Source organism: Pan troglodytes, chromosome 2 (assembly GCF_028858775.2).
Source record: "Pan troglodytes isolate AG18354 chromosome 2, NHGRI_mPanTro3-v2.0_pri, whole genome shotgun sequence".
In the NCBI taxonomy this organism is placed as follows: Eukaryota; Metazoa; Chordata; class Mammalia; order Primates; family Hominidae; genus Pan; species Pan troglodytes.
Genome location: NC_086015.1, coordinates 62,123,049 through 62,697,970, shown reverse-complemented (window position 1 = coordinate 62,697,970; position 574,922 = coordinate 62,123,049). Strand labels below are relative to the sequence as shown.

Sequence of the window (574,922 nt, the reverse complement as noted above, 5' to 3'; positions counted from 1 at the left end):
CAGTCACACCACAACACAAATAAACTTGAAAGTGAATTATTCCCCAGTCAAGTTTCCAGATGAGAATGCTACCAAATGAATGCCTTGATCACAGCCTTGTGAGGGACCAAGCAGAAGGCCTGTTTAAGATGCACCTGGACTCCTGGCCCACAGAAGCTGTGAGAGAATAAGTATGTGTTGTTTTAAACCATTAAGAGTGTGGTGATTTGTTAGGCAGCAATAGATAACTAATGCAGGCAGTGACGTGAGCTGATCCCAGGGAAGAGTGGGACAGAAATAGCAACCAGAGATGCATTACTTGCCCACTCTTTGATTCATCATGTCCCACCCTTTGTAACATCCTTCTTGTGGCACTTGTGGTTCATTTCTGCTCCCAGACAAAGCATTTCAGATACTCCCTAGGGTGTAAACTCGGTCATTCATCAATTTATTGAATACCTACTATGTGCCAAGCCCTGGGTGTCCTGAGAATTCAAAGATGACTGTAACCTGGTCCTTCTTTCAAGGAGCTTACAGACAAGGACAGATGGCACACAGATAATGCAAGTCATTCCTTCGTTAGCACATATTTATGGAAGGCTGCCAGAGTGGCAGACACTGTGCTAAGCACGTGACCAGAGAAGGATAAAGACCTGCCCAGCTGAAGGAATCAGTCAGATTGGGGAGAGCCTCGGTGGTATGCTGGAGCCAGTTCATACCAGCTTGCCAGAGCCAATTGTTAAATTTTTGGGAATCTTGTGATCCAGTAGCTAAACAGTCATTATTAAAAGTTAAATTATTTTAACTTACAAGTAAACACATTATATTAAAAACAAAGGTTGGCCAGGTACAGTGGCTCATACTTGTAATCCCGGCACTTTGGGAGGCCAAGGTGGGAGGATCACTTGAGCTCAGGAGTTCGAGACCAGCCTGAGCAACATATGGAGAGCCCACCTCTAAAAAAAATTTAAAATTTTTTTCTGGGTGTGGTGGTGCATGCCTGTGGTTCCAGCTACTCAGGGAGCTGAGGTGGGAGGATCACTTGAGCCTGAGAAGTCAAGCTGTGAATGTACCACTGCACTCCAGCCTGGGTGAAAGAATGAGACCTGGTCTCAAAAAAAAAAACCAAACACTCAAAACCCATCAGTTCCCAATTATTTTTCTACCTCTTACTATTATCTATGCTCTTGAAGTTATTTACATATAGTGTATCTGTATGGTAGAAATATCACATAGTGGTGTGCTACTGTGCATGTCTTTCCAGCTACACATTAGTGATTTCACAGTGGTAGCTTGAAATTAGTCATAGCGTGTGCATTTACATCATGGAAATTGACAAACACTATAAATTGGAGCTTGATTTTTTGTTTTGTTGATTGTCTAAACCCTAGGCTTAAGAAAGGGATGGAGAAAACATTAATAATGCAGATTAAACATTAAGGTATGTCCTGTCTGTGGCCATTACATTGTGAATGGAAAAAAAAGGAAATGTTCTTCCAGTATTCAAAAACTGTTATCTGATTCAGCAAAGCAGTCATTCATGTCACTGTGATTGAGTGGAGTTTTGACTGTGTCTTCATTGTTTCACTTTCATCTTATTCATTAATATAAATGAAAACATCAACCAATGTTCATGACAAAACTACACTCATTCATTTGATGACCTGAGAGACCTCTTCGCTAAATGGGAAACTAAGCAACCATATATTCACAGTCTACTTTTGTCAAATCATGGTTAAATTGCAACTACAGGTTGGCTAATTCAAGAAGCTGGCAAAAATGAGTGAAAGTATGCTGTAGGCCAATTGGCTGTGTGGAATTTACAGTGGGTATTACATATCTTATTATTATTTAAATTTTAAGATATGTGTTTGCTACACAACCTCAATACCAGTAAAACATAACCCATTTATGTATGTACAGACAAGTATACATTTTTTTTTCTGGAGAGTTAATTGACAAACATTTATCAGCCCAGCACTGGTGGAGACAGGTAGAGGACAATCAGTGAGTCAAGAGCAAGCCTCAGGGTACCCACAAAGTCCTGCAGGAGTGGAGGGGCATGGTTTCTCGCTCACACTGAAAGGGTCTGAATGGGGTGATTTCTGACCTGGGTTTTGCTCTCAATGATGTTAGGAGGATGTGGTAAGACACTGGTCCTCGACATCACCCTGTCCCTGGTCTGGTCACCAGCCAGCCCCACGCTGGGCCTCCTTGGATTTGAATGAGGAAGGAGGCATTTGGAGAACAGTATCAGTCACAGTGTTCCCTTTGCTGCTCCATGTCTGAGTCCTGGTTCCAGCACCCTCCACAGCCCTAGAGATGTGGGCCCCACCCCTGAGGCAGCAAGCCCTCCCGCAGTGTCAGGACCTCTTGCAAAGGAGGAGGGCAGTGAAGTCAAGGAGAGCACAGGGAAAGACAGCGGCTAAAAGGGCGGAAGCAGTCCCTGCTGAGCCAGGCTTCCTGCTGCACACTGGATCTGCATCTTCTCATTTCATCCTCACAACAACCCGACGGGGCATCTCTCTTAACAGCCTCATTTTACAGAGGACATCGGGGCTCAGAAAAACAAAATGACTTGCCCAAGCAAGCTCACACTGCTGCTCAGTGTAGGAGCCGGGATTTGAACACAGGCAACCAGACCACATGCATGCTAAAGTGGTGGGTGAGGCTGGCTTCCTCCCAGGCATCTTAGTGATGATGAAATGTGAGCATGACAGGGAAGCATGAAGAAAAAAAGAGCCTCACCCATAGCTATGATCATGATGGAGATGACAATGAAGATGAGATGATAATGATGACGATGATCTATGAGAATCAGAAATAAAATCCTTTCATTTCATTTGATTTTCAGATTTCTTTAGGGATGGACTGATTACTCCAACTAGCAGGAAACACATTTTTCATTCTTTTCACACATTTTTATTGAGCTCCTACTATATTTTAGGCATGGGAGACACAGCCAAAAAAAAAAGCAAGACAGGCAAAAGGAAACAAATGGCAGCATCCCTCTGATGGTGTCCACCCCAGATTGTACCAGGAAGTGGGTCTACTCTTGCTTTTCCTCATATCCACAGACCCCAGCCTGCCCAGAGAAGGTATTCATTAAGCATTTGTTGATGAACAGCTGGACCGAGGAATGCCATAAGGCTTGGTTATACCAGAGCAGTGGCCTTCCCTGCCCCACTCCAAAGCTGCCTGTGCACAACCTGCAAAAGGAAATTCCCAGGGGTCCTTTTGGTCCCCAGATGTGCTCAATGTCTGCGTTCTCTCAGCTGCTCCCACCCTCAGGCTGCCCCTGGGAGAAGACCCACCAGCCCACATGCCTGGCTGGCCCACCCACTCAGAGCCTGGCTCCTAGGAGGGAAATTCCAGGTCACCTACCTCGGTTGGGCCTCTGCCTCCCCTAAGTCACTGGAGAAGCCAGGACAAGAGGGCAAATTCCAGCCAGCCCAGCTGCCTGGAAGCCAGGGAGGGTGAGTACTCCCTCTTTGAATAAAAGGACAACAGCTGTGAACCCCAATAAAAAAAGCTATGAGGTGTCCATAAAGGCTTCCTTCCAGGATATCTAAATCCCTGCCCCACCCAGACACTTTCTTAAACCTAGGAAGGCAGTGATGACACAGTAGGAGCTGCCTCTGGTTCACATCCTGAGGATTTCCCAGCGTTGTTAAACCTGTGCCCATGCCCGAGGAGGGTTTGCCCCTGGGAAGGTGGGCAAACACTCAGCTGAAAGGAAAGGCAGGTGGAGAAGCCACATAGAGTACTTATCCTGAACTTTATTATGATGATTCCAAAGTTACAGCTGTTACCTGTAGAACAGAGAGAGTAGTATCAAGGAGAAAGTTAAAATCGCCAAAACACCTCCTCCAGGAAACAGCCATTTGGCAGTTTGCTGCATCTCTTGCAGTCTTTCATCTCTATGTGGGTTTGTTTATTTACATTGTTTTAATCAGAACCATTCCCAGGATACTATTTTAAAATGCATGACTATGTGGAAAGAAAAGGAGACGTCCAATCCTATTTCCACAACATCACTAAGCCCCCACACCCCCATTTTTTGGCAGCCTTAAGAAGGATGAGAGAAACTCCAGGATTTATGGTTGGCACTGAAGTTAAATTATGGTAGATACTGAAGTTCTCACCACGCTGACAAGTGGAGGGTTGGAGTGAAATTTAAATTGATTTAGAAATATAAAGAAATATGATATTTCTTATGCCCATGGCAGAGAGTAAAATTCATGCCAGCTGATGGATGGCTGCTTGACTAGCAAGGAAAAAGGGAGAGAGAAACAGAGAAAAACAGAAAGGGAAAGACAAAGAACCAGAGAGAAGGACATATATAGAAGTCCTTCTCTATATATTCTAGAAAATTCTAGAAAAATACTTAGAAATTATGAATAGTGGTTCATTTTCAAGAGTGAGTAAAGATGAGCATTTAAATAGATATTTCATATAGCTCTGCACTGTTCTGAATATTTTGCCATAAACAACTATTATTTTCATAATTCTTAAAACATTTGAAGTGATTTTCCCACTTCAAATATTATGAATAGGTTACATGGCAAAGGAGAATTAAGATTGCAGGTAAAATTAAGGTTGCTGATCAGCTCACCTTAAAATTGGGAGAATAGGGGGAACCTGGGCAAGACGGCTGAGTAGGAACAGCTCCAGTCTGCAGCTCCCAGCAAGATCAACACAGAAGGCGGGTGATTTCTGCATTTCCAACTGAGGTACCCGGCTTATCTCATTAGGACTGGTTACACAGTAGGTGCAGCCCATAGAGGGTGAGCTGAAGCAGGGTAGGGTGTCACCTCACCCGGGAAGCACAGGGGATCAGGGAACTCCCTCCCCTAGCCAAGGGGAAGCCGTGAGGGACCGTGCCGTGAGGAACAGTGCATTCCGGCCCAGATACTATGTTTTTCCCATGGTCTTCAAAACCTGCAAACCAGGAGATTCCCTTGGATGCCTACGCCACCAGGGCCCTGGGTTTCAAGCAAAAAACTGGGTGGCCATTTGGGCAGACACTGAGCTAGATGCAGTTTTTTTAATCCATACCCCAGTGGTGCCCAGAATGCCAGTGAGACATAACCATTCACTCCCCTGGAAAGGGGGATGAAGCCAGGGAGCCAAGTGGTCTAGCTCAGTGGATCCTACCCCCATGGAGGCCAGCAAGCTAAGATCCACTGGTTTGAAATTCTCGCTGCCAGCACAGCAGTCTGAAGTCGACCTGGGATGCTCGAGCTTGGTGGGGGGAAGGGCATCTGCCATTATTGAGACTTGAGTAGGCAGTTTTCCCCTCACAGTGTAAACAAAAGGGAAGTTCAAACTGGACGGAGCCCACCGCAGCTCAGCAAAGCTGCTGTAGCCAGACTTCCTGTCTAGATTCCTCCTCTCCAGACATGGCATCTCTGAAAGAAAGGCAGCAGCCTCAGTCAGGGGCTTATAGATAAAACTCCCATCTCCCTGGGACAGAGCACCTGGGGGAAGGGGTGGCTGTGGGCACAGCTTCAGCAGACTTAAACGTTCCTGCCTGCCAGCTCTGAAGAGAGCAGCGGATCTCCCAGCACAGTGCTCGAGCTCCACTAAGGGACAGACTGCCTCCTCAAGTGGGTCCCTGACCCCTGTGCCTCCTGACTGGGAGAAACCTCCCAGGAGGAGTCAACAGACACCTCATACAGGAGGGCTCCAGCTGGCATTTGGCAGGTGCCCCTCTGAGACTCAGCTTCCAGAGGAAGGAACAGGCAGCAATCTTTGCTGTTCTGCAGCCTCCACTGGTGATACCCAGGCAAACAGGGTCTGGAGTGGACCTCCAGCAAACTTCTGCAGACATGTAGCAGAAGGGCCGGACTGTTAAAAGGAAAACTAACAAACAGAAAGGAATAGCATCAACATCAACAAAAAGGACGTCCACACAAAAACCCCATCCAAAGGTCACGAACACTGAAGACCAAAGGTAGATAAATCCATGAAGATGAAGAAAAACCAGTGCAAAAGGCTGAAAATTCCAAAAACCAGAATGCCTCTTCTCCTCCAAAGGATCACAACTCCTCTCCAGCAAGGAAACAAAACTGGAGGGAGAAGGGGTTTGACAAATTGACAGAAGTAGGCTTGAGAAGGTGGGTAATAACAAACTACTCCGAGCTAAAGGAGCATGTTCTAACCCAATGCAAGGAAGCTAAGAACTTTGAAAAAAGGTTAGAGGAATGGCTAACTAGAATAACCAGTTTAGAGAAGAACATAATGACCTGATGGGGCTGAAAAACACAGCATGAGAACTTCGTGAGCATATGCGAGTATCAATAGCTGAATCGATCAAGCAGAAGAAAGGTATCAGAGATTGAAAATCATCTTAATGAAATAAAACGTGAAGACAAGATTAAAGAAAAAAGAATGAAAATGAACGAATAAAGCCTTCAAAAAACATGGGACTATGTGAAAAGAACAAACCTGATTGATTGGTGTACCTGAAAGTGACAGGGAGAATGGAACCAAGTTGGAAAACACTCTTCAGGATATTATCCAGGAGAACTTCCCCAACCTAGCAAGACAGGTCAACATTCAAATTCAGGAAATACAGAGAACCTCACAAAGATACTCCTCGAGAAGAGCAACCCCAAGACACATATTCATCAGATTCACCAAGGTTGAAATGAAAGAAAAAATTATAAGGGCAGTCAGAGATAAAGGTCGGGTTACCCACAAAGGGAAGCCCATCAGACTAACAGTGGATCTCTCGGCAGAAACCCTAAAAGCCAGAAGAGAGTGGGGGCCAATATTCAACATTTTTAAAGAAAAGAATTTTCAACCCAGAATTTCATATCCAGCCAAACTAAGCTTCATAAGCAAAGGAGAAATAAAATCCTTTACAGACAAGCAACTGCTGAGAGATTTTGTCACCACCAGGCCTGTCTTACAAGAGCTCCTGAAAGAAGCACTAAATATGGAAAAAAACAAAACAAAACTGGTACCAGCCACTGCAAAAACATACCAAATTGTAAAGACCATCGACACTATGAAGGAGCTGCATAAACCAACAGGCAAAATAACCAGCTAGCATCATAATGACAGGATCAAATTCACACATAACAATATTAACCTTAAATAATAAGGGCTAAATGCCCCAATTAAAAGACACAGACTGGCAAATTGGATAAAGAGTCAAGACCCATCAGTGTGCTGTATTCAGGAGACCCATCTCACATGCAAAGACACACAGGCTCAAAATTAAAGGGTGGAGGAAGATTTACCAAGCAAATGGAAAGAAAAAAAAAGTAGGCGTTGCAATCTTAGTCTCTGATAAAACAGACTTTAAACCACAAAGATCAAAAAAGACAAAGAAGGGCATTACATAATGGTAAAGGGATCAACGCAATAAGAAGAGCTAACTATCCCAAATATATATACACCCAATACAGGAGCACCCAGATTCATAAAGCAGGTTCTTAGAGACCTACAAAGAGACTTAGACTCCCACACAATAATAGTGGGAGACTTTAACACCCCACTGTCAATATTAGACAGATCAATAACACAGAAAATTAAAAAGGATATTCAGGACTTGAACTCAGCTTTGGACCAAGCAGACCTAATAGACATCTACAGAACTTTCCATCCGAAATCAACAGAATATACATTCTTCTCGGCACCGCATTGCACTTATTCTAAAATTGACCACATAATTGGAAGTAAACACTCCTCAGCAAATGCAAAAGAAGAGAAATCATAACAAACAGTCTCTCAGACCACAGTGCAATCAAATTAGAACTCAGGATTAAGAAACTCACTAAAAACCCCACAACTACATGGAAACTGAACTACCTGCTCCTGAATGACTACTGGGTAAATAACGAAATTAAGGCAGAAATGAGTAAGTTATTTGAAACCAATGAGAACAAAGACAGAATATACCAGAATCTCTGGGACACAGCTAAAGCAGTGTTTAGAGGGAAATTCATAGCCTAAATGCCCAAAGGAGAAAGTTAGAAAGATCTAAAATTGACACCCTAACATCACAATTAAAAGAACTAGAGAAGCAAGAGCAAACAAATTCAAAAGCTAGCAGAAGATAAGAAATAACTAAGATCAGAGCAGAACTGAAGGGGATAGAGACAAAAAAAAACCTTCAAAAAATCAATGAATCCTGGAGCTGGTTTTTTTTTTTTAAGATTAACAAAATAGATAGACTGCTAGCCAGACTAATAAAGAAGAAAAGAGAGAAGGATCAGATATACACAATAAAAAATGATAAAGGGGGTATCACCACTGATCCCACAAAAATACAAACTACCATCAGAGAATACTATAAAAACCTCTATGCAAATAAACTAGAAAATCTAGACGAAATGAATAAATTCCTGGACACATACACCCTCCCAACACTAAACCAGGAAGAAGTCAAATCCCTGAATAGAGCAATAGCAAGTTCTGAAATTGAGGAGGTGAAGGACCTCTTCAAGGAGAACTACAAACCACTACTCAAGAAAATAATAGAGGACACAAGCAAATGGAAAAACATTCCATGCTCATGAATAGAAAGAATCAATATCATGCAAATGGCCATACTGTCCAAAGTAATTTATGGATTCAATACTATCCCCATCAAGCTACCATTGACTTTCTTCACAGAATTAGAAAAAACTACTTTAAATTTCATATGGAACCAAAAAAGAGCCTATATAGCCAAGACAATCCTAAGCAAAAAGAACAAAGGCTAGAGGCATCACGCTACCTGACTTCAAACTATGCTACAAGGGTACAGTAACCAAAACAGCATGGTACTGGTACCAAAACAGATGTATAGACCAATGGAACAGAACAGAAGCCTCAGAAATAATGCCACACATCTACAACCATCTGACCTTTGACAAACCTTACAAAAACAAGCAATGGGGAAAGGATTCCCTATTTAATAAATGGTGTTGGGAAAACTGGATAGCCATATGCAGAAAACTGAAACTGGACCCCTTCCTTACATCTTATACAAAAATTAACTCAAGATGGATTAAAGACTTAAACATAAGACCTAAAACCATAAAAACCCTAGATGATACCATTCAGGACATAGGCATAGGTAAAGACTTCATGACTAAAACACCAAAAGCAATTGCAACAAAAGCAAAATTGACAAATGGGATCTAATTAAACTAAAGAGCTTCTGCACAGCAAAAGAAACTATCATCAGAGTGAACAGGCAACCTACAGAATGGGAGAAAATTTTTACAATCTATCCATCTGACAAAGGGCTAATATCCAGAATCTACAAGGAACTTAAACAAATTTACAAGAAAAAAATAACCCCATCAAAAAGTGGGCAAAGGATATAAACAGACACTTCTCAAAAGAAGACATTTATGTGTCCAACAGACAGAATACAAAGCTCATCATCACTGGTCATTAGAGAAATGCAAATCAAAACCACAATGAGATACCATCTCATGCCAGTTAGAATGGCGATCACTAAAAAGTCAGGCAACAATAGATGCTGGAGAGGATGTGGAGAAATAGGAACACTTTTACACTGTTGGTGGGAGTGTAAATTAGTTCAACTATTGTGGAGGACAGTGTGGCGATTCCTCAAGGATCTAGAACCAGAAATACCATTTGATCCAGCAATCCCATTATTGGGTATATACCCAAAGGATTACAAATTATTCTACTATAAAGACACATGCACACGTATGTTTATTGCAGCACTATTCACAATAGCAAAGACTTGGAACCAACCCAAATGCCCATCAATGATAGACTGGATAAAGAAAATGTGGCACATATACTACACAGCCATAAAAAGAGATGAGTTCATGTCCTTTACAGGGACATGGATGAAGCTGGAAACGATCATTCTCAGCAAACTAACACAGGAACAGAAAACCAAACACCGCATGTTCTCATTCATAAGTGGGAGTTGAACAATGAGAACACACAGACACAGGGAGGGAAACAACACACACCGGGCCCTGTCGGGGGATGAGGGGCTAGGGGAGGGATAGCATTAGGACAAATACCTAATGTAGATGATGGGTTGATGAGTGCAGCAAACCACCATGGCACATGTATACCTATGTAACAAATCTGCACATTCTGCACATGTATCCCAGAACTTAAAGTATGATTTTAAAAAATTGGGAGAAGGTCCTGGATTAGTGGGGGCCCCAATGTAGTCACAAAGCTCCTTTAAAGTGAAAGAAGAGCCAGGCATGAGGTTCACACCAGTAGTCCTAGGTACTCAGGAGGCTGAGGCAGGAGGATGGCTTGAGTTCAAGAGTTCAAGACCAACCTGGGCAACATAGCAAGACCCCATCTCTAAAAATAAAAATAAGGTGAAGAGGGAGGGAGGCAAAAGAATGAGCATCAGGGAGATGGTACAATGGAAGAAGGGCCATAAAGATGCCACCTCACTGGCTTCGAAGATGGGGAAGGAGCCATGAGCCAAGGAGAGTGGGTGGCCTCTAGATACTAGAAAAAGCAAGGAAATGAGCTTTCCCAGGAGCCCCCAGAAAGGAATGTAGCCCTGTGACACGTTGGTTTTAGCTCAGTGAGACCCATCAGACTGGGACCTGACTCAGCCACCCTACACCTCTGCCCACCCACAGTTGGAGACAGACTGTGGACAGAGTGGCTGGTGACCAGTGAGCAAGGCCTCTGAGTGCAGGAGCTCCTGTGCCCACCGCCCACTCCAGTCCTCAGCACCGATGGAAAGGCTTCTATTTCATGGCTTGTTATTGCTGTTGTTCAAAGGAACGGCAGTAGCATTAAAGAAATGAATGGAAGAATGAATTATTAATGGTTGCAAGAGAAATTTGTAACTCAGTATGCTATCCTCAACTTCGTCTCTTACACCAAGGCACTGACTTTATTACAAAGCCAATCAGGCCATGAGGCACACGTGGCCGCATTGGATGTGGTCAATTACCGAGGTGAGGGAAACTAAATTGTTGGTAGTTTCTTGCTGAAGCACTTGGCATAGTCATGCTCTGTGACTTTCTCCCTTGGCTTCAGAGCGCACCTGGCTTCCTTTTGTTATCAAGGCTTGTGGCTGCTGTGAAAAACGCTGAAGGGAATGTAAATAAATTACTGCCTGGGCTAGTTTCTTCTCAAAGATTAGAACTAGAAAAATCGATGCAACGGTCATTTATCCCATCGGTGAGCCAACTCTTCTGTCTTTGGGCACCCAGAAGGTCAAATACAGCCTATACGGCCACTCACATCTGTGTACTCCTGTGCATTCACACGCATACACACGCACACACACCTGTCTTGGGGCACACACACTTGGTACACACCCTCAGGCACACACACTCACATACACATACAGTGAGTCCGCTCTGCCATTTTGTCTCAGACGTGCCGGGGGTGGGTTTTTCTCCTCTGGGCTTTTCCCTTTGAATGAAGCATTCTCATACCCCAGCTCTGGGGAAATAATCTTCAGATTAGTTTGTCTGCCTGCCAGGAACACCGGACTGTGCTCAGTAAAGAACAGTACATCATTTCAGGAAATGCTGGGGGTCTCGGGTGCTCTGAAGCCCCAGGGAATCCACTATTGCAGTGCTCTGGGGCCCTCATCGCTGATGCCTGCAGCTGTCAGGGAAAGGGTGTGTGTGTGTCCCTCCTCAACTTCCCACTTGAAAGCTGGGTCTCCATGAGCAAATTGCTTAACTGCTCTGGGCCTCAGTTTCCCCATTTGTAGGTTCTAGGTAATAATAGTAGTCCCCCTCGATGTGGTGGTTAGAACGAATTCAGATCATGAATGTGTCTTGTTTAATAGAGTGCCCAGCAGGTGCTCTATAAATGTTGAATGCTGTGGTGGCTGTTATTCCTAGTTCCACCCTCATCTATCTCCCAACTGTTGAGGAACACACACACACACACACACACACACACACATACACACACACACACACACACACACACTCCTATCTTAAACAGGCAGTGCTCAAAATCTGGCCTTGCATTTGGGTGGCTCTTTTCTCCATGGTTTTCAAAGCACCTTGATATCTGTTTCCTCCTTTAAGCCTCATAAAACCTTGTGGAGTGGGAAGACTGGAATTATTGGTCCCATTTTAAAATTTTTATAGATTTAGGGGCCATTTTTAGAAAGAAGGAAACAGAGGTGCACAAAGGTCCCAAGATATGCCTGTAAAGATTCATTGTGGTGTATTTTTAATACACACACACCCAGAAACTAAGCGCCCAGGAGTTGAGGAGGGGAGGTGAAGACGGTGCTTTGTGACATGTGATCATCTGCAGTCATTAAAAAATCACATTTACAAGTTTTTAACGACCCAGGGAGATGCCCCAGCTGTAACAACAAGTGAAGAGAGCAGGATACCGAGCTGGATGCTTGGGAAGAGCCACACAACACAACCGGGGAAAGGAAATAGCCCAAGGCACTAACAGCCAGCCCCAAGGGAGACTGTACTTGCCTGATTTGTTTCCTTTACACTTTTGTTTTCTTCCAAAGTTTTCATGATGGGACTGTATTATTTTTATAACTAAATAAGAGAAATAAGCTTTCTGTGGAGTCCTAATTAGGGAAAGGGAGTCAGGCTGTTGGGACCAGGGGAAAGCAAAAGGAGAAAGCAGATGAGCTACAAGTCTGCCTTTCTTCATGGTCCAGGACACAGCCCTCCTGCACAAATAAGTCACCATCTTCCTGCGCCCAGCTGTCACTAGACATCTGCAGGTGAGCTCACTGCAAGCTTGGCATCGTGGTGCTGCACACAGCCCTCTTCAGCACACAGCGTCTGCACCATCCTATAAAATCTCCAGCCGGCCTTTGTTTCTTTGCAGTCGGCTTCTCTCATGCAGGCTGCCCTCCTTGCAATGTATTTTTCTACTTTCTCCAATAAACCTGCCTTTCTTTACCTACAACTGTCTTGGTAAATTATTTTACCCCTGCACCACTGGGCCAGAGAGTTGTCAGTTCCCTGCAACACTTTTGTGTTACAATAACTTCCCTAAGTATATATACAGCTTGGCTGGCAGCAGAGGCAGAGTCCAAGTTCATTGGCAATGAAAGGGCTGTTGGCGCTTCCCACCTCCTCCCTGCCACCACGGCTGCCTTTGGCACCAACACCCCAGGGAAAGGATGAATTACCAATTATTGTACTTTCAAGACCTCATGCCAAGCCGTGTATCTAGACTTGACACTGATACCCACTCTGTCAGTGTTGCCCTCTGAGACAGAAGAGAAGGCATTCTGGTCTCTTTCACCAGGAAATTCTGATTCACAGGTGATATTACACCAGTAAGAAGTAATAATGATCACAGGCAGCATTTACTGAGCATCTACTATGGGCCAGGCCCTTCCAATGTACTCTCTTACTTTATTCTCTTGACCACCCTGTAATAGAGGGATTATCCTACTTAATAGAAGAGAAAATGAAGGCTTGGGAAGGGGAAATTACTCATCAAGGTGACCCCACTGGTCGCAAACAGAGTTAGGACATACAAGCAGGCCTGTCTCACCCAGGGCCCATGTTCTCCACCTGCCATGGGCTGGTGAGTAGAGCAGGGGGTGGTGGGGCAGGGGGTGGCATGCCCAGGAACCAGCACCAATGCCAGACCCCACTGATTGCTCCCTGAGTGTATGCTGGGGAGAGTGTTCCTCGGATACCTGCTCAGGCTACTGCTGCCTCAGCAGGGCTTTTGCTATTGGGAGGAAATAAGCGATGACTTCATGACAGCAATTAACTCCTTCAAGATCTGAAGACATCAGGGTGGCTGCCCTGTGCCTTCCCTTCCTCCTAGGGCTGGGGTGAGAATGCCTGAGACTCAGAGAGGGGAAAGGAAGGCTCCAGGTCACACAACTTCACAGGGTGCGGTGGGGGTCACAGCTCCTGGCACTCAGACCAGTGCTGTCTGTGTTGACTCTGATGCAGAAATGAGCTCAAGCTCAATCACCTGTCCATTGATTCAGTAAGTCTTTGCTGAGCACCTGCTGAGTTCCAGGCACTGTTTTTGTTGTTGTTGTTGTTTTTTGAGACGGAGTCTCGCTCTGTCACCCAGGCTGGAGTGCAGTGGCGCGATCTCAGCTCACTGCAAGCTCCACCTGCAGGGTTCATGCCATTCTCCTGCCTCAGCCTCCCGAGTAGCTGGGACTACAGGTGCCCACCACCATGCCCGGCTAATTTTTTGTATTTTTAGTAGAGATGGGGTTTCACTATATTAGCCAGGATGGTCTCAATCTCCTGACCTCGTGATCCGCCCGCCTCAGCCTCCCAAAGTGCTGGGATTACAGGCGTGAATGAGCAGCACCTGCAAGATCCCTGCCTTCTTGGGATTCGCTTTCCAGAAGAGTGAGACAGGTGACAAGTAAACAATAGTCAGGAAATATCATTTCAGGCTGTTAAGTTTGATAACGAAAAGGAAACAAAATTGCACCTGTGATTAGCAGACTCTTGGCCCCCTAATGGGATTAGGTCTGCATCCTGATCCCCGGAGCATGCGAATATATAACATAACTGAGCAAAGGGGAATTAAGGTCTCAAATGGAATTAGAGTTGCCGATCAGCTGACCTTAGGATAGGGAGAGTAACCTGGATTATCCAAGTGGACCCAGTGTTGTCACCGGGTCCTTAAAAGTGGAAGATGAAAGCATAGAAGAGTTAGAGGGAGATGTAAGGAAGGAAGAATTGTCATGGAGACCCAACATTGCTGGCTTTGAAGATGGAGGAAGGGGCCATGAGCCAAGGAATGCAGGTGGCTTCTAGGCACTAGAAAAAGACAAAAAATGTTTCTTCTGGAGTCTCCAGAAAGGAATGCAAGCCTGCCAGCACCCTGATTCCAACCCAGTGATACCCATATCAAGCTCCTGCCCTCCAGAGCTGTTAGCTTCACAGCTGTGTTGTGAAGCTGCTGGTCTGTGTTTGTTTGTTACTGCAGCTCCTCAAAGCACCCCTCCTCAGAGAGGCCTTCCCTGACCACCTGCTGAGGAAAGTTCTCCTGGAATCACTTTCATGGGTTCTTTCACAGAATGTCTCAATTTTAAATGATTCTCTTGTGAAGGAGTTCCGAAGTAACATTCCAAAATATGCCACTTTGAGACTTTGAACTGAGGTCACTTGGGGAACAGCAACTGCAGGGAGGGGCTTTCCGAGTTTTCCTTTTCTGTCTAAAGACAGATTCTCCAGAGCGAACGCAGTGGCCATGAATCTCCGCCCAGGGAATCTCATCAGCCGGAAGGACTGGCTCGTTTCACAGGAGTCTAAAGGTCCACACTACGTCCAGATAGCCTTTGTCACAGGCTGTCGTCACCTGTCCTGCTGAGGGCCCACTCCTCTTCCCCAGAAATCATTTACTCTCCGCTACGGTGCTGACACCCCACCCCTCTCTCCCTTGTGAAGAGGGTATACAAGCTTCTAAATCTCACTGGGTGTGGGGAATTCCTTTTCTTTCCTGGGATGCCCCCATGCATGTGATAAATGTCTGTACCTTTTCTCCTGTTATTCTCCCTGCTGTCAGTTTAATTCCTGACCAGCCAAGGCAGCTAGAAGGGTAGAGAAAGCCATTTTTACTCCCCTACACTTGTGTGCTTATTTATATTGGAAGTGAGGGTCAGGAGGGCCCCCCTGAGGAAGTGACACTGCAGGTCAGGTCTGAACAAGACCCAGGCACCAGTCATGGGCAGAACCGTCCTAGCAGAATAAGGGAAAGCAAGAGGCAAGGAGATGGGACAGAGGACAGGACCAGTCCTAAAGCCAGTCAGAGTGAAGGAAAGCACTGCCTCACTCTGGGATACATCCTGAGGGGGCCCACATGCCTACCTGGGGATGGGCAGCTGGAAGAGCAGAACTGGGGCCACTCCAGGCACTTCATCACACAGGGTCCACTCCCTGCTCTTCCCTTGCACCAGCTCCCTGGGCATGCATCTTTATTTCCTGACCAGCTGCTGGACCTCATGCCCCTGAATATTCCTTCCAAGTGGGCCACACAGCCTACAGAAGCATTCAGAGTCAGCAAACAAGGGAGGAAGTTGCCAGGAGCCTGTGTGCCAAGGACCGAGGCAAGAACTCCTCCTAAGAGGAAAGCGCTTGGGAAAGAGACCATGATTTGTGACAAAGACTGGGGGTGCTGGATCAGGGGAGGGGGAAGCTGAGCCCCTCTCAGTGCACCTTGGGTCCTAAGGAGAGAGAAGGGAGACAAAGGCTGCATTCACCATTTCACTAAAAGTCTGCCACTGAACAGCCCTTCTTTTCTTTCTCCGTCTTTCCCTTTCTCCACACCCCACCCCCTCCACCTTTAACCTCTAATTCAATATGCCCCACCCAAATCCAGAATCTTTTCCCAAACCACTTCCTCTCCCCCGTCTTCCTCACTCTTGACCAAGAAGCCTCCCTTTTCCATCATCCAAGCTCAATATCTTGCAGTCGCCTTTGACCTCCTCCATCTTTCCTGTCCTGAGGTTCTTGCCTGGGTTCCCCTCTTTCCAGTCAGCCCCTCCAGCACCCCCACCACACTCTAGTCCAGAACCTCAAAGCAGGTGATCATCAGCTGTAGTTCCTCGCTCTACCAGCCCCACATCTCCCAGCGCCTGGGGAGGTTGTCAGCACAGGGTCGGGTTTTTTGTAAGGTTTTTTGGCTGTTTTCGAAGGCAGATTGTGGTATCTCATTCCTGATTAAGTTGCTTGAATTCCCACCCAAACCTCCCTTGCCAAGGCCAGGATAGCTCTACAGGAAGGGAACAGGCATGGCCCTTCTCCCCAGGCCCCAGCCAGGCCCTAAGCCACTCCTCAGCCAGGCAAGACTTTAGACTCATTTCCTGCCCCGTGAGCACTTAGAATAAACTTCCTCCTTCCTTGTGAGATTGTTTAACAGGGCAGGGAGAGTTGATGGCAAACTTCCTCAAAGGAGGGGCAGAGCCTGCGCAGGGCAGGAGCAGCTGGCCCACTGGCGGCCCACAACACTCCGTCTCACCCTCTGGGCCCACTGCATCTAGAGGAGGGCCGCCTGTGAGGCCACTACCCCTCCAGCAACTGGGAGGTGGGACTGTCAGAAGCTGGCCCAGGGTGGCGGTCAGCTGGGTAAGGGACCCACGGCACCTGCTGGACCACCTCGCCTTCTCCATCGAAGCAGGGAAGTGGGAGCCTCAAGCCCTCGGGTACGTCCCCCCAAGAATGGAAAGGGCTATGGTTCCAGGTACACATGATTGACAGAGGGGAAAATGGAGGTGGGGAGGGTGGGAAATAGGAGTGAAAGAGCCTGAGACAGAGTGATGAAAGGAAAGAAAGAAGGAAACCACATAATCGAAGAGATTCCTGAGATCAGACTCAGGAAGGCAAATAGATTTCATCTGAGGCACCAGGCCTGATCAATGAAATTAGACTGTGATAAAAAGGATTCTGGGGCTGGGTTCGGGCTCAGGCAAAAGCATGCTATGATTGATTAGCTATGTCTGCCATGGGCACAAGAAGGAGCTGTAGGGCATGCCAGCTAGGGATTTGATAACCCACACTGCAGGGTTTTTTCCTTAACCGCAGGGGCCCCTCAACATTTATTCTTTCATTCACTCATCTATTGATTCAAAAAAACACATTCCGATAATCAACAATGAGCCACACAAATATTTGAAAAATGAATAAAAAAGAAAGGAATGTTGTTCTTTGGCCCCAAATCTCATTTTTCTCATAAGGTAATGATCTGAAAAGTTATGACAAAGGTGCATGGACTTGAGAGGTTTTCTAGCTATGTAATACTGAGCTAGTCCCTTTCACTAAGACTCAGTTTCCTCATCTGTAAAATGGGAGAGAGAGTCTGAATATCCCCCATCAATCGCTGAAGTTCTCATTGTCTACGCAACTATGATAATCATCACTGAAGTACATAAAATAACATGTATGATGTGCTAAGTGCTCTCCATATAATAACACATTTAATCTTCCTATCACCTCTACAAGGAAAGCACCATGATTATTCCCACTCTGCAGATGGAGAGCCAAGGCACTGAGACATTTAATAACTTCCCCAGACAATCTGGCTGCAAAGCTTTTGCTCCTGCCCACTATGCCACACTGACTCTACGCTGCAGTGGATTCTAAGTCCATGGCTGGAAGTGGGCTGCCTGGGTACAAGAGTGTCCTCCTAGATGATTCATCCAGTGAGCATTAATTGGGTCAGGTAAACAAGACACAATGATTAATAAGATGAGGTATCATACATGGTTCTAACCAGAAAGGGAAAACTTGCACAGATAGTCATTTTCAAAACAGTTTGACATACACCATGGAGATAGCCTGGGAGTCAGGGCAGACTTCTCCCAAGAGAATGCCGGGTCCTTCAGGAGTGAAGGGCAGGGGAGGAAAAGATTGGGTCAGTGGAGAATCTCTGAGAAGGGGGAACAGGAGGAAAGAAAGAGGAGGGCAAAGCAGCTCAGGCAGGAGAGCGGTAGTAGCTGGTGGTGGAAGGTGAAGTCAGTGAGGTTGTCGCGCCCAGGTCTGCACAGGCTAGGGAGGAGTTTGCCATTGCTCAGCATCTGCCCAAATCTGTGCATCTGCCTGTCTGCCCTTGGGCACCTGGAGGTTTAGGGGCTTCTGTCTTATGGCCATGGTGTGCACACCTCTTCCTGAGCTCAACTCCATCTTTACACACAGACCCTGCTGCTTCCCATAGGAATGTTGAAGCCTCCAGGACCCAGGGGCCTAACTTCCTCATTGGCACTTCCCTGGGGTGGGGGATGCTCCAAGTCATCATTTGCCAACATTTCCTGGTGCTGGGGCAGCTGCTCCCCCTTGGAGGAGACCTACCTGTCTACTACTGGCAGTCCTGGTGAGACTTCAAGTGGGCAGCCGACAAGCCTGCCTGGGAGACTGGCAGCCCCCACCCAGCCTGCAGTCCCAGAGGGCAGGTGCCCTGGAGCAGGGCAGACATTTCCTACAGTTGGTGCCAATCCCTTGCTTCTGGAGGCTCAGAGGTTTGCTCCCCCAAGGGTGTGGCCTGGGGAGACAAAGACATAGAGGTTGTGGGGAGAGCAACCCTGCCTTTGGCATTTGAATCCCAGTTCTGCCCTTTTTCCAACCATGTGACCTTAGGCAAGTTGCCTATCTTATTGGCTTGTCTGACCCTCTCTTATCTCAAAAGAATGAGGACGGTAATAAGTTCTTTGGGATTTGACAGTGTGCATTTTGAAAAAGACAATGTGTGCAAAGCATCTACCATGATGCTTGCCACGTAGTAGGTGCACAATATAGGACAGTGCTGTTGTCCAAGCTGTGCACCTTCTATGCACCAGGCAGTCTGCATGGAACTGGGCATTCAGGAATGATTAGACACTGTCTCAGGAAGTTCACAGCCTATCAGATAAATTAGTCACATCAATGATTGAGAGTAAAAGGAGTCAGGGACTGCACTGTACAAGACATGTGAACAAGTTCTACGTAATCAGTACAAACAGCAGTCCCAAAATTGGGCAACGCATATGGAGGGTTGACTGTGTCTATAGAATGGTGCCGAGTACTGTACATGGATTAGCTGGTTTAAATACAATAACTTTGCATGGGAGGTCTTATCATCCCCATTTTGCAGTGAACTACTGAGGCCTAAGCAGGTGAGGTAACCTGCCCAAGGTGGCAAGGCTATGAACGGTAGAGAGAAGCTTTATGGCCAGGCAGTCCAGCTCCAGGATCCATGCTGTTGGCCACCACACTCCTCTCCCTCCGACATGCACACACATGGCAGAGGGAATGATCTAGGCCTGCACAGGCTGCAGAAGGGGGACCTCACAAAGGAGGCCACATTCCACAAAGTATGGAATTCCTCTGGCGAGGACAGGTGAGGGCAGCCCTGGTGGAGAAATCCCCGTGAGCAGAGGCATGGAGCTGGGAGCTGGGAGTCACCCAGCAGGGCCAGGGAGAGGCTGGGAGCCAGGCACAAAACCAAGGCCTTGGACCTTTCTGCAGGTACAACTGGTTCTGTATTGGAGGAATGTTCTGGTGAAAATGACAGGAGCAGTGTGGCTTCTGGTATGGAAGCCATCAGGAAGGAGGCTGTTGCTGAAGACACAGAGAAAAAGCCAAGAGTTGGCCTGATTCTTTAGGTCCCGTGAGGACTGAAGTGTTCAGACCTCAGGAGGGAAGGGGTAGGGTGGGAGTGTAATCCGAGTCTTTCTTGCAGATGTAACTGTAGTTTGAAATGTGAAAATCATGTATCAGGTAGGACTTTTCTGGGTGCAAGTGACAGAAACCAACTCAAACCAGCCCAACAAGTAAAGGACGGGTATTGACATACACAACAGAAAAGTCCAGAGATAATTCTGACTTCAAGAAGGCAGATCTGGGGGCTCAAATGACACCCCCAGCACTCTGTGTCCATCTCTGGGAGCCTTTTCTCCATGTTGTTCTATGCTCAGACAGCCTGTGTTCATGTGGTGGCAAAGATATACATAATATCTCCAGTTCAGAGTCATCTCAACTTAGCCACTCCAGCAGAAAGGCAGCTCCTCTCTCCTGGAAAGTCCTTCAAAAGTGGTAGGAGGAGACCAGGCATGGTGGCCCAGGCCTGTAATCCCAGCACTTCAGGAGGCCGAGGCAGGTGGATCACTTGAGGTCAGGAGTTTGAGACCAGCCTGGCCAACATGGTGAAACCTTGTCTCTACTAAAAATACAATAATTAGCTGGGCATGGGGGTGGATGCCTGTAGTCCCAGCTACTGGGGAGGCTGAGGCAGGAGAATCGCTTGAACTCGGGAGGCGGAGGTTGCAGTGAGCTGAGATCGCCACTGCACTCCAGCCTGGGCAACAGAGCAAGATTCCATTTCAAAAACAAAAAGTGCTAGGAAGGCTCTGGTCTTCTTGGCTTGGGCCACCAGCCCGTGTCTGACCCCATCTCTGCAACCCAGAGATAGATCATACTCATCTGCTAAGCCAGGACCACAGAGTCACCCCTGGAGCCAGAGAAGGGAGTAACCCCCACCAACTGCCTCGGAGGGAGGGGTTGATTCCCAAAGGAAAATTAGGGTGGTCAGCAGAAGAAGGGGGAACAGATGTCCACCACCCCAATTCCAACTGCCCCTACCTTATTGCACTACTGTTAGCAAAGTCACAGAGGGCAGTACCACATAAGTCATTCTACTTATGTGACTCTGGACCAGCCACTTACTCTCTCTAAAGCTCTTTCCTCACTGGTAAATGCAGTTAAAAGAAAAAGAATCTGCCAATAAGATTGTTGGGAAAATTAAATGAAAAGACACAGGGCTTAATATTGGTAGAATACTAATAATACCTATTAGAATTATTATTGTGATTGTTATTAAGATTATTACTCTTCAGTGAGATCTCCTGATCCCGTGCCTTCCTAGGCAAGACTTATCTCCTAATGGCTTCCCAAGCCACCGTCGACTTTGTTGTGGAGGCCACCATGTTGGTTAATTAAAGAGGTCAAGACCCAGCTGTCTCAGACGGAAATGAATAAATTACCCACTGGGCGGGAGGTGAATCTCTTCATGCTTCATGCTTGGCCTGCTGAAGTGATTCCAATATGCCAGCAGCAGGCCTGCAGGGGCCAGGGGGTGAATCCAGATACTCCACGCAGCCCCACCCTGATCCAGTTAGTCCTCTCTGGGGACACACGCCCAGCTCTCAGCAAAGAGAAATTCTGGGGCACAAACTGGCCTCTGGGGCTAATGGACCTGCAGATGTCCAGTATCCTGAGATTTCCCCCATCCCCTCAGACACTGGAGGGCAGGGAAAGGGCTGTATGTCTGTCCAGATGGCTTCCTCTCTCTCCAGCTGCTCTGCTGGGACCTGGAGGAACCCATTTTCCATGTGGAGCACACCCTCTTCTTCAGCCTATTTCTGCCTCCTTGAGAAGGGGGATGGAGGGTGCGAGGAGCATCTCCAAGGGAGAGGGCAAGAAAGCCTGCTTGATTAACAACTGTTACTTGCAGAGCACTTCCTCTGTGCCAGGTGTTGGGTTTTGGGTGCATTCTTGCCTTTAATCTTCACTAAATTAGAGATTGTGATGGCCATGTGAAAGGAAGCTGAGGCCGAGAGAGGACTGTGTCCACACTCCCATGACAGGACCTAGATGGGCACCAAAGCCCCCACTCTTAGCCACCACGTTATACAGACTCCCAATTCCCAGGCCACACGAGGCCTCTGCAAAGTCGAAGGGTGCAAATATGACTGGAGCTGCCACTTACTGAGGGTGACCTGGGTGCCAGGTACTGAACGTGGCACCTTCAGAGGATGATCTGTCAGGTGAATGGGAGGAAAGTCTCCCTAAAACCTAACTGAGGAGAGGGGAGAGGTGGCTGACCCCTGCCAAGAAAGCAGAGCTCATGGAGCCACCCACCGAGGAGGGTACTGGCTGGTGAGAGACATGGGGGTGGAAGAACAGAATCTTAGAAACTCACTCTTATCCCATGGGAGCCTCCCTTCTCCCTCACCTTGGCTGAGCCAAAGACAGGCAGGCTGAAGCTCAGCAAAAGGAACACCTGAGGCTCAGGTCTACCTAGAGCTAAAAGAGGCCACACCTAGGGCAGAGGTGGGCAAACAACAGCCTGCAGGTCAAATGCAGCGGCCACATGTTTTTATAAATAAAGTTTTATTGGAACACAGTTACATGTATTCATTTATATATTGTCTGTGGCTGCTTTCCTCCTACAAAGGCAGAGTGGAGTAGTTGTAACAGAACATACGGCCCGCCAAGCCCAAAATATTTACTATGTGATCCTTTACAACTTGTGCTTGAGTTGGGCAAAGTGGTTAAGAATGTGTGGTCTCCTGACACACATCGCCTGGGTTTATTTCTGGGATCTTTTCTATCTTTGACTCTTACCAGCTATGTGACTTGACCACCGTGTCTCAGTTTCCCTTACTTCTTCATTGAGCTGTTGTAAGATTAAACTAGTTAAAATAAGTCAGAGTCTCAGGGTAGTATCTGGCATGTGGCGTTTGTTGTCTTATTCTGGGAAGCACCCTAGGAACTTGAGGAGTAAAAACCCTAAAAATCCTGCACATTTTCGTGTCTTCTTGCATTTCCCGCCACGCAGCTCTGACTGGCCCAATAATTCTACCATTGGCCAGAGCTGGAGAAAACCATTAACACCAATAAATAAAATTAAAACAGGGCATAATGGGAATAATGGGCTTCTTTCCTTCCAAAATAAATGTCACTGGAACAAATTGTTCAAACCACTGGTCTTATTGTTTATGGATTTATTCGCTGTTTATCTCCCCCTCTGTATTGGTGACATGATCAATAGTTGCCCATAAATATTGGGCGTTTATAAGAAGGACCATTTAGAGGATGAAAGGGGGCCTCTGGTTACTTTGATTCCTTCACACAGGCCTGGGTCACAATTGCGGGTGTTCAGGATGGCTTTTGGGGGTGATGGGAGACTCATAGCAAGGGGCAACTGGGTCTAGGCAGGATTGCACACCCCCTGGTTCAGGGCAGGACCCATGGCAGTGCCCTGACTCACGTGCATGCATGCCTACATGTGTGCTTGTGTGTCTGTTAATATGCCAGCCACTTCCAGTCTCTGAGTGTCTCTGTTTCTTTTTCATTCTCTCTGTCTCTCTACCTCAGTCTTGTCTCTTTCTTTTGAAGTCTGTCTCCCTCAGCCCTGTCACTATCTCTGTAGAGTTTCCATCTCCCACACTCATGCACACAGAATTCACCCCCTGCTATGAATCCTTGCCCAAGCAGCATTGCTGGTAGAGACAAGTGGAGCAGAAAGAAGCCTGAAGAAGAAGAACTGATAGAACCCCTCTGCCCCTGGTGACCACACTCTGTCTGCAGAATTTCCCGGGATAATGAGGAAAATAGCTGGACTTGGATTTCCAGAAGAGACTAGTTAGGTCCTAGAGTCTGAGCATGTCTTCTGGGCAGACTTCTACTTCGGAGAAAAATGTTAGTAATGAGGTGAAAAAAAAAGAAGTCATTTAGATGGAGGGAGCAGCTCCTAGCTTTTTACCTCCCAGTTTCCTTTCCCAAACGGAAACCCACTTCCTTCCTTTCAACAACATTTACTGCACACCTACTGTGTGCCTCGGTGCTAGCATCCGGCCGCGGATGTAGAAAGCCTTTGAGAGCTACTCCCTGGAGGGGAAGCTGGCCTGAAAATCAGGGCTGACTGTGAAGGCTGACAAGGTGCTTTCACGGAGAGATTCACAGAATGCCGGGCCAGGAGCCAGGATTTAAGCAGGGAAAATAGTCACTTATTTCTCCACCAGGGTGCACTGCTCCACCTTCTCAGCCTGGAGAGACAGCATCTCTCTGTCCATCTTGGCTCTGGGACAGGTCGCGGTTGAGATTAAAGGCCCTGTGTACAGAAGGCCGCAGGCAACAGGAAGTGCTGACATCCCGGCTCCTGTAGGGCCTTTAAGAAATGTCACAGACCGGCAGGCAGAAAGGACCTGTGATGGCATTTTGGGTCTGCAGAAAGAACAAACATCCGTATAGGAATCGTGCCCTGGAGGTGCACTAGCGAGAGGCAGCAGAGTGAAGGGGGCCTGTCAACAGGGAAGAGATGAGTGGACCTTGCCAGGACGGCGGACCCCTTCCAGACAGGTGGCCTCACTGCCCAACATCCCTTCCAGGACAGGTAGATAGTATCATCTTCTTTTCACAAAGGAAGAAATCAAAGCCTGGAGAGATGTGCGGAAAAACACACAACTAGTAAGTGGCAAACCCAGGTCTGTCTGATCCACAAATTCGTTCTCTTTTCCCAGTATCACAGGTTTTCGCTGCCTGATGCTTTTAAGACCAAGATCACATGCACTGCCCCAGCTGCTCTGCCCCTGTATTTGCATCTGCTGGCAGGACACGTCTGCCACAGGAGGGATGCACTGTAGTGGTTGAGGATGGGACCTCAGTAGACCCAGACTTATCACATCTAGCTTAGCATCTCCAGGGAGAAGAGAGCCTCTCTCTCCCCAGTTTCCCATACATCAACCGCAGGGAAAAGTCTGGTTGGCCTTGCTTGGGTCACATGCTCACTCCTGAACCAATCACAGGGAAATTGCAAAGCTCTGATTGGCCAGACCCTTATGACAGGGCGGGCTGCCATGATGGATGTGCTCCCATCCAGGACCACAGGTAGGTGTTGAACCTTGACTCAGAGAGTCAGGGAAGGCTTCCCAGAAGTGATTTCTCCAATGAGACCTGAAGGAGGAGTAGGAGGAGTATTCCAGACAAAGAAATAGGAGAACCGTATTCAGACAGAGGGACTCGCAAGTGCAAAGGCCTGGGGCTGCTCCAGAACTTGTCTTGCTCACAGCCCTATCTCCCCCAATCTTCCCAGGGATGCTCAGAGAATGCTTTGGAAATGAGCTCCACAACTGACTGTGTGGCCTTAGACAAGTGACTTGCCCTTTCTGAACTTCAACTTTCTTCTCTATCTGGTGGTTTAATCATTCTAACCTTCCAGGACGATGCAAGAATTCAATTCATTCAGTTTCCAAATATTCATCCAGCACTTTCTCAATGCCCCGCATCCTAGGCCTGCCATTGAAAAGAGAGGCTTGGGGCTTGCACACACGGCTGACCTGCAGTCAGAAATGAGAAGGGAGCTATGGGGAAGGGCAGGACAGAGGAAGAGGTCCAAGGACAGTGAGGACAGACAATGGGAGGAATGGGGTGGCTTGCAGTGATTCATGCCTTCACCAACCCCACCTTGTCCCCAGACCTGCCCCCTCCCTTTTCACTGCCACTTGCACATACACCACCCCTAAGCGGACTTAGCCATGCTAGGCTGGCTAGGTAAGCATCCAGGGCAATAGAACTTTTCTCCTCGTTCCTTTGCCGGGCAACTTTGTAACCTGAATAACAGGTTGGGACAATCTCCAACAGGAAGGAGAAAACACACTCTTTTGGGTTTGGGTGGCTACAGAGGGATTCTTGCTCCACCCTGTGTACCTGCTCTGAGTGTCTTTCCCCCTCCCCACCCCAGCAGGCCAGTCCTGGGCCCCAGCTCCAGAGCACTCACGGGCTGCCAGGGTGAGCAGGCTAGAAACTCACGACACCAGGTAGCTCTGCAGGTGCTGGGAGGGCAACTCAGCCCAGAGGAAGAGCAGGCTGGGGAGCCCTCACCCCCCAATGGGGACTGGCCCCTGGCCCCTGCCCCTCTCCACCCCACTGCCCTGAAGCCAGATTTCCTGCTCAGCATGGACAGGACAGCAAGAGGCTAACCCTCTGCCCAGATGTGTGTCCCCTACCCTCTGTCTCTGTCCCTATCTCTCGTCTGTCTCTGAGTGTTTCTCTTTGAATCTGTGTGTGCGCATATTAAAAGTACTTGTTGTGTCTCCCTCTTCTCATTCTCTCTCTCTCTCTCTCTCTTCCCCACCACCCCGCCCCTTCTCTCCGTCTCCCCCTTCAACTCTGTCCCAGACTGGAGTGTCTCTGTACACACCCTCTGTGAATATTCATGTCTGTCTGTCCATCCAACCCCATCTCTCTGACCCTGTCCCTGTCCTTCCATCCTGTCCGGCCACCGACTCTCCTGGCTCCTCTAACATGGGGCTCCTCCAAGTGTCTTTTGAGTCTCATCCAGGAACCTAGGGTCCTGGACTGTAGGTCGCATCCAAAGCGTAGTCGTGATCATAATATATTTTTTATCTGGAAAAAAAAAGCTGGTAATCTGAATTTCAGGAAGTTAAAGTTCCACAATTTTTCTGTGGGTAGAGCCAGGTGACAGCTTGGTTTTCTAACCTGGAAGGCCCTAGAGGAGTAGGATCAGGGTGGTGGGAGGACTGTTACAATTCGCAAGAGGAGGTGTGGTTTTGCAGTTGCTGTTGCTGTTGCTGTTATTGTTGCTTAAACATTAAGGACTGGTTCAGCCCGAGCACCTCTCAGTGTACATATGGAGGGCCAAGGAGGCGAATAGACTTGCTCAAGGTTGAAGAGGGTGTTGGGGGCTGTGCCAGGCATGAGCCCAGTCTCCTGTCTCAGGTCTGAGCCTTTGGCAGTTGAACTTTGGAGACCATGTCTGTTGAGATGGATTTTTAGGATAAAGACTCTGGGGTGGGGAGGGGGCAGGAAGAGTTGTGGGAGAGGTCATCACAGTCAGAGAAGGTTACCTGCTGCCTTGGAGCTGGTGTGGGAAGTCTGGGACCAAAGACCTCCTGTCCTCTAAGTCTCCACAGACCTTCTGGGGGTTTCAAAGCTGCAAATCACTGGTAACTGCCCAGCACCTGGGGGGTGACACAGGGGGAGGTGGAGAGAAAGATGACCCTGCCCTGCTCAGAACTGAATAAGGGAGAAAACTTTGGTTTCAACCCTCCTCTGAGATAAAAATTCTTGTCAGTGAGACCACAGTAGGACAGACGAAGAGAGGTGTCAGGGAGTGTTCAGCAGCCAGAAACCTGCATCCAAATTCTGGCTCTCACCCTTGCAAGCTGAATAACCCTGAACTTAGCCATGGTGGGTCTTTCTTACTCATCCCTAACATGGGGGTTGTGAGGATTAAAGAGATAATGCATAGATGGCACCTGGCACAAAGTCACCTGTAATACGTGAGTTGTGATTACTATTTATCTTGGTACAATAAACGAAGATCGATTGGGCTTCTGCTCCCTGATGGTTTCACTGCAGCTAGCTAGCTCAACCTCCCTGGCTGGCTGGTAGGAAGGAAGGAAGGGAAGGAGGGCTAAATAGACAGCTGAAAGGATGGATGGACAGGTAGATAGAGGATAGACAGATGGATGGAAAAGTGAATGGATAGAGGATGGATGGATGGATGGATGGATGAATCAACTGATGGGTTGATGGATGGATGGGTGAACAGATGGATGAACAAATGGATAGATGGAAAAGTGAATAAATCAAATCTCCCAAGACAGTGGCTTACCAGACGACACCTTCCTCTACTTTCTAATCTCTGCACTCCAAAAAAACATGGAGAATTGAATATAAAACTCCAGGGGCAAGAGTGAAGGAGACATGGAGGCAGACAGGAAAGGAGGAAAATTGCCCTCTTGTTCATATGGCAGGTGGTGAGGAACCCAACTGAAAGAATTATGATCTCCACAGTTAGAGGTCCCTGTCCCTCATCTTCAGGCTTGGTCACTTGCAGACCTGATGCCAGTTTCCAACTGGATTTTCTTCTCTCCATAGGTGGAAGCTTACCCCAAGCCACCCTTCACCTGGACAGGATGAGAGTGTCAGGTAGGCTCTGAAATTGGTTTTGGAGTCATTTTTCTGTCAGCTGTGTCCACCCATCCTGGGCTCACAGTGATTTGGCTGTATCTGTCCTCAAATGGTCAGGCCCGAATTCCAGGAGGAAAGCAATCCAGGGGAGGCTGGAAGAGTAGAAGAGGCGACTTCCTGTCTGTAGGCTGAAAGGCATGAGGAACTTTTGCACAGAGGCCCCACATGGCTGGGATCATTGAGAGTGCCCATCTTGGAAACACTTGGCCTGGTTGGAAATTAGAGACAAAAATATTTACCTCGAGGAGGGCTATTCTAGAATTTTTATACCATAAAAATTCTAGAGGGAGGCAAAGGCCTTCTAGTCCACACCCTCATACTGTACCCCCTTTGTACAGATAGGGAAATGAGGCAGCAGACAGGAAATGCACCTGCCTCATTTACATTCCAGAACAGCTGTAAGGAGTCAGGGGCACAGGGTTTTGAAGTCAGCTTACTTCTCTGGGTGTAGACCCGACTTTTGACACTTACTAGCCAAGTGACAGTGGGGAAGTGACCGCCTCTCAGTTTCCTCATATGTAAAATGGGAATAATCAATGTATCCAGCACATAGGGTTACTCAGAGAATGAACTGAGATAATGTATTCAAAAGTTGCTCACATGGTGCCTGGCACAAAATTGAGTGCTGGGTGAACATGAGCTAATATCCAAGAGGAATTCTGGGTGCCTAGATCCGTGCTGTGCCGTTGAAGACCAGGGATCCCCACAGACCTGCATCCCACCCCACAGGACCCGGCGGGCCTTCTCCCCAGCCTGAGTAGTCAGAGACTAGTTCAAGGCTCTAGAGCTGAATTCGGGGCTGGGGAGCAGGGGAGATGCCAACAGGGAGGTCAGAGGGAGGGGTGCCACAGCTGGGCCTGTGCCTCAAGAGTCAGAGCAGAATGGGTGGGTCTGATTCAGAAGGTAGCAGGGATGTGAAATGGAGCCTGCTTTCCGGTCCCTATAAAGAAAGGGAACTCCAGGTGGCTCGTCCCCATGTGTGGGGTTGTTCCCCAATCACATGGGGAATCAGAAAGCAATCTGGCCATGAGGCAGGGGCCAGGGAGCTGTGGCTTGTCTGGAAGCTGCACAGCAAGTCCAGTGTGCGGTTATTTGTGGAGGCCTTGAGGGAGAATTGATGGAAACTGTGAGGGACAGCCCCAACCCCAAGCCACCTGGAGGCTGCCTACTTTTGACATCTACAATATCCCTGCCAACAAGCTCAGGGGCAACGGTGTTACCAGGTCTGCTCTGTGCCTGAAGGACTTCAGCTCAGAGAGGCTGAGCTCCTGCTCAGAGTCACACAGCACTGCTGGCTGCCCTGAGCACTGGCCACAGCCTTCCTGACTCCTTTTCCAGGGCTCCCCTCCCAGAGTCCTGCCCTCCCACTGCAGTTCTCAGGCCTCCCCTTAAGGGGCTACAGAAAGGTCTAGAATGCTGGCCTCATTGCTAGAGATTCTCTCCCTCTGGAGGGCTAAGTGGAGCCCAGGCAGGTACATTTTTAACTTTCTCTCCCAGGGGACCCACTTGGGGGAATGTTGCCACATGACCTGGCATCACAATCTCACTAACTGGCCACTGGACAAATTCACACGTCTTACCACATGGTCCCATGGTCTGGTCCCCAGCATGGATGTGGTCTGAACCTATAGCATGGGGTCTGTGGGATTTGGGAAGAACTCACACGTGGTCTTGCGATGTGGTCTTGGCTCTGTGGTCTCCTGGCAGCATCCCCTTGTTCGGCAGGTGTGCTTCGCCTCCTGGCCCTCATCTTTGCCATAGTCACGACATGGATGTTTATTCGAAGCTACATGAGCTTCAGCATGAAAACCATCCGTCTGCCACGCTGGCTGGGTGAGTGGGGCTCACTGCTGGGGGCAGGAACTGTAGACCAGGCCTGGGGGCCGAAGACATATTCTTCCCTCCATCCCTAGGTGACCCAGGAGACATGACAAGCTGTGCTGCCTTTGGGACCCCAGCAATTGCAGGGAGAGGGGGCACCCCCAGACTACCAGGAAGGGTGGAGTCCATGGGGAACAGAGGTGCATTGCAAGGGCCTGGGCAACACATGTGCCCACATCAAGGACCACTTTGAAAAGGTGACCCGAAGAAGGAAGGAAAGAAAGGAGGAAGGACAGAGGGAGGAAGAACAGAAGGAAGGAAGGTGGGAGGAAAGGAAGAAAGAAAATCATGTATTGAGCGTCTTCACCTGCACCTGCTGCTCCCTCTTCCTGTATCTCTTCATGCAGATCCCCCCCACCTGCCCTCCCACCTGGCTCCTTCTCAGCCTTCGAGTTTCAGCTAAGGTTGCCCTGCTAAGGTTGCACCCCTTCCTCCTAGTTTAGCTTCTCTCATGTCAGGCTTTTCCCTTCAGAACACCATCATTATCTGTCATTATGGTTTTTATGTTTCATTGTTTGTTGCCTGTCTCCACACCCTAGAATGTGAGCTTCCTGAAGACAAGGATTTTATTTTGTGTGCATCCACCTCTCTAGTGCCTGGCACAGAGCAGATGCCTAGTAAACATTTGATGAGTGAAAAAAAAAAAAAAACAGATGGATGGATGGATAAATGGGTGGGTGGATGGATGGGTAGTTGGAAGGATGAGTAGATGGATGGATGGGTAGATGGAGAGATGGATGGATGGATGGATGGATGGACAGATGGATGGACAGATGGATGGATGAGTGAAGAATGGCTGAGTGGGTGGGTGGATAGATAAATGGATGGTTGGATGGGTAGATGGACGGATGAGTAGATGGACAGATGAATGGGCAAATGGAGAGATGGGTGAATGAATGAGTGGGTGGAGAATGGATGAGTGAGTGGGTGCATGTGTGAATGGCTGGATGGATAGATGGAGGGATAAGTAGATTGATGGGTCGGTGGAGAAGGGATGAGTGGGTAGATGGATGGGTGGATGGGTAGATGGGTAGATGGAGGGAAGGGTGGATGGATGGACGAGTGGGTGGAGAAGGGATGAGTGAGTAGATGGATGGGTGGATGGCTAGATGGGTAGATGGTGGGTGGGTGGATAGATGGATGAATGAATGAATGAATGGATGGACAGGTGGAAGGATGCTGGATGCTAGCTGCTTTACATGCATAGTCTCATTTAACCTGCACAAATGTCCCACAGAGTGATCTATGGTGTGGTTGTGGAATGGACTCAAGCACAATCCTTGATGTGGTTTCACATGTGTTCTGAGAAAACAGAAGCTCAAGGAGATTTAAAAACTCACCCAAGTTCCTCTTGGAGATATTAGAACAAGAACGGGAACCCAGGTCTCCCAGATTCAAATCCTTTCTGATCAAAGGAAGAAGTGAAGGGAAGGGATTTATATCTCTGGATTCATCCCGCTTGAAGACCAAGAACCATGTACATTGACATCATCACAAACATCAGTGACCCGAGCCTCTCCCAGCTTCCTAAGGCAGCAAGTAAACCAGTCACTCCTTCTTGAACATGACCCCACAGTGGAGTGTCTGCGATCCCTTACCTTGTTTGCTTCTTGTCAAGCATGTTCCACAGCCCATGCTGAGATGATTTATAAGTTTATATAGATGCTTAGTGGCCAGGTGTCCCCCCCCCGCACCCCCCCCCCCCCGCCGCCCAGGATCGCTGCTTTTACAAACTAGACAGTGATGTGGCTGCACTAATGGCCTCAAAGGTGAGGGGCCCAGGTCAGTGTAGGAGGCTCAGGGGTGTCCTCTAGAGAAGAGTGCCCCAGTCCGAGGTGGGAGAGGGGCAGTAATTGAAAAGAGACCCAGTAACTATTTCTCTCTCAGTACTCAACTACCTGGGGTTTGACAAGCCAGCATCTCCAACCAACCATCATTAAGTGACTGCTGGGTTTTGAACTCTGTGTTTGGCCCCAGGGACCCTCAATGAGGAACATGTGGCCCTGCTCATGGTCTGAGTCAGAGAAAGAAACAGACTTCATTACAGAATGTGGAAAAATGAAAGTGCATTAACATGATGCAGAGTCTCAAGAAATGTTTACAGTGGCAGGAAATGTAACCAGTGGGAAAGATGGCCAGTAAAAACCATTTGTGTTTCAGCACTGAAGGGGATAATTTTCATTTACTTCAGAGGTTCCTAACCTGAGTGCACATACCCTCATTTTATTATTTAATGCACTGATATAGAAGCACATATATTACTAAGGAACAAATTTGGTTTTTGTTTTTATTATTATATTGATATATAATTTGTTTCCAATCTATTTTACTTTATGCATTTAATAACACAGTCTGTTGGAGTATAAAGTGATAAGTGTCTCAAGGGAAGTGAGAATAATTTTATTCTGAGGGGAGTTCATGGGCTTTTCCAAACCACCAAAGGGAATCATGGCACAGAAACCAGATTAAGAACCCCTATGCCTAGAAAGTTAGGCAGAGTTCTTTCAGATAAGAGTGACCAGCCGGGCACGGTGGCTCACGCCTGTAATCCCAGCACTTTGGGAGGCCGAGGCGGGCAGATCACGAGGTCAGGAGATCGAGACCATCCTGGCTAACACGGTGAAACCCCGTCTCTACTAAAAGTACAAAAAATTAGCCAGGCGTGGTGGCGGGTGCCTGTAGTCCCAGCTACTTGGGAGGCTGAGGCAGGAGAATGGCGTGAACCCGGGAGGTGGAGCTTGCAGTGAGCCGAGATCACGCCACTGCACTCCAGCCTGGGCGACAGAGCGAGACTCCGTCTCAAAAAAATAAAAATAAAAAATAAAAAGATGAGAGTGACCAACTCAACTTTAACTGGTTTCAACAAAACATGAGGTCTTGATCGTCCACTATGGGCATCTTGTGGCTTCAGGTGTGGCTGAATCCAGGAGTCTCCTATGAAGGCCCCAGAGCTGGTCTCTCTTCTTTCTACATCCCTGGGCTCTGCTTGTTGCTACTTGACCTCAACAGATTAGGGCCTCATTCCATGGGCAGCTTTCTCTCTAAGGCAGGCACGATGGCTCCTCTCCTGATGCTTATCTTCTCACTTGGCTGAAAAAGCACTTTCTCTCTCTCTCTCTCTCTGTGTCTCCCTCTCTCTCCCTCTCCCCCTGCCCCCACCCACTATATATCAACATAGGGAAGTAGGGAAGGGCTCTGTCTCCAGAGGAATGTAATAGTATGATTGACCCAGCTTGGGTCTCATGCCACTCCTGGGGCCTTGGAGGCAAGGTGTAGGGACATTTCCAGATGGACAGCCCCTGAGACCCAAATGGAAAGCGTGTAAGTGTTGGGGGGGTTCCCCCAAAAAAGGAGAGTTTCTTCCCCTAGCATTTCTGCTTCCTCTGGAGGCCCTGTCCTCCAGGCGTCACTGCTGGCATGGTGGGAGATACGATGTAGAACCACAGAAACAACTAGGATATGGTATAAGATGTCAGGAAGTGGCCAAGGGCCCTAGAGCCAGTGCAGACAATATGCACTGTGGGCAGTCAGGAAGGAGACACCCCAATATGGGCCAAACACCCACAGCAGCACAACTCTACCCTTCACTGGGGCCCAGGGGCCAGGCACTTGGCTTGGCCCTCACACAGTGATCTCACTGGGTCCCCTCCATGGCCCTGTGAGGGTGGCTGTCATCCCATGTGCCATCTCCATGTGCTGTCAAGGAAACTGAGGCCCAGGGAGGTTAAACGTCTCATGCAGTCATATACTAGGAACTAGGGCACAAACTCCAATGGGTCTCAAACAGCCCAGCTTCTTTTGAACCAAGGGAGAGTCGTGTGTGTGTCTTGTACAAGTGTATGTGTGTATATGCACACACATGTGTATGTCTGCATGTGTGTACACATGTCTGTGTGTGCACACGTGTCTGTATATGTGACCATACCTGTGTGTCTGTATGCATACATGAGTGTCACATATATCTGCATGCGTGTATGTGTGCATGTGTGTGTGTGTACACATGTGTATCTATGTATATGTGTGCTGTGTGTGTATGTATGTGTGTGAAGGGGTGACAGTGGCAAGGGATTTTTAGTTCATTTCAATGGCGCCAATTTAAAGCCCCTTATTCCCACTCCCCAGCCCCCAGCCCCCAACCTCCATCCTGCAGGAGGGTCCGAAGTGCTTTTCCTCTAACCAGATTCTGTCTTCTCTCCAGCAGCCTCGCCCACCAAGGAGATCCGTGAGTATCTGTGCAGCTCCACACCTCCCCCCACCTCATCCACTCACCCCCTGCTCCCATTTGCCCTAGGGCAACAAGGCCCAGGACCCCTGCTCTGAGCCCTGTAGGTCCCAGAGAAACCTGGGCTTCCTGATTCTTCCCAGTCCTCTCCTCCCATGGCCCAATGGTGCCTTCTGAAGCCTCTAAGCCCTGTGGCAGGGGTGGCCCCCTCTCAGTCATTCAGACTGTAGAGACACAGTTCAACTCTGCCCCTTCTCCAGTACCCCTGCTGCAGTCTGGACCGAACCTTGCCCCTGCCCCCCATCTCTGACAACCCCACACAGCTGGGAGCCCGAGGACCAGGGCTGTGCTCCTTAACCCCATTGCAGTGACCCCAGGCTTGGCTCAGGGTTCCTGCTGCAAAGTGCCAGAGACCATGTCAGGCACTACAGGGGCCCCAGAGACAAACAGAAGTGGGTGCTGATTGTCTGTTGGGGTGGAAATGCCAGACCTGCCTAAAAGAAGTGGAGAAAGTGCTCTGGGTTCCAGGAGGGGCACCCCCTGGAAGGCCTCAGGGAGGAGGTATCCCTCTGCAAAGGCCTAAAGGCAAGAATGCTCCAGTGGAGTCCTTGGCTAGAGAGTCAGGACAAGGAAGGGGAGGGAGAGCTGTGATCATGGTACTAGTAACGATGATTGAGTGTCTATTATGTGCCAGGCACTGGATTCAGAACTTCACAGGCATCTCATGCAATCCTACATACAACCCTATGTTGGTGCTATAAGTAGCCCCTTTTATAGGTAAGGAAACTAAGGCACCGAGAAGTGAAATCTTTTGGCCAGGGTCACACAGCTGTAAGTGGTGAGGCAGATGTCAAACCCCCTCCACCATCTAGTCCAGAGCCCACCCCCTCAAACCCTCTTTGCAAAAGGCAGCACCTCCAGGCCCTCTCCATTTCCTTCTCAACATGGTGGTGACTCTGAAGAGGGCTGTGGCTCCCAAAATAGGATTTTACCTGGCTAAGAAGGACATGGGTGCCCCAGTACACTGTGAGATTACAGAAGGCAAAGACAATATGAAGCAACACAAATCATTCACCCCACACCCTTAACCCTAGCTCCCTGAAGGCTCCTCAGTCATATTCTGAAGTGGACACAGAGTGTCACAGCATCTTGTTGCTGTCAAACACTTAGACATCACCTGCTGGGGGGGATAGCAAATTCAAGCACACATGCTGCTTTCCACCCTGCCTGTTCCCATGGCAGACATCACCAATCAATCCCAGCATTCTTTCCCTCCAAGCCCATAGGCAGCCTTGAGAGATTTATCATTAAGCCTTTAACAGGAGGTCCACATTGACATTTAAGAGGAAACCTGTTTGGCAACCCTGATCTAAACCAACTCCCTGATTTCACGGTTGGCAAAGATAAAGGGAGCAATTTCTGGCAAGCCACAGAGCAGATTAATGAAAGAGCAGCCTATTTCCTGAATGAACCCCTGCCCCAGTGCTCTTGGTAGCACACCAGTTCCATGCCCTGAGCAACAGCACAAGGGTTCCCAGGGGGGTTGGGCCTCAGGGACTGAGGCAGCTGATGGGAGCAGCCTTCTATGCCAGAACCCAGAGAGCAAATCTCCTGCCTCCCAGAGGCTGAGGCCCCCTTGGCCTCATCTCCCTTCATCCAGCAGCATGACTGTGAAGGCTGGATGGTCAGAAAATCAATGGTGGAAAAGCCTGCTTAAGCCAGCCTGTTGACATCAGGTTTATCAGACTTAGCTGCAATTGATTAGGCTCTGGGCAAACTCCAGAAGTGGTCCCCAGGGCTGGGAATGATCTCCCTGCATAGGTGAGATCCCTGGGTGAGGGGTGCACGTGGCTGGAGGTGGGGCCCCAAGGCTGTAGGAGACCAGGAGCCATGCCCTGGCTTCCCTCCCCAGCATCACTCCTCAGCCAATCCCATAGGTGGGAGCTGGGCCCCTTCATAGGGATCCTGCCCAGAAGGAGGAGAAGGAGAGTTGGTCCACCCCCAGCCCGGCCCTCTCTCCCCTAAGCCACAGGCTTGGATACCCACTCTCTCCTGAACAGCCCTTCACAGATGCCTCTGCCCCCTGCCCACTCTCTGGGTGACAATGTCATGGTTTGAGTTCAGTTCCACCCATCACGTGTGTGTGCTGAAACCAGGAGAGGGGGAGCCCCAGACAGGCATTTCCTCTCAGATTCCCAGGGTTGCCTGCTCAGTGGAGGGAAACCAAGCCAGCAGGGTTCCCTGGTGTGGGCTGCATTTGCTCCTAGAAGGGGCACCTTTACCTACTCAAAGGTGCTCACCAAGCCTGGCACCAGTGGGTTGTGCCCCTCCAGAGGGGTGCACTTTCCTGATTCACCTAAAAGCTCCCTATAGACCAGGGAGGGCCCTGGAAACCTCATGGTCCCTACCAGCCTCAGGTGTAGCCTGGCCCAAATATTGTACATGTTATGCAGTGAAGACTATCCAGTGCCTACTATGTGCCAGGCACAGGAGTTTTTAGGATGAGTCAATAAGATAATAAACATAAAGTCCTGACCCCAGTGCCTTGCATGCAGCAAGGTCTTGGCATGTGCAAGCTTCCTTAAGGAGCCTGCAGCTTTGCTCCAAAGCACACACTGGCAGACCTTGGCCAGACGCCTGGCACAGGGGCTGGGGAGGGAAAGGCTGCCCAACCCCCATTTTCCCTTTGCAGATGAGCATTCTCCAAATCTATGTTTACCCAGTCCTCCTTAATGCTGCCTTCCAAACTGTCAGCGGGTGCTAAAAAGCACACATTAGGATGAATTAGAACATGCCAGGCTGCAAGGGCGGGTGTCATCCCAGAACTCAGAGAGCACGTTGAGGGCTCAGCCACATCTTTAGGTCCCACCAGCATCTCCCCCCCAGGCATGGACCTCCCCAATTTACCCTGTGAAGGCTGCATGGAGAAGATGCAGGTCTTAGGAACAGCCAGCATCACCAGAGGTGCCACTTAGTGAGTACCCAGTGGGCTCCCAACACCGTGCTGAGCTCCCAGTGGGAGAACCAGAACCATCTGCCTGTTCTCTGTTGTATTCCAGCGTCAGGCACTTAGTAGATGCTCAGTAAATGAGTGATAAATGAATGAATGATGAGAAGAATAGCCAATGTGTACTGAGCATTAAACCACACTCATGTATTCCTCACAAGAACCCCGTGGGGGAGGCACCACAGATACCCCATTTTGCAGATAAGATGAGGTGCAAGGAGGTTGAGAATTTGCCCAAGGGAACCTGGCTAGACAGAAGTGCTCCCACTCACCCCGCCAGGGTCCCTGGGAGTTCTCAACAGGGGCCTCTGGGGACTCAGAAGGCTGCCATGGCCCAAATGAGAGGTTCTCAGGAGAGTCCCTTCGTCATGGTGACTCAGGTTTACTCTGGTTACATTTACCAAGGGTGCCCTGCTGTGGCTGGAGCTGTGATGGGAAGCCCAAAAATTCATTCTGGGCTGGTCCTGTGTGCTCTGATGGGGGCTGTTGGAGGCACTGTGGAGCCCAGAAGGGCACATCTCCCAGACTTTGCGATCAGCGAAGGCTCCCCCAGAAAGAGGCTCTGAGCTTCGTCCCAAGCTGCGCCCTGGCCCTAGCCCTGGCCCTCCCCTCCTTCTCCCCCAAGTACCTCCTGAGCTTCTGCCCACCAAGGCTGGTCTCTTTCCTCCCCAGAGGTTAAAAAGTACAAGTGTGGCCTCATCAAGCCCTGCCCAGCCAACTACTTTGCGTTTAAAATCTGCAGTGGGGCCGCCAATGTCGTGGGCCCTACTATGTGCTTTGAAGACCGCATGTAAGTACCTAAGACACAACTATGTTTATTTTATTTTATTTTATTTCATTCATTCATTAAAAAACTCAGAGGCTGCAGGGGCTGGCCTGTGAGACCAGCCCACAGCTTCCCTTTCACTCTGGGTGTGTGAGGCACAAATAACAATAATTGAAACAGCTCCCACATCCACCAGCACCTTGCCTGGTGCTTCACAGCATCTCTCATTCATTCCCCCAACATCCTGGGAGGTGGGGATATTACCCCCAGGAGAATGTAAAGATGAGGATAGTGGAGTGCAGACAGGGTCACCTGCCCAGTGGCAGGGCCAGGATTTGACCTCAAGTCTAACAGCCAAGTTGCTGGGCTTCCCATGAAAGGAAATGCCTGCAGAGAAGTTTCAAGATCCTGACCCAGGCATCAAAGCCCAGATATAGCAGGCACCAGGGCTTCCACCCCAGTACAGGAGAAAGGCTGTGTACCCATCATCCAACCTAGACAGTAAAGGCCCTGGGACAGCAAGTGCAACCTGTGAAAGAACTCAGGGGCGGGTGTTTAAACCAGGATTCTGAACCTAACCACAGTTTGTTTAAGCAAAACAAGGAAGTGATGGGCTCAAATACCTAAAAGACCAGGGGTGGTAGGCAGGCTTCAGGACCACCTGGATCCAGGGATTCAAACAATGTCATCAGGGCTGTCTCTCACCCCATCTTCAGCTCTACCCTCCTCTGTCTAATAGCTTTGCTTTTTTTTTTTCTACTTGCAAGGGATTTCTCCATGTGGTTAAAGAGGGAGACCACCAGCTGGTTTGACATATTAGCCCAGCCTAGCACCCTAATGGGAAAAGAGCCTTCCGGTCTAAATTATCCCTGCAAAAGTCCCAAGCCTGTATTTCATTGACTGGCCTGGGTCACATGACCAAGCCTAGCCCAGCGTATTAGTCCGTTTTCACGCTGCTGATAAAGACATACCCGAGACTGGGTAATTTATCCAGGAAAAAGATTTTAATGGACTCAGTTCCATGTGGCAGGAGAAGCCTCATAATCATGGTGGAAGGCAAAGGAGGAGCAAGTCACATCTTACATGGATGGCAGCAGGCAGAGAAAGAGCTTGTGCAGCCTCTTTATAAAACCATCAGATCTTGTGAGATTTACTCACTATCATGAGAACAGCGCAGGAAAGACCTGCCCCCATGATTCAATTACCTCCCAATGGGTCCCTCCCACAACACGTGGGAATTCAAGATGAGATTTGGGTGGGGACACAGCCAAACCATATCAGCCAGTCGCTGTAGCTGGGGACGTAGGATGCTCTGCTTGTCCACACCTGGGAGAGAGAGGTCAATCCCAGGAACCACCTGGCCTGTTCATGGAGAAAGACAATTCTCCCACCGCACATCCAGAGACAAGGGTGTGGATGCCGGGCCAGCAGGAACACAGCTGGGCCACGTGGGGACTCAGACACCCCAGGATGGCAGCAACCTTCTGGGTCCTGCCTCCTTCCAGCAGCCAGGCCTCATGTCCTGGGGGTGGGCTGGCCCCACCTCCAACACCTCAGAGGCCCAGGCAGGGACCTTGCCTCTTCTCTGAGCAGGTTGTTCTGGTCCAAGATGCCTTGAGAAACTCTTCAGAGAATCCAGCCCACCACTAGTTTTCAGGAGAAAACAGATGGCCCCAGTTATTGCACGTGTTTCCCAATGCTTCTGCATTGCTTATGTGGGTCCTCACGGAGTTCCCCAGCTGGGAGAGCAGAGTGTTCATTCCACACTCAGGACCGACTGTCATATTTCTTCTTCATTGTCTTCAGGATCATGAGTCCTGTGAAAAACAACGTGGGCAGAGGCCTAAACATCGCCCTGGTGAATGGTGAGTTGCAGATCCATCCCCAGACAGTTCCCACCCAGAACCAGGGAGGGTAGGGGGTAGCGGCATATTCATTCAACCAACATTGGCTCAGCTCCTACCTCATGGCAGGAATGCCCGTAGAGCTCAGGAGGGGAAGCGTGGCTGGCCTGGGCGAACAGAAGGTCTCAAAGACCCGAAGAGCTGTAGAACCGCAGAGCTAGCCAGGCCCCTGCCACATGCTCCTATCTCAGGAGGACACACTTCTCCTATGGAACATGAGTGAAACATGACCCGATCCTCAAAGCTTCTCTGCTTAAACCAACACAAATGAGGATGTGGGGACAACCAATGACAGTGCAAGATCACGTGCTGAGTATACACCTTCATTCATTCATTCAACAAATACAGGCAGCAGCTACTGTGGGCCAGGCTCTGTACAGGACACTGGGGGTCAGCCAAGAACTAGAAAGGCCCTGGCTTCACAGCCTCCATAGGTATCCGTGAAGCTCACAAACAATCTCAATGTGGTGAGCCTCTCTGGAGGGGCAAGAAGCACAGCTATGGGAGCTGGGATGCGGAGCTGGGATGCAGAACAGGGGACAGACCCCGGGTGGTTCAGGGGAGGCTTCCAGCGGGAGCTGATGGCCAGCTAAGGCCTGAAGGATTGTGGGCGCTGGCCAGGAGAAAATTGGGGAAGGCTCTTTCCAGGCAGGGGCAACACAGTGCAGGAAGGAGAAGGGAAAGGGAGGGAGAGAGGTTTGCAGGGCAACATAGAGAGGCAAGGCTGGGGAGAGCAGCAAGGCCAGAGGATGAGGAGCTAGCAAGCCTGCTAAGAAGTGTGACTGGAAGCCGAGAGCAGTAGGGAGCCACGGAAAGGCTTTGAGCAGGGTGTGAGGGGCCAGGCCTGCACTCCAGAAACCTCCCTCCAGCTTGGAGTAGGGGGGCTGGAGGCAGGGAGACCACAAGGGAATCCATGGCCTTGATAACCCTGCATCTCCTGCAGGACACACACTTAAAGAGGAGGCCAGAGGGCCGCCAAGCCTGAAGTAGGGACACGTTTCAGGAGGGAGTGGACTTACAGGGTCAGGTAAGGACCAGGTGGTCTAGCCCCAGCCAGACCTCCTCTCTGCCTCTGTTCTTAAAAAACAGAGTTTTCTAAGAACTGGCTGTGAGGGCCACTTCTGGGACAAAGGTCAGGGTAAGTTGGGGAAAAGGTGTAAGGGATGCTCAGGAAGGAACTTGTCAAGCTTGTGTGTGGCAGGACCACATGAGCACACTTAGGAAGGAACAGGGTAGGATGGGAGCCCCGGCCTTGCCAGCTCCAAGCCCCTGCACTTCACTCCAGAGAAAGCCTTTTCTCGCTCTGCCAAGAAACCCTAATGGGTCAGGGGAGAATTCGAGGCCTGGAGCAGTGATGGGGCTGTTCCTGGACAGACGGGAGTCAGAGGGCAGCCCTGGCCAACTTCCTAGGAGCCCAGGAAGGGCCAGGGCAGGGAGAGGCAGGAGGCTGAGTGGAGCCGTTCCTCTGCAGGTTTGAGGAGGGCCCAGGCCTGTTCCACTCCAGCCTCAGTGAAGTGGCATCCCTCCTGCAGGGAGGGTGTGCCCAGGCTGGTCTCAGAGCGCTCTTTTGTGCATGCCAGACCCCAGAAGACTGTAGGAGCCTCAGCGTACATCAACACTCCCATCCATCTGCCCTCACCCCACAGCGAGGGCAGGCAGGAAATGGCACAGGCTGCAGCTGACCTGGCTGAAACCTGCTGACTTTCTCCCCTAAATGGGTCGCACCTGAGAAAAGCTTTTTGAATATTCTCCAATGAGATGGCCCCAGACTAGGCCTCTTTCCCTGCTTCTCACAAAGCCAAAAGGATGAAAATAACCATCAATGGCAATAAGAACTAGCATTTATTGGGCACTTACTGTGCCTTTTCATTTAACCCCATCACTGTGCTAGGATGGAGCTATGCTCAATATCCCCATTTCCCAGGTAAGAAACTAAGGCTCAAAGAGATTAAGCAGGCTGGGTGCAGTGGCTCATGCCTGTAATCCCAGCACTTTGAGAGGCTGAGGTGGGCAGATCGCTTGAGCTCAGGAGTTCAAGAACAGCCTGAGTAACAGTGAACCACCCCCCGAATCCGCCCCGTCTCTACAAAAAGTAAAAAAATTAGCTGGGTGTGGTGGCGCACACGTGTAGTCCCAGCTAAGGCTGAGGTGGGAGGATTGCTTGAGCCTGGGAGGTCGAGGTTGCAGTCAGCCAAGCTCACACCACTGCACTCCAGCCTGGGCAGCAGAGAGAGACCCTGTCCAAAAAAAAAAAAAAAAAAAAAAGAGCTTAAGCAACTTGCCCAAGGTCACACAGCCTATAAAACCACCTACATTTGAACCTGGATCGAGTCAACTGCAGGTCTTAATCATTCACCTGAACTACCTCCCTAGACTAGAAATGTCTCAACCATGTATACAGCACCTACTGTATACATGCGTGCTATGTATGCCAGATGTGGGGAAGCCCAACAAATCATGTAAGGGGCTCAGCGTCCTCATCTATATGACCAAGAACAACACAAGCATTGCTAAGGATCCAGTAGTCTTTAACCTTTAGTGGGGCAGAGAGTCCTCAGGATCTTCCAGCGATGCTGGCCGCCACCCCCACCCCCAACACTCTCCAATTGCAGAATCATTCACAAGCGCACGCGATCACAAAAGCAGCCCCATGGGTTCATAGACTCCTTCCAAGAGCCCCAGGTGAAGCATTCCGTTCACGCTACGTGGCTCCCAAGAATCCTGGAGGGGCTGCTAAGCGAGCCTGCTCGCGCCACCTGGACAGCCTAGGCCTGGTCCCCACCCTCCTCCGTAAGCCTCGGAGCTGCCATCCCCTCTGCAACACCTCCATCTAGCGGCGGAGAGCGCGAACTGTAACGTTCCTCCAGAAGACTCGGTTCCCTGGAGGGCTTGGCCTTCGGCCACCTCCTCCCACAAAACCCACAAACGCAATCCAGGTTACTGGACCCTAGGAAACTGAGTACCGCTTAGCCCAACACAAATCCCTTTGCCTTCAAGAGGTGGAGGACTCCAGTTGTAGGTTTTCTATTTAGGTGGGAATAATAATGACGACTGTCATTTTGATTTTGATTTTGCAGCTAAAATTCATCTTGTATGACTACTATTAATATTTTAAATGTATCTCCTTTAGTTCCCACAACCCATTGTACAGATGCAAAAATTGAGGTCAAAATGCTAAGTCCTGCGTTAGAAACTGGTAGGACAGAACACAGACTCAGACTGAGTAGACTCAGTTCGATTCCAGAGATGTCCTCAGCCATTACGTTCTTGAACCTCTCAGATGAGCCCAGCCATTCCTGGAAACCTACTTTAGTCCTGCGTGCTCTTTGTAGGACCTGATTTCATTAGATTCTTATTCTGTTTTTAGATCTTAGACTACAGATTAGCCATTTTCAGCAGAACGACAGGCAGAATGACACGTGTTACAGGGGATAATCGTTCTCCTCTTAACCCCTAGGAACCACGGGAGCTGTGCTGGGGCAGAAGGCATTTGACATGTACTCTGGAGGTAGGTGCCCCTGCTGACACTGAAGTCACAGTGGGGGGTGCGGTGCAGAGGGCTGAGCCTCTTCATGTGGCAAGGGACCTGGTGGCTGGAGGTACCTGGTGCTTCTTTCCACAGGAGGCACCCAGTAAGAGGTGCGGTGGGGGGTTGAGGGTGTCCTGCTGCTTTCGAAACTCCTTCTGGCCATCTCAGTTGGGATCTCCCAGACTCAGATCCTGAGACAGGGATTCAAGTGCAATGCTTTATTTAAGAAGTGAGCTCAGGAAACGTCGGATGGGCAGCTGGAACCCTGTCCTCGGCCCAGGGCTTCATAAGACCCCACCCGGCCCTCCTCCCTCTCCATCCCAACTCATGGGTGAGCAGTCCGCAGAGTTAGGAGTGTGCTGACCTGGAGTCTGCATCAGGGCCCACGCAGGTCTCTTACCAGGTGTGCCCCACCCCCAGGCTTCTGACACTCCCCCAGGATGGAGGGGTGACCAGGGGCTGGCTGTTGCTTGATGGGAGGGTGGTGTGGATGGAGCCTGGATGGGCACACTGAAGTGCCCACATGCAGTGTGCAAGGTCCCTCCTGGTACAGGATAGAGCTGAGGACAGGGGCAACAGGAGATGGGGACAGGCCAGGGGCTGAGGACCAGACATCCTGCCTGGAGTCCTACTGATGTTCAGCGTGGCCTGGGGCCAGGTTTATGGAAAAGGTCCAGTCTCCGGAGTCAGAGACTACTGGCGGCATGACCTGAAGCAAGTGATGCCTCTTGAGCCTCAGTTTCTTCATCTGTAACATAGAGGCAGCTATAGTATCCACTCCATAAAATTGATGTGAGGATTAGATGATAACCTGAAATAATTGGTGGAAGGGTATCCAGCCTGACTGTTGGAGGGGTCCAGGCAAGCTATGCTAGTCTTCTCCCTTCCCTCCTCTTCCCCTTCCCTCCCCTCTTCCCTCATTCCATCCAGATGACTCAGAAGCAAGGAAATCATCTGTCAGAATGAAAAGGAAAAAAAGGGTAAAGATGAAACTAAGCTTTAAAATGCCTTATTATAAACTTGAATGTAGCCATGGCTGTTGGGGACCCAGAAACAGAAGCACTGTGAGCAAGTAGCCCTTCCCTTCAGGAAACAAAAGGGGATGATGGCTTTTTAAAGTGAGGTGATCATTAGCAGAAGGCATGTTTTATTTTTTCAAATACCCACCGTCCATCCAGACAAGGACCAGACCATAATATCTGCTAACAACACAAATTAATGGTGCTTTAAGAGCTCCCTCCTTTTGTCATAAAAGTTCAAGGGCCATTTCTTTAGAAGAGTGACTGTGGTGGTTGACCGGAAACCTCTGTCACTGAGCTGGCTGGCAGCTGGCCTTAGTTGGGAGAATGGCTTCTTCCCCAAGGTCCTAGAGGTCCGCACTGGAATACTAATAATCAAGGCCAGCTTTGTGGGCCTATGACCTGGGGACAGGGCAGTCACACGGGGCCCATGCTTGGAAGAATCTCACACTTGGCTTCATCCTCTGCCATCGTGGTCTTGAAATACTTAATAATTTTTTATTAAAAGGCCCTGCATTTTCATTCTGCACTGGGTCCTGCAAATTATGCAGCCAATCCTGCTAATAATTTTTGGTTCCATTATAGTACGCTTACTGTATGCCCAAAGTTATTGTCACATTTGCACTTTATAGAGGTTATAAGCAGGGCTGTTACTCATCCTCATTTGACAGATATAGTCTCTGCTTTAGCCACTAGGCTGCTTGTTCCCAAACTTGAGCCCACTCGAGTTGCACCATATCTAGAATAATATCTGCATTATTAGTATTTTTCTTTAAATTGGATCACTTTTTTTCTTACCTAAGTAAATATATCTTAAAAGGAAACTATATTACTGCCTTAAATGGAAAGCTATTATCACTTGTTATGCAGGGAAGGTGACCATAAAAATAATCACAATGGAGGGCCCTGGGACAGTGGCTTATGCCTGTAATCCCAGCACTTTGGGAGGCCGAGACAGGCGGATCACCTAAGGTTGGGAGTTCGAGACCAGCCTGACCAACATGGAGAAACTCCAATTCTACTAAAAACACAAAATTAGCCAGGCATGGTGGCGCATGCCTGTAATTCCAGCTACTTGGGAGGCTGAGGCAGGAGAATCGCTTGAACCCAGGAGGTGGAGGTTGCAATGAGCGCAGATCGCGCCATTGCACTCCAGCCTGGGCAACAAGAGCGAAACTCTGTGTCAAAATAATAATAATAATAATAATAATAATAATCACAATGGAAACAAATCAGCCTTTTCACAGTGAGCTGGATGCTGATGCCTCCCCCAGGTGCTAAACCTAGAGCTGTTCTCTGTTAAATAGAGAGCTTGGCAAGTTAGGGAGGCATTAAAGACACACGCAGAGCCTTGCTCCTTGACACAGCAGGAGAGTTGTATTCATAGTCGACTCGAGTTCTCTCCCAGGGATCTCAGTTGTCTGAGGCCACGTGCTATACCACCTAAAGTCAGCACAGATAATCTGGGCATTGTCCAGTGTAGAATGGGGTCTGGGGTATGCAAAGGGCCCAGAGCACCTGAGAGATGATGGCACTTCGTCCCCAGAGGGGTAGGCACACAAGGGCCCTTCTACCAGTGGTGCTCACCCTCAGCTGCAAATCACAGTCACGAGGGGAATTTCTAAATTCCAGTGTCCAGAAGCCACCCCACATCACCTGGATGAGTTCCCCTCACTCTGCTCACTCTGCCCTCCCCTAGGACAAGGGCTACAGGGATCTCCACCTGGGATGCTCCTCCTCCAGGCTTCTGAGCTCAGCCCAGTGTCCACCAGGCCTAGCTGACTCCTGCATCATGGGGCAGTAGACAAGCATGAGAATGACCAGGGCTCATTTCCCCTAAATCACCAGCACCTTTTCCTTCCTCCCCCAGATGTTATGCACCTAGTGAAATTCCTTAAAGAAATTCCGGGGGGTGCACTGGTGCTGGTGGCCTCCTACGACGACCCAGGGACCAAGTAAGTAGAAAACTCTACCTGCCAGGCCACACAGTGATGCAAACTGAATACCTTCAAACCCTGCACACCCTTTTCTGCTCTTTTGCCAGCTCCATTTTCTGGCAACTTACCTCGAGGAAATTATCAGACAAGTATGCAAAGAAATGTTCTAGGAGGTTCATCACAGCCTTCATTACCACAGTGAAAAACTGGAAACCCTCTCCCTGTCCAATAATAACAGCTGACTGGCTACAGAAACTATGACATACGGTGACATAGGATATGATATATACACAAATGAAGATAGACTGCATCAAAAATGATGGTGCGGAAAGTATTTAAGGACGTGGAAAATCGCTCACCCTCTAGTGCTAAGTGAGGGGAAAAAAACACTGTATGGAAATACATACACTGATCACACTAAGGGGAGGAGGGGTGAGACTGTATTTCTTAGTTACTTCTTTGTGATCTTCCATATTTTCCAAATGAATGTGTATTGTATTTGTAAATAGAGCAGTACTGTTTTAACACATCTCCAGCCCCATCTGAAGCCCTTTTAGAGAGGAAGTCTTGAAGCCCTTTACCCTGTCCTTCCTGAGTGCAGCCACGTTCTCTGGACACCCCCAGGGCAGATGCTGAATGGGGAGAAGAGTGGGAACCTTGCCCCATGGGAATCCCACCACCTGATGCCCCTGCGACCCACCCCCGCATCCTGACCATCCTCTCTGGTCCTCTGCAGAATGAACGATGAAAGCAGGAAACTCTTCTCTGACTTGGGGAGTTCCTACGCAAAACAACTGGGCTTCCGGGACAGCTGGGTCTTCATAGGAGCCAAAGACCTCAGGGGTAAAAGCCCCTTTGAGCAGGTGGGTTCTGGGCCACAACCCGGCCCTATGAAGGATGGATGAGGAGCTGGGTGGTGGTAGGAAGGAGTCACCCATTCACCTCCCAAGGGCCTTAAAATTGGGAGGATTGTCTGGGGAGAGGCCCCTGGCTGTCCTTCACTCCAAAGGCCAGGGTGGTCTGACTGGCCAGGAAGCTGCCTTGGCCATTTTGCAAAAGCTGGGTCATATATAGATACGCAGGTATACAGATAATTATCAGAAAAGGAAGAGGGAAAAGGAGAAAAGAAGGATGATGGGCAAGTGAGGCATGAAGGAACGAGAAAGAAATGGAGACATGGAGCCGTGTGGCGGGGAAGGGGATCCCGGCGAAAGGAGCAGGATGCCTGTCCCCATCCCTTCAGCCTCCCTGGCGAGGCATGGAGAAAACGAGGAGGGAAGTCAGAAGGCAGGGAGGAGGCCGATGCCATCATCAGACAAGAGGTGCTGGAGGGGGCAGGTGCAGGGAACCGTGTGCTGAGCTCTAGGAAGGGCACCACGACTGGGATGGGAGGATTTTTTTCCTAAGCTAGAAAATGTGGCCTTGGTCTGTATGCGTGTGTTTCTAAGAGGATGTATTTGGGTAACTAGAAATTACTTGAACGCAGTGAAGAACGCAAGAGGCTGGTGGGCGGGGGCGGCCGGGTGTGGTTCCCGAATGTCCTGTCTGGGTGCTGCAGCAGGGCCCTAGCAAGAGGCAAGAGGCCTGAGGCTGCATGGGCAGGTGGTGCTTTCCTGCCCCAAAGCGTGGGCTCCAGACCCAGGGGAACCGGCAAGACAGAGGAGGCGTGGGAGTACAGGAAGCCCAGCATCATCTTCACCCATCCGCAACCAGCTGGCCGGGACCGACACACAAAAATGAACCAAGCACCCTGATGGGACTAAGCCGGTCTGTTCTTAGTCCCCACACTTGGGAAACTGGGTTTTAGGCAGGTAGCATCTAGAATCTCTTTTTTAATTCCTGAGAGTCAGCCACAATGATTCCAACAGCAGATTTTGCCATTTACGTTTTTTTCTTTCATAATCCAAACCTGAGCATTTTAGACACAATTCTAAGTGATTTTATTCTTCTTACATACTTATTACTAGTATATATATTTTTTTGAGATAGGGTCTCGCTCTGTCACCTAGGCTGGAGTGCAGTGGCACAATCTCGGCTCACTGCAGCCTCGACCTCCTGGGCTCAAGTGATCCTCCCACCTCTGCCTCCTGAGTAGCTGGGACCACAGGCATGTGCCACCACACCCAGCTAATTTTTTTATGTTTTCTAGAGACAGGGTCTCCCATGTTGCCCAGGCTGGTCTTGAACTGGCCTCAAGTGACCCTCCTTCCTTACCCTCCCAAAGTGCTGGGATGATAGGTGTGAGCCACTGCGCCCCACCCCTTATTATTAGTATTAATTAACATTATGTGGTGGTTCTGCCACTTACCAGCCAGTGACTACGGGCAGTGACCCTCTGTGCCTCAGCTTCCCCATCTGTAGAATGGGATGTAAACAGTGCACACTCCCTAGGGCCACTGTGCAGATTAAATACATAAGGCACTGCAGAACACCACCTGGCATACAGCAAGCGCTCAAGACATGGTCGGAGTCTTCTTTTTATTGTTGCTATCATTATTGTTATTTGAGGTATCCTAGAGGGACACAGAGAATTTGTGGGGAGGGGCCAGATCTCTCCAACAACTGGTTACCCTTCAGGGCGTGAGAGCAGTTAACTGGGCTCTGATCCCATCTCTGAGACCTTGAGCAAGTTGCATCCCCTCTCTGAGCCTCAGTTTCCCCATCTGTGAAGTGGGTTAATAACATCCCACACCCCCATTTAGGTTTAGAGCACAGTGTCCATGCGGGCGTGAGTTCTGAACAGCCTCACTCACTGCCTATATTTCTCTGTCTTTTCTCTCTCTAGTTCTTAAAGAACAGCCCAGACACAAACAAATACGAGGGATGGCCAGAGCTGCTGGAGATGGAGGGCTGCATGCCCCCGAAGCCATTTTAGGGTGGCTGTGGCTCTTCCTGAGCCAGGGGCCTGAAGAAGCTCCTGCCTGACTTAGGAGTCAGAGCCCGGCAGGGGCTGAGGAGGAGGAGCAGGGGGTGCTGCGTGGAAGGTGCTGCAGGTCCTTGCACGCTGTGTCGCGCCTCTCCTCCTCGGAAACAAAACCCTCCCACAGCACATCCTACCTGGAAGACCAGCCTCAGAGGGTCCTTCTGGAACCAGCTGTCTGTGGAGAGAACGGGGTGCTTTCATCAGGGACTGCTGACGGCTGGTCCTGAGGAAGGACAAACTGCCCAGACTTGAGCCCAATTAAATTTTATTTTTGCTGGTTTTGAATGAGCTTTCTGACCACTCCAGTGGCCACGTTTCTCCCTGGGATTGAAGTGCTCCAGACTCAGCATGGGCCATGGGTTCAGACAGCTCTGTGACAGCTTCAGGCTCCCCCTTAGGCAGCTGGGAGGGAGCTGTGTTTCTGGGATTTCCCATGGGCCTGAGAGAATCCTCAGTTCCTGCATAACATGTGGGATGGACGGGAACAGAGGGAGCTAGGGACAGGATGCAAGAAATACTGTCATCACCCTCTGTCTGAAGGAGAGCTGGAGCAAGTCCAGAGCAGGAGTGGGAGAGGAGGGGAAGATCTGAACCTGGCTGGAAGGAGCCGCCAGGCTGTGCTGCAGGCTTCAGGGAAGGCAGCCGGGCTGTCTCCGCCCCAGGAGCAGACCCTGAGACAAGGACTCAAGGGCAGCCAGTATATTTGGGAGGTGATTGTGGGAAACACCAATAGAGAAGTAGGGAAGTGAGATGGCGAAGGGAAGGAGGGGAGGGCAGCCAGTGAAGGGTATGGTTTCAACCCAGCTACCCCTGTGGGGACTGGAGCTGACTCCCACCCGAAGCTCTAGGAATCGGGGTAAGAACATGCACCTTGGAGATACTCCACCTGGGAGTGAGGGAGCTGGGGTATTTACACACCGACTCCCACTAGTGGTTTGTTGAGGGCTTCTGGTGTTGGGGATGATATGAATTCCTAGGTGCTTCTTGTCTGCCCTGCCTAGGGAAGAGTGGCCCTCTGTGGCTTCACAGCAAGCCCCCAGCCAAGAGATGGCAATGCCAGCTGCTGGCAGGCTGCAGGAGCACATTGAAATGGGAAGGCCCAAGGAATACGGTGTCAAGACCTGCCTGAGGTTTCTGAGAAGGGCCCAGTTCCCAGGCTCTAGACTAAGTCTTGAAAGGAGGTCGTGGGGGCAGAAAGCATTGCTACTCAGCTTCCTGGAGCATGTGCTGGGGACACTACACCTCATGGAGGAGAAACCCTCTGCCCAAGCACAGATTCCCACCAGTGGTCTGAGACTCACAGGTCCCAAGTCCTGGGGCCAGGGAGCACTTCAAATGTGCCAAGATAGCCTGGGGTAGAGACAATAGTGTGTGTGAACCTTCCACCAGGGGCCACGGCAGGTGGGACATGGGCTACAATTGCAGTGATATCAAAATCAAGGTCCAGGCCAGGTGCAGTGGCTCACGCCTATAACCCCAGCACTTTGGGAGGCCGAGGTGGGTGGATCACCTGAGGCCAGGAGTTTAAGACCAGCCTGGCCAACATATAAAAGTTAGCCAGGTATGGAGGCACTGACCTGTAATCCCAGCTACTTGGGAGGCTGAGGCAGGAGAATCGCTTGAACCTGGGAGGCAGGGATTGCAGTGAGCCGAGATTGCACCACTGCACTCCAGCCTGGGTGACAGAGCGAGACTCCATCTAAAAAAAAAAAAATTCAAAGAGCCGGGGGGGAGCCGTGCTCAGGGTTGGCTGAGGAAGTCAGAAGGTGCCCATCCAGACATCCTGTCAATTCTGTCACTCCCTGCCCAACCCACCCCAGCTCACCCTCACGGATGAAAGCGGGAGCATGCTGGCAGGCCTGAATAACCACTTCCAACCACATCAGTAGACTACCTGGAAAAACATCTGCCCAGAAACCTGCTCTGGGAATGAAGGTGGCAGGAAATTTTCATGATGACCATAAACACCTTTGAGAGCTCGGAAATTTCACTTTACAACAAGCAGGAGTACCTTGTAAAATTTTTAAAGAACATAAAAAGACCTCTAAAATGAGCTCATGAGCAGGGACCAGGGCTAGGCAGAGGGCTCTTGGCAGTGGCCACTATTTTAAGACATGGGGTAGCTGCCTCGTTGAAGAGAAGACACATGGACTTTTCCAGAAACTGCACTGCACAACACTTCAAAGAAGACTGAGAACATGTCAACTGGCTCAATCAGAAAATGCAGGGAAGCGTCCCAGGTGCCCTTTCCCAGATTTTGTTACTAATGGTCAGTCTGAACTCTTCTTTGGAGAATTGCCTTTGGGCTACTCATACATTCTTTGAGCACAAGTGCAAAGAAGACAGACCAGGAAGCTGGGGGTGTGTACACCACCCCAGGATGGTCCTTAGCTAATGACTGGCAGGTATGGGAACGTGAAAGGCCAGCTCTTTATTTTGGGGCATGACGACGACCACAAGGTGCAATTTACACTCCAGGATTCCCAGAGGGATCAGGCGGGAACTGGGACTTTGCCTGAAAGTGTCCCTTTGCTTACCTCTTTCCCCTTTCCCATCCTGCTCCTCCACTCCCTTACCAGTGTCCCCAGGGGCCAGTCCTTAACAAATCACCTACACGACAATCCCTATCCCAAACTGGGATCCTGGGGTACCCATCCTAAGAGAGGCAGTGGGCATGGCCAGCTGGATGGGACTGAGCCTGAGCCTGGGCTGGGAGATAAGACTTCCAGGTCTGCAGGAATTATTGTCATAAAAGGGATCAGTTCTCAAGAAGAAAGAGCTCAGAGTGGGGGAGCTGCACTTGCCACTGCCATGTGGAGCCCATGGAAGAGGCAACGTGCTGTTCCACACCAGGGAACACAAGGCAAAGATTAGGGATCATGCCCCCCTCCAGCCTCCCACTCCTTGACAAGGTGTAGGCCTCAGGGGACACATCCTCAGATGCCCAGAATAAGTCAGAAGATAAGCCCAAGTAGCCATCATTGTACACCCATAACCCATCAAGGAGACTGCTTTCTCCAGCCAGCCACACTAGGCCCCCCTTGGGTGGGTGTTACAAAAGTGGCAAACACCTGTCAGACTCTCAACGTCATTTTCAGGACATTGTGGCCACTATAGGGACCCCCAGGTCAGCTCAAGCTGTAGAGAGTTGGGTCTTTATCGCCAAGATTTTCATCACTCAGCAAACCTGATATGCATCAAGAGTCCGGCAGGCTTGGGGATGCTGCAGTGAAGAAAACCCAGCACTGTTCCCACTCAGTCTAGCAGGGGATACAAATCCAGAGGCGACATGGCTTGGCAAGGGGAAAGACTGCAGGACCCCTGCCCCAGCCTTGGGGGATCCAGGAAGGCATCCTGGAGAAAGCAGCACCCATGCTGAGCCCTCAGGAATGTGTAGGAGCTCACCAGGCAAAGAAGGGAGGGAAGAGCATGTCAGGCCAGGGAACAGCATGAACAAGGCCTGGAAGGGGCAGAGGATGGGTAACAGGGCTGAGTGGGAGGTCAGAGCCCGAGGGGCCTTGTGAGCTGGGCAGAGGGCTTGGACTTTGTCCCAGGGCAGGGGACACACTGGGAGATTTAAGCTGGGGGCAAGGTGACCAGATTTGCATGTTTTGAAAATTCCTTGCTGCTATGGGAAGGAGTGGAGGAAGGGAGGCCAGTGAGGAGGCTGCCATATCATCCAGGAATAGAGGGTGGTGGCCCGGACCAGGGGCCTGTCCCAGGGATCATCAGAAAGTGAAATGGATAAGACTTGGGACACATTTTCTCACTGGGATCGACAAGCCTTCAGGAATCTCTGCAAGCTAATCGTGGCCTCAGAGCTGGAGGCTTGGATTTGCCTCCCCACTCCCTGCCAATGTGCCTCCCACCCATCCCAGGAGTGAGGATGGGGCTGTGAGGGGTGGGGTCATGGAGAGAGCTTTCCAGAAGCTGTAATTCTGGTCCTCACCAGTAGGTGGCGGCACAAGCTAGAAAGGGAAGGGTGACAAGGTCTCCCCACACACCCAATTCGGGAAAGGCTGTTGCGCCTAATGAACTCATTATCTGGGACTTCCCAATGGGCACTGGACTTATCTTCGGCCTTGCTGATAGTGTAACAATTGCAGCACCTCACTTCTACAGAGAATTGCAGTTCTCCAGACGTTCTGCTCAGAGCTTTACATGAATTAACTCATTTCATCCTCATAGCCCCCTCGTCCACGGGGTGGGAACCATCGTTATCCTGTTTTACACAGAAGGAAGATGAGGCCCAGAGAGGTCAAGTGACTTGTCCAAAGTCACATAGATAAGGAGTCTCAGAATAAGGGCTGGAATTCCAGTCTGTCTCCAACATTACACGAAACAGATATGTTTGCCCTAAACCTACTCTCAGGTAAACAGTGTTTCTCCCATCCTCCTTCTCCTCCTCTCTTCCTCCCTTCGCCTTTTTCTCCTCCCCCTCCTGCCCTGCTCCTGAATGCCTCTGAAGACTTTTGAAGATTGCACAGAACCTCAGAGTTAGCATTCTCAACACCTGCCTTCATTGCTTTGGAAGAGATGGAGAGGAACTGGGTTCAAGGGATTTAGAACTCCTCTATTTAAAACCCAAAGCCCCCCTCATACTTTGTAAGCCTTACTTCCTTCTATAAGGTTGTGGGTCAAGAAGGAACACATGTTTACTCTCATGTTTTAGATGGAGAAAGAGAGTCTAAGGGATGTGCCCAGCCACAGAGTGAGATAGGGCAAAGATGGATCTAGAACACCTGCTCCTTGGTCCTCCACCACCAGCTGTCACCTCATAAATCATCTGTTCACGTATTCCAAGTACATCCTCTGTGCCAGGCATAGTGCTGGGCTCTGGGGCCTCCACCCCCATTCCTCCTGCCCATGCCATGTGGCCTGAATGTTGCATTTTGGGCCGTTATCCTGCCAGGGGCTGGACTTCAGAGCCCAATCACAGGCTCTGTCAACCAGGCTTTCACTGCAGCACTAAGCCACATTTCAGCAGGGCTCCAAACAGATGGAAAAAATTAATAAATGCGTAAGAATCATTTTCTTTCCTCCCATCCCACCAAGAGTCAAGCTGGTGGATAATTATGGGATGGTTGCCAAAGGAGTTTGATCTTCAGTGTTGACTTACAGCATTTTTACTGCTCCATCTGACAGCCAATTTAGTCATTTCCCTTTACAATTTTGTGGACTCTCTCCTTTCTGCAGGAAATCCGAAACTGTAATCAGGCCACGACTGGAACAGGGAGAAAAGGAGTGGGGAGCAGCCGAGGAAGGCAGAGGCTGAACCCAAGGGAAGGGGCAGAAGGAAGAAGCCACATGTTTGCTTGGCTGGAAGGGTCACAAGTATCGGAGGAAATACAGTAACAACAATAACAACAGTATTAAGCAGTGCCATGAAGCGAGCACTTTCGATGAGTCAGGACTGTGTTAAGCACTCGACCTGCTTAGACTATTTCATTTAATCCTCCATCATGGATTCTTCCACTAATATTGCTCTAGACTCGGGGTAAACTGAGGAGCAGGACAGACCAGGCCCTGGCCTTTGTGGAACTGCCATTCCAGAGGAATGGCAGAGGAGACAGACAATAAACACAGAAGTCATATCATTTCAGTTGCTGATGAGTGCTACAACAAAGTAATAAACAGAGAGCCTGGGAACTGCTTTGCACAAGGCATCGGAGAAAGCTTCTCTGAGGAGCCTGAAGGACAAAAAGGATAGAATCATGCAAAGATCAAAATATGGGGAGTAGAGGGGAAGTGGGGGAGGGAACATTCCACGCAGAGAGAATAGCAAGTGCAAAGGCCCTGAGAAGGGGGGAAAGGTGCTGTGACCTAGAAACTACCAGGGAGAGGGAGGAGAGGGAAATGAGGTCCTAGCAAGACCATCAATCAGACCTTGCAGACCATGGGGTGTTTGGTTCTGTTGGCAAGGCTGGATCTAGAATGCCTAATTCTTGACCCTCCACCAGCTGCCATTCCGTAAGTCATCTGTGTATGTGTTGCAGGCACCTACTGTGTGCCAGGCATCGTGCTAGAGGAAAGGAAAGGGTGGCAAGGTCTCCCCAACCCCCCCACCTCTTGGGAAACGGTGAACTGGTTATTCAGGACTTTCCACTGGGCAGTGGATATCATTTGTGTTATTAGCAGCATGATGGCAGTGGCACCTAACTTCTCTGAGGAATTGTTCACCAGATGCTCTGCACATTCCCACAGCCCCATGCAGTGGGGGCAACTCTTACCCCACCTTTGGTGAAGTGACAGATAAAACGGAGCAACATGCTCTGATTTATGCTTTCGCAAAACAATGGCTTCAGCTGTACACACACACCTTACCCCATTTAGCTCTGCAGTATGAGTGCTTCACAAACACACACACACACACACACACACACGACATCGTGCCCCCAAGGCCACACAACTATCAGGGACAGAGCTACAGTTCAAGCCCAAGATCTCTTTAGCCTTAACCTCTGCCACAAGCTGGCATCACGGAGAAGGACGGGGCTGGCAAATGAGGAGAGTGACTGCCGGGGGCACTTTGAGAACTTGGCCCCAGGCCTGGAATCTGGCCTTCAGATATTTTCTTGGCCTGGGCCCAGACCAGCGGCCCTCCAGCCCTCCCAGGCTGCCTGCTGCCCAGTTGAATGGAGGAGTCTGCTCTCAGAGTTTCTGCTGTGGGAGAGCCCTGGACCCCAAGCATCTTCAAAGGTCTATTATTAATGGGGCTGTCCAGCTGAAGCTGACATCCCCACGCAGCCCTCCCAGAGCTCTGCACCTCAGCCAGCCCACAGCCTCCACTGTCTGGCCCTGTCGGCTGAGCGGTGCCCAGCAAGGCGAGAAGGCCAAGTCCTGCCCGCTGGGCCAGGCAGAGGTCACCCGCCGCGCCTGAGCTACCGGTGTGTGATGAGAGGACTGCCCCACATCTTCCCTCATTTCCCAGCTGCCTCAGTTTCCCTTCCTGAGAGAGGCAGGGTTCTGGGAGGTGAGGAGCTGCAGGGACCCAAGAAGGGCATAGAAGCCGCCTGGGGACACTGGCCCCTCTGTCAGGATCAATCGCCCTAAGCCTGTCTGAGGCGCTCCGGGCTTAGGAGCAGCTGTGAAAGCCGCCTTTGTGCCTGGGAGAATGAGCCACAAGAGGACAGGGGGCCCTGGCCCCGGGAGCCCCTTGGGTCCTGGCTCCTGAGATCAACGCCAGCAGGGAGGACCCCAGCCTGGCCCCTGCAGCCCACCCAGGCCTGATGCCCACTTCGTGCCATGGGAGCAGCCCAGGGGAAGAAGGTAGGAACCCCTAAGTGTCCTGTTGGGGCCCTGGACATGGGAAGGGAGACTGGACCTAGCAAGTGGGAGCCCCGACCCACCTACCCTGCAGCTTCAGCCGGCAGTGCCCACCAGCCCTCCCCCTGGAACTCACAGCCAAGACTTGCATCTAGAAAGCAGGCAAGGGCTCAGGGAAGAACCAGTGTCCTATCTCTCCATCTCTAGGACAGACTTGGGGGCAGCCAAATCTCTCTGGCTCCCTGGTCTTAACCACACACATCTCTACTTCCCTGAGTAAAAGCTCCCTGGGTACCCCTTCCCCATACCCCAGGAGAGTGTCTGATGCAGGTGGATACAGGGGAAAGATCTTAAAATTATTATTATAAAGTTAGCTAACCAGCTGTTACCAGTTGTAGGGCAATAGGCAAGTTATTTAAGCTTTCTGTACCTTATTTCCTCACCTGTAAAATAGGGCCAATAATAATCACTACCTTGGAAAATCATTGTGAAAATTAAATGAGTGAAAGTGTTTAGAACACTGCCTGGCACTATGTAGAGGCTTTGCTCCATTATTATTAGAATTCTATTCATGTTATTATCCCTCACCTTCTAAGCCTGAGCTCTCAGCTGGGGGTTTGTAGACAGCATTGCCTGAGAAGTGTTTCTGGAAATGTGCTCTGCGGACCCCTGCGTCAGCATCCTGGGGTGGGGAGTAGGAGGGAGCTTGTGAAACAGTCACTTTCTCATGGCCCATCAGACCTCCTGGATCAGCCTCTTAGGGGCAAAGAGGGGCCTGCATTTACTCACCAGCTCTCGGGATTGTCCTACGTGCTCACTGCTCTCCACCCACAATGACCCAGTACTGCCATCCCAGTGGCATAGACAGGCTGCCGTGTCCCAGCTCCACCACCCACCTACCGTGGCGATGACCTGAACCCCTCTGGACCTCAGCTTCTTGTTTATAAAAGGGGGCTGGTACCTGCTTCGTGGGAAGTTCAACAAGATGATGCCTGTGAAGTGCTCAGTGCGCTACCCCAAGCCCAGAGGCTCCCCAATAAACAGGGGACTCTGATCCCCAGACAACCAGTGATGACCTGTTCCATCAAGGTTGAGAAACTCAAGGAAGAAGTCATGCCAGGGTCATACAGCTAGTGGGGGAAAGAGCAGGGTACTGTTATTGTTGTTAATTTGGAAAGAGGAGCTTTATTTCTCATAAAGGGTTGCAGCCTGCAGGGTGGCCATTCCGAGAGGCTGGGAAGCATGGCCTCTGGCCAGAATCCAGAAACTGACACTTTGAGGAAGAGGCAAAGGGAATAGAAATTTATGCTGAGCAGCATGGCCAAATATACATATTCAATAAGCTGTGGGAGGGGTCATGAATATTTATGAAAGGAGAAACATCTACATGCACAGTTGAGCTTCATGCCTCTTACAGGCCCCAGGTACAAAAAAATGTTGGCCTTAGTGTGATCTGAGGGTGGAGTTTTCAGCCCTCTGTTGTCAAAGGTGAAGCAGGGAGCACGAAAACCCTCACTGTGCATCCTCTGCAGACTGGCTAGAACCGCTCCATGATTGGTGGTCTCTTATCAAGAAAGAATGCTGGTTGGTTTTTGTGTTAAAACCACAAAAGGGAGGGGCAGTTGGTTGAAATCAGCATGGAGTCTTTTGAAAAGGCCTGTTTCTGTTTAGCTCTTAGGGAATTAGGATAACGGAGGTTATCAAGGGATGGCACACTACGGGGCACGTGCGACCTCCCATCCCGTCATGGCCAGAAACCCGGTTTTCAAGATTTCTCTGGGGTCTCCTTGGCCAAGAGGGGGTCCGTTCAGTCACTTGCCAGAGTGGAGGGGTGGGGTTTGTTTAAAGTTTTATTTTTATTTCTCATTTTTATTGGGTAGGATTTTGACCCTATTCTGTTTGACTCCAAACAACCCAGCCCATCCCACCCTTCCTGGTCCAAAGCTCTGTCCACAGCATCTTCCTCAGCCCCACCCCAACCTCCCACAGAAGGCTGTTGATCAGGCAGGCACCTGCTGCCCTATGCCAGGGCCTATGTGGAGCTGGAGCCAAGCGTGAGGAGACACAGCCCCTGCCCTTGAGGCCGTCCCTGTCAGTTGCAGAGACTAATAGGCAGGCAAAAAATAGTTGGTAGTGTGTGTGAAAGTTGAAGCAGAGGTGACTGGGCACATGACCCCTGGGCCAGGAGTCAAAACACAACGTTGTTGCTTCTATTCCTCTTAGGCAAGGTCTGGACTTTGCTTTTAGGTGAAGTCACCTTTGTCCCCTGGGGAATGTCAGGGGCATAGGCTTTGCCGAGAATCCTAAACCCACACTGGCAGGGGATGGAAGGGATCACATGGTTGGTTAAGGCCAACCAGAGCCCACCCTTGGAGCCACAGATCTGTCTCCCAATGGCATGGCTGTTACTCAATGGAAGGGAGAGTGCTGGACATTTCATTGTAATGGCCCCCCAGGAGGAGAGACAGCGTTCTCTCCAGCTGTGGGGTGGGCAGAGAGAATGGAAGAACACTGAAAGGGTCGAGGGTGTGACAGATAGACCACTGGGCCAGGAGTCAAAACACAGACATTGTTGTTTCTGTTCTTCTTAGGCAGGGCCTGAACTTCCCTTGGACTTGGCAATTTTTAAAATCTGCCCCTATCAAGGGCACCAAGGTGGGTACCCTGGCCTCTATCAGGGTTTTTGCAAGAAGATATTTTAACACACAGAAGCAATCCCTCTAACACTGTTTGGAACATTCCAGAAACTTCAACATTTGACCCATTGGGCATGCATTGATACCAGAGAGGTGAGTTCAACCCAGATGTCTGGATGGGAGCCACGTTTTAAGCCCTTGCATTACACAGCAAGGCCACAGGTCCTGCGGCAGCAGTGGGTTCAAGAAAAGCACCTTCCATGGGCCTCAGACACCAGCCAGTTCATAGACACCAACAGAGTGTGGGCACGCCGTCCTCCACCCCAATCGGCAGTGGCCAGTGCCCTCGCCCAGGATAGAGGACACAACCACAAGCTTCCAGAGGCTGCCCTGCACAAGTCCAGCTCCCCAGGCTGTGACCGTAATGCCACCCTTAAAGGGGCTGCTAAATGGAAAATGTTCCTGAGCACAGCTCCCATGCACTGCCGCTTCTGCACCAATTCGCTCATTTAGTCTTCAAACAGCTCTTGGACATGGAGAGTTTTATCACCCAGAAATCCAGAGACATGGAGAGGTTAAGCAAGAGGCTCAGGGTCACCCAGCTAGTAAGGGTGGAGTTAACATTTGACCCAGGCTGCCCTAAGAGCCTGGCCTCTCAAACAGCAAACCCCACTGCTGGCGCTTCTGAAGGTGGAAACACAACAGTGCTCACATCCCACCTGGAGCCCCTGTCGGGGCATCTCATTTAACCCCTCTGAGCCTCAGTTTCCTCAGCTGTCAGGCAGCATGATGATTTACCTTCCACAGCAGGCTGAGGCGAGGTGCCCGGCACTCAGTGGGTGCTCAGGGAATGGCACGTGGTCCTGTTGCTGCTGCTCTAGAGGCTGCAGGTGGAGCTTCTGCAGGGCAGGAGGCGGCAGCATAGGCCCCTGGAGGTTTGGACACTTGGCTTTCGTTCTGTAAAACATTTCTCCAAACCCAACACCACCCAGGTTTTTTGTGGCCCTGAAAGAGTCCTGTCCTCTGACCCTGTTGTTTACCAAGACACTCATCGCTTTGCATTCATCTTCATTAAGAGAAAGTTGCCTTGACTGAAACAAAAGGGGAAAAAATAGAAGCACTATGGCTAAATTTGATGAATGGCCTGAAAGGGTGTGTTCATTCTATCAGAGCCCAGAAGGTACACATCTGGCTGGGCCCTGCTGGCTCCCTGAACAATTTTCCCCGCCGATGATGGATGGGCCTGCCTGATGCTCAGGGCCGCCAAGCCCAGCAGAGGATTCCAGCTCATTGCACCCAGCTCAGTGACGTGTGAGGACCTCATCAGGAGGCGCTCACAGCATGCCATCCCATGACCCTGACTCTGCCCACCGCCTCAGACAGCTTCTCGGAGGAGAAAGGGGCCTCGCACCTCGCTCCTGGGTGCTATTGGGACTCCACAGCTGGGTTCCCAAAGGACTCCTGGGCCCAGAGTGGGAGGCTCAAGGACAAGAGGAGAAATGTGTCAGGAGCTCATGGGGGTGAGGAAAAAATATCCCCCCCAACAAAGGCAGAGCCCCCCTCCTGCCCAGCAGCCTCCCCACTGGGCCCTGGTCTCTGGGATCATTCCAGCCTCTCCACCTTTTCTCACTCCATTTGGCTGCCTGTATTGCCCTCCTGATTTCTATCCACCGCCAACACTTCTCTGCATTCCAGCCTCAGGGCTTGCCCCACCTGCTCTTGTAAGTCTCTGACAGCATGTGAATTGAATTCCAATTGCACTGACAGATATTCCATCCCAAGGTGTGAGGGAAGATGACAGGAAAGGAAGAAGAGGAATGTCAATTGTCGAGCTCCAACCCCACCAGCAGCCACTATGCTAAATGCTTTCTTTTGGGGGAGGGGGTGGGGGGAGTACAGAGTCTCACCCTGTCACCCAGGTTGGAGTGCAGTGGCACAATCTCAGCTCACAACAACCCCCACCTCCCAGATTAAAGTGATTCTCCTGCCTCAGTCTCCCGAGTAACTGAGATTACAGGTGTGCATCACCACGCCCAGCTAATTTTTTTGTATTTTTAGTAGAGATGGGGTTTTGTCATGTTGGTCAGGCTGGTCTCGAACTCCTGACCTCAAGTGATCCACCCACCTCGGCCTCCCAAAGTGCTGGGATTACAGGCGTGAGCCCAGCCCTAAATGCTTTTTCATGCTGTCCCTCCAGCACATCCACAGCCCAGCAAAGTAGAGGCTGCTGTACCCACTTCATGGGTGGGAACCACTCAAAGCTGCTCTGCCCTTCATGCCAATTGCAGTCATTACTTGCCTGGGCCTCAGTGCAATTCCCAAGACCTCTCCCCCACCTGACACCGAGCTAGGCATATCATTCTCACAAATGCCCCATGAAAGGGCTAATATTCTCATGCCCATTTCACAGGTCAAGACACTGAGGCTCAGAGGTCACCAGTAAGGAAGTGGCAGGGCTAGTGTTGCACTGAGCTATGCCTAGCCAGGCAGCACTCTCTTGGGCAGGCCAGGCACATTGCATCCTGAGCTCAAGTTCTCCCCACCACCCTGCAACCCCCGTTATGCAGATGTTTGGAAAGCATCCAGACTCAGGGAGAAGAGGCCTGGGGCCAAGTGGAGCCTCTAGCACTCACTTTCTGGGTGATGTTTAAGCTTTGCTTTCCTCATCCCTAAAATGGGGATAAAAATAGTACCCACTTTAGTATTATCAGTGTGAGAACTAAATGAGAAAGTTCTTGAAGTGCCTGGATGCATGCTTGCCCTTGGGTCTCAGTGTCCCCATCTGGGAACAGAGAGGTTTGCATTAAATGATTCCCAGTGCCCTCCCCAACCATGGTAAAAATGAGCTTGTCACTTTGTCCATAGCAAGTCTCAGTGCAAAATGAAAATGTGGGGTCCCTTGTTCAAAAATCATTAAGAATCTCAAGACAGCAACAGCAGAGCATTAAACCAAGCACAGGGCCCTTCTGAGCTCAGAGCCCTGTGCAGCTGCACAGGTCACAACCCCAGAAAGCTGGTCCCAGTCCTTAGTGCCAGCCAAGGTGACATCTGTGCGTGGAAGGCCACATTCCTGAGGGCTCTGGTCAGGTGCAAACACGTATGCTGGGGTTGTGAGCATGGTTTCCCAAGCGCTAAAATTTGTCATTTAGTTCCTGGCTCCCCTTTTACTCTATCTATTTACCCGCTAGATTTGAAAGTCCCTGAATGATTTCCTCCCCAGCCTCAGCAAACTGGTAAATATACTGTCCTCCCCTTCCCTGGGAACCATGCCGCCACCTCCTTCACTCCCACCTTCAGAATGGCCTGGGCTGAAACTCCTGAAAAAGAGTTGACATTTCTCCCCTGGGGAAGTCCAGGGGCAGAAGGTGAGTGTAGAGGAGGAGTGGGGACTGGACTGGCTGCAGCCAAAAAGGGCATTTGAAGTCAGGCAGAGTGACCTTCGGAGGCAGGAAAGGGCACAGTTTTCCTGCTCTCCAAGGCCTCCTAATGGGGCTTTTATTTCCATCTGTCCTTGGCCTTCCCCAAGCTGGGTTTAAGGTTTGAATGCCCAGGGCTGCTTCAAACAGGTGTACAGGTTGGGCACTGCACAAAGGCAACAAGAGAACGGGTTAGTGGGACATCTGGCCCACCCTCTACCAGTGGAGCCGTGTGCCCAGGTGCTGGCTGGGTCTCCCCGGGAGGAGTGCTGCTCCGTCATTCCACAGCGTCATCCCTCACAGCCCTGGAACCGCCGCTTCCAAGACTAAAACTTTCCCCATCCTGTCTTATGGCTGAAAGCCCAGCTTAGGAGGGAGAAGGAATCAAAGGAGAAAGAAAGGAAAAAAGATACCGGCTCAGCCGAGACTTCTTCCACGAAGCCTTCCCTGAGTGGATCTCAAATATCTATACGGGGTGAGGGGCTTAGATAAGTGGACAAGAACAGGGCAAGCTTGTCTCAGAACTGCATGTGCATTATTAGGCCTACAGGTTTTGCCAAGCCCGTAGGATTACCAGGGGTGGCTGGGAAGGTCAGAGAGATTAGAAGGGGGTCAAGTTCCTCAGGGACCCCATGACACCATCACTCTCCCCATTTCCCCGGACTAGGGCAAACGCCATCACACTCACAGAGCTCTCTGGTCTCTCCTCCACGCTGACCACTCTGTGATTTCATGTTTAGTTCTGTGATTTATCCATGAGGGAAGGGAGGCCGTTTGATTTTTGGTTTACCATTGTGACATAGAAGGTGCTCCATTAATTAATTAAGGAAGGGAGGGCAGGAGAGAGGGAGGCTGATTTCCCAAAAGCTTCCCTGAGTTGAAGGCCAACCTTATGGAAGGATCCATGCAGAACTTCAGGCTGGGGGGAGGGACATAGACTGAATCCCTCAGTTTCCCCCACATGTCCCTCCTTCCCCTCCAATGTCTCTAAGGCTCTGATCCAAATTCTCACATTCCCCACCCTGCCTCCACCTCCCCACCACACACACATACACACATTTACACACACTTTCCACCTGCACAACTTCCTGGCCAAATGCCAAATCCCTCATGGCTTGTTCATCATTTATTCTACAAATGTTGACTGGGCATAGGGACCCAGGCACTGGAGATAGATGAGTGAACGGGACTTAGGCTCACCCTTGGGGTGCACAGCCCCATGGGAGAGAAATAAGCCATCCCCAGTGACAGAGCAGGTGCTGGGTACTATGATGAGGGAAGCAGATAGGACCTGGGGCACTGAAGGGGGACCCACGAGGCCGAGAGGTAAAAGACGAAGAAGGGTTAATCAGGTCAGGAGGCAGGGAGAGGTTTCCAGCAGGCAACAGCATCTGCCAAGGCCTGGAGGTATGAGAGGCTGCGGCATGTCCCAGAACTGAAAGAACTTCTTGGTTTTCCAGCCCTCTTCAGCCTCGTAGGGGCCTCCAGATTCCTGGTTCTGGGTTTAGGGACTGCCACAGATTTGGTTCGGTGGCACCTTAACTTCTCCCACCTATCCTGCACTTACCCTGCCATGCCATCCTCTCCTCTCAAAAAACAGCTATGTAAAGTTCTGGTACAGTGGCTCACGGCCCGTAATCCCAACAGTTTGGGAGGCCAAGGTGGGAGGATCACTTGAGCCCAGGAATTCAGGACCAGCCTGGGCAAGATAGTGAGACCCATCACTACAAAAAAAGAAAAATTAATTAGCTGGGCATGGTGGTGCACCTGTAGTCCCAGCTACTCAGGAGGCTGAAGCAGGAGGATTCCTTGAGCCCAGGAGGTCAAGGCTGCAGTGAGCCATGGTAGCACCACTGCACTCCATCCTGGGTGACAGAATAAGATCTTGTCTCAAGGAAAAAAAAAACCACAACTATGTTTCTGCCTCAGACTCTTTGATCAAGGAGAACATTCTTTTTTTCTCTCTTCTTTCTTTTGCTCACTATTCAAAATAGAGATAAGAGAGAAAGACAGAGACACAGAGACAAAGACACAAGAGGCAAAACACAAAGAGAAAATCCCCCAGAAACAGAATTGAAGAAACCCCATACCTGTCCCCCTGACTTCACCCCCTGCCCCAACACCACCCTCCAGGTGCCCACCAGGGCCCTTCTTCACTCCCAGATGTTCTAAGACCTCAAGAGAGGAAGAGGTCACAGGGAGCCCAAGATGGCCACCTTCCCCCATCCTCAGGCCTTGGGGCCAAATCTCATTTCCAAGGCAGTAGAGAGAAGGAAATTATTTTAATTCTTTTTAAATCCACTTTAATCTTAGTCCACCTCCTCCTAATCCAATCTTCCTCGTTCACGAATAAGAATAAAATATTCGCCTCAGAGGCCCTGAATGAGGGACCCTGGGCAAGATGGCCTCCCTCTCTGGGCTCCCACTCTGGGCTCCATGTCAAAGCAGAGAAGGTAGCTGTGCTGCCCACTGGTTTAGGGTAAAGTGAGGCAGGAGAGAAAAAGAGAGGGCAGCAACAGTCATTCTTCGGAGGGCCAATTCTACCCCAGGTGCAGAGCCAGGGCCTCATGTGTGCAGCATCACTGGCTTCTCTGAGCAGCCTGGCATGGGTAGTTTTCCCCATTTCACAGCCATGAAGGGCTCAGACAAGATAACACTGTGCAAAAGCAGGCTAGTGTTCAGATTCCTCCACATGCACCAAAAGCCAAGGCCTTACAGAAACCTTGCATAACACAGCCAACCTGGGCCTACCCCCTTGAGCCTCACTCAGTCCTTCTCATCTGCAAAATGGGCACTTCCTGAAGATAAATAAGAATGCCTTCTAATAATTGAACTTCCATGGAATCCTCACCACAAACCCAGCCACAAAGGTATCGATGTCCCCATTTCACCAAAGCAGACGCTCGACTCAAAGAGGTTGAGTTCACGTCTCAAGATCACAGAGCCAACAAGTGCCAGAGCTGGGACTTGAACTTGGATACTTCTGGCTCCACAGCCCACGTTCTCATGGCCTTGTTTTTCAAGCGTCAGGATTGAAGCTGTTCATCTTGTTTTTCAAGCATCAGGACTGAAGCTGTTCATGTCAAGCCAGAATAAATCTTCACCTTGTGCAAGGCAGAGTTAATAGTAGGTAGTGGCTCCACTCCCCTGGGAGTAGCACTGAAGAGGGGCCTAAAGTTCAGGAGAATTTAATTTCTATCTTGAAAGGGTTTGGAGGTGGTGCAAGAGGGGCCAAATCAAAAGCCAGTTTTCTCGCAGGCAGAAACCCAAAAACGCAGCTCCCTCCCTGGGCCCCAGGGATCGGCTTTCAGAACACTGTGTCTCCCAAACTAACATAAACAAGGGGCTTTGTGTAAGTGAGAGATCAGATCTCAGGGCCTGGGGCGGAAAGGCGAGGAGCTGGAACTTTCTTTTTCATCTAAAATCTAAGATGACCAAGAGCCTGGCTTGGTCTAGGTGACATCCGGCTCCTCAGGAAGCTCAGGACGGGGCCTGAGGTGTCCCATAGGGATGATGTCACACCTAGAACCTGCAGGAGCTCAGCCAGAAACGGGGCAGCGTCTGTCCTTTTGAGGGACCATCCGGGGATTTTTCTCCACCCACCTGAGCTCTGGGAACAGGTAGGGGTCATTCTGAGTTGTATGATGTGGTGCATGTTCAGGAAGAGGCCTGCCATTGAGACCTGCAGGCCCTGAACCGGCCAGTGTCTGTGAAGGTCCCATGCTGACTCTGCCATCACAAGCAGGCACTGTGAAGTGACACAGGAGTTTCCTGGGGCGGCCATAACAAATGATGAGAAACTGGGTAGCCGAGGCCAGGCACGGTGGCTCACGCCTGTAATCCCAGCACTTTGGGAGGCCGAGGCAGGCGGATCACAAGGTCAAGAGATTGAGACCATCCTGGCTAACACAGTGAAACCCCGTCTCTACAAAAATACAAAAAGTTAGCTGGATGTGGTGGCGTGTGCCTGTAGTCCCAGCTATTCGGGAGGCTGAGGCAGGAGAATCACTTGAACCCGGGAGGCGGAGCTTGCAGTGAGCCGAGATCGTGCCACTGCACTCCAGCCTGGGTGACAGAGCAAGACTCTGTCTAAAAAAAAAGAAACTGGGGAGCCGAAAACAACAGTTTATTCTCGCACAGTTCTGGAGGCTAGAAGCTGAAATCAGGGTGTCGGCAGGGCGTGCTCCTCAGAAGGCTCTCAGAGGATCTGTTCCATGCCCTTCTCTTAGCTTTTGGTGTTGCCTGCAATCCGTGGTGTTCTGCCCTTGTCATCACATGGTGGTGGGGTGGGTGGGGGTGTGTGTGTGTGTGTGTGTGTGTGTGTGTGTTCTCCTCTTATAAGGACACCAGTCAGATTCGATTAGGGCCTACCCTAATGACCTCATCTTAACTTGACTACATCCGCTTTCCAAATCTACATTTGGAAATAAAGTCACATTCACAGGTAGGAGCTAGGACCTCAACATTCCTTTTGGGGGATACAATTCAACCCATAACAATAACGCCTGGCCCCCTGGACCTCTGTACTTGGTGGACATTCTTCTCGGGCACCTGAAGTTCTACATTCCTCTGGCTGAGACCCAGCCATCCTCTGCCAGCTGCTCTCCTGGGGCCTCAAGTCCAATGTAGCTCCTGTCCAGCTGCAGTGCGTTCCCATATGGCAAAGCCAGAATGAGCTACTTTAATTCTGAATCTGATCCTCTCTTCTCTCCGGTAAAACCCTTCAAGAGCTGTTACAAGGAACGCCACAGGCCCTGGCTGATCGTGCTCTGGGCTCCCTACTCCATACACACTGGGCTCCACAGGTATCTCTGACAGCCCAATCTCTTCCCCACCTCAGAGCTTTTGTCTCCACTGTTCCCTCCACCTGTGCACCTTTCCCTAGGTCTCCTCATGATTGACTCCTTCTGGTTTCAGCTCAGAGACAAGTCCTTTTTTTTTTTTTTTTTTTTTTTGAGACAGGGTCTGGCTCTGTCACCCAGGCTGGAGTGCAGTGGCAAAATCTTGGCTCATTGCAACCTCTGCCTTTAGGGCTCAAGTGATCCTCCTACCTCAGCCTCCTGAGTAGCTGGGATTATAGGCACACACTACCATGCCCAGCTAATTTTTGTAATTTTTGTAGAGACAGTGTCTCACCATGTTGCCCAGGCTGGTCTCCAACTTCTGGGCTCAAGGAATCCACACACCTCAGCCTCCCAAAGTGCTGGGATTACAGGCATAAGCCACTGCGCCTGGCCTTCTCTATCTTCCCTCCAGCTAAAATCCCCCCATCTTGGTCCCAAGTCCTGCAGTTCCTTCACAGAGCTTACCACCATCTGAAATTACCTTCTTTGGTTATTTAACTGTCTCAAATCTAGCTTTCCTCATCCGCATGTTGTCTCTGTAAGGGCACAAGAAAATCTTTAGATTCAAATGACAATGAAAATACTATATATTGAAACTTGGAGGAAGCAGCTAAAATGGTCCTTAAGAAGAAGGTTATAGTTTTAAATGCACATTGAAAAGAAGACTGAGACTTACTGAGCTAAACGTCAAAGTTATGAAGTTGGTAAAAGAACAACAGAAACAATCCAAAGAATGTAAAAGTCATGAAAAAATTAAAATAAGAACCAAAATTAAAGAATAAAAATACATGATATTGAAGATGGCCAAAAGTTGGTTCCTTTAAAAACGTAATAGAGAATGATGTAGTTGGCTTTAAGAAACATCTAGAAAATATTGTTGAACAAAAATCCTATTGGCTTGGGCCAGACGTGGTGGCTCACGCCTGTAATCTCAGCACTTTGGGAGGGCAAGGTGGGCAGATCACTTGAGGTCAGGAGCTCAAAACCAGCCTGGCCAACATAGTGAAACCCCATCTCTACTAAAAATACAAAAATCAGCCAGATGTGGTAGTGTGCACCTGTAATCCCAGCTACTCAGGAGGCTGAGGTGGTAGAATCGCTTGAACCCGGGAGGCGGAGGTTGCAGTGAGCCAAGATCGTGCCATTGCACTCCACCAGCCTGGGCAACAGAGTGAGTTAATAACAGTTAAAGAATTTGAATCGTCCCGGTGCGGTGGCTCACACCTGTAATCCCAGCACTTTGGGAGGCCAAGATGGGTGGATCAATTGACGTCAGGAGTTCAAGACCAGCCTGGCCAACATGGCAAAACCCTGTCTCTACTAAAAATACAAAAATTAGCCAGGCATGGTGGCAGGCGCCTGTAATCCCAGATACTTGGGAGGCTGAGGCAAGAGAATCGCTTGAACCCAGGAGGCGGAGTTTGCAGTGAGCCGAGATCACGCCACCACACTCTAGCCTGAGCGAGAAGAGCAAAACTGCATCTCAAAAAAAAAAAAAAAGAAAGAAAGAAAGATAAGAAATTGAATCATGAGTTACTATCAGAACAGCAGTTTTATAGGTGAGTTCTTTTAAACTTTAGAGAAATTCATCAGTTTGGGTTCAGGCAGAGTCTTCTAGACAATAGAAAATGAGGGAACACTTCCTGCTTCATTTTATAATAATAACTGCTATCAAAATTAAACAAGGACAATGAAAGAAAAGTAAATTACAGGCCAATTCACTCATGACATAGATGCAAAAAACAAAAAACAAAAAAACCCTAAGCAGGAATCCAAAATTCCACAGCCAGGACCTGGCGGCACAGAAATTCTTTTTAGCCACATCCCACTGACACCTCCTCTCTGTGAGTCTGGCCTGGGACAGCATGGCTAGTGGGCTCAACCCTGAAATGGCTACGGGCTCTCTTTCCTCTGGAGCCAGAGCCAGGCCAGAGTCAGTGGAAAGTTTCAGCGGCAGTTTTTCCAGGGATCTCCCATCCAGGCTCAGCCAGGTGAATACTAGAGAGAGACTGACTTCCCCTAGTGACTGATGCTGATCCGGTCCAGCCCACTGGCACTTCCCAGGTACAGCAGGCTGCAGGGAGTTGTGGCACCTGCAGGAGCCAAAGCCAGAAGGCTGTCTGAGGCAGATGTAACGTATAGACCTTGGACAAGCCGTAAGGGCTGGACTTCCGCCTTCTGCCTCCTGCCCAGCAGTCTCTACCATCCCAGGGCAAGGACTTGGCAGCTGTGGGAAGCTGAGCACTTAGGAGGGTTGAGCCTCCCCAAGACTCACCTCTCCCTGGGAGATATGGCCCTAGGGTACCCAATCCTAGGGAGGGGAATATCAGGGAAGGCTTCCTGGAGGAGGTGCCATCTAAGCAGAGTCCTGAAGGAAGAAGCCAGGCAAAAAGAGGGCAACAGTGTTCTAGGTAGAAAGATCTGCTTACACAAAGGCCAGAGGAGAGAGGCCTTGCTGGCACTCAGGGCACTGAGAGCAAGTTGGTCAGGCCAGAGCAGCAGGCAGGGGCTGGGCAGGGCAGGACGAGGGGTGAGTGCTGTAAGAGAGAGGACACAGGGGGCAGAGGTTGATGAAGTCAGAGGAACCAGGCCAAGGATCTTGGCACGGGAGGGCTGAGGTCAGCTCACTGGAGTCAGCTCTAGCACAGCATGAGAAGCCTGGGCAGTGAAGTCAGACAACCCACAGTTTTCCTCCTGCTCCCCATCTCACTAACTCTGTAACCTTGGCCACCTCCTTGATCTCTCAGCCTCAGTTTCCTCATCTATAAAATAGATCAGTAATAGAATCTACTGAGCACAGTCCTTGACACATAGTGTGAGCTGAACAAATGGCTGCTATTTTTGTCGGTGTTACCTGACAAAACAGGCAGTTGGCTCCCTTGGGCTAGATTTCAGGGCAGAGTCACGGCTGGCGATATGGAGCTGCCGACCATCATCACCTTCCAGAGAGGTGGTGACTGAAGCCCCATTGGAGGAGGTAACGGGAAAGACAGCAGTAGAAACTATTCCCTGTGCGCCGTCAATTCCCGCAGCGTGGGAGTGGAGAGTCAACTAGAGTTGCCTCCTAGAAAGGAAGAGACCCACATGGCTGCTGGTACAATAAAAATAAACATGACTCCAAACCGTGCATAAAGATGACTGATAACAGGCAAGGGGGGGGTGATGAGAGGTGATTTGATTTTTTCTCTTTATTTTCCAATACTTTCCACAATAACCTTATTTTTATTATTTTAAAAAGTGAACTTAGCTCTGTCATTTTTCAAACTTTTCTCATTTCTTTATTTCTCAAATAATACATTATTATTGTAGAAAAATCAGCAAGTATAACCACTGTGACACTGTGGCATGAGTCTGTGCAGATTTTCACCCTTCCATCTGGTTACCTGGGTCCTTTTTTTTTTTTTTCAGGGTCTCTCTCTCTCTGTCACCCAGGCTGGAGTGCAGTGGTGTGATCACGGCTCACTTCAGCCTCGACCTCCCTGGCTCAAGTGATCCTCCCACCTCAGCCTCCCAAGTAGCTAGTACTATAGGTATGTGCCACCAGGCCTGGCTAATTTTTCTATATTTTGTAGAGACGAGTTATCACGATGTTGCCTAGGCTCGTCTCCAACTCCTGGGCGCAAGTGATCTGCCCCCCTCAGCCTCCCAAAGTGCTGGGATTAGAAGTGTGAGCCACTGCACCCAGCCCAAGACATTTTTCATGGGTACATAGCATTCCACTGATACCAACATGCCACAGTTTTTTTGACCAATCCCTGATTTTGGGATATTTAGGTTGTTTTCATTCCTTCACATCTTAGTAGATATATTTTGGTGCGCATCCTTTATTCTTTCTTTGGGATAGATTTTACTTTTAGGATCATGGGTGGGTTTCTATGAAGTTGGATGCAAAATGCTATGTGTATGTGAGGACATGTAGACTTTCCAAAGAGAGAGAGAACATGGCCTTGTCAGATCCTTAAGGAAGCTGGTTTCCCAGAGTTAAGAACCTACTGCTATGAAAAAAAGAAGAAAAAAAAAACCCACAATCTGCAGTGTGTGACTCATCTCCTCCCTGTCTTCATTCTCACCCAGAGCAGTTTGGCAACAAACAATTTCATTTCAAAAAATAATTTACCATTTAGTTAGTAATTACTATGTGCAGAGCTCTATCCAAATACTTTACGTGCACCATCCTACAACAACCCCGTGAAGTCGGCACTACTGTTATCCCCATTTTACGGAAGAGAAACAGCTCAGAGAAGTCAGGTGCCTTGTGAAGGCCACACAGCAGGTCAATGGGGAACCCAGGAATCAGACCCAGGCAGCCGTCCCAGAACTCTTTCTCTCTCTGAGCCACCCACTTGCCCAGGTGTAACTGCCCAGTGCAGTGGGTGGGGTTCCCAGAACCCAGGAAGCAATCCCTGAAGCAGCATTTCCCCACCTGCTCTCAACCAAGTTGTCAAGGCTCCCTGGGCTGAGTTTCCATCAGGGACCTGCCCATAAACAGATGATGCGGAACATCAAGAGTATCTGCCTGATTGGAGGAGCCATCCAGGTTGGGCAAACATCACACTGGCTGGACTGATCCTGCTGAAGCCACACCAGTGACACCCCCACCTGTTCATAATGACACCCTCTCTGTGAATACAGGGCCAGTTGTCAAGATTCTGCTGATCTTAGACTGGGAGTGGGGAGTGAAGGGGATGGAGCTGGTGTTGGGGGCCCCTGGGCAGGGCCTCCTTGCACATTGGAGCTTGTATTAGTTCATTCTCATGCTGCTATGAAGAGATACCCGAGACTGGGAAATTTATAAAGAAAAGAGGTTTAATTGACTCACAGTTCCATATGGCTGGGGAGGCCTCAGGAAACTTACAGTCATGGCAGAAGGCAAAGGGAAAGAAAGGCACTTTCTTCACAAGGTGACATGGAGGAGAAGTGCCGAGCAAAGGGAGAAAAGTCCCTAATAAAACCCTCAGATCTCGTGAGAACTCACTCACTATCATGAGAACAGCATAGGGGTAACAGCCCCCATGATCCAATCAACTCCTGCCAGGTCCCTTTCCACGTGGATTATGGGAACTACAATTCAAGATGAGATTTGGGTGGGGACACAGCCAAATCACATCAGGGCTTATGTCTGCAGCAGCCCAGACAAGAGGCAGCATTATCTGGTGTGAAGCAGCCAAGTCAAATGCCAGAAGAGTGGCTAGAGTTTCCTTGAGGTTAACCAGCCACTGCTTCAACCAGCCACTGCTTCACCCATCCACTCAGGTGGAAGAGGGTGGCCCTTGGAAATTTGAGAATTCCTCTAGGAATATCAGTGATAAAGCTTTTAACAGATGGATTTATTGAGCACTTACTATACACCACCTATGCAAGCAGCTTCAGTTATCTCATTTCATCTTCTCAGCAACACTTTTGTTATCCCCATTTCTCCCATGAGAAACTTAGGCATGGAGAAGTTAAGAGGGTGACAGAGCTAGGAAGTGTCAGGGTAGAGATCTATACCAAGGCAGAGCCCACAGCCTTCTCTTTCTATCCCTCAGCAAATCCAGGATACTCAGGGTCAAGTTCCAAATTTGGACTCTACCACTGACAGCGAGCTTCTCAGGGGCAGGGCCTTCGTCATCCCTGCAGGCTCAGCCTCATGGATGGGGGTAAGGGGTCCGGCATGAGACAAACCTGGGATGCCACTTGCCAGCCGTGTGGCCTTGGGAGAGTTACTTACCATCTCTGAGCCTCAGTTTCCTCATCTATGAAAGGCAACCCCCATTTAGTAACCCCCATTTAGTCTGGTGGTTGTACGCGGGTAATGATATGACTCAGCATGGTGCCTGGCCTGTGGTGCTGTATCTGGTAGATGGAAGTGGTTGTCATTGGTGCTGTTGTCATTTCTATCCTGCACGTGATTCAGCTGCTGTCTCCTCAGGTCCATTACAAATCAGTCTCCAGAAGGGAATGGCCTCACACGGCCTATCTGCAACTAGTAATGATCATGATGTGCTGGCCATCTTGTCAGTAATGTGCACTTCCTGCACACTGTATGCCAAGTGCCATTCTAAGCACTTTACATATTAACCAGCCAAGAAATAACCCCAGAAGAGAACAGCTGCCTCCTGCCCCGACCCTCTAGGGAGGAGACAGGGGTCAAGAAGCCATGCCTAGGCCAACCCATGTGTACAAGACCTGCTGTAGGAAGAGGTCACAGATGGCCTCATGGGGGGATTCTGGGCCCCGACTTTGGTCCCATATCCATGTGAGGAACCCAAAAAATGACTTTCCCTCCTCCACGACCCCCTAGGTGGCTCTGAGGACTCAGCGAAGTCATTGCCAGAGGGCTTGAAAAACAAAAAGCGGCTGTAGGAGATGTTGGGGGAAACCTTCCTCCATGCCACCCTAGGGCCTAGGGCAGTGCTCACAGTGTTTGTTGACTGACTAATATTTGTTGACTGTAAGTGATGGTTCCATTTTTAGAGCACAGCAGCTCAGGCACTAAGCTGTACCAGCCATTTTTTCATATGTGTATAAGAAGAAGACTAGAAAAATAAATACCAACCATTAATGCTAATTATCTTAATTGAGGAAGGGGCAATGGGGTGAGGAGGGGAGATATCATGGTCACTTTTGTATTTTTTTCCACTTTCTACATTGTCTACAGTGAGCATTGCCTACATTGTCTACAATTAATTTTATGGTTGGTAGAAAACAAACGTTTCTGTAAATTTATGATTTACCTCATTTTACAGAAAAAGAAATGAAGGCCCAGACACGTTATGCCATTTGCCCAAGACCACACAGCCAGAAGAGAGTGGCTGGGATGGACCTATACCTGCCATCTCTTCACCTGCATCTGCTGGGAACCCCATCCCTCAGCACTGGGGCCATTTCCAGCTCCTGCATCATGGGGCCTCCTTGTCCCCTTTCCCATGACCAGGCCCTGAAAATGCTCCCACCCCAATCCTGCCAGCTCCCCCAACTCCTGAGAAAGTCCCCTCTGAGAGCCAAGGGTCCCTGCAGATCTCAGGAAGGTGGCCAGGGGAAAGAGATGCATGCAAAGCCCCATTCCAGCTCTGCCGACTCACTGCTTATTCATTAATAAAAGAATGCCCAGGCTATTTTGGGCACCTGTAATTTTCTACTTGAATAACCAGGAAAGTGGCTGCCTGCCCGCTCCTCTGCCCTGCTTATGGCGCCAGAACAGGGGAAACGCGATCTCGCCTGGCGTAATGGGATCTGGGCGAGGTCTCACTGCTGATTTCCTTGCCTTTGCCTCATTCCAGAAAGCCCAGGTGTCCCCCATGCCACCTCCAAGGGGGTCTGGGGAAGGAGAATCCAGGCCAAGTTTGGATGTTGTGGACTAGGTGGTTTCTTCCAGCTCCAGAAGGCAAATCCCAGCTCTGCCACTTGCCAGCTGTGGGACTTTGGCCCCAGCTTCTCCATCTGTAAAATGGAGATAACTATACCACCTTGCAGGTTTGGTCCAGGGGAGCTGCCTGGCTCTTAGGGTAATTGTTGCTGTTGCTGTTATTGTTATTCCATAGATAAGGAAGGAGTTGTTCTGGGAAAAGATCTGGCCTAGGAGGCTTAGGATCTCTCATTTGGCTCTACTGCTGACTAGCTATGTGACCTTAGACAAGTCCATTTCCTTCTTATTTTAAGCAAAATTGTTCTTTCTGTTTATCAAGGTAATTCATGATCTTATTGAAAATTTAGAAAAATGAATGACGAAAATTAAAAATCAGGATAACTCTTAACTACTATTTATTGAGCACCTACTCTGTGCCAGGCCCCATGTTAGGTGCTTTCTATTTATTATCTCTAATTCTCCCAAGTCTGCACCCATTTGTAGATGAGAAAACTGGAGCTCAGTGTGGTGACATGACTCATGCAAGGTCACACAACTGGTAAGTAGAGCAGAAATCAAACCCAAGTCTTTCATTCTTCAAAGTCTGTTGGTTTGGTTTTCTATTGCTGCATAACAAGTGACCACAAAATCAGTGGCTGAAAACCACACACATATCACAGTTTCCCTTGGCAGGAGTCTGGGCACCGCTTACCTGGTCCTCTTCTCAGACTCTCACAAGCTGCAGTCAAGGCATGAGTTGAACTGTGTTCTCATTCAGAGGCTCGATTGAGAAAGAGTTCACTTCCGTGCTCATTCAGGCTGTTGGCAGAATTTATTTCCTTGCAGTTGTAGAACAGAAGGCCCCAGAGGTTTGCTGCTTGCTTGTTGGAGGCTGCCCTCAGGTCCTAAGAGGCCACCCAGTTTCTTCAGGCTGCCCGCAGCTCCTTGCCATGGGGGCACCTTACCTAGCTGCTAACTTCATTGAGCCAGCAAGGAGAATCTCTTGTTAGTGTATGCTAGCAGGACAGAGTCACGTGTACATGCACACGTATACACACATACATGCACATATACAAATCCATCTAGCGTGATCATGGGAGTGACACACCCTCACCTTTGCCATATTCTATTGTTAAAATAGCTCCCACCCACCCTCCACTCTGGAGAGGTAGAGGACCACACCAAAGGGTCAGCACAGGGGTGAGAGTCATGGACGCCACCTAGGGGTCTGTCTCCCACACCCACACTCTTCCCACCACAGCCAGCTCCCCTTTCCTCAACAACATCCTCACCCTCACCCTCCAGGAGAAAACTCCACTCTAGGTTGGCAACTGCAAAGTTAGCTCCATGTTACAAACATCGTGGCATATCCTGGACCAAGGAAAGGGAGCCTCATGGAACACTGGCTCAAGCCATTTGACCCCCAACCCTTGGTACCATGCTGTGTAAAAACCAGAGAGGGAATAGAAATGGACAGGACATAGTGCCCAATCTCAGAAAACTTACCAGGAGGCTGGAAAGATGCCACAGTCAAGTGTTCTTTTGGTTGCAGGAGCCCTGGGTTAAGGGGGAAGAAAAGACAATTTTTTGGCTCTTGTATGTGAAAGTCTAGGAGTAATGACATCAAGCAAGGCTGGATCCTGCATCTTAAATGAAGTCTTCAGGACCTAGTCCCTCTCTCAGGGCTCTACTTTTCTCTGGTTGACCTCATTCCTGGGCCAGTCCCCCTTCATGGAAACTCCCAGCAGCTACAAGATTATCTCATTCTTAAACTAGAAGAGTGTGAAGGCTGGAGGGAGAAATAGGTATTGGGGGTGGGGGTTGGTCTGTTGACAAGAAGTCACAAGAAAGGAAATTGAGAGTAGACTGAAATGTAGAAGGGCTGGAATTCAGATAGAAACTTTAGCCTGTACTCTGTGGTCCAACATTTTCCAGTGTGTTCCACAAGACTTTAATAAGTGTTAGGTGAGCCAAGAGTTTCAGGTCCAACAGACTGGATTAAGCTCACTTAAACAGGTTTCTCTCCTGCAGGGCCCTTGTGTTCACACGTCCAGATGTGATTCTCCAAAAGGAGAGCTACAGACTATAGCATTCCCTAAGGTGCAGCTCTCAATTCTACACCTTGTGAAGTGCCACTGTGGGTCATAGGGAGCCATTGAAGGCAGCAGAGCAAGAGAGTAAGACAGCGAAAGTGTTCTAGGAAGAATACAATGGACGCTCTGTAAGAGATGTCTGCATAGGCCGGGCATGGTGGCTCACACCTGTAATCCCAGCACTTTGGAAGGCCAAGGCGGGTGGATCACTTGAGGTCAGGAGTTCAAGACCAGCCTGGCCAACATGGTGAAACCCCGCCTCTACTAAAAATACAAAAATTAGCCAGGCATGGTGGCAGGTGCTTGTAATCCCAGCTACTTGGGAGGATGAGGCAGGAGAATCACTTAAGCCTGAGAGACAGAGGTTGTAGTGAGCCGAGACTGTACCACTGCACTCTAGCCTGGGTGACAGAGTGAGACTCCGTCTCAAACAAACAAAAAAAAAGAGATAACTGCATAATCATCCATGCAAAGAGCAATGACCTCCCAGACCAGAGGGTCAGTGGCAGAAACAGGAATTAAAGTATACAGTGGAGATGGGATGTAGGAAAATACATAGATTAACTCAGAAAATGCTGCTGCCTTGGTGATAGTGACAGTGACATTTAGTTTTGATTTTAGCTTTTCTACTGAAAGCAGGGGCCACACAAAGAGAAAGCATGGACTGTGAAGTTCAGCAAACCTGATTCTTGGGTCTGCTACTGTGCCTTTTTGGCAAGTCACTGTACCCCTCTGAACCTTGGCTCAGTGAAGGCTTAAGCATTTTCTCTCAGGGTCCTGGTGAGCATTCCAAGATTATAGAGAGGGGGTAAGGATGCCTCACTACGAGTTGGACTTCCACTTCCAGCCATGATAGAGGACCTGGTGCCACACTAGCACTACCACTAAAAACAACTTGACACTTGGCAAAATAAGAGACAATGTTCTCAGGCAGTGGACAATAGGTACTGTGATCTCTGAAGGAAAGGAAACTTACAAGGTGAGCCCCTCATCACCTGGACTCTCATCCTGGGACAATTTCCCAACTATGGCACAGGATGATGGAGCCCAAACAGAACACGATAATCCCTCTGAGCTCAGGAAGCAGAGATCAGGCTTTGGAGCAACTAAAGCAAAAGGAATCTGCAAGACAGGGCACTGGAGAGGAGGGAGCTGCATAGATAGGGAGCCCCAAAATCTGTGTGGGGGTCCCCCAGGACCCACAGGTTCTTGCCCAAGGACTGGGATTTGCAGGCACAGGGTCAGACTATCTGAGACTTACCAGAGAGCAGCTGTTATAGGGTTGAGAGTGAACTGGGGCTGGGAGAGTCAGCTGGGGCTGGGAGACATTGGAGAGACCTTCATCCTAGACATCAAGCTGAGACACCAGAAAGCTGTGCCTTAGGTGTGAGGACTATACTGTGGTGTAAGGGATACTCCAGAGCTGCATAACAAAGCCTAAAACCAAATCCTTCAAGACCCTCAAGGGAGAAAGTTTGGAGGTGAGTCCTACCAAGTTAAAGGGACTTGGAAAGAGCTTGGACTTTGCAGGAGTGCAAAAACAAGCCCATGGAACTTCAAAGGGATCACCTAATAATTGTACTGCCTGCTAAAACAAAACCTAACACTCATCAGAAAAAGATAACAAAATCTAGAGTCTCCACAACACATCACACACACACAACCTCCAGTATACAATCAAAATTGTTTAGACATGCAAAGAGACAGGAAAATGTGATCCTTAGTCAAGAAAAAAGCAGCCAATAGAAACTAACTCCAAGATGGTCTGGAGGTCAGAGTTAGTAGATGAAGACCCTGAAGCACCTAGTCCAGTGTTTAGCACATAGTAGATGCCCAACAAATGCCAGCTGCTTATCTCCGTGTGAGCAAAGTAATAATTTATTCCCCAAAATCTTTGAAACACAAGGATTAATAAAGGAAAGTGCATTCAGTCCACACATCCTGAGGTCCCGCTGATTGATTTTTTGGGGCCCAGGGAGTGGGGGAGGCTGTCACGTGCAACAATGAGAGAAACAAGTTATGATCCCACCACTAACTCACTGTGCGAGTCCCTCAGTGCTCTGTGCCTCAGTTTCTCCATTTATACAATGGAGGGTGCAGGCAGATCATCTCAAAGGGCCCTTTCTCTCCAGAATTCTGAGTCTGTCTGGCACAGGAACTGTTATCAGCCCAGGACATGCTCTGAGCTGAGGCCTGGAAGAACCGGTTGGAGAAGGAATTGGATCTGCGTTTAATGCTCTGGAGGGAGCACGAGTTGGGATGTCACTCTCCCAAGTATAATAATGTTGAATTGTGGGCAGAGACTGAGCTCATTTTCCAAAGGAACCTTTCTTGAGAAATGTCTCCTAGCAACCAGCTCCACTGAGAGTACAATCTTCAGGGACCTTTACAGAAACACAAAGGCTTTTTGTGGCTCCCTCCTTCAAAAGCCCAGGTGGAAACTGCTCATCAGCCGACATGCTAGTGTGAAGCTCAGAGAGCAGGCGGAGGGGCATCTGGTGGGGCATGGGCTATTGGGAGGGCTTCCACCCACAGCCTCAACCTCTTTCCTTTTGGTGAAAATAGAAGTAGTCCAGCTTCAGGGCTCTGAGCATGGTCTTCCAACAGGAGCTCAAAACCCAGTTACTAGTTGGGGAGCCTTGAGGAAGTTACTTAACCTCTGTGAGCCCCATCTGTAAAATGCAGGAGGTTGGTGCTCCACCTAGATCCCTTTTGTTGATCCAGCACACCCACATGCCTGTTACTGTGAGTGCTGATTGCTCACAGCTGCACCTTTCTCAGACCATCACCCATGGATGCTGGGAAGTACCTCACCCAGAGATAGTTTGGGGGTTGAGCCCATCTTGCAAGTTACCCTCTTCCCATTTTCCTATAGCCAATGACCAACAGATATGGAGGTACAAAAGCCCAGCCCCCTTGTCTATGGGGGGATGATGCTGCAGTGTCATCTACTCTCCAGACTTCCCACGGCATCCCCCTGAGGCTAGGCTTCAGCTGAGCCCACATCTTGACTTAACTTCTTCTCCTGCTCCATCCTGCTTTCCTCCCTTACACTTTTAAAGGTTTCCCATGAGAGCTGTCCCTCAAGAAGTCACTTGCAGCAAGTCCCCATTTCAAGCTCTCCTTCTAGAAAATCTAAAGACATGATGGTACCTACCTCTTGGGCCACGGTGAGCATCCAATAATAGAATGCACATGAGGTACTCAGCCAATGCCTGGCACATAGTAGGTGCTCAATATACGAACATCATTGTCCTCCTCATTATTCTCATCATAACTAAAGACAGGCCTGGGATCATAGGGAGCTTCTAATGTGCACAAGCGCAGGGGACAGTCTTGGTATGGGGAAATAATTGCATTTAGACTGCTTGATACAGTTGAGGCAGAGTTATCAACTTCCTTTATTTCCTAAACCAATATAACAAAGCATTTCTCTAATTATAAAACACAGGTTCATTGAAAAAACGAAACTCAAGAAATGCAGAGAACTATGAAAATGAATGAATACATTAATTAATGAATAAAATTCCCCACCACTTGTTTATAATCACTGAGGACACTTTTGTTCATATTCTTCCAAACATTATTCACGTAAATTCACATAACATACCTATGTATGGACACACATACATATACACATATCTACACCCACAAACATGTATATACACATATCTACACCCACAAACATGTATATATTAGGTTGGTGGAAAAGTCATTGTAGTTTTGCCATTACTTTAATTGATATAAGTAATACTATATACAGATAAATATAGATATGTAAGACTCAATACATAAAGTAACACTACATGTGTAACAAAATGTATAACCAATCCTGTAACCTGTTTTTTTCACTTAATTTTTATAAATAGATAGTGGACATCTTCCATGTTAGTAAACCTAGGTCTACAACATCCTTCTTAGCCACAGATTGTTACATTGTATAGAAATAGTACAATTTAATCAATCCCCTATCGCTGGACATTTACCATATTGCCGATCTTTTTATTATCTTGAACAGTGCTTGTTCATGCACATTCTTGACCATATATCTTTGTGAAATGTGTTCAATTGTTTTCTTAAATTCTTAGAAATGGAACAGCACAGATATCTGCCTGGTTTGTAGGGCTTTCAACGCACGTTTCCCTGCAGGACATCTGTACTATCAACACTCCCTCCAGGAGCACACCAGAGTGTCTGTTTCCTCACACCCTCTCCAACACTGAGTATCGTTATATTTTCATTTTTGCCAATCTGATAGGTGAAAGATAATACCCCATTGTTGCTTGAGCGTGCATTTTCTTTGATTTCTGGGGAGGCAGAGCATCTTTCTTACGTTTGTGGACCGTTTGGATTTCACCTGCTGAGAACTGCCCTTGTCCAGTCATTGGCAAAGCCTGTTGGGTGTCTTGTCTCTTCCCTCTTCCCTGCCCTAAGCCACAGACTCAGCAGCTTCCTGGTGTGTTATTTCACAAGCTCTCAAAGCTCTGCCTCATACAGGATTGGCCTCCCAGGAAGGCAGAATTTTCTCCCTCTGCTCCAGCCTGCCTGAGTTGGGATTAGTAGGGATCCAGTTCCTTGACCTCCAGGAGCCCCCTTGCCAAGTCCCCTCTCCCGGCCCCATCCACATTTACACCACAAAGACTTTGAAAACCAGATCTGCTTAACGAAAATATCAGTTTTTGCCAAAATTCCAAACCCTCCCAGCAAATACATTCCAGGGGTGATTATTAGCATGACTTGAAGAATCTTTTCAGAAGAACTTGTCAGAATATTCCTTTAAAATCCAGTACTTTTGAGAAGTTTAACATGAGATTGTACATATACCAAGATCCAGCACACGGGAAAATATCCCAGCCATTGACCCAGAAATCCCAATGGTAAGAATTTACCCTCTGGGTGGGTGCGCTTGCCCATGTACAGAAAGATACATGTGGGATATTCATTGAAACCTTCCTCATAGCAGCAAAATATATGGCAGCCACTTACATATCCATCAGTTAGGACCCCTAAAATAAGTTACCAATGACCTCTGCTATGAAACATTGTGCCAACAGTAGATAATGTGAGTCTGAATGTGCACGTGTGTAAACATGTCCTCGATGTGCCATAGAGTGACAAAGCAAGGTGTAGCCTGGCACATTCAGTGTGAGCCCATCTGCACTTTCTAAAGGATAGATCAGAATCATTCTAGATGTTTATAGAAGCAGAGACAATTCCTGGAGAGATGCATAAGAAATTACTTATATCGGTTTTTTCTGGGAGGAGGATGTGGGGTTGAAGTATTTGGAGATTTGGGGGTTGCACTTTACACCCACCTGCATTGTTTAATAACTGTGAATAATAATTTAAATGGCTTTATCATTATATAATGAAAACGCTTATTTAAAAGTTTAAAAGTGAGCCTATGATCAATAACAGAATTGTGGTAATAATAATGTGATTATTAAATAGCCTATTGAGTACCAATTATGTGCCAGGCACTGTGTATTCTCTCATTCAATATTAAAACGAGCGCTATTTTGATACTTATTTTATACACGAGGAACCTGAGTCTTAGGTTAAGAGGCTTGGTAAGGCTGCATCTGATTACAAAACGCTGGCTCTTTCCAGAGGGCATGGCTCTGGTGCCCGAAGGGAGACCTGTGAGGGTTTTGTCAGGTCCTGTGGGGGTCCTTCAGTGAGTCCCTTGTGGTGGGCTGGAGGCTTCTCACCTGGTGGCAGCTCTGTCCTCTTTGCCTGCCCCCTGTGGCGTTTCTCCCCCTGATCTGTCTCCTTAGAGCTGCACCATCCAAAGCAGTCCACTTAATTAATTATGATTAAATAAGACTAAAATTTCAGCTCCTCAGTTGCACTAGCCACATCTCAAGTGCTAAATAGTTGCATGTGGCTAGTGGCTACCATGTTATCAGAAAGACAGTGAACATATCCATCCTCGCAGAACATTCTATCAAATTCCCTGTCCCAGCTTTGGAGCCAGGCTGACCTGGGCTCAAACCTGCTCCATCACTGAAGGAGCTGAGCAAAATTCACTCAAACTTTTTTGAGCCTCACTATTCTCATCTGTAAAATGGGATGACGATATAGCTGCCACACTGGGCTGTTGCAGGGGTTAGTTAAGATCATGCCTTCTGCATGGGTAGCCCAAAGCCTGTCGCATGAGCAGCTGTCACTTAAAAGACAGAGAGGAAGGTAGGACTCTGCAGTCAGATATTTTATGACCTCGGGCAGGTCTTCTCTGAGTCCTCACCTCCTTGTCTGTAAAATGGGGTAAACAGTACCTACCCTGAAAGGTTGCTGTGAGGATTCGAGAGCATCTATATAGTAGATGCTCAGAAAACAGTCAAGCCCCTTTTCCCCTTTCCGAAAAAGGGTTTCCCCTGTCAGGCAAAGCACTATCAAAAGACCCAGAAGAAGGAATCCAGAAGGCCAAATATCAAAAGAAGGCTCAATCTCCAAAATGAAATAATCATGGGATATTGTCCTATCACCCATTAAATTGCAGGGGTCGGGGGTAAATTGAACTTTTTACCGAAGAATAACATGCATATTTAATACTGCACCTGGGCTGGGCATGGTGGCTCATGTCTGTAATCCCAGAACTTTGGGAGGCTGAGGCGGGAGGATCACTGGAGGTCACGAGTTTGAGGCCAGCCTGACCAACATGGTGAAACCCCATTTCTACTAAAAATGCAAAAAGTTAGCTGGGTGCAGGAGAATCACTTGAATCCAGGAGGCAAATGTTGCAGTAAGCCGAGATCACACCACAGCATTCCAGCCTAGGTGACAGAGCAAGATCCCGTCTCAAAAAAAAAAAAAAAAAAAAAAAATGGTGCACTTGTTTTAAGTATACCACTTAACACATTTTTGGAAACTGAAAATACCTGTGTAACCACCACTCAGATTAAGAAACAGAACATCAACAGCACCCTGGAAGTCCCTCCTGCCCCTTCCCATCCACTATTGCCCTCCACAGGGGCAACCACTATCCCAACTTCTAACACTAGAGATTAGTTTTCAGGAGACAAACCTAGATTCATAACATAAAGCCTTGCTGAAGGTGTGGACAATCCCATAATCTCAGGCACGGATGGCAAGTATGGAAAATGCAGCCATTTTGGAAGATAATTTGGCAGCATCTACTAAAACTTAAATACGTGTACTTCCTGGTCTAGCATTTCCACTTCTCAGTGTCTGCCCTAGAGAAATATTCACCCATGTGGACAGAAAGGCAGCAAGCATAAGGGTGTTTGGAGTAGAATTATTTGTAATAGTGAAAAATTGAGGCTAGGTGTGATGGCTCATGCCTATAATCCCAGCACTTTGGGAGGCTGAGGCAGGCGGATGATTTGAGGTCAGGAGTTTGAGACCAGCCTGGCCAACATGGTGAAAACCCATCTCTACTAAAAATACAAAAATTGGCCGGGCATGGTGGTACATGCCTGTAATCCCAGCTACTCAGGAGGCTGAGGCAGGAGAATCGCTTGAACCTGGGAGGCGGAGGTCACAGTGAGCCGAGATCCCAGCATTGCACTCCAGCCTGGGCGACAAGAGCAAAACTCCATCTCAAAAAAAAGAAAAAGAAAAGAAAAATTGGAAGCAACCTAAATGTCCAACTAAAGCATAATGGTTTAAAAAAAACAACCATGGGGCATCACACTGCGGTTTACACTGTAGTAGATCAGAAGAGTGAGGTGGATCTACATATACCAACGTAGAAATATCTCCAAGACATACCACAGAGTTTAAAAAGGAAGCTGCAGAAAAACGACCAAACCCACACATGCAGCATCAAAAAGAGTGATGACTCAGGGAAAGGGGTGAGATTGGGGCATGGCTGGGACAGTAAGGAGAAATGTTACTTTTTAAAATCTGTATGCAACTGAGTTGTTCCGAATGTTTACAGTAGCAGTGGATTTATGTATTACTTGTGTGAACTATTTTGCAAGCATTTAAGGGGAATGAAACAACCCACGCACCAAGTCCAGGTATGGAAAAAAAGACTGCTACTGCTGCCTGCTGGGGGGTGGGTGGCTCCCACCCAGGGCCTCAGCTTGAGTTCCAGGAAGGCAGTTTTCTGGGTCTCTGAGACCTAAGGGGCTGAATGAATGGAGGCGTGAGAAGGCCCTGGAGACCAGAATTGTAAAGGCCTCCTTTGATAGAAAACGGTGCCCTCGTTACTGCACCTCGGCTGAGAACTCAACACCCATGTGATGTAAGTGGACCCCTGCAAAGGAACAAGTCCCAGGGCTGGGCGCCTGCTCCAAACAGAGCCCAGCACTTTAAAGGAAGGATTGCTGGGTCTTATTCTCTCCATCCCTGGGGATGGAAAAGAGAGGTGGCAGGCGTCACCTCACAACAGGGTGGCTTTGTGAGAGTGAAGCACTGAGGTGGAGGCTCGGGGTGAGCGTTGCGACATCCAGTGGCTGTGGGCTCCAGAGAGTGGAGGTTGTAGAGGAGGGCAGCAGCCAGGGCTCTGCATTACATATATTCAACCTTTAAGAATAAGCCAGGTAGGGAGGCTGGCCCAGCTGACTCCAGGGAGAAGGGTTCCTTAACCTCACTGAGCCTCAGTTTCCTCCTTTGTAAAATGGGTGCAGGCTCTTGCCATCTCACACACACACGAAAGCTGCTGAGTCAGACTGCCTCAAGTCTAATTACAAAGCTGCCACTTGCCAGCTGTGTATCTTTTTAATTTTTTTATTTCCATCCAGCTGTGTATCTTAACCTGCCGAAGGCCTCAGCTTCCTTCCTCATCTGTAAAACAAGAACTTCACTCTTCCCTAATCTCAGAGGACTTTCATGAGGTTTAAATGAGACCATATCGGTAGTCATGTCACAGTGCCTAGCACTAGAATGTGCTCGATAGCTGTTTGCTACAATTATTAAGTTAATAATTTATTAATTTTTATTTACAAAGCACCTATGTGCCAAGAACTGTGCTAGGCATTGCAGACACATCCCTGAATAAGTTACAATTCCTATTCTCATAGTGTTTACAGTCTAATGGAGGTGTAAATAAAGACGTCTAGAGACATACCTCCAACTGATTCACTCCAGATTTTAAGGACAAATACCCTGAGATCCAAATTCAGAATTCAGGCCCATCTGTGTTTATCAGCGATGCAATTTTGCTAACACCTCCCTCCTCCCTGCCAATCCAAAGCATTGTGTATGGGAGTGACCTGAATGTGTCCCCAAAAATCTATGTTGTAAAGATGTCAAAAGTACAATACAAAGTGACACAATCATTGTTGGCAGTATCCACTATAGCTAAACATTCACCTACTTATGATCCCCCAAGTCCACTGCTGGATATCTGCCCAACAGAAATGAGCACTCATTTTGACCCAAAAATTCATGGAAAGTTGTTCATAGCAGCTTTAGGAGTGATAGCCAACAACTGGAAACCATCCAAATGTTCGTTCTCAGGAGAATGTATCAGCAAACTGTGACATAGCCACCAAATGGAATACTTAAGTCAGAAATCAAGAGGAATGAACTACTGACACAGGCAGCCACACTGATGAATCTCAAACACACGGCTGAGTAAAAAAGCCAGGCCAAAATGAGCACATTTTATTATTCCATTGATGTGAAGTTCTAGAGCAAGAGAAATGAATCTGTAGTGACAGAGGCCAGAATGGCTCTTACCCTGGGAGAAAGTAGGTATTGACTGGGGTGCAGTCAGTCTTGATATATATTTTGTCATATATATCAAGATATAAAGCAAGCGAATCTTGTTTTATATCTTGATCTTGGAGGTGGTTATGTGCGTGAACACATATATAAAACCTCACTGAGCTGCACAATGGACTTTATGCTACACCTCAATTTTTTTTTTTTTTTTTTTTTGAGACGGAGTCTGGCTCTGTCACCCAGGCTGGAGTGCAGTGGCACGATCTGGGCTCACTGCAACCTCCACCTCCCAGGTTCAAGTGATTCTCCTGCCTCAGCCTCTCTAGTAGCTGGGATTACAGGCACCCACCACCAGGTCCGGCTAATTTTTTGTATTTTTAGTAGAAATGGGGTTTCTTCATGTTGACCAGGCTGGTCTCGAACTCCTGAGCTCACGCCATCTGCCCACCTCAGCCTCCCAAAGTGCTGGGATTACAGGCGTGAGCCACCGCACCCAGCCTACACCTCAATTTTTAAATGTTTAAAAACAAATAAAGCAAGGTCTCTTAAATGCCCCTCGGTGCATGGGGAAGACTATGGCAGATGTGGATTGGGCCCATGGTTGGTCTCCTTGACACTTTCACATTGAGGTCTCAGCCTCTAGGAGAAGCAATAGGACAAACTGGGGAAGAGGAGGATTTGGGGATAGGATCATTGAGGCCACCAGTGACCAATGCCAAGAGGTTTTTCTCAACAATCAGGACATGAAAAAGAGGCAGGCGGAGGCCACAGGAAGGACAGGAGGAATGCAGATGTCTTTGCCTCAAGGAAGATTGAGTTGTGCCCAGTTGTATTGGGGCATATTGTACATTACACAATAGTATTTCCTCTGGAATTTATGTCTGCTAACTTTCACTAACCAAAATTATAATTAAGCCAGCATCTCCCAATTTGGAAACGGTGAGAACAAATGACAGTTGGCCATATTTTTCAGCATCGTCCTTGGAAAAGACTATCAGTTATCAGTAATGCATCAGCAATGATCTAGGTGGAGATTCTCTCGCTCACCAAATGCCAACCATTGAAGGGAGAGAGGTCTCTGCCTTGGCCACTGAGGTTCCACTGGATACAGGTTGGCCTTATTTTCCAACAAGTCTTGCATGGAAGGGGGTTGGCAGGTGTGCAAGCGACATTTCTTGTGTGTGGGTGTGTGTGTGTGTGTGTGTGTGTGTGCACGCAACAAGGCTGTTTATTTCACTTGGGTGCAGGCGGGCTGAGTCCGAAAAGAGAGTCAGCAAAGCGTGGTGGGATTATCATTAGTTCTTATAGGTTTGGGATAGGCGGTGGAGTTAGGAGCAATTTTTTACAGGCAGGGGGTGGATCTTAAAAAGTACATTCTCAAGGGCGGGGAGACTATGACAACATACCTTCTTAAGGGCAGGGGAATATACATTATCGCAAGGGCAGGGAGGGTGTATTGTCATAAGATCAATTGATCAGTTAAGGTGGGGCAGGAACAAATCAAATGGTGGAATGTCATCAGTTAAGGCAGGACCTGGCTAATTTCACTTCTTCTGTGGATCTTCAGGTGCTTCAGGCCATCTGGATGTAAACGTGCAGGTCACAGGGGATATGATGGGTTAGCTTGGGATCAGAGGCCTGACATTCCTGTCTTCTTATATTAATAAGAAAAACAAAACAAAATGGTGGTGAAGGGTTGGGGCGGCAAAAATTTTTGGGGGTGGTATGGAGAGATAATGGGCGATGTTTCTCAGGGCTGCTTCAAGTGGAATTGGGAGGGTGTGGGAACCTAGAGTGGGAGAGATTAAACTGAAGAAAGATTTGGGGGTAAGGGGTGATATTGTGGGGTTGTTAGAAGGAGCATTTGTCATATAGAATGATTGGTGATGGCCTGGATGAGGTTTTGTATGAATTGAGAAACTAAACGGAAGACACAAGGTCCAAATAAAAGAAGGAGGAAAACAGGTATTAAAGGACTAAGAATTGGAAGGACCCAGGACATCCAATTAAAGAGTGTCCAAGGGGGTTCAGTGTAATTATCTGTTTGGTTGGCAAGTTTTGGGGCTCTATCCTTGAGTTTTTTTGTGTTGTCATATATCAAGCCAGATTGATTTAGGTAAAAACAACACTCTTCATTTGAAAATATACAGTCCTCTTTTTTCAGCAGTGAGTAAGTGGAGGCCTATTCCTGTCTTCTTATATTAATAATAAGAAAAACAAAACAACAGTGAAGTGTTGGTGTCATCAGGGGACCAGGAAGCTGTTCGGTCCTATTTGCAAATTGATTTTGGGAGGTAAGGAAAACTAGTGTACATGTGCCTGTCCAATTAACAAGGTAGACACATGTAGGTGGAGAAGCCACAGAGGAAGAAGAGACCTTGTGTAAGGCAAAACTGGAAATGTAAAGTGAAAAGATGAGAGGGAGCACCAAAAGAGATGTCTTGCACCCAGAGTCCTACGGATCCAGCGAGGGCAGCTGCCGTTAGAGGTTGTACTGGGGATTGATGGGGCAACTGGGTAGAGGGGGAGGTTCGATTTTCATGGTGTATGAGAAAGTGCCTACAAGCAATCTTTCACTGCTATTCATGAGGTTGGGTACAAGTAAACAAGAAGAGGGTCTGGGAGGAGAGTCCAAAGAACAAGGGGAAGGTAGCCAAGGATGGAGTGAAATGCAGGGCAAATGTCTTCCTAAGGAATAGTAACTGCTAATGTTTTTACATTTGTCAGTATTGACACAGGGCTTATCTGTAATGCGGAGCTGAAAAGCCCCTAATGGTTTTGGTAATGTCCATAGTTGGGCTTTGGAGATGAAGAGGGAAAGAGCATAGAGAAGGTGAAAGGTTACCTAAGGGAATTCTGGTGTGTCTTTGCCAAGAGATGCACAAAGGAGAGGAAACAGGGATAGTAGTTTGTGTTGTGAGGGGTCCAAATGTGGGGGGGAGGGGTGGAACTGACATAAGGAGAAAAGTGCCGTAAGTAGATGCGGATAAGTGTGGCAGCTTGTTGGTGCGAAATGTCTGGGCAGTTCTCAACAAATCCATCCAGAAAGTAAAGAAGTTCCTCAGGCGGGTAAAGATGAGGGCTATTAAAGGAGGTTCGGAGGTGCAGGGAGAGGGAGAGGTAGTCCAGTCAACCTGTAGGGCGCGGATGGCTGTGTAAGAGCAGGAAGAAAGGGAAATGCTAAGCCAGCAATTGTTCGCTAAGGAGGGATTAGAAATGGTGAGGAGGGAGTGAGTGAGATTGATAGTATGTTAGAGGTAATTAGGGAAGGGTAGAGAGCGACTGGAGAACAGGGGCAAGGATAAGAGTGAGTAGAAAAGTAAAAAAAAAAAAAGGACTTTGTCAGGATAGAAGAATTGGAGTGTACCTTGCCACTGAAGATCTTCTATCCACTTCAAGAGAGACTTAAGGGTGGTGGTTTGAGGTAAAACCAGGAGATATCAGTTATGATGGTTTGGAGGAAAAGTGTAAACCGGCAGTGTAAACAAGGGCAGGGCATTTACAAGTAGTTGAGAATGGTGAATAGGAGTATGACTAGACAGCAGATAGTAGGGATGACAAGTTTTTGGGGTGCAGTCCAAGTAGTGGGGGTGACTGTATAAAGCCCTGTTGCAAAAAGTAGGGTAAGGACGAATAGACCTAATAGAATGAAGGGATGTATTAGGCTCATAAGCGTTATTACTGCTCTTCAGAAATGCGAGTGAGTTTAAGGGAAGTAGGGGAGAGCACTTGCGACTTCCAGGAGGAAGAGGAGAGATCAGGCTGGCTGTCCAATGGACACAGCTTTATTCTGGAACGGTGAACCCAATGGGGAGGGTCCTGCAGGCAGAAGGCAGTTGGAGTACTATAGATGACTGAGTGGGGTCCGGTCCACCGAGGTTGTAGAGTTTGAGGGGTCAGATTCTTAAGAACTGATTGTCCAGCTAGGGTGTCTTTATATGGCTGGGAATCTGGAGTATGCAAGAGAAGATTAGCAGTCTGATGAATTTCCTGTCTAGCCTGCTGGAGGACTGGAAGATAGTTGCCTAGAAGGCTGGTGTCTGGGATGAGATTGGGGCCGAGCAAGAAAGTGCATCCATATAAAAGTTCAAATGGACTTTACCCTGTAACATCTTGAGGACAGGCTCTAATTTTGAGAAGGGCAAGAGGTAAAAGTACTGTCCAGTCCTTTTTAAGTTGGAGGCTGAGCTTGGTGAGGTGTGTCTTTAAAAGACCATTAGTCTGTTCTACCTTTCCTGAAGACTGAGGATGGTAAGGGGTATGAAGTTTCCACTGAATACCAAGAGACTAAGAAACTGCTTGGGTGATTTGACTAATAAAGGCCGGTCCATTATCGGACTGTATAGAGGTGGGAAGGCCAAACCGGGGAATTATGTCTGAGAGAAGGGAAGAAATGACCGCGGTGGCCTTCTCAGACCCTGTGGGAAAGGCCTCTACCTATCCAGTGAAAGTGCCTGTCTAGACCAAGAGGTATTTTAGTTTCCTGACTCGGGGCATGTGAGTAAAGTCAATTTGCCAGTCCTAGGCAGGGTCAAATCCCTGAGGCAAGGAACACTTCTTTGAACTCCAGGTCTGAGAGCTGCTTCTTCTGAAATTCTGGCTTTGTGATGCTAATGTTGCCCTTGGGACCCAGCCCAACTTCCCAGGTCTGTGTGAAGAGAGCTGAGCAGCAGCTTAGATCCCTTCTGGATTCTCTAGACTAGGTCCATTTTCTATGTCTTGAAATTTTCTTCCACAGATTAAGGTTACTTGTTCCCTTAAGCCTTTCATTAAAAAACACAAAAGATACTTCCAAACCACGAACACTCTCCCTCTTCTATCCCCTCCTTGGTGGTGGAGTTCAAAATTGGAACCCCCCAGGGAAAACACCAGGACCCCAGGCAATTCTGTTCACCCTGATCATCCCTGAGCAGGCCACAGCTGAGGCCTCCCCTGGTTCTGGCCCTGACTCACTCTCTGGGGAATTACCCACTTTCCCATACAGCACAGAGGCCTTTATGTGGCTGCATTCTCTCATTCACTGATTCATTCATTCCCTCAATAAGTCTTTATTGAATGTCCACTCCAAGCACAGCTCCAGGCTGGGCCCTGGGGAGACAGCTGTGAATAGAACCCAATCCCTCTTCAAGGCGAGTACAGTATGGTGAAGGAAGCAGGGCTGAAAGAGTCATAATTAGGTGGGAAGTATTAACATAGGGGAAGTCTGCATGCTACGGGAGCACGTGGTTGAGGGGCACCTCCCTGAGGAAGTAGCATTTCTGCCAAGACCTAAAGGATGAGAAGGAGTGAGCCAGGCAGAATGGGGGAGCTTCCCAGGTGAAGGGAACAGTTCCTGCAGAAGCTGGCAGCTGAGAGAAGCCATGGCTTTCAGGGAACCCAGAGAGTTCTCAGTGGTTGGAGTATGAGGCATGGAGGAAGTTGGCCCCTGTCTCCTCACTGACCTTCTCTCATGTGACTGCCCCAGTGTTCCCTCCACTTCGGCCACCCTGACCTCCTTGCTGCTCCTGAATATGCCAGGCACAGCCCAGCTCGGAACCTTTGCATTAACTGCTGACCCTGCCCCAGGACGTCTGCTTGGCTAACTCTCAGCTTCTTTCAAGTCTATGTCCATGTCTCATCTTCCCATTGAGACCAGTCTGAACTGAGCATCTATTTATGACCACAGGTGGTCCCCACTTGCCACCAGCCACCCCCTTTCCCTTCTCTACACTCCCTTTTTCCCAGCGTCTCTCTGTTCTCCTTCCACACTGTCTACCTTACTTATTCATCATGCTTATTGTCTATCTCCCACTCTAGAATGGCTGCAAGAACAGAGGCCTTTGTTGTGTTCACTGAGGTATCCAAGCCCTTGCACAGTGGAAGGAACAAACAGATGGAATTTGAGAGGCTCGCAGGGAGAAGCCAGGCTGCAGAGGCCTTGTAGGCCTGGTGAAGGCATGTGGGTTTGAGTCCCCAGTGCAAAGGGAAAACATGACACAGAAGGGTTCCAAGGAGGGCAGAATCAGGGTCTGAGTTACGCTTTAAAAGCTCAATCTGGAGTCTTTGTGGAGAACGACTTGAAGGAGAGTGATATGGTTTGGCTCTGTGTCCTCACCCAAATCTCATCTCAAATTGCAATCCCCACATGTCAAGGGAGGGACCTAGTGGGAGGTGATTAGATCATGGGGGCAGATTCCCCCATGCTGTTCTCGTGACAGTGAGTGAGTTCTCACAAGAGCTGATGGCTTTAAAGTGTGGCACTTCCTTGCGTGCACTCTCTCTCTGTCTCTCCTGCTGCCATGTAAAATATGCCTTGCTTCCCCTTCACTTTTCACCGAAATTATAAGTTCCTGGAGCCTCTCCAACCATTTGGAACTGTGAGCCAATTAAACATTTTTGTTTATAAATTACCCAGTCTCAGGTAGTATCTTTATAGCAGTGTGAAAACTGACTAATACAGAGAACAAATTACTGTTGGTATCCAGGCATTCAGTGGTATTCAGGCTAGGGTGGTGGCATGGAGGCCTGGGAGAAGTGGATGGACTCCAGAAATTCATTGGAAGGTGGACTCACCAGGCTTGGAAGATCAGACAACTGTGGGGTTGCAGGAAGACAGGGCAAGGAAGACTCCCAGCCTCCTGGTCTGAGCAACAGGGTCAGAGTAGAGCCATGTGCTGAGATCTGGGAGACAGGGGAGGCACATGTTGGAGGCTTGGGGTGTCAAGAGTTCTGTTTGGGCCATGGTGAGTTTCAGGTGCCTATTAGACTTTCAAGTGGAGATGTCAGGTAGCTGATTGGACAAGGTCAAAGCTCAGAAGCACAGTCAAGATTGAAAATATATAATGTATTAGGGGAATGTTGGCTTAGAGTTCTCTTTAAAGCTCTGAGAGTGTAAAGAGAGAAGAGAAGATGTCCAAGAACTGGCCCTAAGGACCAAGCCCTGAAGCCTTCTGACTTGGCCCTTGAAGAATGAGGACTTTGCCAGGAAGTTAAGAAGAAGGCAGTCCAGGCCAAAGGAACAGCATGGGCGTGAGCTCAACCTAAAAGAATATGGGCCTCAGGACTCTAAGAAACTGTGCAAGTCATCCAAAACAAAGAAAGTCTGAGAAACTGTCACAGCCAAGGCAGCCAGAGGGGACATGATGACTGAATGTGACGTAGTATTCTGGAGGGATCCTGGAACAGAAAAGGGACATTAGGTAAAAACTCAGGAAATCTGAATAAAGTATGCACTTTAGTTAGTAATAATGCATCAATATGGTCTATTAATTGTACCAAATGCACCATACAACTCACATGTACAGCTGCATACATGTAAGGTGTTAATAACAGGGAAATTGGGTGTGGAGTATAAGAGAACTCTCTGTACTATCTTGTTAACTTTTCCCTAAATCTAAAACAGTTTTTAAAAATAATAAAGTTTATTTTTTAAAAAAGAGCATGAGTCTCATAAATACGCATGTGGGCACACACACATACACACACACACACATCCATTCCAAAGACTATGGTAATTTCTTTCTCTGGAGAGGACTTTGACCCTGACCAGTCCCTTCAGTGGCCAAAAGACTCAGATACATTGTGAATATATCACCCCTCCCTCTGCCAAAGAACCAAGGGTCCTCACCTCCACCTACTTTCTTTCTGTTTACAGAAAACATACTCTCCTCAGGCCAGATTTCATAGTGAAAATGAGAAGCAGAGACGAAATGGCTCAGGTAAGTCAGACCCACTAGAATTCCTGGGTGCGGCCAGAGTCCATCCCTTCAGCATACTCCACAAAAGTACATCCCATGGCCACAATTTCCCTGAGTCCCACTTTGCTCCACAGCTGGTTTGCTTTCTCCCTTGCAGCATAAGTTCTGGCACCATCTGGGTTCAAATTCTGGCTCCACTACCAACTCATTATGTGATCTCGAGCAAGTCACTTGAGCCGTATTTCCTCAACTGTAAAAGGGGCATAACCATCACTTGAGGCCGGGCATGGTGACTCATGCCTGTAATCCCAGCACTTTGAGAGGCTGAGGCAGGTGGATCACTGGAAGTCAGGAGTTTGAGACCAACATGGCAAAACCCCTTCTCTACTAAAAATACAAAATTAGCCAGTTGTGGTTGCGTGCACCTGTAATCCTAGCTACTCGGGAGGCTGAGGCAGGAGAATTGCTTGAACCCAGGAGGTGGAGGTTGCAGTGAGCCATAAAAAAATAAAGAAAGAAAGAACCATAGCTTGATCAAAGAGCTATTAAGTGGATTAAATGAGGTGAACTGTAAATTGGATATAATTTCATCCTCTGAAGAAAGGATATAATACAGTGAATGCCAAATATCTGGCATCATGCCTGGCACTCCTGAAGGCTGGTTGTTGATGACAGACATGATCAGTCTGGCCAATCAATGAGGCCTCCAAAGATCAAGTGTCACCTTGGGCCCCTGATTGGCATCTGAGGTGTGGCAGATGGGCTTTCAGGACACTGGATGGTGTCTGGGGAGCAGAGAGGTACAGGACCCCTGAGTCAGAGCAGAAGCTGGATCTGGGCAGTGGCCATGGGCCAACCAAAGAGAGTTTGGCCAACAGTTGGCCTTGAAGGTACCAAGGCTGGTAACAGGCCGCAAAGGGAGGTGGTACTGTGTGGCTGAGACCACAACAGTCAGCTCAAGATTCCCTGGCTCTTTCAGACACAGCCTTGAACAGAGGCCATCCAGTACCCTGGACAGCTCCAGGAATCTCTAGATTTCAGGGGCTTAAGTTTTGTGGGCTGAGAACTGGATTGGGTCTTGGTTGTGCAAGCCACCTCACCTGCCTAAGTCTCAACAACCTCACCTGTAAACTGGAGGGAATACCCACCCTTCAGGGCTGTTGTGACGAGTGAATGAGATAGCAGACAGGCAGAAGAGCAGGTGGCCAAGGTCTGTAGTCGGACCACCTGCGTTCATGTATCCCAGCCCCACACTGTGTGACTTCAGAGAAGTTGCATCACCCCTCTGAGTCTCTGTTTTTTCTTATTTGCAATGTTAATAGACCCTGCTTCATAGGATTATGAAGATTAAATGAAACAGAACATGAAGCACACAATTAACATGAGTTTTTGTTTTAGAAGAAACTTAGCACCAGACACAGAATAGATCCTCAAAATTGCCAGCTTCTTGTATCTCCTGAAGCCCCCTGGTGAGCCTGGCACCTCCCACCTTTAGACCTGATTGGCCCACTCATCTCTGATTGTTACAGACACTCCACAAAGCCAGAGAAAGCAATCTGGTGGAGTTCCATAGGCCTCCACCCTCAACCTTCACACCCAGCAAAGACCCTGCCTCTCAGTGCCACCCACCCCACGATACTTGTGACATGTTTTAAAGTACCAGTGTATACTGTATAGTGTTTGTTCTGCACCAGCCTCTGTTCTGGGCTACACACACACACACACACACACACTCTCTCTCTCTCTAAGCTGATTAACCTCACAACCATGTGAGGAAAGTACTCTGGTTATTCCGATTTTACAGATGAGGAAACTGAGTTTCTGCGAGGTTAGGTAACTAAATCGTGGGGTCACACAGCTTTTAATGGTGGTGGTGGGACCTGATCCCAGGTATGGCGCTTCAGAACCCCATGCTGGTAGCATCAACAAGGCCAGCGGCCAAAGAAAGCAGAAGAGTAGGTGGGAGACCGAGGCTGGAAGTCAGGACACTGTGTTCTCGCCTTGGCCCTGGAACCTCGGGGCTAGGAGTCCTCACTGCAGACGTTCACCCGCGCCCTGCCTGCTACCTGGGCGCGGACACCTGTCCTGGCCCCTGCCCCCCTCCTTCCCCCGGCGGCGTCTCCTCGCCCGCCCCTCCGGCCGCCGCCGTAACCTGACCCTCAGCGGGGTTTGGGCCTTGGGGCCGCGTCACCGTCGCGGAGGCGCTTCGGCACCGGACTACGCTCCTGCTGTGCGCTCCCGGGGCCAGCAGTGCTGGCTCTGCAGTAGGAGGCGCGGGGGCATGGCGCAGAGGCTGGGCGAGTGGGCCCGGGGGCCCTCCGATGCCACCGGGCTCTACCGGGCTGTGCTACTCCGGTCGGGTAAGTGGGAGCAACGTCACCCTCGCCGCGGGAAGTGGGCGAGGAGGGCTCTGTGGTGCACGGCGCTCAGTCCCTGGCCAGTCCGCCGCTGGGCGCCTCTGCTTCGTTGCTCTGCTTCTTTCCTAACCTTCCGTCATTCTTTTTGCTTTTTTGTTTGTTTGTGACAGGGTCTCATTCTTTCTCCCCGACTGGAGTGCAGTGGCGCAATCATAGCTCACTGCAGCTTCCAACTCCTGGGCTCAAGCGATCCTCCCCATCCTCCCGCCTCAGCCTCCCGAGTAGCTGGGACCACAGGTGCGCACCACCACACCCGGCTAATTTTTTAAATTTTTTGTAGGGACGAGGTCTCCCTAGTGCTGTCCAGGCTGATCTCCAACTCCTGGGCTCAAACAATCCTCACGTCATTCTTTTTAATTACTTTTTTTTTTCTTCCTCCTTTCCGCCTTTCTTTCCTTCCTTTGTTCCTTCCCTCTTCCTGCATTCATCCTTTTGGGGATCTATGACATACATTGCTTTCTTCCTATGTGTGAGAACACGCTCACACAGTTTCTTGACCACAGAAGTCCTGTGAGGTTCCACCTCCTGGCTGATCTCTTAAACAGAGACTCATACAAGTGCCTGAAGGCGGCTGTAGGCGCAGGAAGTTTGGGCCAGGAGAGAGGAAAATGGGCACGACCCGAGTAGCAGGCAATGGGGCATAAAGAAACTGGAGCCCGGCAGCGCCGTTGAAGGAGGTCTGCTGTCCAGTGAGGCATGACACAAGGTGGGGAGGGGAAGGGAAGGCAGATCTAGGAGAGCAACCGCCTTTCTATATGTGTGCATGCAACTATTTGGAAGGAAACACTGGGTGGTTTCATTTCTTAAGGTTGGGGGTTGGATGATAGGTGCTTTTTCTCTTCCATCTTTTTGTTTGCTTGTTTGCAGTAAGCACGTGTTTCTTTTCTATTCAGGAAATAGGACTTTTTATTTGGAAAAATGAAGTTAACCTAATATATGACCAGTGTCCAAATAATTCGGAGAATACAGGAATGTAGTGGGGGGGAAAAGAGAAAGCAAAGCCCCGGTAAGCATTTGGGGTATTTTCTTCCGGACTCTCCTTGGAGAGAGACGTTTGGAGGAGGTGAAACACTATCTCGTGCTGGGGTCCTGCACTGTGGAGGTCCGTGATTACAAAGCGTCAAGGGACTTGGGCTCACGGGCCAGCTACCCTCTGCCTTGGGCAAGGAGCTCGCCCCACCCGTACGCATGCCTGCCGACCGCTGGAGCCAAAAGCGCGAGGCAAACCAGCTGCCGCGTCTGCAGCGGCGGTGCCTGTCCCCGCGCCCCGCGCGGCCCGCTCTGGAACTGCTCGCCCTTCCCGCTTAAGCCCCGCCTGGGGGAGATCCCGCCACCCAGTTACCGGAACCACAGTTCTCCAAGTCCCAAAGCAAGAACTGGCCCAAACTTCAGGACTGGCGGCGCCTTCCTAAAGGAGGGTCTGAAATCTGGCTGAGGCGGGACAGGCAGAGAAGGAGTAGCTTTATCATCAGACGAATCTGATTTCCAATCCCAGCTCCGGCGATTTCCCTACAAAGCACGCCACCCTAAGTGTCCCCACCCAGTTCTCGATCGTCTCTCAAAGCTGCGGAGGGGGTCTCCCTAATCTGAAGGCCTTGTGTTCCCCCTCACCTCTTAGCTATCAACCCACGCAGAATAGCAAACACGTAGGAGTGTTTCCAGGGGCTGCATGCCTGCGGGTAAGGAGCCAGGAAGGGAGCGGGGCCTCGGAAAAGGGACGGAGGCTGCACTTAATATCCCTGGCTCCTTCCCTGCACCACTCTACAAGTGTTACCCATTGACGGTGTCCAGGTTCTTGGCGTCTTGAACAAAGAATTGGACAAAACGCACAAACAAAGCAAGGAAAGAATGAAGTAACAAAAGCAAAGATGTATTGAAAATGAAAGTACACTCCACAGGGCGGGAGGGGGGCCGAGCATGGGGCCTCAAGAGCCCCGTTACGGAATTTTCTGGGGTTTAAATACCCTCTAGAGGTTTCCATCGGTTACTTGGTGTACGTCCTATGTAGATGAAGGGGATGGAGTGAAGTTATATAGTCATTTACTGGGTGCATGCCCTATGTAAATGGAGAGGATATTTCCTGTCATAGCCGAAGTGTCTTCATTTGATTTCGTTCTGTTCTGGGAAGTCAGCGTGAAGCGGCCATATGTTCCCTGCCTCCAGACCCTATTCTCCTGCCTCACAAGGACACTGCCAATTGTTATCTCCATTTAAGAGATAAGGAGACCGAGGTTCAGAGAGCTTAAGCACCTTGCCCATGGTCCACTAAGGAACATTTTCTACCCCACAAAGAGGTAGAAAACACATTCAAACTGCGGTCCATCCATGCCAAAGTCTGCACACCTTCTGAGGATAGTCACAATAATGGCTGATGATTGTCAGTCACTCAACGGTCACCCCATCTCTGCTGTACATCTGCCATCTCATCAACTCCCTTCATTCATTTATTCATCCAGCTAATATTTATTGGCCTCTGTTTTCCAAGGTGCAGGGATGTATTTATAAATAAAACAGATCTGCCCCTCCTCTCAGGGAGCAGAGTAATGGAAACCCCTATTGGAAACATGAGGAAACCGAGGCTCAGATGGTAACATGACTTGTCTAAGGTCATACAACTCATGGAGAGTGAAGCTGAGATTCCAACCAGGACCGTGTGCCTCTGGACCCGCTCTCTGGCTGCTCCACACAGGGAGCAGCAGGAAGTGAGAATGGGAGTAAGGAGCCAATTTGTCCATGTGGTGAAGGGGTGGGCACTCCTTTCCTTGAGAAGCCCCCAAGGAGGACATTACAGATTCAGACCCAAAATAGAGGCTCTTTTCATTAACAGTAGCCTCAAGTCATGCAGCAGATAATATAACACTGGGTGACTCATGCCTTGAGGCCGGGAGTTCAAGACCAGCCTGGGCAAAATAGTGAGATCTCGTCTCTATAAAAATGTTTAAAAATTAGCCCAGCATGGTGGTGCATGCCTGTGGTCCTAGCTACTCAGGAGGCTGAGGTGGGAGGATCACTTGAGCCCAGAGAGTTGAGGCTGCCATGAGCTGTCTTTGCTCCACTGCCCTCCAGCCTGAGCAACAGAGCAAGACCCTGTCCCAAAAAAAAAAAGAAAGAAAAAGAAAAAGAAAAACGTTTATCCCAAGGTATTTCAAAATAATTTTTTTTTTTGACAGAGTTTTGCTCTTGTTGCCCAGGGTGGAGTGCAATGGCGGGATCTCAGCTCACTGCAACCTCTGCCTCCCGAGTTCAAGCAACTCTCCTCCCTCAGCCTCCTGAGTAGCTGGAATTACAGGCTCCCGCCACCACGCCCGGCTAATTTTGTATTTTTAGTAGAGACAGGGTTTCACCATGTTGGTCAGGCTGGTCTCAAACTCCTGACCTGAGGTCATCCACCCGCCTCGGCCTCCCAAAGTTCTGGGATTACAGGCATGAGCCACCGCGCCCGGCTAAAATAATTTCTTAATATTAGAGTAAGACATGCTCACCATAGATATTTCGAGAAATTGAGACTAAAGAGGAGGCGGCCTAACACATAATCCCACTAACCACGGGCGGCCGCACATAACATTTGGAAATGCCTCCTTCCAAACCTTGCTATGCATAGTGTGTGTGTGTTTTACACTGTTGAGATTGTTCTGACTCTAGTCTTTAATCCCACTTTTTTCAGTTGGATGAAAATCTTGAATGCTCGGCCGGGCACAGTGGCTCACGCCTGTAATCCCAACGCTCTGCGAGGCCAAGGCAGGTGGATCACTTGAGGTCAGGTGTTCGAGACCAGCCTGGCCAAAATAGTGAAAGCCCGTCTCTACCAAAAATACAAAAATTAGCTAGGTGTGATGGCAGGTGCCTGTAATGCCAGCTACTCAGGAGGCTGAGGTGGGAGAATCACTTGAACCCGGGAGGCAGAGGTCGCAGTGAGCCAAAATCGTGCCACTGCCCTCCAGCCTGGCAACAGAGCAAGACTCTGTCTCAAACAAACAAACAAACAAACTTGAATGCTCTTAAGTGAGTTATCAAAATAATAGTTGCCACTTACAGAGCCCTGACTCTGTGGCAGCCACGGTGTGAAGGGCTCTCCAGAACATATCTCCTTTGTTCCTCAAAAACACGTCTGCCCCATTTTAGGGAGGAGGAAACAGAGAGTTGAAGGTCACCCAGTTGTCCAGCAATGGAGTCAGGATTGTGGTCTGGGTTGGCACCAGAGTCCATGCTCTTAATCACAGGGCTAGAAGGGTCACCTCTGTGGAATAACTCCTGTTTGGCCATGCCTGGGAGGCAATACAGTCCAGTAGTTCAAGTCCACTTGAGGGGCGTTACCTGCATCCTACCTGGAGCTCAGGTCATGTTCCTGGAAGGGAGGAAAGCATCTCTCTGCACTATGGACAAAAAGGCACCTCCCCAGGTGCCTGCGGGCATCAGCAACTATACTTCTTCTCCGCAGCCAGAGGGGCAGACGCAGCCTCCACCCCTGCCTCTGCCAGGTAGGGCTGCCAGATAAAATACAGGGCACTCAGTTCCATCTGAATTTCAGAGAAACAACAAATCATATTTTAGTGTAAGCATGTTCCAGCTATGTCATGGACTATACTAAAAAGTTATTTGGTGCTCATTAGAAATTCAAATTTAACTTCGATGTGTGGCATTTTTATTTGGTACATCTAGCAACTATGCTGCCAGGAATCATGAAGTTTGCTCAGTTTGACAGTTGTGGTCTGCCCAGGTTCTCCTGCATGCGTGCGCGCACACACACACACACAGAGAAACAGACACACACACGCACACACACACATGCTCCCTCTCACATCCTCTCACCATCCATAGATTCACTCACTGTGCTTCTTGTCTGATTACAAGGGAATTAAAATGTACTGGGGATGGGGGTACCCCAGGGTCCTTCTGCAGCTAAGAGACCAAATTAACCATGTCTAATTGCAGCTGGGTGGAGAGCCAGCTTTCAGAAACAAGACTCTAAGTTCTTCCCCACCCCCTCTCACTTTCCCATTTTCACGCTTGAAATCCCTCAACTGGGTAAATTCTTCCCGGTTCAAACTTGTTGTAAAGGCGACTCTCATTCCTTTTATAATCTCTCCACGGATCCCATGACAGGTTCTTTCTGCCAGCACAGCTTCTTCTCCCCCAACCCCCGAGTCCTTTCTGCAGAGCATGTTTGAGAGGCGGGGGCACGGTTTAATCCTAGGGCTGTTTTGTGGGTGGCTGCTCAGAAACCCCATTGAGGCCTTGAAAAGGGGCCTTGGAGATTTAGACTGAATACAGGGCTGAGGAGGAAGTTTTAAGTTGCCATGGAAACTTCTTGTTTGATGTTTGTGGGCCCAGATAAGCTGTTCTAGGCGCCCATGGGCTTGGAGAAAGGGGGCAAAAATGAAACAAAAGCTGTTTGGGGAGGTTATTTTCTGCACACTGCAGCCCAGCCCACTATAGATGCAGGAAAATTCTCCGCCTCCCTGTCAGGACTGCCTCCCCTGGTCTTCCCTGTCCCCCTTCCTTTGGGTTCCTCTGGTTCCCAAGAAATCAGAGTTAAAAGGGGACGGGAGGGAAGACAGGAGGGGTGTGCCCAGCCCCTGGGCTTCCCCCTTCGATGCCGCAGCTCACCAGGGGGCCGAGCAAGTATGCAGATCCCCAGGCCCCTGGCTTCCCAGAGTCCTTCCTTTTGGAAGAATAGGAAGACCTCCAGGGAAAGCCACACAGAAGGAGGCAGGAGACAGCGGCTGTGGCTTGAATTATGCAATTACCTGGAGTAAACGCCTCAAAGGCTTGTTTGTTCAGAGGGCCTCTGTTTTCCCATATTCTGATGACATAACTGAGCCAGATGTGATTCCTAACTAACTACAGTTGTTTGGGAAATGTTGCTCTTTCTCACATTTTTAATTCTTAGAGTCTTTTTCTGATAACAAAAGTAATATATGCTTGGGCCTTTTTTTTTCTTTTAACACCGCAAACATCACAGAAATGCAGTGACAAAGGAGAAGGGCCTGTAATTTTACACTGTAGAACAATGGTCCTCAAACTCTTTAATATAAATGAGCCCCCAGAGAGGTACGTTTAAAATCCAGATTCCATGGTGGCTTCATTCCTGTGATCCTAGCACTTTGGGAGGCTGAAGCAGGAGGAACACTTAAGGCCAAGAGTTCAAGACCAGCCTGGGCAACACAGTGAGATCTCATTTCTAAAAAAAATAAAAAATTAGCCGGGTGTGGTGGCATGTGTCTGTAGTCTCAGCTACTTGGGAGACTGAGGTGGGAGGCTCGCTTGATCCCAGGAGGTCAAGGCTGCAGTGAGCCATTATGGCACCACTGCACTCAGCCTAGGTAACAGAGTAATGCTCTGTCTCAAAAAAAAAAAAAAAAAAATCCAGATTCCTAGGTTCCTCCCTCAGAGGTTCTGAGGATCTAAGCAAGAGCATTTTTAGCACTCATTTCAAATGACATCTAGTAATAATATTTGAGATACACTGATCTAGAGTTGACCTCTGCTAACAGATTAGTGTATTTGCCTCCACACTGGTTCTTTATACATATACCAACTTTTTTATCTTGAAAAAAAAAAGAGATCCTATTACATATGATTTTTCATTGAATATGTAGAAGACATCTTTTTCAGGTCAATACATAGACATGTTTATTGGCTGCATCTCGTCTTGGGGTGTAGCATAGTCTCTTGCTGATGGAGTGTGGCCTGGGAAAGGGTGGTGGTTGGCCGCTGATCTCACGTACAGTTGCACCTGCACATGGACACACAGCAAGATGGTGCTGTAACAAGCTCAGTGCTGTCAAGGTTTTTGGTGTCTTCAGGTTAACAATAGTTATTGAGCCCCTCAGTACTGGGACAGGAAGATAGGTAGGTACCTGCCCTGGGGCTAGCAGTCTGATGGGTTTGAATACAAGTTGGACTGTGAGAAGAGTTTTTGTGGGAGAAGCACAGTGACTCCCAACTGCCCAGGGAAAATGACGCCCAACATCCGAGGACTACTGCCCAGTTCTCCTTGGCTGTCAGGTGCGTGTTCCTCTGGAGTGTACCAGGTGATGGGCTTCTGTCTTCTCCGGGGATGAGCAGGAGCTGTCAGAAGTTCCCCCGCTCCAGGATCCTTCTTACTCTCCAACTGTTAGAAGGCACTGGGATTGGTTCATCTGAGCCACCAAAGACCCTAAGAAATATTCAAAATACTTCTTTGCAGAGCAGGAGGATGTGTGCAAGGAACCAGGGTCAGCAAAGAGTGGTTTGACAAGAATCTAGCTGTCCTCTTCTACCAGGAGAGTTTGGGGAAGTTAAGGCAGAGCAGGGTGGGAGGCTGAGGGGGCTACCATTCATAGTGCCTCAAGAAATGCAGAATTGGGGAAGAAGAAAAAAAGGGACCACACGTTGTTTCCAGAAAATTGTTTTATACCCAAGAATTTAGGACCCTCTTAGTTTAAGTGGCTCGAGAATGGTCAGCGTGGCCAAGACTCCCTGGACATGCCTGCCCTGTCCCTCCCACTCCACCCCTGTCTCCCACCTCCCTCACTCCCAAGATGGCACCCAGCCTGCCTTTACATCACACCAGGATCCACCCAGTCTGGGCCTTTCCACTGGCTTCCCACCCCACGAAGACTCTCCCATGTGTACAGACTTCACACAACTGACTCCTTGTGATTCTGCTACCCTAAAACACCACCCCCTCTCACCTCACCCAGCCTTGCGTTCATCACGGCATTCCTCACTGCCTGACGTCATCCTGAATGTCCCCTTCTTTACTGTGTGTCCCCCTTGAAGGTAGGTTCCCTGATAGCAGGGATATTACCTGTGTCATTCACATGGTACCCCCAGCACTTAGAACAGTGCCAGGAACACAGTAGGAATTAAATAAATGTTTGTTAAATGAACAAATAATATAGGCCAAAGAAGACACAAGGTTGCCTTGTTAAAGCCTCCATTCACCTGTGATGCATGTCCTAGGCCTCATCACCTTCTAGCCAACCAAGACTCCATGAGAAAGTAAAGTTGGGGTGGAGGCCTGGTCTAACTGGTAGACCCCAGCTTCCTCACTGGGGAACTAGGATGACACTAAACGATAGAAAACACTTCCAGCTTTTCAAGTGAAAGCTGATTCTGAAATTAGGAGAATGCCTCCATTATCTATAAGCATCCAGGCTGGCCTTAAGGATCTACATACATTTTTTACTTTTCTTGGGTTTTTTTGTTTGTTTGTTTTTTGGGTTTTTTTGAGACAGTCTTGCTCTGTCACCCAGGCTGGAGTGCAGTGGCCCAATCTTGGCTCACTGCAAACTCTGCCTCCCAAGTTCAAGCGATTCTCCTGCCTCAGCCTCCCAGGTAGCTGGGATTACAGGTGTGTGCCACCACCCCTGGCTAATTTTTGTATTTTTAGTAGAGACAGGGTTTTACCATGTTGGCCAGGCTGGTCTCAAACTTCTGACCTCAAATGATCTGCCTACCTCGGCCTCCCAAAGTGCTGGGATTACAGGCATGAACTACCATGCCTGGCCTACTTTTATATTTTACATTCACACGTTCATTCATTGAGCCACTACTTATGGAACACATATTCTGCCAGGCAAAATGCACCATGCTGGGCTCTGGCCTCAGATCACGTAGAGTCCAGGTCTCTCTTGGAGAAAAGTCCTATATGCTGAGCTTTGACTATGTGCTTCACTAATGTCATCTCATCCATGTCATCTCCCAACCACCCTGGTATGCTCCACATTTGACAAACACAGAAACCAAGACACAGAGACACTGAGTGGCTGCTGAAGGGGCTGGTGCTGGAGCCAGGGCCAACACATGAGCCTGCTGAGACCCAGACACGGTGCATCCCCTCTCCCACGCTCTTCCGTTGGCTCCTCTGTGAAGTTCCAATGACATTCAGGGTATCAGGAAAACGCTGTGTACGGAGTTTCTGACCCATTCGTGGATAATTAAGAACTGACCCAATGCTGAGCAGTTTCCCCTCCCTTTACACCCCACCCTTTTCCCTCCAGAGCCATTTTCTCCTGAAGAATCCACACCACTGCCTCAGGAAGCTTGGCTTCCCCTCCCATGGGGAAGTGCTGGAATCCACTCTTGCCTGACCCTCCCATAAGAAACAAGGGAAATTCCTTTACGTGAGCCGCCTTGCTCAGAACAAAGCTTGGCGTGTTTCTTATTCCTCATCAATCTGACAAAATGGGTATTTATTTGTGCCTCTCAAGCGTGTGGCTTGGACATGATGTTCCGCATCGTGGAAGTGGCCGTGCACCAAGTGAAATATCTGTTACTATAGTAACAGTTCCTTTTTATTGATACCAGAATAAACAGGAATGCAAAGGCTGTCTCACTTGTTGGCACATTTCAGCAGCCTCCGTTCCCAGGGGTTTAAGAACCGCCCTCTAGAGGCAGCCCTCCTTGCTAGTCTGGGACTTCCCGGTGGAGTGAGGAACCCAGCAACACGCTCCTGACTTCCCTTCCCAAGGACTCGACCTGAGAAGTAAGACCATCTCTGTTCTGTTTCACCTGCTGTTGAGCGCGGTGCTGTTCGGGAGGAGGTGGAAGGGAAGGAGGGCAGACCCGGTACACTGAAGTGGGCTGTCAGTGGACCTGAGTGCTTTGAGTTTAGGTACCTGGGCTATGTCCCAGCATCCGTAAAATGATACGGGAGATGCCTCCAGGCACCCTGGGTTTCGGAAAAGGGTAGGAGACAAAGAAGCGAGCCCCCTGGCATAGCCCTGCATTCTTGTTGATCTTTTTCTGCTGCATCCTCAGGTGAATCTGAATTAATGCATGATATAGCCTCACCTAAGTCAATTATCACACAGTATGGGGGTTTAATTCTCAGCACAACAGACAGAACACAGATTTCAGCTTCAGAGTTTGGCTCAGATTCAAGCTCTTTCCTTCACCGGCTGTGTGATTTGGGGAAATCAGATGACTTCCATGAACTTCAGTTTCCCTGACTGTAAAAAGAGGATAATGACAGTACCCACCTCTTCAGTCTGTCGTAAGAATTTCATATTTCATGAGATATGACTGCTAGGTGCTTAGCACAGTGCATGGCACATAGTGCACGCAGGTTAACGTGTGAAGGGCCTGCCTTTCTGGTGAATTTGGCTTTAGGACTTTGCAATACAAGGCAAGTCTGAGATTGGGCCAGAAATCAAGAGCTGTAGGATTGGGTGTGTCACTTTTCGAAACTGCTACCAAACCCAAGTAGCTTTGAGCTTCAAGGCAGCCCCCACGCCTGCATCTCTGGGAGGCTTAGATCCTGAGTGGCCCTCTTAGTTCTGTTGGTGGTGAGTACCTGCTGGAATTTTCCCTGCAGAGGCATCTGCCAGGTAAAGTGGCTGACATCATGCCACTAATGAGCCAGCAGGGATTCCAGGTCTGCTGATGCTTGTTCCAGATCAACCGCACAATGCTGTCCACTAACCTTGCTAAGGACCCTCCATGTCTAGCCCTGGACTCTGCTACTTAATTGGTTCAAAATCCTAAATGTCCACCCAACATTCTCCTTCCGAGGTAGGAAGTTGCAACGGACCTGAGGCAAAATGGTCAGGAAGTCAGCCTTGAGTCATTGCATCCAAATGGACAAGCAGCTCTGCTGGGGGCTTCCGAGCATTGACCAGAGGCTGCTGGGAGATCTGGAGGTGGCTCCCAGATACACTGTTCTTTGGCTGCTGGCCAGCGAAATACAAATAGGCACTTTCCCCATGGAAAGGAAAAAAGCCAGAAGGGTCAGGAAATCCAGTGACCATGCTTGTCACTTTTACTGAATGCCTCTTTTTCCTTTGCCAGTCGTTATTTTGAAAGCCTCTCTTCTCCTCTGCCCTGCCATCCCATTAAATGCTGAACCAAGAGGGTTCTGAATGTGTTTGGAACCCAGCAGCTTGAACAGTAATGAGGAAGTGGGGGCACAGGAGGGAAGGCCACCAGCTGGTCCTCTCCTAAACAGAGACCAGCCTGAGGCCAGACAGGCCCGTGGACTCTAGCTTAAGCCCAAAGCTGCTAGGGCCAGGCTGGGGCTCCCCAGTGAGAGTTTGCATTTCACGTAGGCTAGGAGTCCTCAAGTTAGCAGGCCTCCATGTTCTTATCCATAAAATGGGCTCACACAGCCTCTTCATTGGGGTTTCTTGACTATCTAGAGAGAGAAAAGGGACATAACCCTGCTTTGTCAACTAAAAGACATTTTGCACCTTGAAGACAGTGGAGAGGTAGAAAGAGCATTGAATTTGGCGTCCAAGGTCCTGGCTTTGCTGCTTACTCTCTGTGTATCTTGAGACAAGTAGCTTGACCTCTCTGAGCCTTAGTTTTCTCATCTATAAAACAGGGTACCACTGGCTGCCTCCAAGGGTGATTTAGAGATCCAGATCAAATTCTAGTGGTGACCACAGGGTTTCTTCAGGACAGAAGTACCATAGTTTGTCTTCGGTGAGCATCACTCTGCCAGGCACTGGGCTAAGCACATCATGCCATTGTATCACTTCACCCTCCAAACTGCTCCATGAATAGGCTGTTATCCTTGCTGTATAGAGGCTCAGAGAGGTTAAGCTACTTGCCCAAGGTAACACAGCTGGGAAGGGTTGCCACCATGAATCAAACCCACTCTGTCTCCACTAAAACATCTGCTTTAACCATTGCTTTACTGGCTTATGTGTCATTTGTTACAACTGATGCCATCGAAGACAGAAACATGACTACCAGAACAGTGGAGAGGCAAGTGGAAGGGACACTGAGGCCTTAGACAGCCTGGGGTCCCATGGCTATTGTCAAGACGAACTGGGCCCCGAGACTCCATCAGTGCAGCTCTCCTTCTGTCTCTCCTTACTCTCTCCTGTGGCTGGAGGCACCAGTGTTTGGTTTCAAATCTGCCACCCTGCATTAGCCATGCATGCGCCAGTGGCCCGGTGCACTCTCCGTGGGAGCAGCAGTGATCTCTGCTGAGCCTTGCCTGGTGTGGGGCCAACGTCCTGTAGAGCCTGTGGCAAGGAGCTCTGGGACCTCTTGGGTCACCAACAGAACCAGGGAGGAACCAAGCAAGGGGTTCCAAATCTTTCCTCAGACCTCTTATTATCCCCACCCCAGGAAAAACAACATCAGTCCCATAATCTGCATATTGAGAATTATTTGCCATCCTATAGTCATGCAAGACACTCAATAGCTGTCGCCTACTGGTGGCCTCCACCCCATGCCCAGCTCTTTAGCTCATCCAATCTTCACAGCATCACAATTCTACAGAGGAGCATCCCAGAGGTTAGAGACCATCCCAAGATCACACAGCTGCTAAGAACTGTGACCTTAATCAGATTTGCTCACAATAACCAGGCCAACTACAGTCAGCTGAGATCCTTCAGGGCTGAAGCAAGTAAGTTTGTGTTTTGGGTTTTTAACTCCATGGTTTGCAAAGTTGGCTGACTCTAGGAATCACCTAGGGAGCTTTTAAAAATCCCCAAAGCCAAGCCGCCCCCCAAACCCATTAAATCAGAATCCCTGTGGTGGGACTCAGGCACTGGAATTTTTGAAACTTCCTGTGGTGATGCCGATATGCAGCCAAAGTTAAGATCCACTGATTTAACCAGTGTGGTTTCTGAGGATGAGAAGGCTCCATCTAGGACTAGGAATGGGATTTATTAATAGTGATTGTTAATAGCAGCTAACAGGGTGGTCACACTGCCATTCCAGGGGCACCATTCACAGTTTAATCTATAGGAGTTGAGGACTTGCTGTGAGGTACCCAACCAGCCTGTTGTATGTGGCAGCCCTGGTAGCCAGCCCCAAGCGCTCAACTCTGTACGAGGCATTTGCCAAGCACCTTGCAAGTATCACCTTGTTTATGATATCACAACTTCATGGAGGAGGATTCTAATGTAACGCTCATTTTGCAGAGGAGGAAACACCAGATCAAAAGCAGCTGTCCCATCTCAACTCTGCTGTTCAGTGGGAAACAGCCATAGACAATAAGTGGGCGTGTTGTGTCCCAGGGCTGTGGGATTTGGTCCAAAGGCTGTAGTGTCCAGGCTCCAGCTCCAGAGGGTAGGGAGGCATGGACAGAGCTGACATTCAAATGCAAGTCTGAATGGTTTCAGCCTCCCTATGCTACTGCTTCCTCCTGCATTTCTTTAACAGCCGGGAAGAATACAAACAAGCCACTTACCTTTCTTCTTCGTGATTGGCCCGCTCCTCCTTCTCCCTGCTAGCTCTTCTCCTGGGTGTTCAACTTTTTCTTTCCAGAGAGGACATGTCTAATGCCCACTTCCCCTCTTAGCCGCTCCACGGCCACTCCCCGGATGGACCCCAGAGTCTTGGATCTCTCGGGATGCCCAGAAGCCTTCGGAACAACCCCAGTCCTCTGCCTCAGGAGGCCCAGCTGACCGCCCAAGACAGCCTGGATTTTCTTGGCCTGGCACCTGTGCTTTGTTGAGTAGTCTCTTTTATAACAGGACCTGCACGAGGTTCTTCCGCCCAGAGACCTCGGTTAAATAAATTAAAAGGCAGAAAGGCTGGCTCAGCTTTCTAAGTCCTGGGGGTCCCCAGCAACCCTACTCACCCCACCCCTCATAGGTGTATACGTGGATCTCACAGGGGTTGTCTGCTGGGGTTCAGCACCCTGAGTGGCAAAGGCGATGGTTTTTCCCCTGCAGCTCTGAGCTAAGGCACCAGCCACATCCCTCAGGGTTCCTGCCTCACCCACCACACCAGCCTGGCCTCAGGGAAACACCATCATCCACAGCTCACTGCTAATTTAATTAATTTTTTTTTTAAGGCCTGGAGCAAATCATTGAGCCAGGGCTGACCACAGATTGGACCTGGGGTGCAGGACTGGCTTCATAATTGACAGGGCCCAGTGCAAAATAAAAAAGGAGGGCCACTTGTTCAAAATGCATTTGGAATTTCAAGACAACAACAACAGAAAGTCAAACCAAACAGGGCCCCTCTTCCAGGGGCAACCCTGTGTGACTGAGTCCAACTGTCTGGCCCTGGGGCAGCCAACCCACTGGCTGGCCGGCAACTTATGTATGGGGCGAAGGTCTCAGCCAGGTCAATCACAGATTTTTCCCCTGGAAGTTAACGGAAGAGACAGACAGAGACCACCCATTGGAAGTGAAGGAAACCAAAGTCATAAAACATCCCAAGGCCTCTGATGGTTTCCCCACACAGCAGCGAGAATGACCTTTTTATAACTGAATCAGGCGCGCCTTTCCCCGACTTGAACCCACCCGTCCACCCTCACTCCAGGCGCTCTCCCAGTCTCTCAGCTCACACCACTCCCAGCACACTATGTCTTTTTGTTCCCTGAACAGACCCAGCTTGTTCAAGGTACATGAGTCACACATGCTGTTCCCTAGGCCCCAAATGGCCTCCTTCCTCATTCTCAACTGTCAGATCTTAATGTCGCCTCCTCAGAGAGGCCCTCACCATACCTGGCTGACAGCGGGTCCCTCCTTAGTCTCTATGGGAGCCTGGAGCCTTTTGTGGTCTTTCGTTTTCATTGGCTTGTGTGTGTGCTGACTGTTGGCCTCCCTAGCAGAGTGTGGGTTCTGTGAGCGCCGGGATCTCACTTGTTTAGTTCTCCTCTGTGTGTCCAGTGTCTACCACAGTGCCAGGAAAATCACAGGAACTCGAACATGTGTGGAATGCATGACTATTTTTATTATTATGCACTTTCTCAGTGGTCATTCCCGTTACTCAGGAGCTCTTGATTTTGTGTGCTTATTTTGTATCTGGCCACATTCTTGAACTCTCTCAGTTTCAAATGCGTTTCTGTTCATCCATGTGGGAATTCTGAGTGTATGGCTTTATCTATACAAATATTAAGGCTGCCATCTCCTTTCCTAAAGTTATCCAACTTATTCTATTTCCTACCTTATCACTTTGGCAACATACAGTGGGTTCTTTTAAGGATGGTGTGGCTGATGAAAAGCAAGCAGCTCTGGAAGATTTGGGGGGCACAGAGGGACTAAGAACAGGTGAATAGCTGGGGAGCCAAAGTAGTTATTAAAGTGTGGCATGAGCTGAACAGGAAGAGAGCTGAGGTCACGGGAAGGAAAGAGCGTAGCTGAGAATTACTCAGTCAAAGGATGGGCGACACTTGACAATAGGAATAGGCAGCAAAAGAGAGAAGATCTCAAAGCTCCAATCTGAATCCAGGTGTTCTAATGCATAAGCACCCAGAGAGCTTGATCCCACAGACAAGAAAATATCCACACTAAGGAGGGGGGAGCTGATACAGCCAACTATGTATTTTGTCGAGTGCCCATTTTAAAGTAACTCTAAATACTATTATGATCACTTTTTAAGGACCAAAAAATTAGGAAGGATATAACCTGAAAGCAAACAGCCTTATGAAAAAGATGAGAAAAAAAAGGGAAGTTAATAAGAATTCTCATTATAGAAATGGTTCTGAGAATATGAATTTGAGAAAAAAATTAACATGTCTATCCTCTGACACTTCACCTGGCTACATCCAAAACACCTTATAATAATTAACACTTTTTCCAGGTTACACAGCACCTTTACGTATGTGGTCTTACTTGCTCCTCCTAACAGCAGCCTGTGATGGGTCATCATAGAAATGCCAAACACGGGTCTGGTGGCCACCGTTGCAAAGTACAGTCTCCTGTTTTATGCCTAGATTCCTGACATATCACTTTGCAACGTGCACCCCGTCAAACCCCCCTCTCTGTATTTTCTGACCCCAATAAGCTGTTTGCCACTTTCAGGTTTTCACACATCCCTGTTCATCCATGAAACTGCATTTGGGCAGAGAATGGTTCTCATCCCCTTCCCAGTGTGGGGGAGGAAATGAGAGTCTGTCCACAGGCAACATGGTGGCCCTCAAGCAGGGGCTGAAGCCTGGTGTTTGAAATGGGGACACGCTCCCTCAGTTGCCACATGAAAATCACATGCCACCGGGCACTGGTTCCCCAAGACCAAAGAAAACTTCAAAAGTTGCATTGGCAATTACCAACAAATGTGTATTGATCGCCTACTGCATACCAGACCAGACACTGCCAACTGTCAGGGCCTGGCATATAATAGGAGCTCAACCTCTGCAAAGCTAGACTCATGAAGAGAGCAGAGCTAAAGTCTAAATTTTCACTGAAATTTCTATAAGCAGCTAATGGCCAGGCAGTGTCTATACCTTTGAGGCCTTTTTTTTTTTAAGTCAGTCTCTTTCTCTCTCTCTCTCTCTCTCTCTCTCTCTCTCTCTGCTGTATTTGCTTTTGGGCATTTCAAGGATAAGGAGCCAGTTTGTAGAAGAGGGAGCCCTTGTGTCTGAATTTTAAGTAAACTGACAGATTTCAAACTGCTGTGGTAGAAGTGGGGCCATTGAGTAGCCAAACATTTGACAACTATCCCTTTGCTATTAGGGATACAGCAGTCTCTGAATTTCATACTCTCCTCTTTGATGTGAAGAAAATGAAAAGCTGAACAGTTGTGGAACTGTGGATAGAGTTAGACAATAAGTGTAATACTTTCTTTTTATCACTGCATTTATCCAAATTGTTTTTAACAAGTACATGTTACTCTTTTTAAATATATTTTCCTTTTCTGTTACAAGCTCATTGAAAAACAGAAACTCAAACATAATTCCTTTTATAGTGGGCGAAAACTGTTGCAAAGTCAGGCCAAAAATATGCATGTGTCAACCCGTATTTTGTGACCCGTTATCATTTTACTTCTATACTCCAGACACATTGCAAACATCATCTCCAATTCTGACAGCCCTGTGCATGCGTTCCGTTATGATTTCCATTTTATAAGTGAAGAAACTAAGGCTCAGAAAGTCAGATAGCTTGCCCAGGTATGCGCAGTAGCAGGTGGCCAAGGTCCATCTGACATGGAAACCTTGCCCTTCAACTGTGTCCCATGGGGCAGGGTGAGATTATAGGCTCAGCTCTGAGCTACACCTCTGCCCATCTCTACAGCCGCCATGTACTCGGAGATCCAGAGGGAGCGGGCAGACATCGGGGGCCTGATGGCCCGGCCAGAATACAGAGAGTGGAATCCGGAGCTCATCAAGCCCAAGAAGCTGTTGAACCCCGTGAAGGCCTCTCGGAGTCACCAGGAGCTCCACCGGGAGCTGCTCATGAACCACAGAAGGTAGGGATGAAGCCCTGCTGCCTGGGCCCCGCAAGCACCTGGGCCTGTGGGGGATGGGGAAGGTGACCCTGGAGGAAAGCAGAGCTGGCTTTCATCCTGGGGCTCCCAGAGGCTGAGGAAGGCTGAGGGTGCCCCACATGATCACCGGCAAAACCTGTAAAGACCCCGTCCCCAGTGGGTCCCTGGGAACCAGAGGGACCCAAAAAGCCCTGTTCTCTTGCCCAGCCACCCATTTCATGCCCACACTCCAGATACATTTACTGAGTACCTACTATGTGCTGGGCACTGAGCCCAGACCTGGGGATACAAGAATGAATGGGACCCAGTTCCTGTCCTCACAGACAGGGACGGGTGCATAGCCAGGCAGTAGGATGGGTGCATTGATGAGGGCATAAATAGGCCTGAGACCCCAGAGGAGGAACCCGAGAGGGGTCTAAAATGACTTCACAGGAGCGGTGCTGCCTCAGCTATGACCTGAAGGGGGACTGGAGTTAGCCAGGCCGGAGGTGGGTGCTGGATGGCAGAGGTAACCTCATATGTAAATGAACAGGAAACAGGAGTCACTCACTGTGCCTGGAGCATCGATTGCGTGGTGCAGGCCAGGGCAGAAGGATGGACTAAGGAAAGGTCTACAGCAGGGGCACAAGGTGTGGTGGGCCCGTCTGGTGAGGTGGGATGGGGGAGCTCACAATACCAAAGTGGGCAGGAATGTTACAGAGGCCTAGGATGCTGGCTGGCTTTTCCGTGGAAGGCCGTGGTGTGCAATGACAGAGACGAGCCAGAGGGGCATCTGGGAGGTGGCAGGGGTGGGATGGGGCAATTGACGGGATGTGAATTGGAGAAGAGGAAGGCTGAGCCTCCCCTTGGAGGACTGGGAAATACTCCTGCTAACCAGTAACAGCGTGAACGCAGCGGTGCTTTCAGAGCGCCCTCTGCTGGCCGATTCTGGTATTAGAGCCGGTTGTGATTTCTATTCTTTTCAGTTGTGTGACCAATATCCTAACAGTTATCATTTTGTTCACTGAGTCGCTTTTGTTTTTGTTTTCAATTAGTATTATAATATGAGCATTTTCTCTGAATGGTTTTTAGACTCATCCCTTTAATATCAAAAAACATCACCACAATCAAAAACAAAAGCTTAAAGACAAATCAGAGAAAGTATTTGTAATATAAATAAATTTTATTTTTAAAACTCACATATACAAAAAAAAATTCAGATCTCTTGTTTTTTTTCTTCTTTTTTTTTTTTTTTTTTTTTTTTTTGTTTGAGATGAAGTCTCACTCTGTCGCCCAGGCTGGAGTGCAGTGGCGCGACCTCAGCTCACTGCAAGCTCCACCTCCCAGGTTCATGCCATTCTCCTGCCTCAGCCTCCCAAGTAGCAGGGACTACAGGTGCCCGCCACCACACTCGGCTAATTCTTTTGTATTTTTAGTAGAGACAGGGTTTCACTGTGTTAGCCAGGATGGTCTCGGTCTCCTGACCTCGTGATCCGCCCTCCTCGGCCTCCCAAAGTGCTGGGATTACAGGCGTGAGCCACTGTGCCTGGCCCAGATCTCTTAAAATCGACAAGGAAAAAATGAATAAAAAGTAATACAGTACAGCCAGACATGGTGGCTCACACCTGTAATCCCAACACTTTGGGAGGCCGAGGCAGGAGGATCACTTGATCCCAGGAGTTCAAGGCTGCAGTGAGCTATGATTGCACCACTGCACTCCAGCCTGGGCAACAGAGCATGTCCTTGTCTGTAAAAATAATATTGATAATACAGTTAATTCACAAAAGAAGAAATGCAAATGGCTGGTAAACATATCAAATGTTGTTCCATGTGACTAATAAAGAAACAAATGAAAAGCAGATATTCTTTCTGGCCTACCAGATTCTCAAATATGAAAAGATTGGCTGGTGATGGTGGGGAGAAATAGATGCTCTTGTACACTGTTCAGAGGAGGATACACTGGATAACCTTTCTCAGACACAGATAGATATATGTACCTCAAATCTTTTTAAAGAGCCTGACCCAGCAATTCTACCTTTAGGAAAGTATCCTAAGAAAATAACCAGAAATAACATAAAACTTGGTCTCTGCAGTCAAACAGGCCTGGGTTCAAATCCTCATGTGGCCTATCTGTAGCTATGACTTGGACTGGTATCTTCAGCCCTAGGAGCCTCAGTTTCTGTCCCTGTAAAATGGGACAGTAATGGGTCCACCTCCAAGGCTACAGGGAGGATTGCACAGGATAATAATGGGGGTTGGTGTCACCGCAGGAAGCAGCCCTGAGGCTGGGGGAAGCGGGAAGGTGATGGTCTCCTGACAGCTCCCCACTTCCCACCCCAGGGGCCTTGGTGTGGACAGCAAGCCAGAGCTGCAGCGTGTCCTAGAGCACCGCCGGCGGAACCAGCTCATCAAGAAGAAGAAGGAGGAGCTGGAAGCCAAGCGGCTGCAGTGCCCCTTTGAGCAGGAGCTGCTGAGACGGCAGCAGAGGCTGAACCAGGTGGGTGATGGGCACCCAGCAGGGACCACGCATCCTCCAGGGCTGTCCTCCAGGGAGGAGCTCTGCTGTGGCCACAGCTAGTAAGAGGGAAGAGGATCAGCAGACAGAGCACTGGACTAAGAGTCCACTCCTGGCCTGAGTCCTCCCTCTGCCATTCACTTTGCTAGGTCCTTAGGGCGAGTGGCTTCCCTGAACCTCAGCTTCCTCACTGGCCCAGTGTACTGCATGCTGATTCTGATTTCATTCTTATAACTGTCTTGTGAGCCAGGTGGCATTCCCATTTTAGAGATGGGGAAGCTGAGGCCCAGAGGGGGTGAGTGATTTGAACCAGGCTGCACAAGGAGAACTCAGTCTCATGCTCTGTGCCCCAGCTACCAGGCTGATAGCAAAACTCATCCCCAGGTTGGTTCTGTTTCCCCACTGAGTGGGCCCCTTGTCCAAACTCCACAGGTTTTCAGAGTAGGAATCCCCCTAGCTCCACCCACTTCACTCTCTGCTTCTCCCTCCTTCAGCTGGAAAAACCACCAGAGAAGGAAGAGGATCACGCCCCCGAGTTTATTAAAGTCAGGGAAAACCTGCGGAGAATTGCCACACTGACCAGCGAAGAGAGAGAGCTGTAGGGCCAGCTGCCGGGCTCAGGCCACTGCCCACCCTGGCCTGGACAGCCTCCTTCAGCCCTTCTGTACCTGGCAGCCCTGGGCCCCAGGCCCTGGGACGTCTGTGATGTTCCCACCTGCTTCTGTAGAAATGTGTCACCCCAGAGGGCCTGGCTCTCCCTGGGAGGCTGGGGGCCCTAAGCTCCTAGGTTTTCCTTCCAAGCACCCAGCCCTCCTGCTCCAAGAGGGATAACCTGCACCCCTCCCTGCAGTGGGTTCAGAGCCCAGCACAGGAGCTTTCTCTGGCAGAATTGAGGAGGAAGAGGTGGCCCTCTGACTTGACAAGCCTTCTGTTCTGCCCAGGCCTTTCCACCAGGAATCTCCAAGGCTCCCCAGGGCCCCGCTTCTCTGTACACCCCAGCTCCTAGGTCTCAGAGAACTGCCCCACCTGTGGTTTTACCTGCAGCCAGCAGAGCTTAGCTTCAAGGACACCTGCCTTCAAAGCCACTGAGGGGAGGAAGGGCAGGGCAGACTGCAGGTGGCCCTGTTGCTGGCATCCCGGCCAGGTGGGCGGGGACTAACAAAGACAGCTGTTTAGGGTCTTCTCCCCTCACCCATGCTTTCATCATCCCCTCCGCACAGCCTCCCCGTCCAGGCCTTCTAACCACACCTACCCAGGGCTGCCGCATTCCTGCACTCAGAAGTCTGCAGCAGTGCCTCACAAACTTGATTGTGCATAAAAATCACTGGGGATCTTGTTAATACAGCTTCTAATTCAATAGATCTGGGAGTTCGTGCATTTCTAACAAGCTCCCAGGTAAGGCGGAGGCTGCTGGTGTGAGGACCATGCTGTGAGCAGCAGGGCGAGAGTGCCCAGGGCTGATATATATTGGAAATATCACCCCTGAAGCCATCGCTGGCCCCCACCTCCTGTGGACTGATGCCCCAGGGATTCCCACCCCACTTCTGCAACCCCAGGTATTCTTCATTATCCACCCCATCCCAGACTCCCACCCCAGGGATTGCCCGTGAAGACTTTGGCCTAGCAAATTGTGTTGGTTATGTGAGTGTTGTTTTAATCAGAGATGTACGTGATTGCCAATCTGCATTTCTTACCAGTGTGACCACACTGTTACAATGCAATTCTAGCCAAAAAAAAAAAAAAATTTTTTTTTTTTACTTTTTCCTAGTCTTATGGAAAGCAAATATACAATGATTTTCAGTAGGCTTCTGGAATAGAAACAGTGGTTTGAAGACCCCACTGCCACCTTTATGGACTGGCCCCTTTGAGTCTGAATCTCCGGCCTCTGTCACCTGAGACCCAACCCCTAGCTGGGCCAACTCCAGTGAGTTCACCCATTTTTCTTCTTCAGAAGGCCTTTCCTGTGTGAGACCCACATATTTTAACCTTTTGCTCCTATCCCATTTTTAAAGAATTAGAGAATAAACCAGGCCTGTTTCTTTTCCCCTGAAATCCCTGCCTCTGGCTTCCTAAACCCATCATCTAAGGTGACAGAGCAGTGCTGGAATAGCATCTCCTTTCACTTTCCCAAAACTGCCACAGATAGCTGCCACTGGCATGCTCTTTGATTCCTGGAAGCAAACGTGGGACTGTCGGAGGAAAGGGATTGTTCTGGTCTTACTCATAACTGGGTGGTTTGAGGGTGACTGAAGTCGTGCTTTTCCTGTGTGTGCTGCCAGCACAGGGCTGTAAATGCAGATATTCCGCCTGTGTGCGTGTGTATAAGTCAAGCTCCAAGAGGCTCCTGAATGTGACTGGCGTGCTGAGAATGTGTTTACGCTGTTTAATGTCTGCCAGGTGAGGGTTACGCTGAAGATGCACAATCCCTAAAATAAAGATCACCACTTCCCCAAAGAAGCAGCCCTCGGGTCCATGTGTTGTTCAGACATGTGAAGAGAAGCAAGACAGAGGGTCTCAGATAGACGAGGGCTCTCCAAGGGAATGCCTGGGGATTCACCCAGTGGTCCCCAGAGGTGCTCCATGGAGGCAACAAGTCATTCCATGAAGCCCCAGAAGTAGAAGGGTCCTCAAGCACCACGCCCTCCAGGGCAGCCGTGCAGACGACCTTGGTTCACTTTTCAGGGGTCGTCCCAACTCTGTATCTCCAGCCACTCCAACTGTGGAGGCTGTAAATCCAGATTTTCACTGTTCCAGTCTCCTTTGCAGCTTAGGATGGCTATGTGATCAGGTGTGGCCAATGAAATTGAAGAGGAAGTCTACCTGGGCTTCTGGGAAAGCTTTTCCAATAAAAGACACAGGCATGGCTAACACCTCCCTGGGCCTCTTCTTCCTACCTTGATTGAGGGTGTGATGCCTGGAGCCACAGCAGCCACTTTGCTACCATGACAAAAAGGCCAAGAGAATCACAGAGTCATTGACCCTATCATTATTTCACCAAGCCAATACCAGCCGCCATCCTTCTCCAGAATTCTTGTAAATAAAATAAATCCCTCTTTGTTTAAACCATTGTTGGTCAGTCTCTGTTACTTGCAACCAAAATCATCCCTAACTGACACAGAAGGCCAGTCCCTGCCTGTCCAAAATTACCTGCAGGCTGTGCTAAAAATCCAGATTCAACTTTCCCATCAGAAGCCTATTGGATCAGGATCCCCAGCTGCAATGCCTGGGATCTGTTTTTCTGCACCTTCCCCATATAGCCTACCTAGCATGAGTCTGAAAACTGGTACTTGGACATCACTAAAGCACACATCATTCAACAAATATTTATCGAGTTCCTGCTCCATGCCAGGATGCATGCCATAGGCTGGGACACAGTAGAGAACAAAGGTGCAGTGCCTCCCCCTCATCTGATGACTGCAGTGGTCTCCTCCCAACTGGTCTCCCCTACTGGCCTTGTCCCTACACCCTGTTCTCAACAGAGGAGCCAAAATGATCTTCCTCCAGTCTAAGGCAGAACTTGTGACTCTGCACAGAGCCCTCCCTGGGCTCCCAGTGGAGTCTCTCCTGCATTCCTGGTGGTCCTGCGAGTCCAGCTCCCTCTTAGCCTCCGACCTCCTTCCTGCACTCTCCCACTCGCTCACACAGCCCCAGTTGTGCTGGCCTCCTACCCTCTCCAGGCATGCCCCATCTCCATGCTTTCCACCTGCTCTTCCCCAGCCAGGAGTATCCTTCCCTCCAAGAGCCTCGCGGCCCACTCCCTTGCTTTCTTCAGGTCTTTTATCACACTTCTTCTAAATGAGGTCCCCTTTAGCCACCCCATCTAAAATCTCAACTTCTGCAGTCTTCCTCTGCCTGCCTTGCCTTCTTTTTCCCCCTTACTGTTTATCACCATTGAACATATTCTATATTTTACTGATTTGTCTCGTGTGTCCCTCCTAATGATAATGTCAGCTCCATGAGGGCAAAGATTCTTGTCTATCTTGTTTACTCTGAATCCCTAGTGCACAAGGCCTAGAGAAGATGCTCAGGAAGTGTTTGTCGAATGAAAGAATGAGAAACCCCTTCTCCCTCTGCAATACACCTAGCCTTCTCCCAGGTCCAGCCCATAGCAACCAGAGAAGGCCCTACCTGCCTCCTTCCTCCACAGTTTCCACCCTGACCCACAGATATCCATTTGCTGGGAAGCCCTCATCTGCCCACTTGGGCATTCATCAATATACCTGGGCCTCACTGGCACCATGCTGGCAGGACCCGCATCAGAGCCGCATGGCTCCTGCACACCACAGGAGTGTCTAGAGAGTCAGATCATCCCTGAAGGCTGATGATGAGGCCATCACTCAAGCCTGGAGACCATGGAGAAGCAAAAGGCTGCTGCAGCAGCTCTGACTTCAGACATCTCCCTAAACAGGGAGCCAAGACAGCAACCCCCGTTCTTGCGGGGGCCACACTCTCTCGGGTCCTGGTTTGGGTTTGCAGAACGCCCCTGTCAATGGCAAACCAGCACTAAACACAAAACCTGGGAGAGAGGGCTGACCTTAGGATGTGAAGGGACCCTCCAACCCTGGTCCTGCAGCGTGTGTGTCACAGGAGTCCTCACACCACAGGGGATTTGGCAGGGCAGCCTCACCACACTTGAGATTATACTGACTCCAAACCCTGTGAGGGTGGGACCCTGTCTGATTCTGCTCACCTTTATCCAGGGCCCTGAAAATAGTTAGGCACCCCGGAAAGTTGTGAATGGATGTCAGTAATGATCACTTTCACTCGTATCTGTGTGAAGAGACCACCAAACAGGCTTTGTGTGAGCAACAAGGCTATTTATGTCACCTGGGTGCAGGCGGGCTGAGTCCGAAAAGAGAGTCGGCGAAGGGAGATGGGGTGAGGCCATTTTATAAGATTTGGGTAGGTAAAGGAAAATTACAGTCAAAGGAGGGTTGTTCTCTGGCAGGCAGGGGTGGGGGGTCACAAGGTACTCAGCGGAGGAGCTTTTGAGCCAGGATGAGCCAGAAGGAATTTCACAAGGTAAAGTCATCAGTTAAGGGAGGAACAGGCCATTTTCACTTCTTTTGTCATTCCTTAGGGGCCATCTGGATGTATACGTGCAGGTCACAGGGGATACGATGGCTTAGCTTGGGCTCAGAGGTCTGACAGTCACTGCATTTATAGGGGGCCAGCAATGTCAGCACCCATGACAATCAGGTGTCTTCCTCCCTACTCTGCAGATGAAGACACCTGGGCTCAGGTAAGTGAAGGGCCTTGCCAGAAGACATAAGGCAATGCCCCAGGAGAGATGTGATTCTCACCCAGAGTGACCTGTCTGCAGAGTCTGCATTCTTTCCACTACAGCCAGGCCTTGCTCCTGGAAAGTGCTCCTAGGAGGCCCCTGCACCAGCCTGACCATGCTCCATGGGATTCAGGGACCTACTTTATCTGCCATTTGTCTGTCTGAACTTGAAATACTTAACCTCTGCACTATAAAAACAGACTCGGCCGAGCGCAGTGGCTCATGCCTGTAATCCCAGCACTTTGGGAGGCTGGGGCGGGTGGATCACCTGAGGTCAGGAGTTCGAGACCAGCCTGGCCAATGTGGTGAAACCTCGTCTCTACTAAAAATACAAAAATTAGCCAGGCATGTGGCACACACCTGTAATCTCAGCTACCCAGGAGGCTAAGGCAGGAGAATCTCTGGAACCCGGGAGGCAGAGGCTGCAGTGAGCCAAGATCTTGCCACTGCACTCCAGCCTGGGCAACAGAGCGAGATTCCATCTCAAAAAAAAAAAAAGGACTCAGGTCAATGCAGACCTACCTTAGTTCTGGGGTGAGGAATGTCCACTTGCTGCTAAACTCCATCCCCAGATGCCCCAGACGCCTCCACCCACAAATTCAACCAGGATCAGGATCGACTGGGCACGGTGGCTCACACCTGTAATCCCAGCACGTTGGGAGGCCGAGGTGGGCGATCACTTGAGGCCAGGAGTTCAAGACCAGCCCGACCAACATGAAAAAGCCCTGTCTTTACTAAAAATACAAAAATTAGCTGGGCGTGGTGGCACGTGCCTGTAGTCCCAGCTACTTGGTGGCTGAGGCAAGAGAATCGCTTGAGTCCGGGAGGTGGAGGTTGCAGAGATCATACCACTGCACTCCACACTGTGTGAGAGAGACTCCTTCTCCAAAAAAAAAAAAGTCAGAATCTACCATTGTGATGGGATTCCTTGCATTCTTTGCATTCCCATTGCTGAGCAGTAACGTAAACAATTTGATTTTTCAGTGCCTCCAAAGACCCACTAAACCAGTAACCACCTCACTCCTGCTAGTTTCTTGCCTTACAGTGCCCCCACCTGCCGGACTTCAGAAGAACAGAACTAATTGCCTTAATCTCCTTCTGTCTGGATGTCCTAGTCAGCTCAGGCTGCCGTAACAGAACATAGACTGGGTGGCTTAAACAACAGAAATCTATTTTCATTTTCTTTTTCTTTTTCTCTGTTTTTTTTTTTTTTTTTTTTTTTTTTTTTTTTTTTTTTTGAGACAGTCTTGCTCTGTCGCCCAGGCTGGAGTGCAGTGGCACAATCTCAGCTCATTGCAACCTCCACCTCCCAGGTTCAAGCAATTCTCCTGCCTCAGCCTCCCAAGTAGCTGGGATTACAGGTGCCTGCCACCATGCCCAGCTAATTTTTGTATTTTTAGTATAGATGGGATTTCACCATGTTGCCCAGGCTGGTGTCGAACTCCTGACTTCAGGTGATCCACCTGCTTTGGCCTCCTCAGGTGCTAGAATGACAGGCGTGAGTCACCGTGCCCAGCCAGAAATGTATTTTCTCACAGTTCTGGAGGCTTAGAAGTCTAAGATCAAGGTGCCCTCATGGTTGGTTTCTGGTGAGGGCTGTCTTTCTGGCTTGCAGATGGTCACCTTCTCACTGTGTCCTCACACTGGGCGAGAGGGAGAAGAGAAAGCAAGCTCTCTGGTGTCTTTTTTATAAGGACACTAATCTCATCATGAAGGCCCCATCCTCATGACCTCAACTAACCCTGATTACCTCCAAAGGCCCCATCTCCAAATACCATGCCACTGGGGATGAGGGTTTGACATATGAATAAGGGGGAGACAAATCTTCAGTCCACAGCAAAGAGATTTTTTGAGTTGATTTTTGGCTGACACTCATCCAGAGAGGAGGACATGGGGCTGGGCTTGTTTTCCAAAGCTAGCCCTTTCATTAAATGTACTCATCTACTTCCTAGAAAGGACCTTATAGAGAGATGAGCAGGACTGTCCAATGAGGAACACCAGTCATGTTCCCAGGTTGCCTGGCAATAGCTAAGTGAGCCAGGGCTCCCTCCTCCAAGGAAGGGTTTCCCATGGGATCAGGGCACCTAAGCTCAACCTTCCCATTGTCCAACATAAAACGCTCACTCCTCCTGCAAAGCCAACCTCAGGCATGCCCCGCAGAGGGAGAGAGCTGTGGGGGCACAGGCAGACTGGCATATCCAGGGATGCTGAAAACACTCCCCTCAACACAAACACCGGCCAGCCCTCTGCCCCCAAGTCAGTCACTTGTGTTCGTCTTAATCATTAAGCCACAGCCTGGGGCAACTGTAAATTATGAGTGTTGGTTCGGGGTTCTTGATTTTTTTTTTTTTTTTGAGACAAGTTCTCACTCTGCTGCCTAGGCTGGAGATCAGTGGAACGATCATGACTCACTGTAACCTCCAACTCCTAGGCTCAACCAATCCTCCTGCCTCAGCCTCCCAAGTAGCTGGAACTACAGGTGCACACCACCACATCCAGCTAACTTTTTTTCTTTTTTCTTTTTTTTTAGAGATAGGAGTCTTGTGATGTTGCCTAGGCTGGTCTCAAACTCCTGGGCACAAGCGATCCTCCCACCTCAGCCTCCCCAAAGTGCTGGGATTACAGGCGAGAGCCACCATGCCAGCCTGATTAAAGGGTGATCACAGAGTAAAAGAAGGGCTTTGTAATGGGAAGATGGGAAACAGAAAATTATTTCAGAATTCCAGTTTGTTTTGGTTTTTGTTTTGTTTTTTTGCGACAACGTCTCACTCTGTTGCCCAGGCTAGAATGCAGCTGCAACCTCCACCTCCCAAGTTCAAGCGATTCTCGTGCCTCAGCCTGCCGAGTAGTTGGGATTACAGGCATGTGCCACCATGCCCAGCTAATTTTTGTATTTTTAGTAGAGATGGGGTTTTGCCATGTTGGCCAGGTTGGTCTCGAACTCCTGACCTCAAGTGATCTGCCCACCTCGGCCTCCCAAAGTGCTGGGATTACAGGCGTGAGCCACTGTGCCTGGTCCAGAACCCCAATTTGAAGAGAATTAGCATGACTGAGTATAACAAAGAAGGCCTGAGCCTCCCAGAAGGCAAGGCAGAAAAGGAAATCCAATCTTTATCTATAAACATAGAAGGAGTCATAGAAAGCAGAACAATTCAGTGATTTTCAAATTTTGCTTCATGGGGGAAGTGAGGAGTGACACCAAGCCATTTATAATCTCCTTGCCCTCATCATCACTTTTCTCAACTTTAATTAGAGCAGCTCAATGTTTGTTTCCATGTATTTCCATTTAAACACAGATCCCATGGCCAAAAAAAGACAAAAACCAGGCTGGACACACTGGCTCATGCCTGTAATCCCAACACTTTGGGAGGCCGAGGCAGGCAGATCATGAGGTCAGGAGATCAAGACCATCCTGGCCAACATGGTGAAACCCCGTCTCTACTAAAATACGAAAAACTAGCTGGGCGCGGTGGCAGGCACCTGTAGTCCCAGCTACTCAGGAGGCTGAGGCAGGGGAATCGCTTGAACGCGGGAGGCAGAGCTTGCAGTGAGCCAAGATCATGCCACTACACCCCAGCCTGGCGACAGAGCGAGACTCCGTCTCAAAAAAAAAAAAAAAAAAAAAAGACAAAAACCAGAAAAATTCCAAAACCTAGCTTCAAATCCTGTGTCGACCATCCACTAGCAACAATTTTAGGAAAAACTGCGCTTCAGTTTCCTAAACTGTAAAACAGGTGTCAAAGTACTTACTCCACAGGGTTTTCCGAATTAAATGAGAGTTTGTTTGTAAAGCAATGAGGCCTAGGCCTGGAATATAGTAAGAACTCAACCTATAGTGGCTGTCAAAGGATATGTCCCCCCAAAGTATCCTCTTTGACATAAAATTATTTTTGAGTTGAAGGCAATTAAGAAGCAGCAAACACAGGAAAACTCCCTCCACCCTCCCCCTTATCTGCCTAGAGGCAGGATATAAATTCACCTTTACTGGAGACAACTCTAGACTCCTAAGAGCTCAGAGATGGCACCAGAGGAATCTGCAAGGAAACCTCACTCCAATGGTTTCCTCCCATATATTTACCTTCCTGAGCTTCCAGCTGTTGGAAGCCTAAAATTGCTTACCTTTGTCATGTCATTTCTCCACAGATTTATTGTTCTTTGTTGAAGATGTTACATAAGCCAGAGTTCTAAGCTACTGCTTTGAGTTACTTTTCACTGAAGTTGCGGCCACGTGATATGCATTGCACGCGTCACTAAACTGTTTTTCTCATCAATCTGTCTTGTTACAGGGGTCCGTCCCAACTAAGAACTCATGAGGATTGAGGAAAAATTCTTTTCCTAGCTGTAGCAAAAATTATTTTGCTCCACTGTTATTAGCAATCATGCAGGCTTGCCAGAAAAGAAAAACTTCTTTTTAACATAAAATGCCAAGAGGAATCAGAGCTCAAATCTGCCCGAGAAAGGACATTAATTACATAATGTTCTGTTTTCAAAACAGCATTTTTATGGGAAAGGCAGGAACATTCTTCCTGTGATTCTATATTGCTAAAATCCCAGGTGAACTGCTCAGCTCTGGTCCTGCTGGGGCAGTGGGGTGGGGAGACAAGAGCTAATTCTATGGCCCAGACCTGGATTCAAGCCCCAGCTCTGCCACTTATTTGTCACAAGCCTGGGCAACTTGCTGAACCTCATTTTCCATTTTAAACATCTGTGACAAGGGTAATGAGAGCTGCACTCATTGAACATCTAGTGCCTGTGCCAGGAACTGTGCTCAGCACTTTATATGAATTCTCTCATTTAATCCCCAAGACTGTCATTACCCCCATTTTATCTGAACCCACATCTGCCTGGCTTTATTATCCTGGCAGCACTCGCTGGTGGAGGCTGCAGGAGGATGTTTTGCAAAGCACCCACATTCAAGCTTTCCCATCTGTCACCAGAAATATTCTGCAAGCATGCTGAGGCCAAACAGCCTTCCCCCTTCCTCCTTCCCTGCCGGCAGGCAGCCCCGCCTTTACCAATCTGGCAGAGTAGGCCCCTGGGACAAGAATCCCAGCCCCATCTCACTCATGGCTTTTAGAAAAGACAGTGGCTGGCCAGGCGTGGTGGCTCACACCTATAATCCCAGCACTTTGGGAGGCCAAGCAGGTGGATCGCCTGAGGTCAGAAGCTCGAGACCAGCCTGTCTAACATAGTGAAACACCGTCTCTACTAAAAATACAAAAATTAGCCAGGCATGGTGATGGGTGTCTGAAATCCCAGCTACTCAGGAGGCTGAGGCAGGAGAATTGCTTGAACCCAAGAGGCGGAGGTTGCAGTGAGCTGAGATCGTGCCAGTGCACTCCAGCCTGGGTGACAGAGCGAGACTCCATCTCGAAAAAAAAAAAAAGAAGAAGAAAGAAAAAGAAAAAAAAAAAAAGACAGTGGCCAAATGGGGCACAGAAGTCCACATCTCTGCCCTTAGCTCAGGAAACTGGGGGAAGGAGAGAGATATGTGTTGAGGACGATTATGTGTCCAGCAGTTTCTGGGACATTTACACCAGTGCCTAGTGCAGGGCTGGACACATTTCAAGGATGGCACTTCCTTCTCCCTCCCTCGCTCTCTCTTTTATGGATATCTTGACAAAGTGACACAGCACGATTATTAACAGCTTAGGCTACAAATTCACGCAGACTTTAGATTCTTGGGAAAGGTAGGGGATCCAGCTCTGGCACCCCCACAGCTGGTGACCCGGGACAAGTGACTTAACATCTCTGAGTTCCTCATCTGTCAAATGGGAGTTCCAAGAGTACCAGCCTCAAAGATTGTTAGAGGACTTAGTTAACAAGCATAAAGTACTTGGCAAGCACCAAGCACAGGGCCAGCACTCAGGGAAAGTTCATTATCATCCTCTTCCTGTCCCTGGTAGCTCCATTCCCTCATGTCTCTTGCTGACCAGACCCTTCCAGGCCCTGTGTCCACTCACTTACTTTTCTCAGTCCCTAAACTTGTCTGACATCCATCCCTCCCCAATGGCTGGCCCACCTCAAGACCCCCTGCCCTTCTCCCAGCCCTTATTTTTTGGGGGGAGGTATCACCTCACACCTTCTGACACCAGCTCCGAGTGCCCCCATATTATCTAACCTTTTCACTGTTATTTTAAAACAACTCCTGGGAATTTCTCTTCTGCTTGAGTCTGCTAACCCCAAACCCCAAAAAGCCACGGGCATGGGTGTGGCATGGCTTCCCCTATCTGGTTCTCCTCTCCAGAGAAGACTCTGCCTCTAAGCCCCCTTGTCCTTAGGCAGAGTCCTGTGACTCGTTCTGGTCAATGAAATAGGAGCAGGAGTGTGATGAGGGTCACTTCTGGGCTGAGGCAGTGAGAAGACCCAGGGATCCTCAGGTCTCCCTCTTCCCCTTGGTGGCAAGTGCAGAGGCTGAGCATTAAGATGGAGAAGCATAAAGTCAAGCAGGCTGGCTCACTAACTCACCACACAGAGGACAGCTGTCCTGATGCTTATTATGCCAGCAGTGGACTTGGCATGAGGGAGGAAAAAACTTGTGTTTAGCCACTCAGATTTGGGAGTGCTGTATTACTGCAGCACAGTCTAGCTCATTCTGCCTAACGAAGTAACACAAGCTAAAGTCCCAAAAGCCTAAGGAATTTCTATATTGGAGTACATAGCTAGAAAAAAAAATGGGTAACATTGGATACGATGTTTTAAACAAGTAAATAAATGGAATAAATGCTAATTTAACTCAAAATATGTGATTTATTCCAAGAAAATTAATAAAACACGAATAGGAATAAAAGACACTACAGGGAAAGAATGAAAGACAAATGTGCTTTTCTGCATGAGGAAGATGAACCGATATTGTCAAGTCTGTCTGTTAATCTAGGGAGATTTTAATCTTTATTAGATTTTAAGGCCAGGTATGGTGGCTCATGCCTGTAATCCCAGAACTTTGGGAGGCCGAGGTGGGTGGATCACCTGAGGTCGGGAGTTAGAGACCAGCCTGGCCAACATGGTGAAATCCCATCTCTACTAAAAATACAAAAATTAGCTGGGTGTGGTGGTGAGCACCTGTAATCCCAGCTACTTGGGAGGCTGAGGCAGGAGAATTACTTTAACCCAGGAGGCGGAGGTTGCAGTGAGCCAAAATCATGCCACTGCACTCCAGCCTGGGTGACAGAGAAAGACCTCGTCTCAGAAAAAAAAAGAAAAAGAGAGAGAAGCTAAATGTTAATAGCCAAGACAATGGGGAAACTGTCTTCAGGGCATGTCCAAGACCATCACAGCAGCCCCTCCCATCACAGGCCCAGAAGCCTAGGAGGGAAAAATGGTTTCATGGATCATGCCCAGAGCCCTACTGCTCTGTGTAGGCTCAGGATATGGTGTCCCAGCTGCTCCAGCTCCAGCCACAGCTAAAAGGGGCCAAGGTACAGCTTGGGTCATCACTTCAGAGGAAGCAAGCCCCAAGCCTTGGCAACTTCCATATGGTGTTGGGCCTGTAGGTGTGCAGAAGGTGAGAATTGAGCTTTGGGAACCTCCACCTAGATTTCAGAGGATGTATGGAAACAAATGGATGTCCACGCAGAAGTCTGCTGCAGGGGCAGAGCCCTCATGGAAAACCTCTACTAGGGCAGGCAGAGAGAAAATGTGGGGTTGGAGCCCCTACACAGAGTCCCCACTGGAGCACTGCCTAGTGAAGCTATAAAAAGGGGGCCACCATACTCCAAACCCCAGAATGGTAGATCCACCAACAGCTGCACCATCCACTTGGAAAAACCACAGACACTCAATGCCAGCCCATGAAAGCACCCACAGGGGCTGTACCCTGCAGAGCCACAGGGGCGGGACTGCCCAAGGCCTTGGAAGCCCACCCTTTGTATCAGTGTGGCCTGGATGTGAGACATGGAGTCAAAGGAGATTATTTTGGAGCTTTAAGATTTGGCTGGGCACGGTGGCTCACGCCTGTAATCCCAGCACTTTGGGAGGCCGAGGCGGGGGGATCAGGAGGTCAGGAGATTGAGACCATCCTGGCTAACACAGTGAAACCCCGTCTCTACTAAAAATATAAAAAATTAGGTGGGTGTGGTGGCAGGTGCCTGTAGTCCCAGCTACATGGGAGGCTGAGGCAGGAGAATGGCATGAACCCCGGAGGCAGAGCTTGCAGTGAGCCGAGATCGCACCACTGCACTCCAGCACTCCAGCCTGGGCAACAGAGTGAGACTCCGTCTCAAAAAAATAAAATAAAATAAAAGATTTAATGACTGCCCTGCTGGGTTTTGGATTTGCATAAGGCCTGTAGCCTCTTTGTTTTAGCCAATTTCTCCCATTTGGAATGGGAGCATTTACCCAATGCCTGTACTCCCATTGTGTCTTGGAAATAACTAACTTGTTTTTGATTTTACAGTCTCATAAGTAGAAGGGACTTGCCTTATCTCAGAAGAGACTTTGGACTTGGACTTTTGAGTTAATGCTGGAATGAGTTAAGACTTTGGGGGACTGTTGGGAAGGCATGATTGGTTTTGAAATGTGAGAAGGACAAGAGATTTGGGAGGGGCCAGGGGTGGAATGATATGGTTTGACTCTGTATCCCCACCCAAATCTCATGTCAAATTGTAATCCCCATGTGTCAGGGGAGGGACCTGGTAGGAGGTGACTGGATCATGGGAGTGGATTTTCCTCATGCTGTTCTCATGATAGCGAGTGAGTTCCCACCAGATCTAATGGTTTAAAAGTATGGCACTTCCCCCTTTGCTCTCTCTGTCTCTCCTGCCACCATGTAAGATGTGACTTGCCTCCCCTTCACCTTCCACCATGATTGTAAGTTGCCTCCCCAGCCATGCAGAACTGTCAGTCAGTTAAACCTCTTTTCTTTCCATATTACCCAGTCTCAAGTAGTTCTTTATAGCAGTGTGAAAATGGACTAATACAGGGATACATAATATTAAAAGATGCAAATTATGACATCAAGAACAAATGGAGCAACTTCAACAAAATGGTAAAGTAGAAGCACTTCACTCTCCTCCACTGAAAACCAAAAAAGAAATCCAAGACAAATGTCATCAACACCATCCCAGAACTCAAATCAGAGACTAGGACAATCCCTGGGGCCACAGAAAAGTGTAAAACTCTGAGGAGAGAGTAAGAGAAACAAACTTCTTTATCCATGACACTTTCTCCCTGACTCACAGTTTCTACACTGGAAAAAGTAAGATTGAGGCAGACAGCCAGCTTCCCCACCATCTTGGGTTCCCTTGGAGAAAACCCATTCCTGCTTCAACCAGCATCCCAAGTGCCTATAAGAAGAAAAACCCCTAAGGGAAGCTAGTAACAAAAAGAGGATGTGGGACTAAAAACTCCAGTCCATGAAACTCTGCCCTTTATCTCAGCCAAAGGCTGTTCAGCAGCACCATGCTGTAGGAGGTACACACCATGGGTCTTCTGGGCATGAACCCTTAGCCAGCCTTCCCCCACAGCTGAGGTATTGCTTTTGAGAACCCCCTGTTTAGGATGGGTAGTGCTCTGACCATTTGCAAGAGTCAAGACAAACCTTAGATTCAGGCACCATCTACTGCAACAACAACAAAAAAAGGCAGTAATCTAGCATTATGGGGACTCATGGTAACTGCAAAGAACCTTTAAACAAACAAACCCTAGAAAGGCCAAAATAAGCCAGACAGAGAAGACTGGAATAAATGAGAAGACAGGAATAAATGACTACTCCTTCAATGCAAAGCCATAGATATATATCTACAAGAAACAATAGGAAAAAAGGAAATGTAACCTTCCCAAATGGACAAACTAAGAAGCCAATGACTGACCCTAACAAGACAACAATGTGTGCATTCTTAGATCAAAAATTCAAAATAACAATTCTAAGGAAACTGAACAAACTCCAAGATAACACAGAAGAGCAATTAAGAAATTTGTTAGAGAAATTTAACAAAGAGACTTATTTATTTATTTAAGAGTTAGAGTTTGTTTTATTCAGAGTCTTACTAAGGATTACAACCTGGGAGAGTCTTTCCGAGAGTTTCAGCCAAAATTTTGTAATCTGCTAAACTGAGCTTTTTAAATGAAGGAAAAATAAAATACTTTCCAGACAAGCAAACCCTAAGGAAATTCACCACCACTTGACCAGCCCTACAAGAAATGCTCAAAGGAGTTCTAAACACGGAAATGAAAAGGTAATACTCTTCATCATAAAAGCACACAAAAGTATAAAACTCACAGATCCTGTAAAACAATTACATAATTGAAAATACAAAGCAACTAGGTAACAGTTAACATTATCATAGAAACAAATCCTCACATATCAATATTAACCTTGCACATAATGATCTAAATGCTCCACTTAAAATATATAGACTGGCAGAATGTATTTTTTAAAAAAACACAAGATCTAACCATATGCTGCTTAAAAGAAGCCCACTTAACAAGTAAAGACATTTACAGACTCAAAATAAAGGGGTGGAAAGAGATACTCCACACAAATAGAAGCCAAAGGCAAGCAATGTGGCTATACTTACATCAAGTAAAACAGACTTTAGATCACCAAAAGTAAAAAAAGGTGAAGAAAGTTATTATATAATAATAAAGAAATCAATTCAACAAGAAGATGTAACAATCCTAAATATATATGCACCCAACACTGGAGTATCCAGATTCATAAAACAAATACTATGACCTAGAAAATAAGATAGGCAGCAACACAATAATAGCAGGGGACTTCACACCCCATTGATGGCACATAGACAGATCACTGAGGCAGAAAATCAATAAAGAAACTCTGCACTTAAACTAGCTCTAGACCAAATGGACCTAACAGACATTTATAGAACATTCTACCCTAAAAGTGCAGAATATACATTTTTCTCATTGGCACATGGAGGATTCTCCAAAAGAGATCATAAGCTTGGCCATAAAGCAGGTCTCAAATACAAAAAATAAAAATAAAAATCATATCAAATATCTTCTTGGACCACAATGGAATAAAACTAGAAATCAATACCAAGGAACTCTCAAAACTATACAAATACATAGAAATCAAACAGTCCACTCCTGAATGATTTTGGGGTAAATAATGAAATTAAGACAAAAATTTAAATTTTTGTTTGTTTGTTTGTTTGTTTGAGATGGATTTTTGCTCTTGTTGCCCAGGCTAGAGTGCAATGGCACAATCTTGGCTCACTGCAACCTCTGCCTCATGGGTTCAAGCGATTCTCCTGCCTCAGCCTCCCTAGTAGCTGGGATTACAGGTGCCTGCCACCACGCCCAGCTAATTTTTTGTATGTTTAGTAGAGATGGGGTTTCACCATGTTGGCCAGGCTGGTCTCTAACTCCCGACCTCAGGTGATCCACCCACCTCGGCCTCCCAAAGTTCTGGGATTACAGGCGTGAGCCAATGCACCCAGCCTAAAAATGTTTTAATGAATGAAAATAGAGGCCACGTGCAGTGGCTCACACCTCTAATCCCAGCATTCTGGAGACTGACGTGGGCAGATTTCTTGTGCCCAGGAGTAAGACCGGCCTGGGCAGCATAGCAAAACCCCATCTCTATTAAAAATACAAAAAATCAGCCGGACATGGTGGCACATGCCTGTAGTCTCGGCTACTCTGGAGGCTGAGGAGGGAGAATTACCTGAGCTCAGGAGGTTGAGGCTGCAGTGAGCCAAGATCGCACCACTAGCACTCCAGCCTGGGAAACCAGAGTGAGACCCTGTTGAGAGGGAAAGAGAGAGACAGAGAGAGAGACAGAGAGACAGAGGTAAAACAGAGATGTGGCATACCAAAGCCTCTGAGATACAACAAAAGCAGTACTAAGAGGAAAATATAAAGCATTAAATACCTGCCTCAAAAACATAGATCTCAAATTAACAACCTAACATCTCACCTCTAGCAACTAGAAAAGCAAGAACAAACCAAACCCAAAGGTAGCAGAAGAAAATAAATAAAGATTAGAGCAGAACTAAATGATATTGAGACTGAAAAACAATACAAAGGATCGATGAAACAAAAAGCTGATTCTTTGAAAAGATAAACAAAATTGATAGGCCACTAGCTAGATTAACCAAGGGGAAAAAAAGAATATTCAAATAAACACAATCCGAAATGATAAAGGTGGTGTCACAACCGATATCACAGAAATACAAAAGTTCATCAGAGACTACTGAGCATCTCTACATGCACAAACTAGAAAATCTAGAAGAAAAGGGTAAATTTCTGGAAATATGCAACTTCCTAAGACTGAACCAGGAAGAAGTAGAAATTTTGAACTGACCAATAATGAGTAGTGAAGTTAAGTCAATAATTTTAAAAATCTCCAAACAAAAACAAAAACCCAGGACTAGATGGCTTCACAGCCAAATTTTACCAATGTACAAAGAACTGCTACCAATCCTACTGAAACTATTCTAAAAAATCAAGGAGGAGGGAATCCTCCCTAACTCATTGTATGATGCTAATATTACACTGATACCAAAGCCAGGTAAGGACACAACATAAAAAGAAAACTACAGGCCAATACCCCTGATTAACATAGATGCAGAAATCCTTCCCAAAATACTAGCAAACTGAATCCAAGAGCACATCGAAAAGATAATACACCACAATCAAGTGAGTTTTATTCTAAGGATGTGAAGACCATTCAACATACACAAATACATAAATGTTATTCACCACATAAAGATAATTTAAAACTATGTGATCATCCCAGTAGATGCAGAAAAAGCATTCCATAAAAGCCAGCATCCCTTTAAGATAGGAAGAAAAAAAAACCTCAACAAACTAGGCATCAAAAGAACATACTTCAAAATAATAAAAGCCGTATACAACAAATCCATAGCCAACTTCATACTGAATGGGAAAAAGTTGAAATCATTCCCGCTAAGAACTGGAACAAGGCAAAGATGCCCACTTGCACCAATCCTATCCAACATAGTACTGGAAGTCCTAGCCAGAGCAATAAGGCAAGAGAAAGAAATAAGAGGCATCCAAACTGGAAAATAGGAAGTCAGATTATCTCTGTTTGCTGACACGATCTTATCCCTAGAAAACCCTAAAGACTCCTCCAAAAGACTCCTAGATGTCATAAAGTTTCAGGATACAAAACAATGTACAAAAATCACTAGCATTTCTAAATACATCAATAACAATCAAGCTGAGAACCAAATTAAGAATTCAATCACATTTACAATAGCTACAAAAAATATATATCGGCTGGGCATGGTGGCTCACACCTGTAACCCCAGCACTTTGGGAGGCCGAGGCAGGCGGATCACGAGGTCAGGAGATCGAGACCATCCTGGCTAACATGGTGAAAACCCATCTCTACTAAAAATACAAAAAAATTAGCCGGATGTGGTGGCGGGCACCTGTAGTCCCAGCTACTCAGGAGGCTGAAGCAGGAGAATGGCATGAACCTGGGAGGTGGAGCTTGCAGTGAGCCAAGATCATGCCATTGCTCTTCAGCCTGGGCAACACAGATGAGACTCCGTCTAAAAAAAAAAAAAAAAAAAAAAAATATATATATATATATATGTGTGTGTATATATATATGTGTGTGTATATATATATGTGTGTGTATATATGTGTATATATATGTGTGTGTATATATATATGTGTGTGTATATATATATATATGTATATATATAGCAAGGAAATAAAATCAACCAAGGAAATAAAAGATCTCTACAAAGAGAACTACAAAATATTGATAAAAGGAATTGTAGATGACACAAATGGAAAAACAGCCCATACTCACGGAATGGAAGAATCAATATCATTAAAATGACCATACTGCCCAAAGCAATCTACAGATTCACACTATTCCTATCAAGTTGCCAATGTCATTTTTCATAGAATTTTTTAAAATCTTAAAATTTATATGGAACCAAAAAAACAGCCTGATAGCTAAGGCAATCCTAAGCAAACAGACAGAGCTGGAGGCATCACCTCACCTGACTTCAAATTATACTGCAAGGCTACAGTAATCAAAACAGCATGGTATTGGTATAAAAACAGACACATGGGTCAATAAAATAGAGAAGACACGCCAGAAATAAGACCACATACCTACAAACAACTGATCTTCAGCAAAGTCAACAAAAATATACAGTAGAGAAAGAACACTCTAGTCAATAAATGGTGCTGGGAAAATTGAACAGCCATATGCAGAAGAAAGAAGCTAGGCCCATATCTCTTACCATATACAAAAATTAACATAAGATACATTAAAGATTTAAATGTAAGACCTGAAACTATAAAAATCCTGGAAGAAAATTTGAGAAAAACTCTTCTGGACATTGTCCTAGGCAAAGAATTTATGACTAAGTCCTCAAAAACAAACTCAATGAAAACAAAAATAGACAAACGGGACTTAATTAAATTAAAAGTTCTGCACAAAAAAGAAATAACAACAGACTAAACAGACAACCTACAGAATGGGAAAAAATATTTGTAAGTGATGCATCCAACAAAGGGAAAATAGCCAGAATCTACAAGGAACTCAATCAACTCAACAAGAAAAAAAACAAATAACCCCATTAAAAAGTGGGCAAAGGACACGAACAGACATTTTTCAAAAGAAGACACGTAAGCAGCCAAGAAACATGAAAAAAATGCTCAACATCACTAATCATCAGAGTAAGACAAATTAAAGCCACAATGAGACACCATCTTACACCAGTCAGAAAGGCTATTATTTAAAAGTCAAAAATCCACAGATGTTGGCAAGGATGCAGAGAAAAGGGAACACTTGCACACTATTGGTCAGACTGTAAATTAATACAAGCTCTACAGAAAACAGTACGGAGATTTCTCAAAGAACTAACAATAAAACTACCATTCAATCCAGCAATCCCACTACTAGGTATCTAACCAAAGGAAAAGAAGTCATTATACCAAAAACATACATGCACTTTTATGTTTATTGCAGCATTATTCTCAATGGCTAAGTCATAGAATCAAACTAAGCATCCATCTACAGATTATGAAATAAAGAAAATGTGATATACTTAGCACAAACAATATATATAGTTTAGTTATCACAAAAACATATATTTAAACACATATATGTTTTTGTTGAGTTTGTTTTTGAGGACTTAATCATAAATTCTTTGCATATATATTTACTATATGTATATATAAAAAACAGAATACTACTTATCCATAAAAGAGAATGAAATGTTGCTGGTGAGGTGGCTCACGCCTGTAATCCCAGCACTTTGGGAGGCCGAGGCGGGAGGATCACAAGGTCAAGAGATCAAGACCATCCTGGCCAAATGGTGAAACCCCGTCTCCACGAAAAATACAAAAATTAGCTGAGCATGGAAGCACGTGTCTGGAGTCCCAGCTACTTGGGAGGCTGAGGCAGGAGAATCGCTTGAACCTGGGAGGCGGGGGTTGCAGTGAGTCGAGATCTCACCACTGCACTCCAGCCTGGCAACAGAGTGAGACTCCATCTCAAAAAAAAAAAAAAAGAATGAAATATTTTTTACAGCAACACAGATGGAACTGGAGTCCGTTATCCTAATGAAATAACTCAGAAACAGAAAGGCAAATACTGAGTGTTCTTACTTGTAAGTGGGAGCTAAACAATGGGTACACATGGACATACACAGTGGAATAATGAACATTTGCAGCTCCAAAAGGTGGGAGGGCAGGATGGGGTGAGGGATGAAAAATTACCTATTGAGTACAATGTACACTGTTAGGGCGATGAGTACACTAAAAGCCCAGACTTTCCCACTCCATGATACATCCATGTAACTAAATTCCACTTGGACCCCTTAATCTATAAAAAGAAAAAAGTATTTCCCAGACAAACAAAAGCATCACCACTAGACCCATCTTACTAGAAATGCTAAAGGGAGTTCTTCAGTCTGAAAGAAAAGAATGCTAATGTGCAAAACATAAACATTTGAAGGTATAAAACTCACTGGCAAAAGTTAGTACACAAAGTAATTCAGAATACTCTACTATTATAAGTTTGTGGTATATAATCCACTCATATCTCTCGTGTAAATACTAAAAGAAAAATCTATCAAAAATAAAAACTACAGCAACCTGTTAAAAGGTAGGCAATACAAAAAGATGTAAATTGAGAAAACAAAAACGAAAATGTGGGAAGATGGAGTTAAAGTGTTAAAGATGGAGTGTTTTAGTTGCCCTTTGTTTCTTTTCTTTGTGATCATAGTTAGATTGTCATCTGTTTGAAATAACTTGTTATATCTACAGGATGTGTTTTGTAAGCCTCATAGTAACCACAAGCAAAAATCTATAATAGGTACACTAAAAATAAAAGGCAACAAATTAAAACATACTTCCAGAGAAAATGATTTAACCCCAAAGTACGACAGTAGGAAAGAAAGAGAGGAATCACAAAACAGAAAATAAGTAACAAAATGGCAGTATTACGTTCTTACCTATTAATAATAAAATTCAATGTAAATTAACTGAATTCTCCAATTAAAAGACATGGAAGCCAGATGCTGTGATATGTACCTGTATCCCCAGCTACTTAGAAGGCTGAGGTAGGAAGATTGCTTGAGCCCAGGAGTTCAAGACCAGCCTGGGCAACACAGTGAGACCCTGCCTCTAAAACAATTTTTTTAATTTAAATTTAAAAAGACATAGAGAGGGGCCAGGCACAGTGGCTCACACCTGTAATCCCAGCACTTTGGATGGCCGAGGCAGGTGGATCATCTGAGGTCAGGAGTTCAAGACTAACCTGGCCAACATGGTGAAACCCTGTCTCTACTAAAAATACAAAAATTAGCTGGGCATGGTGGCACATGCCTGTAATCCCAGATACTTGGGAGGCTGAGGCAGGAGAATCACTTGAACCCGGGAGGTGGAGGTTGCAGTGAGCCAAGATCGTGCCACTGCACTCCAGCCTGGGCAACAAGAATAAAACTCCATCTCAAATAAATAAATAAATATAAAAAGACATAGAGTGGCTAAATGGATTAAGAAAACAAGACCCAACTACTATATACTGCCTACAAGAAATTCACTTCACCATTAAAGACACATGTAGCCTGAAAGTGAAGGAATGGAAAAAGATATGCCACACAAAGGAAAAACAAAAAAGAGCAGGAGTCGCTATACTTACAGCAGATAAAATGGATTTCAAATCAAAGAATGTAAAAAGAGACAAGGAAGGTCACTAGAGGGCCAGGTGTAGTGGCTCACACCTCTATCCCAGCTCTTTGGGAGTCTGAGGTGGACAAATCACTTGAAGCCAGGAGTTCGAGACCAGCCTGGCCAACATATCAAAACCCCATCTTTACTAAAAATACAAAAGATAGCTGGGCATGGTGGCGGGTACCTGTAATCCCAGCTACTCAGGAGGCTGAGGCATGAAAATCACTTGAGCCTGGGAGGCAGAATTTTCAGCAAGCCGAGATCTCACCACTGCACTCCAACCTAGGCAGCAGAGTGAGACCCTGCCACACACACACGCACACATGCACACAAAGATACACACAGACTGAGAGTAAAGGGGTGGAAAAAGACATTCCATGCTAATGGCAACCAAAAGAGTGCAGGAAAAGTCATACTTGTATCAGATAAAATAGACTTTAAGTCAAAAACTGTAAAAAGAGACAAAGAAGGTCATTATAAAATGATAGAGAAGTCAATTCATCAAGAGGATATAACAATCATATATGCACCCAACATCAGAATACACACACACACACACACACACACAAACACACACACACACACACACACAGGCTTAGGAGTCCAGCTGCATGACTCCTAAACCATAATTTCTAATCTTGTAGCTAATTTGTTTGTCCTGCAAAGGCAGTCTAGTCCTCATGCAAGAAAGGAGTTTATTTTGGGAAAGGGCTGTTACTTTCTTTGTTCAAAGTTAAACTATAAATTCAGTTCCTCCCAAAATCAGTTTGGCCTATGCCCAGGAATGAACAAGGACAGTTTGGAGGTTAGAAGCAAGATGGAGTCAGTTAGGTCAGATTTCTTTGATTGTCATCATTTTCTCAGTTACAATGTTTGCAAAGGTGGTTTCAATAACATAATACAATATGTACAGCATGGTGACTGTAATTAACAGCAATGTATTATATACTTGAAAATTGCTAAGAGAGTAGATTTTAAGTGTTCTTACCACAAAAAATTAGTATGTGAGGTAATGAATGTGTAAATTAGCTTGATTTAGCAATTCCACAATGCATATACATATTTCAAAACACCTGATTGTCCATGATAAAGATATACTATCTTTATTTTTCAATGATAAATAAGTTAAATATTTTTAAAGTATAAAAATAGGAAGAATACAAAATAGCATTTTAATACTACCTATGAGGAATCAAATTTCTGATTATCAGCAAAACAATATCACTGACAAGTGGATGCATTTTAATAAACCAAAAAAACTTTATATACATAGGGTATGGTAAACTAAATATTTAAAAAAAACCAAGAACTTAATTTCAATCCAATCACAAGAAAACAGCAGACAAATTCAAATTGAAAGACATTTACAAAACACCTGACCAGTACTCTTCAAAGTATCATGGTCATAAAAGACAAAGAAAGACCGAGGAACTATACTGTTTCATGTAGACAGGACAACTAACTACATGCAACGTGAGATCCTGAATTCAATCCTAAACCAGGAAAAGAACATTAGTGGGAAAACTAGCAAAACTCAATATGCAGAAAAATGTTAACTCAGCAATATTTCAAACCCTGCATAGTCCAAAGAAAGGACTGGCACCTGACAGCTCCTGGGAGGTAACCTCTATGCCCTTGGAATATCCTGCCTGAAAACAGTATCTTTGTATACTTGGGGCCTTGGGCCATGCCAGGCAGTTTATACTAATAATGTGATTCCGAGTGGGTCCTTAGGCCACACTCTATCAGTTTCACATCTGGAGTCGATGGAGACTGAGTAGCTAAGGTCAACCACACAAGCATCCCATGGCTCTGTGATGACTGCAATAACTCTGGACACCAAGGTGTTGCCAGATGGTGCCATGCAGTTCCAGGCTCTTGGTGTCCCAAACGAAAAGCTGGACTGGGCCGGGTGCCGTGGCTCATGCCTATAATCCCAGCACTTTGGGAGGCTGAGGCAGGTGGATCATTTGAGGTCAGAAGTTCGAGACCAGCCTGACCAACATGGTGAAACCCTGTCTCTACTAAAAATACAAAAATTAGCCGGGCATGGTGGCACATGCCTGTAATCCCAGCTACTCAGGAGGCTGAGGGAAGAGAATTGCTTGAACCCAGGAGGCAGAGGTTGCAGTGAGCCACTGCATTCCAGCCTGGGCAATAGAGCAAGGCTCTGTCTCAAAAACAAAAAAACAAAAAAACCAAAAAACTGGACGTGACACACACAAGTAGCAAAGCCAGCAGCAATAGTTTATTAAGCACAGCATTATACTCTCAAAGAGGGCAGAGTGGGCTGACCTCTGCGAGATGAGATCAGCATCAGTTTCCTGGGCTTGTGGTCTTCTTATGTGTTCTTTTTTCCCTTTCTTTTCCCAAGGCTGCCGAATCTCTAGCTAGTGTCTGCCTTTTGATTGATAGGCGTGTTGCTTACTTTGTTTGGCCCTTGTGTGCTTGCACGTCGCCTCCGTTCCATAATCTCAAGTACATGCATGATATGCAGTCCATATGCATGAGCTTTAATGAGCTGATTATCATACGGGGTCATGTTAAAGATGCTTTTTCGCTCTAATGAGCATGCCTATCTCGGAGGAGCTGCCCCTTACTGGTTTGGTCAGGATCTTGCCAGCCATGGGGTCTCTTTACTCAGTTTTTTATCTTACTTTTGTTTTGGCTGCTTAACTTCTGCTTCTTCTCTTGCTTCTTGCTCACTCACCCCTTCACCTTGCTTCTGCTTTCGCTCATTCCACCCTTTATCCAACCTCCAATTCCTTCTGCTGTTCTCCTGCCTCAAAAGTGTGCTTCCCTGGTTGTCAATACTTCGTGCATATTGTAAACATCGTTGTTGGGAGAATTAAATGCTGTCCATACAACACCACTGGGAGAGGACACCTAGAAGCTCAGTCTATTCTCTCCTAGACTTCGTGCTATGTACCTTTTCCTTCTACTGATTTTAATCTGTAATCTTTTGCTGTAATAAACTGTAACCATGAGTATTACAGTTTCTTCTTGTTTGTTCTAGAGGCAAAGTCTCACTCTGTCACCCAGGCTAGAGTATAGTGGTTCCATTATAGCTCACTGCAGCTTCGAACTTCTGGGCCCAAGCAATCCTTCCACTGCATCCTCCCAAGGAGCTAGCACTACAGGCACACACCACCACACTGGGCTAATTTTTACATCTTTTTTGGTAGGGACAGGGTCTTGCTATGTTGTCCAGGCTGGTCTCAAACTCCGGGCCTCAAGTGATCCTCAAGCCTCAACCTCCCAAAGCAATGGAATTATAGGCGTGAGCCATCGCGCCTGGCTCAGTATAACAGTTTCTAAGTTCTATGAGTCTTCCTAGCAAATCACTGGACCTGAGGTTGATCTTGGAGAACCTCTGACACACTCAAATAAGTTCTGAAGATTAGCTGACAATATTGCAGCAGTGTTAATGGCTTGGTTTCATAACTGTACCTTAGAAGAAGCTGAGTGAAGGATATACAATAACTTTTTGCAGCTTTCTGAAATTCTAAAGTTATTTCAAAATAAAAAGTTAAACACAAAGAACAAGGAGACAAGTGTGATCATTGTTAGTGCTGGGTGTTAGGTACATGCAGGTTCATTATATTTTTCTCTCCACTTTTGTACGAGTTTGAAATATTTTGTAATTTAAAAAGCCTTTTTAAGCTAGAGAATTCAAGATTTCAGTGCAACAAATCAAAATGATCACATCCAAAACATACAGAACAGGGTCAGCTTCAAAGTGGATGAGAAAACAATTTAAACATGGAGAGTTTATTAAAAAGCCTTGCTCCAAGGGCCCCTGAGCAAGGCTTTCTTCACTGGGCACTTCCTGCAATCCAAGCCTTTCTCTACGGCAGAGAGGAACTAAGTCATTGCCCATGGTCAGTGATAGCATAAATCCTTGGTGGAGATGAGTCCAGGTGTAAGTAAGAACTTTCACCTCCAAACAGTGGGGCCAAGACCACCTTCCCTGAAACCACTGCCCACAGCAATGAGGACTGCCAGGAGTCTGAGCCCCACAGCTCCAGAAGGACCTACTAGGTGATAAGTTGCAAAGCTTGGGCCACAGGTCCTGCCTCTTCCTACAGACACAAGCTAGACACTACCTTAGGGATATGATGGGGTGCTGTGAGGCTCCTTACTGAGCAAATACCTTGCATTACAGGGGAGGCCAAGGCCCAGAAAGGAGTACACCTGCTCAGAGTCAACATAGCTCAGAAGTCCTGCCAGAACAGGAGCCTTGATCTCCTACTGGCCCCTTGATTTCTTTCCCAGTCTTACACAAATGTGTTATGTAATCTACTTATTGTGCAAACCCAAACAAAGTGACATCCCCTCCCTGAGCTTGTTTCCTTACCTGCAAAATGGGGAGCCGCTTCTGACTTTCCAAGGTGGTTATGCAGGGAGGGAACCTCTAAGCCTCTCATTCCTCTCACTAAGACCCAGCTCCCATCTGGATCCCACACACTACAGATGGATGCTCCACAAATATTTTTCCAGGGAATGTCAGGGGATGCTAAGCATAAGACAAGCCATATTTTAGAGCAGAAACATGGGGAGAGAGGAAAAACATACACCTTACAGAGCAATCCCTTCACATGAGGACCATCTGAGGGGAGCCTATTAAGCTCGCGTGATATTAACAGCTTGAGTGCCTGAAGGGCACACAGTGAAAGATCAGGGAAGACCAGGATATCACTTTGGAAACACTGCCGGGGTACACAGCTTTTTGGTACAAGTAGTGTCAAAGGAATCCCTGGCTTTGAGATGTAAGGGCTCCAACCTCCCAGCAGTCCTCCCAGGGCAGCCCCAGCGACAAGCACAAAGGTCACACCCATGCAGGAAGAGAGGGAGGAAGGAGAGGAGCTCCATAAGCCCAGACAAGGGCTTGAGAGCAGACAAGGGCTTGAGAGCTGGCCAAGCAGGTTCTCTCAGCTTCTGTGTTCCAGCCCCTCTGTGGGAGGAGAGAAGGGCAGGACCACAAGCCTGCCAGAGGCTGCGGCCTACAGCCGGGGAGAGGCCAGCCCGGCCTACAGTGCGGACACAGGACAGAGGGGAGCCAGGTGAGCCAGGTTTTTGGGCAGGGAGGGACTGGGAGACCCCAGAGGAGAGGGCTGCCCCCGTGATGACCCTGTCTGCAGCTCCGAGAGACCCTGAGCAAGGCTTTCTTCACTGGGCACCTCCTGCAAATCAGGCCCTGCACTAAGTGTTAGGGTCACAGCATGACAGTGACAAAGATCCTGGCCCTCTTGCAGTTTCTGTGTTAGTAGCAGGGAGATGGAAGTAAACAAAAACATACGAAATGAGTAAATGATCTCAAATGTCAGAAGGGGATAAGTGAAAAGAGAAAAAGGAGAGCAGAGTGAGGACAGGGAATGCCGGGGGAGGGGGCTTGGGGTTTTAAAGAGGGTGGCCTCTTTAAGGTTAAATGAGGTTCAATGCAAAAAGCCCTAGTGACATTTGAAGAAAGGGTGTTCTGGGCAGATGGAGATGCCCTAGCAAAAGCTGGCAGTGGCAGGGAGGCCTGGAGCATTCAGAACAGCAAGGAGGCAGTGGCAGCAGAGCAAGGAAAAGAGGTAAGGCAGGACGAGAGGAGCCGTACTAGGTGCACTTGCAGGACTCCAGGGGGCAGAGGATGGGGCCCCTTGCCAGCACCCCCACAGCCCTGCTGGGGGTATTGGTTTGAAAGCCTCATATGAATCACTTGCTACATGTGGTTGCATGACCCTTATAAAGTCTCCTCCCTTTCCAAGGCCCACATCCTCTCCATAAAATGGTAATAACAGCAGTGCATCTGTCAGGTTGAGGTCAGGAAGGAAGGGGATCAAAAGCATGGCAGCCTGCCGGAGAGATTTACAACATACCTGCTGCAAGCTAGGAAACGCAGAGCTGGCCTCCCAGGCCTTGTGGGAGGAACATGTAAGCAAATAAGAACTTGTCCCTAACCCTAGAGCACCCAGGGAATGAGGGAGCTGAACTTTGTTCAGAGAGAACAGCAGGGGCAAAGGGTAGGAAGAGAATGAGTGGAGGCCAGGGATGAAGGCAGTAAGTTGACATAGGAGAGAGGTGAGTGGAGTAGGGGTGGGTAGACACAGCAAGGACTCCATTCCACAAACAGTGGGCCCCAAGGAGCAGATTCCAAGCAGGAGAGGAAAACAATGTGATTTGCAGTTCAAGAGTTCACCTGGCAGCTGGGAGAACAAATAAGAGGAACACTGAGGCCAAGTAAGAGATAACAGTGCCCTGGATGCTAGCCAAAGAGATAGCAAGGAGCAGATGGCCTCAAGAGACTTGTGAAATAGGATGGACTGCACCTCATGGTTGCCTCACTCTGGAGGAATAGGGGCTTCTCAGAGGCCAAGCACTTGCTATGAAGGAGATAGGGTCCAACCTGGGTATGAAAGACACTCAGGGGCTCCAGGGGAACACTTCACAGGCAGGAAGAAGGCTTCCTCCCTTCAGTTCCACAATACACCTGCAGGGCTCATAGAAATGGAGCTGAGTGATCCTAGAACCTAGGAGCAGCTTAATGAGACCAAGGTGCCCCCAGCAATCCTCCACAGTGGAGCTGTAGTATGGACAAGTCATGTGCTTTGTGGTCAGACCCCATCCAACTCCTGGCCATCTCCAGCTGTGTGGCTAGGGGCCACTCAACCTCTCCAGGATTATTTTCTTCAGGTGTAAGCTTCACTGACTTTTTTGTGAAGATTTCCCTAGGCAATTCATGTAACTCAAACTGCAGTGGATAGAGCCCAGTCTTTGGGGTCAGGCCCTGTCCAATCTTGGCTAACAAGTATTGAACAAACATGTACCAAGCAATGGCTGCATACCATGCCTACCATGCACACAGTGCCTGGTCCACAGCCAGTGTCCACAGGGGGAGTGGGGAGGTGGAGTGGCATTCAGGTACTTAGGGATGTCTTTCTTCTACCAACCAGCCCTGGCTGACACCCAGCCCTAGGCAGTTCCTCTTGCACACAGGTTCTTTGCACTGACCAATGCTGAGAGCAGACCCTCGGAGCAGCCGGGTTGGAAGTGTCTCTCCACAGTCACCAGACAGATCCAGGATAGGATGGGCAGCCCAGTGCACCGAGTGTCATTGGGGGATACCTGGAGCAGGCAAATGCACCCCGACATAGAGAGCGAGAGGTATATGCAGTCCTTTGACGTGGAACGGCTCACCAACATCCTTGATGGAGGTGCCCAGAACACTGCACTCCGCAGGAAAGTTGGTAAGGGGAAGCTGGGGAATGGGACATCTGTTTTATGCCCCATGCTTCTCTTGTAAGAAGAGTCCTTCATTAGCAGTTCTGCTTCCAAATAACAAACTTTGCCCTTGAAATTCCACTGTTAGAGATTCATTCCTTCGAACTGTAAAGACAATCTTCACATGTCAATATTGCCTGAGCCCACCTAGGGGATAGAAGAGTCCTAGGCAGCAGAAGACCTGGATTCTGGTCCTAAAATTCTGCCACTGCATAGCTTTGTAACCTTGGGCAATTCACTTTCCCACCTTGGTCCTCAGTTTTGTCATCTGTAAAATAACAATAATGTCTGACTTCCTTTCCAGATCCATGAAGCAAGTGGGTGAGAAGATTTGAAGGTGCCAGAAACCTCACCCAGGTCCCTAAGCCCTCTGTTCTCTGTCCTCTGCAGAGAGCATCATCCACAGTTACCCGGAGTTTAGCTGTAAGGACAATTATTTCATGACCCAGAATGAGCGTTATAAGGCTGCCATGCAGAGGGCATTCCACATCCGGTTGATAGCTCGGCGCCTGGGTTGGTTAGAAGATGGTCGTGAATTAGGCTACGCTTACAGGTGCTCACTCCTCGAGCAGCCCCACTAGAGAGGGATCTACCTGGGATCACCTGGAAACCCCCTAGCCCCATGAGCCATTTCCCCCAACAAAGGGAAGACTTGTTGGGAAACCAGGATGCTAGGTGCCCTTTATCTCCTGTACTCTGCTCAGGCAGGGGGTACCTGGGCCCCTGTCTCCAATAAGCTACTCAACTACAGCATCTCTCCCCAACAGAGCCCTTTCTGGAGACGTGGCCTTAAATATACACAGAGTCTTCGTGAGAGCCCTCAGGAGCCTGGGCTCAGAGGAGCAGATTGCCAAATGGGACCCACTCTGCAAAAACATCCAGATCATCGCAACGTATGCACAGACAGAGTTGGGACATGGTGAGCTAGGACTGCTGCGTGTGGTGTTTAGGTTGTGCACTGCAAAACTCCAGAGGGCCCATTTACATCTAGGTAGTCATAGGTTCATATGCTCCGAGGGACATATGTTTAATAAGAAAACATTCCAGCAGCTGGCAGTCAAGGGTCTTGAGGAAGGGGTGCCGCCTTCTAATTTGCACGTATTGTATGAGCTCCCAGTGGGGCAAGTCGTTCCTTCTGGAAACATCAGCAGCCACCCCTTCTCACGGACTGGCTATAGGGGACTGTGTGTCCCACACACAGCCCACAGATGAAAGGGGAGAACTGCCTGCAAGTACAGCTGGTAGCTGGGCCCCACTCCATACTGCGCTGTTGCCTAAGAGTTCAGACCCACCTAGAAGCAGCTTCACAGGTAAGAACCCCACCTCAGGCCAATGTCTAACACCCCTCCTTGATCCTAAGGGACATATCTTCAGGGCCTGGAGACTGAAGCCACCTATGACGCAGCCACCCAGGAGTTTGTGATACACAGCCCCACGCTGACTGCCACCAAATGGTGGCCTGGAGACCGTGAGTATACATCCACCCCCCTTCCTTATCTCTCCCCAAGTAGAAGAATGTTGGAGGGCAGAGTAGCACTGGCTTTGAGGTCCAACAGACCTCAGATTGATTTTCCGTTCTAGGCTGCTGACCTTGGGCAAGTCAGTTCACCAACCTGAGCCTCAGGTTCTTACTCTGTAAAATAGGTGGGATATTAAACATTTCATTAGTGAGTGGCTGGAAAGTCCCCAAAGGAACTTTGAAGTAGAGGAGACAATCGATCCATGAGAGACAAGGCCTCACTCACACACACGCACAAACACACACACTTGGTCTAGTCCTAGGCACTCCTCACAACCCCGGTTCCTCTCATCTCCCGAGTTAGTGGCAGAGCTTGCCACCAGCCAGAGCACAGGCCCTGTGATGACACAGTGGAAAGAATACGCCTGCCTGCCCCTGCTGCAGACACCCAGGAAGGCTCACGCCCACCACCAGCCCCCATCAGGCCACCAACGCCGTACCTCCTGCTGTGGCCACCAGGTGGCGGCCACATCAAGCGTCCCTGAGGCTTGGTGATTTACCAAGCCCCAAGGAGGGATTTCCCCTTCCTCAAACTTGAGAATTTCACCTCCAAGGACACATCTGTGGCACTTGGGGACCCACACGTTGTGTGGAAAAAATTAAAACAAATATGCTGAGCCCAACTAAAGCAGGAGAGTGACAGAGATGAGAGACACATAGAGAGAGGGAGACACAGGCAGAGACCAGAGACATAAGAGAGAGACATGAGCCGGGTGCGGTGGCTCATGCCTATAATCCCAGCACTTTGGGATGCCGAGGTGAGTGGATCACCTGAGGTCAGGAGTTTGAACCAGCCTGACCAATATCATTAAACCTCATCTCTACTAAAAATACAAAAATTAGTCGTGTGTGGTGGCGGGCATCTGTGGTCCCACCTACTCGGGAGGCTGAGACAGGAGAATTGCTTGAACCTGGGAGGCAGAGGTTGCAATGAGCCGAGCTCAGGCCATTGCACTCCAGCCTGGCGAAAGAGTGAGACTCGGTCTCAAAAACAAAAGAAAGAAAGAAAGAAGAAAAAGAAAAAAAAAGAGAGAGAGAGATGAGAGAGTGATGACAGAAAGAGAGAGAGAAAATAAATGACCACCGTCAAAAATGAAGACAAAAGAAACCAGCCTTTTAGATCAGACAGACCAGGGTACAGATGAATCCTAGCTCTGCCCCTCCAGGCCAATGACCTTCAGTGTGTCACTCTACTCTCTGAGCCTGTTTCCTTAACGGGAAAATGGGACTCATGATCCTCTCTCCCCTGCAAGAACTGGAAAGCATCTATCACAGGGTCTAGCGCCACCTGGATTTTGATAAATGATAATTATCTGTATTCATTATTATAAGGTTGATGACAGAGTAATTCATTAATAGTTGGGGGGGCAAAAAAAAAGCTGGATCATTTCACAGTGCCTTTGCCAACGCCGCTAGGTTTGCTTGGTTCTTTGGGGGCAATCCCCTCTCTCTTTGATCAGTGACTTTTCAGGGCCCCAGAGGTACCCATCCAAAACCCCAGCCCCAGGAGGCTGGGTTGGTTGGGAAAAGCAATGCGCAGGTCTTCCTGTGACGGGCCGCTACTCTCTCTGCCCTCAGTGGGACGGTCAGCCACCCACGCCCTGGTCCAGGCCCAGCTGATCTGCTCAGGAGCCAGGCAGGGCATGCACGCTTTTATTGTGCCAATCCGGAGTCTTCAGGACCACACCCCACTGCCAGGTAAGCCCATAATGCTCCCTCAAGGAACCCTGCCAGGAGGAGAGCCCAAGTGGCCCCCCTGACCTGGGGCCCCAGAGGGCCACAGGAGTAGCTAAGACATGTCTCCCTTGGGCAGGGAGCGGTCCAGTTGGACAGACTTGGTGCTAACTGGCTAGGTGAACTTGAGCAAGATTTAGCATCTTTCTGACCTCAGCTTGTTCACCTGCAAAATAGGTACAATAATCCCAGTGTCACAGGCTGCTGTGACCTGGAATGTGTGTATGATACCTGCCACATAGCAAGCACTCTCTCAACTGATAGGTGTCCTCATCTCCATCTCCTTCAAGGAATCATCATTGGGGACATCGGACCCAAGATGGACTTTGATCAAACAGACAATGGCTTCCTGCAGCTGAACCATGTGCGGGTCCCCAGGGAGAACATGCTGAGTCGCTTTGCACAGGTTACAGATCTGGGGAGGCTGGGGACTTGTACTTCCTGGAGAGGGGACCTGCGCTTTGTGCAGGCTGGGCCTGGGTCCTCCATAGAGCTTAGTTTGGGCCACATAACCTCCTCCCCCAAGAGAGGCTCTGATATCCCACAGATAGGGGTGAAACCCCTGCTTAGGAGCAGTATGATCTTGGGCACAGAGCCTCAGACCTCTCATGCAGAAATGCTCGTCACATAGGCTGACAGAGCAATCGTGGGGTGGGGTGGCAGCCCCAGGAGAGGATAGGGCTGAGGTGATCTGCATAATATTTACCCACAGTGAGGCCTGACACAGCCAATCGCCCAACAGATACCAGCCAGAATGCCAGCAGGAGTTCTGAAGGTCCCAATTCTGCCAGGCATCACCCCTTTAGTTATGAGTCGTGGGGAGGTCCGGGGTGTCCCAGGAGAGGCACTGTGAAGCAGGGCACTTGGGGAAATGGCCTGGTATTTTAACACTCCAACTCCAGATGCGCCGGTTGAGGGGCGAGGTGCCCTCCATGTGTGGAGCCCCACAGCTCTGGAGAAGCGAGGGCATCCTGGGAAGCCTTGGCCCAGAACTTGTGCCCGTCCTTGTTCCACACAGGTCTTGCCAGATGGCACCTACGTCAAACTCGGTACAGCACAGAGCAACTACCTTCCCATGGTGGTGGTGCGGGTGGAGCTGCTGTCAGGGGAGATCCTCCCTATACTGCAGAAGGCCTGTGTCATCGCCATGCGCTACTCGGTCATCCGCCGCCAATCCCGGCTCCGGCCCAGGCAAGGGGTGCCCAGTGACTGACTACCGCAGATATGCTGCCTCTTGGTCCCACAGTGCCTCCCCCTGACACCACCCTTCTGCCAGAGCCAGAGTGCTGGGAGCAGGCAATGCCCCCCACCACATACACACACACAAACACAAAATCTACCCAGCCTGGCCCCATCTGGGCATGTCAGAGGGGTCTCTCTGGCTGCCTCTAACAGGGCTGACCAGCCGGCCTAACCTGCATCCTCAGTGCCTGGCCCCCATCGGGCTCTATGTGATAGTGTCTTTGGCCCTGTAGCACCAGGTCTGTCTGACTCTGTGTCTGTCCGAGTCCAGCCATGTTCTGTGCGGCTGTGACGGGTTGGACGGGTCTGGGTCAGCCAGTTGCCAGCTGCATCAGACTATGGCTGGCTGAGTTGATTCTGTCAGGCCGAGCCTAGCAAAATCCAATATCATATCGACTGTGTGTGGCTGAGCTCGTTCTGTCCAGCTGTGCTGTCAGCATCCCACTGGTATGTCTAGTCTGGATCCCTTTTGTTGTAATTGGTTGTGTTGCTACCACTCCCTCCACCCCACAGCACAGAATAGCAAGGGCTGCCTGAACCCTCTGTGAACACTCAGCTCGGCCATTTCACTTCATCCCTCAGCTTCCTCAGCTACAAAATGGGTGTGGCAGAAGCGGCCTTTCAGTGTGGTGTGGAGGGTGAAATGCAGTAAGGCACATTAAGCCCTCAGCCCAGGGTCCTTTCCTCTGGCAAGCTCACAGCGCCCTCGCCTGGCCTGGGCTTCAGAATCCGGGCTGCAAGAGTTCTCTGGAGGACAGGGCCACTGGGAAGAAGGGGCTTCTGCTGCTGTCCTGCCCGAGGCCCATTTATCTGGGCTGCAGAAGTGTCCCCAGGGTGGTTATAAGAAAGATGCGCCAGGTAAGCAGCTGCTGTCTGGAGAGGAGGCTTCTTGTAATCACATCCTCTTTCAATCCAGTTACTGCGAGCTCCTAAATGCTGGACATAGCCTTGGGCACTGAGGACATAGCAGCGGATAAGGCAGACACAGTCCCTTCCTTGGGGTTCCATCAGACCTGAGTTTACATCCTAAGAGTTATTGTTTAGGCTTGACATATTCCTCAGCACGCGGCAAGTGCACACGGGCAGTGGAAGGTCACAGGTTCAAATCATCACAGGTGCAGGGCCACAACTCTTCACCTGAAATCTTGGGACCAGATGTGTTGGAGTCTCAGAACTTTTCAGGTTTTAGGATAATACTGTGTATATGCTGGAATTCTATAAGCCTCCCTTAACAAGGGGCAGTACCCACCAACAAATGTGTCAGTATTCCTGCAGTGAAATGTGTGGATGTTCATGTTAGATGGGATTTTTAAAGGATTATCAATGGCCTCGTGTCAGTTCAAGTTTTGCAATGAGTTCTAAGGAACTGTCTGTTTTTGAGGTTTTTATAGTGTCGGGGATAGGGGAAGGTGGACACAACAGGTAGTGATCTAAATCTTCTGGTTCTTTTCCCTTCAGTGACCCAGAGGCAAAGGTCCTGGACTACCAGACACAACAGCAGAAACTCTTTCCTCAGCTGGCCATCAGTTATGCCTTCCATTTCCTGGCAGTCAGCCTCTTGGAGTTCTTCCAGCACTCCTACACTGCCATTCTGAACCAAGACTTCAGCTTCCTGCCTGAGGTACCTGCTGTCTGCGGAGGGGCAGGCGCTGGGAGCTAAGATTGTTCCACTCACTGGGGAGCAGCCACAGCCCCATCCCCATGGGCACTCCCCACCCCCACCTCTCCCAGCTTTCAGCATCCCAGGGCGTCTGGGTGAACGGCACCCTGGTATATAAATTTACCCACAACCAGCCCCCAGAGAGCTTCAAACATGCTAAGAGAAAACAATCACACCTAGCGTAGAGAACACAGGTCCACAACCCCTGATGTGTATTTGAAACATGAAAAGCTCTGAAAAACAGTTGTTTGGAACTCATTTGGTGGCATAGTTTGACCTGAACTGACCTGATTTATCCCTCTGAGTGTGAATACATTTTGCAGTAAAATTATTAATGTGTTTAATCACTAAAGCTGCCCCAAACCCCACTGGGGCTATTATATAAAATGCACTTTAAATGCCACTTGGCCTCTCTATAATCCAAAAGTTACTCTGATTCCTAAACACATCTGGCTCACAGGTCTCAGGTAAAGCATTGTGGACTTACATATATAGTAAAATTCAGTCTGTCCAGGCTACCATGCTTTATAAGCACTGCTCATTAACCCTTCCAACTGCAATGAGGCACAGAGAGATCAAGGGACATAACTTTCCTCCCAAGGACTTGAAAGCTCCAAAGATAGGCAGGGGCTTCAAGAACCAAAATCTGAAAGCAGGCCTGCTGCCCAGCAGCCTCTGTCCTGTTGGGGCCACTGTAACAAAATACCATAAAGCAGTGGTTTATAAACAACAGAAATTGGCCTGGCATGGTGACTTACACCTGTAATCTCAGCACTTTGGGAGGCCAGGGCAGGAGGACTGCTTGAGCCCAGGAGTTCAAGACCAGCCTGAGCAAGATGGTGAGACCCCCGTCTCCACAAAAAAAAAAAAAAAATGAAAAATTAGTCAGGTGTGGTAGCACACACCTGTAGTCCCAACTACTACTTTGGAGGCTGAGGTGGGAGGATTCCTTGAGCCCAGAATTCAAGGATGCAGTGAGCTGTGATTGTGCCACTGCACTCCAGTCCAGCCTGAGCAGCAGAGTGAGAACCTGTCTCAAAAAAGAAAAACAAACAGATTTATTTCTCACAATTCTGGAGGCTGGGAAGTCCAAGGTCAAGGCACTAGTGCATTTGGTGTCAGGTGAGAGCCTGCTTCCTGAACGGCCGTCTTTTTGCTGTGTCCTCATATGGTAGAAGCAGCCTCTTTCTTTTTTTTTTTTTTTTTTTTTTTTTTTTCCTGAGACAGAGTCTCACTCTGTCACCCAGGCTGGAGTGCAGTGGTACAATCTTGGCTCACTGCAACCTCCGCCTCCCAGGTTCAAGAGATTCTCCTGCCTCAGCCTCCTGTGTAGCTGGGACTACAAGTGCACGCCACCACGCCCAGCTAATTTTTGTATTTTTAGTAGAGACGGGGTTTCACTATGTTGGCCAGGATGGCCTCGATCTCCTGACCTCGTGATCCACCTGCCTTGGCCTCCCAAAGTGCTGGGATTGCAGGTGTGAGCCACCAGACCCAGCCAGAAGCAGCCTCTTTCATGAGGGCACTGATCCCATTCATGAAGCCTCCACCCTCATGACTTAATTACCTCCTGAAGGCCCCACCTCCTACTACCATCATAATACCTCCTAATCCTAGTCCTAATCATCAATACCTCCTAATCCTAGCCCTAACCCTTGAGGGTTAGGATTTCTACATAAGAATTTTAGGTGGACACATTCAGACCCTGTCACCCTCCTACAACCCAGTAAGTGGGCTTACAGTGGACACCCATCCTCATAAGCTAGCTTTCTAAAACCCATGCCAGCAAAATCCGTAACTCCTGGAGGTTTGTGGGCCCAATCCAGGCAGCACCCTCTTCCCAATCCTGGAGACACTGGCCAGGCCAGGTTTTCCTTCACTCTTATGCCCCTACAGCTACATTGCCTAATTGTGTGCCTCTGGGTGAGTCACATAAGCTGAGTACCCGCCTTCTCATTCATAAAGTTGTGAGCAGAGGAAACACTTCTTACCTCAGAGCTGAGCTGGGCATGAGTAGATGCTCAGTAAGTGGTGCACAGGGTTGGTCCCTATGGGGGAGGCCCCCTAACACCGCCCAACCCCCCTCCGTGTTCTCACAGCTCCACGCACTGAGCACGGGCATGAAGGCCATGATGTCAGAATTCTGCACCCAGGGAGCTGAGATGTGCCGCAGAGCCTGTGGCGGACATGGCTACTCAAAGCTGAGTGGCCTGCCATCACTGGTCACCAAATTGTTGGCCTCCTGCACCTACGAGGGTGAGAACACAGTGCTCTACCTGCAGGTGGCCAGGTAAGGTCCAGGCTGACCCAGGCCTTTGCCCAAGTCCTTGGGGACCCACCAAGCTTCTGTTGGGTGGAGGGTTCCGTCTGAGGCCCATAAAAAGAGCAGGCTTTGCGAAGTGCTATTTGGGAGCTGTCCAATTCCCCAGTATGACTAACCTATCCACTTCTAGGCCACCATCCTCTCTCACCTCCACCACAGCCTCAGACCCCTCCCTGGTCTCTTGCTTCTATCCTGTCCTGCTTCTCCACAGGCAGCCGGAGGGATCTTTTCAGAGCCTAGGGAGGATCACATCTTTCTCTGGTTTGAAATTCTTCAACGGCTTCCCAGTGCTCATAGGAAAATGACATATTCTATGCTGTGGCCTGCAAGGTCCATGTGACCTGACCCCTGCCTCCCCGTCCATCCTGCTCTCACCACCTCCTGCCTCTGCTCACTTCTTCTTTTTTTTTTTTTTTTTTTGAGATGGAGTCTCACTCTGTCACCTAGGCTGGAGTGCAGTGGTGCAATCTCGGCTCACTGCAACCTCTGCCCGCCGGGTTCAAGCAATTCTCCTGCCTTAGCCTCCGCAGTAGCTGGGATTACACACCACCATGCCCATCTAATTTTTGTATTTTTAGTAGAGATGGGGTTTCACCATGTTGGCCAGGCTGCTCTCCAACTCCTGACCTCAGGTGATCCACCTGCCTTAGCCTCCCAAAGTGCTGGGATTACAGGCACAAGCCACCGCACCCAGCCACCTCTGCTCACTTCTGCCGGCCACACACTTCTTTCTGTCCAGGAGGCCTTTGCATTTGATCCCCTCCCACCCAACATGGCCTTGTTTCCTTTGGAGCAGTTTCACAATCTATCATTGTCTCATTTTTTTGTTCACCTTTTTAGCTCTACTCTCCAACTAGATTAGGAGCTCCCTGAGGGCAGGGACTACCCCTACCTTGCTCGCTTTAGCATCGCCTAGGCTTGGTGCAGAGCCTGCACACAGAGGCTCCAAGCAATGGCCAAGTCAGCTTCCTCCACACAGGCGATTTCTTTTCATCCCTCTTAGGTCTGTGGGCCCTGGAGGCCGACAGAGCCTCATCCTCACCTATTCTCAGGTGACCAAACAGGGCAAATGCTTCCCTATGCAAGGAGAAAGAAGTTCACTGGCAAATATGAAAAACAACATTTATTATATTTTTAAAAATATATAACATCCCTTGGTTTTTTTCCAAATTAGAAAAGGAATACAATAGCACATATTATGTACTCTGCACTGTGCCAAGCACTCTACAAATATCATCTCATTCCATTTCACAAACCCTCAATCAGATGAGAACTGTCCTCCCCACCTAGAGCTAGAGAAACCGAGACTTGGGAGGTGAAGCTTCTTTCATCACACAGGTCTCGGCGAGGCTGTATGGGAATCCAGGGCTGTCTAAGCCCAGAACCTGTAACCACTGGATTATCCTAAAGCAGCAGTTGAGAGTCACCTATAATCCTCCTACTCCTGTTAGCATTCTTGCCTCTATCCTTCTTTTTTCAGCTAAGAAAATTTAATTTCCACCCAGTCACTGTACAAGTCATTATAAATCCCAAAATCGCAGTGTTCTGATGGAAAATTCTGTTTGCTCAGATCACAGAAGGGTTTATGTTCAGGATCAGAGAGTGTCTGGCCCAGCTCCACAGGTCCTGGGGTATGCCTGACTGAGGGCCTCGAGGCAGGATGGCCCGAGGGGGAACCCTCAGGAGGGAGGCCAGGCAGAGGCCTGGTGACCTGGCTCTCCCATGGGAAGGCTGGAACCTAGCATGAGCTTGCCTGTCTCTGGGAGTGAGGGGTGCTGGGCTGTCTCACAGAGTCTCTGCCCTCTCACCTGCCTCCTCTTCCAACCCCCAGGTTCCTGGTGAAGAGCTACCTGCAGACTCAGATGTCCCCTGGCTCCACGCCACAGAGATCTCTCCCTCCATCTGTCGCATATCTCACCGCACCTGACCTGGCCAGGTGTCCAGCCCAGAGGGCAGCCGACTTCCTCTGCCCGGAGCTCTACACCACGGCCTGGGCACATGTGGCAGTAAGGTAAGCCAGTGCTGAGAAATCAGCCATCCCACCTGGGCACAGGCTCCATGCCACACTAGGGCCTTTGGATTGGTTGGGTGGACATTCGTGGATTCAGTTCTAAAAACCACCCCATGCCTAGCCTCCCCGGTCCTCTCAGTTCCTGCCACCATGGGCAGAGAGAGGGGATGCCCCCCCCCATCAGCCATGGACCCCCGTCACTTCCCCATCCTGGTCACAGTAGTAGAAGGACATCACACCTCTGGCCAGTGAGATATTTTTAAAATCTCTAGGGTCCTATGGTGATTTGCAATACAACGACTGTACCCATATGTAAATACTACAAATGTATTGATATGCAAATACCAATAAATAAAGCAAAACTCACTCATATGTTTGAAATATCCCATAATCTAAAAATAATTTTTGAAAATATGACTACATCACGGGATAGAATTCATTTATTTCCAGGGTCTAGTAGGCTCCAGGGAACATGGACAAAACCAAGGACTCATCCATTCTGTCATTCAACAAATATTGTTCAGTACCTACTATGTGTTAGGAATGAACAAATATGCCAGGGGCTGGGAATAGAGAGGTCCTGACCAAACACACATACCACCATGGAAAAGATGGAGGTTTAACTACCTAAAAAGAAAACGTTCTGAATGCTGCCCCCAAATTAAAACACCGAAAACAGGCTGGGCATGGTGGCTGACACCAGTAATTCCAGCACTTTGGGAGGTCGAGGTGGGAGGATTGCTTGAGCTCAGGAGTTTGAGACCAGCTTCGGCAACATGGTGAAACCCCACCTCTACCAAAAATACAAAAAATTTTAATAAAAAAAAAAAGGAAACACCAAAAACAAACTGGAAAAACATATTTTCAGTATATAATAAGAGGTCTTATATCCCAACGTGTGGTCCCAGGGATGGTTAATAGTTATTTCAAGATCACAAGCAACTTGGAACATTCATTTATTTATTCCAAAAATATTTATTAACTGCCTATAATATGGCAGGCACTGTTCTAGGCATTAGGGACCTATCAGTAAATAGGCCTGATAAACACCCCAAACTCATAGAGCTAACATTTCAATTGGGAGATTTGAGGAGGGGAAAATAAGGCTGCTCGAGGTGATTAAAGTGTCATGGTATTTCTCCTTGCTTGAAACTCAATGTGACATCTGCTTATCTATTCCCTGACAAAGCAAAAAACATATTGCTTAATAAACAGTTTGCTTTACACACAAATTCTAAGGGTCATGGATGTGCAGGGAATAGAAAATAAGAGGGGATTAAAGGTTATTTAATGACTAATTTAGTGGTTTGCAGGACAAAGGTTGGTTTTCTCTTTTTGTTTTTAGGTCCCTTGGGTAGAACCTGCAGCAGGCTAGGTGACCGACGGGCCTCTCTAGCCTTTACAGAAAAACCATTCTCCTTGCTCAGGCCATAGGACGTCAGTCAACAAAAAGGCCTGAACATACTGGTGTGAGGCTGGAATCTGCATTAGAAATAGGGGACAGCTCCTGGCCTGTGGCCCTGAGGCTTTATAACATGGCGATTAACAATAAGTCAAAATCCTGGCTCCACTCCTTACTAGCTGTGTGACCCTGGACAAATTGGTTAACCTCTCTGGGACTCAGTTTTCCCCATTGCAAACTGGGGGGTGCCTGCCCTTAAAAGAGTTAAAAAGATAATAAATATCAATCATTTAGCTTTATGGCACATAAGTGGTCAATAAACAGGCATTATTTCTACTTCTGAGGGACCACAGGAAGCCCATCAGTTGTCTTTTCCACTCAGTCAGGAAGCTGAACCTTTTTTGCTTTGGCCTTCAGGCTCATAAAGGACTCAGTGCAGCATTTACAGACCCTGACGCAATCCGGAGCTGACCAGCACGAGGCTTGGAACCAGACCACTGTCATACACCTCCAGGCTGCTAAGGTGAGCGCCTGCCAGCTGAAGCTGAAAGGGATCCATTTTGCTTCCCAGGCAGGCTACCCTGCTGGGAAAATCCGGGCTCTGCCATTATTCCCCAACTCTGCTTCAGTGGCGGCTGCCCTCATTTCACTTCCAAGGCTTTAGTCCAGGGTATTTTAATTAAAGGACTTAACTCCAAAGCAATCTTGCTGGCAGCTCTTAGGGGAAAAGGTAATGAGGCAGTGTTATTGGATTTGCTTCAGGTTGTTCAAATATTTCCTCCCAGATAGAAAAGCAGGTCAAGTCTCCCCTTAGCCCCACAGGCAATCCTTGGATGTCTGATTCCATTTCCACTCGTTTTGTGTTTCTGCATAATTCACAGTCGGTCGGCAAATATTTGAGCACCCACTCTGCCCTGGGCACTGACCTGGGTGCTCAACAGTGAAGCCACTGCCCATGCACGGCTACAATCAAGGAAGCACCATGACAGGGAAATACAGGCTGCTATGGAATCCCAGAGCAGGTACACTTCTGCCCACCTGGAGGAGTCAGAAAGACTTCCCAAAAGAAGTGGCATATCGGCTAAGACTTCAAGGATAAGCTGAAATTAGCCAGCTAAAGGGTGGGGTGGCAGCTTTGGAGAGAAAAGTTTCCAGGCAAAGGGAGCTGCGCGTGCAAAAGGAGGCAGCAAGAAGGATCCTGGTGTGCTTGGGAGGAAGTGCAAATCTCCCAAGGAGGACCTAAGGAGAAGGACTGAGATAAGGGGAGAAGGAGAGACAGGCAAGGCCTCTGACCTTTTGCACCACTGTGAAAAGTTGGGGTTTTGTTTTCATTGCAATGCCTTTGCTGAGTTTGTTTGGAGGTGGGGTAAAGTGATGAGTTTCATTCTAGAAGAATCATGCAGGTTGCCCAGGATGGAATGAAAGGGAGCAAGTTAGAAAGGAGCAAGTCTGAACCGGGACTGAGGGTGGTCCTGACCATGAGCATGGCAGAAGGCCTGGAGACAAGTGGGTAGATCAGAGATGCTAAGGGGGAAGAAGGCAGGGACAGGCCTCAGAGTGCTGGGGTGGGAAAGAGGTAAGAACAACTCCTGAGTTCTAGCTGAGGCAGCTGGGACTCTGGCACTGCCAATAACTGGAAAACTAAAGTGATCACGCCAATCCTCAGGCCTCAGACCCAGAAAATGGCAGCCTTGGAACAGGAGAGCCCTGAAGGGCTGCAGAGGCCCTCGTGGGACAGGGCTGGTCAGGCAGGCTGGACGTTGAGCACCACCACGTGACCCACGACCTCCACCACACCACACGTGACGGGATTACCTCTGCAGCCCTCAGTTCTGCTCAGCCTACAGCAGGGGCACCCCCTGCTGTGCTAACTGTCCTGTCAACACAGAGGGTGAGCCAAGGCTTCCTGCTTTCACTGGATCACCAAAACAGGAACCACAACCACCCATTATCCACTCATTCATTTTCCAAACCTATGGCCTGCCTTCAAATGAACCAGATGCTGCTTGCCAGGGTTACTTCATTTAATCCACACAGCCCTGGGAGGGAGACTGACATTATTTCCACTTCAAGGGTGAGGAAAGAGAACTCAGGAGTTAGGTCCCAGAGGTAGGAAATAGCTGAGTCCAGATGCTTTCCCTTCCCACACCACTGAGGGTGTGATGAGTGACTGAGGTGAGCAACAAATTCTGGGGGGATGGAGGGTGACAGCCAGCCAGCCTGCGGGGGAAGAACACGTCCCTGACAGCTTCCTGGGGAGGTGGTGCCCCAGCTGAGTCTCCAAGGTCATAATGGATAGGGCTTTCTGTACTCTCTGTGCTTTGTGGGGTTATTTAGTCTACAGAAAGCTTCAGCACCCAACTGGGCCCCATCTAGAAACCATAAATGTGCAGGTAGAGATAACTGCAACTTGAGGGAAGAGGGGATGATACTGCCAGAAGAGTAGACAAGGGGGAGCCACGGGCTAAATTCTGGTCCCAGCTCTGTGTGACCTCAGGCAGCCCCTTCCCTCTCTGGGCTTTAACTTCCCTGTCTGTAGACAAAGGGGCATGGAAGAGCCCTTTAGGCTCTGTCAGGCTGTGGTCCTATAATTCCGACTCTGACCAGAAGAGATGTCAGTCTCCAGGACCATGGGAACAAATGCTGGCCTCATTATAATCCAGCCTCAGTCTCCTGTGGCTTTGGCCACACAGGGTTAGGAATACAGCCCTGGTGTGGATCTCACTGCTACCACTTCCTAGCCATGACCTTGGGCAAAAAACTTAATCTTTCAGAGCCTCAGTCTCTTCGTCTGCAAGATAGAGCTAATAACAGTACCTACTTTGTAGGATTCTAATAAAGATTAAATGAGTAAAACTTAGAGAGGCAGCGAGCACCCCCACCCCCAAATTAGACAGGAGGCAAGATTTAAACCAACACACACAATGTAAATAATGTTCACTGTGCTCAGAGCGTGGGGCCAAGGTTCAGCTCAGCCCTTCCCCAAAGTGTAGAGGTCACCTCTGTCTCTGATCCTCATCCTGCTTTTTAAGGCCCAGGCCCTTGGGCAGCTCTCCATCACTCCACTCCTCAACTCAGAGCCTTGAGCATTTGAGGATGTGGCTCTCAGATTAGGACAGGAAAAGGAGTGCGGGTCCGCAGTTCTGCCAAGCTGGACCCAGTCTGAGCAACAAAGGCTACTGGGGCCAGCAGAGGCAACACAGCACATCTGCTCACCTTCCACAGCCAAATGCTGCAAGCCCAGCATGGCTGTGAGCACACCATGTCTGAATGGCAAAGTGGAGTTGTCAGCACCTGTGTGAGGGCCCCCTAGGAAACACAAGTTCTTTCCAAGTGAGAAAGCGGATCGGGTCACTGCCCAGCTGAAGACTCCCAGTCCCACAGAGCAAATTCTGACCATGTTATTCACAGCCCTTCACTGACCTGGGCCCCAGGTATGAGTCCACCCTAACCTCCATGGTTCCCCATCATCACCTCATTATACCACCACACTTCAGCCTCATTAAATTGCCTGCAGCTTCCTGAAGGTACAGCCTTTTGCACATAAAGTTCCCCCTGCCTGGAATGACCTTTCCCCCAACTCATGTCCGCCTGGGTGAATTCCTTTGAACCCCCAAGGCACTCTTTTTTTTTTTTTAAGATAGAGTCTCACTCCATCACCCAGGCTGGAGTGCAGTGGCATGGTCTCAGCTCACTGCAACCTCCACCTCCCAGGTTCAAGCAATTCTTGTGCCTCAGCCTTCCGAGTAGCCAGAATTACAGGTGTGCACCACCACACCTGGCTAATTTTTGTATTTTTTGTAGAGACAGGGTTTTGCCATGTTGGCCAGGCTGGTCTCGAACTCCTGACCTCAAGTGGTCCGCCCACCTCAGCTTCCCAAAGTGCTGGGATATAGGTGTGAGCCACCGCGCCCAGCCGAACCCCCAAGACACTCTAAGTCTTGCTACTGAAAATCACTACAGCAGCATGGGCATCACAGGGGACCTTGTCAGAAATGCACAGTCTCAGGCCCTGCCCTGGAATCTGCATTTTGACAAGATCCCCAGGTGATCTATATGCACATAAAAAGCTGAGAGGCAGGGCAGGGTCCAGAGGCTCACGCCTGTAATCCCAGCACTTTGGGAAGCCAAGGAAGGAGGATCACTTGAGCTCAGGAGTTCGAGACCAGTGTAGGCAACATAGCAAGACCCTCGTCTCTACTAAAAATACAAAAAAAAAAAAAAAAAGCCGGGCATGGTGGTGTGTGCCTGTGGTCCCAACTACTCAGGAGGCTGAGGTGGGAGAATCACTTGAGCCCAGTGGGACAGAGGTTGCAGCAAGGCAAGATTGCAACATTGCTCTTCAGCCTGGGTGGACAGAGTGAGATTCTATCTCAGAAAAAACAATTAAGAAGCACTGCTTTATACTTTCTCTCTTCCTTGCTCTCCCTTATAGAACTCATATATCCTACCTGACAAAATAATTGTGTGTGCTTGTCTTGACGAGATGCAGACTGTTCAAAATATGTTACAACCAGTAGGACAAGGCACCAACCAATCAAAATGGACTTCAGCCCTAGGGGAAGCAAGGTCCTGAAGGCCTCCTGCTGGGTCAAACATTAATCCTTTAGTTGCTGGGCTGTGGAGAGAAGGAGGGGTTCTTCGGGAAGGAGTCCATCTGGCAGAAGGGGCTCTCACAGGGTTGATGGCAGTGGACAGTTGCCAGCTGGTATTAAAGTATTATTTTAACAACTGCCACAGCCAGACCATTACATATGGGCTAAATAACAGCACTGCTTACCTTAAGGAGTTTATACTCTAGCTGGAATAAATTTCATATATATCTTGAAACTTTCTCACCCCATGGCGCACACATGTGCACGCACACACACACACCACTGACTTGAACACAGCAGACAACAAATAGCTATTTTCTTTTTTTTTTTTTTTTTTTTTTTTTGAGATGGAGTTTTGCTCTTATTGCCCAGGCTGGAGTGCAATGGCATGATTTTGGTTCACTGCAACCTCCGCCTCCTGGGTTCAAATGATTCTCCTGCCTCAGCCTCCCAAGTAGCTGGGATTACAGGCATGCACCACCATGCCTGGCTAATTTTTGCATTTTTAGTAAAGACAGGGTTTCACCATGTTGGTCATACTGGTCTCAAACTCCTGACCTCAGGTGATCCACCCACCTTGGCCTCCCAAAGTGCTGGGATTACAGGCGTAAGCCACCGCGCCCAGCCTTAAAATAGCTAATTTCTTAAGAACAGTGGTGCTGTCCTCCACCTTCCCCAGGCCAGCCTCCAATATGCCTGTATTCTTTCCTTCCACTTTCCAACCTACTTGAAACCGCTCCAAGCAAAAGAAAACAAGGGCCATGTTTCAAAGCCCACCAGTCCCCCCCGTCCCCGCCCCCCGCCCCCCACACACACACATATACACAACATCAAAACGCCTTGATCAGACCCAGAGTGAGCTAGGAGAAAAGGCAGCTGCTCATCAGCCTGCTGGGAAGCACATCATGCCTCAAGTTTATTCCAGCCATCTTGCCACGCTTCCAGGGTGACTTCTGGCGTAGAAAACCAGAAATCAGGAGAACATATCTTTGTGTCTTTGTAGGTGCACTGCTACTATGTCACTGTGAAGGGTTTTACAGAAGCTCTGGAGAAACTAGAAAATGAACCAGCGATTCAGCAGGTGCTCAAGCGCCTCTGTGACCTCCATGCCATACACGGAATCTTGACTAACTCGGGTGACTTTCTCCATGACGCCTTCCTGTCTGGTGCCCAAGTGGACATGGCAAGAACAGCCTACCTGGACCTGCTCTGCCTGATCCGGTGAGTGGCAGATACTTCAAACCATGTTAGTCTTCAGAGAATAACCCTACCCCTTGTTCACAGGTCACTTCCAACTCTAAAACCTTGCTAATGGGCAGAGCAGCAACAGCCCTGGAGAGGTCTACACCCTATTATCATTACACCAGCATAAAGCATTATGAATTAATGAAAGAAAAAAATGGGAAAAATACTGAAGAATAAATGAGCTACCTCAGTTGAACTCTTTACATTGTCAAGGAAATAGGAATAGTATCTAAGGAAAATCAATAAAATGAAGCATGCTACATATGAATGATATGTGCTAATGTGCTAATAATAGTCTCAACCATAGCAACTTTTTTTTTCTTTTCTTTTTTTTTAGACAGGGACTGGCTCTGTCACCCAGGCTAAAGTGCAGTAGTACAATCTTGTCTCACTGCAACCTCTGCCTCCGGGTTCAAGTGATTCTCCTGCTTCAGCCTCCCAAGTAGCTGGGATTACAGGTGCCCACCCCCATGCCCAGCTAATTTTTGTATTTTTAGTAGAGATGGGGTTTCGCCATGTTGACCAGGCTGGTCTCCAACTCCTGACCTCAAGTGATCCACCTGCCTCGGCCTCCCAAAGTGCTGGGATTACAGGTGTGAACCAACGTGCCCAGGCATAGCCAACCTTTAAAGAGCACTTATGTGACAGGCCCTGTGCCAAAGGCTTTTACATACATCTCATTTAATCCTTACAGCCCTTTGAAATGGGTACTATTAATCTCCTCATTTTATTGGAAAGGAAATTCAGGCTGATGGGAGTTGCCCAGTATCACACAATCAGCCAGAGGAGGGGCTGGGTACAATCTCAGGTCTGGCCCCTGGGCATGAGCTCTTAACCTGTATGTCAAGGTTAAGGTTGAGGTATTATATACTTTGAACACATCCTAGTCTTTGTTGAATGTGCTTAAGCAAATTCTTACCAAGTTTAGTAAACTTACCTTAATCTTCCCTCAGCTTCAAGATGAAAATTTTTTTTTAACTCTGTAATTCATATATCGATTTATAAAATAATAACACAAAGTTTTTTAATGCAGCATTAATGCAGTGCCATGTATGGTCAATGAAATACTAATGCAGTGCTTTCACACTATTATTCTATAATCTAAACGATTGCTTTAAAAACATATCAAAACCAAAGCCCAACCTGATCAGAGTCCTAGAAAAAATAGAAATAAAAACAATAAAGAAAAAAAAAAAGCCTGGGCAACATGGCAAAACCCCACCTCTACAAGAAATGAATCAGGCACACACCTGTAGTCTCAGCTACTCGGGAGGCTGAGGTAGGAGGACTGATTGATCCCAGGAGGTTGAGGTTGCAGTAAGCTATGATCACACCACTGCACTCCAGCCTGGGCAACAAAGTGAGGAGACCTTGTCTCAAAAAAAGGAAAGAAAAGAAAACATTGCAAATTATTTACCATTGTCCATAAGATTTAAAAAAATGGACTAATTTGAGAATATAATCTTTTTGAGACCTCACTGGGCAGAAAATATGGTACCTATTGCACGGAGTTAGAGGCGACTCCTAGAATCTCCAACAATTCTCATATCAACAAGACTAATAAAAAGAAAAAAAGAGGCTGGGAGCAGTGGCTCACACCTGTAATCCCAGCACTTTGGGAGGCCAAGGTGGGAGGATCACTTGAGGCAAAGAGTTTAAGACTAACTTGGGCAACATAGTGAGACCCTGTCTCTAAAAGATTTGTAATTTTTTAAAAATAAGATTTTTAAGACAGGTTTTTAAAAAACTAGACCAAATTCCTTTTATTTCTCACAATATGCAATATGTTACATGCCCTTTATGACTACTCATAGCATGTAACAGATAGCTGGTGGTCAAAAAAATGTTTGTTCAGGCCAGGCGCGGTGGCTAATACCTGTAATCCCAGCACTTTGGGAGGCCAAGGTGGGTGGATCACCTGAGGTCAGGAGTTCGAGGCCAGCCTGGCCAACATGGTGAAACCCGGTCTCTACTAAAAATACAAAAATCAGCTGGGTGTGATGGCACATGCCTGTAATCCCAGTTACTTGGGAGGCTGAGGCAGAATCGCTTGAACCCGGGAGGCAGAGGCTGCCGTGAGCCAAGATCGTACCACTGCACTCCAGCCTTGGCGACAAGAGTGAGACTCCATCTCAAGAAAAAAAAAAAGTTTGTTCAGTTAAATCATCAAAAACTGTCAAAAATACGTTTGACACAATCATGTCCCAGGTATAAAACTTTCCCTAATACAGGGAATCCAGTGGTGAAAACTATTAAGAGCATAATTAAGTACTGCACAGTTCAAGCCCAAGGGTGTCCATCTTTTTGAAACTCTCAGAATTTAAAAGCACTTGAAAATAATGTTCTAGCCCCGGTTGTCAGTGATGATAAAATACAAAAGATTACCTTAACACCCTATAAGCATGTTTTTTAAATTTGCAAACAGCATTTCTAAGTGCTTGCCTTGGCTCCAGAAACTTACAATTCAAGACAAGACAGACAGCCCAGATGCAATCTGCCAACTTACTCATGCGTCAAACCCAGAAATTGATTTACTTCCATGATGGTTCCTAAGTAGCCTTACTACTGCAGGGTAATTAGGCACATAACAGATTCTATGCATATCACTGTTTGGTGTCACAGTTCCCTGCCTTGATTAGTCACTATCTCCCTAAGATTTCTGAGATGAAAACTGAAGGGCGGCATAGTATGCTATGGATGCCAAGAACAAGCTCTCTGCAATGTTAACTGACCCAAACAGTTTTCAGTTGTTTAAGCGGTCATAAAACCTCAGCTGGGGGGACTTCCAGGTAAAGATGACAGATTAAACTATGCATTTACTTCTGTTCTTTCCCGAAACCCTACTAAAACATCAGTGAATGGACTGAAATTTTTTAAAAGGCATAAACCCACAAAGAGAAAGAGATGTCTCTGTGTTGTCCGGGCTGCTCTTGAACTCCTGGGCTCAAGGGATCCTCCTACCTCAGCCTCCCAAAGTGCTGGGATTACATGCATGAGCTAACACACCTAGCCTCTGTGAGTAATTTTAAGACTTTCCTTGACTCTGCCCTGGCAGAAGGGTAAGTAGAGGATCTGTGGACTAGGGAGCATCAGGTATAGTTGATAATAAGGCTACCCTTCAGAAAACACAGGGTTCTTTATAGGCCAAATACTGACACCTCCCTCCCCCAGACCTTTTTTCCCACTGGTTCCTAAAAAACTGGCAGCCAGACTAGTACCCTGCAAGAAGATGGTAAGATGATCCTTCTCTGGAGAATCTGACCAGCCCAAGGAGAAGGAGCTAAAGACACTGACATCAGAGTCCCCCAATTGTCCACCCAATTCACTCCATAGTGAACCCCATACTAGCAAGCATAGCCACAAGTTTGTAATCAGCTAGTTAAGGCTTTGCTTTTAGCTATGATCAGACACTCAGGGATCACCAAACACCTGAAGAATGCCCCTAACATAAAAGATGGAGACCAAAACAAGCAAGAACAAGGCAATTCAGAGGACATAAGAGAATCCACAGGGAGAAGAAAACTTAAAAAAAAAAACAGTGATATCTCAGAGTTAAGAGACGGTATTGCAACCACAATAAAAACCTGAATGCCATTATTTAAAACTAATATTCAGAGAACCTAAAAAAAGAGCTCCTTGAAGTTAAAAAATGATAATGGAAATGAAAAACTCAATGTAAGGACTGGAAGATAAAGTTGCAGAAATCTCACAGCAAGAAAGCAAAAAGACAAAAAAAAGGAGGACTTTTAAAAAGTAAGAGGACCAATCTTAGCTGTTCATCATCTGAAGAACGGGTCTAGAAAGAAGACAGAGAAAACAGAAGGAAGCGAATCATTAATAAAATAATTCAAGAAAACATTCCTCAAATGAAGGATACCAGTTTCAGATGAAAAAGGGTCACAGATGCCTACAGACTAGAGGAGAGGAGACAGGCACACACATGCACAAAATAAGTCACACTGTATACCATGTGAAATGGTAATACCTACCATGAAAGAAAGGATAGCAGGAAGTGGAGGAAAGAATGCTGGGGGTCAGTAGGGAGGAGGGGGAGCTACAATTTTAAGTAGGCCAGAGAAGGCCTCCCTGGGAGGGTGACATTTAAGGAAAGACCTGAGGAGAAGGTAGGGAGAAGCTGTTGTGGCTGCTAGGGAAAGAGCATTACAGGCAGAACATAAGTACAGTCATGCATCACTTAATGACCGGAGGATCCGTTCTGAGAAATGTGTCTTCAGGTGAGTCTATCATCATGTGAACATCACAGAGTGTACTTATACAAGCCTAAATGGTATAGCCTTTTGCTCGTACAGTCACACCTGCAAAGCATGTTGCTGTTCTGAATTCTGCAGCCAATTCTAACATCAATCACTAAGCAATAGGAATTTTTCAGCTCTATCATAATGTCATGGGACCGCCATCATATACATGGTCCATCACTGACCAAAACATCATTATGCAGTGCATGACAGTACAAATGTTGGAGACCAGAGTGTGCTTGGCATATCCATCCAGAGAACACAGAAGAGGCCACAGGGGCAGGAATGGCATGACTGCGGTGGAAAATGATGGCAGAGGGCAGAGAGTTAAGGGAGTACAGTAGGGGGTGGGAAGAGACGGTAAGGTAGATCATTGCAAAGACTTAAGAGAATGCGAAGGTTTTGAGCATGGGATAGAATGGGAGGGTTTTGAGCATTGGATAGACACAACCTAAAAGAATCTGATGTGTATTTTTAAAGGCTCGCTCCAGCTGCCATATTAAGAACTAAGAGTGAAAAGCAGGGAGATCAGCTGGATTGCTAATGCAATCATCCAAGTGAGTGATGATAGTGGATTGGAGCAGTGACAGTGCTGGAGGTGGTGGGAATGGTTGAAGTTTGAATATATCTTGAAGGCAGAACAGGATTTGCTGAAAGATTAGATGTATGGTGAGAAAGAAGAGAAGAATCAAGGTTTTTGGTCAGAAGGACAGAGCTGCCATTTACTATAAATGCGGAAGACTACAGGAGGCCCAGGTTTGGGCAGGGTGGACAGGAAGGAGTTGGGGTTCAGATACATTACTTTTGAAGAGCCTATCAGAAATCCAAGTACAGATGTTGGTAAGCAGGGGACACTGGAGGAATAAGTTTGGAAGTCATTGGCGTATGGTTGATATTTAAAGCCTTGAGAAGAACATCACAAGGAGTGCATGAAGAGAAGAGGTCCAAGTACTCAGTCTTGAGACCCTCGAAAGATAATAAGGAAGTAACCGTGGCAAGAGCTATTTCTGTGGAGTGGTGGGAGTAAAAACATGAACAGATCCAGTTCAGGAGAGAATGTGAAAATTGGAAATCATAAGCATAAACACACATAACACTTTCAGGGAGTTTTGTACTAAACGGGAGCCAAGGTGATGGAGAAGGAAATAGAGTCAAAAGCTTGTGTTTAAGATGGGAGAAATGATTGTCTGTTTGTATACTGATGGAAATGATCCAGTAGAGAGGGGATTTTTTTTTCTTGTACCTTTCTTTGAACTTGATCTTGGCCTCCCATCACGCCTTGTGTTTAAGAGCAAGGTCTTTGAGGAGATCCTTGTTGATGACAGTTTGTCCAAGAGGATATCTACAGAGTACCTTGTGGGCATGAGGTGATTGCAGTTATAAGCTTTTGCAAAAGACTTGATCCTTGACCTCTTGGAGATCTTCTTGCCTATGGCAGCTGTCACTTTGTGAGGATAGCAGTCAATTCCAGCTACCAAAGCATGACTGTAAGAATGGACTGAGGTGCCATCATCAATGTCCTTCATGATAATGGCTTTGCGTCCAGAGTAGCATCCAGCCAGGACCAGCACCACTTTCCCACTTTTTCATGAACTTGCCCATTTTGACAGCAACCAGCCAGGCCTACAGTAAAAAGAAAGAAGGGCATTTCCACTAACTTTTTACCCCTGAGGGGAATTTTGATGTTGTTGGAGAAAGGCAGGAGAATGTTGTTCTCCAGTATGCAAGAGGAAAAGACATCTAGTAGACAAGGAGGGACTGAGGCCTGAGCTGACAGCCTGAAGAGAGAAGGCATTGTATGTATAAATGCAAGGGTGGGAACTTACACAGATTCTCTTACTGCTTCCACTTCATTAGTGAAATACGATGTAAAGCCATCCAGGCAAAAGAGATGGGAAAGGTGGATAGTGTCAATCTGAGGATCAAAGAGATGGTAAGAAATAACTACCTAAGAAAAGGAAAGAGTAAATGAACAATGAGTAAATATTGCCATGTAATACGATTGCTGAGCTGCAATCAGGGCCCACTTGAGCCCTTATTACACCAGTTATGATTGTTTTTTCCAGCCATGTATAGCTACAAAGGTGGTGGCACAAAGTGGGTGGAAAACTAAAGACAAAGAGGTATGCGTTTTGCTAAACAGGTATGACAAAGCAAGAAAAATCGTTGAGTGTGTGTGTGTGTGTGTGTGCGTGTGTGTGTGTGTGTATATATATATATATATTTTTTTTTTTTGAGCGGGAGTCTTGCTCTGTTGCCCAAGCTGGAGTGCAGCGGCACGATCTCAGCTCACTGCAACCTCTGACTCCCAGGTTCAAGCGATTCTCCCACCTCAGCCTTCCCAGTAGCTGAGACTACAGGCACACACCACCACACCTGGCTGATTTTTGCATTTTTAGTAGAGACAGGGTTCCGCCATGTTGGCCAGGCTGGTCTCGAACTCCTGACCTCAGCTGATCCATCTGCCTCGGTCTCCCAAATTGCTGGGATTACAGGCGTGAGCCATCGCGCCCAGCCTGTTGAATGTATTTTTGAGAGAGTAATAGAACATGGAATTTCAGCTGGATAAGGAATGAAGTGAGACCACAAGGGGGCAGGGGGACATTAAATTGGTGGTAGGGCTCATATGATGTTGGGGATCATCAAGAAAGGATTACATTGGATACAGTATCCCAGTTACCACCAATGCTTTAATGACACACAATCATCATAATGTCAATACTAAATATTGGTCTGGCCAAAATTATAACTATATTGGGAGGCCCGAAGGCCAGGAGGAAGAAGAATGGGAACAAGGGGAGGTAGGAGTGAAGAGAGGGGGTGATAAATATAAATCTTTACCTTTTGAATGAAGAATCAACAGATAATATCTCAAACTGAACCATCAACAAGCAGCAATATAAACAAGATATTTTGACATTCAGATAAATACTGAAATATCAATTAAAAGATTGAAATTGCCAGCCGGGCATGGTGGCTCATGCTTGTAATCTCAGCACTTTGGGAGGCCGAGGTGGGCAGATCACCTGAGGTCAGGAATTCGAGACCAACCTGGCCAACATGGTGAAACCCTATCTCTACTAAAAATACAAAAATCAGCCAGGCATGGTGGCGGGCGCCTGTAATCCTAACTACTCGGGAGGTTGAGGCAGGAGAATGGCTTGAGCCCAGGAGGTAGAGGTTGCAGTGAGCTGAGATCGTGCCACTGCACTCCAGCCTGGGCAACTGAGACTCTGTCTCAAAAAAAAAAAAAAAAAAAAAAACAGATTGAAATTGCTTCTGAGGAAAAAGAAGTGGAAATCAGACAGGTATATGCTGGTTATTTATTTATTTATTTATTTTGGGACAGGAGTCTCACTCTGTCGCCCAGGCTGGAGTGCAGTGGCATGATCTCCACTCACTGCAACCTCCGCCTCCTGGGTTCAAGTGATTCTCCTGCCTCAGCCTCCCAAGTAGTTGGGACTACAGGCATGTGCCACCATGCCTGGCTAATTTTTTGTATTTTTAGTAGAGACGGGGTTTCACCATGTTACCCAGGATGGTCTTGATCTCCTGACCTCATGATCCACCTACTTTGGCCCCCCAAAGTGCCGGGATTACAGGCGTGAGCCACCACGCATGGCCGGATATGCTGTTTTTTAAACAAGCCTTACGGAACCCTTTGACTCATTATACTATGCACATATAACTGATTAAAAAAAAAAATGCTGAATTGTTTGAAAAGCGAATAATCATGCAACCTCTAATTAGGTATTGTTATTCACCATCCAAGACTAGTTTGATTCATAAGAGCAATCTAAAATACTTACAAACTCTTGTTTCCTATCCCAGGAAGGATGCCATCCTGTTAACTGATGCTTTTGACTTCACCGATCAGTGTTTAAATTCAGCACTTGGCTGTTATGATGGAAACGTCTACGAACGCCTGTTCCAGTGGGCTCAGAAGTCACCAACCAATACTCAGGTAGTTGAGTGGAACACATTATAAATTATGTAAGAAAGCAGAGAACAGGCAGTGAATACACCTTCATGTTCTCCCATTTTAATTGATTCCCGTTAGGTTGGCAATCACTTGGCGTAGCACGTCTGTTTAAAATATTCTTAGAGAACACATAAAAGAAACAAGGAGTGGCAGTATGGCCTGGCAGGAACTCTGAGCCTGGATTGTAATCAGCAAAATGCACTGCTCGGAACTTAGTAAAGGGAATTAAGAGGAAGGCCCAAGCTCTAAATCATGGCTTGACAGACCCAAGGGCATACACACAGAGTGGTAAACTGGCTTTTAAGTAACAAAAAGAAGGAGATAAATCACTGCGGTAACTGAACCACCTTATTTTCAGCCTTTTAACTTTCAGTTTTGTGTAGATAAAAGTAGGTATTCAGAAGTGGTAGGAAGCTTGAGGGATGTCTCTCTCAGACCTGATTGCCTGCTAGAGATGATACCCTCTCCTCTTCACTCTAAGGAATACAATCCAAGGAGCAAAGAAAGCTGCTGCACTGCCATTAGTAGCCCAGGAAAGCCATATGAGTGACAATTGAAAGGGTCATGCCAAAAAAATCCCCAGCCATCCTAGGAGAGCACACCAGAACTCTACATCATTAACAGCGAGAAGACGGGGAGGACTCATAAGGTCCCAACACTCAAGGGCCAGGGTATGCTCGCAGCTCTCTGCTTATGAGCCTCTTTGGGAAAAGTTGTAAATGTCAATGAATATGTTAACAGGAGTGAGGTAATAAACCCTGTAGTTAGAATATGAGGAACCAATATTTAATAGCAGATTTTACATAGATGATCAAAACAAAAAGTCTATAGGTACAAAACAGATTATTTTAAATTTTATAGTGCAAATACATGATTCAGGTGGTGAAGCTTTCTTTTTTACCTCTTTGGTCCAATTTCAGAAAAGGTGTCTTAACACCACATCAAATTGGCAACTCTCAGGCTTTCATTCACACCCAGCATGGTGTTAGACTTGCTCTTAACAATTTGCAGCCTGTCATACCACATGGCTTAATTTAACATGATTATCTAAAGTTACAACACAACTAACCCATCTTGGTCACTCCCTGTCCCCAGAAAGACATCCTTTTAACTCAAGGAAATATAAACAATATATGTTCACTGCTTTAGTACAGTTAACCTACTTCCAGTGTGTTACTTTTTCTAATGATTAGATCTAACATTTCAATCTTGGCATAAAAATACAGCAGTCCTCCCACTCCAGACTAGCTTCCGTGGTCTAAAGATAAATGTGTGCCCTTTGGTGCTCCACAGAAAAACCCGCCCTGCTATAACACCTGTCAGAAATGCTGACATATATAGCCCAAACCTGTTATACTGGCAACACAGGAAACATTCTGGTTTCTCTAGAGAGAATGGAGGGGGCTTTCTTGTGTTTTAGTTGGTTTTAATATTTATTTTAAAAGACTTTAATCTGGATACTACATGGGAACATGTTTATCTAAACGAGAGGAATGACTGACCCAGAGGGTCAACACATTTGGGAAAACATTGATGCACTTCATCCCAGTCACTTCTATCTCCTTCCACTTGACTGTGAACAACGAAGGAGTCTTCACCTTCCCAACTCCAAGATCTATCACGGAGTAGACACTCCACGTCTATGGAATAAATGAACATGGTTTTACGACCTGCATAGTGAGACAAAGGAATCTGCTGCGTACACAGTGCCACACACTCTTGTCATCCTAGCTTATATTACCTTCCTAAAAAGGTGACAGGTATAGCACTGTGGATCTTTCACGCATGATAATTTGGGAATGTGAAGTTACAAATGACCTTAGTGAACTGTTTCCAGTCAGTTAAAATGACATGAGGCTGCCTGCTAATGTACGTGATCTTACATTTCTGGCTCCTTTTAGAGATCACCAAAATAGCACTTTTAAAGTGTATTTTTTAATGTGCTGTGGATAATTTTTTAACCCTACTCTTAAGATATGCTATAATTTTGAAGCTGCAATAAGAGACATTTTCCTCATTTGCACTAATAGAAAAAGGCACACTACAGATATTTTATGTATTTTTATTTATTATTATTTTTGAGACAGAGTCTCGCTCTGTCGCCCAGGCTGAAATGCAGTGGCACAACCGCGGCTTACTGCAACCCTCTGCCTCCCAGGTTCAAGCAATTCTCCTGCCTCCCAAGTAGCTGGGATTACAGGCACAAGCCACCAAACCCAGCTAATTTTTGTATTTTGTATTAGTAGAGATGGGGTTTCACCATGTTGGCCAGGCTGGTCTCAAACTCCTAACCTCAAATGATCTGCCTGCCTCAGCCTCCCAAAGTGCTGGGATTATAGGTGTGAGCCACCATGCCTGGCAGATATTTTAAATAAAACAGCAGCTATGTTGAAACACGCCCTGTAGACATAAAAGTACAGACAGGAATATATTTCACTGACATTTTTCTACCAAAAGAAAAGTGCTATGCTAAGCTAAACATCTTAGAATCATAGGAGAAGCTCTCTTCTGTCTGGGGCAGCGTTGAGCTTTATTCCTGGACAGGATGATGTGCTTTCTTGGTTTAACGGAAGAATCATTGGGGATAATTTCAAAACAAAAATCCTGTTTTTCCCCAATTATTCTATTGTAAAAATGTGTCCAAGTAGGAGTTAGATGCATTAAATACATCTACTGATTCATTCATTCAATAATTCAACAAATATTTACTAAGTACATGCTTTGTGCCAAAAACTATTCTAGATACTGAAGATACACTGGAGAACAAGAGTCATAAACCCAGACTGAGTGCAGTGGCTCAAGCCTGTAATCCCAGCACTTTGGGAGGCTGAGGCGGGTGGATCACTTGAGGTTAGGAGTTTGAGACCAACCTGGCCAACATGGCGAAATTCCGTCTCTATTAAAAATACAAAAATTAGCCAGGTGTGGTGGTGCACACCTGTAATCCAAGGTACTCGGGAGGCTGAGGCACAAGAATCGCTTGAACCCAGGAGGCGGAAGTTGCAGTGAGCCAAAATCGCACCACTGCACTCCAGCCTGGGCAACAGAGCAATACTGTCTCCAAAAAAAAAAACAGTCAAAAGCCCAGTGTTCGAGGAGCTTACAGTTTTAGTGTAGACAGGCACACACACACACACAAAGTAAATATTATAAAAGATGAGACTAGAACTAAGAAACAAAGAATCAAGACACTGAATTACAGCATAATGAGGAAAACCTAGTCGGACCTAGAATACTGCTTATATGATCCCTATCTGGTTCCTTGCTTTGTGATTAATGTTCAGTTTCAGAGAGCCTCAAAGAGTCAAGCCTTTTATTTGTACGAAATTCCGAAAGCAAGTGATAAGCTGTGTTTTTAATTGGCCACCTGCATCCACAATTTAAAATCTGCATGAGAAAAGGAAGGATGCCCTTTGGAAAAAATGTTTCTCCATATGTTCACACAAAATGAGTCTTAGAAATAATTTTTAAAATTAAGAATCTTACGTAATGTTACTTTTTGAAGCTAGAGACTTAATTTGAAAGTAAAAGTCATTAATCCTGGCAGAAATGTACTGTGTTAATAATGCGTTTCTTTCTACAAACAGGAGAACCCTGCCTATGAGGAATATATAAGACCACTATTACAAAGTTGGAGATCCAAGCTATGAAATAACCAACAGTATTCAAGAAGCAACCAGCACCATCATGTGATAATGGTACTATGGCATATATGCAACATTAAAATTTTAAATTAGATATTTATGTTTTAGAGTCATTATCTTTTAGATACAGTCTGAAGTGATATATGTGAAATAATACCTGTGATTTACTTCAAAATAATCCATAGGAGAAAAAAGCCAAAGTGAACAGTTGTTGAAGCTGGTCAATGGGCAGGTACATGAGTGTTCATTACACTATCCTCTCTACTTCTGAATGTGTTTGCAATTTCCAGTGGGGCGTGGTGGATCATGCCTGTAATCCCAACACATTAGGAGGTCAAGATGAGAGGATCACTTGAGCCTAGAAGTTCGAGACCAGCCTGAGCAACATAGAGAGATGCCATCTCTACAAAAATAACTATCTCACGCCTGTAATACCAGCACTTTGGGAGGCCGAGGCAGGTGGATCACGAGGTCAGGAGATCGAGACCATCCTCGCTAACACGGTGAAACCCCGTCTCTACTAAAAATACAAAAAAAGTAGCCGGGCGTGGTGGTGGGCGCCTGTAGTCACAGCTACTTGGGAGGCTGAAGAAGGAAAATGGTGTGAACCCGGGAGGCAGAGGATGCAGTGAGCCGAGATCGCGCCACTGCACTCCAACCTGGGTGACAGAGCGAGAGTCTGCCTCAAAAAAAAAAAAAAAAAAAAACTGGCCAGGCATGGGGGTACATGCCTGTGGTCCCAGCTATAGGGAGGCTGATTGCCTGAGCCCAGGAGGTTGAGGCTGCAGTGAGCCGTGATCACATCACTGCATTCCAGCCTGAGCAACAGAGTAAGAACCTATCTCGAAAAAGAAAAAGAAAGAAATTTCCCACAGTAAAAAAACTGTACCACTGTCCATTTATAGCATCTATTTGGTTAAATACAAGGATTTTGCTGTAGATCTAGCAAAAGCCAATAGGCTCATCAGTTAGTGTGTTTTTCGCACACATTTATCCTTGGGTTTAAAAGGACACACATACATGCACACACACAATCCTCCTAAGTGCGTATACTTGCTGTAATCTAAATAAAATACAGCTCTAAGAATGCAACTATCATTTTTTAAAAATCAACTCTTCCACAGTGATTATTTAAAATTTCATTAAAAGACATAACTGTCTCAAGTTACCCAACTATAATGAAGCTACATTTTTCATATCATTTTCAATTGCCCAATTAGACAAAACACTCTAAATGTCACTAGACAAGTAAAATGGCAAAAAAAAAAAAAAAAAAAAATTCAGCTGGCTACTTTTCCTAATTTACTCATATAAACAATCATTTCATTGTTAATAATCAGTAAATTTGAGAAAATTTACCAAAAGCAAACTTATCTCCAGTAAACAGGACAAGGAAGAGGCCTCATAAGTTTTTAACTTTTAAAAACTTGGGCTGGGCGCAGTGGCTCATACCTGTAAACCCAGCACTTCGGGAGGCCAGGGCAGGTGGATCACCTGAGGTCAGGAGTTCAAAACCAGCATGGTCAACATGGTGAAACCCTATCTCTACTAAAAATACAAAAATTAGCCGGGCATGATGGCACACACCTGTAATCCCAGCTACTCAGGAGGCTGAAGCAGGAGAATCACCTGAACCTGGGAGGCACGGGTTGCAGTGAGCCAAGATCACGCCACTGCACTCCAGCCTGGGTGACAAGATTGAGACTCTGTCTCAAAAATAAATAAATAAAAATCATTTAAAAATAAAATAAAAATAAAAACTGGAAACTAGTATTATTCCTATTTCCCCACCTGTTTTCAACCCAAATCATTTTATTTCATATGGACCTCAGCTAGCTCAACAACACGTAACTGGTTGGGCCTTTTTTTTTTTTTAAGGTAACTATCAAATCAATTTTAAATACAAGATAATTTTCCAAAATGATAACCTTGTACTCGTATATTGATTTACTGAAACCACAGCAACCTGTCAATAACATCAAAGGATCTTAGTTTGAAGATGGTGAAAATAGGGTAATTACAGGTTTCTGGATGTGGGTCATTTGTCACATTTTAAAATAAATTTTCAGAAACGTGGGCAAAAATAGACATAAGGAAGTGTTGTCATCTTCCTTGCAGAGAGAGAACCTCAGAACATTCTCACAGAGAGGAGAAAAGGAGTGGCCTGCTTGCCCCAGGGCACACAGCCTCAGAGCTCCACTCTTCCCTTAGAAAATAGGGAATAAATTACATGACTTCCTTTTATACTGTGGTCTAACAAAGTAGGAAGTCTCAGTACAATTAAAATAATCCTTCCTATGAGTTACTTTCAAGAAATAGAAGCACATGAACTATGCAAAAGAAGACTACAGTGAAATAAATAAAAGTACGTGTATTTCTCCAAGTACGTGCATTTCTCCAACCGTTCTAGGTCATTCATTCACTGCAGTTTGTTTCTTCTCTTCAGAAATAAACTTAACTTTGTTAACAAAATACATTTGTGGATTACCACAAAACATGAGCATAAAGGGCTAAAGTCATTTTGTTCCTGTGCTTAGCACAAAACTGAAATAATGGTCATAGAACTGTGGGCAATTAAAGTAAAATCTGTAATCTTCAACATAAATTCTTTTGAAAAAATATGAAAAACTGTATGTTCACTGTTCAAATATGCACCCTTTTAGTCAAAATTAATAATTCCATCCATCCTTGCTTCAGTGACGCAACAGTTCTTATAAACTGCAACCTAAGATCCCACTGTGTCCTCTCAAATCAAATACAAATGTGCTATGGGCAGTAAACACTGGGACATAAACAATGCATATTTTAGACAAGAAATATGATTTTCTCCCCTTAAGTAATAATAATCAATAAATACAAACTTAATTTTCATATTTCATTTTTTATTAGTTTTTTTTTTTTTTTTCTGGTAGACAGTACACTTGGGAATTATACTGCACCAGGCATAAAGAGTAAGTTTTCTACCACAGGGACATTTTGTATTCAGAATTCAATATAAATATTTCTAGTCAGACATTTCCATGGCTACAGATATTTGGTTCCTTGATTTATATGCATAGAAAGAAACAGTTGTCATAACTGTAAAAAGCAGTACTTAATAAGTACTTTTAAATGATTGGAACAGTTTTCCTTTAATATTACAATACTACTTATTTATTGGTTTGGAAACTAGGTCACCCTACATGATGTTTTGATTTTTCTCAAAGGCATCATGAGTACTCTGCTTATTCTTTCATTCTTGTATTTTTAGCCTTCTAGTTGAGTTAGGGACCATTTTATCAGAAATCATTTTAGCACTGTAATAAGAAAAGCTCTGTTAAGGGTAGATTATATACCATAATGATTTTCAGACTTCTTTTTATAAAAAAGGTATCTGGAGACTCTGAACAGGCACATGCATACTCAGGGGGAAGGGAACAAAACATGGAGGAGTCTGCCAAAGCACAAAACTTCCTTCTGGTCCTCACTGCCTTCAAATAAATACAACTATTTAAAAGAAAAAAAAATATCTCACACTGTGATTTAAAAAAAAAAATCAGTATCTTCCATTTCCTGGAGAGTCTTTCCAGGAACCTGTGGCAGGGTCGGAGATCAGTCGTCTGTCTTCCGGGCTAGCCTACAGAAAGTCCAGTTGTGCTCCACTGTGTTTTCATTGGCCCGCTCACTCATGTGATGCACCCGGGTGTTGCGGATCGTGAAACCTTGTTTTGTAATGTATTCCATCAGGTGGACCCTAAGAGAAACTTCCTGGTGATAATCACAGGGTCCAAAAGTAAAGGAAACCTGGCAGTCTCTGGTGTCCATCATGTGCTTATTCCACTTGGTAAAATAATTTGAGATGCCTTCTAGTAAGGAATGGACCTTAGTGGTGATGGTTAGTTGCGTTATGATGACAGCCACTGGGTTGGAGTACTTAGAAAGCTTCCGAGTACTAGACAGCTCCACAACTTCTTCAAAAGTATCCATGGGATACAAAGGCTTAGGATCATTGAGACACTGAATCAAGGGCTCAATCTGGTAAAAATCTGCTTCTTTCCGAAGCAGATCAAATTCCTTAAAATCCAACGGTAAGGTCAATTCTGAAGTTCTTAAGAAGTTGAGGACATATCGGAAAAGAGGTCCATCTCGATCAATAAAGTAATTGCCTTGAGGGTCTCGAGCTGTGGGGAAGTCCCCCCCAAACATAGCTCCAAGCATGGAATCCGGGTAACGCGTCAATGTGGTGAGAGACGTTGTATACAAGTGTCCACCTACATTTAATGTGACTGGGTCAGTCATCTGAAATTTGTAAAGAAATGATCAGTCATCTGAAATTTTTAAATACTAACTTTGACAAATTAAGAAAGTAAGTGATACTGAGCAAAGCCCAAGATTCTTTCAGGCTATAATGTATTTAGTAATCCTCTAATGCAAAATGACTTTACTACCAGCAATAAACCCACCCAGATGAAGTGATCTAACATTTGCTTTCAATAGAAAAAAAAAAGGAGAAATCCAATTTCTCTTTAAAAGACTTATGCTAAGAATACAGGGCATTGACTTCCAGAGCCACATCATTTCAGGCCCATTATCTATAGAGTTTTCAGGCCAGAATATATTGTGGGAAGGGAAAAGCCACGCTAAAATACACTTTTTTTTTCTGATTTTTTTTAAGGCTTGCATTTTTCTGAATTTAATTTAACATTAGATAGAATTAAAATGATCTGATAATATAGACATTTACTTTCAATATTTCTTTGGTTTCTCCCCCTCAAACAAAAGGAACAAACTATGAAATTTGTTTTTAAAATAAAAAGTTGGCCCAGATACAGTGGCTCATACCTGTAATCCTAGCACTTTGGGAGGCCGGGGCAGGCAGATTGCCTGAGCTCAGGAGTTCAAGACCAGCCTGGGCAACATGGCAAGACCCCATCTCTATTAAAAATACAAAAAAAAAAAAAAATTCACTGGGCGTGGTGGCCTGAGTAGTCCTAGCTACTTGGGAGGCTGAGGTATGAGAATCACTTGAACCCAGGAGGCGGAGGCTGCAGTGAGCCAAGATCACGCCACTTCACTTCAGCCTGGGCGACACAGAGAGATTCTGTCTCCAAAAAAAAAAAATTATTTAAATTAAATTAAAAACTGTGCAGACCTAATCTTGGTAACTTTTTCATGGAAGTGATACTTTCAAATACTAAGTTAAAATATACAGTTTAGTCAATACAACCAAGCCAGAAAAGCATCACATACCCAAAAGCTAACAGCAGCCATAAAATTTCATAATCTGATAGTATATTCACTTTTGTAACATTAATGCTGCAATCTGGCCTTTAATTTTGAGAAGCAAGCTTCTCTTAAAAAACATACCTTCAGTTTTAGAAATACTATTTACGAAAAAAATAGGCCAGGTGTGGTGGCTCACACTTGTAATCCCAGCACTTTGGGAGGCCAAGGAGGGTGGACCACTTGAGCCCAGGAGTTGCTGACCAGCCTGGGCAACATGACAAAACTCCATCTCTACAAAAAATACAAAATATTAGCCACACATGTTGGTGCCCACTATCGTCTCAGCTACTCAGGAGGCTGAGGTGGGACAATCACCTGAGCTTGGAAAGTCATGAGCTGAGATCACGCCACTGCACTCCAGCCTAGGGAAAAGAGCAAGACCCTGTCTCGAAAAAAAAAAAAAAGGAAGAAAGAAAAAAGAAAGGCAGACAGAGACTTCAGGTACTAGGCAAGTAAAATATACCTTACACCAAAGGAATAGAAAAATAGGGAGACATATGCACACACAAAAAATGCAAGCGGGGAGAAGAGGCACTTTCTCAACCATTAATCTCCCAAACCACAACAAAATATCCTCCAAACTCACTAGATCCTTTTGTAGTCACTATTCATGAAGAAAGAGCCTTCAGAGCAACACACTTGAAAAAATAAAAAATCACGTTACCTCTCCAGTGATTATAAAAAGTATTTGGAAAATCCATTTTGAGTTTGATTCCATTAAAACACCAAACAAAGGCAGAGGATCATTTGAGGTCAGGAGTTCGAGATCAGCCTGGCCAACATGGTGAAACCCTGTGTCTACTAAAAATACAAAAATTAGCCAGATGTGGTGGTGCACGCTGATAATCCCAGCTACTCAGGAGGCTGAGGCAGGAGAATCTCTTGAACCTAGGAGGTGGAGGTTGCAGTGAGCCAAGATCGCGCCACTGCACTCCAGCCTGGGCAAGAAGGCGAGACTCCACATAGAAAAAATTAAAAAATTAAATAAAAATTTAAAAAACACCACACAAGACAAAAACGCCTCCAAAATACATCTAAACTAAGTAAAAGGGGGAAGAGAGGTTACACAAATTCACAATTTTCTGTTCTTATAAGATATACCTAAAAATACATAAGGATAAAAAGACACACAAAAATAATTCCCCAGCCTTCAAAATGCATCTCCAAGAAGCACTCACCATATAGCCCCAGTCTCCATTATCCATCAGCTCCAGTGATGCGTCTTCAAGAGCCCAGGTTTCAGGGAAACTTCAAGAGGAGAAAAACAGACATATGATAGCATATATAACTATGAAAATAGAGAAGAAAGGCTTTTTCCACCCAACAGAGGAGGCCAAACACCAGAAAAACTACTCGTCCTTGCTCAGCTGAAACCTACTACAGGGCAAAGATCTGGAGAAGAAAGCATTCCCCTAGGGCCTTCTACATGTCCTGTATTCTTACCATAGAGAACCCATCTGGAACTAAGAGACTGAAGATTTTCAGAGAAAGAACTATACTGTACTTAAGAGAAGGAGGAACAGTCTAGGAAGTAACCCAGTCATTCAAATTCTACCTCTCTTCTTAGAACATCAATTTTTAGAATTTATATAAGAGAATATTATGATGAACTCTACAACCTTATCCTGGTACAAACCTATAATGGTCCTCACCAAAAAGGTCATTTAAGAAAAAGGGACAGGCTGGGCGCGGTGGCTCACGCCTATAATCCCAGCACTTTGGGAGGCTGAGGCAGGCGGATCACCAGGTCAGGAGTTCAAGACCAGCCTGCCCAACATAGTGAAACCCCATCTCTACTAAAAATACAAAAAATTAGCTGGGCGTGGTGGTGGGCACCTGTAATCCTAGCTATTCAGGAGGCTGAGGCAGGAGCATCACTTGAACCCGGGAGGCGGAGGTTGCAGTGAGCCGAGACTGTGCCACTGCACACCAGCCCCTGCAACAGTGTGAGCCTCCATCTCAAAAAAAAAAAAAAAAAAGAAAAGAAAAGAAAAAGGGAGAAGGGAAAACTCCTTTTCATCAGCATTTCAGCTATACAAGCCAATCACCTGAGTAAAAGCATCAAAAATCATAAACCTCCCAGGATACCAGCATCCCTTTCCAAGAGAAATACATCAGAATGGTATTTATCTTACAATATTAAAAAAAATGATGATGCTTTTAAATAATGATGTATTTCTCTTTGTACAATTAAAACAAATAGAAAGCGATTTAAATGCCGAAGTGTTAAAGAGCACAATTTGGGGCAAAAAGAACCTTACCGATATAGATGAGAGTCAATCAGCCAGCACTCATGGAGAGCCAGCCTTAAGACACTGAGAAATGCTCAGATACTAATGATGCCAATGTGAATTTATTTTTATCTACAATTCAAAAGCATTTAAACAAACAGTTTCCCAGCTACTGAACTGCCTTAGTCAGTTCCCTCTCACACACTTCAATCCCAAATCAACCTGTAAAGCAAACTGCAGAGCAAATTTCTAAAGCTCTGGCAAGACATGGTAAGAAACATGGACTTATTGGTATTCATCCAGGAAAAGCACTGGCTTTTTTACGTGGTCCTTTAACAGATTCACTTTTCCCACTTTTAGAGGAATCTGGCACAGAATTCCCAGAACAAGCCCTAGCTACAGAAGATCACAAAGGCTCTTTCTCAAAAGGTCACTCAGGCATGTAGAGAACATTTGCATAGCACAGCATGGGCTGAAATCAGAGCCTGAAGCATCTATTTCTCTACCTTGCAAATCCTTCAAAGCACACAAACTAAAATGTGGACCAGACTATGGGGCAGTCAGTTTTTATTCTTTACACTCAGCAGTTGGATATAGACAGGCCTCCACATGCTATGGGGTGAGAAATGGAACAAATGTCAAATTCAAGACTGTTATGACAGTCTTTCATTCCTCTGACTTGCTTCACAAATAGTATCCGAAGTAAACAGGACCAAGAAATGGGCTTTGCCAATTTGTCTTGCCAGGATCTGATTCAGTTACTGATAACAACAGATTAGTAACTGAGCAATTTAAAAGGCCACTCATCCAAAAGTTCTGGTAAGATGCTCATCTTTGGCATTTTCCCATCACGCAAAGTATTCATTCTGACAGCCTCAATAATCATTCATTCAGCCAACAATTATTGTGGGTCACCTATGGAGTGGAGGGGGTGCCTATGTGCAATGCGGACACACAGAAAGAGGAAAAGGACAATCTTTGCCCTCACGGAGCTTTCCATCTATAATGGAAGGCAACATGCAGTGACTGAAGTACAGAACAGAATTCAAAGTGCTATACAACAGATGGACCAGCAGAGGCCCGCGAGAGGGGAAAAGCAAGATTCCAAATGGGAAATAGAGGACTTCTGGGAAGAGCCCATTCAGTTGAATCCTTGAAAGAAAATTCGGACAACCTGAGAAGGGATTCTAGAAGGAAGAAACAACTTAATAGACAGGGGCATGAAAGACTTTTTTTCCCCCTACAACATTCCTGATACCAGTAGGCCGAGCAGGGATTACTATCCTCATCTTAAAGATGCAAAACAGAGAAACAAGGCAGATTAAGTGACTAGCTGAGGGCGCCACAGCTGGGAAGTAACTAGATAAGAACTTGCATGTTCTGACTCTTAGTCTAGATTTTTCCATAAATCCCCTCCTAGGGTAGAAATTGAAAGAACAGAATCCAAGAGACAAGAAATTGAAAAAGCTTAACTTTAAACTCTCTATAGCCATCTATTAACCCTATCCATCCAGTAGGGTTTTATTTACAAATTTTACAGTAACTCAGCCTAACTAAACAGTCATAATGGGTTTGTAAAAATTCTCCTGAGGGCGCCCCCCCACCAAAAAAAGGCAGGAACCCATTCAACTACTGTGAATAACGGTTGCTGTCCTGTCTGTAGTGACATAAAGAACTCCAATCCGTGAATATCCAAATGATTAAATGAGAAACAGAAGATCAAAGACAAGGAAAAAAGCAGACATCAATGTTGCAGCCGTTAACGAAAAGTCTGTCCACTATTAACCCTTTTTCTCTTTTTTACTGCTAAATCAAAACAAGGTAACTTCTTGAGCAGTTCTCTAAAAAAAAAAAAAAAAAAAATTAGATGATGTCCCTGAATCTGTTCCACAGCAAAAGCAGAAGTTCCGGTACAAAGATGTAATGAAAGCTCATGCTTAATAATTCAGGAAAGCAATTATGGGAATCTACAGCCCATGTTTCTTAAAAACCACCCAAAAGCCTTCCTATACTTGTGTATAAGATACATCAAAATAAATTGAAGCAAAGTCACTATTAGTCACTTCCAATAACAATGACTAAACTGTCTAAAGAAATCAAATTGTGCATTAAAGAGTTCAAAGGGAAAAAACAGTATTGATTAGTTTAAATTTTATCTCTACCTGCTTCTAAATATCTTCTGTGGAGATGCTTAAATACAGCAAGAAACAAACAAACAAAAAAAAAGCATGAAAAATTCCCTGTTATCCAATAGCTGGATAATGATCGGCTTCTGAATTCTGAATTGACGACCATTAGGAACATCTCTGAAACGATGCAGATGAATGAAATACAATCCCAAAGAATTTCCAGAATAGTTTCAATCTCTTCTACTGAATCATTTTCCAGAGCTACTAACAATTAGAAAATGATTCATTTGCTTTTCATCTTCTCTCCCTTCTGGCACAGTCTCCAGTGGAGGGCTTAATGAGACGTTAAATGACCACAAGACAGGCAGCAGAAGGAAGATCTTGAAATGGGTATCAAATAGGCCTATTTTACTTGATGAAAGCAAAGAAATATCTAATATTTCAGAAAATCTACCAGGAATGGTAACAATAAAAAACTTTTCCTTTATAGTGACTTTCCTTACTAAAACTAAAGATGGTTTTGAAAGACAGCAAATGCAACCGAGCACAAACAGCTATAAAATTCAAAGAAGCCTCTGACCCTGCAAAATCACCTGAAAAGATGTAACCTTTGATGCAAATAAAATTCTTGTGAAAACAACACCGCCCATTCCCCAAAGAATATAAAGCAGTGCTGAAAATTCAACCATGTTTAAGCTTCAAAGGTTATTGTGACTAATGTATAAATTCTGACAGTGTCATGTTAGCAGGTAATTAAGCTTAAGAAAACACATACTGAAGAATTTATAGAAACCTTAAAAGGAAGTATTAATTTTCTAAAGTAGCATATCTGAAGAAATGCATACATAATTCAGTAAGTTAATAACTTAAAAAAAGAACCTAAGAACCCTTAAATGCCATTCTCCCTATGACTGCAGAATTGCAATTACAGGCCTAATGGTTATGATGAACTAACTTAACAAAAATATTCTGGGTTTATCATTCCTGCTATAGATTAAGAATTCTCCGGGGCAAAAGTCCTAATCCTATATAACTACCTATATGTTGCAATAAAAACCTCCAATGAATAACAAAAAACTCCAACTACTGACTTCCCAGAGTTTCCAGGCAGCCCTTTAAAAATGCTTTTTTACTGAAACCTTCGTGTCTGGTAGTCAGAAAAGACTCAATAAACTCCCTCTTTCTATACTTACCTTCAAAATTGCCTTGTATTGAGTTGCTCTTCTTGAAATGCGGGAGTTTGAAAGTGAAATACTTTTTATATTAACTAGTTCAGCGACATCTAAAGGAGTCTTTGGGGTTAACATTCACATACAGGCCAGCACAAGTAGCCAGGCATACAAGGATAATGTGATTATGGTTAGATTATCCTTAACCATACCACTGCAGAAATGGATTTTTCTCTACAAGTAATCATTTTCTCTTTCTCCTTTCTCAACCATGTGGTCTAGAAGAGAGAAGCTATAGGTTTAAAAGTGACCTAATATTAAAAAGCTGTCACAAATAGTCACAAAATCATAACACTCCTCTTAACCCTCAGTTTCCGCAAGATAAAACGGGATAATACCACCTTCCCAAAACGGGGTAATTACACCATTTAGGCACAACACAAAGGCAAAAATTGGCCTATAAGAGTAACACATCAGGACAAGGAAAGAGAACAGGTTCCCAGGGAGGTCCTGTAGTTGAATTCTGCTCCGTTACTGATTATGAGACCCTGAGAAAATCACTCTTTATGCCCAGCTTCTTTGGGGAAATGGAGAAAATAAGGGAGATCATGAATATAAAACAATCTGTAAACTGGCAAGTATTAGACAAATGTGAAAACACTAGTGGTAGCAGCATAAACAAAATTTCTAGGTTAACATGAGAAACTTGAGTGTGAACACAAGTAATTTAGAGCATTGGCCTGGAGACGGCAAATATGGAGGAGGCAGCCTCTTAATTTGCTTCAAATCTCCCCAGGTCCTCCTTTTCCCAGAGCTCCAGAAGGGAGAACTACATACAGGTAAAGGGGAGTGTCTAGTTTTCCCAGAGATCACCAAACACCTGAGCTCCTGACCTCAGAAGGAACTTCTTTAAAGCATGACTCAGGATTATCTCCAAGGTAAAGCTGAATCCAAATACATACATGCACTCCATTTTAAATGGACCCCAAATATCAAAATCCAAGCGCACTGAAGGATTCATAGGGTTCACCCTAAGATTCCTTTAAGTAGTAATGCTTTGGTTAAAATATGATTTATGAAAATTCAAATCACAAAACTTTGGAATGGCATCCATGGCTATCCTGACCACTCCATCGTTCATATCTAAGGCATAGCACAAAACCAAGTATCAGTATGGACTGATGGTTTTCGGCCAAAGAGAAAATACTCTCAACCTACCAAGCCTGCTGACAAACACATTTTCCTTTTCCTAGCTACATATTTGTTCATTTGAAAACATCTCAATCTTGGGCTCAGGACTGTGCTACATGCTGTCCCCAAGCCTCTCTCCTATCCCAGGATGATTCAAGTAATAGGGCATTTGTGACAGCGAAAAAAAGAACACGCCAGGGGGATATGGAAGAGATACTTAGGCTACCCCAAATATTCTTAGCCGAGCCGGGTCATCCCAGGTCACTTTGCCACCCAAACCTCTTCTATCACAAAGTCCTAAAATTGGATCCAACAACTTGTTCTAGAACTGGCATACTTGAACAGAAACATGGTAACTTCGGCAGAATATCCAAACAGGATCTCTGTCACGTTTCATTTTCCCCGTCCCACCCCCAGACACAGCCTCCACCACTGTCAGCCCAGCAGGTGCTGCCAGGGCTCCCCATTACCATGGCCATTTATCACCTCTGACATCAAGCATTAAAAACGCCACCACACACACACAAATCTAGGCATAAAGAACTCAGCTGCGATCTGAGAGTCTCTTCAGGGCAAAAAATCCCAAAGGCAGGGTTTTGAGTCCTGCCTCAAGCTTTAAACTAGGGCAATTGGTGGCTAATAAGCGCCATCTCCCAAAAACAATCATTTTCGAGCACACCCCAAATATCTCCGTCCGGGCCGCCCTTCGCTGCTGCCCGGCCAGCGAAGCCCCCGCAACCCGACCCGGCCAGGGGTAGGGCGGGCGATGCTCCGGGCCCGGACGAGGGGCGCGCCGCGGGGTTCCGAACCCGGGCCCGCAGAAACCGCGCATCCCCGCCGGGCGGGCCCCGGAACCCCCGCCCAGGCCCCGCCGCGGGCACCTCCGCTGCTGGCTCGTGCCAGCCCGGGACGCGCGGTCCCCTCAACGCGGCCCCGCCGCCGCCCCGTTCCAGGAGCCCCCGCCCAGATACTCCTCAGCCCCGCTCCCCTGGCTGCTCGGCGCAGACGTCTCCTGAAACCCGGCCCTCCCAAGCCCCGGCCCCGCAAGCCCCGCGCCAGCCCCACTCACTGCGCGGCGGCGGCGGCGGCGGCTGCGGCCGGGCCGGGAGATGCCCGCGGCCGGAGAGCGCGAGCGCGGGGACAAGCGAGCCCGCGCCCGGCGACGGCGGCGGCGGCGGCGGCAGAGGGGACGACTGAGCCCGCGCCCGGAGTTGCGGCTCCAGCTGCCCGGCGCGGGCGGCGCCTTCCCAGCAGAGCCGCGGCGCCACGAGCGCGGGCGCCCCCTAACGGCAGCGCGGGCGGGAAGCCAGAGAGCCAGGCGGCCTGAAGAACTCAGCCAGCGCAGCCGGAGCCGCGCGGTCAAGACCACACGACCGCAGCCCCGAAGCCCCGCCCCGAAGCCCCAGTCCCGCCCCTTAGGCTCCGCTCCGAAGCCCCGAAACCCCGCCCCTACGTCCCGCCTCCGCCCGCAGCCGGGGGTCCGCCCAACCCCAGGCCCAGTGCGTCCTCAGGGCTGGTGCCTCCACAGCTGTTTCTCCTTAGTCATTTCACGAACTTGTATGGGCCCCCCACTATATCTCAGGCCTGGGGGTTTAGGAGATACAGCGGCCACCAAGACGGAGGCGGGTCCTAATGAAAGGAGAAGACAGACAAGACTCAAGGAAACAGCTAATAGACAAAATAATGACAAGTTATGACCGTAAGTGTTGGGAGGGACATGATTAGAGGACTTAGATGGAGAAGAAGGGAAGGGAGCCCCTGCTTCAAACGCAGTGGCCGAGGAAGACCTGGACCCCGACCTGCGGCCAGAGCTCCTCCTGCCTGTCCTGCATTGGGGAGACAACCCTGCGATGAGGCCTGTGAAGAAGCCCCCGGGGCCACCGGGGCAAGACGGTCTGGTCCGGCCTGGCGGGCAAGACAGCAAAGGGCTGCTGGGCCCAGAGGCTCAGCAACACGGGCAGCCAGGTGGAGAGAAGGGCAGAGCTACCTTCAGCAGACAAAACGACCTGTGCAAAGGCTCTGGGGCCTGGAGGAGCTCGGCCCTAGATGAGACTGGCGCTGGTATTGTCCCCACTTCACCAGGAAGGAAGCCAAGGCTGCAGAGGATGGGCAGCACCTAACGCCTCAGGGCTAATTGGTCTCCATCCGTCCACTCATTCCAAGTCCATTCACTTCCTGCTAGCCAGGCCACTGTCCCCTTCCGGTGGGACCAGTTACCTGATGCTGGGTTTAACCTTCTCCACCAGAATAACCACTGGCCTTAGAAACTCACTTGGGTTTCACGTCTGCATGTGTGTGAGCTAGCTCTGGGGTTGAAATTATATCAGCATGATCATCACAGTTATATCTGATACTTGATTTGTCTCCAAAAGCTCAGATTGATAGGTTAAATAAATGACATATGCTTCATCAACATAACTGAGTGCTACATTATCAAATTCACAAAGACTAGGTGAGAATACAGGGAAATGTGTGTGAAAATGATCAATACACAAACTAGTACACATGATATCCTGATTTCATTTTTAAAAACATAAATATATACAGACAAAAATTTTGAAGGAAATACATCAAACCATTGACCATCGTGTTCAAGATAACAGTATGGGAATGTTAATGGCATTACTTCATAACGTTCTTCTGAATTTTCATGAATATTGAATTTATAATCAGAACACATGAATACTGAATTTATAATCAGAAAAATACAATGAGTTTTGGTTTGGTTTTTCTTTTTTTGCCCCCCACTCCGCCCCACCCCACTGGGTTTTGTTGTTTTTTAATAGAAGGACAATACCAAAATTACCCAATACTCAGATCTCCAGAATTTGGTGCCATTGAAAACCCAGAATTGCCTCTGATTTACTGGGTATCCTTGAAAGAGTCATTTCCCCTCTCAGGGCTTCTATTTCCCCATATAAAAACTGATGGATTAATTTTGTTGGTGATTTTGTCAGACCTAGTCCTTCCTATCTTAAAATTTTTATAACTAGTGCTAATTGTACTTTCACTTTTGTAATTTATAATTGATAGATGGCTATTGAAATGCAGTTGGGTTTTATATAATCTTATATTCAGCAAAAGTGAACTCTTTCAGTTCTAATAAGTTTGTAGGTTCTCTTGAATTCGCTGTGCAAATAATCATAGAGTCTGCAAGTCATAGCAGTGTGGTATCTTCCTGTCCTTTTTTTCCTTTTTCTTGCTGTACTGTGCTGACTAAATTCTCTCACACAATGTTGAAGAGCAGTGATGGCAGTGATGGTAATGGGCATTTTTATCCTGTTCTTGACTGCTTGTAACATATCACCATTAACTATAGTGTTTGTTGTGGATTTTTTGATAGATTATCAGGGTAAGGAAGCACTATTCTTCTTTACTATGAATGGGTGCTGAATTTTATCAATGTGAGATTCCCCCCATTGCAATGTAATGAATTAAAACCATGGATCTTACTATATTAAACCATCCATGTATTCCCGGGATAAACTCGCCTTGATGATGTATTTTTTTAAGTCAATACATTTTTATTCAAGGAATTTCACACGTCATGATGTATTATTTTTTCAGTATACCGCTAGATTCCATTTGCTGATATTTCATTTAGGGTTCCATTTGCTAATATTTCATTTAGGGTTTTTGTATCCACGTGGATGACTGAGATATGTGACTATTTGCTTATTCTCTCCTCGTCTGGCTTTGCTATCAAAGTTACATGAGCCTCATAACATACCTTAAGGAATGAGTGTCTGTTCACTAGACTGGGATTTTCTGTAGTTTGAATGTTCTCTAGGATTCTCCCGCAAACCATCTGGATCTGTTGGTTTGGGGGGTTGGGGGGTGGAAAGGGTTTATATTGGAAGCTGTTTGCCTCCACAGAGCTCAGGGTTGCAAGCCTGCTGGGGAAGGCTGGCTTCTGGTTTACAGCTGCCCCTGACCCTCTGCACCTTTCTTTTCCAGGTGGCCACCAAGTATCCAGGCTCCTGTGGTAAAGATACTGATCCTGGTCTGCCCTGGGGCCAGGCTGACCTGGAGGGAGCTGTTTATTATTGCAGCTACACCTGTTACAGGAAGGAACCAAGCCCAGCATGGTGCTGGGAGGGCAAAGGGGGACCAGCAGTTGACAAAACAATGAAGTGTGGAGATCTGAGTCCCCTCCCTCTCTCCCTTCTCCCAACTCTCACTGCCTAGCTGACCTCACCTCCTACTTGTCAGGAAAACCTTTCCCCTTCAGTGGGAGCCCCCTAGAACCCTCCTCTGCCCTCTTTTGGAATGACCTGCATTGCACTGTCCTCCCCTCATGAGATGGCTGGGGGATTCCACCTCCTGTCCAGGTGATCCCCTCCCTGGGTTCTAGTCCATTCCTTCTCCCACCCTTTAGCCTGTCCAGGCTCAGATCTTCCATCCCTCCCTCTCTCCAGTCCCCATCTCCCACGCCCATCAGCAGATAAACAGCCTCAGGTCTCTGTCCCTGACTCAAGAATTTTCAGACTTCTCTTTCGACACAGTGTCCCCCTCCCTCTCTTCCTTTGCTGTGTCCCCCCACTTCCCCTAAGACCCCAACCCGTAACATTCAATCTGGCCTCAGGGCCCACCTCTCCATCTAAATGGGTCACCAGAATCCTCCTTGATACTAAATCTGAAAGAACCTCCTCTGACCTGCATGGCTCAGGCCTCTCCACAGCAAGGCTTCTGCAGTGACGTCTGCCAGGGGACAGCCCCTTCCCTTGGCTTCTAGGATGCGTGTTCTCCTCCTTCTTCCGTAGCTCCTCCTCTTAGACTTACAAAGATGCTCCTCTTGCTTTACCCCGACACTTAAGCTCAAGTTCCTGTTCAACACCATCCCCTCCTCTCCATGTACCCCTCTCCATGGAATGGCTCAGCCACCTCCATGGATTCCTTTACTGTGTCTGAGCCAAAGGCTTCCAAATCCCTGTCTCCGGCCCAGCCCTGTGTCCTGAATCCAGAGCTATAGATCTTGTCTGTTCTATAGCCCCAGTTCTGTACAAGGTACTGTGCTAGGTGCTTTTACCCACTGTATCAGTTACCTTTTGCCACATAACAAATAATCCCAAAAGGTAGGGACTTAAAACGGCTTCCAAGTGCTTTCCCCTCTGTTTCTGTGGGTCAGGAACTTGGAAGCAGCTCAGGGTCCCGCAGGAGCTTGCCATCTAATTGGCGGCAGGGGCTGCAGTCATCCGAAGCCTGGAGACTTCCCTTCCAAACTCACTCACGTGGCGTTCAGCACAAGGCATTCATTCCTTGTCATGAGAGTCTCTCCTGACAACATGGCAGCTGACGTCCCCCAGAGCAAGTGACCCAAGAGAGAGCAAGATAGAAGCCACAATGTCTTTTATAACCCAGCCTCAAAAGCGACACACATATGATTATGGTCCCACAGATCAACCCTACTACAGTGTGGGAGGGCACAACAAGGCATGAACCAGGAGGCTGCCACCACACCCTCACGATAGCTCTGAGGGCAGAATACCCCCACCTCCCACGGGATACGTGAGAAGGCAAAGGCACAGAGATGTGAAGTTATTGATCCAGGCCACGTGACTAAGTGTGGCAGGAGAGACTGGAACATGGTTCTGCCGGCTCCCTGCAGTTTCCTCCTCCTCACAGCCCATCGAACCAGGGTCTACCGCCAGCCTCCTCACCCTCAGCATGTGCAAACCTGAACTCTCCTCACCACCCCCAAACCTCCCAAGTCCCCAGCTCAGCTCGGCAAATGGCGCCTCCGTCCTCCCATCTGCCCAGACCAGAAGCTTTGAGTCATGCCTGCTCCTCCCTCCCCCTCACTTCCCAGTGCCAGAGAACCCAGCCCTGCCAAGTCTTCCCCCTCAGTGCAGCCTGGATCCATTTCTCCTTCTCCCTCTTCATCTCCACCACCAAGCCAGCAATGTGTCCATCTCGGACCTCTGCAGTAGCCCCCTCCTGGTGTCCCCTGTTCCCTCCGCCCTGACCCTACACTGCCCATCCGTCGTCCTCTCTCCAGCATGAGTCAGCTCTAAGAGCACGAAGCTGTGTGTCACCCTGCCTGCTTTATACTCCTTCAGTGGCACCCATTGCCTTCAGGGTCCAGTTGAAACTCCCTGCAGTGTGGTCTGGTCCCTGCCCACTGGTCCTTCCTCTTCCCCTCTCCTCTCTCTCTGGGCCCAGCCTCTCTGGCCACATTTTAGGTCCTGGGACCCACCGCTCATTTTCTCACTTCAGGCCCTTCCATTATGCGGTTCCCTTGACCTAGATCTCTCTTTCCCCACCCCTTAGCATACCTGTCTCCTCATCCTGCAGCATATTGTCACCTCCTCAGGGAGGTCTTCCCTGACCTCCCAGGGAGGCTGAGTTCCCCCAGCTATAACTTCCACAGTGCCTGTCCTTCCCTCTCTCCACCTCGCTGCTTCTCAGCTGGACTGTGAGCTTCCTGAGGGCAGAGGCTGTGTCCCATTAGCTCATAACTGCACCCTAGAACTTCACCTGGTACCCGGCACTTAGCAGGTACTCAACAGCTATGTGACGGTTTGGTGCGTACTCTGCACTGCCTCCCGCCCTCTTGCACTCCATACTCCAGCATGTGGACAATGTTCGTTTCCTTAGATGAATTACGGGATCTCTGACCTCCAGATGTTCACTCATGCTGTTCCCTCTCAGGCATGCCCTTCCCTTTCTTCCCCCAATTCACTCAGCTAACTCCAGTTTATTCATCAGCAACTTGGTTTGCCAGATTTAGCAAATGAAAATACAGGATGCTCTGTTAAATTTGAATTTCAGATAAACAGCGAATATTTTTTTTCATATAAGTATGTCCCAAATATTGCAGTAGATACAAGCATCCAGTATTTTACCTGGCCACCCTATCAGGAACCAGCACCACTCCCCTCTCCCTTGAGAGGTCTCCCTGGCCTTCACCTCTACTTTAGGTCTGCTCGCCCCCTAAGCCAGAGGTCCCAAACCAGCCCCCTGCTGGCTCCTGCTGAGCACATAAACACTCCCTCTGTTTTGAAATAGTCCGTACCAACTGGACTGTGATCTCCTGACACAGAGAACTTTGTCTCAGACTCCATTCAGAATCTCTCTTCACCTGGGACAATCTTGGCCCTCAGGAGATGGTCAGTCAGGTTTAGAGAGAAGAGAAATGAAAAAGCAATGAAGACAAAAAAGTAAACGAGAAAGGAAAAGGAACTACGAAATGTAACACAGCCCAAGGAGCAAGAGCAGGCTGAAGCTCTTGACTGATTGTGTGCAATGTGGAGTTCCCCTCCCCACCTCCTTCCATGCCTTGCCTTGCCTTTGTCAAGTAGAGCCCCTCTTCCCCCAGTTCCAGCCTCAGGGAGCTTTCAGATTATTCTGGAGCAGGAATGCACAAAGAAACCAGTCTGGGTCCCTTTAGAAGGTTTTCCAAAACAACCTCTCGAGCTTTAAAATGGGAGGCCCTAGGCAGGCGCAGTGGCTCACACCTGTAATCCCAGTACTTTGGGAGGCCAAAGCAGAAGGATGGATCACTTAAGCCCATGAGTTCGAGACCAGCCTGAGCAACATAATGAGACCCCCCCACCGCCCACCGCCATCCCTACAAAAAATACAAAAATTAGCAGGGCATGGTGATGTGCGTCTATAGTCCCAGCTACTTAGGAGGACGAGGTGGGAGAATTGCTTGAGGTGGCTGATGCTGCAGTGAGCTGCGATTGCGCCAGTGCATTCCAGCCTGGGAAACAGAGCAAGACCCCATCTCAAAAAATAAAATAACCAATTCATTAATTAAAATAAAATGGGAGGCCCTGTGAGGGAGCAAGGTGGGAGTTCATGCTTCAGCCCCAGATGGAGGAGAGCTGTGAGGGTGCACTGGGCAGGGAGGCACCCCTGAAGTGGGGGGCTGCTCAACTGCTATCAGAGTCCAAGCAGGTCACCCGAGGGCCAAACCCGCACTCAGCCCACACATGGCCATTCAAATTACCTGCCACAAGCTCTGCCATGCTGGGGGTGGTCCCTAGGGACTGCAGGAGGTGAGGAACCCTAAAGCAGTGAGTTGCATCGATTATCTGAACCCTCAGCTCTGCTGATCTCCTTCCAACTACCCGTTGTGGCATATTCTGAGCAGTCGAGGAACTGGCCAGTGGGGAAATGCACTCCACTCTGCCTCTCTTGGTGGTGGGCTCTGTCTCTTCTGTGTATGGGTGTGTGTATGGGTGTGTGTGTCCCTTTCTTTTCCTTTGGTCCTTTTGCCACCAGTTTCACCAGCTGTGGTTTTCTTAGGACTTGTAAATGGCCTTCTTTCATTTTATACTCACTGGGCGCATCAACTCGGAAATAACTTCCTAAACAGTCCCCTTGCACTCTCTGTCCCTGGGAACTGGCCCCGGTCCCTCTCCACACTTTCCTCAGCTTCCAGGCCACCCTCTGGCACAAGCGACCCTTGCAGCCAGCAGTTTCCAATGCCTCCTCCACATCCAGCCATTAAGACGCTTTGGCAAGTTTGATGAGAGTGTTTTTCCTTTTTTTAATAAGGTTTCTAATTGCCTGTTATTTCCAACCTTCTCTTTAATCAGCTTCCAAAACTCTGCTGGGAGCTACAGAACCAGGGAAAGGAATCTGGTTCTCACCAGTGTCAGGAGAGAGGCCCTGTCATTGTCCTTGGATGTCACCATCCTCTTCACCATTATGACTCTGTAATTATAGACAACGGATCTTAAATTAGCCCAGGAATCAGAAGCTCTGGCTCCTGTCTTCAGCCCCAGGAGTGTCTCAGCGTGCCACCTCTGAAAAGTTAACTGGCTTTGAGACCCCTTTTATGTCAAGTGGGAATAAAGCCGCCTAGCCATAGCATCACCGGCTGGTGTGAAAAAGGCTCGTAAAATAACTCCAGATTCTGAAGTCTCACTCTTTCAACTCCGTGCCCCCAAACACTTGTCTGTAACACATTTCAGGCCTTGGTTTGTCCTCCCCCTCTGTTCCTAGTCCAAGCCATTTCCTCTGCATGTGTTTAGTTGTTTAGCAAGAGTGTAATCACTTGCAAAGCCTTGCTTCTCCCTTTTCTGTCCAGTCCCTCCCAGGCTGGGTCTCTCTGGGTCCTAGGGCCTCTCTTTCCCCACTTTTTCCTACCTGGATGCCCACCCTCAACTTCAACCCAATGAGGGGGCACCGACCCACTGTCCCCGCCCCACCTCAAATATATTGCCTTGTCAAGGAGTTCTGCATGACTGTCTGAAATATGGTTATGACAGGGATCAGGACATGCTCCCCCAAAATATGGCAACCTGGTATACTGGATATTTTTAAGCTGAAAGAATTTGAGATGCAGGAAGGACTCTTTGACTTTCCCCTGAAACTAGTCATAAGCCCTTATTTAGTTCCTTATGAAGTCCTCCACATCACACAAAACTTATATTACATAAATGTGTAAGTTTTTCTCTTGTTAATCTGTCTTTTGCTACAGAAGGAAAAAGGTATTTTTTCCTCCATATAGTTACCTTTATAGAGCTCCTATGTTTTATACAACATGCAATAATGATATTTGTAAAGTTGCCATAATACTGGATCTGTGAATGTTATAGGAGCTTCTGAAATGTAAAGTATGATTACAAGGCAAGAACACTATTTTAACCCTAGTAAAATGTCCCTAGGGTTTTGGGGCGATACAGGGTTTGGAGGGCTCAACACCTCAATGGCTAACAGTGGATCCATTGTCATCTCAGCAAAAAAAAAAAAAAAAAAAAAAAAAGAAGAGAGATAGACAGAGCATCATGTTGAGCAGTAACTATAGCAACTGCATGAAGAGCCATGTTTTGGGATTCAGAATTGCCTTACACATGTCACTTATTTCCTGTTACTGACGTCAGGTCCCAAGATTACTGGGTGGGACCCCAGCTTGCTCTCTGGCTCTGTCACTTACCAGCAACCAGGGCTCGGACCCACTCAAAAGCCTCTCAGCCTCAGTTTCCTCAACTGTAAAATGGAATAAACAACTCCTATGCAGGGTTGTTACGACACTAAAATGAAACAATTAAAGTATGAAAAATTCTGATAATGCAGTGCCTGGCATGAAGTCGGCACACAATAAATTGGTAGCTCTTATTGTAATAACTAATTGCTGTACTGCTGATTTGAAGAGATAAATATAGAAGTGAAACCCTGGCAGGCAGCAGGAGAACTGGGCTGAGAGATAGGGGACTTTTTGAGACTGATGATTTGATTGTTCCAATAAGACCTCTTAAAACATCCATTTATTTTGGTTGCAAGTTGAGATATTGTCCACCTTGATAATTGCTATGAATAATTAAGGAACAATGACTTCCATTGACGTTCTTATAGCACTTGTGTGATTAATTAAATATGTCTTTCTATAATCCTTTCTGAATTAAGACACACAAAACCTAAACTCCTAACATTGTAAAACTAAAGTGGCAGAGTGATGTAATTATACACAGTAATAAACAGGAAAGTAATAACTTTAAATATCATTAAATACTTAAGTAATAACGAGGAAGAAACAGCATCCCCATTTTGACTGAATTTTTTTTTTCGGTATAATTTTGTTACTGGAGTATAACGTCCATATAGAAATATGCACAGAGCAAAAACAGCTCAATGAATTTTCACAAAGTAAACATACCCTTGTAACCAACATGCAGATAAAGACAAAGAACAGCACCAGTACTCCAGGAGCCCCTCATATCCTGTCTTGGCTAATCTTTCCATTACTTTCTTTATTTTGTTTTCTTTTCTCCTCTTCCTCCTTCTTCCTCTTTGAGATATAATTTGCAAGCCATACAATGTATTCATTGTAAATATAGTTTGATGATTTCTTCTAAATTTATGCAATTGTGCAAACATCACCACCATTCACTTATTCGTTTGTTTGTTTTTTGAGATGGAGTTTCGCTCTTGTTGCCCAGGCTGGAGTGCAATGTCATGTTCTCGGCTCGCTGTAACCTCTGATTCCTGGGTTCAAGGGATTCTCCTGCCTCAGCCTCCTGAGTAGCTGGAATTACAGGCACCCACAACCATGCCTTGCTAATTTTTGTATTTTTAGTAGAGACAGGGCTTCACCATGTTGGCCAGGCTGGTCTCGAACTCATGACCTCAGGTGATCCACCCGCCTCGGCCTCCTAAAGTGCTGGGATGACAGGCATGACCCAACATGACTGACCACTATCCAGTTTTAGAATTCTTCCTTTGCTCCAAAAACTTCTCTTGTTCAAAGTCAGTCCCTTTTGATGGTCAATCCTTACTCCCATCCTCAGCCCCAGACAACCATTGATCTGCTTTCTGTCCCTAGAGTTTAGAGCTTTGCCTTTACCAAAATTTTTAAATAAGTGGAAGCATACAACAGGAGACAAACAATAATAGTCTTTTGTGTTATAACTGGTTTTTGTTTTTGTTTTGAGACGGAATTTCGCTCTGTCACCCAGGCTGGAGTGCAGTGGCACAATCTCGGCTCACTGCAACTTCCACCTCGGGGGTTCAAGCGATTCTTCTGCATCAGCCTCCCGAGTAGCTGGGAGTACAGGCGCATGCCACCATGACTGGCTAATTTTTCTATTTTTAGTAGAGACGGGGTTTCACCATATTGGCCAGGCTAGTCTTGAATTCCTGACCTCGTGATCTGCCTGCCTCGGCCATAACTGGCTTTTTAACCATAAAACATATAAATATGAACATTGCCAGATTAGAGTTTTCCAAAGGTGGCACATGAAACAACTTTACTTCCTCGACAAAATACTAGCAAACAGAATTCAACAACACATTAAAAAGATTATTCACCATAATCAAAGGGGATTCACCCCAGGGATGCAAGGATGGTTCAGCATATGCAAATCAATAAACATGATACATACATCATCAGAATCAAGGACAAAAACCATATTAGCATTTCCATAGATGCTGAAAAAAAACAGACAAAAGTCAATATTCCTTCATGATAAAAACCCTCAACAAATTGGGTATAGAGGGAACATACCTTAACGCAATAAAGGGCATATATGACAAGGCTACAGCTGAACAGGGAAAAATTAAAAGCCTTTCCACTAAGATTTGGAAAAAGACAAGGATGCCCACTTTCACCACTTTTATTCAACATAGTACTAGAAGATAGAGAAATACGTCAAGGACATTCAAATTGAAAAGGAAAAAGTCAAATAATCCTTGTTTGCAAATAACATGATCTTATATTTACAAAAGCCTAAAGACTCCATGAAAAAAACCCTTAGAACTGATGGATGAATTTAGTAAAGTTGCAGAATACAAAATCAACATGCAAAAATCAGTAATGCTTCTATATGCTAACAGTGATCAATCTAAAAAGAAATCAAGAAAGCAATTTTATTTATAATAGCTACAAAAAAATAAAATACCTAGGAGTAAATTTAACCAAAGAAACAGGGCCAGGCATGGCAGCTCATGCCTATAGTCACGGCACTTTAGGAGGCCAAGGTGGGCATATTGCTTGTGTTCAGGAGTTTGAGACCAGCCTGAGCAACATGGTGAAACTCCGTCTCTACAAAAAGTACAAAAAATTAGCTAGGCATGGTGGCATGCACCTGAAGTCCCAGCTACTTGGGATGCTGAGATAGGAGGATCACCTGTGCCCAGGAGGTTGAGGTTGCAGTGAGTCATGATCACACCACTGCACTCCAGCCTGGGCGCTGGAATGAAACCCTGTCTCAAAAGAAAAAGGAAGATCTGTACAAAGAAAACTATAAAACAGTGATGAAAGAAATTTAAGAGGACAGAAACAATGGAAAGATATCCCATGTTCATGGATTGGAAAAATTAATATTATTAAAATGTTTATACTACCCAAAGTGATCTACAGATTCAATGCAATGTCTACCAAAATAACGACATTCTTCATAGAATTAGAAAAAAGAATCCTGGCTGGGCACAGTGGCTCAAGCCTATAATCCCAACACTTTGGGAGGCCGAGGTGAGAGGATCACTTGAGTTCAGGAGTTCAAGACCAGCCTGACCAACATGGAAAAACCCTGTCTCTACTAAAAATACAAAATTAGCCAGGTGTGATGGCACATGCCTGTAATCCCAGCTACTCAGGAGGCTGAGGCAGGAGAATTGCTTGAACCTGGGAGGCAGAGGTTGCGGTGAGCTGAGATCGTGCCATTGCACTTCAGCCAGGGCAACAAGAACAAAACTCCGTCTCAAAAAAAAAAAAAAAAAAAAAGAAAGAAAAAAGAATCCTAAAAGAATGTGGAACCACAAAATACCCCACATAGCTAAAGCAATCATAAGCAAAAAGAACAAAGTTGGAAGCATCACACTACTTGATTTCAAATTATACTACAAAGCTATAGTAACCAAAACAGCATTCCACTGGCATAAAAACAGACACATAGACCAATGGAACAAAATCAAGAACCCAGAAATAAATCCATGCATTTACAGCCAATTGATTTCCACAAAGGCACCAAGAACATACATTGGGGAAAGGGCTGTCTATAATAAATGGTGCTGCAAAAACTGGATATCCGTATGCAGAAAAATAAAACTAGATCCCCATCTTTCACCATACACAAAAATCAACTCAAAATGGATTAAAGACTTAAATGTAAGGCCTACAACTCTGAAACTACTAGAAGGACACATGGGGGAAACACTACAGGACAGTGGTCTGAACAAAGATTTTTTGAGTAAGACCTCAAAAGCACAGGCAACAAAAGCAAAAAATTAACAAAGTGAAGAGACAACCTTCAGAATGGGAGAAAATATTTGCAAAATATTTGGATATTTGACCCTCAAAAGCCTCATGTTGAAATTGACCCCAGTGTTGGAGGTGGAGCCTAATTGGAAGGTCCACTTCCAATGGGTTATAGCGGCAGATCCCTGATGAACGGCTTGGTGTTGACCTCACAGTAAGGAGTGTGCGCTCTGTTAGCTCCTGTGGGAGCTGATTGTTTAGAAAGAGCCTGGCACCTGCCTCCCTTCTCTCTTACTTCCTCTCTCTGGCAATGCCAGCTCCCTTTTGCCTTCTGCCATGGGTAGAAGCAGCCTGAAGACCTCACCAGAAACATGCTGGTGCCACACTTCTTGTATAGCCTGCAGAACCATGAGCCAAAGAAACCTCTTTTCTTTATAAACAACCCAGCTTCAGGTATTCCTTTATAGGAACACTACACAGACTGAGACACTGTCTGTATTAGTTCATTTTCACGCTGCTGATAAAGACATACCCGAAACTGGGAACAAAAAAGGTTTAGTTGGACTTACAGTTCCACATGGCTGGGGAGGCCTCAGAATCATGGCAGGAGGTGAAAAGTTCTTCTTATATGGCAGTGGCAAGAGAAAATGAGGAAGAAGCAAAGGCAGACACCCCTTATAAACCCATCAGATCTTGTGAGACTTATCCACAATCACAAGAATAGCACGGGACCCAGGAGGAGGTAATCATTACCTCCTGTCCCCAGGTAATGATTACCTCCTCCTGGGTCCCTCCCACAACTTGTGAGAATTCTGGAGATACAATCCAAGTTGATATTTGGGTGGGGACACAGCCAAACCATATCACCATCCAACAAGGGATTAATAACCAGAATATATAAGGAACTCAAACAACTCAATAGCAAAACAAACAAACAATCCAGTAAAAATGGGCAAAATATATGAATAGACTTTTCTCAAAAGAAGACATACAAATGGCCAATAGGCACATGAGAAAATGCTCAACATCACTAATCATCAGGGATATGCAAATTAAAATCACAATAAAATATGACCTCACCCCAATTAAAATGTCTGTTATCAAAAAAACAAAAAAATAACAAATGCTGGCAAGGATGTGGGAAAGGGGGAACAGTTGTATACTGTTGGTGGGAAAGTAAATTAGTACAGCCACTGTGGAGAACAGTATGGAAGTTCCTCAAAAAACTAAAAATAGAACTACCATATGATCTAGCAATCCCACTGCAGTGTATACCCAAAAGAAAGGAAATCAGTATGTCAGAGATATCTGCACTCCTATGTTTATTGCAGCACTATTTACAACAGCCAAGATATGGAATCAACCTGTGTGTCCATCAATGGATGAATGGATAAAGAAAATATGGTATACATACACAATGAAATATTCTTCAGCTATAAAGAAGAATGAAATCCTGTCATTTGCAGCATCATGGATGGAACTGGAGGAGGTCATTATGTTCATATAAGCCAGGCACAGAAAGACAAATACCACATATTCTTATTCATATGTGGGAGTTAAAAAGGTGGATCTCATGGAGGTGGAGAGTAGAATGGTGGTTACCAGAGGCTGGGAAGGTAGAGGGGATGAAGAGACGTTGATCAATGGTTACAAAAATACAGTTAGATGGAAGGAATACATTCTAGTATTTGATAGTGCAGTAGGGAAATTATAGTTAATAATTTATTGGCTGGGTACAGTGGCTCATGCCTGTAATCCCAGCACTTTGGGACGCCAAGGTGGGTGGATCACCTGAGGTCAGGAGTTCAAGACCAGCCTGACCAACATGGAGAAACCCCATCTCTACTAAAAATACAAAAATTAGCCACCGTTGTGGCACATGCCTGTAATTACAGCTACTCAGGAGGCTGAGGTAGGAGAATCACTTGAACCCGGGAGGCAGAGGTTGCAGTGAGCCGAGATCGTGCCATTGCACTCTAGCCTGGGCAACAAGAGCAAAAAAAAAAAAAAAAAAAAAAAACTCTGTATCAAGAAACTGTATTTACAGGCCGGCGCAGTGGCTTACGTCTGTAATCCCAGTACTTTGGGAGGCCAAGGCTGGCGGATCACCTGAGGTCGGGAGTTCAAGACCAGCCTGACCAACATTGAGAAACCCCATCTCTACTAAAAATACAAAATTAGCTGGGCATGGTGGCACATGCCTGTAATCTCAGCTACTCGGGAGGCTGAGACAGGAGAATCGCTTGAACCCAGGAGGTGGAGGTTGCAGTGAGCCGAGATGGTGCCATTGCACTCCAGCCTGGGCAACAAGAGCAAAAACTCTGTCTCAAAAAAAAAAAACACACACACACAATAATTTATTGTGTATCTCAAAATAGCTGGAAGAGAAGAATTACAATGTTTCCAACACAAGGAAAAGTTAAGTGCTTGAGGTGATGGATATCCCAATTACCCTAATTTGATCATTCCACATTGTATACATGTACCAAAATATCATATGTAGCCCCAGAATATATACAACCATTACATATCATGTTTAAGAAAGAAAGAATTGGCCAGGTGCGGTGGCTCATGCCTGTAATCCCAGCACTTTGGGAGGCCGAGACAGACAGATCACCTGAGGTCGGGAGTTTGAGACCACCCTGACCAACATGGAGAAACCCCCTCTCTACTAAAAATACAAAAAAAAATATCTGGGCATGGTGGTACATGCCTGTAATCCCAGCCACTCAGGAGTCTGAGGCAGGAGAATAGCTTGAACCAGGGAGGCGGAGGTTGCGGTGAGCCGAGATCGTGCCATTGCACTCCAGCCTGGGCAAAAAGAGCAAAAAAAAAAAAAAAAAGAAAGGAAGAATTTTGTGTGTATAGATAACCATTTGCTATCTTAATTGTGTATTTTTAATTAGATACATGAAAATAACTAGCACATCATGCCAATGATGTCACAAATACTATTGCTTAGATCTGGACTAAGTTTAAAAATTAATCAATTTAAAGAAACATTAGGCCCAGCGCGATAGCTCACGCCTGTAATCCCAGCACTTTGGGAGGCTGAGGCGGATGGATCACGAGGTCAGGAGTTCAAGACCAGCCTAGTCAAGATGGTGAAATCCTGTCACTACTAAAAGTACAAAAGTTAGCCAGGCATGGTGGCAGGCGCCTGTAATCCCAGCTGCTTGAGAGGCTGAGGCAGGAGAACCGCTTGAACCCGGGAGGTGGAGGTTGCAGTGAGCCGAGATTGCACCACTGCATTCCAGCCTGGGTGACAGAGCGAGACTCCGTCACAAAAATCAAACCAAAACAAACAAACAAAAAAGAAACATTAATAATAACACAAGATAACATAGATAACAAAAAAAATATAAAGATATGTGCAAAGGATTGAAGCCAGTAAAATAGTAGCTTAGATTAATAGAGAGAAATAGTTTCTGTGAGCCCTGAAATTCTGCATATCCATCAATATTTAGCCTTTAAAAAATAATAACAAGAGCCGGGCGCAGTGGCTCACACCTGTAATCCCAGCACTTTGGGAGGCTGAAGCGGGTGAATCACTTGAGGTCAGGAGTTCGAGATCAGCCTGGCCAACAAGGTAAAACCCCGTCTCTACTAAAAATACAAAAATTAGCTGGGTGTGGTGGCACATCCCTCTAATCCCAGCTACTTGGGAGGCTGAGGCAGGAGAATCGCTTGAACCCAGGAGGCGGAGGTTGCAGTGAGCCGAGATCGTACCACAGCACTCCAGCCTGGGTGACCCAGCGAGACTACTTCTCAAAAAAAAAGAAAAAAAATTATGTTCATGGCCATTGAGGTGTTTTATTCATCATTTCAACACTTTTTTTAATTGTGTGCCTTCTATGTGCTAGATGCTAGATAAATGTTCATTTAGAGATTCTACTCAAACTGCTTTTTGTATTTACATTTAAAATATTCTTAAAAGGAATTCGATGATTCAGATTAAGTCAGAAAATGTCTATGGAGGTTTAGGAGCATAAGAAGGTGCTGTGCTGTCCCTTCCCTACTCCCATGCAATGAAGGGGGTGCAGGGGTGTGCAGGATAGAGCCCTGACCCTCAGAGAGCTCACGATGAGGTTGGAGAGAAAACATAGCAATAAAATGAGAAATGGCAGCAAAACAGGAAAGATCAATCCCCAGGAGATGCAGTGACACACAGTAGTGCATGGTTACATGTTTGCAGACAGCAGCTGCCACAAAGGCTTTGGGCTGACAAGAAAATTCAGAATTCAGGACGGGGAGTGAAAGTGTGTATGGATGATGAGGGATTTGGCTCAAGGAAGGGTAGAATTTAGACAGGCAAAGAAGAAAGCGATGGTTCCAGCAAAATCAGAAGCAGAACAGAGAAAAGCATATGCTAGGGTCAATGAGCTGACCTATGGACTAGTGCAGAGTTGAAAAGGGTGAAGAGTTGGCCACAGGTCAGAAGGGCTGATTCCAATGTTGACTACCCACAAACAACTATGACCAGGACTCATGAAAAACAAGAGATGTAGTCAGAATGTTTAGGCTGCCTCAATCAATCATTTGTGGAATCTCTACAGAATAGATAGGTGGCTTGGTGGGTGAGTGGATGTATGGATGGATGGATAGATGGATGGTTGGATAGATGGATGGATGAATGGATGGATGAAGGAATGCAGGAAGGGAGATTGTGCATATGTAGCCCACATCCATCCCTGCCTGTGTATGTAAGACCTAAAATTAAAGTTCAATATTATGTGCTGTCTTGACATCTGGTAAAATGAAAGGGCCTCAAATGGCCTAACAAACAAGTCCTCTTCCCCACTATGTTCCTGTAGATATGGTCCCCTGGCCAAATAACCTTCCTTATTTAAGGGACAAGGCACAGTTCCTGCTTATCACTGAGTAGGAGGTTTCACTTCCTGCCAGCCCACAGAATTATTCCAAAAGCCAATCACTTCCTCCTGTAGGGACTAAAGAGCACTTCACCCTCTTAAAACTACAAAGCCTGCCTCCCAGAGCCCCTGATTGTTTACTCTGTTCCTGGGTGCAACCTCCATATGGTCCTGTGTCCCCCTCCCCTGGGCTGTGAGTATATGTGATGAGTAAGCTGTCTCAATCTCACCTGGCCAGTGTAGTGTTCGGTCACCCCCATAACCCTAGCTAGGAATCCCTCCCTCACTAATGGGATGAAGAGGAAGCAATCAAAATAATCCTCTCCATTTTTCTTTGGTGATAGAACCTGGATTTTGTTCAAGGGGCCATCCCCCACAACATGACTTAGAAAATGGTCGCTTCATCCCTAGCTCAGAGATAAATCCTAATTGGTTTTATTCCCTCTTAGTGGTACCATCAGACTCTAGCACGTGACCCAGTTCTGCCCATTAAAACCCGAGGATATATCTGATGGGAGGTTTCTGGGAAGGAATTTCTGACTCCTGAGAAGGGGACACTGAAATAAAGGCCCCTGTTCTATCTCTGTATGTTGCTATGTCTAAACACCATGTGTTCACCTGCAGCTCCAGTTACCCTGTGGCCATGAGCATATGCAGCCTACTCTAGAGGAAACTGGAAAACAGATGGAAAAACCTGGGTCAGGCTGGGAGCAGTGGCTCACACCTGTAATCCCAGCGCTTTGGGAGGGTGAGGCGGGAGGGTCTCAGGCCCAGGAGTTCAAGACTGAGTCTTAACTGCCACCATTGAGCCAGTGAATCAACCTTCACACCTTTGAATAATGTCTTTTCTTACTGTTTATGCCAGTTTGGGTCAGTATTTTCTCTTCCTTGCAACTGCAAACATCTTACTGATACATCAGCTTTTAGCTGTATTGGTAAACATGAATTCCTAAATCCATCCAAAGGGATGGCATTCTTAAAGAGTTTTCAGAAGGACCTTAAGTTTAAAGTTCAAATTGACGATGAGGTTGATTTAATTATCAGAGAAAGGAATTAGCCATTGAGTGCCTACTGCCTACATTCACAATATCCCTAAAGTTGGTTGCATTATTGCCCCTGTTTTATGGAGGAGGAAACAGAAGCTCAGGGAGGTATGTGACCAGCTCAGGTCACTTGAACAGCAAGCATCAGAGCTGGAGTTTAAAACCCAGGTCTATCTGTCTTGTCAGACCCCTGCAGGGGGTTTCACCCTGAGTGGATTAGACTGGGAACTAACTGGGAAGGCAAAATGAAGGAAGAGTTGAAGGAATATCAATAGGCAATTTTTTTTTTTAAGCAAAACTAGAAGGACTTCTTCTATTTTTTAGAGAAAACAACGCTACCAGCAACCTCTCACTTTTTCTGGCACATCTAAACCAGACACAAAAGTATGTGAAAATGCAAAATCACGTGTCAGATGTACAATCCATCAGTCACCAAGTATTTATGGAGCTCATAGCATGAGCCTGGCAGCCACGGTAGCTGCTGGGCGCTGTGTTTTCTAGTCCCACTGAGAGAGGGGCCAGACTATAGTACAAACTCCAGGACAAGATGAGAATAATCATAAAAATGTAGTTTAAAGATCCCCTCGCAGGCAAGGTGCGGTGCCTCCCGTCTGTAATCCCAGCACTTTGGGAGGTTCAGGTGGCAGATCACTTGAGGTCAGGAGTTTGAGACCAGCCTGGCCAACATGGTGAAATCCCATCTCTAGTAAAAATACAAAAACTAGCTGGGCATGGTGGCGCATGCCTGTAGACCCAGCTACTTGGGAGGCTGAGGCAGGAGAATTGCTTGAACCTGGGAGGCAGAGGTTGCAGTGAGCTGAGATCCCGCCACTGCACTCTAGCCAGCCTGGGTGACAGAGTAAGACTCTGCCTCAAAAAAAAAAAAAAAAAAAAAAAAAATCCTCTCTCAGGATTATAGGTTCAGCATTTTTTAAGTATCTAAGATACAGCTGAGCACTGATTATAAATAAGTTGTTGGACTCTAGAGTCAGGAAAACTGGTATTAAAACCTCTTCCACCACTGCAGTATGACCTTGAGCAAGCTTCTTATATCACTGAGCCTTAGTTTTCTGATCTGTGAAATGGAAATAATAATAGTACTCAGTCCAAAAGGCTACTGTGCCAGGTCCAGTTTGTATCTAACAGATGTTAGAAAATATTGCTTTTTATCCGTTTATTATTCCTTTTGAAAAAGTAGATGTCTGTAATCTCCCACCTGGAAACACAGAGCTGGCTGTGGGCCTGGATCATGCTATAGGGTGTTAATCCACATGGTTGGGTCTTCTTGTATTTTCCTTTCTCTCTTTCTCCCAATTCAGAAGGGAGCTGACTCTGGGAATACCGTCCAGAGTCTGGAAGCCTGTGGAGGGTACAACCAGCCATTACGGTAACTTCAGAAAGGGCCCCAGGATGGCAGGAAAGCAGCAGAGGACCCTGAAGCAAAAGGGGCCACTTAGCAAGACCAACAGATCCCTTGACCAACTATGTGGACCAATGACCCAGAGCCAGATTCATTTCCCTCCCTAATCATGGCCTTACTTCAGCCCCCAGGACGGTGGGCAACTCAATGAATACGTGTTGCTGGGGAAGTGGGTATGTGCCCGGCAAAGACCATGGTTAGAGGTTTTATACCAGTCTGGCACAGCAAAGACCTGAACCCAGAGTCAAGTTCTAGAAAAGAAAGCTTTATTTTTTGTCTACCTGAGTTGTGGCCCGAAATTCCTACCAGCCATAGCTGGTGTGAAGAATTTCCAGTTGCTTGTTCCAAGGAGACCACAGTGGATACAAAGGTCCGCAAATCTCAACCAAGAGCAGGAAAGAAGGTAAACCTACAGGCGAGACCACAGGCCCATCATCAGGAGGAGGGCGCGCAGACAGTGACTGGCCAGAGGACTTTGGTGTGGGCTTGGGCACCAACGAGGAAGCAAATGAGGGAATGAAGGAACAAATAAACTCACCTAGCAGAAAACTGCCACTGTTCACAGTCTTTCACACCCAATTCTTATTAAATCCAGAGATTTGGGTTTGCAGCTAGGGTTTAGCAATTAAAACTGTTATGTTGCAACACCTTTCCGGTTTGAAGTGGTAAAGGCATAAGGCCTGCGAATTTGTGGATTTGATTTGACACCACAGCCTTCTGTGCAAACATCTGACTCACTCTACACACACCCAGTGGGGAAGAAGCCAGCTCAGGTTTCATTCTTAACCCCCAAACCCTGCTGTGAATGTCAGTTCTTTCCCAGAAGCAAACTGAACAAAGCAAATCTCTTTAAATCAGTGCTGACAACCTAAACCCAAGTTTATGAAGGTTCAGGCCACAGAGGAGGCCCTGTGCTCCAGGGTTGCACTGTGAGGGGTGAGGGGCTCTGACTCAAATGAGCCGGAACCTAGGCTTCACTATTTTCATCACCTTAACATTTACATTCCGACAGCCTGGGGAAATGGATCTTTGAGATGACAGAACATTAACCTTTGCTATAGCAAAGTCTGGGCCGTCTCCAAGTGCCTAACAAAAAAATGGTACTCCTTATCTTCATTCTAGCCTCCAGTCTGTTGGAAAGGTCAAAACAGGGGAGGGGCATGGACAGCAGCGAAGTCTCAGGAAATCTTAGTGCTCACAGGGCCTGTAGCTATCCTCCAAGTCCACCCTGGCATTTTCTGCACGAGTAAACTCAGGCTTAGGAGAGGTTAGGGAACCTCTGCAATGTCCCAGCGCTGGGTGGTCCATGAGCTGCGGCTGAGATCCATGCTACCTGCTCTGGTCTTTTCATTCACTGTAATGAACACGTGCTGGTTACTACCAAGGAACTTCTGTCTGTGGTTGTATGGGTCATGGTGGACAGTGCAGGCCCAACCTCCCCTATGGAAGTCGAGGAGGCCCCAGATCTCCTCTCCTCACCTCCCGAGAGCAGAGATGTGATCCACACCCTGCCATCAGGACACTCCACCTGCAATGTCTGTGGGAGATCAGAATACAACCCCCTAAATACGCCTCTTTGTTATAAGCACTGTTGAGCTGAAGGCAATTGAGAAGATGCAGATGCAGGAAAGCTCTCTGCCCTTCCTCTACTTGCCTAAAAGCAGGACATAGATTACGAAGACAAAAGGTATCCTGTACCCCCTTCTACCAAAGAGGACAAAGCTTGGGGCTGGGCGTGGTAGCTCACGCCAGTAATCCTAGCACTTTGGGAGGCCGAGGCGGGTGGATCACCTGAGGTCAGGATTTCAAGACCAGCCTGGCCAACATGGTGAAACCCTGTCTCAACAAAAAATAAAAAAATTAGCTGGGCATGGTGGCAGACACCTGTAATCCCAGCTACTTGGGAGGCTGAGACAGGAGGATCACTTGAGGCAGAAGTCGCAGTGAGCTGAGATCGTGCCACTGCACTCCAACCTGGGCAACAGAGCGAGACTCCGTCCCAAAAAAAAAGGAGGACAAAGGTTAACCACTGAAGACAACTTGAGACCTTCATGGGCCCCTGGAGATGACGCCAGAGGAATCGACATGAACAAGCTTCACTCACTGGCCTTTATCTGCCAATTACTTGCCTTCCCACAAGTTACCGCCCCTGGAGACTCAAGTTCTTTTCCCATCTTGTCACTTCTCTAAACATTCACTGTTCTTTGTTGGAGATGCTATATAAGCTGGAATTCCTGGAGAACGACTCATTCCCTGGGTATCCCCCATGTATATATGTTGCTGGAAAAGAGGGTCCTGATCCAGACCCCAAGAACAGGTTCTTGGATCTAACGCAGAAAAGAATTCAAGGCAGGCCGGGCGTGGTGGCTCACGCCCGTAATCCCAGCACTTTGGGATGCCAAGGTGGGCGGATCACCTGAGGTCGGGAGTTCGAGACAGCCTGACCAACATGGAGAAACCCCGTCTCTACTAAAAATACAAAATTAGCCAGGCGTGGTTGCACATGCCTGTAATCCCAGCTACTCGGGAGGCTGAGGCAGGAGAATCGCTTGAACCTGGGGGGCAGAGGTTGCGGTGAGCCAAGATCGCACCATTGCACTCCAGCCTGGGCAACAAGAGCGAAACTCCATCTCAAAAAAAAAAAAAAAAAAAAAAAAATTTCAAGGAGAGCCACAGACCACAGTGAAAGAAGCAAGTTTATTGGAAACCACCCTGTTACAAAGTAAAGTAGAGCATCCTCAGAAAGCAGGAGGAGGAACATGCCATCCTTGGTTAGCATCTCTACTTATAAGAAACTATAAGGAGCTATAATTAAACTTGAAATGTGCAGATGTGCTCGCTAAAGGTAGTGGCTATTAAGTATTGTCAATGACCATTAATCCTTCAATCGAAGCCTGCTCATTATCATTATCTTTAAGTACATTCGCTCCGTGCTTAGGACATCTGGACATTCTGCAGGCTTAGTGGGAGCTGCTCTGTAGGGCCATAAATATTCTGTAATTATAATTGGTGGTCAGCTTAGAGTGTGGCTATTTTCAGGTCCTAAATATTAACCTTTTAAGTGTCTTATGAGTGCCCAGTTACTCACTTCAAGAGGGAGTCATTCTGGTCATGTGTTATTAAACCAGAGGCCTGGTAAGCAGGGGTTCCTCTAACATATATAAAATACATACATTAATAAACTCCTGTTTGCTTTGCTTTTCTCTTGTTAATCTGTCTTTTGTTACAGGGGTCTTTTCCAACTAAGAACTTAGGAAAGTTGAGGAAAAAATTTTTTTTCCCAACATGCCCAAACTGCCCATGACCGCCACGTTGGTCCTGCCCCAGGAACAGACTACTGTGACCAGAGCCACGTATTCTTTCTTTTCTTTTTTTTTTTTTTTTTTGAGATGGAGTTTGGCTCTTGTTGCCCAGGCTGGAGTGCAGTGATGCAATCTCAGCTCATTGCAACCTCTGTCTCCTGGGTTCAAGCAAGTCTCCTGTCTCAGCCTCCTGAGTAGCTGGGATTATAGGCATGCACCACCATGCCTGGCTAATTTTGTATTTTTAGTAGAGATAGGGTTTCACCATGTTTGTCAGGCTGGTCTCAAACTTCTGACCTCAGATGATCCACCTGCCTCGGCCTCCCGAAGTGCTAGGGTTACAGGGGTGAGCCACCACGCCCGGCCCCAGAGCCAGGTATTCTAATGATAAATTTGCCAGGTGACCAGTTCACCTGTTGACTAATTTGCATAATGAACAGTTTGCCTTGAATTCAGACCTCTTTTGAGAGTTTTTGCATTTATTCAGCTGCCCTATTCTTTTTTATTTTTTTTAGTCACATTTTAGGCATTTTTAACAATTTAAAAAATTAACTTCCTCTAAGGGGCTTTTCCCCTGCTAAATCTCATATTTCTGATTATTTATGAAATGTATATTCTAAGCAATGAAATTGCTATTTATTGTGTGGGAGTCTTGATAATATATCAACCTTCAAACAAACTGTAAGATACTTTTTTGTAAGTTTACATAAAGACTCTTCAAAGTTGTATGTTTACAGCAAGAGACCCTTACTGAGTCTGATGTTCAAGATATTAAATTCAGAAAATTATCCTAGATTTTAAACATTAAATGAGTGCTCTTGGTGAGCAACTGAGCTGACTTTCATGGTGGCATGAGACACCAGCACAGCTAACCATAATTAATGTCTGATAATGAATAAGAATATACTAGGCCAAGTGTGTGATACTTGGTTCATATTCTATTTCAGTCCATAAATAAGTATTGTGTGTGACTATATTTATAATAAAAGCAGGCCAGACGCAGTAGTTCACGCCTATAATCCCAGCATTTTGGGAGGACAAAGCAGGCGGATCACTTGAGGTCAGGAGTTCGAGACCAGCCTGGCCAACATGGTGAAACCCCGTCTCTACTAAAAATACAAAAATTAGCTGGTCATGGCGGCACATGCCTATAGTCCTACCTACTCAGGAGGCTGAAGCAGGATGATCACTTGAACCCAGGAGGCGGAGGTTGCAGTGAGCCGAGATCCTGCCATTGCACCCCAGCCTGGGTGACAGAGTGAGACTCAATCTCAACAAAAAATATATATATAATAAAAATTAAAACAACTAACATTTTTTAAAGGCTGGCCACGTGCTGAAGACTGGGCTGAGCTGTGTACTCCTGTTTTCTCTTTTTGTGGTGCTTCCTGAGAGCAGGGCCTTGTCTTTCCTCCCCAGCATATTCTCAGCTGGCTCATAGTAGATGCTCTATAACTATTTTCAGAATAACTGAGTGACCTTGTTGGCTGGTACTGTTGTTATCTATCACCTCAAGTGTGTAAGTGAGGAAATTCAGGTTTAGGAGTTGTTACTTGCCCAAGAACAAGAGAAAGGGCAGCATGACCCTGGAGCCTGCATTCCTAACGCAGGTGAGTGTGACCTCACCCTTGTGCTCTAACAAGTAAAGCCCTAGAGGGAGGCAGGGGAGGATGATAGATGGATTAAAACATTATTTTAATGTGAGGCTCAGAGTTGGGGGACTGAGGGTGGGTGTGTAGGTACAGCAATCCATCCGTGGGATGGTTCTGAAATGGCTCTCTATGAACCCTAAATGCCTTTATTATTGGGAATGTGGGAGTAGAACATTCCAGAATGAGCCAAGGCTTTCTAGGGAGGCTTGGGACAGAGAACAAGCTAGGGACAGAGGCCAAGAGTACAACAGGTGGCCTGTTCAACATGTTGTAGCTTTCCAACAAAAGGTTAGCCTTGACCTCTCTTTTTTGCTTCATCTGACACATACAAATTATTTTATTTTATTTTATTTTATTTTATTTATTTATTTTTGAGACAGAATCTCACTCTGTCTCCCAGGCTGGGGTGCAGTGGTGCAATCTTAATTCACTCCAACCTCTGCCTCCCAGGTTCAAGCAATTATCGTGCCTCAGCCACCCAAATAGCTGGGATTACTGGTGTGGGCCACCACACCCTGCTAATTTTCTTTTTCTCTTTTTTTTTTTTTTTTGAGACAAAATCTTGCTCTGTTGCCCAGGCTGGAGTGCAATGGCGCGATCTCTGCTCACTGCAACCTCTGCCTCCCCAGTTCAAGCGATTCTCCTGCCTCAGCCTCCCAAGTAGCTGGGATTACAGGCGCGAGCCACCATGCCCGGCTAATTTTTTGTGTTTTAGTAGAGATGGGGTTTCAGCATGTTGGCCAGGCTGGTCTTGAGTTCCGGGCCTCACATGATCCGCCCACCCCGGCCTCCCAAAGTGTGTGAGCCACTGCACCTGGCTAGTTCTGCATCTTTATTGTGGTGGTTGCCCAATTCCATACGTGCCACAAAATAGCACAGGACTATCCACACACTGTACCAATATCAATTGCCTTGTTTTGATATTGTGCTATAGTTACCTGAGCTGCAACCATTGGAGAAACTAGGTGAAGGGCACACAGGACCTCTTTGTACTCTCTTGGTAACTTCCTGTGAATCTATAATTATTTCAAAATAGAAAGGTTTTTTTAGCTGGGCTCAGTGGCTTACACCTGTAATCCCAGCACTTTGGGAGGCCAAGGCGGGTGGATCACGAGGTCAAGAGATCGAGACCATCCTGACCAACATAGTGAAACCCTGTCTCTACAAAAATACAAAAATTAGCTGGGCATGGTGGTGCGCACCTGTAATCCTAGCTACTCTGGAGGCTGACGCAAGAGAATCGCTTGAACCGGGTTGTGGAGGTTTCAGTGAGCCAAGATCACACCACTGCACTCCAGCCTGGTGACACAGCGAGACTCTGTCTCAAAAAAAAAAGAAAGTTTTTTTTAAAATTGTGGTTCAAGCATCACCTGGTTTCTCCGATTTCCCTTTATAAACATTTGCAGAGATTCTGGTGAAGTGCAAAGATGGATATGCCTTTCATATACAGAAAGTTCCCATATTCTTTTGACAGCTTTATAATATTCTATTTCATGACTGTGCCAGGTATTTTTAAATTCAGACCCTAACCCATGAACATTTAGGTTATTTCCATTTTTTGCTGTTATAAATATTATCATAAATAGTTGACATGAATCATCTTATCACTCATTGTTTTTGTGACTGTGTTTGCAGATTCCTGAAATCAAAACTGATTTTCTTAACAGCTATGCTATGTTGTCATATTTATCTGTGTTTTAAGCCAATATATACATTTTTTCAAAGAGCCTCAAAATTCCTAAAATAGATATTTATATCTACATTCTAAATGGCAAAAGAATGAGAGAAAGAAAGAAAGAGAAAGAGAGAGGGAGGGTGAGGCACGGTAGCTCATGCCTGTAATTCAAGCACTCTGGGAGGCCAAGGCAGGCATATCACTTGAACACAGGAGTTTCAGACCAGCCTGGGCAACATAGGGAGACCTCGTCTGTACAAAAAATACAAACGTTAGCCAGGCATGGTGGCATGCCCCAGTAGTCCCAGTTACTTAGGAGGCTGAGGCAGGAGGCTTGTTTGAGCCTGGGAAGTGGAGGTTGCAGTGAGCCAACATCATACCACTGCATTCCAGCCTGGGTGACAGATTGAGACCCTGTCTCAAAAAATACATATAAAACAAAAAAATTTTAAATAATTAAATGGCAAAAATAGTCTTGCTATGGTTTGGCTGTGTGCCCACACAAATCTCATTTTGAATTGCAGTTCCCATAATCCCCACATGTCATGGGAGGGACCAGGTGGAGATAATTGAATCAGAGGCAGTTACCCTCTTGCTGTTCTCATGATAGTGAGTGAGTTCTCACGAGATCTGATGGTTTTATAAGGGGCTTCCCCCTTTGCTCAGCATTCACTTCTTTCACCTGCCACCGTGATTATAAGTTTCCTGAGGCCTCTCTAACCACGTGGAATTGTGAATTACTTAAATCTCTTTTCCTTATAAATTACCCAGTCTCAGGTATGTCTTCATGGCAGCATGAAAACAGAATAATAGTCTGCTTCAAGTTACTGTACATGTTCAACATTAATAAAATAACATTTCTGCCTGGGCACAGTGGCTCACGCCTGTAATCCCAGCATTTTGGGAGGCCAAGGCAGGTGGATCGCTTGAGCCCAGGAGACCAGCCTGGGCAACATGGCAAGACCCTTGTATCTACAAAAAAAATAATAATAATAGAAAAAATTAGCCAGGAGTTGTGGCACGTGCCTGTGGTCCCAGCTACTTGGGAGGCTGAAGTGGGAGGATCACTTGAGCCCAGGAGGTGGAGGTTGCAGTGAGCCAAAATTGTGCCAATGCATTCCAGCCTGGGGGGGAGAGAGTGAGACCCTATCTTAAAATAAATTTAAAAAATCAAATAACATTTCTGTGTGGTTAATTTAAACTAGTCATTTATCTATTGGCATTGATTTAATTACTTTTAAAAAGGAATATACACACTATTATAATATAGTTCCTTTTCACACAGACCCAGAGATAATGTGGTGAAATCTTGCCTCCCTAAATATAAGAACAAAACATAAGACTGGTATAATCGTTCAGAGAGACATTAACACCAATGCTATAAGTCAGTTCTAATGTATTTAATAAAACGGCTTTCCTTTAGTCAAAAAAAATTTTTTAATCTAGTCAAGTAATCAGCATCGAAATGTTTGGGGCACTGAGAAGTGTCTCTTTTGTGCCTGGAAATAGGTGTTTTCTTCATCCTCTGGAAGTTTACAGTACAGTGTGTGGGCGAAGCTTTCTGGACAACCTGTCCCTCTGTCAGCTTTTTGCCTCTGCAAAGCCAAAATGTGGGTTCTGTGTCTGAGTATTGCAACCCACAAGAAACGTGGCTAAGGCCAGAAAACATAAGTGTGAATACATTTGGAAGGCTGCGCATCTCATGAGTCACATGGGAGCAGCCCCGACCGTGGTTTGTGCACCTTCTGCCCTAGCAGCTGCCAGTCAAGCGAAGAGGCGACCTCTAGGGGTGAGCCTGGGCAACAAAATAGTCACCTTCCCCTGGGAAAGCGAATGTGGGGATCCACCTTTAGGAATTCCCTTTTCTAAAAAGCTACGCCTCTAAAGCTTTCAAAAATGAAATTCTATCAATAAGGTACCAGAAGTAACCAAATGGACCCATGTGCATGCTTGCGTGTGTACGCATGCGTGCATGCCCATATAAACTGAGTATCAATAGGAGCAGGAAACTAGTATCCGTGCTGGCCTCCTGGGAGGGGAACCGCATAAAGGAGATGGGGACAGCGGGGAAACTCACTTTCCCCTCCCCTCAACTTTTATTATGAAAAACTTTCAAACAGAAAAGTTGAGAGAATAGTGCAATAAATTCCCGCATACTCAGCACCTAGATTTCACGTGGTTAGCATGTTTGTATTTGCTTTATCTCTATATTCGTTTGTCTGACTTCTCTTAGACTCACCTTTCACAGTAAAGTCTTTGGACCCTTTCAACTGTATACTGTGTGTATGTCATCTATCCAAATAAGTTTATTAATAATTAATAGTAACCACCTCTGAGAGGCGTTGTGAGGGAGGGTTAAATTAAATGAGGAGAAGGGCATAAAATATCTGGCGCAGCGCCAAACACATTGCTCAAGAAATGCTGTGGTCGCTCTCAGATTTCCCTTCATTCACTCTTAGGTCCCACAGTAAACTCAGCACCTTTGATTTCATCTGAGTCTTTTCCCAAGCCAGCCCTCTTTCCCCTTTTCCACCCCTCTCTCAACTTCTCTATGGCTCCTGGCAGGCACAGAGTAAAAGGGATCATCACACCCTGCAGGAAAGCGGCAGGGCCTCCAGACAACACTTACAGGCAGACCACTGGGCTGGAGGAGGCCTAGGAGGCCATGACTCTTAACCCTTCCCTGGCTGCTCCTAGAAAATGGCTTCATGCCTACAAATAGCCACCCTTTCTCATGGCCTATCTTGTAATAGGTTTGGCAATTTTCTGATGTCAGAAATACATAAGTACAAAATATTAAAATAATATAAAATAAGGCCGGGCACAGTGACTCACGCCTGTAATCCTAGAACTTTGGGAGGCCGAGGCGGGTGGATCACAAGGTCAGGAGTTCAAGACCAGCCTGGCCAAGATGGTGAAACCCCATCTCTACTAAAAATACAAAAATTAGCCGGGCACGGTGGCAGATGCCTATAACCCCAGCTACTCGGGAGGCTGAGGCAGGAGAATAACTTGAACCTGGGCGGCACGGGTTTGACAGAGTGAGACTCTGTCTCAAAATAAATAAATAAATAAATAATATATAATATATATAAAATATAAAATGTAAGTATGTGGTAAAAACCAAGAAGAGATGCTAACTGTATCTCTAAATATATCATATAATATGTATGTGCAGTATAATATACATATATTAATATACTACACTACACATAATATGTGTTAACATGTATATGTTTCATCACATAATATAACATAAATATACAATATAATTCAATATGTGGTAAAAATTAAAAAAAAAAAAAGTAGAGATTCGGCCAGACATGGTGGCTCACACCTGTAATCCCAGCCCTTTGGGAGGCTGAGACAGGTGGATCACCTGAGGTCGGGAGTTCAAGACCAGCCTGACCAACATGGTGGAACCCCATCTCTACTAAAAATACAAAATTAGCCAGGTGTGGTAGCGGATGCCTGTAATCCCAGCTACTCGGGAGGCTGAGGCAGGAGAATCGCTTGAACCCGGGAGGCAGAGGTTGCGGTGAGCCAAGGTCGCGCCATTGCACTCCAGCCTGGCCAATAAGAGTGAAATTCTGTCTCAAAAAAAAAAAAAAAGGTAGAGATTCTATGCTATGTCTCTCTTTCTTGTTCTCTATACACATGTATATTCAACATACAGAACATGTATATAACACATTACATATGTGTATATTATATTACATATGCTATCTATCACACATATGTATATGTATCATAGGAAAAAGCAACTCTTTTTACTCTATATACTCACACCCTCAGTACTTTACTTCTGACATCAGATGTGTGGGTTTTTTCCAACACATCAATTCTCTGGCAGACACCAATTGGGTGTCCTACAATTAATTCAATTTTGACACCAGTTAGAGTTAGTGCAAAGCCCACAGGTTAAGGGCTCAGTCCCATAAGGCTGCCCCCACTTCAGATGCTGGTTGCAAGTCCCAGGTTGTCACTTGTACTTCTGACCAACCAACTACAAATCGGGATTCCCTTCCTCAGGTTTGATACTTTGCTAGGGTGGCTTCTAGAACTCAGAAAACACTTATGCTTACCTGTTTATTATAAAGGATATCACAAAGGATGGAGATGAACAGCTAGATGAAGAGGTACATAGGGCAAAGTGTTGGGTGACCATGCCCCAGCACTTCCACCCATTCAGCAACCTGAAAGCTCTCCAAAGCCCACAGTTTTATAAAGGCATCATCGTATGGGCATGATCAATTATTAACTCAATCTCCAGCCCACTCACCTTCCCAGAGGATAGGGAGTGGAGCTAAAAGCTCCAAACTTCTCATCACGGCTTGGTCTTTCTGGAGACCGGCCCCCATCCAGGAACCCACCAAGAGTCACCTCATTAGGACAAAAGATGCTCCTATCACCCAGGAAATTCCAAGGGATTAGGAGCTCTGTGGAACGAACTGGGGTCAAAGAGCAAATATTAGAACAAAAGATACACCTAGCACCTCTATCGCTCAGGAAATTACAAGCAAGGGTTTTCAGAGCTCTGTGCCAGGAACTGGGTCGAAGACCAAAATATATTTCTTTTTTTTTTGAGATAGAGTCCTGCTCTGTCGCCCAGGCTGGAGTGCAGTGGCATGATCTCGGCTCACTGCAAGCTCCGCCTCCCGGGTTCACACCATTCTCCTGCCTCAGCCTCCCGAGTAGCTGGGACTACAGGCGCCCGCCACCATGCCCAGCTAATTTTTTGTGTTTTTAGTAGAGACGGGGTTTTACTGTGGTCTCAATCTCCTGACCTCGTGATCCACCCGCTTCAGCCTCCCAAAGTACTGGAATTACAGGCATGAGCCACCGCGCCCAGCCCAAAATATATTTCTTAGTATAAATAACAACATTGTAGTATGTTATATGTATATACACACACTAACATACACAATATGGTACATATGAGATATAGATATGTTTACAGATCTAGTTAACATTTCTAACGACTTGGTTTTTAACCACGTACTGAATTATGTTTGGCCAGACTCACCCTCCACCCATCCAGGGCCCTAAGTCCCATCTCTTATTTTTCAAGGTAAAACAGTTGAGTCACCACCTGCTCTGTTAGCCACATCCAATGTGACTTTGGGGTCTCAGATCTTTCTGGCAACTGCGCATAAGCCCAGACCTTACTCCAGTCCTTGGGGAGAGAAAACTAGGGAACTCCTCTGCCCCTCAAAGGCCCTGTTTTTCCATTGCCTTGGTTCTGTTGCTACCACACTGGGCACCAGGGAGAGCAAATCCCTATAAGCCATGTGTGCCTTCTCCACCACCAGAAGGCTGCTCCATGGGGCCTGACCCTGCCCACGTGTGACTGTTCCTAGAGGAGAAGAGTTCCCTCATGCAGGGTCACAGCAGCCCCAGATGCATCATCCTTGGGTAACAATTCACAGCCACTTGCTGTGGAAGGGCCCACAAAGAAAACCAAGGAAACCCTAACAAAAATAAGAGCATTTGCTGAGCATTCACTGTGTGCCAGGCACTGTGCAAAATACTTTTTTTTTTTAAGAGATGGGGTCTCACTATGTTGCCCAGGCTGGTCTCAAACTCCTGGACTCAAATAATCCTCCCACCTCTACCTCCCAAGTAGCTGGGATTACAGGAATGAGCCACTGCACCTGGCTTAAAATACTAAAAACATGTTATCGAATTTAACCTGATCACCTCAACCCCTCTACAAAGCAGGCATTTTTCCCTGACTTGAGTTCTGCTTTTTTTGGTGAGTTCTTCTTGGGAGACCTTAATTCATGTTTTAAAATTAATTAATCAATTAACATTTATACAGCACTTACTATGTGGCAGACACCGAGTGAGCAGCTTTACAAACATTAACTCACTGAGCCCTCATCACAGCCCTATGAGATGAGCACTACTATTATTCCCATAATAGTCACAAGCAATAAGCTCAAAGTCACACAGCTAATAAGTGGTAAAAGTGGGATGCCTGTTCTGCCAGTGGAAATGTAATGGAGGTGACTCAAAGTGGGAACATATGCACATGAAGTATATTGGCAAGGGCGTGGAGAAATAGGCACTTTCAGGTATTGCTTATGGGAGGGCAAATTTGCAAGGCAATGTGACAATATTGAACACAATTTAAAATGCATGGGCAGTAGTTACTTTGACCTTGATATTCTTCCTCTAGAAATTATTCACAGATATTTATATGCGTATGAAAACATATGGACAAGTCATCTTATTGCACCACGTTTGTATTAGTAAAAGCTAGAAGCAACCAGAATGATGATTAATACGACATCAGGGCAGGGCATGGTGGCTCACGCCTGTAATCTCAGCACTTTGGGAGGCTGAGGCAGGAGGATCACATGAGGTGAGGAGTTCAAGACCAGCCTGGCCAACATGGCAAAGCCCCATCTCTACTAAAAAATACAAAACTTAGGCCGGGCGTGGTAGCCCACGCCTGTAATCCCAGCACTCTGGGAGGCCGAGGAGGGTGGATCACGGGGTCAGGAGGTTGAGACCATCCTGGCTAATACGGTGAAACCCCGTCTCTACTAAAAATACAAAAACAAACAAAATTAGCTGGGTGTGGTGGTGGGTGCCTGTAATCTCAGCTTCTGGGGAGGCTGAGGCAGGGAGAATTGCTTGCACCCGGGAGGCGGAAGTTGCAGTGAGCCGAGATCACGCCACTGCACTCCAGCCAGGGGGACAGAGCGAGACTCTGTCTCGAAAAAAAAAAAATAGGACATAAGTTAAATGAGTTATAATACAGCCACACTCTGGAATACTATAAAGCTGTGAAGATGAATGAGTGAAACATACTGGTACTGAAGTAAAGTCCTCCAAGATGTATTTGTAATGAAAATACAAAGCACAGAGCATAAGTGTGTTTTCAAGGCTAATATCCAAGCCAAAGTCTAGGGTCTGACTCCAGGGAAGGTAAACACATCCTCTATCTATTACCATATGAATGTGGTGATAGCAGCCCAGTTGAATTTGTTTCCATTTAAATATATAAATTTGGCTATGTGGGGAGGGGGCAAAATTCAGGCCACAGTGGGGCTTTAGTCTCCCTGTCCTGGTGCACACTTTCCCCACGGAACTGAATCTGGAACCAATAGAGAACACAGAAAAAGGCAACGGGGATTACCCACTCCCCCGCGCACGCACTCTTGGACCACAGCTCCTCTGGTTAGTGACAAATATCCCTCCATAATGTTAAGTGCCTGCCCACTCGCTGCTGCCACCAACTCCAAGGTATTGCCTCCTGGCAGGGGCAGAGGAAAATAGAAAAAGAAAGCAAAAACCAAAATGGGATTCTCTCTGCCGCTCCCTAGCAAACGCGGGGGCGCGCGCGCGCGCGCGCGCGCACACACACACACACACACACACACACACACACACACACACTCCCCAGATGAAAAAGAGAAGGCTTCCCTTGGAAGCTTCCCGTCTGGACCTACTACAGGCTTCTGAGTTTCTGGCAGCTGTCTTTGAGTCCAGGCTGGGCAATACTTCAGGGGAAAAAAATATGTAAACTTTCCACCATTTTGATGGAACTTTTTTTTTTTTGGAGACGGAATTTCGCTATGGAGTGCAGTGACGCAGTCTCGGAGGCAGCCTCTGCCTCCTCAGTTTAAGCACTTCTCCTGGCTCAGCCTCCCGAGTAGCTGGGATTACTGTGGGTGCGCCACCACGCCCAGCTAACCCAGCTAATTTTTGTATTTTTAGTAGAGACGGGGGTTTCACCATGTTGGCCAGGCTGTTCTTGAACTCCTCACCTCAAGTGATCCACCTGCCTCAGCCTCCCAAAGTGCTGGGATTACAGGTGTGAGCCACCGTGCCCAGGCGGAGCTTTGAATTCTCATCTCTTTCCCCAATCCACTGGCTACAATTTGCTTTTCAGAGTCCTTAGCTGCTCCATGACTTCTGAAAGGATCTGTAGTTGCAGCCAATGTGATTAGAAAGTATTGGGAAGATCACAGAGTTGGGGGAGATCAAGAGAGACATCCCAAATAGGTTTGTATGAACTCATGGGGTTCACCCTGTGCTTGCAGGTATGGATCTCACCCCAAACAGAATACCACAGGCTTTGTGAACTCTGTTGCAGGCAGCTCTCCGCCCAGGTCACTGAATGATCTCAATTTAGTAGAAGCCAATTATAGTTTGGCCAGACTTGGGGGCACACAGGTGGGACTCATCTGAACAGCCCTGCAAATACTTTCAAAACTTTACTTGGAATCACAGCTCACACAAAGCCAGTTGAAATTTCTGACCTGAATTTCACCTTCTAGGTTACCTGCTAAAATAAAAAATATCGGCCAGGCACGGTGGCTCACACCTGTAATCCCAGCAGTTTTGAGAGGCCAAGGAGGGCAGATAATTAGGTCAGGAGATCAAGACCATCCTGGCTAACATGGTGAAAACCCGTCTCTACTTAAAATACAAAAAATTAGCTGGGCATGATGGCACGTGCCTGTAGTCCCAGCTACTCGGGAGGCTGGGGCAGGAGAATGGTGTGAACCCAGAAAGTGGAGCTTGCAGTGAGCCGAGATCGCGCCACTGCACTCCAGTCTGGGCGACAGAGCAAGACTCCATCTCAAAAAAAAAAAAAAAAAATCAACATTATTTAGCCAGACTGACAATGAAATAGAAAGGACAGAAACTACTAAATTCAGGAATGAAAGAAGAAATATCACTACAGATTCCTTCCTCGACACTTTAAAAGGCTCATAAGTGAATATTATGACAAACCAAGGCATAAAAACTTGGCAACTTAGAAGAAGTGGACCAATTCCTTGACAGATACAAATGATCTCAATTTTTCCAAGAACAAATAGATACCCTGAATAGTTCTCTATCTGGTAAAGAACTTGAATTTGTAGCTAAAAGCCCCTGAAAAAGACATCTCCAGGTAGTTTCACTCACAAATTCTAACAAACATTTAAAGAAGAAATAACACCAATTCTACACAATCTCATCCAGAAAACAGAAGAGGAGAGAACACTTCCCAGTCCATTTTGTGAGGCCAACATTACTTTGATATCAAAATCAGACAAGACAATAAAATTACAAACCAAAGATCTTTTGGCCAGGCGTGGTGGCTCACACCTGTAATCCCAGCACTTTGGGAGGCCGAGGCAGGCGAATCATCTAAGGTTGGGAGTTCAAGACCAACCTGACCAACATGGTGAAACCCCGTCTCTACTAAAAATATAAAAATTAGCTGGGTGTGGTGGCACATGCCTGTAATCCCAGCTACTTGGGAGGCTGAGGCAGGAGAATCGCTAGAACCCAGGAGGAGGAGGTTGTGGTGAGCCCAGATCTTGCCGTTGCACTCCAGCCTGGGCAACAAGAGCGAAACTCTATCTCAAAAAAAAAAAAACAAAAAAACAAAAAAAAAAAACCGAAGCTCTTTCATGAATATAGACATGAATCTCAACAAAATATTAGCAAATTAAATCCACCAATATACATGCATGTGTGCATATCTTACCATGAGCAAGCAAGGTTTATACCAAGAATTCAAGGATGGTTCAATATTTGAAAATCAATTAATGTAATCCACCATGTTAAAGAGGCCAGGCACGGTGGCTCATGCCTGTAATCCCAGCACTTTGGGAGGCTGAGGTGGGCGGATCACAAGGTCAGGAGTTTGAGACCAGCCTGGCCAATATGGTCAAACCCCACCTCTACTAATAATACAAAAATTAGCTGGGCATGGTGGCAGGTGCCTGTAGTCCCAGCTACTTGGGAGGCTGAGGCAGGAGAATTGCTTGAACCCAGGAGGCAGAGGTTGCAGTGAGCCGAGATTGCACCACTGCACTCCAGCCTGGGCCACAAAGCAAGACTCTGTCTCACAAAAAAAAAAAAAAAAAAAAAAAAAAAAAAACTAAAGAAGAAAAAAATCAATCAAATAAACTGATGTAGACAAAGCATCTCACAAAATTCAGTGGTCATTCTGGTAAAAGGACTCAGCAAACTAGGAACAGAAGAGAGCTTCCTTAGCCTGAATAAGGGCGTCTGCAAAAAAAACAAAAACAAGCATCATACTTAATGTTGAAAGATTGAACACTTTCCGTCTGAGATCAGGAACAAGACAAGGTTATTCATTCTCACCACTCCTATTTAATATTGTACTAGAAGACCAGCAATAAGATAAGAAAAACAAACAAAAGACATGCATTTTAGAAGGAAAGAAATTGTGTTTTTCACAGACAACTTTATCGTCTATGTTGACAATTCCACGGAATGTATAGAAAAGCTCCTAAAAATAATAAATGAGTTCAGCAAGACTGTAGGACATAATATCAACACATGAAAATCAATTGTGTTTCAAAACAGTAGCAGTAACTGACTGGATTCTGATCTGAATTCAATTGAAATTTTTTTAAAACAGCATTGACAAAACCTTAAACAAAAAAATACTTAGGCAGAAATCTAATAAAATGTGCAGAATCGAAACACTGAAAACTATAAAACACTGATGAAAGAAATCAAAGAACACCTAAGCAAATGAAGAAAAGGCTACACTTGTGAATGGTAACATTCATTCAGTATAGTTAGGATGACAATTTCCCCAAAATGTTCTACAGATTTAACATTTTTCTAATAGATATTCTATCAAGAATTTTTTTGTAGATGCAGATAAGCTGATTCTAAAACAATTTTGAAAAAGAAGAGCAGACCAGGTGTGGTGGCTGACACCTGTAATCCCCGAGGCCAAGGCAGTCAGATCACTTGAGGCCAAGAGTTCAAGACCAGCCTGGCCAACATGGTGAAACCCCATCTGTACTAAAAATATAAAAATTAGCTGGGCCTGGTGGCACACACCTGTAATCCCAGCCACTTGGGTGGCTGAGGCACTTGAACCTGGGAGGCAGAGATTGTAGTGAGCTGAGATCACGCCACTGTACTCCAGCCTGGGTGACAGAGTGAGACTCTGTCTCAAAAAAAAAAAAAAAAAAAAAAAAAAGCAAGGTTGGAAGACTCACTCTTTCTGATTATCAAAATTACTATTTAACTACAGTAATCAACACTGAATAATATTGAAGAAGGGATAAACACAAGATCAATGGATCAGAATACAGAGTCCAAAAATAGATCCACTCAAAATGGCCAATTGATTTTGACCAGGGTCCGAAGGCAATTCAATGAAGAAAAGATAGTCTTTTCACCAAATGATGTTGAAACAACTGAACAACCAGATGCCAAAAAAACTCGGATCTAAACCTCACACCTTAAACAAAAATTAACTCAAAGTGGACCATAGATCTAAATGTAAAACTATAAAACTTTAGAAAAAAAATAAAAGAAAACTTTGCAACCTGACAGTAAGCAAGGAGTTTGTAGATATGACACCAATACATGATCCATAAAAAAAAAAAAAATGATAAATTCAGTTTCATCACAATTTAAACTTTTTTCTTTGCAAAAGGCACTGTTAAGAGAATGAAAAGACATCTCACACTGGGAGAAAATATTTGCAAATCACATATTCAACATAGAGCTTGTATTCAGAATAGGTAGATAGATATCAATTGTAGGAAGCTGTAAGAAAACAAATCACTGATTTAAAAATGGGCAAAAGATTTGAACAGATATTTCTCCAAAGATGATATACAAATGGCCAATAAGCACAGTAAGAGATGCTCAATATCATTAGCCATTAGCGAAGCACAACTCAAAACTACCATGAGATATCACTACACACCTACTAGAGAGGCAAAAACCAAAAACAAACAAATGATAATACCAAATACTGATGAGAGTTCCAGTTGTGGAGCAACTGGGGAGAATACAAAATAGTGTAGCCACTCCAAAAACAGTTTGATAATTCCTTAAAAGTTAGGCTGGGTGCAGTGGCTCATGTATGTAATCTTAGCATTTTAGGAGGCTGAGGTGGGCAGATTGCTTGAGTTCAGGAGTTTGAGACCAGCCGGGGCAACATGGCAAAACCCCATCTCCACAAAATATACAAAAATTAGCCAGACATGGTGGCATGTGCCTGGTCCCAGCTACTTGGAAGGCTGAGGTAGGAGGATTGCTTAAGCCCAAAAGGCAGAGGACACAGTAAGTCAAGATAGCACCACCGCATTCCAGCCTGGCAATAGGACAAGATGGCAGCTTTTGCCACTTCTATTCAACATAGTATTGGAAGTCCTAGCCAAAGCAATTGGGCAAGAAAAAGAAATAAAAGGCATCTAAATTGGAAATGAAGGAGTAAATTGCCTTTTTCCTCACATGACAAGATCTTATATGTAGAAAACCCTAAAGATTACACACACACACACACACACACACACACACCTATTAGAACTACATTTGATCTTGGCCAAAAGGCCAAGAAGTGATTCTGTTAGAACAAATGAACAAATGTAGCAAAGTTGCAGGATATGAAATCAACACACAAAAACCAGTTGTATTTCTATACGTTGATAATAGACAATCTAAAATGAACATTAAGAAAACAATTCGATTTACAATAACATCAAAAAGGATAAGGCCAGTCATGGTAGCTCACACCTGTTATCTGAACACTTTGGGAGGCCAAGGTGGGAGGATTGTTTGAGGAGTTAAGAGCCTGCAGTGAGCTGTGATCGTACCACTGCACTCCAGCCTGGGCAACAGAGTGAGATCCTGTCTCCAAAAAAGAAAAAAAGAAAGTCAAGATAACAGGAGAAGCAGCTTCTGCTGACCAAGATGCAGCAGATAAGCTCCCAGATGCCATTAAGAAACTCACTGAGGCTGGGTGTGGTGGCTTATGCCTGTAATCCCAGCACTTTGGGAGGCAGAGGTGGACAGATAACCTGAGGTCAGGAGTTCAAGACCAGCCTGGCCAACACAGTGAAACCCTGTCTCTACTAAAAACACAAGAAATTAGCCAAACGTGGTGGCAGATGCCTGTTATCCCAGCTACTTGGGAGGCTGAGGCATGAGAATTGTTTGAACCTGGGAGGCAGAGGTTGCAGTGAGCCGACATGGCACCACTGCACTCCAGCCTCGGTAACAGCAAGACTCCATCTCAAAAAAAAAAAAAAAAAAAAAAAAAGGAACTGATGAGAAAGGATATCTGCCTGAGCAGGTTTTTATGCAGATGAAAGTGCCCTGTTCTGGAAAATAAAATGCCACAAAGAACATTTATTAGTAAGGAAGAGAAGGGAGCACCAGGAATTAAGGTAGGAAGGGATGAGCTCTACTCTACTGCTTTGTGCAAATGCAGTCAGGTTTATGATCATGACTGCCCTTATCTGTAAAGCTGCTAACCTCTGAGCCTTGCACAGAAAGGATAAACACCAGCTGCTGGTCTTTTGTTTGTACAACAATAAGGCATGGACAATGAGAACGCTTTTTCTGGACTGGTCTCATTGATGCTTTGTCCCTGAACTCAGGAAGTAACTTGATAGTAAGGAATTGCCTTTTAAAGTTCTCTTAATATTGGACAATGCCCCTGGCCACCCAGAACCCCATGAGTTCAACACTGAAGGCGTTGAAGTTGTCTACTTGTCCCCAAACATGAGGTCTCTAATATAGCCTCTAGATCAGGGGGTCATAAGGACCTGCAAGGCTCATTACACACAACAGTCTATGGAAAGGATTGTCAGTGCTATGGAAGAAAACCCAGATAGAGAGACTACCATGAAAGTCAGGAAGGATCACACCATTGAACATGCCATCATTGTTATGGAAAAGCTGTTAAAGCCTAAATAAATAAAAAATAAGTAAGTTAACTGAATAAAAATTAAAAGCTGTGAAAGCCATCAAGCCCAAAACAAAAAATGTGGGAGGGTGTGGGGTGGAGGGTTTCAAGATATGGATCTTGGGGAAATTAAAGTGCTAATAGAAGGCATACCAGAGGAATTAATCGAAGATGACTTGATGGAGATGAGTGCTTCTGAACCAGTGCCAGACCATGAGGAAGAAGACATAAAAGAATCGTTACTAGAAAAAAAATTAACATTAGACAGTCTGACAGAAGGGTTCTCATTATTCATGCCTGCTTTTTACTTCTTTTACATGGACCCTTCCATGATATGGGCACTAAAACTACAGCAAATGGTAGAAAAGGGATTGCTATCATATAGAAATATTTTTAGAGAAATGAACAAAAAAGTCAGAAATAAATTACATTGCATTTCTGTAGTTTCACTGAGTGTGCCCACTTCTCCTGCCTCCCCTTCCACCTCCTCCACCTCTTCTGCCTCTGCCACTCCTGAGACAGCAAAATCAACCCTTCCTCTTCCTCCTCCTCAGCCTACTCAACAGGAAGTGAAGAGGATGAAGACCTTTGTGATGACCCATTTCCACTTAATGAACAGTGAATGTATTTTCTCTTCCTTACAATTTTTTAAATAGCATTTTCTTTACTCTAATTTACTCTATTAAGAATATAGGGCAGGCGCAGTGACTCACACCTGTAATCCCAGCACTTTGGGAGGCCGAGGCTGGTGGCTCACCTGAGGTTGGGAGTTCAAGACCAGCCTGGCCAACATGGTGAAACACTGTCTCTACTAAAAATACAAAAATTAGCCAGGCGTGATGGCGCATGCCTGTAATCCTAGCTACTTGGAAGGCTGAGGCAGGAGAATCGCTTGAACCTGGGAGGCAGAGTTTGCAGTGAGCCCAGATTGTGCCACTGCACTCCAGCCTGAGTGACAGAGTGAGACTCCATTGCAAAAAAAAAAAAAAAAGGCAGTATATAATAGATAAACAAAATGTGTTAATTGACTGTGTTATTGTAAAATTTCTAGTCAACAGTACGCTGTTTATAGTTAAACTTTGGGGGAGTCAAAAATGACACATAGATTTTTTTTTTTTTTTTGAGACAGAGTCTCGCTCTGTCACCCAGGCTGGAGTGAGTTGGCGCAATCTCAGCTCACTGCAAGCTCCGCCTCCCAGGTTCACACCATTCTCCTGCCTCAGCCTCCCAGGTAGCTGGGGCTACAGGCACCCGCCACTGTCTCACGCATCTGTGTGAAGAGACCACCAAACAGGCGTTGTGTGAGCAACAGGGCTATTTATTTCACCTGGGTGCAGACGGGCTGAGTCTGAAAAGACAGTCAGCAAAGGGTGGTGGGATTATCATTAGTTCTAATAGGTTTTGGGATAGGCGGTGGAGTTAGGAGCAATGTTTTGTGGGCAGGGGGTGGATCTCACAAAGTACATTCTTAAGGGTAGGGGGTAGATTACAAAGAACCTTCTTAAGGGTGGGGGAGAAACAAATCACAATGGTGGAATGTCATCAGTTAAGGCTATTTTCACTTGTTTTGTGGATTTTCAGTTGCTTCAGGCCATCTGGATGTATACATGCAGGTCACAGAGGATATGATGGCTTAGCTTGGGCTCAGAGGCCTGACAGCCACCACACCTGGCTAATTTTTTGTATTTTTAGTAGAGACTGGGTTTCACTTTGTTAGCCAGGATGGTCTCGATCTCCTGACCTCATGATCCACCCTCCTCAGCCTCCCAAAGTGCTGGGATTACAGGTGGGAGCCACTGCGCCCGGCTGACACACGGATTTTTGACTGCAAGGAGGATCAATGCCCCTAATTATTCAAGTTCAAGGGCCAACTAAATACAAAAATCAACTCAAAATGTATCATAGACCTAAATATAAGAGCTAATATTGTAAAACCTTGGAAACAAAACATACAAGAGCAGCTCCATGACATCTAACTTAAAAATTTCTCACGTATGACCCCAAAAGCACAGACAATAAAACAAAAAAATAGTTAAATTGGACTTTACCAAAATTTTAAAATTTGTGCAACAAAGGACACTATCAACAGAGTAAAAATGCGACCCAAGGAATAAGAGAAAATAATTATATCTGATAAATGATTAATATCTAGAATATATAGAGAGAGAACGTCTACAATTCACAGCAGAAAAAAAAACTATTTAAAAATGGACAAAGGACTTGAATAGACATTTCTCCAAGGAAGATATGCAAATGGCCGATACGCACATGAAAAAATACTCAATATCACTAATCATTAGGGAAACTAAAATCAAAATTACAACGAGATATCACTGCAAACACACTAAGATGGCTATTATCTAAAACAAACATATACATGGCCCGGCACGGTGGCTCATGCCTGTAATCCCAGCACTTTGGGAGGTCAAGGCAGGCAGATCACATGAGACCAGGAGTTTGAGACCAACCTGGCCAACATAGCAAAACCCCATCTCTACTAAAAATACAAAAATTAGCCGGGCATGGTGGCGCATGTCTGTGGTCCCAGCTATTTGGGGGAGGGGGTGCTGAGGCATGAGAATTGCTTGAACCCGGGAGGCAGAGGCTGCAGTGAGCCAAGATCACACCGTTGCTCTCCAGCCTGGGCAACAGAGTGAGACTCCATCTCAAAAAATAAATAATTAATTTTTAAAAAATTTAAAACACACAAAGCAACAAAACAGAAAATAAGTGTTGTTGAGGATGTGGAGAAATTGAAAGCTTTTATTGTGTGTGTTCTGACTCTTCCACTGACCAGTTACCCCAACCAGTCCACCCCATCTCTCTCTCCCTTTCCTCGGGCCTTTCTATTCCTTGAGACACAACAATATTGAAATCAGGCAGGGTGCAGTGGCTCACACCTGTAATCCCAGCACTTTGGGAGGACGAGGTGGGAGGATTGTGCGAGCCCGGGAGGCCAAGGCCACAGTGAGCCATGATTGTGCTACTACACTCCAGCCTGGGCAACAAAGCAAGATCCTGTCTCCCCAAAAAAAAAAGAAAGAAAGAAAGAAAGGAAAATTAGGCCAAATAATAACCCTAAAATAGTCTCAAAAGTGTTCAAGTGAAAGGAAGACTCACACATTTCTCATTTTAAATCAAAACCTAGAAATAATTAAGTTTAGTAAGGAAAGCATGTCAAAAGCCAAGATAGGGTGAAAGATAGGTCCCTTGCATCAAACAGCCAAGTTACGAATGATAGAAAAAGCTCTTGAAGGAAATTAAAAGTGCTACTCCAGTGAACACACAAATGACAAGAAAGCAAAAACAGCCTTTTGCTAATGTGGCGAAAGTTTGCGTGGTCTGGATAGATCAAACCAGCCACAATATTCCCTTAAGCCAAAGCCTAATCCGGAGCAATTCTTAAATTCCATAAAGGTTCAGAGAGTGAGGAAGCTGCAGAAGAAAAGTTGAAAGCCAGCAGAGGTTGGTTCATGAGGTTTAAGGGAAAAAGCTGTCTTCATAACATAAAAGGGCAAGGTGAAGTAGCAAGTGCTAATACAGAAGCTGCAGCAAGTTCTCCAGAAGATCTAGCTAAGATCATTGATGAAAGTGGCTACACTAAACAACAGATTTCCCATGTAGATGAAACAGGCTTCTGCTGGGAAAAAGATGCCATCTAGGACTATCATAGCTAGAGAGGAGAAATCAATGCTTGGTTTCAAAGCTTCAAAGGACAGGCCGACTTTTTTTTGTTTTTGTTTTTGTTTTTTTGAGACAGGGTCTCACTCAGTTGCCCAGGCCGGAGTGCAGTGGCAGTCATGGCTCACTGCAGCCTTGACCTCCTGGGCTTAAGTGTGATCCTCTTGCCTCAGCTTCCCAAGTAGCTGGGACCACAGGTGCATGCCACTATGCCCAGCTAACCTTTTAAAAATTTTTTGGACTGGGCGTGATGGCTCACACCTGTAATCTCAGCACTTTGGGAGGCCAAGACGGGCAGATCACGAGGTCAGGAGATCAAAACCATCCTGGCTAACACGGTGAAACCCCGTCTCTACTAAAAATACAAAAAATTAGCCGGGCGTGATGGCGGGCGCCTGTAGTCCCAGCTACTCGGGAGGCTGAGGCACGAGAATCACTGGAACCTGGGAGGTAGAACATGCAGTAAGCCGAGATCATGCCACTGCACTCCAGCCTGGGTGACAGAGGGAGATTCCATCTCAAAAAAAAAAAAAATGTTTTTCGTAGAATCAGAGTCTCCCTACATTGCCCAGGCTGGTCTCATCTGGGCCCGAGCAATCTTCCTGCCTCAGCCTGCCAAAGTGCTGGGATTACAGGCATGAGCCACCATGTCCAGCCCAGGCTGACTCCTTTGTTAGGGGCTAATGCTGCTGGTGACTTTCAGTTGAAGCCAATGCTCATTTACCATTCCTAAAATCCTAGAACCCTTTAAAAAATTTCCACTCTGCCTGTGCTTTAATAAACGGACAAAGAAAGCCTGGATGACAGCACATCCATTTACAGCATGGTTTACTGAATATCTTAAGCCTACTGTTGAGAACTACTGCTCAGAAAAAAGATCCCTTTCAAAAGATTAGTGCTTATCGACAGTGCACATGATCACCCAAGGAGATCTGTAAGACGTACAAAAAGATTAACATGTTGTTTTCATGCCTGCTAATGCAACAGCCATTCTGCAGCCATTCAAGAAATAATTTCAACTTTCAAGTTTTGTTATTTAAGAAATACACTTCATGCCGGGTGAGGTGGCTCACGCCTATAATCCCAACACTTTGGAAGGCCGAGGCAGGAGGATGGCTTGCGCCCAGGAGTTTGAGACCAGCCTGGGCAGCATGGCGAGACCCTGTCTCTACAAAACATTTAAAAATTAGCCAGGTGTTGTGGTGCATGCCTGTGGTCCTGAGGTGGCATACACCTGAGGAAGCTCAGGCTGGAGGACTGCTTGAGCCCAGGAGGTTGAGACTGCAGTGAGCTGTGATCATGCCACTGCACTCCAGCCAGGGTGACAGAATGAGACTCAAAAAAAAAAAAAAAGAAGAAATGCACTTCATAAGGCTATAGTGATTCCTCTGATGGATCTTGTAAATTGAAAACCTTTCAGAAAGAATTCACCAGTCTAGATGCCATTCAGAACCTTTGTGATTCCTGGGAGGAGGTCAAAATATTAACATGAACAGAAGTTTGGAAGAAGTTTGGCCGGGCGTGGTGGCGGGCGCCTGTGGTCCCAGCTACTCGGGAGGCTGAGGCAGGAGAATGGCGTGAACCCAGGAGGTAGAGCTTGCAGTGAGCCGAGATCGCGCCACTGCACTCCAGCCTGGGTGAAAGTGCAAGACTCTGTCTCAAAAAAAATAAAAACAAAAATAAATAAATAAATAAAATTAAAATAATTTTAAAAATTAGAAAAAAAAAAGAAATTTGGAAGAAGTTGATTCTCACCTACACGGATGGCTTTGAGGGGTCCAAGACTTCGGTGGAGGAAGGAACTGCAGATGTGGAAATAGCAAGAGAATTAGAATTAGAAGTGGAACCTGAAGATGTGACTGAATTCCTACAATTTCATGATCAAACTTGAATTGATGAGAAGTTGCTTATTAAGAAAGTGGTTTCTTGAGATGGAATCTACTCCTGATGTAGATGATTGTGAACATTTTTGAAATGACCACAAAGGGCTGGGCACAATGGCTCATCTATAATCCCAGCACTTTGTGAGGGCAAGGCAGGTGGATCACTTGAGCCCAGGAGTTTGAGACAAGCCTGGCCAACATAGTAAGATGTCATCTCTACTAAAAACGTTTTGAAAAAATAAAATTAATTTTAAAAAAGAAACGACAACAAAGGATTTAGAATATTTCATAGTCTTAGTTGATAAAGCAGTGACAGATTGGAGGAGACTAACCAATTTTGAAAGAAGTTCTGTTGGGGGTAAAATGCTATCAAATGGCATCATGTGCTACAGAGAAACCTTTGTGAAAAGAAGAGTCAATTGACATGGCAAACTTCACTGTTGTCTTATTTTAAGAAATTGTCACAACCACTCCAACCTTCAGCAACCATCACCCTGATCTGTCAGTAGCCATCAACATCAAGGCCAGGCCCTGGGCCAGCGAAATGATTATAACTCACTGAGGCTCAGATGAGGTTAACATTTTTTAGTAATAAAGTATTTTTAAATTAAGGTATGCACATTTTTAGACATAATCCTATTGCACATTAATAGACTACAATATAGTGTAAACATAACTTTTATATGTGCTGGGAAACAAAACAATTCGTGTGACTTGCTTTATTGCAATATTTGTGTTATTGTGGTGATGTGGAACCATACCTGCAATATCTCCAAGGTATGCTTGTATACTCAAAAGAAGTAAAAGCAGGCATTCAGACAGATATTTGTACACCAATATTTATAGCAGCATTATTCACAAATCCAAAAGGTGGGGGCAACCCAAATGTCCATCAACAGGCAAATGGATCAGCAAAATGTGGTGTAGGCATACAGTGGAATACTATACAGCCTTAGAAAGAAATGAAATTATAACATGTGCTACAACATGGGTGAACCTTGACATGCCAAGTGAAATAAGCCAGACACAAAAAAGACAAATATTGGACGATGCCACTTATATGAGGTACTTAGTCAAATTCATAGAGACAGAGAGCAGAATGTCGATTGCCAAGGGGTGGAGTGTTGGGGTGATCAGACCCAACACCAGGTCGTGGGGGTGATAAAGTCCAGCAGAGTCAAAGGATTGAGAAAAAGACAGTGAGAGAAAAAGGTGGGACACCAGGGGGCCATCGCTATGTATGGAGGCCGCGAAGGCCCCAAGCTCTGAGAGCCCACGGTATTTATTGGTAATCCAACAAAGAAATAGGTGTTGAGACTGTGGAGGTCAAAAGAGCATGTTCCATTAAGCACATGATTTACAGCTGTGATGGTTTAGCATTTATATGGAACATGTCCTGCTACTTGAGATAATGGGAACAGGAGCCTAGGAGGGCTAGAAGCAAGCAGCCAGCAAGTCTAGACACATTCCAAAGGACACTATGCAAGCCCTGCCTCAGTTTCCCTCCCTACACTCAGCTTTTTCCCAACAGTGGCGGGAGGGGAGAATGAAGTTATTGTTTATTGGTAGAATTTTAGCTGGGGAAGATAAAACAGTTCTGGAGATGGATGGTGGTGTGGCTAAACAGTGTGAATGTGCTTAGTGCCACAGAACTGCACAACTAAAAACGGTAAATTTTATGTTATGCACATTTTATCACAATTTTAAAACATAATCTAATTAGAATATGGTCAAAAGATGTAAACACACATTTTCACCACAGAGGATGACCTGTCACCAAAGATGGATGGCAAGTCAGCACATGAAAAGATGATCGGGCTGGGCACAGTGGTAATGGCTCATGTCTATAATCCCAGCACTTTGGGAGGCCAAGGTGCAAGGATCATTTGAGGACAGGAGTTCGAGACCAGTCCAAGCAACATGACAAGACCCCTGTCTCTACAAAAATAAAATAAAATTCACCAGGTGTGGTGGCGCACACCTGTGGTCTCAGCTATTTGGGAAGCTGAGGTGGGAGGATCGCTTAAGCCCAGACAGCAAGGCTGCAAGGATCTGTGATTGTGCCACTGCACTCCAGCCTGGGTGACATAGTAAAACCCTCTCTCCAATAATAATACTAATAATATTACCAAGTGCTGGAAAGGATCCAGATGTCTCATGCACTGGGGACATAACATAAATGACACAGCAACTCTGGAAAAACAGTTTGGCAGATTCTGAAAATTTAAACATACACATACCATTACAATCATACAATTACCATACAATCATACAATCTACGATTTCCTGCAAAAATGAAAGCTGATGCTCACCCCTAAACCTGTAAGCCAATGTTCTGTGGTAAGCAGGTCTACGTAAACCCCCAAAGACAAAGGGAGGTGAGAGGCTGAAGACAAAGGGTGAAAAATCCAGTTTCTCAGAAGGAAACATTTAGTAGGGACTTACAAACAGAAGTGGCATCTCTGGCAGCCAAGAGATGGTGGATGCCCACACCCAACTTTCTTTCTGGAAAATATTCTTTAATTAGCAAGCTGTTTTTGGTAAAACATGTGCAGCTGGTCATGTCTCAGACCCTCTTATGAAACAACTAGGGACCACTGGGGAAGTTAGATAAGTATCTTTATGAGGGGTTATCTATGTACAGGCATTGTTCCTCTATGAGGAGTTGGATGCTACGGGCATTGTTTCTTGACCTTGTTGTGGGAATGGGAACGAGTTGGTATGCAGACATCAGTCATCACAGCAGTTTCGCTTCAAAATGGTGTAATCTTGCCATGCAGCAGGCTGTTTTCCTACAACCAATGTTGATAACAGCGTTATTGGTAATAGCTAAAACTGGATATAGCCCAAATGTCCTTCAATGGGTGAAAGGGTAAATTAATGCAGCCATACAACAATTTAGCAATAAAACAAAAACAAAAACAAAAACAAAATTTGGCCAGGCACAGTAGCTCACGCCCGTAATTCCAGCACTTTGGAAGGCTGAGGCAGGTGGATCACTTGAGGTCAGGAGTTCAAGACCAGCCTGGCCAACATGGTGAAACCCCATCTCTACTAAAAATACAGAAATTAGGTGAGCGTGGTGGCACGTGGCTATAGTCCCAGCTACTTGGGAGGCCGAGGCGGGAGAATCGCTTGAACTTGGGAGGTGGAGATTGCAGTGAGCCAAGATGGTGCCATTGCACTGAAAAGAGCCGGGCGCATTCCTCAGCCCCGGGCTCAAAACAAACAAGCCCAGTACAAACATATCCCATCCTCCCATCCCACCACATATCACCATATATCTCTTAAACTTCCCCCGGGCTCAAAACAAACAAGCCCAGTACAAACACCACCAGGAAAGTCTCCGATAAGGGGACAGATGAGGGGACAGCCGTTCAAAGTTTTACTGAAAGAGCGGGAACCAAAAGAATTCCTTTGTTCCCCTGTAACTTTCAGGCTATAAAAAGCAAACACTCGCATTGTTCAGGGCCCTCTTGTATGCTGTGGAATGGAGGGACCAGGTTCGAACTTGTAGTAAAGATCCTTGCCGCTTCGCTTTGACTCTGGACTCTGGTGGTCTTCCTTGGGGAACTAACGGTCTGGGCATAACAGCACTCCAGCCTGGGCAACAGAGCCAAACTCTGTCTCATTAAAAAAAAAAAAAGGAAAAAATTGATACATAATTTGAATGGATCTTGAGGGCATGTCAGTTGATGACAAGAACCAATCTCAAAGAGCTACGTATCGTATGATTCTTGAAATCATACATATTGAACATTCTTGAAATAACAAATTATAGTACTTGAGAATAGATCAGTGGTAGCCAGGAGTTAGGAGTTGGGGTAGATGTGACTGTGAGGTAACAAGGAAGTTTCTTTATGGCGAGGGAACAATTCTGTATTCTGATTGTGGTGGTAGCTACATGAAAATGTACATGTGATAAAACTCTACAGTACTACACACACACACACACACACACACACACACAAATACATATACAAACTGATGAAATCTGAATAAAGTCTCTCCTGGAGTTAATAGTATAGTTGTACCAAAGTCAGTTACTGGGTTTTGATAACTGTGGCTATATATTATAACTGGGAAAAGGTATACAGAAAATCTTATTATTATTTTTATTTTTAATAGAGATGAGGTCTCACTATGTTGCCCAGGCTGCTCTCAAACTCCTGGCCTCAAGCCATCCTCCTGCCTTGGCCTTCCAAAGTGCTGAGATTACAGGCGTGAGCCACTGCACCCGGCCCAAAAACCTTGAATGAAGGACTTTCTGACAACTGACAAAGAACCCAAAATGTTCTTAAGGGCAAATATTCCGTGTAACCCTGAAAAGATTTAGTTCCGAGAGAAGATTAGTTGGCCAATTTACACCTTGAAATCTCTTTTAGGAAAATCTAGTGAGCACAGAGATGCAGTCATTTTTAAAAGATTATGGATTTAAAATTCACCACTTTGACCTTTTGTGTTTTTTACTCTGTAAACTAAAAATAAAATTATAAGCCCCCCAATCAACTGAATGGACCCTCACCCCCTTGGCCAAGGGGATTCCCCAAGACAACCTGAAAAACAAGTTCAGGCCACTAGATGGGAAGGCAGGTAGGATACCCTCAGTATACTTTCCTCGCTTTGGAGTTTAGGTGCCACTGACCAGCATTAACATTAAAATACATTTCTTAAGACTGACAAAACAGACTCTTTATAGCAATAAGATACCAAATTCCAACCTGACTCTGGTATACCATCACATGACAGATAACAGGGTCTAAAGGAAATGCAAGTATTTTACTCTAAAATATGTTTATTTGGCATATTTTGGAATGGCCCTGCAAAGCCTTGCCTTGGGGAAATTTGCATTCTGTAGAGAATCCCCTTCCTTTTCCAGGTCTTTCCCTGATCCAGGAGAAATTTAACTAAGAGTCTGACACCTTTGAAGGTCTGATAAGAGACATTTACCATCTATTTACTCTGAAGCCTGCCACTCAGAGGCTTCATCTACTTAACAAAAACCTTGGCTTCCACAACCACTCTTATCTTAACTCAAGCATTTCTTTATGCTGACTTCAACTCTTCAGGCAAAGCTTAACTTTTTCAACCAACTGCCAATCAGAAAATCTTTGCATCCATGTATAACCTGGAAGCATCCCACCCCCGACTTGGAGATGCCCCACCTTTCCTGGCTCAACCAATGTATACCTTACATGTGTTGATTTATGTCTTTGCCTGTATGTCTTTGCCTGTCTCCGTAAAATGTATAAAACCAAATGGTAACCCAACTACCTTGAACCCATGTTCTCAGGACCTCCTGAGGCTGTGTCCTGGGCCAAGGTCACTAAATTATAAGGCTCAGAATAAACTTCTTTAAATATTTTACAGTTTGACTTTCTTCATTAACAGCTTTTAAACAGAAAATTCCACCCAGCCTTTCCAAACTGGCCAGTTTGAGTTTGAAAGAAAGGCACATGTACTAATGAATATACTTCTTGTCAGGCCTCTGAGCCCAAGCTAAGCCATCATATCCCCTGTGACCTGCACGTATACATCCAGATGGCCTGAAGTAACTGAAGAATCACAAAAGAAGTGATATTTAAATGGCCTGTTCCTGCCTTAACTGATGCCATTCCACCACAAAATAAGTGAAAATGGTCGGTCCTTGCCTTAAGTGATGACATTACCTTGTGAAATTCCTTCTCCTGGCTCATCCTGGCTCAAAAACCTCTCCCGCTGAGCAACTTGTGACCCCCACTCCTGCCTGCCAGAGAACAACCCCTCTTTGACTGTAACTTTCCTTTACCTACCCAAATCTTATAAAACGGCCCCACCCCATCTCCCTTCGTTGACTGTCTTTTCGGACTCAGCCCGCCTGCACCCAGGTGATTAAAAGCTTTATTGCTCACACAAAGCCTGTTTGGTGGTCTCTTCACACAGACGCGCATGAAACTTCTAATGTGTCTAAAATGTCCACAGTCATTATTTCAAAAGAACATTCTCAGCTGGGGCCTGTGACTCACATTGCCTTCCAGATTAGCTACACAGACTCAGCGTTCCTGGCTTTTCTGGATCTCTGTATTAAATATATCTCAAGAATACTGTCCTTTGTTTAGACCACGGTCCAGATCCTGGCTTCTCTTTGGGCTATCATCCTTCATCTTGATGTCTCTCTCAGAGGTATGTGAACCAGAGCAACTCCATCTTGAATAGGAGCTGGGTAAAATGAGGCTGAGCCCTACTGGTTAGAGACAAGACTAGCTGGATTTCCTAGGCTGACTAAAAAATCCCTAAGCCTAGCTGGGAAGGTGACCACATCTACTTTTAAACACGGGGCTTGCAACTTAGCTCACACCTGACAAATCAGGTAGAAAAGAAAGCTCACTAAAATGCTAATTAGGCAAAAACAGGAGGTAAAGAAATAGCCAATCATCTATCACCTGAGAGCACAGGGGGAGGGACAATAATCGGGATATAAACCCAGGTATTCAAGCTGGCAACGGCAACCCCCTTCGGGTCCCCTCCCATTTTATGGGAACTCTGTTTGCACTCTATTAAATCTTGCAACTGCACACTCTTCTGGTCCATGTTTGTTATGGCTCGAACTGAGCTTTTGCTTGCCGTCTACCACTGCTGTTTGCCACCATCGCAGACCCGCTGCTGACTTCCACCCCTCCGGATCCGGCAGGGTGTCCACTGTGCTCCTGATCCAGCGGGGCACCCATTGCCGTTCCCGATCGGGCTAAAGGCTTGCCATTGTTCCTGCACGGCTAAGTGCCCAGGTTCATCTTAATCGAGCTGAACACTAGTTGCTGGGTTCCACGGTTCTCTTCCGTGACCCACGGCTTCTAATAGAGCTATAACACTCACCACATGGTCCAAAATTCCATTCCTTGGATCCGTGAGGCCAAGAACCCCAGGTCAGAGAACAAGAGGCTTGCCGCCATCTTGGAAGCAGCCTGCCACCATCTTGGGAGCTCTAAGAACAAGCCCCCCCACCACCCCCTTAACACTGGATTCCCAGACATTTAGGGCATTCTCAGTCACAGAATGAGATAGGAGGTCAGCACAAGATACAGGTCATAAAGACCTTGCTGATAAAACAGGTTGCAGGAAAGAAGCTAGCCAAAACCCACCAAAACCAAGATGGCGATGAGAATGACCTCTGATCATCCTCACTGCTACACTCCCACCAGCGCCATGACAATTTACAAATGCCATGGCAACATCAGGAAGTTACCCTATATAGTCTAAAAAGGGGAGGCATGAATAATCCACCCCTCGTTTAGCATATAATCAAGAAATAACTGGAAAAATGAGCAACCAGTAACCCTTGAGGCTTCTCTGTCTATGGAGTAGCCATTCTTTTTTTTTTTTGAGACGGAGTCTCGCACTGTCGCCCAGGCTGGAGTGCAGTGGCACAATCTCGGCTCACTGCAAGCTCCGCCTCCCAGATTCACACCATTCTCCTGCCTCAGGCTCCCAAGTAGCTGGGACTACAGGCGCCCACCACCGTGCCTGGCTAATTTTTTTGTATTTTTACTAGAGATAGGATTTCATTGTCTTAGCCAGGATGGTCTCAATCTCCTGACCTTGTGATCCGCCCGTCTCGGCCTCCCAAAGTGCTGGGATTACAGGTGTGAGCCACCGCGCCCGGCTGCCATTCTTTTATTCTTTTACTTTCTTAGTAAACTTGCTTTTGCTTTGCACTGTGGACTCGCCCTGAATTCTTTCTGTGCGAGATCCAAGAACCCTCTCTTGGGGACTGGATCGGGACCCCTTTCCTATAACATCTTTCTGGTGACCACTGAAGGGACTACAGTGCGGAAACCCTGGACCCAAACCCCTTACTTACCAAGGTTTTCACCAAAAGTAAAAGTTGCTAAGAGTTAACATTGTAACATGTATTTGAGACTACTACAGAAACAGTTCTTCTACACGTAAGGCGTGTAGGGAAAGCGAAATGTGTTTTTAGTAAAAGATTATAAGAAGTCACGGGAATGTGGATTTTCTTGTCTAAAGGGTTAAAGGATTGTTTTAAGTTAAACAGGATAAAGCTAAAGGTTTGAGCAAGTTATGAAAAGTTTATAAAAAATGAATCTTGTAAAAAGAAATTCTTTGTGTGAACATATTGGCTAAAGTTAAAGGGGTATTATTCAGTTTTTCCATAAATTAAGCATTGGACTAAAAGTACAACAGGTTTTTCTTAGAACACTAATCTGCTCTTTCACAAAAAAAGTAAAGGGTTAATAAAAGGTTTATGAAAATCTTACCTATGGTCAAACTAATTGAGTATTCCTAATTTATGCAATATAGTTATTTGCATAAGTGCAAATAAGTATCTGTTTTCTTTTGCAACAGGACACAATTGGAGAAACTGGTTATTTTATCAAGGCTTTGACTGGAATGGCATGTTTTCTTTTAAGGAATTAAACTTAACTTATAGAGCCAATAGAAGCCCCTTGGGGAACTGGCCTCATACCTTGCCTACACAGTCCTTGTACAGGGTTTCTGACCTGTGGTAAGTAAAGAATGTCACTTTCTAACAGACCCAGGAACTCCAAGTTATCTTGGAACCTCAAGAAGAGAGGAATTTACCCAACTCATACGTATTTGAGGGTACAAACCCATGGCAAAAAGTCTTATCTAAGATTCCTTTTTTGGAACAGAGTTCCAGGAAAGCCAATTTAAAAAGAGCTTATGTGGCTGGCTGTGGTGGCTCACACCTGTAATACCAGCACTTTGGGAGGCCAAGGTGGGCAGATCACTTGAGGTCAGGAGTTCGAGACCAGCCTGGCCAACAAGGTGAAATCCTGTCTCTACTAAAAATACAAAAATATTAGCAGGGCACGGTGGTGGGCACCTGTAATCCCAGCTACTTGGGAGGCTGAGGCAGATGAATCGCTTGAGCCCAGGAGGCAGAGGTTGTAGTAAGCCAAGATCGTACCACTGCACTCCAGCCTGGGTGACAGAGTGAGACTCCATCTCAATAAATAAATAATAAAAAGAGCTTATGTGAAAAATAATTATTCTTGCTACACTTTATATAAATAATCAGGCCAAGTATAACAAAGCAAATCAGTCTTACCAAGATTTGTCTTTAGTAAAAATGGGAAACTGGAGAGAGAAATATAATGTTTCAAGAACTTATGGTATACTGGTTATTAGATTCTAGTCTCATCAGTTGTTTTTAAGTTTGTTTCTGCAATTTAGGCTAACCCAGCTTATTCCTGTGAACCAACCAGTGATCTCTGACTGCTGCTCAAAACAAACAAGAGTGATGGTGTCAGGTCTCTGAGCCCAAGCCTGCACGTATTCATTCAGATGGCCTGAAGCAAGTGAAGAATCACAAAAGAACTGAAAATGGCCGGTTCCTGCCTTAACTGGTGACATTACCTTGTGAAATTCCTTCTCCTGGCTCGTCCTGGCTCAGGAGCTCCCCCACTGAGCACCTTGTGACCCCCACTTCTGCCAGCCAGAGAACAACCCCCTTTGACTGTAATTTTCCACTACCTACCCAAATCCTATAAAACGGCCCCACCGTTATCTTCCTTCGCTGACTCTCTTTTTGGACTCAGCCCGCCTGCACCCAGGTGATTAAAAAGCTTTATTGCTCACATAAAGCCTATTTGGTGGTCTCTTCACATGGACGCGCATGGAAGATGGGTAATGTAAAAATCTGAATCGATATTCTAATTCTGAACACACTGGAATCAGCTAGCAACCCCACATCAGCTTGGTTCCAACAGTTGCCCAGTTCATGGAAAGCCTTCTAATTTAGTTTACTTGCGATAATTTTACTTATTTTGCTTTACTCTTGTGGCATATATTGCTATAGTACTCTTTGTGTAGGAGTGCAGGATAAGCTTACTGAATGTTTTCTTAAACTGAATACTTATTAATCTTCCAGATATCACCTTTTGTCAGAACTTGGAGTTATGAATGGCCCTCACTATACTGATGTTTTCTGAGCTCCTCTCTACTCTGAACATAAGGGACCCTAATAGTTAAGCAGGAATATCATCACCCCTATTCAGCCTGAAGAAGTTACAGAAGATGCATCTTCATCCCTCCGAAACTTTTAGGATTAAAGTTTCTCTCATAATAGGGAGGAGGCAAATGTCAGAGGCATGTGAACCAGAGCAACTCCATCTTGAATAGGAGCTGGGTAAAATGAGGCAGAGACCTACAGGGCTGCATTCCCAGACAGTTAGGCATTCTCAGTCACAGGATGAGATAGGAGGTCAGCACAAGATACAGGTCATAAAGACCTTGCTGATAAAACAGGTTGCAGGAAAGAAGCTAGCCAAAACCCACCAAAACCAAGACAGCGATGAGCATGACCTCTGGTCATCCTCACTGCTGCACTCCCACCAGCGCCATGACAGTTTATAAATGCCACGGCAATGTCAAGAAGTTACCCTATATGGTCTAAAAAGGGGAGGCATGAATAATCCACCCCTTATTTAGTATAAAATCAAGAAATAATCATAAAAATGGGCAATCAGCAGCCCTCAGGGCTGCTCTGTCTATAGAGTAGCCATTCTTTTATTGCTTTACTTTCTTAATAAACTTGCTTTTGCTTTGCACTGTGGACTTGCCCTGAATTCTTTCTTGTGTGAGATCCAAGAACTCTCTCTTGGGATCTCGATCGGGACTGCTTTCCTGTAACATCTCCTTTTGCTTGGCAAATCTGATCCTGAAATCTTTTGGTGCTAGGTTGTGGGAAAGGTGGGAAAGACTGATTCACTTTTTCATTCTGAGCACCACCCACAAACTTTTGGGGGCTGAAATCTCAAGTTCAGGAGTTTCTCAGGGATGCTGTGGCAGTCTAGGAAGTGCTGGCCATTCCTGAGGCTTCCTGGCAGGGACAGTTGGGACTAGACGATGGTGGCAGGTGAGGGAGACTCAGAAGGTGTTGATTCCATATTTTGAAGATCTTCTGTCCATTTTACAGATGAAACAGTCCCAGAGAGTAAATGTCATCTCTATGCAGCTGTCCCCAAATTTCTACCTTTAGCCCTGACTAGGCCCTAGGCTCCAGGCAACCTGGGTATGTCCCAGTCATCTAAAGAATAAAGGCTGGCTGCAGTGGCTCATGCCTGTAATCCCAGCACTTTGGGAGGCTGAGGCGGGTGGATCACTTGAGGTCAAGAGTTCAACACCAGCCTGGTCAACATAGTGAAAATTCATCTCTACTAAAAATAAAAAAAATTAGCCGGGCATGGTGGCAGGTGCCTGTAATCCCAGCTACTCGGGAGGCTGAAGCAGGGGAATAGCTTGAACCTGGGAGGCAGAGGTTGCAGTGAGGCCCACTGCACTTCAGCCTGGGTGACAGAGTGAAACTCCATCTCAAAAAATAAACAAAAATACACTCTTACTTCCCCAGCTCCTGGCACTTACACTGCCCCAGGCTCCTCCCTTACCCCATCTATCCATCCAGCAATGACAAAAATCCAAAATTTTCCTCTGCTCTTCCCTAGCACTTACAGCATTCCTATTGATTCTAGCCCAAATAGATCTCAAAACTGTCCCCCTCCTCTCCATCTGGAAGTTGCCTCCTAGTCTGGCTCTGTTGCTGCCACAGACTTCCCAGCATCCGCCTGTTCTGCCTTTGCCTCCACCCCCTCCCATTCCCAGTCAGCAACCTACTGGAAGTTGCAAATTCCTAATTTGGCAGCCTGCAGCTGTGATCCATAGAAGGGAATGTTTGGAATGTCTTGGGGATGGGTGGAGACTGGGTGCTCAATTGTCCCATCTGACCCCCAAGGGCCAAATTAAGACTAATGAGCTTCCAGAGGTTGTCCCTATGGCCAAGTGTTTGGCACCTCCCCATAAGGGAGGAAACCACCCCTCATATTGTCTTATGCCCAATTTCTGCCTCCAAAGAAAGAAAAAGTAAAAACTAAAAGGCAGAAATGAAATCCACAAACAGACAGCCTGGTGCCACACCCTGGGCCTGGTAAAGATCGACCCCGACCTAATCGGTTATGTTAACTATAGATTACAGACATTGTATAGAAAAGCACTGTGAAAATCCCTATCCTGTTCCGATCTAATTACCGGTGCTTGCAGCCCCCAGTCACGTACCCACTGCTTGCTCAATCAATCATGACCCTCTCACGCACACCTTAGAGCTGTGAGCCCTTAAAAGGGACAGGAATTGCTCATTCGGGGAGCTCGGCTCTTGAGACAGGAGTCTTGCCAATGCCCCTGGCCGAATAAACCCCTTCCTTCTTTAACTCGGTGTCTGAGGAGTTTCGTCTGCGGCTTGTCCTGCTACATCCATAGGGCCGCCCTTCTCTAAAGTTGTTGTAACCTTCCCCCAAGCAGGACTCCACTTCTGCTTTAGGAAGCAGTGGGAAAAAGACCATGCTTTAGAGTCAAGACAGTCCTAAATTAAAATATCGGCTCATTTAATCAATTTCTGCTTCAGTTTAACCGTCTTCAAAATGGAGATAATAATAACACTAATTACCCAAGTGGGGTACTGTGAGAATGAGCTATACAGCACATATCTCAATGCTTGGCTCACAGTAGGTGCTTAATGCAATCAATGAAAGCTATGATGTGCATTATAAGGAATCAACAGACAGCACTGTCCAGGGAAGAATAGACTCACTAATGAAGTGTTAAGTTCCCCATCACTAGAGCGTGTGCAAGCACTTCTTGGTGCCCAAAGGATTCCAGCACCCACAACAGGTTGGCCTAACTCTTAAGGTCTCTCCAGCTTCCAGAGATCATGCTCCTCAGGGTCTGACTTCTAGTCCCCACGCTTCAAGTAACACCGACCAGGCACGTGTGCCCAGCGTGCACCCCGCCTGCCGGTCACCGCCTACTGTCAATAAAGTTGATTTGAGGCGGCTCCAGGCAGAGGGGCACGGCCACCCACACGCCACCTCAGCCCGGCCCCGCGGCCCCTCACCCGGTGGGCGGGTGGGCGGGTCACGCAGGCGGCGCGCCTTGCCATTGGCCCGCGCCGGTGGAGGCGGGGCCTGCTCACGTCTGCCGGCCCCTCTGTTGTCATTTGGCAGCGGATAGAGGACACGACCAAGATGGCGGCGGTGTCTGGCTTGGTGCGGAGACCCCTTCGGGAGGTAGGCAGCAGCGCGCGGCCTGTATTCCCACGCGACCCCTGCCCACCCTGCGTCCCGCCGTCATCTTCCTCTCTCCTTGCCAGGTCTCCGGGCTGCTGAAGAGGCGCTTTCACTGGACCGCGCCGGCTGCGCTGCAGGTAACAGGCGCGGGCGCTCGTCGGACGAGGGCGGGGAGGGTCCCCCGTTCTCTCGGGAAGGAGGCCGGAGTCGCGCCTGCGCTGTGGCCTTCCGGCGCTGTGGCCTTCCGGCGCCGTGGGCCTTGGGTTTGCGGAGCCAGCATCCTTCGTGGAGCTCCTGCTGCCTCTGTCGCCGCCTGGCGCTTAGCACACCGGCGAGTCACCACCTCACAGCTGGCTGGGCAATGGGGGAAAACTAAGACTAGGCGTTTCCTCCCTCACTCCATGTTTTTTTCTTTAAATTGAAGCAAAATGGACCTAACTTAAAATGTACTTTTTAGAAGTGTATAATTCAGTGGCATTAAGTACATTCACCATGTTGTACAACCATTAACCACCATCCATTTCCAGAACTTTTTAATCATCCCAAGCAGAAACTGTCCATTACTCGGTAACTCCTCATTTCCCTTCCCCAAACCCCTGGTAACCCCTGTTGTACTTTTCTGTCTCTATGAGGTTGCCTATTCTAGAACTTCATATAAGTGGCATCATTTGTCCTTTTGTGTCTGGCTTATCTCAGCGTAATGTCCTCAAGGTTCATCCATGTTGTAGCATGCGTCAGAGTTTGATTCTTTCCTAAGGCTGAATAATATATATATGTATATTTTTTTGAGAGAGTCTCCCTCTGTCACCCAGGTTGGAGTGCAGTGGCGCGATCTCAGCTCACTGCAACCTCCACCTCCTGGGCTCAAGGGATTCTCGCGCCTCACACTCCTGAGTAGCTGTGATTACAGGCCGGTGCCACCACACCGGGCTAATTTTTGTATTTTTAGTACAGACAGCGTCTCACCATATTGCCCAGGCTGGTCTTGAACTCCTGGCCTCAAGTGATCTGCCTGCCTTGGCCTCCCAAAGTGCTAGGATTACAGGCATGAGCCACCTCGCTCAGCCCGACATTTTCTTTTTTTTTTTTTTGAGACGGAGTTTTGCTCTTGCTGCCCAGGCTAGAGTGCAATGGCACTATCTCAGCTCACTGCAACCTCTGCCTCCTGGGTTCAAGCAATTCTGCCTCAGCCTCCTGAGTAGCTGGGATTACAGGCACCCGCCACCACACCCGGCCAATTTTTGTATTTTTAGTAGAGAATGGGTTTCACCATGTTGGCCAGGGTGGTCTCGAACTCCTGACCTCAAGTGATCCACCTGCCTTGGCCTCCCAGAGTGCTGGAATTACAGGTGTGAGCCACCGTGCCTGGCCTTGTTTTGTCTATTGTGAGTAATGCTGCTGTGAACATTGATGTGCAAGTATATGCTTGAATCCCTGCTTTCAATTATTTGGGGCATATACATAGAAGTGGAATTGATGGATTGTATGTTAATTCTCCTCTCCTTCCTTTTTTTAACTAGATTTTACCATTCATTATATTAAAATAGCAACTCCTACATTCTGGATGCAAAGTATTTGGCAGTGCTTGGCACCTAGTGAGCACTCAGTACATTAACACATGCAAAGACCAACTATGTGTAATAGAAATGTTACTTTTAGAATTCTTTGAGTTTTTAGAGAGAAGCTTGTTCTAGTGTTTTTATATTGTATGCTGTGGGCAGCCTAGGTAAATATAAAGGAAGAAAATCTTAGTTGAATCCCAAACAATTCTGTATTGACTGTTTTTGCATACCTGTGACAGGTGACAGTTCGTGATGCTATAAATCAGGGTATGGATGAGGAGCTGGAAAGAGATGAGAAGGTATTTCTGCTTGGAGAAGAAGTTGCCCAGTATGATGGGGCATACAAGGTAACTAAAATATGTGAAAGTTATACAAAATTGAGGTCACTGTTACCCCCAGATACACTTAAGGGATCAACTCTTAATTGTAGGTTAGTCGAGGGCTGTGGAAGAAATATGGAGACAAGAGGATTATTGATACTCCCATATCAGAGGTAAGCCTTCCAGTGGGAAGCAGACCCTGGAGGGCATGTCTGTTAGTGTCCATTATCCTCATTTTTATGGATTTTCACTTATGTTTATATTTTACTTTATAGATGGGCTTTGCTGGAATTGCTGTAGGTGCAGCTATGGTATGTAATACTCTTTATGAAACTTATCCAAAGACATTTCTTGTTTTCTTTTTCTTTCTTTTGAGACAGAGTCTCACTCTGTTGTCCAGCCTGGAGTGCACTGGCACCATCTCAGCTTCCAGGTTCAAGCGATTCTCCTGCCTCAGCCTCCATAGTGGCTGGGATTACAGGTCGCGCCACTGTGCCTAGCCAATTTTTGTGTTTTTAGTAGAGATGGGGTTTTACCAAGTTGGCCAGGCTGGTCTTGAACTCCTGACCTCAAGTGATCCGACCGCCTTGGCCTCCCAAAGTGCTGGGATTACAGGCGTGAGCCACTGTGCCCATCCCCAAAGAGATTTAACATCACCTTTTAAAAACATCATTTGGGAAAAAAACAAAAAAATACCAAGTAGGTAGATGTGGTGGTGCTTGCCTGCAGTCCCAGCTACTCGGGATGCTGAGGAAGGATTACTTGAGCCTAGGAGTTAGAGGCTGCAGTGAGCTATGATGTGTGCCACTGCACTCCAGCATGGGTGACAGTGAGACCCTGTCCATAAAAAATAAAAATAAAAAATAAAAACATTATTTGAATGTTGGAAGACTTGGAGTGATTTGTTTGCTACTGTTTGTTGCTGTTTCTAGTCTTTTTAACATCCATGTTTTTGATTTTACAGGCTGGGTTGCGGCCCATTTGTGAATTTATGACCTTCAATTTCTCCATGCAAGCCATTGACCAGGTTATAAACTCAGCTGCCAAGACCTACTACATGTCTGGTGGCCTTCAGCCTGTGCCTATAGTCTTCAGGGGACCCAATGGTGCCTCAGCAGGTGTAGCTGCCCAGCACTCACAGTGCTTTGCTGCCTGGTATGGGCACTGCCCAGGCTTAAAGGTGGTCAGCCCCTGGAATTCAGAGGATGCTAAAGGACTTATTAAATCAGCCATTCGGGATAACAATCCAGGTCAGCACAGGGACCCTTTGGTTTTTTTTGAAGATTGAAAAACTAAAATGATATATTTGCACAGAGGAAACCATTAAAGTCTTTTAGTTAGGCTTAGATATATCATATAGAATGTTAATACTTTATATAGTAAAGACAGTAAAGAATGTGCTTGCTTTTCCTATTTCCGAAAATAAGGGGCCAGCTAGGTAAAGGGGACATTTACTGCACACCCACAATACTGGTTTGATAGATAAAATTATATTGACCAAACTACAAATTTAAGTACCTAAACTGCTCTCAAGGCTGCTGGTCATGGTAGAGATAAGGCTAATCAGCACAATGAAACTTCTCACAAGATGAATGATATTGCTTTCTATGCAGTTTTAGTCATTCTGGATGTGATTAATTACTTTTGTTTAAATATTTATGTTTTTCAGTGGTGGTGCTAGAGAATGAATTGATGTATGGGGTTCCTTTTGAATTTCCTCCGGAAGCTCAGTCAAAAGATTTTCTGATTCCTATTGGAAAAGCCAAAATAGAAAGGCAAGGTAAGAAAACTAAGATATATAAACAGTATTTTTAATCCAGCCCCTCAATTTTGGTAAAATTTAATCTAGAAGTTACTGTCATTTACTTTGACTGAAAAATTATAGGATGAGCTCAAGATGCCCCAATTTCTCATTCAGTTGTGCTTTTCTAGATCTCAGTCTGGTAGGTTTGTGTTTCATTTCTAGGAAGGCTGCCACATTCCTCAGCTCACTGGAATGAAGTTGAATTGAAGACTATGAATGAACAAGAGCCACAGCTGGCTGCACAGTGGTGTAGCATCTTCAGTTTCAACCTGATCTCTGATCTGTGACCACTCTGTTTTCAGGAACACATATAACTGTGGTTTCCCATTCAAGACCTGTGGGCCACTGCTTAGAAGCTGCAGCAGTGCTATCTAAAGAAGGAGTTGAATGTGAGGTGAGTGGACATTTACTTGTTCTTAAAGAATTAGAAGGGCTCCTTTTAGATTTAAGACCCAGAAGAGTTCTGTAACAGGTTAATTAGATGTAAAACCTTGCTTTGTCACTCATTTCTGTCTCTGCTTAAAGCTGGGAATCTGCCTGCAGTTCACATACTTAGCTTTTTACCACTCAGGTCACTTAGGTTCTGGATATTTTTTTTTTGAGAGACAGCGGGAGCTCTCTGAACCTCTTCTGGTTCTCAGTGATACCCCCTGAGAGAGAAAAATACAGGCTTTTGTTCTGTTGCCCAGGCTGAAGTGCAGTGGCTGGATCGTGGCTCACTGTAACCGTGAACTCCTGGGCCCAAGTGATGCTCCCACCTCACCCTTCTGAGGTTCTGGATCTTTTAGAAACTCACCATGTGCTAGTTATACTTGGGCAAGTTATATACTCTAAATCTGTTTCATCAGCTATAAAACGGGGATAATATAAATACTGTCCCGTCATAGGGCTGTTGTGAGAATTACACTTAGTGTAGTGCTTGGTACATGATGGGCACTCAGCTGTTAACTGTTAACTTATTTTGATGAGGGAATTTAAAGTGAAGGAGGATTGGCTGGGCGTGGTGGATCACCTGAGGTCAGGAGTTCAAGACCAGCCTGGCCAACATGTTGAAACCCCATCTCTACTAAAAATACAAAAATTAGCTAGGCGTGGTGGTCTATGCTTGTAATCCGAGCTACTCCAGAGGCTGAGGCAGGAAAATGGCTTGAACTGGGAAGGCGGGGGTGGCAGTGAGCCGAGATCACGCCACTGCACTCCAGCCTGGACAAGAGCAAAACTCCATCTCAAAAGAAATAAAAAAGTGAAGGAAGATAAATGAATCCTGTAACTGCACAGAGCTGTTTGTGGTAGACATACAGATCTTTGTTTTAATTAAAATTTTTCCTTTTACAGTTTGTACATTCATGAATAGGTATTCATAGGCAGATTAGATTTTCCTAGATACAAAGATTAACAGGAAACAAAAAAGGAAATGGTATTATGGGGATAAGGCTCTATTTGTGCTGCAATAGCTCTGTCAACTTGATTATATTACCTGTTTAGGTGATAAATATGCGTACCATTAGACCAATGGACATGGAAACCATAGAAGCCAGTGTCATGAAGACAAATCATCTCGTAACTGTGGAAGGAGGCTGGCCACAGTTTGGAGTAGGAGCTGAAATCTGTGCCAGGATCATGGAAGGTATTTCAAAGAAACTGGTTCTAGAATACAGTCAAGCTATAGTAAACATCATGTACCTGAATACGTACAGGATAAAGAGATTGAAAGCTAGGAGTGGCCAAACGACTTCAACTTTAAACTTGTAAGTTTGGCATTTCTCTTCAGGCAGATATTTTTAAAAGCAAATCCAGAAAGCGGTTCCCCATAATTAGCATTCCTTACATTTTCTCTTCCTGGTCAGCCACACCTCTGTGCCAAGGTGGTAGTGCCCAGCTGGCATTTGCACTCTCTCAGTTGAGCCTTCCTTCTCCTAGGTCCTGCGTTCAATTTCCTGGATGCTCCTGCTGTTCGTGTCACTGGTGCTGACGTCCCTATGCCTTATGCAAAGATTCTAGAGGACAACTCTATACCTCAGGTCAAAGACATCATATTTGCAATAAAGAAAACATTAAATATTTAGTTTGGACTTGAATATCAAGTCGTTGAAATTTATTTGAAATACTTGCTGGCACTGCACCTGGATTTGTACTGCAAGACCTGACTACTCATAAAGGAAAACGATTTCTAAAGCAACAGCAGGTATTTTTGTACAGGGAAGTTTAAATGTGTTTGTGTATGGAAAACTCTCCACTCTCCTGCCCTAGATGCCATGCTTCCTTTTGTCTGTTACGGTTGCCATGTTCTTTGAATAACAAATTATATAACATTTTATCCTCTCTCACCACAAGGACAAAGTATGGATGTGGCAGAGTCCTGATGAAAGATATATCCAAACAAGATAACTTATATGTATAAAATTAAAGCATATAATATACATTTACTGTTAGTTTGTTTTGATAAGGAATAAAGGAATTTCTAACATTACTAATTTTTTTTTTTTTTTTTTTGAGACAAGGTTTGGCTCTGTTCCCCAAGCTGGAGTGTGATGGCACAATCTTGGCTCACTGCAGCCTCCATCTCCCAGGTTCAGGTGATTCTCCTGCCTCAGCCTCAGGAGTAGGAAATTAGCCACCACATCCGGCTAATTTTGGTGTTTTTAGTAGAGGTGGGGTTTCACCATGTTGGCCAGGCTGGTCTTGAACTCCTGACCTCAGGTGATCCACCTGCCTTGGCCCTCCCAAACTGCTGGGATTACAGGCATGAGCCACCACACCTGGCCATGACTGTTGTATTTTTATATTGAAAGAATTGGCTGGGCTGGGCGTGGTGGCTCATGCCTGTAATCCCAGTACTTTGGGAGGCCAAGGCGGGCAGAACATGATGTCAGGAGATCAAGACCATCCTGGCTAACATGGTGAAACCCTGTCTTTACTAAAGCCGGGCATGGTGGCATGCGCCTGTAGACCCAGCTGCTCGGGAGGCTGAGGCAGGATAATTGCTTGAACCCAGGAGGCGGAGGTTGCAGTGAGCAGAGATGGCGCCACTGTACTCCAGCCTGGGCAACAGAGCAAGACTCCGTCTCAAAAAAAAAAAGAATTGGCTGGGTGTGGTGGCTCAAACGTGTAATCCTAGCACTTTGGGAGGCCGAGGTGGGTGTATCCCTTGAGTGTAGGAGTTCAGGACCAGCCTGGGGAACATGGCAAAACCCCATCTCTACAAAGAAAGAAAAGATATAGAAAAAAAAAAGTCAATGTGGGTAGAAAACTTGAAATTCTATTAAGAAATTAGTGCTGCCAGGCCACAGTAGCTCATGCCTATAATCCCAGCACTTTGGGAGGCTGAGGCAGGGATTGCTTGAGCCCAGGAGTTTGAGACCAGCCTGGGGCAACGTTGCAAAAACCCTGCCTACAAAAACAAAACAAAAAAAACAAAACAAAAAACCCAGGTATCTGGTGGTGTGCCTATAGGAGGATTGCTTGAGCCCTGGGAGGTCAAGGCTGCAGTGAGCTGTGATTGGGTCACTGCACTCCAGCCTGAGTGAAAGAGCGAAACCCTGTCTTAAAAATAACAACAAAAGAAATTAGTTCCATGTGGAAAATAAGCTGATACTGTACAAGACCATTACCTGTTTGTATTCATATATCTGAACTATCCAAAATAGTCAGCAAAACTGACTTCAGAAGGACTCAGGCCTCACAAGCCTCCATCAGGTAATCACCTAGGTTGCATCACACTTGAAACAGGAACTTCTCCACAGACTCTCCAAATGCCTAATTCTAATAGCATTCTCTTTAAAATTATGGCAAAGTTTATATCAGGTGTTTTTCCCATTTCCAAAGATCAGATATTCTGTCAAATACTGCCCTCTTCAGAAGCTGAGATGGAAAAGATGGGTTTAAATTAGTTAGAGAAGCATATAGGTGGTACCTAATTTAAGTAGCAAGACAGGATTTTTAGTTCTTAGAGGAAAAGTGAGACACAAAAGAATAAGAGACAGGATAGGTAAGAAGGAAACCTTAGACTGAATCTATTCTTTGTTAACAACAGATGCTACAAAAAGTTCTCATTTGAAATATCTTGTCAAGCTACAGACAACACGTTTTCTTGACATGATTTTAATAAAAAATACAGCTGACATCACAGATTACATGAAACTATACACAATGACATTCTCTGCATAGTAACCAACACTGATGTGTGTACTTGAATTTTTAAATGGATTATTTATAATCCTTTAAAGTGCAATTTATTGAAAGGTTTAAGCAAATCAGGATAAAGGATCTTTCTAATGACTAACATTAAAGAGATGCTATATTGATATATTTAGATAAATCTTTCAAAAATCATAATTGATTTCTATAGATGCCAAATTTACTTCTGTTGTAACAATGACCTGCCCCCCTCAAACCCCAAACTTAATTGCTGAGGATTAAGAAGATCCTCTAATTGGCAAGAGCTTTTTCTGATGTTAATATTTTTGTCTGTTTCAATACATTCTAACTAAAAAGAACTATGGGTCTAGAGTAGTTGCTTTAGCAGTCCTGAGTTCTATAACCACAATGGTATTCCTGTTAACTTAAGAGAATGTTGTGAACGTTCCCCATTCTATTTGAGAGGAAAACAAAGAACTCAGTTGCTTTCTGATTTAGCAAAGTAACTATGCTTTGGGCTATAGTGTTAATGTCTAAGATAAAGGTAGCAAAAATTGGAGTTATCTAAGAATCAGAAAATGCTTTAGAGAAATGAACTGTAAGAGGAATGTTTCTAGGAGCTGTCTAATGGGGTAGAAGGGATTGCAACACAAAGGCCATTTACTGCTGTGATTGAATATTGTCATTGTTTTTCTGTCTATTTCCTTTAGTTGGTGAAAATATTTCAATATGCTGCTGTCCCAAAAGCCTGGCCATTAGAGGATAAACAAGACTCCTTTACAGGGTTAATAAAGGAGCAAGATCTTAAGGGAGCAATGCCAGCCTAACTTTATTCTGCTTAAAGAATTATTTCTCTCTTGAAAAGCTTCTTACATGAGCATCTGCAAAATAGTACTGTTTGTGGCTGTACTGGCTCAGCAATTACTTTCCCAGGAAGAGGGTAGTTTGGGGGGTAGGGGTGAGTAGGAATAAAAAAGAACTTTTCCCTCCAAGTGTAAACAGGAAGCTTCAGCCGATCTTCGGAGCACTGTGATCACAGGTTTTGGCTTTCCTCAAAGTTCCTTTTTGGAAATTCTGGATGGAGCTGAGCAAGGCCCCTCGGCTCATGCCATTCACAGCCTGAGACGAGAGCTGCGCAGGTGCCTCGGTGCTCGCAGGAGGCAGGGGAGCTGCTGGTGGTGGTGGTGGTGGAGGTGGAGGAGGTGGAGGTAATGCAGATATCCCTGTGGAGGAAAAGGGGGACAATCAGTATTCCCCTCCACAGCTGCCCTGCACACACGCTACTGCTCAGTCCTGAGCACAACGGACTGGTGAGAGTCCACATGTTTTCCTCAGAGGGACCAACATACCTAGTACTGTATGAGTTCTTAGAATACTAAAGAAAGCTAGAAGTATCAAAGGGGAATTAAAAGTTGCCATGTTTCTCAAACAATAGTCATGTTAAAGGCTGTTGGAACAAATAATTACAGATTACATGAAACCACATATGGTGACATTCTCTGCATAGATGAGGCTCTGACTCCATTTGCAAATATTAGTAATAGTTCCCAAAGAAGAGTACCATCTATCAGTTACTTTAGCCAGGTCCCAGGAAGCTCTGTCTGCTTCTGAGCTAGCAATTAAAGATAGACATCTGCATGATGGAGTTGGGCTTCCTGAATGTCAGTTATTCATAAGGGATGAACAGTTCTTTCGCTGCTCCAACATACACAATATTTGAAGGATGTGATCTTATGTAAAATGACAGACCACTCAGGATTCTCAGCAAGGAATCAGTGCCTCCTGGGTTACGCATTTCCCAGAGGAGTCTGTCTCGAATAATAATTTCCTATTAGGTTGCATTAAAGAAATATAAAGTGCTAATAACTGTTAGCAATGCAAAGCAGGGGGCAGAGGGGTCTCTCTGCCATGGTATTCTTACAGAGAAATCCTTCTCAAGTACTATTCTCTCCATTGTGGCCCAACCAAGGAACAGGACAGAACTGCACTAAATGTCTTTGATGAAGCATCAGGAGAAACTAGAATGTCGTGCTGTACCGCAGTGGGCAAGGAGAGGGAAACTGGGCAGGTGTCTAAAACTTCCCTCAGCTTCCAGGCACATGGACATTTGCAACTCGAATTTCATATTTTGGAATCAATGAATGGTTCTCTCAGGACAGAATAAACACCGAGTTCAGAAAAAGCCTTGCCTTAAAGAATGTTCCTGTGCCACAGTTAGTTGCCTCGTCTCCTGTGACCTTGCAGCTCTGAGACTCTGCCTGTCAGATGCTGTCTCTGTCCCTCCCAGGGCTACTCCAGGGAGACATTCTGCCAGGTGGTTTCCCCTACACTGCTACTGAGTTGTGATAAGTAACAGGTAAAGCTACCCTACTTAAGTTTGTATGGACGACTGGCTCAGAATCACCAACACAATACTCAGGTAAGTACATCCTTTTCACCAAGTGTGACAGGTATCGGTTAAAGGCTTACGATAGAAAATCACTTACCTTTCTTTACATCTTTTACTCAAACCTAAGGCAGCTGAAATTAAAGAATCACACAAATACACACGCTCATGCTCTGCAATCTTGGAATGCTCAAATATAGCAATACAAAAAAGATTAAATACAGACAAATGACCAACATGTTCATTGGTTCTACACAATAACAACTGATGAATGAAATTGTTATGTTTTATGCTAAGGTGGATTGTGGGAAAATGTTCCTGGCTTTATGTCACAGGGTTACAGAGATAAAAAGGACTTTAAACCTGAAGTAACTGTTGAAGTGGGAAAACGGAGAATAAGCATGTGTGATAAGCATTCCTCTGAAGAGGACTTCTGGAGAGCAACCAGTGAAATACCAGGAGGAGGGGAGACCTCTGCTGAAGGTTTTTGGAACTGAGTCTCTTGACTGCAACACCAAGTGGGCCCGAAGGAGTGAGCTCTGCCCACTTGGGAGTGAGTAGGTGCCAGTGCCCTTCCCCAGCACCCTCCCACCCAATAGCCAGAAAAGGGCAGTGGAATCTGGACTTGATATTCAGGGCCACGTAGTGTAACAGAAGGAGCTCCAGGGTTTCTGCCTCCCAGGTTTGTGCTTTGACCCCCGGCAGAAGAATCACTGTGCAGTTAAGGACAGGCTCTCGGCTGCGGCGGTACTTGGGAGTTCTACTAAAGGCTCAGCACTGGCCATCTAGAGACTGACTAGCCCTCCAGGCAAGGATTTTGGGGGGCTGGAGACAGGCCTCAGGGCTGGGCTGAGGGGTAGGGGCTGCCATCTTGGCACAGAACAAAACTGCTTGGCCTCACAGAGAACCAACCCTTGGTTTTGGCCTCATTACCAGGCCCTCAAAATTAGAAGTGCAAACGCACCACCGCGGAGTTTGGGAGTTGAGGGTGGGGTTCAGTACATGGATTTTCCACTGTCCAAGTAAATGGACATGGATTTTCCACTGTCACTTTAAATGAGTCTCTTTGAAAATGTAGGTGGTGTCAATAAATACACTGTCCAAAGGGCTCCAGGGCTCCAGTAAAGCAGATGGAACGAAAGGACAGGCAGCAGGATCTCCCTGATGTGGCCTCAGCAGGCTGGAGCAGTCCGGTGGGGCTTGATGTCCCAGCAAGTCCACTTTTCCTCACTGGGCCTGCAACAACCATGGTGGCTCTTATGTACAACCAGGGCAAGGAAGGCCAGACCCAGCTTGCCAGTTTGGAACACTCTGGAGGGGAGAGGAGGTCTAGGGGTCAGAAGGTGGAAACTGGAGGAGGCAGGAACACAGACCTGGGACTCGGTCTCACTCAGTCTGCCCCATTGATTGTTTTTGGCTTTTCCTTTTGGCCCTTTCCATGGTCCACAAGCTTCCTGAAAGGTCCGTTGGAGCTTCAGCTACAACACATGGCTAACAATGGAGGGAAGAGGGGGCAGGGGCAACAAAGGCCAAATGAAAGTTACCATTTGGCCTGTGACAAACCTGGGAACAACTGCCTGCTGCCTGCGCTCTCTCCACCCCTAAAATGTGAATGAGTCCTTCCTGCCAAGAGACCTCCAATACCCTTATCTCCAGGCCACATATGAGAGCAGACCGATTCCATGTTAGACTTATGATACCTGAATTTGCACCCAGGAAGGGGGATGCTGCAAACAGCTTACCTTCAGTTACGACCAGGTCAGTCTCGATTTCTCCCATCTCACTTTCTCTTAGACAGAATCCCTGAGAGCCAACTACTTACTCTACCCACCCCAAAATCTTCTCCACCAAACCACACGGGAACCTGGCAGTCCAGCAGAGGCCCTGTCAGAGGGCAGAGAATGCTGCAGGGAGAGCATAGGTCAGATCTAGGGAGGAATGCCAGGCCAGAAACCCCCTCGACAGCCTTGTGGACAGGATGTCTGAGGGTCCCCCCCTCCAGTTCCTTTTTTTCTGAGATGGAGTCTCGCCCTGTTGCCCAGGCTGGAGTGCAGTGGCGCGATCTCGGCTCACTGCAAGCTCCGCCTCCCGGGTTCAAGCGATTCTCTGCCTCAGCCTCCCGAGTAGCTGGGATTACAGGCGCGTGGTACCATGCCCAGCTAATTTTTGTATTTTTAGTACAGATGGGGTTTCACCATGTTGGCCAGGTTGGTCTTGAACTCCTGATCCTTGTGATCCACCCGCCTCAGCCTCCCAAAGTGCTGAGATTATAGGTGTGAGCCACTGCGCCCGGCTCCCTTCCCCACCGACTCTTAGGCCCATGTTAGCAGCCAGCAGTGGGTAATCTACAGTCTCTCTAATTCTGAGCTCCTTTGTGGTCACATACAGGAAGGGAGGCCAAGTGGCCATGAGACCACACTAGGGTAACACCAGACTTACCAGCCACCCTTGGGAGAGAACCGAAGCAGGCAAGCCCCCAGCTCTCGGGAGAACCACCTTCTCCTTTGGCCTCAGGCAGGTGAGGAGGCTGTACTCCTGTCACAGCTCGAGAATTATAAAGGATGCTTACAAAAGAACTGTTTTTCCCTACCGTCAGTTATAAAAGCCAGTAAGTTGTCTCCCTGTAACCAAGAGCTCAAGTGCCTAACACTCTTTCCTCTTCATCAGAGTAACTAGGAATCAACATTTTTGCAGCAACGGGACTTTGAGAGTTATGGTTTCCAAAATTAAAATATACCAAAATGCCATGCAGTTGATTTGCAGGTTTTAGAGCTGTATTTTAAAACTGAAATCAGAGTGAAAATGAAGATTTTGAAGGTCATGATGAAAATGAAATGAATATAGATGAAGTCACTGGGTGCTTTTTAAAGATGCTGTATTTCATTTAAATATTCAGATAAGGAAATAGTCTCAAATCTGCTTTCCCACTTGTTCATCACTTCAGCAATCGAGACACTTTGGGTCCTATTTCACACACAGAAACAGAGCATCTTTAAAGTCTGAGAAATCAGCATAGTTTACTTTACCGAAAATTCACGTTCAAAATGGTGCATGCTCTACTGAAAACAGCAAAGAGAGAGAGAGAAAGGGGGGACACAAGTCATTATTCAGATTTTAGTGTCATTTAATCAAATAGTAACAGACAGTAAAATATTAGTCTGAATCACAAGCTGATTATTCTCACTTCGAAACTAGGATATACTCAAATTAACCACAGCACTGGTTTGTAAACACGATTGTGAGCCTTTTAAAACATGGCAAACGTATTTATAGAATAACCAATGAGTCGCTTTTTGAGCCACCTAATGAGTCACTTTCTTCATGTTCTTTGTCCTCTGAGCCAGTTAGGTACTATTTTTATTTATTTACAAGCACAACGCTCACTTCAGAAAAGCCATGAAGGTTTTACCTCTGAAGAGCAGAATGGATATGAGGAGTGTGCTTAGTTCTATTATTAAACAAGGACAGTTGATCAAGACGGGAGAAAAATGAAAACCCATAACTTTTTTCCAAGCAAGTCTTCTAGAGTCTACAATAGATTTGTCTCTTTAAAGTTGGGAGGAGTGTGAGCAGGCCTAAGGCCAGAGATCCTGGGCAAGCATCCTCAAGGCGGAAGCACTGGGCCCCTCCCTGAGGCCCTGTGAGCCCCTCCCTAGAGGCTGAATTGGGCAGTGAAACTTACTTAAGGCCATAAAGCCGTTTTAAAAAGGAAAGCAAGGCAAATGTTTTTCTTGTCTTCTTTTAAACTGACTAGATCCCCAGCTAAATGTGAAGGATCATGCTTTGGTAAATCTCAGAGTTCCTAATGAACCAACTCTGCCCCACAGCCTTCTCCTGGAAAGGGGCTGGGAAACGGAAAAGAGGCCCTCCAGCCTTCTCAGTACCATTGTCCCCCAAGGCTAGCCAGAGAAACTTGAATCCCTCCTTCTCCAAGGTGGGTCACAGAAACAGAACCCCTTTTCCCCAAAGCCAGCCATCATACCTAAAAATATTACTCTCCCTCCACCTTTCTGTGTAAAAACTGTCCATAAAGAAATCACTTGGCTGGGTGTGGTGGCTCACGCCTGTAATCCCAGCACTTTGGGAGGCCAAGGCGGGCGGATCACCTGAGGCCAGAAGTTCGAGACCAGCCTGGCCAACATGGTGAAACCCTGTGTCTACTAAAACTACAAAAAAGTAGCTGGGCGTGGTGGTGGGCGCCTGTAATCCCAGCTACCTGGGAGGCTGAGGCAGGAGAATTACTTGAACCCAGGAGGCAGAGGCTGCAGTGAGCCAAGATCGAGCCATTGCACTCCAGCCTGGGCAACAAGAGTGAAACTCCATCTCAAAAAAGAAAAGAAATCACCTGACCTACCTTGTCTGACTATAGGTTGTAAGACCCCCATTCCAGAGAGAGTCCTGCCCATACCCAGAAGGAAGGAATGCTGCTCAGAGAGGCTGAGAACAATCTAGACAGACAGACTTGCTGGGTTTCCCCACTCAGCCTATTAGCATTAGATCATAGCCTTTTCCTCCAATCATATTTCCACACAGCTGTCCATACTTTGTTGAACCTAAGCATAAAAATGGACAATTTTCCCTGTATCTTTGGGTCTTCATTCTGAAGGCTCCTGTGTATACATATTAAATAAACTTGTATGCCTTTTCTCTTATTCATCTGTTTTGCGAGTTGAATTTTAAGCAGACCTTCAGAGGGCGGGCTCCCACACCTCTTCCTCTGCAGATTTGAAACTTCCCTTTCTCTCCACTCATTCTTGCAAACTGGGTTTTCTACAAACTGCCAGCTCTCTCACCTCAAAATTATTGCTTAAAACATAAACTACAAGCAAGAACGGCTAGAATTATCTGATTGCAAGACATTCATAGTTTATACCTGATAGTGCTTTACCGCTTATAAAGCCTCGCCATGTATGCCATCTATCTAATAAAGAGCGAGACTTCTTTTAAAAGACAGCCTCAAAGAACAGAAATTATTTGTCCAAGGTCATAGCGGGAATGTGGCAGAGCTAGGACTCAAGCCCTGGTTTACTGACTCAACATTCAGGGTTCTTTTCACACCAGCCAACAACAGTATTTAAGAGCACGGGCCCTGCAGCGCACCCTGAAGAAAGCAGGCACTCAATACATCAATGGGGTAAATGAACAAATACAGAACAAGTTACACTCCTGGCTCTAGCACCGCCCTAACTTGTGTGACCTTGGTCAAAGTCTCTTAATCCTACTAGAGTGTCAGTTTCAACTGTAAAATGGACCTAAGCTGGAGTCCACTCACACTGGGTAAGAAGGTATTCACGATGATTAACTGAAACAAGTGCCCATAAAAGCAACAGTGCCTGGCACAAAATAAGTGCTTCAAATATATTACATATAATTATTTTAAATAACAATTTAGGGTCCTCTGCTTACTTAGCTTTCCCAAAATACTCTTACAAACCCATTTTTTTTTTAAAAACCCATTTTTTAAAAAAAGGGCTGGGTGTGGGTGGCTCATGCCTGTAATCCCACCATTATGGGAGGCTAAGGCGGGCAGATCACTTGAGCCCCAGAGCTCAAGACTAGCCTGGGCAACATGGCAAAACCCGTCTCTACAAAAAAATACAAAAATTAGCCAAGGGTGGTGGTGCACACCTGTAGTCCCACTCAGGAGGCTGAGGTGGGAGGTTAAGGCTGCAGTGAGCCGTGATTGCACCACTGCATTCCAGCCAAGGTGACAGAGAGAGACCCTGTCTCAAAAAAATAGATAGCAAGGCAACAGACCTGTCTAATCCCAAAGGAGGGTGGGAGGGAATATTTGTGTGTGTGTAAATTGGGACCTTTAAAACCAATCAGTTCTATGAATAGAGTATAAATACTAGTTGGTGATATTACCATGAAATAAACCAGGATAAAGAATTTTAAAGTCCTGGAAAAAGTGACCTTCCTGAGGCAGAAAACAACCTTTTGCAGAAAAGACAGTGCTAGGAATGTTCTTACTGAAAAAACAGGGGTCTAAGCAAAAGAGTATTAGAGAATCCCACCCCACCCAATGGAACTACCAGCAGACTTAAAGAAAGGATATTTCTCCCATCAGCTTGGTAAGGACCTCAAGAAGGAGCCCCCAGAGAAGAAGCTACAGTAAGAAAAGGGAGGGGCCCCAACCCTTACACAGTTGCTAGAAAGGGTTCATAAGGGTAAGACCCCTTCACTTAGAAACTGAGATTAAAACCACCTTTAGCTGCCATAAATGTGCTTACAACCGATGCTTTCGGGAAGAAAGGCACTGCTGCTGAATTCAACTTACCTAAGCTCATCTATTGCTGCTGATCTATTGCTGAGCAAACTGCCAAAGGCCAGAGTTCACAGTGGATTTAGGATTTAGAGTGTGCTTGACTAGAAAGAACTGTGAGGCCAGGTGCTGTGGCTCCCATCTATAATCCCAGCAATTTGGAGGCTGAGGTGAGAGGAGTGCTTGTGCCCAGGAGTTTGAGACCAGCCTGGGCAACATGGTGAGACCCCTGTCTCTACAAAAAATTTAAAAATTAGCTGGATGTGGTGGTGCATGCCTATAGTCCCAGCCTCTCAGAAGGCTGAGGCAGGAGGATCACTTGAGCCCAGGAGAAGACCGACCTCCAGTTCTGCAAGGAAGAACAGCATAAGCATGGGCTGGCCAGCCAAAAGTTGCAATCCTGGCTGGGCACAGTGGCTCAAGCCTGTAATCCCAGCACTTTGGGGGCCAAGGCGGGTGGATCACTTTGAGGTCAGGAGTTCAAGACCAGCCTGGCCAACGTAGTGAAACCCCATCTCTATCAAAAATACAAAAATATTAGCCAAGCGTGGTGGTGAGTGCCTATAATCCCAGCTACTCGGGAGGCTGAGGCATAAAAATCGCTTGAACCCAGGAGGCGGAAGTTGCAGTGAGCCGAGATCTCACGACTGTATTCCAGCCTGGGTGACAGACCCAGACTCTGTCTCAAAAACAAAAATGGTGTAATCCCTAGGCTCAGAGTCCTGCTCTCACTCTGCAGAGGCCTTGAAGGCAGAGCAAGCCTATGTAAATCAAAGATTTGCCAAGCATCTCCTACACACGCCCCATACCCTAGAAGAAGGAAAGCTGTACAGAGAGGCCAAGCAGAATCTGAACAAACAGGCCTTGCTGGGGTGAGATCATACCCTTTTTGTCCAATCACAATGAGATAGAAACTGGGACCGCCCCCAACTTTTAGGGACCTGTAAACCTGAAGGCATGGAAATAAGGGAAAATCCAAATGTTCCTTAAAGAAAAATTCCAGGCATCCAGCTAGCCCTAGAAGTAATTAAGTAACTTGGTAAACAAGAAGGTAATAAGTGGCTTAAGAACAATAGCCAAGGAAGTTAAAGCTCCAGAGAAGTTCCCTTGCCCTATAGAAACTAAAGATAAGATCTTAACATATGTCCCTGAGTTGTCTTTCAAAGGCTCAGGCCCCCACTGAAGACCCTCACCACAAAGATCCCAGATTAGGAGGAAAAGAAGACTAAACTTTACCTATTATCGATCCCACCATCCTTTGTTCTAAGTTTCTTCTTGAGAGGCTTGGAGAAAGTCACTCCCCCTAGCAAGTAAGCATTTTTCTACTGACCCCAAAATTCTTAGAGCCTCTGCAACTAAGATCAACTGCAAGTCAGATCTCTGAATCTACCTGTGAGCACCCCCTACCCCCAAGATGTCCCGCCCTTTTAAGCTTAAACCAATGTGCAACCTCGGTGTACTGATTTATAATTTTGCCTGTAGCTTCTGTTTTCCTGAAATTTACCCCACCGTTAAAAATCCTTGCCTGTAAGCCATCTGGAAGGTCAGATTTTTGAGCATTTTGCTGCCTGGTCCCCCTTGCACAGCACTCTGCAATAAATGCCTTCCTTTCTGTCACTGCAACAGCCTTGGTGTGGGTATCTGATTTTATTGCACTGGGTGAGCAGACCAAAATTGGGTTCTATAACAACATTTCTATATGGTTGTCAATCATGCCTATCCAACGACGTCTCCATAAAAGGCCCAAGAGGGCAGGGTTTGGAGAGCTTCCTGATAGCTGAACATGCGGAGGTTCCTGAAGGGTGATGTGCCCAGGGAAGGCATGGAAGCTCCTTCCCCCACACCTTGCCCTATGCATCTTTTCATCTGTATCCTTTGTAACATCCTTTATAATAAACCAGTAAACATGTTTCCCTGAATTCTGTGAGCTGCTCCAGCAAATTAACGGTGGGAACTCCTACTTGAAGCTGGCCGGTCAAAAGTTCTGGAGTCCCATCCTTGCAAATGGTGTCAGAAAGAGCAGGTAGTTTTGGGGACTGAGCCCCAACCTGTGGGGTCTGACGCTATCTCCAGGTAGATAGTGTCAGAATTGAATTGGAGGACACCCAGCTGGTGTCCATAGCAAAACTGATTGCTTACTTGGTGGTGGACAGAACCACTCCCCCACACCCTGACATTTGGTCACAGAAGTCTGTTTGCGTTGATTATTATTGTGTTGAGTGACAGAATAGGGAAAAATACTTTTGAGTGTGAGTTTTTCCTAAACAGTGTCTATCATTTTGGAGCTTCTGAGAGGCACTGGAAATGTGACTCCATGAGAGCTAGGGCCTTGACTAGCCATTTCTGTAACCCAGGGCCAAGCACAGTCCTTAGCAAACCATAGGTTCTCAGTAAATGCACCTTGAATGTTTATTCTTAAATGAATAAACTCCCTTGGGTTGAAATGCTTAGGGCCTGAAATGCTAGGTTGCCAGGCAAATACTAAATATTAGTTACCATTTTCATGAGATGCATTACAGGAAATGCCCAGCAGAGGTCAGATTGCAGGCTGAGTCAATTTCATCAACAAAACATTAAGGAGATAAAAGAAAGGAGGAGCCAATATTTGCTGGGAACCTCTCATCTCTGCCAGGCACTCTTACTCTGCCAGGCATTGTGCTGGGGCCTCACATGTGCTTTCCTTCTAAATCCTCAAGACTCCCCTTCAGGCTGGGTGCTATCAAATTCACAGGAATGCCCCTCCCACTCACCTCCAAGTTTTCCCAACATTGACTCTAATTACACAAGATTCCTCTTTTTTTTCTCTCATTCTAAAAGTTACCTTATCTCATGCAAACTTACTACTGTATGAGACAGCACCCATTTAAACACAGATAAATTAGAGAATTCCCCCCAAAAGTCCAAATAAATTGTAAATTCCCAAAGGCATTTAGAGATAAGAACCGGCAGTCAAGTGAGCAGGGACAGATCTAACCACACAGACAGGGGCTGTGAACCCTTAAACAGACGCCTCAAGTGCCTTGCTTGTTAAAGGAGGATTTCTGGATTCTCACTACCAATTTTCTCCAATTTTCTTAATATGCCCAAGTGGTGTTAAATTAATATCCTATCTTCTAGAAAATGGCTTAATATAGTCCGGGCAGTAGATCACCAGACATTTCTGATCAGCCTAAACAGTGTATCTCCACAAAAGACAAAAAAGGCCTATTTTCTGTCTTGATCAACATTTGGGGGCTTTCTTGGGAAATCTGCTGACAAAGTAAGATAAGGACAAGAATATCCTCCCATGGACCAGGTACTTTGCTACCCAAAACAGGCCCTAGAACATTCAGCAGTAAGGCACCAGTAACCACCCTCAGCCAGAAGTAAGTCACTCACACTAGTCCCCTTGTGTTTGCTTGCTCTCATTTTCTTAGGAGGGTCAGTTAGAAGCATTTGAGTGGAGCTGAAGAATGCTCTTGGCAGCTCCTGGGTGCTGTGTTAGTTATTAATAATGAATATGGGATCAACTCATATACCAACCCCCTGACAATGACTCCCCCTTCACACAGCTGTAGGAACCCTTCCAGGCACAGCCAGCAAGCTCTGAGTGGCAGAAGCAGCTCCTCGCACATCTGGAACAACTGGTTCATTTAAGAAGCAAAAGGAGATACTGGTGTCCCAATTGTTTTTACTGGGCTTGCAAAAGACTTTAGGAGAGACATCTTGGTTCAAAAATAAAAGAAAGATAGTATTATGGGGCTACTCAACAAAATTGGGGATTATTTTTATAAGCAGTCTCCAAGATAAATTCTTTTTACATTTTTCAATCAAAACTAGCATCTAATTTACAAAAGTGAAGCAAAGGCTAATAACAGAAAAATATTCAGATAATTAAATACATTACAGAGCAAAACAGAGTCAAATCGTTGCCAGAAAATCAGAAACGCAGTGACTCTTTCACTCCTCCACCTAGGCATCTTACCAGTTGTGCTCTGTGACAAAACTGACCCTATGGACGGGCTCCCTGAGGAGAGAGGCCTGGAAGGACGGGACCCCTGGGCCACGGCGCATTTGTGTTGTTCAGCTAAGCATGTACCAAGACAGGCTCCAATCTGAGAAGCTCTGCATGAAGCTTTTCAGCAAAGACAGCAAGCTGGAGCCCGGGGGTGGCTAGTGGCCCTGAAACCGGTCCATTCCCTGTGAAAGCCAAGCTTGGAATCTAGCCCCTCAGCTCTCCCAAATGACACTGCTAATTTGCACTCCCACTGATCTCTCTTGAGAAAGCTGCTGCTATCTAACCCCTGAAATTGTTGGGCCAAGGCAGGAAGAGGCACAGCCCGCTCCTCCTGTTGGCGGACAGGAAGGTGGCATGTCACTTTACTCCATCACTAACCTGATGTAGAGGGTGGAGTTGGCGATGACGGGGACGTGAGAGGTGAGCTGGCCCCAGATCCTGCTAAGATAAAACACAGAGAAACCCTCATGGGGACCAATGAAAGACATTTGGAATTTGGCCCAGGCTGGGACCCACTGCTGTCTGAGAATCTACATTTGGCTTAGTGTGTGAGCCTTGTGAAACAAGATGATGAGGGACAAAAAACTCAGAGACCGGACCCAATGACAGGCTTTTACTCTGGTGCAGGGTCCAACTCCTTCCCCAAGCCACTAAAAGCTCCTTGCCTCCCACTGCTCCCCATGGCCTGCCTGGTTTGAAACTTTGCACCATCAACAGCTTAGGCAATTGGCTGCAGTATCTCTTCCTGACCCAACCTCCACTCCTGGGTAATGACAAATGACAGAAGCCACAAGTGGTACAGTGGACAGAGAGGTGCAGAGCAGCCTTCTGGGGGTTTCCAAAGGAAGGGAGTGCCCCGTACAGCATCCACCCAGTAACGCATTCTGCAGAAGTTCCATTTTATCAGCAGGTAGAATCAACTAGATAGGGTCAGTCTATTCAGTTTATGGATTTCACAGCCCTTTTCTTATCTAGAATAAGTAAATGTCCTTATTCACATTAAAACAATGTGAATCCCACCTGTTGCATACTTTTTCTGGATCTAGTAACCTTATTATATTTCAAATATTCCCAAGTTCTCAGCATCTCCCCATTACTTGGCGATCCCTAGAAAATATCTTCCTGAGCTGACATGAAGTAGCCCAATGAGCAGAGGTTCCTACGTAAGCCTTTCTGTGGACACAGAAACCCCCCTCCCACACATAGAGATCCTATGGAGAGGTTAACCAAATCTCCCTAGTCAGGTGGTTTCTGGGCTGATGGGCACACACACCCAGAGGGCTGCCATCACATGCCTGAGAAGCCACCAGAGCTGGTGTGGTTAAGGCCCCAGCCATCACTTCACTCACTACCCACAGGACGTGTTGGTGTCTCATGGACACTGGCCATGATGAGAAATGTCCTGATTAAACCACACCTCCCTCCAGTTTAATGCTTTTCTACTTGCAATATTCCCTCAGTTCCCTATAAAATATGAGGGTGTTTTACTGAAAAAGGAGGTAAAACTCAATGCATGCTGTCTTTATACTGTTCGTAGTGCTAATGAACTTTAATGGGGAGAAGCTTCACTGCTTGACTCCAGTAAAGTTTGGGAATTATCTGTATATATCCATCAACTGCTACTTCATTTTCCTAAACTCCTGAGGGCACTGGGGTATCCTGAAGTCCTTGAGTCCTACCTGGCTTCATGTGACACAGCTTTGCAGGCAGGCAGGGTCTTAGAAGGTAGAGAGCACACTGTCAGGCTTTCTCTGCTCTATAAAACATTAGCTACTGGACAGAATGACTGCTGGTTGGAATCATGAGTCTCAGTATAATAATGACCATGACCGGTCCATGTCCCTCCCATCAACCATGGCGAAGATAGGCTTCCAACTGAAATTACCTGCCAGCCACAACAGCATTCACCCCCAAGGAGCCTGCGCTGGTCCTCATTGGGACCACCCCTCCTTCCTCTCCTTTGCAGCTCTTCCTGAGCCCTTCTCCAGTCTGGACTCTGCAGTGGTGTCAATGTGACTCTCACCCTCCTTCTGGAGTTCATGGGCTTTCTCTATTCAGGGCTGCCAATCTCCAGCTCTGGTCATGCCACTTGCATTCTCCAGCTGTGGCTCATGCAGCCCTCTGGGCTGCAGCCTAATCATCTTGTACACTTTTCTCCTCCCGCCCCAGGCAGACATTCTCCTCCCTGACTTCACTGAGAAGACTGAGGCATGACCTGTGAATATCCCCAGTTTCCTCCCTTCTAAACATCTCTGCCTCTTCACCTGCCCGCACCAAATCCTACCGCTAGGAAGAGATGCATGGGTTTCCTCAAAGTTGAGACTGATAGCTGGGCTTTGGATGCTAACCCCTTGGCTTTCTACCCGCCATGGTGCCCCTGCCAGTTACCGTCTCTTTTGCATCTTCAAATTCCCCCTCTCTGCTCTGTCCTTCCTCTGCCTAAAAGTATAAGCAGGTATTCCTCAACCCCAAAATCTCCCATTCCCGTGGCCCTTCAGGGCTAAGTCAAAACTGCTTGGTAACTAGGGTGAAACCTTCCCTTCTCTATGTGGGCTCTACTTCACAGATTCATAAACTAGAAAAACTGGAAGGCCCCCAGGGATCATTCAATCTGGCTCTGATTTCCAAAGATGGGACATTATGGCCCAAAGCCAGCAGAGCTGGGTGAAGGGCAGCTGGGAGTGGCAGCAAGGACTGCCAACTCGGGACAGTGCTCTTTGTACCATCTCGGTTTCTTGCCATCCCCACACACCATCGAGTCCTTTCCTTAATTCACACAGGAGAGCACATCCTCCCATCACATGGGGTCCAGAGCAGTGGGCAGGATTTAAGGTCATTTCTGTTCATGCAGGCTCTACTAAAAAACAGGAGGCCTTACATTTTAAGTCAGGTCTGTTTTCCTTCCATGACTAATGCTCCTGTGTCTTTAGATGATCAAGTGCTGCCATCAGTGAAGAAGGTGAGCTACCCAATTACCTCAGAAGTCCCTTCTAGCATTTGAATGCTGTAAGCCTACGAATACTGTTGCAATCTTTCATTAGAGACAGAGTTATTTTGTTCTCTGTAGTCATTACTACATTGCCCAGTTTCTGGCCAGCAGAACTCAAGACCTCTTGACCAACTAGAGACTCCTGATCCTGATCTCTGTGTCCTGGGCCCCACTACCATCTATAACCAGTTACCTGAATTATTGGAGTTGCTGTACTTCGCTGAATGCTCTTCACTATTTTCAAGAGCAGATCGTTTTGACTTCTTTAAGAATAAAAGGAAAGGGGGAGGGAGGGAGAGGAAAGCAAAGAATAAACACAGTGAAGCTGGGAGTTAGAATAAAAATATTTTCCAGGCATACCATTAAACTAGCTGCAGACAAGGTAATATTCAGCCCCATAACTTAACACAGTGAAGAAGTCACAGCCAAAACTAAAGGCGGAAATAAAACAAAAAATGCTGACTTTACTATCTCAGGCCAATCGTTTCCTCCAATTACATTATGCCATAATCTGCCCAGCAAGCTAGGAAACTACATGGGCTATTTCTCTGCTGATTATCATATGACTCTTTTTTTTTTTTTCCCAAAAAAAGCTGCACCCCAGTCATCTGGAAATAGTCTTAGCTTTCAAGGAGATATAGCACAGCATCTGTCATTAAATGGGCACCATTAACCTAGAACTTTCTTCACATGTACTCAAGAACTCATAGAGGGACTGCAGAGAGACACCAGGCTTACCTTTCGAGCTAAAATTTTTCTTTTTTTTCTTTCCTCCTCAGATCCATGGTGGGACTGAGCTCTTGTCAGTCTTCGATGCTGGTGAATCTTTAAAAGACCATAAGATGTAAGCATATCCCACATAAGGCAGCTTCCTAATGAAAATCTTCTCCAACATGTTTTGGCAAACCACATTTTATTGGGATAAAAGAAAATCTTTCCTTGCTCAGGCTGTCTACTTCCTGGCTCGGGTCTGGATGCCAGGTAGAGGAGTATGCCAAAGGAAGAGGTCCTTTCTCATGCCCCTAATGCCTTCCTGCCTTTCCCTCTTTTACAGAAGAAGAATGTGGTGAGACAGCATGGACCATGCATGCCCGCAACTATCACCGGCCGGCATGCTCTGATCAGAAACCCAGACTGCCCTTCCTGGAGATGTTTGTTTCCCACATAGACTAAGCAGGACTGAGGGCAGGACTGTCAAGTATTCAGCTCTGCAGGGAAGCATTTAGCCTAAAGGCTGGCTGAGAGTAAGTATGCTTAAAATATTTGCAGAGGGAACAGTCAAAGGTCAATCACTATAAAAACCACGGCAGAGGATGGGGACACTAAAAGGCAAAGAGGAACCGTTATCAATTTACCTGTTTCTGTTCCTCAATTAGTCTCTTCTCTATACATTCTTTGGCAATTCTCAATGCCTCTTTTAACTTTGTAGGGATCTGAAAGGAGAGAAAAGTACATCATCTATTGAAAAAGGTGGCTGGAGATACTTCCAAGTCCTGGAGTAAATGAAGGAGCAGGTGGTTATCAAGAGTAATTTCGGCCAGGCGCAGTAGCTCATGCCTGTAATCCCAGGACTTTGAGAGGCCAAGGCGGGCGGATCACGAGGTCAGGAGATGGAGACCATCCTGGCTAACACGGTGAAACCCCGTCTCTACTAAAAATACAAAAAATTAGCCGGGCATGGTGGCGCCTGTAGTCCCAGCTACTCAGGAGGCTGAGGCAGGAGAATGGCGTGAACCCGGGAGGCGGAGCTTGCAGAGAGCCGAGATCGCGCCACTGCACTCCAGCCTGGGTGACAGAGCAAGACTCCATCTCAAAAAAAAAAAAAGAGTCATTTGGAATAAAATCAGTTAAAGCTGTCCATTCAAATCCTACCCCAGCCACTTTTGGTATCCCTAACACACTCACTTCTCTAGCATTTTTTAGCAATGAACAATAAAACTAAAACATAAATAAACATGATATGTTTCAAGTAATGCAAGTAATTCTCAAGGGCTGTAAATTGCCAAAACAATCTGAAAAAGAAAAATAAAGTTGAAGGCCTCACATTTCCTGATTTTGAAACCTATTACATAGCTACAGTAATTAAAACAGTGTGGTACTGACATGCAGGCAGATACACAGACCAATGGAAAAGAAGGAGAGAGAGCCCAGAAATAAACGCTTGAGGATATGGTCAAATAATCTTTGACAAGGGTTCCAAGAACATACAATGGGGGAAAGGACAGTGTATTCAATAACAGTGCTGGGAAAATTGGATATCCACATACAAAAGAGTGAAGTTGGACCCTTACCTTACACCACAAACAAAAATTAACTCAAAATGGATTCAAAACCTAAACATAAGACCTAAAACTATAAAACTCCTAAAAGAAAAGACACAGGGGAAAAGCTTCTTGACACTGGATTTGGCAGTGATTTCTTGGATATGACACCAAAAGCACAGGCAATAAAAGAAAAAAAAATTAAACTTCATCAAAATTTAAAACTTTGGTGCAGCCGGGCACGGTGGCTCACGCCTGTAATCCCAATACTTTGGGAGGCTGAGGTGGGTGGATCACTTGAGGTCAGAAGTTCAAGACCAGCCTGGCCAACATGGCAAAACCCCGTCTCTACTAAAGATACAAAAATTAGCCAGGTGTGGTGGTGCACGCCTGTAATCTACTTGGGAGGCTGAGGCAGGAAGATCACTTGAACCTGGGAGGGCGGAGGTTGCAGTGAGCTGAGATTGTGCTGCTGCACTCCAGCCTAAGCAACAGAACGAGACCCTGTCTCCAAAAGAAAAAAAGAAAAATAAGTAAATAAATAAATAAAACATTGGTGCAACAAAGAAAAACGGAGTAAAAAGACAACTCAAGAAATGGGACATAATATTTGCAAATCATAGGTCTGATAAGGGGTTAATATCCAGAATATATAAAGGAACTCCAACAACTCAACAACAAAATATAAGTAACCCAATTAAAAAGAGGCAAAAGACATAGACATTTCTCTAAAGAAAATATACAAATGGCCAAAAAACATATGAAAAGACACTCAATGTCTTTAGTCATTAGAGAAATGTAAATCAAAACCACAATGAGACATCACCTCACAGCCATTAGGATAGCCACTATTAAAATAATAAAATAAATGTTGGTGAGAATGTGGAGAAACTGAAACCCTTGTACACTGCTGGTGGAAATGTAGAGTAGTACAGCTGCTATGGAAAACAGTATGGAGGTGCCTCAAAAAACTACAAAACGGAACTACCATATGAGGAATTCCACTTCTGGGTATACATCAAAAGAATCAAAAGCAGGATCTCAAAAAGATATTTGCACACCCATGTTCACTGTAGCATTATTCATGACAGACAAGAGGTAAAAGCAGCCTAAATGTTCATCAACAGATGAATGGATAAAAAAAGTGTGGCATCTACATACAATGGAATATTACTCAACCTTAAAAATAGAAGGAAATCTTGTTACATGTTACAATATAGATGAACCTTGAGGACATTATGCTAAGTGAAATAAATGATCCACAAAAGGATAAATACTTATATAAGGTTTCTAGAGTAGTCAAGATCACAGAAACAAAGTAGAATAGTGATTGCCCGGAGCTGTGGGGAGGGAGAAATGGGGAGTCATTATTCTATGGGTATAGAGTTTCAGGTTGTAAGCTCTAGAGACCTGTTATACAATAATGTGAAGATAGTTAACACCACTAAACTGTACACTTAAAAATGGTTCAGAGAGTAAATTTTATATTGTATTTTTTATCACAATTAAAAATTTAAAAATTAGGTCAGGCACAGTGGCTCACACCTGTAATCCCAGCACTTTGGGAGGCCACTTGGGGCCAAGAGTTCAAGACTAGCCTGGGCAACATAGTAAGACTCTGTCTCTACAAAAAAATTTAAAAATTAGCAGGGTGTGGTGGTACGCGCCTGTTGTCCCAGCTACTCAACAGGCTGAGGCAGGAGGATTACCTGAGCTCAGGAGTTTGAGGCTGCACTGAGCCCCGTCATTGCACCACTGCACTCCAGCCTGGCAACAAAAAATCGCCTACTTAAAAAAAAAAAAAATTAAAATTAAAAATTAAAAAAATTGGCTGGGTGCAGTGGCTCACACCTGTAATCCCAGCACTTTGGGAGGCCGAGGTGAGTGGTTCACCTGAGGTCGAGACCAGCCTGACCAACATAATGAAACCCCGTCTCTACTAAAAATACAAAAATTAGCCAGGCGTGGTGGCACATGCTTGTAATCCCAGCTGCTCAGGAGGCTGAAGCAGGAGAATTGCTTGAACTCAGGAGGCGGAGGTTGCAGTGAGCCGAGATCATGCCATTGTACTCCAGCCTGGGTGACAAGAGCGAGACTCCATCTCAAAAGAAAAAAAAAATTTAAAAAATTATATAAAGCTTATTGGAACATACATAAATTCAACCAGTTATTATAACTTCAGAGATATCTTCTTTGTGAGAGATTTATGTTCTGAATTTTGTAAGATTAAACTTTCCCAGCTTTCCCTGTTGGGAGACATTCCAAACAACAGCCCAGTTTGTTTCTGAGCCTATCATTTCTTTTTTTTTTTTGAGACAGAATCTCACTCTGTTCCCCAGGCTGGAGTGTACCGGCATGATCTCAGCTCACTGCAACCTCTGCCTCCATCATTTCTTTTTTTTTTTTTTTTGAGACAGAGTCTCACTCTGTTGCCCAGGCTGGAGTGCAGTGGTGTGCTCTCAGTTCACTGCAACCTCTGCCTCCCAGGTCTAAGCAATTCTCCTGCTTCAGCCTCCCGAGTAGCTGGGATTACAGGCACCTGCCACTAAGTCTGGCTAATTTCTGTATTTTTAGTAGAGATGGGGTTTTGCCATGTTGGCCAGGCTGGTCTGGAACTCCTGACCTCAAATGATCCACCTGCCTCAGCCTCCCAAAGTGTTGGGATTACAGGCATGAGCCACCACGCCCGGGCCATTTCTTAATTTATTAGCTTTTTAAATCATGAGGAGTCTGGTCCTGGAAGATAAGACCCCCAGATCATGTTGAACTTTTTGTCTTTATTATTCTGTAAAAATTTCAAATTAAAAAAAAAAGCTGTAAGTAGGTAATACAGTCACATGGTTTAAAATCCCAAAGGTATAAAAGGGCACATACACAGTGAAGTCTCCCACCTACTTCCATGGAGGAAACCAACATTACCAGTCTCCTGTATATCTTTCCAGAAAGTCAGTGTACATACAAGAACTAATGTTGGATTTTAAAATCATACTATCTTTGCTGCATAGGCTCTCTGGCTTAGGGGAAGAGCGAGGTCTAGTACTAACTCCTTAATCCTAAAGGCCAGACTGTCAGGGTTGGAGGAGAATATATTTATTGACAAGGCTGAAGAAATTTCCTAAGATGCTTCAGTGAAGAAGACATTAAATTTAAATGTTTTTTTCTCTCCTACTTCAGATCCAAAGAAGCTATTATTGTCAGAATTCCTCTAACTGGCAAAACAGAACAGAGGAAAGCACCTCTCTCACTGACACAGTCTTCTAAACCCTCCCTTGGTTTTCTTTCTTTTTTTTGTTTTCTAAATTTATTTTCATCCTAATAGTATTACATGTTCTTTTGGAATATAGAAAGGAGAGGGAGAATTACCTTTTATCCTCCTACCCAAATCGCACTCATAGTGAGCACTGCCAAGAGCCATGGCCTGAACAAGGAGTTTCCGTAGATGACCTCAGTTGTCTAATAACAACAGACATGCATTACTCACCAATTTTACACATGAGTACATGCAGACTCAAAGATTAAGTGCTTGCCCATAGATCAGTAGCTCTCAACTGGGAGCAATTTTGTACACCACCCCCCAGGAGACATTTAGCAATGTCTGGAGACATTTTTGGTTGTCACAGTGCAGGAGAGGGTACAAGGAGTTTCGTTGGCATCTAGTGGTGAGGTTAGGGATGCTGCTTCACATCCTACCGTGCACAGGCAGCCCTCACAACAAAGAATCATCTCACCCAAAACGTCAAATACCGTGGTTGAAACACCCTGCTGTAGATAACAGCTAATATTGTAGGAATAAAGTAAGATATCATTCTGGTTTTTTGGGTTCCGAAGCCCATTCTCTTTCCATGACACATAACACCACTGCTTCCCAGGAGAAGACCTCCTTCCAGGCTTGTTTCTAGACAGATATGTTGTTTTACACATTATCTTATTTTTTTATACCTAAGCACAAATCTAAATCATTTTCCATACTACTACAATGTCTTTATCAATTTCACTTTTAACTATATTATCAAATAGATGTACCATAAATTATTAAACTAGCCCCTAATTGTAGGACATTTAGGTTATTTCCCAATTTTCCCTATTATATATCTTTTCTTTTTTTGGCTAAAAATACAGCTAACTTTCAAAGTCAACTTAGTTATGTCACAAACCAAAAAACGATATAATTGTCTTTACCTTAAACTGTGGTTTTTCAGAAGTGGTTAGTAAAACATCGCTGAATAATCTGTAAAGAAAAGAAACAAACAAAAATCTTTCTTGAACCACGTGCACTCTCAGACTAGGATGAAAGCAGATTAAGACACCTTTAGCCCATGAGGTCTCCCTTCCCTGCACCACATCCTCCAGCCCCCGGCCTAATCCACCATTCCATGTTCATTAACAAATGCAAAGGGATTTGCAGGTGGCCCAGTGTGACCCCCTTCCCACTGTGTTACTAGGGTATCTGGGCCAGCTGTGTACTAGAGAGGGTTTCCCTGCTATGGGCAATATTGCATTTTTAAGAAATTACTTTTGCGAATGCTAATTTGCAAAAATATCGCAAATAATATATGCGGTAGATATTTCTAAATAGAATAGTTTTCTGCTATTTTTCTTGCCTCAGAAGAGGATAAAATTTATTCTAGAGTTCAGTAACATAAAAATGTTCAAGTAAGTAGAAAGGAATTGTCCTGATTGGAATCTAACAGGAAAGTAATTTTCTTCTAAGTATTTCTCATACTTCATTTTTAAAAGTAGTAGCTTTTGGAGTAAATCAATTCTCTCTTCAAAAATATGTTACTGGCTGGGTGCGGTGGCTCATGTCTTGTAATCCCAGCACTTTGTGAGGCTGAGGCAGGCGGATCACTTGAGGTCAGGGGTTCGAGACCAGAGTGGGCAGCATGGTGAAACCCCATCTCTACTAAAAATACAAAAATTAGCCGGGTTGTAGTGGTGCGTGCCTATTGTCCCAGCTACTTGGGAGGCTAAGGCAGGAGATTCCCTGGAACCCAGGAGGCAGAGGCTGCAGTGAACCGAGATTGCACCACTGCACTCCTGCCTGGGCAACAGAGCAAGACTCCATCTTAAAAAAAAAAAAAAAAGGGGTATGTTATTGCAAAAAAGTAAACAACAGACACCGGGTCTACTTAGGGGGAGAGGTGGGGAGAGCAGCAGAAATACTAAATATTGCGTACTGGGTTTAATAGCTGGGTGATGAAATATGTACAACAAACCCCCATGACATGTTTACCTATGTAGCAAACTTTCGCATCTACCCCCACACCTAAAAGTTAAAAATAAAAATAATAAAAAATGATTTTAAAATTACCTATGTGACCAAAAAAAAAAAAAAGTATATTATTAAAAACAATAGCATGGGCCGGATGCAGTGGCTCACACCTGTAATCTCAGCACTTTGGGAGGCTGAGGCAGGTGGATCACCTGAGGTCAGGAGTTCAAGACCAGCCTGGCCAACATGGTGAAAACCCTGTTTCTACTAAAAATACAAAAACTAGCCGGGCGTGGTGGCACGCACCTGTAGTTCCAGCTACTCAGGAGGCTGAGGCAAGAGGATCACTTGAACCCGGGAGGCGGAGCTTGCAGTGAGCCAAGATCACACCACTGCACTCCAGCCTGGGTGACAGAGCAAGACTCTATCTAAAAAAAAGAAAAGAAAAGAAAAGAAAAAAACAATAGCATGAACTGGGTGACCTGGGCACAGTGGCATTCACCTGCAGTCCCAGCTACTCCAGAGCTAGAGGTGGGAGGACCCTTTGAGCTCAGGAGTTTAAGACCAGCCTGCATAACACAGCAAGACTCTCAAAAAGAAGAAGGGGGGAGAGAGAGGGGGAGGGGGAGTGCGAGGGGGAGGGAAAGAAAAGAGGAGAAGAGAGGAGGAGGAGAGGGAAAGAGGGAAAGCAATAGCATGAACAACTCTGAACTGCTAGGTAAAACAGGTCAAAGAATAGAAATGGTTGCTTGGGTAGCACCCAAACAGCTATAAGTGAGTCTTTCTTTGAATATGCCTCCTGCCCCTCCCCTACTTTTTAAAGAGATGGAGTCTTGTTATGTTGTCCAGGCTGCCCTGGAAGTCCTGGGCTCAATCAATCCTCCCATCTTGGCCTCCTGAGTAGCTGGAACTACAGGCATGTGCCAGTATGCCTGGCTGAATATCCTGCGCCCCCAGTTTGTTTTATTTTTTATTTTATTTTATTTTTTTGAGATGGAGTCTCACTCTGTCGCCCAGGCTGGAGTGCAGTGGCGCGCTCCAGTGCAAACTCCGCCTCCTGGGTAGCTGGGACTACAGACGCCCGCCACCACGCTCGGCTAATTTTTTGCATTTTTAGTAGAGACGGGGTTTCACCGTGTTAGCTAGGATGGTCTGGATCTCCTGACCTTGTGATCCACCTGCCTTGGCCTCCTAAAGTGCTGGGATTACAGGCATGAGCCACCACGCCTGCCCCTCACTTTGTTTTATTTTTGAGACAGGGTCTTACTCTGTCATCTAGGCTGGAGTGCAGTGGTGAGTTCACAGCTCACTGCAACCTCAAATTCCTAGGCTCAAGCGATTCTACCACCTCAGCCTTCCAAGTAGCTGGGATTATTACTTGGTGCACACCACCACGCCTAGCTAATTTTGTTGTTGTTGTATTTTTTGTAGAGATGGGGTTTCGCCATGTTGGCCAGGCTGGTCTTGAACTCCTGAGCTCAAGTGATCCACCTGCCTCAGCCTCCCAAACTGCTGGGATTACAGGTGTGAGCCACCGCGCCCAGCTATATTACTCTTTTTTAAAGATGGGAACTTCATCACAAGTAGAAATGACAGGATTAGCTTTCCCCACAGGGCTCTTCAGGGCCCCGTCTGTCCCTCAGCCACACATCTCTTTACTTCCAGAGGACACATTTTAATTGAACATGGTTTACGCCTGTCCAGGAGCTCTTCTCATGGCTGAAGCCCACATCGTAGAAAGACTTAGGTGAAGAAAAAAATATTTGGATTCACTTAAGGACTGGAAGACTGAGAGAAAGATGTAAGAGCTTTGGAATGGGGAGTGTAAATGCAAACTCAAGTAAATCAACCTGTATATAGGCTATTTCCTAAGTACAAGTGCATTTTGCTAGAAAAGTTTGTGTGAAAGTTGTTTTCCAAACTGGGTCTGTTTTTCCATATTCACATTGTTTGTTTTGTTTTGAGACGGAGTCTTGCTCTGTCGCCCAGGCTGGAGTGCAGTGCTGAGATCTTGGCTCACTGCAACCTCTGCCTCCCCAGTTCAAGTGATTCTTCTGCCTCAGCCTCCTGAGTAGCTGGGATTATAGGAGTGTGCCACCATGCCCAGCTAATTTTTTATATTTTCTTAGTAGAGACAGGGTTTCACCACACGTTGGCCAGGATGGTCTTGAACTCCTGACCTCAAGTGATCCACCCGCCTCAGCCTCCCAAAGTGCTGGGATTATAGGCATAAGCCACTGCCCGGCCCACATTATTACATTATTATTAATGGTTGCTGGTTTGGCGACAGACGCTTCAGTGTCTGTGGAACAGTAGAATGTCACATCCACGGGGCAGGGGCTTGGTTTCCTCTTTTCATTACAGTGCCTAGGACAGCAGCTGGCCTCCAGAAGGCCCTCTCTAAACACTTGTGGAAAGAAAGAACCAGGAACCGGAAGTTATCTCTACCTTCTCTGAACTCTGGCTGCATGCCCTTCAAGCTGTCCCCTGCCTCGTTTCCCCATATTATTGTTTTCAGAGTATATCTGTTATATAATACGCTGGTGCAGACAAAGCACCAGATACACTGCATGGTGTGTGATATTCAAAAAAGATCAGCTGATTCAGTAGTAAGCATAACTAACACTTAATGAGCACATATTAAGTGCCGGGTCCCTACTAGGAATCACCTCATTAAATCCTCCCAACTACCTTCTGAGGTGGGAACTTATTATCATTCCCATTTCACAGTTCACAAAACTCTACTTCCAGAGGTTAGGAAATTTGTCTAAGGTCACCCAGGTAGAAGTGGTGAAGCTGGAATCCACCTCCAGGTCTGTCCCACCCCAGGCACACCCTTCTTAACCACTCTGCTGCCTTTCCATGAAAGAACAGAAAATGCACCTGAAGGGAAGGCCCCACAGCACTATTTCAGCTGCCCTGGTTATCTATTCATAATCCAGTTTCAGAGAAAATGTCTTCTGAGCTCCAAGACCCTAGAACAGTGCCTGGTACATGCTAGAGTTTAATAAATAGTACCCAGTGAGTAAATTCACAAGCAGAAGCATGGGTGCTCAGAAGCACGTTGCCCTCTTCCTGGAGGGCAGACCCTTCAAGGCCCTGTGACTTGTGAACTATGCACAGCTGGGGGCCAACTGGTTTGCTGATGCACGGTCAGAAAGGAGCCACTTGAGAGGGCCCTCCTTCAGTATTTCCTAAGCTGGGGGCTGCGACACATACGCACACCCAATGCTAATGTACGTACACACAATGCTAACGTTGAGTGAGGAGATACACGTGAAAATGACACAGATGTTAAAGGATAGCCATCAGACCAGGAGAGCACAGAGATCACAAACAAAGGGTGAGGACATCATGCTGCAAGTGCCCATCAGCAAGCAGGCCACGCCAACTCTGCAGGGACCGCAAGAGTCTTTACTACAGTACCAGGTGCTTGGACACAGTGGTCTGGTGTTCAACATAGTTATCAAGATTACAACCAACGCATATGATTGACTTACGGCATCTGTAAGAGCCGGGAGATGGTAGGCATGCCATTTTTACAGGCTTCACAAGACAGCGTAGACTCCAACACGGCCACTTGAAATGAACAGATACACATTTTAGTTCCACAGAACACGCTGGCAAATCCACTTGCTGATGAAAAGTTTAACACCACTTTGCAATAACTGTCTGCGGGCTGATCAGGACAGTGTCAAAAATCTTCACACACAGACAGATGGCATACGTGGGGTGGGGGAATGCTGGCAACACTGGCGTTACCGATGACTCAAAAGAAATGGTTTAGAAACTACATGCTGACAGAAAGCTAAATATATTTCAAAGATAATTGGAGGAAGGATTCAAGATATCATTCATAAAAGTGTTTGTTCTCTTGAAAGAGATGTAAACACTACACAGAAGTAAAATTCTGAACTTGAAAGACATTTTGCTGCTTGCCTGCTTCTCATCAAAACCAGCACACAAAATGCCAATTGTTGATATCTCATCATCCAACACCTTGGATGCTATTAACAGGAGCAGCCAGATTTTTCTACCCACAGGTCACTGTTCAGTTTCAGCGGTTCAAATTCAACACAATATAGTCCCAGGGCCTGTTCTCTTGAATTGCCTCTTTTGACACAATAACGCTTGGTGAAGGGTGGACTTGAGTATCTCCAAGGCACAGGGGTCCAAGAGCTACCCTGCCCTCCCCTCTCTCTGCTCCAGCTGTGGGTGCCAGCCTGGCTGTGGAGGGGATGAAAGGGTCCTGGATGAGTCTGTACCAGTTCCTGCATCCCTCCTTCCTAAAGGTGCTCTCACTTGTCCTCCAGCTCCCCTCAGCCCCCGCAGGTAATGCTGTAAGAGCTCCTGGATCCAATTTGTCTTGGTGTCTGCATTCCTGCCTGCCTGCCCTAGGTCTGGGCCTGCTAGGCTCTTATCTACTAGGCTTCTGGCCTATGGCATTCTTGTTTTGTTTTGTTTTTGTTTGAGGCAGAGTCTTGCTGTGTCGCCCAGGCTGGAGTGCAGTGGCGCAGTCTCGGCTCACTGCAACCTCCACCTCCCAAGAGGCGGGTTCAAGCAATTCTCGTGCCTCAGCCTCCCAAAAAGCTGGGATTACAGGCATGCACCTCCACGCCCAGCTAATTTTTGTATTTTTAGTACAGATGGGGTTTCATTATGTTGGCCAGGCTGGTCTCAAACTCCTGACCTCATGTGATCCACCCACCTCGGCCTTCCAAAGTGCTGGGATTACAGGTGTGAGCCACCATGCCTGGCCTCTCTTGTTTCTTACAAGTCTCACTTCAGTCTTGATCTGACGTCTGACACCTGCCTGAGTCCTCAAGACTGGCTTCAAGTTGCCTGGCTCTAGCTTCTGCATCACACTCATGCAGGCCATACTTCTCTTTACATCCTCCTGCTTCCAAAGCTCTAAAGCATTTTGCAAAAAGTTCCCAGAAATTTCAGATAGCCTGGCAAATGGACAAGCCACCTGAATTTTCACAGAAGTGTATTTAAGTAAACTACTCAAATTTGGTCTACTTTTAAATTTTGTAAGAATTTCTGGCTGTGGAGGACAGCAACTTCCTCTGGGTCTTTCCTGGACTCTGGAAAGGGGATGAGTGGCTCTGCACACTACCAGGGCCCAGAAGACCCTTCCCAACCCCATACTGACCCACAGCCATGGACGGGGCAGGAGGGAAGGAGTCCACAGGCACCGAGTCTGGCGGTCGTCCATAAGTCATTTCATACAGTAAGTGGCCAAAGCAGTGGACATCCACACTTTCCAATGTCTGTGGAAGAAAGAGTAGCAGCGTGTTCACCCTTCACTTTGGCTTTGTGGACCCCCGCGCTCCTGCCCCAAGGCTTCTCTGAGAAACAAACCCCAGGGATAGCCCCGCTCCTAATTGGTAACGTAAATGCAACTCCAAAGCCTTCTGTAAAACCTCATGAGGTATCCCAAAGGTCTTGGTCCGACCCTCCACAGTTTTCCAATCAGTGAGTCCACCTCCCTCCTTACCCCACCCGCCATTTCAACTCAGCCTCCCAGAGATACAGCAACGCTCCAAGAGCTGACCGGCAAGGCCTGTCCCAACTATACCTTTCACTACTTGGTGCATATTTCCTACATGGGCAGATCATGGGGATAATTGACACCTAAAAATGAACCTGCTATTTCATTACTTTAGCAACTTACATTGATTTTCCTGAATTGTGAAAAATAAGATCGGTAGAAGGAAGGCAGGCCCAATAAGGAATTCTCAAGGTCTAGCAGCCGGCAAGTGTCCCCATCGAGCATCACATTGGAGGCGTGAAGATGCCCATAAGGGAATCCCTTGTCGTGAAGAAACTTCAGTACCTATCAAAACATATGGGAAAGTTACATTTTCCCCAAACTCATTCAGATATAAGACAAGTTAAACTTTGTTTTTTAGTCAATATATTTTGAAACAAAACCAAACAGGTCACTGAGAAGATTCCTGAAGAAAAATGCCACCTCTACCCATTTGTTTGGAAAAGGAAGTGAAGCTGAATGCTTTCCAGTTTTGAGGCTGTGAGATGCAACATCAGTTCTTTCTTTCCTCAAAAGAATAGAGAAGCAGCCTGCATATGCTTGGAATTAATAACTCTGATGCCAAAAGGCTCTGCTTTAAGCACTTTCTGATTCCAATAGGCCAGCTCTCTTCAGGGCAAAGTCTTGATCATCCTGCATAGATGAGTGAAGCTATCTTATCAGTGCTTCTGCCAGTAATTCAGAAAAAGGGGTTGAACTAGAAAACATCTCTAGTTCAGTCTCTCCTCCAAATATATTTAGCTGTTTATTAATAGGAACACACAACAGGATCCCAGAAAAAGCAGTAAATATTTCCGCTGCCATATAAATAATCAGTGGCTTACCCAGTAAGAGAGATGCTTAGATATAGCCCTGCAATGTCCTGGTGAACTAGAGCAGTGATAGGCAAGTGGGGTGCCCAGAGCAATTCACTAAGGACTAGAAGAAAATATTACAACTTCTCTTCATAGTTGTTGTTTTTTAAAAATGTTATTTTTTTAACTTATAATATACAAAATATATTACTAGTATGCTGTCTCCATCCAAACAAATATAATATATATACACACATACACATATATGTATGTGCATAGTACACGCATATAATTTATAGTTAAATAGACATAACATTGGGATATTAAACTGGTTATTACTGATAAGGTTGCATAATCCCAGAAGCTTGGAGAATCCTGATCTAGAGGGTGATGTCGGAAAGGCTTCTCACTGTTGGTTATACTTCTGTAAGGGAGCCATATGGCTATGCATATGACATAACAAAATCAAAAACCTTGGCATGGGGATAAAGAGCAACCAAAGATAATATAAAAGTTGGTATCCACACAGTAAAGTTCTTAAAACTCAGACACTAAATTGCAATAGCTAAAGCTTTAAGAATTTTGTAGACTTAAGTGACTGTTGCCTTAGTCTCAAATATTTACTTTTTGAGGCAAAATATGACAATGCAATCAGTTTATAAGTAATCAGACAACTTAAGTAATTTTGGATATTACTTAAGAACTTTTCCAGGTGAATAATGCAATTTTGGATGAAATTTGAATGCAACTTAAACAAAAGTACCTCTTACCTCTAATATTTGCCGTCCATATGTTTTTATTTGCTGGAGTTCCAGGCCCTGAATCTTCTTAGGGTTGCAGTACTTCTTTAGAAATGGGTCTTTTGGTTTTGCCTTTGGAAAAGAACAAAGAACACGTAAGAAAGCAGCAGAGGGGCCAATATCTGCACACAGACTCCCTGACCAGGCAGGATTCTACAGAGGCTAGGGGCGCCAGAGATGGCCAGCTGCAAGATGTGAGTTTTTAAAATACAACAGTCTGCATTGTTGATAGAAAGAGGCTGACCCAGGTTCCATCCCTTCTCTAGCCCAGTGAAGATGTGCCTGGTCTTGCCCTTAGCAGACCCCAAAGTCTTGCATATTGTTCGAATTCTTCAGTACTGCTTTGTTAAGCGCAAAACACAAACTTAAAAACTGACCTAAGAGAACAGCTTGCCATGTAATGGACATAATTATTAAATGTTCAACCTTTCCTCACATGGGAAAAGGAATGCTCTTTAACCAAACTAAGTAGAGTTTTTATTGCATGAATAAAAATAAATTCCAAATAAAATCAAAACTAACATCAAATCCTCAGGGCCTAGCCTCTGGAGTCTTAGAGACTAAGTATCAATAACAGGTTCTAAAGGAACTTGAGAATTCCTTATGACCATGAACTTGCACAGGTACCTTGTAGATCAGATCCTTCAATGTTCCCTTTTCGTTAAACATCCTAATTAGCAACGCTGAGGATTCATTAGCTGTGGCAAAGGTAACCCGATAGATGTAAGGGTGCTGTCAAAACAAAAAAGAAATTCACATTGATTTGCGTCAGGATCTAGGTCCTTTTAAATACAGGATCTGGTTATGCAGAGTCAAGTAGTACTGTGGTGGTTTAATTGCATACGAATGTAGTGATATTCCCTGAACACATGGCATTTTCAAGTTATTCAGTTACCAGCTAGTTCCTCCTTCTTCAGATGGAGGAAGGGACATAAACTGTAGGAACAAAGGAAAACAGGAGACAGATAATGGATGTGGTAAACTCCACAAGTGAAGGGGTCCTCTTTGGTGTGTGCACTCTCATAGCTCAGGCAAAAGTGTGGTGGAAGAGATAAAATGTCTGAGTTTTGAGGATAATAGTGTTAATATCCTGTCTCTGTAAGTCAGTAAAGAATACAGCCAAATCTCAGAACAGCCAAATGGAGACCAGGATCAATGTGTCTTTGCTCACAGCTTTGCCTAACATTCCGCACTGCTGTTTGGGTGCCAAGCCAAGAAGCATACTAGCCAGAAAACAGGCAAAAGTAGCATCTTCTGGAATCTCAGCCCTTTCCACAGTAGCTGGCATGAATCTTCCTACCCTTCTATAGAATTCTGCAACATAAAGATTCACAGTGTCCTCCTCAGATGGAGAAACTGACATTAAGCAACTGGGGTGGAGAAAAGACAAATTATTTAATGAGTGAAAGGAAAGTGCTGTTTTTCCCTGGAATTCTGATCACGTGAAACAAACTGGGTCCAGACAGGTATTACAATGTTCACTAGCTCAAAGGAGTATCATGAAAATTTAAACCCATGGGAGCTGAGCTATGCAGGGATTTTGGAGGCTGGCATGCAGCAGGTTGGGGGGTGGAAAGGTGTACCCAGGAAAATAGAGTAATTGATCATGAAGTTCTCCTGATCATCACATCAAAATGGTTGCTGCTGACTTTTTAACAGCTTTGTTGAGATATAATTCACATGCCATTACTATTCACACATTTAAACTGTACAAGTCAATGATTTTCAGTATATTCAGTTATACAACCATCATACAATCTAATTATAGAACATTTTCAACACCCCAAAAAGAAACACAATGGGTAGAATAAAAATCCTTGAGTACATACTAATATAAATTTTTTAAAAAGGGAGAAGAGAAGCTCTTTAGAGTAGAATGCCAACTGATAAGTAAATACGGAAGGAATAATAGAGTTAGAAAATCACATTAAATGTTAAAATGCTAGTGGGCTTCAAAAAGAACAGAATATGTAGTGTCACAATATCTCCTTACACATTGGTTATTAATTATAGGTATTTACCTTAAGAAATTAAGTATGGGTATAATGTTTAGCAAAAATTGTTCACTATGGCTTTTTTCTTTTTTAAAAAATAAGAGCAAAAAGCTGGAGGTGATCTAAATGTCAATAGAAGATTGAGTAAACTAAGGTATGGCCAATGATAATTCTATACAGCCCATAATAATGATGCTATATTTACTAACAACTAAAGATGCTCATGGTACACCATTAATGAAAAAAAAATCAGGTTTTAAAGCACTACATATATAATTTACTTTTTTATCATAAAAATTCTTAAAAAGTAACAACTGAACATTTTGGTTCATACTTCTGGTTGACTGGGATTACTGGTGAGTTTTCTTTTCTTTTCTTTTCTTTCTTTTTTTTTTGAGACGGAGTCTGCTCTGTTGCCCAGGCTGGAGTACAGTGGCACGATCTCGGCTTACTGCAAGCTCCGCCTCCCGGGTTCACGCCATTCTCCTGCCTCAGCCTTCCTAGTAGCTGGGACCACAGGTGCCCACCACCACGTCCAGCTAATTTTTTCTATTTTTAGTAGAGACAGGGTTTCACCATGTTAGCCAGGATGGTTTCGATCTCCTGACCTTGTGATCCATCTGCCTCAGCCTCCCAAAGTGCTGGGATTACAGGCATGAGCCACCGCGCTCGGCTTATTTTCTTATTTTTGCTTATCTGCCTTCTGACTTTGCTACAATTAATATGCACCATTTTTATGTGCTTCTTTTTTTAAAGAAGCACTTCTATTAAAAGAAATTTAGGGCCGGGTGCGGTGGCTCACACCTGTCATCCCAGCACTTTGGGAAGTCGAGGCAGGCAGATCATGAGGTCAGGAGTTCAAGACCAGCCCGGCCAACATGGTGAAACCCCATCTCTACTAAAAATACAAAAATTAGCTGGGTGTGGTGGCATGCACCTGTAATCCCAGCTACTTGGGAGGCTGAGGCAGGAGAATCGCCTGAACCCAGGAGGTGGAGGTTGCAGTGAGCCGAGATCGCACCACTGCATTCCAGCCTGGGTGACAAAGAGAGACTCCACCTTGGAAAAAAAAAAAAAAGAAATTTAGAACTAGGTCCTGGCAGCCTATGTCACACAACCAATCAAGCTCTAAGACTAAAGCGTCTTTTTGGCCTCACATTGCACCTCATTAATAGCTTGGTTTGCTAGCTTGACAAGACACTATATGGCCAAAAACAAACTTGCCAAACCAAGTGCACAAGTCAGTGTAATTGTGTTCAGTTCACTAGTGATTCATTCCAGGGAACTACATCTTCATGCAGACAAGATAAAGAATGTCAATGTTAACTCAATTTCCTGGCCAGATTAGTCTTTGCTGAAGACATTCTGCACATATTTTGAAATATATCAATGTGGTTCTTTGCACTGAAGGCCCTGGATTAGAGCTGTGTAGTAGCGTAAATAATATCATGTATTCCTAAAGGTCATCTGGTTAGCCTGTGAAGGTAGTAACTCAGATAGAAAAATGGCTATTTTGCCTTTTCTTCACCCAGCTTATCTAAATCCTCATTAGTTCTGTTTTCTCAGGCTGGAAAGAGTATCTTTTAGTTCCACTGAGATAAATACCTTCACCAAGAACAACAGGCTGGGAGAAGTAGCTGCTTCCCTACTCTCATCTTTGTTTAAAATTCAAAGTCTGTATTTAAATTACTATGTTTCATGGGTGTGCAGATGTCATGAATGCCATTTCAAATAGCCTATGATCTAAGAGATTAGCCCTACACAATTTCAGTCTGACCTGAAATCCACTGTATCTCCCCATTCTCTTTTCCAGCTTTTCTGTCCATGTTCACCCAGAAAAAATACTGTGACTCTATCACCAGCACTGAGAATAAAAGAAAGACTTATACTCACCAAACAAGAAGGCAGAAGTTTGATTAGACACTGAAAATCTTTATCTGACAAATACTTGTCTGGGCCAAGGTCAGCCTGAAAACATGGAAGGGAATATCAGGGTACTGTTTTGGTCACCAAAAGAAAAATTCCTTGTCTTTCCCTTTAATTTTATTATCCAAAATATGACTGGAAACCAAAGACGAAAACAACACTAAGTCTGGCTGCCTCAAGACCTTTCTGGAGAAGCAGTGTGTAAAAATACCAGACTTAACTGTAATCTTATCTAATTCCACTAACCAAATCTATCACTAAAACTCTCAAAGTCAAAGAGATAAAGTAATGCCCAAGTATTTTTTTTTTTGGGAAGTAAACTCCAAAACTATAAACCCTAAAGAGATTCCAGAGAGTTATTTTAAGCTGTTCTTGATTCTTTCCAAATGTTTACTAGTTGACCAAATATAATTGCATTTATATAACCAAATGCACAGGAAAATGACTCAAAATGACTTTTCTTTGACATGGACCAAGGAAGCCTTTACATCATCACTTAAGAGCACAGTACGATTTTGTAATTCTCTTGTCAAATCTGCTTTCATTAACCCATCTAAAGTCACTGAAGGAGACCAAAGCAAAAAGCTAGCTTACCCAGCTTAACACTAGCCGTTCCTTTGGCTGATTTTTAATCTTCATCAAGAAATATTTCTTCCTTATTCTCCAACCTGCCATAAAAGCAAAAATGTGCTTAGAGCTGCACAATTTTTGCAACAACTGATATGTTTCACTGACTAGGTAATCAAGAAAAATTAAGTTTGGCAATATTATTCGCAGCTACATAGGCACGAGTAAAAGAACCATTTGATAACGTTGGCATAGTAAAGGCTATACTTAAAAAGAAACAGTAAATGAAGAAATTATTCACGGAAAAGGCAGGAAAATAGCACTTCAGTTTAGATTTAGTGAAAAAGATAGATGAAGAAGGAATGGTGTTTCTGAAAGTTATTACCATCCAAATGCTTTGATGGGGCTTTAACCAAGGTTCATTAAGTATTAAAAGTTACCAGCTGTATCCTCAAGCAGTGGATGTGCAAAAAGAAAAAGAAGTCACCTGCATTTAAGCATGTTCCTGGGGTACGTATCAGAAAGCATGACTAAGGATCCAGTTCTGTGATCTGTCTTTTTAACAGAATGAGCGTGCCAATGTCTCACCTATGTCTTTCAAAGGTTCCACCACCTCCCACTTTGGTTCTGATCGGAAGAACATGGAAACCTGTTGCAAGGCAATCTCTGCAAAGACATTTTAGAAACCCATTAGTCAGACATATCAGGAAAGGGCCATATGCTGAAGATATTATTCTTGTAAATGAAATCCTTATAGTCTATGACCTTTTTAAAAAACTTAATTACCAAAAAATAATAACAATAAGGAAAGAAAATACACACAAACTAAATGCAATGTGGGATTTTAGATTGGACCCTGGAATAGAAAAAGTACACTAGCAGAAAAACTGGTAAAATCCGAATAAAGCCCATAGTTAATAGTAACATTACTAATATTCACTTCTAGTTTTGATAAATGTGCTATGGTTATATAAAATATTAACATTAGGAGAAACTAGGTGAGAAGTATATGGCAATTTTCTGTACTATCATTGCAACTTCTTTTGTTTAGTTTTGTTTTTTGTTTTTTGAGATAGGGTCTCACTCTGTTGCCCAGGCTGGAACTCAGTGGCACAATCACGGCTCACTGCAAACTCAACCTCCTGGGCTCAAGTGATCCTCCCACCTCAGCCTCCTGAATAGCTGGGACTATAAGCATGGGCCATCATGCCTGGCTAAATTGTTTTTTTTTTTTTTTTTTTTTTTTTTGAGACGGAGTTTCACTCTTGTTACCCAGGTTGGAGTGCAATGGTGCGATCTCGGCTCACCGCAACCTCCACCTCCTGGGTTCAAGCAATTCTCCTGCCTCAGCCTCCTGAGTAGTTAGGATTACAGGCATGCGCCACCATGCCCAGCTAATTTTGTATTTTTAGTAGAAACGGGGTTTCTCCATGTTGTTCAGGCTGGTCTCGAGCTCCTGACCTCAGGTGATCCGCCCACCTCGGCCTCCCAAAGTGCTGAGACTACAGGCATGAGCCACTGCACCTGCCCAACGCCTGGCTAATTTCTGGTGTGTGTGGGTTTTTTTTTTTTTTGTTTGTTTGTTTTTTTAGTGACAAGGTATTTGCCATCTCCACCCAGGCTGGTCTCAAACTCTTGGCTCAAGAGATCCGCCCATCTCGACCTCCCAAAGTGCTGGGAATACAACCATGAACCACTGCACACAGCCCACTGCAATTTCTATGTAAATCTAAAATTATTCTAAAATGTAAAGTTTATTTTAAAAATTATTAATAATGTGAAAATGTATATTTTTCAAAACTGGAAAATCTAAAATATGTAATCTAGCTGGTCTAAGCCAAGAATTCAATATATGCACCAGACCACAACCCAAGCCCAAAACTCAAAACATGTTCTAAAGTCAGCTGGAAACAGTATTTAATGTTGCTCCAAGTACTATTTATCCCATCTGGAATTATAGCTTTCATCAACAAAAAAGTGATTAGCCTTAAATATATACTAGAAATAAAAGCCAGTGTACAGCAACAACATGGTTCTATTGTGGAAAGTCTCCGAGTGCCTGTTTACTGGGAAAAAAAAATCCATCCTCTTTTTCTGTTCATTTATCATGAAAATGTTTCCCCCTTTTAAGAAGACAATAAGAAAGGAAGTTCTTTAAAGTTCTTTGCATTAAGAAATTATGAAAATAGCTGTGCTTTTACATTTCCTGTAAAAAGCAACATCTGTAATTTGCCATTTCCCCTCATTGCAGTGAGTAAATGAAGCCATTCCAGATCCCTGAAAGCAAACAGCAATCCTCCAAATGCACTGTGGAATTTCAGTTCTGCCTAGCATTAATTACATTCCAAGCAGACTGGTGAGGCATGAGGGATTCAGTAGAAATGCTCTCCATATGTCAAAATGACCTTGTTTAGAATTCACATGTCAAGAGCTTGGCAAACAATATCATTTGGATATATTTTATAGTACATTTTGAGTTAAGAGATCAGGGAAGAAAACAATTTACTAGCTATTTGTTTACTGACTCAATATGTAAAGTGTCACTGGCATCTACTCAGAAGAAAACATGTGATGTGATGACCAAATACAAAACTGGCTCCATTCACATTTGTTCTAACTACCCCAGAGTGTGACAAACCATCTGGAAGATCTGGGTGCAGCAGAAACACACAGACTTTCATTATCAACACTGGGAACTTTGTACTTCTTCTATAATTCATGTTAATATAAAGTGTTTTTAGTATTTCCAAAGTAACTCGAACATAAAGAAACTTAAAAGGAAATTAAGTGAAAATCATTCATATCAACTTTGAGAAGGAGCATGAAAAATAATTCTCTAATGTGTACAATGTCATTCTAAAAGACCGACAGTGACACGGAATTCCCTACAAAATCATTATTCAGCAATATCTACTGTATGCTACTATGTGCCATACATTGTTTTAGGAATAGGGGAAATAGCTGTGAACAGATGGAACATACTGGATTTCTCACTGATAAACTGAGGACTGTGAAATAGCTTTTTTCACTTAGGGTCAGGGAATTGGAGAAAGGATAATTTCTTCCCACTGAACTGTGATTTACTGTCAAATAAACTGCATGACTATCATGTGCCAAATAATAACCCCCTCCTTCCCCAGACTCGGGCAACACATTTCAGTCCTAAACATCTACTCCTTTGCTTAGAAGCCTTTACTGGTTCCCCACTTCCTTGCCCAAATCAAGACCAAACATAAACCGAGTGTTCAACCAACCTCTGGCTTTAACCTACCTTTCTGGCTTTATCTCCCACAGTGTGTGGGGTCTCTCTGCACTCTGAGATTTGCCTACCATGGCCCCTAAAGACTGGCCTGCCCCCACTCCCTCAGCATTTTCCATCTGGCCCAGACTCAGCCCAGATGTTCTGCTCCATTAGCCAGGACTCTCTCCCTCTCTCCTCCTTTCTCTCCTCTGTACACTCCCAGTGCTCTGTGTGTCCCTCTCTTATGGGATTACCTGTGAATGTCCTCTATTAGGGCTACTCTCTTCCACCTAGACTGTATGCTCTGGCTGGAAGGGTAAAGCCAGGATATATCTTCTCAAGCTGCTCTGCCCAGAGCACTGGCCACTGCCTCTCGGCCTGGCTACCTTCTACTCACCCCTCAGATCTCCGTGTAGGAATGAACTCTTCTGGGAAGCCTTCCTTCAACTTTAGGTGTGGATCATCCATGCCCCCGCCCCCTTCCCCAAGGTGCTCCCTAACATTTACTCTGCCACAGCCATCACCTGTCAATCTCCCTGTGTAACTGTCATGGAGTAGGAAGTGGGGGAATTATTCTTTCCTCCTGGCTGCATACATAGCACCTGACACACAGTAGATGCTCAATAAATATCTGATGAAGCAGGAACCAAGGGTTCAATTGTGTTCAGCAGATGTGGAAACTCTCTCCCATTAGAACATGAAATCCATGAGAAGGAAGGCATCTGCCCTCTAGTTCTGACACAGGAACTGACTGACACATGTGGAAAAACTGCATGCTCAGAAAGTGCTGATAAACAAGCTGGAGACAGGAAATGGAGAGCACAGCCTTCAAGTCCATCCTGTGCTTCCCACAGAGCTCAGTTGTACCAGGCGCCCCCAGTGCGAGCAGTCATTGAATTCCTCGATCGCAGCCCCATGGAATGACTGCAGGGAACAAACACTGACTCCTCTAGGACTGGAGCTAGGGTCCAGACCCCTAGTCCACTACAGCAGATTGCACTGCAGAAAGGCCTGCAACCTCACCAAATACCCTGCTGTTGTTCTAAATATAGTCCTCTTTCTCCACTCTCTCCCTTTTTATATCCCAGAGTCCACTACTTTCCTACCTTTTCAAGGGATTCCTGGGGCTTTAGGCCTAAAAGGGCAACTTCAGCACTCCCTGCTCTATTCCCCCTCCCCAGCCTCTTGTTTTATAGGTCAGGATGTGGGCCCACTGAGAGGAAATGCTGCTAATGACAAAGCTGGGACCATGATACAGGCCTCTGATTTCCGGTTCAAATGACTTTTGCATGGACATTAAAATCCCCTTACTCCAAGAGGGTATAAGGACTGAGGCAGGAAGATGGCTACAGTGCAGTGAGGCTTTTAAATGATAGAAGTACCTTGTTAAAAAGATGAATATTGTAGGCCAGGTGCAGTGGCTCATGGCTGTAATCCCAGCGCTTTGGGAGGCCGAGGTGGGCGTATCACAAGGTCAGGAGTTCAAGACCAGCCTGGCCAACATCGTGAAACCCCATCTCTACTAAAAATACAAAAAAATTAGCTTGGCATGGTGGCAGGTGCTTGTAATCCTAGCTACTCGGGAGGCTGAGGCAGGAGAATCACTTGAACTGGGGGGCTGAGGTTGCAGTGAGCCAAGACCACGCTACAGCACTCCAGCCTGGCCAACAGAGTGAGATTCTGTCTCAAAAAAAAAAAAAAAAAAAAAAAAAGTAAGGGGGATATATGTGTGAGATAGATTCTCAACACAAACTTCTCAGGACCAGGAGATACCTGTTTTCCCTGCACAACAGCTGGCCCTCAATTAGACTTTCTAATTCAAATGAACACCTCACAACTCCCTCACAGAAGACCAAGGGTCTACATTTCCTTTCTGAGGATTGGCTCTTCTGGAGAAAAACTGGAAAAGAAACAAAGGCTCAGCAGTCCCAGGCTGGGGACCCAGGGAAGAGAGAAGGAAGCTTCCAATGTCCTGAGAGCTCCCGATTAGCCATCCCCTGGGAGCAGAATGCCATCACAGTCCCCCTCCAACAAGACACCCTCACCCTCCATCAGAGCAAGGACCAGGAAAAGTGCTCTGCTGATTCTGGCCACCACTTGAACACAGAACTCAAATCCTGCTGAAATGAAGCTGGGTGGTGACTGCAGACCATGTGGAAAATGAGAAGAGGTGGAGACATTATCCACATTAAAAGGGAAAAGTGGGCCAGGCACAGTGGCTCATGCCTGTAATCCCAGCACTTCGGGAGGCTGAGGTGGGCAGATCATTTGAGCTCAAGAGTTTGAGACCAGCCTAGTCAACATAGTGAAACCCCCTCTCTACAAACAATGAAAAAATTAGCTGGGCATGGTGGTGTGCACTTGTAATCCCAGCTACTCAGGAGGCTGGGGCGCAAGGATCACTTGAACCCAGAAGGTCACGGCTGCACAGAGCTGGGATAGTGCCACTGCGCTCCAGCCTGGGCAACAGAGTGAGACCCTTGCTCAAAAAACAAACAGGGAAAGCGGCCCTGCTTAGAGAAGTGCCACAAGGTGAGAGGCGTGCAGGGTATGTTCCGTGGGCCATGCTGTGAATCTCAGGAATGGTCCTGTCAAGCTGGCATGGAGGGGGCAGCCTATGCTTCCTTTTCCTGAGGTGGCTGGTACGTCAGCCTTGAGGCTAGACAAACTCCGAAATTTCATTCAAAGGGTGAAATAAATCAACATCTCTCTGAAAACAGCATCCATCACCTATTGTTTAATTCCGGGATTGTGCCCTCTGAATAGCAGCCAGCACAGGTTCCGGCAGGAGTTTCTGGTGGTCTTTTTATACCCCTGCCCACATCTGCTTTGGACTCCTGACTGTCTACCATGCTGGAGGCCTGGGGGTGGGGAGGGGGAGTGGAGATCAAAGACAACAACAGCATGTGGGGCAGGTACAGAAAAAAGCAGAGAACCGACAACTGTCAGAATAGACAACCTTCTAGGAGCTACAAAGCATTTTAACTTAAACACTCAGACCAGACTAAAGTCACACAAATGTGCAATCCTGGCTAGGGCCCTCCCTCTCTGGGGGCCTTAGGTGAACTCATTCATGAAAAGAGAGGGTTAGACATGATACATCTGCTCTAAGATCCCTTTTAGCTCTGACCCCATGGGACTCAATGTACTTCTGGTACCAGCTCCCTGAGAGCAAGGAACACATTTATTTGTGCCTGCATCCCAATACCCAGCACACATCACATTTGTTGAATAAATGGCATCATTACACTACACCTTGATGCTTGCCCTCAGGAGAACATTAGCAGGCACTCGCAGGGAATGAGGGAGATAAACCACCGAGTGGGCCTGGGTTAGGGCTGATTTGACAAGTCAGTCCAGATGGCCTGCTGTCTGACAATTTTGGGAACAATCAAGGTGAAACACTGAGAAATGAAAGCCACAAAAGATGCTACTTTGACAGAATTCAAGCTGTCCCTAGAGCCCCAGTCCTATCTGTGCTATCTTTTCTCTTCCGTGAACAAAAAAACAAGTGAAGGCAGGAATGGAATCCTTGTAACAACTCAATGCTCCATTTGGTAACTTACAGTAAGTGTGAGTTTGAAATAAACTTTCCTTCTCTTGGTTACACTCTAGAAAGGCATTTTCCTTAGCCCTGTAGAGCACTTCGGTTAGGAAATGGCAGGTACATCCTAGCGCGAGGCTTCTCACGCTTTAATGTGCGTGCAAATCACCTGGGGACCTTGTTAAAATCAGATCCTGATTCAGGAAGTCTGGGATGAGGACTGAATTCTGCACCTTCAACAAGCTCCCAGTGATGCCAATGCTGCTGGTCAGAGAACCACACTGTGAGTCACCAGCCTCAAGGGCTGTGGTTTTCAAACTTGGCTCCATATTGGAATCACTTGGGAAGCTTTACAGACTACAAGCTCCACCCACAAGACTCCGATTTAATCAGCATGCACGCAGCCTGGGCATGAGAAATTTTTTTAACGCTCCCCAGGTGATTCTACTGTGGAGAAAAACTTGGTGCCTGCCAAGTAGACATCTGTTTCCCCTCTCTGAAATAGGAATATTTTGGTGAATGAATGGGTAAGAATAAATAAATAAAAGGAATAAAATAGGAATAAAACTGCCTCTCTCTAATTACTTCAAAAGCAATGTTTTAAGGACTCAATTATCTGATATGGTGTATTCTCTTAGCAAGCAAAGTAACAATATCCATAGTTCCACTTAGAAAGTCTCTAAAGCATGGTTTCTCTTTAACAAATCAGGTGAAACAATGGTTTCTACTGTTCTTTTCAAAGTGACACCAGAATGTATTAAATATTTAGTTTCTCATTCTGCTGACATCAGGCTTAGGTTATTCATGCCAGCTTTGAGTGTAATCGGTACTGGAAGAGAAGCCCTTTCAACCACAGTACCTTGGCGGCTGCCCTGATCCAGGAAAGATTCGGAAAAGAATGACCTCCTATGCTTTGCACTGAGTGGGTCTCAGGGAGCAAATAGGAAGACACAGAGAGGACCCTTCTGAATCACTGCTGTGTTTAAAGTAAATTCCCAGAAAAAACAGAACACACAACATATTGTAAATACAAAAACAGAGCCAAATACAAATCAGATTAAGATTATTGTATGTATAAGGTGTTGATTAGAGGTCAAAAGTAATATAAAAATTACTGTATGCATTATTGTGGATTAATTATTATTATTATTTTTTTAAGACAGAGTCTTGCTCTGTTGCCTAGGCTAGAGTGCAGTGGCGCTATCTCAGCTCACTGCAACCTCCACCTCCCGGGTTCAAGCGATTCTTCTGCCTCAGCCTCCCGAGTAGCTAGGATTACAGGCATGTGCCATTATGCCTGGCTAATTTTTGTATTTTTAGTAGAGACAGGGTTTCACCATGTTGGCCAGGCTGGACTCAAACTCCTGACCTCAGGTGATCCACCCGCCTTGGCCTCCCAAAGTGCTGGGATTATAGGCATGAGCCACCGCGTCTGGCCTATTGTAGATTACTTACTCTCTGTTCTGTCAGGGAAGACAATAAAGGCAAGAGTATAAGTATACATACAATAATTTCTCTTCCATATTTTTCTGTGCAGACTTTACAAATATTTTGGAAGTAAATTATTTTCTTCTTATACATCTACAGTAAACTACAATCAAGAAAATCTTAGTAAATTCATAATATGCTATAACAAATGTATACACATCCCCATTTTGAGAAAACATTTCTCCCACGTACGTTATCTCCAGCAAGGGACAGTGCCTCTTTAGCCATGTGACCATAGTTCACAGATTCCTTCGCTTACCAGTATAGTTTGCGGAATAGTTGTTTGGATCTAAAAACTTCTTAACCAGCTCACAATTAGACAAGATATGATTTGTTGTGATCACGTTGAGATAGTTCTGAAGACCTTTCTGCCTTTCAGCTATGAATTCACGATCCATGTTACCAATCAATTTTTTGGGAGGAAGAGGTAGACTTAGGCCTGCAATCTTTAAAAAAAAAAAAAAAAAAAGTTACACTCATGTCATCCACAAATAAGAATCAACACAAAAATCTTGACCTATCATATTTCATTAAACCTAAGACAATGCAGATTTTAGATGCATCCTAATTTCAGTGATATAAAAATTGTGAAAAACTGCATTTAGAATTGATAAAATACTGTATTAAGCATATTTTACTTTATTTTTGAGATGGAGTTTACTATGTCACCCAGGCTAGAGTGCAGTGGTGCAATTTTGGCTCACTGAAACCTCCACCTCCTGACTTCAAGAGATTCTCCTGCCTCAGCCTCCTGAGTAGCTGGGACTACAGGCATGTGACATCACACCTAGCTAATTTTTGTATTTTTAGGAGCGACAGGGTTTTACCATGTTGGCCAGGCTGATCTCAAACTCCTGACCTCAAGTGATCCACCAGCTTCAGCCTCCCAAAGTGCTGGGATTACAGGTATGAGCCACCACATCTGGCCAGGCAGAGTAATTTTAAAACTTTATTTTTTTAATGTGCTTTTATTTTTACTAAAGTTACATAAAAACATAATTTCAAGAGTAACTCACTTTCTTAAATTATTACTGGCAGTCCCATGACACCCCTTACCCCTGCTACCAGGTGACATAACCATTCTCTGCTCCCCTAAGACAGCCACGTTCGAGTCTCAGCTGATCTTTTGACAATGGGGAATGCTCATACTGTCATGGCTTGATTTTTCATTTTTAGGCATTATCTGTAGATTTCCCATTATGGAAGATGAGGATTAAGTTCTCTTTCACAATCCTAACCTCATCTCACACACATCCTGTCCCTAATCCTCCTGACATCATTATATTATAATTTGATTTGGTACAATATTCACATTTACCTTAAGTAAATAATATTCACAACTGAGCTAGAGCCATGCTTACTTTTCCTTTACAGCAACTTGTAGTCTTTTTTTTTTTTTTTTTTTTTTTGGTTTTCTATTCAACTTGAAAGTCTCCATCCAAGCCTTCTCTCAACACATTCAGATACACAGCTGCGTCAGTTTTATCTTTTGAAGGGTACCTTCCAGAGTCCAACAACCTACTCCAAGCAGGACTGGCGGTCCCTACACTGCTGCAAAGGTGGCATCCTGGGACCTCCTTTCATCCTTATCCTAGAGATGTTTTTGCTTTTGTCATACTAAACCCCATTTTGTATCCCCTACATTCATTTTTTGTACATAATTCCCTTGTTTTTGGTAGAGTGTAACCTCTGTTGGCTTTTTTTTTTTTTTTTTTTTGAGATGGAGTCTCACACTATCGCCTAGGCTGGAGTGCAGTGGCGCGATCTCGGCTCGCTGCAAACTCTGTCTCCTGGGTTCACGCCATTCTCCTGCCTCAGCCTCCCAAGTAGCTGGGACTACAGGCGCCAGCCACAACGCCCAGCTAATTTTTTTGTATTTTTAGTAGAGACGGGATTTCACCATGTTAGCCAGGATGGTCTCGATCTCCTGACCTCGTGATCCACCCACCTCGGCCTCCCAAAGTGCTGGGATTACAGGCGTGAGCCACCGCGCCTGGCCCTCTGTTGGTGTTAAAAAGGAGAGCAAGAGATACATTTTTTTGAAACCTTGCATATATAAGGATGTCTTTATCCTCCCCTTATACTTGATTTATAGCTAGTGTTGATGTGGAATTTTAAGTTGGGGATACATTTTCTTCAGAATTTTATTTCTATTTCTTTATTTACTTACTTACTTTGAGACAGAGTCTCCCTCTGTCACCCAGGCTGGAGTGCAGCAAACTCCGCCTCCCGGGTTCAAGCAGTTCTCCTGCCTCAGCCTCCAAGCAGCTGTGCCACTGCACCTGGCTAATTTTTGTATTTTTAGTAGAGATGGGGTTTTACCCTGTTGGCCAGGCTGGTCTCGAACTCCTGACATCAAGTGATCTGCCTGCCTTGGCCTCTCAAAGTATTGGGATTACAGGCGTGAGCCACTGCACCCGGCCTTTCTTCAGAATTTTAAATAAATATTTGGTTGTCTTCTAGTTTATAGTGCTGCTGTTAAAGGTTCAAGCATATTGATGCCTTTTTTTTTTTTTTTAAGAGATAGGGTCTTGCTTTGTCACTCAGGCTGGAGTGTGGTGGCGTGATCATAGCCCACTGTCGCCTCAAATTCCTGAGCTCAAGAGATCCTGTCACCCCAGCCTCACAAGTAGCTGGGACTACAGGTGCACGCCACCACACACAGCTAATCATAATGATTCTTGATCCATTTTTTGTTGTTGTTTTCCCATAAGCTTTCAGGATCTTCTCTATGACCTCAGTTTGTGACTTTCATGTGTCTGTTTTCATCCCTCATGGTGAGCACTCAGTCCTTTCAAACTAAAAACTAATCTCCTTAAGTTCTTTGGCCTTTTATTGTATTGTTAGGTCATTATTTCTTCCCCTCCATGCCTTCTGCTTTCTTTTACTGAAACTCCTATTTTTTCAATGTTGGACTTCCTGGACTGCTCCTGTAATTTTATCTTTTTAATTTTCTGCTCTTTTTGTTTTGTTTTTGAGACAGGTTCTCACCCTGTCACCCAGGCTAGAGTGCAGTGGCATGATCACCGCTCACTGTAGCCTCGACCTCCTGAGCTCAAGCAATCCTGTCACCTCAGCCTCTACAAGTGGTACACACCTGTAGCTGGGACTACAGATGTGCACCACCATGCCTGACTAATTTTTGTATTTCGCTTTTCTTTTTTTTAAAGAGTATTTCCTTTATCTTTTAGCCCTTCTAAATAGTTGTCTACTGTTACTTTTTATTTGTAAGTACTCTTTTCTATTCTTTTTCTTCCTTAATAGCACCTTGAATGTAATACCATTTCTTATCTCTCTGAGAAGACAAAAGATAATCTTCCTCAAGAGTCTAAAGCATTCTTCTCACTGCATACCTTCTGCTTCCTGATGGTTCCTTTTTTTCCTATTTGTTTTGGTCACTTTCGAGTTAAAAGTCTTTCTTGGTGGGAGTCAGGTATGAACAGGAACTGGGATTTAAGGGCCACACTTCAGAGGTATCCCAGGTCTCCTTTTTGCCAGAATTATGGGAAGATAATGTTGTGGGATGTGAGCAGTGAAATTTAGAAAAAGCAGAGAGTCCTACAAAACATATCCACAGGAAGACAATTAAAGAGCAACTTACACCAAGTAGGTGAAACTCTAATGCTTCTGAAACAGATAAGGAAGAACACGGCAAATTTTTACCAAAGCTAAGTATTGAACATGGAGAAAAAGTAAACTAGTTCTTAGGTATAAAAATAAAGGGCTACCGCGAGCAGTGGCTCACTCCTGTAATTCCAGCACTATGGGAGGCTGAGGTGGGTGGATCACCTGAGGTCAGGAGTTCAAAACCAGCCTGGGCAACATGGTGAAACTCCGTCTCTACTAAACACACAAAAATTAGGCAGGCAAGGTGGTGGGTGCCTGTAATCCCAGCTACTCAGGAGGCTGAGGCAGGAGAATTGCTTGAACCCAGGAGGCGGAGGCCGCAGTAAGCCAAGATTGCACCACTGCCCTCCAGCCTGGGCAACAGAGCAAAACTCTGTCTCAAATACTACTACTACTACTAATAATAATAAAGGGCTACCAAAATATATACGCTAATATCTGATCAGACTAGTTATGTCTACATACTCCTTAAAAAAATGAAGTCCGGCTGGGCGCGGTGGCTCACGCCTGTAATCCCAGCACTTTGGGAGGCCGAGGCAGGCGAATCACCTGAAGTCGGGAGTTTGAGATTAGCCTGACCAACATGGAGAAACCCCATCTCTACTAAAAACACAAAAAATTAGCTGAGCATGGTGATGCATGCCTGTAATCCCAGCTACTCAGGAGGCTGAGGCAGGAGAATCGCTTGAACCTGGGAGGCAGAGGTTGCGGTGAGCCGAGATCCCACCACTGCACTCCAGCCTGGGCAACAAGAGCGAAACTTCGTCACACACACACACACACACACACACACACACACACACAAAAGAAGAAGAAGAAAAATGAAGTCCAAATCCAATGAAAACATTTAAATAAGAAACAAAAATGAGTCCTGTAGGAGTCTGGTGACCCTTTGGTTATCAGCCCATATTCAAGAGTGGGGCACCAAAAGTTGACTGGAACCTCTGGGTGAGTGCCCTGGGATTTATCTACTGTGGGCTTTATTTTACCAGATGACCCTATGCAGCTGTTTTACTGGACAAACCTTTAGCTCTTTCCTCTTAGGCAGGACAGATTCCTCTAAAACAATCTTCTAATATCCTGCCTGAAAAGTCTGAAGTCTGACTGCCAGAATTCTGGGAGTTGAGAGGAAGAAGGAAGCTAGGGAGGGAGTGGGGTCCTCACGTATAGTACGTACATGTTTTCAAATGTGCCTGCATACCCCAGCCTAAAGACTGACCCTCTCCAGAAAATAAACTTACAGTTTTTTGCTAGAGGGAGGAGGGCAGGCATAAGTTGTACGGACATGGGAGATTTGGGGATCTGACTGCTTCTTAAACAGACTTGCAACTCCTTGACCTTCACCCCACTCTGGGGGCAGCACCTGGTACTGCCAATGCTGGAACCTTCCAGGGGTTCTGTGATATAAATTGAGACCCAATGAGATTATCTGCTTCCCATCTCAGAATTCTGCCTTCTTACATTTGCTTAATCAGTTAGCTCTCACCCACTGGATTTTCAGCTTAAAGTGTTTTATTGTGGTTTTTTCTTCTCCTGTTCTGTTTGTCCTTCAGAGTGTGTTTGTGTATATAAACAATCCACTATTATTCTAGACTGATTTCGGGAGGGAGAAAAAGTAAATACAGGTACTCAATCTACTATCATTTTCCACATTATTTAAAACTTTTAGTCTTTTCTTTCTTTTCTTTTTTTTTTTTTTTTAGAAAGAGATAGGGTCTCACTACGTACTTGAACTCCTGGTTGCAAGTAATCCTCCCACCTCAGCCTGCCTCTCGAGTAGCTGGGACTGTGAGTTTATTTTTTAAACATAAAAAGCAAAGCATGAGATTGGCATTTTAATTTAATGAGCAAAGTCACTTTCAAAGAGTAGTACTATTCTAGACTTGTGCTTATATTAGAGCAGTCCAGTGGCATGTGTATTGATCGAGGGTAAGGTCTAAAGAGAAGGGCATCCTGAATTTAGAAAAGGATGTAATCTAAACCATTAAATTGGGCAAACCTAACTGTTCCATTCTGTATTTTTCAAACAACAATGATGCAGCCAAATGAAGACCTTGAACTTGATACTGGACAAGATGAAAAGGTTGGCGGATAATTCTAAATTGCCAATTTCTCAAATATAATTACGAAAATATGTCAGAGCATACACAGAGTAAATTTTCTATCACAGCATAATTCATTTCCAAATAAGAATCAAATTTCACATCATTTGCCTCATTTATACAGTTAGGCTTTATCTAATAGCAGTTTCTTTTTTAGCTGAATAAAATGCATACATATGAAGAAAGTACATCACTTAGCTATTGCACATCCAAGCCAATCACTTTATTTTTTGGTTCAAGGACATGATGAATTAAATCAAGGGTAGGCCGGGCACAGTGGCTCATGCCTGTAATCCCAGCACTTTGGGAGACCGAGGCAAGTGGATTACCTGGGGTCAGGAGTTAGATACCAGCCTAATCAACATAGCAAAACCCCATCTCTACTAAAAATACAAAAACTAGTCAGGCATGGTGGTACACGACTGTAATTTCAGCTCCTCAGGAGGCTGAGGCACAAGAATCGCTTGAACCCAGGAGGCAAAGGTTGCAGTGAGCCACGATGGCACCACTGCACTCCAGCCTGGGTAATGGAGTGAGACTCTGTCTCAAAAATAAATAAATAAATAAATATATAAATAAATAAATAATAAAGGGTAATATATTACCTAAAACACAACTGATGTATCTTCCCTGAAACTATTTTATGAAGTTGCAGAATATCATCTCATTTACGTGTGTGTATGCTAAGTTATCACTTAATGTTGTCTATAGGTTCTTACAAACTGGGACTTTAAGCAAAATGAATAACAAGACTAATTTTACCATAGGCTAATTAATTAATTTTATTTATTTATTTATTTATTTTTAGACAGAGTTTCGCTCTTGTCACCCAGGCTGGAGTGCAATGACACAATCTCGGCTCACTGCAACCTCCGCCTCCTGGGTTCAAGTAATTCTCCTGCCTCAGCCTCCCAAGTAAGTGGGATTACAGGTGCCCGCCACCACGCCTGGCTAATTTTTGTATTTTTAGTAGAGATGGGGTTTCACCATGTTGGCCAGGCTGGTCTCAAACTCTTGATCTCAAGTGATTCACCAGCCTCAGCCTCCCAAAGTGCTGGAATTACAGGCGTGAGCCACCACGCCCGGCCAGGCTAATTTATATAAACAAGAATTAACTTCCTACAGCATATTTCTGGTCACAAAAACATCAGCAAACTTCTAAAGACCTAAAACATGTCTAATAATAAACATTGAAATAAATATTACCTATATATAATTTAAGAAGGATTAATAAAAACAAGATAATTATTTTGGAGGGTAGCTGTTGTTAACTTGGTGTATTTTTGCACTTAACATTCATTACTTAAAGCAATTATATAGATATTAAAATGTAATTAAAGAATCCAGAAGAAATGGAAAATTACTTAAGCAATTATAATGCTTAGCATTGGTGAGATTTTGCCAACTTAACAAGGTAATTATTTATGCCATGTTTCCAGTTTAGGGTCTCAGGTGGCCGGAACCCATCCCATGTCAGGGTGCGCTCACACACACCCACACTCACATGGGGACTATGCAGACATGCCGGTTCACCTAACCTGTATGTCTTTGGGATGTGGGAAGAAACTGGAGTACCCAGAGAAAATCCACGTAGACATGGAGAGAAAGTGCAAACTCCATTCACACAGTGGCCTTGGTCGTGGACAGATTTATTTTTTTCTCATCAACATTACAACCAAACAATGTTGAACAAAACAGTGTTATCTGAGAACCTGCTGTCTTAGCCCGGGATATGGTTACACAGGCACAGAAAAAATGTCTGGGAGGACTCACACCAACTGCTTAACAATAACCATTTCTAGGAGTGGGTTGGTTCATTAATTTTTATTTCTCTACTGTGAAATGTTTACAGTGTTCATTTACTACTTTTTTTTCAATTAAAGAAAGAAAAGTGCTTTTGTTTATCAAACTGATTGTATATGGAGCAAGGATTTTTAAAATACCATTACCCAGTATCGACAGATTTGCCTGCACTACCGCATAGCAGCAGCCCCAGCTGAGTCCACATCACTCAGAAAGGAGTCACATCTGACATCATTGGATTCAAATCCCAATATTCTGGCTCCTTTTCTTTCATTGTGGGGATGTGAGAGTGAATTTCATAAAGTATCTGTTTTGAACTTTGTGGCTTCCAAGCTTCAACGTATCCAGTTTGTCAAGCTTCATTTCACTTTTTTAAATGTATTGCTCTGCCCAGACATCCCATCAGTTCTTTCAAACCGTCAGGTGAAACAAAGAGCTCTTTTGCCAACAGCTGCAATTATAATGTCCCTGCTATGTCAGACAGACCGGAGGTGGTTTTCCTGCCCTAAGTTTAAGATCTCACAAAAAAATTCCTAAAGGTACTCAGACTATGCAACATATGTGTTATTTTAAAACCCCGTCTCTTAAAAAAGATTATTCAAGAGACACTTACTTTCTCTTTCAGCTTTCTCCTAGAATTTCTAAACTGTTTACCAATTACAGAATAGAAAATTTAGAATTCCAATGGCTAATTAGAAGGTAGGGAAAAAAATACTACACATGGAATAATGAAGTCTCTAAGCCACTGATTTCCTAGACACCTCCACACTGATGACTTCAAGCCAGGATGCCTCATCATCTCACTTTCACTACCTTCCTCTTTAACATGCCCTATGGATTCCCTTCTTGAGTTCCTTATAGAAGGAAAAGAGAACAAGACAGCCAGCAGAGGAGTCCCCGGAGTTCCATGCACAACTGCAGAGTGAAAATGGAAAGGGGAGGCCAGGCGCCGTGGCTCACACCTGTAGTCCCAGCATTTTGGGAGGCTGAGGTGGGTGGATCACCTGAGGTCAGGAGTTCGAGACCAACCTGGCCAACATGATGAAACCCCCATCTCTACTGAAGATACAAAAAAATTAGCCAGGCATGATGGTGGGGGCCTGTAATTCCAGCAACTTGGGAGGCTGAGGCAGGATAATCGCTTGAACCCGGGAGGTGGAGGTTGCAGTGAGCACGATCTCGGCTCACTGCACTCCAGCCTGGGCAACAGAGTGAGACTGTCTCAAAACAAAAAAAAAAAAAAAGAAAGAAAATGGAAAGCAGGGAATGATTCCCAAATTGGGATTTAGAGCCCAAAATTACATGACAAACTATATTACAGTTTCAAGAAAACTAGCTTTTATCTGGAGGGAAAACTTTTTTTTTTTTTTTTTGAGATGGAGTCTCGCTCTGTCGCCGTGGCTGGAGTGCAGTGTGCGATCTCGGCTCACTGCAAGCTCCACCTCCTGGGTTCACGCCATTCTCCTGCCTCAGCCTCCCGAGTAGCTGGGACTACAGGCGCCGGCCACCACGCCCTGCTAATTTTTTGTATTTTTAGTAGAGACGGGGTTTCACCATGTTAGCCAGGATGGTCTCGATCTCCTGACCTCGTGATCCACCCACCTCGGCCTCCCAAAGTGCTGGGATTACAGGCGTGAGCCACCACGTCAGGGGATGAGATGGCACTGGCCACAAGCTTACAGCAACTTCCAGGCAGAGGAAACAGAACATACAAAGGCCCTGGGCTAAGACAGGAATGAAAAACTTTCAACCTCAATCTGTTCATTGCTCTTTACTTCCAACATCAGATCTTCATGATCTGTAAATTGCCTTCAACCATATTCCAGTCAGTATCCTAGGGAGTTCTAAGCTTTCAACAGACCCTCAATTTGTCTCAACCCCCTGCTGTCCCCTGGAGTACAGTAAGTCTCTCCAAGGTCAACAATGGGCAGTAAAATTCTAATTACAAAACATTTGTGCTATAAGAGACCTCAGAAGTCATCTAGTTCAACCCCTTTATTTCAGCGGCGAAAGTGAAACCCAAGAGAAGAAATGATGGACTCGGCCGGGTGCTGTGGCTCACACCTGTAATCCCAGCACTTTGGGAGGCCAAGGTGGGCGGATCACGAGGTCAGGAGATCGAGACCATCCTGGCTAACACAGTGAAATCCCAACTCTACTTAAAATACAAAAAATTAGCCGGGCATGGTGGCGGGCGCCTTGTAGTCTTAGCTACTCAGGAGGCTGAGGCAGGAGAATGGCGTGAACCTGGGAGGTGGAGCTTGCAGTAAGCAGAGATTGCACCACTGCACTCCAGCCTGGGCGACAGAGCGACTACGTCTCAAAAAAAAAAAAAAAAAAAAAAAGAAATGACAGACTCAAGGTCTCAACACTGGAAGGGGCAGGGCCTGGGTTCCTTCTCAAGTCTAAGGAACAGAGACTGAGTTCTTTCTCTCTCTGCCCAGTTTCCAACATTTCAACAGCCTGCTTCTTTCCCTTCGTTGTATGCTGTCTCCCTAGATGGCTGCTAATCTGATGTTGCATTTAAAATAAGATGGTGATTTTTCTTCATTGTTTCCACGAAATATGCTCACTATAAAAAGTCTGGCAGCCTGGCCAACACAGTGAAACCCCGTCTCTACTAAAAATACAAAAATTAGCCGGGCATGGTGGCGCGTGCCTGTAATCTCAGCTACTCGGGAGGTTATGGCAGGAGAATTGCTTGAACCCAAGAGGCAGAGATTGCAGTGAGCCAAGATCACGCCACTGCATTCCAGTTTGGGTGACAGGGCGAGACTCCATCTCAAAAAAAAAAAAAGTTTAGAAAATGCAGCTTTTGCTGGGCGCGGTGGCTCACTCCTGTAATCCCAGCACTTTGGGAGGCCGAGGCAGGCAGATCACAAGGTCAGGAGATCGAAACCATCCTGGCTAACACGGTGAAACCCCGTCTCTACTAAAAACACAAAAAATTAGCCGGGCGTGGTGGCGGGCGCCTGTAGTCCCAGCTACTCGGGAGGCTGAGGCAGGAGAATGAGGTGAACCCGGGAGGTGGAGCTTGCAGTCAGCCAAGATCGCGCCACTGCACTCCAGCCTGGGCGACAGAGTGAGACTCCATCTCAAAAAAAAAAGAAAAAGCAGCTTTTTTCTGTTTTTCCGCTTAGATAGCCTACATGTGCTTGTTTGTGGAGCACTTGGAAAGTACAGAACATTAAACAAAACAAAACAAAGAAACAGAAAAAGACATAACCTATAATTCTGCCACCTGGGGATCACCATTAACATTTTGGCATATTTACTTGCAATCCTGTTTTCCAAACATTTCTTGTAATTATATTATATGGCATATATAATTTTGCATTCTGCTTTTTTTCACTTAGACATGTTCCTATTGGACTCAGATATGTGTCCAACTCCGCATATGTGTATTATATTTATCTTTCTTCAGCAGGAACTCATTTATCTGTCAAAAGGGTAATTGGACACTGAAAATCATGGTCACAGTTTTATTCTGAGGTTTGAGTCTTTTTGGTCTGTTTTACGGATATTGTTTTAAATTATTTCACTGCCAAAAAGCTGTATGTGCTTTCTTCTGTTTGTTTACTTGAATCCAGAAAAACCGCCCACTGAAATGATGTCTGACCATATTCTGCCCAACATAAGCCAACATCAATACATGGGGATGTTTGCATTTGAAATAAGATGCACATTGAAAGTCCCCATTTTAAAAGGTAAAATTACACTGAAGCAAGCATAAAATTCAGTATATTAAAAAGGCCATAAGTGAAGAGTTGTGGAGAAACTTTATCACCCCAAAGTATGAGTAAATGAGAGATAAAACTCTCCTCCCCACCCTCTATTCTTAGAGGCTAAGTCTAGGCAATTTCAATTTCAAAAATATTTCTCCCACAATTCTTACTCGGCCTGGCTGAATGACATTGTACAAAGATCACGCCCCCTTTATGCACAAGCAAAGGTTCGCTTGAACATAAAGGCAGAAACAGTTAGTAGGCCCACTGTTAATTCCCAAATGCTTACACCACTGTGGAAATGTCACATGGGCCACTGCACTGGGGAGAGGAGGGCTTGAGGAGAAAATCCACTGCTGGAATAAACTGCACATTGATACCTTATCTACAATGTCATCATAGGCCCAGCTCTTGTCTGAGTGCAAAGATGCTATTAAAATCCATAAATAAAACCAATTAAACCCACTGATGAGAATTTGATGTCTGCCAATATTCTATCTGAAGACTCAAATGGGTCATACTAAAATTAAAATACAAAAAGACATTATGTGTCAAATGCATGACAAGTATGGCAATACATAATCATCTGCAGATACTCAGGCCCCTTCCTTCAAAAGGAAAACAAGGCATTCATGCTTTCAGCAGCATTATAAATAATGTTAAAGTGTGGGCTGTACAAATACTTATTTCCTTTTTTGCTTGTTTGTTTTTTGAGACAGAGTCTTGCTCTATTGCCCAGGATGCAGTGCAACGTGGTGCATTCTTGGCTCACTGCAACCTCCCCCTCCTGGGTTCAGGCGGTTCTCCTGCCTCAGCCCCCTGAGTAGCTGGGATTACAGGCGCCCATCACCACACCCAGCTAATTTTTGTATTTTTAGTAGAGACAGGGTTTCGCCATGTTAGCCAGGCTGGTCTTGAACTCCTGACCTCAGGTGATCCACCCGCCTCAGCTTCCCAAAGTGCTGGGATTACAGGAGTGAGCCACCACGTGTGGCCCAAATGCTTATTTTCTGAAGTCTGACCAACAAAACGTGGCCTTCTGAAGGAAAGGAAGTATTACGCTTCCTCCTAGTGCACAGTCCTCCTGACCTTTATGGGCAAGATCAGAGGTCCCTCAGAATGAGCGATAACGGCTAGCTCACCAATGACGGGAGCAGTCCTTTCCCTCCTGGCTGAGTCCTTTACCTCATAAGCCGTGCACTCTTCCTCAGGTTTAAAGGGTTTTATGTTACCAATCAAACCTGAAGTATGACACACACGAGCACAATAGTCTTCAGTAATCCAAGGCACTTGAAGACCAGCCTGCCAAGTGAAGACATGGCGGGTATTGGCAGGACTTCCTAAGGTGCTAAAGCCCCTCTTGGACCCTTTAACCATTACCAACACTGGCTGTGTTTCTAGATGAAGACCTTCCAGCTCATGCTTCTTCCCATTATGGCCCTCAAGTTAGGAACATTTAAAACAAAGGGATTTCTAACTACATATTTAGGATAAAAAAGTTAAACAGAAAAAGGCTGAGACTCTCAGTTACTGCTGCATGTTGATCCGCAGAGCTGATATGTAGCCTAGTTCAATGAAGAGATTCAGAGTCCCAGCTCCACCTAAGTGAACAACACTAGCAATCCACGCAATCATTCCACATCTGTTAAAAGGAGATATTACGTCAGCCTCCTATGACTGTGGTAAGGATACAGTCTGGCACAATAATACTTGGTTGCAAGGTGACTATTAATTATAAATCACATGTTGATTCCCAAAAGTTTATTTTTGGGAATACTTTACATCATCTGTATAAAGTATGAATTTATTTTCTTTGACAGGGAAATGTGCTAATTTCTTGTTTCTGATATTGCCATTTCCAACCAGTTTTGTTTTGTTTTTTTTTTTTGAGACGGAGTTTCACTCTTATTGCCCAGGCTGGAGTGCAATGGTGCAATCTCGGCTCACCACAACCTCCGCTTCCCAGGTTCAAGTGATTCTCCTGCCTCAGCCTTCCAAGTAGCTAGGATTACAGGCACGCGCCACCACGCCTGGCTAATTTTGTATTTTTAGTAGAGATGGGGTTTCTCCATGTTGGTCAGGTGGTCTTGAACGCCTGACCTCAGGTGATCCACCCGCATTGGCCTCCCCAAGTGCTGGGATTACAGGCGTTGAGCCACCGTGCCTGGACTCCAGCCAGTTTTTTAGACACCCCAAGTAATCAATGTGTGTAATTAGAATTTCAAAACATTTACCTGTAAGCTGTTGTTAAGCAAATCAAAGTCACTGTATCTTCTAACAATCTGTAAGAGACAAGAAGTAGTGTTTTGATTCAGCAAAGACTATCTCTTTTCATTTCTTTATTTAATATGCATTAGAATTAGTAATATTGGCACTCTAGAGCTCAGGCACTTGTGCTAAGGGTAGTAGGGCTTATACCTGGTGCTTAACTGTTTAACCTGACAAGCCTAGAAAACAGACTTAGCAGTGCCAAGCGTTGGCTGGGCCATGGGAAACTGGTTAATACCTGTCAAATTCACAAGATGCCAAGAGATAAGTGAGAATATTTGTTTTCAGGGCAAACAGCCCTTCAAATGTCTTTCTTATTAACCAGGCACCTAGAAAGATGAATGACTTAAAAAAAAAAAAAAGTTTTACTGAGCATGGAATCAAAGCAAGAGGAAATGGACAGTTTTGAGGCCATTTCACCTTTGTCCTGGGTCAAACTTTCCCCAGGTGAGCTCCCACCACCCTGGAGACTGGACTGCATTGCAGGCAGAGCTGCCACACATCGCCCTGATTCCCCAGGGTTCCCCCTCTTGACAGACAGTCCACCTTCCATTGTCTACACATTCTTTCTCAGTTGTATTAATGCCATTGATTAGGCTATAGACAAATTCTACTAGTTCTTCAGGCCCTGATCAAGAAAATAATTTTGGTTTGAATAGTTTGACTTTAACCTTTATTGGTGATTTTCACATGTTAATGTGCAGAAAAGTATTACCTGGATATCACCTAGAACCCTATCGGGGCTCAGAAAATGATATCCCAGTATGGTACTTTGGCATGCTAAGTACTTTGAACTAAAGGAGATTAGAAGGCCTCAGAAATGGGCTGGGCACAGTGGCTTGTGACTGTAATCCCAGCACTTTGGGAGGCTAAGGCGGGTGGATCACCTGAGGCCCGGAGTTCGAGACCAGCCTGGCCAACATGGCGAAACCCGTCTCTACTAAAAATACAAAGATTAGCTGGGCATGGTGGCGAGCACCTGTAGCCTCAGCTACTCGGGAGGCAGAAGCACTAGAATCGCTTGAGCCTAGGAGGCAGAGATTGCAGTGAGCAGAGATCGCTCCACTGCATTCCAGCCCAGGCAACAGAATGAGACTCTGTCTAAAAAAAAAAGAAGAGCTCACAAATGAGTTATTCTTTCTGGTCTTCTGCCCTCCTGTCTCTAGCCCCTCTACCTCTCACAAAGTAAGCCATAAAACCTAGAGGTTGCTCTCTCCCTTCTCCCTTGAGGACTCTCATTCTAAAGGGGTCCTGCCCCATACCCAGGAGGAAGGAAGGCTACACGGACAGACCAAGAAAAACAGACAGGCCCAGGCACAATGGCTCATACCTACAATCCCAGCACTTTGGGAGGCAAAGGCAGGAGGATCCCTTGAGCTTAGGAGTTAAAGACCAGTCTGGGCAACATAGCAAGACCCCTTTTCTACAAAACTAAAAATTAAAAAAAGAAGAACAGACAAGGCCAGGCATGGTGGCTCATGCCTACAATCCCAGCACTTTGGGAGGCTAAGGCAGGAGGATTGCTTGAGCTCAGGAGTTCCAGACCAGCCTGGGCAACATGGCCAAACCCCATCTCTATAAAAAATACACAAAAATTAGTTGGGCATAGTGGCACCTGCCTATAGTTCCAGCTACTCAGGAGGCTGAAGTGGGAGGATCACTTGAGCCCAGGAGGTCGAGGCTGAAGTGAGCTGTGATCACACCACTGCACTCCAGTCTGGGCCACAGAGCAAAACCCTATCTCAAAAAAATAAAAATAAAAACATAAAGAAATTGTTTGTTCAATCACATTCTACATGGCTATCCATTCTTCATCAAATCAAGCATAAAAATGGACAGTTTTCCCCGGGTCTTTGGGTCTTCATTTCTGAAAGTTCCTGTGTCACATAAAACTTTGATTGGTCAGGCGCAGTGGCTCACACCTGTAATCCCAACACTTTGGGAGGCCGAGGCAGGCGGATCACGAGGTCAGGACATCGAGAACATCCTGGCTAACACAGTGAAACCCTGTCTCTACTAAAAATACAAAAAAATTAGCTGGGCCTGGTGGCGGGTGCCTGTAGTCCCAGCTACTCGGGAGGCTAAGGCAGGAGAATGGCGTGAACCCAGGAGGCGGAGTTTGCAGTGAGCGTAGATCGTGCCACTGCACTGCAGCCTGGGCGACAGAGCAAGACTCCGTCTAAAAAAAAAAAAAAAAAAGCTTTTAATAAATAAATTTGTTATGCTTTTCCCTTATTAATCTGTCTTCTGTTATAGGAGTGTTGGCCACAACCATTACCATGGGTGAAGAAAGGTATCACACCTCTCTGCCCCTACAACCCCACCCATTGAAAATCTGATCAGTAGGTCTAGGATGGGGCCCAAGAGTCTACATTTTTGTTGAGTCCTCCTGGGTTTCTAATGCAATGGATCTAGAAAACTGCACCAAGGGTTGATCTTTCTGGTAGGACACTGCTGTTGGCCCTGTTTGCCAAATATACATCAAAAAGTTAAATATAAGGTCATCCCTGATAACAGCCAAGAAGCAAAAGATCGTAGAGTGGTTAACCACAGAGAATGAGCAAATTCCAACTCTATTCTGCCAATGATCTAACTGTGACCTTAGACAGTTACTTACTTCACAAATGTAAAATGAGGACAATACTACCACATAGGACATTTTTAAAAGGTTAAGTGAATTAATGTGTTTAAACTAGTGAACACTTAATACATGCTCAATAGATGTTAAATATAATAATTATTCAAACAAACAGTAGTTTGAAATTTCAGGCAAAGAAAAGACCAAGTGTGGACAACTGTGTGTAAGAGGCTGCTTAAGGTAGAAGGTTAAAGTTTGAGCTGGGCTGTGAAGGAGAAGGTAAGATTTTTGGGAGAGAAGAAGGGTTGCAGGGAGGTGGAGGTGGTAATTATAATTACTAAAACAGGAAAGAAAGGGCCCCTATGCAGAATTCAGCCACCCTCTGTAAGTCAACTCAGATGGGAAGGACCTCTCGATCTGTCCAGGAATTCTTTTCTCTCTGAGGCCACCACTGAAGAAAGCAGAGCCTGGGGCCCCAAGAAGACCCTCCCCTAGAGACAATGAGGGAGCTAGCACCAGAAGCTGCCCATGAGTGGACCTGAGATCCATAAAATGTAGTGGCCCAAACTGTACAATAACCAAGACTCAATCTCACCTTTCTACCTGGTAGACTGAACTCAAACCATAGCTACAGGGAAGAAGGTGTGAATTTCTAGAAAGAAAACAAGTAATTTGCATACACTATTTGCCCTGGGTTGAGCTGGGGAACAAATTCCTAGATACCCTCCATAGTAATATCAATCACACACAATTTAACCAAACAACTGGGGACAGGAAAGACTCTTATCATACTTGTCTTAAAGCTAAAAGTTTATAGCTAAAAGAAACATGATTTATATTTATGCATGTTCTGATTTTTCCAGACTTTCAGAGGCCCCAAGTCAGGGTTTTAGTCACGCATTTAAATATTTTTCTAATTGACAAAAAAAAAAAAAAAGATGCTTACCTGCCAGCTGTTTTCCACAGAAATTCCTCTTTGCACTCGAATAATATATTCCTTAAAAAGAGAAGGGAAGAATAACCTCAGTTATAAAACTGAGTTTGATTCCCAAATCAGGGAATCAAAAATAAGTTTTAAAAAATCAGATAAAGTAGACTTCAGAGCAAGGAAAATTACCAGAGACAGAGAGAAAGGGACTTTACATAAAAACAAAAGGGTAATCTACCAGGAAGACATAGCAATCCTAAATGTATATGCATCAAACAACAGAGCTGTAAAATATGTGAGGCAAAAAACTGATAAAACTGAAAGAAGTGACAGACAAATCCAAAATTATAGTTGAAGACTTCAATACTCCTCTGTCAGGAATTGACAGAACAACTAAACAGAACACCAACTAGGATACAGAAGAACTTAACAATACCATCAGCCAACAGGATTTAATTAGCATTTATAGAGCACTCCATCCAGTAACAGCAGAATACACATTCTTTCCAAGTCATCATGCGTACCATAGACCAATACAGATCATATCCTGAGCCATAAATCTCAAAATATTTAAAAGAACCAAAATCATACAAACTAGAAATCAGTAAGATTGGTAACAGGAAAATCTCCACAACAGTTGGAAACTAAACAACACAGTTCTAAATAATCCATGTTTTAAAGACAAAATCTCAAGGGAAATTAAAAATTACATACATTGAACTGAAAGAAAATACAGCATATCAAAATTTGTGGGACACGTCAGCTAACACAGCACTGAGAGGGAAATTTAAGCACTAAATGCTTATATTAGAAAAGAGAAAAACTATCAAATCAATAACCTAAACTTCACCTCAAGAACCTAGAAAAAGAAGAGCATAATAAACTCAAAGCAAGCAGAAGAAGGAAAAATAAAGAGCAGAAATCAATAAAATTGAAAACAAAGAAATAGAGAAAAGTCAAGAAATAAAAAGCTGATTATTTGAAAAGACCAATAAAATTGAAAAAAATGGACAAAATAAAGATAAGACATGTATTATTAATATCAAGAATGAATTAGGATACCACTACAGACTGTGCAGATATCAAATGGATAAGGGAATGCTGTGAACGATTCTACATATATCAATTTGACAACTTAGATGAAATGGACCACTTCCTCAGGAACACTAAATACCACAACTCACTCAATATGAAATACATAATTTGATCTTCATAATGATTTTTTTTTTTTTGAGACCGAGTCTCACTCTGTCACCCAGGCTGGAGTGCAGTGGCACGATCTCAGCTCACTGCCACTTCCGCCTCCTGGGTTCAAGCAATTCTCCTGCCTCAGCCTCCTGAGTAGCTGGGATTACAGGTGCCTGCCACTGTTCCCGGCTAATTTTTGTGTTTTTAGCGGAGATGGGGTTTCACCATATTGGCCCAGCTGGTCTCGAACTCCTGACCTCAAGTAATCCGCCCACCTCGGCCTCCCAAAGTGCTGGGATTACAGGCGTGAGCCACTGCGCCCAGCCTATAATGATTTATAATTAAATTCATAACTAAAAAACTCCGCTCCCCTTCCCCCGCCAAATATGTATCAAGGCCCAATGGTTTCACTGGAGAATTCTACTAAGTGTCTTAAGAAGAATCAACACCAATTCTCTACAAACTCTTCTAAAACACAGAAGAGGAAGGAACACTTCCCAATTCACTTGATGAAGCTAGTATTACCCAGGTCCCAAAACCAAAGACAGTACAAAAAAGAGAACTACAGATCAATACCATTCACAAACATAGGCTCAAAAATCCTTACCAAAATATTAGTAAATTGAATTCAGCAATTTATAAAAAGAATTATATACCATGACCAAGTGGGTCTCATTCTAGGGACTCAAGGCTGGTTCACCATTCAGAAACTGATCGATGTAATCTGCCATATTAACAGGCTAATCGAGAAAAATCATGTGATCGTATCAAATGATGCAGAAAAAGCATCTGGCAAAACTCAACATCCTTTCATGATAAAAAATTTTAGAAAAATAGGAATAGAGGACACTTCCTTAAGTTGATGAAAAAGTTCTACAAAAAACCTACAGCTGACATACTTAATGGTGGAAGACTCAATATTTTCCCCTAAGATCAGGAACAAGGCAAGGCAGTGTGTTCTCCTACTCAACAAACTACTGGAAGATCTAGCCAGTGTAATAAAAACAGGAAAAGAAATAAACGGCATATAGATCAAAAGGAAGAAATAAAACTGTTCCTATTTTTAGGCAACATGATAGTCTATGTAGAAAATCCCAAGGGATCTACAAAAAAACTGGAATTAATAAATTCTTAGGCCAGACTCAGCGGCTCATGCCTGTAATCTCAGCACTTTAGCAGGCTGAGGTGGGAGGACTGCTTGAGTCCAGGAGTTTAAGACTAGCCCAGGCAAAACAGCAAGACCTCGTCTCTACAAAAATAAAAAAATTAGCCAGGCATGGTGGTACATGCCTGTAGTCCCAGCTACTCAGGAGGCAGAGGGAATGCTTGAGCCCGGAAGGTCATGACTGCCATGAGCCATGTTGGCACCCGCACTCCAGCCTTGGCAAAAGAGAGAGACCCAGTCATTAATTAATTAATTGAGTTCAGCAAGGCCACAGAATACAAGTATACAAATATCAATTGTGTATCTATATACTAGAAATGAACATATATAGGTATAAATTAGAAATATAACACCATTTACAATTACTCAAAAAAAAATACTTGGAGGGAAATCTAAAACATGCACAGTACTTGTATGTCGAAAACTACAAACCACTGATAACGGAAATCAAAGCTCTGAATAAACGAATAGAAATAAAGATTTCAATTATCCCTAAATTGATATACATGTTTAAAACAAATCCTATTAAAAGTTTTTTTTCCAAATATAGTCAAGATTATTCTAAAATGTAGATGGGGCCAAGTCAGCGGCTCATGACTATAATCTGAGCATTTGGGGAGGCCAAGGCGGGAGGATCACTTGAGCTCAGGAGTTCAACCAACCTGGGCAACACGGTGAAACTCCACCTCTACAAAATATAAAAAAATTAATTAGCCGGGCACGGTGGTACGCACTTGTAGTCCCAGCTACTCAGGAAGCTGAGGAAGGAGAATTGCTTGAGCCTGGGAGGCTGAAGCTGCAGTGAGCCAAGATCATGCCACTGCACTCCAGCCTGGGCAAGAGAGCAAGACCTTGTCTCTAAATAAATAAAGTATGAGGACTCAGTCTACCTGATGTCAAGACTATTACATCAATACAGTAATCAAGACTGTGTAGTGTTGGTGGAGGCATAAACATATACGTCACTGGAAGACAACAGAGAACCCAGAAATAATTCCATATAAGTATGCCTAATTAAATTTTTTATGAAAGTGCAAAGGCAATTCAATAGAAGAATGATAGCCTTTTCAACAAATGGTGCCAGAGCAATTGGACACTCAGCAATGAAATGAACCTCAACCTAAGATTCATGTGTTGTATTACTTTCATGTGTCAGAGCAATTGGACACTCAGCAATGAAATGAACCTCAACCTAAGATTCAGGCATTGTATTCACACATTGTACTACCAAAATGAATTATGTACTTAAATGTAAAATGTAAAACTGTAAGACTTTTAGGAAAAAAAATAGGAGAGAAAAATCTGGGATCCAGGTTTAGGCAACAAGTTCTTGACAGCAAAAGCATGATCTATGTAAGGGAAAAATTGGACTTCATCAAAATTAAAAACATTTTTCTATGAAAGAACAAACATTTTTTAAAAATCCAATTAGAAAATGGGCAAATAATAAGAATACATTTCACTGAAGAGGATATACAGATGGCATACATGAAAATATATTCAACATTACTAGCCCTCAGGGAAATGCAAATTAAGGCCACTATACACCTATCAGAATGGCTTAAATAAAAAACAGTAATAACACCAAATCCTGGCTAGGATACAAAAAAACTGGATCATTCATACATTGCAGATGGGACTATAAAATGGTATAACTACTCCAGAACAGTTTGGAAGTTTCTTTAAAAACTATATATGCAACTACTATACAACCTAGCAACTGTATTCCTAGACATTTATTCCAAAGAAATGAAAACTTATATTCACATAAGAATTTATACACAAATGTTCATAGCAGCTTTATCAGTAAAAGCCTCAAAGTGGAAACAAGACAGATGTCCTTCAATAGGTGGTTAAATTCTGCTATATCCATACCATGAAATACTACTCAAGCAAAAAAAGAAATGAACTATTAATATACACAATAACTTGGATGGATCTCCAGAGAATCATGCTGAGTGGAAAAAAAAGCAATCTTGAAAGGTTATATACTGTACAATTCTATTTATATAACATTCTTGAAGTGACAAAATTATAGAGATGGAGAACAGATTAATGGTTACCTGGAGTTAAGGCTGTGGTAGTGAGATGGGCATCAGAGGGAAGCAGTGTAGCTACAGAAGGGCAAAGTGAGGAATGCTCGTAATAATGGAAGTGTTCTCTATCGTGACTGTATCACTGTCAATATCCTGGTTATAATATTGTACTATAGGTTTGCAAGATGTTACCATTGGAGAAAATTGAGTAAAGGGTATATGGGATCTCTCTCCATTTTTTTTTTTTTTTTTTTTTTTTTTGAGACAGAGTCTTGCTCTGTCACCCAGGCTGGAGTGCAGTGGTACAATCTCAGCTCACTACAACCTCCGCCTCCCGGGTTCAAGTGATTCTCCTGCCTCAGCCTCTCGAGTAGCTGGGATTACAGGTGCGCGCCAACATTCTGGCTAATTTTTGTATTTTTAGTAGAGACGAGGTTTCGCCACCTTGGCCTGGCTGGTCTCTAACTCCTGACCTCAGGTGATCCGCCCACCTCAGCCTCCCAAAGTGCCAGGATTACAGGCATGAACCACCACGCCCGGCCAAAATGAGAAGTTTTAATAGCTTCCCCAGGTAATAATTATTAAGCAAGCATGAAACACAGACCTAGAGCAGCCTCCAGTTTATACACACAGGACATTATGATGAAAGTATAAATTAAATCATAAAGAATGTTATTGTTTCCTCAAATATTCAGAACTGTTTTATTAACTTTTTTTTTTTTTTTTTTAGTCGGGGTCTCACTTTGTTGCCTAGGTTGGAGTGCAATGGTGCAATCTCAGCTCACTGTAACCTCCACCTCCTGGGTTCAAGCAATCCTCCTGCCTCAACCTCCCAAGTAGCTGGGACCACAGGCATGCACCACCACCCTTGGCTAATTTTTGTATTTTTTGTAGAGACGGTGTTTCACCATGTTGCCCAGGCTGGTCTCAAACTCCTGGACTCAAGTGATCTGCCCACCCTGGGATTACAGGTGGGATTACAGGTATGAGCCACTGTGCCCGGCCTGGAGCTGGGATTACAGGTATGAGCCACTGCGCCCAGCCTGTTTTACTAACTTTGAGTGGTATCATATAGGCATTACTCACGGTCACTACTCAACAAATCCTTTCTACTGAATTGATTCCACTGATTTAAATAGGTTATTTAGAAAATAAAGCCAAATGAGATATTAACCTGGTAACTACATTTTAAAATTGATCGTATTACACTATCATTCATTTATATGCTGTTTATTTGGCAAAGACTGATAAATTCCAAATAAGCAGGAACTTCTGCCTCTCCTGGATTATGTTAAGGATGGTACATTCAACGTTCAACAATATCCGCTCAATTATTATGTACTTGGCATGGTTTTATATGGGGTTATAAAACATTTCAAAACTGACTTGTGTAGTGTGACAAATCTCTCTCTCTCTTTTACTTTTTTTAAAGATAAGGTGTTACTCTGTCATCCACGCTAGAGTACAATGGCATGCAGCCTCGACCTCCTGGGCTCAAGCAGTCCTCCCACCTCAGCCTCCTGAGTGGCTGGGACTACAGGTGCGCTCCACCATCTCCAGCTAATTTTTAAATTTTTTGTAGAAACGGGGTCTCAGTATGTTGCTCAGGCTGGTCTCGAACTCCTGGCCTCCAGCAATTCTTCTGTCTCAGCCTCCCAAAGTGCTGGGATTACAGGCATGAGCTACCATGCCCAGCCTCAGGCAAATCTCTTAAGCAATATGCTAATGCAATTATTTCTGAATACATAAAGATAAAATGCTAAAAACAACTGACAGTCTTACATTTGGAGATCAGTCCTTTAGCATTTAAATGTTCTTGTCATCTTAGGTTCGTTTTACTGACACATTTTCTTGGCTTTTACATTCTTATAGAAATGTAAATTGGCATGTATAATTGGGTAACTCCAAACAACTACACATAAACATGTTTTTTTTATGTCTAGAGGGAAAAAAATGTTAAATCACAAAAATCACTTTGCGCATCGATTGCTTCATGTATCAGAGGAATAATTTTTTTTCTTTTTTTTTTTTTTTTGAGACAGAGTCTCACTCTGTGGCCAGGCTGGAGTGCAGTGGCGCGATCTCGGCTCACTGCAACCTCTGACTCCTTAGTTCAAGCGATTCTCCCACCTCAGCCTCCCGAGTAGCTGGGATTTACAGGCACGTACCACCATGCCTGGCTAATTTTTGTATTTTCAGTAGAGAGGGGGTTTCACCATGTTGGTCAGGATGGTCTCGATCTCCTGACCTCATGATCTGCCCACCTCGCCCTCCCAAAGTGCTAGGATTCCAGGCGTGAGCCACTGCGCCTGGCCATCAGAGGAATAATTTTAATGTTTAAAATTCCAGCTCAATGTTGGGCACTTAGAAGCTACTAAGTAAGCATTTGCTGGTCTCCTTTATATAAACTCATATAAACTACATAGCTTTGAGTTTAAAGTTTGGACATGTGTTTTTATGAAGATGTTGCTGCCAATTGTGAGCATGGACTAAGCACCTATCACGTTCCAAACCCGTGCTTTGTTCATGCTGGGGAAATGATTCTCAACAGAAAAGTGCATTCTGATGAAAAAGGTACTGCATTCCATTCCTTTCCTGTGTATAGATATAATTTAGATTAGAAAAATAAACTTGGCTATAAAACACGCAATAATGTTTGGGGAAAGCATTTGGCATATGGGAAGCAGTAGCAGCAAGACAATGCCTGCGTCCTGATGTCAGGCTGTGACATCCCAAAATGATATCCTAGTTAATGTTTCTGCCAAGACACTCTATGTTTAGGTCAGTGTTCTTAAAAGCGGGGGTGATTCTGCTCAGCAGACATCTGGTAATGTCTGGAAACATTTTAGGTTGTCACAGGGGACAGGAGTGCTACCTAATAGGTAGTGGCCAGGAATGCTGCTAAATGTCCTGTAATGCACAGGAGACCCCCACAACAAAGAGCCATCTGACCCCAAATGTCAAAGTACCAAGGTTGAGAAACTGGGGATCAGGTGAGTAGAAGAGGTCACACCAGCCCATGGAGGCTTGGGATACAGGATGGAGTGGGCGTTACTTCTGCTGTCACCTGCCCTGGACCGTGGCCCACTGCTATCCTACATGCAACACCATTTGTAGCATGTGCATGTCTACCTACAGGGTGTGCTTAGTTACTGGTAGCCCCAAGGCACCACCCATACCCATTGTATTTCCCCTGTAAAGGAACATTAAGAATGAGCCTCCAGAAGTAGAGTAGGATGGTGGTTACCACAGGGTGGCAGTGGGAGTAGACCAAGAAAGAGATGATGCTGGTGGAAGGTTTCTAGTAAGACACGAAGAATATGCTGTGGTGATCTACTGCACACCATGGTGATTGTAGTCAATAATAATGCATATTTCAAAATGACTAAAACAGTGGATTTTAAATGTTCTCACCACAAAGAAATGATAACTACATGAAGTGATAATATGTTCATTGGCTTGATTCAATTATTCCACAAAGTATATATAGTTATGCACTGCATAATGACATTTCAGTCACACAGACCACAAATATCATGATGGTCCAGTAAGATTAGGTTTTCTTTCTTGGCTTTTTTTTTTTTTTTTTTTTTTTTTTTTTGAGACAGAGTCTCACTTTGTCACCCAGGCTGGAGTGACATGCAGTGGCATGATCTCACTTCACTGCAACCTCTGCTTCCCGGGTTCATATAATTCTCCTGCCTCAGCTTCCCAAGTAGCTGGGATTACAGGTGCCCACCACCAAGCCAGGCTAATTTTTGTATTTTTAGTAGAGATGGGGTTTCACCATGTTTGCCAGGCTGGTCTGTAACTCCTTACCTCAAAGTGATCCGCCCACCTTGGCCTCCCAAAGTGCTAGGATTACATATAGGTGTCAGCCACAACGCCTGGCCAAGGTGTAATAAGATTATAATGGAGCTAAAAACATTTCTATTGCCTAGTGACATCACAGATGTCTTAACATTATAGCGCAATGGATTACTCATGTGTTTGTAGTATCGTGGTGTAAATAAACCTACTGCTTTTTATAGTTATTTCAGAGTATACTCCTTCTACTTAGAAATGAAAGGTAACTGTAAAACAGCCTCAGACAGGTCCTTCAGGAGGTATCCAGAAGGCATTGCTATCATAGGAGAGCTCCATGTGTGTTATTGCCCCAGAAGACCTTCCAGTGGGACAGGATGTGGAAGTGGAAGACAGTCATACTGATGATCTTGATACTGTGTAGGCCTAGGCTAATGTGTGTGTTTATGTCTTAGTTTTTGTTTTTTTTTTTTGAGACAGAGTCTCGCTCTGTTGCCCAGGCTGGAGTGCAGTCGCACAATCTCGGCTCACTGCAACCTCTGCCTCCCAGGTTCAAATGATTCTCCTGCCTCAGCCCCCCACGTAGCTGGGACTACAGGCGTGTGCCGCCACACCCGGCTAATTTTTGTATTTTTAGTAGAGATGGGGTTTCACCATGTTGGCCAGAATGGTCTCCATCTCTTGACCTCATGATCTGCCTGCCTCAGCCTCCCAAAGTGCTGGGATTACAGGTGTGAGCCACCGCGCCCAGCCTGAAGTTTTCTAGATTGCTCGATATACCAACCAGCCTAATCAAAAGGGAAATGTTTTCACCTCAAGTTTCCAATGCTGTGAACAAAAAAAAAAAAAAGAGGCCGGGCGCAGTGGCTCACGCCTCTAATCCCAGCACTTTGGAGGCTGAGGAAGGTGGATCACAAGGTCAGGCATTCAAGACCAGCCTGGCCAACATAGTGAAACTCCGTCTCTACTGAAAATACAAAAATTAGCCGGGCATGGAGGTACGCATCTGTAGTCCCAGCTACATGGGAGGCTTAGGCAGGAGGATCACTTGAACCCAGGAGGCGGAGGTTGTGGTGAGCCGAGATTGCACCACTGCACTCCAGCCTTGGCAACAGAGCAAGACTCCGTCTCAAAAAAAAGAAAAAAAACACACAGCTGCCTACTGCTTGCAACCAGGCTGTAGCTCTTATTAAAGTAAAGAGAAGAGAGCCCTGGAGACCAGCAGAAACTCGACATTTGAAGTCAGGCCTCCACCTCCTGAGCTGGAGTCAGCAGCCTGGGATTCTCCAATGAATCATTCCCATCTTTACTGCCCTCTCCGATGTGGAACAGGATCGACAGAGTGCATAAAAGAGAAGATAAAGCACCAAGGCCCATCAGGCATGGAAAGGAGAGCTAACAGCCCTGCAGGGCAGACCTGAGTCAGATGGATTTCAGCCTGCCACCAAACCCTGCCATCTGCTGCCACTTCCCCAAAGGGCCCACTCCTTTCTGCCCCTCCTTTTGACACAACACCCCCTATCTTGGCATGCCAGGGAGGCTGCTGTGTCAAGTCCTACCATGTGGGCATTCTGGCAAATCACTGAGGTCTGGTGCTGAAGTTTTTCAAACTGGAAATGCACTTGCACCAGGACCACGTGATTTCTGACTTAAGTGAGGGAGGAAAAGAGATAATTAACTTAAAACCAGTACTGATCATGTGCTGGGAATTTTGCTAAGCCCCTAACCCAATACTTCTCATTAATCCTCACAGCCACCCTAGGTGGTAGATCTCAGCTCAGCGAGATCGAATGAGCTATCCAAGGTGGCATAGCTAGGATGCAGCTGGCTGGGAACTGGAACCCAAGTCCTGCTGACTCCCAAGACCCTCCAACCTGCCAGACATAGCTGGCAACCCGGGGAAGTCCTGAGGCCAGGCTCTTTCTGCAATTTGGAAAGGGGGGAGTCCTCACTAGTCCATGGACTGAGCTGGTTCACCCCAATGATGTAGACCCACTGACTCTTACCTGAGGGTGCAGAGGTGGGGGCTGTTATTCCCACACCTTTGGAATTGATTAATGCTCCCAACACTGGCCGTGCCATTTTCCAAGTAAGCATCCCCACTTGCAATTTGTTTTCCTGAGTTTCTGAAAGGGTATGTGGGATTTCACTGCACAGTAGCAGGTACTCAAAGGTACCTCGGTTTGGTGAAATTTTAGGAAAACGAAGTAGGAAAACGTATTTTGAACCTTTCTGGCCCCAAATTACTTTAGTGAGGCTACAAACACAAATTACTTTGAAATAAACGTGTTAAGTCGCTCAAGCCAAAACTTACGCAAACCTTCAAACCAGCCTAGCCCACGTAATTCTCTCTTCCCTTTCGGCACAGCTATCAGATGTGCCGTGAAACTTGAAGTACAGAAAAAGACACCAGCAGCTGTTCAGAGATGTTTTGCAGAACCTGTCAGTGTTCCCATCTCTCTACCCCTAAGGCAGAGCATCTCAACCCTGCTGCATTCTAGAATCACCTAGAGAACTTGAAAAGATACCTACACTTGTGCCCTCACAGATTCTGATTTAATTTGTCTGGCCTGGGCACAGGCATTAGCAGGTCTTCTGTTTTTTCTCTCTCTTTTTTTTTTTTTTTCCTTTTCTTTGAGACAGAGTCTCACTTTGTTGCCCAGGCTGGAGTAAAATTCACAATCTTGGCTCACTGTAACCTCTGCCTCTGTCTCCCAGGTTCAAGCGATTCTCGTACCTCAGCCTCCCAAGTAGCTGCGACTACAGGCGCACACCACTATGCTTGGCTAATTTTTGCAATTTTAGTAGAGACGGGATTTTACCATGTTGGCCAGGATGGTCTCGAACTCCTGACCTCAGGTGATCCCACCTGCCTCAGTCTCCAAAAGTGTTGGGATTACAAGCGCGAGCCACTGCCACCACACCTGGCCAGCAGGTCTTAAATGTTCCTCAGTTGATACTAATGTGCAGCCAGGGGTGAGAACCATTGTTCTAAACCTCTTAAAGAAATCGGGCCAGGCGCGGTGGCTCATGCTTGTAATCCCAGCACTTTGGGAGGCCGAGGTGGGCGATTCACAAGGTCAGGAGTTCGAGACCAACCTGGCCAACATGATGAAACCCCCATCTCTACTGAAGATACAAAAAAATTAGCCAGGCACGATGGTGGGCGCCTGTAATCCCAGCTACTCAGGAGGCTGAGGCAGGAGAATCACTTGAACCTGGGAGGTGGAGGTTGCAGTGAGCTGAGATCAGGCCACTGCACTCCAGCCTGCGACAGAGTGAGAGACTCAGTCTCAAAAAAAAAAAAAAAAAAAAAATTAGGAAGCAGCTCCACACCACAAAAATAAAAAACCTTGCACGAGTGGAAGGCAACAGATGACGCAACCACCAACCAAACCTCATACATAATCTCCTCTACTCTCACCCATATCTCCCCACCTCCTCTTAAGGACTCAGCTCATCTGTCTTTTTGGGGGTACAGTTGGTATCTAACCTGAGCCTCTAGAAATCCCTCACACTGGGCTCTGTAGTGGTGGCTCCCATAGGCACCACTCACACTATCTGCCAATGCCGTTTAAAGGGAGCAAGAAAGAACTATTTCCCTCTGCTGGAGGAAATGAGTCTCTGAAGGATAGATGCCTTGACTAGAAAGTGGTGGATCTGGGAGAGGAGGCAGGCCTGTTTGTCTCCAGCGCCCATCAGCCACACCACCCCTCTGGGTTCACTCCGAAACTCACTTCTCCCCTGGCACTTTCTCTTCATAGGAAGGCCTGAAAAGAATGCTGAAAACAAGTGACCTGGCTGGAATCTACCACCACGCTACTTCTCTGCTCCAGGACCTTCCATGGCTCCCACTGGCTCACAGGGTAAATCCAAATTCCTCAGCCTAGCTTCCAAATTCTTCTACCACCTGACCAAACTGTCCTAACCCTTTCTTCCCATGCAAACCCTCCTCTACCCAGTCAGACTGTTTACATCCTAAATATCCCTTACTTATGCCCCTCTTTTCGCTGTTCTACCTATTCAAAATCACAGTGTCACACAGCACAACAGCTGCAGCCATAGGCAGCAGTCCACATCATCCTAGAGGACAGCAAGGTTTCTGAGGAAATTCTCATAGAATTCAGCTTGCAGGACTTCTGCTTAGCTCACTGGCCACCTGCCTGGCCGCTTACAGTCCTTAATATTTCACTTAGAATTAGTGATTACTCCTTGCTCTGCTAAGTAGTCATTATTTACTGTTGTTTCATCTGCAGATTTTCAGTGCTAGAACCTACCTTTGTTTTGTTTCAATTTTTCTGCAATCTAATAATATGCAAAAACTGCCCCAAAACAAATGAAAATGTTAAGGGTTTTTAAAGGCATCTGAAGAATCATTACTGTATTAACCTAAATTTTGGCAGATGAATAAAGCCAAACGCATCTTCTTTTCAGCCACATGAAATAAATTTTGTTTAAAAATCTAATTCATAGAGACCGGGCACAGTGGCTCACGTCTGTAATCCCAGCACTTTGGGAGGCCGAGGCGGGCGGATCACGAGGTCAGGAGATCGAGACCATTCTGGCTAACACGGTGAAACCCTGTCTCTACTAAAAAATACAAAAAATTAGCCGGGCGTGGTGGCGGGCGCCTGTAGTCCCAGCTATTCGGGAGGCTGAGGCAGGAGAACGGCGTGAACCCAGGAGGCGGAGCTTGCAGTGAGCCGAGATCGCACCACTGCACTCCAGCCTGGGTGACAGAGCAAGACTCTGTCTCAAAAAAAAAAATCTAATTCATAGAATCATGTGCTTTAACTTTAGCAAAAGAAGAGATGAAGCACACATTGCAAACACGCTTTGATCCCTGCAGTGAGATGAGCGTCATGATCATGCATGCTTCTCTTCTCCCTTCTCCGAACCTTTTGAAGTCTACACTCTCCGCTGTGGGATGGTCTCCTGCCCTACCAGGAGAGCTGGTCTCCACACCGACTTCAAAGACAGCTGATGTTCCAGAGAAGAAAAACACTGCAAAGAAGCACTCCAAAATCCTTTTGACCTCAAACATGACTACAGAATGGATACGGCTTTTTAAATAGCCACTTCCTGCAGCATTCTATAGTACAATGACCCTTAAATGACACCCACGCAAATTACATAATTTGCTAAAATGGAAACCCAGTAATTCCATCTTACATCAAAGTAAAGAAAAAAATACCAAACTTTAAAAATCTGAAGCTTAATTAAATAGTAATTAAAAATGAAATATAACTTTCACTTGTTCAATAATCCTCACAATGTCCTAAAACTCTACAAATGGATGAAGTGAACATGATCTCAGAGAACTACCCACTACATGTTTAGTAGGCTAGAATAGACAACAACATAGAAACTCGGATCCGCTGGAAATGATGCTTTTTCTTTGGGCTCTGGTATCTGAGGTGGCCAGCTCCTCATCCCTCACGCCCTTCACTGGCACTGACCTGAGTACCTGCTGGAGACTGAAGCGCTCCCTCCTGGGCCATGTCTCCTCTACCTTCCCCCTTTTCCACTGCCTCAAAGACAGGCCCCCTGGGAGCCCTTCTGGAACCTGAAGGAGGAGCTGGTCACTGTGTCATGATCAGCCACAATGTGCCATCCCTCCTCCACAGCACAGCCACAAGTCCCCAGCAGGGGAGGGCACAAGCTTTCCAGTCACAGAGATCTGGAACGAAGCCCAACGACTGCTTATTAGCTTTGCAGCCTAACTTCTCTGTGCTTCAGTTTCCTCATCTGCTAAATCACACCTTCAGAGTCGTGGTGAATATGAAAGAAGACAGTATATTTAGAGCAGCCAGCACAATGGCCAGCTTTGTAACTGTTTTCTTCCCTGCTAAGAAAATAGCAAACACAAAGTGTCTACAGGTGAGTATATCACGACTCTAATCAGCAAGCATAGAAGACGGTGGCAGCACTGTGAAGAGCACCCAGAAAAAACAAAAAGCAGCCATTCTCTTTAAATATGAGAAACAATTGTATCAGTCTCTGATTTCTAAGAAGGAGTACCATGACTCCAGCCTCTGTTGTCCTAGATTCTATGCCCACTTTTGGCTATTTTTTTTTTCCTATGTTTTTCAGGTTATCTTCAATGAGCATAAATTATTTTTACAATCAGGAAAAACAATTTTTGGAAAAGTTTCTCAGTTTGCTACACATGTAATTTAAAACATGATACTTTAAAATAAGAAATCCTGGCCAGGCACGGTGGCTCACACCTGTAATCTCAGCACTTTGGGAGGATGAGGCAGGTGGATTGCATGAGCCCAGGAGTTCAAGACCAGCCTGGGCAACATGGTGAAACCCTGTCTCTACAAAAAATACACACACACACACACACACACACACACACACACACACACAAATAGCTAGCTGTGGTGGCGCACACCTGTAGTCTCAGCTATTTGGGGGGCTGAGGCGGGTGGATCACTGAAGCCCAAGAAGGATCATTTAAGCCCAGGGAGATGGAGGCTGCCGTGAGCCGTGATTGCACCACTGCACTCCAGCCTGGGCGATAGAGTGAGACCCTTTCTTGGAAAAATAAAATAAATTAAATAAGGAATCCTGAGTAATAAAGATTGAGATCATCTGAGCTTGGGTAAGAGCCTGGTATGTTATCAATGATAAATGCACCTTTTTTCCTTTGACAAGGGAGCTTTTGGTCATTTTACTACTCATCAGTACTTTCTGTGCTGGGGAGACTGGGAAAACAGAAGATGAAAGTAAAGTAAAGGAGCTCTTCTACTTGTAACAGGGCTGCTAAAGCATTTAGTGGGAGAGAAGCTTGAAACTATAGGCTGAAGTCAAGCTAGAAGTCCCTACTGGTTTTAATAATGGTCACCATCACTTAGGATAACGTACACATAAATCTATCCTTCCTACTCTGAGAATGTTGCTGTGTCATCCTGAGACACTAGCTCCAATTTCATAACCAACTGTGGAAGTGACCACAGTACACATGCCATGCAGACACATATCTTCAGAGAGGGAGGTATAACTGCTCTGCTTATGGGGCACTTACTCTCTGCCTTCTAGCCCTCAGTTTACTCCATCTCCCAACAATGTCTGAAGGGAGGCGTCACTACATCTCTTATACAACAAAAACCCTGAAGCTCAGAGAGGGTAGATGCCTTAAACAAGGGTGCACCACTAGTATGTGATGAGAATAGACTCCACCCCAGGCCAGTCTGACCCAGGGGCACAGCGGTTCCTACCTTCTATGCCCTTGGACACAATACTTTCACATGCTCCAAGGTCTCATTTTGATGAACAGAGTGCAGCTGGGCAGGCAGAACCAGTCTATCAAGTCAGGGGGAAGCTGACAGGGTGAAGGGCAGAGTAAGGACAAGAACCCGGGCCTGGAGAATATGAGTTACTATAGCACTAGGGCTCTCAGAATACCACAACCACCTGGTTTTAATACCCCTATACTTTGCAGCCTACCTCCTACTACATGGACACAAACTGCTGGAGCTGAATGTAATGTGAGCACCACCTAGAAGTTGTGTACAAGTAAGAAACTATTTTTTCTCCAAAATGTTAAGCAAGCCCCATAATGTACATTAGGCAGTTAAGAAGCAGTCGAAAGGAATATTTTTATAAGAACATGCCTAAAGTGGACATCAGGTTTATGTGATCCTCAGCAATTTGAATAGTAGTTAATTTCAGTTGTACAAAAACGGAACAGGGTCCTCCACAAAGCTGTTTTGCTTCCACACTGTGCTCCTGTTAAACTCCCCAAGGTACTAATAACGGTTGCACCTCAGTGAGCTTCCTTCCTGTGTGTTACTCTTAAAAACCACAGAGGCTCTGGGACTCAGTAGTCACAAAACCCCAATGGCTGCAGGGCTAGCAGGTTCTATCTGTTAAGCTCAGTCTTTCTCAACCAGTTCAGCAGTTTGAAGAGAGCAGTGACCTAAGGCTTGATATCCAATATGGTAGCCACTATGCACAAGGGACTACTGAGCTCTTGGAATGTGGATAGGGTGATGAAGGGACTGAATTTTTAGCTTAATTTTATTAGCCTAGTGGCTACAATACTGGATAGTGTGCAGTTACAGACTGTTTATTTGCAGGTATAAACACAGATATTTATGAAAATGTGGCCAGGTGCTGTGGCTCATGCCTGTAATCCCAGCTCTTTGGGAAGCCAAGGAGGGTAGATCATTTGAGGTCAGGAGTTCGAGACCAGCCTGGCCAACATGGTGAAACCCCGTCTCTACTAAAAATACAAAAATTAGCCAGGCGTGGTGGCAGGAGCCTGTAATCCCAGCTACTCAGGAGGCTGAGGCAGGAGAATCGCTTGAACCAGGGAGGCAGAGGTTGCAGTGAGCCAAGATCACATCACTGCACTCCAGCCTGGGCGACACAGTGAGACTCCGTCTCAAAAAAAAAAAAAAAAAGATATTTATGAGAATGAAAGCATACTAAACATAGTGTGTTATGACTTGCTTTTTCTCTCACTTAATATAACATGGATCTCTTTCCATAACAACACATTTGGGATTTTATTTTTAATTTCTTTTGGAGATGGGGTCTGGCTCTGTCGCCCAGGCTGGAGTGCAGTGGTACAATCATAGCTCACTGCAGCCTTGAACTCCTGGGCTCAAGTGATCCTCCCACCTCAGCCTCCCTAGTAACTGGGGCTACAAGCATGAGCTACCATGCCTGGCAAATATTTTTAATGTCTGTATCTCTGCTGCCTAGTAGCCACAAGCAATATGTGGCTACTGAGCACCTGATATGTGGCTAGTCCCAATTGAGATATGCTGTAATTGTAAAATACACACCAGATTTCAAATACTTTTATGACAAGAGGAATGCAAAACATATTAATTAAAAAAAAGTACAGACAGGGTCTCACTCTGTTACCTAGGCTGGAGTGCAGTGGTGCAATCATAGCTCACTGCAGCCTCCACTGCCTGGGCTCAAGGGATTCTTCTACTCAACCTCCTGAGTAGCTGAGACTACAGGTATGCCACCACACCTGACTTTTTTTTTTTTTTTTAAGTTTTGTAGAGACTAGATCTTGCTATATTGCTTAGGCTGGTCTCGATCTCCCGGCCTCAAGCAATCCTCCCTCCTCAACCTGCCAAAGTGCTGAGATTACAGGCATTAGTCACTGCACCTAACATAGTAATAATTTTTATAATGATTCCATGTTGAAATTATAATATTTTGGATATATTGGGTTAAATATATTATTTAAATTAATTTCACCTGTTTCTTTTTACTTTTTTAACGTGGCTACTAGAAAATGTAAAGTTACATATGTGGCTAGCATTATACTTCCATTGGACAGCACTGCCCTAAGGCCTCTGTCGTATGTAGTGAATTAACTCCATCCCTATGCAGCCAGAATGGAAGAACTGAGAAAATAGTCACACAAATCATTGTCTGGTTCTGTGGTTCAGAAGGAGACCACTAGCTTGTCCTCTTTCAACCAATGCTTAGTGGAGCCATCAATCAGGTCCACCACTCTGTAGGCCCTGACAACAGATCAGCTTAGGGATGGCTGCCAACTCTTACCTCTTTCATTCAAAGTTCACTAGTCAGCTGGGCACGGCAGCTCACACCTGTAATCCCAGCACTTTGGAAGGCAGAGGTAGGTGGATGACTTGAGGTCAGAGTTCAAGACCAGCCTGGCCAACATAGCAAAACCCCACCTCTACTGAAAAAAACACAAAAATTAGCCGGGCATGGTCCCACGCGCCTGTAGTCCCAGCTACTTGGGAGGCAGGAAAATCACTTGAACCCGGGAGGTGAAGGTTGCGGTGAGCCGACTTCACACCACTGCACTCCAGCCTGGGCAACAGAGTGAGACTCAGTCTCAAAAAAACAAAACAAAGTTCACTAGCCTCATAGAAACCTTCAATCTTACTCTTTTTGCACCTCATTTTCTTCAACTACAAAACTGGGATAATAACTAATGCAATTCAAACTATCATGAAGGTAAAACAAAAATCTAGAAAAGTTTGGCAATTTCTTATAAAGTTTAGCCTATCACTCAGCAATTCCATTCCTAGGCATTCACTCAGGAGAAATGAAAAAATATATCTACACAAAGACTTTACCCAAATATTCATGGCAGCTGTATTTATAATAGCCCCAAACTGGAAATAACCCAAATATCTACCAACTGGTGAATGGATAACAAATGTTAAATCCATACAATGGAATACTACTCAGTAATAAAAAGAAACATATAACATCATAGAAGAATTTCAAAGCTTTATGTTAAGTAAAAGAAGCCAGACCAAAAAAAGACTATATTGTATAAGATTCCACTTATAGATGACATTCTATTAATAGAAAGGATTAAACAATAGTAACAGAAAGCAGATCAGTAGTTCCCAGGGACCAGAAGGAGGGCAGGGTCTGCAAAGGGGCACCAAGGAAACAACTGGAGTGATGAAAGTGGGTGTGTATATATATATTTGTCAAGATTTATCAAATTGTATACTTAAAATAGGTGAATTTCATTGTATGTAAATTTTACTTCAACAAAGTTGACCAGAAAGAGAGAAACAGAGAGAGAAAGAATTATCTAATCCCTTGAGCCCAGGAATTCGAGACTAGCCGGGACAACATAGTGAGACCTGGTCTTTATAAAAAATGAACATGGCCGGGCACGGTAGCTCACAACTGTAATCCCAGCACTTTGGGAAGCCGAGGCAGGTGGATCACTTGAGGTCAGCAGTTTGAGACCACCCTGGCCAACATGGTGAAACCCCATCTCTACTAAAAATACAAAAAAATTAGCCGGGCATGGTGGCACGCACCTGTAGTCCCAGCTACTCAGGAGACTGAGGAAGGAGAATGGCTTGAACCTGGGAGGCGGAGGTTGCAGTGAGCCGAGATCGCACCACTGCACTCCAGCCTGGGTGACGGAGCCAGACTCCGTGCCCCCCACCCCACCCTCCCAAAAAAAGGACACAATTAGCCACGTGTGGTGGCATGAGGCTGTGGTCCTGGTTACTCAGGAGGCTGAAGTGGGAGGACCGCTTAAGCCCAGAAGGTTGAGGCAACAGTGAGCCAAGATCACGCTACTGCACTCCAGCTTGGTGACAGAGTGAGACTCTGTTTCAAAAAAAAAAAAAAAAAGAAAAGAAAAAAGAAAAATAATTATAGAATTACTATAAAGCACTTGCTTGGCACATAGTGAAAGCTTAAACAATGTCATCTATTATGACAAGTAACACTCCCTTTTCAGTATTACTCAAGGTGTCTAAAACCAAACAGACTCATCATCTTCCTGGGAAAACCAGCTACCCTTCATCTACCTTGTACTACTTCTCTAATAATTTCCTGATGCCTCTGTTTCCCTTGTGGCCTCTACTTGGCAGACTTTTCCTCTTTTGTGTTCCTCCCCTCTCCCTGCCATAGACCTGAGCTGTGGCCTCTCTAACTTCACTGTTCCATTAGCACGCTTGACTCTCTTCTCTCCTTCCTTCACCCTTTCCACTGCACCTTGCACACAGACAGCAAATTAAGCTTCCTAAAATGCCACTTTTATGAGCCACACCTCCACCCAAACCCCCCCTCACTGTTGTTCAGATTCCTTAGCCTGGCATCCAAGAGGCCCCACAATTGGCTCTAACCTTTCTTTTCCATCTTTTACCCCACCCCAGAATCTTCACCAATAAACCCAGTTGGAATGAATGAACAAAGAAGGCAGGAACCAAGTCTGTCTTGCTTAGACCTGTACCCCAAGTGCCTAGGCCATGCCAGGAACACAGGGCATACTCACAACAGTATCTGCTGAATGAACTAATGAACTCCTGAAGTCTACAAATGCAACCCTGACCTCAGAGAAGAATCATTCTTCAGATTTTTAAACTGAGATCCTTATGGTGGGTTACTAAGAGTCTGGAAGAGGATGAACAACGAGGTGCCCCAGAAGGTGTTTCAGGATATATACGTTAAAGGCTATAAGGCTTCTGTTTCTACTTTTCAAAAATAATAACTTAAATATCGATAAAACAATAACATAAATATTTTTTCCCTTTAACCTAGAATAGAGTAGGAGCTTCCAAATGGGCACACAGGAAGCATGGGATGAGTTGTGGAAGTCATGAGTATGCTCATAACTCAGTTGGTTTATCACAGTTTTTACCATTACACAGTATTTTAATTGACTTTGCTCTTAGTCATATATGATTTCATTTACATCCATAATAAACCACTGACTAAATGTAGGCTCAAGCAATGCCAATGACAAAACACATGTTAGTGAGAAGTTAGTGAGAAATACAAGTGAGAATTATCATAAAAACGGTAATTCTACAAGTTGTCTGAAGATGCTGTTTCTCAGGGCCTTAAGTTGTATTCCTCTGAACACAATTTAAAAATATATATAGTTCAGATCCCAAATAATTTTTAGTAATATACTGATCTAAATAAAATATTTTTATATTTAAAATAACTTCCAGAGAGTCTGTACCATTCCCTATTACTATGAAAGGAGTTTGCAAGTTAGAAAAGGCTGAGGCATACTGATTTAGAACGTTTTCTCTAAAATGCTGGCTCCTCTGTTAACCACTCCGAGTTCCCTAAGCCCCAGGGAGGACCTGACCAGCCTCTCCCCTGTGCCCTGCTCTCCCAGGCAGAGGGGCCCTTTAGTACTTTGCTTCATCTTTGCTTTTGCGGCTGCTATATTGACTAGGATGTCAGCTCCCTGCTTCATTCATCTTTTTATCTTAATAGGCAGTACAGTGCCTGGCACCCAGAAGACTCTTTTTAAGTATCTGTTAATGTTCCTGAGATCAAATGTCTATGTACTGATGTTGGAACCCCTTTAGGGATTAACAAAAACTGAGAGGGGAAGAGCTGAAATGGGCATTTGCTGGGGGCTGCCTCCCTTCAGGTCTGGCCTCCGGGAGCTCATGGCTGAGCCCTGTGGCCTGCCCACTTGTTTTTTGTTTTGTTTTGTTTTGTTTTGAGATGTAGTTTCACTCTTGTTGCCCAGGCTGGAGTGCAATGGTGCAATCTCGACTCACTGCAGCCTCCGCCTCCAAGGTTCAAGCGATTCTCCTGCCTCAGCCTCCTGAGTAGCTGGGATTACAGGTGCCCACCACCACAACTGGCTAATTATTTGTGTATTTTTTAGTAGAGATGGGGTTTCACCATGTTGGCCAGGCTGGTCTCAAACTCCTGGCCTCAGGTGATCTGCCCATCTTGGCTACCCAAAGTGCTGGGATTACGGGCATAAGCCACCGTGCCCAGCCGACCACTTGTCTTTTCCGTCACCACTGAACACCAATAGCCAGCTCTGCAGCCTGGTAAGGAGGCCCTGAGCTACATCTCCCAAGCATGGCTGTCAAAACGTGTTACTCCAGGGTAAAAAGGAAAAAACGGGGAAACCTAGTCTTGGAGGTGTCACTGATGTTTTTTGCCACATATTAGCAAAGTAATCACAGCTGACAGTGAGACAAACTTTTAAATAAATAATTTTCCTTTTCCCATTCAAAACATATATTTGAATGCCAAAAAAGCACTAAGTAGTACGCCAGTGCTCTGGCAAATACAACAGTAATAAACAACAAAACAAATGACATTTATGTGCTGGGCTTTGTTCTGAATACTCCATGTGGATGAGCTCGGTTAATCCTTACAGCAGTCCTAACATACTCTTTCTATCCTCACTTTACAGATGAAGAAACTGAGGCTGGAGAAATCAAGCAGCAATTTGTCCAAGGTCATTAAGCCATTGTCGCTCTTCCCAATTATATACAGTTTTACCTGCGTGGGATTGGGGGAGGGGGGTTATAAACAGAAAACAAGGTAGTAAGAAATAATAGGTGTATAAAATGAGTGTACCTTTGAGGCAGATATACTCTATGGGAATTTCAGAGGAAGGAAAATTATATCCAGCTTGGCAGACAAGAGGCAGAAGTACCCCGTAACCCGCTTGGCAGGTACAATGGTCAGCAGCAGTACATAAGAGCTTTACCTCCAATAATGGCATTCATTCTCAAATTCACTTATTCAGCAAATGTTTGCTGTAGGCTTACTATCTATGTGCCAGGGACTGGGCTAGTTTGAAATTGAATCAACCCAGCAATACATAGACAATAAAGTCTGGATTTAGAGAAGAAAATAAAACAAGCCTCAAAGAGGCAGAACAAGCTGCCTGCGCCCCTTACCATCTACAGAGTGGGAAGAAGCAGAGGTGTGTCTTCTATGCACAGACCCTCCTGTCCACCCTCAACAGCATGAGCCCCTAGAGCAGCGACTGCTCACCACTGCATTCCTGGAGACCACAACGCTCACCAAAGAGTGGGAGCTTGAGAAGTGCCTGTGGAATGTGGAATAAACCAGTGCCAGGCTGCTGGTGAATATGGTGGGCTACATGGTCACATGCATAGATGCCTACAGCATGGCAGTGTGACACTCAGCCATTCCCTGTGCTCTCACGGACCAGCAGGGTGCTTGATGCTGCCTGATGCTAGAGGTCTGGTGTGAGCAGACCCATTTCTTTCTGGCTTCATTTCCCTCTACTTCTGGCAAGAGGAACGTATGCAGGACTAAAGTGCAATGAGACCCTGCCCAGGAATCACTTGTTACCTGGTGGAAGGGCAGGCTCAAAAGGAAGGCAATGAATGAACGACACTGCTTTCCCTTTTCACCACTACAGGTGGCTCTTAAGACATTTTGAGATCCAGGATTCTCCCATACCAACACTCCATTCACTTCCCTCCAGTCCAGCAAAAAAGCCTCAACTGAATTAATGAGGAGAAATGACCTATTTCTGATGAGCACATCAAAGAAATGTGAGCAGCCTTGTTTAAATATTATAAAGAGGTGCTGCGACAGCAGGCAGAGCCGTGCCTAGAACCCTGCTCTCCGGCACAGAGCCCTTTGCCCTTCCCCATGCCACTGTCTAATAAGTCATCTGTGCACACACTTAAACGCACCAGGCAAGCTGCAACCCAAAGCAATTTGTTTTCAAACTAAGAGGACATAGTTCATCTATTGTTCTAAATACAGGATTTTCTTAAAGTAGGATATAGATGGTATTATAGTACATTTTTCAGATGCACATATTTCACCAACTAAAATAAGTAATACTCCAAGTTTACAGTTTTAAAAAGTTTTTCTTTCTTTTTCTCTTTTTCTTTTTTTCTCTTTTTTTTTTTTTGAGACAGAGTCTCACTCTGTGGCCCAGGCTGGAGTGCACTGGCATGATCTCAGCTCACTGCAACCTCTGCCTCCCAGGTTCAAGCGATTCTCGTGCCTCAGCTTCCTGAGGAGCAGGGACTACAGGCATGCACTACCTTACCTGGCTAATCTTTGTATTTTTAGTAGAGACAGGGTTTCACCATGCTGCCTAGGCTGGTCTTGAACTCAAGCCATCCACCCACCTCAGCCTCTCAAAGTGCTATGATTACAGGCAAGAGCCACCGTGCCTGGCCTAAAAAAGTTTTTCCAGCAGTGATTCTTACCCTAAGATCCAAAGCCTAAGAATGGGCTTCAGGTCAGTGAGGTTCTGAGAGTTCACAAAGACATGTTTATGGGTATTTATGAACAGGGAAGCAGTCCCTGTGATGAGATCCTTAAAGGAGTTGGGCCCAAAGAGCTAAAGAACTTGTGCTTAGAATACATTCTAAAACAATTCCGATAACAATAGAACTTAGTTGTTTCTTGGAGTTTGGTAATCAGGTGTTTATATTAAATTAGTTTAGTAGCCTTGTAGGTTTTAAAAAAAAAAAAACATTCTGAGTTATAAAACAGGGTGATGACTAAGGCTTCTTTTTGGGGTACTGAAAAGTTTCTGGCCAGGCGCGTTGGCTCACGCTTGTAATCCCAGCACTTTGGGAGGCTGAGGCAGCCAGATCACCTGAGGTCAGGAGTTTGAGACCAGCCTGGCCAACATGGTGAAACCCCATCTCTACTAAAAATACAAAAATTAGCCAGGCGTGGTAGCGGGTGCCTGTAGTCCCAGCTACACAGGAGGCTGAGGCAGGAGAATCACTGGAACCCAGGAGGCGGAGGTTGCAGTGAGCCAAGATCACACCGCTGCACTCCAGCCTGGGCAACAAAGCAAGACTCCTCGCCAAAAAAAAAAGAAAAGAAAAGAAAAGAAAATGTTCTAAGATTGATTATGGTGATGAATACACAACTCTGTAAATATACCAAAAGCCATTGGATTGTATGCTTTAAATGAGTGACTCATATGGTATGTGAATTATATAAAGTTTTGTTTTGTTTTGTTTTTGAGATAGAGTCTCACTCTGTCATCCAGGATGCAGTGCAGTGGCATGATCTTGGCTCACTGCAACAACCGTCCCCTGGGTTCAAGCAATTCTGCTGCCTCAGCCTCCCAAGTAGCTAGTATTACAGGCGTGCGCTACCACTCTCAGCTAATTTTTGTACTTTTAGTAGCGACAGGGTTTCCCCATGTTGGCCAGGCTAGTCTCAACCTCCTGACCTCAAGTGATCTGCCTGCCTCAGCCTCCCAAAGTGCTGGCATTTCAGGCATGAGCCACCATGCCTGGCTCAAAACACTTGATATTTTAACTTCAGCTAAAAATGGTTACTTACCCTAAATGTGGTTGTCCGCAAGGTGAGCTGGAGACTAAATGGTCAATCTGAAGAAACTCTCCTCCTCCTGAGGTCCAAGTATTTACCAAAGATAAAGCACTTGTTCCATACTCCTAAGTCAAAAGTTTCAAACCACAAATGAAGGGCCACTGTCATCTCTTCTGAAGAGGAGTCAACTTTAACTTCCCCCTGTACATCCTTGGTGCTTGCAAAGGAAGGCACTGATAAGAATGACTTCTAGTTTAAGGAAAAAAAAAAAGGAAAAACTCTATTACTCCCCCTCTGGTATCCCAAACACTTAAGCTCTTATGACTTCTAAAATGGGATCCATTTCCCCCTTTCTCAGGGTGCTAAAAGCTGGAACATAAAGGAGATTCATTTCCTATGACGCTACCCCAAAATCTCTAGCAGCCTAAAAAGAAACCACTACCTGCCCTGCAGTGAGGAACAGAGGGTTTACTTTACTTGCTCCAAGTAAAGTAAACCCATTTAAACTTTTTTTTTTTTTTGAGACAGAGTTTCCCTCTTGTTACCAAGGCTGGAGTGCAATGGTGCCATCTTGGCTCACTACAATCTCCACTTCCTGGGTTCAAGGATTCTCCTGCCTCAGCCTCCCGAGTAGCTGGGATTACAGGCATGCGCCACCACGCCTGGCTAATTTTGTATTTTTAGTAGAAATGGGGTTTCTCCATGTTGGTCAGGCTGGTCTCAAACTCCTGACCTCAGGTGATCCATCCACCTCAGCCTCCCAAAGTGCTGAGATTACAGGTGTGAGCCACCACACCAGCCTTAAACTTTCGATCAACAATCTAGGCTTGGTGCGGTGGCTCACACTTGCAATCCCAGCACTTTGGGAGGCCAAGGTGGGAGGATCACTTGAGGCCAAGAGTTTGGGACCAGCCTGGGCAACATGGGGAGGCCCTGTCTCGACAGAAAATTTAAAAATTAGCCAGGTATTGTGATGCGTGTCTGTAGTTCCAGCTACTCAGGAGGCTGAGGCAGAAGGATTGTTTGAGCTGGAGAGGTCAAGGCTACAGTAAGCCAAGATTACTCCACACTGCCCTCCAGCCTGGCTGACGGAGTGAGACCCAGTCTTAAAAAAAAAAAAAAAAAAAAAAAAAAAAAAAAAAAATCGGCCAGGCGCAGTGGCTGGGGCCTGTAATCCCAGTACTTTGGGAGGCCAAGGCGGGTGGATCACCTGAGGTCAGGAGTTCAAGACCAGCTGGGCCACATGGTGAAACCCCGTCTCTACTAAAAATACAAAAAAAAATTAGCCAGGCATGGTGGCAGTCGCCTGTAATCCCAGCTACTCGGGAGGCTGAGGCAGGAGAATCGCTTGAATCCAGGAGGTGGAGGTTGCAGTGAGCCGAGATCGCGCCATTGCACTCCAGCCTGGGCAACAACAGTGAAACTCCGTCTCAAAAAAAAAAAAAAATCTATATATTGAACAATCTCAAGATCACAATCCATATGGAAGCTAAGTACCCATGGGTGGCTCTTTCCACTGTTCCCTAGGGAAGCAAAACATGTAACTATCTTTTCACATGAAATAAACCTCAGCCCCAGAATCTTAGATTTCTTCCTAGTAATTAGTCAGGTACTCGGATTTATATTCTTATTACGAGAAACCTTTCTCATGGGATAGTCCCCAAAACAGATGATATACAGGGATTGAGTATCACCAGCCCATAAATTAGGCTGCAAAAAAAAGCAACTTCTGGCTGGGCACGGTAGCTCATGCCTGTAATCCCAGCCCTTTGGAAGGCCGAGGCACGCAGATCACTTGAGGTGAGGAGTTCAAGACCAGCCTGGCCAACGTGGTAAAACCCCGTCTCTACTAAAAATACAAAAATTAGCCGAGCATGGTAGGTGGCGCCTGTAATACCAGCTACTCGAGAGGCAAGGCAAGAGAAGCACTTGAACCTGGGAGGCGGAGATTGCAGTGAGCTGAGATCGCACTACTATACTCCAGCCTGGGCAACAGAGTAAGACTACGTCTAAAAAAAAAACAAAAACAAAAAAACAAAAAAAAAAAACCCACAAAACCCACCAACAACAAAAAAACCAACGTCTTCAATAGGAAGAGACAACTTACAATCTCTAAATGAACCAATTACCAGTACCTAAAAGCTTTCAACTCAGGGTTTTCCGACTGCGTCCATCTCAGATTTCCAGGACAAGTGGGGAAAAATACATAACCACATAGAATAGATGCCCAGAAAATAACTGCTCTTATATTTTATTATAATGTGTGCAAGTGCTGCAAGATGGCTGAGTGCAGTGGCTCACGCCTGTAATCCCAACACTTTGGGAGGCTGAGGCAGATAGATCACCTGAGGTCAGGAGTTCAAGACCAGCCTGGCCAACATGGTGAAACCCTGTCTCTACTAAAAATACAAAAATTAGCCGGGTGTGGTGGTGGGCGTCTGTAATCCCATCTACTCGGGAGGCTGAAGCAGTATTGCTTGAACCCGGGAGGCAGAGGTTGCGGTGAGCCGAGATCGCGCCACTGCACTCCCACCTGGGGGACAGAGCAAGACTCCAGCTAAAAAAAAAAAAAAGAAAAAGGAAGTGCTGCAAGTTAACTATCACACAGTATGCAAACATCTTTAAAAGAATTTTTTTTTTTTAGACGGAGTCTTGCTCTGTCGCCCAGGCTGGAGTGCAATGGCACAATCTTGGCTCACTGCAACCGCCACCTCACAGGTTCAAGCAATTCTCCTGCCTCAGCCTCCCAAGTAGCTGGGATTACAGGCACACCCCACCATGCCCAGCTAATTTTTGTATTTTTAGTAGAGACAGGGTTTCACCACGTTGGCCAGGCTGTTCTCGAACTTCTGACCTCAGGTGATCCACCTGCCTCAGCCTCCCAAAGTGCTAGGATTATGGGCATGAGCCACCGCGCCTGGCCTAAAGAAACTTTTTTTTTTTTTTTTTGAGACGGAGAGTGCAATGGCGTGATGTTGGCTCACTGCAGCCTCCACCTCCCGGGTTAAAGGGATTCTCCTGCCTCAGCCTCCCAAGTAGCTGGACGACAGGCCAGCTAATTTTGTATTTTTAGTAGAGACTGAGTTTTACCATGCTGGTCAGGCTGGTCTCGAACTCCTGACCTCAGATGATCTGCCTGCCTCGGCCTCCCAAAGTGCTGGGATTACAAGTGTGAGCCACCACGCCTGGCTAAGAAATTTTTAAAGTATTCAGTATAACTTGGAATTCTAAAGAAACTTCCAAGTAGCATTCTAAAAGGAAGTTCAAATTCTGATACTGAGTACTAGATTACCCTAAAATTTCAGGATCTGAAAGCAGCAATGTCTCCTAATTTGCCATTACATTTGAATAGTTATTCTGGTGATAAATAAATAAAGTTTAAAAGTCTATAAAAAGGGTCGGGTCATTGATGAGCAGCTGAAGATCAATAAACCAAGCCACTAAAACCATCTGTTTTATGAATGGTAAAGATCCTAGTTGAGGCCAGGTACAGTGGCTCACACCTATAATCCCAGCATTTTGGGAGGCCGAGGCAGGAGGATCACTTGAACTCAGGAGTTTGAGACCAACCTGGACAACATAGCAAGACACCATCTCTACTAAAAATCAAAGAATTAGCCAGGTATGGTGGTGCATGCCTACAGTCCCAGCTACTCAGGAGGCTCAGGCAGGAGGATTCCTTGAGCCAGGAGACTGAGGTTGCCGTGAGCTGTGGTCCTGTACTCTAGCCTGGGTGACAGAGCAAGACCCTGTCTCACAATGAAAAAAAAAAAAAAAAAAGACCTTGGAATCCAACAGAACAAAAGCTCCATGGATGCAGGAGCTGTCTGGTTCACCATTCTATCTCTAGGATGTGCCTGGCACATAGTAGGCATTTAATACATTTTTGTTGAATGAATGAGTATAGCTGAATAAATAAGCCATGCAGGAATGCAGTTTCCAAATATCAAAAGTTCAAGGAGAGATCCATTTTCAGTAAAGATTTTAACATGTAATATTATCTTTTCCACAGATTTTAAAAAATGTTTTCTATTGTGCCTTAACTATCACTATAATTATCTGTTTCTCAAAAACAAAATGTCCAAATGGAAGATAAACAGTCCCTGATCCAGATGAACTCCACAGAAGAATATTTAAAAAGGAGAAAACTGCCAGGCATGGTGGCTCAAACCTGTAATCCCCGCACCTTAGGAGCCCGAGGCAGGTGGATCACCTGAGGTCAGGTGTTCAAGACCAGCCTAGTCAACGTGGTGAAACCCCATCTCTACTAAAAATACAAAAATTAGCCAGGCATGGTGGTGCATACCTGTAATCCCAGCTACTTGGGAGGCTGAGGCAGAAGAATCGCTTGAACCTGGGAGGTGGAGGTTGCAGTGAGCTGAGATTGCGACCTGCACTCTAGCCTGGTGACAGAGCGAGACTCTGTCCCCCACCCCCCAAAAAAAGGAGAAAACTGAGATGAAAAGCTATCACACACAGCCTACCCACCAGCAAAAATTGGATGTGCACATTTGATAACAGCGCTTCCCAAAACTTTGTTTCCTCTGGTTTCTATTTCAGCTATGTAAGCATTTTTTTAGTCTACTGACTTTAAAAAGTTTTCCCTTTTATATAGCCAAGAACTTACCTTTCCCTTGTCCTCTCTTGGTCCTCCTAAATTTTCTCACAACTCACCTGTGTGGCTTTTCACCAGAATTCCTTTTGTCTGGAAAATCTTCCTTCTTCCTCCAAACCTAACCTGAAAGCATCCTCCCCCTAAATACTAGCCTTTCTGATTTTATAGAAGCTTCATTTCCTTGCAGCAGAGGGCTGGTCTAGCTCTTAATGCTAAATTCATTTTGCTCCATAAAAATGATGCATCAGCATCAGCAAAGCACAGAATCACCTACCAACACATGTCCTTTCTGCCAGTTGCTCATCCAAATATGCCTTTCTGGTGGTGACCTTGTGTTCCCTTCATCCTTCTGGTGACTCAGTTTTCCAAACCACAGAATTTTTCCCTACCAAGTTCACAAATCCTAAATCATTTCTGTTATAGGTGGTTTCCCAGCTGGGTGCAGTGGTTCACACCTATAATCCCAGCACTTTGGGAGGCTGAGGTGGGAGGATCATTTGAGGTCAGGAGTTCAAGACCAGCCTGGGCAACACAGCAAGAACCCCATTGGTATTAAAAAAAAAAATATATATATATATATATATATATATATTTCCCAAGGTTAAACAAACTTGATAAATGAAAGGAACTATGGACAGAAATGAGCTTACTTGCAATAATGCCCTCTAATGTGTTTAACGCTTTGCACAAATGTTGTCAGGGAGTGAAGAGATGGAGGGAGGAAGGAATACATTTTACAAATACTTCATCAAGATGATTTCATTTGATCTTCCTAACAACCTTGGGAGGCAGGCAGGGCAGGCATTTATTACTCCCATTTACAGATGACAAAACTAAACTTCAAAAAGGTTTAAGTGACTTGCCCAGCCTATATCACATGACTAGCAAGTATCAGCCCAGACCTGTATTAAGGTCTTGCCTCTTCCAACCCCAAGTCTGTCTCTATCTCCGTATGTTTCTGTCTACAGCCAAGGAGTAACTTCCTAGAGATTCAGCATTTCAAAGCGAGAGTAGAGCTCTGACTTCTGGAACACCATCTCCCTTCAGCTACCAAGCTGGAAAGCCAACTTCAATCTCCCCAAGAAAAAACAGTGCCTTTCTCTTCTACATACCCCTCTTAACAACTACTTCTTTCCAAAATAATTTCCAACAGTTCCTGGTTTAAAAAAGACTTACTCATAAGACACTAACAGTCCAAAAAGTTTGCATCAGCATAAGATTTTCTCAATAAACTTCAGGGCTGATGCAACATTTCTCAGTCAAACTTTACAGCTAAAATGACAAGAACACAGAACAGTCAAAAAATTACGCAAGACAATGCTACAGTTTTTTACTCTACCACATCTGCCTCTATGGGTCTCCTGTGAGTCATTGTCTTTTGTGGTCAGTCATCCCTACAAGAACTGCCATTTTCTACCCTAAATTATTTTATTTTTTAAAGAAAAGATCTGCAGGGCCAGGTGTGGTGGCTCACATCTGTATACCAGCACTTTGTGGGGCTGAGGCAGGAGAACGGCCTGAGCCCAGGCGTTCCAGACCAGCCTGGACAACATGGTGAGACGCTGTCTCCACACACACACACACACACACACACACACACACACACACACCAGCCTGGACAACATGGTGAGACGCTGTCTCTACACACACACACACACACACACACAGACACACACACACACACACCCCTACAATAAAAACAGAATCCTATTACACCTTTCGCCACCTAGCTAAAGCACTGATCTCTAAGTTATTTTTTCAATGTTTACAATTACCATTTTACATAAACAGAAAAAGAGGCATAGTAAGGTTGAAGTTGGATTATTTAGTCATTTGATAAACACATTTGAAATCCTATCAAAAACCAGGGAATGAGACTCAAAAGTGAGGAAGAAGTGCCCCTCCTCTTGTAGCCTGGTGGAGACAAAAAGTAAAGAAGTAATTACAGGACAAACTAATCAAGATTAAGGTGTGGGTAGGCACATGGGCTGGGGCTGTAGAAATCATGAATGCTTCCTAGGGAAAGTAATTTGTGAGTATTTATAAACATCTATCTCTTTATTTTCAATACAAAATAAACCTAAAGGACTCGACACTATTCTCTGGAAGGTTATAAGACTTACTTGCCAATAGTCAAGTCAAAAATCAAATTTAATAGCTGAATTACTCTTGACTCCCTATCCTAAATTTCAACCCTTATGCCATACTCCCTTTAGGCACAAATGAGAGCAAGTTTAACAAATTCTGTCCTGTATGTGCCTTCTCACATGTCTACAGAATAGGATTAAAGCCACGCAGCGTGAATAAATAGCCCTTTTTAAAAAGATAATAATTTTCTTAACTGGAAGTGAATGCTTTGAACAATTCAAGCCCTACAAAGCATGGCTGTCAGAAGAGGAAACTGAGGTTCAAAAAAGTCTCACTTTAATACAACAGAATAAAAGGTCTCTTTGAAGTCATCAGAAGAGCTTGAACGAAAAGAGAAACAGAAGGCTATTGTGAGCTTTAGCCTCCAGATGATGACCCCCCAAACACACTGCAATGGTAAACAAACAAGCCTCTGAGTCTGAATCTGATTCGGTGGACTGACAAAACATCACAATTGAAGGAATCTCTCTCCTCACTCATTACTTTTCCAAAAAAGTCCCACTAGCTGATAGCTCCAGGTTTCTTGCTGGTTCCTAGATTTATTGCTTGGAAATTATAATGCATAGTGGGCCTTTCAAAAAAAAAAAGGTACAAGCAAATGAAAACAACCACGGTTTTAAAGCCCCATAAAAGACCGTATATGTAGCAGAAATGAACCCTGCCAATGTTTACTATGAGGACCTATTACTCCTTTATGCTACTCGAGTGGATTTTAAACTCAAATGAATGCTACCACTGCCCACTAAAGAGCAAGTTAGAGAAGCACATTCATACACCTGCTTAACAGCGCCCCGACTGCCGCCCCCACCACTTCCCGGGACCAGGGCCAAGCGGCTGACCTGGAAACGGGGCTGCAGACCCCAGCCACTTACACTCTGCTGTCCCAACAAGTAGGCTCTGGAGTCACACTTCATTTGGCCCGGCACACCCTCATCCCCATCACCCAGACCCTCAGCTGCAAGGAGGAAATTACACGGCCTCAAAAAGGAAAAGGCTGGCGGCGGGCAGAAGTGGATGGTCCTGAGCGGTCTCGTTCCTGCTCCCCTAGTCCAAGGTGAGCCCGGGAATCCCGCAGCCCCCGCCCCCGCCCCCCAACTCGGAGTCGCTTTCCTGGTCGCCGCCGAGCTCCTTCCACCCCGCGGCGCCGGGAGCTGCGGTCCCCATCCTTGGCCCCTCCGGGCCTCAGCGTTCGCCTGGGCCCCAGGGGCCCTGACCCAGACCCAGCGGCGCGCCACAGCCTTCTCGGCCAGGGCCGCCCACCCTGTGGCCCGGTCTCCGTCCGACGACCCTGCCCGGCCCGCGCCAGGCAGCCTCGCGGCCCGGGGCCGCCCCACGCCGCCCGCCCGCCCGCTGGGCCGCGCACCGTGTGGGACTGCAGGCTCTGGCTCGCCTCGATGGCTGCTGTCAGCGGCACCGTGTCGTCCAGCAGCACCTTGCCGGCTGGCGGCTTCTCCATGAAGGCCATCCCGGGACGCCCGGCCGCCGCCGCCTAGGGACGCGAGGCAGGAACCCGAGGCGCCGACTCCCGCCGCCCGCCCGGTTCCACCGCAGCCGCTGTCAACACGCGCCGCCCCACGCGCCGCCGGGCCCGCGGGGTCCTAGCGCCGCCCTTCCCACGGCCGCCGCCCCGGAGTCCTAGCGCCGACCCAGCGCAGAACGTGTGGGGGCCGCCAGCACTGCCGCCCGCTGGCCCGCTCCTCCGCCTCGCGGCTGCCATGGGCCTGCGCTTCCCCGCTCCTCGCAGCCGCACCGCAGACCCGGTGCCCTTAGCTCCGGGCTTCGGACCGGGGAACACCACCCTAAGCCATCACTACCAGGATCCTCAGATCCAGAGACGCCTGGTCCTGAGCCCTGGGATCCAGGAATCTTCAGGGCGAGATTTCCAAACCAGGCCTCTCAGAACTGGGCTTTTCGGGGACTGTACGTCTTGAAACCCTCAGAACTGGATCTCTCTCACCCCCCAGGCCCAAGGACCCTAAAACTCAGAAAAAGGGCCTTTAGGATGGGACCCCCAGTCTGAGCCCTGCAAACCCAGAGACTTTCTGAAACAAGCCCTTCCTACCGAAACTTCACAGGGACTCTTGAACGTGGCTCCTCAGGCCTGAACACCTAAGAGCTGGACCCCATAATTGGAGGTCTTGGGCCCCAGAACCCTCAGACCCAAGCTCTAAGAACTGGAGACCCTATAAAATGGTCCAGAGACCCCTAGCCTCTACTCTTGGCCCCCACTGCGGGCTCAACCACATCCCTTAGACTTGGGAGTTTTTGATCCCACCATATGGACTAGAAGAACTTCAAACCAAGAGCCAAGCCAGAGAACCTTGGGATCAACTTCTCAGCCCTAAATCTGCCCACAGTCTGCCTGAACCCAAAGCCATAATCCTGGCACCACCTCATCCCCCCATCTCCATATACACCTAGAAATTTCACCCACACTGCCCTCTCCTAGGGCAGCATTCCAGGATAGTGAAGAGTTAAATTTAGAATCGGAGGACCATCATCTCCATGGCTCTGGCATTTACCAGCTGTGTGATCTTCAATAAGTTACCCAACCTCTCTGAGTCCCAACTCCCCAATTTGCAAAGTGGAGATAATATTATTTGTATGAAAAGGTTAATACAAGGAATGCAGTAGACTGGGAAGGGGCTTGGCACATAGTAAAAACTCAAACGGTGGTCAGGCATGATCGCTCACGCTTGTAATCCCAGCACTTTGGGAAGCCAAGGTGGGTGGATCACCTGAGGTCAGGAATTTGAGACCAGCCTGGCCAACATGGCAAAACCCCCACTACTAAAAGTATAAAAATTAGCTGGGCATGGTGGCACGCGCCTGTAGATCCAGCTACTCTGGAGGCTGAGGCAGGAGAATTGCTTGAACCCGGGATGGGGAGGTTGCAGTGAGCCAAGATCATACCACTACACTCCAGCCTGGGTGACAGAGTGAGACTCTGTCTCAAAAAACAAACAAAAAAACAGACAAACAAAAACACCTCAAACCGTGGTCAGGCATGATGGCTCACCTTTGTAATTCCAGCACTTTGGGAGGCTGAGGAGAGTGGATGGCTTGAGTCCAGGAGTTTAGCCTGGGCAATATGGTGAGACCCCGTCTCTACAAAAAAATTTTAAAAATACCTGGGCATGATGGCTCACACCTGTGGTCCCAACTACTCAGGAGGCTGAGGTGGGAGAATTTTTTGAGCACAGGAGGTTGAAGCCGCAGTGAGCCATGATCATGCCACTTCACTCCAGCCTGGGTAACAGAGCAAGACCGTCTCCGGAAAAACAAAAAAAAACAAAACAAAGTCAATATTAGTTTCCTCCTTCCCCTACAGTTGACAGAATGGAAGGTTCCTAACTCTTAAATTTGCCTCCACTAAATTTCTACACTTCAGATAAGGGAACAAAGTTTCTTGGTAATCCCACCACCACCACCAAAATTTGACATCACAGGAAAGGCCCACATCATATATAAAGGGTCCCTTCTCCAGATCTCAAGCTTATTGGGATTGTTGGGCAGCCCCATTGAGTCAAGTAGCCATGAGATTGGTCCCAGGGGCCAAGATCCAATACAGCGAGATGTGAAGAAGGAATCCTGGACCTTCATGATTCAGCCCTAAAATAATCAGAACTCTCCCTCCATTCCACTTTTGTGCCAGTGTGTTTAAAAGCAGCAGTCTATTAAAGCAAAACCATATGTCATTTAGGGAGGATTCAACTTTTTACTTTCATTTCTTTGTTTTAAGGCAAATAGATTATTTCTCTGCCAGAGTCACAGAAACCAAAATCCAGCTATAATCATTACTCCTATTGTGATGTGGACTGACCAAGACAAGGCTATTTTCTCTTACTGCAGGTGGGAGTATAAATTGGCGCCACCTTTCTGGAGGGCATTCGTACATTCATTCAACAATTATTTGCTAAGTACCTACTATGTAATAGACCTAGTACAAGGAGCTAAAACAAATATGTATTAAGGGCTTTGAAAATGTTCTTATCCTATGACCAAGTAATTCTGCGTCTAGGAGGGTATCCTAAGAAAATAATCAGAGATCAGTAAAAAAAAAAAAAAAAATAGCATGCAAGGATAAATGACTAACAGTTGGGTTTTGGACAAATCTTGGTACAATCATGAATTTTTTGCAATGTTAAAAATCAGGCCAGGGTAAGTGGTGCATGCCTATAGTCCCAGGCACTCAGGAGGCTGAGGTGGGAGGATCACTTGAACCCGGAAGGTGGAGGCTGCAGTGAGCCAAGATTGCATCACCGCATTCCAGCCTGGGCAACAGAGCAAAACCCTGTCTCAACAAACAAACAAACAAATAAATAAATAAAAAGTCACATGATTAAAGAATATTTTATGATCTTGAGAAATGCTCTTGATATAATAGTAAATGAAAAAAGCAATTTAGCATCCGTATAATCCCAACATATCTATAGGACAAACACCAGAAGAAAATATATCAAAATATGGGCTGAGTACAGAGGCTCACACCTGTAATCCCAGCACTTTGAGAGGCCGAGGCGGGCACATCACTTGAGGTCAGGAGTCTGAGACCAGCCTGGACAACATGGTGAAAACCTGTCTCTACTTTTAGAGAAAAATTAGCCAGAACATGGTGGCACACACCTGTAATCCCAGCTACTCGGGAAGTTGAAGCAGGAGAATCATTTAAACCCAAGAGGTGGAGGTTGCAGTGAGCCGATATCGTATCACTGCACTCTAGCCTCAGTGACAGAGTGAGACTCCATCTCAAAAATAAATAAATAAATATGAACGGTGGGCCTCTAAGAAGCAGAATCATGATGATTTCTTCTGTATGCTTTTCTGTATTTAACTTGTATGATTGGGGGAAAAATGTTAGACAACTGGAGTCCAGTGCTCTGACAACTGCTTCCATAAGATAAAGTCATGACAGTAACAGGAAGAAGGCTTCTCTGGGGTTTAGCTCCATTTTCTCTGTAATCTGTCCACACAGTCCAAATGCTTTTGTAAGAGAAACCAACTTGTCCATAGTTCATACCTTACAAGAAATTTCACATGCTCTGAAAAATGCATTTTGCATACTTTTACAAATTAGATTTTTTTCATTTAAGATTACGTGATTGGCGGATGACAATCTTCATGCGTATGTTTTTGACAAATGATCACAGTAGTGATTTTTTTTCAAAGTCAGTAAGTGGTACTTGAAGACTTTCAATATTGCAGGTCCTGTAGAGGACAAAATGGAAAAGAAGCAGACTCCTTTTCATCCAATAATTTTTAAGGAGGATAGGAAAGATTGTCACAGAAACAGTGACTCCAAGACAGCCTATACTGAGTCCTGAAATTGAGGCTCTGGGTACCATGAGAAGATAAGAAAGAAAAGAGTCATGGCACTAGACTGGGTTATGGGGCAGTTCATGGAAGAACTGGGGTTTGAGAGGGGCCTTTAATGATGGGTGAGATTTGGATAGCAGGATATGGAGAAAGAACATTTCACTCAATCTTTTTTTTTCCAAAATGGAGGCTTGCTCTGTCGCTCAGGCTGGAGTGCAGTGGCACGATCTCGGCTCACTGCAACCTCCACCTCCCGGGTTCAGACAATTCTCCTGCCTCAGTCTCCCGAGTAGCTGGGATTACAGGCACCTGCCACCATGCCTGGCTAATTTTTGTATTTTTAGTAGAGACGTTTTCACCATGTTTCAGGCTGGTCTTGAACTCCTGATCTCATGATTTGCCCATTTTGGCATCCCAAAGTGCTGGGATTACAGGCATGAGCCACTGCACCCGGCCCATTTCACGCAATCTTTTAGCAAATTCCTTGCAGAATACTAGATACAAGACACTATGTCAGGCACAGGGGAGTTAAAACAAACAGGACAGATGTCATCGTCTATCAAGCTGCTTACCTACATGAACGAGAAAAACAATGAGTCCGGGCTCAGTGGCTCACCCCTGTAATCCCAGCACTTTGGGAGGCTGAGGCAGGTGGACAGCTCGAGGCCAGGAGTTCAAGACCAGCCTGGGCAACATAGCAAGACCCCATCTCTACAAAAAATAAAGGCCAGGCACGGTGGCTCATGCCTGTAATGCCAGCACTTTGGGAGGCTGAGATGGGTGGATCACTTAAGGTCAGGAGTTCAAGACCAGCCTGGCCAACATGGCAAAACCCCATCTCCACTAAAAGTACAAAAATTGGCCGGGTGTGGTGATGCACCCCTGTAATCCCAGCTACTCGGGAGGCTGAGGCAGGAGAATCGCTTGAACCCAGGAGGTGGAGGTTGCAGTGAGCCAAGATCGTGCCACTGCACTCCAGCCTGGCCGACAGAGCGAGACTCTGGCTCAAAAAAAAAAAAAAAAAGAAAGAAAAAATTAGCCAGGCATGATGGTGCATGTCTGTAGTCCCAGCTATTCAAGAGGCTGAGGTGGAAGGATAGCTTGAGCCTAGGAAGATTGAAGCTGCAGTGAGCCATGATGGTACAACTGTACTCCAGCCTGGGCAACAGAGTGAGACCCTGTACCCATCACTCCCCACCCCTGCTAAAAAAAAAAAAAAATAGAAAGAAAGAAAAGAAAACAACGTGGACATGCAGTGACAGGCTAGTTCAGGGGTTTATGGAAGCCCTGGGCACTGCAAAGCCATGTAGGCTGCAGGACTGGAAAGTAGGATGTGTGAAGGGCTGGGGAGGAGATGGCTCAACAGGAAAGGTGGGGAAAGGAGCCTTTCCGCACCCTTCTATCCCCAGCTGTGTTACACAGGCTCCTGACAGTTAAGGACGTTTGCAAGGGAACAGATACTTCCCTCGGAGGAGCCCCTCTGAGATCACAGTGACCACTGACACACACATCTGGCCTGGGCTCTGCTGCTTCAAGGAGGGGAACATGAATAACATGCAGGTAAAAGTAATGAGGGGGTCAGGAGCAGTGGCTCACGTCTGTAATCCCAGCACTTTAGGAGGCCGAGGCAGTGGATCACCTGAGGTCAGGAGTTTGAGACCAGCCTGACCTACATGGAAAAACCCTGTCTCTACTAAAATTACACAATTAGCTAGGCATGGTGGCAGAGGCTGAGGCAGAATTGCTTGAACCCGGGAGGCAGAGGTTGCAGTGAGCCGAGATCATGCGACTGCCTCCAGCCCGGGCAATAAGAGCGAAACTCCAATCTCAAAAACAAAACAAAACAAAACAAAACAAAAAGGCCTGGCACAGTGGCTCACGTCTGTAATCCCAGGACTTTGGGAGGCCAAGGCAAGCAGATCACAAGGTCAGGAGTTCGAGACCAGCCTGCTGGCCAATATGGTGAAACCCCATCTCTACTAAAAATACAAAAAATTAGCCAGGCATGGTGGCACGTGCCTATCATCCCAGCTACTCAGGAGGCTGAGGCAGAAGAACCACTTGAACCCGGGAGGCAGAGGTTGCAGTGAGCCGAGATCGTGCCACTGCACTCCACCCTGGGTGACAGAGCAAGACTCCATCTCAAAAAAATAAATAAATAAATATAAAATAAAAAAGTAGTGAGGGAGTGATGAGAATGAGAAGAGGGAGATAAGTGGGGAAGTCGGGAGGGAGAGGGGAAGGTAGACAGATGGGAGAGAAAAAAAGGCAGAATGTGAGATTCAAAAACTAGGCAAAAAGCTGCCCTCATAAGCCTGAGGAAGAAGCTGGAGTGTTGGTCATAGTTAAGGGCCTAAGCTCCCAGGTGACTTCTTGGGTTCACACCGGCTACACAGCTTACTGGCAGCCTGACCTCTCTTTGCTTCAGCTCCTCATCTGCAGAATGAAGATAATGATAGCCTCCACTCTGTAGGATCATTGGGAGGACTGGATGCGCTAATGTAGGCAATGACCTGGAAGACAGGCTGGTAGGGAGAATGCAGAGTATTAGCTCTTATGTTATAAAGGAAATCACGGCCAGGTGTGGGGGCTTGCCTCTTTAGGGCTCCTGAGTCTCTTTGGGGACAGTTCCTGGCACAGAGTTTGTGCTCAGTAAATATTTGTCAAATGGATGTGTGAACAAACCAAAAAAGGAGGCAGGGCATGGTGGCTCACACCTATAATCCTAGCACCTTGGGAGACTGAGACGGGAGGATGGCTTGAGGCTAGGAATTCAAGACCAGACAGAGCAACATAGTGAGACCCTGTCTCTACAAAAAAAAATTTTTTTTTTGAGATAGAGTCTCGCTCTGTCACCCAGGCTGGAATGCAGTGGCGCTATCTTGGCTCACTGCAAGCTCCGCCTCCCAGGTTCACACCAGTCTCCTGCCTCAGCCTCCCGAGCAGCTGGGACCAGGTGCCTGCCACCACACCCGGCTAATTTTTTGTATTTTTAGTAGAGACAGGGTTTTACCGTGTTAGCCAGGATGGTCTCGATCTCCTGACCTCGTGATCCGTCCACCTCGGCCTCCCAAAGTGCTGGGATTACAGGCTTGAGCCACTGTGCCCTGCCTGTCTCTACAAAATTTTTAAAAAGTCACCAGGTGTGGTGGTGCATGCCTGTAGGCCTAGCTACTCAGAAGGCTGAGTTAGGAGGATCTCTTGAGCCCAGCTGAGGTGGCAGTGACCCATGATTGTGCCACTGGCCTCCAGCTTGGGCAACCAAGCAAGACTGTCTCTAAAACAAAATAAAAATTAAAAATAAACGAAATCAGCAGATGAACCGTACAGGGAGAGAAAAGTTGTTCAACGGAAAGGAATTCAAATACTTTTCTCCCTGGAAGGGAAGAGAACAGAAAAGGAATTAGAATTGAAGGTCAGAGTTGCAAAGGTCATACAATAACAGCCTTATCTAGTTTTCCTTACTAAGGAAAGGAAACTGAAAGTGAGAAATCAGGTATTTGATGAAATGAAGCCAGAGACAAGCTCTCAGTCTAGACTTTCCCTTTCTCTGTGAATTCTTCTGGGAAGTGGGCCCCTTAAAGTAAATATTGTGGTAAGCCTCATGATTTATTTTTATCTACCCAAATCAGTGTCTTGTCAGTGATCCTCTGAGGACACTGGACTTAAACTGGATCCATGATCCATGGGGAACCAGGTTTCAAACCCCAAGACAGCCTCGATATCCACCTGGCATTTGAAATGGCTAAGGCTTAGCTGGGCATGGTGGCTCATGCCTACAATCCCAGCACTTTGGGAGGCCAAGACAGGCAGATCGCTTGAGCCCAGGAGTTTGAGACCAGCCTAGGCAACATAGTGAGATTCCCATCTCTACAAAAAGTCATAAAATTAGCCGGGCATGGTGGCACATGCCTGTGATCCCAGCTACTCAGGAAGCTGAGGTAGGAGGATCACATGAGCACAGGGAGGTCGAGGCTGCAATAAGCCGTGATCCCATCACTCCACTCCAGCCTGGATGACAGAGCCAGATCCTGTCTCAAAAAAAAAGAATAGAAAAGAAATGGCTTAGGCTGAACATGGGGAAACACCCCAAGGCCAGAGCTGATCTAATTTAAATCGGTTTTTTTTCTATAGTCTCAGGCTGCCTAAGGCTAATGAGGAAAGAGGGAACCTCAGCTTTTGCCACACATACAACTACTCAGGGCTCACAAAAAAAAAAAAAAATATATATATATATATATATGTATAAAAAATATATATATATATACATATATATACACACACACACATATTTCCCACTGTTGCCAAATGTTTAAATGGCCCACAGGTTGTTTGTCTAACAACTTGATGTTTGCCCAGATTGACTGAAGATAATGAGTTTTAGCAAGGATGCTCCTTAGGCCTGGCAACTACTCTACAAAATCAAATCATAGAAGCTTGTGAAAAACTCAGTGTTTCCTAAGTAGCATGGCCTCCCAACTCAGAATGCTTTTATTTCTTTAAATATTCATGATCTGGATCTAAAACAACAAAACTCAACTCACAGTCATTCTTATTTCCTTTACGTGTTGATATTTTCCACCGCATCACAGGGGACTTTTGCCCAGGGTTTATAAGCAGGTCATTTGAATTGCTTTACAGCTAAGAACCACCTTAGGAATTAACTGTGGGGCCTCCTATTAATCTTGTTGTATTTATGCAGTGTTAACATTGGTTCTGGGTTCCTTATGATTTTTGAATTTAAATGGTTTCTTCTAGTTGGTGATTCTGCTCTAACCCACAGTTTCTCTGAAGATGCTGCGAATTAATTTATCTGCTGTGTTTGTAACCCAAAATAAAAGCAAAGATAAGAACAAAGGAGGTGAAACATCTGGGACACTGGAGATACCTGTGGACCAAGACTAATTCAGCAGCACTCCCATTCTGCTCAGAGCTAGATAATAAGCTATGCCGACACATGAGGCATTCACAGTGGCACAGTTGCTCAGAGTGACAGTCATCCCTTGGTAGAAAATGTTTTAATATGAAAACTTAATAGATGTAATGGCAATTTTTTTTGGGAATAAATTGGTCTCTGAATCATACTCTAAAAACATAAAGGAAAAATGACTAATAATTCAGCACAAAATGAAAACCTGTGGTTACCTAAGAGGTATCAGTGTGCATTTAGCAATTTCTTCTTTTTCTAGGTGAATAAGCATGTCAGGTCCACAAGACAAATGGTGGCTGTTGCCAAGCTTTCTTCCCATTGCTACTCAAGATTTGCTCCTCAGAAAAAGGAATGAGTGGCATTTCACCAATATGGAAATGTTTCCAATAGAATATAAAAATCCATTAAGCAATTTTCCAGTACATTAGGCTAAAAGTGCTTAAAATGAGTATCTCTTTCTGTGATAATTAAACATCACACAATCTGCAGTCGTATAATACCCCTATGTACAAAGTGCTCGGACAACTTGGCCTATTTTAGTCATTACTTTTGTACTTATTTCCACGTGTGACCTGGTACAGTCAAGGCCACTTCTCAATTATCTGGGAGAGAATTTCCTAATTTGAGGGTCACTCAGGCTTTCATTAAGAGTCATTCTTTTGAGCAGTTTGTATAGACTCAATGAAAAAGCCAAGCAACCAGTTTTCCTTATAGCCAGCTTTAACAAAGCACGTGTGGTTTGAGAATCTTGACTCTGGATAAAAATGACAAGTTACTATTTAAAGAGAAGTACTGATAACTTCTTGTCTACTTCTCTGTAGACAAAGACCATGACTCAGGGAGCATAAAAATGTGGAACTCTGTATGCAGAAGCTCATTCCAGCATTTTGGGAGGCCAAAGCAGGAGTATCGCTTGAGACCAGGAGTTCGAGACAACCTGGGCGACACAGTGAGACCCACATCTCTACAAAAAATACATACATTTTTAAAAAGTGAACATGAAGGCTGAGCACAGTGGCTCATGCCTGTAATCCCAGCACTTTGGGAAGCCAAGGTGGGAGGATTGCTTGAGCCCAGGAGTTTGAAACTAGCCTGGGCAACAAAGTGAGACCTCATCTCTGCAAAAAATCAAAAAATAAGCCAGATATGGTGGTGTGCACCTCTGTTCTCTGCTATATAGGAGGCTGAGGCAGGATTGTGTAAGCTCAGGAGGTGCTGCAGTCATTGCACCACTGCAACTCCAGCCTGGGAGACAGAGTGAGACTCTGTCTCAGAAAACAAACAAAACAAAAAACAGTGGAAATGCTCACATTGAGTAGCTACTTTTGAAAGTTACACAGTATAAATCAACTATCATTCAGATCTGACATCCCTTCCGTACCCTATATTTTTCATCTTTAACCCTTTAAGCCATTCTTCGGTGAAGACAAATAATCACTGAATGTCGGCTTAGAAAATGTGTAGGTGATATGCATGGGTGGAAGACTTTCAACTAATAGTATTAGGAAAACGCTACAACTCTAGCGGGGAATAAGATCCAGAACATTCCGAAAGCAAAAAGATTGCTATAGAATGATTCCAATTATTTTAATGCCATGTAAGATGCTATTATAGAAACTGACAGTGCTCCAGTTCCAGCAACACGAATGAGGGAAATAAAAATATTTCACCCCAAAATATATTTGTCATATTTTCAGATGGCTGTTCAGAGAGCCAAGAGAAGTAGCCCTGCAAAGCTGTCTTTTGTGGAGAAAACTTGCATTTGCAGAGAATCTGCTTGATGCAGCCAGGCCTTCCCTTGTCTGGATCTCGGGAAGATTAACTTAGTCTGACACTTTAAAGGTCTGAAACATGCTGGACATGGTGGCTCACATCTGTAATCCCAGCACTTTGGGAGGCCGAGGAGGCCAGATCACCTGAGGTCAGGAGTTCGAAACCAGCCTGGCCAACATGGTGAAACCCCATCTCCACTAAAAATACAAAATTTAGCTGGGCATGGTGGCACATGCCTGTAATCCCAGCTACTTGGGAGGCTGAGGCCAAGAGAATCGCTTGAACCCGGGAGGCGGAGGCCGCAGTGAACCAAGATCGTGCCATTGCAATCCAGCCTGGGCAATAAGAGCGAGACTCTGTCTCATACAACCACAAAAAAGGTCTAAAACATTTACCATCTATTCTTTTGAGGGCTGCCACCTGTGGGGCTTCATTTACATAACAAGACCACCTTTGCTAGCCAGGCTTCCCCTTCTCCAGCTCCCCGAACCTGTTATGCCACTGATCCGAGCCCACACTCTTTCTGTAACCTTTAGGTGGTATTTAAGCTTCTAAACCCTATTGGGCGGGGGTTTGGGGGGTAATCACTCTGTAGCTCTCCCCTTCATGCAAGCTAATATATTGGTATGCCTTTTCTCCAATTAATTTGCCTTTTCTCAGTTGATTTTTCAGTGAACCTTCAGAGGGCAAAGGGGAAGTTTTCCCTTGGTTCCTACAGGAACCTAAGACCCACAGAGTGATGGAAAAAGGAAAGGCTTTGGAGCCAGGCAGGCCCAAGTTTGAATCCCAGCTGTACTGCTTATTCGCTGAACAACCTTGGGCAAGTCAGTTATCCTACTTAAAAACAAGATAATGTTAACTTCACACAGTTGTTTCAAGGATTACCATTAATGTAGAACATCAACTCATCAGGCATTGAAAAAATGGTGGCTATCAGTATCAATGATCACATCCCAATCCAGTTATGGACCTAACTTTAAGACTGCTGCTAAATCCCAGGGAATGAGTTCTGCAGGAGCAAGCAGTCCTGGCCTCAAGTCCGTATATTTGTGCCTCATGTTCCCCATTTTGTTTTGTCATTTGAACACATTTTCAGCATGTCTAGTGATTCACCTATAAATGTCTTCTTCACGTGGATCTCAGCCTGCACATGCTGCACATTCTGAAACTCACAAGAACAGTATCCTTGCTCCCCACATTGATTTTGGTCTTGTCTTCCACCTTCGAAAACTAGTGTATGGTATAATACAGTATTAAAGTTTTAAAGTACTAACTTTATACACAACACTGCCCTCTAGCGACTAGAATAATCCTTTTTTTTTTTTTTTTGACGGAGTCTCGCTCTGTTGCCCAGGCTAGAGTGCAGGGGCATGATCTCAGCTCAATGCAACCTCCACCTCCCAGTTCAAGCAATCTTCCTGCCTCAGCCTCCGAGTAGCTGGGATTACAGGCGCGCACCACCACACCCAGTTAATTTTTTTGTATTCTTAGTAGAGATGGGGTTTCATCATGATGGCCAGGATGGTCTCAATCTCTTGACCTCGACCTCGTGATCCGCCTGCCTTGGCCTCCCAAAGTGCTGAGAATTACAGGCGTGAGCCACCACGCCTGGCCTAGAATAATTCTTTCTAGTTGTCTGTTCAGCTGCTCTCCGGGTAAAAATTAAAAATTCTGTCATAGATTGTCTTGAATGTGTTGGCTGACATTAGAGAAATGGAAATCATAACTACAATGAGATACCACCTCATGCCCAATAGTAATTTGAACAACAATTTGACAATTCTTTATAATATTAAAGTTACATGATCCAGCAATTCCACTCCTAGAATTTAAAACCTGTCGGCCAGGCGCAGTGGCTAACGCCTGTAATCCCAGCACTTTGGGAGGCCGAGGCAGGCAGATCACGAGGTCAGGAGATCGAGACCATCCCGGTTAACACGGTGAAACCCCGTCTCTACTAAAAATACAAAAAATTAGCCGGGCGTGGTTGCAGGCGCCTGTAGTCCCAGCTACTTGGGAGGCTGAGGCAGGAGAATGGCCTGAACCCAGGAGGAGGAGCTTGCAGTGAGCTGGGATCGCACCACTGCACTCCAGCCTGGGCGACAGAGCAAGACTCCGTCTCAAAAAAGAAAAGAAAAGAAAAGAAAAAAAAAAAAATATATATATATATTTAAAACCTGTGCACATAAAAACCTCTTCTATAATGTTCATAACATTATTTTTAACAGCCCAAAAGCGAAAATAATCCAAACATCAACTGATGTATGGGTAAATACAATGGAATATTATTCAGCCATAAAATAAAATGATGTACTGATACATGCTGTAACATGGATGAACCCTGAAAACATGCTATATCAAAGAAGCCAGTTCCAAAGGATCATATATTGTATGAACTTTTATGAAATGTCCAGGAGACAGAAAGTAGACTGGTGATTCCCGAAGACTGGAGGAGAGAAATGGATTGACTGCTAATGGGAGGTTCTTTTGGGGGTGATGAAAAATGCTATAAAAAATTGATTTGGTGATGGTTGTACAACTTTGTGGATATTCTGAAAACCAATAAACTGTACACTTTTAAAAGGTGAACTTTATGGTATGTGAATTATATCTCAATTTTATTAAAAAATGGGAAACAAAAAAAAAATGGGAAACAAAAGTGTTGGCTGTGTTGGGATGGCCATTTAGTACTAACATGTTAGGCACATCTCCCCTTCAATATAACCTCCCTGACCCCAGCCCCTAAAGTCTTAAGAATTTGGCCTCCATAATCTTCTTAATATTTATTTCTTACAAGTTTTCTTTTTTTTTTTTTTTTTTTTTACTATAAGCATGTATTACTCATAATAATGGGAGGTAGATCCAAATTTTCAAGGAATAATCTGAACTTTTAAAACAGAAACTGTACTTAAGAACACTAATAGAGGTTGGCTGACACCCTGAAAAACTGGTCTGTTACGTTTAACTGTGGGCCAGTCAGCTTCCAACTCAGGAAAACCTCTCACCTCAGTTGCAGGGGAAATGGGCAACAATAATAGTAGCTACTGCTGACAGGCTGGGCCCTGTGCTTAACTCCATCTATCATCTCCACCAACTATCCCACGTGGCATGTGCTACCACTATTTTACAGATCAGACCGTTTACATAACTGAGACCGAGGATGCACATACGCCCCTCCCCTGAAACGCAGGTCTCACTGAAGGTAGACTAAGATGCCACCTTGGTGTAAATAACAAATTACAATAAACTCTGACTCAGATACTGAAGAACAGTCTAAAAATATTCATTGATAAAAGGTAGGTGTTCAAAGATGACCCAACTTCTATTTTCGCCTTCTATAATTGTTACACAGTTAAAATACAGTGACAAGCTGCTTCCACATGGCTATAGGTAGGGCTTTGGTATCCAAATGCAAATCTATCTAGGTCTGAATTTCTAAAAGTAGAATTTTTTTTTTTTGAGGTTGAGTTTTGTTCTGTCGCCCAGGCTGAAGTGCAGTGGTGTGATTTCAGCTCACTGCAACCTCCCAGGTTCAAGAGATTCTCCTGCCTCAGCCTCCCAAGTAGCTGGGATTACAGGTGCCCGCCACCATGCCCGGTTAGTTTTTGTATTTTTAGTAGAGATGGGGTTTCACATGTTGGCCAGGCTGGTCTTGAACTCCTGACCTCAAGTGATTCGCCTGCCTCAGCCTCCCAAAATGCTGGGATTACAGGCGTGAGCTGCCACGCCTGATTTAAAAGTAGTCTTTAAATAACCTTCCCAATACTTCTTTCTTGAGACAGGGTCTCGCTCTGTCACTCAGGCTACAGTGCAGTGGTGCAATCTCAGCTTCTCACCATAACCTCCAGCTCTCAGGCCCAAGCAATTCTCCCACCTCAGCCTCCCAAGCAACTGGGACTACAGGGCCAAGTCACCAAGCACAGCTAGTTGCATTTTTTTTTTGGTAGAGATGGGGTTTCACCATGTTGGCCAGGCTGGTCTTGGACTCCTGACCTCAAGTGATCCGCCTGCCGCAGCCTCCCAAAGTGCCAGGATTACAGGCATGAGCCACCGGGCCCAGCCTACTTCTTGAATTAAAAAACAAAAAACAAACGAACAAAAAACCCAGGCAGATAATGAAATCCTGCATACACTCAAGTCTGCATGAAGCATAAGGCCAAACTGGAAAGTGGGCATTTGAACAACCCTTTTCCTGCTCCCTTCCCCTAACTAAGATGGGCTTCTGGGCCTATCAACCATTCTTTGGTGAAAAGCAGCAATTCCCCATAGGCTCTTTAACAACAGCACTGGTGTTTGAGGTTGCATCTTTAAAACATGTATTTCAGGATTTGGGAGCTTCTGGAACCATAACTTTAACCCAGCCTTCCATAACAGTCTTTTTACTTTCTATTACAGAACATGACACTGCAATAATAGCAATGAACCGCTTCAGCTTTTTCACTTCTGCAGAAGCTAAAACAACTTCTCCAATATATAAAGGGGCTGGAAAGCTAATTTCCTGGGAAAGAAATACACAGCCTGGTCCTGGCATTTTAGTTCCCAGGAGAGCTGAGATAAGTCCGTTGATCAAAACTCCATGTACAATTGTATTTCCAAACTTGGTGTGTTTTGCAAAGTCTTCATTCAAATGCAAAGGATTGACATCCCCTGTTAATTCTGAGAAGGTAGCCACATCCGTCTGTGTGAAGGCCCTCCTAAGTTCAGCGCGGTCTCCAACTTTGATGTGCATATGCTGAAAGTGCTGCAGGGTCACCACTGGCAGGTTCAGACAGACTGTCCTCCGAAGCCCACCCCACCAAAGGTGATGGCTGGAAATTAGTGGGAACATCTTCAGCACCCTCAGATTTCATCAAGAGCTTTTAGCCTGCTTCAGTCTTCAAACATGCAGGCACCAAAAAATAAATATGAGAGTGGACGAACATTTCCAAAATGGAAGACTATTCATTCAGTCCAATACTAGTTCCCTACTATTACCAGATAATGCAAGGAGAAATGGAGAAACCTAGGAGAGAAAGAAAAAGGTTAAGGCATTGGGAGAAACCACACTGAAGCACAGGGCAATGGGGAAACATGCCCAGTTTTACAGGATAAACAAAGCTGATGCAGGAGCATTTTACAGAGCATCCCGAGAGGAAGCCTTCGATAACGAGTGGTCACATCTCAAAAAGAGCGTACCAATATATAACACACAAGGCATTAAGTGTTAAATAAAAAAAGTAAGCCTTAACCACAGGGTTGCAAGTTTTATCCCAAAACATCTCCCACAGAATTTAACATCTAAGTGCTCTGTCTCACATTTTTGGAAACAATCAAGTCCTTTATTTTCCCCTACTTAGATCATTTTAACCATATTACATTTATGCAAGCACAAAAATGAGTTGTGTATATTAAGAAGCAGTTGACCCATCACTCAGTCTTGTTTGGAATATGTGAGGGAATAGTCTTTACCTGAATCACCCGGAAAGCACATTTTTTGCCTTTATAGGATCCTAACAGGGTCAAAGAGCTCCACAATTTGACAAGACCACTGCAGAAAGATCAAGAAAATACATAGTGTGTCATAGACAGAGAACAAAATGAACCTCAACTAAGGTTTCTAAAATATTCACTTCTGACTTTGCAACTATAACCATCAATGGGAAAACTACAGCTGTAACCAAATCGTAAGTTTTGCCCTCTCTAGAGTACAAGTTTCTGGTGGATGAATGTTCATATTCATCCCCGTTTAAATTCCCAAAAGCTGCTCAGAGTTCACAACAAAAAAATTACTCTCATTCTCAGAAGAGAGCATTTTTGCTCCACCGGTCTCTCTGCCCTGTTATACTAGAAATTTCCCACTCTCTGTCATACCTGCTACATATTCTCAAGATGGCTGACAAGGTCTTCTCTTCATAGGTTAGGATGTCCAAAGGTAAGGCGGCATCAACCTGCATATGGAATAATGCTATTAGCAGGCTATTCTCACCATTATTCTTGAATGCTTGTCAACTTTTGACAACAAATGAGTTTTGAGCTTTTCTCCTCCACAAAAGCAGTATTTTATTTAATGGTGCTGGCACTTTAGTTGCCTACCTACAGCTCCCCCTGCCTAGAATGTTCTGCCTACACCTCTTCATATGGCTGATGTCCCTCATCCTTTGAGCCTTCATTTAAATTGTTCCTTGACTGATCTTCAAGATGAGACAAAGTCAGCTTGCTATGTTCTTTCTTGTACAGGACACCATACTTTCTCTTTCATAATTCCCTTTATTCTTGTCACTAATTGTCTAACATGTTTTCCTACTACAAGAACCAAGACATTAGTCCATGTGGCAGAGGCCATGTCTGTTTGTTTGCAGCTATATAAACCCCAGGAACGAGGTTTTCTACCTGACACACAGGTACACACAGGGATTTTTTAAAAAAAATTTTGTATTTAAAAAAATTATAGACTCACAAGAGATCACAAAGAGATGTACAGGGATTGGCCGGGCACAGTGGCTCACGCCTGTAATCCTGGCACTTTGGGAGGCCAAGGAGGGCGGATCACCTGAGGTCGGGAGTTTGAGACCAGTCTGATCAACACGGAGAAACCCCATTTTTACTAAAAATACAAAATTAGCTGGGTGTGGTGGCACATGCCTGTAATCCCAGCTACTTGCGAGGCTGAGGCAGGAGAATCGCTTGAACCTGGGAGGCGGAGGGTGCGGTGAGCCAAGATCGTGCCATTGCACTCCAGCCTGGGCAAGAAGAGCGAAACTCTGTTTCAAAAATAAATAAATAAATAAAAAAGAAATGTACAGGGAGGTTCCATGCACTCTTCATCCAGCCTCCCACAATGTCAATGTCTTGCATAACTACAGTACAGTAGCAAAACTACAAAACTGGTATTGGTACAAACCAGAGGTTATTCAGATTTTACCAATTGTATGTCTACTCATATTTATACCTGTGTGTGGCTCTATGTAATATTCCCACATAGGTAGCTTCATATAACTACCACCACAATCAATGATAAAGAACTGTACCATCATAAGACTCCCTTATTCTACCCTTTACAGCCACACCCACCCCTCCTCCCCTACTCCTCACCCCAGCAACCACTAACCTTTTTCCAGATTATATATAGTATTTCAAGAGTCTTCTATAAATGGAAACACCCAGTATGTCATGTTTTGGGATTGGCTTTTTTTCGCTCAGCATAATTCTCTGGAGATTCATTCATATTGTGTCTAAATAGGTCATTCCTTTTCACTGTCGAGTATATTCCATAGTAGGAATGTACCACAGTTTATTCACCCATTGAAGGATATATGGGGTATTTTCAGTTTCATTGTTATTAAAAATAAAGCTGCTATGAATATTCATGTACAGGCTTTTGTGTGAACTTAAGTTTTCAGTCCTCTGGAACAGATGCCCAGGAGTGCTAATGCTGGGTTCTATGGCAGATGCACGTTTAGTTTGTTAAAGATACTGCTGGCCAGGCGTGGTGGCTCACACCTGTAATCCCAGCACTTTGGGAGGCCGAGGCAGGCGGATCACAAGGTCAAGAGATTGAGACCATCCTGGTCAACATGGTGAAACCCCGTCTCCACTAAAAATACAAAAAAATTAGCTGGGTGTGGTGGTGTGTGCCTGTAGTCCTAGCTACTTGGGAGGCTGAGGCAGGAGAATCGCCTGAACCTGGGAGGCGGAGGTTGCAGTGAGCCAAGATTGTGCCACTGCACTCCAGCCCGGTGACAGAACGAGACTCCATCTCAACAAAACAAAACAAAACAAAAAAATACTGCCAAACTATGTTCCAGAGTGGCTGCATCATTTGACATACTCACTGTAGTGTATGAGTGATCTAGTTTCTTTGCATTCTTGCTAGCACTTAGTGTTGTCATTTTTTATTTCAGTCATTCTGCTAGGTACACAGTGGTATCTCATTGTGTCATTAATGTGCATTTCCCTAATGGCTAATGTTAAACATCTTTCCATGTGCTTCTTTGCCAACCACACATTCTCTTTAGCAAAATGTCTGTTAATGTTTTTGCCCATTTTCTAATTGAATTGTTTGGTTGAGTTTTGATACTTCTTTTTTATTATTATTACTATTATTTTTTTGAGACAGAGTCTCTCTCTGTCACCCTGGCTGGAGTGCAGTGGTGTGATCTCAGCTCACTGCAACCTCCGCCTCCCAGGTTCAAGTGGTTCTCCTGCCTTAACCTCCCGAGTAGCTGGGGTTACAGGCATGTGCCACCACGCCCGGCTAGTTTTTATAGTTTTAGCAGAGACAGGGTTTTGCCATGTTGGCCAGGATGGTCTCGAACTCCTGACCTCAGGCAATCAACCCACCTCGGCCTCCCAAAGTGCTGGGATTACAGGCATGAGCCACCACGCCCCACGTGTTATTATTTTTGAGACAGGGTCTTGTTCTGTTGACCAGGCTGCAGTGCAGTAGTGCAATCATAGTTTACCACAGCCAGCCTCGAACTCCTGGCCTCAAGCAATCTTCCTGCCCTGGCTTCCCAAAGTGTTGGGATTACGGGCGTGAGCCACTGCACCAGGCCAAATGTCATTTATATATTCTAGACACTATAGTCCTTTGTTGGATACGTGGTTTACAAATATTTTCCCCCAGTGTGTAATTCATCTTTTCATCCTTTCCCACCCCTACCCCCAGCCATGGAGGTGTGATCACCACTCATTGCAACCTTGAGCTCTTGGGCTCAAGCAATCCTCCCACCTCAGCCTCCTGACTAGTTGGGACTATCAGTGCACACCACCACACCCAGCTCAATTTTTCAAATTGTTTTGTAGAGATGGGGTTTCACCAGATAACCAAGCTGGCCTGGAACTCCTGGGCTCAAGTGATCCACCTGCTTGGCCTCTCAAAGTGGTGGGATTATAGCTGTGAGCCACTGCACCTGGCCCTTTCATCCTCTTAAGAGTCTTTTGCAGAGTAAAAGTTTTAAATTTTGATGAGGTACTTAGCATATTTTGATTTGACAGACTATATGAACCACAAAATAATTTCCTGAGCATCCTGTCTTCTCTCAACTTCTGAAACTCTACTTCTCTACTTCTGTTCTCAAAGTTGCTTAAAATGCTGGTCTATGACAAAATAATGAGTTGAATCAGAATATAAACCAACAGTATCATTAATCACCATGTTTAGTTCAGTTCATCTTTTTTTCATGAGGAGCCTTTTTTTTGAGACGGAGTCTCGCTCTGTCGCCCAGGCTGGAGTGCAGTGGCGCGATCTCGGCTCACTGCAAGCTCCACCTCCCGGGTTCATGCCATTCTCCTGCCTCAGCCTCCCGAGTAGCTGGGACTACAGGTGCCCGCCGCTGCGCCCGGCTTTTTGTGTTTTTATTAGAGACGGGGTTTCACCGTGTTAGCCAGGATGGTCTCGATCGCCTGACCTTGGGATCTGCCTGCCTTGGCCTCCCAAAGTGCTAGGATTACAGGCGTGAGCTACCGTGCCCAGCCCTTTTTTTTTTTTTTTTGAGACAGAGTCTTGCTCTGTTGCCCAGGCTGGAATGCAGTGGCGTGATCTCTGCTCACTGCAACCTCTGCCTCCCAGGTTCAAGCAATTCTCCTGCCTCAGCCTTCCAAGTAGCTGGGACTACAAGCGTGCGCCACCATGCCCAGCTAATTTTTGTATTTTCAGTAGAGAAAGCGTTTCACCACGTTGGCCAGGCTAGTCTCAAACTCCTGACCGTAAGTGATCTGCTCATCTCAGCCTCCCGAAGAGGTGGGATTATAGGAGTGAGCCACTGCACCTGGCCCATAAGGAGACTTTCTCATTAAAAGTGGTTCTGCTGCAAATTCCTTATCTCTTCAAGATGGGCAGAGTTTGCAGGTGCCAGTCTAGGCCACACTTTGAGTAGCACTGTGCTACAACAATCATTTGTCTAACGTGTTCCTTGTCAAACAGAAGGCATATTAGAATAAACCCAACAAAATTCATCACTTCTGAAAGTTTACTTCTGCAATTTCAAACACAGTTTTAAAATAATCTCTAGGGGAATACAAAAATTAGCTGGGCGTGGTGGCAGGCACCTGTAGTCTCAGCTACTCGGGAGGCTGAGGCAGGAGAATCACTTGAATCCGGGAGGGGCGGAGGGGGGGGGGGTGCGGAGGTTGTGCCACTGCACTCCAGCCTGGGTGACAGAGCGAGACTCTGTCTCAAAAAATAAATAAATAAAAATAAAATAAAATAATCTCTAGGGGAACCCTCACACACTACCGGGAGGAATGTAAATGTACAACCACTGTGGAGAGCAGTATGGAGGTTTCCCAAAAAACTAAAAATAGGTCAGGTGCAGTGGCTCATGTCTGTAATCCCAGTGCTTTGGGAGGCCAAGGCAGGAGGATTGCTTGAGTCCAGGAGCCTGGGCAACATAGTGAGACCTCGTCTCTACAAGTAAAAAAATTGGCGTGGTGGCACATGCCTGTGGTCCCAGCTACTCGGGATACTGAGGTGGGAGAATCACTTGAGCTTGGGAGGTTGAGGCTGTAGTGAGCCATGACCATGCCACTGCACTCCACCCTGGGCATCACGGCAAGACTTCATCTCAAAAACAAAAGAAACTAAACTAAAAATAGAATACCATTTAATCCAGCAAGTCTACTACTGAGCATAAATCCAAGAGAAAGAAAATCAATTCAAAAAGACATGTGCAGCTGGGCATAGTGGCTCATGCTGTCATCCCAGCACTTTGGGAAGCCAAGGTGGGGAAAAAAAAAAAAAAAAGGACATATGCACTCTCATATTTATTGCAGTACTATTCCCAATAGGCAAAATATAGAACTTAAGTGCCCATCAATGGATAAAAAAAAAAAAGTGGTATATATTACAATGGAATATTATTCAGCCATAAAAAAGAATGAAATTCTGTCATTTGCAGCACCATGAATAGAACTGGAGGCCATTTTGTTAAGTGAAGCCAGCCAGGCACAGAAAGACAACTGTTGCATGTTCTCACTCATATGTGAGAGCTAAAAAAGCAGATCTCGCCAGGCACAGTGGCTCGTGCCTGTAATCCCAGCACTTTGGGAGCCCAAGGCGCGTGGATCACCTGAGGTCAGGAGTTCAAGACCAGCCTGGCCAACATGACGAAACCCTGTCTCTAGTAAAAATACAAAAATTAGTTGGGCATGGTAGCGTGTGCCTGTAATCTCAGCTACCAGGGGGGCTAAGGCAGGAAGATCCCTTGAATCTGGGAGGCAGAGGCTGCAGTGAGCCGAGAATGTGCCATTGCACTCCAGCCTGGGCAACAAAGCAAGACTCCATCTCAAAGAAAAACAACAACAACAACAACAACAACAAAAAGTAGATTTCATGAGGATAGAAAGTAGATTGGTGATTATCAGAGGCTGGGAAGGGTAGGAGGGTAGAGAGGATGAAGGAGGAAAAAAAGGAATACAAATGTGTTTATTACAATAAATGAATAAAAATTTAAAAATACAGAGTTGTATAATTTTTTTTTTTTTTTGATGTTTGAAAAGCATTCTTTCTCGATTTTGTTTTTGTGACAGAGTCTCGCTCTGTTGCCAGGCTGGAGTGCAGTGGCGTTATCTCGGCTCACTGCAACCTCTGCCTCCCGGGTTCAAGCAATTATCCTGCCTCAGCCTCCCGAGTAGCTGGGATTACAGGTGCCTGCCACCACACCCGGCTTATCTTTGCAGTTTTCGTACAGATGGGGTTTCACCATGTTGGCCAGGATGGTCTCGATCTCTTGACCTCATGATCTGCCCACCTCGGCCTCCAAAGTGCTGGGATTACAGGCGTGAGCTACCGCGCCCGGCCTCTTTCTGTATTTCTTACAAAGATCTTTGGAATGTTCAATCTACCAAGTGATTCCATACCTCCCCGAACAGGTCCTTCACAGCCGAAATAAGCAGCTGTTTGAACTGTGCAGCATTCAGTCCAACTCCACAATCTTGAAATTCTCTAAAAAAAGTGAAAAAAAAAAAGACATATTAAATTTCATTCTATTCAGATTCATGTTAGAAAAGTAATCTAAAATAGAACTTAGGAAACTAAACTTACAGGCAGACTTTCATGTAGTGGTACTCGGAAGGGTTTTTGTAAACTACTCTTTCATATGTGGCAGCAGGGGCAGGCATCTTTTCCAGTGCTGATCACACCTACAGTAAGTCAAGAGGGCTAGAAATGACCAATGCACATGCTATTTTTCAGAGTTTTGATGAGAATTTGGCCTATTTTTTGTTTGTTTGTTTGTTTTAAGGCAGGGTCTCACCCTGTCACCTAGGCTGAAGTGCAGTGGTACAATCAGAGTTCACTGCAGCCTCCACCTCTGGCTCTCGAGGCTCAGGTGATCCTCCTGCCTCAGACTCCTGAGTAGCTGGGAGTATAGGCACGTGCCACCACATCCAGCAGATTTTTGTATTTTTTGTAGAGACAGGGTTTCACCATGTTGCCCAGGCTGGTTTCAAACTCCTGGGCTCAAGCAATTTGCCCAACTCAGCCTCCCAAAGTGCTGGGATTACAAGTGTGAGCCACCAGGCCCGGCCTTCCTGTTATTATTATTTTTTTTTTGGAGAAGGAGTCTTGCTCTGTCGCCCAGGCTGGAGTGCAGTGGCACAATCTTGGCTCACTGCAACCTCTGCCTCCCGGATTCAAGCAATTCTCCTGCCTCAGCCTCCCGAGTAGCTGGGATTATAGGAATGTGCTACCACGCCCGGCTACCTTTTTTGTATTTTTAGTAGAGACAGGGTTTCACCATATTGGTCAGGCTGGTCTCGAACTCCTGACCTTGTGATACACCTGCCTCGGCCTCCCAAAGTGCCGGTATTACAGGTGTGAGCCACCGTGCCTGGCCTCCTGTTTGGTTTTTAAGACTTCTGAGCACAGTAACTCATCTAATTCTGATCAAACTAAGGTTACCCATACGAATACAAAATAAGTTTCTATATTCTATAAATGCCAAATCACTGTACTCTTACTTAAAACATAAAAACATAATTTTGGCTAACAATTTTCCTTATGAGCACCCAGCTCTTTGCTAAACATTTCACATGCCTTAGCTTGTCTTCAAAATGCTCCTGAGGTAAGAGGTATTATTATTCCCATTTTCGAGAAGATGACACAGAGGTTTAGTAAACGTAGGTAACATCTGCCCAAGGGTGCCCAGAGATTCCAACCACTCTGAGCCCACTCAAGACCAGTTACGATGCCTCTTTATCCAAAGAAAAAGAAAAGACATAAAGGAGTAAAATCTAAGATTTGAAGGTCCTCTTCTTGTTTACTCTCAGTCAACACAGAACACAAAGAGAAGAATGAGGGATGGTCGTTCTGCCATCTCCTCCCATCCTGGGTCTGCCTGCTCTCAGTCCAAAAGCCAGGTCTGTGCAAGACTATCTGTGAACAACTGAGCTTAAACAGCACAGGGGTTGAGAAGAGGGATTCCTGGAAGGGGCACTCAATGCAGCTTCTAAAAGGTCTGAACTTTCAAGAACGTAGAACATGCTCCTCTCTCTGTAGACAGTTCCTTTCCTTGGCTCCATGCCAACCTTGCTCTCCCTCTGGATAGGTCCTATTCATCCTTCAACTTTCAGTTTAAATACCACCTCTTCATGAAGGTCTTCTCTGACACCCTGCTCTAAGTTAAGCCCCCATGTTATGCAATCTCTTAACATTGTCTATTTGTTTAATATATGGATCCCCCACTACAGGGAACAGGAAACTGAGGCCCAATCAAGGAAAGGGACTTATCCAAGGTCACAGAGCTATGGACCAGCATTTCAAAACCACTCTGGGTTAGACCCAGTTCCAACCACTCCCAGATGATGACCTCTGGAGAAAAGAAGTCAGGGTCAAGGAGCTACATCTACCAATCCATTCAACAAACATTAATACTTTGGGGCCTGGCGTGGTGCTCATGCCTGTAATCTCAACAGTTTGGGAGGCCAGGAGTTTGAGACCAGCCTGGGAAACATAGTGAGACCCTGTCACTAAAAAAAAAAAAAAAAAACTTAAATTAACCAGGCATGGTAGTGTGTGCCTGTAGTCCCAGCTACTCCAGGGGCTGAGGTGGGAGGATAGCTTGAGTCTGGGAGGTTAAGGATACAGTGCACTGTGATTGTACCACTGCACTCCAGCCTGGGTGACAGAGCATAACCCTGTCTCCAAAACAAACAAACAAAAAATACTGTAATACTATGACACAAAGTAGGTATTCAAATGAGAGAAAAGTGATAGTGGTATAGGCCTATATATTCAAAAGAATCCTTGGTTTCAGGACAGCGGAAATAGTTACCAGATGCTTCTTTCCCAGTCACTAGAGTCTCCCCTAACTAGAAGGGCAGGGAGAACAAGAAACCTCATCTGTTTCTTTCATTGCTTGGCACATAAATGTTTTTTAGTGTTACTGCCTTGATGGAGCTGGCTGCCTAAAATAGGGGAGTGAAATTAGGCCCAGGGCTTAGATGCCAGTAAAACGAAGACTTACACAACATTCACGAGATGGACAGTGGTGATGGCTGCACAGCGTTGTGAATGTACTCAATGCTACTTACGATAAATTTTATGTCACGTATTTTTTGCAATTAAAAAAAAAAAAAGACTTACAAATGACAGCAATGCCCTCTGCAGGCTGTTCTGAGATTAAAGGAGAGGATACCTGGGAAATTATTTTGTACAGACTGGTATTAAATATGTTCACCAGGCTCTCCACAGATGTGGGCTCACGAAGTTACTGTCATCGTCATCTTTAAAGTCAGTCTTGTTGTTTGTTTTGAGATGGAGTCTCACTCTGTCGCCCAGGCTGGAGTGCTTCGGGTCGAAGCAATTCTCGCTCCTCAGCCTCCTGAGTAGCTGGGATTACAGGCGTACGTCATCACGCCCAGCTAACTTTTGTATTTTTAGTACAAATGGGGTTTCGCCATGTTGGCCCAGGCTGGTCTCGAACTCCTGGCGTCAAGTGATCCGCCGACCTCGGCCCCCTCAAAGTGCTGGGATTACAGGCATGAGGCACCGCGCCCGGCCTAAAGTCAGTCTTTTTTAGTGGCTGCGCAGGGATGCTCCTAATCTGACCTATTAGTAATAAATCGGATTCTCCCTACTCCCCCGCTTCTCCATCCCTACGGCGGCCAGTGAGTCTATTAACATCTACTCAAGCTACATCATTCCTCTGCTCAAAATCTTGCTATGGTTCCCGTTTTAATCAGAGTAAGGCCAAAGTCCTTACAGCAGCCTGCAAGGCTCTGCCTCACCTGCAGGACTGCTCCCTCTACACCTCTGACTTCATGTCCTGCCATTCTCCCTCCGCTCAATCCCCGCCACCACACAGGCCTAGCTTAGCTCTTTCTCACGCGCCAGTCTCGCTCCCACCGCTGGGCCTCGGCTCTAGCTTTTCCCCATGCTGGGAAAGATCTTCCTCCAGGCAGCCACCGGACTCACACCCTTGCCCCCTTCCTGGCTTAGCTCAAATCTCAATCGGTTTGGCCCAGTGCCCTTCTCGGCTAACACCGCACCCCACCCCCATGCCCCGTCCCTGCTTTCTTCGTAGCATTTGCCTTTTTCTATGACAATTATGTAACTCGTTTATCTTTATCTGTACTTCCCCTCCCCATCCCAACAAAAGTCCACTCCAAGAATCTTGCTATCTTGTTCACTGCTGTTTCCCAAGGCCCTAAAACACTGGGTCGTGCACAGTGGGCGTGCAACGTACAATTTTTGGACTAAATCAATCACTTTAAAAAGCTCAATTTCCTTACTGCTGAGCACTTGGGTGGCTTTCAATATTTTTCAACAACCACTATTTAGCGCTCACCTCGCGCCGGGCGCATGGAGAGCGCTCAGGACACGGTCCCGAAGTCTGGCCCGGGCCTCTCGGCCACGTTCTGCGGCCGAGACCCTACGCGGCGCCGTACAGAGGCCCTCAGCGCCCGGGGTCGGAGAGGACAAGCTACCCAAGGCGCACCGCCCGCCCCGCGCATGCGCCCGGGTCGCGGCCAACTGAGACGGCTCCCGGACAACCGCCGCTCTTTGGAGGGCTTCCACCTACCCACTCTTCGTCGGACTGGCCTGACGCCTGACCAGACTCCTATTCGCCGCAAGGACCCGCCAAGGCTTGGGGCTCCCCGGCAGCAGCCACAGCTGGGCCCGAGAAACTCCTGGTTTCTTTACGTTTGGCTTCTCCTCGTCCCGCCCCACGAAGCGTGACGCCCAGGCGGATATGACGTCACCACGCGGCGTCTTCCTAAGGACCCAGGCGCGAATCCTGATCCGGAGCTGAGAGCGGCCGAGCTCAGCGCCCTCTGGTGTCCACTCCGGGAAAGCCGTGTGTGCAATTTGCTTGGGGTGCGGTTTAGGGCGGGTTTTTTCCGCCTTGGACGGTGCTTCATAGTTATCCATTTCTTCATGCATTCATTCATTCATTCAACAATTTTTTCGTTGTTTTTTTGAGACAGTTTCACTCTGTCGCCCAGGCTGGAGTGCACTGGCGCGATCTGGCTTACTGCTACCTCCGCCTCCAGGGCTCAAGCGATTCTCCCACCTCAGCCTCCTGAGTAGCTAGGACTACAGGTATGCTCCACCATGCCTGGCTAATTTTTGTATTTTTAGTAGAGACGGGGTTTCACCATGTTGGCCAGGCTGGTCTCGAACTCCTCGCCTCAAGTGATCTGCCCACCTTGGCCTCCCAAAGTGCTGGGATTACAGACGTGAGCAACTGCGCCCGAGTCATTCTACACATTTTTTTCATTATATTATAATTTATTTATTGAGATGGAGTCTCGCTCTGTCGCCCAGGCTGGAGTGCAGTGGCGCCATCTTGGCTCACTGCACCCTCCGCCTCCCTTCAAGTGATTCTTCTGCCTCAGCCTCCCAAGTAGCTGGGACTACAGGCATGCACCACCATGCCCAGCTAATTTTTGTATTTTTAGTCGAGACGAGGTTTCACCATGTTGGCCAGCATGGTCTCAATCTCTTGACCTCGTGATCTGCCCACCTCGGCCTCCCAAAGTGTTGGGATTACAGGCGTGAGCCACCGCGCCTGGCCTAATTTTTGTATTTTTAGTAGAGACAGGGTTTCACTATGTTGGCCAAGCAGGTCTCAAACTCCTGACTTCAGGCAATCCACCCACCTCGCCTCCCAAAGTGCTGGGATTACAGACGTGAGCCACCGCGCCCAGCCTACAAATTTATATCTAGCATCTCCTCTCCTCAAGATCTCCTATGTCAAGCACTCCCCAAAGATAGGACCCACTCTCAGTGTCCCTTGTGACTCCCAGCACATAGTAGGTGTTCTATCTAGGCCGTCCTGGAAAGACGCACAAAGTAAAGACTTACTTTGTGCTAGGCACTGTGCAAAATATTTTACATATGTCATCTCATGGAACCCTCACACAATCCTGAGATGGCTATTACTATGATCATCACCATTTTAGAGGTAGAAACTGAGGCACAGGCCAGGCGCAGTGGCTCATGCCTGTAATTCCAGCACTTTGGGAGGCTGAGGCGGGCAGATCACTTGAGGCCAGGAATTCGAGACCAGCCTGGCCAGCATGGTGAGACCCCCGTCTCTACTAAAAATACAAAAATTAGCTGGGCACGGTGGTGCACACCTGTAATCCCAGTTACTCGGGAGGCTGAAGCAGGAGAATTGCTTGAACCTGGGAGGTAGAGGTTGCAGTAAGCCGAGATCACACCACTGCACTCTAGCCTGGCAACAGGAAAAGAAACTGAGGCACAGAGAGGCTAAGTTATTTGCTCAAGATCACAGTTATAAGCAGTGGCATGGGCTGTCTGATTCTAGCCAGTGCTCTCCATACTGCACTGTATTACCACCAATTGAGGGGCTGCAGTGGGAAGGGAAACTTTAGTGTAACCCCCATGAGGATGGGGCCTTGTCTGTGTTTCTCACCACTGCATCCCAGTTCCTGGTACCCAATGGTGACCCAACATCTATTTACTGAAGGCATTTGTTCATAAATGGATGTGCTGGTTTTGCTTGGGTTGGGGGGCAAAGGGTTGCCTTGCACAGGACAGTTGAGTCAGCGGGGATCTCCTTCCTCAATTCTTTTCTCAAAATCCCACTGTGTTGTTTCCAGAAGCTTCAGTCCTCAACCTTGGCCATGCTCTCCAGTTCTGTGGTTCCTACTTTCTTCTTCCTTCAGAGGAGACAGGGCTTGTTCCAGATGTGGGAAGAGGTGGAGAAAGCAAACACAGACCCCATAGACCCAAGTATTATCTTTCTCAAAGCAGCTTGATTTCAGAAGCTGCCAGAACTTGCTTCAAATGCATCCTCTGCCACTTACCTACCTCCCTCATCTGTCACATGGAGAGATTATTAGCATCTACCTCACAGAGTTGAGGGAAAAAGAGTTGATGGTATAAAGTGTCTGGCACCCCAGGAAACCCTCAGTAATGGGAGAGGGTTCCTGTAAGCCAGCTGCCTGGCAAATGTATCCTGCCAGGTGGCCCAGGAAAACCAGAGCAATTCCTGTATTTTGAACTTCAAGGAACAATAGATAATTTTCACCCTGCTGCAACAAACCCTGAAAATGAAGTGTCTTCCCAGTTGCCTGAATTCTCTCATGCTGTCTTATTAATTCAGAGCGGAGGATAAAAGAGATGCCTTTGAATGATAAAGACAAAAAACTTGTTTTTTGGCTGGGTGTTGTGGCTCAGGCCTGTAATCCAGCACTTTAGGAGGCCGAGGTGGGCAGAACACCTGAGGTCAGGAGTTCAAGACCAGCCTGGCCAACATGGCGAAACCCTGTCTCTACTAAAAATACAAAAATTAGCTGGGTGTGATGGTGCGCACCTGTGATCCCAGCTACTCGGGAGGCTGAGGCAGGAGAATTGCTTGAACCCAGGAGGCAGAGGTTGCAGTAAGCTGAGATCACGCCACTGCACTCTAGCCGAGATGACAGAGCGAGACTCTGCCAACAAACAAAACAAAACAAAAAACAAAAAAAAACTTTTGTTTTTCAACTAAATTTTATATTAAAAAATCATTTTTGGACAGTGTGTCACTGTCACCCAGACTGTAGTACAATAGTGTGATCATGGGTCACTGTAGCCTCAGCCTCCCAGGCTCAACCGATCCTCCCACCCCAGCCTCCCAAGTAGCTGGGACTACAGGTGCATGCCACCATGGCCAGCTAATTTTTAATTTTTTTGTAGAAACAGGGTCTCACCATGTTGCTCAGGCTGGTCTTGAACTCCTAGGCTCAAGCGATCCTTCTGCGTTGGCCTCCCAAAATGCTGGGATTACAGGTGTGAGGCACCGCACCATGCCTAAATTTTATCTTCTGAATAGGTACTGTAGGCTTACAGCATACATTTCAAATGACATAAAGGGATAGATATTAAAAAGTGAGTCTCCCTTCCACCTCTTCCCCTGTCAGCCTCTCCCCTCTCCAGGAGCAACAACTAGTATGAGTTTCTTAAGTGTCCCCTGACAAATATGATATGGGGGCTTTTACCTCTTGACGATGTATCTAAAATTGCTCCAAATCAAAACACACAAGGCTGCCTCAGTCTTTTTTTCTTTTTTTTTTTTGGAGACAGGGTCTTACTCTGTGGTCCAGGCTGGAGTACAGTGGTGCAAACATAGGTCACTGCAGCCTCAAACTCCTGGGCTCAAGTGATCCTCCTGCCTCAGCCTCCAGAGGAGCTGGGACTACAGGCATGTGTCACCACACCTGGCTAATTTTTTTGATTTTTATTTTTAGAGAGGGGATCTTGCTATGTTGCCCAGGTTAGCTGCCTCAGTCTTTATGAAAGTTACCCTGTACTGCATTGGGTGGAGCCAGTTAGTTCTTAAGAGGACCATTTCAGGCACCCTCTGTGTTTCAGAGCAAAGTTGTTGGGGTCGGTCTCTATTTTATGTCCCTGAAAGGTACGGCAGCCAAGAATGAGTTAAGTCCACACTTCCCCTCTGCTGTGTGGCTCCCCTCCCTGCCTTACTTATTGGTGCCAAATGGATTTTTCTAAAGCTGAGGAGCTTTCTCAACTTGGGGAAGAAAAGGCAAGAGAGAAGGGTCCAAGTGAGATTCCAGTCCCCCTGTTCTCCACTGATTTAATGGAAAACATACCCCCTATGTCAGCAGATTGTGGAGATAGGACAAAGGAAGTGAAAATGATCAGAAGTTAAAACCTATGGAACTGTAGCCATTGTTTCTGTTTAGAGAATAAGATCACATAGTTTAGGGAGATTTGCCAAGTACCAGCTAACTTGCTCACATTATTCCATCAACCATGCAATGTCACTATAATTACCACTTTTCACAGATGAAGAAAATGAAGCTAAGTCATTTATCTAAGGTGGTGAGAGGCTCCAGAGCCTAAAAAGCTGCATTCCATCCCTCACATGTGGAAGACCAGTCTGGGAGCTGCTCCTTTGAGGCAACTCAAGCATCATCAACTCAAGCGTCATCTCCAAACAAGAAACTCTGAAAAACAGGCAGTGCTTTAGAATCCCTAGAAGCCAAGCCTGAGAGAGAGACCCTCACGGAAGTGATTTACTGGGAGATGGCCCCCAAGTGAAATCTGTAAGGGAGGAGGGAAGCAAGATAGGGCAGGAGAAGAAGCCAAGCAAAGATGTGGATTTGAAACTGGTCCAATCATTCCACAGAACTGATGCTTACGGTTTCTTTTGAGTATATGTAGAAATTGACCTTCTCATCTTAAAATTTGAGAAGTTACATTTGTCTTATCTGAGTTCCTTTCTCAGTAAACCAACCATGAGGCTTCCCAGGTAGTATCAAGGAGCTGAAACTCACCAGATCACTGCATTTGGACAATGACAGTCCAGACCCTTCACCCTTCATGACTGCCTGTCTCCCACGACCTGCTTTCTGTTGACCAACTCCCCTTCCTTATCCTTCCCTGATTCCTGTTTTCCTGCATTTAGTTATATTTCTGCTGTATACACTCCTAATTTTAGTCAGTCAGGGAGATGGATTTGAGACTGATCTCCCATGTCCACAGCAGCAGCTCCCAAAGAAAGCCTTCTTCCCTGGCAATATTCATTGTTTCAGTGATTAGCTTTCTCTTTGGTGAGCAGCAGGACCTAGAAGCAACACTTGGTGTTTCAGTAACAGATTCAGCTGAGTCTAGCCTCAGCTGGATCCCATGGGGAGTCCTGGAGCATAAATGATACTAAGGAAGCTTCTAGGCTTTGAGGCAAGGGGAGCCTTCTATAGGTGTCATTGGCTGCTACCTATAGGGTTGCCAGATTTAGCAAATAAAAATATAGGATAGGCCAGGCATGGCGGCTCATGTCTGTAATCACAGTGCTTTTGGAGGCTGAGGCAGGAGGATTGCTTGAGCCCAGGAGTTCTTACCCATATGTATGTGTGCAAATGCACAGAAATCCCAGTGGACTGACTGATGGGGGAAGGGTGGGGCTGTGCAGAGGGTGTAAGAGACTTTCATTTTTTCAGCAATCTTTTTGTTTGATTTTTTTTTTTGAGACCGAGTTTTGTTCTTGTTGCCCAGGCTGGAGTGCAATGGCACAATCTCAGCTCACTGCAACCTCCGTCTCCCAGGTTCAAGCGATTCTCCTGCCTCAGCCTCCCAAGTAACTGGGATTACAGGCATGCACCATCACACGGGGCTAATTTGTTTTTTGTTTTGTTTTGTTTTGTTTTGTTTGAGTCGGAGTTTCGCTCTTGTTGCCCAGACTGGAGTGCAATGGCCCGATCTCTGCTCACCTCCACCTCCACCTCCTGGGTTCAAGCAATTCTCCTGCCTCAGCCTCCAGAGTAGCTGGGATTACAGGCATGCACCACCACGCCTGGCTAATTTTGCATTTTTAGTAGAGACAGGGTTTCTCCATGTTGGTCAGGCTGGTCTTTAACTCCCGACCTCAGATGACCTGCCTGCCTCGGCCTCCCAAAGTGCTGGGATTACAGGCGTGAGCCACTGCGCCTGGCCTAATTTTGCATTTTTAGTAGAGACAGGGTTTCTCCATGTTGGTCAGGCTGGTCTTTAACTCCCGACCTCAGATGATCTGCCTGCCTCAGCCTCCCAAAGTGCTGGGATCAGGTGTGAGCCACCGCGCCCGGCTGTTTGATTTCTTTTAAAGTGACAGCATCATTTTGGTAACACTAATAATTATTAAATAAAAAATCAGGACCTGCTACTTACATAGTTAGGCACAAGAGGGAGCTGTGGACCACACCTATCTTGTTTGTTTTTTCTCTGCAAAAACAAGCAAAAATACAGAATTCCCAGTTAAATTTGAGTTTCAGATAAACAATGAGTGGGACATCTTTATACTAAAAATGTATTTGTTGTTTATCTGAAATTAACATTTAACTGGGCATCCTGTATTTTATCTGGCAACACTTGGACGTAAGAGGAGAAAAGGTATAGCTTCGCAGGCATCTCCAGTCATCTGAGGGTAGCTCAACTGGGCAGCCAACCCAGCAGGTGGGGGGTGGATGCAGCAGTCAGTAAAGGGGACCTGGGAAGGACAGAAGCACACCCCTTTTGGGCAGGAACTCTGGGGGCAGTACACCAGACAATGGTAAAAAAAGACTAAAAGCCCTTTCCTAGACCATCAAAACCACCCCCATCACCCAGGGAACAGCAAGACAGCCTGGTCCCCTGCCCCAGCACCCACCCCTCTGCCAGCAGCTACTGGAGGACATCTTTTCTCCTTCAGTCATTCCCCTGCTTGTCTGGGGGTTATAGCTGGAGCCCTGCTGTTTAACTTTGTCTCACCCAGCATTTCTGAACTGTATTTAAATGATGGAGGAAACTTTCCTTGGAAGTGATCTTAGAAATCTCCCTCCTAAAAAAATGGCTCCAGGGCCCCAGGAAGGGAGATTTTGGGGAGGGGATAACCACCCTGTAATAAAGCAGCCCGTTTCTGGAGGGGCCTTAAATCCTTTCTTCAAATTCAGAGACCTTCTCCTGGGGGTTCAAAGAGGTCCTTACAAAGAGATTTGCACCCCGTTTTCTCTGGAGGACTCTGCATCCCTGTTATAGGAACCTGGGGGCTCTGTGGGTTTGGACCTAGAAGAGCTCCAGGGAAAAGAGCAGGAGGAGTGGGCAACAGTAATGTCTAGCATAGCCCCAATTGTGTTATAAAAAAAAATCCAAAGCCAACCAGTTTTACACTGCTTACCCATATGTATGTGTGCAAATGCACAGAAACCCCAATGGGCTGACTGATGGGGGAAGGGTGGGGCTGTGCAGAGGGTGTAGGAGACTCTCCTTTTTTAAGCAATCTTTTTGTTTGATTTCTTTTAAAGTGACAGAGCATCATTTTGGTAACACTAATAATTATTAAATAAAAATCAGGACCTGCTACTTACATAGTTAGGCACAAGAGGGATCTATGGACCTATCTATATGCTGCGCCTTCCACGCTGGAAGAAAAAAATGCTTCCTCAGCCCACCCCCAAGGCAGGAGAGCCCGACCTAGAAAGCAGGCTCCCATCCCTTATCTGAAATCCTAAAAAAAAAAACAACTGGAAACCAAGTATCTTCATCCAGCGCCAATGCTTAATCTGAACTAAGGTGAGGCTTACAGCTTTTGTCCCACTTACTGTGGCTACACATACATTGCATGGCAGAAATACGAATGCATTTATTTGACCATGTGTGGTGGCCCCAGACCCTGCAGAGGGCATCACATGATACATGGTATACACACTGTGATACCTTTCCAGGTTGGAATGCTTCTGAATTCAAATCATGTCTGGCCTGAGAGCTTTGGGGAGGGGTTGTCTTGGCAGCCACCTTTCCAGTTGTCCTTCAGGAAGTCACCTGCCCCTGACCCAGCCAGCTTTGGCCTTTGGTCATTGGAATTGTTACCCCCTTACTGCCCCTACGAACTCTTCCTTCTTCCACCCCCTCCTGCAGCTCTTGGTGTGGCCTCAGATGCCTGTTCATTGCCTTGAGGATTTAAAGACCCTAAGATCCAGAAACCAATGAAGGGAAGGTTCCTCCAGGAGCCAAGAGAGAGGGACTGTCTTGTTGCTGAAAGGAGACCCGAGCAGTCACCTGTCCTCTCCCTCTGTCCCTCTGCCAGACTAGGCTGATGATGGTCACAAGACTCTCCTCCCACTGCCAGCACAGGCAACCCCAAGTCCACACCCTGGTTGGTACCAGCCCCAGGGAGCAAATACTGGGCCCCAGAGCCCTGCGGCAGCTGGGGACACCAGAAGAGCCAGCCCCAGGACTGTCACCTGGCAGGTAATTTGAGGATATCTCCACTGCCCTATCTGTGACCAGCCCCGTCCCTCTAAAAAAAAACCCTCTGCTTTTTTGTCTCCTTTCAGGAAATGGAGAAATTGCAAGAACAGCACCCAGTTTGGGGTTGGGGAGGGAGAAAAGGCTGATGAGAAGGTCCAGTCTGTGGTTGAAGGGTGATGCTGGAAGAGCTGAAAGGTGATGGCTCCTCCAAAGCAGAAGGCTGGGGCCTGCACGTGTTAAAATCTGCAGCCACCATTTTAGAACGATGGTAGTTACCTAAGCAACCCATGGTCCTAAGAACAATATCCAGGGCTTGGAAAGTAAATAAGGGGGCCTACATTCAGCATTTATTATAAATATTAGACCCAAAATGTGTTTGAAGGCAGGTATAGCCCCTGGCCAGTAAGCAATCCCTTTAAAAGATGCCTGGGCAGACCCCAGCAGAGCTTCAGGGCTGGCTTCTGAAGCAGCAGCTAGGAGCAGTCACATTTTTTTTTCTTTTTTCTTTTTTTTTTTTGAGACAGAGTCTTGCTGTGCTGCCCAGGCTGGAGTGCAGTGGCGCAATCTTGGCTCACTGCAACCTCCACCTCCTGGGTTCAAGCAATTCTCGTGCCTCAGCCTCCTGAGTAGCTGGGACTACAGGTGTGCACCAACATGCCTGGCAAACTTTTTGTATTTTTAGTAAAGAAGGGGTTTTGCCATGTTGGCCAGACTGGTCTTAAACTCCTGACTGCAGGTGATCCAGCCACCTCAGCCTCCCAAAGTTCTGGGATTACAGGCGTGAGCCACTGCACCTGGCCAGGCCACATCTCTTGACTGCTTTCCATGCCAGACCCCAGAGAGGCAATGAGACTGAGCTGAGACTTCTCCCAAAGGAGAATATTGTTGGGAACAAACAACACTCATATCCAGAGTATGGGGGCAGGGAGAGGATATCAGCAAGGTGAATGAGCCCTTCCAAAGTAGATGACACACCAGTCCTGGTTGTTAAAGAGGCTGGAGTGGAGAGGGCAAGCTGTCCCTGGATATGTCCTTAGCAGAATGATGTCGGAATCCAGGTGGGTTCTGTTTCCTGTCCAGCAGGAAGCTGGGCAGTTGGAAGTCCTTAACTGTGATGAATGAACAACCGGGTGACCTTCTTCAACGGGGGCTCAAGTCAGGAGGTGTGGCCCCAGCAATCTACGGCTGAAGCTGCCACACACTGGCCTGGTCTGGGTGAGCCAATGGAGCCCCAGGTGGATTGGTAAGGTATGTGGGACAGCTCCTGCCTGAACAGGTAAAAGCATTGTTTTCACATGTTACCGTTACCTTGAGTTATATACCGAGAGGCTTCCCTCTCCTCATAAGCTGTGTGACCTTGGACAAAATACTTTACCACTCCATGCCTCAGTACCTCTGCTGAAAAACTGGCACAGTGTCATACGTACAGGGCTGCGTGAAAACACTTAGAATAGCCCCTGGCACATAGTTTAGTCCTCCAGCCTGGCCTGACATACGTTCTAAGAATTTCCTCTGGGCAAAGCAACAAGAATACTCACTGGGGCTCAAATGGAAGATACAGGCTTACACAGGCAATCTCATCAGTTTGATGCATTTGTTACATCACTCACTCCTAGTGTTACCTCTGTCCAGGACAAGGAGCCCAGACTGACTGCAAACTGAGTTCTCACCACTGCTTGTCCTTCTTCAACACCTGACCAGGAGGGTCTGCTCACAGCGGCCCTGAAGGCCCCAACTCCAGGCAGTGAGATCGAGAGACCAGCTGCAGCTGTGATTCCTGGGGCTATCCATTGTTATTTCAGAAGTTCCTGGCAGTCTTTCAGGGGGTGCTGTGATGAATGAGTACTTTCTTCTTCCCGACCATCATCAAAGGCACACACCATAGAGCCCAGGGGGTGTGTGGCAAGGGGTACTCAGAGCTGGCAGTAACCAGCAGGCTTGCTATAGTCACAGAGGCAGGAAGTGAGGCACAAGGGTCTTCCGAGTGCACCCAGAATTGCAGCACCAAGCGAGAACCTGAAAACCCACCTTATAGTTAAAAATGACTCTTTCATACTCTCTGCTCACAACTTGTAGTCAGTGCTTTCTGGTGACAGCAGAGGAGATGGAAGCTGTGTCCAGCTGCAGAACCTGCCTACTGTCCTTCCGGGTTCGGATGGACGGCACACACCCTGCCTGAATGACCCCATGGTGGGCACAGTTCAGGGACTGCTTTTGATGTCATCTTTAGCTGGTATTCAACCCAGAGCATAAGAGTTCCTGTATCCTGTATGGTTTCTGATCTGAGGTACTTATCCCAGGTCTGGGGCTTCCTCACTGATCCCGAGGAAACCATCTCTCATCACCTAGGCCCACCAACACTGAACCCCTCTCCCACTATGCTCAGAATTCTTGGTGAATATAGGAAATGGGAACAAATAAAATGTCTAATATCTACTTTCTTTTCTACTTCATTGATTTTTGTTTTTGTCTGTGTTTCTTCCCTCTAATTTGCTCTGGCTTTGATACTATTTCTTTTCTCATTTCTTGAGCTAGAAGCTTAATTTATTGATTTTTCTTTCCTTTTTTCTTTTTATATAAGAGATGGGGTCTTGCCATGTTGCCCAGGCTGGTCTCAAACTCCTGGGCTCAAGCAGTCCTCCCGCCTTGGCCTCCCAAGGTGTTGAAACTACAGGTGTGAGCTACTCCACCTAGCCTCTTCCCTTCTAATATACGTATTGAAGCCTATAAATTTCCCTCTGAGGCACTGCTTTAGCTGCATCCCAGCTCGATGTCATATTTTCATATCTTCTTCTTGTTTTTAAGCTCTAAGTTCCATTCTTCTCTGGTAAACTGAAATATTCAAACACAGTCCTGAATTCAGATTTAAACTGTAAAGTTTATCTCACTTTATTCCCAGAATGACTTGGCTGTAGATTTTCTGTAAAAAAAATTGGAAAGAGTGAAGCTCCTGGGGAGTTTAGGGCTCCTAAATCCTACAGAAGAAGAGTCAAAAAGAATATTTTGATGACTCTTGCCTTTTGTTTTTGATATACAATTTCCAGTGAATTATTATTATATTATTTTGAGATGGATTTTTGCGCTTATTGCCCAGGCTGGAGTGCAATGGCACAATCTCGGCTCACTGTAACCTCCGTCTCCCGGGTTCAAGCGATTCTCATGCCTCAGGCTCCCAGGTAGCTGGGATTACAGGTGTGTCCCACCACGCCCAGATAATTTTTGTATTTTTCGTAGAGATTTTGCCATGTTGGCCAGGCTGGTCTTGAACTCCTGGCCTCAAGCAATCGACCCACCTCGGCCTCCTCAAGTGCTGGGATTACAGGCATGAGCCACTGCACCTGGCCTTTGATATACAATTTCAACTGGATAAAAATTGCAAACATGATTCCTTAAACCTAATAAATCATCCATGCAAAGACTTCCAAAGCCTGTCAAACAAGCCTTATTTTAAAAAACACATTTTAAAGTTAACAGAAAATCTGCCAACATTGCACCAAATTAGGAGTTCAGAAATAGAAACCACCTGCATGTTGCTGATCTAGACTTATTAAATTTATTTCATGTCATTGTGGTCACTTTTACAGCTGTTTAGACTTATTTTCAATCACATTACTCTTCACAGAATTCACAGAATTCATTAACAAACTAGTATGTTACATCCAAGGGTTCTTAGTAGCACACTGAAATAGAAAAGAGGCCCACGAGTTGTTGCTTGTGTGTGGAACCTGAGTCTGATTACTTAGACAGATGTCTAGAACATTATTGCTTTATTAGGCCTATTTTTAAAAATAATAAATTATTCCTAGGAAACCCACCCTGCCAGGTGCTCATTCTGCGACTGCTGTGGGTTCACTCAGAACATACCTGACTGGTGGGTGCTGAATGAACCTCCCACCCATGTACCCTGCTGCTCCGGACGCTCCGAGGGCTGGAGCAATGCCCCTCCATGCGTGTAAACATTTTCTACAGCTTGCCACTTTCCTCCCTGGTCTTGCAGCCAATGGGCTGCAGTCATACATGGGTCTCTATGTAAAACTTAAATTAGACCTAAACAACAGGGTTCGGCGAATGAGGACTAATGCTCCTATAAAAGCCACTGCCCATGCAAGGGAATACACCTGATGCAACAAAAATATCTTGAGTCTCCAACTATAAGGAATGTCTCAAAGAAAATGTCCTTGATTTAATTATGGTCCAAGGTGGCTGCTTTGCACAAGCTTGTCAGTGACATGAACTTGAAGACTTCATGGTAGATTTCATGGCTGGGGTTTCTTATTTTGTTCCATATGAGTTTCTATTTTGTGAAAAATATCTTGGAGGTTTTCGCGTGGTCCCCAAAGCTCTGGGGAACCGTGGATACCAGGGATAAGGGACGGGCTTCCTCAGGGTCACTGGCGCTCCGACCGCATTTGGGGCAGGATCCCTGAGAGTGGTGGCTGCGTCAGACTTGGGGGATGGGAGCAGATGCTGTGTGCAGAATGCAGGCTGCAGTCGGGGCCTCAGTCCAGCTTCTTGTTGTTGTCTGTGTTGTGCACAGAAGCTAAAAAGTCGATTATGAGCTTGGCTGTCTTCCTGGGTCTTTCCATCACTACCGAGTGCCCACAGTTTTCCAGAAGCTCCACCTGGCAGTTGGCAATTGACTTGGCCAACATGTCTGCCCCAGACACATCCAGCACCTGCTGGGCAAGAAAGGGAGCTGGATGATACACAAAGATTCAGACACCCACGTGTGCACTCTGTGGACAGAACTTCCACCAAGGCCTGGCAGGGGTCAGTGGGGCAGGAGGATGTGAATTTTAGGACCAAGTCCCTTTGGTGTTGGGGCTTGTGGCTGTCTGAATGGAAGTAACCATGATGCCTCCTGTTTTATTCTGCAACTCTGTGCCAGGAGTTGGGCTGATGTCAGCAATACTGAAGTAGAAAACAAACGTTCCTTGCCCTTGAGGAGGTTATGGTATGGTGGGGAAGTCAGAGAGCACAGGGGATGAGCAGGGTCGAGGGAAGACCTCGTTCCTGAGTCCCGGGACAGCAGAAAGGTGACAGGGGAGGAGCATTCACGGATGTGGGAATGGCACAGGGTGGGAGATCATGGCGAGTGCAGGGGCCACCAAGGAGCATGGCGGCTGAGACACCAAGCACATGGGCAGTGGGGGTGGCATGGTGGGGAGAAGGGGCAGAGAGGAGGGCGCTGCTCCTACAGCCACACGGACCATGGGGAACCACAGGCTGTGTTAAGGTGAGTGACTTGATCGGGCTGGCCCTGTGGCTGGTTAGGGCAGCCCAAGCTGTAGGAAGGATGCAAGAGGGGAAGGCTAATTATCACAAGCTGGGGGTATCTCTTTATTTGTTGAAACGGAGTTTCACTGTTTCGCCCAGGCTGGAATGAAGTGGCGCGATCTCAGCTCACTGCAACCTCCGCCTCCCAGGTTCAAGTGATCTTCTGCCTCAGCCTCCCCAGTAGCTGGGATTATAGGTGCCCGCCACCATGCCCGGCTAATTTTTGTATTTCTAGTGGAGATGGGGTTTCACCACGTTGGCCAGGCTGGTCTCGAACTCCTGACCTCAGGTGATCCACCTGCCTCAGCCTCCCAAAGTGCTAGGATTACAGGCCTGAGCCACCGCACCCAGCTGGAGGTCTCTTTGAAGGTCCTCTGGGGATCCCCAGAGCTTTGTGTTTCTTGGCTTTAACCTCTGCAGATATGGGGAATGCTTTTCCAACATGAAAGCCAGAACTTTTCCAGGGCTGACCCTTTTCAAACAACTCATTTCCTCTCCTTTTCCTCTGGGTTCCCAGCTACTATGCCAATCCACCTCCATCTTTTTCCCCAACATCCGCCCTCAGAAGTGGATCCGCATTCACTCCCCTTCTCTTAGCTGCCTTTACCTTCAATTCATCCTAGACAAGAGGGCCCCTCCTCCCCATCCTTAACGGCAAAAGCAAAAGCCCCAACAAACTCAAGCGCCTTCTGTGTCTTTGCTCTATTCTCACCAACTCAAATTATTAAAACCAAGATTTTCTGCCCACTGGGGAGTTAAGGTAAGAGGATGCCTCAGTCAAGGAAAAGAGTCCTGCAGGGCATCCCTGGACCAGGAAAAGGAACAGCTAATGGGGAGCTTAACAGCTAATTCCAGCCAAGGAAATGGAAACCTCTGCCTTGTCACTCACTCACAGCTAAGGCTGCCACGGCAACCCACTGAGCAGGAATAACACCCAGCTACTGTGGAAACACTCAGAAGAAACGCAGATGCAGTCAATAGGTGAAAACAGCACGAAAAAGTGGAAACTCCCAACTGTGTGTCTTTTTTTGTTTTTTTGAGACAGGGTCTCGCTCTGTTGCACAGGCTGGAGTGCAGTGGTACGATCATGGCTCACTGCAGCCTTGACCTCCCGGGCTCAAGTGATCCTCCCACCTCAGTGCCCCCCCAGGTAGCTGGGATGACAGGTACGCACCATCATGCCCAGCCAAAACTGAGTGTCTATCCTGGAGAGAGATCAGAAACCACAACTCACAGGCAAAAATACCCATATGAGCTGCTGGCTTTGGCACTGTTTGCTGGTTAGCATTACAAATCCATCATTCTCCATGGCCACCCAGAGGTATGTGCAACTACTGAACGACCCCCTGATGAGATATGCACATCTGTGGGAACCATTTCAGGGATTTCCTAGATAGAATATTCATATAAATGGTCAAAAACGTTTCCTGGGCTGGGTGTGGTGGCTCACGCCTATATAATACCAGCACTCTGGGAGGCCGAGGTGGGAAGATCTCTTGAACCCAGGAGTTCGAGACCAGCCTGGCCAACATAGTAAGACCTCATCTCTATAAAAAATAAAAAATTACCCGGGTGTGGTGGCGCATGCCTGTAGTCCCAGCTGCCTGGGAGGCTGAGGTGGGAGCATTGCTTGAGCTCAGGAGGTTGAGGCTGCAGTGAGCTATGATTGAGCCACTGCATTCTAGCCTGGGTGACAGAGCAAGAACCAGTCTCAGAACAAACAAACAAACAACCCCCCCGCCCAACAAAAAACAAAAATCGAAACCTTTTCCTGCATTGCTTCACACCAGGGCTAAAACTATGGTGAGGCAAATGAGGCATTTGCCTAAGGCACAAAATTTAAGTGCCAAAAAACTCATAAATTAAGAGAAAATATTTTAGTGCAGTATGTTAAAAAAACATTAATGGAAAAAGGCACATGATGAACAAAATATCAAAATCATAAATACAGACAGGATCTGACCCTGCACCTGCATGATACATCTCTCTCATCTCACCCTTGTCTCAGGCCTGTTATGCACTATAAGGGTAGGTAGATGATAAATTGCTGGAGGGCAGGGATCCTGGCTGTCTTGGTCCCTACTGTATCCTCAGGGCCTAATACAGTGTTAGGCACATACTAGGTGCTCAATAAATGCCTGTTAACTGGCTTAAATGTGTAGTCAGTCAGTTAGTGGGTTTATCCCTTCACTAGTTGGTTTGTTCCCTCAATTTCTCACTTGTTTGCTCACTCACTGTGTACTCTGGGTCTCCTGCATACCAGGTACGGTGCTGGCAGGGAGAAGGGACATAAAGAATAATAGCCTGTCTGTCTCTAGATGGCCCTCCCATTTTGATGGACTGAACATAGAGGAGTGATGCTTGAAATGAAGCATGCAGAAACCCTCTCAGGAAGGGCTGCCATGTTTGGGTGTACAGGTTGTATACAGACCAAATCCATCAGTCACAAAAATGACAATGCACATGGCTCCCCCTGCAGCTGTGCAGTATAGCAGTCAGCCTACAGGGGTCCAAAGAAGAAGGAGGCTGAATTTGGCCTGGTAGGGGCGGGTGCTGTGACACCAAATGTTGATGACAGAGCAGGAAAAGAGCCAGCGAGCTTGGGAGGCAAAAGGCTGTGAAATAAAAGACTCCCTGAAGCCTCTGCTATTTGGCCTCTGTCCCAGGGACAGTCCACAAAACGCATGAAGGATCTGATCGTATTTATAGCAAGCCCATACAATGTTAGGCTCTTTTTCTGGAATGAAATGGACTTCTGAGTCTGGGAAAAAATTCTGGACCATGCATTGAGGCCACCAACAGAGGCAAAGGACATGAGCAGTCTAATCTAATACCAGCTAACCTAATCATTTACTTTTTTGCAACTGGTAGATCACTTTCATACATATTATTTCATTTGAGCCTCAAAATAACCCTGGTACTAGAAGTTTCAGAAACCCTCAATTTAGAGGGGCTGAGTTACTTGCTCAAGGTCATGCATGGGCTGACCAAGGACAAAAGTAGGGCTGGAACACAGACTTTCAGAATCCAAGGCCAGTGCCCTTGCTTCTGCGCTGTCTCCACAGGAAGATGGGTTACAGCCTCTCCCTGGTGGCTCCTGAGAGCCCCAAATCACCTTTGGGGTTTTTAGAACAACAGAAGGCCTTCGCTGCTCTGGCTCTGATTCCTGATCAAATGACTCTCTGCTGGCATAGCCCAGGGCACAAACAAAGCTTCTTTCAGTCCCTTGGCGCTGCAGAAGAGAGCACATGAGATCCCCTTCTCTCCACATCCACAAAACCATGCTGTGAATCCTCACCACGCCTGGCTCATCTAAGACACCATTGCCTCTTATTCTGCGTACACGCCATGGGCACAGCCTGGCTGCTCCTCCCCACTCTCTCCTGCCTGGGTCATTCATGCACTTGTGGGTCTTTGTGGCCACAGTGTGACCTCCTGCCAGTTAAAAATTGATGCATTTAGGTAAAGGGTATGCAGGTATACTCTGTATTCTTTTTTATTTTTATTTTTTTGAGATAGGATCCCGCCCTGTGGCCCAGGCTGGTGTGCAGTGAAGCAATCACGGCTCACTGCCACCTCCATGTCCTGGACTCAAGTGATCCTCCTGCCTCACCCTCCAGAGTAGCTGGGACTACAGGTGCATACCACCATGCTTGGCTACTTTTTTAAAAATTTATTTTTTATAGAGATGGGATCTCACTATGCTGCCCAGGTTGGTCTCAAACTCCTGGGCTCAAGCAATCCTCCTGCCTTAGCCTCCCAAAGTGCTGGCATTATAGGCGTAAGCCACCACGCCCGGCCTTCTTTCAAATTTTCTGTAAGTTTGAAATTATTTCAAGATAAAATTTTTTTAAGAATAGAAGGAATAGATTTGTTTGGGCTGATATGAAATGATTTCCAAGATACCTACATATATATATATACACACACACACACACACACACATATATGTACATACACATATATGATCTTATATATCTTATATGCACACCTATATATATCTAAGCTTTCAAACATGCATCTTAGATGCCAGTGTATCTAGCATGTTTGAAAGCTTAGATATGTATAGGTATGCATATATATACACTATACGTGTGCTTAGAATAGGAGTAGGCAAACAATGGCTCGCTGCCTGTTTTTATAAATAAAGGTTCACTGGAAAAAGCCATGCCATTTGTTTACATATTGCCTATGGCTGCTTTTATACTATAAGGTCACAGTTACTCAACTGTGTCCAGGTGTAACAGAGACTGGACCACAAGGCTGAAAATGTTTACCATCTAGCCCTTTACAGAAAACATTTGCTAACTTCTGGCTTAAAAAATTTAGGCCAAGCATGGTGGCTCATGCTTGTAATCCCAGCATTTTGGGAGGCTAAGGAAGGTGGACTGCTTGAAGTCAGGAGCTCAAGACCAGCCTGGCCAACATGGTGAAACCCCGTCTCTACTAAAAAAAAATACAAAAATTGCCAGGTGTGGTGGCTCACGCCTGTAATCCCAACACTTTGGGAGGCTGAGGCCGGCAGATCATGACGTCAGGAGATCGAGACCATCCTGGCTAACATGGTGAAACCCCGTCTCTACTAAAAATACAAAAAATTAGCTGGGCATGGTGGCGGGTGCCTGTAGTCCCAGCTACTTGAGAGGCTGAGGCAGAAGAATGGCGTGAACCCAGGAGGCAGAGCTTGCAGTGAGCCGAGATTGTGCCACTGCACTCCAGTGTGGGTAACAGAGCAAGACTTCATCTAAAAAAAAAAAAACAAAAGAACAAAAACCAAAAATTAGGTGAGCATGGTGGAGGGCACCTGTAATCCCAGCTACTTGGGAGGCTGAGGCAGGAGAATCGCTTGAACCTGGAAGGCAGAAGTTGCAGTGAGCCAAGATTGGGCCACTGCACTCCAGCCTGAGTGACAGAGCAAGACTCCGTCTCAAACAAAAAAAAGAAAAGAAATATATTCAAGATAGTAAGATAAGAGTTGCCTCATGGTAATGGAGAATGGAATTTGGGATGTGAAAAAGAAGTTTTCATTATAAACCTTTTGGTGTTCTTTGAAGATCTTTTTATACCATGTGACTACATGGCTTTGATAAAAACAATTTTTGAAAATGATTTAAAATTGTCTTTCCTTTTACCAGACCAAATGTTGTTTCTCTCAACTCCCAGAACTCTGCCCACTGTCAACATTGGCACCCAACACAGGTGCCTTCCCCCTCTTCCTGACAGCAGTGATCAGCTCACTCCATAAATAACCACTTGCTCTTCCTCAAGGACGTTTTTCCTCAGAGGCCCTGGTGACCAGCACAGACTGCTGCGGGGATGTGTTACATACCTGGTCTTGTTTCCCCCAGATGATCTGCGTCGGAACCTTGATCTTGTCCATGTTCTGATGGAGAGAGTATCTGGACTTCTCACTGACGATTTCCAAAAACACTTGTCAGAAAAGGAAAACAAAGTGAGCATGTGCTGGACTGTGCCTGTGGCACCACCGCAGAATCAAGGGATAGTCACCAGATCCAGGCCACCACTTCCTCTCTTCAGGGGCCCAAGGAGACATTCAAAGTGTCAGAGATTTAAGAAATAAAAGCCATCCATCCACAGAGCTTCACTTGTAACAAGCTCCAAGCTGAAAGTAGGGCTACTTACACTTTCGGTAGAAGTTGTTATGAGGGATGCGGACATCGACGAGGCCTTGCAGGATCTAAGGATAAATAACCCAAAGTTAGAGAGCAAGAGAAGATTCATTTCCTCAGGCCTCTCACAGCTCTGGGACAATGAATGGGAATGAGGTCCAGCAATTTAGTGCACTGTCAAGGTCTTTAGAGCCTGGTTCTCTGAATTCCCATGATGCAGCATACAGTCTAATGGGGAGTTAGGCTTCTAAGAAGCTTTTTATTATTATTATAATTATAAAGGAACTTGGGTAATATCGTGAAACCGGAGGTGCCCTACAGCATGTTAAAGACACCTGAGATGGCCTGACAGCAACTTTAGCTTGAGAGATTCTCTGCTTCACTTAAGACATAATCAGGACGGGCTGGGCATGGTGGCTCATGCCTGTAATCCCAGCACTTCAGGAGGCCAAGGCGGGCAGATCACTTGAGGCCAGGAGTTCGAGACCAGCCTGGCCAAATGGTGAAACCCCCATCTCTACTAAAAAGACAAAAACTAGCAGGATGTGATGGTGCAGGCCTGTAATCCCATCTACTCGGGAGGCTGAGGCAGGAGAATCACTTGAACCCAGGAGGCGCAGGTTGCAGTGAGCTGAGATTGCGCCACTGCACTCCAACCTGGGCGACAGTGAGACTCCATCTCAAAAAAAAAAAAAAAAAGACATAATGAGGATGACCATAATATCAAGTAATTCGCCAGTAACATCCAAACGCAGAACAAGTTCCATTAAAAAAATTAAGCCACTGGGGGATGATAGGTCTATTAAACAACAAAGAAATAAACTATTGAGAAGATTCTGGGGAGGGTTCCACAGTCCCACTGGGAGGGTTCAACAGCCCTTTGTTTATCATTTGACACTGTCTTTGCCTTCCCTGCTGAGGGCTGGTGAGGGCTGCAGCCAATGTGGACAGGCCACATCTTCTGGACCTGGGCTACTGACCCAAAGAGGTAGTGGTGGCTGGAAGGAACACAGTCCTTCTCTTCCTCCTGCCTCAGGACTCCTGAGGTAGAGTACAGGGTTCACATTAGTGGCTGTACTCCTCTACTCCTCTCCTCTACCTGCAAACAGGTCTGAACCCTTTAAATACACACTCTCAGGAGTCCTGTGCACTGACTGAAAGTGGGGAAGACCCAGCCATGGCTGCTATGGACTAAACCAACCCTCTGGAGCATCACTAAACTCTAAATCATTCAGCCTGGACATGAGGACAACGACAATTTGTTGAATAACAACATTGTGCTCAGCATCAGACATTTTCTTTGTTCAGCTATCCACCTGTACCCACATATCTATTCATCTTGTATCCATCCATCCTCCACCTCTGCTCAATTCAGCCATCCATCCTGAACCACATATGCATTTGTCTACCTATCTATCCTGTATTCATCAATCCATCCAACCTCCATCTCTGCATTAACCAGATATCCTCCCATCCATCCATCCATCCAACCATTCAGCCATCTATCCATCCTGCAGACTTAAATCATCTGTGCACTGGCACATCAATCAATTCATGCAAAAATCTATCCTGCATCTACCCACCCATCCATTGTCCATCCCTGCATTATCCAGGCATCCTCTCATCCATCAATCCATCCAATCTATACCTAGGACCTACTTCATGCAAGCACTGTGCTAAAGTCTGGGGATAGAATAGCCAATTAAGACAAAGTCCCTAGTGGAAGACACAGATGTGCAATCACAACACAATATGACATGGTGGGCTGAGTGTGCAGGTGCTCCTTCTCTCCTAGGAAGGAAAGACTTTTGGAGCTGCCATTTATTTTTCTCTCGGTGTTTTCATATCCCTGACAACCCAAAACATGGAGTTTTCTAAAACACCATTTGGCCACTCTATGCTGGGAAGAGATCAGTGCTGGGAGAAAGGAATGCTACTTCATGGCTAAAAAGGGATTTCAGGGGTGGAACATGCCACAGCATCAGATTCTGGGTGTTTCCTGAGGGACAGGCCGTATCTATTAACTGAGCCATGTTCACAACTTCTGAATGGGACCTATTCTCTCAAGTCTTAGGAGGACCCGCCCACCCCCAGGCAGGGTCCAGCTCCTACAACAGAGGGAGATAATTTGGGGTTACGAAGCCTCAGCCATGGACTCTCCTCTCTTGGTTCTTCACACCATTTCCCTAGATGACCTCATTCAGGCCCATAACCTTCAATATTAGCGTCTGCTGATGGCTCCAGTGGTACAGCTTCAGGCCAGACTTCCCTCAGCTACACCTTGACCTCTGCACTTGGAGGCCTCACAGGCAACCTGAACTTAACACATGAAAAATGGAGCCCTTGGCATATTCCCCAAGCCTGCCCTTATACTCTTCAGAATACACTACCTCTGTTTTTGTTTTTGTTTTTGTTTTTTTGAGACAGGGTCTCACTCTGTTGCCCAGGATGGAGTGCAGTGGCATGATCTTGGCTCACTGCAGCCTCTGCCTCCTGGGCTCAGGTGATCCTCTCACCTCAGCCTCCCGAGTAGCTGGAACTACAGGCATGCACCACCACACTTGGCTAATTAAAAAAATTTTTTTTTGTAGAGATGGGGTTTCACCACATTGCCCAGGCTGGTCTCGAACTCCTGCACTTACACAATCCACCCGCCTTGGCCTCCCAAAGTGCTGGGAATACAGGTGCAAGCCACCATGCCCAGCCAGGAAAATACTACCTTTATCCATCCAGGACCTCAAGTGCTGGAAGTCACCTGGGACTCCTCCCCTTTCCCCAGCCCCCATTTCCAATTTGCCTGTACATCCTGTCCATTCTTTCTCAAATCTCATCTCCATTGCTACCATCCTAGTCTACACTACCATCATCTCCAAGGCACAATAGTTCCCAAATGGGTTCCTCTGTTCCATTTGTGCTCTCCTACAATCTCTCAGTGGTCCTATTATACTTAGAAAAACCCCTGGCTCCTTTCCGTACCTATAAGGTCCTACAGGATCTAGTCCAGCATTTTTCAAAGTGGTTCTTGGGAGTCCAGGAGGTCAAACTACTTTCCTAATACTCAATGTTACTTGCCTCTTCACTTACATTCTCTCAAAAGTACACTGTTTTTCAGAGCCTATAAAATGTGGGATGATGTCCTTGCTCTTGGCTACTGGAATGAGTGCTTGTACATTCATTGCATTTTGGAATCTTCTGAGTTTTCATTTATTTTCTTTTATTTGTATTTAAATAGAGATGGGGTCTCACTACGTTGACCAGGCTGGTCTTGAACTCCTAGTCTCAAGCAATCCTCCCATCTTGGCCTCCCAAAGTGCTGGGATTACAGGCATGAACCACCGCACCCGGCCTGAGTTTTAATTTCTAATATGGTAAACATTAATAATAAATATAACCCCTATAAATAAAAACCCTTTGGGTTCCTCAATAATTTTTAAGAGTGTAACGAGGATAGGTTCCAAGATGGCTGAATAGGAACAGCTCCGGTCTGCAGCATCCAGCGTGATCGACGCAGAAGACGGGTGATTTCTGCATTTCCAACTAACGTACCTGGTTCATCTCACTGGGACTGGTTGGACAGTGGGTGCAGCCCACAGAGGGCGAGCTGAAGCAGGGCAGGCATTGCCTCACCTGGGAAGTGCAAGGGGTCAGGGGATTTCCCTTTCCTAGCCAGGGAAGCCATGACAGACTGTACCTGGAAAACTGGGACACTCCTGCCCAAATACTGCACTTTTCCCAAGGTCTTAGCAACGGGCAGACAAGAAGATTCTCTCCTATGCCTGGCTTGGTGGGTCCCAGGCCCACAGAGCCTTGCTCCCTGCTAGCACAGCAGTCTGAGATTGAACTGCAAGGTGGCAGCCTGGCTGGGGGAGGGGCATCTGCCATTGCTGAGGCTTAAGTAGGTAAACAAAGTGGCCTGGAAGCTCAAACTCGGCAAAGCCCACCACAGCTCAGCAAGGCCAGCTGCCTCTAGACTCCACCTGTGTGGGCAGGGCTTAGCTGAACAAAAGGCAGCAGGCAATTTCTGCAGACTTAAATGTCCCTGTCTGACAGCGCTAAAGAGAGCAGTTGTTCTCCCAGCACAGCATTTGAGCTCTGAGACAGACAGACTGCCTCCTCAAGTGGGTCCCTGACCCTCGTGTAGCCTAACTGGGAGACACCTCCCAGTAGGGGCTGACTGACACCTCATACAGCCGGGTGCCCCTCTGAGACGAAGCTTCCAGAGGAAGGATCAGGCAGTAATATTTGCTGTTCTGCAATATTTGCTGTTCTGCAGCCTCCGCTGGTGATACCCAGGCAAACAGGGTCTGGAGTGGACCTCCAGCAAACTCCAACAGACCTGCAGCTGAGGGACCTGATTGTTATAAGGAAAACTAACAAACAGAAAGGAATAGCATCAACATTAACAAAAAGGACATCTACACCAAAATCCCATCTGTAGGTCACCAACATAAAAGACCAAAGGTAGATACAACCACAAAGATGGGGAGAAACCAGAGCAGAAAAGCTGAAAATTCTAAAAACCAGAGCGTCTCTTCTCCTCCAAAGGATTGCAGCTCCTCGCCAGCAACAGAACAAAGCTGGATGGAAAATGACTTTGCTGAGCTGACAGAAGTAGGCTTCAGAAGGTCAGTAATAACAAACTTCTCCGTGCTAAAGGAGCATGTTTGAACCCATTACAAGAAAGCTAAAAACCTTGAAAAAAGGTTAGACAAACGACTAACTAGAATAAACAGTGTAGAGAAGACCTTAAATGACCCGATGGAGCTGAAAACCATGGCACGAGAACTTCATGATGCATGCACAAGCTTCAATAGCCAATTTGATGAAGTGAAAGAAAGGGTATCCGTGATTGAAGATAAAATTAATAAAATAAAGTGAGAAGACAAGGTTAGAGAAAAAAGAGTAAAAAGAAATAAAAAAAGCTTCCAAGAAATACGGGACTATGTGAAAAGACCAAATCTATGTTTGATTGATGTACCTGGAAATGATGGGAAGAATGGAACCAAGTTGGAAAACACTCTTCAGGATATTATCCAGGAGAATTTCCCCAACCTAGCAAGGCAGGCCAACATTCAAATTCAGGAAATACACAGAACACCATGAGGATACTACTCGAGAATAGCAACCCCAAGACACATAATTGTCAGATTCACCAAGGTTGAAATGAAGGAAAAAGTGTTAAGGGCAGCCAGAGAGAAAGGTCAGGTACCCACAAAGGGAAGCCCATCAGACTAACAGCGGATCTCTTGGCAGAAACCCTACAAGCCAGAAGAGACTGCAGGCCAATATTCAACATTCTTAAAGAAAAGAATTTTCAACCCAGAATTTCATATCCAGCCAAACTAAGCTTCATAAGTGAGGGGGAAATAAAATCCTTTACAGACAAGCAAACGCTGAGAGATTCTGTCACCACCAGGCCTGTCTTACAAGAGCTCCTGAAGGAAGCACTAAACATGGAAAGGAACAACCGGTATGAGCCACTGCAAAAACATGCCAAATTGTAAAGATCATTGACACTAAGAAGAAACTGCATCAATAATGGGCAAAATAACCAGCTAACATCATAACGACAGGATCAAATTCACACATAACAATATTAACCTTAAATGTAAATGGGCTAAATGCCCCAATTAAAAGACACAGACTGGCAAATTGGATAAAGACACAGACTGGCAAATTGGACAAGACTCATCAGTGTGCTATATTCAGGAGACCCATCTCACATGCAGAGACACACATAGGCTCAAAATAAAGGGATGGAGGAAGATCAACTAAGCAAACAGAAAGCAAAAAAAAAGCAGGGTTGCAATCCTAGTCTCTGATAAAACAGACTTTAAACCAACAAAGATCAAAAGAGACAAAGAAGGCCATTACATAATGGTAAAGGGATCAATTCAACAAGAGCTAACTATCCTAAATATATATGCACCCAATACAGGAGCACCCAGATTCATAAAGCAAGTTCTTAGAGACCTACAAAGAGACTTAGACTCCCACACAATAATAATGGGAGACTTTAACACCCCACTGTCAATACTAGACAGATCAATGAGACAGAAGGTTAACAAGGATATCCAGGACTTGAACTCAGCTCTGCACCAAGCAGACCTAATAGACATCTACAGAACTCTCCACCCCAAATCAACAGAATATACATTCTTCTTAGCACCACATCACACTTATTCTAAAATTGACCACATAATTGGAAGTAAAGCTCTCCTCAGCAAATGTAAAAGAACAGAAATCACAACAAACTGTCTCTCAGACCACAGTGCGATCAAATTAGAGCTCAGGATTAAGAAACTCACTCAAAATTGCACAACTACATGGAAACTGAACAACCTGCTCCTTAATGACTACTGGGCAAATATCAAAATGAAGGCAGAAATAAAGATGTTCTTTGAAACCAATGAGAACAAAGATACAATGTACCAAGATCTCTGGGACACATTTAAAGCAGTGTGTAGAGGGAAATTTATAGCACTAAATGCCCACAAGAGAAAGCAAGAAAGATCTAAAATTGACACCCTAACATCACAATTAAAAGAACTAGAGAAGCAAGGACAAACACATTCAAAAGCCAGCAGAAGGCAAGAAATAACTAAGATCAGAACAGAACTGAAAGAGATAGAGACACAAAAAACCCTTCAAAAAATCAATGAATCCAGGAGCTGGTTTTTTGAAAAGATCAACAAAATTGACAGACCGCTAGCAAGACTAATAAAGAAGAAAACAGAGAAGAATCAAATAGACACAATAAAAAATGATAAAGGGGATATCACCACCGATCCCACAGAAATACAAACTACCATCAGAGAATACTATAAACACCTCTATGCAAATTAACTAGAAAATCTAGAAGAAATGGATAAATTCCTGGACACATACACCCTCCCAAGACTAAACCAGGAAGAAGTTGAATCTCTGAATAGACTAATAACAGGCTCTGAAATTGAGGCAATAATTAATAGCTTACCAACCAAAAAAAGTCCAGGACCAGATAGATTTACAGGCGAATTCTACCAGAGGTACAAAGAGGAGCTGGTACCATTCCTTCAGAAACGATTCCAATCAATAAAGAGGGAATCCTCCCTAACTCATTTTATGAGGCCTGCATCATCCTGATGCCAAAGCCTGGCAGAGACACAACAAAAAAAGAGAATTTTAGACCAATATTCCGGATGAACATCGATGTGAAAATCCTCAATAAAATACTGGCAAACCGAATCCAGCAGCACATCAGAAAGCTTATCCACCACGATCAAGTCGGCTTCATCCCTGAGATGTAAGGCTGGTTCAACATACACAAATCAATAAATGTAACCCATCACATAAATAGAACAAATGACAAACACCACATGATTATCTCAATAGTTGCAGAAAAGACCTTTGACAAAATTCAACACCCCTTCATGCTAAAAACTCTCAATAAACTAGGTATTAATGGAATATATCTCAAAATAATAAGAGCTATTTATGACAAACCCACAGCCAATATCATACTGAATGGGCAAAAACTGGAAGCATTCCCTTTGAAAACTGGAACAAGACAAGGATGCCCTCTCTCACCACTCCTATTCAATATAGTGTTGGAAGTTCTGCCCAGGGCAATCAGGCAAGAGAAATAAATAAAGGATATTCAGTTAGGAAAAGAGGAAGTCAAATTGTCCATTTACAGATGACATGATTGTATATTTAGAAAATCCCATCGTCTCAGCCCCAAATCTCCTTAAGCTGATAAGCAACTTCAGCAAAGTCTCAGGATACAAAATCAATGTGCAAAAATCACAAGCATTCCTATACACCAATAACAGACAAACAGAGAGCCAGATCATGAGTGAACTCCCATTCACAATTGCTACAAAGAGAATAAAATACCTAGGAATCCAACTTACAAGGGATGTGAAGGACCTCTTCAAGGAGAACTACAAACCACTGCTCAACGAAATAAAAGAGGACACTAACAAATGGAACAACATTCCATGCTCATGGATAGTAAGAATCAATATCATGAAAATGGCCATACCGCCCAAGGTAATTTATAGATTCAATGCCATCCCCATCAAGCTACCAATGACTTTCTTCACAGAATTGGAAAAAAACTACTTTAAAGTTCATATGGAACCAAAAAAGAGCCTGCATTGCCAAGACAATTCTAAGCAAAAAGAACAAAGCTGGAAGCACCAAGCTACCTGACTTCAAACTATACTACAAGGCTACAGTAATCAAAACAGCATGGTACTGGTACAAAAACAGATATATAGACAAATGGAACAGAACAGAGGCCTCAGAAATAACACCACACATCTATAACCATCTGATCTTTGACAAACCTGACAAAAACAAGAAATGGGGAAAGGATTCCCTATTTAACAAATGGTGCTGGGAAAACTGGCTAGCCATATGTAGAAAGCTGAAACTGGATCCTTTCCTTACACCTTATACAAAAATTAATTCAATATGGATTAAAGACTTAAATGTTAGACCTAAAACCATAAAAACCCTAGAAGAAAACCTAGGCAATACCATTCAGGAAACAGGCATGGGCAAGGACTTCACGACTAAAACACCAAAAGCAATGGCAACAAAAGCCAAAATAGACGAATGGGATCTAATTAAACTAAAGAGCTTCTGCACAGCAAAAGAAACTGCCATCAGAGTGAACAGGCAACCTACAGAATGGGAGAAAATTTTTGCAATCTGCCCATCTGACAAAGGGCTAATATCCAGAATCCACAAAGGACTCAAACAAATTTATCAGAAAAAAAACAACCCCATCAAAAAGTGGGCAAAGGATATGAACAGACACTTCTCAAAAGAAGACATCTATGCAGCCAACAGACACATGAAAAACTGCTCATCTTCACTGGTCATCAGAGAAATGCAAATCAAAACCACAATGAGATACCATCTCACACCAGTTAGAATGGCAATCATTAAAAAGTCAGGAAACAACAGATGCTGGAGAGGATGTGGAGAAATAGGAACGCTTTTACACTGTTGGTGGGAGTGTAAAGTAGTTCAACCATTGTGGAAGACAGTGTGGCGATTCCTCAAGGATCTAGAACTAGAAATACCATTTGACCCAGCAATCCCATTACTAGGTATATACCCTAAGAATTATAAATCATGCTACTATAAAGACACATGTACACGTATGTTTATTGCAGCACTATTCACAGCAGCAAAGACTTGGAACCAACCCAAATATCTATCAACGGTAGACTGGATTAAGAAAATGTGACACATATAGACCATGGAATACTATGCAGCCATAAAAAGGATGAGTTCATGTCCTTTACAGGGACATGGATGAAGCTGGAAACCATCATTCTCAGCAAACTATCACAAGGAAAGAAAACCAAACACCACATGTTCTCACTCATAGGTGGGAACTGAACAATTAGAACACTTGGACACTGGGCAGGGGGTAGGGGGCTGGGGGAAGGATAGCATTAGGAGAAATACCTAACGTGAATGGTGAGTTGATGGGTGCAGCAAACCAACATGGCACATGCATACTTATGTATGAAACCTGCAATCTGTGCACATGCACCCTAGAACTTAAAGTATATTTAAAAAATAAAAAAGAGGATAAGGGGTCCTAGCCAGGTGAGGTGGCTCAAGCCTGTAATCCCAGCACTTTGGGAGGCCGAGGTGGATGGATCACAGGGTCAGGAGTTTGAGACCAGCCTGACCAACATGGTGAAACCCCATCTCTACTAAAAATGAAAAATTAGCCAGGCGTGGTGGCGCACACCTATAATCCCAGCTACTCAGGAGGCTGAGGCAGAAGAATCGCTTGAACCTGGGAGGCAGAGGTTGCAGTGAGCCGAGATCATGCCACTGCACTCCAGCCTAGGTGACAGAGTGAGACTCTGTCTGGGAAAAAAAAAAAAAAAAGAGTATAAGGGGTCCTGAGATTTTTTTTTTTTTTCAATTGAGTATCTCTGATTTAGCCCCTGCCTCCCTTTCTAACTCCATCTTCACCATTCTCTTATTCTTGGGGCTCCAGCTACCCTGGCTTCCTTTGTCTTGAATATGTATGTTTTTCCACCTCTGCATATGCTGTCCCTAGAAGAGGCTTATCAAAGCCACCCCTGCCTCCCTGTATTCAATCACTACACCATCTTCATTTCTGCTATAAAACTCATGACCACTGGTAGTTCATTGTTTACCTGTTATTGTCTGCCTCCCCCACTGGACTGTGTCTGCCCAGGGACCTTCTTGTCTTTATTGATCACTGTGCCAGCACAGTGCCCAGCGTGTTACAGGCACTGCAGAGACACTTGCTGAATATATGCAGAAGAGGACAAGAAGTAGTCAATGAGTAGGTGAAGGAGGGAATACGTGCAGGAAGCTGGTACTCGCCCCCGGGCCTCTGGGGAGGGTAGTTGTGTCGCTGCTGCAACCATGTTACCTGCTGGGGCACCTTGAAGCGGACATAGGAGCAGAGCTGAAGCATTTCACTCATCTCTTCTGGGGTAGACGGGATCAAGGGAATCTTCTCCACGGCGGCAGAGCCCTGCAGTTCTTTGAGCCGTTGTACAAATTGATTGTCAGTTGAGTACTGCAGGCCTGTGGGATTCAAACCCAAATGGCTTGATGATACATCCACCTTCTTACCAATCCCATTTTATATAGGGAACTTCTGACAGCAGCCCAGAGTTAATATATTTCAGGTTTATTTCATGAGTAGATTTCTTTTTTGTTGGTACTGCCATCCTTGCTCAAATCAAAACCACACTGAGAAACACACAAAAAAATCCTTCCACATATTTCAGGGACTGGTCACTCACACTGTAGTCCATGGACCAGGAGCATCAAAAGCCCAAAAGAAATGCAGACACTGCCCCTCCCTGAGCCTCTTGAACCAGAATTTGCCTTCTCACAAGTTGCCAGGGGATTCATATGTATGATAGAATTTAAGGAGGGTTAGCCTAGAAGACAACTTGCCTAAGCACATCTGAGTGTTGATGGGAAATGTGAGGAAATACATGACCGGAAGAAAACATAGGGCTGGCATGAATGACACTCCTTCCCTTGGCCTGGACCCACGTGGTACTCTCTTATTTGGGGTCAATGATAAAACACAGGGGGACTGGGAGTCTTCCCAGCTGTCCCTTGCTTTAGGGCAGCAACCCTGCTGCCTTCTCCACAGTTGCTCTTCCTCTAGGAGAGCAAAATTGAGATTGCTCATTATCTCCCATCACCTCAGGGCATGACACGAGAGTCCACAGAAGCTGATGCTATGTATGCAAGAGGGCAAAACTAATTTTCACTTCCAGCATGGAGCAAATTTCTAGGCATTTAGCTTAGCCAAATAATTAGATTTTTTCTTTCTTTTTTTACTTTAAGTTCTGGGATACATGGGCAGAACGTGCAGGTTTGTTACATAGGTATACATGTGCCATGGTGGTTTGCTGCACCTATCAACCCATCATCTAGGTTTTAAGCCCCTCATGCATTCGGCATTTGTCCTAATGCTCTCCCTCCCTGTGACCTCCACCCTCTGACAGGCCCCAGTGTGTGATGTTCCCCTTTCTGTGTCCATGTCTTCTCACTGTTCAACTCCCACTTATGAGTGAGAACATGCGGTGTTTGGTTTTCTGTTCCTGTGTTAGTTTGTTGAGAATGATGCTTCCAGCTTCATCCATGTCCTTGCAAAGGACATGAAATCATTCTTTTTTATGGCTGCATAGTATTCCATGGTGTATATGTGCCACATTTTCTTTATCCAGTTTATCATTGATGGGCATTTGGGTTAGTTCCAAGTCTTTGCTATTGTAAATAGTGCTGCAATAAACATATGTGTGCATGTTAGATTTTTTTTTAATTTTATATTTTTGCAGAGATGGGGTCTCCCTTAGGCTGGTCTTGAACTCCTGGCCTCAAGCAATCCTCCTCTCTTAGCCTCCCAAAGTGTTGGGATTACAGGTGTGAGCTACCTCACCCAGAAAAATCTAGAAAAGAGCTAGATTTTACAAAGAAAGGCAGTAGCATCAATAATATTGGTCGTGATGCAGAAACCCACGCTTTACAAATCTATGTCCAGCAAACCCTTTAAATCTAACATGGGTATGATGTATGGCTTTCACGATGCCATGAAGCAGATGACATTATCTATTTCCCCTCTCTTTAAAACTAAACCTAGGTTAGATGTCACATGGTATATCCTGGACTGGATCCCAGAACAGAAAAAGGACATGAGTTGAAAAACTAAATGAAATCCAAATAAAGCCTGGAATTTAGTTAACAGTAATATACTAATGTTGGTTTCTTAGTTGTGACAAATTTACTGTGGTAATGTGAGCTATTAATGGGGAAACTGAATAAAGGTTATATGGGGCTCTCTATAATATCTCTGCAATTTTTCTGTAAATTTAAAATTATTTCAAAATTTTTAGAAAGTTTGTTTTAAAACTCTTGGTAGAATATAATCCTGAATTTATTTCTACTTTTTAGTTTTCACATACAAACTTAATTTTAAATTTCCAGTTGAAATTCGGATGTCAATTTTTTCTCTGAGCAAATGAACCTATACTTGAAAAAGCCAGTTAGATTTTACTTCCTGTAAGTGATTTAAAATCTAAAAACCTTCCATAGATGCTGTTCCTTCAATTCTCAAACTTATTATTATAAGATCAAATTATTTCAGATATGCTACTTGAAAAAAAGAGAGGAGAAGACCCTTTGGTATCTTCTCTTCGATTTCAATGTCCTTAACATATCGAAAATGATTAGCTTTCAGAGTGGCAGAAGGATTTTAAAGGTCAATTTAGTTAAGTTTCAGTAAAAGTCATTAAATGTTCAATTCATGGCTGGATTCTAGTTGAATCATACAGAGGAAGTAGAAGATATGAGTCATTAAAAGGAGGCAGTAAATATGCAAGGACTTCCAAACATCACAGCTTGGGTTCTGGAGTCAGGCAGCCTGGGCTCTGTTCCTATTGTGGTTTTGGCACTAATGTAATTTCTTTGTGCCTCAACGTTCCCATTTATAAAATGGGCATAATATCTTGACCTGCATGGTAAGTGCATACGTAAAAAGTCATTGAGATGCACATTTAAATTTAGACAATTTACTATGTGTAAATAATACCCCAATAAAACACCAAAGGGAGAGGGAGAGAGAGGCCGGGTGCGGTGGCTCACGCCTATTCCCAGCACTTTGGGAGGTGGAGGCGGGCAGATCACTTGAGGCCAGGAGTTCAGGGGACTCAGGCCAACAGGATCCTGGCCAACAGGATTCAAGTTTGCCTAGGCAACATTGCGAAACTCCACCTCTACTGAAAATACAAAAAATTAGCTGGGCATGGTAGCACACACCTGTAATCTCAGCTACTTGGGTGGCTGAGGCACAAGAATTGCTTGAACCTGGGAAGTCAAGGCTGCAGTGAGCCATGATTGCACCACTGCACTCCAGTCTGAGCAACAGACTCTGTCTCAAAAAGAAAAAAAAAAACAAACAAACAAACAGAGAGGGGGAGATAGAGGAGAGAAAAAATATGATTTTTATCTATTATATATTATAAATACAAGTCTAAAGACTTATGGAAGAAAAACAAATTTAAAAATCCAACTTCAAACGGTAATATCGGAGAACATGTTACACTTCACGTTGACATATGTACATATAACAGTAGAGAAACTAAAGTTTGATTTTTTTTAAGATCTTATTATAATAAATAAAGATCTCTCAGTTTTTACCAAAAAAGGAGAGGGGCATAATTATAGTACCTTTACCTCACAGGGCTACTGCAAGAATTAAATTCATATAAAGAGCTTAGCTCGTAAGAGCCCGATAAATGTTGGATGTTAATAGTAACATTATATTTCAAAGTATGTGCTGCAAAGCACTATATACATTTTAATCAACCACCTCAAACATTCCTTTTTTTTTTTTAAATTTTAAATGTTTACAGGCATGAGCCACTGTGCCTGGCCCCACCTCAAATTCTTGGTGTAACAAGGCTGGCTCTATATTTTCAAAATCAGTCTGGTTATGATTATGATTATATAACTATTGGTTGGTTAGAGTTATCAGTAAAACACTGCATATCTCTCAAGCATACATCAAAAAGATGATTCCAAAAAACGGTCATAGCAGACACTAGCTACTTGTTTCTTCAGGGATTCATCCCTGCCGAGGGATGTTTCAGCTTCATAACTTACCAGCAGGACACACGAGACACAGGCTGGAGACATCCGATGGGTAGTAAGCAGCATACACCCCAGCCACCTGGCCACCCATGGAGGTGCCTACCAGGTGGAAAGGTTTTTTGTTCAGCTTCAGGCATTCTACAAACTAGGAAGGGAAATGAGAAAGCAGCTTGGTTATACAGCTGTAGACAATGGCAATGGTGATTACAGCATAGAAGCCCCCTGGACTTCCTATGGACAACTGAAAATGACTACTGTTTAAAGAGAGTCTGAAACTCTACTGGATCCATTATAAGATGAGCCCTGTGGCATGCATGGACTTCTCTTTGTCTGGCACAAGAGATTGAGAGGTCATTTATAAATATAAAATCAACAGGGATTCTGCTAATTAATGAGTCAGCAAACTTTTCTTTCTTTTCTTTTTTTCTGAGACAGGGTCTCACTCTGTCACCCAGGCTGCAGTGCAGTGGCATGATCATGGCTCACCTCTGGGGCTCAGGTGATCCTCCCATCTCAGCCTCCCGAGTAGCTAGAGCTATAGGCATGCACCACCACATCTGGCTAATTTTTTTTTTTTTTTTTTTTGTAGAGATGAGGTTTCACCATATTGTCCAGGCTGATGAAGTTTTCTATAAAGGTCCAGAGAGTAAACATTTTCTGCTTTGAGAGCCATATGATCTGTTGCAACTATTCAACTCTGCTGTTGCAGACAAAAGCAGTCAAAGGTAATATGTATTAAATAAATGAGTGAGTGTGGCTGTTTTCCAGTAAAATTTAGTTTACAAAAATAGATACAAGCTAAACATAGCTCATGGGCTGTAGTTTGAGGGCTCCTGCGCTAATTTAAAGCTCTTCTCGTCCATCTGACCATCCATTCATATAACTACCCATCCATTTGTCTATTCAACCATCCATCCATCTATCCATCCAATCATCCAATCAGCCATCCACCCAACTATCCAGCATTCTAAAAAATATTCATTGGATATCTATTATGTACAGGAAACTATGATTAGATGCTGAAAACACAGCAAAGAGCTAAAAAGACAAGGTTCCTGACCGAATTTAAAAAACAGTTTAATGGAGGAGGCAGATATTAAATATCCTCATTTGGGGGAAAATACTTAAGGCAGCCTGAAACTTACAGGCTACCCCATTCTGAAATGGCTCTTAAACTCCTATGATCTTGAAAGCTTAGCCACAGAAGGCTAGAGATAGATTCTAAAATAGGTGCTAGCAACAGATGCTAAAGTACGTTATAATGTGAAGAACACCCTCCCCAGCTAGGCAGAGGGGCTATTACTGTTATCATATAACTGGTGAGCAGAAAAAGAGATCCCTAGGAAGGGAATTGGTTTTAAGAAATTCTAAACCCCTTTTCAAAGAGTTGAGAAAATGCTCAGATTGTATTTCGTTACAAACAACTGCAATAGGCTTAAGTCTGTAATAAGCCCTGGCCCTCCATTGCCAACCGGAGATATCATCAGGTTGCCATTTGGCTTGCCATCACTCGTAGACAGAATGTACAGGAGACTGGTCATGAGGTAGCACAGGACTCCCTTCCCTGCTCTCCAGACTCGGACATGCAATGGTGGCTGAGACAGTCTGGGCAATCTTTGGTAGAGCCTCCTGCTTACCTGGTGTATCCTCTTAACTTGCCCATCTATGGACAGGTCATCCAGGGAGGAGCGGGTGGTGCCCTCATGTCCTGGCATGTCCACGCAGACCAAGTGCAGGTTCTTTGGAAGGAACTGAGGACACACAGACCCAGAGAGTCAGTATGTGGTGTGCAAAACATGTCTGCCCATTTTCTTGGGAGGTTGCCCCATGTACAGTGACCCAGACAGCCATCCCTGGGGATGTATGGGTCTTGGCCACTCAGTGTTTTACCCCAGTAATTGAATAAGCATTGCCAGTAGCCTCATCGGGAGCAGAGGCCCACAAAGGCTAATACATAGATGGAAGCAGGCTCAGGAGATGCCTGTAAAAAGGGGACAAAGTCGGGGCAGCAGGCTTAAGTCTCTTGCTTTTTCTTCACACTAGTTGACACGTACTGCCTCGTCCTTTCCCTCACCCCTTCCACACTGACTCCAGCCATGCAGCTGCTGACTTGGAACTGGAAGGGATGGTTCTGTTCTCTCATATCCTAGCCAGCTCCAGAGCCAACAGGAGCAATGTTTTCTCCAAGAACCACATCTGATCACCCCGATTCTGGCTTGTTTGGTTTCTTTTTACATTAAGGTCTACTTTTCCAAATTATTATTATCCTAAAACACCTTCTTCCATTTAGATATGTACCACTTTTAACCAGGAAACTGAGAAACTTAAGTTACCAACAAACAAACATCCAGTTATAAGAAAGACGTTTATCTGAGGAGGGGACACGAAGTTCATCAAGGCATGAAAATGACTGTCCTCATAGTGGAATTTGGAAATAAGAATACAACTAACTAGAGGGTGTGTGAGTCTTCACCTACTGGTGTAGATGATACTTGGGATCCCTCAGGTATGGTCTTGCCTGAGGTGGGAGCCAGGGATGCTTCCTGCCCAAGATTCTGCCAGCCCCAACCTTCACACCTGATCACTCTTACCAAGGGCAGCAAGTTGCCACACCCAAGTAAACCAAGACAAAAAGTGACTTGGAAAACTCTTCCAGAAAGCTGCTAGATCAAGACTGTTTCTCTAAATGGCAAAGGAAAAGAAAAAAGCAGACGTAGAAGAGGGAGTGGGAAGGAAAGGAAAAGAAGGAATGAAGGAAGAATATGGAGGGGAAGAAAGAGACGAAACTTGGGAGTACAAAAAAAATGACTTTTAAAAGCCCAACTCTGGTCTCACAGCAGTTCTGAGATGCAGCTGTGTCAGAAGCCTCCCCAAAGAAATATCCATGAGGTGAAAAGATTTCTAAGCCATACGTTTTATATATAATATTCAACTCAATAATTTTTTTCTCACAAAAGAATGAGTAACATATTGCATTAGTTTGTTTGTTTGTTTTGAGACAGGGTCTCACTCCTGTCGCCCAGGCTGGAGTGTGGTATAGCACGATCTTGGTTCACTGCAGCCTTGACTTCCCAGGCTCAGGTGATTCTCCCATCTCAGCCTCCAAAGTAGCTGGGACTACAGGTGCATGCCACCATGCCTGGCTAATTTTTTTGTATTTTTTTGTAGAGACGGAGTCTCCCTATGCTGCCCAGGCTGGTCTCAAACTCCTGGGCTCAAGTGATCTGCCTGCCTTGGCCTCCCCAAAGTGCTGGGATTACAGGTATGAGCCACTGTGCCAGGCCACACTGCATTAGTTCTAATATGACTTGAACCACCACAGTTCTGAGTTCCCTTTGCTTTATACCATTGTTGATGACATCATGTCCTAATGGAAACCCTTTTCTTCTTCTTCCTTTTTTTATTTTTATTTTTATTTTTTTTTGAGACAGAGTCTTATTCTGTTGCCCAGGCTAAGTGCAGTGGCATGATCATGGCTCACTGAAGACTTGACCCCCCAGGCTCAAGCAATCTTCCCACCTCAGTCTCCTGAGTAGCCGGGACTACAGGCATGCGCCACCACACCTGGCTAATTTTTTATTTTTTGTAGAGACAGGGTTTCTTTATGTTGTCCAGGCTGGTTTTGAACTCCTGGACTCAAGCAATCCTCCTGCCTCAGGCTCCCAAAGTGCTGGGATTATAGGCATGAGCCACAGCACCCAACTCCCTTTTCTTATAAGAGAGAAGAATCGAGAATTGCACCTTGACCACACTGAGCCACATATCCTTGTGGGCAGAGAATCCGTGGAGCATGAGGATGGAGGGTTTGTGCCCAGGCCTGCCCCGGAAGGAATAACAGAACTGATAGTCTTCATGGTGAACATAGCGGACTTGCATGCCCAATGTCCTCCGCCAGTACCTGGAGGGGGTGGGAAATAAAGACAAAACAAAATCAGCAAGCTCTAGATGAGTGGCTTCAAGATGGGCACAGGTCCTCTCTATAAGTCTTCCTTAGTGATAACACAAACACTTCTCCAGCCCTTGTCCTCCATCAGTCTCTAGAGTCCTCCTGAGCTTTACCCTCAAGGAACGCAAAGCCAAACCATTACAGAGAACACCTTAAATGAACTATTTTGGTATATATTTTACTAATCACTCTAGGAAGGGAAATGCGGTGTTTTCTTAAGAAGCATGCCACACATGATAACCTTTTGATAATATGTCTTTCTAGAGACTTTGAGAGTGATAACTTATTTCTTGAGAACCATCTGCACTGGTCCTCTGGCTTTGTTCCTCATAACATATGGCAGCTGGTTGAAAGCTCAGCTTCTGCTGGTTACATAAGACTTGGCAGTGCTGGACTTTGGCCCAAAATCAATTTCAATATGAAATTACCATCTAAACAAATTGAACTCTCTGCATGGTGAATCCCTCCAAGATGAGAGATAATTAATTCAATCAGAGGTGCACTTTGTAAGATACTTCACACTAAAGAAGTAGCCAAGTCTTGCAAAAGCAAATAACCTAAACTGACTGGTCTTAACTCTTTGTGTAAAATAAGCAGAGAGGGAGAGAAGATATATATTCATTTACTTTTATCCGCATACAAAAAATGTGAGAGCATACATACGGTTTTTTGTTGTTGTTGTTGTTTGTTTGGTCAGGTTTTTTTTTTTTTTTTTTTTTTTTTAGATAGAGTCTCGCTCTGTCACCCACGCTGGGGCAATTTTAGCTCACTGCAACCTCCACCTCCCAGGTTCAAGCAATTCTTGTGCCTCAGCCTGTATCTAGGGTTACAGGTGCACACCACCATACCTGCCTAATTTTTGTATTTTTAGTAGAGACAGGGTTTCGCCATGTTGGCCAGGCCAGTCTCAAACTCCTGGCCTCAAGTGATCCATCCACCTTGGCCTCCCAAAGTGCTTGGGTTACAGATGTCCAGCTGGTTAAACCACACCTGGTTGGTTTCTTTTGAAACTTTTTTAATGACTGCATTGCCTACTCAAAACGTAAAGAACATAATAGCATTGGTTAGCTTAAAAGCTCTTCTTACAGCAAGGCAAGCATATTTTAAAATTCTAAATCATAACATGACTTTGTTCATCCATTCACATCCCAGCTCATTCACTTACTGACTTTGAATGTCCCCTCCAAAACTCATGTTGAAATTTAATTGCCATTGTGAAGTGGGACTGTTAAGAGGTAATTAGGCCCTGACAGTTTTGCCTTCATAAATAGATTAATGCTATTATTGAGGGAGTAGATTCCTGATAAAAGTGAGTCTGGTCCCCTCTTGCTTCTGGCTCACTCTTATAGTCTCTTGTCCTTCTACCTTCCACCACGGGATGACACAGCAGGAAGGCCCTTGCCAGATATTGGTGCCATTCTCTTGGGCTTCCCAACCTCCAGAACAATAAGCCAAACAAATTTCTTTTCTTTATAAATTACCTAGTCTGTGGCATTCTGCTGTAGCAACACAAAATGGAATAACTATATAATCTTATAATATGAGGAAATGCTGCATTCCACTAAGAATATGGCAAAGATTAAATGATGAGGTAATCCATGTACAAAGTTTTGTTCAATGCCCAGCACATGGTAAGTATTCAGTACATGATAGTTATTAGTATTATGTAAAGATGATTTTGTCCTTCCAAATATATCATTTGCCAAAAATTAAAGGAAAAATTAGGGGAAATATTTGCAATGAATATGACAGCTGCAGAATGATATCCTTAATAAATAAAAAGCTTACAAATTGATCTCAACCATGCTAAAACCCTAATTCAACACTAGGCAAAATAAATGAAAAGGTACCTTAGAGTAGAAAAGATATTAATGACTAACAAACATAAAAAACATGTTCAAGTTCACTAGTAATTAAAAATATGAATAGTGCACCAACATGGATGGAACTGGAGATCATTATGTTAAGTGAAGTAAGCCAGACGCAGAAAGACAAACATCACATGCTCTCACTTATTTATGGGATCTAAAAATCAAAACAATGGAACTCATGGGCATAGAGAGTAGAAGGATGGTTACCAGAGGCGGAGATGAGTAGCTGGGGGTAGGGGAGAAGTGGGGATGGTTAATGGGTACAAAAAAAAATAGAAAGAATGAATAAGACCTACTATTGATAGCACAATAGGGTGACTATAGTCAATAATAGTTGTAAATTTTTAAATAACTTGAAGAGTGTAACTGGATTGTTTGTAACTCAAAGGATAAATGCTTGAGGGGATGGATACCCCATTCTCCATGATGTGCTTATTTCACATGGCATACCTGTATCAAAACATCTCATGTACCCCATATATACCTACTATGTACCCCCCAAATTTTTAAATAAAAAATTAATAAAGAAAAAAATATGAACACCCTTTATGAGCTTCTAAATTAGAAAAGTGGTGGGGTTTTTTGTTGAGATGGGGTCTTACTCTGTCACCCAGGCTGGAGTGCAGTGACACAATCACGGTTCACTGCAGCCCTGTCCTCCTAAGCCCAACTGATCCTCCCACCTCATCCTCCTGAATAGCTGAAATTACAGGTGCATATACCATGCCTGGCTAATTTTTTTATTTTTTAGGTAGAGACTGGGTCTCCCTGTACTGCCCGGGCTGGTCTCGAACTCAAGTGATCCTGCCACTGAGCCACTGCACCTGGCGTGTGTGTGTGTGTGTGTGTGTGTGTGTGTGTGTGTGTGTGTGCGTTTATATAACCAGTTATAAAGTTCAGGCTTTCTAAGAAAGCAATCTGGCATAAAATATCAAGAATCTTTGAAACCTCATGCCCCTTGTTGACCTAGTAAGTATAATTCCAAGAATAATCTGTCTCAAGGAAATAAGTAGAAACTTTGAAAAAGAATATTTTTAAAGTGTTCCAGCCAGCGTTATGTGTTGTTTAAATTAGAAAAAATCAATACTAACTTTAGTGTCCATGAATAGGAAATATATTAGATAAACTACCATATAGCTAGGTGATGTCTTATTTTGCTATTATTTAAAATGGAGTTTTCAAAGAATATTCAATAACATGGAAAAATATTTATGACATGATGTCAAGTGAAAAAACAGGACCCAATTTTTTTTAAATACTATTGATTCCAATTCTGTTAAAAAAAAAAACTGTTAAGTATACACAGATGAAGTGGTGGGGGAGAGAGGTGGGAAGAACAAAAGAAGCATTGAAGAAAATTAATCATTCCAGGGGTTATGGGTAATTTACATTTTCTTTGTGTTACCTTTTTATTTTTAAATTATTTATTATTTTTTATTTTTGGTACCGGGACTGGGGCTCGAATGGGTTACGTTTTTATAATCATCAAATTCTCTATAACTCTCATACAAAGTACAGTGTGAGATCATGGAAGAGCTGGAAGGACCTGGTGGAAAAGGTGAAACTTCAGCAGACTACTGGATACTCAACATATATCAGCTGGAAGCTGGAGAAGGTGTGCCAGGAGGTAGAGACGGCAGAGGCAAGGGCCTGGGGGAGAGCCAAGTATGACTTGAACCAGAATGAAGAGACACAGGGTTGGAAGGCGGCCAGACTGCTGGATTCAGGAATTGAGGGCTTCTTCATTATCAGACAGAGCTCTTTGGTACTACTCGATATTTTTCATTTAATTGGTACATCCACTGGACAAGTTTACCTAGGCTCCAGAAACAAGAAGCTGGAAAACTAATATTTTTTCTTTTTTTTTTTTTTTTTGATACGGAGTTTCACTCTCGTTGCCCAGGCTGGAGTGCAGTGGCACAATCTCAGTTCACTGCAACCTCCACCTCCCGGGTTCAAGTGATTCTCCTGCCTCAGCCTCCTGAGTAGCTGGGATTACAGGTGTGTGCCACCACGCTCGGCTAATTTTTTTGTTTATTTTTATTTTTATTTTTTAGACGGAGTCTTGCTCTGTTGCCCAGGCTGGAATGCAGTGGTATGATCTCGGCTCACTGCAACCTCCACCTTCTGCTTTCAAGCAATTCTCCCACTTCAGCCTCCCAAGTAGCTGGGACTACAGGCGCGTGCCACCACGCCTGGCTAATTTTCATATTTGTAGTAGAGACGGGGTTTCACCATGTTGGCCAGGCTGGTCTCAAACTCCTGACCTCGTGATCTACCCACCTCGGCCTTCCAAAGTGCTGGGATTACAGGCGTGGGCCACAACGCCTAGCCTCCAATTTTTTTATTTTTTTAGTAGAGACAGGGTTTCACCATGTTGGCTAGGCTGCTCTTGAACTCCTGACCTCAGATGATCTGCCTCCCTCAGCCTCCCAAAGTGCTGGGATTACAGGCGTGAGCCACCATGCCCAGCCCAGAGAACTAATATTTTCAAATGATCCCCTCAACGAAAGAGTAGGAAGATGACTCTAAGATACCAGGCCAGCTGAAAAATTCTGAAAGACTCATGGCCCATATGGAAAAAATCTTCTTTGGTTTAATGATAATAGATAATAGAGAATAGATTACCTCTAATTCACAAAAGCAGAACCTTACAGAACAGAAACAAAGAGAAGAATTAAGGTGGGATGAATGAATGTCTCAGGAGCAAGATCTTTTACAATCTCAGTACAAGAGCCAAACTGCTCCTGTTTCAGGGACAGAAGTCATTGAAGGCTCTATTGACCTAAATAGAAAAGCCCCAAAGAGGACCTCCTCGGGGTTCCTCTTTAATAAAGTCTCCTGGAGCCCAGAGTCCTCATCCTATAAGTCTCTGTCTAGTTAACAGGAACTTCTGAAGAAAAGTACTTACAGATTTTTTTATACTGTGGTAAAACAGACATAACGTAAACATTTACCATTTTAACAAGTGTATGATCAATGACATTACACAACATTGTAAAACTACCACCACTATCCATTTCTAGAACTTTTCGTCATCCTAAATAGAAACTCTGAACCCATTAAACATTAACTCCTCATATCCCCCAGTCCCCTAGCAACCTCTATTCTACTTTCTCTATGAGTTTGTCTATTCTGGGTAAAAGTGGAATCACACAAAATTTGTCCTTTTGTGTCTGGTTAGTTTCACTTAGCACAGTTGTTCTCAAGGTTCATCCATGTTGTGTTAATAGCATGAATCAGAGTGTCATTCCTTTTTAAGGCTGAATAATATTCTATTGTGTATATACCACATTTTGTTTATCCATCTGTCTGTTGGACATTTAGGTTATTTCTATCTTTTCACTATTGCAAAGAATGCTGCTATGGACATTGGTGCACACATTGAGACCCTGCTTCCAATTCTTTGGGATTTACACTCATCAATGGAATTGCTGGATGTTATGTTAAATGTATAACTTTCTGGGGAGCCGACAAATTTGTGCATAGCAACTATACTATTTTACATTCCCAACAGCAGTGCATAGGGGGTTCCAATCTCTCCACATCCTCACCAACACTTATTTTCCATTTTTTAAAGTTATGTATATTTTACCACAATAAAAAGAAAGAACCAGGCCGGGCATGGTGGCTCACAACTGTAATCCCAGAGCTTTGGGAGGGCGAGGTGGGTGGATCGCTTGAGCCCAGGAGTTTGAGCCTGTCTCTACAAAAACCTGCAAAAATTAGCTGGCAAGGTGGCACACACCTGTAGCCCCAGTTACTCTAGAAGCTGAGGTGGGAGGATCACTTGAGCCTGGGAGGTAGAGGTTGCAGTGAGCAGCCTAGGCTGGTCTTAAACTCCTGGGCTCAAGCAATCGCCCACCTCTGCCTCCCAAAGTGCTGAAATTACAAGCATGAGCTGTAATTTTCCAAATTCACTTATTAATTCCAACAAATTATTTATAGATTTTTTTGGACTTTCTATGACCCAATTGTGTCATCTGCAAACAATGTCAGATTATTATTATTTCTTCTTTTCCAATTCTTATCCCCTTTTCTTTCTTATATTTATATAAGTGAACTGTTCACTATGATTTCTTACCTTGATTTCACAACTGAGTTTCTTTGGGAAAACAAAAATCTTAGAAAATCTCAGTCGTTTTCATCTTGTGAACAGTCCTGATATTTTCATTACACAATGAAAATCAGACCTGATGTCAACCGCAGTGGCCACAGCATCCCCAGTGTGGCTCTCTGTTGACTCACGTTGAAGCATTTGGTACCTCCTGCAGGAGCAGCCATAGTCCACGGTGTTGTGGAAGTGTGCTGGCCATGCTCCAGGGACACTTAGACCCAGAGAGAGCTGCTCTGAAGACTTGCTGTGGCCTACTGGGGACACCTGTTCTTGTTCCCTGAGGAGCTGAGACGATCCCAGAGGGAACTCCAGGAGCTTGCACGATGTGATGACTTCACCAAACCCTTATGCTCATATGGCAGGGCAGCGGGGAACGGGGACTGGGTGCCAAGCTACCTCTACTGCCTGCTGATCCTGTTTGTGTAGCAATCCTGAAAATTAACCTGACCCACCTAGGTCTGCGAGGTGAACCCACTGGTGGTCATCACTGGCAGCTGAGCAAATGAAGGCCTTCGGAGGAGTCGCTGTGGTTAAGGGATATAAGTGACTCATGGTGATGCTGCTCATTCTATGACAACCACTGTGTAAATGTCACTTGCGGTGAGGCTATTTGGAGGAAGCAGTCTGTGCATTTCAGTGATGCGGAGGAAGTGCCTCACAGGATTGCTGACAGCTCTCTGCAATGGCATCATGGGTTTTATTATTAAAATCATAATCCCCCGTGTCACAATGCCACCTGGCATGATCTGAAAGGTTTTCTAGGATTTTCATCTTCCCCAACCAGCTGGGTTTTCTTCTTGGCCTGTGTGCCTGAGTTCACAAAATAAAGAGCATTGTGTTTGTCTTTCAGCCATGGCACTGAGCTGGGTGACAGGCATGGGCAGGCTTTAAGACCCCATGCATCCATATTGCCAATTAAAGAGGCTCTGAATGCTCTGCACTGTGGGGCTTCTCTGGTTTTTTTGTGGTATTATTTGTTAATAAAAGTGAATTATTTGCTATGCAGCATTATTCATAATAGCCAAAATGTGGAAACAACCCAAGTGTCCATCAACAGATGAATGGATGAACAAACTGTATATACACACAATGGAATATTATTTAACCACAACAGAAAGTGAAGGAGTGATGCATGCTACAACATGGACGAACCTTGAAAACATTATGCTAAGTGAGAGAAACCAGACACAAAGGTCACACATTGTATAACCCCATTCACGTGAAATGTCCGTAATGGGCACATCTAAAAAGACAGGAAGTAGATGAGTGGTTGCCAGAAGATGAAGTGAGGGAGAAACTGGGAGTGATGGCTACTAGGTATGGGGACTCCTTTGGGGAGATGGAAATATTTGAAATTAGATAGTGGTAATGGTTGTACAACACTCTGAATATATTAAAACCACTGAATTGTACATTTTATTTATTTATATTTATATTTATGTTTCATTTATTTATTTATTTAGACAGAGTCTCACCTCTGTCACCCAGGCTGAAGTGTAGTGGCACGATCTCGGCTCACTGCAACCTCCGCTTCCTGGGTTCAAGCGATTCTTCTGCCTCAGCCTCCCAGGTAGCTGGAATTACAGGCACGTACCACCATGCCTGGCTAATTTTTTGTATTTTTAATAGAGACGGGGTTTCGCCATGTTGGCCAGGCTAGTCTCAAACTCCTGGCCTCAAGTGATCCTCCCGCCTTAGCCTCCCAAAGTGCTGGGATTACAGGTGTGAGCCATTGTGCCCAGCCTTGAATTGTACACTTTAAAATGGTGACTTTTATGTTATGTGAATTTTAACTTAATTTAAAAAGCAAATTATTTGCTATCAACTTATTTTTCTCATTACAAATGAAACATCAAAATTACCCTAACACCCTTACTCTGAAAGCCTTCTCCTCGACAGCCCAGGGAACTGTTGGGGGACTATGCAGCATTGAAGCTAGTTTCCACATGAGGTGGGTGGAATTAACCTTTACATAATCACACCTCTGTATGTGACCATATCCATGGTTACGAGCCACATCAGTGAATTGCGTTCTCTCCTTCAATTTCATGTCGTTAATAAAAACGGCGTTTTGTGTGTGGCAGTCCATGATGCCTTGACGAGGCCATGAGAAGGGGCATGCAACTCTGCCTTCTCCATGTCAGGGGTCATCCAGGAGCCTTAGCCCACAAAGCACAGAACTCCTGCTACCAGCACTGCAAGGGCAACAGCGTTTCAGCTTCAGAGTGAGTCTTGCTTTCTGAATGCAGAAGGTGGGTCCCGGGTGACTTGGGAGGGGGTCACAACTCCCCACTCCCGCCCCCAGAGAGCAAGAGCAAAAGATGAAAAGCTCCCTTCCATTCAATTAGTTTCCTTTCAAGGATCAGAGCTTGGCTGGCAGGCGGAAAATTCCACACTCAAGTGAAACAAAAAGGAGCCAGAAAGGAGGGCAGATAAAGGGCATAACACCCTCTCTGGACTCTTCTACGTAGAGAAGTGAGTTCCGACTTCCTGAAGTCCCAGTTAGATCTCAATGGGCTTACCTATAGCACAGAGAGGAACCAGGTCTATTTCGATGCTCCCTTCATCAGGGGATGTACACCATGGGGGTGGGAAGGGCAATTTCATTTGATAATTGGACAGTGGCATGAAAAGGCAATGAAGCACATCATGAGAAAGTCACTTTCTTTTTGACTGTTAACCTTCTGATTCCAACAAGGAGAAAGGCTCAGATCAGGGCTGCTACATCTTTCACACTGCTCATGCTTTGTAACACAGTAAAAGGAGATACAATTTAATAAGACTGTTTAATGTCATTGTGTTTATTTTTACTTTTTGATATATATACATATTTTTTTTTGAGATGCAGTTCTGCTCTTGTTGCCCAGGCTGGAGTGCAATGGCGCGATCTCAGCTCACCGCAACCTCCGCCTCCCAGGATCAGGCGATTATCCTGCCTCAGCCTCCCGAGTAGCTGGGATTACAGGCATGCACCACCACGCCTGGCTAATTTTGTATTTTTAGTAGAGACGGGGTTTCTCCATGTTGGTCAGGCTGGTCTCAAACTCCCGACCTCAGGTGATCTGCCTGCCTGGGCCTCCCAAAATGCTGGGATTACAGGAATGAGCCACTGCGCCAGGCACTTTTTGATATTAATTTACTATTCATGGCAAGCTTTTCACTTAAGGGAGTGATATTCATATCACTTTTTAAATACTTGATTTAAGGATTTTTTTTTAAAGATGGCTCACTCTAAAGGAAATACAAAATAAAGGGACAGGTGGTATCCAGATAGGACAAGAATAATAACAGTGGTACAAGAATGACATATTTTGGAAACTTCTTTTTCTTTCTGTCACTTCTTTACTAATGAACACTTCTAGAACAACTCTAAAAGCATTCTGTCCTAAACATGCCATCTCAATGGTTCTGGTCTTTCTTGTTCATTTTTCAGTGACATCGCTGCACCTGTCAGGACATCACAGGGTCAGAATCCAATGATGAAGGCCAGGCGCGGTGGCTCATACCTGTAATCCTAGCACTTTGGGAGGCTGAGGTGGGAGGATCACTTGAGGTCAGGAGTTTGAGACCAGCTTGGCCAATAGGGCAAAAGCCTGTATCTACTAAAAATACAAAAATTAGCCAGGCATGGTGGCACGCGCCTGTAGTCCCAGCTACTTGGGAGGCTGAGGCAAGAGAATTGCTTGAGCCTGGGAGGCAGAGGTTGCAGTGAGTCGAGATCACACCACTGCACTCCAGCCTAGGTGACAGAGGGAGACTCTGTCTCAAAAAAAAACCAAACAAAAACCCAAAAAACCAACCAACCAACCAACAAACAAAAACAACCAACGATCAAGAAGATACCAAAGGAGTTCCCATAAAAATGTACAATTCTTGCTTGAAGACAGAATCACTGACTTTGGGAATGTGGGTGGAGAAAGATGCTATCAGAAACCTAAAAGGGCCGGGCATGATGGCTCATGCCTGTAATCCCAGCACTTTGAGAGGGCAAGATGGGCAGATCACTTGAGGCCAGGAGTTGGAGACCAGCCTGGCCAACGTGGTGAAACCCCATCTGTACTAAAAATACAAAAAAAATTAGCCGGGCCTGGTGGCATACACCTGTAAAATCTCAGCTACTTAGAGGCTGAAGCAGGAAAATTGATTGAAGCCAGGAGGTGGAGGTTGCAGTGAGCCGAGATCATCCCACTGCACTCCAGCCTGGGCAACAGAGCACAACTCTGTCTCCAAAAAACAAACAAACAAACAAACCTGAAAAAACTGATCTGGTAATATTCTTCAAGAGCATTCCCAAAATTCCAAACAGGATGAGTACCTTTCAACTTTTCTCTCTGTCTGAAATATTTCCTGATAAAATGTTGGACAATAACCACAAAAAGGACAAGCAGAGAAGATGTCAATATTATGATACTCTTGAAAACATCAATGATAAAACTGGCTTACCAATAATAGATTCTTATCAGTGCTGAAGGCCACAGAAGAAATGAAGCCACAAATGCCAGGATTGGGATGGCCAGCGTGCTGCCCGCAATCACAAACATGTTAACCACATCAAGATCCATCCTGGTCTTTCAGGCTAGCTGACTCCTGCAGGGGCCAAAGAGAATGACGATATTAAAATTCTGTATCAAGGGAAAAAAGGCGAAGAAGTAAAGGGGACAAGAAAAGTGAAGTTCCCAGAGTGAGGGTAAAGAACAGGAGGAAACCAAAGCAGGCAAGTGCTTTAAAAAAAACCAAATAGACATGACAACTAAAAGTAATGAGGAACTTTTCAGAGGAGCCTGGATTTGTAAAAAAAACATTATAAAGGACATACTTGGGACAAATGTGGAAATCTGAGTAAGGGCTGGGTATTAGACAACATCAATGTATCAGTGACACAATTCTTGAGTATGATGATGAAATTGTGATTATGTATGTATGTAGGAGAATATCTTCCCTTTTAGGAGATGTTTGCTGAAGTTGTAAGGGGTGAAGTATAATGGTATCTGCTACTCACTTTTAAAGGTTCAGGAGAGAAAAAGTAATGTGTGTGTGTGTGTGTGTGTGTGTGTGTGTTGGTAGGAGGAAAAGAGAGAGAAATAAAGCAAATATGGTAAAATGCTAACCACTGGGGAATCCAGGTGAAGGTTACATGATATTATCCTTTCAATCTTTCTGTAGGCTTGCAGTATTTAAAAATAAAAAAGGAGACAGGTGCAGTGGCTCACACCTGTAATCCCAGCACTTTGGGAGGCTGAGGTGGGCGGATCACTTAAGGTCAGGAATTCGAGACTAGCGTAGCCAACATGATGAAACCCCATCTCTACTAAAAACACAAAAGTTAGCCAAGCGTGGTGGCAGGTGACTGTAATTCCAGCTACTCGGGAGGCTGAGGCAGGAGAATCGCTTGAACCCAGGAGGCAGAGGTTGCAGTGAGCCAAGATTGTGCCATTGCACTCTAGCCTGGGCAACAAGACTCTATCTCAAAAAATAAAAATAAAAAATAAATAAAAATAAAAAAGGAGGACAGGTTGGGCATGGTAGCTCATGCCTGTGATCCAGCACTTTGGGAGGCCGAGGTGGGAGGATCACTTGAGCCCAGGAGTTTGAAGCTGTAGTAAGCTATGATTGCACCACTGCACTCTAGCCTAGGCAACGGAGTGAGAACCTTTAAAAAAAAAAAAGACAGACTTTTAAAGAAATCAATGAACAAATATACATGTACACATGGATACAAGAAACCAGTAACAGTGATTGATCTAAGGTGGGGAAGTAGATAGCTAAGTGTCAGGAATAGACAGGAAACTTGGTTTTTCACTTTTTAAAACTTTTAGGTTGTTATGTAAATATGTAACCAATTCAAAAAATAAATACATAATACAAAGTTAAGGGAGAATAAGCCAAAAAGGTAGTTTTCAGTGTACTTTCTGATGTCTTCCTAAAGACTTACACATCTGAAGGCTAGAATGTGGGATGCATGAGAGTAAGGACTGGGTGTCCCCAGCACCAACACTAAGACCTGACACATCATCGGGGCACTAGAATTCCAGCTGTATCAGAGGCCCTGCCCTGTCCCGTCTTATGAGCTTATAATACAGTTCATTCTAGCATAGAATGAAAAATACTTCAGGCTGGGTTCCGTGGCCCAGGCCTGTAATCTCAACACTTTGGGAGGCAGAGGTGGAAGGATCACTTGAGGCCAGGCATTGAAGACCAGCCTGGGCAACATGGCAAGACCTCATCTCTATTTTATATATATATATATATGTGTGTGTGTGTGTGTGTGTGTATACACATATATATGTATATACACACATATATATCATAAAGTATATAAATATAAATATATAATAAACATATATTTCAAGTCCCATCATTCTCCCCAACACAGAAAACCCCTGGAAGGACCTGTAAGCCAGGCGTGGCCCTCTGCCTTGATTCCCTGCCATCTGTGCTAAGTGTGCAGGACTCACCAAACATAATACAGATTTCTTCAAGAAAAAGCATTAACATCTAGCAAATCATGGCTTTCCTTACATTTCCTGGGAAATGGAGTGATCTCTTCCATATGCCTCTATCGACTGATACTTAATTCAATTTGATAATAAGTTCAATGCAGCACAGTATAACCTCACGACCACTGAGCACAAGGGTCAGCACACTTTTTCTGTAAAGTGCCAGACGGTGACGATTTTAGCACTGTGGGACACAGAGTCTCTATTACAGCTACTCAATCTGCCACTGGATGAGAAAGCAGCCATTGAAGACATGTAACGAATGAGTATGACTGTGTTCCAATAAAACTTCACAGAAATAGGCTGTAGGCCAAATTTGACCTGTAGGCTGTAATTTGCCAACCCTTGATATAGCACATCAACCCTGTCACATAGGTAAGGCAAGTGTTTCATCCTGTTTTATAGGCTGAGGAAATTGAGGCTCTGAGAGGCTAAGTAACTTGCCCAAGGTCACCCAGCTGGTAGTCATGATTACAAAACAGATTTCTAACTCCAATCTACTACCTTTGCACCAAGCTCCACTTTGTCTATTTTTTATTTTTTTCAAATGGCCTGTCCTTAGTCTCTGTAACCTCTTTGCTGTTAGGTATCTACATTCATCATCCCTAATTTCTCAATGAAGATATGAGCTCTCCATCTTCAAGAGGTTTTGCCTAGCAAGCACCTCACAGCCTGGAGAAGGAGACAGATGCACCCATAGGTGGGTTAGATGGTTCTTTTCATTACATACCCATACTCTACCTAAGTACAGTCCTGAGTCTACAGTGATGAAAGCTGCCACCTTCCCAGGGCATAAGCACTGTCTTTGTCTCTGATGCAATTGCCCTCTCAGTTTCTCAGTCACTGTAAACAATTTTCCCAGCACACTGAAATCATTGGCCTGCTTCTCCTTCTGGAACCAGAGCTTCTTGAGGGTAGGGACAATCACGTATGTTCTTTCTCAGTGTCAAGTATGGCACAGGACACAAATAAGGTACAAATGAATCAATGAAAAGCAAATTTACAAAATGGGTTCCATCTGTTTCATTTCTTTTAGGAACCATTCCCAATGACTCTGTAAGAGACCTGACATCTTTCCTCTTTCGGTAATTACAAAATTCCCTGAAGGAGTCAGCTATTTAACACTGGCTACAATTTACCCTGCTAAAAGGCATCACCTTCAAGGAGTAAGCAAGTTAATCACAGACTGAAGGGAATCTGTACAGATCTGTTTGAACATCATGGGCTGTGAATGAGTTGACACAGATGGGAACTGTCAGCTTTGAGAAGACTTTTCCACATCATACAAAGTCCTTAAAAACTGCTGGGGGCCACTGTAAATTCAGATTACTGAGCAGCAGGGAGTCCTTTGGACTAGGAATTAGAACAGTTTATGCCCAAAGCCATATATATCATAGACTCTGACACTGGAGATGACAGCCCCGAAATGAAGGCATGATCATCAAAAAAAAAAAAAACCCTCTGTGCTCTGTCGGTGCCTGCCACAATGCCAGTCAGTTTCAGCGAAGGTTGCATCTGCCTCCATCTTCTATTTAACAGCAGAATAAAGTCTTCCATAAGCAGCTTTTGTAGAACATGATCAATTTAGTAAGGTTTGCACTTATTACAGAAAACCCTGCACACTCTCCCTGACAAGGTCAAATAAATCCAGACCTTAGTTGAAGAAACCATAATTCTGAGTTTTCTGTATAGATAAAGGGTAGGCAATTTATTCCTATCTCTACAACATCCTTCATTTTACAAAGGACTTGCTTCAGCTTTCCTTTAAAAAGACAGCTCCCCTGCCATGCTGGTGTTTATTTCTAGAATACTCTATGTACCCCAGGGAGAGGCTGGAGGCAGAACAAACTGAAGCATTATGAACCAGGAACTGCCAATGGCCAAAAATCAGAGATCAACCAAGAAGTGTAACTTGAGTTTCCCAAAGCATGGGACCCATACAACTGAGAGTTTGCAAGATGACTTTAGTGAGTAGGAGAGTACTAAAGAATGTTTCAGGGGTATACAGCATTAGATAACAACATATATACTAGCAAAGTCATCTCTTTTCAGTTCTTTTCAGTCCTGCTTGGGTCAAAGAGAAACTCTCAGTGTGGTGGTGTTAAACCACAGCTGGGCGCGGTGGCTCATGCCTGTAATCCCAGCACTTTGGGAGGCCGAGACGGGCGGATTGCTTGAGCAGAGGAGTTTGAGACCGGCCTGGGCAACATGGAAAGGCCCCATCTTTACAAAAAATACAAAAATTAGCCAGGCATGGTGGCATGCGCCTGTAGTCTCAGCTACTCAGGAGACTCAGGTGGGAGGATTACTTGAGCCTGGAGGCTGAGGTTTCAGTGAGACGACAGTGTGCCACTCACTCCAGCCTAGGCGACAGAGGGAGACCGTTCCAAAAAAAAAAAAAAAAAAAACAAGCAGTCAATTTAAAGAAAAATGCTTAGTAGGTGACACATGAATATAGCAAAAATCGTGATGGTCATCCATGAATGGCTGCCACTGAGGGGCAAACTTGTGCGATGGATGGCACCAGGCTGGGGGCACCAGTGTGGCAGCTGGCCCTCTCCATCGTGGCTCTTCCACACATCAGCTGGGAGACCTTGGCTTCTTCATCTATTTAATGAGAACATTCAAATAGTCACATCTGTTCTTTCTTACTCTGGTGACTTAAACATTTCTGGAATTATGCCAGGCAATTAAAGAGTAGGATTTGGCTTGCTCCCACAAGAATCTTCTTTCCTAATAGAGTTCCCAGAACCTAAAACATCACCTGGCAAAGACTTGGTGCTTGATCATGTTTATCGCCCGGCTGAATACACTGAAAAGGAAAAACACTTCATTCTATCTATTTATCGTGTAAAGTGAGGCACCCCAGGGTTAAAGACACTGCGGGCACAGTGTGAGGCAGGCAATGCCAGGAAGGAGGGCTGGCCATGCTGGCACCAGGGAAAACATACTCTCACATCCCAGGCTCAGGATCCTCTGCCACTGCTTAACACCCAAGCTGTGCATTTGGGGGCCCTTATGTCTGAATACAGTGGCAAAGATTAATTGGATAGGGGACATGTCAGTGGATCCAGATAAACATTGCATCAGGGAAATGAAGTTTAATCTGGGGTTAGGAGTAAGGCACATCTCACAATTTTCTTTAATGTTGTCACTGATTTTGAAAACTGGGATCTTGAGTTCCAATATCTTAGTCTTCAGGGTATAAAGTAAAATCCAAGAATAAACAACGTAAAACACTTTCATAGAATCTCATAGACACATCTCTCCTCGCTTCGCCTGACTTACTGATTTCTGTCTTTTTTTCTTTCTTTTTTTTTTTTAGATGGAGTCTCGTTCTGTCAGCCAGGCTGGAGTGTAGTGGTACAATCTTGGCTCACTGCAACCTCCGCCTCCTGGGTTCAAGTGCTTCTCCTGTCTCAGCCTACTGAGTAGCTGGGATTACAGGCATCTGCCACCATTCCTAGCTAATTTTTGTCTTTTTAGTAGAGACAGGGTTTCACCATGCTGGGCTGGTCTCGAACTCCTGACCTCAGGTGATCCCCCCGCCTCGGCCTCCCAAAGTGCTGGGATTACAGGCGCAAGCCTCTGCACCTAGCCGACTTACTGATTTCTGCTGACAGTAATTGCATCAGTCTAACCTCCTAGATGCCAATGCATCTTTCATTCTCCTACTTGCTCACCACTCCTGTTAGGCAAAGGTGAAGAGGCACCAGCACTGGAGTCAACTTGTCCAAGTCTAAACAAACTACACTGCCTGATATATGGCAATTTAAACTTAAATTGATTAAAGCCAAAGAAAATTCAAACTTCAGTTCTTCAGCCACACCAGCCACACTTCAAGTGCTCAACAGCTACACGTGGATAAGAACTACCATATTAGACAGCACAGCCTTAGGAGACTTACACCCCTAAAAACTAATCCCTAAAAACCCAATTCCAGTTGGGTTCAACATTTACTAGGAATGTAAGGTAAAAAGAAAAATTGTCACCAGGTGTAGGACTTTGTATGAGTCGGACCGCAGCTCCCCTCAGCCACCACACTGGGTCCAGGTCCTCCCTTCCTCTCCCTCCTGTTTCTGTAAAGGCTATTCTTTCACGCCCCATAGTCCCACCACCCCAGCTGCCAGAGGAATCTTCTCAATTCACACCAGGGATCAGGCTGTGCTGGTCTCATGTCCACCAAATAAAATGTGAACTCTGACCGCCCCATGTGGTCCCAGCTCAGCTTCCCCATCCTGACTCCCACGTCTTTGCCCACACTCCAAATAACCAGCTCGCAAGCCCCATACAGCTTCATTCTGTCTTCCTTCCTGCTGACCCCTTGGTGTAGAGCACTCCCATGTCTGGCTGCCTGATGAACTCTTCCCTGCCTTCAGAGCCTGTTCAAGTGTCCCCTTTTCAGGAAAGCACTGGGGCCCATGAACCCATGCCTTCCAGACTCCCTTCAAATTCAGAGCCAGGTTCCCCCACATAGTCTTTCAGAACTATTTGCAGGGGGCTTTTAGGGTGTGCGTCAGAGCTTTGAAAACCTTCAGGTGCCAAATCCCTTCCCACCAGACCTAGTGATCAGAGAAATCATGCAGCACACTTTGGCCTGCAGAGGGCTTGGAAGCAGGGCTTACAACAGCAGTCCCAGTCTAATTAAAGGCTGCCTTTTGGGGGAAATCTATGGTGGTTAAAATCCATACTCACTCTTCAAAGAGCACAGCCTTCTTTCCCAACTGCTATTGGCTCTGGCAGAAGCTGAAAATGAGATTCTGGAATCACAAGAAATAAAATGACAAAGCATTAACTCATACTAGGGAATATGAATGAAGTGCTAACAGCCGGCCAAATTGCTGGCTTCAGTGAAGGTGGAGCACTCTCTTCCTCAGCACAGGCAAAGTACAAACAGCTTGTGGCTTTATACTATGCCTCTTGTTCAGGTCACCTCCCCCAGTGAGGCAATAAGGCAAACGTGCACAAAGGGCAGGGCATCTCAGATAATGAGCCAGGACTAGGAAGAATTGACAGAGGTCAAAGAAGCAATCTGGTGAGTAGTCAAGCATGGAACAATAGTTAAAGCTCTCCTCCATCGGGGTTAGGGCTTAGCTAAACAGTGTGTTCAGAAAGGAATGGAAGCAAGGCAGCAACCAATGGGCAAGTGAGGATAATATTGTTACCAGAGTGATGGCACTGGTACTGTCAGGGGGGCTGCACCGCTCCAAAACTGGGTTGGGCAGAAGCAGGGAGGCGCTACAAACTGTTCAGCAGCAAGAGAATGAGATGAGCAAAGGAAATGAAACCAACAAAACCCCTGAATTGTTTCAGATGAATCAAAGAGTTAAATATAAAAAATAAAACCATCTAAATTCTAGGAGGGAACATGAGAATTCTATTTTAAAAGTATCTCCATAGGAAAGGGCTTTCTAAGTAATGTCTAACATCCAGAGGCCATAACAAAGAGTATTAGTTGCATAAAAAAGCTTTTAAGTCTCCACATGGAAAGAGATACCATAAATAAGATTAAAATTTGTAAATACATAATAGAGACAACATAGTAATTTCCTTAATGTATAAAGCGTTCCTACAAATCAAGACCAATAACAACAAAACCTAATAGAAAAATGAGCAAATGATCTGAACAGATAATTTACCAGGAGGGAAATACAAATGACTCTTAAACATATAAAAAGATGCTCAATCTCATTTATAATAAGAGATATGCAAATTAAATCTACAGGGTGATGGTGATCTTCCTTTATTGTACTGGCAAAGAACAAGAAGTTTAATACAGACTGTGCTGCTGAGGCTATGGAAAAATAGATGCTCTCACACAATGTACCAATTTGCATTCTCATCAGCAAACTCTACAGATTGCAATTTGGCAAAATCTGTGGCTATGTAAAATGCACATATCCTTGACCTAATGATCATCTCTCTCTTTTTTTTTTTGAGATAGAGTTTCGCTCTTGTTGCCCAGGCTGGAGTGCAATGCCGCGATCTCAGCTCACCGCAACCTCCGCCTCCCGGGTTCAAGCGATTCTTCTGCCTCAGCCTCCCGAGTAGCTAGGATTACAGGCATGTGCCACCATGCCCAGCTAATTTTGTATTTTTAGTAGAGATGGGGTTTCTCCATGTTGGTCAGGCTGGTCTTCGAACTCCCGACCTCAGGTGATCAGCCTGCCTCGGCCTTCCAAAGTGCTGGGATTACAGGCGTGAGCCACCATGCCTGGCTATGATCTTTTCTTCTAGGAATTTATCTATGTTTATGCCTGATTGTGTGAAAATGTTTGCGTAAGAGTATTACAATAGTATTCATAATGGCAAAAGATTGGAAATAATTTACACGCTTACATATAGTGAACTTATAGTTAAGTAAATGATGATACAGCTTTGCAAAGAAACACATATAGCCACTAAATACAAACAGAAATTAAATATAAACCATTTAAATAATGAGACAGTCCTATTTGTCCCTATGGGTAATGACCTCCAAGGTACATTAACTCAAAAAAGCATGGAACAGAAGACAGTGGATAAGAGTAATACCTTAACATTGAAAAACAGAGAGTGAGAGAGAAAATATATTTGTTATGCTTATGTACGTGGGAAATCCTTCTGAATGGACACAAAAGAAATTGGCCATGATTATGGTTAGCACTGGGAAGGGAAACTGCAGGGCTGGGGACAGAGATGAGAGGGAGACTTTTCACTGATACCTTCTGTCCCTTTTGAAGTGCTACTATGTGCATATTTAATGAAAAACTACAATATAGGCTGGGCACTGTGGCTCACGCCTGTAATCCCAGGATTTGGGAAGCCGAGGCGGGCAGACCACTTGAGGCCAGTAGTTCGAGACCAGCCTGGCCAACACGGTGAAACCCTGACTCCACTAAAAATACAAAAATTAGCCAGGCGTGGTGGTGTGCGCCTGTAGTCCCAGCAACTCAGGAGGCTGAGGCACAAGGATTGCTTGACCGCGAGGTGGAGGTTGCAATGAGCCGAGACTGTGCCATTGTACTCCAGCCTGGGTGACAGAGCGAGACTCTCTCTCAAAAACAAACAAACAAAAAACAAAAAAACAAAAAATAACTACAATATAAACTCCTCAAATAAAGTAGTCCATCTGTATTGTCCAATATGGTAGCCACTAGTCACATGTGGCTGCTTAAAATTAAATTGAAATTAAATAAAATTTAAAATTCGAATCTTCAGCTGACTAGCCACATGTCAAATGCTCAACAGCCACTAGTTTGTGGTTATCATATTGGACAGCAGAAATATAGAACATTTCCCTTATCACAAAAGTTCTACTGGCCAGTCCCGGACTCTACACTAGTTCAAGAGGCCAGGCACCGTGGCTCACACCTGTAATCCCAGCACCTTGGGAGGCTGAAGCAGGAGGATCACTTTGAGCCCAGAAGTTAGAGACAAGCCTGGGCAACATAGCAAGACCCCATCTCTACTAAAAATACAAAAATTAGCCAGGCATGGTGGTGCATGCCTGTAGTCCCAGCTAGAATCCCTTGAACCCAGGAGGCAGAGGTTGCAGTGCACTGCACTGCAGCCTGGGTGACAGAGTAAGACTCTGTCTCAAAAAAAAAAAAAAAAAGGCCCATTAGAGACAGCAACCAAATATTAACTGTTTTCCATTATGACGAAAGAAATACAAATGTGAATGCTGGAAGGATGGAGGATGAAACTCCCTCCATCTCCACACACGCTATGCAGCCTAGCAGCCCACTCTATTACAACATTCACTGACTGGGGGACTACTGCCCACGTGACTGTCCAAAGGTTATGCCTGCATGGCAGGAACTTTAGTCCTTAAGACTCAAAGTCCAGTACTCTAAGACAGAAGATAGGAATTTAAATTTTTCAAATGATAAACGTTCTTATCGTTCTATCCTGGAAACACACGACCATCCATAAACCACAAATTCTTATCTCCTTCGTGGTTCTGGGAGAGGTACTGATTAGACAGTTCACTCTCTCCTGCTTTGCACCAAAACTCTGACAACTGGTTCCTCATGGGGGTTCTCATTAAAGAACCAGCCCAGCCCACAGTCCCCTCCCTGCTTTGGCCACCTGGGCAGCACTGTGGGAAAGAGAATTCAGCCCAGACAGGCTGGTCCTGTGGGTGGAGGATCAGAGAGAACCAGAAAGCCGTGCTACCTGATCCTCTAGAGAAGTGACAGGCAGAGGAGGGACAGGCAGGCAGATCAGTCCGAGGCTCAGTTGGAAGGCAGGGGGGTTGTGTATCCTGTGGTACAGCTTTTAACAAATCATGCTGGCCAAGAAGCAAGGTGATGAAACATGTCACACATACACTGACCTGGCAACATCAGCCTCTTTTGTCAGGATGGGGGCTGTGGTGATAGTCTGGAATAACCGCCTGCTTGAAATCATGTTTAAAACAAGACAACCCTACAGAAATACAAGCCAGTCTCCCGCTGGATAAAACAGGAGCCAAAAGCCACTTGACCCTTTACGTTTAAGGAGCCCAGAGTCTTCAGGCTCTAGTGGAGCCCACAACAGGCTTTGATTTGAACGTTTCTCACTGAATTAGCATGAATACACGTAACTGTCATCAGCCAGGTCACCCCTCAAAGGTGAAGTGCTAGAAAGAGCATCATGTAAGTGACTATTTGCCACATGGCTGAAAGGAATTAAAATAGCCCTCTATTGGTGTGCTATATAGCAGACGGAAAAAATAGAACCTCAGCACCCAAAACATTCTCCTGTTGGCCAAACTTGCACTTTTAAATAAGAGGAAAAGCAGGGAGATCAAAGACAGTTTTGCCTTTCTTTTTTTTTTTTTTTCTTTCTTTCTTTCTTTTTTCTCTCTCCTTCCTTCCTTCCTTCTTTCTTTCTGTTTTTTGAGACAGGGTCTCCCTCTGTTGCCCAGGCTAGAGTGCAGTGGCACGATCTCAGTTCACTGCAACCTCTGCCTCTGGGGTTCAAGCAATTCTTGTGCCTCAGTCTCCCCAAGTAGCTGGGACTACAGGTGTGCACCATCATACTCGGCTAATTTTTGTATTTTTAGTAGAGACAGGGTTTTGCCATGTTGGCCAGGCTGGTCTTGAACTCCTGGCCTCAAATGATCTGCCTGCCTTGGCCTTCCAAAGTGCTGGGATTACAGGTGTGAGCCACTGTGCCCAGCCTGGGGTTTTGCCTTTCTAAATGAGGTGAAGTGGCCAGATGCAGTGGCTCAGGGCTGTAATCCCAGCACTTTGGGAAGCCCAGGTGGGTGGATTACCTGAGGTCAGGAGTTCGAGACCAGCCTGGCCAACATGGTGAAATCCTGTCTCTACTAAAAATACAAAATTAGCCAGGTATGGTGGCAGGCATCTCAGTAATCTCAGCTACTCAGGAGGCTGAGGCAGGAGAATCGCTTGAACCTGGGAGGCGGAGGTTGCAATGAGCTGAGATCGAGCCATTGCACTCCAGCCTGGGTGACAGAGCGAGACTCCGTCTCAAAACAAAACAAAAAAAAAGGAGGTGAAGTTGGTCTATAGTACTTTCCAACTGCAGGAACAAAGTTGATGTTAAACAAAAAAATGAGCCCTGCTAATAAACACTGGCAGGCTTTAGCAGGACAAGACTTCCCACTCCCAGCACAAAGTCTAGCGTTCAGGGTCCTTGTGCACTGATCCACATCTTCTTTCTAGCCAGAATCTCCTCCCCAGAGACCTCAGTAGCCCAGGAAGGTAAACACCAGAAAAAAGAATATATGGTAAAGCCACACTCAGAATTTCATAGTTAAAAGTAAAATACAGTTTTGTTTAGTACTTTATCTAAATAAAACAAAAATCGAATCTATCTATTTTAAAAGCAATAGTAAATACTAAGCAAAATTTAGGTTACAATTACATTTCTGTGCTTTTTTTTTGCTTTTTTTAAAAAATTTGAGACAGGGTCTTGCTCTGTTGCCCAGGCTAGACTGTAGTGGCGCACTGCAGCCTCGACCTCCTGGGCCCAAGTGATCCTCCCACCTCAGCCTCCTGAGCAGCTGGGACCACAGGCATGCACCACCACGCCCAGCTAATTTTTCATTTTTTGCAGAGATGGGGTCTCTCTATGTTACCCAGGCTGTTCTCGAACCCCTGGCCTCAAAGAATCCTCCTGCCTTGCCCTCCCAAAGTGGTGGGCAGGCACCAGCCACCATGCTCAGCCCTGTGCGAATTCTTAGAACAAAGACTTCATTTTGTGTAGACTCTTTTACAGTATGATAAGTCCTTCCAATTAACATTTGGTCATCACTGTGCTATCAAAAAGAAGCCATTTTTGCAAAAATATCTTATGGCCTCACTGATTTCTCAAGGGCCTCTCAATTGTTTGATTTTCAAGTCTCTCCCCTAAAGGAGTGTTCATCCCTTCTCTTTATCAATTGTTGGCAGATCTCACATTGCCAGATCCTATTATTGCTTTGACACATCATCCAAGCAGTTCCTTAACATCACTGGCTTTGATTTCATGAGATATTGCCTCTCTTAAAGAGTTGCAATTTTACTTTCCATTGTTTATGTCATATTTGCAAAACATCTGACGACCAGGCAGAGACGCAGAGCCAAAATATGGATGCTCCTGGAGCCTGGCTGACCACCAGGGTTGAAAACAGAGGGAGAGATGATGAAGTAGGACTTAACTTTGCACATGGCAAGTCCATTAATGAATATTTTCTTGTTATGAAAACTTCTGCTTCCCAGCCAGGCACGGCGGCTCACACCTGTAATCCCAGCACTTTGGGAGGCCAAGGCAGGCGGATCACTTGAGGTTTGAGACCAGCCTGGACAACATGGTGAAACCCTGTCTCTAACTAAAAACACAAAAAAATTAGCCAGGCGTGGTGGCACACACCTGTCGTCCCAGCTACAAAGGAGTGTGAGGCACAAGAATGCCTTGAACTCAGGAGGCAGAGGCTGCAGTGAGCCAAGTTCGTGCCACTGCGCTCCAGCCTGGGCAACAGAGTGAGACTCTGTCTCAAAAAAAAAGAAAAGAAAACTTCTGCTTCCCATCCACAATCTGGAAACTGTGGAGAATCAGATACTAGATACACTTAATAATCTGACTTTCTCATGACTATACCTGCACTGGCTTTCTGTTTTTTTCTCTATTTTCTCCACTCTCTACCTATAAGACGTCCTCTGTCTACCCCCAGTTCTCCTTTAAAAAATCTTTCTGGTGGAGCTAGAATTTATCTCCTTCACTTAGACTTTCCTCAATCCCCTAGTAATCTCTATTCCATCCTCCATGCCCCACAGTATTTGGTATGAACACTTCCCTCTCAAGACACTTGAGATTTGTATCTCGTGATAAGAACACTGGCTGGGCGGGACTGTAAACTAGTTCAACCATTGTGGAAGACAGTGCAGTGATTCCTCAAGGATTGAGAACTAGAAATACTATTTGACCCAGCAATCTCATTACTGGGCATACACCCAAAGGATTATAAATAATGCTACTATAAAGACACATGAACACATATGTTTATTGCAGCACTATTCACAATAGCAAAGACTTGGAACCAACCCAAATGTCCATCAATGATAGACTGGATTAAGAAAATGTGGCACATATACACCATGGAATACTATGCAGCCATAAAAAAGGATGAGTTCATGTCCTTTGTAGGGACATGGATGAAGCTGGAAACCATCATTCTGAGCAAACTATTCCAAGGACAGAAAACCAAACACCGCACATTCTCACTCATAGGTGGGAATTGAACAATGAGAACACTTGGACACAGGGTGGGGAACATTACACACTGGGGCCTGTCGTGGGGCAGGGGGATGGGGGAGGGATAGCATTAGGAGAAATACCTAACGTAAATGACGAGTTAACGGGTGCAGCAAACCAACATGGCACATGTATACATATGTAACAAAACTGCACATTGTGCACATGTACCCTACAACTTAAAGTATAATAATAATAATAAAAAGAACACTGGCTGGACCCTCCACTAGGCTGCAAGCTCCTCAAAAACAAGTCTGACCACATCTTTGCCTCTGTCACAGTACTTAGCATACACTGTGCCTTGCCCTTGGCGGACACTTGGTCAATGCCAAATGATAAGCTGGAAAGCTGAAACAAAACCAACTGCTGACTGAGAAGAAACCACTCCCTGTACCCATCACACAGCCTTAGGGGGAGAAGTCATGAATCAACAGGGCTGCCCCACCAGTGTCAACGCAGGCATTCCTTCACTCTGCTCATACGGCCACAAATGAAAGAAACATTTGTCAGAGCAGTATAGTTTTAGAGGTTTTAGTTTGGATGGGCAGCTGGGTCCTAGAGAAATTAAGCAAGCTGCTCAATGTCACACAGCTTTCTCTTCCTCTCTGCTAATTCACCGGTGGTTGGCAGTGGCTCTCACCATGATGTTGAAGGCCACTTAGGATTTGGTGCTGCCCATCTCTCAAGAGTCATCTTCTTCTATCACCTGCCTATTGCCTGCCCTCCATCCCTTCCAATAATGATCTGCAACCCCCAGACATGCCGTGCTCTCCCACACCTCATGGACTTTGACACACCTGCTCCTCTCTCCCCGGCACGCCTATTCTCCCTCTTGCCTGGCGAGCTCCAGCCCATCCTAAAAGTCTTAGCTATTAAAGCACTGCCGCTCTCTGTAAATGCTCCTGACAGTTCAGTTTTGCAACTCAACAACCTGGGTTCAAATCTCTGCTCTGCCATTGACCACTGTGACTCTGTTCTGGTCACATGCTTGCCATGTGACTGCAGCAAGTGACCTAACCTCTTAGAATTCTACCTCAGTGTGGGGATGAAATGGGATGATGCAAGGAAACTGTTCAAAGCAGTGACAGGCAGATACTAAGCATTCACTCTGCACTGCTGGGATCTTGCCTGACTTCACAGGCAGAGTTAGGCAGCCCTGCCATACCTCCACCACCCTGCATGGCCACTGCTCAGGCCTATTGAGATGCCTGATAGTCTCTGGGCAGGGTCTGCGTTGCCATCTTTATACTCTCAGAATCCAGTCCCATCCCCAGACTTCATCATATGTAAGGTATGAATCCTTTTCTGGGTATATCACAAGGCAAACACCCAATGCCAACAGCCAAACAGCCATAGCTTCTGGAAAAATGCCTAAGAGCAAAGGCTGCTGTTAATACATTACTTAAAAAGAAGAGGATCCCAACCTGCAGCAGTGTAAGAACTTCTGCCCACACCTCCTGAGTGCTGTCCTGCTCCCCTGAATCAGCAGTTTCCTTGGTACAGCACCAGAGAGCCGCACAGAAGCTCATGACAGACCCCAAACCCATCTAGCCACAGGCAGCAACACCCTAAGTGGCCTCTAGGATTGGGAAGCGTCAAATAGGATCCAGAGGGTTTCTGAGGGTCCGGTTTAGGAGAATACCTTTATCTTCTTGGAAGAGGCAACTACATGCAAGGTCAGAAAGGACTTTAATGTTGTGAAAATCATGTCCAGTTTCAGTTTCTCAACTGTGGCACAAGTGACATTGGAGGCCATATAATTCTTTGTTGTGGCACCGTCCTGTGCATTGTAGGACGTTTAGTAGCATCCCTGGCCTCTACCCACTTGATGTTACCTACAAGTTGTGACAACCAACAACAACAACAAAATTTAAAAATTATCCAGGTTTGGCCGGGCGCGGTGGCTCACATCTGCAATCCCAGCACTTTGGGAGGTAGAGGCAGGCGGATCACCTGAGGTCGGGAGTTCGAGACCAGCCTGACCAACATGGAGAAACCCCGTCTCTACTAAAAATACAAAATTAGCCAGGCGTGCTTGTGCATGCCTGTAATCCCAGCTACTCTGGAGGCTGAGGCAGGAGAATTGCTTGAACCCAGGAGGTGGAGGTTGCGGTGAGCCGAGATCGCACCACTGCACTCCAGCCTGGACGACAGAGCAAGACTCCATCTCAAAAAAAAAAAAAAAAATTACCCAGGTTTGGTGGTGCACACCTGTAGCCCCAGTTACTTAGGAGGCTGAGGTAGCAGGATTGCTTGAGCCCAGGAGTTCAAAGTTACAGTGAGCTAAGATTGCTCCACCGCACTCCAGCATGGGTAACAGAGTGAGACCCTGTCTCTTAAAAAAAAATTTTTTTTAAGACTCAAATAGGAGAAATTTTTAAATGAATTTTTTTTCAACTTGCAGAACTAGCTTCCTGGCATCTTCCAAATATTTAGCTTTGATGGGGATGTCTTGCCTCTTTTCTTTTGAACACTCGTCACGGTAATAATTGATCTAATCACCAAAATAACCAAGAGTTTCATAAAAAGTATGACATAGCATGCCAGGTGTGGTGGTGCACACCTGTAGTTCCAGCTACTTGGGAGGCTGAGGTGGGAGAATCACTTGAGCCCAAGAGTTCCAGGTCAGCCTGAGTAGGAAACATAGTGAGACTTCATCTCTAAAAAAAAAAATTTTTTTAAAGAATATGACATAGTGAAGCTGATTTCCAATCTTAGCTGCCTGCTAGCCTACTAGAATAAACACTCATTCTTTATTTATTTATTTTATTTTTTGAGACTGGGTCTTACTTTGTCACCTACGCTGGAGTGCAGTGGAACAATCTCAGTTCACTGCAGCCTCGATCTCCCAGGCTCAAGCAATCCTCCCACCCCAGCCTCCCAAGTAGCCGGGACTACAGGTGCACAACACCACTCCCAGCTAATTTTTTTTTTTTTTTTTTTTTTTGGTAGAGATGGGGTTTCACCATGTTGCCCAGGCTAGTCTTGAACTCCTGGGTTCAGGTGATCCTCTTGCCTTGGCCTCTCAAAGTGCTGGCCACTTTGAGGTGTGAGCCCACCACACCCAGACAAAACATTCATGCTTGCCTTTCTTCCCTCCAAACCCAAAGATAATCTTTGAGTCTAACTTCTCGCCCCCAGGATAGACCTCACCCAACACATACTGCAAACCAGGATCACCTCTAAGGACAATTTTTTTCTCATATCAAGTTTCAGAATTACTTCCCAGTTGCACAAACTGCATTCCCATCTTTTACTCTAGGTTTGCAGATGCTCACAGAATCAAAGGTCACACATTTTAAAAGCTAAAAAAACCAGAAGGGCAATTCTGTCTCTAACTACAAAGACAATGGATAATTTGGAGTTGACGAAAGCCACAGAATGTGTCGAAAAGGCAAAATAATAAAAATAATAAAAAGATGAAAATAGAGAAAGTCTCATAGGCCTTTCTGAGCATACAAAATGGTTAATTTCTGCAGAGTCAGTGTGAGCCATTTATTAATTATTTTTTTCCAGTAATTCAAGGTAGTGGTCAACTACCACTCTTCATAATAACAGCTGCTGCTTTCTGAGTGCTTAAAACATGCTGGGCCCTGTGCATTATTTTATCTAAATATTGCCACTACCCTGTAAAGTGGGTACTATTACCAGAAGCTGACAGGCCCTTGCTGGTCTGAGAAAAACAAATTAGTGCTAGAAACACAGGTGATTAATTTCTCTTATTTCTAATTTCCTATATTACAACAATGTTCTTGATAAGAATTTGTTGAAATTGGGTAAAAAGTCTAGTGGTTCGAGGTCGGGTTGGGGGGGCGGTTGGAGGAAGGGGGTGGTTCTGAGGCCAGACTCACTTCGTGTCTTGGGAAGGTACCACCTCTGGAAGCCTCATATTCCTGCTCTCAGGAATGGGCACAGCGGTGGTACCTACCTCAAGGGGCTGTTGGGGAAAGTATGGCAGGTAATTCTTTTAAGGGGCTTAGGACAGGGCCTGGCACACAAGATTTGCTTATTCTATGTCAGCTATTATTCATTATAAACTACTTTAAACTCTTAGCCAGGTGGAGCCACTAGGGATTTCTGAGCAGGCGGGAGCAGCGGGGAGGGGGGCGGCGAGATAAATGAGGGCCTCCAGGTCCCAGCTGGAGTAAGACCCCCCCTTTATTTCCTCTTCCTAACCACCCAGCTCCTGGGGCATACAAAGGGCTCAAAATACATATTCTCTGCATGCACAGTATCTAGACCCTCTGGCATCCTCCTTTTCCCCCACTCCCCCATGCCTCACTCTGTCACCTGGCCTCGCTGTGGGCTCAGGGGCGCAAACCCTGCACGTGCACTGCCCTGCAGCCGGCGTTACACAATCCGCATTTCTAAGGCAGCCGTGAAACCTGTGTCGCTGTAGGCGGGGGACCGCAGGTTGCCGGCGGGTACCTGGCTGGACAGCATCCTGATTCAAGTGTTTCGACACGGAAGGGGAGCAAGGGCACGGGAGTCGGGGCAGGCTGGGGAAAGGGAAGCTGAAAGGCTGCTGGGGGAGGGGAGTAGCGGAGCGAGATCTTGGGGACGGCGCGGAGGCGGCGCGTGACACGGAGCAAGATGCTATCTGGGTGGGCGAGCTGCAGTCCTTCTCCAGGAAATGGGGGAAACAGGGCTGCAGGACCCCAAAATCCTCTCGGCACTGCGAGGGGCGCCTAAGGGCTGCTGCGGGCGCAGGGGGTGGGGAGGCGGAGTAGAAAGAGGGTGCAGGTCCCGACCCGTCCTCACTCTGTCCCCCGGCTTCAAGAGGCTGGCTGGACCCAGGAAATGGGGCGCCGGGTTTCGGGCATCTCAAACCTATTCAGGCAGCGGGAGGTGGGGGCAGCGCCCGCGCGGGGAGCGGAGTGGAAAGGCAAGTGCAGATCCCCGACTCTTTCCACTCGATGCGCCGCTGCAGGGAGGCACTGGGGGAGAGGTCACGGGGCCATCAGGGCGCCCCATCCCCCTAGGAGCGCACCACCGCCCGCCCGCCTCCGCTCACCTGACCGGCCTCAACCGCCTGGGTCCCGCCGCCGGGCCCGGACACCGGCCCTCGGTCTCTAGCCCCGGGCTGGGACCTGCCGCCGCGCTCGGACCTGCCGCCGCGCTCCTACCCGCGCCGCTCCCAGCTCCGGCGCCCAGCCCAGCTGGACTCCTTAAAGGCGCAGCGTGCCGGTTCGCGTCCTCCGACAGAAAAGCCAGCCCCGCCCCGACCCGGCGCCGCGCGCTGTCCCCCAGCGGCCGCGCTCTGTTTGGGGGCTCCGGGGCGCTTATCCCCAGCTCCGCCGCGCGCTGGCTCACAGCGTTAAACCCGGAGGGTACAGTTAGCGTCTCGCACAACCCGACGCCGGCAACTGTCTCCTAGCACCCGAGAGCCACGGCGAGAGCAGGATCGCCTACCGAGGTACCGGGGGCGGAGCCCGAGCGCCCGGTCCCGCCCCCGCCCCCGCCCCGCCCCGGAGCGCACACGGTGGCGGGGCGCGGGGAGGGCCTCTGAGCCCGCAGAGCCACACACAGTTCCACATCCCCGGCCCGAATTATTCCCGGCACTGTTTCACTTACTGAGCACCTACTGTGTGCCTGGCGCGGCTGGGCATTAAACCCGCCAAAGTGACTCAGGCAGGATCTCGGGATCTCTGCCCCGAAAGGCATCAGAGAGAAAGGGACAGGCAGGGGTTCTCAGGCAGTAAAGCAACACTGCTTGACATCTGTTGTCTCACGTAATCCTATGAGGTAGGCACTGGGGTCGACTTCTTTTCTCAGAAGACACCGAGGCTCAGGGAGGTGAGGGGCTTGCCCTGGATAGTCCAGGAAATGGGAGAAATGGGGGCGCAGGAGCCCTCAAATCCTCTGGAAACTGCGAGGGCTCCACCCCAAGGAACACCGTAGGCGCTCATGCTCCCGCCCTGGCTCTCGGGTGCTTGGAGACAGTTGCCGGCGTCGGGTTGTGCGGGACGTCAGACTGTAAGGACAGAACTGCGAATTCCAACCGAGGATCGTCTGACTCCAAAGCTATACGGGAGAAATGGGCACCTGGAAAGGCCTTCGGCCACCTCTGGTTAAACCCCTGCTATGGTCGTTTCTTTCTTTTAGGGACAGTTAAACCCCAGCTTGGCCTGGCTACTCTTCCGTGTTTTCCATGTCTCAGTTTAGCTGCCACTTCCTCCAGGAAGCCTTCAGTAAGACCCCTTTGGGCTCACACTGCACTGTGGGCTTCTTTCATCAAAACATGTATTCGTTCATTTAACAGATATTTACTACACCTGTTAGGGGCCTTAGTGGCACCCAGGTCTTCCTGCTGCACTGAGTGCTTGGCCTGCCACTCCAGACATCAAGGGGCCAGGGCTCAGCAGGACTCTCTTGGCCGTTTAAATCCCCCACAAAGGCAGCCTTTGGGCCTCAGCCTGCCAAGGCCTCCACGCTGGTGGAGCCTGGCTGAGTGGTGCAGGTCCTGGGTTTTAAGAATAGGACACAGTCAAGAAGTCCCGGAGAAGTGGCAAAGGGGCATCTCTGAAGCCACTAGTGAGCCCCATGCCTGTAAACCCTGCTCTGCAGGGCAGCTGGAATTCATCCGGAGTTTGGGATAGTCCCCCTGGCTTGGGCTGGAGCATTTTCCTTTAAATTGTTGGCTGCCTTATCACTTAGACTTCAAGGGCTGCATGTGACTCACTTCAGGGAATGGCCCCCGAGTTTCAGTGGCAATTTATTCACCAAAGAGCGGGTTGCTCAGTCCCACCTCTCTGGCTTTATCTCTCATTACGGCTGAAGCAGAACCTTTCTAAGCCAGCAGTCCACCAACATCCCCAGAGCAGGTCCACAGAGGTAGCACAAAATGTGGGGATTAAATGTCCTTCAGTCACTACTGGCCACCTATTGGATTAGCATCTTGGACTCAGGAACATTCACCAAAACATGAGTCCAGGGGGGTGAATAAATAGACAATGAAATTGATGAATGACTTCCTGGAAGGCCCCAGCCTAGAAGCCATCAATACACCTGGTATAAAGTTTAAAACAATTGCTCTTTAGTCTTTTAATTTTCCCTCTCCAAAACCTTAAAAATGGGTAGTTCATCAGTTTGGTGGGTTTTTTATTTAACTCGCAGCCTGTGACCCTGGGCGTCTCCAAGGGCCTGGAATTTCTATATCCCGAGGGTTTTTTTCCCTCAGAGTTTTATATTTAGAAACACCTTTTTGAGCCCCATGTGGGAGTCACATTCTGGGTGACTTATCTCCACCGGATGGCTGACAGGAGAGAAACCTTATTAGCTCCAGTTTTACAGTGAAGGAGGCAAGAGGAGATAAGGGAACTCACCTCCGGCCCCTCCCTGAGCCGGTGATGCCCCTGAGTGCTGTCACTGAGGAATCCCACCTAGGTGGGAGACCAGGGAGCAGTCCCAGGGGCCTGGTACTTTCCAGATGGCACCTTTAGTCATCCCAAATAGAAACTCCTTATCAGTGGACAGGTCTCACCCTAGCATTAAGAAAGAGTTTTGAAACCTTTCCTCTGCCAGCAGTTGCAGCAGAACACTCCAGGATTCACTCTGCCATGAAGCCTGTACATGTCTCCTGGATGCAGCAGCACAGCTATCAGAGCTGAAGGATGCCATTATTTAATGTGCACTTACTACCTTCAGCCACAGGGCATCAAATCACTTAGTCCTCACAACACATAGTGAAATATGCTCACCTGTGAGATATACTAACCCACTTTACAGACACACCGAGGTACAGAGGGGTTAATGGACTCACTCAAGATCCCACAGCCAGCTTATGGCAGGGCCAGCGGTCAAAGGAGTTCACTCATTCATTTATGTAGCAAACATTACTGAGAACCTACTACATACTAGGTACTGTCTGGATGAACAGAGACACACTTCTTGCCCTCAAGGACTTAGAGTCTATTTATAATAATAAAATATTAGAAGCTGTTTAATCAGGGAATCACACACAAGCTGTGAGGGAATCACACAAAAGCCATGTCAGCACATGGAAATGTGTGCAGGAGAAAAGCAAAAAACACAAGATACCATGTGTACACAGACACCAGCTGGGCAGCACCCCTGGGCTTATGAGTCATTCGTACCATCTATTCCCCAAGCATTTGCTGTGTGACAACTCTGAGCCAATCCCTGAGGCCTCTGCCCAATCTGGAACTCCAGTATCACTGCCTCCCAGCAGCCTTACCTGACTATCCAGGCAAAATTAATTTTTCCATCGTCCACACCCCTGTAGCACATTATACACGACGATATGTTTATTTATTTAGGCAACTCTCAACTCCACGGAGTTGTGAACTCCTTTTCCACTTCCATCTCCCCAGGGAAAAGCATGATGAGTAGCACAGAACAGGCAAATGTTAATTAGCTACCATGTGTTGAGCTTTTCCTGTGTTCCTCACCTTGTGCTCAGTGCTTTACACGCATTATCTCACGGAATCCTCCCAACCACTCTGTTATTAGCCCTATTTTACAAATGAGGAACATTTTGAGGCTCAGAGAGTTTCTGAGCCTCAAATCTACCCAAATGTGTTAAATAACCTACCCAAATATCTTAGTCTGTGTGTGTGTGTGTTTTGAGAGTCTCACTCACTCTGTTGCCCAGGCTGGAGTGCAGCGGCACGATCACGGCTTACTGCAACTTCCACTTCCCCAGGTTCAAGCAATTCTCCTGCCTCAGCCTCCTGAGTAGCTGGGATTACAGGCATTTGCCACCACACCCAGCTAATTTTTGTATTTTTAGTAGAGACAAGATTTCCCCATGTTGGCCTCTTAGTCTGTTTTTGCATTGCTGTAAAGAAATAACTAAGACTGGGTAATTTATTAAGAAAAGAGGTTTAATTGGCTCACAGTTCTGCAGGCTGTACATAGTGCCAGCATCTGCCTCTCGTGAGGGCCTCAGGAAGCTTACAATCACAGTGGAAGGTAAAGGGGAGCCAGTGTGTCACCAGGCAAGACAGTGGGAGCAAGAGGGAGCAGGAGCAACAGAGAGTGAGGGCAAAAGAGAGTAAGGAAGGAGGTGCCACGCTCTTTTAAACAATCAGATCACGTGTGAACTGCCAGACTGAGAACTCACTCATCACCAAGGGGATGATGCTAAGCCATTCATGAGGCATCTGCTCCTGTGATCCAATCACCTGCCAGACTCTTATTAACAACCAGCTCTTCTGGGAAATAATAGAATGAGAACTCACCCACCACCCCTACCTACCAAAGGGCATTAATCTATTCACGAGGGACCTGCCTTCATGACCCAAACACCCCCATTAGGCCCACCCCCATACTGGGAGTCACGTTTCAACATAAGATTTGGAGGGGACAAACATCCAAACCATATCACCAAGGTCACACAGCTAGTCAACGATACTGCCAGAATTCAAACAAAGTTTTGTATGTCTGAGCACAAAATCTATATTCTAACCATTCAGCCACCTGCTGCCATGACAAGTAATGGAATTAAATAAGAAGAATACAACAAAATCTCACCTTAAAAAGCTTGTACTGAGCATTTTATGAAGTAATAACTTTTTTAGGCTAAAAATACTTCTTTCCAAATGCCTTAAAATATTGATTATTCATTTATTTGTGAATTAAATGTTTACAAGCATTTACTTACGCATAGGACCCAAGCTATGGTAGATACAATTTTACCCCTTCCTTTAAGGAGAACAGTCTAAATTATATACACCTGAAAAAAAGAACATCAATGCAAGAGTTAAGTAATAAGAACATATCACAAGACAACAAGTCAACATATGTCAACACATGTCATATGTAGCATGTAATCATAGAAAGGACTCACTAATCAGGAAGTTCTAAGACTGTAATTCCTACTATATTGATTCATTCACTGAAAATGCCAGTTGAGCATAGCACTAGGCCAGAGAGTGTCCTGGATGGGAAGGAAAGGGAGGACTTTGAGAGATCAGTGTCACTGCACCTGCAGCACTCTGATAAGCTCAGGCTTGCCAAGCACCTGAAAAGAAGTGGGAAGATGCTGTAGTTTGAATATGGTTTGTTGAACCTCACCAAATCTCATGTAGAAATTTGATCCCCAATGTTGGAAGTGGAGCCTAATGGAAGGTGCTTGGGGCATGGGGACAGATCCCTCATGAATAGATGAATGCCCTTTGACAGGATGGGGTGGTGAGTAAGTGAGTTCTCACACTATTATTTCCCGTGAGAGCTGGTTGGTATATAAAAAGAGCCTGGCAACTCCCCACTCTCTCTTGCTTCCTCTTCTACCGTGTGGTCTCTACACTTGCATGCTCTGCTTCTATGTCCACTATGAGAGGAAGCATACTGAGGCCCTCATCACATGGCCAGTCTTGATCCTTCCAGCCAGCAGAATTATGAGCCAAATAAACCTACATTTCTTTCTTTCCTTTTTTCCTTCTTTCTTTTCTTTCTCTTTCTTTCTTTCTCTTTCTTTCTTTCTTTCTCTCTTTCTTTCTTTCTCTCTCTCTCTTTCTTTCTTTCTTTCTTTTTGACAGCATCTTGCTCTGTTGCCCAGGCTGGAGTGCAGTGGCACAATCTTGGCTCAGTGCAACCTATGCCTCCTGGGTTCAAGCAATGCTCCTGTCTCAGCCTCCTGAGTAGCTGGGATTACAGGCACATGCCACCACACCCAGCTAATTTTTGTGTTTTTAGTAGAGACAGGGTTTTACCATGTTGGCCAGGCTGGTCTCGAACTTCTGACCTCAGGTGATCCTCCTGCCTCAGACTCCCAAAGTGTTGGGATTACAGACGTGAGCCACCGTGCCCAGCCTAACCTTATTTCTTAATAATTACTCAATCTCAGGTATTCCTTTATAGCAACATAAAATGGACTAAGACAGAAGGTGATGGAAATTTTCCAAAAGATTAACCTGGACCTTTAATAAGAGGTGAGGGATACTAACACCCAGAATGATTGGGACTCCACTGCTAAAGACAGGAAAAGGTTAACGTAAAACCAAATTAGGATAAAAATGATGAATGCAAAAGGAACGGAGCATATGGAATGTTAACAGATGGCAGAGGGAAAGCCAAACTACCAGTTTCCTATGTTACATCATCTTGATCAAGGAAATAGATTTGATCAGGTGAAAATATCACAAAGAGGGAAACTGAGCTCAGGATAGGAAGAAAAGATGGAGAAAGCACACAAAAATTTAAATTAGTTCAAATTACCAGATCGAGAGAAATTACTGCCCAAGATACTAAAAGGATATTTAGATCTGATCTCAAGAAACATATTCAGTGATCTTTGATAAATTATGCTAGAAGATTTTAACGAGTGAGAGTCCCATTTCAAATAAAGGAGAAAGACTGATAAACAGATCTCGAGACCAAGAGGTATGGTGTTGATTTTTAGCAAAGTTCTGCACCTGATTATTAAACTAAAACAAAAGAGGTTAAGTACAAGAGCTCATTTGGGTTCACTGTGAATGATCACACCAAAGGAATAATATTTCACAGTTACTAACATAAATAGACCTGGAGACTGTTGCAGGAAATTGCATACAGAATCTTGACTGTAGTAGGCTTTGGACAAAGCATTTTATAATCTGTTTATGGAGAAGATGAAGTAATTTAGACTTTGAAATATCAGTTTGGTGGAGTCATAGAAGGTTAAACAACAGTGGCCCAATTTTGTTTAATCTGACAAAATGAGACTGAAAGCAATTTTTTTCCTTCCTTCCTTCCTCCCTCTCTTTCTCTCTCTTTCTCTCTTTCTTTCATCTCATTATGTTGCCCAGGCTGGTCTTGAGCTGCTGGCCTCAAGCCATCCTCCTCCCTCAGCTTCCCAAAGTACTGGGATTACAGCCCTGAGCCACCATGTCCTGCCTGGAAGCAATTTTCTAATAAAATACTGTAGTTCTCTCTCCTTGAAATTTTTTTTAAATTGAGATGAACACAAATTCAGACTTCTCATTAAATTTTAAATTAAACAAAGTTAGGAAGAAAATTGATATTCAAAACTGCTTCAATAATTTGGAATACGCCAAAAACATTATGGTGAAATTTAACCATCCCACCTTTAAGCTTTTAAAATCCAAATTGGAGGCTGGACACAGTGGCCCATGCCTGTAATCCCAGCACTTTGGGAGGCAGAGGTGGGCAGATCACGAGGTCAGGATATCAAGACCATCCTGGCCAACATGGTAAAACCCTGTCTCTACTAAAAATACAAAAAATTAGCTGGACGTGGTGGCATGTGCCTAAAATCCCAGCTACTCTGGAGGCTGAGGTGGGAGAATCCCTTGAACCAGGGAGTCAGAGGTTGCAGTGAGCCAAGATCATGCCACTGCACTCCAGCCTGGCGACAGAGCAAGACTCCATCTCGAAAAAAAAAAAAATCCAAATCGTATCTCAGCATATGGTAGACCAGATGCAGCCTTCTCAACTCATCTCTATTCTGGATAAAATAGACTTTTTCATATGTTGTTGGGCTGACATGTATCAAAATAAGAGTAGGGGGCAGTGAGCAACAAATAAATGTGAAATGCAGTGTTGTCCTGAGAACAGATGTGTATATCGTACCCATAAACAATATTGGGAGACTAAACTTGGCCAGCTGTAACTTTGAGGAGCTGAACCTGAAAGCTCCATGTTTAGCCCGGACCCTCAAATGAGCTATGGCAGTGCCAGATGCTGGTGTGCCTTCACTACAAGCATGTTCAAAGAAGGATGTTCTCTGTAAACCACCGAGGATTCTCATAGATCATAATTCAACACATACAAGCTTATTGAAAGAAGCCAGACACAAAAAAGCAGATACTGTATGAGCTCACTCGATAAAGTTCAAAAACAGAACAACTACTCTAAGATGTTAAAAATTAGAAGTGGTTGCCTTTGGGGGGAAATGACTGGAAGGGGGCTTGAGGCAGATATCTGAGGTGCCAGTAATTATTCTATATCTTTATCTGGAGTGGTAGTTATGCAAGTGTATTCACTTGTGCAAATTTCTCAAACTATATACTTATGTGAAATTTTCTATATGTATGTTATGCTTAAATACAAATATATTCTTAACAATAAAGTCAAAACCGATATCACCGTCACACACAAAGAAATGAGTCACAATGAGACAGAAAGAGAGAGAGAGAGAGGAAGAAGGTCAGCAGTAAGGGCAAACAACAAATTTAGAGTCCCCAAGTTTCTTTGTATATAAAGATATATTTCTATGTATTTATTTAATTTGCATTAATTTCTTTAACTTGCATAAAGAAATACATGCAAATATTTAGAATTTTATAATGCAAATATATATAATTTTATAATTATATTTGCATATAGAATTATTAGATTATAAACTATGTATGTAATGTTAGCACAAATAAAAGGTGGAATCACAAAAATTAGTAAACAGCAGTATATTTCTTAAATGACTAGACATGTTTTTAAAGGAACAAATAGAAATTTTAAAAATAAAATATCTATTTTGAAGTTGAAGGAATAGATATCAAAGAACATGAAAGATATTCATTCTTTCTTTGATCCATCCTTACCCAAAGGATGGGTGAAACAACAGGTAAGACACAGCTAATGAGACAATTGATTTGGTAGCCAGATCTGAAGACATTCTCCAGAATTCAGCACAGAGTGATGACATGACTAAATATGAAAAAGACATTATGGAATATGAAGGATAGACTGAGAAGGTTTAATATTTATTTAATTAGTTTGAAAGATGGAGAGAAGGAAGGCGAGGCCATATTTGAGGTGGAAATGGCTGAGAATTTCTAGGGCAGGAAATAGAACGTGACTCCACAGATTTAGGAAGTACAACATATCTTTTTTTTTACATTTCCATAGGTTTTTGGGGAACAGGTGGTGTTTGGTTACATAAATAAGTTCTTCAGTGGTGGTTTCAGAGATTTTGGTGCACCCATCACCCAAGCAGTGTACACTGCACCCAATGTGTACAGTCTTTTATCCCTCACCCCCTTCCCACCCTTTCCCCGAGGCTCCAAAGTCCATTGTATCATTCTTATGTCTTTGGATCCTCATAGCTTAGCTCCCACTTATGAGTGAGAACATACGATGTTTGGTTTTCCATTCCTGAATTACTTCACTTAGAATAATGGTCTCCAATTCCATCCAGGTTGCTGTGAATGCCATTATTTTGTTCCTTTTTATGACTGAGTAGCATCCCATGGTGTATCTGTGTGTATATATCACACTTTCTTTATCCACTCATTGACTGATGGGCATTTGGGCTGGTTACACATTTTTGCAATTGCGAATCGTGCTGCTATAAACATGCGTGTGCAAGTATCTTTTTCGTATAATGACTTCTTTTCCTCTGGGTAGATACCCAGTAGTGGGATTGCTGGATCAAATGGTAGTTCTACGTTTAGTTCTTTAAGGAATCTCCACACTGTTTTCCATAGTGGTTGTACTAGTTTACATTCCCAACAGCAGTGTAGAGGTGTTCCCTTTTCACTGCATCCACGCCAACATCTATTATTTTTTTATTTTTTTTATTATGGTCATTCTTGCAGGAGTAAGGTGGTATGACACTGTGGTTTTGATTTGCATTTCCCTGATCATTAATGATGTTGAGCATTTTTTCGTTTTTATTGGCCATTTGTATATCTTCTTTTGAGAATTGTGTATTCATGTCCTTAGCTCACTTTTTGATGGGATTGTTTGTTTTTTCTTGCTAATTTGTTTGAGTTTCTTGTAGATTCTGGATATCAGAACTTTGTCAGACAACATATCTTTATTTATTTATTTATTTGCGACAGGGTCTCTCTCTCTGTCACCCAGGTTGGAGTGCAGTGGTGCAATCATGGCTAACTGCAGCCTTGACCTCCCAAGCTCAAGCAATCCTCCCATCTCAGTCTCCCAAGTAGCTGGGACTACAGGCGTACACCATCACTCCCAGCTATTTTTTTTGTAAAGACTGGGTCTCGCCATGTTGCCCAGGCTGGTCTCCAACTCCTGGGCTCAAGCGATCTGCCTGCCTTGGCCTCCCAAAGTGCTAGAATTACAGGCGTGAGCCGCTTCACCCAGCCAGGAAGCACAATCTATCTAAAGGAGGGTAAATAACAAGAAACATTGTAGTGAAACTGCAGAACACTAAAAACAAAGAAATAATCTTATAAGCAGCTAGAGGTTTTTTTTTTTTTTTTGGCAGATTACTCACAAAAGAAGAAATTAGTTTGTCATCAGATTTCCCAATGGCAACAATAGAAACCAAAAGATAGTGAAACAATATCTTCAAAGACCTGAGAATTGGATACCCAGCATTTTAATAATGAGGGTGAAATACAAATAAAAACTAAGATAATTTGACTAACTTTTTTTTCCTAAGAGACAGGTCCCTTACAGTAATAGGTTCCCAGCTAGAGTGCAGTGGTACCATCATAGCTCACTGCAGCCTCGAACTCCTGGGCTCAAGGAGCCATCCTCCTGCCTCAGCCTCTCCAGGAGCTGGTACTACAGCCCTGTGCCTCCACACCCGGCTTGCACTTCTAAGATGTACTTCAGAAAAAAGAAAAATTATCCCATTAAGAAGAGATGGAAGGAGTGAAAAAATAGGTAAGTATAATAAATCTAAACAAAATTGTCAGTACAAAAAAATAAAAATGAGAACAGTAATATATAATTTGTGAGTTTAGGACAGAATTAAAGAACAGAATTAAAACAGTGGGCAAAAGTAAATTAGGAAAGAGGTGACTGGAGTTAAAGTGTTCTGAGCGACTTTGCATTTGTGTGGGAAGGGGATGGAGATTTAACTTTGGTCTTTGTCAAATATATGTGGCAAAATGTCAATGGTCGTTATGGGGGCCGGGCGCAGTGGCTCACACTTATAATCCCAGCACTTTGGGAAGCTGAGGTGGGTGGATCACTTGAGCTCAGTCTGGTCTACATGGTGAAACCCCGTCTCTACCAAAAATACAAAATTAGCCAGGTGTGGTGGCATGTGTCTGTAATCCCAGTTACTCCAGAGGCTGAGGCAGGAGAATCACTTGAACCCGGGAGGCGGAGGTTGCAGTTGAGCCGAGATTGTGCCACTGCTCTCCAGCCTGGACAATGGAGCGAGACTCTGTCTCAGAAAAAAAAAAAAAAAAAAGTCAATGGTAGTTGCTAAAATAATATAAATAAGATATATAACTTTCAAATCAGTAGAAAGGGGAAATGACAAAAGCCAGTAAGAAACAAACAAATACCAATCAACCCCAAAGAAGTGTACAAAAAAGTAAGACAAAAGATAGTAAAAATAAGTCCAGATATATCAATAATCAAAGTGAATGTAAACTAACTAAACTCATCAGTTAGTCGGTAATTGTCAAATTGCATTTAAAAAACCCAAGAGACACTGTTTCAAGAGACACTCCTAAAACACAGGAATTTGGAAAGGTTGATAATTTAGTCAAATTATCCTCTATGTTTGGTGTTTTTTATGTCTTAAGAAATTCTTCCCTACTTCACATGAACCACATGGGTTAAGATTAGGGGAGATACAGCACACCAAGGAAATGGGGATTGAGTGCCACCTTGGGAGTAATGGCCACTGGGCTGGCCAGAAAACAACAAGTGGCAGGACAGAGGAAGAGACACTAGCTCCACACGTTCCAGTCACTTGAACATATCTCAGGTGAAGATGGTGCTAAATTGTAAAGTCCTGTTCTGCTGCTTATTAGATATCTGACTACCTAAACCTCAGTTTTGACTGGGAGCGGTGGCTCACACCTGTAATCCCAGCACTTTGGAAGGCCGAGGCAGGTGGATCGCCTGAGGTCAGGAATTTGAGACCAGCCTGGTCAACATGATGAAACCCCTTCTCTACTAAAAATACAAAATTAGCCAGGTGTGGTGGCAGGTGCCTGTAGTCCCAGCTACTTGGGAGGCTGAGGCAGGAGGATCACTTGAACCCAGGAAGCAGAGGTTGTAGCGAGCCAAGATTGTACCATTGGACTCCAGCCTGGGCAACAAGAGGAAAACAGTGTTTCAAAAATAAAATAAAATAAACCTCAGTTTCTTCATCTATAAACAGAGGATGATGGTGAGGAATTGATAATAATACCAACCTCACAGGACTTCAGAGAAGATCGAGCTGAACAATGCCTTTAAAAGTTAGCACTACACCTGGCACAGAGGCATTGTGCATCGTGCTAGCTCTCAGCATCATTGCTGTTTATACACCAAGCATTTTTTGAGCTCACCCAGTCCTCAGAGGGCCTGAAAACTACCTTTGAATAATTGAAGGTCAGTTGTGAAAGAGATTATGAAGACCCTAAATGCAGGTGGGGAATCGATGGGTAACAGCTGCCAGCGGGTGTTTGCACGTGTGTGGGAACGTAGGGCCGAGTTTTTCTTGCTAAGAAAACACACATTTCTCCAAGGCTTCTTGCTGAACGTCTCACAGGCTTCATTTCAGCATCTGTATCACCCATGTCATTGGACCAAGACCTCTCCCTGTTGACTTTCCCTGGTCTCTCCTGGGGCCTTTATGTACCCCACCATTTAGCCACTTGAACTTGAACATCTGAATGAAACTTTCAAAGATTCATGCCACATTGTGACATTTAATCATGATGCTTTCTCACTCACCTAGTCTATCAGAAGGACAATGCATCCTCATCTGTTCCCATCTCTTCTCTTCTCTGAGCTGCTGAGGTCAAGTGGGGAGCTGGGTTATCCATGTGTATGGATGGATCAAAGTCTGGTTACCCGTCAGGCAGTGACCTAGTGTCTAGGTTGGGATTCTGTGGACTGGGAGTATGGGGTACCCAGTGGGGGCAGGAATAGGAGGAACCAAGTTTGCTTATCTCTTTCCAGGGGCACAAAAATGGTTGGGAACAGGCCCAAAAGTCAGAAGTGGGATGCAGGTTGGAACAGATTAGGGAGAGATGGGGCAGGCAAAGCTAGAAGGAGAAGGTGGCGGTGGAGAACAGACCCCGCCTTCCTGTTAGTTCTCAAGGGGATTGTTCTCATTTAAAGACATAGGCTGGGCCGATGCCAGTGAGCAGCTAGCATACGTTTCTTCAGTGAGCAGCTAGCATACGTTTCTTCAGTGAGCAGCTAGCATACGTTTCTTCATTCCCTGCTCTGGACCTGGCTTTTTTTTTGCATCATCCCGTTTGTCTTCATCTTCACCACAGCCGTTGAATGTTATTACCTACACCATTATTACGTTAAATGGTTATTACCTACACCATTTAACCACGACGAAGCAGCTTAGAGGTTAGGTAACTTGCCCAAGTCACATAGCTAGCAACTGGTAGGTAGGAAATCATCTCCAAAATTCAGTATATCACATGGGACTTGATGAGCATCTCCTAGGACTTTGCCCAAGGCTTAGATTTTGCAGTCGGCCATGGAGGCTCCACTGAAGTCATGAATGATAGAACGCATGTTGGGGAAGCTTAGGAAATTTCTACTGCAAGTCTCTTCCTTAAAAAATGTGCCTCACTTTGGCTGGGCATGGTGTCTTATGCCTGTAATCCAAACACTTTGGGAGGCTAAGGTGGGCAAATCACTTGAGGTCAGGAGTTTGAGACTAGCCTGGCCAGCATGGCAAAACCCTGTCTCTACTAAAAATACAAAAAAATTAGCCAGGCATGGTAGCGTGAGCCTATAATCCCATCTACTCCGGAGGCTGAGGTGGGAGGGTGGCTTGAGCCCCAGGAGGTGGAAGTTCCAGTGAGCCAAGATCATGCCACTGCACTCCAGCCTGGGCAAGAGCATGAGACTCCAACTAGAAAAAAAAAAAAGAGAAATGCACCTCACTTCAGTGATGGCTGCTCCCCACTGTTGTGACTACATTTGAACACAGTGTGGTTGGGTATGATTGGGTCTCCATGGAAACAAAGCTTCCACAGACTTCTGCTTCCAATCTCTGAGAATTAATTTCAAACACAGTTTCAAGACATGATCTGCCTGCATTTTTACACATGGGCCTCTAAGGCAGTGCAGAGTAATGGATGAGAACGCAGGATTGGCTGTCAGGCCTGCCTCTGCCGTTTACAGAATGAACACTTGTGATAAGCTGTTCCCTCTCTCCGGGTCCCGGTTTTACCTCTATAAAATAGGGCTATGATAGTACTTACCTCATACATTTGTTCTAAGTATTATTACATTATTAAGCAAAATAAGTGTTAGCTATTATAATTCCTCCCCACCCACCTGTTCCCCTCCTGCTGCCCCTGTTCCCAAAACTGGGATGACCAATTCATCCTGGTTTGCTCAGGACTTGTTTTGATTTAGCATTGGAAGCTCAGCATCCTGGGAACCCCACTAAGGTTTGAGGGAACCAGGATGGTCAGTTGCCCTCCCCAACACTTCAGCCAGAGACATCATAATAGTCCAGATAAACTGGCGGCCAATGGAGCTCAAGATGGTTTGAGTCCAAGATTTACATTGATAATTCAAAATCATGACAGTTTTGTGGCCACTGGATATAGAATGATAGCTCAGAGGCACAGAAAACTCAGTGAAACCAAAGGTAAGTCCAACTAATTATTTAACTCTGGGCCCTCAAGGGCAGGAGCTGTCTTGTTCATCTTTGTATCCCCCTCTACACTTAGAAGGGTAAATTGTTAAATGAGTGAACAACAAATCCAAAAACCCACAGGGCAGGTTAGGTGCCATAGCTCACACCTGTAATCTGAGCACTTTGGGAGGCCAAGGCAGAAGGATCACTTGAGCCCAGAAATTTGAGACCAGCCTGGGTAACATAGGGAGATACAGTCTCTATGAAAACAAAAACATCCACAGCTCAGAATGATCTCAAGTCTCAGGCCAAGAGCTGTTTCAAAAAATCTCTTGGGCTGAATTTTTTTTTTTTTTTGAGATGGAGTCTCGCTCTTGTTGCCCAGGCTGGAGTGCAGTGGTGAGATCTTAGCTCACTGCAACTTCTGCCTCCCAGGTTCAAGTGATACTCCTGCCTCAGCCTCCTAAGTAGCTGGGACTACAGGCGCGTGCCACCATACCTGGCTGATTTTTGTATTTTTAGTAGAGACGGGGTTTCACTATGTTGGCCAGGCTGGTCTCGAACTCCTGATCTCAAGTGATCCACCTGCCTTGGCTTCCCAAAGTGCTGGGATTACAGGCGTGAGCCACCACGCCTGGCCTAGGGCTGATTTTTTAAGGTCTTATGCTAAGAATGACCTTGGCCTGCATCTAAATCTGGTTCTGGAATGAAATTGGAGTAGGCTCTGCCCCTGGAGGGGGAGATCCCTTCCTGGGAATGGAATTCCTGGTAGCCTGCACGGACCTGGTGGACTGAACAAAGAGGGGGAATGCGGGAATAAAAGACAAAGACATAAGAGTATATTTGGAAGAAGGGGTCGGGGGCACCTTGCCTCTAGTAGACAAGGGCCCTGAGCTTTACACAGCCTTCTGTATTTACTGGTAAAAGAGATAACGAGAAAAGGGGGTGGTGGTTGTTGGGTAATTGTCAGTCGGCCATTTGGTTCACAGCAGGCTTGCAAGACTGCATCCTTTGTACGACAGGTGCTAGAGTTTTCAGTAGATAACTTCAAGGAGCCCGGCCCCCAGGGAGTGTTGGCCCTCAGCAAACCTTTCAGTGGCAGGTGCAGTGTGAGTTTGCTCACATCCTGCATTCATGATAAACAGTTTGCTGTTTGATCATATAGGGTCCAGTGGAATGCTGAGCTGGTCACAATCCCTTTGGCCTTTTTGGCTCCCAACAATTCCTGCCTGGAAAATCATTCATGAGTCACTGTGTAGTTAAGGATTTACACGTGCTCCTACCTGCACTGCAAACCTTGTCTTTAGAACTGGTGTGGTTTTAGATAGATTTATAGATAAATTTATAGATCATGCCTAATGCATGATGATTCAGGAGGGAAGCCTTCTCCCAAAGAACAACAGATGATTTTCTGGGGCCCTCTGCTTACAGCCAGGGTGTCCCCCAAGCCCTCAGGCTCCTTATGTATGTATGGGACACACAGAAGCTTTCAGAATATGGAGAGAAAACATTTCCATTTGCTGGGAATCTGGGGTCAGGGACATGGATTGTTCTCAGTGTTCTGAGCTGGAATAGTGGCAGGGCCTTGTCACTGTTATGTGCCAGAGAAGAAATGCTATAGGAGACTGACCAGGTGGTCACACTCTGGTGTCAAACAGTCCTGGCCACGCCTCTTACCAGATGTGATGTGAGACCTGGAGAGGTGACTTGCCCTCTCTGAAGCTCAGTTTCCTCATCAGTAAAATGAAGAGAATAATAGTAGTCAGGTGGTTGTGAGGTTTAAAGGACCGAGTCCATGTAAAGATGTGTAATACGGGTCTACCACAGGTCAGAACCCACAGCCACTGTTACAGACACACCTTGGAGATATTGCAGCCTCAGCTCCATACCACTGCAATAAAGTGAGTATCACAAGGTTTTTGGTTTCTGAGTGCATATAAAAGTTATGTTGGCTAGACACAGTGGCTCACACCTTTGGGAGGCCAAGGAGGGAGGATCGCTTGAGCCCAGGAGTTTGAGACCAGCCTAGGCAACATGGCAAAACACTGCCTCTACAAAAAATACAAAAATTAGTCAGGCATGGTGATGCATGCTTGTACTCCCTGCTACTAGAGAGGCTGAGGCGGGAGGCTCGCTTGAGCCCAGGGAGTGAAGGCTGCAGTGAGCTATGAGCATGCCACTGCACTCCAGCCTGGGCAACAGAGCAAGACTATATTTAAAAAAAAAAAAGTTATGTCTACACTATACTGTAGTTTATTAAGTGTGCAAGAGCATTATGTCTAAAATACAATGTACCTATCTTGATTAAAAATACTTTATTGCTAAAAAATGCTAATGATCGTCTCAGGCTTCAACGAGTCATAATCTTTTTGCTGATGGAGGGGGCTTGCCTCGACATTGATGGTTGCTGATGGATCAGAGTGGTAGTTGGAGTGGCAGTGGCAGTTTCTTCAAAGAAGACAACAACGAAATTTGCCACATCGATTGACTCTTTCACAAAAGATTTCTCTACAGCACGTGATGCTGTTTGATGGCATCTTGCCCACAGTAGAACTTCTTTTGAAATTGGAGTCAATCCTCTCCAACCCTGCATTATCAACTAAGTTTATGTGATATTCTAAATCCTTTGTTGTCATTTCAAAAATGTTACAGCATCTTTACCAGGAGTAGATTTCATCTAAAGAAACCACTTTCTTTGCTCATCTGCAAGAAGCAACTCCTTATCTGTTCAAGTTTTATCAGGAGGTTGCAGCAATTCAGTCACATCTTCAGACTCCACTTCTAGTTCTTTTACTATTTACATCACATCTGTAGTGACTTTTCCCACTGAAGTCTTGAATCCCTCAAAGTAATCCATGAAGGTTGGAATTAACTCCTTCCAAACTCCTACTAATGTAAATATTTTACTTCCTCCCATGAATCACAAATGTTCTTAATGGCATCTAGAAATGCTGAATCCTCTCTAGAAGAGTTTCAATTGATGGCTCAGATCCATCAGAGGAATCACTGTCTAAGGCAGCTTTAGCCTTACAAAATGTACTTCTTAATAAGACTTCAAAGTCAAAATAATTTCTTGATCTGTGGGCTACAGAGTGAATGTTGTGTTAGCAGGCATGAAAACAACATTCATCTCCTTGAACCTCTCCATCAGAGCTCTTGGGTGACCAGGTGCATTACCAGTGAGCAGTAATATTTTGAAAGGAATCCTTTTTTCTGAGCAGCAGCTCTCAAGAGTGGGCTTGAAATATTCAGTAAACTGCACTGTAAAGAGATGTACTGTCATCCAGGCTTTGTTCCATTTGTAGAGCACAGACAGCGTAGATTTAGCATAATTCTCAAAAACCCTAGGATTGGGCAGGGTGCAGTGGCTCATGCCTGTAATCTCAGCACTTTGGGAGGCCAAGGCAGATGGATCACTTGAGGTCAGGGGTTCGAGACCATCCTGGCCTGGCCAACATGGTAAAACCCCGTCTCTACTAAAAATACAAAAATTAGCCATGGGTGATGGCGTGCGCCTGTAGTCCCAGCTACTTGGGAGGCTGAGGCACGAGAATCACTTGAACCTGGAAGGCAGAGATTGCAGTGAGCCAAGATCGCACCACTGCGCTCCAGCCTGGGTGACAGAGTGAAACTCTGTCTCAAAAATAATAATAAAATAAAAAAGAACCCTAGGATTTTCAGAAAGGTCAGTGAGCACTGGCTTCAACTTACGGTCACCAGCTCCACTCGCCCCTAACAAGAAAGCCAGCCTGTCCTTTGAAGCTTTGAAGCCAGGTATTGACTTCTCCTCTCTAATTAAAAAAGTCCTAGATGTCATCTTCTTCCAATAGAACGCTGTTTTGTCTACGTTGAATATCTGTCATTTGATGTAGCAGCCACCTTTATCAGTTACCTACCCTAGCTAGATCTTCTGCATATCTTGCTGCAGCTTCTCTATCAGCATTTGCTACTTCACTTTGCACTTTTATGTTATGGAGATGGTTTCTTTCCTGAAACCTCATGAACCGAACTCTGCTGATTCCAACTTTCCTTCTGCAGCTTCCTCACCTCCCTCAGCCTTTGCAGAATTGAAGACAGTTGGGGAGGATCTTGCTCTGGAATAGGCTTTGGCTTAAAGGAATGTTGTGGCTGGTTTGATCTTCCATCCAGACCATTCAAACTTTCTCCACATCAGCAATAGGCTGTTCTTCTTTCTTATCATTCATGTATTCATTGGAGTAGCACTTTCAATTTCCTTCAAGAACTTTTCCTTTGCATTCACAACTTGGCTGTTTGGCCCAAGAGGCCTAGATTTTGGCCTGTCTTGGCTTTCTAAATGCCTTTCTCACTAAGCTTAGTCATTTCTAGCTTTTGATTTAAACTGAGAGATGTGCAACTCTTTCTTTCACTCAAACACTTAGAGGCCATTGTAGGGTTATTAATTGGCCTAATTTCAATATTGTTATGTTTCAAGGAAGAGGAAGGCCTGAGGAGAGGAAGAGAGATGGGGGAGTGACTGGTTGGTGATCACAACACACATTTATCTATTTATATGGCATGGTTCCGCAGTGCCTCCTAAATGACTACAATAGTAACAACAAAGATCACTAATCACCACAGAAGACATAATGATAATGAAAAAGTTTGAAATATTGCAAGAATTACCAAAATATGACAAAGGGACATGAAGTAAGCCCATGCTGTTGGAAAATGATGCCAGTAGACTAGCTCGATGCAGGGTTGCCACAAACCTTCTATTTGTAAAAAATGCGATATTTGCAAAGTGCAACAAAGCAAAGCACAATAAAATAAGGCATGCCTGTATCGCTACAATTTTAATCCAACATAAGCACCCTACGCACTATGTTCCAAAGGGAAAATACCCCCAAATCAAATGCAGAAAGGAGTGTCAAATAGCAAGCTCTCAATAAATGTTAGCTACTGTTATTAAGAGCTGTTAAGGCCAGGCACGGTGGCTTATGCCTGTAATCCCAGCACTTTGGGAGGCCAAGACAGGGGGATCACCTGAGGTCAGGAATTCAAGGCCAGTCTGACCAACATAACGAAACCCTGTCTCTACTAAAAATACAAAAATTATCTGGGCGTTATGGTGTGTGCCTGTAATCCCAGCTACTCAGGAGGCTGAGATAGGAGAACTGCTTGAACCTGGGAGGCGGAGGTTGCAGTCGGCTGAGATCACACCACTGCACTCCAGCCTGGGCGACAGAGTGAGACTCCATCTCAAAAAAAAAAAAAAAAAAAAAAAAAAAAAAGCTGTTAAATTATGATCGGCTTCCTGTGTCTCAGAGTCAACCTGGCCAGCATGGTGAAACCCCATCTCTTCTAAAAATACAAAAATTAGCCGGACATGGTGGCATGCACCTGTAATCCCAGCTACTTGGGAGGCTGAGGCAGGAGAATCGCTTGAACCCAGGAGGTGGAGATTGCAGTGAGCCGAGATCACGTCACTGCACTCCAGCCTGGGCAACAGAGAGAGACTCCATCTTATAAAAAAATTAATATGTAAATATTGAAAAGTAGTGACAAATGTGGCAAAACGTCCCTTTGTAAATGTGGGTTGAGGGTATTTAAGAGTTCTTTGTGCTATTTCTGCAACTTTTATGCACATTTGAAATTATTTCAAAATAAAAAGTAAAGTATATATAAATAAGAGGAAGCTAGGAAGTGACAAAAACCATTAAAGGAAGAATAAGAAACGGCAGTTCGGCCAGCAGCCAGCTCCCTGCTGGTTCCCACGTCAGGCGCTGTGAGAAGCCCTTTGCCTCTCGGTCCTGTGTCCTCACCATGCACCCTTGTGGTCAGCCTGGAAAGGCCAACTTGATAGTTACAGGCTGCTTCAGATCTGCCACCCACGTGGTGACAAGTCCTGGCGCGTTGGCATGGGTGGTACTGAAAAAGGCTATGGATCCAGGGCAGTGCAGCGGCCAGTGGCAAGGGATGAGGCCGGGTCTCCAATGGCATCGTTTGAACTGCCTGCAACCTTTTTACCCACATGTCTCATGAAGGGATCAAGGAGAAAAGCACTGTGGTCTGGGAAAAGACTTCTAGCACTGAGATGCTGCCTTCAGGGGCAAAGATTAACCTGGCTCCCCAGAAGAGGAGCAGTGCTCATTGCCAGACAGAAGAGGGCGTTGTTTTCGCCCATGTCATCCTTTGAATTGGCACCGACAGGCTTTGGCCGCCAGCTGTGCCCACTGGGTGTGGTTTCACAAATCTGCAAATTCCAAGGGCAAGATTAGGGTGAGGTTAATGAGACAGGGTCAAGTACAAGTTCAGGGGCAGATCATGTCTTTACTTTGTTACTTTGTTCATCATGGATTTTTCTTCATTAATTTTTGATTTTTCAAAATATTGCATTGAATGTTATTTAGCTTGATTACTGAGTTATTTGGTAACTCCTTAAATTTTGTGCCTAAGGCTAGTGTCTCATTCGCCTTGCTCTAGTCCTGTCTTGACAGATCTAATCCATTAGTCGTATCACCACCAGCTCAGAGTTTGCAATTAGGCCCTTTTGTACCTATAAAGAAAGGACTGACAAAAGGAATTAATCCTGAGGATGTAAATACCTGCTTTTTTTTTTTTTTTGAGGCAGAGTTTTACTCTGTCACCCAGCCTAGAAGACTGGAATGCAGTGGTGCAATCATAACTCACTGCAGCCTCTAAATCCCAGGCTTAAGTGATCCTCCCAACCTCCCACCTCAGCCTCCAGGGTAGCTGGGGCCAGAGGTATACACCACCATGCCTGGCTAACTTTTTTATTTTTAGTAGAGAAAAGTTCTCGCTATGTTGCTCAGGCTGGTCTCGAACTCCTGGGCTCCTGCCTCGGCCTCCCAGGGTGCTCGGGTTACAGATGTGAGCCACTGCACCCAGTCAAATGCCTGCTTTTGATGCCACTTCACAGCCAGCAACTGGAGACCAACTTCTTTATCTCCAAGTCTCAATTTCTTCATCTGCAAAATGAGGATAGCAATTGCTCCTTTGCAGTTTATTCTGAAAACAGAGTATCACCCCAACTGAGTACCCCTGAGGGCCAGGCACCGTGCTGAGTCTGCCCTTTAGTTATAACCTCTCTAAATTTTCACAGCCCTACCATGTAAGAGATACTATTACCCCATGTTAAAGGTGAGGAAAAGGGCACAGAGAAGTTTGGTTATTTGTCCAGGGCTGAACAGCCAGTAAGTAAAAGTGTATATGCTTTAACGTCATCAGCATTCCCGACATGAGATGACCCCCAAGCCCCCGGAGATATTTGGCAACATCTGTCAAAATTTTTGGTTGTCACAACTGGGGGATGTGATTGGCATCTAGTGGGTAGAGGCAGGGGATGCTGCTAAGTGTCCAATAATGCACAGGATGGTCCCCACAACAAAGTACTATCTGGCCCCAAATGTCAATAGTGCCAAGGCTGAGAAGCCTGCTCTATGCTATGCTCCCGAGTCAGAAAGTTACATGAGGACTTAGCACTTAGTGCTCCATGAAAGGTAGATACTGTTGTGGTTTTTGTTATTATTACATTTTGTCTCTATGGCTGGGGGTTCCCGTGGCTTCCAGGGAAGCTGAGTTCCCTTGGCACCACACCCACACTGTGATCAAGAACCCCGTCTCTAGGTCAAACATGGTGGCTCACACCTGTAATCCCAACACTTTGGGAGGCCAAGGTAGGAGGATCGCTTGGGCCCTGGAATTCAAGACCAGCCGGAGCAACATGGTGGAATCCTGTCTCTACAAAAAAACACAAAAATTAGCCAGGCATGGTGACATGCACCTGTGGTCCCACCTACTTGGGAAGCTGAGGTAGGAAGATTAGATTACTTGAGCCTGGGGGACTGAGGCTGCAGTGAGCTGAAATTGTGCCAGTGCACTCCAGCCTGGGTGACAGAACGAGAGCCTGTCTCAAAAAAAAAAAAAAAAAAAAAAAAAGAACTTGGTCTCTGGAGTCCATTAGAGTATCATACATCGCATTAAGCAATGATTTATTGAGCATCTGCTGCTACATGACAATCCTGTTCCAGGCAGCACAGACACACGGAGGTGCCCCCTGCCCCTATGTGGCAGCCTGGTGGAGAGACAACTTTAGACAAGGAAACACACAAGCTCAGAGATAATAAGATGTTACAATGCATGCCATGATGTGAAAAACCTGGGCACCATGAGAGAGAAGACGAGGGAAGACCCTGATGGGGTCAGGAGGCCAGGAGGGCTTCTCTGAGGGTGTGACATTTAAGCTGAGCCCTGAGGCTGGAGGAAGGAAGAGCACTGTAGGCGGAGAGAACAGCTGTGCCAAGTCCCTGAGGGGGGAACCGAAAGCCAGGCAGTGCAACGGCAGACCAGTGGGGGAGGAAGAGGGGAGTAGAGTGTTATGACCTGGGAAATGTGAGCAGGTAGAGGCTACATTAAGAAGTTTGCTCTTTGACCAATAAAAGCCCTGGAAAGATTTTAATCAGAGCAGGCCTGCCCTTCAGAAAGTGGCTCTTGAGGTCCAGGCACAGCCCTGTGTGGAAGACAGTGTGTGAGGCTGAAACCCAGAGTGTGTCATCATCTGGAAACAACCCTGCAAAGGTGAGAGGTTTGTCACAGTTACACAACTTTAACTAATGCACCTTCCTCCCCGCAAACTCTAAGCTGGTTGTGAAACATGACGATGGAGCATTTTGCATATGTTACAAAATTATTGTTAATGCTCATTCATTTTTGGACAAAGACCAGCATCAGTCACTGGAAACACCTGTTTGGGTCACGAGGCTTGTCTTCTGCCAGGAGTGGAGACTTTCCCACAGACTTCTTGTTTCTTCTTGCTGCTTTTGGGTGACTCAGCCTATGACACTTTTGCTCCTCCTGAAATCTCCATATCTTGCCTTTCTCAAATTCCAAGGTAGCCTTTGCGCAACATATCACTCTCCACTGACTCCTGTCCCATCGGGGCCCATAGTGGATGGCTGTATGGGGGCCATGTGACTGAACTCCTGATCCTCGTTTCAGCCCATTCATGTGACATGCATGGAGCTCTTCAGCAGGGACTTACTGACCAGGACAAGAGCTTGAGACTTTGAGGGGATCTGATTGTCACTGCACAATCAAGGACAGTATTCCCAAGAGTGGATGTTGCTCAAGATAGTCCAAGGAATTCTATGAAGAAAAGGACTCCACAGACAATAAATTTTGGACACCCTGTTTCAACACAGTTAAGCAGCTTTTTATAATTACAGGACTTTTCAGAACATTTAATATGCTAATGTGCATTCTAAATCTCCAAGAAAGAATGATGCATATGTATCTTTTCTTCCAGGTGCATCTTAGAGACTGGTGTTTGCAAGTATATGGAGCAGGAAACTTCATCCCGAAGATGGAGACCCCGGGGCTGTCAGCAGGCGTTAGGCAAGTGACTCAAAATTCCCAATTACCAGCAAGAGAAGCCAACTGAAGGATGAGACAGGGTTTCTGCCTTCCCTGGGTCCTCCAGTACTACATGGAGGGGTTGGAGTGAACCTTCTGGAGGTGGGGTCAATGACTCTTGGAGGTAGGGGAAAGCTTCCTTTGACCCAGTTGCACACAAAGACAGAAAATGTGTTTGCATGGGCATTGTTTAACCTGCTTAAAAGAATGAAAAGCTTTTAGCATTTTTTTCTTTTTCTGTAATTACTAAAGAAGTACATGTTTTTGCAAAAAAAAAAAAAAATCAAACAATATACAAGTATATAGAGTAAAAAGTGGAAGTCCTCCTTTCATCTCCTGCCCTGCATCCCTCCCTGCACCCTGCAGTGTTCCATATTAAGGTTTTGGTATGCCTGGTTCAGTGGGTGAGAAGATTAATCTGGAGTCAGCACTCTGAGATTGAATCTCAGCTTTGCCACATGCTAGCTCTGTTTCCTTGGGCACAAGCCTCACTTTGCTCATCTCTAAAATAAAGTAGCCATAGGAAGGGCTTGGCAGGTGTGGGATGAGATGAAACACAGAAAGCCCTAATGCAGCACCTGCACCTAGTTGGATTCAGTTAAATTTGGCCGTTAGAATTTTCCTTCCAGAATCCAGGCATTTTTTAAAAGGTCCAATTTCATTCAATGGATGTGCTAATTCGAGAATGGGGTCCATCTCTTAATCTGTTCATGTGACTCTTTTTTAAGTCCTCAAGGGCAGTTTCTATGCAGAAACCACTATTTAGAGGTTTACTTTATTTTTTCAAGTTCATACTCAAATTGTCAAAGCTGGAAATTTAAAAAAAGCAGATTACTTGACTTTCTTTATTCTACACATTAGCTCGTTTTTAATGCTAGGAACTAAGAACTTTTCTAGGACTTTGATGGAATGATTACTATCTTAGAAAATGCCATGCCTCCACAAATATATATGCCTACTATGTACCTGCAAAAATTAAAAATAAAAACTTTGTTAAAAGAAAAAAAAAGAAAATGCCATGCTTTTAAGTTCAGCTTACAAAAGTTCTCATTCTTTTTATAAATCCAGCTAGAATTTCCAGATAAAATACAAGTTGCCCAGTTGAATATGAACTACCCCAAATTCAAATCTACCTACTGTTCTATATTTTTATTTGTTAAATCTGCCAATCCTAAACCCAACAAACCTAAATAATTACTTATAAGGGGTTTGTGGCCAATTTATAAACATTTTATACTTTATTTAATATGCCCTATTTTCTTTTAAAAGTTCTTCAATTGTCTGAACTAATAAAAAAGCTACTTTTAAAAAATACTAAATCATTTGAATTCTAATAAAGTAAACAAACAAAACATTGATGATAACCTAAAGTGTTTATAAATGTTCCAGAACTGTATTCAGACAAAGGTTTCAACGTAAAGTCATGAATCTGAATCAAACCCTACCAAGTGCACATTTTATAAGAGAGTTACAAGATTTTCTATATAGTTGGCCCAGCAGCTCTCATTAAGTCCATGAAATACCGCATATTCCATCTTAAAACACACAAAAAGATTATACCATGGCTCTGAGTCTCTTAAACATTTCTACACTTTAATTCTAAATCTTTTTTTCTGGTTGGAAGATGCCCATTCACCGAGAAAGACAATTAACCATTCCCTAGAGCTCCTTTTTTTTAATTTTTGTTTTTTATTGAGATGGAATCTCACTCTGTCGCCCAGACTGGAGTGCAGTGGTGCAATCTTGGCTCACTGCAGCCTCTGCCTCCCAAGTTCAAGCCATTCTCCTGCCTCAGCCTCCCAAGTAGCTGGGATTATAGGCGCCCACCACCACGCCTGGCTAATTTTTGTATTTTTAGTAGAGACAGGGTTTCACCATGTTGGCCAGGCTGGACTTGAACTCCTGACCTCAAGTGATCCACCCACCTCAACCTCCCAAAGTGCTGGGGCTACAGGAGTGAGCCACTGCGCCCGGCCCAGAGCCACCTTTACCAGAGATTCAACCAGGCCTGAGGTCTTAGGTTGCAGACAACAGGGAGATTCATTGCAGCACGAACTCAGGAAACTATTTCCTTCCATGTACTATTTGGGGTTATCTTATAGAATTCCTGGCATGCTTGGCCAGTATGCTGCCTGGATGTATGTTGGGGATATATGTATAATTTTCCCTGTGGCTGTGGCCACAGACCCATCACCATAAGAGGGGTTGGTCCACAGATCCCGATGCTGGCTTGAAGTTATTCTTATTCCCTACCCTTTTCACAGAATTGTCTTTGCCAAAGTCCATTAATATACCTTGATTGGATTTTGCTTTTTTTTTTTTTTTTGCTTTACAGATCTTCATAGTTTCCTGCCCATATCTCTAAAAGTCATTTTGCTTGAGTTGATATCCTGCAGTTCTTACAAGACCTTTCTCTCCCAGGGTCACACAACTCTCGCCAATATTAAATTAATATCAGCTTCAATCACGGGTCTCTCCATGGGTTTCACGGGCTATTTGCTCGCAGAGTCCAGGGACATTTTCCTCATCCATTCCATCAGATCCCCAATTGCTTTCTCTGGCAACACACTGCTAGTATTTGTACAGTAAAGCTGCCTTAAAAAATTAAGTAATTCAAACTACTCTTGACCTTACTTTACACCACCAGGGCAATTAGAGTCACAGTCTGGGTGTGTCTGAGGACAGCAGGCCGCCAAATCCCAGTGATTTAGAGAAAACCGAGCAGAATTTCCCATGCCTCCTGCCTCATTGTCCCCCAGCAGAAGGTTCCGTCACCCCAGGTGCCCTCTAGGGTGGACCACTTCCGAGTTCATCCACTGTCAGGAAAAGGCACATGGCATGCAACCGCAGGACCGATGACTAGATGTCAGAGCTGGCTCCCGGTTGGGATATGAGTGACTTTGTGGAGGATGGCGCCTAAATGAGGCATGCCAATTTCCGCACCAGGGTGACGAACATAGGGGCTCCTAAAAGGCTAGCCCAATGTATCTGTATTTCCTTGGGGATTAAAACCCATGATCTTCAGTTCCTCAGAGAACTGAAAGTTGCAAGGAGAAATCCAGTAATTCCTGTTATCTGCAGGCTTTATAAGTCAGTGTAGCCTGCGGAGGTGGCCAGAATCCGGCACTCCAAGCACTGCTGTCTTCTCACGGAGTCTTGAAGCCAGAGCAGCGCCAGGATGTCACGGGAGCTGACCCCACTGCTGCTTCTCCTCCTCTCCATCCACAGCACCCTGGCCCTGAGGATCTGCTCCTTCAACGTCAGGTCCTTTGGGGAAAGCAAGCAGGAAGACCAGAATGCCATGGATGTCATTGTGAAGGTGAGCCCCTTTCCTGGGAGAAGGATCCCAGACACCCCTCACACCCTCTCTCCTGTCTGCAGACTTTAAGAGACTCAAGGAACTTAAAGTTGGCCCTTAGGGGGAATATAGAAGCTGGCTTGGAACAATAACCACTTCAACTCTCTGTACCTCCTGCCGTCATCTTAAAACAGGGGTGATAACAATGGTTCCCTCCAGGGTTGCTGGGGGGACTACAGGAGTTGGCAAATGGAAAGCTCTTAATGTAGTATCTGGCTTATTATACCTTCTAGATAAGGGTTAGCCATTATGATTTTTATTGCTATTTATTGAATGCCTGTATCAGGCACTATAAACACATGGTTTCACTTCATAATCTTTATGAAGAGGGACTATTACTCCCCATGTAGAGGTGATGAACAAAGAAAGATGAAGTAAGCTTATACAGCTACTCCTTTTCACCAGCAAAGCCCAGCTCCTTTCTCTCTCTTTCCTTTTCTTCTTTCTTTTCTTTTCTTTCTTTCTTTCTCTTTTTCTTTCTTCCTTTTTCTTTCTTCTTTCTGTCTTTTCTTTCTTCTTCCTTTCTCTTTTTCTTTGTTTCTTTCTTCCTTTCCCTTCCTTACTTTTTTCCTTCCTTCCTTGTCTCTCCCATCCTCATCATCCCTCCCTCTCTCTGTCTTTCTTTCTTCTTCTCCTCCTTCCTTCCTCTCTCCCTCTCCTCTACTTCCCCACTCCTTCCACCTTCACTTACGCTTTCCTTGGGTGATATACCCAATGTCTGGGGACACTGCTTTCTTTCTCTGGAGTCAATTGACTCCCTTTATCCTACAGGTTAATTAATTTTTGATGCTGGCAACTTAACCCTTTCCCAGGACTCTGGAAAGGTACTTATTACCTTAGGAAACCTGAGACACCATGGTGTGGTAGGGGGGCCAGGAGCCCTGGGTCCAGATTCCACCTACCAGACTTGTGAGCTTGGGAGGCCCTGCCCCTCCCTGAACCACGAGCTCCCCTAGTAAAATGGCGACCACATCCAAATACCACCTGTAGCACTGGCTGGTGAAGAGAACTCAGGGTGCCTGAGGCACCCAGCAGAGCCTGCAGCAAGGTGGGTATTCATGAGCCAGAGCCGCTGCTGTTGCTGTCATTGGGAAGGAGGATTGGAGTGAGGACTGGCAGGCTCTGTTCTTCCTTGGACGAGCCTCTCAGACCCGGGTGGCCCTGCCCTTTGGGAGGTAACCAAGGCCTTCTAGATGGTGTTGTTTAGCCAGGATAGCAATGCCAAGCCTGTGAGAACCATGACAAGATTGTTCAATGGGAAACCCTGACATGCAAGGCAATGATTTTCCCCACTTCACACATGGCCCGTGGAGCCTGGGTAGCCACTGAGTTCCCATCTCCTTCCTCACTGATGAAACCCGGCTGTCTTTTTGTTCCTTGGTGAGTCCATCATGGGGGCTTGAACTCTGCATCTCCCCTGAGCAGCTGTGTCCTGCAGAGCATGTCTGAAGTCCTCACCCTCCCCATCCTACCAAGAGGCCATCCCCAAAACACTGCAAGAGCTACCCTACAGGGCACTCACAGTCACCCGAGAATGCCAGGCATTCAGAATAGGATTATCTCTAGCGCCCATTGACCAAGCACCTCCTATAGGTGCTAATTTTTGTATTTTTAGTAGAGGCGGGTTTCACCATGTTGGCCAGGCTGGTCTCGAACTCCTGACATCAGGTGATCTGCCCATCTTGGCCTCCCAAAGTGCTGGTATTACAGGCGTAAGCCACCGTGCCCGGCTGGGACTGTATTTTAACAGTTCAACATGGTGGGCTTTGTAGTCACGCAGACCTAAGTTCAAATCCTGACTCTACCACCTATCCTGGCTGTATGACTTTAAGCTAGTCACTCAACCACTCTGAGCTTGGTTTCTGCCTATGTTTAATGGGCTAATAAGCATAGTTACCCCATAGGGTTGTTGTAAGGCTCGGAGTAGGTTTGCAGTAAATGTCAGCTTTTATAATTATTATCATTATAATTATACCTCTTTATTTCTAATCCAGTCTGTTATCTTTGCTTACTAAGGGCTTAATAAATATTTATTATTATTATTGTAATTATTCAAGCAAAGCCAAGAGGTAGGATATTGTGAGGAGGTCATGAGCAAGGGGCTCTGGGCTTGAATTACATAGGTTCAAATTCTGCCTCCGCCACTTTCTAGTAGGGTGATTGGGAGTGTAATTTACTCAACTTTCTCTGAGTCTCACGCTCCTCTTTAAAATGTACATAACAGAAGCACCTACCTACCTCAGGGAGTCCTTCATTTAGTTCAGAGAAGAAATTATTTTAATAAGCACTCAGTGCAATACTTAAAAACAGTAAGTGTCCAATAAAAGGTTTTATTTATCTGTGGTAAATGACCTCAAACCCCTGGGAATTCTCTTTCTTGCAGGTCATCAAACGCTGTGACATCATACTCGTGATGGAAATCAAGGACAGCAACAACAGGATCTGCCCCATACTGATGGAGAAGCTGAACAGGTAACATGGGGAAGGGTGGGCCCTCTAGGGCTCAAGGTCAAGTGCAAGGGCATCTGAAAACCCCTGGGAACTGAAAGTAATGTGAGATCCCGCACTTGACCACCAGTTCACACAGCCAGTGTTGCCCAGGAGTCCAGCTCCCTTAGCCACGGTCCTGAGAACTTTCAACCAGTTGATTTTACTGTGATAAAATAGAATAGGGGAAATAGATGAGGGATCTGGACACAGAAAGAAATGAAAAAAGCAGATAAGGCTGAGCTAAAAAGTACAGTTATGAAGAAAATGTTGGAAAAAAGAGAAAAGATTAGAAACCAATAGTAGAAGAAAGATAATAAAATTACAATATGCTCACACACAGGAATATTATGCAGCTGTTAAAAGTCATGCTGGTGGCCAGGTGTGGTGGCACGTGCCTATAGTCTCACCTACCTGGGAGGCTGAGGTGGGAGGATCGCTTGAGCCCATGAGGTTTAGGCTATAGTGAGCCATGATCACACCACTGCACTCCAGCCTGGGCCACAGAGCAAGACCCTATCTCTTAAAAAAAAAAATCATGCTTGCTACAGAATAAGTTAGAGCTAAATATTCCAGCATGGAATAATGGCCACAATATATTGAAAAAAAGCAAGTTGAGAATTGCAGGTAAAATAGCCCATTTGAGTCATCATGTTACATGAATAAGGGTGTGTTTGTGTTTCCATGTGCATAGAGATGAAAGACTGGAAGGATGCTCTCCAAACTATTAATAGTGGTTACTTCTGGGGGGTGTGATCAGAGAGCTGTGGTGAAAGGGGTTAGTGAAGGAGTGAGGGGCACTTGCTTCTTATTTTAGTACTTTTTAAATCTGAGACTCTGTTGCCCAGGCTGGTATGCAGCAGCAAGATCTCGGCTCACTGCAACCTTTGCCTCCTGGGTTCAAGTGATTCTCCTGCCTCAGCCTCCCAAGTAGCTGGATTTACAGTCACACACCCACTATGCCTAGCTAATTTTTGTATTTTTAGTGGAGTCGGGGTTTTGCTATGTTGCCCAGGCTGGCCTCAAATTCCTGACCTCAAGTGATCTGCCCCTCTCAGCCTCCCAAAGTGCTGGGATTACAGGTGTGAGCCGCTGCACCTGGCCATCTCAGCAAGAAACACTTAATAGGGACTTTTGAACAAAAGCCATGTCTGGGTCTTGGGCAGGAGCAAGATGAGATGGTAGATCCTGGTGCCATCATCCCCCAGGCTCTGGGCTTATCCATCATAGGGAAGGAATGTGTAGGACAATTGTAGGGACAGGCAAGAATCCATGTCAGTCTGCCTAAGGGCTTCCCTTATAGTAAGGGAACTGAGTGGGGGACCTGCCTGAGTCACCCAGCCAGGAAGTGGCCAAGCCTACCTTTGAACTTGCGTCACATCTGATCTCATAGCCAGTGCTCTATTCTTTGTCATCTCAGCCTTCCTTGGAGTGTCCCCAGTCAGGTTTATGGGAGACTGAGGGGACAGGTTTGTGGGGGACTGAGGGGACAGGTAGGCTCCAGTCATCTCCTCCACAGTCAGTCTGGGGTGAGTCTTTTCACCACCAGTGGTCTTGGCACTCCCCAACCTATCTAGACTGTCACGGACTCCAAGCAGAGCCAAGCCTGTTTGTCTCTTTATCCCCCACAAGCCAGGATGGGCCTTAGTCACTTTGCAACTGAGTCACCACAAGCAGTTTGCTAACTCAGGACTTGGCAGGCTATGTTCAAAATAGGGCCAGTCTCCCCAAAGTGGAAGCCCGGCAGAACCTACTGTTCACACTCCTGGGGCCCCAGGGGCTAAGTCTGCCTTAGAATACTGCATCTGAAGTCCCAGGAATTTCTGTAAGGTCTAAGTTGGCCCCTAAATACCCCTTCTGCTTTTTTTCCAACTGAATCTGAGAATATGCTGCAGCTTTAGACATGCCCTAGATCTTTTTGTGAGCAGATAGAGTGAAATTATGTTAGGCTCTGCCCAGAGTGGAGTTATCAGCAGGTTTGGTAAACACACAGAAAGAGTCCGCTTTCCCTGGTGCAGGTGAGGGGCAAGTTCAATGGGACTTCATGGCTGTATCCCCAGCACCCAGGATATAAACAACAGTGAATTGAAATCATGGTCCCAAAGCTTGTAAAAAAAAATGCCTGGAGGCTTTCAGAGGAGAGAATATTCCTGCTTATCATAAATGCTCAGGAGTGGTTCGTGGACACGGACAGGTGGCCTGATGACATTTATTCCACCAGAAAGCATGAGCTGCAGCTGCAGCCATGGGCATGAGTGGGGTCAGGGGCTGATTCTGGCCCAGATTGTCTTCTAGGGTCTCAGTGGCCTCCCACAGGTACAGGCCAACGCATGCGGGTTTTGGGGTGAGTTGGATCTAGGTTCAAATCCCAGCTTTGGGTTTGCAAACCATAGAAAGGGGGTAATGGTAACACTCTCCTCATAAGGCAAGAAATAATGGCTGTAAAGATCCTGGCAGATGCCACATTCCAGCCAATGAATGGTGGCTCTTCTTACTGGACTCAAAGGTTATGATGAACAGTGGCCCTTCCACATGATGCCATTGGGCGTATGGAGGCAGATTGGAAAGAAAGGAACATGTACAGTAGGGGAATGTTTATTCTTCAAGATGCAGTGTTAAATCTTTGTTTTCTAGAAATTCAAGGAGAGGCATAACGTACAACTATGTGATTAGCTCTCGGCTTGGAAGAAACACATATAAAGAACAATATGCCTTTCTCTACAAGTAAGTATCACCTATGCTCCCTGGAACATGGCCACCAATAAATCGTGAATTGAATCAAAATGCATGTCTTTTCTTCAAAACCAAATTTTGATTTCTAACCAGTTCTCAGTGTTCATCAAAATAATTGCTGTCAAAACTAGGGGCTTATGCAAAGTATTAACTCTTCAAGCTGAAAACACAAGGGGTCTCCAAACACCTAATTTGTTGGTTGGCTCCATGGTTGGCAGGCCAGGAGTTCTTTACTCCTCATAGTCAAGTCCTGGCCCAGGGCTGGAAAGCTGAGGTTCTCAGCACAGCTGATTCCTGAACCTCGTATTCTTTTCCTCTTCCTGCTAGTAATTTCTTAAGTCTGAACTTTAACATTTGGGTGCCACAGATAACTAGTATGGCTCAGATCTTCAGCTCCCAGATTCTCAACAGCTCCCTGGCTGTTGAGAAGAGTTGACTTAGCCTTGCTCTCAGGAAAACGATCCTGTGCTTGAGCCTGCTCTGGAGTCTGAGAAAGCCATGGGAACCTACATCTCTGCTTCATGAAAGTAGTAAGAAAAGGGCTGACTCAGCTGGGAGGACTTCCTTTTCCTTCTTATAGGGAAAAGCTGGTGTCTGTGAAGAGGAGTTATCACTATCATGACTATCAGGATGGAGACGCAGATGTGTTTTCCAGGGAGCCCTTTGTGGTATGGTTCCAATCTCCCCACACTGGTAAGACCCACAGGCCTCTCTCTCTGGGACCTCCCCAACGGCCCATGAATGCGCAGCAGCCTTGAGCATGAGCTCAGGTTTATGCAGCCCATTAGGGAGGCATTAGGCTGGATGTGACAGTGCATTGCTTCTAATACTTCAATGTAGACGATGCAGTTCAGTGTGATGGCACCAGGCTTGCTTCTCAGAATGCCATGACTCAAGACTTCCCCAGCCCAGAACACACTTTCTGGAAGCAATGGTAGTCCACTCTCTTTGGAGAGTTTAGGCTCATGGAAATTGTTTTCTGCAATTCCTTGGTACCTGTCAAGTACAACTTTTCCTTCCTTTTTAAAAATCCTGGCTGGGTGCGGTGGCGCATGGCTGTAATCCCAGCACTTTGGGAGGCTGAGGCGGCTGGATCACCTGAGGTCAGGAATTTGAGACCAGACTGGCCAACATGGTGAAACCCCGTCTCTACTAAAAATACAAAAATTAGCTGGGCATGGTGGTGCGCACCTGTAATCCCAGCTACTCGGGAGGCTGAGGCAGGAGAATCACTTGCACCAGGGAGGCAGAGGTTGCAGTGAACCGAGATTGTACCACTGCACTCCAGCTTGGGCGATAGAGTGAGACTCTTGTCTCAAAAAAAAAAAAAAAAAAAAAAAAAAAAAATCCTAAGCCATGGCTTAGGTGAACCCCTAGCCTAGAGGCTCACTCTCCCTCCAGTCACTGCATCGCAGACTCCTCCACAGGCTGCAGCGGGTGAGGAAATCCAAATGGATTGCTCCCTGAACTCCAACAACAGTACTTGTACTGGCCCCTGATTAAGTGCCAGCCTCCTGTAATCCTTGCAATGACTACAAGGTAGGGAGTAGGATTATCTCACTTTACATTTCAGGAAACTGAGATTTAAAAAGGCATGGAGTCACCCAGCTACTGAAATGGACAGGCCAGGGTTGTAACCCAGGCCACCACCTCAGGAGCTCATGTTCTTTTTTTTTTTCTTCTGTTTTTGAGATAGGGCCTTGCTCTGTCATCCAGTCTGGAATGCAGTGGCATGATCTTGGCTCACTGCAACCTCCACCTCCTGGGCTCAAGCAATCTTCGCACCTCACCCTCGCAAGTAGCTCAGACTATAGGCATGCACCACCACACTCAGCTAATTTTAAAATTTTTAAATAGCGAGATAGGTCTCGCTATGTTGCCTAGGCTGTTCTTGAACCCCTGAGCTCAAGCCATCTGCCTGCCTTGGCTTCCCAAAGTGCTGGGATTACAGGTCTAAGCCACTGTGCCCAGCCAGTGGTTAACATGCAATGTTATGCAATGCTCGATGGAGTCAAGAATCAAATATTTTTTCAGTACCTACTATGTACCAGGCTCTGTTGAGGGCACTGGACAAGACAGAGGAGGTGACATTGGGCTGTGACCTGAAGAAGTCAGCCATACAGAGGGCTGGAGAAAGGGCATTCCACGTGGAGGGCACAGTGAGCACAAAAGCTCAGAAGTGGGAAGGAGGCTGGAATATTTAGGGGGATCAAAAAGAGGATGGGGGAGTGCAGTGGAGGCCTGAGGAGGAGAGCTGGCAATGAGGACACGTGGGGCCCTGGATGCAGCCTGCTGGGCTGAGTTCTGGCTCCTCTCTGTGTGACTTGAGCAGTGACCGCCCCACAGCCCGTGTCTGTTGAGGTAAGAGTGGGAATCCAGGCTGAGAATGAGGGGAAGTCCTAGGAGGAGCTGCTCAGAAGGCGACAGCTGCTGTTAGCAGGTGGGCCAGGCACGGCTTCTGAGGCTCGCGCACATTGCCACACTCAGGCTCTCAGTCCTCCAACGGTGGGGGAAGGTTTTCAGACACTTCACAAAAGTCTTTCGTGAAGACCATGCTAATTTTTAAATAGCTTTTTGGACCTTTTTTTCTTAATTACAAAGGAGTATAAACTGACAAGCCTCACTTTTTTTTTTTTTTTTTTTTTAGACAGAGTTTCGCTCTTGTTGCCCAGGCTGGAGTGCAGTGGCGTGATCTAGGCTCACCACAACCTCTGCCTCCCAGGTTCAAACGATTCTCCTGCCTCAGTCTCCCAAGTAGCTGGGATTACAGGCATGCGCCACCCCCCCCCAGCTAATTTTGTATTTTTAGTAGAGACAGGTTTTCTCTATGATGGTCAGGCTGATCTTGAACTCCCGACTTCAGGTGATCCACCAACCTCAGCCTCCCAAAGTGGTGGGATTACAGAAGTAAGCCAACACGCCCGGCCAATTTTTTTTTAACTAGAAAATGTGCGACTGGGCTCGGTGGCTCATGCCTGTAATCCCAGCACTTTGGGAGGCTGAGATGGGTCAGTTTATACTCTTTTTGTAACTCCCAGCTGGGTGTGGTAGCTCACACCTGTAATCCCAGCACTTTGGGAGGCTGAGATGGGTGGATCACCTGAGGTTGGGAGTTTGAGAGCAGCCTGACCAACATGGAGAAATCCTGTCTCTACCAAAAAAAAAAAAAAAACAAAGTTAGCCAGGCATGATGGTGCATGCCTGTAATCCCAGTTACTTGGGAGGCTGAGGCAGGAGAATCGCTTGAACCTGGGAGGCAGAGGTTGCAGTGAGCCGAAATTGTGCCATTGCACTCCAGCCTGGGCAACAAGAACGAAACTCTGTCTCAAAAAAGAAAAGGAAACCTTTAAAAAAAAAAAGAAGAAAATACAACCATAAATATATGCAATTTTTCCTGTCAATTAAAAAAAGAAAGAAGAGGGATAAAATACATCAGAAACAAAAGAAAATACAGATTTGCCACACACACAAAAAGGGGAAAATAAAAGCACTCACAATGCCAGCATGGAACACAGTTGTTATAAGTAAAATGTTTATTTAGAAACAGAATGCTTGTTCCCTGGTACTGCAAGGAAAAATCAACATTCAGATAAAAAGTTTTCTCAGCAAGCCAATTTTACTTTCTGCAGAAAGGGTGCTCCTTGCAGATGGAACAATGGCGAGAGCACACCTGAATAAAGGAGGGAAGCAATTTTTATCCTTTACTCAGCTTGTCCCTGCTACTGTGTCCTGTCTCTCTATTGGCTGGAGCGAGACCACACAATCTAAGCTAACCCGACTGGCTAATAATTTAAACCTTTCTTAAATAGGTAAAGGCAAGGGAGAACAAAGGAAAAGAGGAAGTTGCTTATACCAAATAGGGAAGGGGCAAAGGCTGTGAGCTGGAATGTGCCTGCGAGCTGGAATGTCCAGCACAAATATCTTGGTTAAGGTACAAGGACATAGAATGTACTATGTGCCTCTGAGCATGTCTAACAGCTACATAGGATAGAGCTTAACAAAGAGTTATTAGCACAAAGCAAGGAGGCTTGAAGGAAGTTAGTCTTTAAAGGAAACTATTATTTCTAACACTTATGATTTATTCTTTAATAAGAAGGGAAACTTTGAAGAGGAAACTTTTTTACTTTCTACAACAGTCTACCAGCTTTCTCTTAGCCATGAAGGGCAACTGGGAGAAATGAGTCTTTCGTGTACTAAAAATAGGCAGCCTAATGACCCCAAGATCATTAAAATCTCGGCCACTGGCTGGACCCTCTGGGAACTGGGGACCCAGACAATGCAGCCTGTGCCTTCTGGAGGGGACAGCCTGTTTCCCTCCAGCAGTGTTTATGAGACCTTGACAGGGGAAGTGTGTGACCCCCGCCTCTTTCCTGTTTCTCAGCTGTCAAAGACTTCGTGATTATCCCCCTGCACACCACCCCAGAGACATCCGTTAAAGAGATCGATGAGTTGGTTGAGGTCTACACGGACGTGAAACACCGCTGGAAGGCAGAGGTGATGACTGCTGTGTCAGCCGAATTCCCATCTAGCAGGGGCAGGCTCTGGTCCCTGAGTGGGATGAGTACCTCTCCAGGGAAGGGGAGAGGGAAGGGCATGTGCAGGCTACCACCACTTACAGCATTCTTTAAGGCCTTTCTTCAGCCCTAAGTATCCGTTTTGCTAAATCTGCCTGGGTACCCTGCATGTGGGCCTTGGGAATTGCCACACTTTCCCATTAATAACAGATGCCAACATTTACTGAGTGAATAGCTAGTGCCAGGCACTGTGCTGAGACTTGACATGGACAAGTTTATTTAATCCTCCCAATAATCCCTTGAGGTAGCTACAGTACCTTTCTCATTCCCACTTTGCAATTGAGAAGTGTGAGGCATAGAGCAGTCAGGATTGTTTCAGTTGCAAGGGACAGAATCTTAACATGGCTCATGAAAAAAAGGAGCAATTGATTGGTTTGTGTAACTGAAATGTCCAGGAGTACTTCAGGCATAGCTGGATCCAGGGCTCAGACAAGGTAATCAGAGCTTGATTTGTCTCTTCCTTTCTATCTCCTGGTTGCCCTTTCCTCTGTGTGGCTCCATTCTCAGCTTGGCTCCACCCCTGGGATGGCAGGACAGCCACCAGCAGCCTCCAGACCAAAATAAATTTTCTTTCCCACAAGGCAACAAATACTGTGGGACTGAGTCTCATTGGCTCTGACTGGGTCAGGTGTCCATCCCTGAACCAATCATTGTGATCAGGGTGTTGAGATACTCTGATTGGCTAAATCTGTGTCCACCCCAGCTCCACCCCAAACTCAGTTTGAGGTGGAGGAGGGATGGGTGGTCTCCCAAAGGAACTTGGGGTGCTGTTTTCACAGAAGGGGGCACATATTTGCCATCCCTATAGGCTCAGTTCTTTCCACTTTTGGAAGAGACCACTTGTGGCTGTGAGGGGCTGTGAAAGCTCTTGGTAAATATGGAAGTGCACCCAAGGGTTCTTCTTCTGTATTTCTCTTTTCTCGTTTCGGAATGTGACTCCTGTGATCCCCCTTCCTCCTCTTGAGTTCTGCTGCTCAAATGCAAAATGAATCAAATAAAGTGTGAACATAGTCCATCAGAGCTGGGGCATGGAAAAGACCAGGGGTGTATTTCATTGCTTATTAATAAATAGGTCAAAAGAAAGATTCATTCTTTCCAAAAATTATGAAATCATTCACTTATTAAACAAGAATGTATTGAGCATCTATTGAGTGTTGGGCTGTGGGGAGGCATCAGTGGCCTAAAAGTGAACAAGAGGGGAAACTGCTTCAGTGAAGCAGACTGGGATGTGATTCTTTTTTTTTTTTTTTTTTTCCTTGAGATGAAATCTCGCTCTTGTCCCCAGGCTGGAGTGCAATGGTGCAATCTCGGCTCACTGCAACCTCCACCTCCTGGGTTCAAGTGATTCTCCTGCCTCCCGAGTAGCTGGGATTACAGGCATGTGCCACCATGCCTGGCTAATTTTTATATTTTTAATAGAAATGGGGTTTCACCATGTTGGCCAGGCTGGTCTCGAACACCTGACCTCAGGTGATCCACCCGTCTCGGCCTCCCAAAGTGCTGGGATTACAGGCGTGAGCCACGGCACCTGGCTGGGATGTGATTCTTGACTTCACCATTTGAACCTCCCAGTCCTGTGGCCTAGAGCAGGTCACTTAATCTCTCAATCCTGTTTCTATAGAAGTTAGTGGGCCCTTGTACCTCCTATTGTTTATTGCTGCGAGGTGTAAATTTAAAAACACCTAGTGCTAGGCCTGGCACATAGTGAATGTTCAGCAAATCATGTCTATATTAGCAGAAGCTGGTGATCACTGAGGTTAAGGATGACACTCTGTCCTCAACTGAACCCATCAATCACGGGGAAAATTGTGATCACCAAGGTCAAAATAAAATGTTCTTGAAGAAAACTCTGAAGTCAGCAATGCCCCACCAAACAATAGCACAAACAAGGAAATCTGGCACTTCCTCTGGATTGTGGAATGTTGAAAATTCTGTTCCAAGAGCCTTGCAGGGAAAAATATTTCCAAGATAGGAAGTTTCTGTTGGTGGCCTTGGGTGGGGGTGGACAGCTCACTTGATGGTCCCCTCCCCTGAAGATGCCCCCACCTCCTCAAGGGACTGAATTTTCACAGAAATAAGTTTCCAACTTCAAAACAATAGGAGAGAAAGAGTGATGCCAGGGTTGTCAATACACCACCCAAATTCACTTTTCCTGCTTGAAAGCAAAAGGCGTTGATTCATTCGTATATTTACACCCTACAGTAGTTTGAGCCAGGGACAAAAGATGTGAGGGAATAGATTCACTGAAATTTTTTTTATCCACACCTGACTCTGCATGCTGAATTATGGAAATGTGGTGACTAAGAACAGCAAACATTCTCCTTCCTGTTAAGAACATCTTCCCTGGTACGCACTCGCCTGTCATCGACTCATCAAAACTGTGACTCAATTTTAAACAACAAAAAGAAATTTTTAAAGACCTTATATTCATTTGCTAGAGCTGCCATAACAAAGTACCATACTGAAGACTGGGAAGTTTAAACAATAGAAAGTGAGTTCGTCACCGTTCTGGAGGCTGGAAGTCCCAGATCAAGGTGTGCCAGCAGGGCTGGTGTCTTTTGGGGGCCTCTCTCCTTGGTTTGTAGACGGCCATCTTCTTCCAGTGTCTTTACATGGTCTTTGCTCCACTTTTCTGTGTCCTAATTTCCCCTTTTTACAAGAACGCCCGTCATATTGGATTAGAGCCCATCCATATGACCTCATTTTACCTTAATTCCCTCTTGAAAGGTTCTATCTCCAAATACAGTCGCATTCTAAGGTGCTGGGGGTTAGGACTTCAACATAGGAATTTGGCCGGGGCGGGAGCAGGGGGTAGACAAGATTCAGCCCATAACAGACCCTGTTGTTTACTGGGCCTGGGATGCAGAGTCTTTGCTAGAGTCCAGTGTGAAAGCATTCTGCAGCAGCACCCACCAGGTGACAGTTCCAAATCTTGTCTTTTAGAATTTCATTTTCATGGGTGACTTCAATGCCGGCTGCAGCTACGTCCCCAAGAAGGCCTGGAAGAACATCCGCTTGAGGACCGACCCCAGGTTTGTTTGGCTGATCGGGGACCAAGAGGACACCACGGTGAAGAAGAGCACCAACTGTGCATATGACAGGTAGGAGGCCCTGCAGGGTGCTGCTGGCTCACCACAGTGCTTGGTGTGCACTAGGAAAGATGCAAGGTGGCTGGGCACTGTGGCTCACGCCGGTATTCCTAGCACTTTGGGAGGCCTCGATGGGTGGATCGCTTGAGTACAGGAGTTTGAGACCAGCCTGGGCAACATGATGAAACCCCGTCTCTACAAAAAATACAAAAATTAGCCAGGCATGGTGGCACACACCTATACTCCCAGCTACTCAGGAGGCTGAGGTGGGAGGATCGCTTGAGCCCAGAAGGTGGAGGCTGCAGTGAGCCAGGATTGCACCACTGCACTCCAGCCTGGGTAACAGAGTGAGACTTTATCTCAAAAATAAAAAATAAAAATAAAAATATGAAAAGCACACTGCTTGGAGAGCTGAGTCAATTAAATGTCAGGCCCCTCTACTGGGTACCACATGCAGTGTGTGAACCACAGGACCCTATGCAGTGGCCCTGGGCACTGTAGCTTAGCAGAGGTAAGCACTGGCTTCGGTATCAGATAGGCCTGGATTTAAATCCTGACATTACCACTTCATATGTCCGTGACCAAGAGACAAGCTCTCTGTGTCTTTCATTTCCTCACCTGTAAAATGGAAGTTATCCTAGTGCCTCACTCATGAAGATCCGATGTGGAGTAAATGAAATAACATGTCAGGCTGCTAGCACAATGCCTGGCATATGGCAAGTGCTCATTACATTCATGGGCTGTTCATTGTTCCATCACAAAGACTTACCGCAATTGATTCGCCCAATCCCCATCATTAGGCATTAGGTTATTACCAAGGGTTTGCTGTTATAAATACTGCTAAAATCAATATCCTCTGTGCATTTTGTGCAAGTATTTATGATTTCCTCAGGAAGCAACCCTAAAAATTAGACCAATTAGTGCAACGGTATTTATATTTTTAAAGCTTTAGCTACATATTCCTAAATGCAATGCATACATTTAAGTCCTAGCATTCCCTCGTGCTTTTTAAAGTCCCTTCAGGGATTTTCAAACAGCTTTCATCTTTGCTCCTTCAATGGGGACAGAGGGGGGAGTGCCTGAGGCGTGTGAATGTTAGTGATCTTCCATCACAGAGACCACAGGTGGGGAAACCCCTAGGAGCCTGGTCCCAGGTGGTGGCCACAGTTCCCAGAGCTCAGCCTGCCACGAGGAAGTGTGAGATGGCCATCTGCATGAGAGCCACCAGGCTACTCGTTTTCACTTCCTCTCGGAGTTTTTTTTTTTTTTTTTTTTAGACAGAGTCTCGCTCTGTTGCCCAGGCTGGAGTGCAGTGGCGCAATCTCGGCTCACTGCAAGCTCCGCCTCCCGGGTTCACGCCATTCTCCTGCCTCAGCCTCCCGAGTAGCTGGGACTACAGGCGCCCGCCACCACGCCTGGCTAATTTTTTTTATTTTTATTTTTAGTAGAGACAGGGTTTCACCATGTTACCCAGGATGGTCTCGATCTCCTGACCTCGTGATCCGCCCGCCTCGGTCTCCCAAAGTGCTAGGATTACAGGCGTGAGCGACCATGCCTGGCCTGTTCCTCTTGGAGGTTTTGAGGCTGGTGTTTCCTTTGCAGAAGTTATCACTCTGCAAAGTGGGAACCCAAGGCGGGGAGTTACAGGGGTCTAAGTGCCCAGACCCCCTATTTTGAAGGACTTCCAGCAAAGCCGGGACGATGGCCACTCACTCACTTACACATGGCAGTTGTGTGCCCATGGGTAGGTCAAGTCCCTTCTCCAGCGCCATTCTTCTCCCCTGGCAAATGAGTGGGAAGTGATTGAAAATGATACAGAAGAATCAGAAGGCAACATGGCCACAGTAGATCAGGTGGGGGGTAGAACAGGTTAGAAAAAGATGTTTACTAAAAGGATCCTGATTTTATACACATGTATCCCAAAGGATGGTGGGATTACATGTGACATTTTAAAGATTCATTTCTTATTTTGATGCTCTGAATTTTGTTTCTCATAACAACATGTATAACTCTTGTGCCTCTTTTTTTTCTTTTTTTTGAGACAGAGTCCCGCTCTGTCGCCCAGGCTGGAGTGCAGTGGCACGATCTTGGCTCACTGCAACCTCCGCCTCCCGGGTTCAAGCGATTTTCCTGCCTCAGCCTCCCAAGTAGCTGGGATTACAGGCATACACCACCATGCCCCGCTTTTTTTTTTTTTTTTTTTTTTTTTGTAATTTTAGTAGAGATGGGGTTTCGCCATGTTGGCCAGGCTGGTCTTGAACTCGTGACCTCAGGTGATCCGCCTGCTTTGGCCTCCCAAAGTGCTTGGATTACAGGTGTGAGCCACCATGCCCGGCCTCTTGTGGCTTTCAAAAAGTCATAGGCCAGTTGTGGTGGCATATGCTGTAATCCCAGCTACTTGGGAGGCTGAGGCAGGAGGATCACTTGAGCCCAGGAGTTCAAGGCTTTAGAGCAACATGATCACATGCCTGTGAATAGCCACGGCACTCCAGCCTGGACAACATAGTGAGACCTGTCTCAATACAATAAAATAAAAAGTAAAATTAAATAAACGGAGAAAATAAAAAGCCATAAAAATGATGTTTTAAAAATGTAATTAGACAAGATGGTCTCAATTCCAGTCTTTGTTCCATGTTCACATATTTATCAAACACCTCTCATGTGCTGAGTGCTGGGGGAACATGCAAAGATGCCCAGGATCTGGCTGGTGCCCTGGACTGAAAACTTCACATGAACACTGGCCTGGTCCTGCACATCCCTAGAAGAAGTCAGAAATGGAAGAGCCTTTAACATGTCATTCTTTGCTTTCTGAGTCTTAAAGAAAGCTTTCACAAATGTCTAACTTGATGCGAAGAATTTACATTTGGGTTGAATTAAAAGCCGTAGCCCGGGCCGGGCGTGGTGGCTCACACCTGTAATCCCAGCACTTTGGGAGGCTGCAGCCGGTGGATCACGAGGTCAGGAGATCGAGACCATCCTGGCTAACACAGTGAAACCCCGTCTCTACTAAAAAATACAAAAAAAATTAGCCAGGCGTGGTGCCGGGCGCCTGTAGTCCCAGCTACTCGGGAGGCTGAGGCAGGAGAATGGCATGAACCCAGGAGGCAGAGCTTGCAGTGAGCCGAGATTGCACCACTGCACTCTAGCCTGGGTGACACAGAGAGACTCCGTCTCAAAAAAAAAAAAAAAAAAAAAAAGCCGTAGCCCCGGAGCGGTGGCTTACACCGGTAATCCCAGCACTTTGGGAGGTTGAGGTGGGCGGATAACCTAAGGTCACGAGTTCAAGACCAGCCTGGCCAACAGGGCGAAACCCCGTCTCTACTAAAAATACAAAAATTAGCCAGGCGTGGTGGCACACACCTATAATCCCAGCTACTTGGGAGGCTGAGGCAGGAGAATCGCTTCAACCCGGAAGGTGGAGGTTGCAGTGAGCTGAGATGGCGCACTGCACTCCAACCTGGGCGACAGAGCATGACTGTGTCTCAAAAAAAAAAACAAAAAAAAAGTTAGTTGTGCTGGTGATGTTAGCAAATGCAGATATCAAAACTGTTGATTAGAATGGGGAAGGCCCAGTGGTCACTCATGAAATGGCAGTTTGACTCACCTTGCCATTCCTCGGGAAGTCACTCAGGACCACGTAGACCACAGCTGCATCACCCAACTTGGGATATGTTAGTTTGTTTCCAAAACTCATTTGACTACCTCATTCTTACTTTTTGTCATTATTGCAAAGCACATATACTGTGATTTTTCTCAATATTTTCCATTAAATCGCTTAATTTCTTGCTGAAATAAATTTTTAAAAGAAATTTCATGATACTAGCATGAGTAAGAAAGCAGCAGCATTTGCCATAAATTGAAGGTAACGTAAAAATTAAGTCCAGTGAAAATCACGCCTTGTTAAATTCTGCCTTAATTCTCTTGCCTGCAGAATGCTTGGAGATGGCAGCCTACTCTCTGTCAACACGGGACTGAGGGAGGTGTTAAAGACAAACCAGCACCTCCCTGAGAATTTCTCCATAATCAAATCAGGGAAAGTGAAAAATAATTGAAAAAGGAACAGCGTTCTCAGTACGCAAGTCATTGTTGTGTGGGATAGCGTGCGTGTGTCATATAAAATCTTCTCCTACTCCACCAGAACATTGCCCACACTGGGAGACAGTGTCCTGGTGTCCACAGAACCATGGCAGGGACTAATCCTATTTCACAGTTGTAGGCACTGTCCTTTAGGGTCACAGGCTAAAACCAGGTCTGGACTTTGAGTGCCACATGAAAAGGCCAGACTGCTCGGTTAATTCCAGACAGCAAACACAGACCTTGGTTTGATCTCAGCAATCACAGGTTGGATTAACACAACTGTTTTCCCTCCCCTTGTTCCAGGATTGTGCTTAGAGGACAAGAAATCGTCAGTTCTGTTGTTCCCAAGTCAAACAGTGTTTTTGACTTCCAGAAAGCTTACAAGCTGACTGAAGAGGAGGTAAGGTTGCCATCTTGTCTTTCTATGCCATTGTCCTGGAAAGATGAGTTAGCTTGGGCAACATGATGAGACCCCATCTCTATGAAAAATTCAAAAAAATTAGCTGGGCATGGTGATGCATGTCTATGGTCCCAGCTACTTGGGAGGCTGAGGTGGGAGGATCACTTGAGTCCAGGAAGTGGAGGTTGCAGTGAGCCAAGATCGCACCACTGCACTCCAGGCTGGGCAACAGAGTGAGATCCTGTCTCAAAAAAAAAAAAAAAAAAAAAAAAAAGATGGGTTGATGTCACCCTTTGAGGTCACCACTGAAGACACAACATTGGGCACTAGACCTTGGCCCTCAATGCCTATGATTCTGTGATTTGAGGCCCCTCCAAAATTTCTGATCGAGCTGGTCTTGGAATGACGCTTACCAGTGAGTGTTCTGTGGGGTGACTTCGGGCATTTCATCTCCCCTCCCTGGTCCTGAATTTGCTCATCGCTAAAATGAAAGCATCTCCCAGGCATCTCCTAATTTCCATGTCTACCTCCCCTTTCTCCTTATAGGCCCTGGATGTCAGCGACCACTTTCCAGTTGAATTTAAACTACAGTCTTCAAGGGCCTTCACCAACAGCAAAAAATCTGTCACTCTAAGGAAGAAAACAAAGAGCAAACGCTCCTAGATCCAAGGGTCTCATCTTATTAACCATTTCTTGCCTCTAAATAAAATGTCTCTAACAGATATGAACTGCTCCCTGTACTTAGGAAACAAGAGTGATCCAACTGCTTTCATTTTTTGACCTGAATTTATTCTGACTTGAGTCAAATTGGAAGGAGAATCTTTTGTATCTCTCTTGGTCTCATACCTCCCCTGAATTGTCCAAAAGGGAACCAGGGGCATTTGTAGACCAAAATGATGATCTTCATGCCCTGAGCCAGAGCCCCATCCACTGTCACTGGCCCTGTTCAACTCTGTCATGCGAGAGGCTGCAGGGGGAGGAAGAGCGTCAGCTTTCAGTCCTCATGAGGGGTCCTGTTCCACACGCAATGACCAGAAACACCAAGGCCCCAGCTGCCCCTGTGATTTGGGCAATTAACTGTTTTAAGAGTCTGCCCCCTCCTCTCTGAGGTCAGGCCACCATCACGTCTCACAGTGTTGAGGGATAAAGGCCACTCCCACCTGGTTTCTCTGCCTTCGAATTGTCCTCCAACTCAGCCAGCCCAGGAAGCATCAGTGTCATCCTCTGAAATACTAATCTGACCACAGCCCACCCTCAGTCCCACCCTCTGCCCATAAATCCTTCAGCGGCTCCCATCACCATCGGAGAGAGCTCAGTCTTGGCCACCATGAAGGTCTCTGCTATCTGGCATACTGCGCCAGCCCCACCTTCTGCCAGGGTCCCACCCTGAACCCCTGCTCCAGGAGGCTGTCCTCCGCCCTGCATACCCCATGCTCTCCCTCCCTGGGGGCCTTGGCTATGCCCCCCCCATGCCCTGCCCTATTCCAGAGCCCAGGCCAAGTGCCCCCAGCCCCCATGTGCGCCCTACCTCTATTGCAACATCCACCACATTATATTTGTCACCAAGGTCAGTGTTGGAGGTCTTTGGGGCCCCAGTGTGACAAACACCTAGTGGGCTGGCTGGGACTCGAGGATTTTGTTATCTTTCTGCAATCAAGGAGGCTCATTGGAGTCCAACACAGCACCATTTAGCCTGTATCCAAGGTGCCCATTTTTGTTTGTTTTGCTTTGTTTTCCCTGATGTTTCTTTGTTCAAGTCATACACGAACATGGCTAAATGTGTGAACAGTACCAAAGAATAAGCAGGGAAAAGGAATGCCGTGCCCTGACCCCATCCCCGAGTTTCCTGTCTCAGAAACAGCCCCTCTTCCCAGCTCATGTGTTTTTCCAGAGAGTCTGCACAGAAATGAGCACTACATGTAACCTTAAAAATACAAAATATAGCACACCATATGCATGGTTCCACTCTTCGCTTTTTTCCTTTAATATATTGGGTATGATGTAGGAGAAAAAGACCTTAAGTCTGACACTTGAAATTATGTAACATCTGACTGGGGGAATAAAATCAAAAGGGCCCTGATTAAGCACGGGAAGCCATCTTCCTCAAATGTCCAATTAACCTCATTGGACAAAGGTCTCACTGGAATTGGTGAGGGGTGAGTGATGGCAAGGCTGCTAACACATCTGTCACCTTTCTCCTAAGCCAAAGCTCACAGTCCCAGGAAACTTGCCAGTTTCCAAGGTCCAAAATGGTCAAACAAGGTCAGGCGTGGTGGCTCATGCCTGTAATCCTAGCACTTTGGGAGGCCAGCCTGGGCAACATGGCGAAACCCTGTCTCTACTAAAAATACAAAACATTAGCCAGGCATGCTGGTACACTCCTGTAGTCCCAGCTACTGGGAGGCTGAGGCACAACAATTGCTTGAACCCGGGAGGTGGAGGTTGCAGTGAGCTGAGATCGTGCCACTGTACTCCAGCCTGGGCGACAGAGTGAGACTCTGTCAAAAAAAAAAAAAAAAAGTCAAGCAAGTCATAAATGGGCTTATTCCGGAGAGAGAGGCTCATCCTTCTGTCCCAAAGTACTGCAAGCTCCGAAAGCCCACATGGCTGGGACAAGAACCCTGGCTGCTGGGGCTTGAGACTCCATGCTGGGTGGGGGAGGAATGGGAAGGAGGACCAGACACTAAATGAGTCAGTCCATGGCTCTGACTTGGTCCTGACACCCTGCAGCTTCCTCCCAACAAGACATCCCTTCACTCCTGCCCAGGAGCAGGTTACTGGAGCCACAGGCATCTGCCAGCTCTTATTCCGGCCAAATTCTGACAGGCAAGAGGGCACAGCGCAGGGCATGTCTCACTGCGCATAACCTAATGGAGCTGCAAACATCCTCCTGTCCCTTTGGGTCACCTGGCCTGGCCTGGGCAAGGAACTCTGGTGGCCTTTTGGGGAAAATGGGTGTCCCCTGGTCATAGGCACCCTTTTAGCCTTGGCTTTGTCCAAAGAGTCTAAAGCTTGGCTGGGTGCGGTGGCTGACGCCTGTAATCCCAGCATTTTGAGAGGCTGAGATGGGAGGATCACTTGAACCCAGGAGTTTGAGACCAGCCTGGGTAACATAGCAAGACCCCATCTGAACAAAAAATAAAAAAATTAGCTGTGCATGGTGGTGCATGCCTGTAGTCCCAGCTACTCAGAAGGCTGAGGCAGGAGAATCACTTGAGCCTGGAAAGTCAAGGCTGCAGTGAGCTGTGATCGTACCATGGCACTCCAGCTTGGGAAACAGAGCAAGACCTTTTCTCAAAAACAAAACAAAACAAAAAAACAAACGAACAAAAAAGAGTCTAAACCTTGGTGTGCACTGGAATCCCAGGGAACCAGTTACCATGGCGATTCCCAGGTCCCAGTCTCCCAGAGTCTGTCTAAAGGATCTACGGCCAGGGCCCAGGAACCTGCAATTTCAACAAGTCCCCCGGTTGATTCCAAGGCACATGATCTGAGGCCCAGATTTGAAATCACTCTCCCAGTCCCCCTTGGTGAGGCGAGGTGTAGCATGGTAGCAAGGACCAGGCTCACTTTGGAGCCGTAGTCTCTACCACCTACCAGCTGTGGGACCTCGAGCAGGCTACTTACCTTTAGTTTCCTTGTGTGTAAAACAGAGATAATAAGAGAATCAACCTCATAGGTAAAGTTTAAATAAGATGATGGATATAAAGCATGGAGGATGTGCCTGATGCCTAGTAAGCCCTCGATAAATTAAATTCCCTTACTTGTATATTTGTATTAACAGGGCTTGCTCTGTTAAAGGGTAGGCTGCTTTAAGTCTGGGTGTGCAGGTTGCTCGAGCTTAGTTATTCAGAATGAATTTTTGCCACACAAGGAATCATGCCAGGGTTCCATTTCTTTGTCATTCACCACGGCAAATATTTTGGCAAGTAACCCTGAGGATGGAGACGCCCCTGCTTCCAGTCCTTGTGACATCCTTTTCCTTGTCAACACCACTTTCCTGCCACAAATACAGAAGCCCTCCCCCAGTGACCTTCTCCCTGACCCTGCTGGGGGTGGGGTGGGTGAAGGGAGCTTCTGCAATTCAGCAACCCTGCTCCTATCTCTCCCTTGGGCTGGAGAGGGCAAGTATAAAGAGTAGTTGCCAAACCAGGAAAGGGCGACAAACTGGGGGCCACATCCCTCGTCCCTCCCGGAAAGAGGAAAGGCACCCAGCCCAGGCAGGCGTGAGGGTGGAAAGCAGGGCAGCTGAGAGAGGCTCACATTTGCATCAGCTGCTGAGTCTCCTGATCAGGGCGGGCTTCCACCTGAATGATCCTGAAGGTGCCAGCATCCCCATGTCACTTGCCCATGGGCCATATTTCAAAGGAGGAGCGGGTCCCCACGGTCCCCAAGACCCTGGCAACAGTGGCGTCAATCTTTGGGATTCAGGGAAGCTACTAAAATTAAATCAAAATAAGGGAATTTGAAGAAACAAGAATCTATGGATGCAGGTTTGTGTGTGTGTGTGTACGTGCACATACACATGCACTCAGCTCTTTCCCAGGGGTCTCCCTGCCTGGCACATATTCCTCGGCCTGCTCAGCTTCTGGCTGGGTCATACCAGCCCATGTCCCTGCCTCAAATGCGTCTTCCGATGGCAGGTGGGAGGAGGTTGGTCATTTACAGAAACTCCTCCTGCTGCCCCTCTATGCTCTGGGAAACTCTACCACCAAATACCCTGGGAGTTTTATTTTTCCGAGTTATCATTACTTTGAGATTCCCGCTCCTGAGATCTTTTCACAGTTTCCTAGAGGCTAGAGCTGAAAATATCCTTAAAGGTAATAATAAGTAATGGCTGCCATTTGCTAAGGGCTGCTGTGTGCCAGGCTGTGTGCTAAGAGGCTGTGGCATGGGCCATCTCACTGAATTCCAACCGCAGCAGTGAGGTGGAGTCTGATGTCATCTCCATTTTATAGACGAGGAGAGTGAGGCCCAGAGAAGTTAAACAACTTGCCCGAGGGCACACAGCTGGGGAGTATTGAACCCAGGTGACTCACCCATTAGGCACAGCACCGTGCCTAGGGCACATGGAAATGTGTTAATTTCTTTCAGAATCAGAAAAACATGAACTTTGGGGATGAAGAAAAAATTAACATAATAATAATAACATGTTTGTCTTTATACCAATATAGTTGTAAAATACAATTTTAATATTTTTTATGGGGGAAAGGATCTATAAAGGCAAAGGTGCCTAATGCCTGTGAAAGTCACAATGGGGCCCTGGGGGAGGCAGAATTAAAATCCCGGTCTGCCTGCCTTCAAAGTTCATGCTCTCTTCAGTCTAGTCTAATCCTGTTTACAGGTGAGGAAACTGAGGTCCAAGGCCACACAGCAAATGGCAGAGCCAGGTGGAGAGCGCAGGTTTCCAGTGAGCCAACCACCATGGCTTGTGGTCCGACAGCACCACCCGGTGGCCTTTTGGGGAACTTACCTTTAGTCCAGAGGTGAACCTAGAAAGAGAAAGGGCTCAGACAGGTCCAGATACCCGCAGGAAAACTCCACAAGCCAGTCTGCACTTGGGCTCCACACTCAGCAGTGGTGAAGCCAGGCCAGGGAGCCAACTCCACACTCGCTCTAGGTTGTCGTTGGAATTCACACATCTCAGCCTACACACACACACACACACACACACACACACACACCCCTCTGCCAGGGTAAAAGCATCATCCCCCAGAGTTAATATTTGTAAAGTTCTTAGACCAGTCTGGTCCAACAGGAATATAATATAAGCCAAAATGTAATTTGAAATTTTCTGGTAGCCATATTTTAAGAAGTAAAAGAAATAAGTGAAATTAATATATTTAATATTTTATTTAACACAGAAATCAGCAAACTATACAGCCTGTGGGGGAAATCTGGCCCACCATCTGTTTTTTTAAATAAAGTTTTATTGGAACAAGCCATGCCCATTTGTTTTTGTATTGTCTATGGCTGATTTTGCACTGCAATGGCAGAGTTGAGTAGTTGCATAGTTGAGACCAGGTGATCCACAAAGCTGAAAATTCTTACTATCCAGTCCTTTACAGGGAAAGTTTGTCAACCTCTGATTTAGCCCAATCTATCCAAGTATGGTCATTTCAACATAAAATTCAATATAAAAATTATTAATGAGAAATTTTACGTTTCATTATACTAAATCTTTGAAATTCAGTGTGTGTTTTATACTTAGAGTACATCACAATTTGGATAAGACTCATTGCAAATGCTCAATGGACATGTGGTTGGATCATGACTACCGAACTGGACAGTGTAGGGCTTAGAACGATGCCCGCAGATATCAAACAGGTATTCATTAAATACCTAAATAAACTCTCCACCAGCCTTTCTTAACTGACTTCCCAGAAAGAATTAAGCCCTAACATTCGGGGACAGCCCCTGTTTGTAATGAATCAACTTCTTTCCCATGCCTGTAGAATGGTGTCATTCCTGGGAGGACTGAGAAAAGTCACTGGTGTCATTTTCTGTAGGGTTTCATTTATTCACAGAATCCCAGTTGAGAAATGCTGCAGCCATTCCTTTTCTAAGGAGCTTGAAGACTTGCTGCTGATAGAGATAATTATTATTAATATAAATCACATGTATAGAGCCAGGCACTGTGCTAAGGTCTTTCTGAGCATTGTTTCAAGGACAGAAATGACAATGGCCTCCCTCAGGAAGGCTCCTCTGTGCACCAAAGGTGTCCACCGTCCCCCATACAGCCCTTCTCACTATGTCCTGTGAGCTCCAAGATCTGACCCCTCATTCCCCAGGAGCTCAGCCTAGGCCCGGCCCACAGGAGCTGCTGGATCAATATTTGTTGCATTCAATCAAGTAACTCTAGAGAACCCAGGGTTCATTTGGTGTTTGATTCAACCTGGCAGGTGTTTTTCCAGCAGCTCTGTTGTGCGAGGCTGCTATGTGCGTCTCAAGGGAATCCATTCCCACATTGATGCTCGCTCACATTCCCAAGACTGCCCAGGGAAAACCAGACAAGATAGTTGCATTCGCAGTTTTAAGTGGTCTAGCTCCTCTCTGACGGTTCAGGCCAAGAGACAGACCACTAGAGACCCAGGAAGAGTGATTCGTTTGCCCAGTGCTTTCTCTGTCCAGCCTGAGGAACTGCCCTTTTGTCCAAGTAAGGAGGGAAGTGTACCACAATATCCTGGTTGAACAAGACCTGCCCATGAGCATTTTAGTTTTGAAAGAGCTGTATGCAGGGATGTTTATTTGAATTCCCCACCTGCCCGAGGCCTTCTAAGCAATCAGATTCTGTGAGCACCAACATCAGATGGGTCCACGGACAATCATTCGACATGTCTGGGATTCTGCAAGAGAACTGTTTCTGAGAGAAGGAGGGAGGCCCATCAGGATAATATGAGTAACCAAGGTTTAGCTGTCAGAAGGGAGGTGGTATGGAATGAATTGTTCCTCCCAAAAGACTATTTATTTATTTATTTTTGAGACAGAGTCTTGCTCTGTCACCCAGGCTGAAGTGCAGTGGTGCGATCTCGGCTCACCATAACCTCTGCCTCCCAGGTTCAAGCGATTCTCCTGCCTCAGCCTCCCAGGTTCAAGCGATTCTCCTGCCTCAGCCTCCCAGGTTCAAGCGATTCTCCTGCCTCAGCCTCCCAGGTTCAAGCGATTCTCTTGCCTCAGCCTCCCAGGTTCAAGCGATTCTCCTGCCTCAGCCTCCCAGGTTCAAGCGATTCTCCTGCCTCAGCCTCCCAGGTTCAAGCGATTCTCCTGCCTCAGCCTCCCGAGTAGCTGGGATTACAGGCACCTGCCACCATGCCCGGCTAATTTTTGTATTTTTAGTAGAGACAGGGTTTCACCATGTTGGCCAGAATGGTCTCCAACTCCTGACTTCAGGTGATCTGCCCACGTCGGCCTCCCAAAGTGCTGGGATTACAGGCGTGAGCCACTGCGCCTGGCCCAAAAATATTTAAGTTTTTTTTTTTCCAAGTTCTAACTGCCAGTGCCACCTCATTAGGCAATAGGACCACTGCAAATGTAATTCGTTAAGATGAGGACATACTGGAGGTGTGGGCCCCTAATCCAATACGATTGATGCCCTTCTAAGGAGACAGTCATGGGAAGCCAGAGGGACACACAGGTAGACAGCCACGTGACGAGGAACGCAGAGCCTGGAGTGCTGCAGCTGGAAGCTGAGGAAGGCCAAGGATGCCGGTGGCCACCAGAAGCCAGGAAGGGCAAGAAAGGGTTTGTCCCTATAGGTTTCAGAGAAAGCTTGACCCTGCCCACAGCTTGATCTGACTTCCAGCCTCCAAAAAATGTGAGATCGCCACTTTCTGTTGTGTTAAGCCACTGAGTTTGGGGTACTTTATTATGGCAACCCTAAGAAGCTGATATAGGAAGGAGCTTCGAATTTAGCATGGTGGCTGCACAAGACATGTAGGCCACTGTGGTACCCTTCCTCCTCTTCCTGCTGAGCGCATGGCTCCATGAATCAACCCAGCCCTCTCACATCTAGGAGTCATGTGACTTGTTCTCACCAGTAGAATGGGAGAGGAAGTGACACCGCTTAGCTCCAGGCCAAGGCGGTTCAGAGCAGGTGTATTCTCTCCATGCTCAGTCTCTCTCCCCTTTCCCTGGCTGGATGTAGAGGACTCAGGGGAGGGCTGTGAGGCCCTAGGGGATGGCAGAGCTACCAGGTGGGAGAAGCCTGGGTCCCCGGATCAGCAGGTGGAAGGTCACCTGCCCAACATCAGATTGGACGGCCATGTAGGAAAGACGTCTTTATTGGTTTAAGCAACTGGGACTTAGGGGCTGTTTGTTTTAGCAGTGAGGCAACCCTGACTAACACAGGTTCTGAGGGATGAGAGAAGCGGTAAGCAAAAACGTAAACTACTTCTTCCCTAAACTATGGGGTAAATTGGCACTAAGCAACCCCGCTATGGATCCCTTCAACAGAATGTAGAGAAATAAAAAGCAGGGAGATATTCTCTCCCTTTAGCACCTTAAGGATTTAGCGAGCCCTCTCCTGCCCCGGGTCTGCTGAGGGAGCACTTGGAAACCCCACTGTTTCCCCCCAGGAAAGCAGCCCCCATGTCCACGCCTTGCCAATGACGGCAGGGGCGGAGGCAGCCCTACAAGGAGCTGAGGTCCTTGGAGGCAGACAGCCGGGAGGGAGGGCCACCGATTGGTCCAGACCCCGCCTTAGTCACTCTCATGCCTACCCATGCACAGCGAGGCGGCGGGGCTCGACAGCTGCAGAGCAAGGGTGAGTCTGGCCGGAGGGTCCAGATGGGCCATAGGCATAGAATAGGAGCAGCTCTGGGGACCTTTCCCCATGTGGACTCACGTGAGCTAGTCTGTTTGCTGTGGGAAATGGCAGATGCCACTTTTGGTGTAAAACACCTTTGTGATGGACTGGACCTTGGCATAAGTTGGAACCTTGATGTGCTTCATAGCGTCCCCTGCAACACAGCAGAGGCTGGGGAGAGTGAGGGTCACCTTCCTCCTGCCACATTACCCCAACCCACAGGGCCGAGGGCCAGCAGGGACACACTACTATAGCTGCTTCAGTTGTTAAAAAAGTGCAATATTTCTGTACCACCTAGGACCAGCCATGCCTTCTTAGGGCCCTTGACCCCTACCTTAGGACCCTCAGACCCTCCTATGACCTCATAACCAAAGGGTAATGCCTGACATCGCACGGAGACCTCGACACCCCACCTTGGCAGCACCACCAGGATCTGTCCTGATAGGGGGGCAATTCCAATTAACTATTCTGACTCCACCCCACCCCAAGCTCACTTACCCCACATCCCATTTCTCCTGTTGTCCCTGGATACCCCACCCATACCAGTGCTCCACAGGAGGCACGTGGGGGCTACTCAAGGCTGAACTAGCTCCCCACATGCCCATAAGCTGCAAATCCTGCCTGTTGAGTCACCACCAACAACAACTACAGTGCTAATAATACCAGCTACCATTTGTTTGAACACTTACTTCATGCCAGGCCCTAGATTGTGCTTTATATGTGTAAAAGGGCATTTTTGGCTGACCTAGCTGGGGTCCAGATTATGCCTTTAACCCCTCTTCCCTGTGTCTTTTTGCAGCCACTGGAATGTCACTGCCCCTGTTTGTAACTGTGGTGTGGAGGGAGAAGTGGTCAATAGTAAGTCTATCATCAGGCGCAGTGGCTCACACCTGTAATCCCAACACTTTGGGAGGCCAAGGATCTCCTGAGGTCAGGAGCTCGAGACCAGCCTGGCCGATGTGGCAAAACCCTGTCTCTACTAAAAATACAAAAATTAGCTGGGTGTGGTGGCAGGTGCCTGTAATCCCAGCTACTTGGGAGGCTGAGGCAGGAGAATCGCTTGGACCCAGGAGGCAGAGGTTGCGGGGATCCGAGATTGCACCCCTGCACTCCAGCCTGGGTGACAGAGTGAAACTCTGTCTCAAAAAAAAAAAAAAAAAGTCTGTCATCTAGGCCAGGCACAGTGGCTCATACCTGTAATCCCAGCATTTTGGGAGGCTGAGTTGGGCGGATCTCTTGGCCAGGAGCTCGAGACCAGCCTGGGCAACATGGGCGAAACCCCATCACTACAAAAAATACAAAAATTAGCTGGGCATGGTGGTGTGCACCTGCAGTCCCAGCCCCCCTGGCATGGGAACTGGCACCTCAATGATTGGGTTGCCAGGATGGAATTCAGGATGCCCAGTTACCTTTGAATTTCAGATAAACAACAAATTGTTGTTTAGGTATCTGGGACATATGTACACTAAAAAATTATTTGTTATCTGAAATTCAAAGGTAACTGGGCATCCTGCATTTTTATTTGCTAGATCTGGCAACCCTGTAACTGGCACTGGCTTCACAGGCAGTGGACACAGACGCATGGGCCAGAGCAGGAGGGGACTGGGAGGTTGCTGTGTGGCGCCTCAGCTGAGACCTGCTCTGTGGATGAGTCCTGTGGAGTAGATACTATAATACCTAGGACTCTGCTCAAATGCTCCCTCCCAGCAGGCCTTTCCTGACCACCAGGTTTACCAGAGCAGCCTCTTCTCCTCCTCCTCCTTCTTCCTCTTCTTCTCCTCCTTCTGTCCTCCTTCTTCTCCTTCTCCTCTTCTTTCTCCTTCCCCTCCTCTTTCCACCCTCCTCCCTCCTCCCCTCCCCTCCCCCTCCCCTTCCTCCTCCTCCCCTTCTTCTTCTTCTTCTTCTTCTTTTTCTTATTCCTCTTCCTCTCTTTCTCCTTCTCCTTCTTTTCTTCTTCCTTTTTTGATACAAGGTCTTGCTCTGTTGCCCAAGGTGGAGTGCAGTGGCACAATCTTTGCTCACTGCAGCCTCAAACTCTTGGGCTGAAGCAATTCTCCCACCTCAGCCTCCGAAGTAGCTGGAACTACAGTTGCACACGACCATGCCTGGTTAATTTTTAAATTTTTTTGTAGAGATGGGGTCTCACTATGTTTCTCAGGCTGGTCTCAAACTCCTGGACTCAAGTGATTATTTTGCCTTGGCCTCCCAAAGCACTGGGATTACAGGCGTGAGCCATCATACCTGGCCATCTCCTTCTTCTAACTTATCTTCTCCTTTAGCCTTGACCTCGAGGTATGGTCCATGGACCAGCAGCATCAGCACCATCTGGGAACTTGTTAGAAATGCAGAAGTTCCCCCATCACCGCCCACTCCCTGCCCCAGTCAGAACCTGCATTTTACCAAGACCCCAGCTGATTCCTGTGCATAGGAAAGATGGAAAAGGGCTGCTCTGTAGTAGTGTGGACCACTGCCTGACACCACATCATTATCTGTTTGTTGTCTACCTTTGGTGAGGGCAGGGATCATGTCTGTCTTGTTCTCTGTTGTATGCCCAGGGACAAAAAGTGTAAGTGTCTGACACATACCAGGTGCTCAATAAACACTTGTTAAATGATTGACAGACTGATGAATGAATGAGCCAGAAATCAAACCCAAGCCTCCTAATTAAACTGATTCACAATTCTGTGCTTTTTTGTTCAGTGACTCATTTCCAGGTAGAGCTGGGATTCAGTAACTCCAGATCTCCTCTCCATTCTGAATGATGGAATCACAGTTGGTTCCTACCTCACAGGGGGTTTGTGAGGACAGTTCCTATTCCAAGTGCTTTCCCACTTGATTTCCCCAAAACTCCGTGACACAGGAAGGCACATACTAGGTTATTCCCATTTTTCAGATGTGAAAATTGAGGCCCAGAGAAGTTGAGGCTCTTGCCTGAGATCATACAACTCAGAAGTGGTAGAACCAGGATTTGAACTCATACCTCCTGATTGCAAATCAAGTTCTCATCCTTAGTCCATGTTCATTCATTTCTTCATTCATTCCACAGTCAAGTACCAGCCCCAGGCTGGGAGCTGGGAGGGCATGAATAAAGTTAACTAAGAAGTCTTGGAACCCAAAGGGCTCCCCAGGCCAGATGGATATATAAGGAATGGTGATTCCGTGTGCCCAGTGCTTCTGTGGACTCAAAAACCTGCAGAAGCGTGAAGGTGGGCTCAACTAATCTGCTTGGAGGCATCTCGGAAGACTTCCCAGAGGAGGTGATGTGTGAAATTTCATCAGGGTGGGGCAGCAGGAAGAGCATCCCAAGTGGAGAGACCAGAGCATGAAAAGGCCTGAAAGTGTGAAGGTGCTTAAGCACATCCCCAAGTTCTATGTGCTCAGAGGAAGGTGATCCATGTCCATGAGCCGGGGTGAGGGGTGGTGAAGGATGAGGCTGGGGAGGGAGGCCAGGCCTGCCTGCCAGAGGCCTGGAATGGCAAGATGGTGGTGGCCCTTACCCACGTGCCAGCTGTACTCCTAGGATGACATGACTGGGTACTGGAACTTCTCCTCGGGCTTCAGCCGATGCCGTGCCTGGAGGTCCAGGGCGTGGCCTTGGCCATCGTGGGAGATGCCTGGGAAGAGCAGCTGCAGGATTCTTGGGGAGACCTGCCTCATTTCTAAACTCTCCGGCCTGGTCTGACCTGCTGGCCCCTGAGTTGCTTTTCTGGCCTCCCAGACTCTGTCTCCCTTGGGTGGGGAGTCCTGGACACCCACTCCCTTGGACAGCTGGTTCTGGGCCCCCTTGGACAGCTGGTTCTGGGCCCCCTTGGTCTCTGGCCATCCAACCTGTACCTCCTTGCTATCATGGGAGCTGGTGGCAGGCACTGGGCCTGCTACCAAGGCTGACCTGGATGGGGCCTGCTGGAGCTGCTTCCTGGGCACGGTCCCCTCCCTTAGGTACTTGTGGCCATCGTTGATCTTCCAGGCAACTCGGGCGGTGGCCTCCTTTTGGATGCATTCCTTCCAGCAGGCCTGGTTCTGGGAGGTCCACAGCTCCCCAGGGGCAGGGAGAGGTGGAGGAGGGAAGAATGGCTCTTCCCACAGCTCTGCGGCCTGTGTTTGGGCTCCCAGAGCCTCATCTCCAAGGATACATGCAGCCGATGAGGGCTGGGTTGCCAAGGCCCTGAAAGAGAGGAGAGGCTGGGCTGCCCTGGGGGACTTGGGGGGTCCCACAGGCAGAAGAACAGACCAGGCTGGAAAAGGGTGCAGAGCCTGGCCACAACCCACCCAAGGTGCCTGTCCTTCCCCCGAGGGACGGGCCCAGGCCTTTACCTTCACACCCACAGGGCTCTGGGGTGGCGCACGGGGTGCTGCAGCCTCTATTCCATTCAGCAAACTCTGATGCACACCTACTATGTGCCAGGCACCCAATGGGGGTCCAAAAAGAGGCCCAGTCTTCCCCGGCCTCAGGGAGCGTTGGACACGCAGCTGAGGAGGTTTCCAGGGCAACTCTAGGGTCCAGCTCCTCAGATACGCAGCTCTGTCCCTTGCTAGCGGAGTGGCCTCATCTGTACAGGAGGGTGAGAGTGGGAACTACCCTTAGTATTGGGAGAATGACACTAGACCAGCATATAAAACACTTGGACAGTGTCTGGCTGGGAGGAAGTGCTCCCTCAACATGAGCTGCAGTTTCACAAGCACCCGTGAGGTGCCAGGTGCTAAGCTGTGCTCTGTGTGCCTTAAACCATCCTCCCCATTAGTAGGCTTTCATGTCCTCCTTTCCAAGTGGGGCAATGGAGGCTTGGAAACCATGTGACTGCCCCAGGGCACTGAGGCTGGTGTGCCCGCTGGTGTGTACCTACTCCATGCCAGGCCCCGGGCTGGGGACTTTACTGTTACATCACTTAATCCTCACAGTGATTTGCAAACAGGCCGTCTTGCGTCACTCTCACAAATGAGTAAACTGAGGAATCTCTGGGTTTAACCCCAAAACCCACGTCCTTGTGTTATAGACACAAAATTCTCCCAGGAAGTGGGATGGGCACTTGAGAGAGGCGCAGGCAGGGCGGGGCAGGGGAGGACCCACCTGATGCCTCGGCGGTACCACAAAGTCAGCCACCTGGATCCTCACACCTTCTGCCTCCCTGACCAGGGAGAAGGAGGCTACCCACAGGGCCCTGGGGCCACTTGCCTTCCACTTTTCATTCAACAAACGTCATTAGCTTCTGACCCTGTGCCAGGCACCAAGCCAGGCTCAAAATGTAGATGAGGAAAGACAGAGCCCAGGTACTTCCTGCTCTCAGGGTTTCACCCTCTAGAAGGGGAGGCAGACGCTTAGCCAGGTTGCAGTGAGTGGGTCAGGGAAGGCTTCCTGGAAGAGGTGCCGTTTGACTGAGACCTGAACTGTGAACATGAGTTAGCCAGGGGCAAAGCACAGGGGAAGAGTGTTGCAGCCTGGGACACCCCCAGTTAGAAAGGCAAGAAAGGCCACGGATGTATAGACTGCCCTCTGGGCCTCAGTCTTTCCACGTGTGAAATGGACTGTGAGGGGTTTGGGAAATTTGGGGAAGAAACTCAGGTTAAGTGGAATAGCTGGGTCTGAGATGCCTCCCCGGGGCACGCACAGTAGTGACTGATGAACCTTTCGCCTGCAGGCTGCCTGAGCAGGAGCTAAGCACCAGTTAGTCATTCTCTCCTGGCGGAGGGCCTACTGTGTGTCCCGGGCTGCAAGTGAACAACACGACAAAACGCCCTGGCCTCGCGGAGCTGATCCTGCCCTGCCCTGTAACTCGGGTGTCTCCGCGGGCCGAGCCTGGCACACAGTAGGTGCCCTGGAAATGTGCTCAAGTAAATTATGCCTAGGCGCACTTCACATTGGCTCTGTTACGGGGGACAGTGGGGGTGAGGGGTGAAGGGAGGAAGTCAGGAGTTGCGGGGCTTGGGGGCGGCAGGACCCTGGAGTCAATCGGTTGCGGGGCAAGGTCTGCTGCTAGAACTCCAGACAGCCTCTCTGCCCCACCCCCGAAGCTTCTGCGCCGGAGTCCCCGGACTTACCAGCGCAGAAGAAGAGAGGTGGGTGGGTCCCCCTCCTCCTGGCCTGGGAGAGCCCGCGCCTTCCCCACCGCAGGGACTCCGCTTGCGGACGTATTTCGCGTGTCCAAGGCGACCCCTAGCGGTCACTGCGGCGACGACAACCCAGGCAGTCGTCCTCTCGCCCCCGAGGCCCACAACTTCCCCGAGAGGGGAGCGGAGCTGGGACGGTGCAGAGAGGCGCTCCCAAAGGGCCGCCTTCCGCGGGCCCAAGGAGGCCAACGGCCCGCTGGGAGAGCCTCCTCTGGCTTCTGTTTTCTGTGTCTGGAGCCGTGCACAACTTCACAGCCCCGTTCCTAGACAGGTTTACCGAGTTTTAACACAGCCTTGACCATTAATGACTACCTGTGTGACCTTGGGGAAGTCACCAAACCTTTTTTTTTTTCTTTCTTTTTAGTCTTGCTCTGTCGCCCAGGCTGGAGTGCAATGGCGCGATCTCGGCTCACTGCAACTTCTGCCTGCCGGGTTCAAGCGATTCTCCTGTCTCAGCCTACCAAGTAGCTGGGACTACAGGCGCCCATCATCACGCCCGGCTAATTTTTGTGCTTTTAGTAGAGGTGGTGTTTCACCATGTTGGGCAGGCTGGTCTTGAACTCCTGACCTCAAGTGATCCACCTGCCTCTGCCTCCCAAAATGCTGAGATTACAGGCGTGAGACACCGCGCCCGGCCAGTCACTAAACCTTTCTGAGCCTTGACAAACTCTCCTTTAAAAAATGTGATAGTAAGTCTCAGTGCATAGCGTTAGTGTTACTTACGATGATAATTTTCTTACTCTTAGTTTATTAACTTATTTAAGCTCCATCCATCTAACAATCCCTGGGATGGCGCAGTGTGGGAGCAGCCCTCAGGTCTGTCACTGGCCTAGGCCTATGCAAAGGGAAAATGGTGAAGCTCTGAAACCAGGGGACAAGAACAGGCTGGCATGTGGGCTGGAGCCCTCCTAGGTGCATGTGACTCACCCCTTTCTCCTCCCACCTTTCTGGCCACTCCCTGAGGCCACCAACATCCCACCTCAGACAGAGTTCTGTGGTTGGCCCACCCCACCCCACCCACTCCTACTGATACTGCCTAACCCTAATGCCCAGACCAAGACTCTGTCTGCCACACCACACTGCTTTCCTAGGACTCAGAACTTAATGTCTTAGTTCCCTTACAACAATAATAGTAATTTCATGAACACTTATCATGTACTGGACTCTGTGAAATGCCTTTTTTTTTTTTTTTTTTTTTTTTTGAGACAGTCTCTGTCACCCAGGCTGGAGTACAGTGGCGTGATCTTGGCTCACCACAACCTCCACCTCCTGGGTTCAAGCAACCCTTCTGCCTCAGCCTCCCCACTGGGATTACAGGCACATGCTATCATATCTGGCTAATTTTTGTATTTTTAGTAGAAACGGGGTTTTACCATGTTGGCCAGGCTGGTCTTGAACTCCTGACCTCAAGTGATCCACCCATCTTGGCCTCCCAAAGTGCTGGGATTGCAGGAGTGAGCCACCATGCCTGGCCTGAAATGCTCTTTATGTATATTTTGTCAGTGAGTTCTCAGAACACTCTATGGGGTGGGTCCTGTTACCCCATTTCATTGGAAAGAAAACTGAGGCACAGTTTTCTGTGAAGGATCAGTGACTTGCCTGCCAGAGGTCATGGCAGGGCCAGGATTTGAATCCCCAGCCCAACCTTAGAGCCACCACACTTAATGGCTTCTCCATAAGCCTCCCTTTCCCTAGCTGGGGTGCCCCTTCCAGTCTGCCTTGGGGAGCCGAATCTCTGCAACACTCAGGCAGTCCCTCTCTCAACAGCTTTGGGTTGAGGAAAGTTTGCCCAGGCCAGTTGGGGGGTGGATGTGCTGAGCGGGAGGGAGGCAGGGGGAGATGCCTTTCTGGAGTTCATCTGATTTTAGAATGGAAGTTTCCCATTATTTCCCTATTTTACAGATGAGAGCAGTGAGGCACAGAGAAGGTGACCGCCTGAGGTATCTCGGTTGGTAAGCAGCAGCGCTGGGCTTGGAATCCGGTTTGAACCTGCAGCATGTGACCCGCTGTTCTCTGAATGCTGCTGCTACACGAGGTTATTCTGCTGCTATGGAGCAGGCTGCTTGTAGCTGGGCCTGAAGCTGGCATTTCCAGGACTTGGTGCTTCTGCTGAGGTTTTCTCCTCCTCTGAATACACCCTGCCGGGGTTCAGCACCAGCTTTGCCCTAAGCACGTCCACTTCCTAGAAAGGGAGGGCAGCCCCCGACAGGGAGAGGTGTTCTGGTATCTTGGCAAGGCAGTCAGGGCAGAGGGAGAAACATGGGCAACAAAAGGCTTGCAGATTCTTTCATCTTTGTACTTTGTCCCGGGGAGATAAGCGAGTCCAAAATACAAAACACCCTTGGATATGTGGATCCGTGCCACAAGTCAGGCTCGTAAATTCTCCATTTCCTGCCTGCTCTTGAGAACTCTTGAGGAAGAGAGAAAAAGGGTGTGAGGGCTGTGGAGTGGGTCTCCCTAAATTCCATGCCCATGAGCCGGTCCCTGTGGGCTTGGGGGCTCAGACAAAAGCCTTATCACGAAGCAGAGAAGGATCTCTTTGTTTAGAAAGATTCCTCCCACCATGCGTTAGGCAGCATCCTTAGGACAAAGCCAGAAAAATAAACTGAATCCAGGCTTGCTTGAGCCCTTACTGCCCCCAGTGTGACATTTTTACTTCCTCAAATTATGATTTACTGTTGTGAAAGGGAAAAAATACCTGCATAAGATACTAATTTCTGGGAGTTTTCATTCGTGAAATATACGGATTATACAGCCTCTTCCCCCTCCAAGTTAATGGAGATTTGGAAAGACTCCATCTCTTTCCTTGACTCTACTTCCATAGGGCTGAGAACTGAGGCTAATGCGCACTTCAATTAACAGCAGCACTCCCCATTTTTAATATAAACTTGGCGGGTTGACAAGGATCAAGCACTCATTTTGCCTTTAACCTTTATTCTACTATTTGTTTTATTATTTTTTTTAGATGGAATCTCACTCTGTTGCCTAGGCCAGATGGAGTGCAGTAGCACGATCTCAGCTCACTGCAGCCTCTGCCTCCCGGGTTCAAGCAACTCTCCTGCTTCAGCCTCCTGAGTAGTGAGATTACAGGCTGCACCACAACGCCCAGCTAATTTTTCTATCTTTAGTAGAGAGGGGGTTTCACCATGTTGGCCAGGCTGGTCTGGAACTGTTGACCTTAGGTGATCCGCCTGCCTCGGCCTCCCAAAGTGCTGGGATTACAGATATGAGCCACCGCATCTGGCCTATTCTGCTAGCCTATTCTGCTAATTTTTAAGTCTGTGCAACTTTCAAGGGAAATTAAATCCCTATATGCCCTACTCATTTTACACCAAAGTCATCAAAATGTGGCTTCCAAGGCCCCTTTGAAGTCCTAAAACTAGACTTGGTCAAGAGGCCCAAGTGTTATAAGTACATCAGAAACAAAGAAACATGTTAATAAAATGTTTCCTTCTTGGCAGCATCCTGGTGAGTGCCTCCCTGGGTTGCAAAGGGAAATGTGATGAGGAAGAGGTGGGCTTGTGTGCTTTGAAGTGGGCAGGGCCTGGGAATCTCTACAGGGCAGTGCAGCTGCTGTCCGCTTCACCTCCATCGGCCCTGTCCACTCCTGGTAGGAAAGAGGCAAAGTCAGTAGTGAAAGGTGGAAAGAAAACACAAAAGTCGGAAAGGACCTGGCACCAGGCCTGTCCGGGGTCAAGTTTCAAAGTTCTCAAGGTATTTGCACAAACAGCTGGTTTCCATAGCAGCCAAGCCCAGGTGCAGGTAAGGGTTGCCCTGTGGTCCTAGCCATTGACTGATAAAGAGGTGCATCCCACCCTGGGATGTCTTTGATGTAACAGGAGGCAGTGGCTTCTAGTGGGGAAATTTACCCCAGGGTAACATCACCATCGCCCCCATGCAGGGGACAACCAGGTGTAGCCCCAGATGCCAACAAGCAGCCAGGGGGCGGCCTTGTGCCAGGAACATCACTTCCAGCAGGTGTTGGTCACAGACAGCAGTGGCTGAGACTCTGGCAGGGAATTGTTCCTTACAGCTCCCTGTGGGCTCTTATCTGATCCTCACGACCACCCAGAGAGGTGAGGCAAGGCGACTTCCCCAGGGCCACACAGCTAATGAACGGCAGAGCCAGCGTTGAAGCTCTGGGGTGCCTGACACCAAAGCCCATGCTGTTAATTTACAAATGCTGCCTCCCCCAACAGAAAGCCGCCAGGCTTCACAGTAGAGAAACCAATGGCTGCGCCCTGTGGTCCTCTGTGGGCAAACTAGCATGATACTGTGGCCCAGCCAGACCCCACCGGGCAGAGCCTGAATGAACTCTTTGGCAAGTGGGGGAACTGCCCGCCACTGCAGAATCCCGAAGCCCACGGACCTTCTCAGATAGGAGTCCAGGAAGCAGTGCTTCCTGATGCAGGCCACAGATAAGGCTGCTCCCTCCGGGAGGAGAGGACCTTTCCTCCACTCTCTTCCTCGCTCCTCTCAGAGGCAAACAATTGATCCCAATTGACAGCCAGGTGTCAGAAGAATCCAGTCTCCCTTCCCTGCTTTTCTCTCCACCCCCAACCCCCATCTAGAGGGCTGGGGGCCCAGCCGTGATTTCCCATCACCATGGCACCTGCCGGGGCCTATCTGGGGACTCCTGTTTCCACAGCGGTATCACCAGGGGGTAGAGCTAGCACCCTGGGGTCAAGAAGGCAGGGGCCCAGGGTCTGCCCCCAAGTGAGCTTTGCATCTGCAAACATGTCATTGCAGCACCTGAGGTGGTAGTGCCATCTGTAAAGCGGTATCGCTGCTGTGGGGTGGGGAGGAGGCAGAGACAGAGGAGGAGGAGGTGGGGGCGGAGGAGGGGTGCTAGGTACCTCCTAAGCATTCAGCAATCAAAAGCTCTTCTAGAAAAAGGAGAAACAGGCCAGTCGCAGTGGTTGACGCCTGTAATACAGCACTTTGGAAGACCAAGGCAGGGCGGATCACTTGAGGTCAGGAGTTCAAGACCAGCCTGGCCAACACGGCGAAACCACATCTCTACTAAAAAGACAAAAATTAGCCAGGCATGGTGGTGCACGCCTGTAGTCCCAGCTACTTGGGAAGCTGAGGCAGAAGAATCACTTGAACCTGGGAGGCGGAGGCTGCAGTGAGCAGAGATCCTGCCACTGCACTCCAGCCTGGGCAACAGAGTGAGACTCTGTCTCAAAAAAGGAAAATTAAAAAAAAAAAAAAGAGAAACAGAGGCAAAGGGAGGGGAAGACAGCAGCAACAATAAGCACAGCAGGGTGACAGGTGACAGCTTGTTTACCAGCCCCACCCCACCCCCACAAAAGGAGCCCAGGTTCATTGTCAAAACAAGTTGCTAGTTTTGTGTCCCTTAAGGGGTTGGAAGAGCTGATCTGGGGCTCCAAAGATGTGCCTGTGTGTGTGTGTGTGTGTGTTACACTGTCTTGCTCTGTTGCCCAGGCTAGAGTGCAGGGTTGCAAACACAGCTCACTGCAACCTTGGCCTCTCAGGCTCAAGCAATCCTCCTGCCTCCGCCTCCTGAGTAGCTGGGACTACAGGCATGCATTACCATGCTGGCTAATTTTTTAATTTTTTGCAGAGGCTGGGTCTTGCTGTTACCCAGGCTGAGGGTGTTGAACTCCTAGGATTAAACAATTTATTCAGAAGCGACATCATCCAAGAACACCAAGGCAACTTTACGGAGCAAATGTTTTATTTAATAAGTTACAAGATACAATTTACAGTCGGCATTTGATTCCAGTTTGGCTTCCATGTCCCAGCTTACAACACCCATGGTCCTTTCACATCAGGCTCCGGGCTGTTCCACTTTCTGTAGGGTGGGCTTTTACCCCCAACACTCGCCCCAGATACTACACCTGCCACAAGAGTGGCCACTTCCTCAGGACTAAGCAGCAAACCCTAAAGGTCTGCCTGCCCAGACCACACTACACATTTGGGCTCAGGCAACGTCCCTGACACTTTAACCTCATTCCAAAGCCAGCTCAGGTCTGCAGGAAGGCAGGCAAAATTCCCTACACCTCATTTCTGGATTTCTGCACCATGCAGCTCTCACTGTTTCTGCCAATGGTGAAAAGACCACCAATAAGCTGCTGCCCTTCTCTCCCCCAACCATTCCCAACTTTCAGGCCAAAGAGCCGCAGGAGTTTCATTCTGTCCTGTCTGTACAGATCATTATTTTCCAGAAAAAGTGACCCACGAAGTTGGCTGGGGCGGGTGTGGAGTGTTATGTCATGGGACGGGCCTTGGGATGAGGGCGTTAATCCATGGGCCCCTCTGAGGTCACTTTAAACATTTTGGTAAGACCGCCCAGGCTGATGAAGGGCTGGAGCGTGTGTTAAAAACAAGGGCTAGTGTTGGTTAAAAGGGATCTTTGGCAAGTGGGGAACTGCTTGCCACTGCAGAATTTCTTCAGACCAAGGAAGGGACTGAAACGGACTTGGAAAACTAAAGCAAAACCATGACTGCCGGGATGGTCTTGTGTGGTGATTCTGCAAGAAATAATCACCAGAGCGAGGGGACAGGTACTTGAGAGACATGTGGGCCCGGCTGCCACCACATCCACTCTGCCCTCTGAGAAGTGTAAGAAGGCCACAGAGCATGGGGGTGTTGGCGATGAGGAGTGGTAAAGCAGTGCTAGTGATCTAATAGCCAAATACATTAACACGGACACTGGAAGAGATTAAGCAGATTTTAAGTCATCTCCTTTGCCAAATGACAACCAAACTAAGTGTCCCCTTTTTCTCTGCCCATCTTCCCCTAGCCTTGTTTCATAAATGCTGAAGAGTGAACCAGCAGCTCAGGCTAGCCAGTTTTGTTTTTTTGAAATGTCAGTCTCATTGTGTTCCTGGTCTGTCTGCTGCAGTGGCTGGTCTGTTCCACCAAGAGTTCTGGTTTGCACCTAGTGTACTCAGGATCTTCTCAGCCCACTGAACAAGCTTGCATTTCTTAAGATTCTCCAATATGTCCCTCAAGAGTCCAGTCTAGGACTTATTTCTGAAGGCATTTTACAACAGCAATATTTTAGGGATGGGTTTCAGCCCCACAAACAGGCTGGAGGGCTTTGTATAAAATGAATTACAAACAAGCAACAAAAGCAACCACAAGAACTCTCTCCAGGATTTGAGAAAACTGTTTTAAGGCACTGTGACATGAAAAGGGCTGCCAGGGATGTGTTCCTCCCCCCACTTCACAGCCAGCACATAATCGCCCCTCTCCTTGACGACGTATGTGACGTTGTATTGCTGGTTGCCTACATGCTTCATGGAGACCTCCTCGCAGGGGGTGGTGGGCCCATGGACCCCGATCAGCAGCATGTTGGAGCCTAGGAGGCAAAAGGTGGTTACTCCACCCGGATGCATCAGGACAGGCACAGGAAGAAGAGGAAATATGAGAGCCAAAGGTAAGGTGCTTCCGCGATAATGCTGGGGCCCCTAAGAGGTGGGAGAGTGTGGCAATTACAAGCAGAGGCTCATAGAGCCTGACGGTGTGGGTTTGAATCCCTGCCCTGCCACTTGCTACCTGGGTGACCTTGGACTGGAATCTCACCTCTCCCTAGCTCAGCTTCCCCATCTGTAAACAGGGAATGAGAACAGGACATACCTCACGAACTAGTTGTGAGGTTTAAGGAGTTATGGGTGTCAAAACCTAGCACACAGTAAGGGCTATTCTAAGTGTTGGCTATGAGAATCTTTTTGTTTACTCTCACAAGCAGCTTAAGGAAGGTACTTCCGAGAAGAGGAAACTGACTTTTGGAAAGAGATTTAATAACTTTCCAAGGTCACATGGCTAAATAAGTTTTACGAACAAACGAATGAATGAATGAAGTGGCGGTACTAGGTTTCCAGCCCAGGTGTACTAGATGCCAGAACCCAGGCAACCGACCCTTGAAACCCAAATAAATACCCAAGTTCAAAAGGCAAAAGAGAAGGAAATCATTTAAAAATATTAAGTGCAGGAGAACAGGGTCATGACCATGGTTACTTGCAAACGGCTGGCCTACATGGGGGTGGGCACTGCAGGAGACCTCAGCAGGGAAGGCCAGTGTACCCAGGGTGCCCAGCCTGCCCCTGCCCCACCCCACCCTTGAAAAGGCCCAGACACCTACCAGCTTTGCTGCAGTCCACCAGGAAGGAACTCTTCTGGCCCACAAAGGCCTTTGAGAGCCCTGCCCCCTTAGAGGTCACCTTGCTGGCGTCCGAGGATGCCTTGGGAATGGCACTATAGCAGGTCTCTGTAGAAGACCTGGTCACTGACTCCACCAGGATGGATGAGGTCTCGTTGGCTGAGCCGGGGCTAACTAGACGCTGGCCTAAGATACAGGAGGGAGGGGGACAGGCATGAATGGCCAGATCAAGAGGGGTCTCTCAGCCAGAGGACAGGCGAGTACCCTACACAGTAACCCCAGGAGAGCCCGCGCACCCCAACACAAAAGCCACCACACCTGTATCTCACACCCATAATGTCTTCTAAACCCCTAGGATCCCACCCCCATACAACTAGGATCTGGCTTTCTGGGCAAATGGATGAGTCTGGCCTTGGCTGACAAGGCCGAGGACCCTCCCAATCTCCCCACCCCCTACCCACCAAAGATGTGCCTGTGGAATTCACATCTTTCTACTGACATAAAATAGTCTATGTACAAGCAGTGTAAAAGTTTGGGACGACATATAATGAAATATCAAAAAATGATTCTGTGGATGAGAAAGGATGATTTTTCTATCTGAATTTTCTAATTTTCCTGCGATGAACCTACATTCTTTATGTAACAGTGAATCATGACGTGTGGAAGGGATTTACTACAGTGTTTATGGTGGTTACCTTGGGTGGTAGCTGTGAAGTGGTTTTCATAGTTTGGTATTTTTTCCAGTGTTTTGGAGGAGACACATTTTTATAAGTATAGGAAAACCTTTTGATTATTTTTCAAGTGAAAATTAGAAATCAGGGGATTTTTCAGGCCCTGATCTAAACAAATACGTAAGATTTCAATGTGTATTCTTTCCTGTTAGAGATAGAAAACCACCTAACATCCTAACATGCTTTCTCAACTTCTGCACGGCTCCACTCTGTGGACTTTTGTAAGTTTCAAACACTGCCCTCTGACATCTCATACTATTTACTGACATTCAAAGTTCAAAGTAGCTTTAACACATCTAAAACCATCCATAGTTTCCACTATGATTGATCTGACACAACCAGCTCCCCAGGAAGGGAGAGTAACTCCGAAGGTGGTTGATCGTTACCTGTCACCTTGGCCTTGAAGGGACTGCCCATGATGTGGTTGGGCCCACCGTATTTGACGCTGATCAGGTAGTTACCAGGAGCCATGGGGGTGTACATGACTTTGTACCCTTCAGGTGTTTCCTGGCAATCCATTTTAACCTTGGATGGGCCTTCGATGGTGACGGATAATGTCCCTGGACCCGCTCGGGTGGTGTTAATAAAGAATTCCGACTGGATACCTGGGAGAAAGGAATAGAAAATGCTGTGTTGATGGCTTGGAGGGCTTTCCTGGGAGCACTGAGGCCGTGGTGAGGGACACACATAGATCCCCTTACAGAGGGCTCACCCTGGTGGCATGGGAACCCACTGGCACTAGCTCTGAACTTCTGGCAGAGAGAACCTCAGGCCCTGCGGGGTGGGGGCTCCCTTTTCTAGGCCAAGGCAGGAGGAGCATGGCTGACATTTCGCCCACAAGCACCAACAGCCTGGACACCCTGTTCTCTCCTCTGGGCATGAGCCATTGTGGCTGAGGGCAAGAAGCCTGAGTCACACTGTGAGCCTGAAGTGCTGCTTCAGCCACCAGAGTCCAGCTCTCCCTCCAGGGGTGTGGGGGAGGCGTGGGCCCCTCTGACTGTCCTTTCTTCTCCGGGTAGACTTGGAGAAGCCAGGGAGGCCAAGCATCTCCTCCCTTCCTCCTCAGCCCTCACCCCAGGCACTGTGCTGCAGACCGGGTGCAGCCACTGTGACCTGCCAGCCCAGCCACTTTGCCGTGAATTCCAGCAACAAGCACAGGAACAGAACAGCAGCTCCCGCTGACGGGGCATGCGTACCCCACTCCGGCTCCAGGTCCTGTGCACAGCACCATTCACACATGTGGTATGGAATCCTTTCCGTGATTCCTGCTTCACAAATGACTCTGCGGCTCAGGGAGGGGGCCAGTCACGCTACACAACCAGAAAGTGGTAGAGCCGGGTTTGAACCATGTCTGCATGGCTCTGGTGCCAGGCTCATCTCTTGACCCCTGGGTGGGCAGTGGAGCTGCCTCAGATCCCCTAACTGCAGCCCTGAGACAACTTAGCTGGCCCAGGGAGAGCCTCCTTCAGTCATCAGGTCTGGCACATGCCCGCTACAGTGCCCTCTACAGGGCATGCCTGGCATAGCATCCCCATGCAGGGCTGTGCTTCTGCCAGAGCCCTAGACACTGCCCCAGCTGGGAAATATTTTGGTTTAATTATAGCTCCTAGTCCAGAGAAAGAATTATTGTTCTGGATATCAATAAAAACAAAAGAGCTGCTATCGTGCAACTCTCAAACACAACCCAGCTGTTCCTGGAAGCTCTTGAGGCTCCTGCCCCAAGGTCCACCCCCCACACTATCTCAACCTCATCATGGTATCTAATCTGTGCAGCCAAGAAGCCCCTCAAGCAGCAGCTCTGAGGCCCGGGGCTACGTAGGGAAGAAGTGGGAGGTGAGCAACAAGGAGACAGTGTGTCCATCCAGGAAGCGGCTGTAAGGTGATGATAAGGAAAGATATTTTATTGATTGATTGATTGAGATAGAGTCTCGCTCTGTTGCCCAGGCTGGAGTGCAGTATCATGATCTTGGCTCATTGCAACCTCCGCCTCCCAGGTTCAAGCGATTCTCCCGCTTCAGCTTCCTGAGTAGCTGGGATTACAGGCACTCGCCACCATGCCCAGCTAATTTTTGTATTTCTTTAGTAGAGATGGGGTCTCACCATGTTGGCCAGGCTGGTCTTGAGCTCCTGACCTCAAGTGATCTGCCCACCTTGGTCTCCCAAAGTGCTAGGATTACAGGCATGAGCCAATGCACCCGGCCTTATTATTAATATATTTTTTTTGAGATAAAGTCTTCCTCTGTTGCCCAGGCTAGAGTACAGTGATGATCACAGCTCACCACAGCGTCAATCTTCCAGGCTCAAGCCATCCTCCTGCCTCAGCCTCCAAAGTAGCTGGGACTTCAGGCATGCACCACCACGCCTGGCTAATTTTTAAATTTTTTTGTAGAGATGGGGTTTTGCTGTGTTGCCTGGGCTGGTCTCAAACTCCTAGGCTCAAGTGATCCTCCCACCTCCACCTCCCAAAGTGCTGGGATTACAGGCGTGAGCCACTGTGCCAGGCCAAAAAGATATTTTTAAAGTGAAGTTGAAATGATGTGGCTGCAGGGGAAAGTTCCACCATTTTTTAACAAGCTGTTTCATTCCTAAGTTCGTCTTTAAAAATTTTTTTTTTTGGTAGAGATGGAGTTTTACTATGTCACCCAGGCTGGTCTCAAACTCCTGGCCTCAAACAATCTTTCTGCCTTGGCCTCCCAAAGTGCTTGGATTACAGGCATGAGCCACCGCACCCATTTGGCCCTAATGCAATATTTTGACCAACCAAAAATCAGTTCATCTTGACTGTGAGGGCCCAAAAGGGCAGGGAAGACGAGGTGGGAAAAGAGAAATCAGGGGTTATGGGACAAGAGCTACTACTTGGCTGTTACCTCCTCTACGGCTCCAAACAAGCCTATTAGGTGGGTCCCGTTATTAATCCTGTTTTACAGGAAAGGAAGCAGAGGCACAGTGAAGTCAGATAATTCATCTGGAGTCACACAGCTGGGGACCAGCAGAACTGGGATTTAAACATGAAGTCTGTCCAACTTGGAGCTAAAGCACTTACCTGAGAGAAGATGGAAGGAAAAAAATCCACAAGCAGAAGTCTCTCACCACTGCCTCTAGCTATAACCTGTATCTGACACCACAAAACATCTCTGGGCGCGGCGGTCTTCCCCCACCCCCTCAAATATGTCCAGCTCAGTTCCTGTGAGTTTAATGCATGTTAAACGCAGCACTGCTTGTTCTTCAAGGCAGTTAAGGAAGGAGGCCCTTCTGGTATACCCCGAGCACACTGGGGTTCCTGGATCATTTCATTAGGAAAATTGCTCAGCGGCTCCAAAGAATCTGGAGCTCCCTGGTCTATCTCCCAGCCTCTCAAGCCTCCTCCAGCAGGGTCCCGCCCCAAATTCTCCACATTCCCCTACTCCAAAATCTACAGAATGGACCATTTAAAGCTTGAGCCAAGAGATACAGGAAACTCACCCATTAAAAACAGAGGGAGGGTTGCTTTGTTCAGAAGGTCAGGATACTGGGCGCTCTGGCGGCCAAGCACAGATACCTTTTCATTCCATGCACACTGCAGCTGTGTAATCTCAGAATGGATATTTAGGGAAAGGCTTGGGAGCAGGAGGGCTGGAAAAACAAGGCGCCTTCCCTGTGACAAGAGCAATATTTACACAGGGTTTGAAGCAGGCGGTTCTGTACCTCTCCCCTCCTGGCTAGGAGCTTCCCTGCAAGAGCAACTCCTTCTCTCAGCAGCGTCCAGCACTTGCAGAGCACAGCCTGAAACCCAAGCTCCCAAAAAGGTGTGCGAACAGCCAAAAGGAAATGGGAGAGGGCCCAGGCACAGCGGCATGAGCCAGCAGGAGGGTGAGATGCTTCCTGGCCAGTGTGGGAGACCCCAGCAGCTGTTGTGAGGCCTGGCCTGAAGCCTGCCACGCGCTCCAAGTGCCTAGAGGACCCCAGCTGGGCCCTCAAAGGTGAGTACCTTGTCAGGGCCCAAGTGCCAGCACTGCTGCCTGGAAAGTACTCCTGAGTAGCTGGGAGGACAGGGGTCCTGGTTTAGGACATCCCCAAAGTGGGCTGGGGATGCAGTCACTGCCTCTGGGTGAGCCAGCCACTTAGAGAGGGGGCCAAGCTCGGGGGTTCAGTGCATAGGCTCTGAGGTCACGGATGTAGACTGATTCCTGGTTCTGCCTCCTCCCAGCTGACTGTTTTTTGGGGGAGTGTTTGTTTGGGGAGTGACTCAACCTCTGCATCTCACTTTCCACATCTGTAAAATGGACATCACTTACGGTAAAATGATACCATGCCTTTCACAAAAGGCAAGCCGCAGGCCCAGAGTTCAGGGTGGAGCCAGGCTGGATTTGCCTGGGGAGTCTGGCAGCACTCACACCACCCCTGTGGGTGGCTTTGCTGAGGCCACTGCTTTGGCCAGAGTCCCGGGCAGCCTGCCAGCCCACCAGTCACTCCTGCACCCGGAGAGGGCCCCTTGGCCACACAGGTCACTTGCTCCTGGGGCTGGATGCCAGGCAACCATGCAGCCACTCACCCCTCACCCCTGGGAGGCAAGTCTGCTCCATCCCACTCTCCTTATGCGGGGTGGGGGTACACACACAAGAGACTCAAGAAACCAGGACATACTGCTTTCCCAAGAGGGTCCAAAGTAACACCAAATGCAAACATGCCCCAGTGAGTCCACACTGCGCACTTCCCCTGCAAAGACTAAGGACTGACTCTCCACCCTGGCAGCCTCCATAACAGTGACGCACTCACTGCGCACCACCCGATGCCACCTGTTCAAATAACTGCGATTCACAGCAGGAATTCTCACTACAGCCAGGAAAAGGAGGGGAAGATCTGTTCTGACATGGAAAGATCTTTAAGATGTCAAAGCAAAAACACAAGCTATACCACACAGTGGATACAGTAAGATTCTTTCTGTAAGACAAAAGCAAAACTCTGTGTCTGCTTGTCTAATGAACCAATTAGCTAACCAACCCAGCAACCAAGAATGAAGACAGACAATGAGATGACAGACAGGGTGAAGGTCCTCCCTTCCCAGAGACGTTTGCTTCTGGACCCAGGTGGGGGAGGAGGAGAGAAGATGGAGTGGGTCTCACTTTATTTACTTCTTCACTGCCTGTATCTTTTATAATCAAACATGTCCCATCTGTGGCAAAGAATAAAAATAAATTGTAATGGGTCCAAAAAGCTTCAGAATTCTTTGAACATTTCAGTCTTTTCTCCTCCTCCATTAAGATCTGAGAGTAAAAAGAGGAGGAGATAGGCTGGGACAGGTCTTATTGCTGCTTCAGTGCATTTCTGGGAGCCTGGTACCATGAAAGAACAGATGGGTAGGAGCCCACTTGGACGCATCATGAATTCTGTGCAGGCAAAGAAACCCTCAAAATTAATGACACTGTGCTGTGTTCCCTGACTATCAGCATCCTGTTCTGAAAGTCAAGAAACTTGGCAGAGGAAGGAATCTGAATCACAACTAACAGTAATGAGGTGTGATAACACAGCCATCGAGCTCTCACTCTGGATTTATCGCGGGTCAAACCGCAACTCCCAAAACAGCTTTGGACAGCAAGCGCCTCCGAAGTGTGCATGACCCCAGTTTCCACGGGGAGCGCGTGTAAAAAGCTTCCATGGGGCTTGAGGATTTCCATCTGGCTTGGTCCCTGGAGCTGGTTCAGTTAAGGCTTCAAGAAGCAGAGGAGTGGGTTACCTGTGGTGCCCCCTTCGAGTCCCGCGCCATAGGCGGACACCAGGGCAGGGTTCCCCGCTTGTCCAGGCTCCCCAACGCGCACTTTGAAGGGGCTTCCAACCACGTGGCTCCCATTGAACTTGACATCGATGGTGTGGACACCATTCTCATGAGGGATGAAGCGAACAGCATACTTATCTAGGAGAATGAGCAAAGGCACAGGGTGAAATCAAGCAAATGGACACCCCTGAGTTCAGTGAGGACAAAGGATGGAGGCCAAGCCGAGATGGCCCATTTAAAATCAACAGTTCTACAGGGAGCCTGGCACTCAGCATCCTGGATTTCAGAACCAGACAGACCCCCTGGGTATCCCTCATCAGCCCCAAGGGAAACGCATCCACATTGCAAATCCTATAAACACAGGACAAGACTCTGACCCCTGCCTCAGAACACTTCCTTTCTTTAGAAAACCTCACTTCTTCAATGTGAAATTCTGTGAATGCTGTTACTAATCCTGTCACGAGATGAATCTCATTTCACCAAAATTAAATTATGTTTTTCCACTAAAATGATGATACAAGTTGAAGACACAGCACTCTGAAATTGGAAGACCTCACCACTTAAGGCTCCACAGTGGCTTACTCAGCTGAACTCTAGGTTACTACTCTTTACTTTGTTCACCCACTGGGGGGTTCAGTTTGTTTTTAAACATTGGGAGATGGCCATTCTAACTACTGTTGAATGTCTCTGTTTTGGGAAGGCATAACAAGAAATAAAAAAGAATATATATGAAGGGAAAAAAGAAAACCTCACTTCTTCTACGTTTCTCTATTTGGCCACTTGAAGGGGAAAAAAACGGTTCCAACTGGCATTAATGCTCCTTAATTAAGCTCAAAGCTAGGAACTGCCCCCACAGGGCAGGTTTTTGGCTGTGCGTTTGGGTCACAGCATGTAGCAAGGTAATCTGTTAACTGAAGTGGGCACCTAGAACATCTACCCATTGTGCACCACTTGACCGCCGCTTCCTCCTTGAAGCCCTCCTGCCCAGGGTGCAGAGCCTGTTCTCCTCCTACCTTTCCAGGTAGTCTCTCGGTCTCTCCCTGGTGCCTAGTACTCTTCATCCCTCTCAGAATTTGTGTTCCCCAAAGCTCTTCTCCCTGCCTCTGGACGTCTCCACAGAGGTGCATCTCCATGGAGCTGTGCACCCTACGTCCTTTGGCACTGAACATCCCCCAACAGTCCCCATCCGCCTCCCTTAAAGCCAATGTGTTGTAGGGGAAGCTGGCTCCACCGCCATGTCCAGGTGTGGTCCCTGAGTGGATCAGGGAAAAATCCTTCTTCGCTAAGCCTTAGTCAATGAGCACATGGCATTTCTTTAGCCACAGGAAATGACTCAGCAGTGGGCATGTGTCCAGGTCAGTGAGAGGGGAAGGCAGATGTGCTGGAGACTTCTGGGAAAGGAGCCTCTCGACTTCTAAGAATCCTGAGAGGGTGTCTCTCTTAATTGATGTGGCGTGAAGGTGGGACATCTGGTGCTGCTGCAGCCATCCTGCCACCAAGAGGAAGGCCATCCTGCCACCAAGAGGAAGGCCAGAACCAGGCCCACAAAGCAGAACAGCAGAAATATTTGACGCCTTGCAGGGCACAGCTCAATGACCAAATCAAATCGCTGAAACCTGTCTTGGATGTCTTGAACTTTCTAGTTATGCAACTTACTGGGCCCCTTTATTGTGTGAGTTGGCTTGAGCTGGGTATTCTGTAATTTGCAATCAATAGTAACTGTCATGCTAATGATCTCATACATCTGTAGGGGTTCAAATCCTGTCTGGGGTGGAGCTAGCTTCCCCTGAAGCACATTGGCTTTAAGAGAAGAGGGAGGGTACCCAGTGAGGGACTGTTGGGGCTGAGGCCACCAAACCTCACAGTGATCTAGTAAACATCTCCATTTGGGTATTGGGGATCCTTCAAAACCCCTCAAAGTAAAATATTAAACCCTTTAAGGCCCTGATCAATCCTCACCCACCCTCTGCCTGGCTGGCCCTAGTTCTGATAACTGCACTGTCATCTTCCGACCCAATCACTAAGCTACGTGGAACATTTTGGAATGGATTCTCTCTCTCACTCTCTACAGCCACCATAGATCTCTGGCCTCAAGTCCCTCCTCTCCATTTCCAGTGCCACTGCTTCCTCAAATGGACCACTCTGGGAGCACCAGCTTGCCACTTGGCCTTTCAGACTAAAACCGGGATCTGACCCCATCCTTTACACTTGTTCCTCCTGAGGCTCCCCACTGCCTTTCTGCCTACTAGGAAACATAGATCTAAATGTTCACACAGAGCCTACATTCTTTTTTCTTTCTTTTTGAGACAGGGTCTTGCTGTGTTACCCAGGCTGGAGTGCAACGGCATGATCACAGCTCACAGCAGTCTCGACCTCCTGGACATAAGCAATCCTCCCACCTCAACCCCCACAAGTAGACTACAGGTGTGTGCCACCATGCCTGGCTAATTTTTTTTTTACTTTTTTTTGTAGAGAAGGGGTCTTACTATGTTACCCAGGTTGGTCCCAAACTCCTGGGCTCAACTGATCCTCCCGAAGTGCTGAGATTACAGGTGTGAGCCACCATGCCTGGTCAGAGCCTAGATTTCCAACTACACTATACAAATACAGCCAGGCACACAACAAATGCCCTATAAGGCAGTAATCATAGGTCTCCTCCTCATACATCAAGGCCCACATCAAATGTCACCTCCTCTGAGAAGCCCTCCTGAACTCACCGAGGCAGAAACTATTTCTCTCTCCTGCTCTGACCATCTTCACCATTTGCTTCTCAGTTCTCCTGTGGTACTAGTGATCATTTGGGGTCATCATCTGCTTTTTGGCCAGGCCTTCACTAAACTTTGAGCAACTCTTTGAGCCTTATACGTTCCTTCAAGTTTCTGACACTTAATAAATTATGTTCACCGGTAACACTGTCTCTTTAAAGTTGATTAAATCAGAGAATTCCATATACCAAGGCACCAAGCACGAAAAATCTTAGGACATTAGGGCCTAGAGACCCAGATTTTCTTTTTTAAATTTACAGAACATTAACCTACTTTTCCTTTAGAGTAAAGTGAGATCAAAATATGCTTACTCGTGTCATAAGGTCAATGAATAAAAATCTGTAAGATGTTGTTACAATATGAAAGAAAAATCATGATGAATGTCATTCAAAAGGAATCTGAAAAACTAACAGAAAACAAAGAAGCATTTGTTTTTGTGTTGTGTGTGTTTTTTTTTTTTGGAGACAGGGTCTCACTCTGTCACCCAGGCTGGAGTTCAGTGGCACAATCATAGCTCACTGCATCATAGTTTACTGCAGCCTTGACCTCCCAGGTTAAGGCACTGCACCCAGCCCAGCATTTGTTTAAAAAAGAAAGAAAGAAAGAATGAGCATTCTCTCCTAGCAAAAAGGGTCTGCCTATCCCTGGCACATGTTTAAACCCTAATTTATAAACAATATCTGGCAACAGCAAAGGGAATTCAGAGGCTCACTGGCAGTAATGAAACTGATCAGCCCTCCTTTGGGATACACATTTACAGGAACATTCTGCTGGAAAGTGCTGGTGCTGGGACCCCCCAGCAGGCCTCCCGCTCACCTGGCTCCAGCTCAGACACGTGGCACTCCTCCACGGCTCCAGAGGGGCTGTGCACCTTTGCATCAATCTTGCCTTTTGCGCCATTCAACCTTATAGCAAAGGATGCTGGCTGGTTAACTTTTAATCCCGATTCCTGAGAATTTAATACATTAGACAGGTTATGGCCCTCGGCGTTCCTGCTCAGTGGCACACAGTGACCCTACCCAGAACTGTGGGTGATGGTTCTCATGCAAATAGGTTTTTCTATATAACATATGACAACAAAACAGCAGGTGAGCCATTCTGCATTTTTAATGTAAGATAGAAGAGACGTGTATCTGCATGGTCTCTTATGCAAACCATCTTGATTCAGCCTGGAAGAGATGATTTCTGGGTTTGGATACTTGAGACATCCTGGTCAAAAGGACTATCATCTCAGCATCCAAAATAACACCTGTGCAGGCCTGAATACCCAGTATGTTCCAGGTCAAAAAAGTATCCTCTTTTAAGAGGATACCGCAGCTAACAAAGTCATGCACTCACGAACACGAACACAGTTTTATGTTAGGCTGTTTGTTATCTCAAGGGCAGAACTGGAGGAACATATTATAAAGGGCTACGTGTGCAAAGAAGGCAGTACTCCATAGCAGTTAAGAATCAGCTGGATCTGGATTTCCCACTGTTTCCTAGCTATATATCTAGGGTGCCAAACCTCTTCGAGTCTTGGTTTCCTCATCTGTAAAACTGGCATAATAACGAACTATCTCGAGGGCTACTATAAAGATCAAATGAAGCTGTGCATGCAAAACATTCATCACAGGGCCTAGCCCATACACAGAGAGGCTCGAAAACATCAGCTTATTATTAAATATTAATATGCATTTAGAGGTTGTATCCCCACAAGAAGCCATAGAAAGACATAGCTTTTGCTCTTCCCTGGATCAGTTTCACTCCCCATACTTTGTCTTGGAAACTATCTCCTCTTCTGGGAGGAGGGGATCAGAAGTTCAGATGGTTAAGAACAAAGCTGAGCAACAACATTTGAGATATTTTAAGACTAGCCGATCCTGAACAGCAGCATTTTACAAGTCAGTAATTTTGATTTAGACTTGGTCGGACAGCCACTCCTCAGGCAATAACTCTAAAGCAGCATGGCTCACACTTAATGTGTAAGCAAACCATCTGGGGATCCTATTAAAATGTAGATTCTGATCCAGTGGGTTTGGGACTGAAGTTCTCAGGTGATGCTGAGGTCCAAGAACTGGCCCAAGAACCACATCTTCATGGCAAGGTCCTAAAGCTGCACTGGCTAATTTGGTAGTCACCAGCCAAGTGGCCATATATACATATATTTCAATTTAATACACTTAAATAAAATGAAACATCCAGCTCCTTGGTTCCTCTGGCCACATTTCAGATGTTCAATAGTCACATATGGTTAGTGGCTATCATGCTGCATAGCATAGACTTGAAGCATTTTGATCACTGCAGAACCTACTATTGGACTGTGCTGGCCTAGGGGATATAGACTGAGGAGGGAGGACAGAACACAGAATTAGAGGGTCTTTGATCACCAGATCACTCCCATCCCACCCCCACCCCAAGTGCCAGCCTACTCCAATTTCCTAAAAAGTCTCAAAAGCAAGACAAAACGATACATGCCTCTCTTTGCTAACCAGCACCAGATGTTGCTGCGTGGGCCTCCGCAAAATCTCTGATCAATAATTTACATATCACTCGGCATCAAATGACCCGGGAAGAACAGGGGGCGATGCCGATGAACACACTTCTCCTGCGGCAGCAGCTGGTTACAAAAGCTTAAGAAACAGCCTGCTGTGCACCTACTGAAACATTTATGACCCAGCTATGACGAGAGGACTCTACAGAAGTTTCCTGGAGAGGATTTTTCCAAACCAGCTCCTTTTAGACAGAATCATTTACATTACCTGAATCCGCTTGCCGCTAAATCCTCAAGAGGGAGATAAATGCCTCGGAAGATTCGCAAGAAATCTTCGAGATGCATGAAGGCAGCTCCTGCCCTCAACAAGTGCTGGGTTTATCTCCCTCCGTAGGTTTTAGTTAAGTTGGCCACAAAAGACACTTCTGTTAAGAAGCCTTTAAATGAAACACAAGAAAAACATCTACACCACAGTAACCAGTTAGTACCCTTGGTATTCTCCGGATGAGGCCGCTTCAATGTGTGGACTGAGTCTGGTTTGGGTTCTGTTTACATCTCTAAATGAAAGACTAATGTTTGGAACAACTGGAGGTATCCCAGTTCCCCTCAGAGTAAGATTAGAATCTCAAATGTAAACCAAGTGTATGGAACTAAAACCAATGATATCACCAATCTTAGACATCAGATTGGATTTTAATGAATCCAATATTTTCAAAAACTGGGGGCAGCTCAAGGCTATTTAGAAACTCTTACCCAGAAATCATACTTTGGGATTTCCATGTTATTTCACAACTTAATTGCTACTGCCAGTTCAGACACCTAATTATTTTTCAGTGTCCTGGGCAAAAACCCAGAGGCATCCCTGATGGTTCTTAGTTTGGCTGAAGGTGCTGGTACAACCTTGAATTAAGTGACCTGTTTAGGACGAGGAAAAATGTTGCATCTCCTGGTATCCTAATGGGATGGACTGTGCAACCATGTGCCACAACATCAGGTGGGGGTTAGAGAGGTTGCCGTTAAGGGCACAGGTTCTGGCCAGGCACAGTGGCTCACGTCTGTAATCCCAGCACTTTGGGAGGTTGAGTGGGGTGGATCACCTCAGGTCAGGAGTTTGAGACCAGCCTGGCCAACATGGTGCAACCCCATCTCTACGAAAAATCCAAAAATTAGCCAGGTGTGATGGCACGTGCCTGGAGTCTCAGCTACTCAGGAGGCTGAGGCAGAAGAATCACTTGAACCTGGGAGGCAGAGGTTTCAGTGAGCCGAGATCATGCCACTGCACTCCAGCCTGGATGACAGAGCGAGACTCTGCCTCAACAACGACAACAAACAAACAAAAATACAGGTTCTGGAGCCACACTGTGCCGGTTCTGCCTCATACTAGCTGGTTCCCAGTGGACAAAACCTCCTTGTATCTCTGTTTTTCCATCATTAAAATGGGGTCAAGAGAACCTACTTGTCAGGCTATTGCAAGGATTTACTGAGATAACACTGATAAAGCTCTTAATATAGTTCCCTGCACACTTATTAATGAATCATAGTAAGTTGCAACTGACTTTCTTGAAGAAAGGCAGCCAACAACAGCAGGCTAAAACATCACTGCACTGTTATTTTTGTGTTGGTTTTGTTTTGAAAGCCCTTGTTATCCCTTAACCAATTATGAACAGGCTTCCTTTGTTTCTCTTAAATAAACCTTTAAAAACAAACGTGTCCCCAAACATTAAGGTGTGTTGTTGACTGTGGCTCTGTTTTTGCTCACCCCAAGTGTCATCCGCCCTAAGTGTATGGGGAGTTGACTCTGCCACAGGAAAGCTCCCCAGTGACTGGGTGACATCTGTGGTCAAAATGTGAAAAGGGGCCTCAGCACCTAAGGGGACATTGAAGCAGCCTCAGGAGTCCAGGGGTCTCACTGGTGGCCTGCGGCCAAGGAGATGGATGCTTCCTTGCATCTCACCTGAAGGCTCATAACAGTGAGGCGGCGGGCGTCGTCGGAGGGTGCGATGACCGGCACCAGGTAGGGGCTTTCCGGGATGTGCTCATCATTGAACTTGATGGACACCTCGTAGTTACCTATGAGGACAGGAAAGTCCCATCATTTCAGAGACTCTGGACCCAGAGTGGACTCTTGCTTCTCACCAAGGGCTAAAATGCCTTCAGAGAGACCCAGCCCTCCTCAATGGCCACAGCTGATTGGTTGAGTGGGAGTCGCCTGGCTGAGGCTGGGCCAATATGATTTCCTTAGTGGGGTAAGGCCAGGGACTCTTAACCGGGGCTCACAGGGTCCCCAAATGGCCTGTATTGAATTCAGCAGATCCATGGACTTCAATGGGGAAAAAATTACGTTTTAATTTTCACCATTCTCTAACTGAAATTTACCATTTCCTTTCTTCAGAAATGTTGACAAGAAATCACAGCACATTATAAGTACGTATGACTTACATCACCATTAAAAATCATATATTTTTATGTCATTTTACAGTTATTTTGACATATCATTTTCACTTATTACTTTGTCACTTTGATGACAGTTAATATACTGTCACCAAATCTTATGATTTAATGTATTAATGAAGATATGCATGTTTCTATGTTGCATATTTGTTCTTGTAAGATTTTGGTAACTGTACTATAATATCAATGATTTCTTTTATAATGTGACATATTTCATTTTATGTGTTTTAAAACATTATCCCAAGAACAGTCCCCATAGGCTTCGCCAGATGGCAAGAGTCAATGGCACACAAAAGGTTAAGAGCTCCTGCTAGAGGGAGCTCAGATGCCAAGGCCACTCTTCTGGGGCAGCCAGCCAGGGTAGCCATGGGTGGGCAGACAGAGGCTGGTTGGTGGAAAGAATGGAGCAATTGAATGAAAGCAAGAAGCAGAGAGGCTAATGGAGAAAGGCAAAAGGCAACCAGAACAAGCGTTCCCACCCTTAAGAGGTCTGGCCATGTATCTTGCAACTGGATTTCTAGGAGGCTGTCCCATGTGCCCATACACATAGATTCCTCATTGACTTCAGCAAACTTGATGGATTTCTGTTCCTTGCAACCTAATCATGTTCAAACAAGGAAAATGTCCTCTTGTGAACCCTGAATACATACCAGGCTCTTGGGCAATATAAGATACACCGCACGACCCATTTTTATGGTCATCGAACGTAATCTCGGCCTTACTGGGGCCCTCAACAGCGATGGAGAGGCCTCCAGCGCCTGCTTCCCGGGTCCAAATGCTGAACTCAGCTGAGAGCAAAGAGAAACCTGGTTAGTGACTGAGCCCCACAGAGCCCCTGCCCCTCTTCCATTCTTGTTCAAACCTGCAGTGCTAGGTTTCGTTTGTTGCTAGCCCTTTCCTCTTTCTCCAACCCCAAGCAGAACCCAAGCAAGGTCCAAGGTCCATTGTTAAAGTTTCCTAAGCATCACTAGCGATAACTAAATTCACAGGACATCTGGAGTCCTCTGAAGACATGTCTTTTTTTTTTTTTTTTTTTGAGACGGAGTCTTGCTCTGCTGCCCAGGCTGGAGTGCAGTGGTGCAATCTCAGCTCACTGCAAGCTACATCTCCTGTGTTCAAGCAATTCTCCTGTCTCAGCCTCCCGAGTAGCTGAGACTACAGGCTCATGCCGCCATGCCCAGCTAATTTCTTTTATATTTTAGTAAAGATGGGGTTTCACCGTGTTGCCCAGGCTGGTCTTGAACTCCTGAGCTCAGGCAATCTGCCTGCCTCGGCCTTGCAAAGTGCTAGAGTTACAGGTGTGAGCCACCGCGCCCAGCCCTGAATACATCTTAACCGGCCGGGCACAGTGGCTCATGCCTGTAATCCCAGCACTTTAGGAGGCCAAGGCAGGAGGATCACTTGAGCCCAAGAGTTCAAGAGCAGTCTGAGCAAGATAGTGGGACCCCATCTCTAACAAACAAGAGAGAAAAAGATATTAAATAAAAAATTTTAAAAATGAATACACCTTAACCAAGCCAGAAAAAGATGAGAATGTTCCATTTTTTCCCTACAGATCTTCCCACCAGCGGCAACCACAGGAAAGGATGCTTACAGTCAGTTTTGTAGCTTTCTAGTATGTTCCACAGAACATCAGCCCTGAAAGATGCTCTGGAAACCATATTACTCTGCTCCCCAATTAGAGACTCAGGTGCACACTAATAAGATACGGGCTCCAAGGAGGCTCCCAGTAAGAAACCTGTTTGGCTTTACGTAAGTGAGCAAAGCTTAGTCACAAACTGTGCCAGACTTAGTCACGATGCCTTGTTTTAAAGAATGCCCCTTAATGCCACCTATCAGAAGTCTTCTCTTTCAAATGGGGCAAAAAAGTATGTGGGTGCCCACACTGCCTGGGCTCAACTCTATTCTTCCCAAGTGAAAATCCTGCCCGCAATGCTCACCTGGGACTCCCGCTTCTCCTCTCTCCAGGCCAGGGCCTCCTGCCCGCACCTTGTGGGCGCCTCCTTCACCAAGTGGCCCCACGGTGAACTGGAAGGGGCTGCCGGTGACGTGCTGCCCACGGTACTTGACGCTGACCGTGTGCACGCCCATCTCCTGGGGCACAAACCGGACGCAGTGTGAGTTCTTCCCCATGGGCACAATCTCTGCCTCAGTCACACGGCCAGAGGGGCTGGTGACGTGGGCCGACATATCACTGCTGTTGATTTCTGAAAGAGGGAGGGAGGTTGGGGGAGAGAAGAGGGTTAGGGCAAGGGCCTGAGACAGGGCAGGACATGCAGGGCAAGCAGCCGAGAGCAAGGTGTGTGCAGCCCGGTGGACGTGAGGTGCCCAGGCTTCCTTCCCTTCAGGCTGGGTGCCTGCCCTTCTGTGGCCAGCATGGAGTGGGCAGGGCCCTTCAGGCCACCCATGCTGGGGGCACTGAGACTTTTTGCCAAAGGTGACGTGGTCATCCATCATGCACAGACGGGCTCCTTTCCACAGATAGGTAAGGGTAGAAAACAAGAGCCATCATCCTTTACCGTCAAGAAGCTTTGGCATTTCTTTTAGGCAACAAGACAAAGTTAGAGAAAAAGGTGAACATATGTAAGTCCCAATGGCAAAGGGGAAACCATGCGTGAGCAAAGCTTTGAGCAAACCAAAGACCAGGGGCCACACTTTCAGAAAAGCAATGTCTCGGGTCACCAGTGCTAGGACGCAAGACCACATCACTCTCCGTGAGCTGCTCACGTCATGCCAACGACTGTGCCTGCACTGCCGTGGTGAGGCCAGGCGGCCGCATGCGGGGCACGGAGCACTGCCGTCACCTAGAGCCAGTATGAAACTGCACCCTCCAGCCCCACAGGATCTGGGCAGAGCAGTTCATGACTCTGACCCCTGAGGACAGAAAAGGGAAGGGAGGTTGAAAAGAGGGTCACCCATGTAATGAACTGAATGTTTGTGTCCCTCCAAAATTCAAATATTGAAACCCTACCCCCAACAATGTGATGGGATTAACATGGGCCTTGAGGAGGCAATTAGGATTAGATAAGGTCATGAAAGTGGAGCGACCCTGTGATGGGGTCAGTGGCCTTGTAAGAGTCCCAGACAGCTGGCTCCCTCCGTTCTCCAGCATGTGAGGATACAAGGGGACGCTGTCGGTTTGCAGCCTGGAAGGAGGCCCTCACCACAATCTGGCCATGCTGGCACCTGATCTTGGACTTCCAGCCTCCACAACTGTGAGGCATACATATCTGTTGGTTGCCACCTAGTTCATGTGATTTTGCTACAGCAGCCCAAACTGACAAAGATGCCCCGCAAAACCTGGGTCCGGAGGACATCTGAAGTTAGTGAGCTGTCCTCCATTAAGGAGGAGGGGATCTCCGAGAGGATCATTTGGGTAATGAGTGGAAAATCGAGCCTCACCCAGAGTCATCTGGTACTAAGTAACTAAAAGAATAACAAAATGGCCAAGAGCTGGAAGAGACTTAAGAGAAAGGTTAAACGTCCACACTGCAGATACTTGCTAGTTCCTCAAGAAATAAGCAGAGAACAGAAATTTTGCCAAATGAGAAATGTAAAGCAAATGAAAAGAAGACACAGTACACACATCACTAGTAATCGAAGATATGAAACTGAACACTGAATGCCATATTTTTCCATCAGGTTGGCCAAAGTGAGAAGGAGAGACAGCCCCAGTGCTGGTGGGGGAGTATGAAGAAATGTGGAGGGCGGTCTGCCAAGGCATGGCAGCGTCTGAAATGCACCAGCCCAGCCCACTCCTGGGCATCCGGCCCACAGCCTGAGCACAGGGTGGCAAATGTCACAGCAGCCCTGATGATGGGAGCTGAGGCACAGAGATGAGTAACGAAGGTTGATGCATCTACACATGAAATGGAATCTCTCTTTTTCTATCACCAACAGTTCCATTGAATGAAATGGCATTTTATCAGGGTCATGAAAGAGATGATGTGGATGTCTATTTTTTGAGGTGGGAAGATGCCCACAAAAACAGTGGATGAGTACACCAATGTGACTGGAAAGTGAGCACACGTGGCTATGAGGATGGGGCAGCCAGGGTCCAACTCTGTACCTAAAATGTGAACCAAGCTCTCTCTGGGAGGTGACACTTCCTCCCCCCACCTTGAGGCACACGAACTGTTTATGACCACAAACGATCAGTACAGCTTTTTTTTTTGAGAAAGAGTCTCACTTTGTTGCCCAGGCTGGAGTGCAGCGGTGCAATTTCAGCTCACTGCAACCTCCACCTCCCAGGTTCACGCAATTCTTGTGCCTCAGCCTCCTGAGTAGGTGGGATTACAGATGCCCGCCACCATGCCCTGCTAATTTTTGTATTTTTAGAAGAGATAGGGTTTTGCCATGTTAGCCAGGCTGGTCTCGAACTCCTGACCTCAGGTGATCTGCCTGCCTCAGCCCCCCAAAGTGCTGGGATTATAGGAGTAAGCCACCACGCCCGGCCCAATAAAGCTCTTTTTAAGTGATCATGTCTGAACTCTACAGTAATGAGGCTTTACCACATTCCCATGTGACCCGACGTTGATGTGACTACACAAGAAGAACCCGTTAACTAAAGCCAAGAAGGCGGAGTTGACAGCTCCGTGACACGTTAGGAAGGATGGGAGACGCAGTGTAGAAAGACAACCCCCTCTCCAGAGCTCGCAACACAAGCTCCATCTGAAGACGATTTAGATTTCCCTTCTCTGTAGAATTTGTGCAATTCCACAGGACATGCTAACTTCTGGGCAGAGGAGCCTCAAAACTTTCACTCACAGTGGCTTCCCTCTGGAAGGATTCTTTATAGAAAGAACTTGGAACACATTTCAGACAGACCGTGTGACCTGTTGACTGGCTAATTGGGGCCCAAGAGGAACAATTCACCACCAAAGGGCTAGATGTGGCCCAGCGAGATCTGCAGCACAGCCCTCGTTCTAATTTCAGGAATGAAAGAGAAATACTAGAAGGATGCTGCTGGGCTGCCACCTCTTAAATACTTCCAGACCCTGGCATCGGCAGGGCCAGTTCTTTCACTGACATGATTCTATTTGACAGATAGTTAATCTAAAAATCTAAAAGCATATCTACGTTTCCCCCATGTGACACAATAAAGCTATTTTTATTTGGAAGAGGAAAAAGGTAGCGAGGTAAACATTTGTTTTTCTTGGATGAGACTCTGTGAAAATAAACATAGAAGAACATAATAAAATGAAGTGAAATGAAAAGGTCAGCACAGCCGACTTGGATACTATGTTCCGGGCCACGCCTAAACTTGGTTCCCAAAGGCACCCACTGCCCTGAAGGCTGGAGCCAAGGCTTCCCCACCCTACTAGTCCCCAACACCCACCTGGGATTTTCAGGTTCAGGTCACAAATGCTCCCAACAGTGGCCACGGACGGGGCCCGACTGGTGCGGGTGATGCTCTCTTTGACTCTTCCCTCCCCGCTGATCTTCACGGTAAATGGGCTCCCTGCAAGACCCAAGAAGGCTCCTGTGAGCAGCCCAGAGGCCAAGGCACAGCATTTACAGAAAACCCAAGTATCCCACCTGGAGGGGAATGGAATGCACATACCAGGCACGTGCTCGTCAGCGAATTTGGTGGAGACGATATAAACCCCAGGCACGGTGGGGAAGTAGGAGACTTTGCAGGTGCCATCTTCCAGGTCCTCCGTCTGGATGTCCACTTTGCTGGGGCCTTCCACTGCCAAGGATATGCCACCATAACCTGCAACACAGCAGCCCCAGGCTGTTCTGACAGCAGCTCCTCAGGAAGAGGGAGCCTGATGAATGGAGAAAGGACATCCGACCCTTACGCCTCAATCTGTTTCTACATAGCAGAAAGAAAGCAATGGCGGCCTCGTTTGCAAAGCCCAGAGGGGGATGAGTAGGTTAAGTGTCCTGAGAAGCCCCATAGTGAAATAACCTGCTGAACCTGGTTTTGACCACAGAAGCCTTTCCTTAAGGATATTTACTAATATCCCATAGATGATGTGTCCCGTGCAAACTGCTGGGGAGGACCTTCTGCCCTCACGCCTCCAAGAACTGCACGTACCACCTTGGGGGTTTATCCACAGCCAGACCTGAGATTCTGAATTTTTAAATAGCCCCTGGCTACCTCAGCTAGGTCAGCAGATCCGAAGGTTTAACAGGGAGTATCTCCCAACCAGGACCAGAAATTCTCCAGCCCTCTCCCCTGGGTTAGAATTTGTCTAGAATTCACCAGCGTGGCCATCCTTCAAGAAAGCAGATGACTGGAGGCACTGGGGTGTGGTGAGCTTGGAAGAGACACAATCTAACTCAAACCATCTCAAAGAGAGAACAGAAAGAGATGCTTCATTTCCACAAAAGCTCTGCTCAGATGACCATGGTCTTGGCCAATCAACCCAACATTCTTTGCTTGGAGAGACGCTAGGAAGCTGAGAACAAGGGTGGGAGAGCAGATAAGAAAACAGGGGTTTGCGAGGTGTTGTGGCTCTGGGTTCAGATCCTAGTGCAGAGGGGGCTCTAAACCTTGCGAGCCTCAGTTTCATCATCTAAAAAACAAAGACAATCCCATTTTTGCCAATGGTCATGAGGCATAAAAGACAATGCAGGCAGAAGGACCTATAGCTTGAAGGATGCTCAGAAAGGAAAAGGAGTTGGTAGGATGAAAAGATGATGCTGCCTCAGCAAAATAAGTCGGTTCCCACAAGCTCTGGGCCTCTCCCCTGGGACCACACAGACCTGCATCCCTTGTGTCCACGATGAAGTCAGACATCTCGAAAGTCCGGCCTTCTGACAGGCCGCGGCCATAGACTTTGGCTCGGCGGGCGTCACCGATCTCGGACTGGACCACCATGATGGACACGGGGCTGTTGGCCACATGGTTGCCATTTTTCTTGATGCTGACCAGATGTTCGCCCACTTCCCGGGGGATGAAGGAGATGCCTGGACCAGAACACAGATTGGGGCTTGTAAGGGGATGGCGGAGAGGAAACAGGAGAGAGACACACTCTCAGAAATAGAAATATGTCCTCTTTCCTGACACCCAACAATCCAGAGTGTCGATATCACAATGCACAAATACGCTTGGGCATTTATCGTGCGTGTGACCCAGCAGGTTTATCACATCACACTCCATTGTGCTACCCATTCCCAAGAAAGGACTGCAAGAGTCCCCATCTCCCACCCAAGATGTCCTGGCTCCAGCCAGGAAGGGTAGCCTAGCTCACCAATGTGGTTGTTGGGCAGCCTCTTCAGGAGACAGGGCTCGTCTCGGCCAGATGGGGCCTTAATGCTGGCCGTCAGGCTGCTGAGGTCAGTCTCACTGATGTCGAGCAGGAAGTCAGCGGCTGAGCCCAACTTCACCTGGGAGCACCGCCTGCTGTCATCTGGGAAACATGCCCCAAAAAGGACTCCCGTTACATGTGGTTACCCTGGCTTCACAGAGCTGCCATGCCATATGCTGTTCACGGATGAACACGCAAGAACTAATTACACAAAGTTAAGTGAAAAAAAATGAGCCTTGAACACTGAGTAGACCCAACCAATGAAGAATGATGGGATTCATGCCTGCTTGCAGCAAAGACAAGGAGCTGGCAGGACCTAGAGACTTGAGTCCTCATGGACCACCTTTTAAAGGAATCTTTGGGCCAGGTGCCTAATCCCAATACTTTGAGAGGCTGAGGCAGACAAATCACTTGAGGTCAGGAGTTCAAGACCAGCCTGTCCAACATGGTGAAACTTCATCTCTATTAAAAATACAAAAATAAGCTGGGTGTGGTGGTGGGTGCTGTAATCCCAGCTATTCAGGAGGCTGAGGCAGGAGAATCGCTTGAACCCAGGAGGTAGAGGTCACAGTGAGCCGAGATCATGCCATTAAAACTCCAGCCTGGGTGATAGAGTGAGACTCCGTCTCAAAAATAAAATAAAATATAGGAATTTTTGTTAGTTGAAGGCACCTCATACCTGCCTGGCATGGCTGTGGGCATTTCTAGGTAAACAATGACCACATTCCACACAGTACTACTGGCTGCTTCACAGACAGGTCTAAATATGGTGGGGAAACAGGATCTGCCTTGTGCATCTTCCTTATAACCCAATGAAAGCATAACCTGAACACAGCAAGGTGAGGAGCATGGGCTTTGGAATTTGATAACCTGGATCTGTTTACCTATACGTGAACTTGGCTACACCACTACCTTGCCAAGCCTCAGTTTTCCCATCTGTAAAAGGGATAGCAGAAAATTTACCTAGTAGTGACGCTGAAGGGCATGTCTAAGCTCATGCACTTCATGCACTATTGCAGTATGATTCGAACACTCCAACTGAGAGCTTTCTCTTTGCACACTAGAGTCACACTGGCACAATAAAAGTGTGCTCCAAATACTAGCTCTCACATTTTCCTGGATTATCAGCAAGAGAAGGATTTAGCTAATCCAAAATTGCATTCCATCCCCTGCTACTCCTCAACAAGTCTCTGTGAAACCTAAACTCAAAGAGATGTCTAGCCTGCTGCCAGGGGTCTGATAAGGAGGGTGGCAGTCAGAGGCAGCCATACTTCCCACGAGGAAGACCTCAGAAGCCAGACAACCCTACCTGTGATCTTGGCTGTGAAGGGGCTGCCAGGGATGTGCTTGTCATTGTACTTGACCAGAATGCTGTAGTCGCCTGGCAGAGTCGGCAGGTAGGTCACTGTGCATGTCCCATCTTTATTGTCAATGCAGCTGATTTCTGCTTTTGAGGGGCCCTCAATAGCCAAGTCCAGACCACCTACAAGTGGGAACAGGGATGCAGGGGTGTTAGGGAGACAGTTGCCTTGTTTTAAGAGTTTCCTTTTAACAACTCATCCAGGGCAGCCCTGATGCTGGGGACAATGGATTGACGCACTCCACGTGAGCTGTGGGCAAAGGGACATCTGTCAGAATGAAGCAGTCCACATAGTAAAAACACCCACTGAGAATAAACCCCAAACATCTGAGTTCTTCACTGCAAGTAACCCTGGGGCTCTCTCTACTCTCAGGATGCATGGGATGAGAAAAGGAAGGAGGCGTGTACATCAATTACACATAGGAGACGGTGGGTGGTGGAGGGCAGAGGTGGATTGTCCCTGCCCATCAGGCACTGGCTGCCATCACGGAAATCCCATTAGAACCACAGATTTGGGATTATCCATGAATACCACGGGAATGGGCACACAGCTTTATCAAAAAGAGCCACTCAGTAAGTCATGTGGTCTTGTGGATACATGTGCAAAAAGAACAAAAACATCACCAACCAAAACACACTTAAATTCCAGACAAGTCACATAAAGTATTTCATAGCATGAATCTGATTTCAATTAGAACACAAAGGACTTCAAAAATGTCTGTCTGGGTAGAAGACGAAGCAGCTCTAAAGAAGAAACAGATTTACACGAGAGAAAAGACAAGACAAATACTACCATTTGATTTTCTCGCTTTTAAAAGCCACCCTGGAACCGTGTCCACTTCACCCTCCAAATGGACAGCTGGAGGCGTATAAACACGTAAACCACACAGTACCTTCTCCTGCATCCTCTGTGACGATGGTGAAGGTGGCAGTTTTGTTGGCCACTCCATACACGAGGCCTGGACCGTATGCAGAAACACTTCCACTGTTGGGGTAGTTCACGTAGAACTGGAGTGGGCTCTCTGGGTTTATGAAGGACACAAACAAAATTGGTGCTCATTAAGGAGTGAACGAAGACCCTGGACAACTGGCATCTTGACGCCCACCTCTCTACAGGTCTGGCGCCTCCTAAGCAGAGGCATGAAGAGACAGAAAGAGATGCACATGCACCTCCCGTCCCCCGCCATCCTAGGACATCAGAGAGGGTCTACGCAGTATTATTCCTTCAATCACAACATAAGAAAAACAATCCTGGAAGCTGCTCCAGATGAGGAAGGGGGCTAAGGTAAGGTAATCCAGCCCAACCTGACAAATAAGGAAGAAACTTTTGCACTGGGTGGTGAAAGGACCCATGGCCAGAGGGAAGGTAAGTGGAAAGGGCTTTTGGAAGGCCATTTGCCCATGCCATTCAACCTGTAAGGAATCAACCCCACAGTGGTCTTCCCTGCCCACCCCGACTCCTAGCCCTATGTAAGCACTTTCATTTCTGCAGTGTTCGGGTGCACATCAGGAAAAGACCTAAGTGTTCACAACAGGGGACTGGTTAAATAAATGCTGATCTACTCATGGGCCATTAAAAAGAGTGAGGAAGACCCATGTTTTCTGACTTGAGAAATTATCCATAATATGATGCATTAAAAAGAAAAAAAGCAAGTTGCTATAAACTATGAATACCATTATGCTATTCCTTCAAAAACAAAATAGAATAAAATTATATGTATGTTTGTAGATACAGAGAGAAACATCTGAAAAGATACACAACTCACACCAGCAGTGGAAGTGGATGGCAGATGTGAGAAAGACATTTTTTCCTCTCTCTCCATCTGCCGCTTTAGAATATTTAAATAGAAGCAGATAGTACATTTTTGCTTTAAACCAATATTACATACAGACAACTAAAGTAAATGCCAATCTCAGAGAAATATTTGCAACTCCTACCACAAAGGGCTAATCTCTCCAATGTTTACATTGCTCTTAGAAACCATATGACAAAGGCCAATAACCAAATAGAAAAACAGGCCGTGGATCCAAATGTTCAGTTCACAGAAAAAGAAATACAAATAGACATATGGAAAGTTGTGTGGTCTCATTCACAAGAGAAATACAAATAAAGCAACGCTGAGATTCTGTTTCTTTCCAACCATCAGACTGGCAAAGATCCAAAAATTTGATACCATATTCTACTGGCAAATTTTGTGGAAAAGAAGGTGCTCTTCTCCATGGCCAGAGGGCGTGTGAACTGCAACAGCCCCTCTGAAGGGCAATTTGGCAAGATCTGTCAAAATCATAGATGCCCGCACTGGGGCCCTAGCATTGCCTCCTCTGGTAACTAAATCTCACAGATACATCTTTGTGAGTGTGAGGTGACTAGGGGAAAAGTCGATTTGCTGCAGCAAGACTGGGGACAGCAAGGGCAGGAAGAACCAAAATGCCCTCCAATAGGGAAATGGTCAAATATGTAATGGTTCGTCCACATGAGGGAAGGCTGGGAAGACACTCTCTTATATATCTGTATTTCCGTTTGCATGGAGAGTCTTAAAAATACTCTGAAATTGGCCAGGCGTGGCAGCTCATGCCTGTTATCCCAACACTTTAGGAGACAAAGGCGGGAGGTCTGCTTGAGGACAGGAGTTTGAGACCAATCTGTGCAACACAGTGAGACCCTATCTCCACAAAAAAATAAAAATAAAACCCTGAAACTCTGAAATCGAACATAAAAAAATTTATGATAGTCTAGTTCAAGGAGAGGGGTAGGAAGGAAAACTTTCTTCATATCATTTTTATTTTTGAACCATGAGAATGTGTTACCTATTCAAAATACTAAATTAAAAAACAAATACAACTACAAAAAGAAAGAATGAACTGGTGACACTGTGCTGGTTGATGACCCATGAAACCTGGGCTGGCTTCCCTTGTCGAGGGCTGCTGGTCCTCTTCTTCCACCTCTGACCTGGCCCCAAGCCCCCAGGCCACACAGGGCTCTGCAGGCCAGGCTGGAAAGTCCCTTACCATGCCTCCCATTTTTCTCCCAGCTTGACCTCTGGCCACACTCAGCGTAGTGACAAAGATAAACAACCACAGACCCAAAGGCCTGCACTGTGACCCAAGACACTGAGCTACATCATCCCTTCCAGAAATCAGCTGGACCTGCTAGGGTCCCAGACTGTTTGGTTTCACAGGGGTACCAACGCTGCATTCCCCAGCCTGCTGCCGAGAGCTGGTCCCTGCACAGCGGCTGAGGAGTGTCTGCAGGCTGCCCGGATGCCCCTGAATGGTGGAGCCCTGCTGGGCCTGCTGACTCAGCTTACCAGGGATGTGGCTGCCCATGTATTTGATGTGCATCTCATGGAGCCCGACCTCAGTGGGGGCGTATCTAACAGTGACCGTGCCGTCCTTGTTGTCCACAATCTCAGGTGTGGCTGTCTTCCCAGAAGGCATGTGGACCTCTCCTATGGAGCACAGAGAGATGGGGCAATGAAGCCCACCAGCAACCTTCCCCAGAGAAGCAGAGCCCAAGGCACAGAGGTATTCAAAATAAAGGTTTCCAGACCCAAGAACATTCATTGCTGCCTAAAACATTCAAGTCCCACAATGGGAGAGACCATTTGCTCTTTTCTTTTTTTTTTTTTCCAGTTCCATTTGGCTTCCACAAAATACAGCAGACAACTCTTAAAGAGTTTTCTACAACTGGCAAAATCAAGCTCAGAAAGGACTTGAGAAGACCATGAAACCAGCTGGATACATAGAGCATCAAACCAAAGAGAAGCGGGCCATTGAAAAGAGGCTGAGGGGAGAAAGGAACTCCTGTATGACAGACTCAGTGTCAAAGTCACATCTGGAAAAGTCAAATAAGAGAAGGCAGGAAAAAGGGGCAAACAAGAACCCGACAGTCATGAGGTATCTAAACACAGCAGTTTTTAACCTAGAGAGAATCATGGGCCTGCTCAAGAAAGTAATGCAAGTTGTCAGTGAGCCACTTCTTCAGAGAAACACACACGTGGCATATTCTGTAGTTTCAGGAGCCCACGGCCCAACACCGGAGACCAAGAACTCGTGACCCTGGGTTAAGGAGCCTGGGTCTGGGGGACAGTGGACACACCTCCCCAGCACCATTCTGGGAAGCTCGTGAGAGCAAGTGAGAATGAGACGGCCTTTATGGCAAGTGCTTACCAGTGATTTCTCCTTTCCTGACAGCAAACGGAATGACCAGGTCAAAAGGCTTAAATCCCAGGCCGTTCATGTTACTCACTGGGACATAGGCCTCTTCGGTCACCTAAAAACAGAAGGCAGTGGTCACTGGGTAAAGCAGACAACAGCGGGAGCTGGTGAAGCTACAGGGGGTAGAGCTGCTGGGAATTCTACAAGCCAGTGAGGCCGGGATTTGGGAATGCGGCTGCCCATTGTGGTATGGGCTTTGTCTAAGTGGCTCCAGACCCAGGGTAGAACCTGAGGGACAGGAGAGGTCATGCTGACCAACTGTTAGCAATCACTCGGGAGTCTGTTTGTAAAATTCCCAGCAGCGCCCATGGGAAAGTGGAAAAGTGAGAGACAGCAATGTCTATGAGTCCCAAGAGGCTCCATCTGGAAAGGTTTAGTTGCTTGTGGCCTGGAAAAGAAGGTGCATTTTAAGTGGCAGAGAGTAGCAGTGGGCGGCTTTCCCCCTGAACAGAAACTGAATGTGCAAGTGGCGGCTTTGAGAGGCAGCAGGAGGGCTGCAGACAGCTGTCTGTCTTTCTCTTTAAACACGGAGACAAACTGCACCGAGCGTGATCACAGACACAACGGCTGGCGATTCGTGGAGCACGGATGGTGACGCAAAGGTGATCTTATTACAGAAAAAGCAGGGATCATCGTGATGGGCTGATCAGTGAGGGGCACACCAATGACCAGGACACCCACAGGGCTTAAGCAATCCCAGAAGCAGATGGCAGATTTTCTGAAATGAAGGCTGAGTAAACACAGAAACACAAAAAGGAGAAAACCAAAATTGTACCCAGGGCCTGAATCCAGGGGGACATGCATTTACCGGTGCCTCCTCCACGGCTGTGACTTCCCCATCTGTGGCCTGGTCAGTGGCAAATGGAGATTAGTTGGGAACCATACTGGAAGGATACACTCAGTAGACTACCACCACAGAGCTGCTTCCCCCACTGCTCCATCTTGAACTGCAGTGAGCCACTCACTCTAGCGAAGGACACTTTCTTACTGCCCTTTTGGAAGGCAGTTGGTGTCCTCTCTTCAACTGTCAGATGCGCATGCCCTGTGAGCCCACAACCCCACTTGTAGCACGCAGACCTAAGCTGGCGGGAGGCTCCATAGTTAACTGATGTGTGTAAGGACCTTGACTGGTGCCGTCTGTGGTCGTGCAAAACTAAAGCAACCTAATGTCCATCTGGAAGGGGTTTGTTCAAATAAATTCTGGTAAGTCTGTCCAGTGGAACATGGCAGTCAGGTCCAATGAATCAATATGTAGGGGTACCTACGACACATTGAGGGAAGGAAGCAAGGTGCGAAAGCAGTATGTACGGTGTGACCCCAGGTATGAAAGTGAGGTGTGTGAAGTGTAAGCAGGTAAAAACTAACACAAGGCATCTCTGCAGCACAGAATCAGGAAAAAGTTCTTTTTTTTACTTGATAAATGTCTACTGTGGTTAATTATTTAATTTTTTTTGAGGCAGAGTTTTTCTCTGTCATCCAGGCTGGAGTGCAGTGGCACAATCTCAGCTTACTACAGCCTCAACCTTCTGGGCTCAGGTGATCCTCCCACCTCAGCCTCCTGAGCAGTTGGGACTAGAGGCGTGCACCACCACACCAGGCTAATTATTATTATTATTTTTTTTGGTAGAGATAGGGTCTCACTGTATTGCCCAGGCTGGTCTTAAACTCCTGGGCTCCAGCAACCCTCTCATCTTGGCCTCCCAAATTGCTGAGATTTCAGGCGTGAGCCACCATGCTCAGCAGTTAATGTTTTTAAAGTTTTTTATAAATTCATTTTCAACAAATCTCAGCTTTAATGCTCCTGGCTGGGCGCAGTGGCTCACGCCGGTAATCCCAGCACTTTGGGAGGCCAAGGCAGGTGGATCACTGGAGGTCAGGAGTTACCAGCCTGGCCAACATGGTGAAACCCCATCTCTACTAAATATACAAAAAATAGCCAGGGCGTGGTGGTGGGTGCCTATAATCCCAGGTACTCGGGAGGCTGAGGCAGGAGAATCGCTTGAACCCAGGAGGTGGAGGTTGCAGAGAGCTGAGATTGCACCACTGCACTCCAGCCTGGGTGACACAGTGAGATTCTGTCTCTCAAAAAAAAAAAAAAAAGATTTAATGCTCCTGATTCAACAGAACCAACAGCAAGGGAACCCCTCTCAACACCCTCTTCCGCCATAAGAAAGAATAAGAATCAGAAGCCCTCTCCTACAGAGGTAGGCCTATGTACCCATGTTAACTGCTTTGTGTGTATCTTGGGATCTGCAGAAAGGCAAAGGCAGCTCTGTGAGCGACATTTGGAACAGCCCTATCCTCTGCCTGCACAGGTTGGAGCTATGCAGGGACATATCAGTCAGAAGGAAGATCTTTCAATGGCTGAGTTATGGCCTTTGGTCCAGGACTTCTCAAAGGCAATGGGCAGTTAAGCTGTTTGTCCATGACTCCATGTGCTGTGTGTGAGTAGTGTATTTGAAGAAACCACCCTGTGGGTCTCCTTGAGACATTTGCTATGACTGCAGTGCTGGTCAGTGTCCTTTTTTGGCGTCAAACTTATAGAGAGAAGCAGGGAATCTACCCAACCAAAGCCAATGAACAGTCAGTCAGTCCATCTAGTTAAGGTTCTCTCCCTGGAATGAGAGAATAAAGACCCAAACCAGGTACTGTAGGTGATCGTCCCTTTCTGCCTTCAGCAGTGGTCAGGGGGCAGTGGGTAAACACAAAGTATTCTTGCTTTGTGTGTATTCAGGGGCTAGAAGACACTTATTACTGAGTTTGGAAGCCTCCACTTCTGCAAAAAGCGTCCTCAATTTTTTTACTCTGACTTTCTCACTTAGACCTTCCCAATATGGTCTTCTCTTACCCCCAACTCATTGCACCAGCAGGCCCATGACCACTGCTCAGTGCTTGGCTGCTCTTCCCTCCTTCCACCTAATTCTAACCAACCAGATAAAACCCACTATGGGCTAAAAACAGATTCTGAAAACTACAACTGGTACCCTTCTCTGTGAATAAGGACATCAACTTCCCAGCTGTATTTCTTTCTTCCTACAGGAGAAAAACACTCTTAAATGAACAATGTCAAAAGTTGACAAGTGTTTACATACTTGAGACATAAAAGAGCCTCCAGATCTCTGGCATGCTGTTTACAGATAAACAGACGTCGATGGAAGGGAATAATACTACAACAGAGTATAGACTGTTTGGAAGAAAGTCCCTGAGCTTTGGAGTTTGGAATAGAGTCTTCATGCACCTCTCCATTGCTGCACAAAATGAAATAATTAGAAGGTGCTTTGTCGGCTGTGCACAAGGCCAGGTCATTAAGGGCCTATAAACCTTGTGGTCAAGTGCGGCTGCTGACCACAGTATCAAAGGACACCAGTGAGGATGACAGCATGGTATTTGGTGTCTGTCTAGACCAAGCATGCTTCATTTGTAAAAAAGCCAACGATGCTTGGTTTTGAGGGTTCAATGAGGTAATGTCCCCAAGGTTTCTAACCCTTTTCCTGGTTGAAGGATATTCAGAAGATCTATTATGCAATAATAAAAATAAATAAACAGAGGAAGATCTATAAGTAACTCACAACTGAAAATGAAGACCTTGGTCATTCACTAACCCAGGTGTTTGCATAATGGTTTCCTCCTTTTATTCCAGATGTTCCTAGCTGCAAAAGACGAGGTATTTCCCCCTCATACATAAAGTGTGAATCTTTCCAAAACACAAGTGGAGGTACTTTGAGTCCTGGGATTTCAGAGTCAAGTCTCCAAACAAAACAGCATCAGGAAGCTCTCTCCTCCAGCCATGGAGAATGGCCATGAAGATGGAAGAAGGAAGAGCTGGCCGGTTAAAAACCTGTCATGTTTTATGTAGAAACATTTTCATAAAGGTGTGTTTTTCTGAGGAGTTATCTTTCAAAATGCCTGGGCTTAGGCCAGGATATTGCCCAAGTCCCTTATTATGATAGACACCTTGGTGGCCAGTAAGATTCCCAAAAACCCTTACAGCCAAAGGGTCTCTGAGTTTCTAGAGATTACTCTGGGACTCTACAAGGTCATGACTGCTTAACAAATTTTTTTCCAAAGGAAAAAAAAGGTGAAGAGGATATCCTAGTCAGGGTTCAACAAACGGCAGCTGTTACAGTTTCCACCAATAACAGCATGCTCTGGAGAAGGAATTTTCCTTACCATGACAGTGAAGGGGCTGTTAGGAATATCAACACCACCGAAGCGCACATAGATCACATATGTGCCCGGCTTGGCAGCTGTGTAGAAGATGTCATAGGTTCCATCTTCATTCTCAATGACATCGGCCTCGGCCTCAGTGCCATCTGGGGTCAGAACCGTGCAGGTCACTTTCCCCTTCCCGGCAGTCTTGGCATCAACCACAAAGCCTACTTCTTCGCCAGTTTTCACAGTGGAGGCGATTCCAGGACCTGGAGAAGAGTTCAGGGGAAGAGAATGGAAGTATGGACACACATCCTGGAGGCCCAAGAACAAATCATACCCATCCATGTTGTCTGTGCCTGTAAATGTTAGGCCTCCAACTGCTGCCATTCAGAGGGATATCCCAAAGATCCCCTGATCAGGTGTTGCTCAAAGGGTTACTTCATCAATTACTTACTAAATAAGGAGCATCTGTAAGCTCTGAGTGTTGACTAAAGGTTAGCCTGGGTTTGCCAGCATTTAAAGGTATGGCAATGAAGGTTGACTTTCAATAGCAACCATATTGGGCATTTTCTTAAGTGCCAGGTACACATAAAGGTGGGCAAGACACAGTCCCTGCTCTCAAGATGTTAACAGGGCCAGGCACCAAGAACGACAGTTCCAACTGCAGTGGAAATGCTGAAGAGGAACTAAGTTACAGAAAAAATAACAAACTGTTCCTCAGAGAAGTGTCTGGCAGCATATCTAGGCAAAGGTTCTAAGAATTTATATCCCAGGGTTGCCGCACTGACAAAGGGCTTCCTAAAGAAAGGAAACATGGCTGAACCCTGAAGGATGGGTGCTGTTAGCTAAGGGAGACTTGCAACCTCTCCCCAATGACCAGTCTCTCTCTGATTTCTGGCGCCCCTTTACACGGGATCCATATATCAGGAAATGCAGAAAAGCATGAACTAAAAGCACATTGGTAGATATGAGCCAAGTGCGTAGGAGTAATAGGGAGGGTGGCAAGAACAGTTTGTTCAGGGAGTAGTGGAAAAGAAGACTGGAGTCAATCTGTGGAAGGCCCTGAATGACAGACCCAGAGGTGTGGCCAAAAGGCAAGTATTCAGCTCAGGATTCTGCCCAAGCTGGGGGAGGAAATAGGGCCTGCAAGGCAAGGGGGAAGTCCCCATCCAACGTTAACATGCCATCAATTAGTAAAGATGATCTGGTTGTCGCTGGCAGCTGCATAGACCTAGGAGGTGGTGGATTGGCCTGCATTCCAAAATTTCTCCATTTTTTTGCCATGGGTTAGCCAAAAAGGGCCACGCTGAGCAATGCACAACCTTGCCGTGAAAGCCCAGATTTTTTCCATTCAAAAAAAGATGGGCTATGAGAGAAACAGAACACATCAAGGGTGGTCCTGTGTTTAGACTTCTTATTTAAAAAGAAGTAAATCTGTCTCATTTTAGAGATGGGGATTCATGTTTTAAAATCTGCTTGAGCAGCAGCACTGAGCTGCCCAAGGGCTGTTCTTAAAAACTGAAAGGCCGGCCAGGCGTGGTGGCTCACACCTGTAATCCCAGCACTTTGGGAGGCTGAGGAGGGCAGATCACTTGAGGCCAGGAGTTCAAGACCAGCCTGGCCAATTATGGTGAAACCCTGAATCCACTAAAAATACAAAACTTAGCCGGGCATGGTGGTGGGCACCTGTGGTCCCAGCTACTCAGGAGGCTGAGGCTGCAGTGAGCTGAGATTGCGTCACTGCACTCCAGCCTGGGCAACAGAGCAAGACTCCATCTCAAAAAAAAAAAAAAAAAAAAGAACGGCCTGTGACAGTCAATAGTTGTGTCTTAGAAACTGAAGGAAAAAGGAGGGGGAAAAAAAAGAAAAAAACCAAAGAAACTGTGATGCTCAAATATTCATGGAGAATTCCTGAGAGGTTTACACATGCATGATGAAAAAAACCTAGATCCTTAAATGTGTTTCTCTAATGCTGACCTGAAATGCTCTTGAATGAATCCTGAGTAACTATCTACTCATAAAAGGCAGAAATGTGCTGCTTTTCATGGGAGCCGCCATCAGAGTTGGGTTCTCAACATTTCAAAAGCATATAATAATAGTTATCATGTACCTGGCACCGTGCTAAGCATTTTTCATGCCTGACCTCATCTAATCTTTGCAGTAACCCTGTAAAACAGTCTCTGTTCCTTAGAAGAGCTTCTTGGATCTAAATGTTCTCCAAATAAAAACAAAGAGCTTCAATCTATGTCAAACTGAAGTTCAGTGAGGTTGAGCAACGTGCCCAGATCATGTAGCTTATAAGTCACAGAGAAGGGCTACGGCCCGGCTTTCTGATTGCAAAGCCTGTGCCCCTGACCTTGAGATGCCCTGTACTCACCCGTGGCCAGGCACTTGCTGGCATCACCCGTCTGTGTGGCTCGGATGCGATAAGGAGAAAGTGGGATGTCGTCACCCCCGTAGGTGACCCCAATCATATAGCGCCCAGTCTTGTCGGGGATGTAGGTGACAGCATACGTGCCATCTTTATTGTCATGGACAATGGCTCTTTTGGGTTTTCCTTCTTGGTCCTGTGGATCATAGAGAAATGCTATTTAGGATGTTGTCAAGATGTAGAAAACATTCATGGAAAACCTTGACATATTTTCCTATTAGTGCCTCTAGTGGAAAGAGACAGAATTGATGGCTTAATACAATCTAGTTTTGTTTTGTTTTTTGGTAGGGAGAGTAGAGGGTCACAGATCCCTTTAACACCATGACAGACATGGCCAATTTTTAGTAATTTTGTTTTCAGGTGAACCAAGAGTGTTTTAGCTCGAAATCCTCTGAAATGTAGGGAGGGGAGGAGGCAGAGGCTTCTGCTCACACACCACCACATCCAGTCTCCCTTTTCTCTTTATTAACAGGACCATAACTCTTAGCTAGGTGCACCGCTCCCAGAAGATGGGACTCCACTTCCTAGCATCCTTGCCACTAGGTAATGTGACTTGTGACCAACCCCCAACAAATCAGAAGGGAATGGAAGTCTATGATGGACTTTTGGCAGGGCTGCTTAAGGGAGCCCACTGAGCTGGGAGGACCCCTTTTTCCCTTCTTTCTTCCTCCTTCTGGCCTGCCACGTGGATGTGATGGCCAGAGCACTGGCAGCCTTATGGTCCAGGAGGAGACCTTAAGGACAGAAGCCACATGCTAGGTAGAGGAGCAGAGAGATGAAGCTGACTTCCTTGGTGAGCTGCAGGGCACCCAGGTGGCTTAGCCTGGGGTTCCTTAACAAGAGAGAATAATCTCATTTATTTCAGCCACTCTTATTTTAAGGTTTACTGTGATAAGCAGCATAACTTAGTCTTAACTGAACCAAAGAGTAATTTAAAACATTTAAAAATAAAAACATAGGGGACGGGCGCAGTGTCTCATATCTGCAGTCCCAGCACTTTGGGAGGTTGAGGCAGGCAGACTGCTTGATCCCAAGAGAGTTCAAGACGAGATTAGGCAACATGGTGAAACCCCATCTTTAAAAAAAATAAAAATAAAAACATAGGAATAGATGTAGTAAAAAAACATGAAAATTCACCCAAAAGTGGTTCTTGGAGCTACACCCTCAAATCTCTCAGGTGAGCTGCTTATGCTTCTGCACATTTACTGACTCTTTGGTGGGAAAATCTAACAAACAACTTGCATTGAGTCAGAAATCGGTTATTGAAACCCTTGTTCTTAAATCTGGCCCGGAAATTAAGTCTTAGGATTAAGGTTTGGCTCAGAAAATAACTCCAAGTTACCGTTATTTGAACAGCAAGCAGGCCTTCCCCGGCATCTCGGGCATCAATTGCAAAGTCCACAGGTAGACTGGCAGGCACACCATAGGAACTAAGGCCGGGGCCACTGGCAGTCACTTTGCTGGCATCATATGTGGGAAGGACCTTGACCTTGAAGGGACTTGATAGACACACACACACACCCTAGTCAGTAAAGATACATGTCAACCCAGCTGCATCTGACTTTTCTTACACATAAGAGTGGGATGGAAAAGGGGATTTCTACAGCAGATAAGACAGTGAGTTAGTCAAGGTGCCTAAGTCCAGCAGAAATTTACAACCATGAGGTAGTAACCATCATATGACAGACTGGTTTTGTTCTGAGTGTGTTCCAAGGCAGCAGTCCCCAACCTTTTTGGCACTAGGGACTGGTTTCGTAGAAGACCAGGGGGCGTGGTGGGGGAATGCTTTCAGGATAAAACTGTTCCACCTCAGATCATCAGGCATTAGTTATATTCTCACAAGGAGTGTGCAATCTAGATCCTTCTCATGTGCAGTTCATAATAGGGTTCGCACTCCTATGAGAATCTAATGCAGCTGCTGATCTGACAGGAGGCGGGGCTCAGGCGGTAATGATGGCTCACCCACCACCATGCGGCCCAATTCCTAACATGCCATGCACCCACACCAGTCCACGCTCCAGGGGTTGGGGACCTCTGTTCCAAGGGATACAAGTAGTTTGGGGAGGAAGAGTTCACAAATTAGTTTGGGAAACACAGGGTTAAACACATTTACCCTACTTTTGTTATGCTAAGATCATGGTCACCAAATGGAAAGAGAATAGTGGAACTTCAGTTTTAATATTTATATCTCATCTTATTCTATATTCTGTATCTATAATTATTCTATATTTAGTATGCTTCATATGGTACATGGTATATTAGTAAAGCAATATACAAATGTACTTTATAAATTACATATTTCTACATAGAGCTAATATGCTTATCTCTATATAAAATATGTGTTAGGGGATATGGGTGAAAGTTTTTCATCTTAAGGGGCATGATTTTTTAAAAAAAGAAAAGAAAACCCTTAGAGATTGTTCCAAGAGGTGAAGAGCTTATGTAACATTTTTTTTTTTTGTATTAATATCAACAAGGAACAAGGTTTCTATGCAAAACCTTTTGGAAATGCTTTTATCAAGCAAACCCTGAAGTAAAGACCTTTGTCCTGTCCCAATCAGAAAACTACTTGCAGGTTCACCAAAACACCAAAAGGAAGCCTCTAATAAACTAATAAATTCTTTATTTCATCAATGATTGTCTACTACTATTGCTTTTTTTTTTTTTTTTTTTTTTTCCGGAGATGTCAGGGGAGGGTCTATGTTGCCCAGGCTGGCCTCAAACTCTTGGGCTCAAGTGATCCTCTCATCTCAGTCTCCCAAGTAGCTGGGATTACAGGCGAATCCCACCACACGTGGTTAGGATTTCCAACTTCTTAATTTCAGCTCACCTTTAAACTAAAGATGTCTGAAAGGAATTGGGGGAGTGAGAGAGCGGGAGCCACAAATATCAAGGCTAGTGTGTGGTGACAAGTTGCAGGTTCTATGTAATACTTGCTGCCTCTATGAATGGGTAGACGGACTGATGGAGGAATGGATGAGTGGATGGATGGAATGATGAAAGAATGGATGGACGGATGGACTGATGGAGGAATGGATGGGTGGATGGATGGACTGATGGAGGAATGGATGAGTGGATGGATGGAATGATGGAGGAACGGATGGGTGGATGGACTGATGGAAGAATGGATGGGTGGACAGATAGGCTGATGGAGGAATGGATGGGCAGATGGATGGAGCTTACCTGCGAGGAATCTCTTCATCAGCATATTTAACTGAGACCATGTAAGGTCCCTCCTGAGATGGGGTGTAGGTTACTGTGTGTGTGCCATCTCCATTGTCCACCACGTTCACTGGCTCCACCAGGCCTGAGGACAGAGATGAGAGGTTTAAGGAGCTGCCTGGCCTCACCTTTACTCCACCCTTGGCTGAGTCTGAAATAGGACCACATCCATCCCCAAGAGCTGTTGGTTTCCACTGATGAGTAACATAAAGGCCAGCAACCATAATCACAGGCCTGAAAAAAATCACAGGATCCCCAATTCATGGTTGCAGAAATGACCCCGAGAGACACCTTTAGCTTTTTGTTGGCTAAAATACACTCAGTCTGCCCTAGAGTATAATTAAGGACACTGCCTGTGCTTGCTGCTGGAGGGTGTATGTGGATGATGTGTGTTGAAGACACACTATAACCTTTCAAGCTGGTTAGGCACGCTTAGGATGTGGCAATTTTACTCTACAGCTGAGACACTGCCAAAGTGTCCAGAATTGTGAAGAGCAAAAATTAACCAATGGGCTGGCTAGTCAAGACTTGTGGCCACCTTTGAGCAAAGAACACTGTGGTACCAGCATGCTGGGGCATAGGTGCAGGGCAGGGGAGGGTGCCAATCTCATGGGGCAAGGGGACCCTCAAGGTGAAACCTGTGGAGATGTTAGAGATTACGCTAAAACATAATCAAGGCACGCGTTGGGTTGCAGAGTCCAGATCCCAGCTTCCAACATGACAGTCAAGGATGGGTCAACTCCAGTGTAGGTTAATCAAAGGATGGCATGCTCATTAAGCAAAGCAGATGAGGCAGGTGTAAGCAATTTTAGAAGTGAGGCCAGCAAGAAGCATTTGGGTTACATAATCCAGCAGCCATGGGAAAATGCAAACCTGTCTTATTAAAGTCACCCTTCGGGTCACCTTTAAAGAACTCTGAAAGGGCTTTCAAGGGGCTGCGCCATGACTGGGAATCCGTGTCATCAGCTAAAATCAAAAGACTGTTACTTGAGAGTCCTTCATAATAGAGGCAGATATCCAAGTAAAGCTTCTCTTTCTTCTTTTTCTCCCTCTCTCATTCACACATACACAGGGACACATACATGCACACAAACACATGCAGGTCCTGAAGCTCAGTAACTTCACAGAATCTGATCCCAGGCCCATGACCTCATTTCCCCCAAACCACTTCTGCCCTGAGCTTCAAAAGATATAACCTCCTGCTGAACCCCATGAAGGAGAAGGTTCCTCTTCAAAGAGGGAAACCCCCATTTGCCACTTCTGTGAATCCAAGAACATATCATTGGCGAGGAGAATCCAGATTACGTAAGAAATTAGGCACACTGTCCTCTATGTGGGAAAAGGCACATTTTAAGTGCTGGAGGAGGAAACATGGTCACTTACCAAAAAAGGCAAGTTCCAATGCACTTCAGGGCTTTGTCCCTATATGGCCCGCTAGCCTTACCAAACCCAAGTTCCAGGCTGCCAACAAGGCAGGCCAAATTGCCAACAAAGCCCACTCCCCAAGACACCCTCTATCTCTGGGGAACTAAGACAATGACAAAGCCACGTATCACGTGCATCATGTACCTGGCATTCCCAGAGGTTCTGGTATGTACCACATGGACACCAAGGTATCTCAATGAGTTATCACCTCCAAACCCCACCATCTGCCACATCCAGACCAACCCACCCCCTCACAAATGCTGAAACACATAATGAAACAGTCGCCACCATATTACATATGACAGCCCAAATACTGCTGCTTCCTCTAAGAAATTGATAGCCATATTATTAAATGGGGGGACAGATCACTGGAGAAATAACAAGCCTGCTTACTTGTAAGCAGGAATTTCTACTGTTTAACTAGAACATGAAACAATAATTTTTTTTTAATTTAATTTTCAGCTCATGAGCAAACTCAAAAGCAAAGCATCTGCTCTGGGTCACAGCTGCCCCTGCCTGGGGCAGATGAATGTCTGCAGGAAGGCAGGGTGCACACTTACCTCGTGGGCCCAGGACCCTCACTTCCAGCGGAGCCAGGCCAGCCTTGCTGCTGTCCACCGTGAAGGACTGCAGGACACGGGCTCGGACGCCTGAGCCCAGCCCGGGGCCGGCAATCTTGACCTTGCTGGGGTCCACAACATCCTTCACAGGAACCCTGAAGGGGCTGCCTGGAAGAGAGGTCGTGGGATTCTGAGCACAAGCTGGGAAATGGAGACCACCTTGTGCACACCCAGAATAGCACTGCTGCTCCCCCGGGACCTCGGCCATGCAGGCCTCGGTCAGCTCCCCCTGCCTCACTGTGTGCACTGCTCATGTGCCCACTCATTGTTGTCAACCATTCTCACAGAACACCTACTACGTGCAGATGTTGTGCCACGTGCTGGATCCTGAGTGGTTAACACCCCCCAGGAACCCACAATTGCAGGAGAAGGATGAGGCAAGCAAGTCACTCTAACATCCTACATAACATATTTGGGGTGTGGAAGGTGGAGCACTCAGGAGGCAATTAACCTGGTCTGCGGGAGACCAGAGAAAGCTTTCCAGTAACATCTCAGTTGCGGCACAAGAGGGAGCAGACAGAGAGGTGCTTCAAGTAGAGAGGCCTCAGCACATGCAGGAGCCTAGAGGCGAGGGAGGAGACAGGCTGCTGGAGCAACTGAAGGAGGAAGCCAAGTGGTGGAACAACAGAACGGAGAGAGATGGGCAGGCCCTGCAGCCCACATCCAGCCCTGTCCCCCACACGTGGCTCCTGTGTGTCTCCCAGACTCCTCTCCCTCCAATGCAGCTGGCACCTTCTGACCACACTCAGCCTTCTCGGTCACCCGGCCACCTGGTGAAGCCTTGCCGTCTTCCTGAGTGTAAGCTGAGCTCCTGCTGCATGGCTGACCCCCCGGGGGACCCTGAGGGCCTCTGACTCCTTGAGGGTGTCAGTTTTAAAGATGAAGCACAGAGGAGTCGAGGAGAGGAGATAGCGATTTGCTAGAGAAGTGCTAAACAGAGAAACAAGGGCTAGGCCAAGGACGCTCATGGACTCCACTGTGGAGGGGGACCTCCCCATCCAGCGAACGGCAGCATGCGTCAGGCTACCACGCCCATCACCAAGGGGCTACGTGCACCTCTGCCTCGCATGGGAGTCCTGGTGCTCCCCATGGTATCTGGCAAAGTTAATGACTGCCGTGAAAGCTGAGGGATCTCTGCTTTGCATCCCAGAGAATGTATACTTCGTAGAATTAGGGATGGTAGACAGCCAAGACACACAAAGAATTGAGTCCCTGGCTTTCTAACAAGAGCTGGGTCTCAACGGCATCCAGGTCTTTAGCTACGTGAAATAAATGGCTGGCCCTGGCAAACAAGCACAGGCCTCCATCCACACTGGGGTGAGAGGAACAAAAGGGGGCTTTACTTTAGAGTGACAGTTGAGGATTTCAATGTCAACAGCTGATGGCAAGGGACTACTTCTGAGGCCAATCTTTAAGTCAGAGCCTCCACTAGAAGTTGTCTGAGCTCAGCATGAGAGTAGCCAAAAACCAACAAACCCGGGTAAGATAAACTGTCCAAGATGGCAGACCCCAAGCATTATCCGCCACTCCCCTGTTCCATGCCCAGACACATGTCACCATTCCCTCATGCCAGATCTTCTTCCTCATGCACTCCGAACCCCAGTCAATCCAGTGGTCTAGGGAGCCGCCACCAACCAACCACAGCTGGCCTACCACAGGAAATCAACATGCCATTATGGGTAAGACAGGACACGTTGTTAAAAATAACTCCACTCCGGGTTTTTAACCAGGCCAGGAAAAACTAGGCTAATATTTAAGCACCCAGAATTACCATGAAAGCAAATTAGAAGGTGGCAGGTAGCCGACTGTTTCACGGCAGTACCCCCATAGGTTGCCTTAGTTAAGAAGCCCGATGCTAAGAAAACCAACCAACACTTCACTAAATGTCTCTGCCTGGGAAAGTTCTGGGGTTCTGGAAAAGCTGGCATTTGGCTCTCTGGGAGGCAACAGAGAACCTGAAACGTAAAAAGGCACCATCCACACCTGATGGGAAAACCACAAATGAGTGTCTTTCTGTTGTTATGCTCAAAGACGACCATTTGCTTTAAGCTCACAGGTCGGCCACAGGGGACAAACTCTGACCCCTTTCTGTAAGGGGGATTCGGAAGCTGGTGGCACTCACCAGCCTTTCCCCATAGTCAAAAAGTTTCATTGCCACAAAAACCAGGAGATGTTCATCTCCACTGTTGCCTGCCAGGTCGGAGCCACATCACCCCTCCTGGGAGCAGCCTTCTACCTGTTGCCTGTGCCCAACTCTCTCCTAACGCAAGTGTTACAAAACTCCAAAACGAGCCCGTAGCTCTGAATTCTGTCACCGAGCCCCATTCTCATTCTTCATAGCAGTCATCACAAGTTTTAGTTGTAAAAGCCCTAGACAGTAAGCTCCCTGAGGGCAGGAACTTTGTCTTGCCCACAGCTGAAATCCCCTAGACTAGTGATTATAGGAATTTTTAAAATCTATATTGAATGAGCCGCAAGCACAAGTTTGAGGAGAAACATGTTGTTTTAAATGACTTGAGGCTTAAATGAGTATCTGAGTAGAATCAGTCTGAGTTGAATGTCAATACTTTCTGATCAGTGTGAGAGAGAGTGAGTGTGAGTGTGTGTGCACATTTCCATGTGGTAAGGGGGAAGCAGGAATGGAATCAGGAAAGTGTGTGGTCAGTGGACACTCCAGCTGCCTGAGAGTTAACCCAGAACCCAGCAGTGGGCCCCTCAGCCTGCCCTTCCCCTCTCAGCGTGACCCAGAGAAAGAAGAACAAGCCCCCGCTGAGGCTCTTTCTGCTCCTGGGGTCCTGGGGTGGGGCTCTGCCCTCTTCACACCACACCTAAGACAAGGCATAAGTGGCCCAGAACAGCCCCAGCCCTCGGTCTTCTGTCCACACCACACACTCGCCTGCCCTTTTAGAAATGGGGGCGGGGGAGGTGGTCTCAGAATTCACCACTATAGAATTCATCCATGTAACCACAAACGACTTGTACCTCAAAAGCTATTGAAATAAATAAATAAAATGTGTGGGGGTGACAATCGTTTGAGTAGATAACTAGAACCTATGGAGAGTCCTCCCCCCAAAACAAATGGAGGAGGGTCTTTCACTACTTAAGTCATATATTTATTTATTGTTTGAATCTTTACAGCAGTGGTTCAGGCTGAAGTGATTTTGTCCCTTAAGACATCTGGCAAGATATAGAGACATTTTTGGTTGCCACAAATAAGAATGGGGAAGGAGAAGTCTGCTATGGGCATCTAGCAGGTACAGGGCAGGGATGCTGACAAAAGTCTACAATGAACAGGACAGCCCCACACCACAAAGAATCATCTAGCCCAAAGTGTCATAGTGCCGGAGTTGAGAAACCATGTTTCACAGTGATTACACACGACATCACTAAATACAAAAGAAAGAATTTGAATCTGCATATCTTGATCAGCTACTAGTATTGTCAGTGAAAAAAAAGAAACCAAGACACATGAATAAGGAGCCAAGCACAAAATAAGGTAGAAATTTTCTTTCTTTCTTTTTTTTTTTTTTTTTTTGAGACAGGGTCTTCCTCTGTCACCCAGGCTGGAGTGCCGTGGCACAATCTCAGCTCACTCAACCTCCCAGGCTCCCATCTCAGACATCCTCCCATCACAGCCCCCACCCCACATAGCTAGGATTACAGGCACGCACCATCACACTCAGCTAAGTTTTGTATTTCTTGTAAAGATGGGGATTCCCCATGTTGCCTGGGCTGGTCTCAAACTCCTGACCTGAAGCAATCTGCATGCCTTAGCCTCCCAAAGTCTGGGGATTACAGGTGTGAGCCACTGTGATTTTCAACTTTGTAAAGAACCAGCTTTCCCCTGAATCAAGAACTAGGTCCTCCAACACACGCACAACTGTTTCCAGTCAAAATTCTAAGCCGATGCTTTTTGCCATGTTACCGGTTCTACTGGGAGTTGAGATAATCTTGGAGATGTAGCCCTAAGAAAAACTGTCCTTTTGCAGCTATTACAAATATCAGATTGTTTTCCCCACTCAGAGAGATAAGCAAAATCAAACCCATTTTCCTGCAAAATCAATTATTCTCTGGGGTCCTCTCTGAGGAATAGCTTACCAGGGATGTGGGCTCCTCCATATGTGATATTAACATCGTAATCCCCCGGAGCGAAAGGAATGTACTCAGCACTGCAGCTGCCATCCTTGTTGTCTCTGCAATTTATCTTCGACTCTGATGGTCCCTCAACAGTTATGCCAAGCCCACCAATTCCTGCGCCTCTGGAAAGGGTGGAAAAGAAAGTGAAATGTGCACCATTTATGCTGGTCTGCTTATTGCCAAAATTCATGCAAATTCCCTTTATAAACTATTCCACGTAGCCACCCCAACTCAATTACTACACCTCTCACATAGGGAATTTCACATTAGTATAATGTAAGTAAAGACACTCTGACCCCTCATTTTCAATGCTTATGCTTCATTTATTTTTCTTTTTCCTGAGACAGAGTCTCACTCCATTGCCCAGGCTGGAGTGCAGTGGCGCGGTCTCGGCTCACTGCAACCTATGTCTCTCGGGTTCAAGCAATTCACATGCCTCAGCCTCCCAAGTAGTAGCTGGGATTACAGGCATGTACTACCAAGCCCAGCTAATTTTTATATTTCTTGTAGGGATGGGGTTTTGCCATGTTGGCCAGGCTGGTCTCAAACTCCTGGCCTCAAGCAATTGTCCCGTCTCAGCCTCCTGAAGTGCTGAGATTACAAGTGTGAGCCACCACACCCAGCCTATTTTTCTTATCTAATTGCACTGGCTAGGACTGCAAGTACAATGCAGGCATATGCCTTGCAACCAACTTTAATAAAAATACTTACAAGGTTGGCTACAAATTTTTACATTATCAAGTTATAGAGCTTGATTGACTCCTGGTTTGCTAAATAGTTTCATGACCATTATCAAGTGCTTTGGTATGTTTTTTAGGTATGCTTGGTCTTTCTATGTAACGTAAGTCTCTACAGAAGAAAATATATGTTATAAAAATAAAAATTCATCTTATCAAAAGTTAGGAAACTATGACACATAGGTAGAATCTAGCCACAAAAGTGAGACTCAAGACACCAAATGTAGGACCTTGCCTACCTGGTAACCACGGTGAAGACATTGGGCTTGTTGGTAAAGGCCTCTTTCAATCCAGGTCCTTGGGCTTGCACCCTAGATGGTTGGCAGCCTTCAGTGACAGCCACCTTGAAGGGACTGTTTGGGATAGGCACATCATCATATGTCACCTCCACTACATGGAGACCTGTTCAAAACAACAAACAGACACGCATATTTGCATACAAATCCCCTATTTGTGAAAAATGATTCTCTACTTCAGAGTTTCATCTAGCACTGAAGTCTGCATGCTATACTATGTTATTTGGAAAAGGGGGTTAAAAACACAGCAATGTAGCTGGGGGCAGTGACTTACGCCTATAATCTCAGCACTTTGGGAGGCCGAGGTGGGTAGATCGCTTGAGTCCAGGAGTTCAAGACCAGCCTGGGCAACATGGCGAGACCCCATCTCTACAAAAAATACAAAAATTAGCTAAGTGTGGTGGTGCACACCTGCAATTCCAGCTACTCAGGGGGCTGAGGCAGGAGGATCATTTGAGCCCAGGAGGTTGAGGCTGCAGTGAGCCGTGATCACACCACTGCACTCCAGCCTGGGCAACAGAGTGAGATCCTGTTTCAAAACAAAACAAAACAAACCCACAGTAATGTAGGTATGATCTGACTTTTAAATAATACAAACCATCTATCTGCAGTCACATAAGCCACTCCACCCCAACCAAGCAAATATTCAAGTCAGTCATCCTAAACAGATTACTCTCATTTGGGAAAACACCATCCAGCCATTAACCAAAAGAAAAAGCGAAACCCACGAAACAGAAGAAACACGCATCCACAAGAAGATTGAAAATATCTATATCAGAATATCGCAGGCTTCTGATCTCCAGGTAGTGGAGATATACATGGCACTTTTTTTTTCTTTATGCTTTTCTATTTATTGAAATTTTTAATAATTCCTAATACTCAAGAAGAAAGAAATTCATACGCAAAGAAAAATGGCACAAATGAGCAACATCATGACATTACCCCATAACTTGCTGAGGTGAGACTGAGGCTAAACCCAGCCCACCTATTACACAAGGCCAGCAAGCCAGGCACTGAGTGGGCAGGTGACTGCTGCGGAGGCTGACTTCCACTCTGTCACTCTGCACGTGGCCCTGCTGAGACAGACCTAGCACATGGGGCAGGCATCAGTACCAGCCACCAGGAGGCAATGACCAAGGTCAGCTCTGAACGAGGGTCCAGTCCAAGGACAGGGCGGCTCACCTTTCTCAAAGGGTGTGTATTCCACCTGGTAGGTCCCATCAGCATTGTCTGTGACAAAGCACTCGGTGGAGGCCCCTGAGGGGTTGGCAATGTGGGCCTTGATGTGGTCACCCCCAACCTGGGTCAGCGGCCGAGAGTCAACCGTAAAGTCGGTGGTAGCTTCCCGGAACACATCTGCAGAGCAAGCACATAGCTAACACTGCCACCAGTACCCCAGACCCAAAAGCAAACCCCAGAACCAAGGTTCTTGGCACTTCAGGACACATGAAGTCTAACTTCAGTAACTAGAAAACTGGTTTTTCTAACTCTCAAATCAAGAATATTAACCCCCTCCATCCCAAAAGAAGTCCTTTCTAGAGTAGCCATGGCTAAGTGACAACACGACTGCTCACACCGGGCTCAAGGACAGGTTAAAGGTTGAAGACAAACCTGCTGTGTGGCATGCAGGTGTTAGCCAACGCCACATTTTAAACTTTTTTCCAATTAAATGCCAACATGTTGTATGTTGAGTTTCCAGAGAAAAATCAAGATTTCTGCCTTTGCCAAAAAACTAGAGATTCTGCTGACAATGCTAGGTCCTGTTCCCCATGGAGAAACAGAAAACAGGGGTTGAGTAGCACGGTCCCCAGAAATGCAATGTGCTCAACCTTCACCAGGGCCCCCCAACTACTCCCTGAGGCAGAGGGAACAGGTGAGCACCGCCTTATATGTCACCTGGCTCCTGCAGGTGGCTGAGTTTGCAGCTCCAAGTTTCAGGTAGACCTTAAGTCCCAGCTTGTCTTTTTTTTTTTTTTTTTTTTTAATGAAACCCACCTTTCCCTTCTATTCCCGGTCCAAAGACTTTGATCCTGCTGGTGTCCACGGCGGGCTCCACCTTGACCCGGGCGGGGAAGTGTGGCACGAGTTCGCCACCATACTTCATGGTCAACGTGTACATGCCGGCCGTCAGGGGCACGTAGGTCACCGCGTAGGTGCCATCTTTGTTGTTCTGAATACTGACTTCGGCTTTTGTTCCCGAGTCCGAGACAGCTTCCAGGCCCAGGGCCCCTGGTCCCGCTTCCGAGCAGTCGACGCTAAGGAGGCCAGCTTCACCCACCTTCCCATGCTCGAGACCTGGCCCCGATGCCACGACTTTAGAGGGGTCAAAGGGCATTTCAATGTCAGCTTTGAAGGGAGACCCAGGTATGTGGACTTCTTCAAAGAGGATGTTGACAAAGTACTCCCCGGGTTTTGTGGGAAGGTAAGAGACGGAGCAGGTCCCGTCACCATTGTCGGAGCACTCGATTTTGGCCTCACACGGACCTTCCACCGTTAAGCCCAGACCTCCAGTACCAGCTCCTTTGGTATCGATGGTGAACTCGGCAGGCTTGCCCACGAGACCACCTTCGAGGCCGGGACCATGGGCCTTCACCTATTTGAGCAAAGAATAAAGTCAAACTGCATTGGGATCGCTGCTCAGCCAGCACTGCTTTCAACACCCATGCGTATAATCGGCATGGAAGTGCATCTTAGCCAGGCAGCCCTTCTCTTGGGGCTTCATGTGTCACACGTGCACACGAGTTAGAGCCACAACAGTCAATACAGCAAATGCCTCAGAACTCAATCACCAGCGAAAACCCACAGGAGAGAGGTGTGACCCCCATGGAGCAGCCCCTCCAAGACTCTCCTCTCTCCTACCCAACCTGACCCTTCTAAATCACAGGCCTGGACTTGGAGACCTAATGTCCATTCCAACAAAGACACACGAGATCCCAGGTTGAGGGCTCATGGAAGGGCTCTTGTGGAGCTAGCTGTGGCTTGGGCTGTTGCACTTTGCTCAACAAATTCTGCATAATAATAAAACTAAACTGTTTCTAAAAAAGAGTGAGGAAGGAGGCTTTCACCTCTAATTCAACAAATAAGACACCTTCATAGGATTCACACCATTGAGACCACTTGAAATCTTCCAAAACCCCTTGAGTCAGGGTTACTATGAAGAAATGACGATGAACTCTTTTTTTTTTTTGGAGGGGATGGAATCTCACTCTGTTGCCCGGGCTGGAGTGCAGTGGCACAATCTCGGCTCACTGCAACCTCTGCCTCCCAGGTTCAAGCGATTATCCCACCTCAGCCTCCCGAGTAGCTGGGATTACAGGCGCGCGACACCACACCCAGCTAATCTTTGTATTTTTAGTAGAGATGGGGTTTCACCATGTTGGCCAGGTTGGTCTCAAACTCCTGATCTCAAGTGATCCATCCACCTTGGCCTCCCAAAGTGCAGTGATTACAGGCGTGAGCCGCTGCGCCCAGCCAAGAATAATGGTTTTTTTTTGTGGTTTTTTTTTTTTTTTTTTTTTTTGAGACGGAGTCTTGCTCTGTCACCCAGGCTGGAGTGCAGTGGTGTGATCTCAGCTCACTGCAAGCTCCGCCTCCCAGGTTCACGCCATTCTCCTGCCTCAGCCTCCCGGGTAGCTGGGACTACAGGTGCCCGCCACCATGCCCAGCTAATTTTTTGTATTTTTAGTGGAGACGGGGTTTCACCGTGGTAGCCAGGATGGTCTTGATCTCCTGACCTCATGATCCGCCCGTCTCGGCCTCCCAAAGTGCTGGGATTACAGGCATGAGCCACCGCGCCTGGCCAGAATAATGTATTTTTATATTACATGATTCTAGCTTCTGTAGGGTGAGCTCCGTCTGTGAGCTGGGTGCTGGGCAGAGGCCTCCACGTTTGCTAACTCACCTACCCCTTACAGGCTGGCTTTGTAGTGAGGACTGTGATTATGCTAACAAGTGAAGAAAGAAGACTCTGGGACAGGGAGCCCCTCACCAAAGTCTTGTAGTCAGAGAGCAAGGGGAGGAGCAGGGTTGTGACCCACCTACCCAGGGGACCTTTCACAGTGAATTGTGCTAACTTTCATCACAAAACGATTTTCAGAAGGTCTTTGCCAGGAAGAACCAGAGAAGGACTATGGTGTCATGTTTAACAGCAATGAGACAAGTTCTGGGACAAAAGCAAAGGCTGACCTTGGTGGGATCTGGTGGCAGCGAGGCCTCCACTGTGTAGGGGCTCCCGGGCACAGGGTGTCCATCGTAGGTCACGTCTACAGCATACAGCCCCTCCTCCCGAGGGATGAACTTGGCCGTGCTGCTCTCCCGGCCTGTCACAGGTGTCACTAGGCATGGCACGACCTTCCGAGAGGGGCTGAGGATTGTCACGTCCAGCTTCCCCTGGCCTCCTGCCCCCCTGGTATCAACGGTGAACTCCTGATCCTTCCCAACTTCCACCCCTGGAAAAAGAAACACAAGCTGAGGTGAAGAGCTGACCCTTTTCAGCAGCAGGAACAATCCAGAGCACAGAAGCAATGGTTCTTTGGACATGGGGACTTATCTCAGCCTCTACCATAAGCAACAGCCGCTGCAGAGGACAAGCAGCAAAGCTGAGTAAGTATCATCAGCATCTCAGCCTCAGTAACAACAAGTGTCGGCACAATAATCCATTAGTGATGACAGCAATAACGGCTATCATTTACTGAATGCATTTTATATGCCAAGCACAAATAGATTATTGTCTTAATTTTCATCACAATCCTATGGGGTATTTATTATTAACCAATGGCTTTCACAGATGGGGAAACTGATGCTGAGAGAGGTTAAGTAACTTGTCCAGGGTGATATATGCAGCAGCCTGCCAAGCTGGGACTCAAAGTGAAATTTACCTGACCCCACAATCTTTGCTGACCAGAAAGTTGTAATCTGACACTGTCGTCTCTTATTTACTTACTTTTGGTGTTAACTTGATATCCAAACACCCTCATAAGTCAATGTTTTATTTACTAATTCTTGGCAGCCAACTCCATCTTATAGGCACCCCTCCCCCTCAAGAAAGCAGAAGTCACAGAGCTGCCAAATGCGAGCCGATTGAAGCAAGTGCTGAGAACTGACTGTACTGTGATGGTTTCCAAAAGGTCTCTGCAAAGCAGGGCTGCAGGAAGCCCAAGTGTTAGATTAGACAAGAACAGGGAAAGGACTTTACCCAAAACAAAAGCACTGGGAACACAGGGCCCCTGCCACAACCCAGAGAACCTTGACTCTGAAGAAACACAGGGCCTGGCAAGATGGACACTGCCGAACCACAGGCAAGGAGGTCCCGGATCGCTACTTCCCACCAGAAAAGAGGCTTTCCTAATTGGCACCCTGCTTTTCCTGTTCTGGAGTCAAAGCTCTCAGTGTCTTGGGGAAAGGAGTGACAAGGGGACACATGACGGGGTTGGGCAGTGGACGTTTACACATTCAGAGCTGGCTGCTCCAGCCACAAAAGCCAACAGTGAGCTCTCACTTTGGATCTCTGCAACTGGGAGCTGGCCTTGCTTGCAACTTGTGCACTTGGGTCACGAGTGAAGGAAGATGCTCACTAATGGCACTGCTAGTGGCACTCTGGAGAAACCCTCACAGGTGAATACAGGAGGCCCCGTCCTGGGGGTATGCACTCAGCCCTGCCTCAGTAAGCCTGAAACCAGGTGAATGTGAGCCCTGAGGTACATCCAGTCTGGAGCCACTCAGCAGTAAACACAGACGGAAAAGATGTAGGAGTGAATGATTCCCGAGATGCACTGTTGGAAGGCAGGCCGAAGAAGTAGGTTTATACAGCAGGGCAACTTTAATGCAAAATAAATACAGCCAAATGTGTTCCACAGGCACATCTATATGTATAGATGCAGAGAGAAGATCTGGAAGAACAGAAACTGAATTGAAAACTTTGGTTAACCCTAGGGAGAAGGAGAGGTGAGGGTTAAAGTGGAATTATCCCTTAACTGTAATGTTTTTTAGATGAAAAATGGATATATTTTTACTTGTATAAAAAATCATTTTATGAGCATGTGTTGCACATCTGAAGCTGAGCGATAAGTACATCAGTGTTCATGTTATACTATTCTCTTTCCTTTTCTGTTTGAAATTTTCCCTACTAAAAAATAATCAGAAAATTGAAAATAAGCGAAATGAGCTTATACTAGTAAAATCCCTAACAAGCTAAAGGAACATTGGGATGGGGCAGAGGTGTGGTGGTAGTGACTTCTGAGTGCCAGGGATTTGGCATTTATGCTTGACTCGCAACCTTAGTGTGGATTCAGTTGCCAAGGATAGCTGGCACAGTTAGAAACTCATCAGAAAGCAACATAGCCCAAATTCTCTTTTTAATGAAAACTTCCTACTGCAATGCCAGGGGGCTGACTACGTGCCAGCCTCTGAACCATTAGCTCATATAATTTTCAAAATATTCCCATGGGTGTTCTCAACCTCTCCCCGCCGACCACCCCCACTGTACAAATGAGAAAGCTGAGTCTCGGTGTGGCTAAGGGGCAGACACAGTCACAGTTATTTCACACCACGGCCTTAATTCGAACCAAAGTCTGTGCAACTGCAAAGTCTCTTAACATAGAATTTGCTTCTCTGCAAATTTCACCTTTTGAAGAAAATCTAACCAGCAGCCACGTTGGGTGGTCATCAACAACCCATCTGCTCTCCATTCAGGCACTTACTGTTTTCCAGCCCATTGAGTTTTATCTTGCTCAGATCCAGCGGTGCAGCAACACCCACAGTGAAAGGGCTTTTAGGGATGGGATCGCCACCGTAAGTCACCAGAACCTGCATGTTGCCCTGGAACAAGAGAGAAAACTCAGTTTACCTTTGGGTACCAAAAAGCTAACTTGGCATTTAAACTCCCCTCAAGATCCCTCATTCTTCTCACGGACAGGGGAGACTTGATTCCAATCAATGTAGAAAGTATCTTAGATCTATTTCTTCTAGCTTTTGACCACAAGGCAAGAATAACAGAAAAATTAGATCAAATAAGAGCAGCTAATAATAACAGAAGCAACTTAATGAGCATTTTCTACACACCAAGCACCGTGCTATGTGCTTTTATGCATTTCCTCAATTCAAGATCAAAACAGTCCTAAGGGGTAGTTCCTACTGTCATCTCATTTTTTCAGGAGAGGAAACTATGGCTCAGACTGGTAAAGGAACGTGCCCCAAGTCACACACCTTGGTAAGGGTGCGAGCTGGGCCTCACACCCATGGCCCCCAAATCTGTGTCCTAGCTGCTCTGCCACACCACCTCCCCATCATCATACCCAGTGCCAGCCAGTGCAGCTGGGCCTGGGGCCACTCACCAAACAGAACCATTTCTGTCCTAGGAATCAGTTTGAGGCCCCCAGGCTGCAACAGGGATTTGCAAGAGTTCACCTAGACCTGTGCTAAGACCATCGCACAGTATCTGAACTTCCGTTTCTATGTGAAAGAAAATAAAATTGCAAGTGTGAAGGCAGATGGTGCTTGCAGGATTGGCAGGCACCCTCACGGGTGGCTGGGTGGCACGCGATAGCCATGTGTGCGCCATTTCTCTCCTCTGGCCGGTTCCAGGCTGGCACACAGCCGGCTTCTTCTCTCCGTGGTTGGCCAAGTTCCCTCCCTCCAAATCGAGACTCCAAGAAATCTCATGGCTGTCTCAGTAGATCAAGATCCCCTTCACCTCAATCGGCCAGGCATAATGTAACAGGAAAGTGTGAGGGAGAGACGAGTTCCCCCCAAGAATCCAGCAGCCTTGCTGGAATGCAGGCCCTGCTGAAAGCTGTTGCTGATCAAGTGTTAAAAGGGTGTAGCATTTGGCCTATGTATATTTTGTCACATTCCTTTTGTAATAAGGAAGGGGGTAAAGGCCAAGAAAGAAAAAAAAAAAAAAAACTGGTTGCATCAATGAAGAGAGGATTAATTTTCCAGGATTTTTAAGCACTGCACACAAAACCAATTGGCCCCCTGCCTCATGCGAACAACATTTCCTGGTAAAATGTGTACAGGTCAAATTCAACAGAGCTGGGAGCCAGCCAAGGGGCAGGAAAGGTCTCCTTTTTGTACTGTTTAAGGCAGGACTGACTCGCTACTTCAGCCAACGTGGCATTCCCAACGTGCCAACTCTTCCCGAGCTTCCGTTTCCCCACAGCCCCTAACAATTCGGGGGCTCACTAAGCAGACCTCAGGCTAACCAGAGGTCTTGGGGATACCTCCTCCCTCACCCGCATAAAGTTTTCTGGCCACTTCTCTGAAGTGCTAAAAAAGAGAGGGAAAAATCCTCTTCCAGTTAAGCCCACCCATCCCATAAAAGAAAGTATGCTCTTGTTACCAGTCAAAAACAAAACAAAAACTCAGATAGAAAATGAACTGTACCTTAAATAACCTAAGAAGGGGGAGGGAAAAAATCTCGGAGATTTACACCTACAATGCCTACAGCATTTTAAGGTGTCCCCTGAGGCCCCAACTAAGGAATGGACTGTGTTTATTCCCCAACAGGGCTATGAAGTGAGGGATGTCTGGGTAGTGATGGCCAGTGCATTTCGCCACGACTTCGCAGGCTGCAAGACAGTTTCACTCTCCTCTACATGCTTCTGAAACCTGAATCTTATTCTTCAAAATATACATACACAAGACACTGACCAGACCGCTCAGAAGAGGATGGGACTGAGAGAGCCACCCTCAGCACCATCCCTTTTAGGGCCCTCCAGGAGCAGCCAGGACCACCACGTTAAGAACATTTCAAGGTAGAAACTGTTACTCTGTGAGGGTCTGTGAGCTCACAGGGATTCCTAAAGGTGCCAGAGTACTACATGGAGTGGTCCCCAATCCTAGTGGCTCCCAGCACAGCATGTAATGGAGACATTGCCACCAGCTTCTCAAACTGCTCTGCGCAGGGGAACGTGGGGTGAGGAATTTAAGCTGCTTGAAGCCACCCACAACCAAGAGAAGAGAAGACCAAAGTCCTCGGGGAAATCACTTCCCTTCTATAAAACCGAGTCTTTGACCTCTGGGAGGGTCCTCAAGCCCCAACCCAACAAGTCCATTCCTCTAAGGCAAAACGTGCTCTACTCTTGCATCCTCAAGGGACTCACAGGATCCTACAGCCATCCACATCACTCATCCACCCCAGGCAGGCGAGCACCTGCAAGCTGTCACTCAGGGACTTTGAGAGGTGGAGTGGCAGGCCTGCAGGCGTCAGGGAGCAAAACCAGCAATCAGGGACCTGGGTTACTCAGGCAGGACCTCGGCTCCCCACATGGCACAGCCTGTGTTCTGAGGGGGAAGCGCCCACACCAGGCCAGGACACACCCATGCCCAAGCAGCCACCTTTCTGGGGATTTCCAGCCTGTTATACCCTAAAACTACCATGAGAAGGTGTGCCTGTGGGTGTCAGCCCTCAGAGTATGCTCCCTCCCCCATGTCAGGGGGTGGCTTTCTGGGCTGACCCAGGTCTCTTAACCACATCCAAGGGCACACTTCCTTAGCCCAGTCTTGAGCTTTTAGCTGCTCTTCAGAAAACAGAGTTCAAAGGAGAATGAGGAGGTGCTGGCATCACTCCTCTACCAGATTACAACGATCTTAGGCCATCTCCGCTTGTGAATCCAGGCGCCATGTCATTTATTCACTCACTCACAGCCATTCATCCACACAGAGCACTTATAGGGCCAGGCTCTGTGCTGGGGGTGGGGGTGGGAAGGAAATTCAATCTAAGGAGAGATTTAATGTGTTCTTTGCCATAGAAAAATAGGCAGAATTGCAAGTTGCCCAAATAATGAAACAATAAACCCAGCTCCAAGCAACAAACAACAAGAAGGACCCCAGTGCCACCCTGCAAGTCATTCACACTTGTGATTTCCCCGAGGACTTTGGTCTTCTCTTCTCTTGGTTGTGGGTGGCTTCAAGCAGCTTGGATGTTGCCACTTGGTGGCAACGACCGCCACCAAGGCCCACCCGGCTCCTTGAACGCATCCTGGGAGCATCTGGACACACAGCCCTAAGTGAGTACTCAGCATGGCAGCAGTTCTCAAACCTGCTGCTATCAGAGAACTGGATGAATGTGACCTTGGGGTGACTCTGAAGTAAGGAGCCTCCCACTCCAGCATTACTTCAAAGGGGACAAAACCGGACCTAGGCTCCTAATCTCCACTTCTGCCTCAACCAGCAGCAGGGGACATCTGGGGTACTGGGTTCTGCAGTCCTTTCCAAGGATGCAGGTCAAACCCTGACCCTGTCCTGATATCTGCAACTTACTTTCTAACGGCTCAGCCAAAACACTAAAAGGCATATAGACATAGAATAAAGCAGAAGTCACAAAATGTTTTTAGAAGACGCTATGACCTTGTGATCCTAGTCATTGTACACAGACAGCTATGGCTTTCTGGTGCCTTCTCCTAAAGAATACGGAGAATTTGGCAACAAAGAAGATTTAGGGTGGTGCACCCAGTAGTAAGGCTCCCACCAACCCTCAGAACCATCAGCAGGAAAATAATTACCTACTTACTATTGAGTGGCCTGATGAGAAAAGAATGCTCTATCTATAAAAGTGTTAGTTTTATCATTACTAATAATGAATGTTTTGTTTTGGATTTTTGATTTTAAAGCACAGGAAGAGCAAGTCTGGAGATAAGAAGCCACGTTTATAACCTGCACACGAGAACTGTTAACGGTGTGAAAAGGCAAACCAAGGAGTGAGAGAATATATTTGCAAATCATTTATCTGATAAGGAATTAATATCCAGAATACATGGAGAATTCCTAAAACTCAACATAAAATTAAGAAGGTTGATATAAAAATGGGCAAGTAGATAATTCTCCAAAGAAAATATGCAAAGGACCAATAAGCACATGAAAAGATGATCAGCATCACTAATCATTAGGAAAATGCAAATCAAAACCACAATAAGACACCATCTTACATTCAACAGGATGGTCACTATCAACAACAACAACAACAACAACAAAAAACAGAAAAAAAACAAATGTTAGCAAGGATGTGGAGAAACCAGGACCCTTGCATGCTATTGGCAGGACTGTAAAGTAGTGCAGCCACTGTGGAATACAGTATAGTAGTTTCTCAAAAAATTAAAAAGAGATTTCCATATGATCCAGCAATTCCATTTCTGGGTGTATAATCACAAGAATTAAATGCAGAGACTCAAAGAGATATTTGTACACCCAGCATTATTCACAACAGACAAAAGACGGAAGCAACCCAAATGTTCTTCAACAAATGAAGACGGCCGGGCGCGGTGGCTCATGCCTATAATCCCAGCACTTTCGGAGGCTGAGGTGGGCAGATCACCTGAGATCAGGAATTCAAGACCAGCCTGGCCAACATGGTGAAACCTTGGCCAACATGGTGAAACATCTATACTAAAAATACAAAAATTAGCTGGGCATGGTGGCACGTGCCTGTACTCCCAGCTGCTCGGTAGGCTGAGGCAGGACAATCACTTGAACCCAGGAGACAGAGGTTGCAGTGAGCCGAGATAGTGCCACTCCAGCTTGAGGAACAGAGCGAGTCTCAAGAAAAAACAAACAAACAAAAAACAGACGAAGAGAGAAGCAAAACATATATACATACAGTGGAATGCAGCCTTGAAAAGGAATGAAGTTCTGACACATGCTACAACATGGAGGACATATGCGAAGAAAAATAAATCAGTCACAAAAAGACAAATACTGAGGTCAGGCGCAGTGGCTCATGCCTGTAATACCCGCAGGTTTGGAGGCTGAGGTGAAAGGATTGCCTCAGCCCAGGAGTTGGAGACCAGCCTGGCCAACATGGCAAAACCCCGTCTCTACCAAAAATACAAAAATTAGCCAGGTGTGGTGGCATGTGCCTGTAATCCCACCTGCTCGGGAGGCTGAGGCAGGAGAATCACTTGAACCTGGGAGGTAGAGGTTGCAGTGAGCTGAGATCATGCCACTGCACTCCAGCTTGGGCAACAGAGCAAGACTTTTGTCTAAAAAATAAATAAATAAAAATAAAAATTTGAAGAAGAAAGCACAAACAGCAGCAAGCCTGGATGTAAGGGGCCACATTTATAACACGACACACAGAATCCCTTCACCCAGGGAATCCCTCCCACTGCAGGGATGTTCTCACAGTAAGGATTCCATCTCCAAGGGAGTGCAGCCCCCAAACTCAGGGGACAGTTACACCATGACCCCTTCCTCACTATAATCCTCTTTCTTCCCCACTTGACTCTTGCCTGCTCCTTGCTGAGAGGACCCAGACGGGAGCAAGGCTTCTGAGCAGTGCTTCTGCAGAAAGCGTTGCCCTTCTTCTCCTACAAATGGCATTTCAAACACAGCAGGATCATTTCCCTTAAGAATAAAGGAATCTCAGAGGCTTGGAACAACCACTTCGAACACTAGGCTTAAGTATTAAAATCCAGACTTTTCTGCCAGGAATCCTGTCTGCTCTCCAGACCCCAGAGGTGTGAACATGAAGCAAAACAAAATTTTAAACAAATATAATGGATACAGGGCTTCAGTTTTACAAGATGTAAAGAATTATGGAGATGGATGGTGGTGATGGGTGCACGACATAATGAATGCACTTAACACTAATGAACTATACACTTAAAAATGGTTAAGACGGTAAATTTTATGTTATGTGTATTTTACCACGATACAAATTTTTTTAAATGTTTTTAAACAAATAAACATTAACTTGTACAGAGAGGTAGTTTTAAGGCCCTTATGGCCTGAAATAATCAGAGTAAGCCAGCCTAGATGGTAAGATCACATGTGAAATCCTGCATTTTGTAAAGGGGAATAATTTGCTGCCCTAAATAGTGTGTTGGGCCTTAGGGACGAAAGGCTGAACTGGCTCTTTGAGAAAAGACCTCATTCCAACACCTCATAAAAAGGGTAAACTAAGCTAAAAGGACTAGGAAGGAAACACAAAGCTGTAGCAGCTCTTTTTCTGTGGGTAATTAATGAGAAGACTAAAAGGCAGCTGGTGAGGCCGTGAGGGAATGCATGTGTGTGTGTGTATGTGTGTGTGTGTGCACACGTGTGCACCTGTGTAACAGAAAGATAGATATTAGCGCCTGAATATCAAGAACTGAGCATTTCTCTGATAAAATGCAAACCAAAGGTGGAGATATGGGACCAGCTTCCTGCTTGCTTTTGGGGAATTCTGCAGTTCACCTGATAGAACCCATTGAGCTTCCTATAGGTGCTCCCAGAGGGGTTCAAAGTGCCAGGAGCTGCCTCCCATCAGGGAGCACTTTGGCAGAGCACCTCTCACACCCCTTGGTGTCCACAATGACCCAGCACAGACTGCATAGAAAGGGGCCTGGCTGGGGGCCAGGGGAGCAGAGGGGAGAAGGACCCTACCTGTTGGGTGGGTGTATATTTAACCGTGTGAGAGTAGTCATAATTATCGATGATATCCAAATCCTTCACTGCATCGCCAGGAAGAGGGCTGTTGAACTGCACGTTGAGCGGGGCTTTCCCAGCCCCCTTGGTGTACACAGTGAAGTGGGTCGGTTTCCCATTTTCCACACCTGGAAAGATATACTGTGAAGTGAGGAGACAGACCAGCTGGAGTAGTTTCACTTTGAGAACCCGTCAGACAGGTTCAACAGCACCAGGTCTATTATGATAGCCAGCAACGGGCCTGGCCAGCCACTGCTGCATCAGAGCTGCACAGAAAACCTGCCAGCTTGGTGTTGGTGTTGGTGTTGGTGGAGATGAAGTTCCTCAAGGCTGTGGATGAAACACGCCCAGTGCCACCAGCTGGCAGAGGGGCCCAGGACAGCCTGGACGTGCCATCTTACCTGCTTTGCTGAGCCCTGGGCCTTCTGCCTTCACTTTGCTGGCATCGTGGGAAGGGTCAACTTTGACTCTGAAAGGGCTGGTGGGGATTTCCTGTAGCAGAGACACAGTCTTAGTAGGAAAGCCCCTGAAGCAACAGCCAGAGCTCAGGGAGCCTTCAACAAAGGGTGAACCTTAGCATCACTCTGACTTAGCGAGTGGCGAGCAGACTTCTATTACCACAGGTAAACAGAAGGGTAAGATAAGCCAAAAGGGCCCAGCATCGGGAAAGGGCCTTCTATAACAGGTCACTCTCTAATGCCTGGATCCCTGATGTCACAAACAAACCCGAGGACTTTGAGCCTTTAATACTGAATGTTGGGTACTCAGGATGAAAAATGCCAACAAGAATAAAACCAAAAACGACAATAATACATGGGGCTGGGGGAAGGAAATGTCCTCCAGGGACAGCTGAGAGCTAAGGTCTGGGGAAATGCAAGAAGTGATCAGAGACAGAATGATTATAATTCTTCAAAAAGAATGTTGCAGACTATTGGAATAAAGGCAGAAGAGGTTAAATGGATGTCAAGACCACTACCTTTAGGCACAGAACATTCTACTAAGATTCCCATTTTTATGTAAGGTTAATTTTAATCCCTAGGATTTCAAAATTCTCTCTTTCAGGATCCTGCTCACCCTATCTTCACTATTACATACCTGAAACTTCAAATCACCTCTCTCTATAAAAATGTAAGGGTGGAGACCACAGTCATTGCTTCAAAGGCATCAAAGTAGAACATATCTAGAAGCTAACTGCATTTCAACCAAAATATTGATGAAAGTTTATTACAAACTAGTCTCTCTCCAGACCCCTGCTTTTAACCACTGAACACACTGCCTCACTTTTGTTAGAAAGTGATAATAATTTAGCTCTGGGTAAATTTTTTTTCCTTCTTGGTTGTAAGGAGCCAGAGAGAAAACGATTGAGCAGCGTTCTCAAGACAACTTCCCTGTCACTAAAACACCAAAAAGGAGGCCAAATGTGGTGGCTCATGCCTATAATCCCAACACTTTGGGAGGCCAGGCGGGCCTGAGGTCAGGAGCTCGAGACCAGTCTGGGCAACCGTCTCTACTAAAAATGCAAAACAATTAGCTGAGTGGCCAGGCACAGTGGCTCACACCTAGAATCCCAGCACTTTGGGAGGCCAAGGCAGGCGTATCATCTGAAGTCAGAAGTTCGAGACCAGCCTGGTTAACATGGTGAAACCCCATTTCTATAAAAATACAAAAAAATTAGCCAGGCGTGGTGGCCTGTAATCCCAGCTACTTGGGAGGCTGAGGCAGGAGAATCACTTGAACCCGGGAGGCGGAGGTTGCAGTGAGCCAAGATCATGCTATTGCACTCCAGCTTGGGCAACAAGAGCAAAACTCCATCTCAAAAAAAAAAAATTAAAAAATAAAAATAAATTTAAAAAAAATTAGCTGGGTGGTGGTATGAGCCTGTAGTCCCCAGCTACTTGGGAGGCTGAGGTGGGAGGATCACTTGAACCTGGGAGGCAGAGGTTGCAGTGAGCCGAGATCACACCACTGCACTCTAGCTTGGGTGAAAGAGTGAGACTCCATCTCAAAAATAATAATACTAATAAAACACCAAAAAGTAGATGAGACATGCACACAAGTGGCCAAAGAGAATCCAGGCCTACTCCACCCACCTCCTCCTAGGCCCCACCACGTACCTGAGATGCAAAGAGAACTTTGATAGTGTATCGCCCAGCAGCAGGAGGCACATATTTGACCGTGAACGTATCATTGGCATTGTGAATAATGTCAAAATCCACGTCTTCCTCATCTTCACTTAACACCCGGGCATCACACTTAATGCCAACACTGACATCACCTGGAACAGACCAGCTTATTAGCACCAGCTTACAAGAAACAGCATGTCCTGTGCAATCTCTTCCAGCTCAGGTTAACACCCCCAAAAAGCAATTGGGAAGTTTCTAGTAAGAAACCTGAGAAAGAGTAAGGATTTGGGGAAAGGGGTGATGGATTAGCAAAGATATCACTAAGGAATGACTCAGAGGCTCAGTAGATGATTACCTATTCAGATGGACTACTTCCCAGTTCAAAGGGAATTGCCCTCAAAACGTTATGAGAAGAACTGCCTTCCCCAAGGAGCAATGATCACTGGGTTGAACAAAGCCCTTTCTCACCTTCCCCAGCCTCAGTACAGTCCACCGTGAAGTGTGTAGGTTCATTTGCCTTCAGACCACTTCTCTCCACACCTGGCCCAAACACTTTGACCTTCTGAGGATGGCTACCTTGCCCGATGTTGACCTAGAGAAGACATGGAGAAGGTCATCAAGTTCTCCTCCACTTGGACCCAGTAAAATACTATTAAAAAAACATTGTTAGAAATAGTTCTTCTGAGCAGGCTGGAGCACTCTGCCCTTCGGGCCCCTCCATCATTCAAGGCCCACCAGGGATGGGTTCCTTCCATATGTCTGCCTTGGCCGTCAGGCATGGATCCCAGACCTAGTGTATGACCAGGCATTTCCATAAAACAGCCAGGATTCTGCCTCACAACCTACCCTGTAGGGGCTGTGCGGGATGTTCACGCCTCCCCAGACCACAGCAATGGTGTGCTTGATGGCCTTCACCGGGGTGTATGAGCACGCATATGTGCCGTCCATCCGGTTCTTCATCTGGATGTCAATGCGTTGGCCTTCCCCATCCTGCAAAAAAGCCAGAGCTAGGACCAGAGGTGGCCCTCACATTGTCTCTATCAAACAGGGTCACTGTGGCCTCCCAAGACAGCCAAGTCACCACTTGCTTATACAACAAAACTTCATGGACCAACTACAATGTGCCATATTTTCACAACACGATGACAACCAGTGACAAAATACGACATGCATTTATTTATTTTTAGTTATTAAGAGCAAGTGGCCCAAAAACAAAGCTATGGCCACTCAATGCTTCGTAATTTCAATTCCTGCATTTAAGTCCTTTGGCCAAATTCAATTAGATTAAATAAACATACTTTTTAAATCCTTGTTTACAAATCTCCCCCCATGGCCTCAGCAGCTTCAGCCACACCAAAAGACATTACAGAATAACCTGAAACAAACAAGCCTCATTTCCACAGAATATAAATCAGAAAGATGATTTTTTTAAAGCCCAGTACTCTACATGGTAGTCTCACTGAACCCTCACATAACCCTATAAGATAATCTTCTTATCATTTCCACGGTGCAGATGAGGAAACTGAAGATCAGATGGACTCAGCAACTTGCCATTACGTGGTCAGATCTTGTTATCTGACAATTACCTGCACAGGTGGCCCCCTGAAATTTACCTGAGCAAATATCTTTAAGGGAGCTTTCCCAGCATCCTTAGGATCCACGGTGAACTCGGCCAGGTTGTTGACAATGCACCCAGATTTCTCCAAACCTGGCCCGTATGCTCGAACCTGAAGCAAAGGCAGATAATAAGTCTCTTTCTGTGTAATGCCCCAACTAAACCCTTATACAAAGACAGGTAACCAGGGGATGGGGGAAGAACAAAATGACCTGTGTCTGGTTTTACAGTATCCACATAAGAGGTTGGTTATGGGAAGTAAAGTGCTGAAGTAGGTTGTAACTTAAAAACAAATGTCTCTCCCTCATAAGGGAGAAAACTCTCTAAACAAATCCAACCCATGGCCTGAAGCCCGCATGAGGCCCAGGATGGCTTTGAATGCAGCACAACACAAATTTGTAAACTTTCTTAAAACATTATAAAATTTTTTGCAATTTTTTTTGTTTTTGTTTTAGCTCATCAGCTATCATTAGTGTATTTTATGTGTGGCCCAAGACAATTCTTCTTCTTCCAACGTGGCCCAGGGAAGGCAAAATATTGGAAACCCCTGTTCTAAAACCATGCCCAAACCAACCCATGCTCCCTGCCTTATTCTGAGTTGACCTAAAGAACTTCTAACAACTGGGGCAGAGACCTCTAGTCATGCCCAGTTTCAACGTTCCCACTTTGAGGGGACTCGGAATCTTTACCACGGACAACATTTGCCCTAGAGGGCAAAGGAATAGCATTTGGCCAAAACGGGGTAGCTACCAGCCCAGACTGACATCAGCCTATGGACAGCTGCCCGTGTGGGCCAACAGTAGCACACGTGGCCTGTGGGGCCAACTCCCTGTCAGCCAGGCTGGCTCAGACTTGATGCTTATCAGCCTGCTTAGGGCTTGAGAGGACACTCTTGGAAACATTGCTCCAACTTAAGAGACAGGGAACTAGGGGAAAAAAACATCCTTTATCTATAGAGCATCTTGAAATAATAACTACAGAAAATGGCTGTAAGACTGACATATGATCCCCGGAGTTGCAAGAAAATAACAGCTTATGGAGCTCCCTGCATGGGCCAGGCATGAGCTAAAGACGTTCTTTATGCATGCCACCTCCTGAATCATCCTAGAAGCTCTCTAGAAGCAGAGACTACTATCATTCCTGTCTTATAGAGGAAGACACCAAGAGTCAGATAGGTAAGTTACTTGCCCAACACTATAAAAGTGCTAAGTGATACTACCAGGATTCAAATGTAGGCCTGGGCTGGGTGTGGAGGCTCACACCTGTAATCCCAGCACTTTGGGAGGGCTGAGGCGGGTGGATCACTTGAGGCCAGGAGTTCGAGACCAGCCTGGCCAACATGGTGAAACCCCATCTCTACTAAAAAATACAAAGATTAGCCGGCTGTGGTGGCGCGTGCCTGTAGTTCCAGCTACTTGGGAGGCTAAGGCACGAGAATCGCTTGAACCCAGGAGGCAGAGGTTCTAGTGAGCTGTGATCATGCCACTGTACCCCAGCCTGGGCGACAGAGCAAGAGTCTGTCTCAAAACAAACAAACAAACAAACAAACAAATGCAGGCCTGTTTCCTTCCTAAAATCCAAATGATTCCTCTCTGCCATCTCTCAACATGCTGCTTAAGGCAACTTCGGGCATGGGGGTTAGGAACCAGGGGCCAGGGACAAGAAGACAGAAGCACAGCAGCTGATTCACCAGATCAGGGTTGTAGTCTCCCGTGGCTGGGTGGATGAAGGCCATGTACGGGCTGTCCTTGATGTCTTCGTCATCACACATGATGTGAACAGCATATTCGCCAGGCTCCTTGGGCCAGTATTTGACATCACACGATCCATCATTCTGGTCGTTGTACTCAATCTTTGCCTGAGAGGGGCCTTCAATGGCAAACCCTAGGGGGTGGAGGTGGAAGGGTCTCCCTGGTTATATGGTGGAAAGCACCTATTCTATGTTACGACAGCTGGTTCCCGCTGCCTCCCTAAAAGCCAAGTGTTGGCCAGAAGATTGAAATCTGTTTGTATCCCTTTCTCCCAAAACCAAGCTCATTAAGTCTTCAGTAGAGATGGAAGGGGTGGGGAAAAAAAAAAAAAATCATATATATATATATATGATTTTTTTTTTTTTTCAAATGTAGGCCTGGGCTGGGTGTGGTGGCTCACACCTGTCATCCCAGCACTTTGGGAAGGCTGAGGCAGGTGGATCACTTGAGGCCAGGAGGATACATATAGTATTAAATACATTATATGTATTTTATCATCATCCAACAGGGGAAGTCCAACCAGCAAACCCTTCTGTTGGAGATGCGGCAACATGTGGCAAAAGCCTTGAACCAACACCCACTCTTAGCACCACCAAATCCACTTCTGGGTTTTTATCTGAAAGCAATTACCAAGGATACACAGTCAGCACTGTTTTTATAGCAAAACCCTGGAAATAACTGGAGAGCCTGACAATGGATAGAGCCATACAATGGAATTCCATGGAAGCTATGGAAAATGAAGGCATACCCTATATTTGCACATAAAGATATAAAGACTTGTCCAAGATATTTTCTGTACCAAATCAATATTTGCATGCATATATAGAGAAAAAAGTCTAGAAGGATAAACTGAAAGACTTAATATTATCTCTAGACTAAGAATATACAAGACGATTCATATCATCTCTCTAGAAGGGAAAATTAAATGTGATTTCTTATTTTTCTCTTTTGCTTATTGCTATTACCTAAAACGGGTTGCTAAACTACAGTCTGAAGGCCACATCTGGCCCATTGCTTACTTTTGCAAATAAAGTTTTACTGGAACATGGCCACACACGTTTGTTTACGTATTCCTATAGCTGCTTTCAGGCTACAATGGCAGAGTCAAATAACTGTGACAGAGACCATAAGGCCCACAGGTGGAAAATATTTGCCATCTGGCCCTTTATAGAAAAAGCTGGCTGACTCCTGATATAAAATGATCATATATACATTAGGCATGTATTTAAAATATACTTCAGCTGTGCTCCAAAGGAAATATTTATCTTCCAAATCCAAATTTCAGCAAAATTCATTCATTCATTCATCTAAACTATATAGGTCAGTCAACACTATTTGCTAAGTGTTTACTACGTTCCAAGCATTGTTTTAGGCACAATACCCACATAAGGTTTCTGCCCTCAAGGTCTCCTGAATGAATGAATGCTGGTATCAGAGGCAACTGCAAACGTACAGCAGCACACAGAGATGGCTTAGGGTGGCCAGGAGGCCAGGAAGCTAAAGGTATTGAGGCTAGGCAAGGCCCCAACATCCAGCCTGACACAGCCCGAAAGCCCTGTAATCCTCAGTCCTCCAGAAGATGCTGGTCAGCTGTGTCCACTTACCCAGAGACCCCACTTCAGAGCCAATGGATTCCACCACGAAGTCCGCTGACCGCCCGACAATCCCACCATGGAGCCCAGGGCCCCAAGCACGGACTTTCTGCATACCCGCTTCAGGGCCAACTTGAACTTCAAAGGGGCTACAGGGAAAGGAATAGAAGAAGCATCAAAGAAGAGTAAAGTAAGGTGTCACTATAGCCATAAGCTGCAGTTCCTTTGCACATTCTTTCCACTTGCCTGATCCTTTCATCTGGCATCCCAAACTGCAGCCAAGCCCTTCCTCCCGCAGGCCTCTCACCCATAGCTACTGTTATGTCAACAATATAATGTAATGTGACTGCTTCTGGGAGCTCAGGTGGCCACTGGGTTGGCACTCAAGCCACGCTGCTTTGCACCAGCCTCCTGGCCCTTTACCTTTGTGTGCAGGCCTCCCCAGACTATGACCCTGGAAAGTGACAGAGTCCACACTCTATATCCTGCTTATGCTATAACCAGAAAGCTTGGTTGAATGGGCTTTATCTCATACATGAATGAATGTGCTGTAACCTTGGCACGGGAGGCTTAAAAAAAAAAGCGTGGTACGTATTCGGAACCCAATAATGCCCAAATATTTCTCAAGGCTAACTGAATTTATTCGGAGTTTAAAGTTGCACCTCCAGGGGAGCTGGAAAACACAGAACGCAGAGGGGCAAGTGCAATGCCCACAAGGCAAAGCTGTAGACTGCGTCCCTTGGCCCCTGACAGCACTCACGTAGACGGTCTTAATGTAAACCACAGCAGATTTTGCCCCGTGGCATTCATGAACAAAGGAGTTCATTGAAAAAGAGAATCTCAGTTTATATGCGGGCATCTAGACACACAGCCCATTTGCTCTAACTGCTCCTTCTGCCTCCCCTGCCTCCCACCAGCCCCTAACCACCAGCATTTGATTTAAAGCAAGTCAGCTAAAACCACAGCAACTTTCTGCTGCTTTTGAGAACAGGCCAAATGTCTGTGCTGCTCCGAAAAAAAAAAAAAAAAGTTTTCAACAAAGCAGATCTCTTTCCCTCCTGCAGCCTGGGAAGCAACCACCCATGAATCCGCCCTGGGCCGAG

General features: G+C 46.1%; 11 protein-coding genes, 3 long non-coding RNA genes and 1 pseudogene across 87 annotated transcripts in view; 7 read left to right on the top strand and 8 right to left on the bottom strand.

Moving 5' to 3' along the window:
• Positions 1-16,881: 16,881 nt before the first annotated feature.
• On the top strand, positions 16,882-49,592 carry FAM3D (FAM3 metabolism regulating signaling molecule D). Of its 3 annotated transcripts, none has more exons than XM_001174358.6 (10): positions 16,882-17,080; positions 28,032-28,082; positions 29,850-29,957; positions 34,204-34,227; positions 37,907-38,024; positions 39,807-39,865; positions 43,362-43,412; positions 46,323-46,407; positions 47,126-47,252; positions 49,175-49,592. In XM_001174358.6, exons 2-10 carry the CDS (start codon positions 28,070-28,072, stop codon positions 49,262-49,264), a joined length of 675 nt encoding a protein of 224 aa, XP_001174358.1. In that variant the 5' UTR covers positions 16,882-17,080; positions 28,032-28,069; the 3' UTR covers positions 49,265-49,592. The 3 variants fall into 3 exon arrangements, with proteins under 3 accessions (XP_001174358.1, XP_016796903.2, XP_016796904.2); XM_016941414.3 differs by lacking the exon at positions 16,882-17,080 and adding an exon at positions 24,958-25,016; XM_016941415.4 differs by lacking the exon at positions 16,882-17,080 and adding an exon at positions 24,967-25,016 and having other exon boundaries at positions 34,207-34,227.
• Positions 49,593-55,900: 6,308 nt separating this feature from the next.
• FAM107A (family with sequence similarity 107 member A) lies at positions 55,901-119,280 on the top strand. Of its 4 annotated transcripts, none has more exons than XM_054680325.2 (5): positions 55,901-56,581; positions 94,164-94,227; positions 113,531-113,705; positions 116,043-116,199; positions 116,712-119,280. In XM_054680325.2, the coding sequence occupies exons 1-5, from the start codon at positions 56,558-56,560 to the stop codon at positions 116,817-116,819; spliced, it is 528 nt and encodes a 175-aa protein (XP_054536300.1). In that variant the 5' UTR covers positions 55,901-56,557; the 3' UTR covers positions 116,820-119,280.
• A 24,215-nt stretch (positions 119,281-143,495) lies between these two features.
• ACOX2 (acyl-CoA oxidase 2) lies at positions 143,496-175,607 on the top strand. 2 transcript variants are annotated; one of them, XM_516559.7, is made up of 15 exons: positions 143,496-143,697; positions 145,616-145,866; positions 146,291-146,453; positions 146,668-146,819; positions 147,261-147,368; positions 148,998-149,117; positions 149,444-149,559; positions 150,172-150,344; positions 151,854-152,016; positions 154,155-154,345; positions 156,210-156,389; positions 158,209-158,314; positions 163,390-163,607; positions 171,719-171,851; positions 175,457-175,607. In XM_516559.7, exons 2-15 carry the CDS (start codon positions 145,707-145,709, stop codon positions 175,517-175,519), a joined length of 2,046 nt encoding a protein of 681 aa, XP_516559.2. In that variant the 5' UTR covers positions 143,496-143,697; positions 145,616-145,706; the 3' UTR covers positions 175,520-175,607. The 2 variants fall into 2 exon arrangements, with proteins under 2 accessions (XP_516559.2, XP_024211317.1); XM_024355549.3 differs by having other exon boundaries at positions 143,642-143,697; positions 146,205-146,453.
• A 2,767-nt stretch (positions 175,608-178,374) lies between these two features.
• Positions 178,375-248,061, bottom strand: KCTD6 (potassium channel tetramerization domain containing 6). 7 transcript variants are annotated; one of them, XM_063805953.1, is made up of 6 exons: positions 246,974-247,030; positions 237,063-237,161; positions 236,499-236,585; positions 234,242-234,288; positions 181,957-182,026; positions 178,375-179,791 (listed from the first exon to the last, which is right to left on the bottom strand). In XM_063805953.1, the coding sequence occupies exons 2-6, from the start codon at positions 237,105-237,107 to the stop codon at positions 179,105-179,107; spliced, it is 936 nt and encodes a 311-aa protein (XP_063662023.1). In that variant the 5' UTR covers positions 237,108-237,161; positions 246,974-247,030; the 3' UTR covers positions 178,375-179,104. The 7 variants fall into 7 exon arrangements, with proteins under 7 accessions (XP_063662023.1, XP_063662024.1, XP_526216.2 ...); XM_063805954.1 differs by lacking the exons at positions 237,063-237,161; positions 246,974-247,030 and adding an exon at positions 247,495-248,061; XM_526216.9 differs by lacking the exons at positions 234,242-234,288; positions 236,499-236,585; positions 237,063-237,161; positions 246,974-247,030 and adding exons at positions 186,332-186,585; positions 188,568-188,901.
• On the top strand, positions 188,790-191,640 carry LOC134809454 (uncharacterized). The gene is made up of 2 exons (XR_010155263.1): positions 188,790-189,197; positions 191,456-191,640. It is a non-coding gene; the product is annotated as an uncharacterized LOC134809454 (long non-coding RNA).
• Positions 207,982-211,124, bottom strand: LOC107970669 (uncharacterized). The gene is made up of 3 exons (XR_001713387.4): positions 209,019-211,124; positions 208,762-208,889; positions 207,982-208,420 (listed from the first exon to the last, which is right to left on the bottom strand). It is a non-coding gene; the product is annotated as an uncharacterized LOC107970669 (long non-coding RNA).
• Positions 227,296-227,460, bottom strand: LOC112208895 (U2 spliceosomal RNA; annotated as a pseudogene).
• On the top strand, positions 247,371-253,551 carry PDHB (pyruvate dehydrogenase E1 subunit beta). The gene is given in 10 exon segments (NM_001246418.1): positions 247,371-247,448; positions 247,532-247,585; positions 249,250-249,357; positions 249,441-249,503; positions 249,606-249,641; positions 250,295-250,580; positions 251,000-251,110; positions 251,437-251,528; positions 252,620-252,761; positions 253,055-253,551. Coding segments are annotated over 10 exon segments (1,080 nt in total). The 5' UTR covers positions 247,371-247,406; the 3' UTR covers positions 253,201-253,551.
• A 1,668-nt stretch (positions 253,552-255,219) lies between these two features.
• On the bottom strand, positions 255,220-348,435 carry PXK (PX domain containing serine/threonine kinase like). 37 transcript variants are annotated; one of them, XR_010155261.1, is made up of 19 exons: positions 348,182-348,435; positions 315,339-315,389; positions 311,781-311,828; positions 298,549-298,735; positions 290,605-290,682; positions 290,044-290,117; positions 289,417-289,491; positions 286,157-286,261; positions 285,500-285,601; positions 284,059-284,220; positions 283,537-283,654; positions 281,882-281,960; positions 277,349-277,397; positions 272,264-272,341; positions 271,647-271,733; positions 271,102-271,171; positions 269,599-269,636; positions 268,298-268,357; positions 255,220-256,494 (listed from the first exon to the last, which is right to left on the bottom strand). XR_010155261.1 is itself a non-coding variant. In XM_001174103.7 (19 exons), the coding sequence occupies exons 1-18, from the start codon at positions 348,281-348,283 to the stop codon at positions 260,697-260,699; spliced, it is 1,548 nt and encodes a 515-aa protein (XP_001174103.1). In that variant the 5' UTR covers positions 348,284-348,435; the 3' UTR covers positions 255,220-256,494; positions 260,684-260,696. The 37 variants fall into 37 exon arrangements, 36 of the variants coding, with proteins under 36 accessions (XP_001174103.1, XP_009443998.2, XP_063662008.1 ...); XM_001174103.7 differs by lacking the exon at positions 269,599-269,636 and adding an exon at positions 260,684-260,716 and having other exon boundaries at positions 268,298-268,360; XM_009445723.5 differs by lacking the exon at positions 269,599-269,636 and adding an exon at positions 260,684-260,713 and having other exon boundaries at positions 268,298-268,360.
• A 14,694-nt stretch (positions 348,436-363,129) lies between these two features.
• HTD2 (hydroxyacyl-thioester dehydratase type 2) lies at positions 363,130-363,665 on the bottom strand. Its single transcript, XM_063805934.1, has one exon. It carries the CDS (start codon positions 363,663-363,665, stop codon positions 363,159-363,161), a length of 507 nt encoding a protein of 168 aa, XP_063662004.1. The 3' UTR covers positions 363,130-363,158.
• On the bottom strand, positions 363,130-375,034 carry RPP14 (ribonuclease P/MRP subunit p14). 3 transcript variants are annotated; one of them, XM_016941397.3, is made up of 6 exons: positions 374,605-375,034; positions 370,860-370,957; positions 370,676-370,760; positions 364,688-364,764; positions 364,286-364,364; positions 363,130-363,839 (listed from the first exon to the last, which is right to left on the bottom strand). In XM_016941397.3, the coding sequence occupies exons 2-6, from the start codon at positions 370,934-370,936 to the stop codon at positions 363,783-363,785; spliced, it is 375 nt and encodes a 124-aa protein (XP_016796886.1). In that variant the 5' UTR covers positions 370,937-370,957; positions 374,605-375,034; the 3' UTR covers positions 363,130-363,782. The 3 variants fall into 3 exon arrangements, with proteins under 3 accessions (XP_016796886.1, XP_016796884.2, XP_016796888.1); XM_016941395.4 differs by having other exon boundaries at positions 374,839-375,027; XM_016941399.4 differs by having other exon boundaries at positions 370,860-370,976; positions 374,605-374,736.
• An 11,485-nt stretch (positions 375,035-386,519) lies between these two features.
• ABHD6 (abhydrolase domain containing 6, acylglycerol lipase) lies at positions 386,520-441,650 on the bottom strand. Of its 5 annotated transcripts, none has more exons than XM_016941390.4 (10): positions 441,234-441,608; positions 429,188-429,252; positions 422,439-422,582; positions 411,803-411,959; positions 409,699-409,812; positions 408,074-408,206; positions 404,319-404,476; positions 393,912-393,966; positions 393,598-393,698; positions 386,520-387,670 (listed from the first exon to the last, which is right to left on the bottom strand). In XM_016941390.4, the coding sequence occupies exons 3-10, from the start codon at positions 422,555-422,557 to the stop codon at positions 387,491-387,493; spliced, it is 1,017 nt and encodes a 338-aa protein (XP_016796879.1). In that variant the 5' UTR covers positions 422,558-422,582; positions 429,188-429,252; positions 441,234-441,608; the 3' UTR covers positions 386,520-387,490. The 5 variants fall into 5 exon arrangements, with proteins under 5 accessions (XP_016796879.1, XP_016796881.1, XP_016796880.1 ...); XM_016941392.4 differs by having other exon boundaries at positions 386,520-387,667; positions 441,234-441,601; XM_016941391.4 differs by lacking the exon at positions 429,188-429,252 and having other exon boundaries at positions 386,520-387,667; positions 441,234-441,650.
• Positions 441,651-463,973: 22,323 nt separating this feature from the next.
• On the top strand, positions 463,974-486,490 carry DNASE1L3 (deoxyribonuclease 1 like 3). Of its 6 annotated transcripts, none has more exons than XM_063805931.1 (11): positions 463,974-464,216; positions 464,637-464,838; positions 464,944-465,032; positions 468,279-468,369; positions 470,792-470,880; positions 473,530-473,619; positions 474,209-474,321; positions 478,010-478,122; positions 481,146-481,303; positions 485,672-485,768; positions 486,315-486,490. In XM_063805931.1, the coding sequence occupies exons 3-11, from the start codon at positions 465,001-465,003 to the stop codon at positions 486,429-486,431; spliced, it is 900 nt and encodes a 299-aa protein (XP_063662001.1). In that variant the 5' UTR covers positions 463,974-464,216; positions 464,637-464,838; positions 464,944-465,000; the 3' UTR covers positions 486,432-486,490. The 6 variants fall into 6 exon arrangements, with proteins under 6 accessions (XP_063662001.1, XP_063661998.1, XP_009443989.1 ...); XM_063805928.1 differs by having other exon boundaries at positions 463,987-464,216; positions 468,132-468,369; XM_063805932.1 differs by lacking the exon at positions 463,974-464,216 and adding an exon at positions 464,447-464,529.
• Positions 486,491-506,860: 20,370 nt separating this feature from the next.
• FLNB (filamin B) overlaps positions 506,861-574,922 on the bottom strand; it is a 163,653-nt gene continuing 95,591 nt past the window's right edge. The window contains exons 11-48 of one of the 13 annotated variants that reach the window (XR_010155254.1): positions 573,832-573,968; positions 572,167-572,360; positions 570,475-570,588; positions 569,708-569,851; positions 569,330-569,453; positions 568,853-569,013; positions 567,140-567,230; positions 566,697-566,866; positions 560,036-560,153; positions 557,523-557,785; positions 555,333-555,930; positions 554,520-554,693; positions 553,281-553,443; positions 552,266-552,426; positions 548,108-548,275; positions 546,996-547,088; positions 546,084-546,207; positions 544,243-544,399; positions 542,847-543,036; positions 540,488-540,735; positions 537,093-537,164; positions 536,270-536,372; positions 535,408-535,548; positions 532,993-533,121; positions 532,049-532,222; positions 530,683-530,841; positions 530,195-530,398; positions 529,044-529,196; positions 528,819-528,941; positions 525,421-525,687; positions 524,131-524,268; positions 522,984-523,099; positions 519,373-519,505; positions 515,753-515,929; positions 513,502-513,673; positions 510,426-510,644; positions 509,291-509,494; positions 506,861-508,507 (exon numbers count right to left, since the gene is read on the bottom strand). Coding sequence is in view for 10 of the 13 variants with exons in the window: in XM_001174012.7 (XP_001174012.2) it covers positions 508,320-508,507; positions 509,291-509,494; positions 510,426-510,644; positions 515,753-515,929; positions 519,373-519,505; positions 522,984-523,099; positions 524,131-524,268; positions 525,421-525,687; positions 528,819-528,941; positions 529,044-529,196; positions 530,195-530,398; positions 530,683-530,841; positions 532,049-532,222; positions 532,993-533,121; positions 535,408-535,548; positions 536,270-536,372; positions 537,093-537,164; positions 540,488-540,735; positions 542,847-543,036; positions 544,243-544,399; positions 546,084-546,207; positions 546,996-547,088; positions 548,108-548,275; positions 552,266-552,426; positions 553,281-553,443; positions 554,520-554,693; positions 555,333-555,930; positions 557,523-557,785; positions 560,036-560,153; positions 566,697-566,866; positions 567,140-567,230; positions 568,853-569,013; positions 569,330-569,453; positions 569,708-569,851; positions 570,475-570,588; positions 572,167-572,360; positions 573,832-573,968 (6,292 nt within the window). In the remaining 3 variants the exon portion in view is untranslated. The remainder of the gene's footprint in view (positions 508,508-509,290; positions 509,495-510,425; positions 510,645-513,501; positions 513,674-515,752; positions 515,930-519,372; positions 519,506-522,983; positions 523,100-524,130; positions 524,269-525,420; positions 525,688-528,818; positions 528,942-529,043; positions 529,197-530,194; positions 530,399-530,682; positions 530,842-532,048; positions 532,223-532,992; positions 533,122-535,407; positions 535,549-536,269; positions 536,373-537,092; positions 537,165-540,487; positions 540,736-542,846; positions 543,037-544,242; positions 544,400-546,083; positions 546,208-546,995; positions 547,089-548,107; positions 548,276-552,265; positions 552,427-553,280; positions 553,444-554,519; positions 554,694-555,332; positions 555,931-557,522; positions 557,786-560,035; positions 560,154-566,696; positions 566,867-567,139; positions 567,231-568,852; positions 569,014-569,329; positions 569,454-569,707; positions 569,852-570,474; positions 570,589-572,166; positions 572,361-573,831; positions 573,969-574,922) is intronic. The other 12 variants (XR_010155255.1, XM_001174012.7, XM_063805926.1 and 9 more) reach the window with 12 other exon arrangements.
• On the top strand, positions 508,440-516,538 carry LOC107970665 (uncharacterized). 3 transcript variants are annotated; one of them, XR_010155258.1, is made up of 5 exons: positions 508,463-508,585; positions 511,106-511,281; positions 511,813-511,918; positions 512,967-513,998; positions 514,771-516,538. It is a non-coding gene; the product is annotated as an uncharacterized LOC107970665 (long non-coding RNA). The 3 variants fall into 3 exon arrangements; XR_010155259.1 differs by lacking the exon at positions 511,813-511,918; XR_008546982.2 differs by lacking the exons at positions 511,106-511,281; positions 511,813-511,918 and having other exon boundaries at positions 508,440-508,585.

Excerpts from the sequence above, each read along its gene's own strand:
- FAM3D (XM_016941414.3), top strand. The coding sequence starts at position 24,968 with ATGACAGGGCGGGCTGCCATGATGGATGTGCTCCCATCCAGGACCACA. Across the intron at positions 29,958-34,203 it reads CCGTCTGCCACGCTGGCTGG|CAGCCTCGCCCACCAAGGAG; the intron begins GTGAGTGGGGCT and ends TCTTCTCTCCAG. Across the intron at positions 46,408-47,125 it reads TACGACGACCCAGGGACCAA|AATGAACGATGAAAGCAGGA; the intron begins GTAAGTAGAAAA and ends GGTCCTCTGCAG.
- FAM107A (XM_054680325.2), top strand. The coding sequence starts at position 56,558 with ATGGGAGCAGCCCAGGGGAAGAAG. Across the intron at positions 113,706-116,042 it reads CTGCTCATGAACCACAGAAG|GGGCCTTGGTGTGGACAGCA; the intron begins GTAGGGATGAAG and ends TTCCCACCCCAG. Across the intron at positions 116,200-116,711 it reads GGCAGCAGAGGCTGAACCAG|CTGGAAAAACCACCAGAGAA; the intron begins GTGGGTGATGGG and ends TCCCTCCTTCAG.
- ACOX2 (XM_516559.7), top strand. The coding sequence starts at position 145,707 with ATGGGCAGCCCAGTGCACCGAGTGTCATTGGGGGATACCTGGAGCAGG. Across the intron at positions 149,118-149,443 it reads GGACCACACCCCACTGCCAG|GAATCATCATTGGGGACATC; the intron begins GTAAGCCCATAA and ends ATCTCCTTCAAG. Across the intron at positions 154,346-156,209 it reads CTCTACCTGCAGGTGGCCAG|GTTCCTGGTGAAGAGCTACC; the intron begins GTAAGGTCCAGG and ends TCCAACCCCCAG.
- KCTD6 (XM_063805953.1), bottom strand. The coding sequence starts at position 237,107 with ATGACTGATGTCTGCATACCAACTCGTTCCCATTCCCACAACAAG. Across the intron at positions 234,289-236,498 it reads TGGATCCTTTCCAGCACTTG|TTCCTTCCTCCACCGAAGTC; the intron begins GTAATATTATTA and ends CCACATCTGCAG. Across the intron at positions 182,027-234,241 it reads CCTCAAAGCCATCCGTGTAG|TTTCCCTGAAACCTGGGCTC; the intron begins GTGAGAATCAAC and ends CTCCTCTTGAAG.
- PXK (XM_054680736.2), bottom strand. The coding sequence starts at position 348,283 with ATGGCCTTCATGGAGAAGCCGCCAGCCGGCAAGGTGCTGCTGGACGAC. Across the intron at positions 286,262-289,416 it reads AACTTCTGCCTTCTTGTTTG|CACCCTTACATCTATCGGGT; the intron begins GTGAGTATAAGT and ends TTGTTTTGACAG. Across the intron at positions 271,172-271,646 it reads GAAAAATTTTAGCTCGAAAG|AAGTCAAAACGATCTGCTCT; the intron begins GTAAGCCTGGTG and ends TTATTCTTAAAG.
- HTD2 (XM_063805934.1), bottom strand. The coding sequence starts at position 363,665 with ATGTTCCCACTAATTTCCAGCCATCACCTTTGGTGGGGTGGGCTTCGG.
- RPP14 (XM_016941397.3), bottom strand. The coding sequence starts at position 370,936 with ATGCCTGCCCCTGCTGCCACATATGAAAGAGTAGTTTACAAAAACCCT. Across the intron at positions 370,761-370,859 it reads CACTACATGAAAGTCTGCCT|AGAATTTCAAGATTGTGGAG; the intron begins GTAAGTTTAGTT and ends CACTTTTTTTAG. Across the intron at positions 364,765-370,675 it reads TGAAGGACCTGTTCGGGGAG|GTTGATGCCGCCTTACCTTT; the intron begins GTATGGAATCAC and ends TTCCATATGCAG.
- ABHD6 (XM_016941390.4), bottom strand. The coding sequence starts at position 422,557 with ATGGATCTTGATGTGGTTAACATGTTTGTGATTGCGGGCAGCACGCTG. Across the intron at positions 411,960-422,438 it reads CTGATAAGAATCTATTATTG|GTACTGGCGGAGGACATTGG; the intron begins GTAAGCCAGTTT and ends CACCCCCTCCAG. Across the intron at positions 404,477-408,073 it reads GTGTCTCGTGTGTCCTGCTG|GCCTGCAGTACTCAACTGAC; the intron begins GTAAGTTATGAA and ends TGAATCCCACAG.
- DNASE1L3 (XM_063805928.1), top strand. The coding sequence starts at position 468,229 with ATGTCACGGGAGCTGACCCCACTGCTGCTTCTCCTCCTCTCCATCCAC. Across the intron at positions 468,370-470,791 it reads CCATGGATGTCATTGTGAAG|GTCATCAAACGCTGTGACAT; the intron begins GTGAGCCCCTTT and ends TCTTTCTTGCAG. Across the intron at positions 481,304-485,671 it reads ACCAACTGTGCATATGACAG|GATTGTGCTTAGAGGACAAG; the intron begins GTAGGAGGCCCT and ends CCCTTGTTCCAG.